Source organism: Mustela lutreola, chromosome 5 (genome assembly GCF_030435805.1).
Source record: "Mustela lutreola isolate mMusLut2 chromosome 5, mMusLut2.pri, whole genome shotgun sequence".
NCBI lineage: Eukaryota > Metazoa > Chordata > Mammalia > Carnivora > Mustelidae > Mustela > Mustela lutreola.
This window is the reverse complement of record NC_081294.1, coordinates 147,023,099-147,510,685: the sequence shown is the minus strand read 5'-3', so window position 1 is coordinate 147,510,685 and position 487,587 is coordinate 147,023,099. Positions and strand designations below refer to the sequence as shown.

Genomic DNA, 487,587 nt, shown 5'->3' with positions numbered 1-487,587 from the left:
TGCTGTAGGATGCCTTCCCCAGCCTCCAGGAAGCTGTCCTGCGGAGTTCTGAGTGGGCTCCTTGTGGGGAGGATGGGCGGGGTGGTTCTTCCAAGGAGGAAACACCTGTTGCCGGGTCACCTGGCAGCGCCTGGCCCTTCTGCGGTGGAGAGTGCTCGAAGGAGCTGATCACAGACTGCGGACGGTTCCTCAAGCCCGGGGGACCCTGCTGTGTATTTCCCTGCTTGCTTCTGGGCCCCACTAAGTAATGCGGGGACATGCCCTGGGGACAGCAAGAAGGCCGGGTCCCAGCACAGCCTGGTTCCCTTTCTAGCCTCTTTCAAAAGCAAAAATCATTTTCAGCTTTTAATTTTGTGCAGAGAACTCCCACCCCTGCGTCTCCTTGTTTCCTCTGTCCTCTGCGTGTGTGACGCTCAGGATAGACCCAGGTTTTGCGGGGCTGAATGCTTCCACACTTTGGAGGGACTGTTTTATGAAAAACAAATGTAAAATAACAATATGTCTTTCGGTATAACAGTAAATTGCTTTTTTTAAAAAAATATTTTATTTATTTATTTGACAGAGAGAGATCACAAGTAGGCAGAGAGGCAGGCAGAGAGAGAGAGAGAGAGAGGAGGAAGCAGGCTCCCTGCTGAGCAGAGAGCCTGATGCGGGACTGAGATCATGACCTAAGCCGAAGGCAGCGGCTTAACCCGCTGAGCCACCCAGGCGTCCCAACAGTAAATTGCTTTGAGTGTGAGAACGGAAGAGGCTGGAGCAAGTACCAGGTCCTGAAGCCTGAGCTTTACAAACTTCAGGGTACTTCTGCCCCTGAGCACAATTGGTGTGATTTCTGCCGCTTTGGTCTGGGAGGCTGAGAGCCAGGAGCCAGAGCCTCCTCAGAGGGGAGGAGGAGAAAGGTCCCCCCTGGGCTTCCTGTAGGGACAACCCTCTGCCAGGCCAAGGGCGCCCTCCCAACATGGCTGCCAGCCACCATGTGTAGGGTTCCCCTCACAGGGTACCAGCAAGGGCATGGCCAGACTGCTTGGCCAGATTCAACCCTCCTGACCACAGAATGAGTGGGATACTCATGCCGAGGTCTTGCCCTGTGTCACGTGCTACCCTCAGCCCTTTGATCATCCCGTTGGGGGAGCCCACCGGTAGAACAACAGGGAGACTCTGGAAGCATCCACCACCACTTCCTGTTTTCTCAAGGAGCACACTCAAACCTCCCCAAAGACCACTGGCTCTAAAATAGTCTCTTCCAACGTTTCCTTTTCTTAAAATGGCTACAGTGTACTCTTTGAGGGAAAGGTTGGTGTGAGGGTTTTTTGCCCTGCAAATGGGTCTAAGAGAAGATAAAAAAAAAAAAGGTGGCCAGGGGTGGGGGGGTGGGTAACGATGTCTTTACTGGGTATTTTTCAGGCCTTAGGGAGGACAAGAAAGGAACCCCGCCAAGTGTGGAGGACCTGATATCCAGAATTAATGCAGCCCTAGTTTGGGATCAGTCGGGCCCCACTGCTGTTTTCCTTTATGGGAAAGCCCGCTCAGCCTGTTTTGGGTCATGTTACCACTCCTCGTTTATGACACACTGGGTCATTCTGAGCAGTAGTCCTGTCAAGGAGGCATGCAACTCTTTCTGCACAGGCAGCAGGGGGGCTGGTACCAGGAGTGGAGGCTCAGGAGGCACCACACCAGATGTGGGCTCCAGAGGGGGACGTCTGCCATCAGAAGAGACTCCCACCACTGGGCCATTCTCCACTGGGCAAAATCACGGAGTTGAGGGCCTGTGATGGAAGGTGGGACTTCACGAAAGGTCTAGAACATGGAAAGTGATCATAGGTAAACCTGGGTGAAGGATCCAGGAGAAAGAGAAGATCTGAGCCCTCGAGCTGTGAGGAGGATGCGGAGAACTGCATCACCGAGTGAGATGGGCAGGCCAGGAAGAGGAGGACCAGAGAATGGGTTACAGCCCCAGCTGTCTAGGGAGACTTCTGACCTTCAGACTGGAGTTTCTTCTGTAACTAAGCCCCATCCTTACTGAGTAGCCATTTTCAAAGTTTTATCTTGGCGGCCTAGTCCACGTGGGGTCAGAGAATAAAGGAGGCAAGATCCAAGGAGAGGGTGATTTTGTCTTTATTATCTGAGTGCAAAGCTCCAAGGAGCTCGTGTCTCTGCAAGGGATTCTGGGAGATCTGAGGTGTCACATGGTCATAGGCAAATTTGGCCAGAGACATGTTTGTGGGGAAGTCATGAAAGTCACGGGAGACGATCAAAGGGTCGTTCTCTGAAAGAAGAGAGAACATGAAAAAAGAAAAAAAAAAAGCAGAGAGAAAATAAATCACTTCTGCATTTTGAGAAGGCAAACTTAGGACATGGTTCAGCCCTGTTGGAGGACTTACCGTGTCCAACAGCATGTCATCGTGAATGCTCAGGAGAGACACGCCAAGGTCCTGAGAGTCATAAAAGGGGAGTGTGCTTCAAGTATCCTACATTCCTTGCACGTTCAAACCATAGAACTATTTCCTTCTCTAGCCGGATTCTCCAGGCTCAGAACACATGTCAGGAGCAAATCCTAGCCTGGCCAACTGGTGCAAGGACCCTGGGCTGGGAACGGGCGGCTGCTGAGACTTGTCAGGGAGGAAGAGGGCATTTGGTTATTGTCAGAGACAGAGAAGTAAGCAGTCCCGTCTTTCTCCTGCAGAGAGCTGGCAAGAGGAACGTTCTGCGGCTTCTTGCTTCTTCCCAGCCTCCCAGGCTCTCCCTCTCCCCCACATGGAGAACAGGTGTATTTCCTGTCCTCATGCCCCTCCAACCACTGGGCTCTGCCTGGAACCTACTCCATTCTGGGCTCCTGTCCCTCATTCACCTGTGCTGCCCTTGGCTTTTTATACAGTTAGAAACCTACAGCACTAATGGGAACAATCCTTCTTTTTCTTCTACTTTTCTTTTCTTTTCTTTTTCTTTTTCTTTTTCTTTTTTTTTTTTTTTGGTCCTTTTAACTACAGAGAAGCAGGAGGTACCTGTGTGTCCTTCACCAAGGAATATATTTTTAGATGGCTTTCAAATACATTCTTTTTTTTGTTTTTTTTCTTTCCAAACTCCTAGATTTATTCTTGGAAGCAACCCCCCGCTGCTGACTTGACTTCTCTTCTTGGCTGTGCCTAAGAGGACGTCTGAGCCAGAGTCCGTTGTTACCTGTTTTATGATGGGGAAGGACACACAGTTCTACTTTGCAAAAGAACACCGAGCTTATATGGAATGCCCTTGTTTCAGCTCCCAGTTGCTGTAGGTGAGGAACTGTGGACCAATTTTCGACTCACTCTAAGCTTTCTGGACGTGGATTTAAGGACCTTAAGCAAATACACAAAACCCACAATATGAGTTCATCACTCCCTGCTTTAATATCTTTGATGGTTTTGACACCAAAGCCCAGATTCTTCAGCCCTCCTTTCAAAGGCCCTTCATGATTTAAGAGCAGCCAAATTTTCAGGCTCCCACATGTTCCACCATGACCATGACCAGGACCAGGACAATGCACACCACCTTGCATCCTTCTGCCAGCACCGGCTGCCCGCCAGTGTGCACTCTCTTTACCCAGGGAGGCCCTCCCCTGGGAGCTCGCCTGTGCTCCATACTGGTCTCCCAGGCACCAGCGTGCCTCGAAAGTGAAGTTCACAGCTCCCGTCTGTGTTTCCATGCTGGGTATTCATCCCTTTACCCGAACATTTAGCAAGGTGCATTTTAACTGTTTACTCAGGTCTATCTTCCTTGAGTGTGAGTTCCCCAAAGAAAGGGGCCACGTTCCTAGTCTTAATTTTAAATCCTAAGGATTTAGGAGTCTGGCCAGAGCAGGCACTCGGTGAATATCCGATGAGTAAAATGAACAATTCTGCAAGAGCTGCTGCCTCTTCGGCACTGGAAAATTAGTGCTTTTTCAATGGACACACGTCTCTCCGTCCTGAGCTGGCAGGAGGTTTGGGGAAGGACTCGCCCCTATTGTCCTTCCCTTGCCTGGCTCTCTGCGGGCCAAAGGGGCCAGAATTCCAGGGTGTTCGCTAATGCCTCTCCTGGTGATGCGTTTCCTGTTTCTAGCTAAAGAGAACTCTATGCCATTGTGTATTCTTTATTTTTTCTCTCTTGGAGGACGGGAAGTTGGAAGCAAAGACTTTGCTTTCTGGTGTAATTATTCTATAATTGTTCTATCCCCTCCCCCACTGCCTCTTGTCCTTCTTGGCTCTTGCCCTCTGGCATATGTTTTAGAGATGGAGTGGTGCTTTCATATCTGAGCTTTTCCCCGAAAGCCGTGTCACATCCCTTTGGAAGCAGGTGGAGTATAAATAATAAATTAGGGAGGAACATACGATCCAGTGCTCTTCTGACGCTGCGTGGGGGCCTTGCCTGCTAAAGCAGGGCGGGGGGGAGTGATGCCACCCTGTGTGGGGGGTGTGCTCCTGCCCCCCTGGGGGGCACACTCTGAATTCTTGGTCACACGAAAAAAGAGGTCTCTCAGTGTTCCTATGCTCGCTAGCCAAGGGACCAAGTCCCTTGGCTGTGTTACTCTCCAGAGCATCTCTCGCAAATCCCAGAGAAGGGGCTCTGTGCAGGCGGTGAATTCATCTTTACTGTGTGTTGTCCACCCTGACTTGCCTGCCAGGGGCTGTGTAGGAGATTTTGCAGAGGTGGGGTGATGAGAAAACGGTTATGACTCAGAACGACCCGTATGGTTTTACATACAACATGGAGGGGGTCAGGAGCCCCAGCCGAGAAACCCGTTCTCTACAGGGTGGCGTAAACAGGACATTGTTTGAAGTTGGGGGTGAGGACACATTCATCAGGGCTACGTTACATGCGGATAAGTAAGCATGTGGAACCTGCCAAGGAGAAGTGAAAAACAGATGTGGTGGCGTTTCATTACGTGCTTTAAAACTATCATAACTCTGGGCGCCTGGGTGGCTCAGTTGGTTGAGGTCCCACTCCTGGTTTCGGCTCAGGTCATGATCTCAGGGTTGTGAGATCGAGCCCCAGGTCGGGCTCGGCACTCAGCGGGGAGTCTGCTTGAGATTCTCTCTCTCCCTCTGCCCCTCCCCCCACAGCTTGCTCTGCCCCCTCCCCCCAAAAGATAAAGGACTGATCACAGGAAGTAGACCCCAAACAAGAGTAGGAGCTTGCTGAGAATTTCATGCTAGGCTCCTGTCTCTGCTGTTAGGGCCTGGTCACCATAGGGCAGTTGGGAAGACAAGCTGGCATGGAGCTGGTGAGGGAGAGGACTCACTGGGGAGAAGCAGCGAGGATAAGCTGGAATCTGTGAGAACGAGCTGGAACCGGTGTCTGACTCTCAGCATCTCGATTCGCGGGTGACCTGCCAGAGAGGCTGGAATTCCATGCTAAAGGGCCCCACAGGCAGAGGCATCCGACCCGGGGCTGGGGAAGACGACGTTGCTTCAGGGCCGGTCAGTGCCCCAGGCGGATCACACGCAAGAGCCCCTTGCCCTTGACAGTGACCTTCAAAGCATAATAGCTGCTGTGTTACTTCCACCTTCTAATTTTTTCTCCTAGTCATCCGTAACCTGGAACCATACAGGAAAGGGAATTGGGGGAAACTGCAGGTCTGTCTTAGCTGGGTTGACGGAGTTCAAAGGAATGCCTTCATTCATTAAATAGGGCTAGAACAAGTTGTACCAGTTTGGAAGACAAGAGGCTTAAAACCGCTCCTAATGCACCTAGAAAAAGAAATAAAGAAAACGGAGAAAATCCATGAGAAAAAAGAGAAAACATTCTCTTTTTTGCCTCCTAAGCCCACGAAAAGTTGCTTTACTTTACTAACATTCAGGAACATGGACACTAAAAACAGTGAGAATTTTTACCCATGAGGTTGACCAAACTTATAAAGAGAGAGGCCTGGGGCGCCTGGGTGGCTCAGTGGGTTAAGCCTCTGCCTTCAGCTCAGGTCATGGTCCCAGGGTCCTGGGATCGAGCCCCACATTGGGCTCTCTGCTCAGTGGGGAGCCTGCTTCCCCTCCCCCTCTACCTGCCTTTCTGCCTACTTGTGATCTCTCTCTCTCTCTCTCTTTCTCTCTGTTAAATAAATAAATAAATAAAATTTTTAAAAAAATAAAGAGAGAGGCCTTCCAAGGGTGGCGAACAGACGGGGAGAAGGGAAGTCACATTTGATTGTTCTAAACTGACTGTGTTCCTCCCCCCAGTTTTTTTTTTTTTTTAAAAGATCTTATCCATTTATTTGAGAGAGAGTAAAACAGAGCGAGAATATACAAGCAGGGGGAGGGGCAGAGGGAGAAGCAGCCTTCTCACAGAGCAAGGAGCCTGATACAGGACTTGATCTCAGGACCTTGAGATCATGACCTGAGCTGAAGGCAGGTGCTTAACTGACTCAGCTACCCAGGCATCCCAAAATTTATCTTTTTTAAAATGAGGGATTTGGGGCTCAGAGAGATTAAGTCATTTCCCCCCCCCAAAGACCCCAAGCTTTTCAGTGCTCATTCTTGAACCCCCAAATCAGACTATGCTCCCACTTTCTGTCCTTAGATGGCACGTGAGCAGTTCTCCAGAGGACAAGATGACGACTGATCTGCATGGAGTCTCTTCAGAGCCCAGGTATGCTACGATCTGGCCAGGCAGGATCGCTTCCAGGCCTCCCCTGACATCAGCCATCCTAGCCATCCACTCCCGCCCCTGGGCTCTTATCCCAGTTCCCCAGGCTGAGCCTCAGAGAGGCTGGTCAGTTTCTGCCAAGTGTGTGCATAGGGAGGTGAGGTACTTCGGAAGCTCGAGCCACCGTTCTGAAGTGGCCGCTGTAGCCTCACGTGTAGATGCTAGGAAAGCAGCAGTCTCTGGGACTACATCAAGACAGGGCCCTGGAGGCCAAGGGGCCCCAGATGGACGCAGAGAGCACCCTGCTTCTTGACTTTCTATGTTCTGAGTTCCAGGCTCTCGTGAGCCCCGTGAACTCTGGCAGCCAGTATGTGTGATGACCCCACGTCCTAATAACAAACTGTGATTGTACTTAACTGAAGCTTGACGACGTGTCGTGTTAGTTTGGTGCCAAGCTGCACCCTATGTCCAGAAGGTTCAGTGCCCCCTGATTCACCAGTGAATTGGTGAATTTGCTCTGTGCAAACTGCCTTAATCACCATGCCTTCCAGAAGATTGGCAAGGATGATTTAGCTGAATGATGCTGCCTATGGTCCCACTTGTTCTAGACGCATTACAGCGGCTCAGTCAGTAGCTTCCGTTTCCCATCTCACCTCCTCGTGTGCCGACACGCGCTCTCCCTGTCATACAGCGCTGGTCCCGGTCCTTAGGGGATGTGGATCTTCTACCATCTCTGTATTTGGAGAAGCTTTTGGCTCTGAAGCCTGAGCCTGAGCTTTCCGGGATACATCTGCTGAGGCATGAGTACTCACTACGGAGGGCATCTTTCTTTTGAAGATTCTGGGGAAAAGCCTTTGGTCTAGCTTGGGCCACCTGTCCACCTCTTGTTTCGGGGAGAGAGAGCAATCTTAATGTATGGCCCCATCAAGATCATAACAAAGGGGACGCCAACTCTCCAAAAGAAAAGTGGGATGATGCTGTTATTAAAAAACAAACAAGGAAACATGACCTCCAAATGTCCACCTTAAAAAAAAAGATTTTATGTATTTATTTGACAGAGAGATCACAAGCAGGCAGAGCAGCAGGAAGAGAGAGGGGGAAGCAGGCTCCCTGCTGAGCAGAGAGCCCGATACAGGGCTCAATCCCAGGACCCTGAGATCATCACCTGAGCCAGAGGCAGAGTCTTTACCCCACTGAGCCAGACAGGCGCCCCTTCAAATGTCCACCATTACCTGAGGCTTTTGTGTGTATCCTCTGCTCATTTTCCCCTGGGTCCTTACCGCACCAAGGCAAACGGGAAGGTTACTTTGTTCTCTCCCCATGTATCGCACTGTATTCATTTCAGTCCAGTTCCAGCTGCATTAAAAATGTGTAGGCTGGGGTTGTAGGGTCCCTCCAGGGCCTGCCACATCCTTTCGCGTGAGCTGGATCCCTTGAAGCCCTCATGATGACTGACCATCATGCCTGTCAATCTTCTTCTGTTGGTTTGGCATCTCATGGTTTTTTGTTTTCATTTTTGTTTTATTTAAGATTTTATTTATGTATTTGAGGGAGAGAGCGCACACAAGCAGGGGGTGAGGCAGAGGAAGAGGGAGAAGCAGGCTCCCCACTGAGCAGGGAGCCCCATGTGGGGCTTGATCCCAACAGGCTGGGATCATGACTTGAGCTGAAGGCAGCTGCTTAACCAACTGAGCCACACAGGTGCTCTCACGGTTTTTTATCTTAGTGAAAAGTCTTCAGGTTCTGGGTTTCCCTCCTCCTTCTTGGACAACTGTCCCATCCCAGTAAGTAATCCCAGTAAAGGTCAGTATTAAGTGTGTTTCAAAGACCCTAAAGACTTATACTCATTCTCCTCAAAGATCCTGAATGAGACACAATGGTATTGTCTTTAATTTGAAGAAGTTTCCTCCGGAAATAGCATGCTTACCCAGACTCAGTGATAGTGAAGGAAGGGTGCCTGGGGGTCTGCTGCCACTGCGAGACGGGGTCCATTACCAACAGTCCTCTGGCCCCACCACCTTCTCTGGGCTCTCCCCAGTTCTTTGCACAGATGTGGGGAGAGAGTACCCACGAGCGAGAACCTTCGCAGGAGGCTGAAGCCCCCTCCCACCCTTGCCCACCCACAGACACATCCCAAACTTCTTTAAAACAACATGATGATTTTCCTCTTCAGTTTTTGAACAAGTAAAACTTGAGGCTGGGATGCCTTATTTATTTTAAAATCAGACTTAACTCCTTCCCACACAGCCCAGATGTTCCTTCACTTTTCCTATTTTGATTTCCTCTTGACATGAGGGATGAATGATAGAAACTGGGGCCACCGGACGTGTTCCTGGAAACAGCCGTGAGCTCCTTGAAGGATTCCTGACCTGCAGACTCCCCCCATCCCTTGATCCAGAGTGTCCCTGCCACCTCTTGACCCTGGTGATCTTGCCTCTGAACTTGGGAAATGGGTAAGCCTGCTAATTCAGGCATCCTTGGCCAGCCTCCATACTCTGCCACATCACAAAGATGGGTGAAGTTCCAGAATAAAAATAAACCTAAAATAAACGGTATTTGAAGACCTTGAAACAGATTAGTTTAGACTGGGTTTGAAAAAAGATTGGTTTGGCAACCCCCCCCCTCCCCTTTCCTTTAATGTCTTTGCGGGGATTTGTTGTTGTTGTTTTTAAGTGATAGAGCAAAAAGTTCAAATTCTCTTCCTTTAATTTACTTCAAATTGCTGCAGAGAGTAATGAAGGCTCAACTTGGCTCTGATATTTTTCCTTTGTGTAAAGCGGACACTCAATTAACAAGAGGACACTCAGGCTGCTGGGGACCCAAGAGCTTCTCTACCCTTCTCGCTCCCACTGCAGGGAGAGGGAGAAGCAGATATTAAACACCGTTCAAAAAAAAAAAAAAAATTAAATAAGTGAAGAGGAGTCCTGGTCCTTGAACTACCTCTAAGAGATATCGTGTTACATTTTTTCAGGGTTTCCTAGGAAACCAGTTCCGTGTAAAAACGAATTCTTTGTCTTCTGCTCTTTGCAAAATTGTTTGAACCATCATATCTCATAAAAGGTTGCTTCACAGGCAATTTGAACAGCATTTAAAAAAAAAAAAGTTTAATCTGCAGTATGCTGCACCAACGAAGGCGATACACCTTTATCGGAGGCTTGAATGTCTGATTGTATTTGCTGCAAACGGATAAGATTATGCCATTATTTCTGAAGCGTGTGTGAAATCAAATCTTGTTGTCTTTTCCCCCTCCCAATCATGAGTCTCCCTCCACCCAACACACCTAAGTTGCACTAAAATATCTCCTAAAATAGTTTTAGGAGATTCTTATCAGCACTTACACAGCAAAGCATCAACAAGGGAGAAATAAACCCCTCCCTCCCTCTCTCTCTCTCTCATGTTTAGCGCCTATGGGCTTGGTCTCCAGAGCAGAGACATTGTGTGTCCCCAGTGCCACCCCCAACCAGGTCAGAATCCCACCAGGCCCTTTCTGCTGCCATGGGTCAGCTCTGATGTATATTCCACTACCCCTGCGGAATTCCGTGGGTGTGATGGTTTTGCAAACAAGGGGGTACTTGACCGTGCCCTGGGGCGGGGAATCTCAAGACGGGTAAGGTTTTAGGGTATTGGAAAGTTTGATGGCTTTAAACATTTGAAATCTCAGCTCCTAAATTTACGTCCTATGTGAAAAGCCCCCGGAAAATAGGAGGGGCATGTCCGCAGCATCCACGCAGACGCGCTCCTATGAATGTGTGGGGGATGGGCTGCATATCGCTGTCTGGGTTGTTGGACTTGTGGCTAAGGGCTTAGTCTGCCTACCATCCTCGGTGCCATTAATATAGGGTTCCCTATGGTGTTGGCTTTCTCATCTTTTTATTTTTTAAGATTTTAGTTATTTATTTAACAGAGAGAGATCACAAGTAGGCAGAGAGGCAGGCAGAGAAAGAGAGGGGAAGCAGGCCCCCTGCTGAGCAGAGAGCCCAATGTGGGTCTCCATCCCAGGACCCCGAGATCATGACCTGAGCCGAAGGTAGAGGCTTTAACCCACTGAGCCACCCGCTGAGCCACCCAGGTGCCTCTTTCTCTTGGTTTCTTACAGGCATTCTTGGTCATGTTAAAAAAGCATCCCCTAGGCCACCTTGCCTGATCAGATCCAGGATGATTAAAAACACCAGCCATGGGTTCACCCAAATGTACATTATGGGTCCATCAGTTAGTTACCAGCTCCCCGAATGTAGGAAAGTTCTTCAGTTTCTCTGTGCCTTATCTTTCAAATGCACATAACAAAGGGTAGGATTCTCATCAAATTAAAGGAGCTCATCCTGGTACCAGGCTTGTGCTGGTGGAAGTGGGGTCCATGCTGCGGCTCTTAGGACGATCGTGGTGGTAATTTTGTTTCTGTATGGATGAATTGTTGTACACCTACTATATATAGTTCCTGCCCTTGATATGCTAACAGTCAAATGGAGAAGCAGATCTTTCCAATGCATGGTGGTACATATTAGAGACTTTTATGCATGGGGTACTTTGGGGGAGGAGAGAAGGAGAGCCCCATCCTGCCTGGGAGCGCAGGGAAGGCTTGCTGGCGGCTGGGTTCCTAAACCAGGTCTTGATATAGCACATACACTGGCTGATTGAGTTTTATTTTTGTAAAGTGTGTCTATTCATGTATGCACGCATTTATGTGTCTACAGCACATTTGCACCATGCAGTGAGATGTATGTGTTCTTCTGTGTGCAGAATGGGGAAGCCTGCTGATTTTCTACAGGATCCGTTCCCTCTTGTGTCTTTAAAGTAGTGCACGAGGGCACCTGGGTGGCTCAGGAGGTGAAGCATCTGCCTTCAGCTCAGATCCCAGGGGCCTGGGATCAAACCCTGCATCGATCCAAGGACACCTGGCCTCAGGTACTGGTGGCCATGGGCATACACCTCGTGGACAAACGGGGTGAGTGACCGGGGTGAGTGACCTTTCAATTTTGTCCTTTGGAGTACATTCTGGGGTCCATTCTGGAGACCAGAGAGTCTGGCCTGGAGGGAATAGTTCAGGCCGAGCAGATAGGAAGTGTCCTTAGGTAGGAGGCAGAAGGCTTATTTAGTGGTGAGGGCACCTACCTGTCCTCCAGAGCCCCGGCATCGGGGGGAGGGAGGAGGAGGAGAGCAGCTCTCAGGTGCTGAGAGGACCCCAGCTCCCCCGTGCAAACATCCTGTGGCTGAGGGGGTTACCTGCATGACAAAGAGCCAGACTCTCAGGCCAAGCTCCTCTTCTGTTTAACCAGGTCTGGCTGGCTGCTTTTGTTGGCAGATGAGAATTTAGGAGAGAGAAAAAAAGAGACATTTTCATTATCAGCAGGATGGGGACTTCAATCATTTATTTAATTTGAAGATTTTGAGGACCGGGATCTTGGTTTGGAATGGCAAGCCGGAGGAGGAGGACACAGCGCGATATTTGAGTTTTCCAAGCGCTGGTAAACATTCACCTCGTGTGACTTTTCCACACTCCTGTGAGGCAGGCAGGACAGCCGTAACTTAAATCGACTTTGCAGATGGAGAAAATGAACCCCGGGAGAGTTTGAAAGACCCCCCCCCCCCCCCCGCCCCGCGAAACACAGAAGCCAGCTCGGACCGGAAGCCAGGCCCACAGACTCACAACGTGGGTGCTTCTGTCCAAGCTTCTTTGTGTTGCGAGAAGCAAAAACTCTTAAGTTGCCAGATTAGGGACAACTGCTCCTAGGATCCTCTGGGGGCTGGCCTTTGGAGGGGGAAGCGGGCCTTGGGGAATGTCACCCTCATGGTATCACTACCACCCAGTTCTTCCCTGGGCCCAGGCTTGTCTGCTGCTCTGGCCAAGTAATTAGAGAGGATCTTTCTGGGTCACTCTTTCCTGAGGACAAAACAAGCCCTTTGGTTTCTCGATTAGAAAGCTCAACAGATTGAGTGACAAGAAAAAGTTTTTGATCTTGCTCTTAGAGTCACCTAATTAAAATGAAATGCAGATGCCGAACACCTAGTAATTTTCACCTCACTTACTTGGGATCCAATTACAGGCCTTCCCTACTGACTTACACTGTTTAAATTACAAAGTCAGGAGAAAATATGACTATTTACCTATTTCTGTTTATACATATAAGTCTAACACGTTATCTTCTCTCCAACCAAGAAATGTGATCACAGGTCTTCTCTTCACCCTGGAAACAGAGGGGGATGAATCCTGGTCCTTAAATAAAATTAAACACCAATAAGAACTGAATTCAGACAATACCTGGGTCCAGCTTCAATAGACAGATCTGTTTCCCACACACCAAAAAATATATCCTTTCCCCAGGAATGTTCTAGAAGGCAGGTCTTTTCTGTTCAGCATGACTTTAGCATTTGGTGTGGTCCTGGAATGCATGCTTTGGCATAGAAGACTCCCTTTTTAGAGTCAGTTGGTTATTGACTGGCACCCTTCAGATTAGGGAAAGTCAAATGTTTCTGAAGGCTTGCTACCTTTCCTGAGAACAGAATTGAATAGGTAGCCCTGTGTAGCAGTTAGAATTACATACAAATTTTCTACCAAAGTTAGCAAAGTTGGTGGCAACCCAGCCTAAAATGCATTTTTGTGTCCTGGGAAAAGGCTTGGTGGGAACAGGGCTTCAGCTGGCAAACAAGCAGATGAACCCAAGAACAACCAACCAACCAAGCAGAAAGAGGACAATGGAGTTCTAAAAAGAACGGCCATTTTCCTCTCCCACTGAGTGACGTCTGTGTGCGGTTTCCTGTCATGGCGGTTGGTGGAAGACGCTGGCTTTTTCGCGGCACTGCAGAAGAGTTCTGTGTGGTGACTGGCTGGGCCATGCTGTCTCCCAGGCAGGAGGGAGGCCCGGTGTCCCATTGCGGAGAAGATGGTCCTGTCTCTTCTTCTCTTCTGCACTGAGGCACTCACACCAAGTAGCTTATTAATAATGGGAGGGCCAGTCTGCGGTCATAGCAACATAGAATATGTACAGTGATATGGAGGAGGAAGATACATACCGAGGGAGAGATAATCTCTACCTTCTGTCTCTTTCTGGGCAATTTTGCTAGCTCGCCACCAAGTTATCCCACCATTGACACCAGAGAGGAAGTCTTGGTGTCGAGTTGGTACCCTAAGTGGCTGATGGTGCCAACTTGAAAAGACAACAGTGATATTTCTTACTTATCTTTCCTTTCACACTTCCTTTATCTCCATCTTCTATGATGGGAAGGGTGAGCAAATTCTTTACCCTTGCAAGTGTAGGGCTCTTCTTCTCTGTTCCCAATCAACCCTGTGTTCTCTTAGACGCTTCTTAAACTTGTGATGTGTGCAGCTTGAGTAGGATGAAGAAGCTATAAAAGCTGGCCTTTCACCTCTTTTTTGGTCCACTGAGAGTCTGGCAGAAGTGGCAGGGTGCGTCTCAAGAAGGGAGGTCGCTGAATTTGGATTCGGCTCTCCCTTTTCCTGCTTTGTGGACAGTTCCTAATAACACTGCAGGCCTCAGGACTTTGCAGACGCAGGAAGGAAGAGATGTGTTCTTTAATGATGGAAAAATCTTAGAGCACAATGCCCTTAAAATAGAACGTGTGTGCCTAGCCTTTATTTTGGGGCCTTTATATTGTTATAATCATCTCTCCTGGGAAATGCTGTGGGAGGCTTTTCCCCTTTGGTGAAGCCTAGTGCTGGTGTAACCTGAGGTGTCCCCAAGAGGGCTGAAGGAGTGACGTTAGCTCACAGGTTTTTGAAACATTACTATATTTTCATGGTGATCCGTGATCCAATAGATTCCTTCTCTCCCAATCCCAGTCTCTGTAAACTGAGGACAATCGTACATGGGCTGACCTGCCCCACGAAGCTGTGAGGAGAATGAAGCCATATCATGGACACGATTAGGTTGCAAACTCTAAGATGCTATCAAGGTAAATTGTCATCATCGCTGACCATTGGAAGCCCTGCCTCCCTTGGGCGGTACCCTTCCCCTTCTAATGTCTTTGAAATAAACCTCAGCCCTACTGTTGAAATTCATGCTTTTGCACTATGTGTGCAGTAAGTTCAGTATCCACACCAGAGAACAGACACTAAGTTTGCCAAGGTCAGCTCACATCGTTACCAACCCCATAACACAATGAGGGCAGTTGTCACGATGAGCGGGAGAAAAGAGAGCGTTGGGCTCTCAACACAGATTTTCCATCATCTGGCTCATCCTAGGACCCCTGGGAATCCCGCCTGAATTTCTTTCATGTTGGTTTCCTGGCGTTTGGTATTGTGTCCAATGTCACTTTCCTCCATTTTTTTTTTTCTTTTTGGCTGAAAATCGTCCGTGAGAAATGCTTCTGATTTCATGGTTACCTATTTTTCCCCTTCATTAGCATCCCCTTATTTGGACCATTATTGCGGCCCATTAACAGGACCGATGACTTGCTCTGGGTATGTTAATGATTCTCAAGAGACTCTTCTATGTGAAAGTGATGAGAAGAATGAAAAAGTCACTGGCCACCTGAGTTTATTGTCAGCGGAGCTGGAAGGGGCCTGTGTCCAGGCACCTCCTCTTCCGTCCCTGAGACTATTGTTGATGACAGTTTCTTTTTTACCAGAACACGCTCAGGCGGAGCCCACGTTTTACTAGGAAAAGGGGCAAAAGATCTTCCAAAGGGTCCCCCTTCCACAAACACAGGCTCTGACCATTGGGACGTTTTGGGTATACCCAAGAGGAGAAAGCTTCGTGATAAGCATTTGTGGGTGCATGTCTGTGTGGACGTGTTTACAGAGGGGGATGGGGAACTCCCCACGACTCAGCTGCCTCTCTTGATTTGCTCAAATTTCATTTCCATTTGCTAGAGGGACATCTGCACATTTTTCTGCCCAGCCACATTTAATGCGCATCAGTGCAGCCCAGCCCTCTGTGGAGGTCACCCACCCCCCGCCCCCAGACATCCCCGGGGGGTTAGAGCTGAGGAGACACAATACTCTAAATGGAATATTGAAGATCCCCATCTGTCTGGCAGTCCCGATCAATAAATGGGAGCCCTTCCTTCCTGATTCTGTGCGAGAGACACGTCACCACCCGGGGTTAAGACAAGCGTGAGATGGGGGTTTCTAAGGGTTACCGAGTGCACGCACCCAGCTGTCACCGTGCTCAGCTAAGACGAGGATTATGTCCTTAATCATGTTATTTTGTTACAGAGGCGTTCTTTTAAATTCCCCTCGTCCCTTTCCCTCGAGCAGAAACATGCCAGTGCCTGACTTTGTAGGTGCCTTCTGGATACTTCTACGCTCAACTTCCCGTATGACTTTTTGTGAAAGAGCTTTTGTTTGGGCCGTTCAAACATAGGCACTGGGGTTCCGGGGTTATGCTTTGTGTGGCTTCTGCCAACTTATAAGGCTGAACTATGAGACCTGTTTGGGTTTACTTGACACGGAGGTTAAGGAAAGCTGGTGGTCTCAGATACCAGCTGTGGCCCCCTAGGCTGCCTAGCCCGTTGGCTGTATTGGGACAGCCACTTCTTCGGGCCTGCGGTCTAAAAGCCCTCTGCAGAAACCGCTCACCCTGCCACCAGCAAGCAACAACCGAAGAGCTGGGTTATCTGAGGCACTTCTTGAGTCTGAGCGAGGAGATCCCGGGGGCCCCAGCGAAAATGCCGGCTGCACCTGTCTGTTCTTGTCACCCCTTCACCAGACCGGAACAAAGCTGACTGCGGCTAGAGCCACCGTCGCGGGTATCCGGTTGCAATGCAGGGATGATCCGGCTTCCAACCGGTCTGATTCTAGCTCCAGCAGGCCCCCTCAACTCAGCCCCCAAGAAGGCATTTGGGGTGCCCCACCCAGGAAGGGGAAGGCGTGTTCTAAGGGCTGCGGGGGCATGGGGGAGGGGTTGGGCAGTGCATGTGGGCGGTGTGTTGAGGTCTTCCTAGCTAGTCTTGCTCTAATGTTATAAATGAATGCGGGTATGAGACAATACATCTGTTCTTGGAAGAGCTGCTCTCCCAACAGCTCTGGAATCACGGGCAAATCCTTTCATTAGCTGGATTTCAGCTTCCCCATTAAAAAAAAATTAAATAAATTCAGACGAGCTGTCGGTCATTCTTTCAGTTTTATATTTGGCTGGAGCTGGGCAGGGCAAACCCATGGGTCACACAAGGGGAAGGAAAGTCTTTGGTTTGGCACATTGGGGGGACGGTCACAGAGCTGATTCGGTTCAAGTTTCCTAAGAATCTGAAATCAGGCGAGGAGTTATTGCTCGCGGTGCTCCTACCTACTTGGCGTGCCGTTGGGCATGTTGCCCCGTGGCCACGGCCTTTCTCGGGACCAGTCCATTTTCCACATTGCTGACCGGTAGCTTTCTAAAGCACAGACACATGGGGCTTCTGCCTCGTCTACTCCAGATGCTCTCTGCTGCCCATTCGGCTCAATTCCCAGCACACGGTAACCAAGCCCTTCCTGGTCTCCCCTTTCCCAGCCTTGCTTCCAGCAGCTTCTCTCATAGACCCTGCTCCAGGCCTGATAAACCTTTTGTCTCTCAATGGCAGTGCACCTGGCCACATTGTACACGTCATCCCTTCTTCCTGGTCTCGCTGTCCCTAAAGAACCACCCTGGGGGCACCTGGGTGGCTCAGTCGGTTGAGGGTCTGGCTCTTGGTTTGGGCTCAGGTCATGATCTCAGGGTCCTGGAATTGAGCCCCAAGTCGGGCTCCACACCAGCGTGGCGGCATCTGCTTGAGATTCTCTCTCTCTCCCTCTGCCCCTCCCTCCACTCACACGCTCTGTCACTCACAAATAAATCAAGCTTAAAGAAAAAAAAAAAAAAGAACCAGCTCAAATGTAGTCTAGTGCTCCTCAACCTCCGGGCCACTCTCTCAGCACTTTGTTCCTGTGTCCTGGTGGCAGCTTCAGAGAGTCTGCCCATGTCTCCTTATAAGTGAGGAGCCAGGAACTGTATTCTAGACAGCTTCGTGCCTGACACGCCTGGCCCTCTGGGTGGGATTCCCGAAATGGAGCTGGAAATACCCAGAGGTAACTGCATCACTATAGGGGGGAACCGAGGCCCCACCCGTAGCTTCCCACATGCAAGCTGACTTAAAACACTTAAAAAAAAAATGACTTCAGAGGGTCAAAAGTAAAATACTGAGGCTGAGGGCTTATTTAAATAACGGTTTTAAAAATACTCCAGAGGGGAAAACCTTATCTCAGCATTTCGCAATGCTAGTGCGCAAAATAACAGGGTTACATCCCAATATGCCTCCACCCCAGTCTTCTGGGGTAACAAGCAAGAAATGCTAACAAGGGGTGAAATCCAGCACCCCCCCGCTTATTAATATGTAAAAAGGCTTAAGTCACATCTGGGCAAGAATCTATTTTTAGTGGACCCTACCTACTAAAATCCTAGTCTTGATCTCTTAAACTATCAAACCTGCCATAAATGTTTGATGGTGAACAAGCCCATAAAAAGAAAATGCGTAAAATGAATGGAGGGAGTCAGTGTGTGCCCTGCCTTTTAATTACTGGTGGCTTCTGCTACAACCCAGCTCCAGGCTGGGGTACAAGGAGAGAAAACACATCATAATTGGGGTTGGGGGTTGAGGGTGGGGCGGGGTGTGAGTACTGACCCCACTGTTGTTTATGCTCTGGAAACCAGACAGCGATGGGGAAAGAGTAGAATCCAATCCCAGGAGCGTGGGATTCAAAACAGAAAGAACTAAGAGATAAATAAAAGCATTCATGACACAAAGGGTAATGTAGAACAGTCTTGTTTTATTACTCTTAAGTAATAAAGAGCCTTTTCCTTGCTTTTTTTTTGTCTTTTTTTTCCCTTTTTTTTTCTTTTCTTTTTTTTCTTTTTTTTTTTCCTGTTTTACAACATACATTAAGTCATGAATCAGATGTTACGGGATGTGGAGATGGAAGGAAAGTTGGTGACATCACAATATTTTTTACAACTTTACAACCAATAGAAATCTTGAGTTTGTTGCATCTACCAGTGTCTAGCAAGGGTGGAAAGCAAAGGCACACTCAGGTTTATGGACCCTCCCCCCACACGCAGTGGGGGAAAAAAAAAAAAGAAAAGGGAAAAAAATACTTAAATGTAAAAGACCAGCTCAATACATATGGGCATTTTAGGGAGAACACCACAAGTGATAAGTTCTTGGGAGGTAGGGACGCAGGATGAAAGTTTTGACACAGGTCTCCGTAACACAGCTGAGGCAGTGAGGCCCACCCGTGGGGACACAAGAGTGGGTGCTGCCTGGTCAATACTCTTGGGGGACAAGCTTCGGGGAGAAGGGAAACAAGGATGATCGGTTTCTAGAAAAGACTTCTTCGCAGTTTCAGGGGTACAGAGTTCAGGGGATGTGAACATTGATTCCACTAACAAAAGAGAAGAGAAACATAACAACACCAAACAACAGAAACCTACCCCAAAGAGCAGCAAAGCTGCGAGGGAGGTTTGCAGGAACGCGAAGCTAATGCGGGAGTCCTCGAGACACACCTAGTCTCACTTTGATTACAGAGGTACCACTTTTGCACCAGCCAACTCAAAATTGTCCCCAATCGTCTTTTTTTAAAAGATTTTTTTTCCTTTTTTTTTTTTTTCTTTTTAAAGACAAGACCAAACCCAGAAGATCAAACTGGAAATAAAAAGAGACCAAGAGGCCACTAAATATACTGCTTAACTATAAAAACAGTTAAACAGTTTCTACTTTAAAAACACAACCCCAAACAATGCTCACTGTTTACATTCTGTTGACAGTTCTTTTGTTCATGATAGAGTAAACAATAGTCCCCTCTGTGTCCTCCTGCTAAAAAGAACCAAGGGGGGGCAAGCACACCCCCCTACCCCGCCCCTGTACAAACAATAACAACAAATGGATGAAGAAGTGTGTTAAAAAATTGAAAAAATCCTCTGCCCCAATCAATGTTTTTGCAGCATCCATTGTGGTTGGCTTTGTACTTGGAGTTACTGTTCCATCACAGCATGGACCAGCCCGCCTGCATCTACTTCCATGTCATTTCTTTGTGTGCTGAGCCCACGGCTTGAAGACATCTCCCAGGTGCCCAACAACTGCGCCCACGGCATGTTCTCCAGCCAGTGGACCCAACGGAAATGAGGGCTGGGACGTTAGTCCCTTCTCTGCTGGTCAATAAGGATATCACCGTGTTGAAATGATCTGAGAATACCAGGGAAGCAGGGAGCTCTGGAGGGAGACAGGGTATTGCCACCCACCACACTGGTGTCCATGCTGGGTAGCATGGCCAGGGGGTGGTTGGAGTTGGCACTAGAAGGAAGTGTGAATTGGAGGGTGTGCTGCCGCCTAGCTCTCCCAGGGGGCAGGCTTCTAACCACCGCCATTGCATTCTTCTTCCATCTGCTAGATGCTAATCTTTCCGGAGGGCTGGAGTGGGGGTGGGGGGAGGGAGGGTCAAATAAATATCTGCATTTATTTCAAAAGGCGGGAGGAAAGTTTATCATAACGACAGTTTACAAGTGTACACAACTCAGGTGTAAGGCACAAATTTACATGTGGAAAAGAGGCTATTCACAGATGTAACCCCACGAAAAACCCGTGTGAGCAAACCATTAATTTATGCAAGGTAGCAGCCAGCATATTAATTAGTTCACGCCTTTAGTGGATTTTGTTTGCTGTCTCACATGCAAGGTGAAATGAGATGGGTATCACAAGCTGGTGCCTTCACAGAAAGTAAGAACCACTGACAAAGCCATGTTGGCAGCAACGGGACGCAGGACATGTCTTTCTAAAAGTTCCTCTCCCGGATGCTTTGTAAGTTAGGATCTGGAAGGACTTTTAAACTAATTAATTTTTTGCATGTTATGGGCCAGAGACCTGACCAGCAAATTAATGGGTTGATTTAAATAAATATTCCCCTCTCAACTTTTTCCTTTAGCTAGAGATCAGACAGTCCAAACACAAAGCTCAGAATTGCAGCTCCAACTTATTTACTCAGTGAATTTATTGTAAAAATAAACTCAATTATTCCAGTTAATGGATTTCCCGTTAAATAGTTTAACTTTCAAGGGGCCTTTCTGAAGCGCTGTTCATAGGATGGTAGGTGGAAGAGTCCTTTTCTTAAGGAAAAAAAGGGTGAACAATAAATAAAGAGTTACTTGCGTTAACGGTCACGTTATTTCATTAAAAGAGAGGAGCAGAAATCTATGACATAGTTGCCCAACATGGCATTCATCTGCTAATAACAGAAAGCTGTAACACTGGTGGGCATTTCACAGTATCTGCGCATAGTAAACTTCTGCCATTGTTAAAGTCTGAGTTAGAATTATCAAGGAATTCTTTATTTTTTTATTTTTTGTCTTTTTAATTTTCATGATTTTTAAAAAACGTGTTTTGTGTTTTGCCGGTGGAACGCCAGCCCTGCTGGGCAGCGCCCCGTGCAGTCCTGGACAACAGGTTGCAGTCATTGTTCCCCTGCAGGTGCGCACGGTGTGGGTGTGGGCGTGGGCGTGGGGCGTGGGTACGGGTGTGGGCCGGAGCGCGTGCGCGTGCGCGCGCGCGCGCGCGCGCGCATGCGTGTGAAGGTTGGGTGGGGGGGTGGGTATGTGCTTTTGGCTCATGTTTGTGAAGAGAATTCAAGTCTCTCGTGAGTCCGACCTGCTGCACGGCGTGAGGGGACAGTGAAGTCAGAGAATGGAGGTGAGTCCCGCGTCGCAAACCTTCACCCCACCACGTGGCCCAATTTTCCAGAGTCCCCCTGCGCCCCCGAGGGGGGGACCCAGCGTCCTCCGCGCCGCCGCGGCCATCTTGGTCTGGTGGGTACTCAGGCAGTGGAGGGCCTCGCCGAGCTGGGCGCGCGCCCGGCCGTTCCTGCTGGTTCGACACCTGACCCCTCCCCCTGGGATTATGTACACGCGTCATTGGGCTTCATGGATGTGGAAAGGGGAGCGAAGGAGGGTTTGGGGGGCACGTCCGGCTTTAGCGAGGGGGTGCGCTTCAGCCCGGACCTCGTCAGCGAGTTGTAGGCGTTGAGGCTGGGCTGCCGCGAAACAGTCACGGCCTGGCCGGAGGGCTGCGCGCCGTGCACCTGGATCGAGTCCACCCTCTGCGGGGCGGGGGGCGGGTTATCTCCCCGGCCAAAGCTCTGGTTTCTGGACAGGTGGGAGGAATTGGAGCAGTTAGTATTGTTTCTTTTGAGAGTGGTGGCCTGGTGGCTTCTCGTGAGCGAGTTCGTGGTGGGGTAGCTCCTCTTATAGTCAAGGCCGTAGGAGGAGGAGTGGTGCATTTCCAGCCGCTTGCTCAGGCCGTTCTGAGACAGGGAGGCTCCCGGAGGGCCCAGGGAGGCTTCCCGCTGGGGGACTTTGGGGGGCAGGCTGTCCAGGTTGTCCACCAGGTTCACCCCGTGGTTGGGGCTCTTGCTGCTGAGATGCTCCTTGATGGTTTTATACTCCAGGGTGGCGGCCTGGTCCTCCAGCGCCATCTGGGCCACCTCGCTCATTTTGGGCTGGTCCACGTACTCGTGCTGGTAGCCCTGCTGCGTGATGGGCAGGACCACCACGCTGGGGATGTGGCTGGGGGAGGCCCGCAGGGGCAGGTCCGTGGGGATCACAGGGGAGCCCATGGGGGGCATGTCCTTGGTGCAGGCGTTGATGAGGTTCTGGTTCCTCTCCCACTCGCGGCTGCCGCGGCTGGGCTTCCGCTTCTGCTGCAGCGTCGGGGTGGACTCTGGGGTGGGCAAGGCCGCCAGGTCTAAGTGGTGCTGATCAGCCTTGATGAGCATCTTGGCGGTGTTTCCGGGCGTGGCGAGCTTGCCGTTGTGCATGAGTGGCGTGAGGATGGCCTCCGGCTTCGGGTCTTTGGACTGGGTGTCCCCAAAGAGGCCACTGAGCTTGGTGACGCTGCTCATGGAGCCCCGGCGCGAGTGGGTGAGCTCCTTCTCCTTGCGCTGCACGGAGGACACGTCCTTGCGCCTGTGGTCGCAGACGCAATAGACGATGATGCCGGAGAAGACGGCCCCCATGACAAAAGCCAGAATGACCGCAATGGCCAAGAGGGTGACAGGGACGAGCTGGTCATGGCCTTTGAGGTAACTTTCCCGAATCACTCCTGCAATAGACATCGTATTGGGTGTTAAGAAGTGAAAGCACGCCGCGGGGCTTTATTTTTGTTTGGCGTTCACCCCGTTAATTAATAACAGTAATAAGTGACAATAGCACCTCTGCCTAACTTGTCTTGGGGCGCAGCTTGCCAGACATTAACTAATTAATCCTCTCCAAGTCGCCTCCCCTCCCCATGACATATGTAAATAGACTTCATTTGTTGCCTTCTTTGTGTTCTGAAAAAGTGCCTTTTTTCCTACACCTTCTCTCAAGCATATGCTCTTTCTACTTGCTTCAGTCTGTGGAATAGGACAGTTTTCATTTACAAAATTTGTCGTTCCCCCCCCCCCCCCAATCTTTTCTCAGTCTTCCTCTCAGGAAATTGGGATAAGGGAGATACTTTGAATCTGGGTGGTGGGTGGGGAAGAGGCAACAATTTTATGCCTGTTAAATGAACAAATGGCCCAACGCTCCAGGGTTCCAAGGTCTTCTCTGCTGACCCCTTTGTGGGCACCATGGCCTCTGTCTGGAGAAAAAGCTATGTGTGCATTTCAGGCAACTGGAAGAAAGACCTTGTGTGTCATTTATGGTGAAAAAACCAAAAACCAAAAACCAGCTAAAGCTCACATTACAAATGTTTATGCTGATTTTGTATCATCCTTCAAAAAACAAAAAAACCAAAAACCCATGCACACTCAATTTCAGGTAAATATGCTGAATATTTGAACGGAGCTCTTCCCTTACTTGAACTGAAAGAATATTTAGAAAAAAAAAAAAAAAAGACCATTTGGGGCCCTGGAGTGGGTTTGAGAAGTGTCAGGTCTCATTATTATGGCTAGAATTTGCTGTCACGGTGAGATTCTTCAGCAGAGCTAATCTCTTCAATTTAATAAAAATTATGTGACTACACCCGTCAATAATCTTACACTACATTAACCCAGAGGCTGTGTTTCTGAAGAAAGTTGCCTTCCCTGTTCCTGCTTAATCAGCCACCAAGCTGAGGGACTATAATCAAATGCAAACACTGAGACTTTTATTTTTTAATACCAAGTGAGAATACACATCACAATTGTCAGATCTTAAGTGCTTGATGCGGTAGGTAAAAAATAAAATCTCAAATACCTCAATTCCTGCCTCTGGAGAGTGGAAGAACATGAATACATTAGAGGCACAGCATGGGCTGAGGAAATGTAAACATTGTTCCTATTATGGAAATGATAGTAAGACAGAAAATGTACCTTCTCTGGTCTCAGGAGACACATTTTTCATCTGCTAAATCAACTCTTTCTGGAATATGTTTAATGTATTTTACTGGCAGATATCACTGGCACAGAATTAGAATGAAATGAAATAAAAACCTCTACCCCTTCCTAAACCCACAACACGCAGCCCTTCAACTTCTGCTGAAATGTTTCCTATGTCACAGCTGAGACCTTGTAATGCAGCTTTGTCATAGGGTCTTTCTGCTAAAATATTTTGATTAGGGAAGCAATGGTTTTAAATCTCAGGTACCTCTGCCTGTGGGAGAGAACATTCTCTTTCTCTTTTCTTTCTAAACATTTCTCCTCCCCTCTCTTGTGACATCACAGTTGGTTGCTGTGGAAATGATTGTCCTATGACAAAGGATTGCGACTTCAGGGGGAATAAATAGAAGCATCTCTTGAGAAACATCAGGGGGAATAAATAGAAGCATCTCTTGAGAAACAAAGATTCTGTGATTAAACAATTGCCCTTGGTAATGAAGGGCAGGGCAGGGGATTCACCCCTGGGGGGTAAGGATGTGTAAGATGGCAAGACCCTGAATAATTTCCAAATGTGACACTTCTTAAATATTTCCAGATTTATCTTCGTGAACTTTTAAGGGTTGGAAATGGAGAAGCAAAGAAACAGCAGGAAATTAGGCTATAACTCACACCTTTTATAACCCGGAGCTCCCCAAACTTTGAGGTGTCTTGCTTTCAAATACATTTAAATACCTAGTTACCAAGAAACTGTGTTAATGAAAATTTCTTCCTTAACTTTGCATTTCCTTGTTGTAATGCTAAAATAGCAACTGATTTTCTTTCAGTTTTGATTGTTTGGGGTTCTGTTGAAGATCATTTTTAACCACCTATGTACAATGGCACAAAAATGTACACCTGTGAATAAAATGGGTTTAATTTCCATCATTGACTTGGAGATCTCTGGAATGTAACCACAGGGTAGACCTCACCGATGCGGGTGTGGGGGGTACCAGGTAGGTTTTTCATGGCAGTGGGCATTTCAGATATCCCCTCCTGGCAATCACCTTCATGGGGGCTATGTTTTCCCAATAAATGCATCCTTAGAATAACAGGTATCTACAATTGACTTTGGTATTTTATGATTTAAATTCACCTCTCAGCTTAAGAGGAACAGGGAAAGAAGGCGGCTCAAGTAGTTCATTTGTCTCATTCATTGTTTAATTGGGAATATTGCAAAAATTTCAAGTTTATTCATGGCTTTTTTTTACTTAAAGCTATTCTTTTTTCATGTCTGAATGTCCTTGACTATCTTAATCTCATGGAAACCACTTGCTCTTTCACTGGGTCAGACTTTTCTAGGGGATGACATTTGAGTTCAGGTTTTTGGCTGTTAACAAATCAAGTAGGATATGACCTTTGAGAAAAATGGTGTCTCAAACAGTCCCCCTACCCCCATCTCATTTTGTTATGTAAATAGTGCCCTTAAAAGCCTGCATCTCTTCACTTTTGAGATATCTACCCCAAAGCAGGTGGCCTTGCCTCATTTGCTTGTGCAAATTCAGAAATCCCATGTACAGAGTTAGAAACAGATCAGAGATTAAGTTGAAAGCACAAGTCAGGAAGATAAGTTTTAAGTCATTTTTGGAAAATGCCTTCCAAACTTAAAGCTTTCTGCTTAAACAAGGAAAAGAGCAAAGGGGCATTCATAGAAATGATTAAATCAACTTTGTGACATTGGCCACTGTGAAGGATTGAACATAGTGGTCTTGTCAGAGACGTAGGGGGTGGGTGATGGTACAAGCAACACCAGAGATCTCCACGGGCCTGGGGTCTTTGGAGCCCATGTACTGCTGGGTGACCTTTTGGCCCATCTCTGGGTCTCAGTTTTTTTCATTTGTGTTGTGGGGTTAATACACTTTAATGCCTTACTGGGTTCTTGCAAGAATCAAATGAAATAACGAATAAGAAAGAACTTAAATGCTGTAGTTTGCTGGACAAATCTGTAGGTCGAAAGAAGAGACCTGGTGGGCCAGCAGCTCATGGAGGGCTTAAGAATTAACAGCTACAACCTCTCCATTTGGTTGCATTTGCTATGGGTCTCCCCGGGGAGGGGGACAGACCTGTTCTTCTCAGCTCCAAACCTTGTACCGTCCAAATGTTGCCAAAGGGATTATGTTGGGGCAACATAAGGGAACACGTACCTCTGTCTCAGGACTGCCCATAGGTCCTGCATTTTGAAATAAGTAAAACAACAAAAGCAGGAAATGTTGAGCAAAATGAAGCAATTCTAGTTAGATGCCCACTGGAGTAATAATCCTGCATCTGGCCCCTTGAGGGTGGGCCCTTTTTTTTTTTTTTTTTTTAAATGCATTTCTAACCCTCACTGTCACCAGAGCTCCTTAGTTGGGCACTTAATAAATGATTATTGGATAAATGGTTTTGCAGTACATTGAACAGGCACTTTCAAATGGGCCTCTAAACTTGGTGGGACATTTTTGCAGTGACCATAACCTTCTGAATTTGCAGAACCAAGTTATATCTCCATTCAAAATATAGTCATACTAACATCCATTAGACAAATGAAATCCATAAAGGTGCTCAGTATATGTTCAAAATAATAATATAAACTATTTCAAAAATGAGAAATTCATTCTGAGATAATTCCAAAAGAGATGATGAGGGTAGATGGGTTACTTGTAACTGGCTTGTCTGGTTGAGTTGAGTAATTGAATAATTTGAAATAAATACAGCTCTGCCAAGGGAGCTGGTTGAACGTCATCAGTGCTTCACATGCTGCATGTAAACTCTGGCACGTGGAGGGGCTTTTGTAGGGGGAAAGTCCCTCTCCAGGTATCTCCCCTGCCCCCCACCTCCCAGGGAGACCAGTAAGACCTGGCGTCTCTATCCTGGAGCACTGAAGTGCCTTCCTTTACCAACTCCTGGGCCTTCAGCTCTCCACAGTTGAAAATGGGGCATTATGATGAAAACAGTATCTGAAATATCCTTTGCATTGATTCATTAACCACCAGCTATTTCTCACCAGTCATGAGGTGCTAAATGGTTATTCTTTCCACCTTCCTATTGCAGGAAGCAAGGCACACAATGGCTTAGAGATTTCTCTGAAATCGGGCCTTAAATTGGCAGAACTGAGAAAGAAGAGAATCTTCACTTTTTTCTCCCCCCCGAGGTGACAGAGTTTTCAGATGCCTGAGGGATGCTAGAGGGAGGTCTCAGAGGGACAATGGGCTGCTCGGTAGAGGCTGAAGCAATGAAAAGGTTATGAAAAACCCCACCCTCCAGGCCCCACAAAATGTAATTAAAATAAGAACAGTTACAAAGCGTAAAGAGGAAGTCCAACACAGTTGTGAATTTTCCTATGATGATCATGTGAAGGCATTTTGAGATTTCAGACATCAGATTCTTTATTTAGAAAACAGTGAATGGTTTCTGGTAGCCCTGCTGTGGGATTGTCTGCAATTGTCTGGTCTGCATGGCAAGCCCAGTGACAGGCTCCAGGACGGCATGTCCCAGAAAAGATCTCCTAACTCAGGGTTGAACTGGGATGTTCTTGGTTCCTTTACTCTCATTGTCATGGCATAACAAGGGTTCAGCTCCCATCTTTGTGGGTGCCTTCAGCAAACATTTCCTGAGCACAGACCAAAGCACTGTGCCAGGTGTTGGAGACAAAGTGAAGGGAGGCACAAACCCTGCCATCCACTAGGGGAGAAGGCCTGTGCTAATGCATGAACTGCTTCCAGAGTGGGGAAGCGCCATGAGATGCATTGCTTCTAGCTCAGGATGTCCGCTGAAGCAGAACAGTAAGAGCTAGTATTTGGAGGGAAGAAAAGTGGAAGCTGTGTTCCTTGTGGTGAATGGCCTAACTCCCGTCTAGTCTCTCATGCTCTAGGCACGAGCTGCTTGGCTGAACTCTCCCTTGCTTCTGGGCATTTACACAGGCTGTTCCCTGTGCCTGGAATATCCCTGCTCACCCCTCATTTTTCCGACCTCGTCCTTAAGGCCTTAGCTTAAATGAGGAAATCTTTTCTAACTTACTCCAACCAGGTTAGCTCTTCTATGAGTGCCCCGGCGATCTGCACTTCTTTCTTAAAGTCACCACTCTTATATGTTACTTTATGTTTGTTTTTTTCACCTAGATTGTTTTAGGAGGGAGATTCACCCCTCAGTTTCCAGGGATGCAGGTGCACAGTAAGTATCTGCTAAATAAATAGTGAATGAATGCAGGAGGACTTGGCAGAGGAAAAGTAAGAGCAAGAGCTAAAGACCATTTAGAAGCAGACAGTGGAAAGCCTTGAATGACTGAAAAAGAGATTTAGAATACACGTCCATTTTGAAGGAAAGTTCTTGGTTAAATTTACCTGCAATTTTAAGGGTTGTCTTGCCTGAGAGAGCTGACTTTCAGCTTATTCTGCCTGATGTGGGATCCACCCTTGAAAAACAGCTGGCTTCAGAGAGTCAGTACCTTTGTGTCAGGAGCACAGCTAGTCCACCTAAGTTTATTTTCACTGTTTTTAATTTAAAATGAAAGCTTTTTTTTTCACCTACACTTACCCCCTGCACCTAACAGAAATAGCTGGGAGAGGGCTGTCCTGTCAAAGCATGAAACGAGACAAATGCAAACACATAAACTCAACTGCACCTGTTAAGCCACATGCCAAGGAAGAGCCCTCCCCACAGCCACCCCATTACCTTACTCAGTACAGGAGCCCCCAGCAGCCAGGCCATGAAATGGTTAAGTGCGCACTTTCCCCTCTCACCCCTGCTCACTGGACTGCCTGTTTCGGAGCTGCTGTGATATGATGGATGTGTCTGTCTCCATAGTGAAGTGATTAATAGGCATCTGTGTAGAGCGGACCCGGTGACCACAAAGACAACAAAGCCTCTCTGTGTCCTTTAGAGAAATATGCAAAGGCAAAAAGGAGGATGGACATTTCCTTCAGGGCCAAGCCAGAGCGGGTTTCGTGTTGGGCCTGAGAGCTAACAAAGATGGCAAAACACCAAGAAAAGCCCTGGAGTAGGATCCCCTAAAAATAAACTCTTGATTTTCCTTTAGAGTAAGACAAGCCTGCAGTTTCCTTGAAATCCTCATAACAACTTGGGTGAATGGAATCTAACAACCCAATTTTTGTTTGAAAATCTTCTTGCAACAAAATGCCAGGCTCCCAGTCCTGCAAGGCAGTATGAATGAATGACCTAATCGTGGGCCAGGCATCATGGCTGCTAACCACAGAGGGCCGGCTGTAATCCCTAGTAAGGAGAGAAGAAAACAAAATGGGGGGAAAAAACCTCCTAACTGGAGACAATTTATCCTCAAAGCCACACCCCACCAGTGGAGATGACTGTAGTGAAAATGCAATGGGAACTCTCTGTGGTTATCTTGGCAGGAAGGAGCCCTCTTCTTGTCTCAGGGCATAACGTGAACCAGATGGTTTAAGAATAAACTGAAGAGCCGGCAGCCGTGGAAATGGGCTCAGAGTTTATAACTCAAACTTTCCTTTTCCTGCCCCCCACCACCCTGAAGATTAGGTGCTGGGAGGAGCCATGGTCCTCAAGGGTATTAAGTTCACAACTCACCAAAGTAGAGGCAACTTCCCGGCTGTATTAAGTATCCTCAGTTCAAAAGCTATTTTAAAGCTCACATAGTGAAATAGTGCTTACTGTGGTTGCCTGTGGATGAAGCCACTTCCAGTCTTGTCACCTGTGAAATTGATGCTTTTTTTTTTCCCCCTTTCTTTCTTTCTTTTTTTTTTTTTTTTAAGTTGTTGGGATGCCATCGCAGGCCGGAAAGGAAGAACAGGAGTGAAATTTGTTCTGTTTCACATTTTTTAGAGGAGAAACAGCTTAATTTCTCTTTGTGCCAGCGGGAGCCCTCGGGTCTGTGAGGTCTCACACTTGGCACTGCCTGTTGGGGTCTTGATTGGGCCTCATGATAAGATGGTTTTTAAAGCCATGCCCTGAAGTGTTGGTCTGTGGTTGCATGTGTTAGAACTGTCACTGTCTTCGTAAAGGTAATGATATTTCACATGGGCAAAGTTTTAGTGCAATTTATGTGGCTTACTTTCCTTCTTTTTGAGGTTCTCTTCCTAATAAGACTGGAAACCCAACATCTAAGCAATTTCTCAAACCAGACAAAGCATTTCTGTTTTCCAGCTTCCTACTCCCATTGTCTTGCTTTCCTCTCTCACAAGGCATCAAAGCTACAAAATGGGGAAGTGGATCTCCCACTAAAATTTCACTAATATTTGAAATTCAGGTGATTCTTTGAATCATTTGCAGTGCTTAGATTTTTTTTTTTTTTTCTCTACAAAGCAAAGATAAATATGAGGAAACAGGTCTGAATACTAAAGCTGCCACGGAAATACAGTTCTTGGGACCTGGATTATAGATGAGGCTGGGTGTTAACTGGTGAAGAACCTAAACCTAGAAGTCATAAAGACCTGGATTTGAGTCTTGGGTTTATATCTAACTAGTTTTGTGACCTTGGGCACGTCACTCAGTTTCTCTGAGCATCAGTATTATGAGATGAATGTTGTTGGAAGAATTAAGAGGTTAAATAAATGAATGCATGTAAAGCATTTGGCATCGTGGAGGACATTTGTTAAGGTCCGATTAATAATGTAATAGAAGGGGCGCCTGGTGGCTCAGTCATTAAGTGTCTGCCTTCTGCTCAGTTCATCCCAGGTTTCTGGGATCAAGCCCCGCACTGGGCTCCCTGCTCAGCTGGGAGCCTGCTTCTGTCTCTGTGTCTCTCCGTCTGTCTGTCATGAATAAAATCTTAAAAAAAAAATGTGATAAAAGTATTTCTAGAATTTCTGACAAGTTACCTGCCTCATACAGGGTCCAAGATAGGCTCTTTTAATCCAGCATTTTGCTAGGGTTTGACTGTGTCAGCCAAGAGTAGAAAAGTAAAGATTTAAACATAAAATCTTAGAGAATGACCTTCATTAAGATAACCCACAGCCACTTGCAAAGTGTCTTAAATCATTGCTGCTTGGGGCGCCTGGATGGCTCTGTCAGTGAGGCATCTGTCTACCTTTGGTTTAGGGCCTGACCCCCGGGGGTCCTGGTCCTGAACCCCTCGGGCTCCCTGCTCAGCAGGGAGTCCGCTGGTCCCTTTGTCCAGGCTTGTGCATACTTTGCCCTGGCTTGTGCATGCTTGCACGCTCTTGCTCTCTCTCTCTCACTCACATGTGCACTCTCTTTCAAATAAACAAATAAATAAATAAAATCTTTTAAAAAATTTTTAAAAAAGTCATTGCTGCTCAGCAATCAGCATCACCTGGAACTTGTTAGAAATACACATCCTTGGGTCCTGCCCAGACTTTCTGAATCAGAATCTTTGGAGTTGAGGTTCATAAATTTGTGTTTTAACAAGCCCACCAGGTGATTCTTATTTTCACTAAAACTTGAGAAATCCTGTCCAATCTGACATGAATGATAGGCCAGAAAACGCATGTTTAGCTTTAAAAGTCCAGCCTCAGATACCACCGAGGCAAGCCAGACATTCATACTGATGGCTAATATAAATAAAAAAATTTAGTCTTCCTTGGTGTTCAGAGCCTGGGTCTTTAGCAGGCCTTGGGTATGACAGCTCTTTACTGCAGTTCCCATTTTCTGGCAAAGAATACAAAATCAGTGTGATTTAATTAGAAAGACAAACAAATCCCTAACACTTTCCCTTGGTACCTGACAGAACCTTGACACAGGGCCTCAAATGCGGTGGCCCTGCTGTAGCAGAATCAACCCAGTTTGCTTAGAGCCACAAGCTGTTGGAAAAACACCTGTGGTTTATGTGCCCCAGCATGCAGACGGGGAGGGGAATGTCTGATGTGCCCCTCTCCATCATGGGGGCCCTCCAGGAGGGACTGATCCTGCAGAGCCCAGGTGGGTCCTAGGTTGGGTCAGCCCCATTGGGACTGGGTCCCAGGGACAGAAGCAGCAGTGTCTCCGGGAGCTCACTCTAACTAGGCAGCCTCCTCAAGGGGCCTGTGCATGACATCCTGTCACCTGGAAACTGACTGTAGTGAGTGCACAGCCGTCAGGCAACGTTTGACAGTGGGTCAGGACCTCCTTCCTCCTCCTCCTGCATGCTCTGACAAGAGAAACTCCTAAAGTTTCTTTTATATTTCTGAATTAGAGGAGGGACTGGAGCTCATTCCCCAAATCCAAGTCCTGCTTTCCACCTTTCATAAAGGTGCCAAGCTCAACAGCGCACTGCACACAGCTTAGTGCTTCCAGATCTGCTGAATCGAACTGAATCTGCAAATCCATAGACTTAAGATGTAAGACATCTTCAGTTACATTAAATTTCTGCTGTGTGCTTTTAAATCACGCAGCGCAAGGCCCATCAGCACTTAGGGTATATTTATTGCTGTAACAAATGTCAGATGATTGTGTCCAGTGTTATCCATTATTTATGAATAACAGAAGCTGTAGGACTGGAAACGACAAGCTTTAATATGTCCAAAAGGTTAGGCATAATGCAGATTGCTGCTCTATAAATTTCTTGACACTATTTTCCCTCCTAATAAAGCACTGTCAGTGCTGACCGTACTGAACTTTGCATTATTTCTGTACCATTCATGACTGCCTCTGCCTTCAGTGAAGACGTGTAATTGTAGGAACATATTTAACAAGAAAGCATCCTTTTAAAAAGTAGGAAATTTTAAAAGTAATCAGAGTCGGAAATTCCTCTTTTCCCATTAAAAATTAAATCTCTTTATGAAGACAGTTCCTTGGCTGTAGGCTTATGAGAGCTTAAGAAATACTAATTAAAGATGACAAACCCTCACACTGCCCATAATTAGCTTTTTGACACTGATTAAGATCCTGTCTACCATGCACTCGGCATGTTTGAGCATAGCCACCTACTTTTCGCTAGTTAACTTTTCACTGGTTAACCTTTCTGTGACTGGAGGTGCTGGGAGGTTTACAGGTGATGCAGTCTGGGGGGATCTTGTCGGGCCTGCAGCTCGGGCCATATGCTTCACGGGACTTGAACTCTTAATCCCGCAGCCTGTCTCTCCCTGGGACCCACACATGGATACAGCTTTCCCATCTTCTCTCACTCTCTCTCTCTGGTAAGGACGTGAATTTTGTATTTTGAGCAACACTTGGAGCTTTCAAGGCTGTGCTCCCATATAATGTCAAGAAAAGAGAAGCCGTCCTCAGGAAATTTCCCAGTTCTCACTTTTTGGCCCTTCCTAGGCTACTTTGCTTATGAAACAATATGGTTTGTAAAGTGAACCTTGTAACAAGCTCTTTCTTTAAAACAAAACAAAACAAAACAAAACACAAGGAAGTGAGGCTATCAGAAAGTTTTGAGATAAAGCTAATATTATTTTTCCATTATTATGCATGATCCAAAATACAAATAGACTCTTTGCTGTTTTATTGTTAGAACAAAACAAATCTTAGAGGAACACCGTGCTGTCCAACCAATTAAAGAGCAAATTTTTAACTTCTCCAGATGTTCAGTTAATAAGATCATGCCTAGGGCGCCTGGGTGGCTCAGTGGGTTAAGCCTCTGCCTTCGGCTGAGGTCATGATCCCAGGGTCCTGGGATGGAGCGCCCCGCATTGGGCTCTCTGCTCAGCAGGGAGCCTGCTTCCTCCTCTTTCTCTGCGTGCCTCTTTGACTACTCATGATCTCTCTGTGTCAAATAAATAAATAAAAATCTTAAAAAAAAAAAAAAAAAAGGATCATGCCTAACCTAGTCCCTATAGTCCTTGAACGTTCCATTAAGCTGTCAGAAAACTTTTTATCATTGTGTGTGTTTTTGTGCAAAAGATAGAGAATGGGAAAAAAAAAAAAAGATTGAGGGGAAAGGGTTGGGGGTAAAATGAATTCATGTCAAGGATGATGTGGCTTGGAAAAGTGGCTACAGATTAAAGGTAAGAGGCACCTCTAGAATGTGAATTGATTGGTAAAATACCCTAAGGTGTAAGTTGCTTATTTTAGAAGAAAAAATTCAAGTCTGCATAATCATAATTTCAGCCTTTTTTTTTTGAGAAAATGGATGTTAGGTGAAGAAAAAGATTTTAGTTGGTATCTCTTAAAAAGAAACTTTAAATATTGGTGTGCATATGCAGGCAGGGAGATGAAATAGCTTCCTATACGAATGACATTTAACTTTTTTTCCCCCCATCTAACCTTTCCACAATAATCTCATCAAGACCTTAGATAAATTCAGCAAGTTGTCAGGAGGATACAAAATTCATTAGATCAAATCTACATCTCTGCCTGCACCGCTGGGCATGTCCTCTCTTTCCATGTGGGCTGCTCCGTCCGGCCCCTCCTCCCAAGCACAGGCTCATGGGAGCCGTGCATATCCTCAGTCCCAACTCCTGGTACCCAAAATGCTTATGGTCCCGCTTTCCTTTGCTATTCAGATTCCGCCTTTGGTAGGTGGCTTGGAAATTACTAATCTAGTAAACCCTAGGTTATATCAGCGTTTCTTTCTCAACTTCCCCCAATCTCAGAGTCAGATTTGGACAAAAACTCGGTGCCATGCATCTCAGTGTTTCAACTAGAGAGACAGAGAAGCACAAATTGGGAGTTGAGCTGGCTTAGAGCTCTACCTAGGATAGAGCTCGTAGCTTGGCAAGGAGCATCTACCAGGGAAATGCCAGTGAGGTGTAGAAACAGACACTTTAGATCCAAAACAGATGTCAAGTTCCATTTCCCCAACTTGCTGTATATGTGTAACTCATAACCTAATGTTATTGAGGGATCCATTCGTTACATGTCTGTCATCCTCTTGATCTCCGTCCTTCCTTCCCTCCTATGCTCCTTTCATCCCCTTTTCCCACCCATCCACCTTCTATCCGCCACTGCCCACAGCTGCAGCCCAAAGCCCTTAGCGTAACTTTGAAGGCTCCAGACTACCATTTCAATCTCAGGTCGAGTTGTGGCCCTCCAAATAGTCCATCACGCTAGTCACAGCACACTCTGTCTTACACTCTGTACTTTCTTAGCTTCATGTTCCGGTCATGTGGCTTATTTGGCTCGGAATGGCCGCCTTCCTTCTTGTTATCCTTCAGTACTTTGCAAGGCCTTTCCCTCAGATCCCAGCTTGGATTTGAGCTGTGTCTCCCTTCCTACTGTCTTAGATCACCACTGGTCCCTCTTTCCTTTTCTTGGACTTCACTCTGCCCCACTGGCTAGCTAGGAGGTCACCTGCACATAGCCCCTGAGAAACTGATTTCCTTGACTTGAAGACTTATGTTGAATTCAGATCTGTAGCCACTGTAACATTCAGTTTATGGCTAAATGTTTGTGGAAAGCTTGAACCAAGAAAGGGAGGTTGCCCTTATGTCTTGCTTTTAGCTGGGGTTTTTGTCGCCATTATTAAACAAATTTTCTTGTGCTTTCTAGATTCTAGTTGATCTCTTTCAAAGGCGTGGAAATGAGAAATGGAAAAAAAGGGCAGCCCTATAATTAAAGAAGAAAAAATTTAACATATTAGGTTAACATAACAGTTGATATAAACATGAGGTTAAATAAAATTAAAAAGAACCAATAGTTTTAACCATGCCCTTGTTTAGGAACAGTTTGATTTCTGAGTCTTTCTAACTTAAAAAGGGCATTTGAGGTGAGCCTGGGTGGCTCAGTCAGTTAAACATCTGATTCTTGGTTTCAGCTCCTGTCTTATCTCAGGGTTGTGAGATCAAGTGGCCTTGGGCTCATTGCTCAGCAGGGAGTCTGCTTTTCCCTCTCCCTCTGCTCCTCCCACCACTCCATGCTCGCTCGCTCTCAGATTTTTAAAAGTGGCATTTTTAAGTCTACATTCAGTGATAATCTGTTGAATTACTCTATCACATTTCAAATGCAGGTATAACTTTTAGTGGTAATTCTCTGGTAATATTTTTCACAGAATGAAAATTTTAATTCCTCTTATGTGGGTTATTCTAGGGTTTTCTCAGAGTTATAGGGTAGATGTAATCTAGACATTAGATTTTATGTACGCACTGAAGAAATTAGCAGCAGTCTCTCCCCAAAGGATTGCCAGGTAGCAAGTATGCAGAACATCCAGTTAAATTTCAACTTAAGCGGAATGATAATGTTTTAGTATAAGTATGTCTCAAGTGATCTGTTGGACATACTTACCTAGTATTTATGACTTATCTGAAATTCAAATTTAACTAGGAATTCTATAATCTAGTAACTTTACCCTGGGACCCCTAAATAATGTGCTTCTAATGATTCCCACAAATTTTCTTTGGACCCATCTGTACTTTGGAGATGGAAATAATAGTAACAAAAATGGTGCCAAACCTTTATGGGGCCAGTATAGGATAATTTACAAATTAAAATACTAATGGACTAAATATCAAAAATCGTATCTTATTTTTCATCATCATCATCAGCAGCAACTTTAGATACTTTTTGTGAACTTTGAAGGATTGCTTTTCTCGAACACAGCAGAAAAAAGTGCACTTTAATTCAGAATGGTGGTTGGTACAACAACCATTGTCTGAGATGCCCACTCCTACCCGGTCCAGTCAGGTGTGGATTGTGGAGGGGCAGGTGGGGCCTCCTGCCTCATCCACTGGTAGTCTTCCCCACCAGACTGAACCCTGTGCTCTGAATTCTCCAAGACTGCCCGGCCATCACATTTGAAAATGGTTTTACAATAAATGCTGTGCAAATTATCAAGGGCTTCGTTTTTTTGGAACAAAGTTAAGGCTGTTGGAAAAAAAGCCCGAGTTTGGCAGCATTTCTACCAAACCTTAAAATGTGAATGCTACATCAACCATACCTCCCTCCTCTCCCCTCATCTCCTCTCCTTTCTGTGTCCACTGGTGCATGACGCCCACAACATGGTGCTGAAGGGAAGGGCTAAAGAAATGGGTTTGAGAAACCGTCTTCCAGAAGCTGTGTCCTGACATCAGCCAAGCTGATGAGTTTGTCTACTACCCTTTTCTAAAATCTGCTGTGTGCACTTCAGCTTTGTTCACGCAGGCAGTGGTGGCCAGAAAGGCTTTTCAGGGCACGTCTTTACTATGTGTGTGTGCTTTGTCTGTCTGACAGTTTGCTGGTTCTTGGATAGGAGCCGCGTCTATCTCTAGTTTAGCCTCTGACCCCTTATTGGCTTCCCATACTGCATGTGCAGCCAGTCATAAATTTTGCTTGAGACGCCTCAGAAGACATTTTTGTTATGGCAGTGGTACTGAGGAAATGGCAGAGAATATCTGGCCCCAGTGTGGGAGTCAGGAGAGGCAGAGGACCTTGTTTTTCTTCCTTTACTGTTGTCCTCCCTAACAATTCTCTCTGGTGTGAGATCACCTACATGAGACTTGATAGGAGCCAAGAACTTACTTTCCCCATAGAATTGGGGCACTTTAAAATCCCCAATCCATTAGATTTTAAGGATCAGAGGTTGTTAAAAAGCTAGTGCCATTGGGGCCATGCTCACCTCAAATTGGATTTCTCAGCTTGTTAATGAGGAAAGCCTGGCTCTGAGGTTTTGAGGCTCAGCATAGGTAGAGTTTGAATGGGATCAGAGGGACAAAGGGGTCAGGAGTAGGCTGCCAGGTCAGGGGAACACTGTGTCATGAGTCCAGACCGGTAATGGAAAAGCAGATGGGCAGCAGAAATGCTGACGCTCAGCTTTCCCTCAGCCACAACTTGGGGATTCACTAGCTACAGGTATCCTTGGGGGCCCACAGCTGGTCTGGAGAAGCTGCTCACCAGATGCTTAGCAAGACTAGAATCAGTAATTTCCTTTTAGTCTAAACCCGTTTTACTCTCAATTCCTACTTGACCAAACTTCTCATCCCCAGTCACAAAGCTCAGTAGTTGGAAGAGATGTCAGAAGTGCACTAGATCATAACATTGCAACACAAGAAGCCCAGCCCACAGAAGCATGGTGGTTGTAAATCTTGTTCCTCCAAATGCCAGAAGCCATGATTTGATAGTAGTCGAATCCCCACTGGACTCCTCTAATTGCCTGAGGCCAGAGTTACCCAAACTTTAGTCATGCAGCTACTAATACTACAGTTTTAGTGGTACCTGTGAGTCTTACCTACCATATTACTTAGTAATTTTATCCCCCTGGACTTCCCACATTCTCATTTACTTAGTATTTTATTTAAATTACCTTTAAAATGTCTTTGAAGTAGAAACTTTGTCGTTATCATAAATGGGGGTAAAAGCATCACTTTTCATAGATAGAAGGTAACCATAAAAAAGTAACTGAAAGCAAAACCGCTGTAATTTCCAGTTGGTTCCAGCTGCATGGCAAAGCCCCCAGCCCAAACCTGTTTATTCTTCTCAAAGTGGGAAGCGGCAAGTTAAGGGAGTTGTTAACAATGAAGCACCAAACTGAGACTCTTTCCTTGACATAACCAGGAAGGCCGAAAGAGGAATGAAAAGGACGTGACCTTCCCATACAGGTATCAGTATTCTTGAAGGCCGTGATGTCCCCAGCGACCTAAATCCTGTCCTATAAGGAGCTGCCTGTCCCACTGTGAGGCCCTACTACTGGAGGCCACATGGTGTTGGAGGAACCATTGATGAACTCTATCATCTGGAAAATTCTGTTCAGGATTGTTTTTGAAGTATGGACAACATACTCATCACCATACTTGACAGACCTTATGAATCTTGCTGCAATGTTATTTCCCAAAGTAGGAATTGCTTACACAAGTGGCTTGTACATTGATTAAAATATATTCAACATTTACTGTATGTTTTAGTTTAAATTATTCATCTGATCTCTAATTTAAATTCGGTTTCCACATCTTTTTCTTGTGTGCAGCGAGTATATATTCTCTTGACTAAATGTAATTTGATAGTATCTCACTTTAGAGATTTTCCAAAATATATAAGCATACTACAGCGCTGGCATTTCCAATCAAATAGGAACATCTTTGTATATATTGACTATTTTATCTGTTTTCTGACAGCTCACAAGAACTCTATAAAGTCTTAAGTAGGGGATTTTCTCCTGCTCTGATGTATTGTATCCTAACAGCAGTGGTCAGCATTTACATTTTATATTTATGCTACACAGCTCCCTTGGCAGATCAGTACATGGCCAATTTCCTCACAGATCTCTCAGTCTTCTTGGAAATCAGGTTTTATGGTATTAGTACTTTTGGTCAGAAACAAGAAGCACAAGAGTGGCTATTAATTTTCAGTATTGCTTAACCTAAAAAAGAAACCTCTTATTTCTTTCGCTGTGGGAAGGGGGTGGTGGGGGGGAGATGAGCCAGATCTAAAAATAAAGTGGATTTTCTTTCTTATTCATATGTAATTAGAGCCCCTTTGTAACTACTCATTACCACCTCAATAGTTATAGGATGAATAAATAATATATATTTTTAAATGTGGCAAAACCAAGAAAAAAGTAGCCAGGGCTGCATCCAATTTCTCAACTTGGTGATTAAAGGGCTGGCTCTAGAGGCTCCAGACATCTAGGGACCCAGAGATAAAACAGAGCAGTTGGCTGTGTTTTTACTAATGAATCTAGGGCTTGAAAGGTATCAGGCAATTTTAAAGAAAAGCAGCAAGGACAAGAGACATTAGACAAGGCCAGTAGAGTAATGAAGGGCAAGGCCAGTTACTGAGAGAGAAAATTACTTCATTTTCAGTGATAATGCTTCTGCAAGCCTTACAGGCCTCTTATTATGGCTGTCTCTGTACACGTACAGTGTCAGAAGGCTACTCACGGTGTAGAAGGAAAGAGCCTTGGAACATTCCACAGAAGGGCAGAGGGCTTGGGTCTATTATTTGGAAAGGGGGAGGCTGAGAACAATGGTAGCAGAAGGGGTTAGATTGCAAGGTGAGGATTGGTGCTTTGACAGAATGTGAGGAACGCACAGGATTAAGTCAAGACGAAAGACAACAGCAAGGAAAAGAAAGAAAAAGACAAGCAAACATACTCTGGAAATGCAGAATTGTTTGGAGGATGACGTGGGACATAGAGTGGGGCCGGCTCAGCGGTGGTCAGCAGATCTGCAGGGCAGAGCTGCGGGCTCCTGGGCTTGCTGGCTTCTTACTCAGCAGCCAGAATGAAAAAACAAGGCATGGGGCACTTGACTCCTCCTCAGCAAGCTGGTGAGCGGGACACCTTTTCTGCTTAGTGGGGAAATGTGTGATGTTTTAGAAACAATTCCAGAGTATATTTAGCTCCTAAAGCTGGGGCACACAAATGTCACATTCCCTTGAGACAATTGACCCAGTGAAAAGAGCACCCGCCAGAGGCCCTCGCCAAAACCCATGAAACTCTCGCATCCTGGGAGATGCTTGCACACACACGGATGTGACATCTTTAAGGCACCCACATCAGGAAATGAAAAGAAGCGAGGAGCTCACGGATTGGGCCAAGTTAAGGGACATTATCATGAGTCAGAAAAGAAATAAGACTTTTCCAACAGAGTAACGCCATCACCAAGTCATACCACACAGTGCTTAGCAAAACAGAACAGAAGTTGAAAATAAATCATGAACATTAAACAGAAAAACAATTCAGAGCAAAATGGAAATTAAAATCATAAAAATCATGGCAAAAGGAACATTAAGCTACAATTTTGTTTTGTTTTGGAAAAATTTTTCTGCATAACAACCCATTGTCATTGCCCCGTCAAACCGTAATCAATTGTCAAAAACCAAACTTGAATTTGACAGGGCAAGGCAAGGAGTCAACAGCACAAGAACAGTGATCATGTTACACACCCATGCAGTCCCCTCTGCCACCATTGTTTGACAATTTGTAGACTGCTTCCAGCTTTGTCAATATTCATAATAAGACCCAAGAGAATGAACAATGCCGGATTTTAAAATGATCTGTCAAAGTGTTAATTGGACTCTTTGATAACCTCCATCCCTTGGGGAGTTAACGACTGGAGAAGATTCACGCCACCCGTCTCGGTGAAGTGAAGAGGAAATGATTGGAACCAACAGCCAGCTATTTGGTTGACATATTGAATGCTTTACAGGGATGGCTGTTTGGTTTTTCAGAAAGTCACAGTGGGCAAACACCCAGTGAGTTCACAGAGCCGTCTCTTCTGGAGAACTCGACCAAGACCAACACATCTGCAGTCTGGAGCCACACATGACAAATAATGGCACGTGGTAGGCTTGTGGCCTGCCGTGATGGTTCTGTCCCGCCCCCCGTGAGCCTGGCGCGCTCTCGGAACGGGAAGAGCGGGGATGCCTCCAGCTTCAGGAGGCTGCTGAGGCAGAAGCCACTCTTCTTAAGATTTGGGGCAGGGAATACGAATCAGAAGTTCTAGAGGAGTAAGAAAATGGACTTTGGAGGGGACATGCTCTGGAACAAGTTACAAGGGCTGCACCTGCGCACGGCAGCTTGGCCCATGCAGCAGCGGAGATGAGTTGCAAAAAAGAGGGCGAGAGTCCAGCGCATGGGTCAGCCTGGCAAACGGCCTCTTGAAGTAAAGATGGAAATATGTACATAGAGAACCCCGGGAGGGGGTACGCGGGACGTGACAGAGACTGGCCTCCAAGGGTCATGGTGGCTGATCTGCCCTTGAGACTCCAACCCCCGCTTGGATGAAACTCTTGAAAACATATAGAAGTGAACAATTCTGAATGAGGGGAAGCAGCTCGCGACATAACTGGGCTTTTCAGGCTCTGATTTACAAGACTGTTTTCTGGACAAGTAAAGGCCTCTTCGATTGCAGCTGCAACTAAAGTAGGATGTGTTACCAGAAGCAGCCACCGGCGAGAAAAGAGAGGACATTTCCTGTCTCTCGTTGAGCAAAGAAAGCAGGGGAGAATTTAGGACAGTTCACAGTAGAGTCCCTTTCATCGAGCTCAGCTTCCTTTCCGTTTTAAATGCATAGCAATTCTGCTTGATTAAATGACATATTTTTGTCTCAGCCGTTGTCCTCAAAGGGCAGTTACAGTTACATCGCGGGATCACGGCTCCATTCAAATTCAGCACCACGCGTGAGTGAGGGATGCTACCGGCCAGAGGACACTCTGGCCCACTGTTTCCCCATTCACGCAGGAGACGGGCCTTTGCTTGGATTGCATGCACATGCTGAGGCCGGCTGTGCCATTCGTCCGTTAACGGAATGGGGGAAGAGGACCTAGAATCCCAGAATGAGCTCAGAGGAGTGGAGAGGGGTCTGCTTTGGGCAAACTGCATCTCTTTTGGGTGGAGGGAGCTTAGAGGATGTGTTATTTGTTTTGTGTGGTTTCTCCTTGATCGCGGGATAATTTGGGATCAAGCCGAACACAGAAGACTGGATTGCAGTCTTTTTTTTTTTTTTTTGAGAAGCTTTCAATCGGAGTGTGTTGGACGTTCCTTCAACACTGCACGGTTCAGCTGGAAGCAGTTACACAGTCCTCCTCACTTTTCCCTCCCTCTCCCCCCAGAGGAAGAGTCATTTCCAAGGCCTTACCCTTCTTGTCTTGGTGATTACGGGAAGACACCGCCCCCAAAGAGTCTGTGCTGTCGGGTGAATGGAGCAGGTCCTTCCAGTCCAGCATTCCCGCCCTAGACTCATACCCCTCTTGAGCCGCCGTGTCTGACGTGGTGGTGCTGGGCAAGAGGGAACTGGAGTGCCCTGTTTTCATCACAAATACAGTTAGGGAGAACATCGCCGGACACCCCCACATTTCCTTTGCTCAGAGGCCAGGAGGGGGGCCCCAGGCTGGCTGGAGGACTGAAAGGAGGTTGCCCTCCAGGTAATAGGCTTGGGAGTGGGGTTCTGCAGAAGACTCCCTGCAGGTGGAGGGTGAAGGGCCACAGCCTGTGCCTGCTGCTTGCTTGGTGAGCCTGGGAGATTCACTTAATCTCTCTGGGCCTTGATTTTCCTTATGCACAAAATGGGGATGATGACACCTTATCCTCCTCACACGGGGAGGAGAAGGTGACATCGTGGGGAAAGTGCCCAGCAGTGTCTGACACACAGCACGTGCTCAAGAAGGACCGGTGGCCTTCTCTGATATTCGTGTAGCACGACTTAAGGCAGGATGTGTCCACTCTGGGGGACACCCTCTGTGACTAATGGGGTGGGTGGATGGTAATGGAGGAGCCTCTTGCCTGTTAGGAACAACTCTTCGGTCCCAAGCCCTTCTCCCTGAGCCTCTCTCATGGAGGGTGTGTCTTGCGTTCAGCTTCAACTCAGCTTCACGGGTTCCCCATTTCTAAGGGAAGTGACAGCTTTCTAAAGGGACCTGCTCCCACCACCGCTTCTCTGGAATGATATCCTCCGCTGCCCCGTGTTGCCATGCCTGTGCCTTCTGTGTCTTGTTCCAGCAAAGTCAGCTGCATGGCTTCCTCACTCTGGCTTGGGAGAGGCCTTTCTTGAGGCCGCACTGACTGACATGCTTTGGATTAGAAAGGGACAGCTTTTTGACATCCAGAGGCTACCAGAGGATGACGTAAGGGTCAGGAAAAGCATGGCCAGGTTGGGAGTTAGGGCAGAAACTCTGGATACTTTTGTGAAAAAATTCCTAAGCTTTCCTGCCACCATCCCACAAGGTTAAATACAGGTCGCATCAGGTGCTTTGATGTAAACTGTGATTTAAAGAAAGTGATTTAAACAGTGATTTAAAGGAAGCCTCACTACCTTTTCTCTCCGGGAGAAATAAATTTTAACCTCTCCGTGATTTTCAACTTGAGTCTTTGGCTCATTAAACCATCTTCGCTATGGCAACCTCCTCTTTCACAGTGTTTGAAAGACCATCAAGGCAAATACTGTGAATGTGGAGTCAGTGGCTTTGGCAGAAAGGAGGAGAGTCACAGGTGGCTCCAGCCTTGGGCTGTGATCACCACGTATGTGACAAATAAAATACTGGTGACCAGGAAGGTAAATGACAGTGATCAGTGCACTGCATTCTTCTTTATGACACTTATTATAATAAGTTGGGTTCCCAGGAGACTCCAGTACTGCACGTAACAGACAACGTATGTAAAAAAGACTGAGGGAAAAGCAAAGAAGCCATGTGGCTCACCTACACTCTAATGATTTCTGCGGAAACACCACTCTCAAATGCCACCACAGCACGTGCCTAACATTTAAGAAACCTCTTTCTGTGTAAATTTTGTTCGCCTCCACGCAGCTTCCAACGTTGGCTTTGGTGCATAGTCTGGTTTCTATCCAGCTATTAGGAACATGTTCTTTTGCAACTCAAGAATGCTTGCCTCTAGACTTTCTCTTTTTTTATTTCTGGGTTTCACAGTGCATCTCTTAATACTGATAAGAGAACAGGAGTAGTGTAATTAAGCCAAACTTGTAAATGCAGATTTTCTGACTTCTTTTTTGCTTATATTGCAGTCTGAAACAGAGCCTCTTGTTTTCTACTCCTGAATTCTACACCGCTCTTTGGTGATACATGGTCATCCCAAGAGAGAATTCAGCACCCAGCCTAGGCAAACCATTAGAAATCGCTTTGTAGGGAGTTAGAATGGAGGTGGGGTAGTGTGGGGAACAAAACCTTTTCCTCCAAGTAGCGGGAATTTCTTTTACCTGAATTGATAAGCATTTTGAGTACTTTCAATTTAACTGTGTTCAAGGGGCAATTTTATGGTAATGCCATAAGTGTGGTTTAGGGAGAACATTTCTTAATACGGTAATCTAGGGGAAATATATGCCTAAGGGACACATTTGCCGTCGAAAGAGTTCCTGGACCATATGCTGCAAATACATGGAAAACTCATTGGTAATGGAAAGCTATGGCTATGAGAGGAAATTAATGTGGACCAGATGGTAGTTAGGTAGAAAAATGCTTTACACAAATGTGAGAAATCAGCTCCTTCCTATTGCTGAAGTGTTAGTCTAATACCCACCGCATCCCCATTTTCTATATGTAAATCTAGAGAAACTGTGCATCTGATGTATTCAAGATTAAAGAAAAAAATTGAGCATCCTGAGGTTTGTGTTCTTTTAAACTTAGGCTTGAGATAGGCAACACGTGTCACTAGTGAGCCAGACAGTTGGAGAAAGCAATGCCTGATTCTCAAAAATTTTAGAACTGCCTTGTAAGAGCATAGTTAAACAGCAGTCCTTCGTTTGATATCAGAGGGGTATGTCATTACTACTTCTCCAAGCTTAAAATGTTAAAAGGAAATCACTTACATTCTTTCTTAACATCTGATTCTACAGGCTGTCTCATTTTTGTATATTCTCTAAGAGACTCCGTAACCAAAATAACGCTACGCAAATAGGCATTTATTTGTAGATATGGTGTTACAGGTCAGTAGATTTGGAGCCTATGGTTTTGTCTTGTTCATCCATTAAGAAGGGTCATATTTTAATCAGTGGAGCTCAAGATGTGTTCCTCTTTTTTTTTTTTTTAAAGTAATCTCTCCATCCAACGTGGGACTTGAACTCACGGCCCTGAGATTAAGAGTCGCATACTCCACTGACTGAGCCAGCCAGGCGCCGCTGATAGATTATTCTTATCATATGCAAAGGAATAGATTTTAGGAGTTAATTTTAATATGCATCATATTGTTTCTCTATATCTACAAGTCTTTGTGACTCCAGAGGTTAGAGACCCTTCAAACCACTGTTATCTATTAACAATGATTGTACCCAATTAGACACAAAACAAGAGATACTAAATCAATACAAGAAAGGGAGAGAGAAGGAAAATAGGGTCCAATTCACTAAAAAGAGGTTCTTGCAGTTGTGACTGCTGTTGCACAGAATTTTTGCCAAGCAGAGAGATTGCAAGACTTATCGCAATGATTTCTTTTTGTGAGTCAGGCAGTTTGCGTTTCATGGCTCTATGAGCCTCAGCTCGGCCACTGAACATTTTAGGGGGATGTGCAAAGGACACAGCTAGAAACGGGGGGTGCATTTTAGACTTTGTGGTTGGCTTCTTAGTCTGTGTCCGTGCTCATACAAATAGCAATTTGGTCTTTGATGGTAGAAATACAGTGCCTAGTCCAGCACCTGACACCATGGTGGGCATTCAACCCATATTTGAGTGAATTAATTAAATCTGTTCTAGGTTTTTAAACTCCAAAATAAGCATCTCTTGGAATGGTTTGTGAAAAGAAAGTCTCCTGTGCTTTTGTAAGTACTGTCTGGACCAGATCTTATTTTGGTGGTCAGTCAGTCATCTAGCCACTTGACGCTGGACAGATGTAGCTTAAAATGGACAGGATCATGAGTTTAAAGGGAAATTCCAACTCTTCTTTAGTTTCATCACAGAAGCCACTGATCAAGAGCTGAGGGTGAACAGGCATCATTCCTTAAGATATTAATATGGAGGAATTAAAATGTTCCTTTCCCTTTGTAAAGGAACTAGAGATCCATAGCTTGGAGGGAGACTTTTTGTTCATAGAAAGTGTCCCATCGTCTAATTATTCTTTCTGTGTGAGAAATTACCTGGAAGTTAAAAAATGGTCTCCGTCCAATTGATGAATGCTCGGTAGGTTGCTGGTTCAATTAGATTTAAGATCTGAATTCCTCAGTATCTGGTAAAGATTATTCAATTATAGGAAATGATTGCAAAGCATGATAGTGGAGGAGAGCAGATGCTCAGTGGGTTCTCCTTCTGAAGGTGAGCTAAGCTAGACGACATCTGCCTCCTGAGAAATTTTTGTTCATTGTTGGTGTTCAGCGTTCTGGCTTGAGTCACAGATACAACTAAAGGTGGATGAATTCTTTGGGCTCATCTGCTCTCGTGGCCCCCCTTCACAGGGGAACCAGGCATTGTTTCCCATATCAGCACAGCTCACTTAGGAGTACACAGGCTTTAGGCCTTCCAAAGAGGCTTTTTATTTACGGTAATTAGACACAGGGAGTAAGAGTTTATTACATAGAGCTGTTAAACACATTTGTAGCCATCTTGAACTATTTCTCTGAATCCTAAACCTGCCTCCCCCCCCCACCCCACCCCCACCCCCCGCCTTCCTTTATGTCCTGCCTCTACATTTAAAGGCTGTCCTGGAATTGTTACTGTTAACATATTTTTAACACAAAAGCTATACAGCGTTTGTGCATCAGTGAAACTCTTAGTCCCCATTATAATGCAAAGCTTCAGTCTTCCATCACATGTGTTTTCCGTATTTAAAAAAACACATGAATAGTTTATCCTATAAACGTTTGGGGGAACTCTGAGAAACAGCAGTGGAACACTTCAGTTCCATTTCAGTTTTTCTTATAAAGGGCTCAGAATATTCTGTTTATGGACTTCATGGCTTTGTTTAATGTAGTGTCTGTGTATTTCAGAGCAGGAACAATGGGGTAAATCCTGTTTGCACATCGTTTCCCCTGCGTCAGTCTTCCTTGTATACATTTGGGAGAACTCTCACTGAAAATACGTCTAAATACACATACTCTTTGGGAACTTAAATTTCGATGGCTAATTTTCATGTGATATTGGAAAGGTTTGCCTCCTAAGAACTGGTCTCTGCATGATGTACAGATTTTTTTCCCTCCTGCAGAGGGCAGCGCCCTGAAAGTCAGCATTTTCGGGAATGGTTCCCTGCCAGTTGAGAGCTATGGCCTATTACTTACACGTACTGTTCTTTTATCTTGGATATACTTATATCCAAAAGCAATTTCTTCTCCCTTAAGAACTCATTAAATATATTCACCGAATTCCCTGAGGTTGGCGAATTTCGTGTTCTGTGGATTAAAAATGTAGAAGCCAGTCTCATATGTCAATTGTCTCTCACAGGCAGTGATTTTTGAAGCATCATGAGATGGAGAAATAATTTTAGTGAATTGGGGCCCTGAAGTAATGAAGAATCTGGCCCATGATGTTTAGGGATGAAAACTATAAGCTATGACAGGATAAGTGGGTTGGAATTACCAAAAAAAAATAAATAAATAAAATTAAAAAAATTCCGTAAACTGACCATATACTGTGTTGTAAGACATTTCATGATCTGGAAGAGGAGTTGAAATGTCTATAAAAAAATAATGAGGATAAAAAAATTAATTAAAAAAGAAACCTAAGGTTTGAAAATACTCAAGAGGATTAGTGAAACAGGATTTCCCACATAGATTTCCATCGATATTAAATTATGAGTAATATCTTTCTTACCATTCAGGGCCACGAAGGAATCTGGAAGACAAAAGGGAGGAGAAGGTTACTTAATGTTTAACACTCTGCTTAGCGTGACTTACATAATAAGCAGGAGTGAGCTAATAGAGAATTATGCTTACAAATGGTCCCCAGTACTAAGTGCTTTTTAATTTCTGCTTTATATCGGGTCCAATTTCACACACCCCCGTCTCTCCCCGAGTGAGTTTCCTCAAAGTCACTGCCCTTTGTTGTCAAGACTCAAATGCAAGAGTTAGTAGACGGAATGCGAGCTGCTAGTGTATGTGATTCTGGGACTTGAGGCCTTACTCTAATAGAGAAGGACGTGTATGTGGGCAAAAGAAGTGACACCTGGACCACACTTAGAAACGTTTTTGTCTACGGTCTCCGTCGTGTCATCGTCTTAGCCACACAGGTATTTGCATGCTGTGTGTGTGAGTCACATCGCTGGTTCATTCAGCTTGCTCTGAGTTCAGCCTCTGACACTGACTTCAGGATTTCCTCATTTCCTCTTAAAATCCTGTTCAGGAGTCACTGTGCACCAGTTATCTAAACCCTGAATGCCTGTATGTGAACACGTCTGTAACAGAAGTAGGTCATGCCCCAGCAGGAGCAGAGAAGCCACCAGGAAAGGCAGAGGAGCGGGGGCTTTACTTCCTGCCCTGAGTGGCTCCCCCACCCCGAGTGCCTTGCTGGGACTGGAGTTCAAGGTTAGGGAGCACACCATAACACAGAGATTGAAGAGTAAATCGTGGGCTGGGGACCTGAGGGGCTCCCCTGCGTTAGATACAGAGGTTTCCTTTGGTTTTCCTTTGCCCCAGAACACACAGGTCATGTGGACACATGACAGAGATGGTAACAGTCATTTTCACAGCTTTCATCCATTCAGTCATTCAGTCCCAGTCGACACTCCTGTTTTCTACAGATGCCCATACCACCAGATCATAAAAATAGGAAGAAAATTATTCACTGAAGTCAGCTAATTAAGTTTGCTCACACAGACGCACACACAAACCAGAACTTGTTTCCCTGAAAACGGAGCCATAAGGCTCCGTCCGACATGACTAACATGATTTTAAGATCCACTGATCAAACATCAAGCAGTTTTACGGCACACAAGTCATGCAGGCCTTTTGGTAAGGACACTGTCTCCTAGGTAGATTTCTTTCCCTAAGTTTTGTGTTTGAAGACCTAATAAAAAGCTTTGGCCAATATGTAATATTTGCAAATGAAATAATAAAGCAAAGAATTTGGGAGATAAGGCTGCCTGTAGTCCTCTTTATTGGATTATTTTTGATCTCCAAAAAAGGTAAGGTAGAAATTTGAGTGGTACCTCAGAGTCTGCGAGTTCAGTGTTCATGCCTCAAGGATTGAGGGTTGGACCCGTGATTTTCATTATGGAATCCGGTATCAGAGTATACCTGATTTTAATTCCCCCAGGAATTTAATTCCCACAGGAGTTTAATTCCCTCAGGAGCTATTTTTTGGGTGCCATTTTGAATGAACAGCTTTCTAGAATTCATCATCTATAACATGTAAAACACTGTAAACTATTTTCCAAGAAAGTGGCATTGTTCTCTAAATCAGCATTAATAAACCTTTTCAGGAGAATACCCATGTTAATCAGATCATAGGACAACTGGGCAGACTTTTGACCAGGATCTTTTATATGAAGTTCCAGCTAAAGTGTTACAACTTAATAACTTTTGAGATGAACTCCGAGGTAAGCATAATAGATTAATTCCTATAAAAAAAGGTTATTTGGAGTCATCTTGCACTTAGTGGGTTCTTTCTGAAATCTTTTTCTACTGTGAGTGGTAACAGATATCAATAAAAAAATAGTTTTTTATTAGGCATATGTTCAAGAACAAAACACTCCCATTCAATTAAAAAGCTAGAGTACAGCGATCAATCTTTTTATTATTCAGCTAAAAATTATGGTATAATAAGACATTTTTTAAAACAACAAAACCAGTTTTTTAATGGAAATGCTGATTTGATTTATTTCTCGACTATAATTAATATCCTCTGGAATGAATTGGTTCTACAGTGTTATAACAAGGAAACAGGCGCCGGCACTTGACAGCAACAGCACTGACACACTGGCTTTCCAACACACTGTTTTTTCTCTCTGATATTTAGAAGATGATTCCTGTTACTTCTGCCTGGTTTGGGGCCATCCACACCCAGCCCCACATGTGGGGGTCGTGTTTCTGGGCTATCCGACCAAAGGGTCTTTGCACAAAGATAAGCATGGATAAAAAGCAGTACTTACTGTGACAGTCTCCCAGGCCCTCTGTGCTGCCACGTTCTATGTCCTGTTCAAAAGTCAGTCTTAAAAAAAAAAAAAAAAGAACAGGGAGAAGAAGGAAACAAATTCAATAATGCACGTCCTTACTCTGGAATGAGTCTGAAGTTTCACTCCAGAAATGAACATGGTTTGATAAACTGAATGGCAGGTGCAAAAAAAGAAACAGATCACAGCTGGAAAATCTGTCTCTGAAGTTTATGGAAACAAGTCTTTATGGGACTCTTCAAAGAGAAGGCAGGGTTTAAGCCACTAATTCTGATATTATTCAGGGAGCTAATTAGTTGGTGGATTATTTATATGCTTCTTTTATGGATTCGTTGAGCATTTCTTAAACATTAAAAAAGTTTAAATCTTAACACAACTTTTTTTTTTTTTTTTTTTAAGATTTTATGTATTTGACAGAGAGAGATCACAAGTAGGCAGAGAGGCAAGCAGAGACAGAGAGAGGGAGGAGGAAGCAGGCTCCCTGTCTTAGCAGAGAGCCCAATGCGGGACTCGATCCCAGGACCCTGAGATCATGACCTGAGCAGAGGCTTAACCCACTGAGCCACCCAGGCAGCCCATAACTCTTTTTTAAAATATTTTTACTCATTTAATAGAATGATCACAACTAGGCAGAGAGGCAAGCAGAGAGAGAGGGGCAAGGAAGCATGCTCCCTGATGAGCAGAGAACCCGATGTGGGGCTCGAGAGACCATGACCTGAGCCAAAGGCAGAGGCTTAACCCATTGAGCCACCCAGGTACCCCTTATTAACCCCTGTATTTTTTTTTTTTTTAAGATTTTATTTATTTATTTGACAGAGATCACAAGGAGGCAGAGAGAGGAAGGGAAGCAGGCTCCCCGCTGAGCTGGGAGCCGGATATAGGGCTCCATCCCAGGACCCTGAGACCATGACCTAATCCGAAGGCAGAGGCTTTAACCCACTAAGTTGCCCAGGGGCCCCTAAAATGTTAACATAACTCTTTATAAGTGAAATAGAAGTCTATAAATTAAAAAAAAATAAAGAAAGAAAAAAGAAAAGAAAAAGAAAAGGTCTCTTTCTCTTTCCTTTTCCTTGACCCCAGCACTGTTTTCCTAGACCCGGATCTGTTTCTTTGCCTAGAAAAGACCTGTGTGACAGTATGTTCCAAAGAACAAATGGCCAGGGGCCTGTAGCACCCTTGAGGGGTGTGGTGGTACATTGTGCTGAGACCCCCAGAGACCCTGCGACCCTGTGACCTTGAGAACCTTGCTTTATTACCTCATACTTGCCCACAAGCTTACTCTTCTTTCAGATCCCTTTGGTTACCATTGGGCTGCACAAGGTATATAATAAGACCAGTCTCAGCATCTCTATTTTGATTTTTGAAAGAAGCACGCTGGACTCACTCAGAGGAGTACTGTCCTTTTTGGGGGGACGCTCTGTGCTCCTTCGCACAACATTGTTGACACTCTGTTTTGCAACTGCCTTTAGAGTTGATTCTATGGACCGTCTAGGAAAACCATCTGGAAAGTCACAGCCTTGATCGAATCATTCACTGTGTTTGCTTTCCAGTGTTTTTCTCTGTTAAAAATCAAATTCGTGGGACGCCTGGGTGGCTCAGTTGGTTGAGCGGCTGCCTTCGGCTCGGGTCATGATCCCAGCGTCCTGGGATCGAGTCCCACATCGGGCTCCTTGCTCGGCAAGGAGCCTGCTTCTCCCTCTGCCTCTAGCCTGCTAATCTGTCTGCCTGTGCTTGCACTCTCTCTAACAAATAAAATCTTAAAAAAAAAAAAAAAAAATCAAATTCGTATTCCAAAGATAAAGATTTTCAGAGGTATCGGAAGCCAGGATTCATCAGGCTCTGAAGGCTGTTTTCCAAAAAGAGTTCCACATGTTTTGAGCAATGAGACATAGATGTAGATCCTTAAGGGAATAATTTTGGAGTTCAGATGTTGACTTAAAAATTACTTTCTTTTTAAGATTTTATTTATTTATTAGAGTGACTGCACACAAGCAGGGGGCGGGGGCGAGGGAGAGGGAGAAGCAGACTCCTCACTGAGCAAGGAGCCCAATGTGGGGCTTGATTTCTGCACCCTAGGATCATGACCTTAGCTTAACCTACAGAGCCACCCAGGAGCCCCTACCTAAAAATGATTTTTAAAAATCAGTCTTATCACCTCAGGTCACACCTTGAATATAGCTTCCCTCCCATAATTTGTGATCTTTACTCTTCACCTCAAGGGTTCCCAGGAAAAGATACAAATCTCTAACGCTAGTATATCAGCATTGCTACTTGTGAAGTGATCTAGATAATCAATGAATCATGAGGCAGATTTCCAGGTCGGCCTTGACAACTGTCCTGAGTTATGTTTGTGGGAATACTTTCCCTCAAATTAGTGTGTGGTGGTCATCAGATCCACTCTCCTGCCTCTCCAGCTATTCTAAAATGGGAGAGGAGGCTCAGAGTCATGCCAACATGGTTCTTTGCCCTCTAGGATCTGGGGACATTGAAGGAATGGTTCAGATAGAACTGTGCTGCCATATGGCACCTTCCTTGAGTTGCCCTAACTTGTCAAGGACGTGCATGGGATTTCATATCCACCAAAGTAAAGACAGAAAAAACAAAACAAAACAAAACAAAACCTTCTAACTAATGCGATCTAAGCATTTAAAGCCAGGGTAACAATTTTATGCACCAAAATCACAGGCATAATACACTGGCCTGATCTAGCTGATTTACTGGACAACTGCCAAGAACTGATTGACTCCCTAACGAGTAATCGGGTCAGCTGTTCTTCAGTGCCTGGAATGGCTTACTGGACTCGCTGTACCGATGCATCGCTGAACAAATGCTCTGTGACCTCTTCTCAGCCCTGCACAGTCCATTAGAGGAGTTAGTTTGGCTGTGGCCGGACAGACCACAGCACTAATCTAATCGGGACCCTGTTGCGCCTTTTCTCTACTGTTCCTACACTGCTGCGATCAAGGCGTGCACCTTCTTGTTCCTCTCTTCAGGGAATACTTAGAAGCCCACTGTGTTTCTTTTCCCTGTGTTTTTCAACAGTTTGAGGACGGATGATGAATCAATTGAAAATCTGCCACATGTGATGCTGGCATGTTCTGTGAATGGGAAAAGGAGGGAGGGGGGTGGCAGTCCCACTGATGAGGTCTGTGCACAGAAGGCTGGGTGGCAGTGGGGTGACGGTGTGTCTAGGATGCACTGCAGCCTAAGGCTGCCTTACCCTCCCACACAGCTCAGGCTCCTTACCTGCTGCTGGGTGACAGGTGGGCGCAGGCACCACCTTCCTTTACCCACCCGCAGTACGGGTCTCTGGAGGCGATGCAGGTTCTGCGGGAAGAATGGGACCGTGAGCTACTGGGACTGCTCTAAGCACTGTGGACCTTCTCAGGGTCAGCGAGGCCAGATACCTACTTTTTACACTTCCCGTGTCGTTCACACCGGCCAAGGGGAAGCTTTATCACACAGGTGGAGAATGCAACATACAGAGAGCTGCTGGCTTTGTCCAGCTGCATGCCCATGATCCTCTTGTCCTCCACTCCGTCGTAACTGCACCTGGTGGCACAAGGCAGGATGGTGCTGCTCAGAGTCTCTCTGGAGTCTGCTCTCTTTCTCCTGATATGCCCTCCCATCCCGCCTCCCAGCCTACGGGGTGGTATCTTAGTCTGGTCTCACGGAAGGTGAAGCAGATCCTTTAAGTTGTCCCCCTCCCTTTTGTGTGTATTTATATAAACACACATTACTGGCAAGGAGAAAACAATGCTTTTTATGAACTAAAGAATTTTTTGCAAATATTAAAAGTCACCTAAACATGCTATCCTTAGATAGTCTCTGAATGAAAAGGATCATAATGACCAGTAATTACTAAGAAAGAGCCAAAGATTCTACTTACTTTTCAGGGTTATAAACGCTCATCTCCTCCAGGAAAAGGCTGTCATTTAGGAAACCACTGTTTCCTACCCTGGCCAAGAACTTCAAGATGATTCCCTTCTCTGATCCCAGGAAAACCACAGTGTGATTCTGATACGGGCCGGCAGCAGTGTCCACTGCAATCTTGGTCAGGCGGTATCTAAAATGACAGGATCATGGTTTTTAGCTCTTTTGTCGGTCTGTCATTAAAGGGTCCCCTTTTCCACTTCAAACAGTTGTGACATAGCTTTCTAGTAATAACCCCAAGAAAAATACATGCATGTAGATAATGTTCTCAAGCTGTTCTGGTCCTTTATTTCCACATGCGGAGCATTAGGATGGCTCCAAGGGGAGGACGGAGGTATGTGTGGAGGCCAAGTCACATAACAAATAGACAGCCATCGCCATCTGCAACCGCTCAGCGGTGATCTCTTCCATGAGCAGCAAGGAAAGGCTGAGGTCTCCCAGGAAGAGGAGAAGAAATACTAATCAAACTCACTGAACATTTCATTTACCACCATAAAGGCAAGCAACAGATACCAGTTTTTCGTACTCTGCCTCTGAAGTGCAAAGCTTTGTCAACAAATTGGAAGGCTTTCCACGTGTACATAGAGGGGCTGAGAAAGTGCTGAGGGATGGGAAGGTGGCGTGCCGATGGCACTGTAAATTAAGACAAGGACATGCAGGCCAAACAGGGTCCATCTGAAGCCATAGATGAAGGACATCAGGCCTTTGATAAGTCCTGTCGGGCACCGTCTTTCGCGGGTATCTCTCAGCCATTGACCACTCGGTGGATACCTGTTTGTGCCAAGCACTTTGGCGGAAACCAGAAAACACGGGCCCTCCTGCAAGTTTTACACCACAGTTCCCAGTTTATGGGCGAAAGCCATTATCGTCCTTTAACATCTTCCCCTAAAGTCACTGTTTAAAAAATGGTGTAAAGACGAGTAACATTTTGTTTATTGGCTGCCACTAACAGGATGGTACTTGGGAAATCCTGTGGAATGGTTTGGAAAAAAACTCTAAAGAGATACAAGAAGGAGTATTTAACGCTAACACAAACTTCTGATCAGCTGTCCCTTCTCTTCTGGCCACCCCTTCAGATTACAAAGAGTACAGTGTGACTCCCTCACTCTTGCGTCCTTGTGCAAGTGCCGTCCATCCCCGGTCTGTCTGACAGCTAACAAGCTGGGGACAGGACTTGGATGGGATCTGGAGCATGTTTTGCAGCCATATCCAACCACACATGTATTCACATCCATCGACTGGCTCTCCTTCACTGCTTCTCTGCTTTTGCCCAGAAGGCTCTCACTCGGAAGGAGGAATCTTTGTTCCCTCTAGTTGCTGGCACAGGTCCTCTTAGCCTGGAGATATCAGAACTCTTCCCACTGGGAATGTGGTGATGAGGGTTTGGTGGCAGACCCCCAACTGGCCAGCATTTCCTAGCCGAAGCAACACCAAGGATAATAGAAGATGTTTGTGGCATTTCAGATCATGATGTACTGGCAGGTTCTGTGAGCGTGAGATGGAGGAAGGAACAGCCCGGTTAGGGCGTGATCTTCTTGACACCCACCTGACCATCGTCCTCAGGAACCACGGCCTGTTGATGACAGAAGGCACGGCCTCATCCATGAGGGGGTGGGTTTTGATAAAGTTCAGGGTATCATCGGGAAACTCATTGGAGGTTGTGTATTTTTCTAAGGATGATGAGCCAGCGCAGCAACCTGGCCTGGAAAGAAACAAAGGGAGGGAGCTTTTTTTTTTTAAAAATGCCTTGGGACGCCTGGGTGGCTCAGTTGGTTAAGCAGCTGCCTTTGGCTCCGGTCATGATCCCAGCGTCCTGGGATCGAGTCCCACATCGGGCTCCTTGCTCCGCAGGGAGCCTGCTTCTCCCTCTGCCTCTGCCTGCCATTCTGTCTGCCTGTGCTTGCTCTCTCCCCTTTTCTCTCTCTAATAAATAAATAAAATCTTTAAAAAAAAAAAAAAGGCTTATGGCAAATTCTTTGAATGGACTGCTTCCCTAAGCATCTGGAATGAGGGAGAATATGCTGTAGGCTGAGAAGGGGAAGTTGAACGGTGCAGAATGCCACCAAACAAAATAGGCTTAGCTTCTCTCCTGGCTGCCTCATTCCATATCGAAGTTGCAGCCAGGGCAGCCTGGCTTCCCCCAGAAGCCCAGACCAACCTCCCAGACAGTGATGGAGCTTCAGTCAAGGCGGGAGGTGTGGGAGGTCTGCCCACATGGCAGGAGCTCCACTGCCCGTCCTAAAACCCTGCTGGACGTCCTTTAGGCATATTTGCTCTACCAGAGGAGAGAAGGCAGCTAACTTCTGCACGATGTAGAAGACAGAGGTGCTCACAGAGTGGCCAGCCAGTGTAGAGCCCAGCAACACTCACTGTAACTGGCTCTCTTTACCTGGAGCTCCAAGAATGTGCAGGGTTTGTCTTTAGTGTTTTTGATTGATTTGGGCAGGTATGAAAAGCCAGTTACACTGAAGATTCTCTCCTGAAAGGTCATTTCTTTATTTCTGAACAGTGACAGCAGAAAGTCATCTCTACAAGCAGTACCGTGGTTTCAGGAGTCTGCAGACAGCCTAGTAAAGTCAGGTCAGAGAAACCCGACCCCAGTCCTGTCCACACCCTGCCTCTGCCTGCTAGTTCAGGAGAGTACACTGGACCCTGATAGCCCTGGCATTATCCAGCCTCATCTACGCACCGTTTTACGGCACTAACACAGCCAGTCTGTGAAAGCATCCTGATGTCGGCCAGAGGCACAAGGAGGCCCGTGGAAGGATGGGGAGAGACCCATTGTCACCATCCGAAAATCACAGTTTGTGTCCTGGCGATAGCTGGCTGTCACCATTTTCACACATCAAGGGGAGCAGTCTGTGAGTATCCTTGGAATCTCACTCCTCGAGCCTAGCTCCCCTTCCTGCCTATCTGCAAAGTAGCTAACGTTCCCAGGCAGTGACTTTTTGGGGATCTCTCTGAGCCGGCCACGGTGTGCCTTTTTGCACCCGGTCTGCTCTCCGTGAGTAGTAGCGAATACACACGGCAGATAATTCGGGTGATGAAGACCGATGAACCACAGAGGGCTTCCTGTGGTTGGGGGGGGTGGGTGGAGGGGGCTGGGTAACATTACCTAAGTCAGTTCAGTTGAATGGACTGGCCGGCTCTGTGTGGGGGACTGGTGGCTGGAGGAGAATGTTGGAAACCAAAAAAAGGAAGATACTGGGCTTTTCTGCAGAAGCTCAAAGATTCAGTGGAGGAAGCTGGACACACACGTTTCTACAGACCTTAGATCGCCTGTGTTCTAATGGAAGTGTGCAGCGCGTGCTCCATGGGGAGGGCAGGCATGGAGGTGGGGCAGAGTTTCATCCTGTCCCTCTGAGAGAGAACGAATTTGCTGACTCCGTGCAAAGATTTCGCAGAGGTTACACAGGACCAAGAGGTCTCTGCATTGTCCTGGGACAGCAGGTTCCCCATGAAAGCAATTCTGGGGCTCTACATTTTGGTGGAGGGATGTGGAATGTGTCTGGATCCATAACAGACTAGAACCCAGTAGAGCAGAGCAAACAGGATGGTCCACTCTACCCACTGGTCTCTACCCACCCTTGCCCCAGAGTCCTGGACGCAGCTCTGATCCAGCCTGGTTACAGAATCCAGGGATCACCATGTATATTTCACATTTGATTAGGGTGTGAGGACGTGGGTCTCTGTATAAGGACAGGAAAGCAGGGTGGAATAGTGGTAGTAACCTACTCAGGTCTGTGCACTTGCACAAGACACATTCTGCCTCTCCGGGACTCCCACTTCCCAACCATACACCAGCAGGGCTAGACGGGATGGATTACATTGGATAAGCCACTGGGATAGAGGTTAAATAGAAGACTTGAGCCTTGTTTTGAATATAGCTAGAGGTAATGCTGAGTTTAGGTTAAGGGGATGAAGGCAAATGGCCCTCTAGGTCTTTCTGTTGTTCCAGCATTTATATCTCTGGGGCCCCATGGAGGGTACCGGTGTGCGGTTCTCTAAGACATTCACTGTCAGAGGGCCAAGGTGCCCATTTTTTGCTGTTCAGAATCTCCACAGAAATATTTACACATACCTGGGCTTGGGTACTCGTTCATCAGGAACTGGTGTCCAAGTGGAATCTGGAGACTTCTGCTCTTTGAACCTCCCCGTGAAAACATTGGCAATATCGAGCATGTCGTAGGCACACACTGCAGACCCTGGGATGCTGTAACATAGCATTTTATGCTGCGTTACTTTCACAACTGTTAACGCACGCAGCTTGGAAAACAGACTCCAAAGCACCTCTCCTGTTACGGGCACTGGAAATTTCAAGTCTGCACCCCAATACTGTAAGGAACGCTGGTATACACAGGGAACGTTTCCCTGAATCACGTTTGCATGGGTGGCTTTAAAGAAAAGACTGCTTACCAGCAAAGAGGAAAAAATCCTCTTCCTTTGGTTATTGACTTTGGAACTGCATTTGTTCATAACTGGTGGTTCAGAAATTCCCTGAATTTTCACTCACTAACCTTAAAGTCTTTGAAAAATGTTTTACATCTCTAATATTGGGGTACATTTGAAGTAAAAGTGTCTCCATTGTCCACTCATTGCTTTTTTGTGTTCAGTTTATTCCATTCAGAGACCCCGGGAGGAGGAATGCATGTGTGGGGAAAGCATGCTTATTTTCTGTTTGCCCACTGCCCATTTCAAGTTTTACTTCCTGTTTATTTGCATCAGACAAAGCAGCTTAAGCCTCTAAAGCACCAACGTTTTGCAAATAAAGTGCTCTATTACGTGCTAAATAATAATAATGGTGGTAATCTCTACCTGTAATTACATCCTTCTCTGGTACTCTTGGAAGGACTGGGGGGTTTTTAATCAGTGGGGAGGAGGCATGAATTATTCATTCATTTGAACCCCTGTTTGTCTCTAACTATGGTCATTCCTTGATTTTGATCAAATAAATGGCTGGTACCAGCTGGCTGAGAGTGCTCACCAGACTTTGAGGTAGTGACCAAGACATGGGCGGGAGCAGCGGGGCCAAAGACACGGGCGCTGTGCACGGTGACTGCGCCGTCCAGGGCAGAGAGACCTGTTTAGTCTTGACTTTGCAAATATTGAAAGGATATGGAAATCACTGCCTAAGTGATTAGGGGTATTTTCTGCCATCTTTAATTTCATAACATGGTTATTGAAGTATTACTAATAAAGCAAGAATTAGGGAGAGGATTAGAAAGCTTGTTTAAAACGAAGTGGCAGGATGAATTTTCAAACATGTGGACTATATATACATTGTGTACAGAATTGGATAGATAAGACAGCGATCCCTTTGGTTTTGGAATCTTAGAACCCTAGCATTACTTACTTAATTTTGTGAAAGTCTTTTCACATCTCCCTATTCTAACAGTAACAGGGATACATAATGTGAATATTATGGTGAATAGGATAGCTACTGAAGTATTTTATGAGGCATCTCATAATAACTAAAGTTACCCTAGAGTTCCATAATCTTCCCAAGGTTAGAATCACTTGTGAAAGGATTACTCCCTCCCACCTTCTGTTCGTCTTTCCTTCATTCATCCTTTCTTCCCACCTTCTGTTCCTTTAGCGTGATTTACGGAATCCCTAATCTCCAGCAGCAAATGCTCAATAAATGACAGCAGGTCTCAGCTAAGACACGTTGGTGGGACTGGCAGACCCGGCAGAGGAGGGCACGAATGGGCACAGCACATCTAAGAACTACCTTTTAGCTCCAGTCCATAAACAAGTGCAGCTGGAAGAGGAGAAGGGCCTGACCGTGGTGGGACCGGGATGCTCACCGGGGAACTTGGGTTTTGTCGCCAGGGCAGAGAGGAGCACCTAAAGGGCTTGAAACAGCCCTTCCCGACCAAGTTTTTGGGTATGGAGGATGGGGTGGAAAGGGACGAGACCAGAGCCAGTAAAACCAGGGGCACACTCTATAGATGAAAATGGGTAGGTGCATTGTTACCATTTTCTCATTTTACTGAACGAGTAAGGTTTCTGAGAATGCATAAGCATGTACTAAGTGGGGGCTTCTTAGGGTACTTCTAAGAAAATACTTTAAACGGAGTATCTGTAATGGACAAGAGTCGACTACTGTGTTGTAATTACACGAGATCTCCCCTTCAACTCCCCACCTAGCCCCCCATCAAACTAGAAACGTGCTGTGAAATTCCTCTAGCCCCTGCATTCCCATGTACCAAGACAGGTTCTTTTTAAACAATCCTAGATACTTGGGTTCCAAAGTATGAATAGTCACGGCCTAGATTTTGTATCTTTTCTGTGCTCAAGCCTAAAAATCCCTGCAGATGGTTAAGCTCACTCGGATGGAACTGAACACATCTCGCTGCGTTATGGACTCATATTGTCACGTGTCTTCCGTGGAGAGCTCTTGACTCTCGCCCTCCAGCTAACTGAGGAACATTAGTGTGTCCTTCGGTGTGTTCTGCTTCAGACTCTCCCTGGTTTGTAAGCATTTCTGTGTGCCGTCCTCCAGTCTCCTCACGCAGGTGCCTGTCATATGGACACCCCTCAGCTTCTTAAAAGTCTTCATCAAAAGGATGATTAGGATTGCAACAGTGTTTATCCAGAAGAGGGGAATATGGAACATCCCAGGTTCTCCACAGAAATGAGAAAGATATTCCATGTTTTAAGATTTTATGACCATGTCCGGTCATACAACAGTGCTAGGACTCTAAGGTTTAAGGTTTGGTAGAGCTTAGTACCAGGGAATCTCGGCCTGACTTCCTCCTATTTTTTAATTTCTGCACAGTTCTGCTCCAGGAAGAATTTTTAGTTCGTCATTAGATTACTCAAAGCCTTAGCCTAAGTAAACATGAACATAGGAATGAACAGGCTGCCAGCATTTCTAGGTTCATTGCTGGATGACTTGTAAGTCCTCACTCAAGCCTCCGGAGTCAGTGGTGGTTGGGGTCCAGGTTCCTCAAACAGGGTAATAAGCAGGGCCCCTTAGGTAGGGTGCACGACGGACTTGTTGGAATCTCACATGCCACTCTGTAGCCTTTAAATACATTTTCAGTGGTTTCGCTTCCAAAGTTTTCAGTCCAGTCATAGAAATATTTAAAGTTACACAGAACATTAGATGACCTTGAGGAGGAAGGAGAATCGAACGCTCTTGAGTTCCAGGGGTGCCTCTTTCATCTCCTGACTACTTGGACCAGGTGACAGAATTGAGGTTAGTTTCCTCAGGTGTAAAAAGAGGGCAACAGTATTCAGTTTCTGGTACGACTGGAGAGATTCAGAAATAACACAAGGCATGTTTCCATGCCGGACATAGAAATAGGAGATACCGTTATAATTTATCTAATTACTTCCCCTAAAATCCTAATCTAATAATGCTTGTGACTTGTTAATTTGTTGATGAAAACTGAGTGTTAAGTGCTTTTAACCACAAACAGCGGGTGGCACATTTGGCGTCAGTTGTGAAGCTTGTGCACTGGGAGAGAACCCCCCCAGGGAAGAGGAAGCCGGGAAGGACCTGTGAGGCGAGCACCGCCAGGGCATGGTTACCTGTTATAAGGTGTGGAGAAGGTTGCCAGCACGACATCGCGCCCATTGATACGAATCACGTCCGTGACCGCCTGGAGTATGTTAAAATAAAAATGAGAGTCTCCAGGAACCGAGCAGTTGAGGCGAGCCTTCAGGAAAGACGTCCACTGTTTCTCCAGGACTCTCTGAGACCCTCCCATGTCATTCTTACACACCTGAGCCACTCTCGGAAAGACTACCTGCAGAGGAAAATACCGGGGACAATCAGATGCACGGAATGTGGCGAGATTGTGGTGGAATTTGTCTTTCTTCGAAAACAGAAACACAACAAGGTGCTTAATTTAATCCCATTTTTCTAAAATTAGTAGCAAAAAAAAAAAAAAAAAAAAAGGCGGGGAGGGGGGAGACTCATTGGAACAGTATGTTTTGAAAGATAAGGCTGTGGTATTTAATACAGAGCCACAAATCCTTCAGGGGATCAGCTCCCAGCCAGATAAACTCATTTCCATACAGACTGCTTAGCTTTTTATTTCCTCAAACAAAAGCATACTTTGGAGGCGTCTTCTGTGCCATCCTCAATGGCTGCCTTGGGGCCCTCTCAGGCTCCTCATTCCTCCAACCCTGCCAGCCGCTGGGCACTGACTTTGTGCCCTCCAGCTTTCGGACTGCGACCCACCCTGTGATAGAGGTAACTGGAGTGGACATTCAGTAAGTGCTCTGCTGTTTTTTGCAATAAAGACAATCAACACTCTCAGTTTGCTTAAAGGTGCTGGATATTTACTCGCCTTCTATGGAACAGCTCCGTTAAAAAGAAAATTTTAAAAAAAGAACAAAAAACGATGAGTACACCAGGAAACCACCTCTCCAGACACTTGAGACTTAGTATGAAGTCAACCAAACAAACATCAGTCAGTTGCATTTTCAGTAGAGGCGGTTCAGAGATTCCCTGTGATCTAGGACTGTGCTGAAAAAGGCTCCCAAGGGCCCCAAGGCAGAACTGTGTTTGTTGCCACCAGTCTTGGGCTGAGTCTTGTCAAAATGATGACCTTGAGCTTAGATTTCTGGTTCTTCTTTCAAGGTTATTCGTCACAACATTGGGGCGAGTGAGACTTCAACCCTCCTTACCTTTCCCATGGTGTTGTACTCCACAGCTATTTCCCTGAAGAAGAAGTAGATGTAGTCTCCATAATCCACTGCTTGGACAAAGTACGGCTCTATGGGCAAATGGCATTTTAATTGGGGACATGTCACACAGAGTTAAAAGAACTTCAAATCAGTTGCAACCAGAGACATGGCATTAATTAAAAGTGTAGGGCCATTAGCTGTGGGGTTAACGTGAACCATTTCTAATGACCACACATGCAAGTGCTAGGGATCCAGGAGGCACTCAAGCCTACCAATTCTATCTTTCAGAAGTGGTTACAATGAATAATGAAGAATAAATGAATTTTCATATGTCTCTAATTTTATTTTCCACAAAAATCCCTGCATCACAGAAGGGATGCACCTCTCCTTGTGAACCCTGACTCATAAAGGGTCGTGAATAGCTTTTTTCCTGCTCCCCACCACCTCCAGTCCCTTCCATGAATGAAATATTCAGTTCCTTTCACGTTAGACTCTGAAATGAGAGCTCGAGGCAGGAAAGATGAATGTACTGTATTCTGTTGTAGTGACATTGGTGGTTGTGTTAATACTCCTGAAACTCAGGGTAAGTGAAAGAGGGAGGTAAAGAAATCAGTTGGGGCAAAAGATGGCATTTCCACCTTCCTGTCTGTCAGAAGCCATTACTAAAATGAAACTACAGTCTGGTCTGTCCAGGCTCTAAATCTCCCTTAAGCTACGTATCTCCACCCCCACTCCCCTCTTCTCTTAATTATTTGTTCACCTTTCAACCATTTGGAATCATGCTTGACGGTCCGTAGGGTTGGGCTGTCTCCAAGACTCCGGTAAATGACTGCATCGATGGCAAGGAAGTCAGTCACTGTGGCTGAGTATAGCTTTCCATCTTAGAAGAAACAGAAAAGAGGTGAGCAGGGTGGGAACAAGGCAGTGGGTTTTGGGGGAATAATAGAGACATCCCCCGGACGGCTTTCCTACATCAGGCAAATGAGATAGGACAACTGGGAAAAATCCAAGAGTCGCTGGGAAAATACTTGGCCCGCATTCCTAACCATTTTAAATTAGGATCTTGAGAGATGAAACATTTTTCATTTTTAAATTGCATGGCAATTTCTGAGCAGCAGCAGCAGCAACAGCTCAGGGAACAGGGCAAATGAAAAATGTTGTTTGCTTCACTTGATGAAATGGACCTTGGCTGGAATCTCAAGGCTGAGGGCCCCTGGATGCTGTTGCTGCCACCACGCCGTGGCCCGCTGGATTAGGTGGGAGCCCGGGGAAAGACAGAAACTGACAGTATCACCAGAAATGTGAAATATGAGAAGTGATGGGAGTCCTTAGCCTGGGCAGGTGTGGGGAGTCAGAGAGAGGGGTTTCAGAAGCAAAAAGAAGTGGCTGAATTGCGACTTCGATCATGAGACTCGCTGCTTCTCTTTACTTCAGTCGCGAGAGCCATGGAGCCCTGCCTGTAGAGCTTCAAGAAGAGATGCTTGCTTCCGTGTTTCAAAGTCCTAAACCGAAAACATTCTGACACTGAAGATGCCAAAGCAAGGAAAAAGGGGAAGGGATGCCCCAGTTCAGCCTGGCCTTTGTTTGAGAACTCATGGCTTTTGGGGGATGCGCTTTAAAGGTCTATCCAAGGCAGAAGAGCATGAGGAAAGTTGAAGATTAATCCCTAGTGCTTTTGGTTCTCTTCCTGGATTCATAAACATGCTGTGTACAAATAATCCAGTAGGATCATGTGGAATAGTAAAATCTAAGCAAGCTGTGAGACAGAAACAGTAATTACGTTCAAAATAAAAATGTCCTTCCGTGGTTCATTTTTTTTTTTTAATTTTTTTTTTTAAAGATTTTTATTTATTTATTTTACAGAGAGCGATCACAAGTAGGCAGAGAGGCAGGCAGAGAGAGAGAGGGGAGGAAGCAGGCTCCCTGCTGAGCAGAGAGCCCGATGCGGGACTCGATCCCAGGACCCTGAGATCATGACCTGAGCCGAAGGAAGCAGCTTAACCCACTGAGCCACCCAGGCGCCCCCATGGTTCATTTTTAGTGGATGCCCTCATCGGCTGTGTGTCCATGTGGCTTACATACATGGCAGCACAGTTTCAGCTCTCCCGCCGGTGGGATAAGCATCATGTTTTTTTAGAAAAGTTTATCCCAACAGATCTTAGCAAAGTTCTCGATGTCTCCTTTTGGTCTAAAAATAACTGAAATTTGCTGAGGTTGGAGGTAGAGCTGTCTTGAACATCTGCATCGTTAACAGCCGTCTATCAATAACGTGCTGACTGGTTAGATCGGACCTGCAGATGGCAAACCTAGCTATTGATAAGCACATGTCTACAAAAATCACAGCTTTTCTTCAAGAATCCATCAGAGCCCCAGGTCATGCGGGTATGCCGGGTAGTGGGGGACAGCATGTGTGCAGCCATGTGTGTGTGTTTATGTGTGTATTTTCTGTCCACTTTCCGTTATGCTTTCAGTTTTCCATTCAGCATTGGCTATCTCACCAGAACTTTTACTTATAACACAGAGCACTGTTCTGCCCCTCTTGCTAAGATGACAACCATTTTCCTTGCAACAAGGATCTTCTATTAATAAGGGCTGAGCTTTCATGAGATTTCCAACAGTCCAATGAAAAGCTCCCCAGGTATGCTTGTCGGGGAGTAGGAGGGGTATTTGGAGTGTTGCCTATTGCTCACAGGGCTTGCTCCGTGGGGTCCTGGAAGGTTCCTGGAAGGCTGGCGACCTTAGCCACTCCTCTGATGCTCCCACCCCCTTTGGTTGACAGTTAACTTCTATATGGCGGCCCACATCCTCCAGGGGCCCAGCAGGTTCAAGTGTCAGGAAGGGGCTGTAGCAGAAGTTACGCACTTGGGTACTCTTTGCTCTGGCTTTGCTCCTGCCCGTGCTGACTGATGGGTTTACAAGACTCTTCTACAGTGTCGATTGTCCCCCTGATACTGTGCGCTACTATTGGGGAAAAAGCCTGAGGAGGCCTTCTTGGCACAAGTCATTTCCCCACCCTGGGACTGCAGCCTGAGGCTCACAAGCACGTGGCACGGAGGATGAGGTTCAGGGAGCTGAGCTTATTTCATAATGGAAGCCCTAAAGTTTCCCATCGAGCTGGGATGTGCCAGTTTTGAGCTGTTGTGATGGAAATTACAGCTAACTGCTTTATTACATGCTATAACCACCACTATTATACCAACACTTCTCCCCGCACCCACCTTCGCACAGCTGGCAATGAATTCCTAAATAAATTCCTAATTAAAACACACACACACACACACAAACACGCGCGCGCGCGCACGCGCGCATAAGAATCCCAGTCTGAAGATAACGGCTTAGTTGCTGCTGCTGTCTACCCTTGGCAGGGGAGGCAAGGGGAGAGGATGATGAATATGCATCCCCCCCCATTATCTTTCCATCAGAGAGAAGCACACACCCTAATCAGGTCAGTGGTATTTGAGGTGTCTGCTGGAAACTTGTGGGCTTATGGACTCCTGCTTGGACATCTTCCTGCAGCTTTACCTTGTCTCCTCCCTTTCCCCTTATATGTGTGGACAAGAACACACGTGTCTGTGAGAGCAGTCCCTCCTTCTCCAAGGAAGAATTGAAAGAGCAGAGACATGAAAAGGCCCTGTGTCCCAGATCATGACACTGAGCCACTGAATCATACCAGCCCCAAAGTCTGTCCCACCTTGAATAATCAATCTACATTGGCCATTCAAGGGGGAATCTTTGATTATTTGAACCCAAACATGCCCTACTCAATGTGTCAACACACTGAGTGTGAAACCGTGATCCTTTCCTGAGGCACACAGGCATGGGGTGGTGGACACTCCTTGTACGAAGCAGAAGTACAATTTCCATGCGAATTTCAAATGGAAGAGATGCTATTAATTACAGTATTCCCCAGAGAATCAGAGGACAGCCATGACTGCACGAATCCTCCAGGGGACCTGCAGAGACAAGCATGTGAGAGCAGATGCAACGAGAGGAAATCAGGTCGTTTACCTGCAAACAGTGCGACGTTGGCATGTTTGGCATCATATGGGCATCTGGCCATTCCACTGAATTCATCTCCAGAAGGTTCCAGAGTATCCATCTAAACGAAATAATGGGACTTCATTAGGAACCAACAGTAGTCAGAGCAACAAATACCTATAAGTCACTTAATACTCGAACTCATTCGTACACATAGTACAAAGGATCCTCAGATCCCCTGAGATAAGTCTGTTGGTTTCAGGTTTGGAAACAGCTTCAGAGAGATGAACTCACTTGTCTGAGGTTCTGCAGCTAGGAGAGCCAGAGACTCAGTCATGTTTCCTTGACTCTTAACTGTTAGAGTCAATAGCTTCCTGTATCCTTTAGAAACGGCCTAGAAATAAGTCTTTTCCTTGGAAAAGGAATTTTTAAGGCAATTTTTAAGGGGGAAAAAAAAACCCCAAAACTTCCTCCTTTCCTCCCCTACTGCCTCTGAATTAAATGTTGAGTCATAAACTCTAGAGAATGATCTCAGTCTTTGGTTTTGTTTTGCCTGAGGAGCCCTGCCTTTGTGGATTAAATCCCAGTAGAAGACACTGGAATTCTTCCTCTGGCTAGCTGGCAGAAGAGGGTGGCGTCAGGAGAGGCACAGAAATGTTGATGCAAGTGGAGCTCTGGTTGGCCCTTTGCACCAACTTCAGAAACCTGTCCCACCCTCCAGTCGTGTCGATGAGAAGGAAAGGTCCAGAAGATGAGGGGCTCACACAAGTCAGCGGCAGTCAGGAGTGGGGCTGCCGTTTGACACCCACATGTGTGCTCACCCCAGGCCTTGTCCCTGCACGCAGAGGGTTCTCACGCGTCTGTCAGTGAGTTTTGTTTGGCCCTCTTAGTATGGAAAGAAAGACGTGGGGGAGGGGAGGGAGAGAGAGAAAGAGGAGAAGAGGAAAGAAAAAAGAAAAACTGAGCTCTATTTTAAAACAAGGAGATTGTAAATGAAACCCGATTTCTTATTTTTGAGCAAGTGGAAAAGTCACCTCAAGCCTTTCTTACCCAAGTGGCAGCAACCAGCTGACGAAAATGGCAGGGGGCCGTTACTTCTCTTACAGCTGGTTGCTGCCCCTTGGGTAAGAGAAGTAACGGCCTCTCCTCCCCGCCATTTTCGTCCAACAGGCCCATAGACCTCAGCACCAAGGCCTCTTTGCCCACAGAATGTGAGCACGCCCTGCTTGTCTTGCTTCTGCAAGTTACCCACCTAGCTTCCTAGGGTTTGCGGGTATGCTAAAGCCTCACCGAATTCTATTTCCCTTTCCTCCACATCACACGGAACTCCATTTCCCACCCTCTCTTGCAGTTAGGTGTGCTCACAGAATGAGCTCTGGCCAATAGAATGTGGGCGGGGGGAGGCTGTGTGCCCCCTCTAGGTCTTGCCTCTATAAACCTTCCAGTGTCCTCCACGCCAGGTCTCTGTATTCCGCCCTGCTAGATACAAAGGATCCAGTCCAGAATCCCAAGATCCTAGGAGATGGCTGAAGTAGGAGCAGGATGAAGTTGAGCCTTCTGCATAACCTAGTGGAGCAGAGCTCCGTCATTGACTGAGCAGGAGAGAAAGTTTTCCGGGCCAGCCCCTGGCCTCTGTCAGATGGGTTGGCGCACCTTGGCCAGTGATTTGGTGGTCTCTGCCTCCTGCCCTGTGGTCTTTCTCCTGACACTGTGGGATCTCCCTAGCATTTATAGCTCTGTACCAGATTCCGCACAGTTATCTCCTCCACGTTGTTATAGTTTTTATAACCCCCTGTGGCTCAGTCTTCTTTCTATAGTGGGAGGTATCGTGTTTACCTCTGGTGGTTGCTTGGTTTGACTACAGGGCCACAGAAACAGAGCTGGGAGAAGAGAAGCCTGAGACAGCGCAAGTGCCCAGGGACGACCCGCTGAAAGGCACGGAGTCGGGAACCCTTAAATCACGGTATATGGACTCGTGCGGGAGGAGTGAGGTGCTTCCTGAGCAGCTGGGAGTGGTGTCCAGTTGTGATTTTTGCCCTCAAGCCCCAGGAAACTGTTTCAGGGAGATAGTAGAAGTTCTGTCTTCTCAACTGCTTCAAAATAGCTCCTATTAAAGCCTGTCCTATCTGCTCAAACTCGTTCACAATCCCAAAAGCAGTTGTAGTAAAAACACATATTTTTAGGGGAAAGATGTTCAGGTGAGATATCCTTTCAATGTACTCTTCTCCCCTCAGCACACTTATGGAAGCTTTGGTTTTTAAAAATTAAAAAAATTTTTTTCATCCCAATAATAACATTGTGTTGAACTGTGACAGACTTTGTGGTCTGTGGGTCTGGCAAGCATCCAGAAGTAATGCTTAGTCCACAGTGATGCACTGGAAATGCCTTTTCCCCCACCCATGCGTGCTGTAATCCTGGCAATGGGGAGACCGTAGACAAGGGGGGATTTATGTTATTAAGTGTGCCTACTTCTAAAAAAAAAAAAAAAAAAAAAAAAGGGAGTCCTAGCTATAGCAAGGCAAAGGCAAGAAGCAGTGAAGTATTAATGTTTCGGTTTGTGAGTCTGGAAAGGTCCAGAGACAAAAAACAATGCCATGGTGAAATCCTCTTTCCATGAAGTTAGAACTAATCCTTGTTGTAGTCTCCAAATCTTAGACTTAACAGTAGCCCCTGGAAATTAAATCACCATAGGGTACAGGTAATTATACTAAGAGCCAGCCTGACTTCCTGCACAAGTTGAAGAGGTTTAGAGAGCAGGAGGGAAAAGACATGGAGTATAGTTTTGGGTTTATAGTGGGTGGCCTGCGGAGTGTTTCCCCAGGTAATCTTATTTGGGGCCTGTAATCTTTCTGATACATTCGGCTTACTTCTGTTTTAAAACTGTGCAAACTGGGGCATAGTGCAGAGGTGGAGACCAAAAATTTGTCACTGTCCTGCTTCAAGTTAGTATGATCCACTTGATGCCTCTGTGCTAAGAGACTTGGGTTTGGGATTTTGGCGGGGGGAGGGAGGAAAAGATGGGCCATTGTTTTTGCTTTGAACCTGTAGTCCTGATCTATTCATAAAAGGTGCTTAAGAGAGTCTGTCCATTCTTCCTGCAGCCAAGTACATTCTTGTCTTCTACAGTCAACAAAGCTTGCTGTGCCCTGAGTCTGAAAACACACTTCTTTGAGCACTGCCAAGGCAGACAGAACTGTGCGGGAAGAGTGTCCCATGTGTGGTGTCTGAGAGGCCCAGGCTTCTGAACAGGTCCCAGCAGGTGTGGCTAGAACAAGGGAGAGGTGACGGTCTCGCCACAGGTGAGGCGTCCCGGGGAACAGAACATGTGTGGGGAGAATGAGCGAGACCACTTCTGGTCTGTGTGTCACAGTGCCAAGAAAACCTGTCATTTGTCATAAAAGATAGCTTTCCAGCTAGGGAATTGCTTGGGAATTGTGAAGAGCATTAATCTTAATGAGTCCTAAACAATGACAAACGGGGATGGAATATTAAGTGGGAGAATGAGAGTCAGAATGTCAGCTGTCACTGGCCAGAGGAAATGTTTGCACTCACTGCCTGCTGCAGACCGAATGGGTCCTGTTGTTATTAGAAAGTTTGCTATTTTAGGACAGTGTTTTTTACATTAATTTAGATTTTTCTGAATTATCACTTACCTTACCTTGCCACTGAATATTTTTAGTGGGTCCCCTACATTTTGTGCCTGGGGTGAATGCCTCCCTTGCCTCACCCTAATCGTGCCCCTGCAGGTGCCCATTTCCAAGTGTCAGATGGAAGTTGAGCATGAGGTTAATAAGACAGACCCTCCCTCTGATGTCTGTGTGAAGGCCGAGGGTCTTTTTTTCCCCCTAATTTTAAAAAATGATTTTATTTGTTTATTTGACAGAGAGAGAGAGATCACAAGTAGGCAGAGAGGCAGGCAGAGGGGGTGGGGGGAAGCAGGCTCCCTGCTGAGCAGAGAGCTGGATATGGGGCTCAGTCCCACGACCCTGAGACCATGACCTGAGCCACCCAGGTGCCTGCCCAGGCTGATGGTCTTTTAAAACTGTCCCACGAGGGGCGCCTGGGTGGCTCAGTGGGTTAAAGCCTCTGCCTTCAGCTCAGGTCATGATCCTAGGGTCCTGGGATCAAGCCCCGCATCGGGCTCTCTGCTCAGTGGGGAGCCTGCTTCCTCCTCTCTCTCTGCCTGCCTTTCTGCCTACTTGTGATCTCTGTCTGTCAAATAAATAAATAAAATATTAAAAAAAAAAAAACCCCAAAAAACTGTCCCACGAAACGTTGCTTTGGATATCAGCCCATCATTTCTCTTTGCATTCTTTACACCCTGGGGCTTCACTTTATGCCGGTGATACCCAAATGTGTATTTCTCTCCATGTCTCTCCCTAAATTAAGGCTCACTCATCTGTCTTCTTGTTAGCTCTTCCTGTTCACATCTCCCAGGCAGTGCCGTCCACGGGGCTGGGCGTCCTGAGTGGGAACCCAAGCCCCACCTTCTGACAACCTGCTCCCAGCCCCAGTGCTCTTTTGCTCTTCCTCCCGGTTGCAGTGCGGGCAGCTCCATCCGTCCACTTCCCCACGAGCGAGCACAGCAGTCATTCTTACCCCCTCTCTCTCCTTATCCTGGGCTGCTTATCCGTTATGACGTCCTACTGGTTTTTGTCCCTTGAGTAGTTCCCGAATCTGTTCTCCCTTCGTCCCTAGGGGGCACCTACCTCTCCAGTCTCTGCTGGTACTACTTGTCGCTTCAGAGTCCAGCACTTAGACCCACAGGAAGTTTCTCAAGCTCAACAGGCTGTTTCTTCTCAGTGCCTTTGTTCCTGCCATTCCCCCTGCCTGGAATGTCCTCCTCTCTTCCTTTGGCTAAGGTCTACTTTAAAACAAAGGTTAGACGCCGCAGTCCCTGTTACCCCACACAAGTGAACAGAGCACGCGTTGGGAGGCACTGGGTCAGGCTCTGGACGTTCGTGGAGCTTGAGGGTGTCTCCCGGGCTGGGTGCATTCATGTTCCCTATGTGAGAACAGCTGCGGGGAGCATCTCCAGAGTGGGGCCATCTGCCCCCTTCTGGAAGCCTTCTCTGATTCTCCACCTCAGGCTAAGGTGAGCACCTTTCCGTTGTCCTTCCATAATGCTCTGCCCCTCATGGAATTATAGTTGTCTTCTTCCTGTGTGGCTTCCCTAAGGATGGAGGCCCCCTCTTTGTTCTTACGGCCTCAGTGCCTGGCCACACGAGGAACACAGTACATGTGTGCGGGAAGAAGGGCCGCAGCGGGAAGGACGGGCAAAGGGGGAGAACAGATGTGGGGCTGCTTGAGCAGCGCCTCCGTCTGCCGCTCAGAACTAACTTGATCTGTTAATGCTCCAAGACTTAATTTTGCTTTCCCTTGCATAAAGGCCACAGTGGCGAGTACTAAATGGAATTAAACTTCTGCATTCTTAGAAGTCTCTCCTAGAAGAAAGCCCACAGTTTGCACTGGTGTGTGTTTGAGATACCTCTTACAATAGGAATCACTCACAACCTAAGTGTGTTTTTGTGCTCAGAGAGGAAGGTGAGGTGGGAGGGAGAAGGTGGGGGGGAGAGAGAGTAAGTCCACATGGTGTACATGCAAAAGTCTGTTGGCACTCTGAACAATGAAGAATAGGGTCTTAGAGAAACGAACTTTGCTGGGAAGGCTCCTTAAAGATGTGTCAGTCAGTCCTGCACAAACAGGAAGCTTAGGAGCCTGCTCAGAATCACTCATGTGGAGCAGTACATTAAGTCCAGTGGGTGAGAGGAACCCACATGGTGTTGAATTACCCCTCTTAGGTCGCTGCAGGTATACTCACAGTAAATCACGGAATACCTCCGGCCCGTGTGGTTCTAGCAGACAAAACCGCACTTACCTTATAGTTTCTGCAGGAAGGGTTGAAGGCATTCGTTCCACAGACAAACAAAGTATCATCGTTTTTCTTTAGAAGAACTTTAATAAAGTTGTGACACTCATCCTGAAAAATAATTCAAACTCTTTTGTGTTCTGTCTGGCCAACAGAGAAATCCATCCTTCACCATCTCCCACCATCTGCTGATGGTAGGATTAAAGAGTTCCCCTGTTAAGAATTCGAGCCCCTCCTGATGTTTAACCAAAAAATGACTGGACAACAACGGCTTTTTTTTTTTTTTTTTAAACATTAACTAAAAGCACAGGGTAGAGAGAACGAGCGTGCAAGTGCCAACCTCCCACTGTATTAATTTTAATGCCAGATGTCCCAAGGTCCCTTGCTGGGCAAGGCTCCTGGCTGAAGTGTGTTTTTATGCTGTTCTGGGACTCAAGGTACAAACCCCTGTCTGTCTGCGCAGCTCTGTTCTGAGCTCTTCCTCACCCTCCCCAAGGACTCAGGTCTGTGCGGTGGGCTACTGGCCAGTGCGCTCAGAAGAGTTGGTGTCCATAATCCCTGGTGCCCCTAAGTAGTTCATGATGCAGCCCTAGCAGCTGTCGTAATATTTCATCACATTAAAAGCAAACTGTTTTTGCAAATTAAAGCCTTCAATAAGTTGATGGAAAAAGCAATTACTGGGGGAAAAGGGACTAGCATGATCCATTCCACATCACGGTCTACGGCTGGAGATAACCGTCAAAAACTTAACCCAAAGTGGCAGCTGCAGGAGGAATGAAAATTGCCTACCTTATGTTTTCCCTTCATTCTGCATGTGTCTACATCAGCCTGTCTAGATTTCCATGTCAGTTTCTGCAGGGATCAAGAAAGAAATCAATTAGAGCCTAGAGGTTGTTGCATTTGATTTTAGAAGTAAGAGTTCCCTTGGGGAGATGGTGGCTGAACATATATTTATTGAAAGCTTTCCGCACCCTTTCTCCATGATTAATTCACCATAACAACAAAAGATTGGAGATGGGAACCGTTCATTTAATTTTGAACTCCTATCTATTCATTAAACTACAGAATGAGCTGCTTCTCCTTGAGATAAAGATGAAGGAGAAAAGGAAAAAACAAACAACGGCATGGAAGTTTCTCATAAAATATCCAAATCAACTTGCTAAATGACGCTCATTTTGATAAACTATATGTCCTTGCCCTTTCCTTTCAGTTGATAAATCAGTTTTCATAAAGCATGCCTTTTCCCTTAAAATATGGAAGTCATTTACTTAAACATAAAGGGGACATTCACTTTTGGTGGACAAAGGTTTAATTCAGGTTCCACTCCACGTAAATTCATGGACTGAAGGGATCGTCTACTTCTGTGGCAGATTTTATTAACTAAAATACCTCCATGTGGAGTTATAGGGGAAGCTTAAGTTATATTTTATGTCTTTCTGAAGTGGTTAATGATTAGATTCCTGAGCCACAACAGGCAAATCAAACTTAATACTGCAAGACGTGGAAACATAACATTGAAACATTTGTGGGGCAGAATTTTACATATGAAAACTTTATTTTTCTGGACAAACATGGTATTATTTTTTTAAAGGAATTTGGAAATGACTCCAGGGGACACAGGCACACATATTTGGTGAATAAACTTTGAAGTAGATAGCTGTTTTCAAACACAGATTCATCCCACGTTAGTAGGACCACAAAAAAAAAAAAAAATCCAAATTATTCCAAATTATTCGCCATGTCATCTCACTCAGTGCATTTCAAATACGTAATCCTTTTTAGAGCTATCCTAAACCTCTTCGTTTTAGAAAGATGGTTTTAAAACTACTTACTTTGCTACAATAGATTTCTTCTGTGTGTGAGGTGTCCATATCAACAGTATAAATATGGTCCCTGCAAACAATGAGAAATTGATACCATGTCAGATACAGGGGTCAGGATAGTTAATTTTTTCCTGAATGAGTGTCTGTCTCATTCAAGGCAGATAAATCCATATCCACTTTATTAGAAAAGAGACCTCCGCATGCAAGAAAAAGGGAACAGTTCAGCCTGCAGGAGATACCCCTCGATCACACTTTGCTACTTCCGACAAGTCGTGGCATCTTGCTAAGAAGGACACCTTTTATGAAAACTTTGCTGTTGTCTCCCTCATACCAATACTACAATCTCTGTATATATGTAGTTCAGGAGAGAGGACTTTGAGAGTGAAACTGTCCCAAAACCCAGAACACAGGTGGGTTTCCCCACGCCCTTTCAGTATCTTCCAATCCATGTACCAAACACGTGGTAATCAACAGACCACCTTCCTTCATCATGGGAGCTAACAAAGAGCTCATCTCTGGCTGTTTCTCCCCGTACGAAACTTATTTCCGGCCTTAGCTTTGATGATGTGATTGACAAGATGGGAGATGATAAAGGTGAAATTATTTCCAGAAAGCACTGTTTTCTTCACACAGTGATGGTCAATTAAGGTCTAAAATGTGCTTGAGCTAAAGTTTACATTTCTTGCTTCTGTTCACCTTCCTGTTCTGCTGAGAATCTGGTTGCCTTTACGATCTGCTGCCAATCTCCCCCTGGAAGGGAAGAAACAGAATCAGCAGCTCAGGTGTGGGGCTATATTTAAACATCCCCTTCTGTGTGAGCCGAGTACAAGGGCGTTTTTGTCTGGGATTCAGAAGAAAGAAAAGAAAAGAACTCACTCAACTGAGGAGATGGGGGGCTAGTGAGGGAAAGCAAAACAGCTCATTTTCCCTTGAAATAACATTGACTTTTTCTAAAACGCAGGAAGTCCTGGGGCTGGAAAATTACCCACAGCTTTTAACCAGGACCTCAAGGCTCCCATGTACTTTTAGGGCGCCTCATTACTTAGGAGAAAGTGGAGAGAGTGGGGAAGGAAAAAAAAAAAGGAAGAAGAAGAAGAAAGGAATGATCTGCTGTCAGGATTCCCTTTAATTCCTCCTCCCCCCACCTTCTTTGGAGATCTGCTACTGCTTTTAGGAAAAGTACAACAGAGAAAAACAGAAATACAAACAGGCTTTCTCATGTGAAAATAAAAGTTGGGGGCAAGGCGGTTGGCTTACAGAATTTCCTTGCAACTGTGAGTCTTTGAGCCGTGTGTTTGTGTGTGTGTGTGTGTGTGTGTGTGTGTGTGTCTCTTTCTGTCTCTCAGGGTGGTGAGGGGGAGAATGGTGAGCCTGTTTTTGTAAATTGCTGAATTGGGAAGTTCTTGGAACCTCAGTAGGGTGCCAGAATCACCCTGCCCTTTAATTTCAAGGCAGTTTTATTGCATTCGTTTATTACTTGTTTGACTTTATTGGTGGTGCTGTGGGTCAGGCTCATTATTGGGATGGAATTGCCTATTACTTTGGTATCAGGTTTGAGATGACTCTAGGTTTTTCCTTGCCCTTCCTCCCCTGAAAACTTTAAGTAGGAGCAGAACATATGAATTGTAAATTAACAGCTGATTAATATGCACTGGCAATTCCTCTGAAAGCTCTGGGATTGCCCCCTTCTGGCATGGCCTGTTTATGTTAATTAGCAGTTTGGAGATTACACAACAACAAAAAAGATTTTCAAAATGGATAGTAATAAGGCAGAATTGAAGAGTCCCTGCTATCAAGGCTCACTCAGTCTCTGGGTTCTGGATGGGACTTGGCTTCTGATGACTGACTGACGCCAGTTGTCTACAAGACTCAGGAAGCCCATTTTAAAAATAGGATTCTGTGAATGAAGTCTTTTGGACCACTGCAGTCTTTTTCAGTATCCAAGAGAGCACACTACCTAGCAAATAGAAAGCACACTTTATGCTAAACCTAAGGCTGTGGTGGGCGGTTATTCCCTCCTGTCCGTGTGTACATCTCGGGATTCATAAGCTTCTGAATTCAGTTATTTGAACACAAATTGACTTAGTCTGAGGACTTCCCTCTTCCCCCACTTTAGTGAGCAAAACTGAATTATGTTGCCGTGGTTTGAGCCTGGGGGAAGGACTGGACTTCACATCGTGTCACTTGCTGCCCAGGAACTGGGATATCTCTGGGCTGTGCTGGGAAAAGGGAGGGGAGAGACCCTAAACATAGTGACCAGGAAAATCCTTCAGGAGTTTTCCCAAGGGTGGGTACTAAAGGCAAGTTGCTGTGTATAGAATGGAAACCGATAGGTCAGTGCAGGGGTCTTACAAATTTGACCTTTATGAAAGGCAGGTCTGTTCTGACATCTGCAGTCTGTTCACTTTTTAGTTTTAAAAAAATGAATGTGTTTCTCTCCTTTTTCTCCTTTACGTTTCTCCTTTTGGCAGGGGGCATGGGGAGGATAACACTGTCTGGGTTTTAACGAGCTGGAATAACTGTCACTTTTTAAGTTGACACAGCACTTTGCTCCTGACTCAGGTGCCACCCTGGACCTGCAGTCCACACCGGCACTAAATCATCAGGTACGAGGGTTGTCTGTTATCCTGTTTTCACTCTTAGAGACTGAATTGCAGACTAAATCATTCATAGAAGATCCAGTGTTGAATTGTTTGTTTTGACCAGCCTATAGACAATCGACTACATGTGTAATCTTCCAGTGCGGCTGCATTTAGGAATCCAAAAATGATATTTAAAAAGGAACTGATGGGAGCGCCTGGGTGGCTCAGTCATTAAGTGGCTGCTTTCGGCTGAGGTCGTGATCCCAGAGTCCTGGGATCGAGTCCCGTACTGGGCTCCCTGTTTATCGGGGAGCCTGCTTCTCTCTCAGCTCCTAGCCCCACTCATGCCTCTCTATCAGATAATTAAATAAAATCTTAGGCCCCCACCCTAAAGAAAGAAGGACCTACTCTTCTACCAGAGGGTCACCTACTGAGGACCTCATTGCAGCTGAGGAATACTCACGCTGGCTGTGTTCCTGCACAGAAGCTGGGAGAAAGTTACTGCTAGGACCAGTGGTCCCAGCTCACCTCCTCAGCAGGCTGCCCAGTACTGGGAGTCAATGCCCAGCTTCTAGAGCAAGGCCACCCCACTTCAAATCCTGCCTTTGTCATTTTGGTCCCAGGCATTTCCCCTTCCTCTCCCTGGGTTTCTTCCTGTAAGACAGGGAGATAATAGCTTCTTCACTGAACTAGGGTTCTTTTCCAGGATCGAATGAACAAACATTTGTAAAGAACTTACACAGCACATACAACTAATATGTAACATGTACGTATTTGTGAAGTACAGTTGTTGGAAAGGGTTTCGGCATTGCTCCCCGGGACATGTTGTGGGGTACTCGCAGGATATTGTAATGTGGCCATCGGTTTTTGGTTTATGTCACATAGTTTTTCGTTTGAGAACATCTAAGGGCTTTAGAAGAATGAACCACTGCTCTTATTGACCCGCTCCTTATCCACACTCACAGCCATGCAACTATCACGGACATAATCTCTGTTTGTTCTTCCCACTGTGCAGTGATTCTTCAGTATGGACCCAGGTGAAGATCAGTCTGGAGCCCCACAAGACAGTGTTCTTTGTCACTTTTCATTTAGAATTTTTTTGAATGAACTAGGCACCTCCAAGATTGGGGATTATCCATTGTTAGAACCCCAAGGGACTTCTTAAAATAATCTGACGTCTAATTTGAGAGAGACACATCATGGCCAGAGAGGTTGTGGTCCCGGTTAATGAAGAATAAAGACATAAGCCTAAATCCGTATGAGCCCTGTTTGGGCTGTTTTCTTGCTATGCTATTCAGCCCTTAAGACATGGTCTGTTTAAATGACATTACCCAGTGGTTGAGTATTTTGTTAACTAGATCCAAATTAAAAACTCTTTTAAAACTGGTGCTACTGTCATTCTATTGCAGTAATGATATATACTGCATACTCACTACAAAGTGACTATTACACTTACACACACACTGGATAATACATGTTTACACATTCGGATTAATTTAACAAGTATCAAGGATGGAAGTGCTCTCCTGGTTGCACGATTAGCTATTTGCATATATTTTCAAGACAAACAGTGGATTATTTAAGTCTACGCTCCAGCGTATGCAAACACTTCCATCTAAATCCACCTGTAGTTAAACAGACACAGAAAATCTTAAAAGCATGATTGACCAACAAAAGTAGCCTTTTTAAGCTCAGCAGCGCATTGTTTGGGAATGTCATGGTCTTTAAAATGGTGCATCACAGGTACGTTCAGATCTGAGCCCTCCAGACGCTCTTCAGGCAGACATGAGGCAAACGCCACTCACCTAGCAGCAACGTAGAGGGTTCTGTTCATGGTCATAATCATCTGGATGTCCAGTCGGTGCCTCTGTGTGGTGTTCCGTCCTGGCTTGTGGCCCACAAACACCGGATACTGTTTTGTATCTGTGAAAAGAAGAGATGGGGCAAGAGAGGGAGAGGAAATCAAGCCAGGAATTGACAGGGCAGGCAGGGGAGGGCCCTGGCCCCAAAACAAAACCATATTTAAGTCAGTCCATGCCACCCCTTTCTCTATCCAAGGAGTCTTGTTATTTTAGGAAAGCCTGTGATAGATGGGTTCTCTGTGAGGACGATCAAGTTACAGTTTCATTTCTAGATGATAATCAGCCCGGACTTCTGTTTCTCGGTGTCACAACTTCTGACTTGTCCCTCTTTTGGGGGGTTAAACTTGCAAGTGAACCCTTTACACGAAGGTGCTCTTTTCTTCCAGTTTTCTTTTCATCTTCTTTAGAGTGCTAAGCCTAAGGGGCAGCCTGCCAAAGATCTTGTCTCCGGACAAAACTATTTCAAAGCAGCTTTCCCATCAATCACCACAAAGGCAATGTGGTCTGGAGGCGAGAACCCTCATCCAGGAGCCAGAAGAAAAATACAGTCTCCACAGGCGTCCAGTTGGAATAATCTACTATTGAAGGCAGCCCCGCTACGTTGGTTGGCATTCTAGGAACTGTGGGAAGTTCACTCTTGAGTTAAGCAATTGGCTAATCTCACAGAAGCGGGGGCTTTGACAGGACAGGGTCAAACGGAGTGTAGCCAGTCGGGTGATCTGGAATTTTCCCTGACTTGGAGATCCGTCAATGAACATATTTCTGCTTTCCTCCTGTTCTCTTGAGCTGAGAGTGGGCAATTTGTAATAATATCTGACCTTTAGAAATACCTACATTTCAAAAATCTCTCTGCCTTTAAACCTACACTCTCCAGAGCACTGGCAATCCTCCAGAGAAACTCAGAAGGAAAGAAGGATGAGTCATATTTAAAAATGTTTTTTGGGGTGGGTTGTAAATAATGGCTTGAAACCCATTCACAGATTCATGCTCAGACCCCAGCACTGAAATCCCCGAGTCTCCGAGCATTACTCACAGTGGGTATTAGAGAGCCTTGGTATATTTGACTCAGAGTCAGGCTTGGTATGGGATTATCTCGTGCGTTCCCCTGCACCCTCAGAAGTTTCATTTACCCATTCATCAAGGAGCTTGCTAAGATAGTTTGTATCCCTCTTCTGTCAAGGATTTGAGTGTCCACTGACATTTCCATTTTCAAGAGCATATTTGGGCTGGGGACTCTTCTTTACAGGGGCACCAGAGATCAAATACCTATCCCAAATGGGGATTAATAAATGTGTATGAAGGTTTGGTACCTTGAGTCAGGTGGACTGCCTCTTTAGTCATTTTGAACTCCACAGTTTGGTCCTTAAGCACGCCCTGACTTTTGTGCACTCATTGTCTTCTGTGCCAAGTCCTGCCAGCTCACTTTCATGAAATTCTTTCCCTTTTCAGGGACTGTCCAACCGAAAGCCACATATGATGGTTCTCCTTCATATCCCCTGTAGCTAAATACTTTCCTTAGGATCTGTTCAGTGTTTGTTTGGGGATGGCTACGGGGAAAATGGATATTTGGGTAGAAGGGCTCCCTTTCACCTTTACTACGATAAAACATTTTGTCTTTTGGAGGGAAGGGAAAGAAGTAGTATATGGGCTATTGGATCCCACGTGCAGGTAGGACTTTTCCCCTTGGATAATCATCTGAACTCTTAATTACATGACTCTCTACCCTTCACAGTGAAGCAGAGACCAAAAGACAGTTACAAATAGTTAAAATAGGTCCTCTGTGAATCCAAAGTCCTGCAAAGTTTTTACCTCTAAATCTAAAAGAAGAAAATAGTGTTCTTTCTTGTTCTCATCTTGTAACAGTGTCCACATATTAACCACACGTGAGAAGGCATGCTCCGGGCGATACCCACATGGTAGTGATACTCTCCCACTGCTGGTTTCCGGGCACGATCGAGGATGGCCTCCTTGTCGTGGCCGGACACTTCATCAGAGGGACTTGAGGAACGTTTCAGATCCTCACACACATGTTCACACAGGGGTCGCCCCGACAGTATTTAACTGAGTTATAGAACACCTATCTCCCCAATTTGATGAGGCCCTGCTGTTGTCTACTAGCAAGTCTCCTGTATTTTTAAGTTTTAGAAAAGGTGGGTGTTTTGCTGGGTGATGCAACCTAAAATGCCCACAGAAGGAGTGAATGACAGTGATGATCGTGGGTACTTACAGTTGCCATGCGAAATACTGATTGGCTCAGAATCTTCTGGGAAGCCAGCCCCAGCGAAGTGTAGCAGTGTGAAATATAGCAGCAAGGCTTCTGACCTCATAGTAGTTCAGCGGAGAGACTTTATTTCTCTACTTCACCCTGCCAGAGAGCAAAGAAGGATATTATTAAATATATATATATATATATATATATATATTTTTTTTTTTTTTGGCAAGTCAGCTGTGTTCACCTCCCTAAAATGAAATGACCTTGAAGATAAATTTAAGAGAAAAGGGGTCTGTGTTTCATATCTTTTCATTGTGAATTCACGGATTCCTGTGTTTTATATTAGAAACCTGTATCTGTTACCACGGCAGCCTCCTTCCCGGTGCATCAGAGCCCTTTCACAAAGCTGCTCCTGGAACACAGGACCCAGAACCTTGTTAGTTCCTCTGTCCAAAGCCATTTTAAGGCTGTCAAAGGTTCCTATTCACGGTCACGAAAACACATTCCAAAAGTATGGAAAGCATTTTTTTCTTTTTAATGTAAATACTTTTCTTCTCAGCAGGTTTAAGGCAGCCTTCCACCCCCCAGATATGTTTTGTTTGTCCAGCTCTGGTTCTTTAAAAAAATTTGAAGTGGTTGCCAATATTTGGGGGTGGTGGTGGTGGAGAAGGTTTCTGATAAAAATCAGAAGATCTGACCTCTTGACCTAAATGTGCTATCCCCTTCAGGCACCACACCCCACCCACAACACACAGGCAGACTTGCTTACATGTGCGTGTGCTCGCGCGTGTGCACACACACACACATACACCATAATGAACCCTGTTTGTTAATTTCTGTTACCTGCTTCACCCCTTCGTTGAAATAATTCCATAATTCCATAGTAATTCTAGAATGACCTTAGACATAAATAAAACCACACAATGTTTGTTTAAAAAGAAAGAAATGTATCCTTTTAGACTCTGAAGAATACTATAGGGAGAATCTGAAACCACATCCTGAAATGGTATTTTTTTTTTTAAAGACTTTTTTTATTTATTTGAGAGAGTGAGCACAGGAGTTGGGAGGGGCAGAGCGAGAAGCAGAGACTCTGCTAAGCAGGGAGCCTGACCTGGGGCTTGATCCCAGGACTTGGCAATCATGACCTGAGCTGAAGTCAGACACTTAACCAACTGATCCACCCAGGCATCCCCTGAAATGGTATTGGTTAAAAAAATTTCTCTCTATATATTTTAGTTTCAAATACTGCCTTGCACTGGAACAGTAGTGAATAAAAATGCCAGATATACTCTTCTGACTGCTGTATATATTCTTAAAAATGCTGTATTTGTGTAGAAAATTCTCCTAAATCTTAGAAATAAAAGCAGTCCCATTGGGGCTGCTGATTATGGGGAAAGAAGGCACATAATTCAGTAAATATCGCATAATTCTCAGACATATTTCAAATAAGTCTTAATCTATAGGGGAAATCATGTAAAATGGGGATACCTTTTCATCTTTCCAGACTGGTAAAGCCTTTGAAGTAGCCTGCCAAAGATGATCTTTGTTGAACAAAGCTATCTTACAGTAGTCCATCGATCGCTTAAGATTCGTGTGTAGGAAGGTCAAACTTAGTAAGTGAGGGGTCTTTGAAGATTAATTTGGCGAACTGACTGCCAACTTACACTTTTGAGAACACTTAATGTTAGATACCTGTGTCTCTCTTCTTCATGCCAAAAAAAGCAGTAACAAGTCCCAAGTGTAGCATCGCAACTTACAGTTTCACAGACACAGCTGGGTCTTAATCATTTCTTCAGTTGGAAAGTACACATTAATTAATTTGATTTATCTTGAAAAAGAGGGAGAGAGTGTGAGAGTAAAGCCCAAGCCGTTCCGTATCTCCATCTCTGGTGTGGAGATTAAAATTAAGCTTTAAATGATGACTTGCTCACCAGGGCAATCCATTACCCAGAGACATAAGCATGTATTTATAGATAGGTTAAAAGCGATCGTCTGTTCATTCATTGATTTGCTGGTTCTTCCTATTGCAGAAACTCTGAACCCAAAGGGAAGAAGCCTTGAGGTCCCCTTGTTTGTTTCTCCTGGCTTCTGTTCAGTAGAACACTAAAGAGGAGAAATCAGTGACGGGAGTAAGCAAGACATAAACCAAATCCCAGTCAGCTGTTAGATGTTAGATGAGAAACTATAGCAGGCCAGCAGAAGTGGCAACATTTACCAAGGGCTCCAGAGTGGTATTGTAGCCTAATACAGAAGCAGATACCTCAGGTCATTTGCAGCGGGCGAAGGAAGAATAACAGACTCAGAACGCTGGTTCTCAATCTTGGGAAATACACGTGTACTTTCAAAGATTAATTTGTCTCGACACGACACTGGAGTCTTTGGCCTTCCCCAGTTGGCATTCGTCTTTGTACATGTGCCCTACAAGCCAATGAGGCTGAGCCCTGCTATTTTATTGCATCTCCCAAGTTTCATGGTTCCCACGTTAAGACAGCATGGGGCAGATGCACCGTGCTCCACCCCCAGAAGCTGGCTGGCAGGGCGATGCTCGCAGAAGAAACCTGTTCTGCACACCCTTTAATCCTTACACTTAGCCAGGACTGAGGCTGCGATGGGGTATTTAAGTATCTCCAGGTTTACAGTAGGGCTCCATGCCAGGAAAAATAGCTGTTTTATGTGTCTTTCTATCATCATATCATCAGATTGTTAACATGTACATCATAGGGGAGGAAGCGTTCTGGCAAGACTGTGGGCCATCCACACGAACACTTTACAGTTGTCTTCGGCCAGGGTTGTGATGTATTACTCCCTTCTTATACAACTTTGGGCTCAACCCTTGTAAATACGTAGACAATATATTTTCTTGTTGAAACGATTATTTCATGGAGAGATCCCCATTCAATCACATTGTCATTTCCCATTCCACGGAATGAGGGCTGGGTCTTCCCACTAAGACTGCGCGATGTAGACAGGCCTTGAGCTTAGGAGAACAAAACACAAACAGGCACTTGCCTCTGAATTTCAGACTCTGGAGCTAGCTGGGCTCTTGCAGGTAAAGAGGTTGTTTAAGGAATTTTTGAGACTTGGAGCAGTTGTACCCACAGACAGTGTGTTTCTGGGCATCTACAGCCATTTGCTGGTTTCCCTCTCTGTTGACTGTGCTTCTCTGGGCTCCACTAGACTTAGACTTCAGCAGATACCCAGACAATGATAGTGGGGAGGCTGTCAACATGAGCATTTTTTTTTTTTTTAAGATTTTATTTATTTATTTGACAGAGATCACAAGTAGGCAAAGAGGCAGACAGAGAGAGAGGAAGGGAAGCAGGCTCCCTGCTGAGCAGAGAGCCTGATGTGGGGCTCGATCCCAGGACCCTAGAATCATGCGTGACCTGATCTGAAGGCAGAGGCTTAACCCACTGAGCCACCCAGGCGTCCCAATATGAGCATTCTAAACAAAAACATTTACTTCAAAAGTCAGCTTCTTCTGCCTGATTTCCCATCTCATCGTCTCAACTTTCCACTCTTCTGAGCCTGAAGAGAAAGGGCCTTTGTAGAATCCACCACTACTTTAAAGGTATAACCCTCCTCTTCTCCAACCTGCAGTATTTGTGGAAAACCTTAAGAGCATTTTTAATTTTAATAGGCATCTGCCGGGTGAATTTATTAGATCTGTTTGGATTCTTCTAAAATTAATTACATGACTTTACTCTGAGTCACATGGGCAAGAATTGTGTTGACTTAACTACACGCTCTCAGCCCAGATAAAAATTCTCTTCTACTGTAATTTTTCCCCTACAATTTTTAAGACCAAATTGACTTAACAGATCCATGGCGTACAAGTGGTGTTGGAGTTATTGGTTGCCTTGAGCTGAATAGTCTGTGCAGAATGCTGATTGGCCAGGAACCCAGCTTCCAGTATTCCAGATTGAGGGCTGAACAAAAGGGGCTGAAAGGAAGTCTGTCTGAAAATCCTGTGGCTGCATTTGTGGTGATAATTGTGTTTTGAAATACTCAAGTATTTTCAGTAGTTGGAGCTTCCATCCACCTCCTTCCTGCACACCCCTGTCATACAGCAGCAGGTGACTGTGTCAGCAAAGCATGAAGTAAAGGGGATGTCACTGAGGTCACAAATGACCACGTCTTCCTTCTGATTAATCTGGTGCCATAAGGACTGGGGAGCCACGACAAGCCTTTACAGCCAGAGTACCACTCACGCTTAACCCCAGTCTTCTGCCCAGCCAATCCCCCAACGCCTGCCCTGGAAAATTCTGCTCGGGCTCACAGACTGGTAGGACTTGGCCAAAGTTTGGCTCACAGAGCAGAAAAAAAGCAAAATTAGTTGCCAGCATTTCGGGGGGGGGAGGGGGGAATTGGAGATTTAACATAGAACTCTGGGTTTCTGGCTTCTTAAAAAAAGAAAAAGCAGCCATCTGCCTTCACTGGCCAACATTTCACATGGCCAGTGCTCTGGAGCCGAGTCGAGTGGTGGCTGCCCCAAGGAGAGCATGCTAGCCCTCTCCACTTGGAAACATTCCCGCCATTTTCCATTGTCTTAGGAAGCCTCATCACCCTCATCTGTCTGACCCTTGAAGACTCTGAGGGCAGCCTTCATGCCCCTCAGGAAAAGCACATCAGCATGGCAGACAAGGGAAAAACAAGCAGAATAGCTCACATCAGTCTTAGTATGTGAGCCTTGGGGGACCCAGTGTCTGCACACAAATGTGAATGGATGTTGCTTGTTTTGAAGACCCACAGGGGTGCTCCACACATGGAGGACATGTGCCCCAGCAGCAGGGGTGCTTGCCTTTGTACCTGGACTTGGCTGGGTAGATACAACTTGGTGTACTTTCTTCCCGAGTGTTGGCATCCGATGAACTTTTTTTTTTTTTTTTTAAGATTTTATTTATTTATTTGACAGAGATCACAAGTAGGTAAAGAAGCTGGCAGAGAGAGAGGAGGAAGCAGGCTCCTCGTGGAGCAGAGAGCCCAGTGTGGGGCTCAATCCCAGGACCCTGGGATCATGACCTGAGCCAAATGCAGATGCTTTAACCCACTGAGCCACCCAGGCACCCCCCCATGAACATTTTAATAATAAGTAATAATAATAAGTGCGAACAGTGAGAAAAATAATTTATCTGGAGACTTGCTAATGCAAAGTACTCTTGATAATAACTCTATATATTTGTTCTAGGAATGAAGAGGATGATGGTAGTGGTGGGTTTTCTTTTTTCTTACGAGGTAAATCATTTACTACTGCGTTTCAGTAATTCTTTTAAAAAGCCCATTTTCTGCTGACAACATAGAAGTTTTACAGCTAATCAGTAATTCACACTGTCATTAAAAGAAGGAAGGGCACACTAACAGGGTGACCCTAGGCAAGTCATGTAGCCTTGCTGGCTCTGTTTCCTCAGTAAAATGAAAGCATATGAAATGTTATGGGCTCTGGAGTCCAGGCTCTGGGGTTATATGATTCTGAGTGATTCTGCCCTGGTGACAACAGAGTGAGTATGTGGTGATTAGGGAGCACAGGACATGGAAGGACTTTGAACCTGGGCACTCCTGTTTCAAGTTCCTTGAGCTAGAGCTGAGAAATCCCGGCCTGTGACACTTAGTTTCAACATCAGGACAAGGTTCAAGTTCCATAAGGAGTTCCGATCTGGCCAGAGAGACTGCAGTTGTTACCACTTAGTTATATTCTGATAGTTGGGTTTTACAGTAAGGATGACGTTTCCATTTTTATTGCTCTAGCTTTAAAACTATTATTTTTTCTTTTTTTAAAAAATTGATGTGTAACTGACATATAATACCCTATTAGTTTTAGGTCTACATCATAGTGATTCAATGTTTCTATACATTACAAAATGGTCCCCATAATCAGAGTGGTTACCATCTGTCACCATATGAAGTTGTTGCAATGCTATTTGGCTCTGCTCCCTACGGTGGACCTTACATCCCATGACTGACTTGTTTTATAACTGAACTTGCAAACCTCTTAATCCTCTTCTTCTGTTTCACCTGTCCCCCTCAGGCATCCCCCCTCTGGTAACCCACAGTTTTGTTTCGTGGGCCTATGAGTCTGTTTCTGTTTTGTTCTGTTCATTTATTTTGTTTTTAAGATTCCACATAGAAGTGAAATGTGTTATTTATCTTTCTCCGTCTTCCTTCACTTAGCAGAATACCCTCTAGATCCACCCATGTAGCAAATGGTAAGCTTTCATTATATTTTATGGCTGAGTAGTATTCCACTGTGCATATATGTGTGCACACCTACATGCGCGCGTGTGCGTGCGCGCGCACAAACACACACACACACACACACACCACTTCTTCCTCATCCGTTCTTCTATCAGAGGATACTCGGCTCACTTCCGTACCTTGGTTACTGTGCTCAGTAACACAGATTTTATTTATTTATTTGACAGACAGCAAGAGAGGAAACACAAGCAAGGGGAGTGGGAGAGGGAGAAAGCAGGCCTCCCACTGAGCAGGGAGCCCGATGATGGGCTTGATCCCAGGACTCCGAGATCATGACCTGAGCTGAAGGCAGATGCTTAACCAATTGAGCCACCCAGGCTCTGTCTTTAAAAATCTGAGTTGACATTGGTGTAAAAGCTCCTCAATGAAACCAGACTATTGCTCATAATGTAGGTAACATAAAGAGCAGAGAGTTTTGAATCCCACTTACCAGCTGAAGGTCTCTGAGCCAGATTCCTCAGCTTTAGGGTGGTCAAAACAGTATCTCAAGCTTGGATGTGAGCTAATAATGCTCTGAAAAGTTGTACCCCTCAATAAATGTGCATTCTTCTGTTGAGATACTTAAAAATGGCTAGTAGCTTTTCTTGGAATTCCTTAAGAAATTCTCAGGTGGACCCCAGATTAGCAGCTGGTGTTGTCTTTCTTCAGTGGGAGAGGAAGCCCCCTCTTCTTCCTCCTCCTCTTTTCCTCCTGCCCTCACTCCGCCCTTCCCCTTCCAAGTCACGAAGCTTCCTGTCTCTGGGTGGGGGACCATCTGGGAGAGGCGGAGAGCCCATCTCAGAATGGCGTAACTCTCATCGTGTGATTGTAAAATGTGAATCCTGACCGTCAAAGGAAAATAGCAGTGTGGAAGATGGGCGAGGGATGGGGTGGGCATGGAGCTTTATCATGCACTCTCTGTATACAGGGTCCATATGCATACTGTCTTATTTAAACACTGTGGCAACCCAGGGAGACAGGCCTTATGGTCTTAAGGCCTTAGGCACACAAGGAAACTGAGGCTCCGGGAGGTTAAGGGATGTGCCCAGGTGCCACAGTCAATATTTACAACACCATCAGTAAGAAGGGAAGGTGCAGATGCAAGCCCAGGTCTGTGTGACACCAAAGTCAGTGTCCTTCCAGGACATCAAAGAAAGGGAAACAGAAGGAAGGTTGGAAAAGAGAGAGCTGCTGACATAAATAGCGACTGTGCTTAAGATAGTAATTGAATATATGTTGATGCATCACTGCTCCCGTGAACAGAGTGGTTTGACGTTCCTAACGGCTTCAGGAATAAAAATCTATCAGAGGAGTACGCAGTTGCTTCCACATGTGTAGGCATGCAAAGGCTCATTCCACTCTACAGCCCTGTGATTGCAGGCTTCACATAAGAAGACGCAAATGCTTCTGAGCCACAGCATTAGGAGAAGTGGATTGGCTCATGACAACACTGTGTTAAGTGGAGCCACTTGCCTGCTGGCCGCCGCCTCAGCATCAATGTTTTAAAGTCAGTACATCCTAGAGAACAGAGTCTGTTGGGAAGGGTAGAAACAAGCCCGCTTCAGCAGCTGATAAGATAAACAGATCTGGACACCCCTCAAGTCAGCGGAAGGAAGCTCTCTGCCCAGAGACAGGAGGGAGAGCAGGGGTTGGTGCAGAAAGCCCAGCTTGCTGGACACTTGTCTCAAGGGGACCCAGCTGCTGATCGTTCTTGCACCAGAGGACCGGTTCAGGAATTGAAGAGTGCTGAGGCAGCAGGTGGCCCTTTCTGGGCCTGCACAGCCCTGTTTCAAGGCCTGCGGACACTGGGACGCTGCTGCTGTCCTCAGGATGCATAACCGGGCCACCAAAGAACACTTCCCGGGGGCGATGAGGAAAGACTTGGGCCTGGCAATGCTGGTGGAAACCTCTGCTCTATCCAGGCTTCAAGGGCCATATCCACCTCTTGGGTGATATTTGCCTTGAGATCTAAGGGTCATGCAAATGAGAAAAATGGCCCTAACCTTGTAATAAAGACCTGGTTTCCTCCTCTTCTCAGCCATCAGCAGAAGCCTAGAAACCCCCATTTCAGGGGAAATGCCACATGCCCATTAGAGAATGGCATGGGCACTCAGTGGCATCTAATCATGAACAGCCACTGTGTGTAATATCCCATTTTAGGGCCAAAACCAGTTGCAAAGGAGCAGGAAAACAGCTGTGGATTCAGAAGTCCTATTAGGAAAAACAGTTTTGTTGGAAAAATCAGGCTGTAAAGCTATTTCATCTTTAAAGGGGAAGAGGCAAGTCTTCTCTTTCAGGAGGTTCTGTGTTACAGCGGCTTTCCTTGTGTTTCCCCTCCTCCCAACACATGCACCCCTCAGCCGGCACATCCGGTGGGCTTCGCTTGGACATTTCGGATACAGTCCCCTATCTCACTGGCGCTCCTCGCGTGAAGTCATGACCTTGGCCCCACTGTCTGGAGCTCAGAAGGCTACAGCAGTCCCGGCCACAATGTAGCTGCGTCTCCCACCAGCTTCTGGGCACCTCCATCTTTCCAGCTTTTATAATATGGCTGAACTCAAACATCTGCTCCAGAGGCAGAAACACGCGCCCCCTTTGTTTTACTGCTAAGGAAACTGAGGCCTGAGAAGGGAGGTCACTTGCCAAGCGTGGCACAGCTCAAAAGTGGCAAAGCCGAACAGCAGTGGACTCCTGACTCCCTCACAGAGCTCTGTCCCTGCGTTACACTGCCTTCAGAAAGGCAGCCAAGACTCATTCATTTCTCCTGGGCTTGCTGCCTGGTGTTCACTCCTGCCACTGCCCAGTTCCCTGCCTTCTGTTGGGAGCCAGGCTCTGTGCTCGCTGCTGAGGCAGGCGGCGATGGGAGAAAAGGTCTCCTCGCCCCCCCCCCCCCCCGCCCCAGGATGTTCTCTTTAGTAGATGGACCCCACAGCTCCTGCCTGTTGTCCCAAGATAGAATACATAAACAAATACCCGTAAGGTTTCAGAAAGAAAGAAAAGAGTCCTGATGGGAAGAATACTGTCTAGAGCGAGGAGGTGTTGTAAAGGCAAGTGGCTGGGGTGATCACCCTAGGGCCTCCAGATGGAGAGAGGCTTGGCACGGTGCGGGGTGGGGGGTTAGTGTGGACTGGGGAGGGTAGAGGAGGCGCCGGTGGGAGCTGAGAGATTTTAGGCGGAATAGGTCTAGAGAACAGTGTGTTACCATGAGCAACTCCATGCCGATCGGATTTTCAGACACTGGAACCGGACCATTTCCCTCTTTGCCTAAGGAATTTCAAGTATTTGTCTAAAGTAGTGGGTGGATTTTTGCACTTCTCCCGAAGTTCAGTTTAAAGAATTCTAGGTGAGAATAAAGAGTGTATCACGTTACTCTTTCCTTCTAAGAATATGACCTGGGATGAAGAAGGACGGGGGCGGGGAAGCTCTGCAGCAGGAGCTCAGAATATTGGTGTTCGTTCACCCAAGGTGCTGATTATGGGAGTTTTTTCCTCATTACTCTCCCTGGCTTTCTGTACATCGCTAATTTCATTAAAAATGAAACAGGGCAAAAAAATAACAGGCTTACATTGAAGGAAAGTGCCTTTAGAAAGCTACTTGGAGAGTGACTCTATAGAGAGCAAACTCGAGATCAGGGGCTTTCCACGAAACTTTGTCAAAATCCTGAGTTGCTTTCAACTAAAAGGCAGCAGTTGCCAACCTTTGATGGGATGATTCTCCCCAGTCACTTCTCCTCTGCTTGCTCTCAGCGCAGTTAATGGAAAACAGACTCTCCCAGCTGCAGCCCTCACCTTTCCGCTCCTTACTGGCCTGGGATTGCCTCTGGCTGAGTTGGGCTGCCGGACTCTGTTCTTGCTCCTGTTCGAGTGGAAGTCAACTTCCAACATGGCTCCGAGAGAAATGAAAACTACCTGCAAAGTCTCTCTCCTCCTTTGAGCTCAGAATAACAGCCCAAAGTAACAATATCATCAGTCACACGTGATGGACACTTTGGCTGAGCCCTACACGTTTTATGGCCTCCCCCCACCCCACCCCCGGCTCCCGGTTAAAACAGCCTCAAGATCAGGCAGTGAAAAACACCTTCTTGCACTAAACCTTATGGATCAGGTTCTCTGGTGTTGGCTGCATGCTGTCTTTCACTGTGTCCCTTGTCTCTCTCAGTGAGCTCTGATGCTCTTCCAGGAACGTGAAGGCCAAAAATAGAGTTTATGTTTGACGACAAGCTTCTAATTGTATATAGAGAAACATAATATCGTTTCAGGATCTGCTCCATAACCAGGCATGATATTGCCGACTGATTCTTATCATCCCTGAAACATCTACATGCACAGTGGATTATCTGTGTCTCCGTCTAGATGAGACGCACCCAGGACAGAAACGAGATGGAAGCATTAGCTCTTGGCTTTCCATTATTTTCTTACATTCTTTAGGAAATTCATTTCGTTTATTAAGAGGAAAAACTGGTCATCTTTATATCCTGGTGAATTGGATGAAAACCGCAAACCCATGCATTTAAAATGATTTAAATTTACTAGTGCCATTGGTAGATAACTGCTGAATTTTCCTGAAATTGAATGAATGATACCTTTATTGGCTTTCTTCCTGTTCTTTATTCGGCTGGCTTGATTGACTTCGAGCAGGTATCCCTTTGAACTGGGGTAGAGAGAGCACTGTTCACTAGTTCCTTCTTTTTAGATCAAGTCCAATCTGGTGCTAATACTCCCTATAGTGTTCGTTTATTTGTAATGTGAAATCCTACCCTGAAAATTAATAACGATTTCCAAACATCCTGAAAATATGCTTCCTTAAGGCCAGTAAGAGTAAGTTCCAGGAAATTACGGGTTTGTTTAAATGTCTCTGCCACTTAATGACTTGATTCCTTACATAGGTGACTTCAAGTTCACTGCACAGAAACTTTGAGATTTAAAGCCCTGTTCATTGAGAGGAAGGCGGTAAGCATATGGATGAACTATTTTCACAGCAGTGGTTGTTTTGAAAAATGCCTCACTTTTTCTTAAGTGTAAAGAAAAACAAGATTTGCTTTTCTGTTTCTCTAGATCTGGATGAAGCGAGTTGGTTTTTGAAATAGAGGCACACAGCCCCTCATTTGCAGTTACAAAAACCAGACCAAACCAAACCCAGGGAGCAAACCCTGAAAACCAAACATTCTTTCCTATTTATGTGGTGACAAAATTTGACCTAAATTGGCACGAGACCATCTATAGACTTTATTGATTCCTCTTGGGATGAGTATTTATATATTTTACTGCAAAAAAAAAAATTTTTTTTAATGGAAATGTAGTTGACATACAGTGTTACTACATTCGTTTTGGGTGTGGGGCATGATCCTACAATTCTAGACATTACTCAGTGCTCACCACAGGTGTGGAGTCACCATCTGTCACCAAACAGCATTACTGCAACTTGACTGTGTTCCCTGTGCCCCACACTTCAGCTCTGTGATTTACTTAATTTGCAACTAAAGGTGTGTACCTCTTGCCTCCATTTCATCCATCTTCCACTCTCCTCCCTTCTGGCAACTACCAGGTCCCTGTTTTTAAGAGTAGTTTCTTGTTTGTTTTGTTTCTTAAATTCCACATATGGGTGAAATCAAATGGGATTTGCCTTTCTCTGTCTGACTTCTTTCTCTTAGTATTAATATCCTCTAGGTCCATCCCTGTTGTTGCAAATGGCAAGGTTTCATTCTTTTTGATGGCTGAGTAGTACTCCATTATAGTCATATGCTACCTCTTCTTTATCTATTCATCTATGGATGGACTCTTGGGCTGCTTCCACATCTTGGCTATTGTACATAATGCTCCATTGCCAAAAATATGAACAATTTGGTTACTGGATGCTGCCCTCACTGGGGTATATGTCCCACGCCACTTTTCTAAAATCTGAAAAATTAAAAATGCTGAAGCACATCTGTTGCAAAGCTTTGAGAAGGAGAATGTGGAACTGTATTCCTTGGTCCCCGAGGAGATTAAAATCAGGATAAAAGACAAGAGCCAAGGAGATGCTTTAGAGCCTAATTCCCAGCCCTGGCTTTGCTAAACCCAGGAGCTCTCTAATTATCCCAGACCAGACGTACTGCATTGAGTCTCACAGTGAAAACAATGTAATCTGATCCTCCCTCCCCCCCGCCTTTTTTTTAAAGTGTATCATATGATACTTGAAAGAATAATTCAGAGATTAGGAATTGCTGACTGAATCATCTTGTTTCCATTTCCTCTGCTCTGTGCTCCTGGTGACGGGTTTCTGTCCATACTAAGGGCTGACAAGAACAGGCTTTTACAGAATGACCACAGCTCATGGAGCGGAGGGGATCTTGGTAGAGAGGGTCTCAGACGCGGGTGGGTGAGTAGCGGCATCCGCCACCAGCAGAAGGGATTGCCTCCCCAGGCAGCGCCCCCCACCCCAATGCCACACCCCCGTGTGCTACATTCCTCCTCCCACCTGACAGCCTTCCCCTCTTGCCCAGCGTTCAGTGGGTAGACTTCACGGCCATTTCTATGCAGTTAGTGGTAGTTTCTCCAAAGGAGCATTCACAGTGCCTGGATGCCTGGAATCTGGAGTCTTTATCTTTCCCCATGAAGTGACCCTGCTTGTGGCTTTTTTCCCCGTAAGCAGAGGGAACTGTCAACTGGCAGTATTTGCTTTTTGTACTGGCCTTTAGTTTTCAAATACCTGCAGCTTTGTTTTCTTAGGTAATACTGGTCCATTGAAGGATCAGTTAGTAGAATGAAGCATTTGAATTTGAAGAATATTTTGGGAGGAGAGCTTTTATCTCGGGCAACAGGTGGGGGGAAGGGAAGGGACGAAGACATACTCGCTTCTCTTCTCTGAGGGCCTCTGCACAAATGATCCCCTCCACAAACTGCCTGCCTCCATTGCCTCTCACAACAGGGGCCCTGGGCATCAGGCTCAATGGTGATCAATTCTAGCTCTGAGGTAAAAAGAGAGGCAAATGGTGAATAGCAGATAGCCTGGACACAAGGTTAATCACGGCAGTCCAAATTATCTGGAGGGAAAACAGCACATTGTTATCAGCAATTAACCCCTAAATCTAAGAATGAATGAATGAATAAATAAATAAGTCACAATTCCCTTAATTAATAGCATAGCAGACAATCAGTATAATTACTATCTGTGTGAGAGACCAGAATCTGGAGAAAAGTGAAATTATCCAGGAAGCCCAAGCATGACAGGTAAAAGCCCAACCTAAGGGCTGAGGGTCAGACAACAGAGAGGCGATAAATCTGGATGGAAGGAAGGGCGAGACCCCTGCCCAGCCCAGCAGACAAGCCCAGGCGGCTGGTCACCCTGGGACAGCATGGGGGTCCCAGTACACACATGCAGCGCATTCCTGGGGGAGGCAGTGGAGGCACAGGAAATGCAGAAATGGCCCTGAGAGCTCGCCATCCTCTGGTTACCGGACAGTGTAGAGGTCTGGCTGGGTCCTGCAGGCTTCCTCCCTGGGAAGGATCCCTGGGTCAGAGCTGTGAGATGGGGAGAGCACAGCTGTGGAGCACACGGAGAGGAAATAACGATTGAACTTCTTTCTGAAAGGGAGATTCCCCAGGTTCACTTTGATTAAGTAAAAGACTGAGGCAGAATAATTTTCTACTCAAATAGCGATGTTCTGCCTGTTGAGTTAACAGTCTTCAGCTCTCCGAAGAGCGAAAAAGGGAAGAGTCATTCAGAAGTGTTCTGCAAGGGTAGGCACATGGGCTTCCCCACATTTCTATTGAATCAGCCCTTGCCGGCAGCACTGAGCCAGGAAAAGAAGGCTGTCTCCTCCAGAATCTTATTGAGGAGGGGGCAATGTACTGTGTGGCATGTGGCCGTGATGACCTAGGCTCGGACGCTGTGTCCCCGTCTGAAAATCAAGGCTATGCGGGGTGCCTCTCCTCCCTCATGAAAGGTAGACATGGAGGTTGAGAATCACCAATAGTAATTTTTCCATTTTTCGCACGTGCTTTCATTCTGAAGGAATGTTGCTTTTGTGCATCATGGATTACTTCTTTAATGTTTGGGGAGTGAGCAGTGAGAACGTGAGACATGGGGAAGTATGAGCCGGGGTGTTGGCCTGGGAGAGGACATAATTGTCGGTGTTCAAGTTGAATAAGCAACTGCTTTGGTTAGTGGTTCCCCTTCATCTGTCCATCTGCCCCACACATGGTGGAGTCTCCAATGTGCCAACAAAGCTGGGACATGGGGATACTGAGGTCTTGGGCCCCAGAGTGGGTTCTGCCCTTTCGGAGCTCCCACCACTGTAGGAAGCGTGAACAGCTGTAACAGAGCAGACAGCAGCAGAAGCTCAAAATACTACAGGTTCAGAGGACTGAGAGATAACACCGGGTAGAGATTTTACAACTGAGACACACCATATCCTTCTGCCTCTCCACGTGCTAACCTAGGGACGGTCTTTTGAAAACTCAAGTCGCACCCTCCCCTGTATAAACTCTCCAGTGGCTTCTAACTACATTTAAGCCAGAATTGAAACCGCCAGTCCTGGGTGCAGAAAGCACCACCTGATCTCCCGGACTGCATCGTGTTCCATTCCACCCTTTCAGACTTGGCTCCTGCTGCCCTGCCTGGCGTCTCATTCCTGCCTTACCAACCTGTGCCCCTCACCTTCCACCACTTTGAATTACCTCCCATTCTTCAATTGTCTGTTCACCTTTGTCTTTTAGAACCATGTTAAAACATCACTTCTGGGTGGCTCAGGAGGTTAAGCTTCCAGCTCCTCTGGTTGTGACCTCAGGATTCTAAGATTGAGCCCCATATCTGGCTCAGGCTCTGTGCTGAGCAATCTGCTTGAGATTCTCTCTCTCCCTCTGCCCTGCTCCCTACTCCCTACTCCCACGCTCTCATTCTCTCTCTCTCTCAACTAAATCAATCTTTTTTTCTTTCTTTTTTTTAAAGTCACTTCTTTGAACAGACCTTTCCCGACCTGGAAAACAACCCAATCCTCCCCCTGCCACCCCACCTTTTAAAAAAATCACATTATTCTAAGTTTCTGAGTGGATTTGTCCTTAGTCTGATATTTCCACATTTATGATCTTATTTGCTTTTATCTCTCCTTCTCCCCCTGCCCATCCATCAGAATGTAAGCTTGGTATGGACAAGCTTGTCTTGTTAACATATCTACACATTCTGGAACAAAGCTTATTACTACACAGTGAACTTTTAATAATATTCATTGAATAATGTGTAAATGTTACCACAAGAAAGAACATCAGAACAATTTCTGACAGACTGGTGTTAAAAGGAAGTGGAGATGCAAGGAGCAAGGGTGGGTGTTCTCAGATACCTGAAGAGAAACCCTGAAGACAAGAGGGTAGAGCTAACATCGGTGGGTAGAAATCACTAGCATAGACTTTCTGCTCAAAATAAGGAGGAACTTTCTAGTAGTCCCAGGAACACAAAGATGGACTGGCTTGCCCAAGGGGCAGGAGGCCAGCTGAGTGCTGGAGTGGAAGGAATATTATCTAGGGCAGTCAGACATCGGATGTGGGGCTAGACTAGACAACATGTAAGGTCCCACTGGAGAGCCTTATTGCCTAGGATTCTTGGATCCTCTGACAAGTTCTTCCTCCCACGTACTGAGGAAGCACTGCTTAGGAGCAGGAAACCACAGATGGTCCAGGAAAATCCTGCTGTTGACTCAGGCTTTTGCTGGAGGCTGCCCATATAGCTCTGTTGATGAAGTAACCTGCCTAGAACTGAAGGACCGAAGAGAAGGTTCTCAGGATTTGTCCAGGCCTCATTTTTCCAGGATCCCAGGTTGACCAGCGTGTGTAGGGGATAGGTCTGTAGCCCAAGTGTGTGCGCAAGGAGAGGGATGGTCATAACCTAATGAGCATCATGGGCACTAGCCAGAGGCCTTTTGGGGTGGGAATGTCCAGCATCCATACTCCCCCACCTCTTCTCATCTCTGCTCAGAGGGCTCAGAGGAGGTCTTCAAGTGTGGGATCCAAAGTTAAGCTCTGGTGTGTGGCCTTTCTGGGCGTGAATGTCATCCACTGGCTTGTTCCTAAGGCGCTATTGCCAATGACATAGAGACCCCAAGAGATGATTTAACTCCACTCTTGTCTCAAATCCCTTCCTGGTGACTCATAACTTTCTCTTGACACCAGAACAGCTGGGCCAGCCAGCTGGAGAGAAGACATACAGATGTTGCTGGCGGGAGCTGGAGGGGGCGGTGGGGCGCTCATCAGTGCGGTCAACCCACTGTGCCTCAGTGGGCTACAGAGTTGGGGGTGTTTCCCCTTTTGCAGACCAGACATGGGTGGGGATGTCGGCTTCATCGTGGCTCACATCTCATCCTTAGCACATAACGTCTTTCCACACAGAGTGCCACAGCTCTTCTGCAGCTTGCACAAGTTTTATTTCTTTGGGGAACATTAGATCCTTGAACCCATCCATCTGGAGAAGGTGTGAGAGAGAGTTCTTTGGCCTAGAACGTACCACCCACCCAGATATCTGGGCTTAAAACAGATCTCAAAGTAGGGAACATGTGAAAGACGCAGAAGTTAAAGGAGGGGGTGGGGGGGCAAGAAAGAGATGATCTTTGTTTCTGAAAAAAAGATTTAAAGCAAAGACATAAAATTAGATGTGTCGATTATACACCAGAAAACCTGAAATGCATGTGTATAAAATCCTCTGTACAGAAGCCTTGCTTAAGCACCATCTTGTACATTGGACGTACTTGCTAAATATTTGTTGATTGTGATTCAAGTGGCTTTGAGTATTTTTAAATATCATCACATTGAGTTCTACGGTGGTTGTGAAAGGGGCATTTTTTAAAACAAAATTTAAATATAAGCCAAGACTGATTTTCTGAGGTGTTGTGAATATTCCAGTTCCATTATACAAATAAGTAGCAACCCAGGTTCGTCTCTGAGGGAGGGGGGCCTGGAGGTCAGATGTGGGAAAGAAACGCACTTTTTATGTTGTACTCTTCTAGGCTTTTTGAAATTCTTATTCCTCGTGCATGTGTTTCATATTGGGGGAAAAAAAAAAACGAAACGAGTTAGTTTTTAAAGTCTGTGTCTCCCGAGGCGAACCTGGAACTTGGGCCTACTGATACCTGCCAATTCCCACAGTTTTCCCCAGGATCCCATCCCTTCACAATCTGTTCAGCCAGTGGTAATATTCTGGAACACAGAGTGAGGGTGGGGGAGGTTTACAGGCCTTGTGGCGTCCGTTGTGATAACTTTGGGGGTTTATCTGTGACACAGAGGGGAATATATGCCGGCTGGTAGTTTACACAACACCATAAATCCGCCTGTAAGACGTGTGAATGGGTGCCTAATTTATCAACTTTCAAATAAAAATGTAACCAACTCGAAAAGGCAGGGCACAGTGAAGTCAAATCCAAAGAATCAGATGAGCTCAAAGCAAATACCCTAAATATTTTTTATTTTCCATAAACAAGATTCCAGTACTGTGTATGGGAACTGTATTTTCCCTCCTTTTGCATCTTCGTTTCTGGGCAGGCTCCTGCCCCCATGCCTCTGGCATCCCTGCCCCATTTCTTGGAGTTCATCCCCCATGTCAAAGGAAGGCCAAAGGCTGCTTCTCGAGCTGCCCTAAAGGATGCCGGACTTGGGAGAAGCAGGATGCGTGTTTTCTTCTGGGAGTGGTCATCTTAGAGTATCCCAGAATGACTGTTCCCCGAGAGGAGGGAACGTTGACTGGACTAGAGAGAAAATAGGACTTGAGCAGCAGAGCAAAGAGGGCAGAGTGGGATGATCCCTAGGGTCCTGGAGTATGGTCAGTGAAAAGTCTCCTTTATCCTAATGTCCCTTTCTGGGAGCCGAGCTCCAAGGCTCTGCTTGCCCTTCCCTCTCCACTTGTTTACTGGACAAACTCTAAGCGAGGCGCTGAGCCAGGCGCGAAGGCTGATTTCCTTGGAATCGCCTGGAGAGCTTCGCACATGAAGGGCGCCTGTGCCCCATACCCTGTGACGGTGACTTAATTGCTCTGGGGGTGTGACCTGGGCTTTGGATATTTTCATAGATCCCCAGGGGATTCTCCTAAGCAGACAGGTTTGGGAACCGTGGATATAAACAGATGGGCTCCAAATTACAATCCTAATCCTTCCATTTCGGTGCCTTCCGTTCTAACCAGGGATAATTGATCATGATTCAAAAACCTTGTACTCGTGCTAGCACAGAGTGGCTCTTAAAATCTCCAAGTCTATTTGGTGCCCACCTCCCCTCATGCCAAACCACTAAGAAAATAGGATTTAATCCATTAACAACGACAGGGAGCCAGGCGGAGACTTCTTCTCCAGCATGAGGCTTGCGATGTATTTTTAATGTAAACACAGACAATAGGTATGTTCTCTTTTATGACAGAGCTGAAATAAAGCAGACCTCATTAACCCTCCCAGATGCTGTGGTGTAGAGGCCCTGCGAATCCTGGGTTCAGAAGCCTATCTCCCAGCCTTATCGAAACGGCTCTTCTCTTCCACCGTGCCCCGGTAACCTGGGAAATATAAATTTTGATTACTGATTCCTGCATTTGTTAGTACCCGACGATGTATCATCAGTAGCTGGTCACCAGTGTCAGCCCAGACTTAATTATCTGAGCCGAGGAGAAAGTAACCCTACGAAAGAACTGCTTTCCAATTAAAGCAGCACGGAATACGGGATTTGTCTCTCTGGCGATATTCAATTCATACTCCTTTTCATGTTATTTGTGTGGTCTTCTTTTCCTCATTACAAGCTCAGATTTGTGAATCTTGGGCTCCCTAGCAAGAAACACATAAATATCAAGAGGGCAGCTGTCAGACCTTTAAAAAAAAACCCTGCACAGTCACCACCAAAAACACAACAGTAATTACAGTTTCCACTAGCAAATGCTACAGTTAAGGTTAAAAACCTCTTTCAATGTAACCATTTATTTTCACAGGTTCCTAACCTCTGTAGAATGTATGATTATGTGTATACAGACACACACACATACACACACTCTTAATTTTTAGAAGATACTGATTCAGGGGTCAGATGTTCTGTGCTTTGTCTTAGCTCTTGTTTCAGTGACAAGGGAAACATGTTTCTCCTAGCACAGGAAACAATATTTTGGGGGAAGACCTAGGCCAAACTCTTGACTCTTCTTCCTCCTCCCGGTCTTGCTCGTATTTCCTGCTGTTCCTCTTCCATTCTGCCCGCTGGCCTATCTCAGGTGTTGCTCCTTCCCAGGACCAAGTACAAAAGATGGTCTTCTTCGAGACTAACTTGACCGTGACCACTTTGGAAACACAGGCTTTGGAGCTTGGGTTGTTCCAGAAAACAATCACTGAGCGCCTACTGTGTGCTGGCCATGTTCTAGGCCCTGAGGACAAAAGAAGTCTCTGCTCGATGGAGCTCAAATCCATTCTAGTGTGTTTCCATCCCATTCCTTCTCTCCGTGGCTCCGTGGCCTTGCATTCATTTATTTTGTCTCCATAAGTCCCACGTTCGTCCGCTGTAAGGTGGGATGAGCGTGATGTCTTCATAGGGTCATTAGGTTGAGAAGAACCCAAGTACCTCCCATAAAGACCTGTTTAATCAACGTACGCTTCCATTTTCTTCTCCATCCCCTTTGAGCTCAGGGTTGGCACTGGGAGACCCTTATGTGGCCTCTCGTTTCCGCATTTTGATTTTGTATCCGGATGCAGCGCTTGCTTCCTCAAAATACTTCCTCACTAGAGTTTGTTTTCCCATTTCCCCCCCACACCTCTCAACCACAGCCTGTGTGTCTCACGGGGCAGAGCTGCCCTTCTCCGGACACCGCACTGCAGCCTGGTGCTCCACCAGGACTTGACCGAAGTTTAAATTACTCCTTGCAGAGGGGCGGGCTGGTACTTTCTGGTGATGCAGTTATCAGAGCGGCGTCAATGGAAAAAGGAGGAACCCTTTGTGGTCACTGCTGTTAGTCACTATCGACCTGGCTCACTCATATCTCCCTTTCCAGCCACATTATAGGCACTTACAGGGAGAGGCCCTTTTACAAAAGACAACAAAACTGAGCATTCATTGCCTGAATTCATTAGCAAGACACTGTCTTAGGCACTGTGACCAGTACGAAGATAAGGGATGGCTAATGCACAGGAACTTGGGAAGTAGGCAGCATTAGGAGCCCTCTGGAACCTTCCTACCTGGCAATCCCAGGTGAGGGCCTTGTCCTAGTGCTGTGGCCGTGGCTTTTCTGCCTGTGCCCAGGGTTAAATACACCACGTTTTTGGTAAACTGCCTCTACCAATAAGGTCGTGAATTTCTCACAATTCATTTGAATTGGACGAGTTTGCAAGAATGGCTCCTACCAGATTTTCTTTTGCTTTCTTCTCTTTACTTTCATTCTTTGTATCTTGTACTGCTCTTCCCTTGACTAGGTTTTTTCCAGTGCTTTCCCCCGTGCCTCCCACCTGCTGCCCCAACTAGTTCTCCACCCCATTCTTTTTCCTGCCTTGGAAATTCCTACCCTTCCCTTAAGATACTCTTTAACAAATATCACCTCCTCTGTGAAGTCTTCTGGGATTTCCTCTCCACCCCTCCAGTTAATCACTAATCTCTTTCTTTTCTCTTTGGCAAGAAAGAACTCTATCAGAGCAATCAAACTGACATTATTTGTTTAGTAATCTACCCACCACTAGACTGTGAACCTGGCAAGGACTGACAAATGTTTGAGGGACAAACAAATGGATCCGAGCGGGAATAATCACAAATACAGTCACCGTCCTCAGAGGATTAACAACTTATGGGGGACACAGACGTACTGATAACTAATTGCAAAATAAAGTACAAATACATATGTGCTATTAGAAAAATGCTACATATTTTAAGTTTTAATTTTTCTAGCAAGGCTTAGACGTACTCACGTAGCTCACTTCGTACTGGATTGGAGCCTTGAAGCAGTTACTACGCATTATACCAGAGGTTTTTTTTTGAAGGCCTTAGTGCTAGCTGGTCTCAGAAACCCTATTATTTCTACAGGCCCTGGTAACTCATATCAGACTGATATTGCACTAGCCTTTTAGATGCATATATGTACATACACAGGCTCTTGAAATATACATGAAATGTAAGATGCTGGTACTGGTACAGTAACAGGCAGCCCTCCACCTCCTATGAAATCCCTGACCTAGTTACATTACTGAAGGCATAGCTTAAGTGCATACAATGCCCTGCACGTGGAAGAAATTGTTATCGTGAGAAAAGTAAATTTTACATTCCCCAAGTTCTGGATTATTAAATCTGTGACCTTAATATTGCATTAGAGTAGATATTTTATTCAATTGTGTGGACAATGAAATAAGAACTCAGAAAGATACAGCTGGCCCAGACTCCCCTGGGTGTGAAGAGATGATATTTATTTTATCAACTCCTGACAATGAAGTTTAAATTGTTACTTAAAGCTCCTACCAGCAAAATATTCATTCAGACAGAGGTTAATTCTTCACAGCAGTACTTGGTGTTGAACATTTTGTCATCAGAGCTAAGCAACTGAACGTTTCTGCCCTAAAAATGGGTGGAGTTGGATCTTCCAAAATGCTGGATAAAGAAAATTAAACATGGCCAAAAAAGACAGCTATTGCCAAAACAAACAAATGGATTTGGGGCTGGCTAAATTCACTATTCCTAATGATTCAATGTAAGGAAATATGTGGACTTTCTTCCAGTGCATTGTGAAGTATTTCTCACCTAAGTACTCTGAGAAAGTGATTTTTCATACACTGTAGGTCATGAAAAGGTGCACGTCTACAGAGGCTGGAGAAGGAAATTCTTTTCCATCGTCCTCTGGACAGCTGATGTTCTAGCTCTGTGTTGGTGCAAAGGGCTAGATACATGTCTTCATGTATCTTTGTCAAACCAGTTGGTTCTAATGAAGTCTGATGGTTCCTCTCATGCAGCCGGAGTTAAAAGCCTGCAGGAAAAGCTGGTACCAACTCTCAGTTAAAAGTCAACTCTGAGACCACAAAACCTTAGATAAGATTAAACTTTAACATCCAAACAGCTCTCAACTGATAACTCCCAAGTCCAAACATCATAAAGCCATCTTAGAAATGGAATAAAGATGCAACTTTGAGGGAAAAAAAAAAAAGGGAGGATGACTTGGGTGGAGGGTCGGGAAGAAATACAGATTTTGCTTTAATTAACAGCTTGAGCAGGATGTAAGTTGCAGGTACAGTTTCCTGAAGGTCAGATCATTTCAGTGAAGGTGGCCTCAGATAGCAGTTTGCACTGTGCAGGCTCAGGAGAGGTTAAACACCTAATCAACAAATGTGTAGCCCTCTCTCCACTGGCTTCCTTTTCCTTTTTGCATTTCCTCTCTTAACAATTGGATACTATTCTTGAGTGATTAGCATAGCGCAGTGGTCTCTTTTCTCATTTTCCAACTTCATCCTTTGGAACCAAAAGTGAATAACAAGGCTTCGTGAACTTCCTGCCCTGTTTCTAGCTCAGGAATAGAATAGAATGCAGAGTTCTAAAGTGCCCAGTTAAAGGGCAGAATGCCCCCCTAAGCCCCAGAGGCCCTGGGAGCAGCAGCACCCCACACCCCACTCCATCCCCGGAGTCCCCTGGGGTATGGTGCTGAGACTGCAGAAGCAGTGAGCAGTGGATAATCAGGCAGTCCAGCTCAGGTAAATTAACTTAATGAAACAGATGACTTTGTATATGTATTAAGTATACCTTTGAAACTGACGAGGTTCAAATTTCCACTCAGCTAATGAGTCTGTGATAGGACCTTGGCAGAAGTGTCATCCTTCTGCCGCCACTAAAAGCCTTTCTGCACCCCTGCATCCCATCTCTCTCTGTTTGCGGGGAGGGGAGCAATGGGGGAGTAGGCAGAACCTTAACAAGCTGCCAAGCTTCCAAAATGCAAACAGCAGTAGTGGCCTATCTGAGTTGTGATTGATGGTACACAAGAATGTGTGGCTCCTTCACAGACGCTCTGGCCGGCAGCAAATGAAGGATTTAAACCTTTGCGCTCGGCAGATAGCCAGGGTATTGTTGGGGACTGCTGTGGCTCTCTAATTATATCCAGCCTGATAATCATCCACTCGGCTGCTGGGAATGGCTGGTACCCGGGGACTTTAATTTCACTGTCCCCCTCCACCAGATAATGCCCGACCCTGTGTCACTTGGTGCCGCACACTGAAGGAGACAAATGAGTTTTCTTCTGACTCTTGTTAAATTAACTAATGGATTCTGGTTGTGAAACTGGCATGATGATAAGCCAGGCCTCTCTGTGGGTCCTGGGCGGACACGTAGACAGTCTCTTAAGGGTGTTATTAACTTCAGGCGTTAAAGTAAAAGAGCAACAAAAACAAGAAGCTGGCCAGGGTGAATAAAGAATCTGTTTACTATGAACAATGATTAACTGAATGGTTTATATCTCAGCCGGTTATTTTAGTATCTCAAGATGCAGCTATAAGAGAGCTGTTCCAAACTAGGTCTAAAACTAAGGATTAAGTGACCAGTTTTAATCAGTATCTTCCTCTTTTCTTTGAGTGCTATGTTTTGTTTTTATCAGAAGGTGGCTTTTATTCAAGATGGCGGTACCTCGGGCCATTTGAAATGAACGTTGTAAATCCTGAAGGACCTTAGGATGAGAGGAGCTGCTATTTACATTACTTTCATTCTACTATAAAGGCCCCAGCACTTCTAATAATTGGTGAAGGACATTGTACTCTGTATGGCAGGGTAACTGTGCAGATGCTAACGTTGTAGTTGTGTAGACACTCCTGTTCCACGTGGCCTTAATTTTTAATATGTATTTTTCTTTCACTTCACTCAAATATTGTGGGTCTCGTTTTTATGCAGCTGAAAAGATAAATGTCCTTTCCCACGTTCCCATCAGAATTCTGTGTGTTCTGGGAGGTTAAAAAATTAAAACTCAGCTGTTCCATACTGTATTAAGACCAAAATTTGGCATCCCAGATGTGAATTTGTTTCCAAAAGGAAACAGAATCTGGTAATTTTTTTTTTAGAGGAAAAAATATTTTAAAAGCTTAATTTATTATTTAAAAAGACTCCCAGTTTTCTGCTTCGTATACGATTGTATCCCCTTTGAACTTCTGAAGAGTGAAAACCCATATTAATCTAAAATTTTTACCTTTAAAAACGGGCTGTGGAATTTATAGGAAGGAGTTGTAGAACCTCTCTTAATCAGTGACCGAAAAATGCCTGCTTGCCGTCATTTTAGGTGGCATATTTTCAGAAGGGGTCCCTCTGCTCACAAGGAATTCACTTTTGCAAAATAATCATATTTTGTTGTGTTTACCGTGTGTCAGGCTCCGATCTAACGCTTTACTGTTATGACTCATTCAATCCCCACAACACCCTGAGATGTATGCCATTATTATCCCCATTCTACAGGTGAGGAGGCTTCCCCAGGTCATATACTAGTACGTGGGGCAGATGGACTTGAACCCTGGGCTAGCTGGCTCCAAAGCCCACATCCTTAACTACTGTGTACCCTGCCCTCTAATTACAGTATTTCCCAAATCTTAAATTCACTACATGTTTCCTAAGTGTCTATTTGTGCTCAGGGCATGGTGGTGAGGATGTGGGGGAGGGTCTGGAGTGGGAGAAAAAGAGGGAACCAAGTTTTGAAAACACACATTTTCGACCGCAGTTTTGTAAGCCGGGTGGATCTGACCCAGTGGCCGTACTAGGATGCAGCGAACCCCAGCCTCTTCTGATCGGTCCTTGCAGTTTGAGGAATCATGGGACCCAGAGCTTATACAGTGTGTCTGAGGCATCTGGGTCCTTGATGGGGGTATAAGGGCATGATCAGGCCCAATCTACCTGGAGATATTTGTAGGGCTACCCTTCAAACCCCCCCCCCCACCCCCGCAGAAAACCCCAGGGGTAAAAGTCCTCACTTCCGTTCCAGGGCCTTGTTATTTTCCCCCAGACTCCTGCGGACTTCAGTAACAATGGCTTTGTAACTGCTGGCACTTCGCGCACAGTCTCACACAAGCCAGTTGTTAAAGTGTCATTAGCCCAGACCCAGACGGAGATGACAGGTATCAACAGTTTATAATTTACAAAGTGCAGGCTCAGGTTTCCCCATGCCCTCTGCCAGCAGCTCACCACCACACCTTAGCCTGGCCCTGGGTGGGGACTGTACACATTCTCACAGCCCTGTTTTCAGGGGGATCCATCCTCTGCACCTAGGAAACGCCCCTCTTTCATAACGTCTCGGTCTTCCCAGTCCTTTAAACTGTTCGCTCAAACTGTGCAAGCTGTCGATCCATTTCCAGGTTAACATTTTAAAATGCCCCATGCAACAAAATAAACACAGGTGCCGCGGAATTCTCCTGATGGGACTGTTTTTCTACTGTGTTGTAGGCTTCCTTCTGTGTTTTCCCTCTTTCTAACCCGTGGTGCACCAGTGCGCTGGGTGGGACAGGTCTGGAATGACCGGCCTTCTCAGAGCACCGGCTTGGCTGCTCTGAGTGCAGATTCGGATTTTCTGAAGCTCTTTCATTCAGCTCGCTTAGCTGCCTTCTGCCTTTTTCAATGCTGACATGTTTCAATAAAACTTGAGACTAACTGGAATACTTGGGGGAGGGGCCTTTTGGGTGAGTGATTTCCTGGTTAAGCTAAAAGTTGTTTAGAAAGCCCTTGTTATTGAAAATCTGTCCAAAGTACATCAGTGCGCTTCTCTCTCGAGTGAGGCAGCGTTGCCGGAGAAAACTGGTAGGGAGCTGCTGGGAAGGACAGCCAGAAACTCTGCAAAGCTGCACAGGGCTGGGTGTCCCTCTTTTGCTCAGAGGCAGCTCCTCTCTGGGTTGGTGAGGCAGCTAGGACTCCACACCCTTACTGCTCTCTTCTGAACCCCTTTCCCGTCTCAGGCCAGAGGCCTCTCACCTCTACCATGTGGATAAAACGAAGGCTAGGAGGCCATCGGCCTTCCCTTACATATCCACCGCCAGACTTCCAGTCACCGCTTGCACTCAAGGCTGCTGCCCCTTCCTTCCGTTTGGGATCACCTCCCACCCTCCCCAAGGAGGCTGCTCAGCACTTGGTCCTTTCTCTCCCAGTCCACTAACATCCCCATGCCACCCAGAAGTGCTCGGGCAAAGTCCATCAAAGACAGAGCCAAGCAACTTATCTCAGCCAGCCTGTGGATTCCTGAATACGGCTGGAGCTCCTTTCCCTCTGCCCACCCATGCTGCCACCACCACTGTACTGATCTCACGTGCGCAGAGCATAAATCAGACCTTGTTCCTCACTGCTTAGGCCCCTTCAGAACAACAGGCAGTCTTGGGTAAGCTTGGCTCCTGAGAGCCCTGCCCCCTCTCTCACGTCGCACATGAGCTCATGGCTCCACAGATACCCGAAGCCCCTTCTTGCCTGGGGTTCCCTCTGCCTTCCCCTTGGGCCGCCCTGGCTGTCTCCTCCTCCTCCCATGGTACCTCCTGGCATCTTTTTTTTTTTTTTTTTTTTAAAGATTTTATTTATTTATTTGACAGACAGAGATCACAAGTAGGCAGGCAGAGAGGCAGGCAGAGAGAGAGGAAGGGAAGCAGGCTCCCCGCTTAGCAGAGAGCCCGATGTGGGGCTCGATCCCAGGACCCTGAGATCATGACCTGAGCTAAAGGCAGAGGCTTTAACCCACTGAGCCACCCAGGCGCCCCACCTCCTGGCATCTTATTCTTGCCTTTTTATGCTAGTCACCACAGGCTGTAATGGAAAATGTACTTGTGTGCTTACTGGCTGAATTCAACTCCTTTAGTCCCATGAGTCCCTGGGTCACGTCCTTCTCATTCACCATGAGATACCTAGTGCTGAGCCCCGGATGGAGCACATAGAAAATGAAGGAACGAGTGAGTGAATGGACACACGCGGAGACTTTATACTTTTACTATGGAAGTCTTCTCCAGAAGGACTGCAGAAATCCAACCGGAGACGTAACTGAATAAGGAAGGTCGGGAGAAATCTGCATTGTAAGCTTTCTAGCGTTTGAAATGCCTGACCTATCCTTACCTACACATAAGTTAGGCCACTCTTCCTGGGGGAGAAGAGCATTTAGCCTAATACAAATATCTGTCCTTTTCTAAGGAAGTGAGGTTCGAAAGCAAAGCACGGAGATGCTGTGTTGAGACTAGTGACCAGGGTGGCCTGAAGGCAGGCAGGAAGGAGAGCAGCCTGGGGCCCCTGTGAGGGGCCTCCAGCGTGAAGAAGCAGCAAGTGGATGGGGGGTAACCTTGCCCAACGGAGGAAGCTAAAGTTAGACCAAGTAACAAGGACATCGGCCTGACTGGGAAACAGGGAAGCTGGATAGCAAGTGGGACACAGAACTGCAAGTCTGCACAAAGAGTTGGCTTTTCGGGGAAGAGGACAGGAAGGATTCGGGTGGGGATGAACAGAAATTGCAGTGAGGAGCAGAAGGCCACAGTGGCGGGCGGAGGCTGTTGTGAGCACAGGCAAGTAAGCAGCAAGGGTTTCTTAAGAGGCTGTGCCCTTCGGAGTCTGCACGATTCAAAACTGACCCTGATGTTTGTGTTCTGACTTTGCGAATGGATGTTTCAGATGGGAGTGAACGTCAAGAAAGAAGGCGGCCCCCAACCTGCGGGAAACAATGGGCAGCTGCCCATCAGCCGAGGTTCAGCTGTAAGGCCTCCCTATTGGTGCTGATTGCTCACTCCGGGAGAGCAGACATCAGCCCGAGAAATGGCTGGTGCTGAGCCGAGGGAGAAATCAGGCACCTTCCATCACAGGTTCAGCTTTTATACAGGTCACAATGTAACAGAGAAGGGAGCTGCCGCTTAAGAGGCTCCACCAACCCAAGATTCTGGGACATAGGTCACACCCACTCCCCTTTGGTTTTCATCCACCCAGGTGTTCCTCTACTGGGGAAACTGCTTAGAGCAGAGATCTTCTAGAACGTAGAATGTTCTAAACCAGAAAGAGACACCAGGCATTATGCACAGCCCTTTAGTTTTGCAGGCATTTTTTTTTTTTTTTTTTAAACAGGGGGAAAAAAAAGAAACGCCATCCTTGAAATAACTCCCATCAGCTCACTGCTGTTTATTAAAAAGGAAGTGGTTTCGGATAAAGATGCCCACCTGGCTTTTAGGTCCCCCCCGCACCCCAGCTCTGTCTACTTGCAAGGAAGATAGTCATTTCCCTGGCACTGGCAGCTTCTCTAGCATCATCAGAGAACACAGAAGGCACAGGGGCACAGCCACAGCCAGCACCAGTCAATCTGCCGTCATTGCCCTCCCTCCACCTCCCTTTTGCAATTTGATTTGTGCTTTGGTATTATTATAAGAGTGATTGGAATTTAATTTTAGTTAGGAAGATCTGAGTCCGTTGTTTGCTTACAAACAAACAAAAGAATCCTCTTCCCAGCACTAGGATTCCTGCTTGGCTGGTTTTAAATAGATGAGGCTGACCAGATATTTACCATCAGCTTGGTGAAGAAAGAGACATTGTCCTGCAGAACCAGAGGCCTGGGAACTGAGTCCGCGCAGTGATATATTGCTAACTGGTAGTGGATACTGACCAGTCGCCAGCTCCCTGTACATTTCACAGAGGTGGGACCAAAACAGGGGGAAAAAAAAGTCCCCAAGTCCCTGCAGGGTGGGAAAGGCATAGTTGCAGTCACCTTGTGAAACAAATGACTGGCAGGCAAACCATGAGAAAACCACAACAGCACACTGGCAACATGCTGATCGGGGTCTGACCAAGAAAACCCCCCCCCCCCCGATCTTTCAGGCAGTGGACACTGGCAGAACTCCCAGGTCCTTCCACTCCTGAATCACGTCCTGTGCATGGCTGCCTTCAGGTACCACATTGTCAGCGGAGAGATGTTCTCAGCGGTCAGGGAACAGCTCACTATGCATGCAGCCTCTGAATGGCTGGGGGTGTGGGGGTTTTCATTCAGGTCTCCTGTGATTGCAAAACAAAACAAAACCCCCCTACACCACTGGTGTTCTTTTGTACTTTGCAAAGGCTGTACTTTTCTGGCTCCAAGTTCAAGACTCCTGGGCCATTGGGAGAGGCAAGATGGACAACGTGCGTGGAAAAGTGAAGAGGAGGCGTGCCTTAAAATCGAGGCCCTAATAAGAGGAGCTCAACATTTGGAACACCTACCTAGCCAGAAGCCATCCAGACAGCAGTTTGAAGTTAAGTATTTTGATTAATGAGTTGTTGATGAACACACACACACACACACACACACACACGTACATTTGCAGTGACCTATCAGTAGGAAACCACAGCACATATTCATAATAAATACGTATCTTAAGAGGGGGGGTAGGCACAGAAAATGACAGAACGATTGGAGCTAGAGATCATCGAATCCACTACCCAAGTCTGCAGGAAATCCCGTTCTTGCGGAGCAGTTCAGTGGCTAGCCCAAGGACATATAGACATGGCACAGATCAGCAAGACCTGAACACCCCTTAGGGGCACATCCTGGTACTTGGATGTTCCCCTCCATGCGGCATGGTGTTGAGCGGTCTGTGGAGACCAGATTGTGGGTTTTGCCAACAGTTCGGCTTGAACCCCTAGAACTGTTGTTTTCCTAGGGAAAGATTCCTCTACAGAATCTTTTTTTTAAAAAGATTTATTTATTTATTTTAGAGAGAGAGCATAGGCACAGTAGGGAGGGGGAGAGGAAGAGAGAGAGACGCTCAAGCAGACTCCCTGCTTAGTGCAGAGCCCCACTTGGGGCCTGAGTTGAGTCAGGAGTCGAATGCTTAACCAACTGAGCCATCCAGGCTCCCCTCCTCTTCTGAATCTTAATTAGCTTGACAAAAAAATGGGAATGGTAGTAATGCCTGCCTTCAAGGTTGCTGCAGAGATTAAATGAACCAATGAGAAGCACTTAAAAAGCATTGCTATTAGTAGTAGTAGTCCTCCTTGGGTTTCCACCTTCTTGGGAATTTTAATACATTTAGAAAAGAGAAAGAACAGGGAGGACATACAAAAATAACCACAAAGATAGATACAGGAGTATGCATATGGGTAATAAATGCAAGACAGATCACACGGGCAGAGCATTTAATGGCTATATCTGCTCTTTAAAAACACGGGCCACATGCTCTGTGGGAGTAACTGTCTACGGTCTTCACCAATGAATATTATACCTCCAGTCCTTCTGCTTGGGCTCAGTGGTTTGAGTTTGTTTTTTCCGGTGTTAGTTAACAGGCATTTGCTGATTCTTTAAAAAAGTTCTATTTTCCTCAGAGTAACGGATTGCCAGACTTTACTATGTTCTTCTTGATGACCGGTGGATGTCCCGAAGTAATGAATTTGGCGGGGGGGGGGGGGGGGGGGCTAAGATGCAGGTCTTCCACTGGTAGAGCCACCCAGAGGGTTGGGAAAATAAATTCTTCCATGTTGCTTAGACTCTGCATTTTCCAAGGCTCTTCTAGCACTATTAGTTTGTGGGAATTTTCAGGGTAGTTCTGTTCAGAGGAGCAGAGTTTCACTTGAGTGTGGTTACCTGTGTTTCTGCTTTCATCAATAGTTGGTAATATTTTTGTCTGTTACCTTGGTTAACATATTATGTATCTGTTTGAATATACTTACTAGATGCTTTTCATGTACTTAACATTAATCTTGGAGTTGACAGTGTTTTTCCGTGGAAGTCACTTGTGGGAAATAACATTTTCTCTCTCTCTTTTTTTAATTTAATTTAATTTAATTTTATTTTATTTTATTTTAAGGATTTTATTTATTTATTTGCGAGAGAGACAGTGAGAGAGAGAGCATGAGTGAGGAGAAGGTCAGAGGGAGAAGCAGACTCCCCATGGAGCTGGGAGCCCGATGCGGGACTCGATCCCAGGACTCCGAGATCATGACCTGAGCCAAAGGCAGTCGTCCAACCAACTGAGCCACCCAGGCGTCCCTCTTTTTTTTTATTTTAAAATTTAAATTCAGGTAGCCAACATATAGTACATCATTAGTTTCATATGTAGAGTTCATTTATTCATCAATTGCATACAATACCCAGCGCTTGCTACATCACATGCCCTCCTTAATACCTACTGCCCAGTTAACCCATCCCCCACCCACCTCCCCTCCAGCAACCCTCAGTTTGTTTCCTAGAGTCTCTCATGATTTTTCTCCCACACTGATGACTTCCCATCCAGTTTCCTTCCCTTCTCTTATGATCCTCTAGGCTGTTTCTTATATTCCACATATGAGTGAAACCATATGATAATTATCTTTCTCTGGCTGACTTATTTTGCTCAGCCTAATAACCCTCTAGTTCCATCCACATCGTCGCAAATGGCAAGATTTCATTTCTTTTGATGGCAGCATAGTATTCCATTGTGTATATATACCACCTCTTCTTTTTTTTTTTTTTTTAAAAGATTTTTATTTATTTATTTGACAGAGAGAAATCACAAGTAGGCAGAGAGGCAGGCAGAGAGAGAGAGAGGCAGAAGCAGGCTCCCTGCTGAGCAGAGAGCCCGATGCGGGACTCAATCCCAGGACCCTGAGATCATGACCTGAGCCGAAGGCAGCGGCTTAACCACTGAGCCACCCAGGCACCCCTATACCACCTCTTCTTGATCCATTCATCTGTTGATGGACATCTAGGTTCTTTCCATAGTTTGGCTACTGTGGACATTGCTGCTATAAACATTCGGGTCACTACATTTGTATCTTTAGGGTAAATACCCAATAGTATGATTGCTGGGTTGTAGGGTAGCTCTATTTCAAACCTCTTGAGGGATAACCTTACTGTTTTCCACAGTGGCTGTACCAGCTTGTGTACCCACCAAGTGTAAGAGGGTTACCCTTTCCTAACAAACATCGGTTGTTTCCTGACTGGTTAATTTTAGCCATTCTGACTGGTGTGAGGTGGTATCTCACTGTGATTTCTATTTGTATTTCCCTGATGGCTAGTGATGTGGAGCATTGAAAATAACATTTTCAATCATGTGTTCTACAGTGAAGCAGACTTTTCTTCATGGTGTATAAGGTGCAGTTTTAACCATCCACACCTTATCCTTATGTACCACAACCCAATGCCCCACCTTTGGAAGTCAGAATAAATGGCTTTTCTTTCTTCAGCACCAGACAGCTTTTTACAAAAATCGTGATGATATGGGCAAACATTGTGTGGTAGTTTTGTTTCTTAGAGCTGGAGGCGATATTGGGTTGGTTTGGTAGTTTTTGTTGGATTTTGCTGTTCTTCTGAAATATAGGTCACATATTCCTAATTTCAGGCTGTTAAAGTTTTATAGAGTATTGAGTACACACATCACCTGATGTGTGACGAAAAGCATTTTTCCTGTTTTTGCAATCTTACAACAAAAGGAATCACTCACAGTCATTGCTTGGAGAAATTGTCTTGCCCCTATAACTGGGTGAGCCAGCGTGTAGGGCTGCTGTCCATACTCTCCGGATACACTCCATAGAAATGGCTCCCAGTATACCAATGGGATAACCTGTACCTTTCATTGCCGTACATTTCAGTAATTCCTCTAATGCTGACTCACATGGCTTCTGAAAACATTTGTGCCTAATTAATTCTGCTCAAATCACACATACATGTAAAAGATGGATTTCCTTCAGTGACGGGATTTTCATCAGTAGAATTGTGGACACCATTTCTATCCATGGTGGATGCTCAGGTTAAATTATTATAGCTCTTTGAAGCCCAGATGCTTTATATTTTAGTTTCATTTTACTTCTGTCCTGGATATTCTTAACCTTTTGATTTTTACATAAAAATTTAATTATTTAGGTCATCGTTTGCAGCCCTTGCTTTTTCCAATATATCATAAATTTACCCTAGACACAGAAAGCATCATATTGCTTTAGTTAATTTTTAGTTTGTTGAATAAGTGTTTTTGGGAATCCTCTGATGTCATTGTTGTGTTAAGTCTTACTTTCCATGATAGGTTTATCTTAACTCATTTTCTTGTACTAAGCTGTGTATTTTTACTCCTTTCCTTACATTGTAACATCTTGGTTAGGTAAAAGATGGATCTTCTTTCTATGCTCTGATATTTTCTTTAGGTAATGAGATAGCATTAAAAAACTCATTGTTTTCAGGGCATGTAGTTATTCTGAAACAAAGAGATAGAGAGACTGACAAGGTAGGTAAATGTATTTTTAATTGGGAAAAGTATCCATTAATCATGCTTCTGATTCACATTCATTTCAAATACCACTTCCAGGGGCGCCTGGATGGTTGGGTGGGCTAAGCCTCTGCCTTCAGCTCAGGTCATGATCTCGGGGTCTTGGGATGGAGCCCCATATCAGGCTCTCTGCTCAGCGGGGAGCCTGCTTCCCCCTCCTCTCTCTGCCTGCCTCTCTGCCTACTTGTGATCTTTGTCTGTCAAATAAATAAAAAAAAAAAACTTCAAACCCAAAACTAAAAGAAATACCACTTCCAAGTAGGTGAGCAAAACACAAATATGGTAAATGCAGGCCATCTGAACCCTGTTCTCATCCCCAACTTTGTGGCCGGCTCACCATTTTCTGGACCCAGCCTGTGGGTTGGATCCACCATTGGAGACCACTGGATAAACGATTCCTGCATAACCTCCTGCTGCTAAGGGTGTTTCCAAAGATCCCCTGATTTCTGGCTGTTGCTGCTTTTCCAACCACTTTTGCGGGAGGGGCTGTCCCCTTGTCTTACCCTGAAATGCCACTTCAGTCTCTCGTGGTCAGAGCCAGGACATGGCAGGATGAGGGGGTGGGGCATGAAGCTGCCTGGGGTTGTTGCCCCAGGATTCCTTGTTTGCTTGTAATTGGGCATAGCTCACAGAGACTGATGTGTTGTGTAGGCCTGTGTTATTGCATACTTAATTTCAAGAATGGGAGAGAGAGAGAGAGAAAACTTGGCCCAGATTATCATTTTTCACTCCTGTCTTCCTTGGCAGGTTATTCTCCTCTGACTGGCACCGACACCAACCCACAACTTCCACTTGAGATCAGCATCTTTTGGCACTCAGGTGGCAGTCTCTTTCTGCATGGCTGAATGCAGACAGGAAAAAGTCTGGTGTAAATAATATTTTCCATTAGCAACATCAAACTGATGTCAGAGCTCTCAGTCCGTCCCAAGACAGTGAAATTCACAGTCACGGTCATAGTTAAGACGGCAACGTAAATGACTTACAGTGGAGATTGTCGGACCCCACTTGATAATGACTGGAGCAGAATAAACGAGTCACATCAGGATCGTGTCCTGCTCAGGCTGCAAAGGCTTGATAACATTCATGTGGATCAGTGTGAGGACTGGTGGGGGTGGAGGGTGAGCAGAAACAGTCGACTCACAAGCTGGCCTGGCTGCCCAAAATGCTAATGAGTGATGATCCCTGTGCCCGGTGCATTTTTAATATTTAAAATCACAGTTCAAATGAGCGGCTTTTCACCTAAACTGGTTGGGTCTGTTTTGTTTTCGTTTTTGTTTTTCGGAAGTTCTATTATGTCTGTTGTGTCCTGGGGAGGAGAGAGGCAGAGTCATCAAAACCATTATTTTATTTTTAAAATAATAACTAGCCTCCAAGGACATCTGAAAGCAATATTTGTAAAAGGCAAAAACCCCAGACTAACATGAGTCAATAAAGGGTTAATTGCTGTGCATGCTTCTATGCTCAGAGGCCACCCACACAAGTTCATACTGCCAGTACCCAGCCCCAGAGTTACTGTCATTACAAGTTCAAACGCTAATTAATAGTTAGAGTGAACTTGGTAACATCTTATACATGACTGGGTATCTAGGGCAGAAGAAAACTTTTGGAGTTGCTTAAGATACTCTCTTTGTCCAGTACAGCAGTTCTCATGTGGAGCTAAGCCCGTGTCTTGTCTGGGTACGTGCACAGAGAGTTGCCCATTCCTTTGGATAGGGAGTTTGAGATCATCATTTCTTACATCCCTTCCAGACGATGTTTGGTAACCCAGACTGTGTTACGTTCAAGAACTATGCCACCAGCACTGCCCCCCACTCTGGTGTTTATAGAACACTCTGGTGTTCCATAATTTCAGTATCTACTTCTTTGGGAAGTAGAGTTAAAGGACACTCAGCATTTGCCTTTTCATCTTACTCTGTTGTGTCTTACTTCTTCCCAGGAGACATCCTCACTCCCAGCCTCTTTATGTGCAGATAGCATTTTCGATAGCCTTTTTAAGGACCTAACAGCCCCCTTTTCTTTCATTAACAGGGTTCAGAAAACACTGGTTTTCTTCCCCTCTCATTTACCTTAGACTTCAGGGAATTAAAAGCAAAACGGTTCTGCTGTTCAAAGAAACTAAGTAAACAAGCACGCAAATTTGAAAAAGGGCAGCTGTCACACGTCAGGATTCCAAAAGAATTCGGTCTTTGAAGGTGAAGTTGGCCTGTGTGCAGATACCAGTGGGTCAGGGCCAAACTGGTGGGCGTTTTCATCGCTTGAAGCCTTGAATACAGCTGGTTCCTGCGATGGGCTTGGAGAAGCTGGACGTGTCTCTGGCAGAGCGGTGAGAGGTGCGAGGAAGTGAGGGCTGTCCAGTGTCCTCTGGAAATTTAGGGCTACTTCCTGCACTCTCCATCTTCAGTTTCCTAGACTGGCACCCACTTCCTTTACTCCCAGAGGCCAACCTTGAACCCTTGCCCTGATATTTGTTTGTTATTTTGGAAGGAGCATCATATTTCATTCTGAGCATTGAAATTCTGTGCATGTATGTCTGTTTGAATATCACAAAGCACAAGCAGCATATCATAAAGTTGAAGGTTTTGTTTTTTTTTTTCCTGCTAAGCTCAAAAAATACTAGCTTTTCTCTTTCTAGATGATGTCAGTTTCATCTTTTAACTGCTGTGGGATGATGATCCCTTTCCCTGTTAGGCCTGTAACTGAATTTCTTTAAGTCAGGGAAGTGCTGTTTTCCTATTTTATGACTAACTTGTTGGTAATGTTTTTGAAAAACTCTTAGGACCCCTGGGTTCAGTCGAAACCCCTTTCCCCTGCACCCTCCCACAGAGCCGGTGAGCAAAAGGACCCAGCTCAGGAGAGGTTCTCTACCTGGAGCCCCTCTGCTCTGGGGGAGTCTTCCAAACTGTAGATGGGTCTCAACTTCTGCTTTTCCTCTTCGTCTAGTCTAGTTCCTGCCAAAAATACTTTTTTTTTCCTGGAATAATTCTCGTTACTCTTGAAACAAAACAGACTGTATAGAAATACCCACTAATATACAAACCCTCATCTGTAGCATCTAGATTTTTAAATCAGGCCAAGAATTTCTGTTTTAAATTCAAAGTGGTCAAGACCAATCAACAGCAGGTGCTCAAGACAGATCTACGTGGGATAATGTCTTCTCCAAAGGTTTATAATCTGACAGTCTTCCTGACCTTCCAGGGCTGTTTAACCCAGATTAGGTAGCAGAACTAGCACCCCCATGTGCTGACCAGAGTCTATGCTGGAAGAAGGAAAGTACGACAGTAGGATAAGGCAACCAAATGCTAAGATAAGGTGGTCCAGCCTCGGGGCTCTTAATCAGGTCTCTTGTGGGGTTGAATTTAGGGCCAAAGTAGACCCTTTCACGTTTGTGGTGGATTTTATAGACTCTCTCTTCTCCTTTACTTCTCCATTTAGTGCTTTAGTCTTTCGGGCAGCTCTTAAAAATACATCTGGAGGGTCTTTGATGATATGGCAGTCAATGTTCTCTGCCTCATTTCTCATTCAGATTAAATGCCCCTTGTCTGGGTAGGAAATAAAGAACTCCCTTTGGTCCCTAATACTGCAAAGAAATAATGTGACTACCAGAAGAGCTGGAATAGACTCAAGCCTTATTTTTTAGTAACATATTCACACTTCTGGTGTCTTACTGTTGAAGGTATTCATTCCTAACTGCTGGCCTGCGGGTGACCCTTCCTTATCAAAGTGGCTCTCTGGGGTCACTGAGGAATCTCTTTCCCTATCCTCTTTCCCAGTCCTGGGGCTGGGCATAATCTAGGGCCCAGATGCGGGGTGCAGTTTCCTTGTGTGTTTCTCAGAAGAGGCCCCCCACCCCATGGACTCTCGGGATGGGATGGGTTCTGCCTGCCTCACAGGACTGAGATCATTTTATCAATAAGTTACAAGGACAAAAACTTGTGTAATTACTGTGATATCACCATTTCTAGTCAATGTTTGTCTAGCTTGGTATTTATTGCTTTTAGACTTTGGCACAAAAGGTGAAGTGTCCGAGGGTTTATCTACAGCCATACCCACTTCTGTTGTAGAAAACTCCTCGACAGCCTTTAGGACTTGGTTGCCCAGGAAAATGGCAGCCCGAGGTGGGAGATTTAAGACAAGGGCCAGTCTGGTCTCTCCATGTATGCCTGGGGATGGCACTCAAGATGGGGCGACAGTTTGCTCTGCAGAGAGGGGGTCTTGTCATCCCGCCATCATCTTGGCCCCGTCCCATTCCTTTGTCCATGGAGATGGGGGGGGGGGTGGCAGAAGCCAGGGAAAACATAGTACTGAACTGAGTTATCTCGTGAGGCTGTTGTGATGATTAAGATAGTTTTGAAAGGGCCATCGAGCATTTTGGAAGCAGGAAGCTTTAATAAAATGGTAAGTCATTTCAATAATAAGTATGTGCTGGAAACCAAGGGCAGAGTCTTGGTTGACTGGAGTCAAAGCTCTGGAACCAGACAAGAGCCATAATCTGCAAGGCCACTGAGATTAGTGTCACTTCTCTTACCTCAGCTCCCCCTGCCTATGTGGCCTCAGGGCCATGGGGCAAACTTTGGGCTCCTATGACTCTAGAAGGCTTCATGAATGATAAACTGCTGACAGGACATGCTCACAGCCCTACACTGTGGTCAGCTAGCTAATCTAGAGAGCCTGCTCCATTTTCTAAGACAGCCCTGTTTTTGGACTCTACCCTCCATGTGTTCTCCTAGCTCATGTCTAGGAGTCCTTTCGACTGGTGCTTCTCACACATGGACGTGGACACCAGCCACCTTGTTGAAATGCAGACTCTCCTTCAGTTTGTGTGTCGTAGGGGCCTGAGCATCTGCATTCTTGTACGCCCTCAGGTGGGGCCGCTGCTGGCTGGTGAGCAAGCTGGTTTCAGATCACCTGTCCGCTGGACCACAGGGCTGTGACTCCCCGGAGCCAGCTAACTTTCCAGATTCCCTGGAGAGTCCCCATACTGCTCACACGGACCCTTAGCCTCCCAGCCCTCCTGCAGTTAATACAGCAGCCTAAGGGAGAACGACGGGGCTCTCAGAACTCAGGGTTCGGATTCAGAAAGCTGTCCAAAGCCCACCCACCCATTCTCCCAGGCTCCCAACTCCTCACCCTTCAGCCATTCTCACCTCTTTTTACAGCTCATTATCACTAGTCTGAGCAAACACAAGCTTCAGCCTGATAAGCAATCAACTGACTTTTCCATAAATATAGATTGCCATGAAAAACAAAAAGAAAAAAGAGAACAGAATGGAAAGGTGTTATATATTCAATTTATTTTCAGTTCCAAACCTATTTTTTCCCCTAGACTTGTTGCCTGATTTCCATTAAGTCATCTTGTTTGCTCTTTGCTTTTGCATCAGTTTTTCCTGCTACTTTAGAAAGATTTTTTAAAGGATTAAAAAAAAAATCTATTAGCTTAAAAAAAAAAAAAAAGGAAAAACCTATCCTTTTTATTCTTGTGGCCTCAAAGAAATGGTAGGTCATATCGGGCCTGTGTACTAAGTGTCCCGAAGGGCCACAGCCCCAGTTCCACTGAAAAACCTTGAATTCGGTTCTGTGGAAATATTTGCTTTCACACTGTTCTTCCATGTCATCCTAACTGGACTCCTAGTCGAGGCCTGTGCTGAACCCTGTAAATGTGTTCCCCCGACATTTGTATTTGTTTATTTTTCAATATTTAGACATAAAAAGCGACTCCTAAGAATTAACTCCTGAAGCGTCAGCAAACAATGGGTGCGCGGTGTCGAAATTTATGGTTTGTGTGTATATGCTCCAGGTGAAAAGGCCTGCGTTTTAAAGCACTTGACATCTTTTTTTTTTTTTTCTCTCTTAACTATTTGATTAATATTAACATGCTGATTAAGAAAAGGCCCTTGTTTTTGTCTGTTAAGGAAGCTTCTACAACAGAAGCTTTTATTTTATAACAGTATTACTGAGAAGCAAGCATTAAGACTGGCTAATAATGGCTTTGGATCTAAACCAGAGGAGAGGCTCCAATGATGTAAACTGCTATACGTCTGATACTTAATAAAAGAAGCTGAATAATCCCTTGAGTCAACACCCATGAGCGGGAAGCATTCTGCAAATCAGGAGGGAGCATGATTAGCACTGGAAATGAAGGTTTATTATCCTGAGAACCTTGCACTATGTAAGCTCCTCTTTGAGAGGAGCTAAGGTGTCTTCAGGGGTTGTAAATGATTGCCATCAGCAGAAGCACTGTACCTTCTCCCCCTGCGTCCCCTGGTGCTGGGAGACTGACTGCGTGACCGTCACGGTTCTTGTGTGGGACCGTCTACCCTGCCACTGACATCTGCACCCGCAGACCGGGATGTCTGGCAGCCTTGGGACTTAACTGTCGAGTTTCGAGTTGATGGGTCTTGAGCCGGTTCCAGAGCTCTGTGGGCATCAACAACAGCTGGCCTTCCCACCCAGCGAGGGCCCGGCTGTAACGCCTTTACCCTCGTTGACAGCTCTCTTTTTTCTTTCTTTCTTTGCCGTACTTGAGGCTTGATTTATGGACCTTAACTCCTGCTTCCAGGGAGGACTGGCACGGTCCTGATACTGTCCATTTAGTGGCCATGTGCGTGTCGGCCCAGCGCCGGTTCTGTGTTCTCAAGGCTCACGGTGCGTTTCACTGACTATCACATTTCTTGTCACACTGGAGCAGAAAACTGGCTTTGGGGTGGGGTGTGGAGGAGAGTTTTAAGCTACTGCTGTGGAGGACAGGAACCATGCATGCCGTTCCATACAGGCAGCATTGCAGTGGGCTCTGGAGGGTCACCGTGGGCTGCTAACACATCTCTGGGTTTTTGATGGTCAAGAGTAATAAAACACACCTCCCCGTGTCTGTATTACATTCAAAGCTCTTTTCAATCTGTAGTCTGTAAATTTCATGGTCTGTACCATACAGACACTGTTGTCAGGCTTAAATAACACATTTGTCATTGATAAGGCTTCTCCAGCTGGAGGGCTTTAAGATCCGTTTCCCAGCATCCCCTTTTCAAAGTGGAAAACTGAGGCCAGCCCTCAGATTATGCCAAGTCAACATAAGATATAAGCAGACAACTTTATTTTCTTAGGCTGTACAGCTTCGATTCACCCAAAAACAGCCCTGCCCCACCCACTCCCATTCCTTAAGCCACAGTGGATAACCAAAACAGTTTTGTCCAAATGATCCAAAACAGTTTTAAACTCTGTTCTCATATAAATGCTACCTTGGAAGCTAAAGGAGTTTATTGGACAGGCCCAGTCTTCTCTGCCTGCAATTTTTACTTCTAGAAAGAAGTGTATAGTAACTAAAGTGTTATCTTGTAGCTACAATATCCTGAACCCCTAATTTAAGGTTCTTGGGGCTAGCTGATGGGAAAAACAAATCAGCACTTTTCGGCCTCTCAATGGATCAACTAAAACTAAAAATCATTATAAGCAAATAAGAAAATGGACACGATATATCATCTCTTAGATGTCTCTGAAAATGAGGGTTGAGAAAGCACATACTAAATTCCCTTAATATAACCAAGGAGCATGTAAGAGGCTGCTTTATAACCCTGTGCTATTTGAAGACTGAATCAAGAAAGAAAAATGTCTCTCAGAGACTGAGGAATTAGCCTTAATGGATAAAGTCTGTTTGTCACCATCCCAAAGCCTATGGAGATCATAGATCCTGTAGCACCATTCAGGCTAAAGCCTGCAGAGAGATAAGAAACAGAAGGATCTTGGTGATTATGAAGTATGTCCTCTAGGGAAGTGTAAACTTCCACGAAACCCTCATGTCATTTAGAAGCGGGGAAAGCATGGGAGACCTGCATGGGGATGGCCACTAGCACCCACAGTTCCCTGCTATTGCCTATCCTCTGACTGGTGGGCTAGAGATGCTACCTTTCCACCTCTGCTAGCACTGACCAGAGAAACAAAATGGAGCTGGAACTGGAGATGGGATATACAGGAGATAAAAATGATTTTATTTAATATGGACATTGGGGAGGGTATGTGCTGTGATGAGTGCTGTGAAATGTGTAAACCTGGTGATTCACAGACCTGTACCCCTGGGGATAAAAATACATTATATGTTTATTAAAAAAATAAGTCAAATTAAAAAATGATTTTATTTATAATAAGTGAGACATGACACTCTCCCTCTTCTAATGAGGTGTGCATTTCTAGTTGTTGTTCACAGAACATGGCACCTGAGTACTTTTCCAGTAGCAGTAGGAACACAGTACGTCTTTCATGGGAAGTCCACTGGAGCTTTCCCTTACATCACTCATACCACGTATAAATTCCAAATTTTTGGAGTCTATAATGGTGCACGTATGATGATCAGAATGCTCGGCCAACATGGATGGACCATCACAGACGCTGTTCTGCCAAAGGCCAGTTCAGCCTTTGAAGGTGGTGACAGCACATACTCCCTTCAGTGGGTTGTGACTGCTGTCACCATTCACGGGCATCCTAGGATCGTGTCTAAATCAGTGATGGATCCTAACCTTCCACAAACAGAAAATAAGGAACTGCATTTCTTTAGGATCTGAATGGAAAGGGGCTGGTGGCTGAGGAATTAATCCATCTAGAGGCATTTTAAGCCACCGCCTTTTTAAAATATAAATGTTGTGACTATTACATTATCATCATTATCAATGACCTCAGACCACTGATTTCCATGATACTTATTTCTGTGGTGACTTCTGACCCTCCTCAGTTGTATTTTAAAAGCGAAATAAACGTATCTACTGAAGGTTAGTCACAAGTTTCACACGGTCAGCATGTCTGGATTATTTTAAGAAAGAAGAGATTACCTAGAGAAGGATCCTGGCCAAGGTTATCTGACACCATTACCCCACCTTTTAGTTCGTGAATTTGAAACCAGGTCTGTGAGATAATACTCTAAAAGTGCTAATGTTAATAATATCTTAATGGTAGAGAACCCCATGCCAGGCTCTGCGGGCTTGAAACCTTGCCTTTGACTGGCTTTACTGAATCCTAGCCAAAGCAGAGATGATGCAGGGGAGATGTCTCCAGTGACCTGGAAGCACGTGCCTGGGAGACAGCTCTGTGCCCTGCAGACCTTCCATGGCACTCAGGGAGTCTGCCTCTAACAGTAAGAACAGTGCCTTGGGTTCTCCTGGGGCTTTACACGGTGTAAAAACGTATCATATCACTTGTTCTGCACCACAACCCTGGGACAAAAGATGGGCTGTCTAATCATCTCACACATGAGGAACGTCATTCTCAGAATGACTCATTAAATCAGAGGCTCCCAAGACTCGCTGACCATTACAGTTACCTGAGGGATATTTGACTCTGGCATATTCCCAGGCCTTAGCCCTAGAAGATTCTGATCAGGTTGGCTTCTGGCAACCCTGTTTCCCAAATAGCTTCATTCCTACAGTCCGTACCCTTCAGGGTAGGAATCCAGCATTGGCGAGAGAGGTCTTGGGTCAGCTCTGGTTTTTTTTAAGTGTTAGCTTCCATCCATTAGCTTACATTCAACAAGTAACTCTGAACGCAAAAATGATTGGGTATAGTCTCTGTTCTTGGGGACCTGAGAGGGGAGGGTCCTTAATGAATTCATAAAGCCTCGCTTAGATGAGATATAGGCCTTGATCAATGAAAACATGGGCAGAAGACCCTGAAGCAGGGGGGATGTGGAGGAGGGTAGTGGCAGAGCAGGGCACTGGGTGGAGAGAAGGTGTCAAAACGGGTCAGGTAGGCATCAGAAACCGAGTTTGCCCATGTTAGAGTTCAAGTGTGGAATCAGTTCTGCTTGATAGTTTCTAGTGCATACACACACACACACACACACACACACACACAAACACATTCTCTTTGCAGCTTATGCCTCATCAGCATGCTTACATGAACAGATTTTGGGGGAAAAGAGTAAAAATAGGAGATACTTAGCTAGCACTTACTATAGAACAGGCCCTTAAAGCAACTTACACATATTGACTCCTTTTTCCTCATGGCAACCCTGAGGCAGACACTATTACCAGGCCATTTCACAGAGGAGGAAATGGAGGCACAGGGAGGCTAAGTGGGTTGCCTGAGGTCATGCACCTGTTGAGTGGTGAATTTTGGGATTTGGACCCAGGCTCCTTCCTCTCTGCAGGTGACTGCGGACTGGCCTGACGTTCTCTCTTCCCTCTCACCCTTAAGTTCTGACCTGATTATTGGATTCAGTTATAATAGGTACCTCAGAGTATGTAATCACAACAAGCTTGCTCTCCTGACTTCCTGTTTACAATTAAACGCAGACCTCCTACAACAACATCATCAATAATCCCACGAAGGAATTGGAATGTCTGGGCTGACACGTTCAAGTATCAGGTGCCATCAGCTTTCTGACAACTAGGGCAGGGCTGTCAAAAAAGTACCCGCTGATGTTCACCACAAAGACCCTCCTGAGAGGCTGTCACAGAATCCTGTCTATAGATCTGCACTCAGTCATTTACATTGACGTGAAGAATGGTGATGACAAGAAGTGTAGACATCCCAATCCTGGTCATGGACACCAGTGGCAGAATTACTAATTAACCCGGAGAGAGGGAGGCACGGCCTTTGTTCCTCTTTCTTTAAAATTTCCCAGAATGTGTAAAATAGCTCTATTCCCAGCCTAAGGCTGCCTCCCATGTTCATGTTTCTTTTTTTTTTTTTTTTTTAGAGGATTTTATAGCCAGCCGTCCTTTTCAACATGTTTTAGTTTGCAAAGTTGAAAATTACAAAGTGCCGTAGTTGGGCATAGGGATGAGAACAGGTGACTTTACCTCGACCATCTCCTTATTCAGGAGGAAGAATGTTTCTTCTCTTTCTCCTTGGAAGGATGAAAGGGGGGGCGATGATGCCTCTGAAGAACCCTGAAGGGTCTCGCCCCCGTTATTAAGTCCTTGCAGGTCAGTGGGTGCTTTGGTACAAAATGAAATTCTCCAAGGTTGGGCCTGTTGGGAGCATACTCATTCCCGTCTCTTGATATAGCTGCATGAGGTTAAGGAGCAAGTTGGATAAGTTCCCCAAAAAGTGAAAGGTGAGAGAGGGCTCCGTCTTAAGTGGGGGCATTAGGCTGCATTCTGTCTGCCAGCAGAAGTGTTCACCCTACATCAGCCTCTCAACCTCTGAGCCCAGGTCAGCGTCACTCTCAAACCCTTCTGATACCAGTGGGGGACAGTCACGTACACTTATTGCCAGGAAGTGTGAATACTGGGGCAGTTTCACCAACCCAACAGAGACTGACTTCCTAAGTGGTGCTACATGTTGCCAGAGGGGCAGAAATGGAAACATGGTCATGCGACCATTGCCAAAATGCAGGGATAAATAAGCAATGGTAGTGATCCTTTCTCTAGGAGAAAAGTGTCTCCCTGTACTGGTGAGAGTCCAGGGGGAGCTGGCTGTGCTCTAGAGAGCACTCACTCATCCCCAAGGATCCTTGTGAGTTGCCAAAGGACACTTCTCCATTTGGAAAACAGAGACAATATTGCTGGCTTGCAAACTGCCTTGAAACCTATACAGGAAGCCTAAGGAGGTGTCTTCCCTTTGAATAATGTATTCTACATTACATAACTTTGGATCAGACCTATTTTTTTGTGGCTGTATTGGGAAGCTCTCACTAATACATTCACTTTAAACCCAAATATCCACCTCATTGACTTTTAAACACTTGGCAGGGGGGAAGCCCCAAGCCCAAGTTTTAGCTGAATTTCTTAAAAACCTTGGTGTAACACAACAGGGAGACCATCTCTGAACTCCCAGGTTCCGCCCCTTGAAGGTACGAAATCTTAGACCCGCCCTCACTTGGACCACTTTGGCTGATCACACTTGGTGTCCTTAGGGTCTGTGGACTACGGCACTGATGCCTTGTGGGCCCTTGCGAATGGAGGAGAGCACAGCCTCAGAGAGCAGTGAATTCTAATGGCCTGCCACAGGACTGTGTGGCGCTGCTGGTGACAGTGGCCAATGGGGAAAATAGGAAAGCATTAGAGAGGGTCTGTTGTACTGACAAAGTGCAATTCCTAGAACACACTGTGCTATAAAACGAGATTTGGCTCCACAGTGCTGAGAGCAAACAATGGGCTCAATAGGGCCCAGCACTGGTTGCCGGGCATATTCTAGCTCCTTCAGTGGGAGCTGCCTTTCATTCAAAGAAGCAGGAGCCACACTAGAGAATGGGAAGGAGGGGGTGTTATTACCGGCCCAGAGAAACCCTGGGAGTAAGATGTTGGGGCAGGGGGGAGCCAGAGACTTTCAGCCGAGGGAAAGATTACAGTGCGATTCCATCAGATGCTCAACACACTTCAGCCAAGTCGATCCTTTGGGATAGAAGTCACTGCAGAAGTGACGAGTAGAATGTGTCCGCCCTCTTTTGCTGGGTTAGTGTATTATAGGTTGTGTTTGAGAAAGATCTGGGTGGACGATGGGTCTTCCTTAGCTCTTTCTCTCTGGAAAGGCGTGGGGCCACAGAGGCGTTAGTGAGCGTGAGTGGGGGCTGTAAGAGCTTGGGAGGGTCTCTCTTCTGTGTCCTAATCCATGTACGTATGATTGGAGTCCCCAGAAAGCAAATAGTGAACAGCAGCCTCCGTCAAATATGTTCTAAACCACCTGCAGTAAAACTACATTCCGCCTCAGAAAACAGTTTTTTTGTCAGTCTCTATCTGGGTAACAGATTCTGGTAGGAAGAAGCCAGGAGTTAAAAGTTTGCTCCCGGGACGCCTGGGTGGCTCAGTTGGTTAAGCAGCTGCCTTCGGCTCAGGTCATGATCCCAGCGTCCTGGGATGGAGTCCCATATCGGGCTCCTTGCTCCGCAGGGAGCCTGCTTCTCCGTCTGACTCTGCCTTTCACTCTGTCTGCCTGTGCTCGCTCTCACTCGCTCTCTCTGACAAATAAATAAAATCTTTAAAAAAAAAAAAAAAAAAAGTTTGCTCCCAGCTTGCAAAACAGAGGGAGAAGAGAGAGGAGAATAATTCCTACTCAAAAAAGTGCTCCGGGCACTCCAACGACAGTTGAACTGTTGAAATCAAAGACAGTAAACTGTAGCCTGTACATGTGGGGGCAAGTCCACCTAATTATGAATGTGTCATTGTCAAACCAGTTTGCCCCTGAAATCCTCCCTTTAAACTGATTTAGGTTTTTCAAAACTCCAGTTGAACCAAAATCTTTGGGAAAAATCACATTGCAGCTATTACAGTTACAATCAAAGGTATGAGATGAAGTAACATTCTGCTTGAGATTCACATGACGGCAATACATAATTATTTCTGTGTAGAAACTATCTGTCCAAGAATTACCACATCAAAACCAAATTCATGGAGAAAATCTTGCACTTTAAGACTTGCCTTGAAAGGAGAGGCAGGTGAAAGGCAAAAGACCCTTGATTTGGCCACCTTCTCAAAAAATTTCATTCGTTAAGCACGTCCCTACAAGCATACATAGACACAGAACAGACAATGAAATATCCCTTTGGGAGGTTTTATGTCCAGGAGCCCGGGGATCCCCAAACCCCTGAGCAAGGAGAAAGCTGTTTCCCACCAGGCCTTCCCTGTAAGTGGGAGAGGCAGGCAGGCCAGGGTGGGGAGGTGACATGGGCACAACCCACCCACTCCTGCCTCATTTGTTCACATCATTAGGAAGGTGCCAATTAGCGCCTATTTTGGTGGAGGTTTTGTGTTGGGAACATCTGTCCACTCGCATCTGGCCAGGGCCCAAGTCCATTTCACAAAGAACACCAAACAGCTGTCAGATGGTCTTGGGTTTGGATGGAAACCAAAGGAACACAATCCTCCTGACCACCGGGGAGGCGGGGCCACCAGGGAGGCGGGGCCCCAGTCCCTATTCTCCAACTCCGGATGCACCAGTCTCCAAGCTCTGACTTGTTAGCATATTCCCCAACTCCCAGCCCACAACTTCCTGATTTTTGTATAGACGGCTTTGCCCATCTCAGTAAATACTCGGGATGGATAAAGCCAGAATTAACTTGTGTTTACTCGAGAGCTAATGAGCAGTGTGGCCCTTGTTTTTCTTCCGCGATCACCCAGCTTCTTCTCTGCCTTGCCGTTACACCGTAGGGAAGTCGGGGTGAAGGCTGGTTGGACTAGGGATTTACTTTGCAGTCCACCCACTTTGCTGTTTTGTGGTTCAACTACTAGGTTTTCTGAAAAACAAGGGTTTACAGGCAGTGAACCACTGTGACATTTTCCATTTATTGGTATAAGTGGGTATAAGTGGGCACATACTCATTCCAAGTCCTGTTGTAGAAAATGACCTTTTTGTATGTATACATTGGTTCTGAGTCAGATACTAAATTAACAGAGAAACCTGAATTTTGTGATTTTAAATACATTAACTACAATCAAAATACTGCATATAGAAACTCTACATCCTCTATTTCCAGAAGACAAGAAATTTGTAGCTTGGGGCATGTGGCAGAAGCCTGATAAAGGCAGGCTTGTACCTGAGCACCAGACCCCCCAAAGGCAGATTAAAATGGAACAAAATCTGCTCACCTCACCTAACTCCATATTTAATATTTTGGAAATAACCAGTACGATCCAGTCTGTAATATAGCTTGATGCACATAGTAGGTATGCACTGAATATTTCCTAAATAAAATAAGGAGTGATGATTCAGTTAGTTATTATGAATCATGCCCTGACATACAAAAGAGCAGAGAGACAGAGACAGAAGCAGGCAGAAAGACCCTTCTGGATGCTATCATCTTGTCATCATCTTGTCTTTTCAGTTTTAATTTATATGCCAAGAACCATACTCTGCTGGTGACACAAAACACTGAATTTAGTCAATTCTAGTAAGAGAACCTGTTGTCAAATTATAATAGGCTCATTTTTATTGACTGCTTATTATGTACCAGATATCGTTCTGGTACCTACAGTCTCATTTAGTCATGAGAATCGCTTTATGAGATAGGCGCTCTTAGTATTCCCATTTAACAGATGAGGAAGATGAGGCATGGAAAGCTTGGTAACTTCCCCAAGATCTCAGCCAGGAGAATTGGAAACTCCAGAGCTCATACTTTCAACTACTCTCTCTTGTCAGCCCTTCGGAAGACAAGAAGTCAACTCCCAAGGGGAATGTTGACCCTCAGCTCTACTCTCTGTGTGTGTAGCCCTCCTGTGGTCTTGTTCTTCCTGAAGGGAGTTCTAAAATGGTAGAGAGACCCTCATGGTCATCAGTAACCATTTTTATTGAATTCGTGTCAGTCGTTCTACTATGAGCTGGATGTTCTTGGAACCTTATCACGTTACCTTCGGAGCCTGCTGAGAACCCGCTGAGAGAGCCACTGAGTGGGAAATCCACTCTCTCCACTTACTGTTGAGTTTGGAGTATGCTTATTCTGACATCCCAGAAAAAGCAGAGTTGGCACTACCATCAGAAAGTACTTAATGCCACAGTTGAGGCTGTAGTGCGTGCATCTCGCCTTCCTATCTTCAGAGAAAAAACTATAGAGGACTGGAATGGGGTCTTTGAAGGTTTGGAGCAGGGGACCCTATGGACGGTTGAGAACTCTTCTCTGAGGGCTAATCATGCCGGAGCCTTGGAGGCCATCTGGTTGAGCATCTCCCACCCAATGGTGACTGAAAGTTTTTCTTGACTGTTGTAATTTTTAGTTAAACTTAGGAAGGCCTTTTAGATGTATTTAGTCCGAGTTTATCATCTGTCGCTCTTTTGTGCATGCACATACACACACACACACACACACACAACATATACGTGAAATGGGTAACATCCTCGCACTTCTTGTTCAGTGCTTAACTTCATATTCGGGAGCTCGTCTTCAGTGCGCACGTCATCAGGGCGTGTGGTTCTGGACACTGTTGTCCTTTGTGCCATCAAGAGCCTTGGTGATGGGCACCTTCAGATTTGTTCACGATGTATAAAACCTGAGCCGCTTCAGCTTCTTGACCCCATAGTTAGAGACGGTGTCTAGCCTGGTTGGGTTCACTGCAGACTAGCTAGCTGGTGGGAATCTGTTTATGTTCTTTCCCCTTTCACGGGAGCTGAACAAAAGTGGTTGTGTTGAGATGAAGTAACACTAGAGGGCAGCCTACAAGTTGGAAACAAATCGCAGGACACCAAAACAGTGATTGGGCATACACCAATAGGTAAATAATCCATGGTTCAGTCTCTCAGCACTTGGAGACAAACTCATCTGTGGGGGTCCCGCATAATGAAACTGCTCCTTAACATTTCATTTGAGTCGACCTTTAAAAATGAGACCTGAAAGCAACTGTACGAAACTTGTCTGCCTTCTGGAAACTCCCTCAATTTTTTAGAGCCGCCTGATGAGACCCAGCCGGTTTTGTTTCACTTCTGTTCTTCAACCTCTTCTTAAAATACAGACCAAAACTTTCCCATTACAAGTTGTATTTAGAAACCCCTGAAAGAATGTGATGTGAAGGGTAAATATAGAATCTCCCATCTTTTTAGGGTTCTTTTTCATAGCATTAGTATTAGTTCTTCTCAACTCGTAAGGGCATCAGGGGATTCTGCGGGACAGCTCTGCTATACTGACCCTTATCTAGAGGTTGAAACTATGAAGTAAAACCCAGGATACCTCAGTCACTGATGTAATGAAGATTTATTTCTTCCCAAATGAAATCTTATTAGATGCATTTTTTTCTTCCACTCTGTAAGTGGTGTCCAATTTTAACACAGTGCAGCAGATAAGGCCTTGCAGTCTGCGAACGCTGTGTTATTAAATAAACAACACAATTCAGGTGTTATTTGTGTTTTGTGAATGACGTCATCTGTAACATTGTACAAGGGAGCCGAAGAGGTAAACACATACACATATGCCCCAGCACAGAGTGGGATGGGAAGGAAGGGACCAACCATGTGAGTCTGACTTCAGAGCTCCAAGTAAAATTGTTCAGAATGAACAGTTGTTCAGAATGAAGTAAAATTGTTCAGAATGAAAGGGACAGGAGCAGGGGGCTTGGTATCTGATCTCCCATGCGCCCATCCTGAGCACTCACCTCTCCAGCGCTGTGTAACCCATTTTTATAGATGTGCTGGGCGGTGCTTTGGTTTTCCTCTGATCACCCACCTCCTGTGTTGGTATTAACCTCCCTAACGGGGGAGAAAGAGGCCCCAGCTGCCAGACCAAATGGGACAGTTGAAACGCTCTGAATTTCAGCCTCTTCAGCACTCCCTTTACAGAGCTCGGTGTGAGCACAGTAGGGCTAGGCTTTGGTGTCTGGCCTACTAAGTGTCGTTTAAATATGGGGTATATTGGCTGTGAAATGTGTACTCTCTTGTGTATAAACCTGAGTTCCGCTGGCCCCCCACTATCCTCTCAGTTCCCCCAGTAGGACAGGGAGGAGCCAGTTTTCCTCCTCCTCCTTCCTTACCCCACAAGTCCAGCTGGTCGCCATGTCCTGACGGCTGTATCTTGCCAACACACTCTGACTCTGTTTCCTTTTTTCTGCTCCCAGTGCTTGCAGACTTACGTTTCTCAGACACACATCTGATGACATCATCTTCTTGCCAAAAAGCTTCAACAGCCTGCAGCTCTGGGTCCTCCTCCTGAGCCAGGGACAGCGCTCCACAGGGAGCTCCCAATCTCCTGTCCTCGGACTTCCATGCCACATCCCCAGTCTCCAGGAAGACGCCCTTGCTGCTCAGGAACCGAGTCCTCCATTTCCCTGCCTTGGGCCTTGGCTCCTGCTCTTCCCTCAGACCCATGGCTCTTCCTCCCCTCCTTCCCACCTCCTGAAATCTTCACGCAACTCAGATGCCTCCTCCTTCACAAAGTCCTGCTTTGCCTCCCAGTGCCCCTTCCTGCCCTTCTTAGCATCCTCAGGGAGCCTGACGTGGGGCCCCATCCCATCCCAGGACCCTGGGATCATGACCTGAACCAAGGCAGATGCTTAACGACTGAGCCACTCAGGCACCCCTTGGAAAGCTACTTCTGAACTTGCTCTTTTTCTTTGTTAAACCTGTGTAACAGGCAGAATGTGATGGCGTCTGTGCTTAGGAGGCTGTAATCATTTTTCAGAATTGTTTACGTATTGAGGAAGTGCAGTGGAGTGGAGGTGTTCAAAACTCGGACTCAGAAGGTTGGGTACCCTGTTCCAAGCCCTTCCCTCTCTGGAGGTGTACTCAGGCAAATAATTTGACCTCTTTGAACCTCGGCTATCTCATCTTCAAATTGGCATCACAATCCCTGCCCTGCCTAACCCAGTTTGTAATGATGTCCAGTGAGGCAATGTTTATAAACGCACCTTGAAAGATATCCTTATAAGTAAGGTCTTTTTATTCATAATAACTCTCATTTACTGGTGATGCTGATGGTTATCAGCTAGCCTGATTTCGGAATGTGATAGCCTTCCTAGGCTGAACAAGTCCCGTGTTTACACTTTGTTGCTGGAAGCCAGTCCATCCTCTGCCTCAAAAGGTACCACTCGGGGAAAGTGTGTCTTCACTTGAAACACAGGCAATGAGAAACTGTGAAATATGCAAATGCGTTATGATTACTTTCAATAGAAGAAGCACTTGGAGTTACCACCACTAGGTAGGGTCGACAACAAGCAAGAAAAGATACTGTCCTAGTTCTACATTTAAAACCTTTTCAAGATCTGCTCAGAAGAATTTGCATTTCAATAACACTGTGATAATGTCAAGCTATTCACAACATTTCAAAGCCTTCTCTTGCACACCTGGCAGTTGTAGGAGCTGCTGGGGAACTGGATGTGGCTGTTTCCTACCAGCAAAGGCAATTATGTTGTCCTTTTCATTCTCGGGAACGGATGTGTTTGGGCAATATTAACAGGTCTTATGTTCTGGACATGACAAAATACAGGAACGAAAGCTCCACCCTCCAAGATATCCCATGAGAATTAATTAATCAGCATATTCAACATGGTGAACTTCCCCTCACCACAAATGAGAGGAAACACCTTGTAGATAAAAGTTGACTTTTGAATAGAAAACCTTTCCCTATACTCTGTACATCCCTTTAAAGAGAAAAGGATCCAGTGGATGTTTGTTACCTTTTTTCTTCGCTACACAGGAAACTTACTCTGTTCTTTCTAATTTTGATACCATCAGCATCTCCCCTTGGCTGGGCAAGCCCGAGATCTTTGGGTAGACTTTACTTCCACTAAAAGTAAAGCCATATTGCATGGAACAGGACAACCATCTTTAAAATTATCTTAGATAATCACTACTCTAGAACACAGTACAGCAAATATGACAGATCAATTTAACTTAGGTAATTTCTCATTATAATGCTTATAGATTGGTAAGATTAATTGTGAAAGTTAAGCATTTATAATTCATAAGCGCAAATTATGCCAAACTAGATGGGCCATGTGCTATTCGAATTTTATATAAACTACAGAATGATTTCTCACACAGAAAATTAATAAGAAATTTATAATATATCTAATTAATATATATCTTTTATTAGACCCTCTAGTTAAAAGTTGAACATTAAGTAGTGCATTAACTCGATAATTCAGCTTCTTGGTATCTGTTGTAGAACTCATGACACAGGAAAAAGTACTTTTAACCAAAAAGTAAGACCTATTTCTCTCCTGTGCTTATAGTATTCCCGTCATTACATTTAGCACATGGTAACAGGCACTTTAGGGCAAAGGAAATCCCACTTGGCCCACTACCCCTAGTTCTTACATTTGAAAGAACTCAAAGTCCCATTCAGTCTTGGGAAGGAAGGGCCTTGGGTCCCCCTAGGAGCCAGTAACTATCAGTTTTGATAAGTAAATTCCTTTAAAATGAAAAATGATTCCCCCAAAGATTAAAAGTGCTCTGTATCATGTAATAAATTTCAGTTGTCCCTCAAGTGATACTTCTTCCTTTGACCATTTTGCAAATGATGCAGAATCACACTCTTCACATAAGAATCTAATATGGTTTGCAGGGCAAGATAATGGAAGCATGTTCAAGTCACTGCTGTCTGGAAATGTTCCACCAAAATACAGCCTCCAAGGTGTTGGTGTCTTGGAGGCACAAAAGAAAATCTGTAATCAGAAATCATTAATTAAGGTTAATTAAAGTCCACATTGTATCTGACTGACATTCATACAAAAGTATTGCTTACTTTTCTTTAGGCTACATGTGCAGTACTTTGTCTGCCCGGATACCAAAGAGTAACGACAATCTTGTTATTGCCGAGAGGACAGCCAGTTGAATTCACCAAAACTCTTCTTCAAACGAAAAAAAGCTTCTGATCTGAACTATTAGTGGCAATGTCCTCCCCATCCCTTTGCCTTTTTAAAAAACCCAAAAAACAAAAAACCAACTCACCTAGAAGAATACTCTAAAATGAGCAAGACCTATTTTCTACCCTGCCAAATAATCAGACGTCCATCATACTGAACTTACAAATGCATGTTTTCTTAGCTTCCCAGAGATATGGGGAGGGAGCCGGAGAGAAAGGCTGGGGGGAGAGGGGTACAGTAATTGCAGCCTCTGGGTAAACCAGACCACGTGATCAGAAACTGCTGTGACACTTAAAAGTGTTTCTCCTCAAGGAATTCCGGTGCCCAGAAGCCTGGTGAAGCCAGTAGCAATTAAGGCCATGTTATCCTTTTAATTTACTTGAAATTATTGGCCTCTAAAATCAGTCATTTAGTGTGGTTGCGTGGGGGAGGGGCCAATATAATAGGCACGTGCATTAAAAATGCTTGTTGATCTTACAAAAAATTTTGGCAGGCGGGATCTGGGGAATTAAAAACGGCTGCTTTGAAGCTCACCCTGCAATAAAACCCAGTCATTTTCTAGTAAGGAAAAAAAAAAGTAACTAATTTTCTAGATGAGACCCATTTGTAGTGAATTCAAGGTTTCCTCCCTGTGCATCTACCTGGCTTTGTATCTGATGCCTTGCATATCCTGAATTCTCAGGGCTGTTTGCTTCAAGTGTGAGGTGGTTTTATTTTATGTTTTAATCTACAAAGGAATGAAATGGCTTGGCTTGGACTGGTAGGAGTCCTTGAAAGTCCACTTGAGAAATGGGAACTAAAGCATTAAGAAGTGTACCAGTATCTGTTACACGAGGCCAAATGTACCTAACAAAGGAAAGCTGTGTTCTACATCACCCACGAAGCACATAAATCACAGAGTGTGTGTCTCTCCGTCTTGCAGCAACTTACTCCTGCCCGCCTTTCCTTGACTCGGTTGTCCAGTGTATGTACACAACCGGACAGCTTTTCCTGATCAACCCTGAAGTCGCAAACCTAAAGGCAAAACAGCCAAAGATGCTGAGTACAGAAAGGAAAGAAATGCTCCCATACCCAAGAGCTAACAAAGCAGGAGCCCCCACCCACCCCCACTCCCCTCCCCCGGGGCCACTGTCACGAAATGCGGTGAGCGGTGAAATGGTCGTTAGTAATGGGCGCCAACCCTGAAAAAATAATAGAGGTTAAACCAGAATGTTTCCACTGCCGTACCAGAGCACAACATGGCCAGCTCTCCTGAGGTCATTCTGTTTATTTAGCCATCCGCAGAGCCGAAGCCAAATTACGAACCTGAAATTGTGAGCTAAGCCATGAATGCCCTCATTTACCTCCACACTTTTGAGGAGGCTTAATGAAGAGCTTGCACCCTTTGGCTTTCTGATGGAAAGATGAAACTGACAGACATCAGTCCATGGACGGTACTTTTTATTTATTTTTTATTTTTTTTTACCAGCAGGACTGAGCAAGAGGCAGATCCTGGAGTATGTGTCAGCTGGACGTGCACATAACAAGGTCCAGGGAGACACTCAGAAGTTGCCTCTTCTAATCCAACCCTGAATTACATGCGAGGTGGTTTTTTTGGTGCTTTCAGAGCCCCACCAGCGCCAAAATAACTGCCAGGCGTGCAAGCCCCCGTCTACCTCAACCTTTCCCCAGACACCCCAACACTATCTGAGGCACTGAAACTATGGCAACCGAATAAGAAAGCAGCCTCCATGATTAATAGATGAAGATCCCAGCGACAGTGTCTAGCTAGGGCCATCATTCATGACGCGAGAAGAATTAACCCAGAATCCATCTTGCGGACCATTTACAAGTATTCTCCTTGTCAGAATCCACCCAACTGCCATTCTGCTGCATAGACTCCGGTTCAGAGCGCGAGAAACAATTTGGTTTCTATTTATCACTTGCCCTGCAGAGATGAGAATGTTCTTAGTAACTCACACGCTCACGTTTCTGGAATAACGAAAGGCTTCCTAGACTAGTTTTCCACCTGGGTATTTGAGGCCCAAGAACAAATGCATTCAAACACCAAGATACGTGAATGGAGTCCTGTGGTTCTCCAGGGTAGAAAGGAGGAGACAGTTGTTGGATTGTTTGAGAGAGAGAGAGTGAGAGTGAGAGTGTGTGTGTGTGTGTGTAATGCAGTTTTTCATAAAGCATTCCATTTTCAGGAAAGGAACATTTCCATTCACCAGCTCAATCAGTATTCTCTCAGTTTCCTCGTTCAAGGACAGTAGGAGTCTGCGGGAGGGGTGGGGAAGCACTGGAGTCGTTGCAACATTAATGAAAAGGTTGAATCCTCTCCTTAAAGAAAGACTCAGAATAGGAAAAAGGAAAGGAGAATGGATGCGTCAAAGAAACCTTGTCTCTAAAAAAGTCTTATCAAACATCCAACTGTAATTAGTACCTTCTTTATTTCGTCCCAGTTCTTAAAATGTTGGTTTTCCCGGGGGGCATGTTTTCACGGTGTTCAGTGTCAGATCCTGTTGTGTTCTAGAAGTGCTTCCCATCAAATCATGGCCAAGACTTGGTTTTAAACATGGAGGAGGACAAAAGGGATGAGAGGGGGTGAAGTAGCATCATTTAAGAGATTCTGCTAAATTTTTTTTAATTGGCGTGGATTCTTTGAATTAAATTTTCCACAGATGGCAATGATAGGTTAGTTGGAAACCACGAGAAAGTGCCGAGTTGTGTTCACTGAAAGCCTCAGGTCCACAGGCTGTGCGTGGAAATACCTGTTAACAATATTTTCAGAGCCATAGTCAGCATACTTGCTGCTAGGAAGACGTTGCCCTTCAGCCTTTGGGGCATGTTAATTGTGGATTTATTTCACTCTCTTGACATCCTCTTTCCGCTTACAAAGTTTAAGAGACATTTCTTTTTTTTTTCTCCTGGGTGAAAATAACTGTAATTCTAGGCCAGGGAGGGAGTCTTGTTCCCCCTGGGTGCAAAGAGGAGTCTGTCAGGGAATTGTGGTGATCATACCAATTTGTTGCCCCTTCTGCTGTGCCTTTTAGAAGTGAGATGCTTCTCACTGATAAGAACTTGGGTAACTATCATTTGAGTCTGATGTCAGGTAATAGGACAGGATACCAGTCAGGAGAGTAAATACCAGCTCTCTTGGGGTCAGCAAACTAACTCTTTGCTACATTTGGTGGGAAAGGTTAGTGTTTTGCTTCTACGTGGAGACTCACTGCTCTCCCAAACCGATTTCAGGCTTGGCCAGGGAAGAGTGACCCTGCATATGGACGGAAGGCCACTACGACGGCCCTCGGGCCGAAGTCCCAGCCACAGCCTTCTGGAGCAGTCAGCTGATGAGCTTCTCTCCTATGACAGGTAGGGCCCTTGGGATCATTTCATCTCAACCCTGAACCCACATGAGGGGCTGCTCTCAGATTCTCGAGTGCATGCAGACTGTGTATTTTATTTTAAGGTGTTTGAAGTGAAGGCGATCCTTTTTTTCCTTCATCCTTTAGGCTCTTGTCTAATATAAAGTCTTCTGCTGCCCACAGTGGTTTCACTGGTATAATGTCTTGTCTTACATATTCTGGGTGTGAGATGTCAACATCCATAGTCAGGAAGAGGGTCCCGGCTCCTCTTCCCATGCCGGTGACTTGTTCACAGGCTTCCCAGCTGAAAACCCCCCGTCACCAGGGCCAACCCACAGTGGGAATGTTCATTTCTGGTCCCGAGGTGGCTTCCTTTGTACCCTCTCTGACTGTTACCCTTTCTACTCTCCCCACCAGGGCACTCTCCCGGACTTTTGTCACCCAAATAAAAATAGCACGTAATGTTTCATGAGCGAGTATCATGTGCCACACCTCAAGGTTATGAATTTTTACAGATGTTACCATATTTACTCTCCCCAACAACCACATTGGCATCCTATTAGCGTCTTATGGATGGAAACTGAGGCAAAGAAGTAACTGGCTCAAAGTCATGCTATTTATAATTGGCACAAAAAAAAAAAAAAAAAAAAAAGTGAATCCCAGTGTGTTGAGTCTGCGTAAGAAGTGTGGTCTCTGCATTGTCCCTTTCGCTGCCCACTGCCTTCCCCTGACCATCCCTTCACACTTGTAAACCCGAAGTCGCCAAATCTTAGTAAATTCGCCCTTATTACGGCAAGGACCCAAACTCCTCTCCTCCTACCCCTGGTTCACCCTGACACTTCTGTCCTACATTAATGCTTACACTGACATGAATTGTTTTAGGACCCACCTCAGCAAAAACAATGCCCTTACTTTTTCCAATGCCTGGCTGAGTGCCACGCCCGCGACCTTGCCCTCTTTACTGGTCACACTGAAAGCCATTGTTGCTTGAGGCAGTTGGCCTTTCTAATGGACAGGGTTGCTGCTGTCCATGCTCTGTGAAGACTGTGAATTTCCATTGAATATGAGGACCTTATTTAATTTCACAATGTGGTTTATATGAAAATGTGCCATCCACGGAATATAGTCTCGCTTTTATGATTTAGAAAACAATGAAGCAAGATCTCTGCTAGGCCCAGGATCTGGGGTGGGGAGCAAGGAACTGGCATCAGAGTCTCCCAGGTCTTCAGAGTACATTTCCTGATTTAACAAATACCTTCACATCTGTGACTTCCTATTACTCTCCCAGAGGTCCTACAAGGTGGAACACACAAGTTTACTATTCACAGATTTTGTTGAAAATAATGCAGCCTCAGCGAGGTTAAGAGACTCGTCCAAGGTAGTAGAGTCTGGAACTCAGGACATCCAAGTACAGGATCTTCAACTACAGTGACCACAGGACAGGGCGGAAATGTGGGTTCATAAGCATGTTGTCCTCTCCTGCCAGAAAGGTGAATTCTAAAAAGGACCATCAGCAAACTCCCAAAAAGCACAGCAGTTCTGTGGCCAGTGGTTAGAACGCAGAACAAACGAGGCCAAGGTCAAAAGCTCAAGCCCCATCAGTGCTGGCTGTCTTCCTAGCGCTGTTTCTTGGCAAGTTGCTTTTATCTAACTCCGAATCCCTTCTGCTTCAACCAGGTGTCCCGCAGATGTGTGCTCTCGGCCACAGGAGGGGACTGGGTGAGAGTGTGGGAATGAGCAGGCTTCAATCCATCACCAGAGCTGGGAAAACAACCCGCAGTGAATGCTCCACTAATGGTGCATGAGACAGATCACCTGCGTACATGGAAGACAGTGTGTCCGTCCCCCCCCCCCCCGCCCCCACGGAGAAGTGCTACATTGGATGAAAACTTAAGATAGAGAAACAAGGGGCACCTGGGTGGCTCAGTCAGTTAAGCATCTGCCTTTGGTTCAGGTCATGATCCTGGGGTCCTGGGATCGAGTCCCACATCAGGCTCCCTGTTCAGCGGGGAGTCTGCTTCTCCCTTGGCTTCTGCCCCCTATTTGTGCTTGCTCTCTCTAGTGGTCTCTTTCAAGTAAATAAAGTCTTTAAAAAAAAAAAAAAGTAAGATGGAGAAACAAAAGCAGATAAGAGAGAAAGACGAGATGCTTGTAAAAAAGATTTGCTCTTTTTAGATAGATGAATCAATTAATTGACTGAACAAATACTTGTTGGGAAGGGCCATTGGCATGCCAGGCACAGGTGCTGGAGATGAAGCAGTAACACATGCAAAAGTTGTTCCTTGTGGCATATGTTCTAGTGGAAGACAGAAGATAAACAGGAACAACATAGTCTCTCAGGCGGCAGAAAGTGAGAAGGGGAAAACATTGAGGCAGGCCCGGGGGTTAGGAAGTCTTGGGGAAAAGGGTGGAGTAAATAAGGTGATCAGAAAAGGCTTCATGGTGAGAGTGACATTTGCAGAGAGACTTCAAGTGGTGAGGAGCAAAGCACTCAGCTATCTGGGGAAGGAATCATCCCAGGCCATGGAAGAGCACATGCCAGGCACAGTCACATAACCCTGAAGACCGGGGTTGGGGGATGATTTGAGAGGTGTGGTCAAGAGAGCACAAATGGCGTAGGGCTGCGAAGGCCCATAGGTTGGACTTTGGCATCTGCTGGGCGAAGATGAAAGAATCTGAGCTAGGCCTTGATTTAAAACAAAAAAACAAAAAAAACACTTTGGCTGCTGTGTTGAGCATAGACTATAGGGGTCCAAGAGCAAAGCCGCGGGACTATTTGGAAGGCTGGTACAATAGCCTGGTGGCTCAGCCAGCATGAGGGCCTCAGAGGTGGAAGAGTTTGGAGAAGGCCAATGTGCTTTGAAGGGGGTTAGGGTGGGCAGCAGCATCTGCCGCTGGGGTGGGTGGGGGCCTGCAGTGAGAGTCAAGGATGACTCCTTTAAGTTTCTACCTGTGAGCAGCTCCAGGATGGCAATGCCATTTACCAAGATGGAGATTATAAGAAAGCATCCTTGGGGAAAGAGGTCCAGAATTGGTGCTCTGAATGTGTTAAGTTTGACACGCCTGTTAGATCCAAGAAGAGCTACCTAAACCTGTTCGATGTATTAGTTGAGAGACCCAGGAGAGAGGTCTGGGCTGAAGAGGTTACTTGGGAAACTCTGTCTTGAGTCCTGACACTTCTAGGACACTCTCCATTAGTATAATGGGAATTACTCTAATCAAAAAGTTTAGCAAGAACTCACCTGCTTCACAGACCAGGATACCCTTGTGTATATGCGCTACTGTAATGGTCCCATGCTGAGAGGTATCCTGTAAGCCCTCTCCCCTTGAGGTTTATGCGGTATGACATCTTCCTTGCCCATTTCAGAGGGATTAAATGCCTCCCTCCCTCTCCTACCTTACCATATCCCCAGGAGGCCACCAGTGTGGTTGCCAGCAGAGAATAGCTCAGTTGATGAGAAAAGCCTTCACTCTGGAATAAAAACATCTCTGAGACAGCTTGGCTCCAGGGAACCTCAGAAGAGTAGGGGACACTGATACGGGAGGGTGAGCAGGCAGGACGTTGCAAGGCTCCACCTTCCTCTGGAAGTGGGAACACCCAGGGAACACCCACTCTGAGAGGAGGACAATGAATTGTCTAAACCTGGGGCGGGGGAGGCAGAGGGAGAGGCAGGCAATCTCTCTCAGGCTTTATACTGCTGCAAACGGCAGATGCTTAATTAAAGCATTTGCAATTAGTTTGGCTTGTTCTGTGATTCTTTTCTGCAAACAAATAAGATGGGATAATATATTCGCCTTTGGCAATCTAGTTCTAAAAAACTTCTCCTGTGATCACGCTTTTGTCCTGTTCAGAAAAGAGCTGAACCGCTATGCACACATAGTGAAATATCTGCCTTACCTCCTTGTTCAAAACAGTATTTTGCCTTCTATTTCCTCTGGGAGTGCAATTACCCATTTGCTTTTAAAGCATGCGTATTTATTTTGAATTTAATACAAGTTCTTAATTTGGGTGGCTTATTTTTATTCAATGAAGATAACAGTCTTGTAATTCTTGCTATCCTTCTGATTCAACATACTAAGAAATGTTATCCGCCTACTCAAGATGCAAATGCTATATTTTTTTAATGATGGGAAAAAGCATTCACTAGACTTGAAAAGAACTCGAGGGCTATGTGTTTGTGTATTTGTGTCACTGTATGTGTAAATACAGAGTTGCACTTATTGCCACTTGATAAGAACCACTCACTCGAAGCCACTGTAGAGGGGGGAGACAACCGGTCCACTCTTAGTGGAGAAATGGAAATTCTGTGGGCCCGTTTCTTTCATCCATCTATTCAACATTTACTTGGGTTTCTACTCCAGTTCTTAGGAATTTTTAACCTATTGAAATGTAGATGTTTTATCCAATAAGTATATTCTGCAGATGGCTCCTGAGACAATGATTCTTGGATGGCTGCTGGAATTTGCATATGTGCTTCATATGCATTCTTGAAGACTGTGGCCCATCTCTACAGGGCGATGGCTTGCAACACACAACACTTCAGGAAGACTGTCACCACACAAAAACCATACACACAGGAGCTAGAGCACTTGCTTTCTATCAAGCTGAAAAAAGACCTAACACAGAAATGAGGTTTTAAACCTGATACTCCATTCTTCTCTGCTTTCGAATTGGTTTGCAAAGTGCCTCATTCAAGAATATCGTAAAACCACATAGTACAGAGTGGGGGTTACTCAAGAGTCAAATAAAAGTCACCATATAAGCAAGCATGGGTAAACCAAATTCAAATAGTGCAATTACCTTTTAACAGATAGTTTAAGTTAATAGGTGGAGACACCGTTCTGCCACAGTATTTAAGGTTAGGTTAATAATTAACTTTGGGGCCTGGAGTAGTTTAATCAAAGCTTACTATAAATCATAAAACTCCATGCAGACTAAACAGGGTGTTAAAAAAAAACACACACGAAATGCTTGCAGTCTTGACCTGTCGTAGCCATTTGGATAAGGTGCAAAAATACGATATTTTCATTCAGAATTGAGCCCAGGCATCTTTACTCCGCGTGAAAAAGCCTAAAGGATGCATGTGTCTGGAACCAGCAGTCTTTCCCCTGCCATCAGAGTGGATTTGACGCCTGAGATGTATGTCTGAAGGAAGACTGACAATTACCAGGATTAGAGAAAGACAAGGCAAAGACACTCGACCTTCCTACCCCGGAAAGACTTAAAAACCAGCGCTGGGGGGCATTACATAGCTTTCTTGAGACCTGCTGGCAAAACGCTGCAACTGGGTTAAACATCTTTTCAGATTTGAGTCAGAGAAAGTTGTGCATACAAGCATAAGCGTCTGAGTGTTTGTGTGTGTGCCTTTGCCTGCGTTTTAAACCTTTCATGGATCACAGTCAATAAGTAGCAACTTGATTTCCATCTGGTGTAAGCAGAGAGTGATCCCAAGGTGGCCATGACTGGCCACCGCATTTTCAAAGCAGCCACCTTGCTCCCAAGGACCGACTTCAACGGCCACTGGGGCTGCCCTCTGGATGCAGGCTAGAGGCCACTGCTGGAAGTTCTTTCCTTGGCTGTGAAGACAGCAGTTCCTCCCCCGCTCCAGGGACACCTGGCTCCCTGTTCCGTTCCTCCCTGGAAACCCGCTGCCTGGAAAAATGCGCGTGGCACCGGGGGTGGGGGTGGGAGGCTGGGGATGTTGCACTTGGAATTGGTACCTAGTCCCGGCCTGTGTCCACCCGCACCCGTGCGCCAGCCGCTGTCCAGTGGCCGCACCAGCATCCTGATTCCTGCCCCTGAACTTCCCTTCCTGCCGCCTCGCCACTGCTTTCTCAACTGGACCAGCAAATGCGGCGCGGAGACCCCAACCCAGCTGACTGCTGGATGGGGAAGCCACTGGCTGTGGACCAGACCTAACTCCACGCATCCTGGGCGGCCCACCCTTTTCCCTCCGGGTTCGGTTTCCCGTGGGCTGCACAGGCAGAGCCCCAGTACTGTCGTGCCCGCCGCCCCTGACTTTCAGAGAAACTTTCCAGAAGCGCTGGGTCGAGTGACCCCGCGCTGGAAGAGGCGGCTCTGGGCGGAGGGGTGGCGAGGCGGCGAGGGAACGGGAAAGACGGCGGAATCCTGTTTCCTTTCCCGAAACGCGCAAGCAAGTTCGGGGCTGCTCCCTGGCTCCCCCTGTACGGCTCGGGTCGCAGAAGGAGGGAGCGGACCTCAGGATCCTTTTTTGCAGCATATACGACAGTGGGGAGCTGAGAAAAAAAGCAGAGAATCTGGAGCAGAGACACTTGCCACCCCAGCGGGGTCCTACAGGCAGGGTGGGCACAGTCGGGCTAGCTCCCCAGCGCCCCACTACCCTCCAGACAGCTCTCTAGGACCCAGCTAGTCGTTCGGACATCCAGACCCCGAGGCCCGGACAGAGCTCTCCTCCGGCTAGCAAGCACTGGGTCATCTTTTGCAAGTCTTTTCCACCCTTCCCCCTCCAGGACAACTCCTTTTAGAGGGACCTCGTAGATTTCGGGGGAGAGCGCAGCAAGGCGGGTTCTGTGCTGGAGGGGGACGCAGCCGCTACAGATGCTGTCCTCGCCGGCCAGAAGGGAGGGACGGCAGCGGGGGTTAGAGGACCCAGGGCGGGGGACGCCGCGCCACACCGGGAGGAGACCATTCCTGGGCACTCGTTCGAGCAAACAAAGCCCGGAACCCCTGGTGCCAGTGGCCGCGAAAGCCGGGATGTCACCAAGCGGCAGGGCGCACGGGTACCAGGGCCATTACAAGTTTCCCGCACTCCACAGAGCCCAGCCCGGACCCGGAGCGGACAACAAAAGATTCTCTTCGCTTTCCCACCGTCTCTGTGGAACCCCTTCTCCCACCACAGAACCCAAACCTGGTGCTGGGCGAAAACAGCGCTCTTCTAACCAACGTCCTCCAGCCCTCGAGGGCAGAACCCTTTCTCCAGCTCGTGCACCAGGACCCGGCGCTTCTGAGGATCCCACCCTCTCGGGGCCCTCTGCTCCCTGCTGGCCCGAAAGTGAGGACGAGCCCCGGGTCCTGCACTCACATTCCCCAGCCAAGCAGCACCGCGCGGTCGCGGTCCCGGGCGGCGCCGGGCGTGTGCGCAGCGCGGGTGGGGAAGCTCGCAACGCGAAACCCCGCGGTCTCCCGGGCACAGGGCGGAGAGGAGCGGCGGGCTGGGCTCACCACTGTCCCCAAGGGCCGGACAGCGCTCGGGAGGCAGACACCAGACAAAATAAAACACAGCTACCACAAAGCCCGCAGCGAGTGCCGGCCGCGGCCCCGGGACCCGATACCTGGAGCCGAGCCGCCGGGGAGGTGGGGCGCGCCGGGGCGCCCCTGCCGTACCTTTTCGGTGCATCGACGTGCAGGCGGCCGGGGCTCGGAACGGGCTGGTACAGCGTGTATCCCATTTAGTAATCCATTATCGAGGAGATCTCTTCGGGCCGCAAGCTGCGCTCTCTCCTTTGCAAGCCTTTGTCATTCCTACATGTGTGCTTGTCTCTTTGGGGTAACAGTCGCGGCGACTACTTTCTGGGAAGCAAACGCGCCGTGATCATCTCCAATGGCAGGCACAGAAGGGGAGAGGAAAAAAGAAAGAAAGAAAGAAAAAAAAAAACCCAACAAGGAAGGAGTAAATGTTCAAGAAACTCTTCTCCAAATCCAAATTCCACTTGGATTCCACTCCGGTGAGTCCCTTCGGTGGTGTCTGCGCGGATTAACAAGTCATTTCAGGGTGGGGGGCGGGGTGGGGGCTGGGGCTGGGGGCGCGCTGCGAACCCGCTCTGCGACCGCGAGCGCCGCTGCCGCGGGCGTGGCGATGCTGGCCGCTGCCGCCGCTCCTAAGCGGGCATCGCGGGCGGTGGGCCCCGCGGAGAAGCGCCGCTGCTGCGTCCCGAGCGTCTGGGCAGCCGAGTGCGCGGGGAGCGGAGTTGGCTGCAGCCTCACCGGGTGCAGCTCGCTACTCCTCTGTCACCGGAGAGGCCGCGGCTCCCGGGCGGAGCCAAGTCCCGGACTGGATTGCGCAGAGCGGACTCTCCTCCTGCAACCCCGCCTCCTTTGGCTGGCGTCTCCTCCGACCCAGAGGAGGGCTGTGGTGTTTGTGTGTGAATGTGAGCGAGCGTGGCGGAGAGAGGGAGAGCCTACGCAGTGTGGCTGCAGGTGGAGCCTTGCATCGACTGGCCCGCGAGGCTCCTTCCGCCGCGACTCCCGGCCCACGCCGCGCTCTGGGTGGAGGTCCCGGTGGGGTTGGCTCCGGCTGGAGCGCAGTCCCAGCTCCCCCCACCCCCGCATCTGCTCTAGCCCGGGGGGGGGGGGGGCGAGGGGGTGTGGAAATCCCGGATAGCATCGCTGAGCCCTGCCAAATGAGAAAAATAAATAAAAATAGACGTAGTGCAGGAGCGAGTTACAAGAAAGGATCTGTTCATCGATTTTCTTAAATGGAAAAGTTTTAAAGGAGGAGGTTAAGTGAACGATGGGCCTTTCTAATTCTGATTACTGTATCAAGAGGTAGATCCCAGAAGTGATGGACGCTCGATGCACCCTGAGGAACTGGATAAAAGCCAGTGCGTGCGGTTAAAAACACACTTCGAGGAGATGAACACGGTTACTAGTTAACGCACAAAGAACATGTTAGTAAAGCATTTCAAGCAAGCGAGGAGACTGTAGTACAAAGAACGGGGTTAACAACAGCCGTAATCTGTTGTCAGACTTGGGACCTGTGCGGACCGTCCTCAGAAATAAGTAAACTTCAGCAGTAGAACACAGACAGTCCCAGGGAGGATCCAGCAGCTTCGCGGGAGAAGTACATCGCAACTTCTTACACCGCGCTATTGTTACGGCCGCACGGAGCGGGGCAGGCACAGCCGTTCTCCGCCGCGCGAACTTGCCGTCGCCCAAACGCCCTGCAGTTCCGGGCTGGTGTCGCTGCGTCCGGCAGCACCGCGTCCCCCCTGCCCCGCCCCGCTCCGCTCCCCCGTGGGCTTCGCAGACGGTGCGGGCCGGAGCCACAGCCTTTACAGAAAGTAACGCTGGGCGGCCGAGCAGTTCTCGAAGCCGTGTTTTACCAGTCGTGGGGGCGGCCGGCCGAGAGAAGCATGGGGAGGAGGACCAGGGTCTCGGGTGCCCTTAGGCCGAGGGTCTGCAAAGTGGATGCATTAGAAACTGTACCTGTTCCCTAATTGGGGCCGGGGCCCACGTTCTCTTTTCTGCGAGGGAACCCAAGTTACGTACAGACCACGTTCTCTTTTCTGCGAGGGAACCCAAGTTACGTACAGACATCTGCTCGCGAGGAATCACGAAGAATAAATGCACATGCGACGACACCCTGGATCTACTATATGTATATATATATACACACATACATATATATATACACACATACATATATTCCACAAACCACCTGGAAAGGGTGTCCAGAACGGTGAGCAGTCTCTCTGCTGTTCTCCAGAGCTGCCAGCAGGGGCCGCTATCCCCACCTTTCCCGAGTTAAAACCACAGATTCTGGGTGGCGGGGGGGCGCGGCCCTGGGTGCGCGCGCAGTGCCCGCAGCACGCGAGCGGGCTCCGGGAGCGTGCACCGGGCTTGGGGGGCTGGCGGGCTCGGCTGCGCGTTCCGGTGGTTCGGGTGGGGGCCGGTTGGCCCCGCGAGGTCTTTCTGGGATCCGGACCGGGTTGGGGGAATTGCCCTCGCGACCCGGGCTGGTTTGATCCTCAGCTGCGCTATTTAACGCCCCGATTTCGGCTGGTGACGGCCGGGCCATTGCGAACCGGGTTCTGGAGCCAGTCCCTGCGCCCCCGGCGCGCTTCCTCAGTCCCAAGGTCGAGACCAAGAGACTTCGGGGGAGAAAGGGGAAAGGGGTTCTCGCCCAGCACCTCCACCCCGCCGGGATCATTGAGGCCCCCTCTTCGCTCTCTGTCGCCGCTTTACATGCTAATTGTGTCTGGGAAAAGTTCTTTAATTGGCAGAATTAGGCAGAGCAAACGAATTGTTTCACAGGCTGAACCAAATTAATTCCGGGTTTAGCTTCTTTCCTTGGAGAAACAAACAATTAAGCTGTCTTGTTTGCTTTATGGATATATTGGAAATGCCCCACATCGAGTTTCAGGATTTGTTTTTAAAGGGAAATTATTTCCATTATTAATACTTGCGTGTTTAATTTGCAGTAACGCTGAGCCAGGTAGGGAGAGATTAAATTTACCTGATTTTAAATTATGGAATACAAGAGGAAAAGAATTTGGGTTCACTTTTCACACGGCTAAAAAATACCACCCAAAATCTTCCTGGCAATTGCCAGATCCCAAAGTTTCACCATCCAGTGAGGCGCCCATCTGTCCTGACAAGGGGAGATTACATTTCCACCTGCCAGCCACCAGAGAGATGCTCTGGGAGCTGGAAGAAAAGCCAGCTATTGTGTCTCTCCCAAAGCCCTCAGGGGAGCACCTGTAGGGAGGCTACCCAGTGAAACCTCATGATGTCATTTCCCCTTGTCTGCACCTCAGACTGGCTACCAGAGCCTGCCTTAACTTTTCAGTAAAACCTCTGCCTTTCCAAAGCCTTTGAAGTCTGCAGTCTACCCTGTCCCTTTAGGGAAAGAAAGCCAGTGGGGGTTAAAGAGTCCCAGAGTGTAAGAACTGGAAGGAAATTTAGACTGCTTGTAGGTAAATGGCATGAAATGTAGTGAAGCAGGCTCCACTTGGTCTCTGAAGGGGGGCTGTGCTTACATAACTTAATAGCTGGTGACCTTGGGCAAGTCACTTAACCTCTCAGAAGCCCCAGTGACCTCCTCTCTCAAGGGGGATTCATGTCCTCACTTCCCAGGGAGCGTGTGGATTGAATGAGAGGCTGAGTATAAACCGTGAGTCTGAGTCTTGGGCCTGGTGCACCCCACTCTGTCAAGGTTAAGTGGTGTGGCTGTCATCCCGTCCTCCACGTTGGTCCCACCAGCACGTTTTCCAGCAGTCAGATGGAGGTGCAGGGGAAGGACGAGGCTTGTTTTTTGTGCTGGGAGCTACCCCTCACAACTCTTCCACAGATGTTCCTGTGATGACACCACCTGCTTTCCCCTCCACCCCCCACATCACGTGAGCAAAGTGTGGAGGAGCATTAAAAAGGTAGACTCATATGGATCCTTTTAAAGACCCCATCTTGTTGTTCCATCAGGAACTCTGCTTTAATACAAAAAGGCAGAGTGGACTGGGGAGAAGAGGGGTCTGCTAGGCCTACCATTCACCTTCTTGTGGGTATGAGTTCCTTAGGGAGCCTTGGGGAGTACTATGTGTACATTCACACAGGTATCAGTCGTAATCAAAAAAACCTCTGGATCTGAAGTACTTTCTCCAAATTCCCATCAATTCCTTGCCTTAAATCAGTGATTTTAAAATCCATTTGATGTCAGAGTTACTGGTGAACTTTTATGTGGTTTTGTTTTGTTTTGGTTTGGTTTTTTGACAGAGATCACAAGTAGGCTGAGAGGCAGGCGGGGTGGGTGGGTGGGGGGAGTAGGCCCCCCCACTGAACAGTGAGCCCAATGTGGGGCTCCATCCCAGGACCCTGACCTGAGCTGAAGGCAGAGGCTTAACCCGCTGAGCCACCCAGACATCCCTCTGGTGAACTTTTAAGTGCCGCAGGTCCCCAGGCTTGAGAGATTCTGAAGTTACCAGGCTGGGGGCAGGACCTGGACATGGTTATTCTTCTCTAAGCTCCCTTGGTGATACCAGTGTGTGGCCAGAGATGAGAACCATCATCACAATGAATCCTGGCTGTGTCCTAGAGCACTCCTGGGGCTTTCCTTTTCCCTCTTGGCCATTTATTGCAGTGTTGGGAAGTGAGGTCATTGGCTTCTCAGATCGTTTCTCCTCTCCTCTCTAAAGCTCCTAGAACTTTGGAGTCTGTGTTCTACAAATACATTGATGCTGTTTATCATCCACAGACCTCATTTTGTGCCATTTTCCAAAGACTTAGCACTGGGTGAAATGTCCCCCAGGGGTCCCACCACCTGTCACCACTCATGGAAGTGTTAGTGTCCACCTGACTGCTGACCCTCTGTTTTTCCCAGGTTCTTGCCTCCCTCATCTACACTGTGCTTTTCCCTTGCTTACTTCTGCCCCCCACTCCAGGGCTTCATGCTGGGCCTTATTATCTAAAAAGGCTCTATTCCTTAAATCACTAATTCAGACATCCCACTCTCCAGACCCAGCTTCCTCTCATCACTTGTATTCCCTCTGCATGCACTCTGATTTAATGAAAGCCTGCAAGCTGTGGGTCCTTCCACTCTCTGTCCATCCGTCTGTCCATCCCTCCATCCCTCTAGCCAGCCAACGAGCTGTTTGGCCATCCGTCCGTCCCTCCATCCCTCCAGCCAGCCAGCAGCTGTTTGGCCATCCATTGTTCATCCCTTCATCCATTTATCTCTCCATCCCTCTAGCCAGCCAGTCAGCTCTTCTTCTGTCCATGCAGCCAGTCATCTCTCCATCCTTCCTTCTTTCATTTGCTTCTCCATCCAGCAGAGCTTCATGATAACAATGTCTCGTGAGCAAGCACTTCAACTTCCTTGAAAACCAGACTGTTGGTCACTCCCATCTGACTGGAAACTAATTCTGAATGATATAGCTATTGGCCCACTTTGCCTTCACACTGGCCCCCGAAGCCTGATAGAACACAATTTCAGTTACCAACCTCAGTTGGTTGAATACTGCCTCCTTGTCATCCTCCCTTTCTCTCGTTAGGCTCTCACTATCTCCCCTTGGCCAAATCTTTTCACCTTGGTGCCTCCTACTTCCCTGAAAACCCAGATTCTGTCACGTGGGAAATTTTTGCCCCTGCACTCATTCTTTCCTATATATCTCCTTGTCCAGGGGAGGTCGTGCCTCTCTTCCAACCTAAGGCCAGGCCCTCCACCTGTTTGATCCTTTACACTTTCTTAGAAATTCTTTGCTCTCTCTCCACCTCCACTGTATCTCCCCATTGGCAGGTAACCAAGCTTGAGTCTCTTCTTCTAGTCCCTGGGTCCTACATTCCTTTCAGGCTTCCCTTTCTCTCCTTTCAAAAGCCAGATCTTACCAAGGATTAGTGGCAAGCACCCCTGCTGTTCCCTCCTATCCTCTTTACTCCTTCCCATCTGGATTCTCTGCCCAGCACTCCAGTGGCCAGGCTTTTGCCAAGGTCCTCAACAGCATCCGTGTCCGTAAATCCAGTGGACACTTAAGAGTTTTCCTGTTATTTGTATCCTGAGCAGCAACGAACAGGACCTCTTCTTCTTCTGTGAAATGCTCTTTGCCCTTGACTTCTACAACACATTGCTCTCTCCTAGTTGTCTTCTTGTTTCTCCCTTTCGTTTCTTGAATTTGCTTTTCTTTTGAGGAAATAGGTACAGAAATTTTCAGAGAAAAATCGAACCTCCCAATTTTCATTACACAGAATTAGCAGCTGTTAATATTTTGTCATATTTGTTTCCTGTCTTTATTTCAAGACACAAAACATGGCATCTAAAGCTTCACTTCCGGGGCGCCTGGGTGGCTCAGTGGGTTGAGCCTCTGCCTTCAGCTCGGGTCATGATCTCGGGGTCCTGGGATCCAGCCCTGTGTCGGGCTCTCTGCTCAGTGGGGAGCCTGCTTCCCTCTCTCTCTCCCTCTGCCTGCCCCTCTGCCTACTTGTGATCTCTCTCTGTCAAATAAATAAATAAATCTTTAAAAGTAAATAAATAAATAAAGCTTTACTTCTGTGTGGTCCACACTGCTCCCATCCCCCTTCACCTCTCCTGAGTCTTTTCTGCACCTCAATTCCTATTCTTTTACATATACCATAGGTACCCAGAATCAACATACAGCAATGTTTTTGGTAATTTTTCCTCCAAAGTTAGTGTAAGTAAGATCCCATTTACTCTTGGCCTCAAATTCATTCTCCAGATTGTAGCTAAAATGATCTTTGAAAGAGGACTATCTGATCACATCACTCCCCTGCTTAAAATACTTTAGCATCCTGAGGCCTTCATAGGGTCTTCAAGGCTGCACATGGTTTAGTTATCATTTACCTCTCTGATCTCTTCTTTCTGCCATGCTGCCATCAGTTTTGTTTCCTTGAAATGTTGCTGGTGTGAATGTTCCATGCTCCTTTCTAAACACAGACCTGCCCTTGTGCTTCTGCCTGGAATACTTTACCTGGTTAACCCCTACTTATCCTTCAAGAAGGACTTCCCTGATGTTGCGGAAGACATCATACCCTTCCATCATGTGTTCACAGTCCCCTGCCAGATGAGTCCATGTATCACAGCTAGAATTAACTGTCAGTGCAAATATTTGTTTGGATGCTTCTCCTTCTTGTTAGGGAAGAAGCTCCTTGGGTCCTGGGACTCCATCTCTTTTGTGTCTCCTGTATCTCCAGCATCTAGAAGAGAGTAAGGCATTGGCACAGAAAAGAGTGATGAATCAATGAAAGCAGTGAGTTCTTTTTCAAGGATTTGGTAGGAAAAATAATAGATTTTTGGATGGCATAGGATCCTTTAAAAAGGGAAAGAGAAAAGAGCAACAACGCTAGAAAGTTGTTTTGAGTTTCCAGTTCTCAAGATGCATGAAAAGTAGGCTTTCTCCCAACTTTGAACTTCTAATGGGTAGCATCTGATTCCTTGTTGGAATGAGGGAAAAGGGATTTGCAGATGTAAGTGATGGGTAAATAACCACAATTGCAAAATGAGGTGCTTGAAAATCTGCTGCCTTGGGGATAGAAAAAGGACTCGGAAAGAACTGTGGAAGGAGATAAAGTGCAGTTTGAATGCACTGGGAACAGGGTCAGAGCATCTCGGAGCGCCACTCTCCCAGCAAGCTGGAGCTCCCTAACAGTGATTTACTGTCTGCCCTCCATGAATAGCTTCACGGGTGACACCCTCTCGGGCTAACAATCCCTCCACTGTACCACCCAGAAGCTGGGGCCCCACTCACTTCTGATACCAAATGACCGTTTGGAAAATAAAGAGAATGGAAGATTCGAAATAAGGTAATGAATGAACAATAAATGTTAAGTAAACCAGAACTCCCATTTCTCCCCCCCTCCCCTGCCCAGCGAAAGGTCTTTACATTTAACGGGAGTCTTTGGTTATGGAGGACAGAGCGAAGGCTGACTCTGGCCTTGTGGTCTGCTGTTACAACATAACTGCTCTTAACTGCCCTTCTCACTAACATTTAGACTTAAAAGTATCGACTTGGATATAGGTTTGTTTAAAAAGGCAGTGACCAAAATGTAATTCATACTTTTCATAACCAGATAAACCAGATGATTAAACACCACTTTGGAATTTGCTGTTTGGCCAAAAGAATGATGAAAAGCAAAATAGAACGTTTTGGAGGAGAGCCGTTTTCAAGCCCTTTGCTCCCAGGTAGTGGAAGGCCTGGCTGGAAGAGGGAATTGTTCTGCCTCATGCTTAACTATAAAATTAGGCTTCAACTGTCTCTAAATCTACATCGTAGATAATGTGAGAAAACACTGATAACAACCGAAAGACTTTTTCCAGACTGTTTAGGATGAATGTGTATTTAAGAGTAATTTTATAACCAGAGAAATGGAGACAATGAGGGTGTTTTGTTTGCTTTAACTTTAAAACAGAAGACAGCTGTTTTAAACATCTAAACTTTGGCTGGATAATTGTGGACAGTGAAAGTACCTAAAAAAACGATCCGATCTGCTCAGATCTTAAGTTGGTTTTTTAATGAAGTTTAAAAAATGACGTCATTACATACAAAGTTATCCCCTGAAGACTCACCTATACGTGTGATTGTTTCCTAGTGTCTTAACCTAAAACTGGATTTCGTACCTGGGCAGGTCTCTAGTTAATAGTCCCATAAAACACTGATGCCACTTAACGAGGTAGATTTAAGAATGTTTTCAGAGATAACTTGTGGGTAGAAATGAGCGCGAACATTACATTTTGCAATAAGTAACGTATTCTTTGGTACTTCCTGAAAGTTTCAGATGATTCACTAGTTTTTCATTCTCAATTTGTACTTGACTGAAATTTAAGACACGTGAAACAATTGATGTCAGTAAGTGAAGTCTTCAATATGTTTTTTCATAACCAGGTACTTATTAATATAAATGAGAGTGTCACATTTTTACATCTGAAGACCTCCACACCTGTTTTCTTTAGAAATCCTGTGTCAGGAACTGTTAGTAAGACTCTTATAAAGATACACATTCATTTCCTCATAGCCCCTTTCTTTTCCATGCTTCAAAGCAATGGAGACATTTCCTTTCTTCAATTATAGCCTTTTAAATCCTTTTCTTGTTTAAGAAAACTTTTGGAAGTCCCTAAGGCTTTGCCTCTTCCTCACCACTATTGTGCCCTCTTCTTCCCTACCCTCCAAACACTATTGCAAGCAGACATTTTTCAATTTATTATGGTCCAATGTTGACATTGCCCCACTGGATTCCTTGCCTCAGGGACAATCTTTAATCAATACATTACTTTTTCCAGTTGCTTTTGGAGGGGGTATGTGTGGGAGAAAATGTTTAGCTATTTTTCCTACAAAACACAGCAGAGAAGCTGTCGTAAGAATGTAGTGTGGTGGTGTTCATTCACTCAGATGGAGCGAGAATCAGTCTTGTGCTCTTCACTCCCTATCGGTGCGCTATTGGGCGACAGTAACCCACATGATGGTCCTTGACTTATCAATATCGTGTCTCTTGGTCACAATGCAACATCCTCCTTCCGGCTGCTCAGGCCCGACCACTCAGAGTCATGCTCGACTCCTCTCATTCTCCCATTGGTTACATCAGCTTCCTCAACCAATCCTGTTGGTTCTACCTTCAAAAATATATCCAGAATCTGACCTCTTCTCTTTTCAACCATCACCACATGGGTCCAAGCCACCGTCCTTCTCATCTGGTGCCTTTCAGGAGCCTCCTAACTGTGCTCCCTGCTTCTGGACTTGCTGTATTGTAAACCCTCCACTCTAGTCCCCAAAGAGCAGCCAGAATATTCCTTGAACTCTTCTAATGAATTCCTGTCACTCCTCTCCTCAGAACTCTCCAGTGGTTTCTTTCCCTTCTCCTTCAGAGCAAAAGCCAGAGCTGGTGTCCTGTGGCTTCCCTCCCCAGCCTCCCCTCTTCTTTTACCCTCACAGTTGCCACACTGGCTGGCCTCCAGCCTCCTGCATATGGTGCCTCTGGCTCTTCTTTTTCTTCCTCCCAAAACACCATTTCCTCAGCTATCCCTAGGGTGCCTCCCAGTCTTGGGCAAATGCCAGTGCTCCTTGACCACCATATAGGAAATTAGCACCCCTCAAGGTGGGGTTCTTCCTCCTCTTCCCCTTTCCCTGCCTGGTTTTCCTCCTAGCCCTTACTGCCGGATGACCCTGTATGTCCTTAGTTGTTCACTTGTTTAGTGTCTGTCTCCTGCCACTCAAACGGAAGCGTCCTCAGGGCAGGAACCAACTTTCACCAGCCACCATATCCCCAACTCTTAGGACAGCAACTGACACACCCCAGAAACCCAGTAAATATTTGTTGAGTGAATGAGTAAAGCACCACACCATGCCTTACCAACATTTAATGTCAGTCACACAAGGGTCATAGCGTACATGCACTGTGTGCCCCATCACAGGGCAGAGCAAGGAGCTCTCTTGTCAAGAAATGCCCGTCGATGGCGTTCTCCTTGACAGGCTGTCTGCCTGCTGTGACTACAGGCAGCACAAAGTGTGTTGTTGTTTTTCACAGTTTACTTTGAGGCAGTTTGTGCTGTTTGGTGGTAAGAGAAGGAACAGGGATGCTGAGCTGGGAGGTTCTGAAGGAGAAACCCTTGCTTGTGGACGAGGAAGATTTTTGTTGCTACTGGGCAGTGACTCATGTGATCACATGAGTCTCTTGGTAGAGACCAAGAGGAAAAGGAGAGATAACCTCCCTTTTAGCTTGGCCTGCATTGGTAGTGCATCACAGATGGGCTGTCTTAAACAGCACATGGTTCCTTTCTCACCATTCTGGAGTCAAGAAGTCCCAGATCAAGGTTCTGACAGATTCCGTTTCTGGTGCGCATTCTTCCTGGCATGAATGTTGCTGCCTTTTCTCCCTCTCCCTGTGTCCTCCCTGTGTCCTCCCACCCATGTGAGACAGTGAACTTTCTTCTGTCTCACTGTTGAAGGACACTAATTCCCTTGGATAAGGGCCCCACGCCTATGACCTTACTCAACATTAATTACTTCCTTACTTCAAATACAGCTCCGCTGGGAATTAGGCTTCAACACAGGACCACAGGAAGAACACATGCAGTCAGTCCCCAACAACCTTCCTTCCAAGCTTAGCTGAATCCTGGGACATCCTCTGCCCACTGCCCCCCAGCAGGCTTTGATACCACTGAGTGGCCTGTACGCCATTTGCTGTGGGTCTCACATTCAAGAACATTCTCCACTAATCTCTTTTAAACTTTTCTTCATACCATATTCATGCACGCACCAATACCATATACAAGAAATATGTGTAACATATGTATGTATGTAAAATATGTAGAATATATATAACCCATAAACCTCCATGTTTTTATTTTATAAATTAAATATTTGTACAGTGCTTATGAGCCCATTTTAGCACTCCTTATCTTTTAGTATGGTGGGACAGCTAGCCTCTCATTACAGGCACTGCCTTCTGGACTTGGGGTGCTGTGTCCATCCTGTGCCATCCCTGTTACTCTTGGTTATTGTCCAGACATTGGCTCTCTCGTCCAGCGATCCTTCCCTGTGTCTGCCTGTCCATACAGCTGCATGCTGCTTCTCCTCCAGCTGGGTCTCCAGCTCCTTCCAGACCTCTCCCTTCATTGTCCTTTCTCTTTGACACTTCTGCAGAATGAAGAGTTCCTCGCCATATCCTCAACGTCACTATTGACTAATCTTTCCAGCTCTGGTTCTCCCTTAATATGGCATACGATAGGATTCCGGGCTCTTTGTGGCCATTCCTGGGTGATGAGGACTTCATCAGTTGTCAGGGAAGAGCCAAAAACATGTAGGGCTCATGGTGAGGTGGGGTGTGCAAATAAGGACTGAGGCCTGGGTTCTATAAAATAAGGGCCTCTGCTAAGATACGGGGGGGAATGGGGAGGCAGCCCGTGTGCTCATAGCACAGGTGGGGCTCTGGACACCCCTCAGATGTACGCCATGATCTTTTTGCTGAAACCTAGCACAGTGCTTCTTACAAAAAACCCCAGTGAGTCCACATTAGCAAGCGCGCTCTCAGATCTTACTGGCGGGTAGGAACTGCGCCGGCCGGGAGCAGACTTTTCGTGGCGACTGTGAGAGAGGATCCATGATGGAGCCTCAAATTTCCTTGGAATCAAGGTGAAGTACGGGGATCTGGACACTTTCCTCATCAGACTGGCCACCAAGACATTTCCCAGGTTTCTTTGACAGTGAATTTGGGACGAAAGCTCTATTTTTGAAAATACACAAGGAAAAAAATAGTAGTAAGAATGAAAAAGAGAAGTAGATCTGAAAACATGGGAAGTTTTTTCAAAAGGACAAAAGTGGGGCATTATGAAAGCAGCTGTCTGTAGGGCCGAAGGCTGCCTAGGACACTAAACACTGGTCATGCTGGAGATTTTTCTAGAGCTTTCTGGGTATTAACCATTTTGTTTTCCAATGATTCAAATAGTGAGTGTTTTTATTGTCCATATTCAACATACAAGGCAAACAAATATGGCCAAGGACGCCTGGGTGGCTCAGTCAGTTGAGCATCTGCTTTTGGCTTGGGTCATGATTTCAGGGTCCTGGGATTAAGTCCTACATCAGGCTCTCTGCTCAGTGAGGAGCCTGCTTCTCCCTCTCCCTCTCCCACTGCTTGTGCTTTCTCTCTCTCTCTTTCTGTCAATTACCTTTAAAAAAAAATATTTTAAAAAAGAAAAAGAAAAAGATAGAAAATATGGCCAAAGCAGTGTGGTTATAAGGTGAGTAAGGTAGAACTCAAGCCCAGGTCTCCGGCACCCAGCCACTGGCTGCACTGAGCAGTTGGGCAGAGGAAGCGTGCATGCTACGTGCATTTGTTTCCCTGTTCTAGCCCTTTAGAGAAACACATGGAAGTCCACAGCTTCCTTGAGGCATGTGGTGTTTAAGGCTGCTGCTGACTTGACAAAATAGCGTCTGGTTCAAAATGTGTGTAGCATTATGGTGAATCTTCCTTTAGCCCAACTTCAGAAAATGCTTTAAATATAAACGTGTGCTCATTCAACCAAAAACCCAATTTGAAGAAAATCTTAATTATAAAAGAGATAAAGCAGGGGTTGATAATTTAATTTATAGAAAAGACAATTTGCTGGTGAGAAGAAGTGTCAATGTTGAAGTGATCTCTTGATTCTGGGTTAATGTTTAACCTACTAAACTATCACCTATAAGCTATATCTGCTGCATGAGGAAACGAGTCCCCGAGTCCCATGGTTCCCAGGTATATGGTCCTGTCCTTGTGGAGAGCGCTGGGACTGGCTGTGTAGACCAGCTCATTTCCTCTTGACCTGGATCCAGAGACAGGGAGACAGATACGTGTTTTCTCATCTTGGAACTTAGGCTCCCTACAGAAAGAGTCAGCTCCCAGGGTGCCTGGGTGTCTCAGTCTGTTAAATGCCTGACTCTTGATTTCGGCTCAGGTCATGATCTCAGGGGGGTGAGATGGAATTCCACATCTGACTCCATGCTGGGCGTGGAGCCTGCTTGGGATTCTCTCTCCGTCTCCCAACTCCCCGCAAAATCAACTCCCTGCACTGGGACAACTGACCATCCGTTTGGAAGATAGTAAAGTCAGCTCCTACCTCACATCATTTTTGAAAGTAAATTCCAGATGGATTAAAGACCTAAAAGGAGAAGGAAAAAAATGTAAGAGAGAAATGAGTATGTAAGAATATATACTTAAGTTCTTGGCACAGAAATGGCCTTCTTATAATACTAAAAGCAAAGCTGTCTAAGGAAAAAAATCAGAAATTTTGACTCTTTCCAAAATAAAAACTTTCATAAGGCAAAATGTACCATAAATAAAATAAAAAGGCAGTTGGCAGATGGGGAGACAATATTTGCAACCTAACTAACAGACAAAGGATTTGCATGTGTATGAAGGAGTCCTACAGATTGAAGAAGACCAAGATAAACAATTGGATAGGAAAAAATATGGTCAAAACACATGGAGAGGCAGTACTTAGGAGGGAGTACTTAGGACTTGGCAATAAATATCCCAGAAAATGCTCAAGTTCACATCGAATAGGGAAATACAAATTTAAATAATAAGATAACATTTTGGGTACTCATGGGGTTGGCAGAGAATATTCAAGTTTGATTATTTCAAATGTCATCCAGGGGGGTTCAAGCAGCCTCATAAATTACTAGTGAGAACGTAAATGGGCCAGCCACCTTGGAGGCCAATTTGCCAGGATCTATTAACATTGATAATGTGCATGTTCTGTGATCTGGCAATTCCGCTTCTGAGTATCTGCCCGAGAGAAACATTCATCTTTGTGCACAGAGATAGGTGTAAAGATTTTTATTGCAGAATTGTGTGTATGGGGGAAAAAAGATCAGAAATGACTTAAATGTTTATCAATATGGTGGTAGTTATTTAAAGTAGCTGTTAGCTGTTAGGGGACACCTGGCTCGCTCCATGGGAAGAGCACGTGTCTCTTGATCTCAGGGTTGTGAGTTCAAGTTCCATGGTGGGCATAGTGATTACTTGAGAAAAATAATAAAGTAGTTAATAGGATCTGATAGTCTTTTTTAGAATATTATGCAGCAGCTAAATCATCACCGTCATCATAAAACAAGTTGAAGAGGTCTGCATTCAGGAAGATTTTGAAAAGTGCGCAGAATAAGCCTCATACAATCTGTAGGTTATTATTATTATTTTTTCTTTAAAAAAAGAAAGTCTAGATATATTTCCATACCTGAGGCTTGGTCATGGTGTCTTTTTTTTTTTTTTTTTTTTAAGATTGTATTGATTTATTTGAGAGAGAGAGGGAGAGAGCATTGTGTGTACAAGCAGGGGAGAGGTAGAGGGAGAGGGAGAAGCAGGCTCCCCGCTGAGCAGGGAGCCTGATGCAGGGTTCGATCCCAGGACCCCAAGATCATGACCTGAGCCGAAGGCAGAGGTTTTAACCCACTGAGCCACCCAGGCACCCCCTCAGAGAGTCCTAATTGGAGAAGTAGCATCTGGGTGGGGGAAGGAGAAGAAGGACTGTTGTCATGGACTGGTTGTGTGTGTCCCTCAGAGTTTTTATGTTGAAGTGCTAGCCCTCCAGAATGACTCTATTTGGAGTAAGGAAGTAATTAGATGAGGGCATGAGGATGAGGTCCCCCTGATGAGATTAGCGCTCCCATAGGAAGCGACTCCAGAGAACCTTCTCTCTCTCTCTCTCTCTCACTACTACCATGTGAGGACATAGTGAGAAGGCAGCCATCTGCAGACCAGGAAGATAGTCCTCACCAGAAACAAACCCTACAGGAACTTTACCTTGCACTTCCAGCCCCTGGAGCTATGAGAAGATAAATGCCTTTTGTTGGAGCCACCCAGTCTGGGGTCTTTTGTGATGGTAGCCTGAGCTTTAGCCTTATCTGGGATGAGAATGTGTTTACCTATGACCTGTGTGATGAAAACATTAACTTTTTAAAGTCAATTTAATCTTCCCTCTTCCTGTGAAACTGGCCTTCTCTGCATTTCCTTACTTTTCCCTGAGCAGTATTAATTCCAGCAGAACTTTCCACGAGGACCTCCTTTCAGGTCAGGGGGCCCACCCATGAACCTCTGAGGAGACACCATTAAATGCACTTGAGGTCACCTCACTAGAGCAAGGCAGTGTGAATTGGTAAGGGGAAGTAGTGTGGTGAAGGGAAATCACTTTCTATTAGTGTTAGAGGACAAGGCTCAAGTGAAAAAGTCACTTACTATCATCTTTGACTACATAACGTACACTCAGTGTTTTAAGTGCATTACCCTAATGACTTGATGGCCAACATTAATTTCTTCCTCAGTGTGGGGCAGGCATTCCATAAACATTTTTGTTTGTTTGTTTTTAAGGATTTATTTGAGAGAGAGTGCACATGCATGCAAGGGGGCAGGTGGGCAGGGGGGTAGAGAGAGAGAACCTCAAGCAGACTCCACACTGAGCATGGGGCCTGATGAGGGGCTCAATCTCACGACACTGAGATCACAATCTGGGCCAAAATAAAGAGTCTCACACTTAACCAACGGAGCCACCCAGGAGCCCCCCACCAAACATTTTATATACAACCTCTGACTTAATTGTACAAAACCCTCATGAGGAAGTTGAAATAGTCATTCTTAAATCATAGAGTTTTCTCACTAGATCTTATTTATTCTTAAACAGTGTTGTACCAAGATCACAGGACAATGAAAGAGGAAACAGCTTTCCTCTTCCCCTCCACTGTAAACACAAACAGTTTCCATTTTCAGTGTTCCTTCCTAGGCTACATCTCCATGCTTTGATGCGTCTCTGTTGTCATTAAAGGCTTAGGTAAATTTGTACATACCTTACTTCACTTAGCATCCTGGTTATGTGTGCTTTGCAGTTGTCATTTTAATGGCTGCCCAATGTTTCATTCAGTTGCTGCTTTATAATTCAGTTACCTGTTCCCCGCTGGTTGATGTCTATCCGTTTCCAACTTGTTTTCATAGATGATGCTGAATAGACATTCTCACACGTGTGAACGTCTAAGTTTGGGTTCGTTCTCTAGTATTTTCCTAGCTCACCATCCACACCCTTGCTCTAGGAACAGCAGGCACCCCGAGTTCCTCTGGTCTCAGTCTGAGCGGTTTGATAGGACCTCTGTCCTATCATCAGATCCGAGGGCTGAGATGTAATCCAGCATCGTGTCCGTCCCTCTCGCTGTCTCTTTCTTTCTTTCTCCCACACACACATATATGCATGCATAGAAGAATGGAATCCACAAAAGGCAAGCAGAGCCCCAAGGAAACAGTGACTGTAAGTTCTGGTTACAGTATTTGAGTCCCTAGAGCCAGCCGAACCTGATGCCACTTACCCTTGAAATCAGGGCCGCCATATTCGGTTGAGCAATTTGTTACCTCTGCAGAGTTCCCAGATAGTGGGTTCTATGGGGATGAAATCCGTATGGTGCACTGGGGAGCAGGGCTGCACCTACCAAGAGGAAGGGCTTGTGTTTTGTTTCGTACAAAGGTTCCCCTTGCTCACCGAGCCATGTGCTCACTTGGGACTCCAGTTTCCCATTCCACAGAAGGGGCTCTGGGGGTTGCTGGTAGCTCTAGAGCTACACGAAGCAGCGGAGCTCATCCCACCTGTCACGTTATGTCGGTTTGAGGTCTGCTCTGTCACTTGGAATCGAACTCATCCCAGTTACTACACCAGATCAAGAGATTTTTCAAACCAGAATAGACCTTAAAAATTCCAGAGTACCTGTGGGTACGTGGCAGGTGAAATGACTTGGGGGAGCGGAGTCAGTTGCCAAGGGTCAGGCCATGTGTCAGGGCTGGCCAGGAGTAAAAGGCTGCTTCCCAAGGTAGTGTTCTTTGCAGTGTAATAGATTTCCCCTCCTTACTGCCTGCAGTGCCGGTTCATAAGCTTGGCTTTGAGAGCCTCACTTTGCAGAGACACCTTGTCTCCTCTGGGCTTCCCTGCCTCCTGTGTCAGGATTGGCCTCTTGGATCCGGCTTTGTGACCCGACCTTGTACACATCTCCATGACCAAAACCACAAACATGGGGTTCGAGTGGATAGATTGATCACTGTGTGTAAGCAGTCAACTCAGAAAGTGCCAAAACAAAAAAAACAAAAAAACAAAACAAAAAAAAAAGAGTAAAAAAAAAAAAAAGAAAGTGCCAAAACAGTGTGAATACTGTATGACCGGGGATATTAAACTTCTGTGCTCTTTAGTCTAGATTGAAAGAAAGAAATGTATTTAGATGTAGTTGTTCCTATCCTTTGGCTGTCACCAAAATCTATTTAAGGGGTGCCTGGGTGGCTCAGTCCGTTGATTGTCTGCCTTTGCTTCAGGTCATGGTCCTAGGGTTATGGGATTGAGCCCCACATCCACCTTCCCGCTCAGTGGGGAGTCTTCTCTCTCTCTCCCTTTGCCCCCTGCCCCTCCTTCCTTGCTCTCTCTCTCAAATAAATAAAATCTTTAAACACATGCGTATTATTTGATTTGTGTGTGGTCTCTTCCTGGGCCTGAGTAGAAATTCATGAACTAGGTCCTCTCAGACTCCCAGATGACGTGTCAGAGGGAGGTTTACCTGGCCGGTGCCCAGCTAAATGCTGGAAGGAATTACTGTGTCTCCCGATCTCAACCCATTTGGTTGGCCATTTCCCCCTACTTATTTGGACTTACTTGAATTTAATGTATCCTGGAGAATCTGTCTTCTGTTCTCTATGCCTCCTTAAGCTGGGAACAGGAGAGAGCTTTCAGCGTTTCAGTAAACACGCAGAAAAGGCTACACAGTCTCTCTAGGTTTCTGTCAAAGCCTGTTATGGAGTTATGAGAGTAATTTTCTTCTACCAGACAGCCTTCTTCCAGCGCAAATTTGCCCTGTGACAATACAAAATCAGATTCTGTGCCAGATTCTATAGATAGCCTCTTGTTTTGAGGCCTCGTTTCTTTGACAATGACCTTTGAACAAATTACTTCTCAAGAAGCGAAGCCCCTTTCCTTCTGCTCCTTGTGACATGTGCTGGAACTGAACTCTTCAAGGTAGCTCCTCCCGTCTCATTTTATCAGTGAAGTAGTGTTCAGACAAAGGTGTGGAAAAGGTACTATGAAGGGGAGCCTGCCCCTGCCCCAGGTGCAGATCTCCCCTCCTTGCTCTGCTCAGGAGCACTCTACTCTCCACTGTCCTTCTGTACCTGTGAACCACATGTTAATCGTGTCCGAGGCTTGCTCACGTATAAAGCCCACTTCTTCACCCAGAACTTTCTCCCAGGTATCACCTTCCTTGCCTTTATTCTCTCCCCTTCATCTCCACTTTTGCTAAATGTCCTGACTTCCACCCCTGCTTACTCGGGTCTCCCTAAGTGTCCTCCTCCACCTCTCCATGAAAGCAGCTTTGGCTGAAGGTGTTACTTAAGGAAACATCTGGAGGTCTGAGTGGCTCAACCACAGTAGACCTTCTCTGAACACTCAGTTTCATTTCCTGCTGGCTTTTTCTCCTCCATCCAGTCTTTGAATGTTGGGATGCATTTGGGCTCTGGAATGTCCCCTCCACTCCGCCTCCCCCACTTTGCTTGCCAGTGTCTGCATTCCAGGTCATGATTTTCAAGCCTGTCACTATGTGATGGCTCCTGAATGCATCTCCAGTCCACAGCTCTTCTCTGAGCTTCGGATTCATTCATTCGTTCATGACCCACACAGGATTTGGCTTTTTTCCCCAAACTCAATGCACCCTTAGTCTTTTGCATCTTGGTGTTCAGAACAGAAGCTGAGGAATGCTTCCTGGTTCTCTTTACCGCTTGCAGCAGCCCATTGTGCCTGTTCTTTCTCTGCGATCTGTGATGTCACCCTCTTCTGTCTCTCCCATTCCAGCCACCAGCCCCACCGAAGCACTGCCCACTGTCAACTGCTGCACTCCAGTGGCCTTCTCACTGATTCCCCTCTGCCCCATTACTCTGATGGCATCTAGAATAAAGATAGCCTATCCTATTCTATCATTCTGTTGCAGAAAAACATTTAATTATTTACCATGATCTGTAGGACTTGGCTGAGCCTCTGGACTGTAAGCCTCATGAGGACAGGTGTCTCTCCTGTCTCAGTCTCTACTTTATCCCCAGTGTTTGACGAATGTAGTGTCTGGAAGACATTCCATTAATATTTATTGAAAAAATGAATTACAGATCCTTGACTGGGTGTTGTTATTTATTTAAGGTGTATTCACCCAATGAGAATGTAAGCTCTATAGAAGTAGGAGCCATGAATTTTCTTATTTGACCTTTTATATAATAGCTAGAAAACAGGCCCATCATTAATTTACGAGAATTAGAAATAATGGAATGGGTGTCTGAATGGCAGTATGGCCAGATCTGAAAACATACTGCTGGAATGCTTGGGTGGCTCAGTTGGTTAAGTGTCTGCCTTCAGCTCAGGTCATGATCCCAGAATCCTGGGATCGAGTCCTGTATCAGGCTCCCTGCTTAGTGGGGAGTCTGCTTTTCCCTCTGTCTGCCACTCCCCCTGCTTGTGCACATGCTTCTCTCTTTCTCTCTCTCTGACAAATAAATAGATAAATAAAATCTTGTAAAATAAGAATAAAAATAAATAAAAATACTGCTGAGCAAAAGCACTGTGAAAGGAAATTAGATCTATCACACAATACCATTTTAAAAAGTTAAAAATACATGCACTCAAAACAGCAGTTTTTCAAGAATACCAACAAAAAAAAAGAATACATTAACATATTAGAGTGGCTGCTTCTAGAAGGGAAGGATGGACATGGGAAATAAGATTGAAAAATAAATGAAGTACGAGGGGCAGACATTTGTTGAATGAACAGTGTGTGCTGATGGCGTGAGATTCCAAGGTGAGCGAGCATGGATAAGGAACAGCCAGACAGAGAATGGATGGACGTGACAAAAATGCGTCTGTTAGCTGGGAATTCCCCGCCAGGTTTTGAAAATAATGATGGAAATTATTACCAGGCACTTACGGCCTGTTGCTTTATAAAAGACAGAATTCCTTAGCACAGACAAAACAGAAAAATTCTGATTTCCACTAGCATCCCATGTTCCAAATAACAGTGCAAAATTGTTCTCTCTGTCCTGAAGGGCAAAGTCCTGGAGGGGAGCATTCCACTGTTCTTTCCTCTTGTGCGCGCTCCGCAAGCATGGTCACGTTGTCGTGTCCTCTGAAAAGTGGTTTCTAGGTCTGATTTTGCTGATCACCCTGAGAACTCCATGCATGCCTCCTAATTCCTCAGACCAAATTTGTTTTAGTTGACTTTAATTAGGACAAGTAAATTTACATTCTGCAGCACTTTAAAGAGAAAAAAAATGGATCATCACAACACATCAGTGAGGCTAGTCATGATAGGTGGGGCCATGTTGTGTTGGAATCAAAACCTTGGGCCCTGTCCAATGCCATGGAAAGGTTTGAGGCCATTTGACAATTTTCCAAGGTCATCATATGATCTATTAAGGGCTCAGCCTGGGAGCATAGAAAGCCTGTGCCCAGTGAGTCCAGCACCTAGAACACTGGCGGGGCCAGAACAGAATTTAAAATCTAAGCAGAGGGGACACCTGGGTGGCTCAGTCAGTTAAGCCTCTGCCTTCGGCTCAGGTCATGATCCCAGGTTCCTGGGATGGAGTCCCACATTGGGCTTCCTGCTCAGCGGGGAGCCTGCTTCTCCCTCTCCCTCTGCCCCTCCCCCTCTCATTCTCTTGCTTGCTCACTCTCGCTGACAAATAAATAAATAAAATCTAAAATCTAAGCAGACATTAATGAAGGAAGAAAAGGAAAGCAGGCACAATTGCAATGAATCTCATTATAATGAAGTTTATGAGTTTTATCCAGGAAGGCCAACCTTGCTATCACAGATACGCACGCACACACACACAGACTCACTTTGTTGTATAAATTAGACAAAATTCTAAGGACGTTTTAAAACTGCAGGTTTTCTCATGAGGTTTATTATTTGGTACCTGTAGCAATAGCATGTAGTTGATTATGAGATATTTGTAAATTCAGGGGCTGTGAGTTCCGTGCTTTACCACGGAATTTCTTGTATCAGTTTAATGGTCGTCATAAACTTGGCTTAGCATCAGGATCACCACATCCTGAGAGTCTTGATCATCTTAAAAGTTCCACTGTCTGCATTTCCAAATAGAAGAAAGCGCAGATATTGCCTGAGGATCAGTTTCCATTTATAAACTACGACCAACGTCTTTTGTAGTGACAGATAGGACCAGACTGTTTTACTTGGCTGCAGTAACGAGTTTGGCCCAGGTAGTTGGATTGAAGTACTAGTAACTCCTTTTTCTCGAATACTCACTTTGTGCTGGGTTGGGTCAGTCAGGCTGGTCTGTCCCAGTGGTTCTCCAACCTGAGAGTATTAGTGGACTCACCCACGGGGGCTTGTTACAACATAGATCCTAAGCTCCATCTCCAGACCCTCTGAGTTCACGGTCAGTGGTGGGCATTTGCATTCCCAGCGCGGTCCCAGGGGATGCTACAGTAGAAAAGAAACTCTCAAATCTCACTAACGCAACACAACCAAAGGTGTGTCTCTTGCTTTAGACACAGCCTCTAAGAACAGAAGAGGAGTGGTACCTTTTCCACCTGCCTGCACCACGGGTTCCTTGGCTCTTGATCCACTGACTAGAAGCAGAAAGGTGGGTGTGTGCACACTGGGTTCAGAGGAAAGAAATTGGATCTCCGGGGGAGACTCATCCAACATCATTTGTGGAGCCCCACAGTTGCAGGCTGCGGCAGACTCCTTCCACAGCCCCTCTCTCCATATAGTTTGCAACCTGAGAGTCCCTCGAAGTAGAACGAAACAGCTTGTATATTTTTATAATGGCTTATGCCCCTGCAGTGGCTAGATGGTTAGAGGAGAAGGATCCAGAGAAAGAGAAAGAGGTCTTGGGAGGAGAAACCCTGAGAAGATGGCAGAAGAGAGGTCAATATGTCATTACGGATTCACTGCTCAGTTGGGAACACTGACCAGAGTCTGCCTGGCTCTTGGTCTGGTCTGTTGTTTGAAAAAATACACCTTTTCTCCCCTCCTTCTGTCCTCACTACACCTCCCTGTAAACAATACCTACTTGATGTTTCAAATATAAATCTTGAGTGAAGCAGAACACAGTGATGCCCACATGTTCAACCCGCCCTCCCCCTGCCATCCCCAACACATACACTGTAGTTCTTCAATTCCTGGGAGACGGAATACTGAGTACTGAGTACTTACTCAGTACTGCTTTCATTGACTCTCAGAATGGTCCTGTCTGTGGACCCTGCTTGTTTAGTTCTTTCTCCAGTTCACTCCCTCTGGTTGGTCTAGTGTTCAAAAGAGCTTTCCAGAGAAGTTGGTGTGTTACAGAAGATAGAGCCAAAGTCATTCCTTCCACCAGTCCACCCATGCATGTCACTGTCCTTCTAGTCCTTGTAAGAGAATTAGTGGCAAAAGAGACTGAGAGGGGCGCCTGGGTGGCTCTGTGGGTTAAGCCTCTGCCTTCGGCTCAGGTCATGTTCCCGGGGTTCGGGGATCGAGCCCCGCATTGGGCTCTCTGCTCAGCAGGGAGCCTGCTTCCCTTCCTCTCTCTCTGCCTGCCTCTCTGCCTACTTGTGATCTCTCTCTCTTTCAAATAAATAAATAAATAATCCAAAAAAAAAAAAAAAAAGAGGACTGAGATATTGTCTGGACATTAACATTTTCTGTGGATTTGCTGCTCTGTGTGGCTAATTGAGAACTTATAAGATTTACCAATTCCACCAGTTCTCTAAGTGAAATTTCGTGTTCCTAATAAAAGTCATCCAGACTTCCATCTGCTTCTTTAAGGGCGGGTCTGTAGAGATTTCTGATCTAATACTCTTTCAGATAGTCTTTAAAAAGCATTGTTTCAACATTTCTAGGGGAAATTTAAAGTTCAGTTTATTTCATTTTGCTTATACAATAATAAAGTTGGTATCTTACTTCAGTATTAATGAAAGAAACCCAATCCTAAAATATGTGCCATTTAGAAGGAATCACTGACATGGTAAATAAAAAATTAATGTGGTATTGTTCCTTCTTCCTTTTTGGTTCACAAAAGTAAAATTAGCTATATCATAACAAAAAACAAGTGTTGACGGTTTTTTTTCCCAAGAAGATGTCATGAAACTGCTAAAAATGAACATACCCATTTGGAAAGATTATTAAAGTCTTTGAAACTTTCTGTAAATGAATAGGCACATTTTAACTATATTTGGAAACACAGTGACTGGACATTAAGGAAAATCACGTTACTAAGTGTTGTGATGTCTTCATCCATGATCCAGTATGACTCTTTGAAGAAGGCCCTTCTGCTTAATACGTTTGGTTATGCTAAAGGTAATTTGAGCCTTTAACAAAATTTTTTGACAGCGAGGTCAGAAAATGTATGTACGTTTCACAGTGATGTAACTTGGGCAGATACAGGGTTTATCAGACAAGCTCATTTCAAAAAGCAAGCCTAAAGAAAAACATGCAGATCAAAATAAAGTGAAATGAAGCATTTTAAAGTTAAAACAGACTAGGAGAAAGAGTTTGTAGTGTATGTGACAAAGACTGAATTTGATATCCGGAATGTAGTTTTTAAAAATGTCTATAAATCAATAAGAAAACAAAAAGTGGAAAAATCTGTAAAGGTCATGAGCAGACAGTTATCCACATTAGTTCAAATAGAACTGACAGGTGTGTGAAAAAAAATTCGAATTCCCCAAGGATCAAAGTTAATCCAATTGAAACAAAGCAAGATGCCATTTCTTAGGTTTAATTATTCTTTTTATTTTAATTTATTTTTAATTTATTATTTCTTAATTTTCTTTACCTGTTTTACCTTCCCCCGTCCCTCTTGCCTCTGGCAACTGCAAGCGTGTTCCCTGTGTTTATGACTCTGTTTCTCTTGTGTTGTTTGTTTTGTTTTTTAATTCCACATGTAAGTGAAATAACACATTATTTGTCTTTCTCTGACTTCTTTCGTGTAACCTAATACCCTCCATGTCCATCCATAGTGTTGCAAATAGCAAGATTCCATTCCTTTTTTATGGCTGTGTACTATTCCATAGCATGCACACACACACACACACACACACACACACACACCACTTCTTATCTGTTCATCTCTTGATGGACACTTGGCTGCTTCCATGTCTTGGGTGTTGAAAATAACATTCCCCTAAACACAGAGGTGCATATATATGGTGGAGTCATGGTGAGCATCTTTTCTTGAGTTTGTTGGCCATCTGGATGCTTTCTTTGGACAACATCTTTACAGGTCCTCTGTCCTTTAATCAGATGGTTTGTTTCTGTGTGTGTTGATTTGTATAACTTTGCATATTTTGGCCATTAACCCCGTATCGGACATATCAGTAAATACCTTCTTCCATTCAGTAGGTTACCTTTTTGTTTTGTTCATGGGTTTCCTTCACTGTGCAAAAGCTTTTTAGTTGTATGTTGTCTCAGTTATTTATTTTTGCTTTTGTTTCCTTTTCCTCAGGAGATGTATCTAGAAAAATGTTGCAGAGGTTGATGACCAAGAGATTATTTCCTATGTTTTCTTCTAGAAGTCTTATGGTTTCCAGTGTTAAATTTAGGTCTTTAATCCATTTTTATTTTGTTTCTGTGTATCATGTAGGATAGTGGCCCACCATTATTCTTTTGCATATAGCTGTCCAGTTTTCCCAATACCATTTATTGAAAAGACTGTCTTTTCCCCATTGTATATTTTCCCCATCTCAGTTGTAGATGAAATGACCATATACCCATAGATTTATTTCTGGGCTCTCAATTCTCTTCCATTCATCTATGTGTCTATTTTTGTGTCAGTACCTCACTATTCTGGGGGTTTCCCTTTTCACTCCAGCTTTGATCACAGTAACATTGACTTCTTTTGTCATGTAATTTGGGGAAATTCCTCAAAGTGTACAATCCACACACAGACACTGAACTATTGATAATGGCTTTGTGGCACCTTTTGAGGTTGTTCTCTAAGTGGTAAGGAAACCTAGTCCAGAATAATACTGAAGTTATATACGGAGGACATTTTCATATGAAGATCTAATCAGAAGCCTTCTGGAAATGTTGATGTATTTTAATTAATATCAGTCAGGGCCATGGCTCTACCACAGAAATAGGTTGACTTCCACAGTTCTATGACTGCTGCTGCTCGTACTGTGACGTCTGCTCTCAACCTGATGCTATTTATTAATCCTCTTCCTCTGCTCTGACCACTGTGTATACCCTCCACAAACCAAAATCCAAATTCTGTTTCACTGGGGTCTGATCTTAATAAGGGTGAGTTTACTTTCACGTATTCATTCCGCAAAGATCCCCTGAGCACCTGTCTAGGTAATCGTGTAGGTGTGTGAGATCCAGAGGGTCAGAAAGCAAAGTTTTTACTTTAAGGAGGTTTGCTTTCTATTGCAGGAAATAGATAAGCAGCAGTTGAGAAAGTAATATGATTTTTCAACAGTATTAAGTCCTAGGAAGGAAAAAAAAAGGAAGAGTAAGGCCATGAAAGCAACCCAATCAGGGAGTAGGGAGGGAACGTTATTTTAGAGGGTGTGTATATGTTTCCTATTGCTACTGCCGCAAATTACTGCAAACCTAGTTACCTAAGATAACACAACCTATTATATTACTGTTCTGCAGGCCAGAAGTCCAAAATGATTCTTACTGGGCTAACGCCAAGGTGTCCACAAGGTTGCCTTCCTCTGGAAGTTCTAGAGAGGGGGGAAAAAAAAGAAGGTTCTAGAATTCACTTCATTCCTTGGCCCATGGCTCCTTCCTCCATCTTCTAAGCCAACAGCCTAACATCTGCAGATCTCTCTCCCTGACTTTGACTATTGGGGAGGCCGTCTGGAGGACATGAGCCCTGGGTGACCCAGGAGCTGGACCTGGACAACGGGAGGCTCATCACCCCCACACCTGTCCTTGGAATGTATGTTCTGCCCCCTGTTCTGACAGGATGAGCTGTTTTAAGCACTCAGCCTTGAGGGAGAATGGTATTGTTGGGACCATTTGGATGGTATACATGACTGACCCCAGTTAAGGCCTCTATACAAGAGTTTAAGAATCTGATGGCTGGTATGGAGATCCACTCGTCTCATATTTGCTGAAGACAAGCCTTGTGTGTAAGAGTTCCCGTGCTTATTGGAAATGGCCACCTACCACTCTGGAGTGGTCTTTTTCTTCAGATTCTTTGTCCTTTGTGTATGGGAGTCAGTTTGCAAACCAACACTTACCCTCTTTCGATGACACTGGGTCCACCTGGATAATCCAGGAAAGAGCAAGTACAGGAACCATTCGGCAGGATGAGCTGGGCACATACGTAGGAACAGGAGCAAGGTTGGAGCAGAGTAGACAAAGGGCAGGAGGAGGCAGGGGCTGAGGTCTGAGAGAAGCTAGAGCTAGCTATATGAGCTTTTGTAGGTTTTCTTAGAAAATAGTTGGGAATTTCATTTGGAGTGGGGTAGAAGGCTTACTGGAGGGTCCTGAGAAAGGGAGGCAGCTGATCTCATATATTTCTAGAAATCCATGAACTTGTACTCATTCCAATCTTAGCAGAGGTTTTAGGAGTACATCGAACTGCTTTCCAGGCTCTGGTGAGTCAGTCACTGAAGCAAGCAGTAGGTTCTAATCAGAGTGAGATGTTGTTCATGTCCCTTCCCTCGTCTGAGGGACTAAGTCCCATGTTGAGGGTGTTGTTGGGTGTTGAAGGTGTCTGGTGGGATGGAAAGTAGAAAGTGACTGATATTCCTACTATCTGAGTGGAAAAGCTGAGATGATCTCTTCTTTGTTTTTTTTTCCCAGCACAGAGAAAAGACAAACGGTGTGTAAGGATTGGGAATATAAGCCTTCCGTTAGAGACCTGAAAAAGTGTACATTGCATAAAATAGTTTGTTAGCAAGGATTGTTCTTAATTTAATTAAAAATCACTGTCATCCTGATTTATCACCCAAGTCCTTAAGTTAGCTACATAGAAATATTTCTGAACTGGTATATCTTGATTTTACCTTGACAGTATATTGGTCCAGCTTGACTTTCCCATCACACAGCCATATTGGTTGGTGTTTCCTCATTACTGCTTATATTCTTCGAGCAATTTCATATTTAATGTATCTCTGATTTGGGCTGGCATTTGAATCAGGTGGTAGGATCTAGTATTGAAAGCATTAATTTTTCTCCCTTAAATTATAGAGGATTTCAGGACGAAGATTTTTTTTTTTTTTTTTTTAGTTATCTCTAAGCAAAAAGGAAACCCAAACATTAAGATGAACATGACATACCTCACTACCTCCAGGACTCACGCAGTGATGATTTTAACACCGAGATATTTTCTCTTCTCTTTTTGACACTGTTTTTTCTTAAAGAAGAAGCCAGCAGTTTAGGACCAAGGACAATAACATTCTTCCATTTGGCAGCTGGTTTTCCTGTTTGTATGATCCGAGACGACAGCTAGCCTTACAGTGTTATTTGGAGAAGAAAAAGCCTTCTCTGGAAAGGTGGGAAAGCCATCCAGACAGCAGCATCATGGGTTCAATGCTGTGTTCACAGCAGGACTTCAGAAAGGCAGAGCGTCAATCAGGAATTTAGGGGAGATTGCATTTGTCTTGGCAAGGTCCAGAGTATTACAAAAGAAGACTGTGGACCAATGTAGACCATAACCATGCCTCCCCAAATACCCCAAAGTCAAGAAAGGGTGTAATTGCCGTAATTACAAGTAAGTGGCCCAGAGGCATCTGTATTATATCACGGGGGGTTTTATATACACTTAAAACATTGAACAGATTGTTAAAAAAATCAATTGAAAAATAATAGAAAAAGCGTGAATAGGTAAATCCGAGACTGCTCCGGTGACCTTTCCCTGGAATTCTGCCACAGACGTGGTCGGGTCGATCGGACACAAAGCAGCCTCCCAGCAATTTTGAAGCCATTTTATGTCTTCAGAGGCATGGCTGTAGGGTTTTAGTTGAAAACTTCATTTGTTCTGAAGCCACTCATTTTTCTTCTTGGAAAGAAGAGGGCTGGAAAGGAGAGTACACTGTTTTAAAAGTTTTATGGTAGAGGTTGTACTAAAGAGAATAGTCACAGTAAAAAAGAGAGAGAGAGAGAAGAAGAAAAAGTATAAAAGATAAAGAAGCTAAAAGAAACAAACGGGCGGGGGGGGGGATAGAAGAAAACAGAGAATGTACTCCAAAGAAGAAGTAGAACCGGGAAAGTTATCCTGGAAAAGCTAGGGAGAGAGAGGGTTTTATTTTCTCTGTTAGTCTTTAGAACACAGCTCATAGTTGGCTGTTCTCTGGAGCTAAAATCGGCTGACTGCCAAATGCAGATGAAACGTGAAAAATGGAATCAGTTATCCAGAGGTTTCCAAATATCTGGCATCAAACAGATAAATCAACTCGGGGATGGACTGAATTTTCAGCTTTGCTTGTGTGTATGTTGATATCATGGGACAGCTGGAGATGGTCACCCATATGGAGTGTGTTTCCAACTTGAACCTGTCGCACATAGAGTGACACCGAGGGCGTCCTTGCCAGCTGTGTGTTTGCCCGGATTCTGGCTTCGTGCCGTGCTGCCACAATCTTTGTAGATCAGAAGAATTAATGTGAAGCACATTGTCATCACCCATGAAAAGAGGTGACAGTGTTTTGAAAGATATTGCAAAATACTTGGAAAGAATGAGAATGCTTCTCTTTCAACAGCTTGGTGTTCGCTGGGGCTCAAGAATTTCGAAAATCATTTTGATTTTCTTCTAATCCTTGGGAAAGATTGAAGAGGACATCCCAAAGCCATTCGGGGAGTTGGGGGGCGGGGCGATGGGGCACTGCAAAGTGGGACGGAAAATAGTTTGGGCTCTATGGGCCGTACCATCTCTGATGCTCCTTTTCACCTCTGTCGCTGTGCCATTGGAAGCAGCTGTAGACCGTCTATACGTGACTGAGAGTAGCCGTGATCCAATAAAACTTTACTTATGGACAATAAAATCTGCATTTCATGTAATTTTCATGTATCATAAAATCGTTTTCTTCTGATTTCTTTCCATCTGTCTAAAAACATAAAAACAATTGTTAGTTCCCTGATGGCACAAAACCAGGTGGTGGGCTGGATTTGGCCTACAGGCCACAGTTTCCTAACCTCTGCCCCGAACAGGAGAGATTTAGATGAATAAAAATGCAATCATTGTAGTAAACATTTGCAGTATGTTTACAATGTGCCAAATGCTATACTAAACACTTGACGTGTTCTATCGCAGTTTAATCCTCAAAACAGCCCCATGAGGTAGATACTGTCATTTCCTTCACTATATGAAGAGGAAATGAAAACGGGTTGGAACTCATAGAGCCACTGTGTACAATCATGTAGATCGCTTCCTGAATGTGGATGCTCAGTCGCCGTGGAGAGTGGAAGTCAAAAAGGAGCTCTCCAGCCTCCTCGGGATTTCCTCTGCCCCGAGGGACACCTGTTTCCAATTGCAAGGAGGTCTTAAGGGCTGGTCTTTGAAGTAACTTGGCCAAGGGTACACAGTCATTAAATGGCAGAATCAGAATTTGAATGCAGGATTTGGTCTGTAAAAACACTGCTGTGCTGTTGAAGCAATTCTTTGCATGCCTTCTGAGGATATTTTATGTTCTACAGGTTTGGGGGGTTTTGGTGTGTATGTGTATTTTTTGTTTTTTGGGGTTGTTGTTGTTATTTTGCACAAATCTTGTTTGTTGCTTTTTAAATTCTCACTCACTTCCCCAGGACTAACAGATGGCAAGTGTTCCTGCAATTGGACACGTTTGTCTTCACAGTTGCCTTGTGCAGTGGTGTGTCTAAGTGTGGGAAGACATTAAACAGCAGTACCACCGAACATTACAAGAAGGAAAACATTTCACTTTTGTAATTCCTTCCCAGCCCAAACCAACACAGCACATTTCCTAAGGGACTAAGGTGAACAGCAGCTTAAAATAGCAAGCTAAAATTTGTCACGCGACTCTTGCCGGTCATATTACTTAGATGGAACGAGCTGTCTTGTGCCCGGTGTCATCATTTGGTTGGACACCCACCTAAACAGAATGCTGAAATGACGATCGCTCTTTGAAGTCTTTCCTTCCGCTCTTTTATACCCTCATTTCTTCTTCCGTCCACCCGGAAGGCAGGCCTTTCCTCGTGTCTTTCCTAGGTCACAGAAATGGCACCCCATACTGCTGCCTTCTTCAGTATCACTGGCTCTTCATGCTCTGTTGATTCCAACTTCATATTAACCTTAGAATATAACTTCCAGAAACCATTGCGCAGTCCGGGTCAAGGCTCTTGATGGCCTACCGTATCCCATAACGATTTTGGAGCCAGACCCTCAAGACCCTCTGGAGGGCAGCCCCCCTTTTATTTTGCTGGTCACCCACTCTTCCCTCAATCCAGTCTGCCAGTTGTGTCTCCTTCTTAGCATGCTTGGAGATGCTCGCGCTCAACTCTGAGTCCTTGTGTGCTGTCCCATCGCCTGGAAAGCCTGCCTTGTCCCCTGTACTTGCTGGTTTTACTCTGCTAAGAGACCAAGTCAGAGTCTACCCTCACCAGAGTTTCATTGGGGGCACCCTTCTCTCACCACTACCACACATTCTGCCATTTTGCTCCTTTCTGCGTTCGTTGTTGTCAGATTCGCTTGGTGTCTGCAGCCCACAGAGGCAATTATAAACTCTGTGGTAGGATTCACTGCAGGGTCCTGGTGTGGCCAAGAGTCCTCTACCCCCAACTCTGGTATACAGTGAGGGTGCATCTTTTCACTCGGTAGGTCTCATCCTGAGATCTAAGATTTGCTCAATTGGTTGGACCCATAGAAAACAAGCCAACAAGCAGAATGCAACTAAATTTCAGTTCTTTGAGAGATATTCTAACCACTTCCCTGAAGTTCTGGGATGTTCCACAGAGCAGAGGGTTGGGGAAGCAGAAGACAGTGGGTCCTCTGTTAGTGCTCCAAGACAGCGGAGGCCTGAGAGCTTGTGTCTCTGTGCTCAGTTTTAATGGTCCTCCGCTGTTCCCATGTCCTGCTGGGGGCCTAGGAATCTTCGTGAAGGCTGCTTATATTTCTGTCAATGTGCACAATGTAGCCGTCCCTCTCGGGGCTGGCAGGCTTCCTAGCAGCCTGCTTAATGCAGGGCCCAGCTTGCTGCTCTTGGGACTGGTCCCAGACTCCTGCCTCTTGCACACTTCCCCTAAGTCCAGGGACCTGGGAGAGTTTAGAGTAACTTCTCCATTCCTGTGTCTCTGGGATGTGAATAGAGAATCTCTTTCCCCCTGGGTTAGGCTTTTGTACAACAAAGACACAAAAGCTGTGGTTTGCCCTTTTTTCCACTCTATTGTGGGCCCTTCCTGAATGAGTGGAGATCTGGTCTTATGCTGGAATGGGGTGGGGTGGGAGGGCTTTACTGGGAAAGGAAGAAAAAAATGAAAAATACAATAGGGGAGAAATTTAAGTGAATATTTTAAAAAATAGTAACACCAGGTGGTGGGTATTAGAGAGGGCACGGATTGCATGGAGCACTGGGTGTGGTGAAAAAATAATGAATACTGTTATGCCGAAAATAAATAAAAAATAAATTTAAAAATAAATTAAAAAAATAAAAAATAGTAACAACCTCCAGGCCTTTTTTGTTTGTTTGCTTTCTGTCATGCTTTATGCAACATTGGTGATAATGTGAAAGGAGCTCACTACAAACTGTCTCATTTAACTCCTTGAGCTTTTAATTTGTATATTTATAGTGAAAGCAATAGGGACATTCACTTCTAGCATTGAAACAAAACGAATGATCAGAGGAGAGGATAAAGAGAGAGGCAAACCAAGAAACAGACTCTTAACTCTAGAGAACACATTGATGGTTACCAGAGTGGAGGTGGGTGGGGGATGGAGGAAATAGGTGATAGGGATTAAGGAGGGTGCTTGTGATGTGCACTGTGCACTGTGATGTGCTTGTGTTGTTGGGAGCTGTTGGGTCACTAAATTGCACGTCTGGGGCTCCTATTAACTCTATGTTAACTAACTGGAATTTAAATTAAAAACTTAAAAAAATTTATTAAAAAGAAGTTTTAATGCATGCTTCTGTTGTAGTTACTTCTATAGCTGGGTTGGGTTTAACTGACATTGTCACAATTGAAGCAAAAAAGATCTCTTCCGAAGAGGTGCCTTTCCATCCTGGATATAAACAACATCCTTGTCTGTAGGAGTGAGGGAGAAAGGTAGAATCTGTTTACGGAGAAGAAGCCTTGGCTCTCAGTGACATCAGCGATTAAGTAGGTGGCCGTGAAGTCTGTGCAAGTAACTGGCAGGAGACCTCCTTTTGTTTACCTAATTCCTTGGCGTGAGTCATTTGCAAACACTGTCCACGGAGGCTCTGCCAGGTACATCCCTGCCAGGACGTCTTGCTTCATCCAGATGAATCCTAGGTATGCCCACTGGTTCTCAAAGGAGGCTACACACAGAGAGCACAGGGAATGCCCAGTGTCGATACTGGGGTATTTTTACACATCTCCTTACATTAAGGAACAAAATGGCAGACACTGTAGTGGGTGACAGTCCAGCACTGGAACGAGACCCTTTGCTTGAGTTGCGGCTGGGTATTAGCAATAGGGCAAGGGGCAGAGGTGTGGCGTTTAAATAAGTATAATATTACCACAAGATGGTTCTGAGGAGTAATTGACTTAATATGGCCACTGCCAAGAAGACTGCTGGACACTCGGTAGGCACACTGGAACATTAGCTGTCATTGTAATTGGGTCAGTGTTCTTTTTTTCTCTGCCATTTCCTTCCTGATCACACCTCTTTATTCCCCCCTAAACACTCAGAAGGCCCAACCTGCAATTCGTCACAGTTTATGTTCTGTTCGACATCACTGGAACTGCAAGAGCGCCTTACTATGATCTGTCATTTTGGGAAGCGTAGACTCGGGCTGCTTAAAGCCATTGCTTTGAAAAGGGCATCTGCCTTCTGATTTTTTGTGTTCCACGTAGGTCTTTAGGCAGCTGGGTTTCCCAATCAGTATGCAATTGTATCTGTTTAAATGCATCTGATGCAAAGATTCAAAAAACCAACAAAGACACACTTCAGCATTAAAAGCACGTGGAGGAGCCTGGAGAGCCCCGCAGCACACAGGTAGGACAGACCTTGGGATTACTTCAATTGAGTAGCTCAGCGAAGCAATCAAGGCTTCTATTCATCTCTCCTCTTGGCTCACCACAACAGAGGGTTCACCCGTAGGCTGGTCTTACCTCGTGGGGGTAGTCTGGCTGCTAGCAACTTCTCAGGATGTTTGCTTTCACAGGTATCTTTGGAGAGGTCCAGAGAGACGACCAGTTTCAGAAGTGCTCTGAAAAGAGCAAGGATGGGTCTTTTTTAGAAGTTATAGAAGAAAAAAATTAAAAAAGAAAAGCTTCTTCAGTCTTATTAGCCCATAATTGTCCGCCCATTTGGTGGACAGCCCACTTGAACCAATCAACGGAACCAGGGGAGGAGAGCACGTGGATTCTCTTGAGCCCAAGCTACATGGCCCATCCTCAGTGGGAAGAGGGGACAGTCACCTCCTTGAAAGCACGAGGTACTCATGGAAGGTATGGCTACCAGGAAACAGACTCAGGAGAGTTACCAGGAGAAGCAGGAACAGATGCTAGGGGGTGTTTTCAATCTCAGGTACCACAACCGTGCCACCTGGCTCGAAGCTGGATTTTAGCTTGTTTAGCATTCATCGGCTCTCTGCTAAAAATGTCCCTTCAGCTCATTACCCTTGACAAAACTGGTTTTGTTTTTGTTTGTGCGCAAGTTTGTTTCATTCTGTATTGAGAGTGCACCCAGATCCACACTGTCTTGGTTGCAGCACTGGGTCAGAAGCCTCGACCCTCGGCCAATTTCGTATTAGACAGTACTCAAAAGAGTTAAGTGCCTACCAAGATTTAGTCATATATTTTAAAGTAATTCTTTATGGTGCCCCACTTTCAAGAGAGGATTTTAGTGGAATGAGACTTTCATAGGTTGGAGGTGCGTCCGGATACGTTCGATTTCAGTTCCTAACTAACCCGAGGAACCCACGGTGGGTCATACACAATCCAAGAGGGAGGCAGGTGCTTCTGCCCTCCAGCCTTGCAGCTCCGGTGTGATAATCTGCTGTTCTCAACGCTTTTCCCACTAACTCACAAGGGAACGAAGAGGTTCACCCTGAGGACAGGCTCCCGTGGGCACTTCTCAGAGCATCTGTGTCTCTTTCACCCCCTCCCTTCCCCTCCACAGAAGCTCATCAGAGTGCAAGTGAGTGCAAGACATGTTTTTACAGGTATGAACTTGAATCTGTTCTAATTTATAAAAAGAGACAAATGACTGTCAGACCTTAAATTTTGCATCAGTCAAATTAGGCTGGATTACGCCGTGGTCAGAAACAACTCTCAGTGGTTTAACGCAACATTTTGTGTCTTACTCACTGGGAGCTACGGTGGAGGGGGCCTTCTGCCATCAGGGACCCCAGCTGTCAAAGGTGCCGTCTCAAAAGAGCTCACACAGTCATAGAGCTGGGAGAAGAACCAAGTCCCCAACACCAATCCCAAACTTGTTCTTCATGATCTTGCTCTGGAACAACGCACATCGCTTTTGTTCCCCTTTTGTGGCCAAGATAAGTCACACCAGCCATGCTGTGTGGAGACAGGGAAACGCTGTCCTATGATTTGCTCAGAAAAGGAAAAAAGGAATATTTGTGAAAGCCCGAGTGGCCACTGCCGATTTAAAAAGAAAAAAATGCTTAGTAAGAAATGAGTTATGACATACCTCACTGCTCTGTACATTAATTGTACCTCCTGCTAGCCAGGAAAAGCTCCGCCGAGCAGCCCCATAAGCAGACTAGTGCTCTTCTTGTTTCGTTTTCTCTTTGTTTTGCTACCTGGAAAGAAGGACTTCTTGGATATTTTGCTGATAGGGGTTCGTTGCACACTGTAGTTGAGCAGAATCTAGAACTGTGCATCTGTACACAGGCACACAAGCATATTACACAGATAAACAGAGGGCTGCTTTATAACATATGCTCAAAATCTGAAGATGGGAACAGTCATCCAGGCAGACAGCAAAGAACTGGGAGCTCAGTTGAAATGGCTCCCCAATATCACACAGTGCCATCTCCATCCTGTAAATGCCCAGCTATGTATATGTGTTAATGCTTAGGAGAAAAACTGGAAATTGAATCACTAAAATGCTTAAAGTGACTTTATGTGGTTATAATAGTGAACACAATATTAGTTTGTATTGAACTTCTCTTTCATCTGTATTTTCTCAGTCCTCGATAATAAATGCCTTCCGCAGAAAAAGGACTGCTGCTTTTGCGGTTAGGCGAAAGAGCTGAAGAGCAAATTCTGAGATGGCCCCAGGACTCTTGCCCCCAGGGTGTGTGCCTGGAATCATCTCCTCCCCTGAGTGTGGTGGGACTGTATCATGGGCTGTCACTCCCCCACCCTTAGGTTCTGTGTGTGGCTAAAGAAGTGTTGCTTATACCATCAAGGTGTGATCCGTTGATTTTGAGTTCCTCAGAAGGGGAAGGATCCCGGGTGGACATGAGCAACTCAGGTAGGCTTTGTAAGGTGGCTTCTTCCTGAAAGAACAGTCCACTCCTGGCCTCAAAAAAGTGAGCTGCCATGTTGGCAGAGAGGACTGGAGGGTGGCTTCCAGGAGCTAAGAGCAGTCCCTGCCTGACAGCTTGCAAGAAAACAGGGACTCAGTAATTCAGCCATAGGGAAAGAAATTCTACTACCAACCAGTACACTGGGGAGAGGGTTCTGCTGCTCTAAGGAGACAGTAGCTGTGGCCTCTACCTTGATTTTAGCCTGGTGAGGTCCAAGTTCCTAGCTCACCCGTGCCTGGACTCCCAGCCCCTAGGCATTAAGAGAGAACACATTTCTGTTGTCTTAAGTCGCTGAGTTTGTGGCGCTTCCTGACACGATAAAAGAGACCTAAACTTCTATGTCAACAACCACAAAATCTGCTATTGAGTAGAATCAGGAGAACACGAGAATGAGCACATATTTGCAAAAGAAGGAAAAGATACTTCAGCTAGAAATCAGTGTTGCACACTTAACTTCGTGAGGAGTTTCTGGGAAGGTGCAGGGGGAACTTGGGAGCAGTGCCGGGAATTGTTGACCTCTTGTCATGGGGACTTGATGTGGAGTGCTGGTATGTACACATATTACAGGGTATTGAGACTTACGTGTATATGACTTGAGTCCCAACAAAAAATAATGAAAACCCAGTGAGCTTGATACTAATCAGTACCAAAACTCTATAAGGTAACAGTCTGAGTGTCTTGTGTATGGTAGGCATTCAAAGAATACTTTCCCAGTGTGGTGTAGTAGATGTCACACGAAGTTTACCCATTTAATCATTTTTTTTTTAAATGTTGTTTATTTATTTGACAGATAGAGATCACAAGTAGGCAGAGAGAGAGAGGAAGGGAAGCAGGCTCCTTGCTGAGCCGAGAGCCCGATGTAGGGCTCCATCCCAGGACCCTGAAACCATGACCTGAGCTGAAGGCAGAGGCTTAACCCACTGAGCCACCCAGGCGCCCCCAGTTTAATCATTTTAAGTGACATTAAGTAGATTCACATTGTTACTTTATACACCCAGCTCCGCTATCCATCTCCAGAACTTTTTCATTATTCCAGACTGAAACAAATAGGTTTTTATTGTTGAGACACCTGGCTTTAGTTTCTTTTCGCCACGTGGACAAGCCAAGAGGCAATACAGTGTGGTTATGAAGGCAACGCTAATATTATGCTTAATTTATGTGTGAGGTTTGCCATGTGCTCTCATATGCTTCTGAGTTTTAGTGGAGTAAATATTCTTGGAAGACAGCCATTTATTTTACCTAGTTTCATAAACTGGGATTTCTAGAATCCCTTTCCAGTTTCCCCTCTCATCGCTTCCTCGCTCAGACTACCTCCTCCGTTGTAAAAAGCTTGGTTCTCAGAACCAAGACCATTGATTCTTGTTCCCGACCCCTGCCTGAAATGCTGTCATGTCATCCCTGGCTGACTTAGTTAACTCATTGAGAAAATTCTGTTAGGCACCTCCCACGTTTAGGTGCAAGGGGTATACCAGCGGGTGTGACGTTAAAGGACTTCATCTTGTCGTCCTGGCACTAGTCCTTTAAATCTTCCTGCAGATGCCCGCTCTATGTGAAACCCTTCTCAGTCATCCTTCTGTACCCTTCTCACCCACCACCATCACCTGAGGCCCTTTTAGCGATTTCTACATACGCCTCCCTTCAGAAAAATCCCTCCCTGTATCACATTTATGTGTATATTCCACTGCCCTGCTTAACCGAAAGTTCCTTGAAAATTGGGCTCTTCCTGGTTCACCTTTGTGACCTGCGTCCCAAGCACCCTGAGTACTCATGGAGTGGATGGGTGTGGGTAGGGACATGAAGGTTATAATTAAATTAGAGATGCTTATTCAAAGATCACGGCTCCTTCACATTGGTAAGCGCCTAAAAAGTTTAGTTAATCGTTAAATGGGTAGAGAAAACGAGGAGGGCGCTTTTAAAGTCTCCTTCTGATGGATTTATATTATTAATTAAACAGAGGTATGTAGGAACCTGTGAACATGTACTTCTTCCTCCAGAAATCGGCTCCCTTTCTTCTTAATTAAGTTGGCTGTGGCACGGTGTAAATCTCCCTATGGTTATTCCACTCATTTCATACATACTAATGAGGATAGGCATATGAGTGTGGTGGTGGAGGTGGAAATCATTTATTCAGCTGTGGGAAAAATAACATCAGGACTTGGACCCCCTGCTGACTTTGCACACAGTTTTTCAAAGCTTTAAATTGGCATGCTAATTAAGTAGCTGAGTGCATTAAATAAAGGGCACACCATCAGCCTCCTGGGGGTTGGAAGGGACTCCTTGTGTTTCTCCACTTCACATCTCGGACGTGAGAGTGGAGAGCATAGGCCCATTCTCCACATTCTCCACATCTTCCCTTCAGATGTTATCTCCCATTTACGAGTTTTCTGCTTCCATCAGAGACTAATCACAGGGAGTTCAGAGGATTTTCAGAGTTCCCGGTAACTATAGGAGGACTAGTTTTGATGGAAGATGTCAGTTATGCTTGTCAATCTTATACCGTGTGCATTTCACATTTGAAAACGTGGGTGATAGTTCTCTTAGCTAGGAAAGAGTGTCTGAAAACATCTACTCTTGACTCTTGAACAACAGTGGGGTTAGAGACACAGGCCCCCACTCCGTCCCTTCCCCACGCAGTCGGAAATCCATGTGTAGATTCGTCCAAAGACTGAACCACTAGTAGCCCATTGTTGCCCAGAAGCCCTACGGATCCCATAAGCAGCCTTTGTATGTTATATGTATGATGTACTGCATCCTTACAGCAGAGCAAGCAATAGACTAGAAAATGTTATTTCAGGAAATCTTTTTTTTTTTTTTTAAGATTTTATTTATTTATTTGAGAGGCAGAGATCACAAGTAGGCAGAGAGACAGGAAGAGAGAGGGGGAAGCAGGCTTCCCACTGAGCAGGGAGCCCGATGCAGGACTCGATCCCAGGACCTTGGGATCATGACCTGAGCTGAAGACAGAGGCTTTAACCCACTGAGCCACCCAGGCACCCCTATTTCAGGAAATCTTAAGGAAGCACAAATGTGTTTTCTCTACTCTCCTGTGCTCACTGAAGAAAATCCACTTGTAAGCGGGCCCATGCAGGTCAAACCCGCGTTGCTAGAGGGCCAACAGGATTCTGAAAACAGATACTCAGAAGTGGTGATTATGCTTACAACATTTGCTAATTTCTAGTAAGAGATAAAAGGTTAAGTCCCCGATTCATTGTCGTATCTGCAGGAAATGGTGTGAGCTCTTCCTGGAAGAGAAATGTGTGTTATTTTCTATAAGCCCACTTGCTTAGTCAGCTCTGTCTATACCCCAATGAAGGTTTGGGGTGGCAGACCTGAAACCTGGCAGTGTTAATTTCACAGTCTATCCACCTCCTATTTTTTTTCTCAACTGTCAGGACAAATCTTTCTTTAAATCACAGAGAAAACATTTGTGTGTGTGAATATGTAAAGATGACTTCAGTGATTTCCTAGGGACACTAAAATGAAACAACCTTCCTACAAGAAAGCAGGTGACTTACTGTCACAGTGTTCTTCCCTCCCGTGTGCTTCTCTGAATGTTATGGGCATAAAAAGGTCGGAACAATTCATGCCAAGCAAGCACTGGTGGATTGATAAATTGGTTGGATGTGTTTTGATGGTGCCGGGACCAAAACCTCAAACGGAGGGGCCGGAAGCAGGCAGTGTCTTGGCCAGTGTCCCACAGCTGGTTAGCAGCACAGCCAAGACCCGACCCTCAGCTCCCACTGCTAGTTGGAATACCATTCTGCTGGAGATCAGAGACACAGTTGCCAAAACTTCCCTCTTTCTTTTGTTTCCTTATTTATTTTTTCCCCATGCTTTCCTCCATCTGTATCTTAATATGGTATATATTAGCAGCAATAAAAGAACTCACTTTTGTTTTCATTTCTAATTTTTCTTGAGGCATCCAATTTCCACCCACCCCGCCCTACAGGGCTCCCACCCAGCTAACTCTTTGCACCCCTTCACCATATTCTTTTCCTCTGGGAGCTGGGTCTGTTTTTCATGTTTTCCTGGCTGAATTGAGAAAGCAGGAAGAATTGGAGTGCTGACTTTTTCTTGTTCCTTATTTTACTGGAAAGTAGAGGGAGATGGGAGGTAGGGAGGGAAGTCTTGGGTAATGGTAAATAACTGCTTTTTGTAACCCTTTCATAAGAGGGTCTTCCCATCATACCAGTTACCTTGTAGTGCTAACTCAGGGATGGAACCCGTTTTCCCATCTGTATTGGGAAATGTATTTCCCATGACCATACTGGACAGGATGGGATTATGTTTTCACTCCGTGACATCCTCCTGGAAACCGGCACCTCAGCTAGAGAGACGTCGGGGGAAGCACCAAAAAGTGAGGGGATGTGTCCAAAGTGTCTTGGAAGAAATGTAAGGTACCACTTAAGGACAGGCTGCAGATTTGATCTTGGAAGGTCATGACCTCTTTGTGTCCTGTTCCCTCATCTGCAAAGTAGAGATGAAAAAACCCATCAGGTTAGGTTGGAGAGATTAAAGTGTTTGGCACAAAGCCTAACCTGGAGTTAGTTGAGATTTTTAAAAGTTTTTTATTGTTGTTTTGTTTTTTAAAGTGAGAGAGAGAACATGCGAGTGTGTGGAGGAGAGCAGGGGGAGGGGCGGGAGGATCTCCAGCGGGCTCCACGCGAGGGCGGGACCCAGCACCGGTACTCAATCTCACCACCCTGAGATCATGACCTGAGCCCAAATCAAGAGCCCCGTGCTTAATCAACAGAGCCACCCAGGGGCCCCTTAAGTTAGTTAAGATTTTTATTAAGTGGCACCAATAGATAAGGCATAGTTTCTGGGAACACTCACAGATTCTCTCTGAACTTCTTAGCCATGAACAGAGCTGTTTCACCAAATTGCCTTTTTTGTGGGCTGAGGTAGAAGGTGTTCATGCTTCAGGAAGGGTGAAGGAGAAGGATGACAAGACCTCGATAGGACATCAGAGCCTCAGTCAAAGGGCCCGAGTCCCAGCTGTGCTCTAACCCTGGGAAAGAACTGCAGTACCAGGCTGGAAACCGAGGCAAAGGCCAAGCCCCAAGAAGAGCAAGTCTCCTTCCAGTAATTCCCCTGCCCGCTGGCTGGAGGTTCTGAGCTCTCTGCTAAGGACTGCTTCCCAGCTGGACCTGTGCAGTAATGGCGTCACTTCATCCTGCCAGGCTGACTTCGGTTCCAGGTTCTCTCACCACCTGGCAGCTGGGGGTGCCCTCCCGGCATCTCCACGGCTGCGGTCACGTGGGCCCCCTCCCTGCACATGTGCATGTCGCTTTCTTGGGTGCTCCAGGTTGCTCTGCTCCCTGACGAGCAGCACCAGACATTCTAGGCTCCCCCCTCTGGGCACTCGGAAGGTTCTCAGGTTCTCGTGCTTTCTGGAACGGTGGCTCCCTTCATCCCCACATTGTAAGCCCTGGCGTTTCCAAAGCCACTTCTCTATATGCTGTTCAGTTGTGTCAGCCCTGCTTCCTGTCTACACAGGAAACACCCCCCAGGCTCCCCACCCCATGCAGAGAAGCAAATAGTGGCTGCTGGTCTACAAGGGCCCTCAGCGGACCTGGAATCTCTTGTCTCAGAGGGACATGACAGGATGCTTCTGTGGGCCATTTCTAGGTCATGTGGGGTCTAAACTTCCAGCCCCAAGCTTCGCTGAACCTCTTCCCTTTCTCGTGCCCAGTGTGATGAGAAGGGTGATGAGGCCCGCCATCCTGCAACGCAAAAGAGCGGAGAGGAAGCAGAATCCAGGGTAGAAATTCATTTTTCTTGTTGCGATATTTCTTTGCTTGTTACACTTTCTTTGCACCCTCCAGCTCTTGTCAGAGACCCATTTGTGAATGGAGACATTTCTGCTTTGAAGTCATAATTTATCTTGCAAGAGCTGCTAAAAGAAGCACTTTTAAACTCGGATCTGAGCGTAGGCTGGGAATTGTAAGTCACCTCCTAGCACTTGGGCAAATTGCAAAGAGTGGAGTCTTTTTTACCTCAGGGAGTCAATTTTAACTTATTGCTTTTTTTCTCCGAAGATACTTTCCTCAAACACTTCGCCCACCCCCCTTGCTTTCCTTGCAAATTCTGACTTAGGTTGTATGAACCAGCCGTCTGCAATTTATTGATGATGTTTCATTGGCTGCAAGTTAACTGGTATTTACTTTATCATGAGCCATCTAGCTGAACAGGAATTTTAAAAATTAGTCTATGGAAAGCCTAAGGAAACACTGTATTTTTCCAATCTACTCCAAGAGAATTATAGTTACCACCAGTCATCTCTCTCTTCCAGAGCCTCAGAGAGAGGACATGGCAGAGGAGGAGAGATGGTGGATGCTGGCATCTGCGTGCCTGGATTCAAACCGTGCCCTTAACCGCTTACCTGCTCTGTGACCTAGGGCAAGTTACTGAACCTCTCTGTGCTGGAGAAGCGAAGCCCCTACTTTCCTTGCGTATTGTTGCAAGTAGTAGCTGAGTTCAGATACAGCTCAAGACAGAAGGGTGCTTGGCACCTAGAAAGGAAAAACGTAAGTACACTTTTCTTCTTGTTAAATTGTCTTCTAAATGTGTAATATTTGAATTCTTGGAGGAGCAAAACCTACAGATGGACCAGGACAGCACAGATTTCTAAAAACAGCTATCTTTTGCTTTTATGGTTTGACTGATTATAAAAATGGAGGTTAGAAGCAGATCAGATTGAATGCAAAGGGGTTGCTAGTTTTAGTCACTGGACGTGTTTTGTTTTTTTATTAAATGTGGTCAGGTGCATTATCTGTTTGAAGCTTCTGCGTCTTTTGACAGTGCTTTTTTGAGTTTCCTGTTTAAAGGGTTAGACAGAAATGTGTGAGTTTGCACAACACAGCCCATCTGACCCAACAGGACTATATTAAGTGGCCAGCCAGCGCCTCTGGCAGCCCCCCCCCCCCACCCTTCCCTACCTTTCCATACCGGCTCTGGAGCAAGGGACAAGAAGCACAGTTTATGTAAGCTTACAGAAAAGAAACATCGTAAAAATATGTATCTATCTCCATATGTTCCCACTCTTCCTACACGCTGAAGTTTCAGGGTAACTTATTAAATTTGCCTATTGCTGACAAAGCTATTCAGGGATAAACAATACCCTCTGTCATTTGCTAGGCAGCCAGATTTCCCTCAGAAGGTTCTTTTGGGGCCCCTTAAAATGTACCTTTGTTGTAATCCACAGAAAGTCACAAGAGAACAGCTGAACTGTGTAACTGAGTTTAATTTATTGTGTGTTCTCTCTCTCACACACACACATACACACAGCGTTCTTGTCCCTCATCCCTTTGCATTTTTTCCTGGGGGTGGGTAGCCAAGAAATGTGGGGCTCCTTCTGCAGGCCTGGGGGCCGTGACTGCTTTACCTTGCTGGGAGTTCACATACATTGCAATCATTTGTAATCTTCACTGTGACTTCAGCAAAGCTCTCCTATCATACTCATTTTATTGCCAGGGATTTGGCCATTTTGGAGATAAAACATAGTCATCACTTGGCAATTGTGTTTCAGCCACATGGACGCAAGCAGCTCTTAAATTTTGGGGGGAGGGTTCTGAAGGGCAGGTCATGTCGCTTGAATTTGTGGGGAGGGTGGGGTCTAGGGAGTGGTTCAGACAGTCTCAACCTGGAGGCTCAGAGTTCTGTTTCTAAGCACTGTTCCCGGGCGCCTGGGTGGCTCAGTGGGTTAAGCCGCTGCCTTCGGCTCAGGTCATGATCTCAGGGTCCTGGGATCGAGTCCCGCATCGGGCTCTCTGCTCAGCAGGGAGCCTGCTTCCTCCTCTCTCTCTCTCTGCCTGCCTCTCTGCCTACTTGTGATCTCTCTCTGTCAAATAAATAAATAAAATCTTTAAAAAAAAATAAAAAAATAAAAAAGCACTGTTCCCTTCCTTCTGATCCCTTGCACACAAAGGTAAAGCCCTCCTCTATCTTGGTTTCCGTGTCTACTGAAATAATTTTCTGCTAATGTGTATCATGTTATAATCCTATGCTGGTCCTTATGAGCACCCAAATAATCTGTTTTCTCCAGGAGGGCAGCAACGCCCTAAGGAGGCGTTCTGTATTCTCAGCATCTAACCTGGTGTCTGGCATACAGTTGGTGCTTAGTAAATAATGACTAGTTGAGTGCTGTCCTCTTTATGCATGTTTCTTAGGGCACTTCTGTGTGTCCTCCATAATGCCATGGACTCAGTGCCGATGGGGGCCAGATGTGATAGGGGAGGTAGAAATTATCACAGAGCTCTCTGGGCAGGTGTGTGTTCCACCAGCTGATAGTTTAATAAGAATTTATTAGATTTGCACTGTAAACTTCTGTTGCTCTCAGCTAAGAACTTGAGGGAAACATCAAAAAAAAAAAAAAAATAGTATCCTTGCCTAGAGAATTTCCAAGCCTAGCTGGCAAGGTGAGTCTTACCTATCTGCGGGATTCCGGGATAACTCAGTGCTAGCCCAAAACCCCACCCAAACCTAAGACCGATTCTAAGGGAAATAACATTTCAGAGAGTTGGATTGCTGAAGGTACTTTGAGGTGGTGGGAAAGGTTCATGCAGAGTTAGATCCTAGGTAGGAAAGATGTGTGGAGTTTGGATGTGTTGAGGGGCGGAGACGAGACTTCACATATGGCAGGGGTAGGGGGGCAGAGAGAGCATGAGCGAAGACGTGGAGCCTGGTGTGAGGACCTGGGCACAGGCGATGTGAGGAGAGAGGCCACTAACCTTGCCGGAGTGGCATGTACTTGAGAGAGGACATCAAGGCCAGGCAATGGAGAACACAGACCTGTGTTTTATTATCGTGATACCACTCCTTGATCAGCCCTGTCAGGTCGGGAGACTTTGGTGCCCAGAGTGGCCGAGAAATAATTTGGACAGTAGTGGAGTTTGGAGGGAGATACAGGAGCCTATCCTGGTGCCTCCACTCCACAGCCACCTCTTAGTTTTGATTTCACTACAGTCAGCAAAATTTCCTATTGATGAGCAAACCTTCTCTCTCTCTGTAAGGCAGTGGTGCTCAAACTTGGATGTGGATCAGCATCCCTTTGGGGTCTTACTGTAAGGGCTGATTTCTGAGACCTGTCCCCTTCCCCACGCCTGAGTTCTCATTCAGTAGAACTGGATCAGGACCTAGGGATGTGCGTTTTTGCAAGGACCCAGCACGTCCCATGGACTGCACTTGGTGAATAGAGCCCCAAGGAGTAAGTGGTCCAAAGAGGCAGTAAAAACAAAAAACAAAAAACAAACAAAAAAAATGGGCAGCCAGCAAAAGATATTTCTAAGAGATGCAAGCTGCACGGTTAGTTACTAAGACTGTGTTCTCTGATGAAATTTAAACACTGTCCAAACAATTCTTATCTGTCTCATCATTTGGAGCTTACCTTAATTTGATGGGCAGTGTGATATGTACAATAGGCATGGAAATGATCTGATTTCTAGAAGCCCCGGTAGGGAGAATATTAAAGCTCACCTCAGTCCAAGGACATCCTAAGAGCAGCTCTTGAATTTATTCTTTGCTATCAGCTGGACCCAGAGTAGCTCATTTTACACTACAATTAGTAGCAAATTACAGTCAGACCGACTTTCAAAAGAGCTGGTTACATTCTGCTAGGAGACAATTTAAAGGATCAGATTGGTGCTCCATTAAATCAAGCAAGCTCATTTGGCTCCTGAGACTTGGGTCTCCTAACCCTGCAAGGCATGCACATTGGCTTCCCTTTTAGCAAAAAGCTGAGCTCTGGGCTTTGGTGTTTCTGATCCGTGTTCACTCCGACAGTGGCTCCATCTTCTTGGGCTGGGTGCAGACATCTCACTGGCAAAAACACAGATTGGTAAAGACACCGGGTCCTTGTACATGTCCATGTGGGAAAAGTGCCAGTGACTTCTGGGGCACCTGACCTGGTTTCTGCTGTCCAGAGATGTGGAGTTTCTGCAGACCTCACTCCTAGGTCAAGAGGGCTTCCTGGGTGGATGCAAAGGAGGGGAACTCTTCTCTGTCAATGTTTTTTTCTTATTCAGTACACACTGAAGAGGTGGGCGCCTGGGGGGCTCGGTCCTTAAGTGTTTGCCTTTGGCTCAGGTCACGAGACCATGGTGGGATGGGTATGGAGTCCTGCAGTCAGATTCCCTGCTTGGGGGCGCAGGCGGGGCAGGGGGTGGGGGTGGGGTGTCTGCTTCTCCCTCTGCCTCTCTCAGCGCTTGAGCGCTCTCGTTCTCTCTCCCAGATAAATAAAATCTTAACGTGCACGCACGCGCGCACGCACACACACACACACACACACCCACAGAGGCAGTGCAGAGCAAAATCCTTCCAGTGGGCTTGCCGCAGAGTCACACCGTTGCAGTGTGACGCCTGGAACAGTGTCCGCTGAGACGGTGAGGTACAGGTTGGAATGTGGGCTGCACAGGATGGGGCCCAGTTTTGAATGGGTGAACCTCCTCAGAGTCTGAATCTGAGGAAATTGCAAAAAGCCTTGTATTCTTACAGGTATAGGAGGGAGAAGCCTCCATAATACTTTACGGACAGTCTTTCTTTTCTTTGTGTTTGCCACTTTCTTACAGTTTTATAATGAGAGAAAGCAGAGCAAAGAACTCTTAATAGTGAAGAAAACACATTATAGGACTAATCCTGCTTCTCTCTCTCTCTCTCTTTTTTTTTTTTATAAGCTGCCAGCAAGAAAGAAGTGTTTGGCTTCATTTTATGTGATGCTGGCTGGGCAGAGGCAGGCATTCATCAGGGAGGCAAGCATTCACGGAGCTGTCTGTCTTAAGGTTAAATAGGTCCAGCGTGGCTACCTCAGCTCTTTCATGCCCAAGTACAAACACCTGTGATGCCTGGAGTTAGGGAAACAAAATCCCCCCCACTTTTGTGGAACTCCAGCCTCAGGCACCAAAGGTCCCCCTCAGCTCGCTCAAGGACAGGCAACCTTCGGCTCTCCCACAGGCAACACAGGGCAGGGAAGGAATGTTGTTGAACTGCACTGATTTTGAATCCAAAGCCAACACCCTTTTCAAATATGTAAAACATTTGGCGTGTGTAGAATATCTGCTAGGCCCCAATGGGTCCCCCGATGCTGATGGTTCTCCAGGACCACCCAGTTCTTGGCCTGCCACCCAGGTATCTTCCAAACTCCGGCTCAAGTTAAAGGAGAGACACCTCCTTTCTTTTCTTATTTCATTTTCTCTGATCATTCACCGCCTAAGACAGGAGAAAGTGGGGCACCTGGGGGGCTCAGTCAGTTAAGCGTCTGCCTTCAGCTTGGGTTAAGATCTTGGGGTTCTGGGCTGAGTCCCACCTTGGGCTCCCCGCTCGGTAGAGAGTCGGCTTCTCCCTCTCCCATCTCCCCTGCTCATGCTCTCTCTCTCTCTCTCAATTCAGTAAATCAATATTAATAATTCAATCTAAGCCAGACTGTTTGGTGTCACCACAAGGGACCAAGACAGTATCTTATTAAACAAAAAAGAACAGATGAGTTAACTGTCTTAAGGCTGTCTTAAGGGTGGCTGCAGATGGAGTCTGTGTCTTCCTGTCCTCAGCTGTACACTGAGGAAGAAAGAGACACAAACCCTGGACCACATGCTCCTAAACATTTTGGGAGTGAAGGGAGGGAGCTGTGTCTTCACCCTCCTAACCTGGGCCCTTTGAGACCCGAGGAGAGGAGAGCGGGTGCCCCTTCTGAACAACGCCTGGTGTTTTTTTCACCCCCGAGCTGCGTCATAATGAAACATCTCCCTCGGGTGTTATCTTGCTTCACCTGTATCTGACATGAAGGAAAGGGTAAATTCCCAAGGAAAAAGGGAATAAGGTGACCCATTTCCAAGACAGAAGGGGAGGCTAGAGTGTGCCCATCATGTGACACGTGTTCGGTACTTCGGGAATCTGCATGTTGAAATCGAAGCTGTCGGGGATATTCGCAGTCTACGCTTTGACATGTCTTCAACATCCCAGTAATGCCGGTTTGAAGAGCGAGGCTAGAGGAGGGTGTCTGTACAGCAGGGATCTGCTTGAGCCTCTCCTCCGCCTGTCTACCTCTCGTCCTCTTGGCTCAACAGAAGGTGTGATGGGAGCTAAAGAGGTAGAAGCATATCCAGTCTAAGTGCAGCATTTTTGGTGTGTGCCGTTGAACTTGAACCCTGCCTACGTTGGTTGAATTGGATTTATGCTGGTTGAATTCTGGGATTGGCATCTCACTGGGACCCACAGGGAACCCCTGTGGTTCCCTCCAGGACAGCATTTTTAGTCTTCGTGGAATTCTGTAGACTGTGATCCCGTCTGCCATCCTGCTTTGAGATCTGCCATTCCTGAGCTCTCTTACTTCTTTTCTTCAATCTGGAGCGCTTCGGTTCTTCACAGGATCATCAAAACTGTGTAACCCAGCCTCTTGACTTTCCAGCTGAGGACGCCGTGGCCATGAAGCTTGAGTAACTTTTGCATCCAGCTGTGTGTTCTTCTCCTGATTCCTGTACCCCTTGTGTCTTGTCTTGCCTTAAGTGTGTGTGAGAGAGAGAGAGACAGAAGGACTGATAGTTATTGGGATCTGCTATGTGCAAGCTTCTTACCTGTTGTCTCTCCTATCAGCTCTGTGAACTAACTTACTGCCACATGTACTGTAGGAGAAGATGAAGGCGCAAAGAGGTTGAGTAACTTGCTCAAGGTTACATATCTCTGGGGAGCTGGGGAGCTGTGTGGAGCCCAGATGTCCCAAGGGAGGAGGCTCCTTCTCATGGGGGGCTAGAGGTGGCCTGGCGGGAGCCAGTGTAGGCCCTCAGAGGATGGGGTCTTTACCTTGGGAGCGTGATTGAGGAGACAATCTGCTGAGGACAGCAACCCAGGCGGGAGAGGCTGTTCCGCTGCTCCTGAACTTCCTGCCCTACTTCTCTTCTTTCCACTTTGAGGATTATCCGCCCCCACCCCCCCACCCCCCGCCGCCTCCTGAGTGGACATTGGGAGGAAAAAGGGATCTGGCATAGATGTTAAGGATAATGACACTAGTATCAGGGTCCCGAGTCTGTGGTATGGTGGCACAGGTGCTTGCAGGAACCTGGGTATGGATGGGGAAGTAGAGGAAAAGGAAGGGTGTGAGCGTCCTCCCTTTGGGGGACAAGACCTGTCCAGTGGCCAACAGAATAGGAGGATGCCATTTCCCGGGCCGTCGGAAGAAGGGGCTCTTCAGGCAGCACCTCCTTTGAGGCAGTGAGGCTGGATTCCTCCCCCACCCCCGGTTGGCCCTCTGAGAGAGGGGAAAGGAGACGATCGAGAAGAACATTGACGTGTGTTGACCAGGTACAGTCCAGTCTGTCCTCCTGGCTTTCCCTGCCCTTCTTCAGAACCAGGGAATCCAGTGCTTTCTGTCCCGGGGAGATGCTGATTGGGACCCTCTGTCTCCATCTGCAAAGACTCTCTCTGTGAGGTCAGTGTTTGCTAACGGGGTGCTTCTCTTGGAGGCACACCTCTGCAAAGGAACACCCCTCATGTAGGAAGGACGCAAGCTCTTCGTTTTCCTTGCTTTCTGCCATCATTCATGACCCCTGCCTTCTTACCCCTGGGGACTGGAATTCATTTCACCTTCTCTTTTTCTCCCGGGATTTGACTAGAGCTCCTTTTAGGATGGCAAATTGCCAAAACCTTTTCTCCCCCACCCCATCTCTCCCAAAGAAGTCTGCAAACTGATGGAGCTGTTGAAATGTGCATCATCCCCAGAAAGTTCGTGTCATCCGTTCAGACATGGATTTTACTTTCAGAAGAGTACAAAAGTGACTTTTAGGAGTTCACAGGAGCCTGAAGTTATTTTATTATTTTACACAGGAAAGCAAAACCCCGAGATCTGAGAATAACATCAGACTGGTTCTCAGGCCTTTTAATTATCACGAATACTCGCTGCCCTTTTCCCCGCACAAACCTTGTTAGGAATACTGACATTACTTCTGCTTTGACAGCCTGGAAAAGTCCATGGGCAGGCATGATTCTGACGGGCCAGATTCTCACTGAAAGAAAGCCTACAAAAGTGTGCATTTTGAATGGCTAGGACAGGCTTTTAAATTTCTGTGATAATCCCTCCTCTGTGTTCTCCTTCAGTACAGTGGGGACTGACCTACTTTGTCCCCCCATTCCTGAGTTTTGCACAGGTAACAATAGCAAGATGAGGAGGCTCTGGGGTTAAAACTCATCCCTGATATGCAGCAAGCCTTCTTAGCTTCAAATCCCGGGGCCAACTTCGTGGATTTTATTTATGCATTCATTTATTTCTGTGACGTCTGGTGCCGAGACCTGGATAAAAAAATGAAAATGTGGGTTCATCAGAGAGACCCGGAGTGGAGCGGGATGAAAATTTGAACCCACGAACTTTCTGACTCTTTCTGCCACAGAAATAACAAGATCCTTACTGATCCGCACAAACAAAGGAAGGTCTCTCTGCTCCCCGGACAAAGGCGGACCTGAGAGTAGTCACACCTCTTAAAACATCACTCACAACATCCCAGACCAAAACAAAAGCAGTGTGCCAAGGGGCCAAACAAACAGGCGAAGAAATCAGTAAGCCCTGGTGAGTTGCCAAATTTGGCTTCTGGCTGTTTGCCCTGCAGGGAATTACGTAATTCCCAGAGGAGAGCCCTCCCCTGCCTGCGAATCTCAGCCTCTCCTGGGAGGCTTTTCCTCCTAAGGACTGGCAGCCAAAATAGGTGAGAATCTCACTTCCTCTGCCGTGAGGCAGCTGGTTTTTTATGAGCTGATTTTGTTGTCAGTGCCGGTGGGTTGGTGTGGAAGGAAACGCCATGTTTGTGACATTATAGGATGGGTTTCACGCCGTTCTTCCGAAAGAGTGACTGAATTATGCCCTCCATGTGATACTCCTAAGGCATCCATGCCTCAGCTCGCTGAGCTCCAAAACAGGGATATCCAGAGCAGGAGGCCCTGATTACTTGGTTCTTACAGTGGGATCGCGAGCTCAGCCCACAGAACTGGCCTCATATTGTGGGGAGTTCACTGAAGAAAGAAGAAGTGGGAGGGAGTTGAGGCTGGGGGCTGGGTTCAGAAGCTGTGTTCATGAAAGGATCACGGGGCACCAGGATTCTCAATTCATATCCGTGTCAGCCCTATAAAGCCAGTGTTACTCTCTTGTCACAGTGGAGGAAATTGGGTCTCCGAGAAGTCGGGCAGCTTGCTTGCAATCACGCAGCTGGTCAGCGGAGACCTGGCCTGCATGACTCCAAAGCCTGTGCCGTACCCCAGGCCGAGTGTTACTCCATCAAGTTCAAGGGGTTTACGCGGAAGCATCCAGTGCCTCCATTTGCTCTGTGGGACCTTGTGTGATTGAGCCTCTGAAGGTCTTTCTCTCCAGGATGAAGACCTCTGTATTCCATAGTGTCTGGGCTGCCCACTGCAGTAGCCACTAGCCATTTGTGACTATTGAAAATTTGAATTAAACAACTCAGTTCTCGAATGACAGCTTTCTAGCAGCACATTAGAGTTTTGGTTTTTTTTTTTTAATTTTTAAAATTTATTTGAGAAAGAGAGCAAGTGCACATGAGCAAGGGAGAGGGGCAGAGGAAGACGCAGACTCCCCACTGAGCAGAGGGCCCAGTGTGAGGCTCAACCCCAAGACCCGAGCAAAAGGCAGACACTTAACTGACTGAGCCACCCAGGGGCCCTGCCAGCAACGCTTCAGTGCTGAGTCATCATAGGCGGCCAGCAGCTATCTTTCTGGACAGCACAAACTTCTAGAACATTTTCATCTTCACAGAAAGTTCTGGTGGACAGCAATGACTGTCCGGAGCATTCTAGTTGTTAGTGGGGCCTCCCCTTTCAGGCTGCACCTAGTCCTTCTCAGCCTGGAGAATCCGCTCCTCCTGCTTATCAGAGCAGAAATGCTCTGTCCCCTTCGGGGCTCCTTGGGAGGAATTTTCCCTAAGCCTATTTCTGACCTCTCCCTGCCTCGTGACTCCTGCTCACTGGAGGTTGGAGGTGCTTCACTGCTCGGTTAATTTGGGAATGAGCTACCTGTGGGAATACAAGTTCTGCTCTTCCCCCAGGGCTCTGCCACTGTGCTGGGCAGGCTGTGGGGTGTCCTCAATATCGTCTCTGTGCCTTTCAACACGTTCTGTGCTCTTCACCCCAGGCTAAGCTCTGGGAAGCTCCCTGTCTGACCCGCCTCCTTTGACCTCTCTCAGCCCCACCATATCATGAGCTCATGCACTCCCAGCAGCAGTTGACGGTGGGATAGAAGAGCTCCGCCTGGCCCTGGACACAAGGAGGGTCAGGCGCCCGAGGAAATCATCTTAGCAGGTAACACAGATGCAAGCGTGAGTCTGGAAACCTAGCTGTGGCTCTGCTTCTGTCATTCCCAGGAGACCCACTTAGGGCATTTTTGCTTCCTGTTAACTGCACTTCTAGGCTTTTCTGGGTTTAGACTTCTCAGTTTCCAGAGGGAGGACATTTCTATCAGGAAACTCAGCAGGGGTCACGTTAAGCCTTAAGCTCTACCTGCTGACTGACCTTTCTGCCAGCGTCTGCCAAACAAGGGAGATCATCTCCATCCAAGCAGGAGTAATGGACTCAGGTGATTGGGAGGGGAGAAGTCAGCTCTCACATCCTGGGGTATCTCTTGGAACGCGCTTACCCATGTTTCACTATCCGTGGTCTAAGGCACTAGTCGTGCCTGAGAAAGGCATGGTGACCATGGGCTCAGATCATCTTATTGGTGAAGGTCAGGGTGACCCCACCAGGTGTGCCACTTGGACCAACAGAGGTGCTAGCTAGCCAAGAGCCCGAGGAATCTGAAGCAACCGGGGGAGTGGACAGTGATGTATCAGTCACCTTGAAGCCACCTGCAGCAACAGGATCTGTAATTCATGTCACTAACCTTTCTCTTGTAAGTTTATCCAGAAAAATAGGCCAGCCAGAATCCCTCAAGGAGCTGTTCCCAGATTTTACCTTTGAAGAAAGTGGATCCAACTGACCCAGCGCTGAGCCCTAGTGAGCGCCATGGGGCAGGGCTGGATCCCCCGTTTGGACAAAGGACATCATCTCCCCACCAAGCTGCTGAGAATGTTCATGACTTGGTGACCTGGGCCTCTCAGCCAAGGCCATCTCCAGGACCTGCCTTGCGCCAAAGAGGGCCGAGGTCACTCTCTCCCCAGCTCAGTGTCCCCTCCCCACAGGCAGCCCCCATTCAGTGCGTGGTCAGCATAATGGCGCAGGACATCTGGGAAGGTTCATCCCAGTCCTTGGATCAGTTGAGGCCTTCACTGCGACTTCTTTGCAGCTCTTCCCCTCCCTCTGCCAGTTCGGCTTCTCTCACTTCCCCCACACTGTCTGGGTCTTGAGTGTGCTCCCCAGTGGACGTCTAGCATGCTCTCTCTGACCCTGAGCTTTTTGCCGATAGCACCAACTTAAGACGGTGCTGTTCTTCACCTCAGAGTACTTGCTCTGGCCATACTAGTCGAAGAGCACCCTCTGAACCCTGCTGGAACCCTTGCTAATTGGGGGAGGGTCACGGAGTAGGCTTGCTCCGGGCCTCTGACCCCTCTGGGACAGGCTGCCTGATTCTAAGACCACCCATTCACAGGTAGAATCCATAGCCTTAAACCTACTAATGTCAACTTGATAAAGATATTTTGGTCTCTATATTCATTCTTTGTTTAAATTATTTAAAACAGGAATGGGGAAGCTACTCGGTGGTGGCTTCTTCAGAAACCCTAACCCCATCAAATGCAGTCTGTGCCAGATTTGGGGGAAAGTGTTTGGCCTGTACAGGGGCACCTTTCAACACTGTGTTTGTGTGGAGTGTGGGGAGTGTATATATGGTGTGATATGTGTGTATGTCTGTAGTATGTAGTGTGTGTGTGGTGTGTGTGGCATGTGTAGGGTGTGTGGCATGTGTGTAGTGTGTCTATGTGTGTGCTGTATGTATGTTTGTGTATGTGTGGTGTCTCTTTGGTTGTGTGTGTGTGGTGAGAGTGTGGTGTGTGTGAGGTGGGTGGTGTGTGTGTGTGGTGTGTGTATGTGTGGTGTCTGTGGTGTGTGTGGTGTGTATCATATGATGTGTGGAGTGTGTATGGTGTGTGTTGCCTGTGTGGTATGTGTACGGTGTGTGATGTGATGTGCTATGTGTGTGTGTGGGGGGGAGCATCTAGGAAGTTCGGCCTCCTTTCAATAGGACATCTACTGTTACCTCCAGACGGGCCCTCAGAGGACAGGCAGGTAGACTGGATCTCTTCAGTTCTCAGGGGGATTTAAGCCACTGATATATTCTGTGTCTAAAAGCTCTTTTCTGAGAATCATTTTTTATTGCATAATTAATAAGTAAATTCATTCTCTTTGTTTAAAAAATAAAACATTCCAGATAAGGCTTAAATCCCTTTCAGCTATCACACCAGTCCCCTCCCCAAAAGACAGACTATTACCCTCCAGACCTTTTCCAAATTGGCAGTATCTATTGAAATTAAAGTTCATTTTCCTTGACCTGGAAATTCCACTTTTCAGAAGTTATACTTAAGGAAACCTATTGAATGTGCATGAGAAAGAATGAGCCAGGATATGTCTCCCGGCATTGTTTATAATAGCAATAAAGGTAAACAACTTAATGACGGTCTAAATAAATGGGTGTCTGTTTTTACAAGGACACTGTATGCAATGGTAAAAGCCTTGAGGTGGGTCAGAGTACCAAAGTGGAAATGTCTTCAGGAGGTGGCGTTGAGTGAAAAAGGAAGCTGCAGAATGATAAATGTTTTATCAGGGCTGTTTAGGAAAATGATTGCCTAATACAAATGACCAGGGTTAGGGACTGAGGAGCATGGGGTAAGGGAGAACCATTTCTTCCTCATTTTCCTTTATCATGTCTCCCTCCCCCTTAGCTCCCCATTCTTCCCTCTCTTAATCCTTTCTCCTCACGGGTTCAAAACTGGGAGCCAAATCTACAGACGGTGCACTGTTTCTGTTTACTCTCATTGACAGCCAGTTGAATTTGGTTTATCAGCGGCGTGGCCAATCCAAACTGGTACTTAAAATGTCAAAATAAATGGCTCCATCGCCTGAACCCCAGCTCCCACGATCAGACTGATGAATCATTGAGCAGCAGCAGTATGACCTGTTGGACGGAAACCTGCTTGCCTTGGCTACTGGAAACGCTTCAAAGATAAACCAACAATTTGACGAAGTTCCAAAAAAAATACGTAAAAATGAAACTTTGAGTATGGGCGCCGTTATGGAAGTCTAGTGTTTGCATTAAAGGAAGTGCAGGTTGTATTCTGTACTACTAAAACATGTAGATTATTTGAATCGAAGAATTCCAGTCCACTGGCCGCTTTTTGTATTAGAGTGAAGAGTGGCCCAAGGAAGTGAGGTTGCAGAGGGGGACCCCCAATATGGCTGTTTTCTGAGGACATATTTTATAGACATTACATGTGTTTGTTCTCCGTTACTTTGGAAATGATCTCCTTCTGGTATGGTAGGATGCAAGCCTGTGTTCACTCATAGGTCTGTGTTAGGGGCAAAGTCTTTATGGGATGGACCAAAATGGTGGACACAGTGCTGAATGGGGTAGCAGCAGGAAGGACGAGGTCTCAGTCACTCGGAAGCTCTGATTTAAGGACACGTCAACGCTAGGGGGTCTGGGAATAAAATTATATGGGAAATGGTTATAGGAACTGGAAAGTTGGATTTTTTTTTGGAAGGTTTTATTTATTTATTTGATAGAAACCACAAGTAGGCAGGAGGCGGCAGGCAGAGAGAAAGGAAGGGAAGCAGGATCCCCACTGAGCAGAGAGCCCAACGTGGGGCTCAATCCCAGGACCCTGGGATCATGACCTGAGCAAAAGGGAGACACTTAACCAACCAACCCCCAGCAGGGGTTAAGCCAGGCTGGAAACATACCCTCAGCTTAACCAACTGAGTCACCCAGGTGCCCCAGAACTGGACAGTTTTAACTAGAAGAAGAAATCCAGCAGTAGGTACATTACCAGATATATATAGGGCATCAGTTACATTTGAATTTAAGATAAACGGGTACCAGGGTGGTGCAATGCGTTAAGCATCCAACTCTTGGTTTTGGCTCAGGTCATGATCTCAGGGTCGTGGGATCGAGCCCCACATCAGGCTCTGTGTTCAGCAGGGAGTCTCCTTGAAAATTCTGTCTTCCGCTGCCCCTCCCCCTGCTCATGCTTGCACATGTTCTCTTTCTCTCAAGTAAATACATAAATCTTTTTAAAAAAGATAAGCACTTAATACTTTTTAATGATAATTGTGCCCCAGATATTGCATGGGACAAACTTACACCAAAAACATTATTCGTCACTTACCCAAAATTTAAATTCAGTTGGGTCTCCAATATTTTTATTAGTTGAATGTGTCGAGCCTATGCAGGGTACATGCTGCTGTACTTAACTGGCAATGTCTTACAAGCCAGTTATTGAGAGTGGGTTATTCCACATGCTTCTTTGTCTTCCTGACTCTGAAGTTATAAATTATGACCAATACTTGGAACTCAAACAGTGTTGGCCATTACATCAATTCAAGGACACAGTTGCTAATAACTAGGGTGTCCTACGGTGGAACAGATTGCCTTAAAAATAGTGCATCTCTGAGCCAAAGATAGTAGCGTATCCACATTTTTAATAGCAAAAAACTGGGAGGAACATGGAAGGTCATGAATAAAAGACTGTTTAAAAATGTTAGGGGCACATCTATGCAGTGGAATTTTCCACAAGTAGAATTGCCCTCTCTGGCCTCGGCGCCTTCTAGCTGCTTGAATGACAAGACTGTTACTGTTCTCATAACATGACCAACCGTTGCCCCAACAGGCAAGTGACCTTCAGGACTCCTCCAGGTCACGTCTCGTGAGCTCTAGGATGGTTTCCTGTGGGTACATAGTGGGAAGATTGCTAAGTAGATTAAATTTTAAAAATAAATAAATAAAGAGCAAAACAGCATGCAGGTGAGACCCATTTGGATAAATTTTAAAAAGCAGAATCATAAATACAGGTTAAAACTTAACCTTTTCTGGTTAAATATCTAAGAAACTCTTTTTTTTTTTTTTTTTAAGATTTTATTTATTTATTTAAGAGAAAGCATAAATGAGAGGGGCAGAAGGAGAGGGAGAAAGAATCTCATGCAGATGCCGGCTGATTTTGGAGCCCAATGCAAGGCTTGATCCCATGACCTTGAGACCATGACCTGAGCTGAAATCAGGAGTTAGACACTTAACCAACGGAGGCCACGCAGGCACCCCTAGATACCTAGGAAACTCTTAAGACTGTTTATTTTAGGGAAGGGGACCAGTTATTGAGGGTAAATGAGCAAGACTTGATATTTATTTTATCCCTTTGTGGGTCAGATGAAAGAATAACTACGCCCATTGAGCCAGGCTGGAAACATACCCTAAGGAAGATGGGGATAGCATTCTCAGCAGTGGGCTGGGATATTGGGTAGAAGGAGGTCATCACACATTACTTTTGGTTTAAAGACTGCGCTAGCTTGAAGAGCCACATTAGATAGTTTGAGTGAAACCACGGATGACTTTAAGCACTCTGTGCCTCCCCTGTGCACCTAAAAGCTTAGGCGAGAAAAGCTGTTCCCCAGTGTGAGCATGGCCAGTTGTCCACGTCGGCCACTGAATGTGTGTGCAGCACCCAAGGATAAAGAGCACTTAACGGATGAGCCCTGGGTCCACAAATCCACAAGCATTTCTTGGCCTTGGGCTCAGGATGGGCCCAGAAACTTAAAAAGACAGGAAAAATAAACATTTTATCCCTTCCTTTATTAATTCAAATCACATGAAATTGCTATTGCATAGGCAATAAAATTGTCTAAATATCAGCAGTTTTACGTGATTCAACTAGTACTACTTCTGGGACCTCCTCCCCTTTACTTCCTCCCCTGATCAATTAGGAAAACAAATTGAAACAGCGAAACTATGTCTATTTCCAGGCTTCCAAATGCTTCTTACCCTTTATATTACATTATCTATTATTTATGACAATTATATGTATTAATAGCAAACATTATACAACATTTTGGGGATGCCAGGTGTTTACATCTCTAGGCTCACTGACACTTCACAGTAAAACTATGAGATGATTCTGTCTATCCCCTTCTGCCCGTCAGACACCTGTGACACCGAGTGTAAGCACTCTGCCTGGGTTGCTGCTGTGCTAGGTGCTGGAGCAGGCTGGCCTCGGATCCCAGGCCGTTCTGGCTCCTCCCATCACGGGACCTCTTCTTTGTCCTGGGCTGTGGTAGGCCTGACATCCCTATCTTGTAACCTGATCAAGGAGATGGGTTGGTTGTTCTGGATCCCACAAGGGCACAGCTCACACTCTCCAGGATGGTCCCCCGGAAGTGACATAGGAGTTTCACCAACCGCGCCATCTGGCCAGTCCATCCTGGTGAACCTTGTGTTTGGGATGCAGGCCCTCGGGGCGGCCCAGTCCTGATCCTTCTTTACGCCCATGGCCGGTCTCACTCCAAGGAAATGTAATACTAATGTTTGGGCATGGTCACATGCCTTCACTAGCTCCCGGATGCAAAGCCCAGGGTCACATGGAACACTTGGGAAAAGACAGAAAGAAGCAGAGCTGGGGCTGGCATCCACTTCTGCACCATACTGGGTCTGTGGGGTGGACTAACACAGCTTTTCCTGGCTTATCCCAGATGTCCTTTTAGCAATAACCATCACATTAAAGGGCGCCTTTTGACTTCCTAATCAAATCTTGGTATCTGAAAGCGAGGCAGTTTAGACCCACTGTGTTTCCTTCTAGGAGCCTGGAACTGGGCTGGTGTTGACATCTTGGTCTTGGTCCAAAAGAAGTCCAAGACATCTTCTTGATTCACTCATCCCTTCCTCTGGGGAGACATGGAGGTGGTGACATTACCTATGTTGGGGAGCTTCTCCTTGCCTTTCTTCTTTCTCTTGGGGCCTCATGTGGTCTCTTCTGTTCCTCTGGAGGCTGCTCCCCAGACTCACTGGTTCAGAATCTGTGCAAGGAAGACAGGTTCCACGTCATGGTTTCTGTTGAAGTATGAGAGCATGGGATTTTTCTGAGCAATGCATCTCAGAAAGCGCATTAGAATTCAATTTCTCCTTTGTTCACAGACCAAGCTTTGGCTTTGCCAGAAGTTTCAAATGCTAATTGAATGCCGTGCATTGCATATATTCAATATTTTAGTAGGCAGGAGCTACCGTGTTAATGGGAACATTTGAGATTTGCTATTTGAGATATTTGAATAATTTGATACTAGAATATTACAGACATCCATGCTGATTTTTAAATATGTGATGGCATGTTAGATTTTTTTCACTAATTTCTGTGACTATTTTTCTTTTTTTTTTCTTGAGGCCATAGACTCAGTTTTGGAACAAAACTATCACAATATTCATTTTAGTGTGATTGAACTGTTGGCTCACTGATGAAATGAAGGAGTCTGTTCCCTCAAAAGCACCTCACAGTTTTTTAAATCAAGTAAAATTAACATATGGAAAAGTGCATTATAATGTAACCATCACCCAAAGGAAGAGAGAGAACATTGCCAGCCCTCCAGAATGCCCTAGCAGGTGGCCATAACAACAACCCCCCCAAACTAAACTGTGACCTTGACCTCTCACGTCATACATTAGTTTTGCTGATTTTTGGACTTCATATAAATGCAGTCATACAGTATGCAGTTTGTGACATCTGGCTTCTTTTATTTATTTTTATTTATTAATTTTTACAGAGGGAGAGAGAGGAGGGGAGGGATGGAGAGACGCTTAACCAGCTGAGCCACCCAGGTGTCTGTCCCTGGCTTCTTCTAATTAGCACCACCATATTTTCTTTTCATATTTGCAGATAATGCTGTGATGGTTTCTAACCCAGTTCTTGGAGGAAAGGAGGGAGGCAGGGAAAGGAAGAGAGGGTGGGAAAGAGAATGAGAGGGAGTGTTGGTGGGTACCATTTGTCTGTAGCTACTCCGAAACAATGTAGTCCATGAAAAATTCTGGGAGAATAGAAACAAGCTACATTAGCCAGTTCGTGACTACCTTAGACCTTATCTACACAATGAAGTACATTCGCTCTAAATCAAAGTCTTCGTGAACTAACTTGCTTTGGCTGTGCAGTGGGGACGCAGACACATGGGCACGTGATTCTGATGTCTGTGCTCCTTAAACAGGACCCCAGGGGATTGGCCTGGCTGAATTTTACAGGACTGCCCCTCAGTCTCCTTTGCCTTAAATTTATAGTCCTGTGCTCCAGAGTCTGAAAGAAATCTCCGTGGGGACAGGTTTCCCTCTAGGTTTTCATCATAGTCTTAGACAATAAATAGATGACAGCATCCTAGCTCATTTACACATCACAAGTCCTCCTCAGAACACTAGGACATTTTGAAGATGAGGGAGACTGTGTTTGTCATGGCCATAGTCACATGATAGAGTCAGGCTTCAGGATGGAGGCAGCCATGTTTGTCCTTTCAGTGCCCCTCAAATCCTTAGCCTTCTGTTTCTGAGGACACACCCCCAGCACTGTAGGAGCCTTATGTTACCTTATGTCAAGGTAGAGGGGGAAGTTAGGGAGTTTACATAGGATACCAAGTGAGAAAGAATCTTAGTCTAGCTGTCTGACTTCCAGTATGATGGTCATTTATTATGCATATATTATACTGCATGGAGGGAGCCTAATGGTCATAATGAACCTCTTCAATTTTTCAGGTGAGGAAAGGAGATTATATAACTCTTCCAAAGTCCAATTCCCTTTTTTTTTTTTTCCTTTTGTAGGATTTTATTTTTAAATGATCTCTGCACCCAATGTGGGCCTTGAACTTAGAACCCTGAGATCAAGAGTCATATCCTCCACCACCTGAGTTAGCCAGACACCCCAGCCCGGTGCCCTTTTGACTACCATCCCATCTCTTGTCTTCCTCACCTCCTTGCCAGCCCCTCCCCAACTTTGCACTGAGCTCCTACTGACATCTCAGAATAAGTGTGTGTTTTAGCTACTTGACTGCACTATTCTGGACTAATAATGACGGAGTCTAAAGGCAGCTCTAGTGGGACACCTGGGTGGCTCAGCCCATTAAGCATCTGCCTTCAGCTCTGGTCATGACCCTACGGTCTTGGGATCGAGCCCCACAATGGGCTCCCTGCTCTGTTTCTTCCTCTGCCTACTGCTGCCCCTGCTTGTGCTTTCTCTCTCTTTTTGACAAACAAATAAAATCTTGGAAAAAATAAAACAAAGATAGCTCTTGTAAGCTAGAGAGGAAGGAAAGGTATTGCCTTGGTATTGAGGTGGGAAAGCTACTCTGGGACAAAAGAAGCCCATGACGTCCCTAAAAACCACACCATGTAAGTTCTCTTCTACTCCATTGCTGCACAGATTTTGTCTTCACGCTATTCATTTAGAAATTACTCATTGAGCACCTTCTTTGTGCCAGGCAGTACAGTCTAGGGGTTTACAACACATCTGTGAACAAAGCAGACCAAAAAAAAAAAAAATCTCACAAAATCTTGTGAGATTTATATTCTAGCAGGGAGTGATGGAGAACAAACAGTAGACATTATAAATAATAAAAGGGTAAATTAAATGGTCTGTTAGACAACGAAAAATGATAACAAAAAATAGAGCAGTTGATAAGAGGGAGTGGGAATGCCAAGAGACGGGTCACTGCAGGTAGAATTGAGTGTTTGAGGTAGACTCGCAGAAAAAATGACATTTGGATAAAGACTTGCAGGCAGTAAGGGCATAAGCCATTCACATATTTGGAAGAAGAGCAGTCCACAAAGAGGGATGAGCCAAGGCAAAGGCCTTACTGTGGGATCATGCCTGGAACATTCGAAGTAAAGAACAAGGCCAATGAAGGAGGCGGGGAACAATAAAAGGTGAAGTCAGAGAAGTAACCAGGAGTCAGACCGTGTAGTGACTTGTCAGTCATTGTTAGGGCTCTAGCTTTCCCTCTGATTGAAATGGGAAAGCACTGCAGGGCTTTAACCAGAGGAGAGACATGATATGACTGATATTTTAACCAGTTGTTTTGGTTGTACTGTTGAGAACAGACAGTAGGGAGGCAGAAGAGAGAGGGGGAGACCAGGTGGGAGACAATTCTAGTAACCAGTAATGGGAATAGCTTGAAACAGTGGAGAGAAGTGGTCATAGTCTTGGGTATAGGACCTCCTGATACAATGGATACAAAACATAAGAGACGGAGAAGTCAAACACCACTGCAGGGTTTTTGGTGTACGCAACTTGAAGATTGGACTTGCCATCAACAGAGATGCGAAAGACTACAGGAGCACAAGGGCGGCAGGTAGACAAGAAGTCACTGCTGGACGTGTTAAGTATGAGGTGGTTCCCAGGCATCTAAAGCAGAGATGTTGAGTCTGGATTGGGGAGAGAGTTCTAGGTGGTGAGACATTATGGGAGTTGTTTCCCACATAGAAATGGTAATTTAGAGCTTTGAGACTAGAAGCTTTACAGGGGAGTGTGGGGGTAGCTGGAGAAGAATTCCAGGTCTAAGCTTAGTGCACCGAACATTAAAGGCAAAGAAGAGAAGGAACCAAGAAAGGAGACATAGAAGAAATGTCAAGGAGGTAATGGGGGAAAAGTGTAGTGTTTTGGAGGTCATTTATGTATATGAAGGGGAAGTAGGATGTCCCCTGCATGCTGATGGGTCAGGCAATATGGGGAATGATAATTGGAAACTGGATTTGTTACAGAGATGGTCCAGTGGTGACCTTGATAAGAACATCTGTGGTAGAGCAGTAAGAGTGAAAACCTAATTGGGATGAGTTTAAGAGTCTGAGGAGACACAGATGGAAGAGTAAGTGTGAACAACTCTTTCAAGTAACTTTTTATTTTATTTCAATGCAGGACAGAAACCAAATGAGCTGGTGGGTCAAGAGAAATACCTTCTAAGATAGGAGAAATACCATCATATTGATAGGCTATTGGAATTGGTGAAAAGGACAGAGGGAGATGGCCTATGGGGAGCACCACGGTGGGTGGGACTAGAGCCCAGCATTAGAGCAAAGAGACTAACTTTCGAATGGGGCATAGATTGCCCATGGATGGCAGTGGTGGGAAGACAGAGGGCCTCTGTACAGAGCCCTGGCTGGACGATGAGAGGATGGGGGTCTCTAGGGCCTTCCTTTGCACTGCTCTGTTGTTCACAGAGGGAGTAAGTTCACCAACAGAACAGAAAGATGGAGGAGAAGATGTGGAAGGTTGAGGAGAGAGGAGAAGGTATGAAACAGACATCTGGGAAGGGAAGGACTAGGGAAGCACAACACAAGTGCCATGAACAAGGGCCTCCTTGATGTTCACAGTCATGGAGTTAAAATGAAACCTGTGAGCATGATTGTATGTTTTTCTCCAGGGAGCTTCCACTGATGTACAGGAAAGGTGGGCAATTGGATCTTTTCTCCTTTGGAAAATTTTTTTTTTTTAAAGATTTTATTTATTTATTTGACAGAGAGAGATCACAGTAGACAGAGAGGCAGGCAGAGAGAGAGAGGGAAGCAGGCTCCCTGCTGAGCAGAGAGCCCGATGCGGGACTCGATCCCAGGACCCTGAGATCATGACCTGAGCCGAAGGCAGCGGCTTAACCCACTGAGCCACCCAGGCGTCCCTCCTTTGGAAATTTTTAATGCAGTGATTTAAATGTTTTGAGAATGAAAGATCCACTTCAGTTAGGTCTGCCATTTGGCCTTCCAGCTTCTTCCCCTCCCCCACTCCTCTCCCACCTCCTCTTTTTTTTCCAAAAACACTTGTGAGTGTCTCATAGGTCCAAAATAAAGTTGATCCTTAAACAACACAGGTTTGGACCATGTGAGTCCACTTACAGGCAGGGCTTTTTTTTTTTTAAATAAATATATTGAAAAAAAATTTTTTGGAGATTTGCCGTAATTTGAAAAAACTCACAGGTGAATGATGTAGCCTAGAAATACCCGCCAAAATAAGAAAAAGTTAGGTGTTATTGTTAAGAACATAGTATATAATACATATGACATAGAAAGTATATATTGATCAACCCTTTATGTTATTGATAAGGCTTTCAGTCTGTGGTAAGCTATTAGTAAAATTTGGGGGGAGTCAGAAGTTATCTGTGAATTTTCAACTCAGTGGGACAAGGGTTGGTGCCTGAAACCTGTGCTGTTCAAGGGTCAGCTGTAGTCCTACCTGAAATTGGTTTCAAACAATCCACAGTTCTTCCATAAACTTTATTGTGGGTTTGCGAAGTGCCAGGAGATGTTAGGTACTGTGACAATATAAATAGGGAGAGAAAACCCCTAGAAGCTCATAGAGGATAGAGAAGATGGCACATGTCTGTGATAATTACAATTTAAGATGGAAATCTATAAGCCTCGATTTGAAAATCAAGCATTGTGAGACTTTTTGGGAAAAAAAAAAAATTTTTTTTTTCAACTCAGGTCATAATTCCAGGGTCCTAGGATAGAGCCCTGCATTGGGTTCCCTGCTCAGTGAAGAGTCTGCTTCTCCCTCTCCCTCTGCCCTTCCTCACCCTCCACTTGTGCTCTCTCTCTCTCTCAAATAAGTGGAATCTTTTTTTAAAAAGAAACTATATCCTTAGGCGCTTGGGTGGCTCAGTGGGTTAAAGCTTCTGCCTTCGGCTCAGGTCATGATCCCAGGGTCCTGGGATCAAGCCTTGGGTAGGGCTCTCTGCTCAGCAGGGAGCCTGCTTCCTCCTCCTCTCTCTCTGCCTGCCTCTCTGCCTACTTGTGATCTCTGTCTGTCAAATAAATAAATAAAATCTTTAAAAAAAAAGAAAAGAAAAGAAAAATATCCTCGCCATATCTACATTTTGAAAAGAGTTAATACCTTTTAAGACAGTTTCATATTCATTAGTTCCTTCTTTCCTTTAAAAACTTGATGAAGTGGAAAGAGCTAGAATTAACATTCCCTCTTGTGAGATGAAAACTGGAGGTAGTGGATATTTAGGGCACTTGTCCCAGGTCACCCCGATGCCTTAAAGGATTAACCAGAGTTCCAGAGGAGATGGACTTTCATCCCTCTGTTCTCCCTGTTTTGCATGAAGCTGGTTCCGTGAGGACAGTTAATAGATCCACAAAAGTCTCTACATTCATTAGGAAGCTGCGGAACAGAAGCAAGAGTTCTGGAGCAGCGAGATGAACACCTTGGCTCTCCTGCCTGCAGACTGGATGGTCACCACTCTAGTCTCTTCCCTGAGTCCTACTTCTGCTCCACTCCAAGGGCTAATAATAGAGCGATTATAGGAGGGTTATAAAGCAAGGTGTCATGTAATTGGGAAGTGTTACTAGTCTACTTATTCATGCTCTAAATTCTCCTTATATGTGCAAACACATAGTGACCTTATCATTGACAATTACACCTCATGCTAGTTCAACATGTGAACAGTTTCATCGCAAGGTGGGCTCCCCTTGTTTGATCGCTGTACATGGGATTGGTGCCGTCAGTCCTTCAGGCTTGAATCCCGTTTCCCACAGCTTGTTTTTCTTGCTACCTGTTAAGCATGCAGTAGTAAAGATGTTCGATTTCCAAAGAATAATTAAGCCAAGGACACTGTGTCCCATCTTTGATGAAATGCAGATTTCACATTAAATTCAGATCCTTCATTTTTAAAGGTTGAATAGAATCGCGTCTAAAAAAAGAATTCCCACTGGTTAAATTTAGGCTGCTGGAAAAAATTAAAAAAAAAAAAAGTTTAATGTAAGATTATTCTTGGTACAGAAACATTTTCACTTTGCTGTAAATTGGATACATTTAAAAATCATTGTCGGCTCTTGCTTTTGGAATTGTGTGTGGGATCATCAAACAGTATGAATAGACACCTTGGGTTCAGTAACGCTGCTTCCCTGTTTCTACCGAACTGTTCCACAGGGTGAGCCAAGTAACAGTGGTCTTCTGTGTGCAGGTGCATTTGTCCTGCATGATGGGTCAAGAGGAGCTAATGCTGATCTTACACCCACTGGTTCTGCATTCAGGCTGCCCTTACCCCAGGATCTGGACAGGCAGGACACTTGTCTTACTTATTTAAAGGTATTAGCCTTGTGGCTGCTTGGGTGGTACAGTTGGTTAAGCATCTGACTCTTGGTTTTGGCTCAGGTCTGATCTCAGGGTTGTGAGAGTCAGTGTGGAGTCTGCTTGGGTTTCTCTCTCTCTCTCTCTCCCCCACTGCCCCTCCCGTCCCCTCTCAAATAAATAAATTAATTTAAAAAAGCAAACAAAGCTATTAGCCCTACCTGTACAGGCCAAGGCACTTAAGTACATTGTGGGCAGCCATTTCAAGAGACTTACCAGTTTGGACTCTCTGTTGTGCATCTTATGCATATCGTTATAATAATAGATGACACTTCCTGAACTCGTATTAGGTCCCAGGTACTAGGCCGATAACTTTACATAGTGTTTTTCACTTCATGCTGTGAACATAGAAGTTATCGAGGAACATAAAATGACTCGCCCGGCCAGGAAGTGTATAACACTTTGTTATACACAAGTGTGACCATCACTGGCTGGGAAAGCAAAAAGAGAAAAGGGCCCATCTTTCCTTAAAATCTAGAGATTTTTTTTACTTTCTTGCTGTTTTACCAAAGAAAGAACTCTAAATACAAAAGTAGGATCATTCTTTCTCATCCAGTCCTGTTGCATTATATCTCCCATACTGAAGTAAGAAAGTAAAGGCTTAGGCTAGCTCCCTACCCCCCGTGCCTCTAACTCTGTGTGCCCTAATGGACTCAAAAGAAGAAAGTCATGCTACAGGAGAGCATCTCTCTCCCCAGCCCACCCACTTCGTACCAGGCAGAGCTATTGGCATGTGGCCATTGGGCAGGCTGCTCTTTGATCAGGACTGTTTCCTACAGTCACTTGCAAAGCCTGGTAACACTGTCAGTCCTGGAGGACCTTTCGGGGGAGGGAGGTGGGCATAATGAGGTTGGGTTGCTTTCCCTGCTGTGGGCTCTGGGGCTTTGGTCATGCACCATGACGGTTGACAGAAGAATGGCTGAGTTATAATCATACCTGTCCTCCTCCCTGCCGCAGGCGTGTCATCAGTATGAGATGACATCATGGATATAAAAGTGTTTTGAAAAGTATAAAAACATAGGTCAAAATAATAAAAGAACAAAAAGCACTGTGATTCCAGTGATGTCAGAGCCATCCACCCCAGGACAATTGGAACGCTCGATGACCAGCCAAGTTCTCTCAGTAGACCCGTGGGTTTTCACCCACATTTTTAATAGATTTTTGTGAAGGAAAAGAAGAATGAAAAATTGCAGTGAGGTCCTATTCTGTGTCCATACTGCCGTGGATTTTCTCTCACACACATATGCATAGCCTCAAACACACGGCAGATCATGTAGGAGGCGGGGAGAGTGCGTTGAGTGTGCAGGTAGCACTCAGTGTGTTGGCAACAGTGAAGCCGGGAGTTCTCCATTCAGGACATATCCCGCGTCACCACTCCTTTCCAGGGTGGATTGAGAGCCTCTTTCCAAAGGCTGACTCTTCTCCCTGGCCCTCCTCGTTTCTGTCTGCTCCCCACACCCCCATCCCTGATCCCACAGATATCTTCTCCTTGGAGCACGCCCCACACACACCCATCCCCAAACCCCAATGGAGGGTGGGGCTCCTCCCCCTCCAGAAAGCACTCTTTCAAACAATGAAGAGGGCTTCTTAGTCAACCTAGGGAATGAATTGTCTTCCCTTCCTGACAAAACTGTGAAATATTTACATGTTACTTATAAATTCTAGGGCATCTTAGGACTGAACACTGATAACAGAATCATGTCCAATGCACTTTGGCTGTGACCCTAAATAGGTCTTTTAGTGAAATCTTTCGCTTCGATGCCACTGTGTGGAAAAACTAGCTGAGGTAGATTCATTTCATGTTGCTTCGTTATTCTACTGAGAGAAAGACAGGGGAGGAAAAAAAAGCTTTATTTCTGTCAGTAGAAAAATGATGAGCTGTCTAAAAATAATGTAAGGAGAACACCCACTACTCTTGTCCCTTCTCAGATGTCACATCACATTGATCTTGGTAAGCCAGGAAGTCACTTAGGGCATTCTTTAAAGAGCCACACTGTCCAAGGAAAGAAGGACACCTTCTTTTCACTTCCAATCAGCCAACCCGTCACTCCTGTCCTCCATTTGTAGGTTTGCAGAGTAATTTAAGAGGTATGAGTCATGTTCTGAAAATCAAAAAGCACATGCAGAGCATAGAAAATGAACCTGGAGCAGAGTAGGAATTAGAGACACAATGTGGCCCTTTGTGAAGCACGACAACATCCCTGGGGATCAAGGTTTCTGAGTGTTGTGGAACTGGGGATGGATAATGACAGGGTTCGGAGTTTGCCAGAGAGTGTGTCATAACATGGAGATTTGGGGAGAAGTGCTGCAAGCCTTTAATCAGGCGTCCGAGGAGCTTGCTAATGGGGCCCTGTCTGTCAGTTGTTTATGCAGTGGGTGGGCTGACATCAGAACATGACCATTTTTTGTTGGGAAAATTTATAGGGTGTTTATCTAATTTGTGTCTTCTGGAAGGACACATTTGCAGAATGTGAATTATAGAGATTCTAGATTTGCCTTTCCTGAAAGATGGATTCTGGAACATTACTTTTACTTGAGGTCACCTCTCTTAACTGGGAACTTCAGTTTCAGTGACTTGGTATATCACTGTGAAGGACTATCTGCCAGTCCGAAGGGATCCACTGGGAACCACCACATTTTGTTTGGGGTGGGGAGGGGGGCAGGGTGGGGGAGAGGTGTTATTTTATGCTGCATATTTTGGCTGCTGGACAACACTTTGGGAGGAGCCCAACCCCACACAAATTTCTCCTTGTTATGACTTACAGTTTGGAAAGGTAGTTATTACCTTTTTTTTTTTTTTTGGTAGTGGTAGTGGTTCAATCACAGAGTGTTATGGTTGAGTCTTTGATCCCATCACCCAGTTAACTGTAAAACTTCTGAATGATCCCCTGTATTTCTCCATGACAAAGTGACACTGTCAGGTAATTCTTTTTATTTTATTTTTTTTAAGATTTTTATTTATTTATTTGACAGCCAGAGAGAGATCACAAGTAGGCAGAGAATCAGGCAGAGAGGGGGGAAGCAGGCTCCCCACCGAGCAGAGAGCCCGATGTGGGTCTCGATCCCAGGACCCTGAGATCATGACCTGAGCCGAAGGCAAAGGCTTAACCCACTGAGCCACCCAGGCGCCCCACCATCAGGCAATTCTTATTGTTGTGGGTAATTGTCAGAGAGAGAGGAAAGAGGATAGAGGGCCAGAATAAAGAATGAAAGTAAACACTCACGGGGAACATTCTGCTTTAGAAGAAGGCCCTGCATTGTAATAGCATAATGATTCCAGTCCCGGATCTGTGGTGATTTAATGAAATAAGCAACATGCATTTGTTCTAAACCTATGTTGACAGAGGCAGATTGAATATCAGATATTTCCATTGTAAGGTAGTGATTTTTGTGTCCAAAATGTCAGTATCTTCAAAAGATAGTCCTTTGAGGTCGGAAAATACAGATAGTTCTCCTTTTAATCCTCCTGGAGCTTAGAACTCATTGTTTCATCTTGGAAGACACTTGTTATTTCCACGTATGGACATCTTAGTAGGTTTTGCATTTTAGCAGTCAGCAGTCCCAAGGCTGTTCTGATAGAAAGGCTGGTGGAGAATGCGAAGACTTCTTATTCTGGCTCTCAGAGGTGATGATGGGGTTTACAAAGGACTTCAGCTAGAATGACAAGTTGGACAAGGAGAATTCAAACCCCAGTGCTTTCTAGTCAATGTCACATTCTGCTTTTAAGTACAGCTGGCCTCTTCCCTCTTCTTCATTTGCCAAGTGACACACATTTCCTTAATTTCTGGGGGGAGAACCCTCTGCCAAAGCGCGATGGGAAACTCTTGATTTGGAATCATGTCAGATGAAAGAACCAAAGGAAGGGGTCGAACCGGCTAGCTCTACCCGAAACAGCTCTCCAGGGTTGGTGCCGCAGATTGTACCATCGATGGCAGAGAAGGGCAAAGCAAGCGCAAAATTGTGTTCATGTGGCAACTAATGCTTTCCTAACCGTATCTGCCAAAGGTGGGATGCAGGATTTCACTTAGTTCCCCTAATAGTTCATCATGTCGTGATTTGAAACTTAGGGCCCTTTTCCACACAGAACTAGGAATCTTTCTTTTGGTTTTCAATAGGAGGATCATGTCGTTGGCTACTCATCTGTTGCTTCCTTCCAATTGTCATTGTTGGGCCATACTTCTTATGTTGAGTTTCAAGCAGTATAAACTATTTGGTGTTTCATTTTATTTTATTTTATTTAAATATTTTATTTATTTATTTGAGAGCGAGAGAGCACAAGCAGGGGAGAGAGTCAGAGGGAGAGGGAGAAGCAGATTCCCCGCTGAGCAGGGAGCCTGATCCTGGGACCCTGGTAACATGACCTGAGCTGAAGGCAGACGCTTAACTGACTGAGCCACCCAGGCGCCCCATTGATGTTTTAAATTATACCTGCACTTCTCATGTTTCTTTGAGGGCAGATCTAGGAAATTACCATGGAATGAAGAAATTCAGCAGCTCTGGTTTAATATTTTCTTGTCCAGAGGCCTCAAATTCTTTTGCTTATTATTCCAGTCTTCATTTACCCCAACATTAGCATACAAGATTTCAGAGGTCCCTTTTCCCATTAAATTCTCCATGTTTTTGTTTTGTTTTGTTTTGTGTTTTGACTGGAAGAAAAGCTCTCATCATTCACCCAAGAATTCATCCAAATTTGAAGAAGGGTGGTTAGAAAGTTCAGCTGTTATTCCAAATGCATGTTAAAAACAAAACAGGACCAAGCAAAACCAGACTATCAGAATGAAGGTAATATAGAACTGGCTAGGAAAGAAATGCTTCCCTTTCGAATAAACAAAATTCACAAGATTCTTTTTCTTGAATATCAAGAAATTTCAAGATTTAGAGTTTCTATTCATTGAAAAGCTTGACTTATTTTCTATGACGGTAACATATATAGATACCACAATTATTCACCCTAGACAAAGACCAAGAAAAAAAAAAAGGGAAAGAAAAAAAGAGGTTCCCCCCCCAACACGGCCCCCATTTCTCAGTTTGTGTGGCCATTCCAGATGGGGCCCATTATGTAGATGTTATATTTCAGAAGGGAAACATTTCTTCAAGTTGCTGAAAGAAGTGCCCCGTAAGGAAATAAGAGCCGCTGAAGGAAAGACACAGGTTATCTATTTCTTCAGTTAGTGACACAGTCCTGGTCCTGATCCTGAAGAACTGTGCGGTTTCTAATTGAAATATTCGAGTTCCCTCTCTTTTGCACCCCCTACCCCAATGCTCTGTCAAAAGGGAGACAGAATCTCAGGACTCTGTCTTGGGAAAACCCAGTTCTGATTTTGTAGCTACGAGAACAGAGTTGCGCCATTTCGCTGATAGTGCCGTTTATTAAAAGTTTTTCTCAGTAAGACAGCAAGCAATTACGTGGAACAGCTGGGTTACGAGGAGGACTGATCACATGTTATTACATGCCGAGGAATTATGGATTAGGGAAAGATGAACAATGTAATTATGTTCATGGAGTGTCACTTATTAATTTTTAAGGTGAGATTTGCAGTAATTTCATAATAGCTGTAAAAATCAGAGCAAAGGCCCAGGTTTCTAAGGGTCTCCAAGGTTTGAAATTGGTACAGGGCTTTCATTTTGTTAAAATGTGGTGGTGGGGATGACAGCCTTCAGTGTTGCAAGGAGAATGAAATCCTACCAATGCCAAAGACAAAATCTCAAACTCTTAATCTAAAATTCTCGTTTCATTAACTTTCATTTATCACAACGCTCCTCCCTTCCTGGGTTACTGTAGTGATGGACTCATACAGGATAGCCCACAGCTGTCTTGAATTTCCTCTGAGTAATTATGCAAAGTGAAAGACACCATAATCCCTGAAGTCAATTAACACCTTTTCTGGCTTCACCATCTAATTATTTGAGAAGCGTCACCTCCGAGAAGCCTGACAATCCCTCAAAACTCAGGGCCATCTTTGCCTTTCTTGGGGCCCTGCCCTAAACGGTTTCAAATAATTTTTCTCGAATATTCTTTCCATTGCCTCCTCCACCCTCTTGCTTCCAGTGTCTTGTTAGCATGGTTGCTAATTAGGCTTGCTTTTTCAAACAGGGTGAGGACAGTCTCTGTTGCCAGGTTAAGTAGGTGGTATTTGCCATAAGCAATTAAAATGAGCTTTGCTGAATTAAAAAAAAAAAAAGACTAATAACAATAGTAAAACAACAACAACAACAGTAGATGAGGGTAAAGAAGTGAAGTGATGGAGAGATTAAACTGAGTGAACTGAGGTGGCCTAAAAATCCAGTGGGTGTAGACAAGTGGGTTGTCTGAGCAGTGGCTTTTGGCCGTCTCATATAAAAGTAAAAAAAAAAAAAAAAAAAAAACAAAGGAATCCAGAATCTTTACTACCTCCCATCTGATAAATTTTTAAATTTCCCAGCTGCTACCTAGCTTTAATTTTTACCTTTGAGTATTTTTCTCCAAATGTTAATAACTTTATTTATTTTTTTTAGCCTCTAAATGCAATACAATAGGTACTCACCAGGCAAAATTAAAATTAAGTAAAAAGCTCCCAAAATCCCCACGTGAAAAGCTCTGCTAAAATTTAGCGTCTATTTTTCCAAGCCCTTTCCATATGACACATGAATACAAATGGTAGACACAGATCTTTATCATTATAGATGTAAATATTATATGCATTTTTAATAAAATGTCATTTATTCAGCATAGTATATATTGAGCCTCTCTTGTGTTGTAGGCAGTGGGATATTGTGGTGAGCAAAAACAGACATGGTCCCTCTTCTTGTAGAGCATAAGTGCCTTCCGCAAGAGAGAGATGTTAATTAATCCTATAATATTATAAATGCAACTGCATATTATAAGATCTTATATTGGGGACTTAATCCAAGGGCTTAATCCAGGATACCAGGGATGGTCTCCTGGAAGAAGGGATGATAATTGAATTTAGAGTTTTCTTTTTTTAAAGATTTTATTTATTTATTTGACAGAGAAAGAGATCCCAAGCAGGCAGAGAGGAAGGGGGGAGGGAAGCAGACTCCCCACTGATCAGGGAGCCCGATGTGGGACTCGATCCCTGAGATCGAGTCATGACCTGAGCCGAAGGCAGAGGCTTAACACTGAGCCACCCAGGCGCCCCTGAATTTAGATATTAAGGAGGAGGACAGATGATACCTAAAAAAGATGGGGAGGTCAAGGAGCTAGAATTTCCTGTCCCCTTCTAGGTATATGTAGCTGGACTAAGAATCAAATTGATATGAGACCAATTAACAGAAAATCAAATTTACTTTCCTAGAACGTACTGGGGATTCACACAGACACAAACTGCAAAGATAATCAAGAAACAGGAGGCGTATCATGGCCTCCTGAGCCAAGGAGAGGGGTAGGGTCTGGGGATACGAAGGGGAGAAGGGGAGGAAGAGGAGATGTTTGAAAAACAAAGGTTGCCTTATTAAGCAGGTAAGTTTCCTAGGTAAAGAGGAATTTTTTGTTAATAGGTGTCTTCTTGGTAGAGGCTCTCCTTTCCCATATAAATTTAAGCCTTTGAGGGGAGTTAAAGAGCTCCTCTTGAATCCCCTGGGTTGTGATTGCCTTTAACTCAAAACTATGTTCAATGCCCAACTGGTCCATCTTGGGGTGGCTTCCCCTTGGCCCCTGCAGGAGTGAGGGGAAAAGAAGGATCCAGAGAAGCTGAGCTTTCTAGGTAGAGGAAGCTGCTTGATTAAAGGCTTTATGGTAAGAGGGGGCATGTGCATTTGGGAAAAATAAGCAAGGCTAATATCCAGAGAGTAAGTTTGTCACTGGGGAAGATAAATTCAGAGTGCCAGGCTTTGTGGCGCCTTGTAGACCCTGCTGGGACTTGGGTCTCAGCCCCAAGAGTAATGGAAACTATGATTCAGTCTTGGGGGTGACATGTGTTTCATCAAGCTCAGCCTGGCTTCAGGGTAGAGGGCTCACTAGTTGCGAGGGGATTCCATGGGAGGCCATCATAGCAGAAGGGAGAGGGAAAGGGAAGTGACCATGAATTAGGGTATTGGTGAAGTTTGAAAGGAAAGAACTGGTGCTGTATTAGGGCCCCTGGGTGGCTCAGAGGGTTAAGCCTCTGCCTTCGGCTTGGGTCTCGATCTCAGGGTCCTGGGATTGAGCCCTGCATCAGGCTCCCTGCTGGGTGAGGAGTCTGCTTCCCCCTCTTTCTCTGCCTGCTTGGGATCTCTTTCTCTGTCAAATAAATAAATAAAATCTTTTAAAAAAGTAAACAATTACATTCATATCAGATACCCTCTTTTCCCCACTAATTTGAAATAAATTCCCATAGCCAACACAGACACAGCACACACTCTACACAGACACAGACGCATGCATATTTAGGAAATGGTCAATACATTATTCTAGCTCATTGTTCTTGTTGACTTTTCTTGTGCTAATCACGTGGTATTTCAGTTAGTATAGCTTCACTTAATTCTTAAGAACGATATTGTTAATTATTTTTGTATGTTTTCTTTCCCCCCAGACATCCAGAGAACTACCTTGTCAGTTCTATGAAAGAAATTGTGGGTGTTTTACTTGAGATTGCACTGAATTTATAGATTAATTTGGAAAGAATGGACATTTTTATCACATCAGTTCTTCCTGTCTAGCAATGTGGTCTGTCTCCATTTATCCGTATCTTCTTTTATGTCCTTCAGTAAAGTTTTATGATTTTATTCATATCGGTCTTAAGGCGAAAGCATTTTGTTTGACTTGAATTATCTTATAGTTTCCTACTTCTTCACTTCAGCTAAGTGTATGAACAGACCTGTCTTCTCTGTTGAAAATATCTAGGCTGGTAATTTTGAGAAGTTTGTATACCTCTGGTAATTAAGATGTGTCCCCTCTCTCTAAAATGTTTGGCATTTGTTCCTAGTGGGTGAGTATGGGGAAGGTAAGTTTTCCTTTTCTTGGAATAAATACCTTTTTGGAGAATTTCAACTCAATCTCTGTGCAAGTGATAGCCTGACTTCTCTAGGACAGTGTTTAACGTGGACAAAGGCTCTGGACCTATGGCTGTACAGCTCCATCTTTAGAAACGCACTCTATACTATGGAAATTGGAAATATTCTGGCGTAATTTTCTTGCTGGTGTGCGTTCAAGGCCCAGCTTTAGAATCACTCATCCTGGTTCTTGTATGTTTATTTGCTTGCTGATCCTTCTCTGGCTTCCTGTCTCTTAGACTCATTGCAGGGCTGAGGAAGTCTAGCCATAGGCCCTTAAGAAACTGACCCTGAATTTCATCTTCTGTGTTCTTGAGAGACAGTCTCCTCTTGCCCCCTCACACCCCCAGCCTGCTCAGGCAAAGAGAAGAGTTACCATTTAGATATTATGGTTGATTGTGCACATGGGGGCACACACAAAAAAAGCTTAAGGACTCCAAGCATGTTTCCCTGTTTGATGGATCCAGTGTTCTTTGTTCAAACAGCTCTGCTCAAAACGGTTCTTTCAGTGTCCAAGTTACGCCTGTGTCTGATATCGCGGACTTCATGTAAATTAGAGCGACGTGGTGAATTCCCTGGGAGAGCTGGCGGGAACAAAGCTGGGTTCCCTCAGCCTCCCTGTCTCCTCTCTGTTTGCCCTCAGCCTCGCCGATGTTGCTTGCTTGTGAGAGTCCCTCAATGGTAACTTGTGTCTTCATTTTGTTGCCATAGCCTGGGCTCTGCAATTTGCAGCTTACTATCGATTTCATTTGGGGTTAATACTTTCCTATTATACCTATTGTCTGGCCCTCACTCTCCTGCCTGGTACCGTAATACACAGCTTTCAGTATTCTAATGGGATCGCATGGGTCTGCAATCGCCAGCTTGATTTTTAACAGGAAGCCAGGACAATAAAGGCCTTGAGAAAGCAAATGTGAGAAATGCATGCTTCTGTCTGGGGACATAAGTGCAAAATGAAAACAATACTGTCTTTTTGCTGGCTTCTGCCGCCCCATTTTCACCCACGAGGAACTAGCGCCCTTCTCCCTACCATGGGCACAGACAAAGAAAAATGGCCTCAGCCATCAGACATTGAACTACAAGATATAAAATACATTTCCTGGTAAACATGTAATTGCTACCTATCAGCTGCTTTCTTTCTTTCCATTTAGTGCTCAACGCTAAGAGAATTTGCATACCTTGATTAATAGTAGTAATAATAATACGTAGCATTTTGAAAGAGAAATTCAGAAAACCTAGCGAGCAGTTAATTATTGACAACTCCTTTGTGCATTAATTGAACCTAAGTGGTTGATGCAATCCCATTTCCGTGGGGGGACCAGCTCCACGCACAGCCGGCCTTTGAGAAAGGAGCCTCTGGTTCTTTCCAAACCCAGTTAACGGTGTTCTATTTAATAACGACAAGTTAGCGAGACTTTTAACAGTGTTTGGGGACACCTAGGGGAGAAGAGCACTGAAGAAGGAATTCTAAGTATTCACTATTCTAAAGGGTGTAAGTAGGAGAGTCAGAAAGGTCTCTGTTCGAGCTGTTAGACATTGTCAGCTTTGCTTAGAGGGTCCTTATCCTCCTTCACTGCGGTTACCTGGTCGTTCTTGCTGACTCCTCTTTCCTTACCCCGGTTTTTAGTGATACTCTTCTCTGCCCTCACATGCCTTCCCCATCTTGTACTGAAAGAGAAGGACACTTAGTTGTTCCCAAAATTCTGTTCCTCCTTTCACCAGTCCTAGCGTTTTGGCTTGGCCTGTGGTTGCCTGCCTCGAAACTACATTTCCCAGGTTCCCTTGCAGCTCAGATTCTGGGTATAGGTTAGGCTCCGCTGGTGGCAGTTCTCATAGGAGATTTAGAAGAAGAGGGACGGGGGTAGTGGCCACCTCTTAAGCTCATCTCCAGTCTCTGAGCACACCCTCTTCTGTCCTGCTTCCTGCTACAGCCGGGACCTCAGGCTCTGCCACGGGGGTAGCTCTGCCTCTGTGTTTGCTGCCCCTCAGTGAGGCTGGGTCTGGGTTGTTCTGGGACTCCTTCCAAGAAGCACTTCTCTCATCTTCAGTGATGTTGCAAGCCTCTCCACTCCTGTATTAAACCCATTTTGTTTAAAATAGGTGGGGCAGGGCACCTGGGTGGCTCAGTAGGTTAAGTGACTTGCCTTTGGCTCAGGTCATAATCCCGGGGTATCAGGATCGAGTCCTGCATCGGGCACCCAGCTTCACGGGGAGTCTGATTCTCCCTCTGACCTTCTCCCCTCACTTGCTCTCTCTCACTCTCTCTTTCTCTCTCTCTCTCAAATAAATAAATAAAATCTTTAGAGAAAAAAAAAAATAGGTGAGGTAAATTCTGGTTCCTGCACTGCCCCTAGTGCAAATAACGTTGATTATGTCCAGTCCCATGGAATTTGAGGGTTAGACTGTCCTGATACAGTAGTAGGCCCTCACAGAGAACCAACAAGTTCCATGAGCCAGGCTTCACATGAGGAGCTTGACATACATCCTTTCATTGGCTCATCCCAACCCCCCTATGAGTGGGTATCACCACCGTTTTGTCGAGGTCCCGATCTATAAAAGTGAGGTTAGGGAGGTCAGTCACTTGCCTAAGGCCACAGAGCTAGGAAGTGAAATCCCATCCTTCCTTCAAGCCTTGTGTCTTGGCCCAGGTAGGACCAAAAAATGGTTAGAGTCTCAGTAATAATTGCTGCCTACTAAGATCTCAGGATAATTTCTTTCATTTTCAAGTGGGGAGACAGATGGACAGAGAGACATGACCTCACTTTGTGGACTCTTCACTGTGAACATCTCTGCCATGCTGAATGAGACCGGCCCCCTGCATGCAAGTTCTATGCCTCCATATGATGTGGGGGATGGAGACTCGTTTGCTCCTCACAGTCTCCCCTTTACCCCCACCCCTTATTCGACTCTAAGAAGGAGTAGGTGCTATCTGTAATCCATCTCTTATAAGGACTGCCAGTGGCTAAAGATCTCATTATACTCTCTCTTTATTAAAAATAAACAAAGCCCCAGTCATGAAAATTCCAGAAGCTCCCACAAGGCAGGCATGGAAATGAAGACTGGGACCTCACCGGCAAACAGCCTGATTCTCGCCTGCTCTTTCCCACATCCTTTGCTTCCATTTCCTCGGCTGGAGATTGTTTTTGTTTTTAAAGATTTATTTGGGAGAGAGAGAGCAAGCCGAGGAAGGGGCCGAGGGAGAGAGTGAATCCCAAACAGACTCCCCGCTGAGCACAGAGCCCCACATGGGGCTCCTTCTCATGACCCTGAGATCATGACCTGAGCTGACACCAAGAGTTGGCCGCTTAAGTGACTGAGCCACACAGGCACCCCTTGGCTGGAGTTTTTTAGGCCTCAGGGGAGCCAGGCTTCTTGCTGGGAGGCTCCCCTCTCTCGCAAGCTGTCCAGCCTTGTGCATGCACACACTCTAACTGGCTCATTTTGACTCAGGCTCTATGCTCTGGATGAGCTTTGAGCTTTTCATCAAACCAGAATGGGAGACCTATGATTTGGGTTCTGTGCTAATGGGATTCTGGGGCATTCCAGCCATGCTAACCTAGATAAGGGCATTTTCCATGGGTCTAGCTTAGCTCCTGACTTTACACTAGGGGCTGAGGCAGTAGGCAGGAAGCTAGAAGAAGATATTAGGTGACCTTGCGTGGACTTTTTCTGTACATGTACACCATTCAGGGACCTTCGAGGAAAAGGACTGGAGAAGCCAACACAGAATTCTGGTACTATTACACTTCTGCTTCATGATCACCCCTTATTAGCTCTCTCTGGAACCATCTGGCACAGTGTCTTTGCAAGTGCCTCCAACCCTGCCCTGGCCCAGGTGAAATGTATCTTCTGTCAAGGCTCAGCTCAGTGATTCCCCCAACCAGGAAGCCTCTTTGAGACCTGGCCAACAGAAAGAATCCTTTTGTTTTTAACAGCCCACAAGCTTTGTCAACACAACGAAATAGTCCTACAGCCTTTAACACAGTGCGCTGTAATGAGGTGTTTACTTCTCTGGGTTTCCCACTACGTATTGACCTCCTTCAGGAGAGTGACTGCATCTTACTCATCTCTTGTCCTCCACAGCTACGTAAACATTTGCTAAATCACATTGAATCCCCACCCCCAATTCATTGCGGTACCGAATTCTTTGATTTTAAGGAACTCATGCTGGCAGATGCACTTTGATTTAATAACTGTTCGGGGGTGGATAGATAAATCAATTGTGTGTGTATTCCCTTAAATTGGCTACTGATGAACGGGGATTCTGGGCCCCAGGTCCGTAGTGTCAACATCAGCTCCCCCACTGACAAACGGGGGCCTTGAGCAAGCGCCATAACCACTCCGAGCCTCAGTTTCCTCACCTACAAAATGGGACTGAGAATTGTGTCCACATCTCAGTGTTGTGAAGAACAAATGAACCAACACTTAGAGAGCACGTAGAATGTATCACGGCACACAGCAAGGGCTAGTTAAATATTTGTTATAATTATTATCCCAATATCAGATACAGTAAAATGCAAAATAAAAAAAATACCTACTCGAAACTCAAAACAATTTAACATTCTTAAAAGCTGGCTCAAACAACTCTGCATTCAGAGTGCTTTCCACAGCATGGGCCACCTCTGGAGTTGACCTTTCTTCTCGGGATTTGTGAAAGGTTACTCTTTGCCCTCCTTCCATATGGACCTTGCCTGCTTTTCTTGCATTATCATTTTTCTTCCTTCTCATCAGTCTTTATTTCCACCTGAAGGAGTGGCTCAGGATCGTGTATGGTGCATAACATCAACTGGCAGGGAATGGAACAAACAGTAAACACATAATAAAATAGTAAATGAACAAATGAATCACTGCCAGAACCCACACACAACACCTGGAATCAGTGACTAGATACTGTATAGTCAGATACTTGGAGTTAGAACCAACAGGTCAACCAATGAGCCCCCTCCTTTCTGTTCCAGCTCTGACAGGCACATACTCCTGTTTCGGGGACAGATCTGAATAGGTACCAGGTAGCATCCACATCTTGTGGCTGTTTCCTTAGTTCTTTGCTTTGATCCCTTCCCTTATCCAAGTTGAGGTATGGACAGATTTCTTTGTGCTCCTCTTCATTATAGTCCCCCCCCCCTTTTTTTAGAGAGAGAGTACAAGCATGCCTGAGTGGGGACAGGTGTGGGGAGAGGGGAAGAGGGGAGAATCCCAAGATGGCTCCATGCTCAGTGTGGAGCCCTATGTGGGGCCTGATCCCACAACCCTGAGATTTGACCTCAGCCAAAATCAAGAGTCACATACCCAGCTGACTGAGCCACCCAGGCACCCCTGCTCTTCCTTCTCAGTTCAGTTCTTGCTCCACTTGGTGCTTTCTGCCTGCCCCCTCACTGCCCTCATCGTGACTCCCCTACATGAGCCCTTGGCCTGTACACATGACAAATATTTCCACATCTTCTTTACATCCAGAATGTTCAGTTGACCGTTTAGACTTTTTTTTTTTTTTAAAGATTTATTTATTTATTTGACAGACAGAAATCACAAGGAGGCAGCGAGGCAGGCAGAGAGAGAGGAGGAAGCAGGCTCCCTGCTGAGCAGAGAGCCCGATGCGGGGCTCGATCCCAGGACCCTGGGATCATGACCTGAGCCGAAGGCAGAGGTTTCAACCCACTGAGCCACCCAGGTGTCCCCCGTTTAGACTTTTGATGCTGTCTTTCTTGTGTGTTCAGTCCTGTGAAGGCCTGAGTTTGCCTGTATTACTACCACCCAACAAATCCTCCAGGTGCTACCACTGGAAACCATTTGACTAATACTTCAGATAAGATATTGGCACTGCCTTGTGTGACTTGTTACATAAGAGATAACAGCATAGATCATATGGCCAGTATAATGGCTCATTATTGTACTTATTAGACACCTATAGAGCCTGTGAGACTGAATGCCAGATGCTGACAGCCTTAACTAGAGAGACAAGATTAAAAAGTGTTAAAATATATCATTACTTGCAAACTAATTTGACCTGACATTGTAGACATTCGGTGAAGGAACCATTCCCTGGGGAATATCTGAGTGGTCACAGTCGACTTTCATGAAGAGAGGGGAACATTCCTGACTTTGAAGGACTAGAAGATTCAAGCCTATGATGGAAGATAGTCAAGTATTCAAGAAGAAGAGCGTGGCAGAGAGGCAGGAACGAGCATGCTGTACGTGGGAGTGAGACCAGTTTGACTGGAATGGAGAACAGGAAGTTTGAATGCTAGGTCCAGGTATTAGATGTAGACTGAATCAGGTTTTGGAGAGGGGAGTCATGTGGTAGAATCAGATAGGAGAAGATAATCTCCTTTCATTTTGAAAATACAGTTGGAGGATTGGAAGCATAACCATGGGGAGGACAACTGGGAATACAGCCCATGAGGAATGAATCAAGATGGCAATATGGGAATGGAGAGAAAACATGGGCACAAAGACATTCAGAAGAGCTGAGCCTTACAGATCATCCTTTTTCTTATTTGGTTAGGCTTTCAGTACATTTTCTTGCCTGTGGAAAGCCCATAATTGCTTTTACTTCACATTTCTCTAATTATTCTGGCCCCCTCATCTCTCCTTAGCTCTCCTTATATGCTCTTCACATAGAGTAACACCATGGCAGAGTGTGGTAGGTGGTAGGATGGTTAATTCTATGTGTCATTTTGCCTGGGCTACAGGAGGCCCAGATAACAAAGTAAGCATCATTCCTAAGGATGTCCATGAGGGCATTTCTGAATAAGATTGGCATTTGAATTGGTAGACTCAGTAAAGAAGACTGCCCTCCCCAATGTGGGTGGGCCTCCTCCAATCTGTTGGTGGCCTACGTAGAAGCAAAGGTAGAGGAAGGAGGAATTCATAACCCTCCCCCTTTTATTTTGGCCTCGTAACTTTAACCTGGGACATCTCATTTCGTCTTCTCCCGACCTTGGGCTGGGATTTACCCCACCAGCACCCCTGGTTGTCAGGCTTTCTGACTCAGATTGAATCATGCCACATCGCTTTCTGGGGTTTCCAATTTACAGATGGCAGATCGTGGGACTTCTCAGTCTCTATAATCTCTTGCAACAAATTCCTCCTAATCACTCTCTCTATAGATAGGTAGGTAGCTAGGTAGGTAAGCAGGCTGGTTTCTGTTCCTCTGGACAACTCTGACTAATTCAGGTAGGGAAAATTCAGTCATGTAAAACACAGGTTTCTTTTATTGGGTTGTGTGATGATGGTGATGGGCATTAATGAAATGACCAGGAAGACCCTCACAGTCGGTTGGCCGGCCTGGGACTTTGTGAATCTTCCTGGTTACGATTAGAGTATGGCATCATTGACAGCTCCCTGACACCCTTCCCTTCTCTGCCACACCCCTCCCTACTTGTAGTAAAAAAAGAAGAACTGGTGCTGGATGGGGGATAGGAGCCAACCAAGAGTCAACCCCCACCCTCCCCATTTCCCTTTATGCTCCGTGTTTGCTGTGTTATTTTTGTGACATTGCTTATTCCCCCAGGTGACAGCTTATTGAAGCTGCTCTGGTAAGGACTCCACTGTCCCAGCCACATGTAGGACCTTGACAAACATCATCGCTGATATTTTTTTCCCATTTGCCTGAACTTTAAAGGTCTTTTAGTCGCTAGAATGGTTCATGCTCATAAAAACTGCTAATATTCTCTGCTGTTTGACGATGTTCAGTTTCCTTTGAGATTCTGCCATGTTTGCACTTTTCCTTATGCCAGGCATAGATGCTCGCTAGGCAGTGGTGGAAAGGAATGAGTGAGTACATGATCCCCTGGAGTGTTAGTTGTAGCAAAGAGCTCATAAAGACAACCTGACTCTTTGGGCTGATTGTGATTTTTGAAGGACTAAGAATAAAGGTTTTCACAAGGATGCGGATAAGGCCATTTGGGACATGAGGGTCGATGTAGCTTAAGCACCCAGTCTCAGTAATACAGACTTCAGGTTAACTGAAGGGAGGTGTGGCAGAGCTAGCCTTCTATCTTGGTCACAGATATGTTGACATTAGGATTCATCTACTCTGAACTTCCCACTTCTTAACAGAACTTGAGAGGGAAGAAGTGACTTGTGCAAGATACCGTATCAGGTGGTAGTGCCTGAAAAATAAATGTCAGGAATGGGCAATTTCTAAATCTGCTCTCAGGTTGCCATATTTGGGACTGCCTCCATCAGAGACCTGCCTGAGAGATGCGTGCCTGCTGCTCAAACTGGCATCGCCCAAACTACCTCTGTTCCAAAGTCGTTGGCTAATAGCTCTTCCAGATCTTTGCCAGTTGATGGAACAGAGAAAACAGAAGTGCCAGCAACAGAAGGAAGATTACAGCTGGAAGGAAAGGCCAGGGAAAGTGGGACTAGGACTCGCGTAGAGACACTGGTAAGGGGAGGAGGTCTGAGAACCAAGGCAGTGGTGACCCAAGTTGTTACCGATTGAAGGTATGTGTCCCAGTGTGATGGTACTGGGAGATGGTAGAGCCTTGGGGAGGTAATTAGATTTATATGAGGTCAGGAGAGTGGGTCTCAGTGATGGGACTTAATGCCCTTACAATAAGATGAAGAGACCAGAGCTCTTCCTGTGTCTTCCAAGAAAACAGCTGTCTGGAGCTATCAACTTCATCAGCACCTTAATTTTGGACCTCCGCCTCTAGAACTGTGAGAAATAAATGTGTGTTGTTCACACCCACCACCTCGATGGTATTTTGTTATAACAGCCTGAGCAGACTAAGTCCCAGGTCGATGCCCTGAGTGTTTGAAGAGCCCCTTTCTGCTGCCGGAGCAGAAAAGAAATCTGTTTCCAGTGAGCCAGATATTCCAAAGAATATTTGCAAATTTATTCAGAGATTTTTCTTTTTTCCAGTTAAATATTTCAACTGGAACATGATAAAAGTGGGACTTTTTTTTTTTTTTTTTTTTTTTTGCCCAGGGCGTGGAGAGGCAGGGAATATTACCCTCAGAGAGAGAAGAAAGAAGCCACCTTGCAAAATGGGGGATAGAGTATGTGTTCATTCCCCCTTGCCAGTCCTGGCCTGAGTCCCCAGGTTCTTCCTATTTCACTTAAGCTAATTTAAATGAGTTTTGTTTCTTATAACCAGATCGTCTCTGGCTAATGTCTGGAGTCACTAATTGCAATTCTACACCTTCCTTCTCCCACAAACTGAAAAACACCTCATCTGAGAATACAAAAACCGAAATAACCAACAGTGAGACACCGGTGGTTAAGTTGTTAAACTGTTTACTTTTGTGACATTCTAGCTTTGTTACTCATTGGCAAATCACTTCTCATGTCTTGCGTTTATATGGTTATTGCTCTATCAAAATGCACCTGGAGGTCTCAACACCCAAGTTAATAATTGTTTAAACTTATTTAAAAGTCAATGTTTGTGAACATGGGTGAAGCACCCCCCGTCCATTTGGAGGTTAAGGGTACATTGTCAAGACCAGGGATGGGTTTGGGTCTCTCGGGGCTGAGTCACTATCAGCTGCAGGACTCTGGACAGGCCGTTTAAGCTCTTTGAACATCAGTTTCTTTGATTATTCCTAAAATTGGGACAGTAATATTCTCACCATTGGATTGTTATGAGGAGTAAATGACTTCATCTACCGAACAACCACTCTTTGACACATAATATAGATTCCCAATGAATGGTAACTCCTTCTCCCCCCGCCCCCCATTTTTCTATTTTTTTTTTTTTACCATGGCCAGATGAGTTCTACCCATTGACATAAATGATCATTTTCTCAGTTTGTCGGAACTTCAAAACCTCAGCTGTGTGGTTTATTTTTGCGAAGTTCAAAATAGATGAGAGTTGACTTTCGCATGACTGATAACCCTGTTTTAAAGTATGCTGTCTCAGGCGCCTGGGTGGCTCAGTGGGTTAAGCCGCTGCCTTTGGCTCAGGTCATGATCTCAGGGTCCTGGGATTGAGTCCCGCATCGGGCTCTCTGCTCAGCGGGGAGCCTGCTTCCTCCTCTCTCTCTCTGCCTGCCTCTCTGCCTACTTGTGATCTCTCTCTGTCAAATAAATAGTAAATAAAATTTAAAAAAAATAAAATAAAGTATGCTATCTCTTCTGTTATTCCAAAAAGCCCTGGATTATTACTGACCTTAGAAAGAGAAGACAGTTTCTCTTTTATTTTTATTTTTTCCCCCAAAGGCAGTTGACTAAATATAAATCCTAACTCAAAGAGTTACCGGTAAATGATTCCTATATTATGTAGAGTGATGACTGTGGCATGGAGGTGTGAGGTCTTTGAGAAAGCAACAGGAATGTCATCATTGTCAGATTCTTTTTATAGTCAGCTGGAGGGATTCTGATTTGATTTAGGTACGATTTAGTTTGTAACTGGATTAAACTTTGCACTCCATTAAAAACCAATCAGCTGACTTGCCCTGGGGGAGTTTTGCTTTTATGAAGAAGACTTCATTTCAGAGAACCCCCCCCCCCCTTTTTTTCCCCTTTCGGATGAGTTATTTAGCCTACAGCTTTCCTGCTTTCCTTTATTGGTGTCTCATATCTTCATTTGAATAAGGACATGAGTAAATTACAGAATCCCTGTTGGCTATGGTTTTGTTCTTTGGAGTAGAGATGAATTTCTTAAGAGTTCTTTTCATCCCTTGTACTGTGAATTCTGTCACTGGGGAGGGTGAGAATTACCGTGGTGGGTCTAAGGGTCTGGGTTTAAGAAGAGAATGGAATGTTTTTAATAGCAGCTATCAAATGATTATCACACAGAACATTGGGAGAAGGAGCCTGGTGACTCCAGACAGGGCCAGAGAACATTCCTGGTTGATTTTGAGAGTATAAAGCTTGTTCCCTATTTCTTCTGTGCGTATCATGGACCTATAAACATATATGGGCTTGAAAATGTACCTTTTTTTTTTTTTTTAAAGATAGAGGGATGGAGCATGGAGCAGGGAGGACAGAGGGGCAGATGGAGAGGGAGACAGAGAATTTTTTTTTTAATATAGATTTTTATTTATTACTTTGTCAGAGAGAGAGCACAACCAGGGGGAGCCCAGAAGGAGAGGGAGAAGCAGGCTCTCCATAAAGCAGGGAGCCCAATGCAGGACTCAGTCCCAGGACCCTGAGATCATAATCTGAGCTAAAAGCAGATGCTTAATCAACTGAGCCATGCAGGTGGCCCAGAGATGGAGAATCTTAAGCAGTCTCCATGCCTATGGAGTCTGACCAAGGCTTGATCTCAAGACCCAGGAAACATGACCCAAGCCAAAACTGAGAGTCAGGCCCTTAAAAATCGAGAGCCCCTTAACTGACTCAACCACCCCAACACCCCAATAAATATACCTTTTAATAACATTGTCCATCAATGCATGGGCTATAGTCAAGCTCTTATATCTGGGTACACCTCTGGACATTTATTTTAAGGAAGTCACCCATCCTCGTTTTGCAATAGTCATAATATTAACAACAGATATAAGACTAAAATAAAGAATGGGAAGCATCGTGCAATCCAACACCTCCTAAGTACTAACTTTATGCCCAACACTGTGTCAGGCATGTGAAATGCTCATTACCTCTTTTAATACTCAGACCCACCCTATGAAGTAGTTTCTGTTGTTCCCTCCTCTTTGCCTTTGCTGAGAATCTCCTGAAGTCCCTTGCCCGGGGCCACACAACTGGCGTGTGGTGCAGTGAGGTTCGAACCATTGTCCAGCTGGTCTGCTGGACAATGTGTACTTGGTATCCAAGTCCACAGAAGATAACTCGCTTAGCAAAGTCAGGCTGAACTGATTAGTGATGTGGGAACTATTCAGCAGATAGGACATTTAGAGCAGTTGAAAATTCAGTTAGTGACAGATGTTGTAGAAGGTGCAAGTTCTTACAGACTACTTGCTTCATTGGTCAAACTAAATTTTATAAAGGTGCCAGTTCATCAACACACTTGTTTCATGTTGTGACCAGATGCTTGTTCAGTACTTGAGAATCTTTCCTCTTGATTCAGCCTAATGGGAAATTAACAAGTGATTTTGGGGGAAAACAGAAAATATGGAAGGGCTGGGGTAGGATGCAGATAATAATCTTGTTCATAAAGGAAATGCCAACTGCCCTCCTCTCCCCGTCCCCCTCCCCCACCAGGCATCCCAGTTGCTTTGTCTTGATTGACACAAAACTCTCTTGTTTGTCCAGCTGTTGCCAAGTGACACTTTGGCATTTGCATAGCCAGAAGTCCTGGAAAATAGGGCTCCAGCATTTCCTCGTATTATTTTAATAGTAATTAGGAGTAAAAGGTATTTTTAGCCTTCTGGCAGCGAATTATTTATTGCAGCTTCTATTTTAACTTGGTAAATAAAGTTCTATTTCCTGGTTGCCTGGAATGAGAAGTTTACGACATAACTGAGTAGATGTCTTTGTGTTTTTTATGAGACAAATTCCAGGACTGAGTAGCAGTAAATTCTTAATGGAAGCACATTTTCAGTGGGAACGTAGATGGAAAAATTACTCACTATGACCCATTATGACATAACAAAAATATAGCGCTTTTCTTGTTTGGATTGTTTAAAATGTGCAAAGATTGGTGATTTTTTGGAATCAGAAAAATCCCTATATTGTTCTGGCAAATTAGTATGTGTTGCTTTGGCTTTGCATCTTTCTTGGTTACACACTAGCTCTTGTTCTATTTTAGTATACTGAGTTTATTTCATCTTTGAATCAAGCAAGCATCCATAAAGATATTATAAAGATATGTATTATTTTTCTTGCTGCTTTAGAATGTTCTTTGCTTTTTATTTTACCGTCCCTGTCCTCTCTTGTAATCTCATCAGCTGTTGCCTGGGAAGGAAGGGCTTGACATCAAACCATTGCACGTGTCTAGGGTACACTTGCCCCATGATGAGCACTGTGAGAGGGACTCAGGAATGAACCAGACATAGTCTGTCCGCTCTAGAATAAGGTAGCAGAATAGTCACCAGTGAGAGTCCTCCATGGGAAGGACGAAGAGAGAAGGAGAAAGGGGCTTTTTTTTTTTTTTTTTTTTTTTTTAAGATTTATTTGAGAGAAAGAGAGAGCATGAGTGGATAGGGAGGGGCAGAGGGAAAAGCAGGTTCCCCGCTGAGCAGGGGGGGCTGGATCCTAGGACTCTAGGATCATGACCAGAGCCAAAGGCAGATGCTTAACAACTGAGCCCCCCGGGGAACCCTAAGAAAGGGGCTACTTAAAATATGCATCATCACTAGGAAATCTACTCTGCTTCTCTCCAGAGTTTTGGGATAGAAATATTGACTTGTCTGTAGAATCTGACCAGAAATACCAGTGACTTAGCAGCTATTGACTTCTACCTTGGGAACTTTCAGAATTGAATATCTCATGTTCTATTCCCTTGATAGGTTAGAGAATGCATTTTTTACTTGACATATTGCATAAGTTAACAGTTTCTGAAAAGCACTAATTGACTTATCAGAAACAATCTCTGAATGCACAGCAAATGCAAAGTCAATCAAAGAAATCTCCTGCAGGAAACTCCGTGCCAAGTGATTTAAACATGCCTCTAAAATGTGGAGTCTGAGCGTGGTTCTTCCTCCTGGATTAAGAAGCTGTGATGTGCCTGAAGCCAAAACAGAACCAGAACCGTTTATGGTTTCGTTTGTACTCTACCCCATTCTCATGGCCTCTAAGTACCCTTGTTTGTATTTCGGTTGAAAGAGGGAGGTGATTATGTCTTCAGCATGTGACCCTCTCAAATGTACACACAGGCCTTTTCATCTCTATGAGGTCATAGAGATATGCCCTCAACCAGTAAGTTCTTGAAGTTTGGACTGGGTTTTGGACTGGGGACTGCACCAGTCAGATCTCCATCCACCCGGATGTCCATCCACAGGCCTCAGTTCCTCCTGGGTGTCAGTTGGAGGCTTCTGTGTTTCCACCACAGGCCCCCCTCCATAGGGCAGCTCACAGGAAGGGGTGGGGGAGGGGGAAGGAGGACAGAGAGAGAAGAAAAAAAAAGAGAAAGAGGTTGAGATTGAATGAAAAAGCAAGAGTGCCCCGAAAGCCACAGTCTTAGGTATTTCCAATATAGACTATCCTATATTTCCAGTATAGGCTATATTTCCAATATAGGCCTGATCTCAAAAGTGACATATCATGGCTTCTACTGTATTCTAATGGCCACACTCACCAAACCTGATACCGTGTAGGAGGAGACTACACAGGCGTGTGAATGCCTGGAAGCAGGGACTACTGGAGGCCATCTTGAAGGCCAGCTCTCCTAAAATGTGGGTTATGGTTTGGAGAACTTTCTGATAAAACTTTGCTGTTTATATTATGTTGGTAATGGATACTGTAAGAATGGGACGTTCAGTGACATTCACGTTCAATGTGGTCTTTAGCTGTAGACATTTGAAATGATGTGACTGTGTTTTTTATTACACTTGCAGTCTGATGCTTTTGAAAATAAGATCTGTTTTATTAAACTAGTAATCGTTGATAATACATCTCAGAGAATGTGGGTTTGGAACCGGTTGCCAACCCAAAGCATGCGTAACAGCAGTGGTGGGAAGGAGCCCTGTAAGGCCCACACACTTCTAAGTAGCTTCATATACCTGGGAACTTTTTTGTCAGTATTCATATATGAGATTTAAACTTGCCTATTCTTTACTCTTTCAAAGTTATTATACTTTTCTTCTTACATTGTTTCGAGTTTGCTATAATTCTGTGCAAGGATAAGCATGCGAATAGCCTATATCGGAAATACCTTATTTTCCCCCATTTGATGGACTTACACTGCTCAAGGCTTTATGTCCCAGTTGTGTTTTGTGGAGCAGGAGGAAGTATGTGTCACAGTAGGTCCTGACACCATGCTACCTTCCATCAGCTGCCTTCTTTTATTAAGTAACATCCTTTGGAGAATGGTTTATAGGTGGGCTATGAGAGAAAAAGAGAAGTCCAGAGATATCGGAATCACTTTAGGACACTAAACCAAGTCTTGTGTTGCAGAAAAGAATACCCAAGAGCTTTAAGGATTGGAAGACAGAGTGTATTCTAGTGATTAAGTAAATCATGTTGAGCTTGGTTTTCATTTCCTTTTATCGTCAAATGTTTGAGGAGCATGGCTTATTGGAGAAACACAAATGAGGACTTGAAGTGATGGGAGGGGCTCTGGGATTTGATTCCTCTTATCTTGAGGTTAAGTAATAATAGGAGTTAAACCAGGTATCTGTGACAGGATATCACAGTTTCTTTGCCAGGGGACTCTGACCAGCCCTTGGAGGAAGACAGCTGCATGGGGAAGACTCATGGCACATGCTTTGTGACCCTAGCAGGAATTTGGCTCTTCTTCAAGGGTACTCTGTTTTTCTCGGGAAGAAGTTGTTTAGAGTGAAAAATCTTGTTTAGAATCCAGTCATGGACTGGTCAGAGCCAGGTACACCAGAATCTCTGGCGGTTTGGATCATATGCCTCTTTGGCTTCTGGAATCTCAGGTTCTGGAGAGTCTTATTACACTAACCCTTTGTCTATATAGTCTCTGATGCTATCTAGTTGATTTCTTGGATCCTTGGCAGGGGTGAATAATTTTTAGGGCTCTTTAGGAAAATAGTGCACAATTACAAATGTAAGTTACATGTAAAAAGAAATAGGAATTTAGACTGAGAAACGAAATCACAGCAAATCATATATTTTAAAAAGCTGTCACATACCGCCACTGTCACAAATCCAGGAAAAAAAGAAGACGACAACGACAGAATGGCTTGGGAGCTAAGTGTTACCCAACTTTTTCTCTCCCTTGCCACCCACAAACTTTTGGTGCTGGGCGCTGTGGGACAAATTCCCATCATAATATTATTTCAGGCTTTGTCCCTTCATGTCCCAATACTGGGAGAATTGGCCCTGTGGGGATGGGACCATCTCTGAAGGCATTTGTAACTCTGGCGTGACTAGCAATTGCTTAACACGGAAGCTTCCGAAAACCTCCTAAAAATAGCATCCTGAACCCAAGCCAAGGGATTCCCAGTCAGCTTCCCCTTCTCAGATACTCACCGTGAGCATGGCCTCTCTGTGGCCTCCCAATGTGGGGATGGAAGTCAGAGTGGAAAGAGACAGTAGTCCCTTTGGTAATTAGCATAACGGCGATGGTCATTAAAGTACCTTGCTTCCACAAGTTTTATCAAAACCCGTGAGCATGAGAATACATACTTAGGGTCCCTCACAAGGTCTGTACAAAGTGCGGGGTCCTAAAGCCTAAGCTTGGCTTCATCGGAAACCTACTTCAGATTTTCAGACTTAAAACCATTATATTGAAACACATTGACAGGCAGAGACAGACTGGGGTTCACCCTTTCAGACCCGGATTGGCAACCTCAGAGCCATGAATGGTTCAGCTGGGCTCCCGTCCCAGACTCACTGTGCTCTTCTCTGTCGAACTCAGCATTCAGGCCCTGTGTTTTGGAAAATGAAGTGACAGTTTTGGTAGACCATGGCCAGGATTGGCTGTAACATCAATTTCTTTCGGACTCTTCTAGTGGACATTGAACCCCAAAATGGGGTGAGGCATGCTGGTTTAGGACCTGCTTGCTATTACTGTACATCCAGGGAGAAGACTTAAGGGGATTCTAATTCTCTGGAGACAGGATTGAAACAACTGAATTCTTTCCAAGATAGATTGGAACAAAAGATGATCAGAAAGTGCTCTCTGGACCTTGGAGAGCATCAGCATTAACCTGATGGATTTTAAAAAGCAGGCTTGACTCATCTCTGCCTCCCATCATAAACATTTCTTACCGAGTGCGTGTGTGTTAAGCATGCATCTTGCAATGTAATAGATATCCCAGGTTAGATTTTCATTTAATCCATCAGACATGTCCATGAGCATAAAGAATTTTGTGTTTCACTCCCCCCGCCCCCGCAAGGGAAAATGGTGCCCAGTCATGATCAGACAAGCAGAGCTCTGAGGACCCTGGTTTTCCAGGCTATCACATTCCTGTCTTGCTTCCCATTTTCCTAATTTCAACTAATTATCATCCTCCCTAATCTAACGCCTGGCACAAAAGCTTAGCCTCCCCTGGAGGCCCACAGTTAAGATTTCTTCCTGGTTTTATTTCAGTTCCTTCCGCCTTTCTTTTATTTATTAATCAATTCCTAGTTGAACAAAAATCTCATCTTTCTAGGCCAATTCTGAATTTTCACTGGAGGCTGGCAAGATTTTCTGATCTCTCCCGGAGGGAGACTCGGGCAAAAGTCAGATCCCTGCTGTCTGGAGCACCTGGCTGAACTTGGAAGGTAGATTAGGTAGCATGTGACCAATTTAACCAGTAGGCCCGGTGGTGTTTTTGTTTTCTTTTTCTCTTCTCTTCTTTCAAGCTCTCATGTGCTGTATAACCCCAAATAAAATCATGCACAACTTATGTATATGTTTAATTCAGTAGCGTTCTGTGTAAAGATAAAGCTGAAATTTCATCTTAAATGGATCTATTCATTCCGTGCTTTGGAGGCCAGCCAGGAATGAACTCCAAATGTGAGACTCTTGCAACCAAAAGTACATGCTCCATGTGACTCAAACCTATATTTTCCAATGGCCAATAGAACAAGCTTCAAATGCTCTCAAGCTGTGTCTAGGCTCATACGGGGAGATAAACAGAGGCCCCAAACTGTGCACAGAATATATAAGTCATCAAAGCAATTTTAAAATCAATTCAACATTTGACAAGGAGCCAATATGGTTCCCTTGTGATTAGAATGACATGCCCAGGCTACTACTGGGGTAAAATTCTGACAGCAGTGTTTTGTACACGCTGGAACTTAGGCAGAGCTCCCCCCACCTTCCTCCCCCATCCAAGGAAAGCCATAATGCAGCATGACAATGGTGTATCTGTGAGATCACGAACACATGGGCACCATTCGACTGTGAGGGTATTGATGAAATCCTAGTGACTGGGCAAGAGAACCCAACACCCCAGTGTGTATGGGATGGCCCCAGCCACATTGATAGCGAGCCAAAGGAACAATCGTCTCTGAATCTAGAGATAATAGAAAATGGTCTTCATCTAATGTTGGGGATTTGTTTTGTTTTATTTTGTTTTTTGAGGGAGAGAGTCAGGACAGGGAAGATGACTGTGACCAAAGCACCATGGCAGGCCCTCATATTTTTAATCTTTATAAGAGAAAACAGAACAGCACTTGCTAATGAGAGGCCCATTTGCCATTGATTGTCTCCCTCTTCCTGTGAGCTCTGGTTCTAAGTCCTTTTTTCTAATTTAAAAAAGTTCTCTCGGCTCCTCAAGGTACAGAGGAGACCTGGCGTGGAAACCGGAGGGAGGAAAATAGAGGGCTTGTCATACCTAGCTTCATTTGATGGGTTCATTTTGATCTTGGCTTTTTCCATTTTTTTTTTTTTCCTCATTAGAACTTCAGAAATAATTACCTCTGTTTCTTCTTGGGGAAACCAAAAGAGACAAGTGTCCCACAGCTGTGATTTCTTTTCTTTTTTTTAAGATTTATTTATTTATTTGGGTGGGGGAGGGGCAGAGGGAGAGAATCTTTGAAGCAGACTCCTCACTGAGCACAGAGCCCTGAGGCGGGCTCGATCCCATGATCCGGTGAGCTCATGATGGGAGCCGAAGTGGAGAGACCGGACACCACCCACAGGTGTGATCCTAATGCTGAGTCACTCTTTCACTGGAAGAGGCACAAAGCCGTATTTTCTCCTCAGCCTTTCTTTTCCCATCTTGGAATCTCAAACTCATCACTCCCAATCATTGCATAGGCGCTCTTGCCACCGCCTGGCCTGGCCAGTGCCCCGGCTTCCTCCTCCTTGCTTGCATCTCTGCACAGGGCTCCAGTTATAAGAGTCCTTGTTGGCGCTATTCCAGTCTGCCACCATGCCCCAGGTCCTCGTGCTCTGTCTGACAAGAGACTGCTGACAGAAGTAAATGCTGCACACATGGCAGTCATACCCTAGAGACTTGGTTCTCTCTTTGGCCCCGGTTGGTCCCCACGTTGCTGTAGACCCTCCTGCACCTGGATAGCTGATGAATAATGTCGCTACAGATGCTGGGTAAGATTTTTCCTAAATTAAGTTTGCTCCTGTGGTTTGGGAGGCTTCCTGTGGTCGATTCCCCAGGAAAAGCCAAGTTGGGAAACTGCTTTGCTCTTCCCCAAGGATCTGAGGACTGTGTTGTGACAACCTCCAAGGTGGGGGTGGGGCTTGGGGGGGATCTCTTCATGGTCAAATCATGCCAGTCTCCTGGGAAATAGTCAAACTTTTTTTCATGACCTGTGAGGCCCTATAGGAGCTTCCCCTTTCTGAACTCATTCCAGGCACCTTCCTCCTCCCCCTTTCCTCTCCCTTTTATGTCCCATATTGCATGTTGCTCTTCCTGTGCCTAGAATACTTTCCTAACACGTCTTTCCTGCCTTACCGTCATCTAGGTTTGTTTGTTGTTGTTACTGTTTTTAAGATTTTATTTACTTCCTAGAGAGAGCATGAGTGGGGGCGGGGAGCAGAGGGAGAGGGGGAAGTGCTCCCCACTGAGCAGAGAGCCTAGATGTGGGGACTTGATCCCAGGACCCCAAGATCATTACCTGAGCCAAAGGTGGACACTTAACTGACTGAGCCACCCAGACACCCCTCATCCAGTTTTTAGCTTAATTATTACCTCCTTGGTTGGTTGTTCCCACCTCCTCCTCTATTTTTTCGCTTTGCAATTATACATATGTGACTTTATATGTTTATCTCACTTGTTTATTTAATTATTTTTGTCTTCCTGTGGTAGAGTAGTCTGTTCAGACAGAAACCTTGCTGTCTCTTTGGAGGTAGTTTAAACAAAATAGAAACCCAGCATGTATCCTTCTTCCTCTTTGTTCAGTGTTCAGGTTTACCATTTGACCTCTGTTACTCCTTCACACTTGAAGTCTGCTCACCAATCTTTGGATCCACTGTCTAATCTCTAGGTTTGCTCCAGACTCTTAACAGGTCTCCCTGCCTCTGCTCCGACCTGGCTCTCCTCTATTCTCCACACTCTTGCTAAAATGGTGTTTCTGAGCTTGAAATCTCAGCATGTCACTCCCCTACTTAGAACCTTCACTGATGCCCAAGACTGTAAATGTGACCTTCAGTGCCCTGTGTGAACTAGCCTTGGCCAGTCTCTCACCTGCATCCCCTCCATGACCCATCCCTTTTCTACACAGCAGTCGCAAATTTGCATATTCATTTCCCTCCATGGCTCATGATCTCACTTGTCATATGGCTTCCTCAAGTTAACTCCCTCTGCCTGGACCTCCCACTTATGTCAGGACCTGTTCTCCGTGGAGCTCTCACCCAAATCTGTCTGGTTAGACACTTACTCCTTGCCCCTAGGTTCCTATGGCCATCCTCCTTTGAAACATTCATGGTTCTGTATGCACTTTCCTTGTCCATTTCTCACACTGGAATTGGAACCCCTTTGAATATAGGGACTGTGTCCAGCTGAAAAGGAAAGGGGAAAATGAGCAAAAAAAATGGAAAATGAATGGCCCAGTAAGACAATACAGAGCATGTGCTGTAGAGTTTCCACAGTTGTTAAAGACAACACAGAGAAAGGACTTTGACTTTGGGCTTTGAAGGATGGCCAAATGCATTCTACGACCAGGGAGGAAGTATGACTGTTTGGGCTGAAGGGAATGGAAAGGGGTCCAGGGTGGTTAGAAGGTTGTAGAGGGCCATGGGGTTACATAGCTTATAGCCAGATCCCTGGCAGTTGGAATGCTCCAGCATGAAGTTAACACCAACTGTGAAGGCCATGGGGAGTTGCCTTTGTTTCTGTATAAGGATGTGATGTGGACTGATTTATGGGTCAGAAAGAACCACCTCGCAACAGGGTGACAGATGGAGTGCAGAGGGGAGAGGGTGGGATCAGTAAAGCCTGCAGAGCCCGAGTCAGTCACCTGGGTGAGCAATGATGAAGAAACCCAGGGCTGAGACAGGGCTGGGGTGGTGCGGGTGGTGTGGATGAGGTGGGGGGTAGGTAGGAGAGACCCTGTGGGAGGAGAACAGACAGTGTCTACTGTGGGAGAAGAAGAAGGAGCCTTGATCAGCTGGGAGGATGGTAAGGCAGACGTTCAGCGGGGCTGCCCAGCCGAGCATCTCAAACAATAGCCTACTGTACCCAACGCTGCTGAATGCCTAGTGGGAGGAGTGTTGCTCCAAGCTGTGCGTTGCAATTTAAGAGGATGTTCAAAAAAATGTAGCCGATTCTGGAGCAAGGAAGGGCCTGGAAACCTTGACCAAAGACAAGGGAACTCCAGAACCCAAAGTTGTTAGTTTGGCGCCCACTCTCACAACGCCAGGGGCAGTGCCATGGCTGCCTTTGTGGATTTGAAGATGGACCTGTCGAAGAGATATTGCACCTGTCCACAGGGCGGAACCAACCCTAGGGGTGAGCTAGGACTGACGGCAGAAGCATATTGTGGCTTCATATAGGGGAGGTCTTTCTAAGAGGCAGAGCTGTGAACTACCTTGCCAGCTGAGAGCTTCTGTGAACACATGGCCAAGCAGAGAGTAAGAGACCCTGTTAGGATCCCTAGAAAGGGATATTGGGGGTCAAAGGAGAGATGGGGTAGAATCTTAGGGCTCCAGAGGCTTAATGTGTCCTGCCATGGATGTCCTAATTCACGCCATCTTTTTATCACCTGGAGCTGGCAATGGGACTTTGATGGGGGAGGGGACGTGTTATGGGCACCCCACTGTCACCTATGGAGGAAGAGCTCGGGGTATAGAGGACCCTTTGGGTACTGGCAGCCATCTGCCATCCTTGATCACTTCCTTCCTCCTCTTCTCTGCTGTGCACAGATTTGTACTCAGAGCTGATGTGGCTAGAAGGGGCTCTAGTCATTCTGGGCCCTCGGTACCAGCCGCGTAGCAGTCCAGGAGAAGGCCCCCCGTTATTTAACTCGAAATTCGTCCTTCCTTCAGTGTTTTCACACAGAGAACAGGGCCAGTCTGGTGTCTGGGTCTCTTGTGCAGGGAGTCCCTGTTTGCCTGCAGTGGAGTTCCCCTTCTGTCTTCTCCTTCCATATTCATCTCACGACCTCACTAGCTAACTACCTCTCTTCTCTCTCTCATTCTCTTTCTTGCTCTCCTCTAGGGCTTTATCAGCCATTGACAGATCAGAAATCTTCTCTTCAGTGTTCTGGCAATCAGAGAATATGCCCGAGTGTTAACAAACATGTGAATGAAAGGGGGCCCTGGGTGGCTCAGTCAGTTAAGCATTTGACTCTTCATTTCAGCTCAGGTCATGATCTTGGGGTCGTGGGATCAAGCCACACCTGACTCCATGCTCAATGGGGAGTCTGCTGGAGATTCTCTTTCCCTTTCTATCTCTGTCTCCCTCTGCCCTCTCTCAAATGAATAAATAAATCTTTAAAAAAAGAAAAAGAGAGAAGATTCTGCCTCTTCCTCTCCTTTTGCCTCTCCTCTTCTAAAATTAGATGTTTATATATTTAGTATATATGATTTATAGAACATATATACAAATGATAAAGATTTCATAATTTATACAATTGGAGCTAATATTTCTCTACCATTTGCTAGGGTCAGGCCTCAAAACAGCCCTGTGATCTTAAGAAACAACCTTGGTGAAGTTAAGTACATTATCCACAGTCCTTCCTCTAAGAAGAGGCAGAGTTCAGGGTCTAGGTCCAAAGCTGAGCCTTGACCTTGATGCACTACACTAAACTACCTCTTTTTGTCTGTTTCTTCCCCTCCCCAACCCCCTCGGCCCGCCCACCCCTGGATAGACCTTCAGGTAACTCTAACTCACAGACAGAGAGTCTTCAAACTTCCGCTGTCTTTTCAGACTGAAATTCCCTGGGAACAGGAACTAATCTCACCTTGAGGCTAAGAGCCCCCCATGACTGCATTGTCTAATATACAGTATTAAAATCACTAATACGTTTTCGTATTTCTGTGTGTTGAAATGATGCTATCTGGGATATACTAGGTAAAGGGGGTGTTAAATTTAATTTCACCTGGTTCTTTTTTTTTAAAGCGTGGCTATTAGAAAACTTAAGGGTTACATTCTGTGGCTCTCGTCAGTTTCCCTGGAGCTGGGCACTGTGGGAGAGGTAGGTGGTGCCTTTTCTTCAAGCCCAACTCAAGTGTTCTATTGAAGGGAAGAAACCAGAAGGAACAACCGGAAACCAAATCCCTGTAAATTCTGTGAATGACATTCCATGTGACCAAACCTGGCGTGTCACCGTGATTTCACGTTCTATGTCCCTTTCATCCTGCGGACTCCCTCATGTTTTTTGCTTTTGTCTTTAGAAAGTGGCCTCACGCTCACAGAACCCCGGGGTCCTTCTGGCCTCTGGCCTGCCCTCCTTTCCAGAAAGTCAGCCCTGAGGCTAAGTGCACAGCTTCCCTTCCGCCCCCTGCTCCTTCTTTCCACCTGGTTCCCATTCTGCGCTCACTGGGCTGTGGAGAGCTGTCTGGGGCTCTGAGATCTAAAGGGCACAAAAGCATCCCTGGAAATGTCATGAAGTGGGGACATTTATATTGACCAGAATTCCTTTCTGGGTGAGAATGGCTTTGGTTGAATTGTTGGAATAATTTGGCATCGGGCTCTGCATGGAGTGGAGTATAAGGAACCCAAAGGCCTTAGGTGGGTCCTAAAGTCACTAAATGGCCTTTAAAGAGTGTAGATTTGGTTAATTGTGGGGCTTTTGTTCTCTGGAGGTGGGTATGCAAGTTTGAAGGAGAGGTGGAGAGAAGGCCGTGGCCACGGGGATTCCACTCCCCTCTTTTACGCAGCAGGTGTCCTTCTGTCAATATTTTAATGAATAGCCCTCCTTGAGAAAGCAGATCATTAGTGTTTAGGGCACCCACAAGTCTTAGGGTGGCCCCAGCATTCTCTGATGAAAAGCATTTTTCCTGTAGTTGTTTTTACTGTTTGACATGCTTTGGGTAGACCCTGGGCATCTGTTGACCATCAAAAAAATGACAGCTGTGCGTGCACGCGATGCATTTCTATGCTCTAAGAAGCCCTCTCCAGGAAAGCAAGGCGAGGACGTGCACATCTTCAAAAGAGACTATTGATTTCTAGGATTTAGTAAATAGACCTGTTGCCTTAATGAGAAATGCAAACAAATACATCCTTCAGCGGGGTTGTGAGGCCAAAGTAACAATGGAAGAGGTAGTGAGAAGGCCTGAGAAATATTTGCTTAGACTATTATCGGTCTGGTCGATATGAAAAGAAGGAAAAAAAAAAAAAACAGAAACCCAAAGAAAAAAAAAAAAATAGGACCTTTCATCAGTCTGCTCTTTCCATCTGCTTCCACTCCCCAGATCCTAAACAGTCCTGTTCTTTTCTATAACCCAGAGCAACACCATCTCTAACTGCTTTCTCATTGTCCCTCCCCATCATCCTCAAGCATTTAAGCTGGTAATCCGCAAAGCTTGGATGCTGGTGAAATTAAGATAAGGGACTGAAAAGGGACTTGTTGGCCAGGCCTGGCAGTGAGGGTGCAGTAGTGATCAGTCCTAGTCCACCTGGACCCCCAGGACTGATTAAGAGATGTTCTCTTCTAAAGGCCAGGGAGGGCTCTGCCAGGCACATGATCCTGGCAGAAGCAGGTGGCCCGAGCCTGGGGACCCGGCTCTTTGAGCTGTGCCTGGAGAGTGTATGAGGCACTGCAGCTGGTCACTCCTGGCCAGTTGGCTCCGGAAACAGAGGAGGGGTGGTAAGTCTGCTGAGCCACAAGGAGTTGTTCCAGGTAGTCACAGGTCTCCTTAGGGTGTCTGGGCCCCGGGGCTTGTCATCTCCACACCTTCTGAGGGATCTGCTCTGCAGAGATGTCCCTGGCAGTAATCCCTCTGTGGGAAGTCAGAAGATTGCCAAGAGAGATGCACTCCTTCCAAAAATAGAGGCATAGGTTAGTCTCTTCTACTGAGCAGGGTGGCAGCAGTTGCCTGATAATATTAGTCCCTTGAGCAGATTCTTATGGGGACTTCCTGTGTGCCCATCCTAGGCACAGTGGATGCACTAAGTTTATTAATTTTATAACAATTCTGAGGTATTGTCCCCTTCTTATAGATAGGGAAAGTGAGGCACAGAGTGGTTAAGGAATTTGGCTAAGATCACACATTTGAAGAGAAGAATATGCATTTGCCCCGAGTCTGGGCTCTTAAGCACTTGCTAAGTTGCCTTTCATTGTAGATTTTCTCCCTGGTGCATTTCTTTGTTTAGACTTTTATTTATATATTTACTTATTTATTTATTAGAGAGAGAGAGAATGCGTACAAGCAGGGAGAGCAGCAGGTAGAGGGAGAGGGAGAAGCAGGCTCCCCACTGAGCAGGGAGTCTGAGGGACAGGGGCCTTGATCACAGGACCCCGGGATCATAACCTGAGCCGATGCTTAACCCCCTGAGCCACCCAGGTGCCCCTCGTTGGTGGTCTTTTTATTTATTTTTTCCTATCCCAGTGAGGGGAGACCGTGGCTGTATTTAGCAGTCCTAAGCAGATTCACTTTAGAGACTGGTTCCACCCCAAGGCTTAGGCCTCTCTGACTCTGTACCGAACTCGGTAATGCTCCAAAGAGGACTGATATGAAGTGCTATACCTGTCTTGGTTGCAAGCGTGTGGTGGGAACTTGGGTGGACCGCATTTTTATGGTCTGGTCTGTCTGCTCCTGGTGTGTAGTTGTGGCCTCAGGTGCAGGGTCATTGTAACTCCATGTAAGTGCAAATCCCAAGGAGGAATCCACAGCCCACAGTAGGAGTAGGAGTAGGAGTAGGTGATGAAGAAGGGGCTGATGGTCCCAGGGGAGCTCTGAGCTGGGAGGCGATGGGTAGGACCCAAGATGGGTCTGGCTGGGAGCTGCTGGGAAGGCATACTGGAGGGGAGCTTCCTCCTTCCCGCTTCTAGGTAGCCATTGCAAACCTGGGAGGTAGGGCCATGTCTGCAGTGGTGGGGGCAGCCTGCAAGGCCAGTTTGCCCACTTTGGTCATTGCTTAGAGGCTGAGCACGGACAGGGCTAAAGGGAAAGGGCTAATAAAAAAATCCTGATACGTTAGGGGAGAACAGTCAGTGTGAAAGACAGGCACTGCGTTTTACAGAAAAAGGAATATCTGAAGAGATGTAATTAAGAGAGCACCGGAAAGGAGACTTTAGAGTGCGTATAATTAGTATTTTCAGAGGGCTCTGAGAAAATAGCATTCTAGACCACATCAACCTGCCATTCAAGTAGCAAGGTAAAGCAGAAATGTTTTAAGCAACAAAACACTTAGAAATATGCCACTTGTGAAACTTACATGAAATGATTAATAGACAATATACTTCAGCTATATTAAAAACTAACTCAAAAGGAAGATATGGAAACGGTAGTGAGCAGAAAAATAAGCATAATTTATAATGGAGCATTAATTATTTAATTGAATGTTAATCATTTAAAATATAATAAAATTTAGAACTAAATTCCCATATAGTTTCACGGTGTGGAAGCTCAGGGAGTAGGGGAGAGGACAGGAGGTTATAAGTACCTATTGAATCCAGGCTTCAGTAGATAAATGTGAGCCTTCCGTAAATGCAACCTAAGTTTAAATGTATGTGTTAGACACTTGAGTAAACTACTAAGTAACAGAAACAGGAGTACAACATCTGAGCAATTAAAGCAAAAGCATGGAATAAAAACAATGCATAAAACAAATAACAATCAATCTGATACATTTACCAAAGAATAAATAATAGGGAACAATAAATAGAATACACACCAAAGCGATGACCGGGAGAGAGAGAAAGTCCGAGAAATAAATGTAAATGGTTTAAAGAACCCTGTTAAAAACCAAAGAACTAGAGCTTCGACAATTTTATATCCATCTGTGTTTTTTATGAGACATGAAATGAAATGACCCAAGGGAGATGAAAATATAGAATGAGAGAAGATAATGTAAGCAAAAGCTATTAATGACCATAATGATAACAAAAGCCAAACATATTAATATTGGAAAATCAAATCCAAGGCTAAAAGTACTGAAAGGGAAAAAGCAACCTATATTGTGGTGATAAAAGGTTGAAACCAGCAAGTAGACCTGTCGTGAGCCTCTAGGAGCACCATAGTTTCATACTACTGAAGGCAGAAATCTCTAAACATGAGAGAAAATGTACATAACGTTGTTTTAGAAACAGAGATCGCATGAGCAAAATTTAAAATGAACTGTAGAGAATGTGAATAATAATTATCAAATGATATGTTCGAATTCTCTGTATCGTGAGTTGGTTACTTGGGGCTTTATACAGGATTGAAGATGCGTTTTGTTTGGTAATTTCTTTATACTGTGTCGCGGAGTCCCTGCCTCCCTCCTCCCACTTCTTCAGTCCCTCCCTCCTTTCTTAGATCCCCTCGTCCCCTTTCCCTCCCCCATTCCCTCCCTGCCTCCCTCCTTCCATTCACATCCCTTTTGAATTTATTTGTGGTGAATGATTCAAGACAGTAGAGGAAGTCTCCATCCCTCAGTCTTCCAGTTCCATATGTACCTACCATTTTCACTTTATGTGTCCTTCAGTATAATCTGTGCAAAGACAAATTTATACCAGTTTGTATGCACTTATGTATTTGGGTATATCTCTTTTTAAAAAAAAAAAATGCACATATATGTGGACTCGACTGGGTGGCTCAGTCGTTAAGCGTCTGCCTTCAGCTCAGGTCATGGTCCCAGCATCCTGGGATCCAGCCCCACATTGGGCTGGGCTGCTTGCTCCGAGGGATGCCTGCTTCTCCCTCTCTCACTCCCCCTGCTTGTGTTCCCTCTCTCACTGTGCCTGTCTCTCTGACAAATAAATAAATAAAATCTTTAAAAAAAAAATGCATACATATGTGGACATATGTATTTCCCCATAGTAATAAATATTTTTCTACAAGTGTCATTTTAAAGTTCTAAATAAGGTTCTGTTGTAGGGGTGTATTATTTTTTTTTTTTTGTAGCTATTGTGAGTAAAGTGTCTACGACCACTCCTCTACATATTTTGGCAATCAGTTTCTTGTAAGGACCTATTCTAACCAGAGGCTTTCATTCCATTGTTGTTTAACCCTTAAACTGTCCCTGCTCCCCTTCCCCCAGGGGATTTACTTAAAAACAAGTCCTGGAAACCAGCCTCAGGTAACAGAGCACAGATCCAAAGATGGGTCAAGCCAGGTGGAGACATCCCGTGGGGGGTTTGCATACTGTCTCCTAGCTACCAAGGAGTATGGGCCCTGCCCTTTGGGTGCCTCTTGGGCGCCAGTCCTAACCAAGGTGATAGGCTGGGTCAAATGTCTACTATAGGGTAAATTATAATTCAGTTGGTCACCTAGCATCACTGTGCAGCTTTCTCTGTGTGTTACAATTTCATTAGCCACCTGTGCGTGGCCAGGCCCAACCGCATGGCCTTTGCCCTTAAAAGCTAGTCCGTAAAGGAGAGCGGGGTTGCCCTCTCTGTAAGAGGCAAGGCCCTGCCCGGTCAGTTTGATTTTTGATGCTTGGCATGAAATACAGCTTTGCTTGACCTTCACTTTGTATCAGTCTTGCTCCTTTAATCACGGACCCATTATTGGGGCATAACATTTCTGAAATTGGAATCAAATGTGGATCAGTGGAAAGAGACATTTTTAAGACTTTTAAATATGTGTTGCCACAATTTCCACAATATTTTATTTTTCTTGTGGATTCAACACGAGTTGTTCAGATACTAGCATAACTTGATATTTAAAAAGTAGCAAAGTCTTAGCTAGGAAATTTGCTAGCGATGAACTGAGGGTTGAGGAATACCAACCACTTTCTCCCTGAAGACTCAGTCTATTTTTGTGTGTTCAAATCTGCCAACCCCAATTTGCTGTCACCAAGACCAAGCTCTGTTTGTGTGTGTTTCTCACCGGAAGGTGGCTAAGCTGGTGGGGAGACAGTGGGAAGGAATGAATGAAGAACTCAGTATACCTTGGCTTCCTCTCAAGTTTAGCGTTCAGTGTGCTCTGTAAATTTGTAATAGGATGAAGATGGAAATAGTCTTTAAAAAAAAAAAAATATGCAGAGAGCTGGGGGTTGGGTACAGTTAGGGTTAGAAAGAGAGGAAGAGAAACACTCACGCAGACCCCATACTGAGTAGGCAGAGCCAAAGTATATTATTCTTTACAGAGGCTGCGACAACATGGCAAATTTTGTTTTAAAGGGTTATACAACTCTTTTAAATAAGTCAAGAAAGGCAAACAAAACATGTTTTAGAGCCTAAAGCCCCAAATTTAGGATTGACCATGGGGTGTGCAAAGAACAATATAAGGATTACAATTAAAGGATAACAATATTATCCTTTATATGTCCCTAATATCACCAATGAAAGGATTTCCCAGAAAAATAAATTTAGAATTTGAAAATACCACCAATATTCCACCAATATCTTCCACCACCAATATTCCACCAATATCTTGACGATTTGTAATTGACATTAGCATAATGATGGCTCCGGAAAGTCCAATTTAAAAAAAAACTTCCTTAACTTATTTTACTCAGCATTTTTGAAGTTTATTTCATCATTGACTGACCCCTACCTTTTAAAAACCTGGTAAATGCCCTCAATATGTGTTCTGGAGAAGACATTTTTAGAAAGGCTGGTCTATAATATGGTGGATTCATTGAGATAAAACCAAATATTTTGTTGGTACAGAATCCTAGTAGCTATCTTGAAACTACTGAATGGCAGGACTGGTATTTTGGGAGCCGTCATTCAGCTGAGTCAGAAATGAGTCATGCTGAATTAGATGGCTTTACCCTCTCATGTCTCTGTTGAGTGCATCTTAATCCTATGATATAATTAGCTTGTCCCTTTAATTATGAGCTGTTAAAGAGGTTTTGTGATTTTTTTTCAGACACCTGTGGACAGGTATAGGCTACATGACGTAGTAATACTATTTTGTAGAGTTGACATTTTCTATATCCACTCTGATCATAGTCTTTGGATGTCCATTTATTCTCAGAAAGACAAATTGAAGCAGGCAGGCAGATTAAGGGAAGAAAGAGGAAGCCATTGTAGAAGAAAGCCCATCCCCATACAGATCATGTATTAGTCCGACATCAGGTTGTGTTACCCGATCAGTAATGGCTGACAGAGATTCCTTAATACTACCCGTCAGTAATTAACAGGAAATACCTTAATTACTGCCTGTATTTTTAAAAATTATAAATAGCATAGATCAATCTTTCCACTTCACTCACTACTCGTGTCTTTATTTTTTATTATGCTATAAATTACTTCTGCTAAACAGATTTAAAGCAAAGCTTGGGCTTCGTTTTATTTTTATATCTTTACCGTTTGCGTTTTTTTTTTTTTTTTTTTTTTTTTTTTTTTAGATTTTATTTACTTGAGAGAGAGCACAAGCAGAGGGAGAAGCAAGCTCCCTGCTGTGCAGGGAGCCCAGTGTGGGGCTCCATACCAGGACCCTGGGATCATGACCTGAGCCTAAGACAGAGGCTTAACCCACTGAGCCAAATAGGCACCCTATTGCATGCATTAGCTTGCAAACTGACAGATACTCATTCTAAAGAATTCAAATAATCAGAAACATCTAAAGTAAAAATTACATGTTCACCTTTTCTTTGACCCTACTATTCAAGTAATCAGTATTGATGGTTTGATGTGTATACTTTTAGATCTGGATAAACATACATTTGTATTCATTTATTCACATATACTTTTTATTTTTACAATTTATCTTTACTAATTGTATGTTCCAGAACTTGCTTCCCCCCCACCTTAACTATTCCATTTTGGCCTATATAGATCTATCTCATTTATTTTAGAGCTCAAACTGTGTGGTGGGGGAGTCTTTTAGGACTGAATCCTTAACCTGTGGGATCTGTTGCTCTCTCAGGGTAGATAGTGTCGGAATTGAGTTGAATTTTCAGACATTTTGCTGGTGTCTAAGAATAGCTTATTAGAAATATGGGGCAACCCTCCCACCCTTTGCAAGGAATTGGGTCCAGAATAACTTTCACTGTGTGGAGTACAAATCTTCAAAGTCATGCATATGTATAAATGTATAATATATATAGTATCTATGTTTAAATGTATGATATATGGTATATAATAGATTTATATAATTTACAGTGATTTAATTATATAGATATAGATATAATTATATAGATATAGATATAGATATGTAAAAGAATGTGTGGTTTCATTCCTCCAAGTGTGGAGATTTTATTGTATGTGTGTCTTTGTGCTCATGTATAAGAACTCAGGATCTTCTACATAATTTCACAGCCAAAATGTTTTTTTTTAGATGTAAATTTGATCATATCACGTCCCTGCCTGAAACTCTTCATTGGCTCTCAGCTGAACTTGGGCAATATCCCCATTCTCTAACACGGTCCATATGGCTCTGATCTATTCACCCCTGCCAGCCTCTGCAACTCCCATCTTGTGACACTCTCCCCATCACTCCCTGGTCTTGAGCCATCTCCGTTTCTTCAGTTGGTTGAATGAGCCTTTGCATAGCCTCTTCTGGAATACTCTTCTTCCCATTGAGTTTTGGAGAATGTTACATGACTGCCGAACTCTACTGTTCCTTTGGCACCTTTTTTATTCCCAGCTATGATTCTTCCATTAGGAAATGTATCATAATTTTGAGAGTATATGTATTTGTTGATTTAGTCAGCAAAATATATAGATTTTTTTCATCTATTTTTTTAGTCCATGTTTTATTTATTTCTGCTCTAATCTTTATTATTTCCTTCCTTCTACTAGATTTGAACTTTGTTTTTCCATTTCCAGCTTATGCAGGGGTAGGCTCTTTGAGATTTTTCTTTTTCTCAAAGTAGTTCTCTATATACCACCATAACCTTCCCTCTTAGAAGTGCTTTTTCTGCATCTCAAGATTTTGGATCATTGTGTTTTTATTTTTATGTGTCACCATGTATTTTTTTAAATTTCATCCTTGATTTCTTGGTTAACCCATTCACTGCTGAGTATCCTGTCATTTAGTCTCCATGTGTTTGGATTTTTTTCCTTGTAATTGATTTCTAGTTCCAGAGTGTTGTGGTCAGAAAAGATGCTTAATAGGATTTCAGTCTTCTTCAATTTAGTGAGAATTGTTTCGTGGCCTAAACATGTGATCTATTCTAGAGAACGTTCCATGTGCCCTTGAAAAGAATGTATATTCTGCTGTTTTTGGATGGAGTTTTCTGTGTATATATACCTGTTAGGTCCATCTGGTCTAATGTGTTGTTCAAAGCTACTGTTCCTCGTTGATTTGCTGTCTGGATGATCTATCCATTGACTTCAGTGGCTGTTACATTCCCCTACTATTATTGTTACCTTTATAATTCCTTCCATTGGAATGTAAGTCTCATGATGTTTTCAACACTTCTATATCCTTAGCCCCTAGCGTATAACAGATACTTAATAAGTAGTGGTAATAATAATCAAACAAACCCTTATGAAGCTCTTCATAACACTGCTCTAAATGTGAGATCTACAAACACAATTATTCCTCACTATGGTCCTAAATTGGTATTACTATTATTCTCATTTTATAGGTGAAGAAACAGACATGGACAAATGGTTAAGTCACCTGCTCAAGGGCATACAGCTGGGGAGTGGCAGGATGGGGACTTGAATGTAAGTGGGTTAGGTCCCTGCATCTGTGCTCTCATCCAATGAAACAGCGTTTCAAAATGTTTAATGTGAGAGCTTTAATACACATCAGTTTAAAAAAAAAAACAAAACAAAACACTCGAACAAAAGTGTAGCAACTGTCGGCCATTTTTATATTGTCCATAGGGTTCTTTACTGGTGTAAGATAGTTTGCTTTATTTGAGCTTATTTTTGAGGTATTTTATCATGGATCATTACCCACATTATGTTCAAAACTATCATATAGAATAAACGTTAAAAAGCAATATGGGTGTATTTATGATAGGAAAAATTTTGAGTTTAAAAATGAAAAGATCTAAGAAACCCATGATTATTCATAGTATCCCTGCAAAATTTCCCTCCAAAAAGGTTATGTTGTTGTTCTTCACTTTTCATAGTTCATGAAAGTGCTCCTTCCCCACTCTGTCCCAAACACTGACTATGACTGGTCTTAGCTTTTTGGTCACTTGGATATTTGTTTCGAATGAAGACATCAGTCTTTGTTTAAAGAGAAATCAAGTGCATGTGTGTACTTGGTAAGTGCTTTTTTGCTAAGAGCTTGGTATTTTAAGAGCTTTGCATAAATCATTTCATTGAGGCTTCACAGCATTATGTGTTGGGGTGTGTGCGTGCACACGCACATGCGCGCCACTCTAGGATTCTTTTCATCCAGCACAACTATATTCTTAGTTATATGTTTGAGAATAAAAAGGTATACCACTTAATTTCTGCCCTTAAGGAACATGTAATTTACTGAAAGATGCCAGACTAACACTTAGGACTCGGAGGTGAACAGTGTAGAGCAACACATGAGTCAGTATTAAACTGCGGACTACAGGCCACAAATGACAGATCATCCACAATGTGCTTTGAGTGCCATTATATGCAGGACACTAAGATAGGCCTTCAAAAGAGCCAAGAGAAGAGAGGTATAGTGCCTATCATCAAGAAAAGCAATGGGCAGATGGAAGTCAGTGATGGCTGCAGATGCAAAATCTGATGAGACCTTGAAGAACAATACGATTTAAAGAGCTCGGGGTGCGGCTCTTCCAAGGAGGACCACAAAGGGAGTGAAGAGACAGGATTAAGAATGAATGGGACCTGGCACAAAAACAGACCCATAGATCAATGGAACAGAATAGAGAGCCCAGAAATAGAATCTCAACTCTATGGTCAACTAATCTTCGACAAAGCAGGAAAGAATGTCCAATGGAAAAAAGACAGCCTCTTCAATAAATGGTGCTGGGAAAATTGGACAGCCACATGCAGAAAAATGAAATTGGACCATTTCCTTACACCACACACGAAAATAGACTCAAAATGGATGAAGGACCTCAATGTGCGAAAGGAATCCATCAAAATCCTTGAGGAGAACACAGGCAGCAACCTCTTCGACCTCAGCCGCAGCAACATCTTCCTAGGAACAACGCCAAAGGCAAGGGAAGCAAGGGCAAAAATGAACTATTGGGATTTCATCAAGATCAAAAGCTTTTGCACAGCAAAGGAAACAGTTCACAAAATCAAAAGACAACTGACAGAATGGGAGAAGATATTTGCAAACGACATATCAGATAAAGGAGTAGTGTCCAGAATCTATAAAGAACTTAGCAAACTCAACACCCAAAGAACAAATAATCCAATCAAGAAATGGGCAGAGGACATGAACAGACATTTCTGCAAAGAAGACATCCAGATGGCCAACAGACACATGAAAAAGTGCTCCATATCACTCGGCATCAGAGAAATACAAATCAAAACCACAATGAGATATCACCTCACACCAGTCAGAATGGCTAAAATCAACAAGTCAGGAAATGACAGATGCTGGCGAGGATGCGGAGAAAGGGGAACCCTCCTACACTGTTGGTGGGAATGCAAGCTGGTGCAACCTCTCTGGAAAACAGCATGGAGGTTCCTCAAAATGTTGAAAATAGAACTGCCCTATGACCCAGCAATTGCACTATTGGGTATTTACCCTAAAGATACAAACGTAGTGATCCAAAGGGGCACGTGTACTCGAATGTTTATAGCAGCAATGTCCACAATAGCCAAACTATGGAAAGAACCTAGATGTCCATCAACAGATGAATGGATCAAGAAGAAGTGGTATATATACACAATGGAATACTATGCAGCCATCAAAAGAAATGAAATCTTGCCATTTGCGACAACATGGATGGAAGTAGAGCGTATCATGCTTAGCGAAATAAGTCAAGCGGAGAAAGACAACTATCATATGATCTCCCTGATATGAGGAAGTGGTGATGCAACATGGGGGCTTAAGTGGGTATGAGAAGAATAAATGAAAGAAGATGGGATTGGGAGGGAGACAAACCATAAGTGACTCTTAATCTCACAAAACAAACTGAGGGTTGCTGGGGGGAGGGGGTTTGGGAGAAGGGGGTGGTATTATGGACATTGGGGAGGGTATGTGCTTTGGTGAGTGCTGTGAACTGTGTAAACCTGGTGATTCACAGACCTGTACCCCTGGGGATAAAAATATATGTTTATAAAAAATAAAAAATTAAAAAGAAAAAAAAAAAAGAATGAATGGGACCTGTTTTGGAGACTGAAGTTTTCTTTCCTTGTGAAGAATGATCCTACAGATAAAAATCACCTGGCTGTATCTGGAAATGTAAGAGATAGTTGGAACTAATTAATGAAACACCATGTAATTGCTGTATGGTAGAGCCATCAGGAATCATCTAGTAGTATTCACTAAGGTAATTTAAGCTAGTTTTCAAGGATGAGAGGAACTGAACACTGAAGGACTTCTTGATAGGATTCCATTTGGCCTCAACAGCTTCCTGAGTGTTCCACTACCCCAAGGCAGTACATATGGCAGGTATTTCTAGGGCTCCATATGAGGATTTATGTAAATTTAGCCTACCCGTTTGCCCTTAAGAAAGTAAAATAAGCAATTTGTTCTGAAAACCAAAAGAAGTCTTCCAAACCCTACCTCTGTGTATCTAGTCACCTACCACAAACATAGAATCTTGAAAGATGAATTCTGTAAATAGAAAAAGAGCTCACCCATCTTCTTTAGTAAGTTGACTTTTTCAAGACGTCAGTAAAACACATGAAGAGTGCCCAGTTTAGAACTAGCAATCTTCAGTCTCAAAGATTCATTACAATGTGTCCAAGAAGTCTGTGGCTATTCTCTTGTGACCAGAGTGGGAGAGGAGGTGATGATCCTCCTTTGTAAAACTTGCTCTCGAAATTGTGGACAGTTTTCTTAACCTCCTTTGTGAAATGAGGATAATGATATTGTAAAGTTTTTTCCGGCGAGATAAACACAACAACAGGCAAAGTGGGTGCAAGGCAAGATTTATTAAAAACGCTCTCCAGCGAAGTTTCAGGGCTCAGGAGAAGGGGAGCCAGGAAAGTTGCGCCGGGAGGAGGTGGGCACCCTCGGGCGAGGTTCTGCGACTCTGGAAAGCAGAGTGGCGGAAGTCGCGCCCAAGGCAGGGAGGAGGGGGCTTTTATGGGGTCTCGGAGGAAGCTCAGGGGTCTTTTGGAAGTTTCCCTTATTTGGATATTTCGCCTGCTCGTCGGGGTCCCATTGGTCCACAGGAGCCCAGGGCGGGAGGGTCTCAGATTCCTGCTTGTCAGGGCCCGTTGGTCCATGGGAATCCGGAGCAGGACTGTCTCAGATTCCTGCTTGGGCCTTTGTTCTCCTGTCCGAGTTTAGGTTTTGTGGCGGGAACTTTCGCCATCTTAAGTAGCCCTTTCCTGCCAGCCCAACAGATATCTATTCCATACTTGGTCAAATAAGAGAGTATTTAAATGTATAGTGGTTTCCACACTGACCACATTTTCTAGATACCAACTGCAAGATATGTATGCTACGTTGTTTGTTTGTTTGTTTGTTTGTTTTTTTCCCAGAGTGGATTACAGAAATTTGAGAGAACCAGGTAACCCTACAGGGAAAAGGAAAGGTAACTAACCTTCCCTGGGTGTCTATTATATGCTGAGTGGCTTATAACACTCACTTTTTGGCTGAAGAGTAATGTTTACCCATATGTGTAAGCTGAACCTAACAAGATCCTTGCTAAAGGATCTTTAGCAAGATAAGATAACTTGTTCATGTTAGAATATGCACAGCAGGGGTCCCTCAGTGGCTCAGTTGGTTAAGCATCTGACTTAGGCTCAGGTCCTGATTTTGGGTCCTGTGATGGAGCCCCATGGCAGACTCCCTGGTCAGTGGGGAGTCCACTTCTCCCTCTGCCCATCCCCCCTGCTTGTGCTCCCTCTGTGTCTCTGTTTCAAATAAGTAAAATCTTAAAAAAAAATAATGAATAATATGTACCACAATTTCTGCTATCATTTCAACCCGAATTTGAAATAATAGGCTTTGACCAATGTTACAGATTTAAGAGAAGGATAGAAAACCCCAGCATTTTCACATCTGCTAGGCTGGTGACACACTACACTGTAAGATCAAGTTGTTTTTATGGCCTTTGCTTGGGTAAATATAGGCAAGTTATTTTGGAAGTCGCGGAAATGGCATTATTTAAGCAAGGCTTTTTGGCTGTTACCCTTAAAGGAGGAATTTGCTTTTTGCTTGTGTTAGAAATTGCCATTCTCTGATGGCTCTCCATGATTATCGCTGGTTGGACACTTAAAGTATTTCTTATCAGGAAGATATAATTGGATCCTCCTACATTCTGTGTCTTCAAATGTATCTCTGAACGGCCACCTGAGAAAGCATTCTGCAGAAACACTTGCTAATGGATTTTTCTTATCCTAGGTTTACTTCTAATGTAACAATAATCACATATATTTCAAAAGTGCTTTTATCCCCAAATACAGCAGAGCCCTTTACAAACTAAATGTAATTCTGAAATCTCTTCAACCCACCCCATCTGTGTGACTCTCTCTGGTCCTAGAGCAAAGGGAGCCACGAGGAAAAGGGAGTGATTCAGGGCTCCCAGGATGAGACAGGACTAGGAGAGGTGAGGGGGGAGGCGGGAAGGGGGCAGTGGGGATTGTTTTCCCTTGGAAATGCTAATCTCCTAGTCTTTAAACTGAATGCAGATGAGCACTCCAGGAATGAACCATTCCGCCCTGGGCCAGAGTTCGGGCTTTACCCCCATTTTCTTTTGTTCCGCATTCACCGGGCTCTTAATGAACTGCAACCAGGAAACAGGTCTTAGTTAAGGAGAAGAGTGAAAATTGGGCTGAAGAAAAATCAGTGGAACTAGGTGTTTCTGTATAAAAACACTGGTATTCCTTCGTTGTTTTCCTCTTCCTTTCCTGATTTCCAGAACCTCTCCGTAATGTTGCCTGCTTTTTAATTTAGTAAAAATAGAATCCCGTATTATGTCCTATTTTGTGTCGGCTTCTTTTGCTTAAAATTATGTGTGAGAGTCATCCTGAATCTGGATAGAGCAGCAGTTCCTTCATTTACGCTTGTCAAAAGTATTATATTATATGACTAGGTCACAACTTATTTGGAATGAGATTATTACTAGGTGGACACATCTGTGTAACCACAAACGAGTCAAGAGGTAGATTGTTACTAGTACTCCACGAAGAAACCTCTTATATCCAGGCTTCCCTTTTCTCTTACTTTCCTGATTGCCAATAGCATGAATTAATTTGAACTGTTTTAAAAAATTTTTATGGAAACGGAGTCAGGTACTATGTATTACTCCTCGCAGGCTTCTAGGTTTGGATAGAGCCCTAGTTAATTTGGTTACACTGGTGAACAGCATTGCTCCATGGGATGGATATACAGTAGCTTACCTCCTGTATTGTTGACAGATATTTACCTTGTTTCTAGTTTTTTCTATTTACAAATCTTGTTGCTGTGAACATTCTTGCACCCATCTTTTCCTTTCTGTCCGTTATATAACTAGCATAGAATTGTGGGAACTAGGGCATTTTTTTTTAACCAATTTTAGTTTTAATAGATACTGCCAAGCAGTTTTCCATATTAATTATACCAATTTATACTTTCACCAGCAGTGTATGAGTGTTCCCATTGTTCTCCATGCTGATAAACACTTGCCCTTGTGATTATCTTTAATTCTAGCCATTTGGGCTGAATAGTAGCATCTCATTATAACTTTATTTGCATTTCTCAATTACTAATGAGGTTGAGTCTTTTCCTATATTTATGGGTCATAGGACTATTGAGAATGACTAATTTTCACTTACTTATTTATCTTTCAGTTATTGGAGGCAATTTTACTGCATGCATTATTCAGCTCTCCACGATGTTTTTGTTGCTGTAAACAGACAAGTGAGAAACTTGCCAAAGCTTACTCCTTATAGTGATCTTATAGGTGTATAATTAAAAGATAGCAGAAGACACTTGGCCTAACCCTGGGGAGTGCTGTACCACCAGTCAGCCGCATTATCAAATTGCTACTGGCCCAATGAGTCCATCCATTGTGACAAGGGCTACAAAGGAAACTACATTTGCTGTTAAAGAAGAGGGAGAGTGAGGGGCGCTTGGGTGGCTCACTCGGTTGGGCATTTGCCTTCCACTTGGGTCATGATCCCGGGGTCCTAGAATCCAGCCCCAGGTCAGGCTCCCTGCTCAGTGGGGAGTCTGCTTCTCCTTCTTCCTCTGCCCCTCCCCCCACTCGTGCTTGCTCATGGGACTCTCTCTCTCTCTCTCTGCTCTCTCAAGTAATAAATAAATAAGAGAAGGGAGAGCGTGGAGATGGGGAGGGGCTATTTTAGACAGTTTTACTGGGAAAGTCTCTTTGAGAAGGTATTTGATGTGAATGTCCTGAAGGAACTGGCCAAATGAAAATGGATTCCATTGGACTGTATTGTGCGCAGGGTACCTGTGATAGGATGAGATTGCAGTGCTGTGATGAGGAAGGGAGTGTGATGTCTTTAGCAGATAAAGACATCTTTAGCAGATGACTCCTGCTGCTGGGTCAGCACGAGTCTTCAGGAAGTGCCACAGAGGAACAAGGAGACTTCTCCTGAAGGAAGGGCTGGTGAGTGATGCTGGTGACGTGACAGGGTCCCCCACAGAGGGACCAGGTTCTGGATCCATCTTGAAGATGGAGTCCAAGTACGTGGAGAGGGAGGATGGGAGGCCGAGAAAAGGGGAGGGACTGAATGAAGCCTGGGCAAGAGGGTGAGTGGGACTCACGTTTTACTGACTGGAAAAACTAGGAGAGCCTGGCGTGGGAGGGTGGACTAAGGAGTCGCCTTTAGAAAATGTTAGGTTTGAGATACCTATTAGACATCAAAGTGGAAATGTTGAGTGGGCGGTTTGTGGATGAGTCCAGAGCAAAGGCGAGAAGTCAGGCAGAGATGTGAATGTGGGAATCAGGTGAAGTTTAATCAAAGTCATAGATTTTGGTTAAGAGACTTATGGATAAGTAAACATAGGAAAGAGGGAAAGGAGAGGAGTCGGGATTGAATCCTGGAACATGCCAATATTTAGCGATGTGGAGGAGGAAGGAAGAGTCAGCAGAGGAAACTAAAACAGTGACCCATCAAGTTGGAAAAAAAAAAGAGCGGTTTTTGTTTTTGTTTTTGGGAGACCAAGTGAAGAAAATATTTGAAAAAAGAAAAAAGGAACCAGATGTGTCAAATGTTGATGAGAAAGGGAGTGAAATGGTGTTTGGTGAGATGGAGAGCCTCAGTCATATCCACAAGAGAGGTTTCTGTGCAGCAGTGAGGACCAGATCCTCACTGGAGTGGGTTGAGGGGAGAAGGTGAGGTGAAGAAGCATCGACTCTTCTATCAAGTTTTGATATAAAAGGAGGCGGAGAAATGAAGCAAGAGTGGAGGGGTTCACGGGATTTATGCACTTTCTTTAATGGAAGAAATAACCAAGTGTGCGATGGAAATGATACAGTGAAGGAGGAGAAGATGATAATTCTAGAAAATACAATGAAAGGAAACAAAATGTAGATTTTTAAGAGAAATGGAATTTTAAAAGTTTGCTCAACTGCAAAGGACACTAGCCAAAAGGAAATGATTCATAAAACTTTGACTATTTGAAATTAAGAAAATAGGTTTTCTTCCCCTCAGAAACATTATTTCCCAAAGCATGAGTCATGGATCTTCTGTTTTCTTAGTGGCTTTGTTGGTACAGGATATCAAGATACAAAACATTCAGATATTCATTCTGTATGCTGGTCTGAACAATTACCCAAATTATCCATGGCTTATATTCTCTATAGTTAAGCCATAAAACTGAAGATTTTCTTTCTTTTTTTTTTTTAAGATGTTATTTGTTTATTTGACTGACAGAGATCACAAGTAGGCAGAGAGGCAGGCAGAGAGAGAGGAGGAAGCAGGCTCCCCACTTAGCAGAGAGCCCGATGCGGGACTCGATCCCAGGACCCTGAGATTATGACCTGAGATGAGGGCAGAGGCTTTAACCCACTGAGCCACCCAGGCACCCCAAGATTTTCTAATAAGTTGCCAGGTCACTATAAAGAATATTCCATCAAACAACCCAGTAAAAGAAAAAGCAGGTTCAGCTGACATTTTGTTGGTACCTCAATGTCTTTACAAATCAGTTGTGTCACTGGCTAACTATCTCAGCAATTTCAACAACTGTGAAAGTTGACTGAAACCCTTTCCTAGTTGCTTTTCAGAGATGTGCTAAAAGGAATTCGTGTGTTGCATGTGTGTGTCCCCTCCTTTTTCTTTCTCTTTACTTCTGCAATCTTTTGTGTTTCTGCCTAGATTAGTAGATGTGTTTTCTGTGATTCTTTTTTTTAAAAAGATATTTATTTATTTATTTCTGAGAGAGAGACAACATGAGCAAGGGGGAGAAGTAGAGGGAGAAGCAGGCTCCCCGCTGAGCAGAGAGCCTGATATAGGACTCCATCCCAGGACCCTGTAATCATGACCTGAGCTGAAGGCAGACACTTAACCAACTGAGCCACCCAGGCACCTGAGATTCTTTTTTTTTTTTTTTTTTTTTTTTTTTGAGAGAGAGAGAGAGAGAGAGTGAGAGAGAGTGCCTGAGTTGGGGGGGATCGGCAGAAGGAGAGGGAGAGAGACTCTCAAGCAGACTTCACACAGAGCCCAGAGCCTGGCATGGGGCATGATCTGAGTCAAAACCAGGAATCAGATGCTTAACCAACTGAGTCACCCAGGTGCTCCATGTTTTCTGAGATTCTTAAATTCTTCCATCAGCCTATTTCATCCATTTTCTGGACTCTGTTGACAAGTTAGTAAAGGAACTGTGTAAGCAGCACAGCTATTTCTTGTTCTATAAATAAAGACCATTATTAAATTTAATTCAGTGCAAAATTAAGAGGGAAAAGTGTGCAAAACAAAATAGCTTTCTCAGTACTTGGCTATCGCATACATAATTAGATGTTCTTTTCAAATATCAAACAATGACTATCAGCTATCTAGAAACGCTTTTTGGATTCTTTTTCTTTTAAGGAGCTAGTTCTGCTGCTTGTTTCTATTTCTTTCATTTTTCCATCTCTGACTCATCTTGTGCCTTGTGTGCTTGGTGTAACGAATGCAGTTCTACACCTTACATTTCCATTTACTCATTTGTAGTGTGTGGTACTTTCCAGGTTTCAAAGCTTTTTCTTCCTCACCCCCTGCCTCACTTGAACTTGGTGCTGATACAGGCAAGGCAGCTGCTGCTTTCCAAACTGGGAAACTGAGGCTCAGCAGCTAAGCTGGGTCCGAAACCCAAGTGTTCCGACTCCCACCATATTGGGAGTTATGCCACCTGCCTCCCTGCCATGTGTTTGCCTCCACGTTAAGCTTACCATAATTTCTGAAAGACTTTAATTTCAGGTTGGCTTTGGTAGGATGATCATAAAATTTAATTTCTTTATACTCATTGAAGAATTTAAAAATGTACTTTCTCTAATTTCACTATCCGTATTATTTGTAATCATTTGTTTGAACGTATGTATTGGAGATGGAGGTTACCTAGACTTACTGTGGTGATTATTTTGGCAACCTGTATGCAAAGATTGAATTGTTTTGTGTTGTACAGCTGAAACTAATGCAACATTACATGTCAGTTATATCTCAATAAAAAGTATATACTGTACATTGGATATGAGCTAGCCATTGTTCTGGATACAACAACATGGGAAAAAAAAGACAGGTTCTTGACTGTTGGGGAATCTGCAATCTAAATGCAGAGTTTTTTTCCACTAGAGGGTGAATTACCAAATGTCATCCTTCTTGGATCAGTTGGAGGGAGATTTTTGGGGAGTGGCCTTATTGGGGAAATCATTTGTACTGTATGCTTGAGGTCATTGGTTTGGCTTGGTCAGTGGTTCAGGTTTCATGAATTTTCTAAAAATGGTTTATTATTCTAGTGGTTAAAACATGAAACCATGGATCATCTTTGAAATTGATTTGGGCTGTTCATTGTACAAGGCATGGATGGCATCACTCATGAAAAGCTAAAGGATTGGGATGTTGACATGCTTTAAAGAAAACACGTGAAATCCATTTCTGTTTAGAGATTTTGCTAAATCAAGACAGCGTGCTTATAACATACCATCTAATGATATGTTTTATTCATTGAGTGTCAGGTTTGTGGTGAATGCTTTGTAAGAACCATCTTACAATTCTTGGAGGGAAGCATTCTCATCATCATCTCCATTTTAAAATTGAGGGACCGAGCCTTAGAGAGAGATTACGTAATTTATCTGCAAAGTTTCAGAGTTAGAATTTGAGCCTTTGAGATCTAATTCCTAAGCTTTTGCTCTAACCATTATGCCGTAATCCTCATAGTGAAAGACACCTGAAGCCTTGCATTGTCAAATCAGGAAGGTTAGTGATGCATGGTAGAGTTTGGTTTACCTAAGAAACTTAGAGAAATTGAGAGCACTAGCAATACCAGTGTATCACAGAGAGCCCCAGATTCCTTGTGTTTTTGCAGTTGTAATACCAGTCCTTGGTCTAGACATTGCAGAAAGCACAGTTGACCCTTGAACAGCATAGGTTTGAACTACACGAGTCTACTTTTACTTACTACTTTTTTTAAATGAAATGACTACAGGACAGTGCAGGCCGTGTACAGTACTATCAGTGTATTTTCTCTTTCTTATGATTTTCTTTTTTTTTTTTTAAAGATTTATTTATTTATTTGACAGACAGAGATCACAAGTAGGCAGAGAGGCAGACAGAGAGAGAGGAGGAAGCAGGCTCCCCGCTGAGCAGAGAGCCGGATGTGGGGCTCGATCCCAGGACCCTGGGATCATGACCTGAGCTGAAAGCAGAGGCTTTAACCCACTGAGCCACCCAGGCGCCCCTTTCTTATGATTTTCTGAACAGTATTTTCTCTAACTTATTTTAGAATAAGAATACAGTATATAGGGCCACCTGGGTGGCTCAGCTGGCTGGGTGTCTGCCTTCAGCGCAGGCCATGATTCTGGAGTCCTGGGATCAAGCCATTTTCCTTCTCCCACTCCCCTTACCTATATTCTCTCTCTCGCTGTCTCTCTTTCTGTCAGAAAAAAAAAAAAAAAAAAGTATATAATAGATATAACTAATAAATATGCCTTAAGTAACTGTTGATGTTATTTGTAAGGCATCCAGTCAAGAGTAGGGTAGGGTATTAGTAATTAAGTTTGGGAAGGGGGCGTCCAAGCTATAGGTGAATTTTTGACTGTGCTGTGTCAGTGCTGCTAACATCTGCGTTGTTCAAGGGTCAACTATATTTCAAAAAATTGGTGCTACCCATTGAGAAGCTTGGAAAACTGTAAAAAGTCCACATTTTAGACGTCTAGTCTATTTTTTTTTAAAGATTTTATTTATTTATTTGAGAGAGGCAGATGTAGTGAAAAGAGAGCACGAGCTTTGGGGAAGGTCAAAGGGAGAGGGAGAAATAGGCCCTCTGCTGAGCAGCAAACTGAATGCAGGACTTGATCCCAGGACCCTGGAATCATGATCTGAGCCAAAGGCAGACGCTTAACTGACTGAGCTACCCAGGCATCCCAAGTCTTGTCTACCTTTACAAAGATCTGTGGTTGATATTTCTCAAAACGGAAAACAACTCCATTTAGAAGTTTTCATAATTACATATAAATGTGGCCTTCACTCTTGCTTTCATTTTATGATTGTCTACTTAGCATTTGTGACTTCCAACCTTTAGGGTTTTTTTGTTGTTTTCACCAACTTCTTAGGAGTGGGTAAAATTCTGATTTTGCCTTGCCAGACTTTTGCTTTGGAGGCTAACTTCTCTAGATTACTCCAAGCAACCCATTGATAAAACAATGACTATCATGCTTTTTACATAGAAGAATGGGCAAGTTTGGCTTTGGTGAATTGTATAAAGCGTCTTGTCTACATAATCTCATTCATGTTTTTGGCCTTTACTATCTTCTGGACAAGGGGCTAATTGGCTTTCAGCGATACATTATCTAATAAATCCCTGTAAAAGGACACTTTTTCTTAGCTACTCAGCCATGTTTTAAAATGCTTCATAAATCATGGAGAGAAGACCTTGTTGCATTTGTAGGTCTTGAGCAAAAGTTCATTGTGGATCATGTTCAAGGTGAACTTGGCCAAAGACAAGTAAAAATTTGAAGGATTTAAATAACACAGTTAATCAACTTTATTATATTTCTCTATTTAAACCCAGTAAAGAGGGAACACATATATTTTCCTCTTATGTTTCTAAAGTGTGTACAAAATTTAATTATATACTTGGCCTGCAAAAAGCCTTAACATTTTTTTCTTAAACTGGAACACTTGTAGGACACATTCTGACCAAAAAGCCAAAATATTAGATTTCATTGGTAAAACAAAATAATAAAAAACCACTTAGAATTTGAAAAAAAGCCTTTCTAAATGACTCTTGAATCAAGAGGAAATAAAAAACCAAGATTACAAATGCTTTAGCAATTAATGCAAATGAGCTCTCTTTACTAAAAAATCTCCATGATGTGAATAGAGCTGTACTCAGAGCAAAAATTATGACTTCAAATGTTTTTTTTATTTTAATACAAATGACTTAAACACTTAGGGAACTAGAAAGAGAATAACAAAATAAACCACAAATGAAAGCCAGAGAGCAAGAAATTAATAAACATAAGACAGAAATGGCTGTATTTTTAAAAACCTGATATTGCAATTTTCAGATACACTGGACTTCATTAATTTAAACAAAAAAAAATTTTTTTTAAACAAAGATGCTTAATAGATAGGCTTGCCAGATAAAATACTGCACACTAAGTCAAATTTGAATTTCTGAGTAATAACACATTATCTGGGGGGGGGGGGTATTTCAAATGATGTCCCAAATTGAGACATACCTGTACAAAAATTATTTTTTATTTTTATCTGAAATTCATGTTTAGCTGTGTGTCCTCTATTGCTATTTGCTAAATCTGGCAATGTTACTAGTGGAAGAGAACAGTTCTTTAAGTTTGAGAATCTAGATAAATTAGATCATTTTGTAAGAGAATTAAAGTGACACAAATTGCTTCAAGAGGACAAAACCCAAACTGAACAAAGAAGTGATGCAGAATGAAAAAGGATATTAAGTATCTGTCATCAGAAAGGCATTAGGAATTCTGCTTTCAGCCTTGGAGGAGTAACCATGACCAGGTTTAACCTTCTGCAGTAAAATTGGACAAAGTATATGGCACAACTATTTTTAGGTTTTGGACCACATTCATCAAACACCATGATCCTTGAGACAAGGGAACAGATGAGGTAAGCCCTAAGATCTTGGCTTATTGCTTGGAGGAAATATTCAGACATAGGCACTGGGGTCAGAAACCCAAGAAAGAGAAAGCAAGCTTTGCTTTGTTGTGGAGGATGGGGAGTGGCCTTTGGGTGTGGAGGGTGTGGGGGTGGGGGGTGTAAACAACGGAAGTTACAATGCAAAGTTCCAGGAATGAAAGTCCCTGCAGAGAAGCAGAAGCAGCAAGACCAATATGGCGTTCTGTTAAGGTTTTGCTGAAAGGGCATGAAGAGAAACTCCACAAAGCAGGGCAGAGGATGACTGGGGGTTACATGCTCAGTGATTCCTGGAGCGTGAAGCATCAGGAAGCACACCCAAATGACAGTTAGTCTTAGTACTGACTACAGTTGCAGATACCTTAGACCATACACACATACATATATTTAAAGATTTTATTCATTTATTTGACACACAGAGAGAACAAGCAGGGGGAGCAACAGAAGGAGAGGGAGAAGCAGACTCCCCACGGAGAGGGAGCCTACCTGGGGCTTGATCCCAGGACACCAGGATCATGACCTGAGGCAAAGGCAGACTCTTAACCATCTGAATCACCAAGCCTCCCCTTGATGTCAAGTCTGGATCTCAGAGTGGGGAGTTCAAGCCCTGTGTTGGGCTCCTACTTAAAAAATAAAAAATAAAAAAGTAAAAATCTTAAAAGAAAACCAAACCAGTATAAGACATAAATAACAATGACCACATTAAATACTAACTCTCTTCTCTTTAAATTGGGAGGGGTGGGGATGGTGTTTGTGATTCTTTTTTCCCAAAAGTTTTTGAAGATTCTAATTAATGCAATAAGATAATAAAAAAAACTGCATTTGTGTTAGAGGAGATACAGTTACCATCCATTATATGCAGAAAACATGACCAGGTGCCAGAAAGTCAAATGGACCTCAGTGAAGTAGTGTTCAAACTAATAATAAAGTTCACAAAGGTGTCTGGAAGCAAGGTAAATATCTAGAGATAGTTTAATTATATCAGCAATAAATAATTAATTTAAATTATCTTTTTAAATTTTATTAATGATAACAACAACTTTGGGAAATCTCAGACTAGATGTAATAAGAAACATGTCTTCGTGAAGTTAGCAATGGCATTTGTCCAAAGAGATTTAGGGCTAAATAAATGTAGCTTTTAGGAGGACATCTTTCTTAAATTTGTATTATCAACCTTCTGAAACTCCCATCATAACCTTAATGTAGTTTTGGTGGGAAGTCAGTAGAAGGAGACTTGCCAAGCTGTTTTTTGTTTGTTTGTTTGTTTGTTTTAAGATAATTTGAAAGACTGTGTATGGAAGATTACTCAAAAACTTTAAAGAAATTTCAAAAGATTGAACAATTTTTTGAAAGTGATTCTATTGTGGAGAGACTTACCTTACTAGATATTGAGAAGTTCTATAATAATATAATTAAAATATTTTGGCATTGGTGTAGAATGGACAACTAAATCAATGAAAAGTAAAGAGGGTCCATTAAGATTAAAAAAAAAAATTGCATTTGAAATCTATGAAGCAGGAACATATTTTATAATATATGACATTAGGACAATTAGATTTCTCTTTGAAAATAAAAAGTTAAATGTCTAACTCATACCAAGGTATAAAAATAAATTCCATTGAATTAAAGGTTTAGATGTAAAAAATAGAAAAATGAAAATACTAAAGGCAATACTTTATTATTTGCAAGGTAACTAAACCTTTTAAGTGTGAAATAGAACTCAGAAATCATAAATAAAAACATTAAGATATATCACTATATGAAATTTTAAAAGCATGGCATGTTGAAAAAAAAAAAGCATACAATAAATAACATTAACAAATAAATGACAGGTCAAGGAATAATTTTTGAGTAAGTACATTTTTGATAAATATATATTTTAGTATTATATCAGTTAAATGTGAAGAGTTTTTACAAATCAATGAAGTGGAAACAATACCCAATAGGAAACGACACAAAACCTATGAACAGGTGATTTGGAAGAGTAAATTCAGATAATCAAAGTGCTATGAGAATGTTCTAATTATTGCTGATAATGTTAAGATTTGAATTTAAATGAGATATGATTTTTTATGTTTTATCTATTGCATTTCTAGTCATTTAATAACTTAGAATACCCAAGGTAGGGTTATGGGAAAAATAAGAATTTTCATGCACTTTAATGCTTACAAATTATTACATTTTAGAAGACAATTTGATAGTATCACATTTGAAAATATTCTTCCTTTTGATAGAAAAATACCATCTCAAGGTTTATTATATTGAAGCTCTTCTACTGACAAGTGCAGTAGATTCTTCTGTCACCTTCCTCTTCTTGGTCTTGAAGTCCTCGTACTCTAGGATCCATCTCCTGGGTGGCCCCCTTCTGGTTTTTGGTATTTATGGGTCAAATGACTACCCCACATTCTTTTAGATGAATCCGTTACTCCTAGAATACTTTCCATTCATAAAATTTTTTCTTCTTACCTACTATTATTCCCTTGTATATGATTTCTTAGAACCAAGACAGTGTTTCTAGCATTAAAGCTCCTGGGGCACCTGGGTGGCTCAGTGTTTGGGCCTCTGACTTCAGCTCAGGTCATGATCTCAGGGTCCTGGGATCAGGGATCAAGCCCTGCATCGGGCTGTCTGCTTCGTGGGGAGCCTGCTTCCTCCTTTCCCTCTGCCTGCCTCTCTGCCTACTTGTGATCTCTGTCAAATAAATAAATAAAATAAATTAAAAAACAAAACAAAACTAAGCTCCTGGGCTATGACTTCTTCATATGACTCTGACTACCTCTAAAGACGATGTTTCTAGCATTAAAATTAAGCTCCTGGACTATGACTTTACAAACCCTCTATCATCTACCTCTAAAGATGATGTTTCTAGCATTAAAACTAAGCTCCTGGACTATGACACAGAAGTCCTCTGTTCATCTAAAACCCAACTCAGAAATAAATCACTGTGACACCTGGGGTGTATATGTCCTTAGTGCATCCAGTTACTGTTAAACCCCTGGTGTAAATATATTTTAACCATTATATTTCACATATGTTAAGATGCAGAGTTTTTTCTTCATTTAGCATCCCTGGAATCATGACATGCCTGAGAATCAATGGCGTATTGTAAATGGTCGTGTTTTTTCCTTTTTTAGGACAACATAAGGTAATAGTGCATCTTATAATCAATGATATTTCAGTTTCGATAAATTCAGTTGTTATACATAGTTTAATGAAACTGTCAGTCCAGTGATATTTTATTTTGCTAATGAGATATGTCACATGGAGCTACATTAGAGACCTTGCTATTTTGGTTAATTCATCATCATTGTCATTTATCATTATTAGTCTCTTCTTAATCTGTTACCTCATCAGTGTTTTTAGATTTTTTTCTTCATTTGAAAGCTTTTTTTCTTTATTTTTAACCAAAAATTGATATTTGCCACTTGATAATCTGCTTTGGGATTATTCATGATCCCAGACATGAAAGTAAATTTGGGTTTTTTGGTTATCACTTTATTTAGCATTATTTTATTTAGAGTGTTGGTTCATTTTCTCTCTTTCCCCCATCCGACGGAACTATTGTTCCCTTACTTTGGAAAGATGGCTAGGAACTGAGATTCAGGTAAAGAGTTTTGAGATGGGCTAAATCCAGGTTACGCTACTTAGTAGCTAAATAGAATGGGCAGGTTCTTGAAATTCTCCAGGCCTCAATGTAAAAGTCTGTTCACTGCAGCGTTCTTGGGAAGAGAGGCTAAGGTAATAATACCTGTGGACATACTTGCTTAAAACTATGATATTTCTGGGGATTATTAATAGTCTCAGAGGGCACCTTCAACAATAGCTAGCTTTAACTAATTTCCCAGGCAATGACGCAAGGCACCCCACATACTGAGATGATCTAGGATGAGTTCCTGTATTCCTGCTGTATCTCATTATTGTGTCTTCTCATGCCTGATGGTCCCTGCTCTGTGTTCAGATAGCCTTAAGAGAATGGAGTTACATCAAGGTTACATCACGAGCCTCTGAGAAAGTCAGGGGAAATTTACCTCTCTCATAAACGAGGTTGCTCTATCTTCAACAGATCGATAGCTTCCCCTGCACAGGATGTTCATTCCATGCATATTTCTCAAATGAACATTCTGCTTCTGCAATCTTGTAATCAGTCCGCAACCAGAGGATCAAGTACAAATTGCTAACCAACGCCAGGCTCTATTCACTACGCTATTCTATGAACAATGGAACTATAAGTCTGGGAGAGACTTGAAGTCAATCCCTTTGCCCTAACGCGTAATCACATTCGAAGCATCTAAGACAAATTATAATTTAGTCTATTCTTAAAGACCTCCCGAGGTGATTTTCCAACCTCTCTGAGGAACACATCCCAATATTTAGCAAATGATACTGTCATTGAATGCTCCTTTGTACCTCAATGAAATTTCTCATGCCTCAGAGTAACTTTTTTGTTATTTTTGTTTCTACCTCAGTCAGATGAGGTCATACTGACAACATACCATCTATTTGAGCTTATCACTGACCTTCTACAGTCCCTTTCACAAAGAGCTTCCTCTTGCCTGTGAGATGACATTCAGACTCCTCAGTGTGCCATCAAAGACCCAGTCAGAATCTGCCCCGGTTCTGTTTCTAGCATCTGTTCCTGACATGCCCCCTTCATGTATTTGTTGTTTAACTGTGTGAAAATGCTTTCCGAATCCAAGAATTTTGCGTTCTTTAACATGTCTTGGCTTCGCGCATACCAAAACGTCTTGGAGTGTCTCTTCTCATTTCTCCCATGGACTTTCACTTGCATTTCTGTAGTCAGCTCAAATGTTACCTCTTCTGGGAAGACCTCCCCCAGCCTCCAAGTGGGCATGACATTGCACTTTTGCCAGACTTCAGTTACAGTAGTTGGTTATTTCAGATGATGTTGTTTCTTGGGTGTTGGCGTGCTGTTCCTCACTTTTCTCTAGACTGTGAGGCTTGAAGACTGGGAATGAGTCTTCTTCATGTACTCTTTGTGTACAACAACGGATATGTAGTAACTGATTAATAAATGAGTGCAAGGAAAGAAGAGGGGAAGGAAGGGAGGGAGGGAGGATGGAAGGAAAGATGGGAGCAAGGAGGGAAGGGAAGAAGGAATGTCACAGTACTCTCCCTGCTTATCCAGGGAACCAAAAGGTTCTTTGCCGTACATCAAGAGGAATACAAAAACATGAAAGAGGGGCGCCTGGGTGGCTCAGTGGGTTAAGCCGCTGCCTTTGGCTCAGGTCATGTTCCCAGGGTCCTGGGATTGAGCCCCACATCGGGCTCTCTGCTCAGCAGGGAGCCTGCTTCCTCCTCTCTCTCTCTGCCTGCCTCTCTGCCTGCTTGTGATCTCTGTCTGTCAAATAAATAAATAAAATCTTTAAAAAAAAAACAACAACAACACGAAAGACCTGCCCAAAGCACCAACACATTAAGTATCTGTAAAATTTATCCTAATTCAAATTAGCATTATCAGAATTTGCTGAAGAACAATTGCAAGTATGTTCATCTCTTTGAGAAACGTCACAAGAGATCTTCATTTGCCATCCCTAATATGAAAAAAACTTCACAAAGCCAGAACGTCAAGCACTGATGTTTTATTATCAAAGAGTGGTTTTCCCATTGGCCTTCCAGTACCCATCAGCAGGATATTATGTGAAAGCGTGTGGACGTTGGCCACCAGTCGCGCATCAGATGCTCACCATGAAAGCCGGTCAAGCAGCCTCCCAGTACCATCAGAGGCTCCGATGGCCAGAGCTCAAAGCCCGAGGTCTCCTTAACACAAAATGCTGGCATAGAATTGTGATATAAATATCCCGCACGCTGTCAAATGTGGTTGTTCTGATGTTATTAACACATCAATAATATAAGAATGTCCCAGGGAAGATCAAGTGAATCACAGCTGGGAAGGAACCTGAGACTGTGTTGCTGTGTTTGTTACCAATTTGCAATTTGGTTCATTTGCGATTTGCTGTTCTGCTAGAATCTTCTCTGCATGATATACTGGTTGCTATTATTTCTCCATGGTTTTAAAGTCTTTCTATAGCCTGCCTGCCTCTGAAAAGGGTATGTTTTTGGTGTCATTTAGTTGGGAGTTGAGGGAGTGCCAAAGGGAAAACAAAGGACTTGTGTCATTTACACACTGGAAAAATCTGCTGCCTCTCTCCACTCCCATTACTGTGACTTTTGGTGGCATGAATTAGATACTTCGGGGATGACCCTCTCTGGACCCATACCTCAACTTTCAAGTCATCTTTCAGGACTCAAGAGTGTTTCTTAAAGGAAGAGACGAGCTATAGGTCTTTTTAGTAATGGAGGGCGTATGGTTTCTTGCACACAAACTTTTCAAATAAGCAGGCAGTATTTCTCTTCCTTCTAAAATTGGCTTCTGAGAAGTTAAACGGAGGCTGCTTTCTGCTCTATAAGATCCACGTATTTCTTTTTAGGAATTGTGCATTGCTTATTTTCCCCGTGGAAGTAGTAGTACTACTATCCAGTTCTCTAATGAAGTTATTACTAAGGTTCAGTGATTGATTTCATGCATCAGTCATGACACTAGCTGTCCTATCTGTATTCGCAGTGGTTAAGAGACTTGGGTGTAAAGCCTTGGCTTTGGGTGCCTGGGTGGCTCAGTCCGTTAAGCATCTGCCTTCAGCTCAGATCATGATCCCAGGGTCCTGGGATCGAGTCCTGCACAGGGCTCCCTGCTCAGTGGGGAGAGAGAAGTTGGGTCTGGAATCCTTTTCATTTATCTATGTCAAATACGTCTCATCATCACTAAAATGTTTCTTAAGTTGTCTTTCTGAATCGTCCATGCTTCAGGGGAGCATAAAATCCTCTGCACAGGTGGCCTGTGTGAGATGAAACTCTTGATCATGAGGTTCTATCACACATGTGTATTTGTATAGTTCTTTGCATCTCTTTTCTGACTGTGTGGATTTCAGTTGGAGTCAATGTCTTCTAATGTCTGTCTACATCAAAATAGAATGGGTATACGGTATCTTTTTGAGATTTACAGGGCAGTTAAGCCCGAACAAATTTCTAGCGGAGGGATTGCAAATGGAAATTAATGTCAGTTTTCTCATTATCGCCAAATCAGATATTCTCAGGCTTCATCTGTTGTCTTGACTGATAGATGTGGGACTATATTTATGAGAGCTTTCACAGATTCACTCATGAACAGACTTTCCCTCCCTCAATCCTTCCATTGCATTAGTAGGACAGCATTGGTTGTAACTGACAGAAACCCAGTTCAAACTAAAATTTTAGAAGTGGGGCAGTGGTGGTGAGATTTTTTGGTTCTTCTAATAGTCTAGGAATTCATTTCTTGACCTGCCTCTGGCACAGCTGGATCAAGGGAGTCATAACCTTGTCTGTAGGACTTGAGAACTCCCAATATGCCTCGGCCTGACTTTGCTCCATTTGGTTTCCTTCTCAAGCAAACCCTTGACCCTGTTGCTCTCAGCTTTGCTATCCGAATGGAAAGAGCTCTTCTCTTTCCCAGTCCTTCCAGGAAAAAGCCTCAGGTCTAGGTATGATTGCATGTGACTTGGATCATACCTGTTCCCATCCTAATCATCGCAGCTAAGGAATAGAAGACAGTGATTCACGAACCTAAGTAACATGCTAGTCCCCTAGGGATGGGGGTCAAGCACATTGTGAAAACACAGAAATTGGAGACAGGTCATCACCTCAAGGAATGATGGGGAGCTGTAACCGGAAGAGGAAACACGCTGAGCGGTCATAGGACAGCAAGTTTCCACTGTTACCTTGTTAGGTCCTAAAGTCCCTTTACTGTGAAGCCTCCTACCTTGGAGATTTTCATCAGGATTTGGGAGTCTTAGCCAGGGAAGACAAGGCTGAGATCTCTTCTTTGGGAGAGACCCAGTAATTTTAGAAAGGTGTAAATCTGATTTTACCCCAGACTCTTCTTCTAGTAATTTATACAGTTCGTGTCTAATTGTTTGCCAGTGCGATGGGGAGATTTGAATTCATCAGAAGGCTTTTGCACTATGCTGAAGTACCATATTTCATATTTTATTATTATTATTTTTAATTTAAGGGAGTAAATTAAACTAAGCCCAGGGAGAGCAGGCCACAGGGAAGAAAATTGTTTTCCAAGAGCCTCTCCGTACCAGTAGGTCCATATTTAATAATATTTAATAGCAGTTCATAAATTATATGCTGGGCCTCCTATTATGCAAAAATAGACATTTATTTAGGAATTCAACACGCTTTCAAGCAGGCATAGGCTCTCCTTTTCCTTTTTCTACTTTCTACCCTTCAGGAACTGGTATAGTTCCCTGAGTTTCCTGATTAGTAGCTTTCTGGACTTGACTGAAGAGACTTGATTTCATGCATTCATATCATCTCAATAAAGGAAATCCGTGATATGCAGATCATAGGTTCTTAACTATTGTGATTGGTAAACTTCTATGTATAAATGTTTAAACATCCAGGAACAATTAAACCATGATTCGAATTTGTGCTTCAAAATCTGTGATCTCAGATGCCCCATGACCCACCTTCTCAGCATTGCTTGGGTGGCGAGCAGAGATGTTGACACACCATCCTTGCTTGGGCAGAAATTATTCCCAGTAAGGAAGAGAACCCTACTGATGGTCCTTCCTGTGACTTAAGATGCATTAAATTGAAGACACAGCTTTTGCTCACAAGGATGTTAAGATTCAGGCAAGAATGGACAATTCATAGGAGACAAAGAGCAGACACTTCAAAGAGGGAACATGCAGTGTCCCTGGGAGCATAGGTTGGTATAATCTCTTGCCAAGACAATTTATCAATAACTGTAAAAATTTGAAATGCAAAATCTATAAACATTTAAAACAATGCCAGAAAAAGATAAGAAAACATTAAAACAATCACCTCCAGGTGGGGAAGGCATTTCTGTGCACAACATAAAGCCTTTAACATCCGATACTTATAATTAGACTCTCTGCAAATCCATTTTTCCGCATGATGGAAGAGTAAAGTCAAGGACAAATGGCAAGTTGTCATTTACAAGTCACACAAAGGGCTACTTTCCTTAGTTTACAAACATTTCTTACAAGTCAGTGAGGGGAACTCCAAACCAACAGAGGAAATAGACAAACTTGAAAAGTCAGATCACAGAAAAAGGAAATATAAATGTTTTTTTTAGCATGTTAAAATGGGGGGTGCCTGGGTGGCTCAGTGGGTTAAAGCCTCTGCCTTCGGCTCGTGTCATGATCTCAGGGTCCTGGGATTGAGCCCCGCATCGGGATCTCTGCTCGGCAGGGAGCCTGCTTCCTCCTCTCTCTCTGCCTGCCTCTCTGTCTACTTGTGATCTCTGTATGTCAAATAAATAAATAAAATCTTTTTAAAAAATGTTAAAATGAGTATTTGTAAGAAGAGATGTTTTATTATGGCATTATGTTTCTAATGCCATAATAAAATACCATTTAATTTCTCAGTTTGGCCAAGATCAAAAAGTTCCTTCATGCATTATGTGTATTCTGGTAAGGTGGGAGTTATGGGAAGACAGTCACTCCTAAAAAATTTCCATTGGAATACGAATTGGTACAACCTCCAGAGAAGGTGATTTGGCTATAGTTACCGTATTTCACAACATAGCTACCTTTTGCCCCAGTAGTTTTATTTCTAGAAATGTATCCTCCTTTGGACATACTTGTCCTTTTGCCAAATGAGGTGTCTAGAAGATTATTTATTGCAACATTGTTTGAACTAGCAAAAACAAACAAACAAACTGGAAATAACTTACAAATCCATCAAAAAGGGACTGGCTGAATTAAATTATGGCATATCCCTCTACAGGGGTGAGAAAGCATGAGAGCCTCTTTACATGCTGACATATAGCCATATAGCCAAGATCCATGGCTCAGTGAGAAAAAGGGAAGGTGTAGAACGTTGCATTTCTTGACTTACAGATAAGAAGTAGGTAACAGAAGTGATGGAAACAGAATGGCTTTCAAACAGTGGTATTCAGGAAGCTTACATTTTCCTAAATACACTGTTATACCTTTGTGCTGTTGTACTATGTGAATATACTCAATCTCTAGAAATTAATATAATTTAAAAAACCCAGTAAAATGCCTACATGAATTCATGAGGCAGTTCTACCACTAATAATCAATCTAATAGCATAGTTGATAATTGCAAATCACAGCCCAGCAGTTGCTCCAGTAGTCAGAGTGGTGGTCTGGAATGTCCTTCAAGACCTAGTATCTGGGGTACCTGGGTGGTTCAGTCAGTTAAGCATCTGCTTTTGGCTCGGGTGATGAACCGGAGTCTCAGGGTTCTGGGATGGAACCCTGCTTCGGGCTCTGGGCTCCATGCTCAGTGGGGAGGTTGCTTCTCCTTCCCCTTCTGTCCCCCACACTTGTGTTCTTTCACTTACTCTTTCTCTACCTAAAATAAATAAATAGGAGCACCTGGGTGTTTCAGTCATTAAACATCTGCCTTCGGCTCAGGTCAGTTCCCAGAGTCCTGGGATCGAGCCTCACTTCGGGCTCCCTCTTCAGCAGGGAGCCTGCTTTTCCCTTTCCTTCTACTGCTCTTCCTGCTTATGTTCCATCTCTGTCAAATAAATAAGTTCTTTAAAAAATTAAAATAAAATAAATAAAATATTTTAAAAAGAGGGAGCAGACACAGTGTTCAATTAAAAACTAAATGCCAAAGCAAACTACAGGAAAAACCTATGGTATATTCCCTTCATGGGAAAAAAGAAACATGTATATAAACAGTTAGTGTAGGGATGGGACATCCACGAGCATGAAAAGAAACACAGGTATTTAACAGTGATAGACTCTGGGCCTGTAGCCTGGGGGACTCTTGCTTTACAGTGTATCCCTTTATATACCCTATGAATTTTCAGTTCCCTTGTCAAGATAAAAATTAGTTCAACAAAAAGGGAAACATAAAGGCAAGGACAAACATGTAGTTTTATCAGTCTGTGAACAGCTGAATTGACCTTCTGGACCAAGAGAGGCATGCCAAGTTAAAAATCAATGTCAGAGGAAAAGCTGAGCTCACAATGTGTACGGCTGGAGTCCCAGAGACACATCTTTAATTCCAAAATGACCAAATAGACGTGGCAATCACAGATGATCGATGGCTTTCCATTTGGAGCAATGATAGGCTGAAATTTAAGAGATATTCAGCTGTAACAATTTCCTTTTCATAGAAAATGTTGTACTTTTTGTGGAATTTGGCAGATTAAAAAGAAAAATGTTAACTTTTCCATGTTGCCTGTTCCGGAAAAAATTCTGAAATATTCAGAACACAAGAAAGGCATGCAACAAGCACAAGGGCATTAAAGAAATTCTTGGGCAGATGTATCTGAATCCACTTCATATCGCTGATGTCCTTGGCGAGTGGGGGAGCCAACAGCTGGCTAAATGCCTCCCCCACTGCAGCTGGTCTAGGGATGTGCCTTAGCTTTCACTTTCAAGAGGAGGAGAGAGCAGGATGGTGGGAAGTGAGGGTCAGATGCCAAATAGAGGAGGGTCTGAAAAGCACTCTGAGCCTACCTGCAGCAGGAGCACTCCATTTGGGGGGAAACCCAGAGATGAGGAAAAAGGGTGTGAAAATAAGAGTTCGGGCAACATTTGCTGCACGTCAGCTGTCACTTGGGTAAAATTCTTGTCAGTCAGAGCTTGTTCGTGCTCCCTCTCCTGTGAGAGAACTGTGTCCAAGTCTGGCGTTCCTAAGAGGCATGAAATAGGGACACGTCCGCTCTTTAAATGTTGACCATTCCTCATATTACCTGCTCTTTTTAGTCATGAGTTTCTTTCCTTGGGCCTCTCCCATCCTTAGACTTTGACCTGTCTTCTTCCTTCTTGTTCTAAGATGGAGTCCGACCACAGATTCCTCGACTTCTAAGGTGAATGTGTGGGACTGTCCTGCCCCACTTCCATTCTTTCTTCTTCTCTGAGCCTTGGGGAGCCATCTCCTTCTTCTTGTTCAGTCTGTGTAGTTCGGGTAGTAGACCTGTGAGTGCCCCAGTACCCCTGGACCACAGTGATTGGTTTATAACCAACTGATCTTAGCATCCTGAGAGACCGTATCTGGGACATGTTCTTTCCCATTGAATTTGAACTGAGCAGGATGTGAGCTGGATCAGTCAGGCTGTCTGTCCCACGTGGGGTCTGAAGGTGAGGGGCGCATCCCTGATAGCAGAGCTAGAGATGCAGAGAGACCAGATCCACAGGCACTGTGTGATGGGTGAACCTGGCTGGGTCCAAAGCCACATGGATGTTTTGGCTCTAAGAGTCCCTGAAACCCAATTCCCTTTTCCCCCTCCTGTTTCCTTAGGTGGGATTGGGTTTTCAGTCATCTGCAGAAGAGGGAACTCTGGCTAACATCCCTCCTGTGGGGATAATCAGAGTCCTAAATGTGGGTCTTTACTTCTTCCTGTACACCTTCATCTTTGTTAGCTCATGGGTTCTGCCAGCAAGCCTGTACAATAGTCAGGACAGTATATATTAAATTCCATTTATATTAGGGGGCATTGAGGCTCATACAAGTTAAATGACTTGCTTGGGATTATAGCTGGTAAGAAATAAAGCCATGACTGACCCTTCTCTTGGGCATTGCTGGCTTGTAAGCTCTGAGGCCTTCTATTCACCTCAGAAGGTAGGCACTGGGGGCCCTGCAGGCTCAGCCTGAAAAGTGTCTGAGGTGTGGGTTGGGGGAAGCAGAAAAAGGAGCCTTCTGCTGATTAAATGGGAAACAACCTGCTTCTCATCCCAAACAAGGGCCAGCGTAGAGGTTGGAAAAACCTCAGAAAGAAACCATACCCAGGTAAGGTGGGCACCAAGGGGCAAAGCCATGGACAGGGAGGCTGAGGGAAAGTGAACTTCCTTGGCCGCAAAGTGGGCTTGGGGGAAGGAGGGGAGGGAGAAAGCACAGGTGATGATATTTCCGCGACTCTGCTGCCATCCTTGTGAACATCTTCTCAGATGGGAGCTCCATGCCCTGCGGCTTGCCACTCAGAGCTCCTGACCTGGTTCTTCCACATCCTGACTGTCCCCTCCCCTGCACGCCACTTACCTCATCTTTGCCTGGTGTCTCCTGTGCTCAGGAATGATAGAAACATTAGCATGCATGATGGTTACAAAAGAATGGAATAGGAATTATTTCCATGTTTCTCTTTTGTAAAACCAGAGGAAGGAAGCCATTTTATGTATTACAGCAAGGTGAAATTCCTGGATGAGGTTTGAAATCTTCTCTCTGCATTTATCACTGTCTTTGGGACATGGGGGATTCAGGACCTCAGGCACCAACCTAATTTCAACAGCTGGGTTAGAGAGTGAAGTGGAAGCAGTGCTAGTTAGCGTGTTCTGTAAGGAAGATCTCTATTTTTTTTTCTTTTAAAAGATCACCCCCACTGCATAAGTGATCAGCGTTGGTTCAGAATTTTGTGGGGGCCCAGAGGAAGCGGCAGGGTCAACGGTGAGCTCACCCTCCCTTCCCCTCCCACACCTAACCCCTGCCGACCCCTCCAGCAGCCCATAGTGTTTCTTCTTCAGGATGTGGCAGGTAGTTTGTCACGCTGATCTTAATCAGATCACTGTGTAATTATGGAGGGACTGTCAGGGTATTTTCGGTTGTCATCTCCTAACAAAATGCAGATCGCGTGGCATGTATACATAGAATTACTCTGTAATTCAAAGTAAATTGACATTTAATTTCAATTTAATTACACAGGAATTACAGACATGACAGATACAGTCTAATTAGGAAGCCAAAGTAGAAGAATCTGTTTATGGAATGAAAATCCATATCGTGTCACACTTTCAACAGAATCAAAATAACTCCTATGCATTTTTGTAGAGCATATGTAATAACGAGCATGGCCCTAAGAATTAAAGCCATAATTCTGGCCCATCTACTGATACCTGTATGTATTTCCTCCCTTGCTCGCTCGCTCGCTCTCTCTCTCTCTCTCTGTCTCCCTTTGACCCTCCATGTCTTCATCCTTGCACTGACTGAACGTGCTTCCTGGGGCCCCCATTCATCAGGCTCTGTACTGGACCCAGGTGTGGAAGGCCAAGGGAAGCGAGACAGTGTTGTTGCCTTGTGGGGTTTACTCTACTCGTTCTATCCTCTTCTTCTAGGACCTCTCAAGCAGGCCACTGGGCAGCTACATGGGCAGTGGGCCCAGAATGCTTGGCTACACATGCCGGGACTCCTCAGGAGGCAACCATGTGGGGAGGGGCAGGAGTACGTGGGAAAGGGTACTGAGCCCATTTTGTGGTGGTTTTACCCTCAGGATGGTTTTGCCTAAACTCGAGGTCTCCCTCGCTTTCTCTTCTCTTCTGGTGGGTCTTTGTTTTTGTTCGTTTATTATTTTTTTTCCCTTCTTCTCATCTCTGAGCTCGTACAAACTACGTGATAGTCTGGCCAAGTTCTTGCCTTCCCAAAACCCAGGCCCATCAACCTAATGGGACAGTAGAACTCTCTTTCCAACTCACTAATGTTCTTTAACCTAGCTTGCTTTTGTTGTCCCCGATCCTTCCCCCCTTACTCACTTATTGTGATAATGCCGACCATGGATATAATACTTGACACTTTGTAATAGGCTCTCCCTTACACTATCTCATTTGATCCTTCAGCACAAGTCTGTGAAGAAGTCAATATTTCTATTATATCCAGTTTACACATGGGGAGTTCAATAATCAGACTTTCATCCCCTCCTGTGGCTTATTCGCCAGAGTACTGGTCTCAGACTCAACTCTTCTTCTTCCTTTTTTCTTTCTTTTAAAGATTATTTATTTAAGAGAGAGAGAGATCACAAGTAGTCAGAGAGGGGGAAACAGGTTCCCTGCCCAACAGAGAGCCTAATGTGGGGCTCGATCCCAGGACCTTGAGACCATGACCTGAGCCGAAGGCAGAGGCTTAACCTACAGAGCCACCCAGGAGTCCCAGACTCAACTCTTTTTGATGCCAACTTGGTTCTGAGGCCATCAGCTTCATGTCTTGCATTGATGACCCTTTACGTTATTCCTCCTGTTAGCTCATCTGTCACCTTTAACATATAACCGATGCAATTTATTTATTTATTTTTTTACATTTATTTTCCCAATTTTTAGTAACATGGGTCATTTTTCTTTCAAATATGAAAATAATTTATTTTTTTAAAAGACTTTTCTTTATCTCACAGAGAGAGAGAGAGAGCACAAGCAGGGGGACCGGCAGGCAGGGGGAGAGGGAGAAGCAGACTCCCCACTGAGCAGGGAGCCTGATGCAGGGGCTCTATCCCAGGACCCCGGGATCATGACCTGAGCCGAAGGCAGACGCTTAACTGACTGCGCCACCCAGGCGCCCCCTTAAATTCATTTATTTTAAATGAGGCCTTCACACCACTGCCTCAGTGGACAACTAGTTTCCCTTGGTAGAGAGAGGTCCCCATTCATCCACATAGGGCAGAAAGCGCACTTCATCTCTCAGTTGGAGGTAGTTACTGTGGCTTGGCCGCAGTTGTGAGCCTGACCCTTCCCTCAGCCAGAGCCAGAGGGGTGTGAAATGTCTACTACGACTCAGCAGAAACTTTGACTTGGTGGAGTTGGAAGCCCTGAAAAGGAACTGAAAATGAAAGTGAAAGCAGAGAAGAGTTTTCTCAGTGTGCACTCAAGATTTTTTCATGTTCTGTGTCTTTGTAAAAACACACAGATGCCCCCTTTCTGTCCTGTTGTGTTTCCCATGAACTCAGCTCTACTTGTGTCTACACAGAATACCCAGAAGGTCACGTCCCCTTTGTGAGGTGTCACCGACGGACACTCACCGACATAGCGTTCTTGGTGCTGCAGGACAGGCCCAATGGCCGCAGCCCCACACTTTCGGGGGGGGGCGGTACGAGGGGATTATTCTCTTAGATTTCTTTTAGACTTTGTGCAGACTTGTGTCTCTTACAAAGAAAGGTACCTTATCGAAAAAACACAGGCATAAGAAAAAACGGGCTCCTCGAGTGTTCTGGAAACCTTCATGGGCTTCCTTCGCCTCCCCAGACTTAGATTTCAGCCTCCCGTCAGTTAGAAGGTCGGATTTGGTTTGCTTATGGGAAATGAAAGTCCCCCATGCTAAGAACTGGAGCATTTTGAGAAGGACATCAAGCATCTCCTTGAAAACACATCTTGATGAAATGGAAATGATGATATAAATGAATCAAACCCAGTGGATTAATCACATCATTAACATATCAATCATCAACAAGTGGAGTTGATAAAAAAAAAAAAAGGAACTGCTCCCACACATATCTTGGAAATTCATACATTGTGCTACTTTAAATCGTTTCTAGAACCAAGCAGATGTACACAGACCAATAATAAAACGACAACAATCGGGTCCCTTATTGTAATTGCAGGTCTTTAGGTGAAGAATAGAAGTACATAAGGCTTCTTCTGCGGGACCACAACCGCTGTTCCTGGGATCCTTACTCCTTGTTCAATTGCTGTCTTAATCTCGTGGAAATGAAGTCGAGGAGGAGGCGAGCCACTTCAGAAAACACACAGAAGATTCATCCTCACCTCGCAGGTGATAAAAATCTAAGGATGCACTGCTCTTCCTCTGCATTTTCATCAGTTTAGAAAGAGTGTGTGCAAACAACACATCTGCTCATGCAAGGGGTGAGCCCATCAAAAAGAGATCAGAGGCAATAAGAGCATCTCTGCCAGGTACAGGACCTGGGACTCTGCAAAGAGACAGAAGCATGGTGGATAGAGAGCAAGGAAAGAGCACATTTCCACAAAGTAGGAAGCGATTCACCATGTCATGCACCCCCTGCCTTTGGGATTAGGAAGGAAATCCATGCTTCTGCCCTGTGCCAGGGCTGGTCCTGCCCACCTCTGTGCAGAGCATGGAGTCCAGGGCGGGGGAGAGGGGGCAGGGAGTGCCTCTCTCTGATACTGTCTGGTGCTGAAGGGCAAATTGTCAGTAGCGGGAACTGGGAGCTCCAAGAGCTCACCGTGGTGGTTCCGTTATAATCAGAACTGTCGAGTGGGTTTTTGTGGGATCTCCATAATCCCTTCTTACTTGGTAGCTTCCTCTTTTCAGACTCGCTCTACAGCTTGGTTACCCTGAAGAAAAGATGCCCCATTCTCTCTGGATCAGAGGCTCTTGCCTCCCTGTGTCTCAGTCCTCTTCAGGAAATATCCATCCATGCCCTGTGTCCTATTGCTGAAGAGACCAAAGTTCAGGGGGACCACCTGAGACACCTGCAGATGCTCTCCCGAGCAGTAAAGTGGAAGGTACTGCTGACCTCAGAGCTTGCTCAAGTCAAACACATCTGTGGGGAGGCTTCCACCATCTTCTCCTGGCTCCCAGTTTGAAACCCTTGCCAGGTCTGGTAAAGAATCTGATAAAGATAGTGGGATTAAGGTTTTAATGAGTATGATTGACCAAACGTGCTATCTCTCCGTATGGCCCCCATTCAGCACCCTCCTCCTGCGCCCCTAGATAAAAAGGATTTGCATTCCGAAGAAAGAACCAGTCATCTGAAGGCGAAATGATGTGTGATGGGTGTATGCGGGACATGAAGGCAGGCTGAGAAAACAATATGCACTTTGATGTCACAAACACACCACGGAAAGCAAAGTCGGGGCATTGACCTTGAAGTTGCACTCCCATTCTCTTCCTTGTATGGCAGCCACTACTCAGGGCACCTTTGCTTGCTGACCCTGGAATCATCAGCCCAGCATGGCACTCCTGGGAGTCACACTGAGTACTTGGGATTGGCAGGGAGGAGAGGCATTGTCAGCACTCCAGGTGCTGCTTGGGGAGGGAGGTCCTTGGAAGTTCACTCCAGAACTCCTCAAAGGCCTGGATAACTCTCCAGCTCCACCGAGAGAGTCCCCTGTTAAGAAATCTCTTACACTGCAGGCGCCTGGCTGGCTCAGTCCATGAAGCATCGGACTCTTGCTTTTGGCTCAGTATGATCTCAAGGTCATGGGATCGAGTCCCTCATCTCATTCCGCATTCTGCTTTGGAATCTGCTAGAGATTTTCTTTTCCTTTCCCAATGCCTCTCCCGCTGGGTGCTCTGTCTCTCAGATACATAAATAAAAAGTGTGGGTTTTATTTGTTTGTTTGTTGTTTCTTTTTTAAGAGATCTCTTAAACAGTGTTGCCAATGATCCCCAGACCCTACTGAAAAATTGGATTCCAGTGGTGAGTGTGGTCCAAAAGGCCTGCTATGGGATTTGGGAAGTCTGAATTCTTGTTCCCATCCCTGCATTTATTAGTTGTGAAACCTTGGTCACGTTGCCTGACTTCTCTAGACCTTGAGTGTTTGGCCATTAACGTTTCTAACTCCATCACTGCAGTAGAGTCGGAAAAGAGAATAATGGAACTTCTGTCAAGGTTGTCTGAGGCTCAGAATGAGTTGCTGTATGTAAATATCTTGGGCAGCGTCCCCAGCACTTCACACATGTTCAATTATTCCTCTCTAGCTATTTCTAGATGTCAAAATCAGGTGCCGTGGAAAATTGGAAAGGTCTATTCTTGTGAATTCTCAGTCTCCCGAATCCAGTGGAAAACTATCAGGCCGGGTTTAAACCTATGTATTTCATACAGTGGAGGGTTTTGTTTTTTTTTTTTTTAATGCCAAAATGAAAGTTTTACTTACTCCAGAACCTGATGGAAATAAAGCAAAGCCTGCAAGAATATTAAATGCTTAACCTGTCACTTTCTTGCTCTTGGGAAATATATATATATAGATATATATATAAAGAAACCCTGTGCATTGTGTTCTGTCATCATGTTTCTATATATAATTAAAGATCTGTTTCACCATCCAAGATAATTTAAAGTTCAGGAGGGATAGATATCACCACTCTTACAAATGTGCTAAATTCATGTTTTAATAAACTAATTTACGCTGCTTGGTTCTTGCAAAATTAAGAATTGCACACATTCGCTTTCCAGGAAAAGTAGTGAATTGCCTGGCTTTCGTCTGGACTAAAATATGATCGTTTCCCCAGCGAAGAGGAAAAACAAAACAAAAAAAGGCTGGCCTATAGTTAGCACTGCTTGCTGACCTTGGGGCCAGCTGGTGGCAAAGGAAGAGAAAGGGAGTTGGACATTGGGTATAGAGGTAGCCTCAAGAGAGCAAGTCTTAGAACCCCACCTTTGGAGGTCTGCAGACCACATCTGTTTTCTCCTCCTTGAGTTGGCCTTTGGAATTTCTGATTGCCTTCTGAAGCAACTTTCCTTTTTAATTTGTCTCAAGCAATTAATTCTGCTCAACATATTTAAACTTTTGATTTCAAGTCGAACATTCATTTCAGCATCATTTTTGTTTATTGAGAAGAACCTTAAGGCGTAATTATCTGTGGGTTCAGTAGTGATCATCCCCCAAATTTTATGGGGTAAGGAAGACCCTGAAAATCCAGGCATATAGTTAAATTTTGTTAATAGTCATGTTTTGTGTGCACTCAGAAACTTCGTTCCAAAGCATGGTAAATCCTATATGAAGAACGTTATCACTTCCAAGTAATAGTCACTCTTGCTTTTCATAATTCTAGAACTAGATTGGGAAAGGATCTGAAAAAAAAAGTTGTCAGTGGATAAAACTGTTTCTCAGTAAATAAATAAACATTCTAAAAAAAATAAAAAATAAAAATTCTGCTTACAATGTGGAGTCACATTGCAGTCATTGCTAGAAAGTGACTGCAGCCTTTGTTTTCTTTCTTTTTTTTTTTTTTAAAGATTTTATTATTTGACAGAGAGAGATCACAAGTGGGCAGAGAGGCAAGCAGAGAGAGAGGAGAGAGGAGGAGGTAGGCTCCCTGCAGAGCTGAGAGCCCAATGTGGGACTTGATCCCAGGACCCTGAGATCATGACCTGAGCTGAAGGCAGAGGCTTAACCCACTGAGCCACCCAGGTGCCTCCTGCAGCCTTTGTTTTAATAAAATGTACCAGGTAAGTCCCGGAGGCTGGCTTCCAGCAAAGAGAGGGTGTGTCTGAGTAGAGACAGCAGAGGTGATTTCCAGAAAGAACAATGCTTACCCAAAGAGCTTGCTTTCCAAGAACCTCTACACCTTGTCAGTGAGTCTTAGGGAGTGAGCCAGTTTGTGTGTGTGTGTGTGTGTGTGTGTGTGTGTGTGTGTGTCCCTCCATCTGTTGTGTGTGGAGGCCTGTGTGTGCACCTGTGTGGGAGCTGACGCATGTGTGTCTGTGCAGGTGTGTGTACTTGGGCTTGGCAGGGTTTTGTGCACATGTGTGAGTGCGCGCACGTGCACCTGGGAGCGCGTGCTTCCCCACACCTGTCAGCGCACACGGCTCTGAGCACGTATACCCGCAGATGTGTTCTCTGTGGTGGTGGTGAGTGGTCTGAGGGGCACCAGCTCTCTTTTTACGCTTTTCTTTGGTGCACAGTAACCTCTGCAGCTGCAACGTTAAGGACATCTAGTGTGGTGCTTTTTCTAAAGCATAATCAGTTTCCACAGTCATAGAATTAGAGGGAAGGAAAGGAAGAAGAAAGAAGATTGATGGGTCTGGCAGAAGGTAAGTTGCTATTACTACATTCTGTAAGCATGAAATTGCCCTGTTACAATGATCCTGAATTAGTATGATGTAGTCTGGAGGAGAAAGGTTTGTGTAGAACCTCTTCAGGGGCAAGAAAACCTCAGTGAGTAGCTGGTATTAATTAGGATACCACAGTCTAGCGGTGGGTGGGGGGGGGGGGCGGTTTGGATGCTACAGACACAGGAGCACGGTTCATGCCGGCAGAGAAGACTCCAAGCCCTTTTGGGTAAGGCGGTGGGCTGATCCTGGGCTTCACAGCACAGGCCTTGGAGATGTTCCTTAGCTCATGGTTCAGACCCTGGGCTTTATTTTAATGGTCTGGGACTTCAGGCAAGTTACTGAATTTCCCTGAACCTCTGCTTCCCTGTCTGTACAGTGTGGCTATGGATACCTTCTCCATAGTGCAGCAAGAAATTAAATGAGAGGTATTGGGATTCATGAAATGTTTTCTCCATTTACTTCTGAAGTCTACCCTTAGGGGGATGGTTTTAGAAGCAGTCTCTGTCAGGAACTAGATTCCCTTGGATTAATTGGTTATCACTGTCCAGTAGGTCCAGTTAGGAAATTGAGGAAGATGATAAATTCTTGAGTCATGGAGATCTGTTATCTAGTGAAGATTGATAAGGAACCATCGAGTCCAGTGTTGGCTGAACTGTGTCTAGAGGGATCTCATTCCCAGTGAGCACGCATCCCGCCAGTGGCATGTCAGTCGGGGGGGTTGAATGAGGGGGGCACTGCGGTTGCAGGATCCAGTGTCAACACTAGATTTTCTACCCTTGGTGATCTCAGATGTCTGTCCTCAGAACTGCACCTTTGACAGAGGACATTCAGCTTTCATACAGTGTGGTGGTTAAGAGCAGGACTCTGGATTCACATCCTGGCTCTGAAAATTACCAGGAAGGTGATCTCACCAAATTACTTCATCTCTCTGGGCCTCAGTGTCCTCATCTGTAGAATTACAATTATCATGCTTCCCTTATATGGTCGGTGTGAGGATTAAAGAAGTATATATATATATATATATATATATATATATATATATATATATGGCTGGCTCATAGCAGTGAATGTCAACATTGGCTTTGGTTGTTAGAGGATGGTGGTTATAACTGTAGAAACTTCGCTGCTGCTGGATTCTGGGCCTATCCTTGGTCTGCTGAATGCATCGGAGAAGATACGCAATGCTGAGGCCTGCGAGCCGTTTTGGGATAATGAATCCCATAGTCCAAGAGCCAAAAGTGTGCAGGGTTCCCCCAACAGCCTTAAAAGTAAAGCCCAGGCCAAAGCGAACAAGAAAAAAAAATTTCGGGAGATTCCAGTTTCTTTATGGCATGCTGGCAATATGAGTTTAAATTCTCCTGTGGACTGGGTGGGGGGAAAAAGGAGACTGTTTTTGTATTACTTTTCTCCTTCCAACCAGCCTTCATCTCCTCGCTCACAGTCAATCGACACATCAATCACGACTCTTATGCCAGTGAAACGGAGAACATATTTTCCTTTATAATCAAGCCGTATGGTCTAGTGGTTAAAACTACATGTTTTGGAGTTAACTGCATCTGAGTTTGATTTGAGACAAAGGAAACTCTTCTGAGAGTCCCATTTCCTTACCTTTAAAACTGGGTAATGATGGTGCCTGCCTCACAGGGCTGTGGGGAGGATTGTACGATAAAATGCACACAAAGTTCGCAGAGCAGCGTTTGGAGTTGACTAACCAGTCACTAGGTATTCATGTCTGCAGTGCTTTAGAAATACCGTCAACCAAGAAAGGCATCCCTGTGAGCCCGGGAGAACGTGCTCCCCACCCCACCCCCCATGTTGGAAAGCCCACAATGCTCATTGAAACACAGAACCCAAGGGGGCAGTTCCAGAAAAGAGGTGCCTGCCCAGCATGGCTTCCTCTGGGTCAGGAGCCAGAAAGCCCAGGAGCAGGACTGGCTCGGCCATTTGCAGGGCCCATTGCCAAATTACACTGCAGGGCTTTTCATTCAGAGAGTGTTTTAAGAATTTCAAGATGGCAGCCGCGAAGCATGGAACCAAGCGTGGAGTCTTGCTGAGCCTAGGAGCCTGTGAACTGCTTGGGTTTGTATGCCCCAAGGCAGCCCTGGCGAGGAGCAAGGGGGTGTGCTGGGCGGAGAGAGGGGACTCTGCCCTAGAAAACAAGGGTTGGCTTAACAGCGCAAGAGCCATGTCTGGTACACCCACCCATGCTGGTGTCCCACGCCAGGACACCCATCTTATAAACCTGTTTCCTGCTGAGTGTGCCCCACGCCGTGGGTAGGGGAGGCAAGCCAGTGGCTGCTCATTTGTTGAGCTCTGGGGTTGCCAAAAGCAAGGCCAGCATTTTAGGGCTAGGGTTCTAGAGAAAATTTACAGGCTCTTTGCAGCACACTGTGCTTTATACTTAGGGTTAATCCTGGTTTATTAGAGGAGTAGCAAGGACATGTGAAAGACGCCTTGGAAGGGCTCCATGTCGCAGCCTGGACTCCTCATAAAACCGGCCGTCCCCACCAGTCCCTGGCGCAGCTTCCCAGGATACATCAGCCCAGGGAGGCAGAGGTGGGCTCCCTGCCAGGAGCTGCACACTCACTTCATCTGCTGTGGCTTGAAGAACCGGCACTGACTCCCTCTAGAGCTTCCAGGCCTCTCAGCAAATTCCTGGCCTAGGGGGTTGCAGGGAGCAAGGGCTTTGTGGGAAGGTGTGCAGGGAGATGGGGGAGGGCTGGAGGGAAGGGCCCCCGGAGAGCAGAGCAAGGTATTAATCACAGCACAGCTAAGAGAGCAGCCTTGCCAGGAACACTCAGGAGCTCCCCAGCTGCCAGCAGACCTGATGGAGGAGTTGCTGTCTGAACTCCGAGCAAGTATTCTCTCATGCTGCCAGTGGGAGCGATTACAAACACTGTGCAGGTTACAGTCGAGAATAAGGTAGCACGCGGTCCTAGGCCATCTCACAGGCCATCAGTGACGGACAATGCATTAGTTCCATCTGTGTACCACAAGGGATGTTTTCTCAGTTCTCCAAAAGACGGGGTTCCCTCCCCCATCTTACCTGAAGAGCTCCACAAGTAAAGAAACATCCCCGAGCTGCCGTCCAGAGGACGCCGTCCCCATCCTCTGGACACGCGAAATGAATGGACAGGGCTGGGAGGGGTGGGCACAGTACATCCCCAGTCCTTTGCTGTCGTGTCCGATGGATTCAGCCTCGAGCTGCAGCAGCGAGGGCGTGTGCTAATCCAGGTTTGCGGGCATCCCATCCATTGTGGTTTTTTTTGCTTGGCTTTTTGCATTCCCATCATGTCTAGCCAGATTGGGAAGATTCTGTAGCTGTGCAATGACCCTATTAGGAACAGACTACCTAAGCCATCTGTGGAAGGGGACGCGAGGCATTAGTGGGAACGGCGTGTGCGAAGAACCTATAGGAAGAGTCACGTGGACTGCGGACCCGTGCCTTCTTCTCCTGCCGGTGGAATTTTGTCTCAAAGGACATGCCAGGGCCTTTTTAAGAATTTGGAAATCTGCCGAGAGAAGCAGGTGAACGGTTTTAAGTCTGGGTTTCAAGGCTGTTGGGGGGTTTGTTTGTTCTGAGGTTTGGGGTTTGGTTCTGAATTTGTATCTTGGAAAACATTTTAGTGAGCTGCTCAAACGATTCTTGACGTGCCCTTAGACCACAGAACCTACTTGATGCTTAACACGATTTATATAAACCTTAGAACCGATTGCGAATAAAGACGCCTCAGACCATAACAGAACTAGGATTTGCTAATCATTCTGTGACTTGAAAGCTATTTGATAAGCCCCTGACGAAAGATTACTGGAAAAAAGAATTCCTTTGGATTGGTTTGAACATCTGAAAATTAAATAACACTACCGTTACAATGGAAGTTATTTTTCTTAAAGTGAGAGCAACTAATTACATGATCTGTTAAAATATGTGGTGATAAGACATGTTTTGATGTCAATGTGTATCAGAAGGAACATGGTACATTGCAAAATGTTTTTTGATCCAGTACTGCTGCCCAGCTGGGTGGTCAAGTTGACCCCAGGAAAGAAGTCAGGTGCATGGGACGGGCTGGTGCCTGATTGACAGCAGGAAGCTCTCCCGACCTCAGTGTCCTTTGGCCTCTGGAACCGCATCCTTTTGCTCAGTGGGTTGGGGGTGCCTTGGGGGTTGTTGGGGGTATGGTAGCTGTGGGTTACTATACATTTATTTATGATGATGAGCATTTTGATGACTTTGTTTTTTTGCTACTATAAACAATGTTATAATGAATAAGCCTGCATGTGTGCCTTTGTACACATTTGGGGTTTATAAACCCTTAGAAGAGCCAGATTCTTGTTGAGTCAGTGGGTCTATGATTTAAAACTGCCAATATGCCTTCCAGAAAGGTTGTACCAATTTATACACCTTGCCTTGAATCTTCTATGAGAAACTTACATCTCATGTAGTATTAATTCATGTTCTTATGAGCTTTTGATCTTGATTCATCTGCGAGGTGAAAATGACATCTCATGTTAGTATTCAAATCTCTATGGTGGTGTTATAGGTGAAAAGCATTTTATGTGTTTCTCTGCCAACTCAGGTTCACCTCCTTGTCCTTTTTTATTTTTTGGATTGTTGGTCTTTCTTAGTTTTCAAGGTGCGTTCTTTATATATAGGAAGAAATGATCGGGCTTTGGGGCTCGGGGGTGGGGGGGGTGGGGGTGGGTCATTGTCTGGGTTGTTTTTTATGGTACTAGTTCTTTATTTCGGAGTGCAGTAATTTAAATCTTGATGACTCACATTTTCAGTCATTCTCAACGTATGACTTTTTCAGAATGCGATAAGACACTGTGGGATAATAGACTGGGGAATGCTAGGCACCCAGTGCCTTCCCAGCCACCCTTGGTGTGTCTTTTCTGCCCCAAGGACATGTTCGTCGACACAGCGCTTTCCAGAAACACCTGGACAGGGCCCCAGCATGTCTGCCGTTTCATACAGTGTTCCTGGTATGCAGCTGCCTTAGATTGGGCTCCCCAAGATGCAGACCCTACAGCAGTACTTTGTGGGTAGGGAGTTCAGTGGGGAGTGCTCTCAGCATTTGGAAGGCAGCTCAAGTGTGTGCCTGCAAACCAGGGCCCAGTCAGAGGGCGCTCTGAGATTGGCACATCCTTCAGAGAAACCCTCAATGAAGCCAGGTGTAAAGGGCCTGACCCTACACCAACTAGGGGTTACTCCCCGGGAGGGGAGGTGTCCTTGACATGGCAGCCCCTTTTGCTAAGATCATTTGCTCAACAGAGCCAGGCCATGAGCTGTGAGCCCACAGCACTCCTTGGGAAAGGCGGCCTTGGTTCTGCTAGGAGGATCTGCTGGGACATACCCTGTATTCACTCCGCAGACTACTTAGGCTGCCCCAGTTTTGATAGATCTGGTGCTGTGGTCCCTCCTGCCTTAATGCTTTGCCAGCTGATGCTCCCTTCAGTTTTGAGCAGCTTTTCAGTGACCTACAGAAAGGGCAGTAGTGTGCTCACTGGCCTGAGTGAGCTATTTTCCTCTTGCTTCTCCCCCCTGGGTCTTTAGGATTCTTTGACACCTTGCACAGAGATGGGAAAGGGCTATAAAAAGCTCCCATGATTGCAAATAAAGTGAACCAGACACAGTAATTAAAGGGATGACTATGGCTGCAAATTTAGGGCTTTGGGGAGATTTTGGCTCATGTGTTTCAGCAGTGAAGGAAGGAGAAACAGGATTGCATTTAATGAGCCCAGTGTCCCTGGAGGCCTCCATTTTTCCATGCCTGTTACCCACCAAACCCCATCACACCACCGAGCTGGAAGCTCCTTTCTAGATGGTGTGATAGGCATTGCCAGGACTCTCTGCGGACCCTTCGCCGGGCCAACAACAGGGCGCCTAGCAAAACATCACCACATGTTTGTAGTACCATTTCTTTTTTTTTTTTTTTTTTTTTTTTTTTAAGGGCTGTTGACTCTTCCTGGAATCGTGTTCTCCTGGGGCTTGCTTTGGCTCCTGGCCACCCACTGGTTATGTGGCTGGATCAGGGTACACCATGAAGAGTGGAGTCTGTAGCATGTCCTCTGGGCGCTGGGGCACCATCCTGTGGACTGGCAGGCTATGGCTCTACCATCAGAGCTAATGACCTTACACCCCGCTGTCCATCAGGAACTGTGGGTAGAAAGCCCAGCCTCTGGGCTCAGGGAGCAGGGCAGCTCCAACAGGACGGAGCCTCAGGTGCTCACAGGGAAACCTGGCTTATTGACACCTTATATTCTAGCCCATTTCCCCCTTTTCACCCCCTCCCTCTCCTCTGTTCCATTGCTCACATGGAAATCCTTATCTGCCGGCACCAGGCAAGCTTCTAGGTGTTAAAGTTGCCAGGCAAATGGTTCCATCCGGGAAATCGTGTGTGCAGAGTGGATCCCCTGCCTTCTCCCCACATCTCTTGTGTCCAAAGGCAAAACGAACCACCCACCCGAGACAGGCAAACAAGGACAACAACAACAGTGAGAAAGGAGTGTCACCTGTTAAGTTGCCCACAGAGGACTTATCCTAATTGTCTGGATTGGGATTTGCAAATGTATGAGTTTTGACGTGGCTGGCTTCCAAAGCTCTGTTCCAGGCAGGATTCCAGCCATCCTGCCTACTAATTCTTAACTGGCAGTTTGCACCGTCTTCTTCATTCTTGACATCACACCCAGCACATTGTCAGTCTGAGCCCCCCCCCCCCTCGGGGGCTGGAGGAAAAGGGGGTCTTTGGTGAGGAGTACAGAATTGCTTCCAGCAGCCCCCGCCCCTACCTGGTTCTGATGAGCTTTCTCATTCTGCATGTGCAATTATTTTCTCTATGTCCATATTGATACTCCGTGCTGGTAAAGATTAAAGGGGGTAAAGCAGAGCTTGAGAGTTTTACAACTCCTACCGGAGCTGCGTTGTATTTTCCTATCTGTCCGTTTGATTGGAAATTTAAATCATCTCACATTTTAGGAAATTGGTAGCCTCATAAGATACGGTATCTGACAGTTTATGGCTCAGTCTGCGCCTTGCTGTCTTTAAAGGCAAGCTAGTAAAAATTGAAATTAAGGAAAACAAATAAATACCATAGTCCTCTGATGGTGCATTTTATAATGATCACATCTGCTGCAAAGCGCCTGAAAAATGGCTCTGGACGGCTGCCGGCACCGCAGATTCGCTCACACGGTGAAGAAGAGCTGAGCGGGAGAGGACGAGGACGTGGGATAAATGCGCTTTTTACGTCCCTTTTCCCTCTACGTCCTGCCCCGGGGTCCTCTGTGTCCCCGCTCTGGAATGAAATGGACAAGAACTGGCCGCAGGGCTAGGTGTGTGCGCATGCGTGCCCCAAAGGTGGGGGCGGAGAGGGGTTTGGCTAGAAACTGAGCAACTGCTCTTTTTGTGTTCCCCTTTGCTTTGCTCTTGGATCCTTGGCAGGTCAGGACGACAAATCCAAAATTCGAGGCTTTAATTGTTACTCAGAATCATAAAGAGAATCCTAAAGTATCCGTTCAAAGTGAAGTCCCGGTGAGATTGACTGGAGTTTAGTGCTGTATGCGGAACGTTTCATTTGATTGTAACAAACTTCGGCGGTCGGCGTTATTATCATCCCAGTTCTAAAGATGAGGAATGCCAGGTTTAGAAAGAGGCCAGGACTGGCTAGTGAAGTCAGGGTGATTGGCCTCATCTGCAGTACTCTGATTTGAGTTAGGGTCTTGCATGACAGCCTAAATGACTGTTCCAGGCCCAGGGAGAGAGTGGAGCCCCGAGCCCCTTGCTTCGCCCATCCCCCATCCTCTTTCCACCTGTTCTGGGTGTGCCTGCCTCCGGGAGGAAGTCTCTTAGCCTCCTCCTGTTGCCAAGTCCTTTCTACTCATTAAGATACATATAGCTCACAGTGGAGGACCTGAGCCTGCCCTCAGGGGTGCTGTGTTTTCACCTGGCCCACATTCTAAAACTAAGGAGCTCCAAGCAACAACCCAAGGCACTGGAGCAGACTGTGTTCTGGGGGAGAGGGGTGGTTGGAATGCTGGAGCTCTGTATTAGTTTGTGTTCCTCGGTAAGCCAACCCCAGGGTCAGCAACTTATTTGGAAGGCAAAGGAGACACTGGCATTGGGTTGGGGGGGGGGGTGTATAAAACCAGGAAGCTGCTTTTATGAAGCGGCTACCTCTGTGGGTGACCAGGCTTCTTCCCCTCTGGGGAAGACATTTGTTCTCTTGCAAGAACTTACATCTCAGAATTGTCCTGCTCAAAAGGCAAGGGGACCTGGGCATTCATGTGGTTGCTACTCCCTTGGTTGTTGGTTGAGGGCTGTGGTTGGAGGTTGTTAATGCTCTGCTGTTTCTGGCCTGCTAAACAGGCAGCAAAGCAGGCTCCCGTGGTTAGAGAAAGCCCTCAAGCAGAGAAAGGCAGGTGTTGGCACTTGACAATGAGGCTGAAGTCCCTGGCATGGCAAGGCAAGGCAAGGGGCAGTGGGCAGGCCACGGGGCTGCTGCCTGATCTGCCACAGGCTTCTTACAGCCCTGGAATTAGGAATCTCATCCCCAATGGGCATTCCACTTCGCTTCAGTCTCCCTCCTAGCCCAGACCATTCAAAGGGCAAAAAGTGGTACGGGATCCAAACCAGGGCACTGTTGTGTATGTTCACGCATGTGTGTTGGGTGCTAGTGGGTATTAACAAACTTCTCAACGCTGGAGGAAATAATGAAGAATTATACCGGTTTGGTGGGAGTTAGATATTTTCTACAGCTTCTCTTTTCCTCTTAAGAAGCTTTGATTTAAGGGCCAGGAGATCCTGTTGTTGCTTCTAAGTCTTTACACAATACAATTGAAATTGTCTGCTGCTCTGCATGACAGTAACCAATTCTAGGTATTCCACTTCTTAATGCACCTATTTATTCAAGTGACAATGATACAGGGTCTTTGTGTGTTAGCCCATATGACTACTTTAAGTGGTAGTTACAGTGCTTTTTAGCCACTCATTTCTAATGATCCCTTTGTAATGATAATGGTATGCAGAGAACTTCCCAGCCTCTGTAAGCAAGCCGCAAGATTTTTTAAAGAAACAAAATAACTAATTTATTCACTAAACAGCTGTTTCTGGAGAGAATAGTTATTTGGCTCAATACAAAGTTTCCTTCATCTGCACATTAACGTGTGCGAGCGCGCACGTGTGTGTGTGTGTGTGTGTGTGTGTGTGTGTGTAGTCCAGATGGATATCTGCCATTGTTATCAATTAACCAAAAATAGGCATTGGGACAGGTTCTTAACTACTGTATCTGTCTTGGATATCTGTGGGCATTTGAGGAGGATTCATCTCTCCAGCATCCATCGCCTTCTCCAGTGTGTGTATTTGTAGCCCAGTCTTCTCCCTCTCGAGTCACAGGGCAGTCCCATGAGCTAGGCGGGACCAGTCAGAAGCTCCAGCTGATTTCATGCCCTGAGCCCGCAGCACCAAGACAAAGTTTTAGTACCCGTCTTCCATGGGAGTGGTGAGACAAGGGATGATGGGGGGCATAGAGCGGTGACAGTCACAGCACCAGCATCCACTGTGATCGTGTTCCAACAGATTTGGCGTTTCTTGGTTTGGGGCCCTCTGCAGTTACCTGCATTCATTAAAAAAAGTATTTGTTGAGAGCCCATTTTGAGCCAGCCACTGTTTTAATGCTAGAGATACAGAAGTGACTAGAACAGATATTGGTCCTGGGATTGTAAAAATAACCAGAAATTCCTCTCCTGGAATTCAGGATCCTGCAAAGCAGTGTCATAGGTCCTTTAAACAATAGGCATAATCTCTCTCTTCCCCTTGAATCTGAGTTGGCTGATGGCACTGTCACAAATGTGACTCATTCGGGGAGATGAAAATCAAGCGTGCATTGGCACCCTGACCGCCCTATGAGGAACTCTGAGCTAAGACAGCTAGAGGGGAGGGGTTCACATGGAAAAGAAAACAAGAGAGCCCAGCCACAAACCGGCCAGCTTTGTGCTAACACAGTTAACAAGGCCAGCTTTGTGCTAACACAGTTAACAAGGCAGATGGATGAGTAAGCTTTAGTGGAGATCAAACCTGCCCCAGACTGGAGGACCGCTCAGCTGAGCCCAGTCGGAATTGCCACACTATAGAGTTAGGAACTAAATAAATGACTATTGTTTTTAGCCACTGGGTTTTGGAGTGGTTTGTTATGTAGCAGGAGTCTACTGATGTACTCTCTGCCCTCATGGCATTCATATTCTAGCAGGAGTAGATAGTCTTATAAACATGTATATCATATTTTCAGCTAGTGGTAACTGCTATGAGAATTTTGAAAAGAGAGAACAAGGGACTAGAACAGTCAATAAAGTGTTTTCTGAACAAAATGCATGAATGGAGGGAGGGACTGAACTTGTGCACAACTGGAAAGTCGCTGTTACAGAGATGGAGGATAGTAGGTACAAATGGCCTGTGGCTAGAACATGTTTGGTGCATTTGGAAAAGGTGAGAATGCCAGGTGGGAGTTGAGAGAGAAAGAGAGAGAAGGAAATGAACCAGGGGCCAGTAATCACACAGAACACACAAAAATGAAATCGTGTTTTCAGAGTGAAAGTAGCACTGAGTAGCATCTATGCTTGACCAGCTTCAAGGGAGGAAATGACCAGAAAGGCAAAATGAGCAGGTCAGACGTGACACTGCTTTGCAGGATCCTGAATTCCAGGAGAGGAATTTCTGGTTATTTTTACAATCCCAGGACCGATATCTGTTCTAGTCACTTCTGTATCTCTAGCATTAAAACAGTGGCTGGCTCAAAGCTCTGTTTTAAAATTTGTGTTTTAAATTTGGTTTCATTTTAATTGATTAAATTACAAATTTGAATACAAAAACCCACATGCAGCTAGTGGCTGCAAACCATATTGGACAGCCCATTCCAGAACATTGGTCTTCAAGGCCTTGGTCCCCAAATTCCAAGTGGTATTTGGAAAAAGGGGGCGGGGGAGATAGTGAAGCCATTGAGAAGAGGCCAATACAAAAATGGACAAATCGGATTATTTTCATATCATTAGCTCTTTGCTCCCTCTCTATAAATCTTCAACTTCGGGGACTTTCTTTTTCCCAGAAAAAATCCCCTATTGGCTGCACTTGGCTGACATGCTTGTACATCCCCCCCACCTTCTTATGCCATGATAGATATATAATAAGGGACACCATTTTTAATTTTAGCTCAGTCGTAAGGTAATTGGGAAGATACATCTGTTATATAAAAGAATCCGTCCTTTGATTCACTCGAAAAACTGAAAGTTTGTTTTTTTTTTTCCTGATCCAAGCCACTGCCCTTGTGCTGTGACAGATTGTACTGAGCTTTCTGCATTGTGTCAGGTTACAAAGGGGCAATCAGTACAACCTACATGACAACGAGTTCATTTGTGTCAGAAGTTCAGTTTTATGTGGTTGGCCGAGAACGCCTCAAGCACGAAACCTGGTACCATCTAATTTCGTGTCATGGTAATTTACTAAAGAAGAATCTAAAACGGTGGTCCGCCCTCACCATTCCCTGCTGGTAGGAGACACTCAGCACAGGTGGCAAGCGAGGGCCAGAGGGTGTGTCCAGAGTGATTTCTAGGAAAGCGTGCAAAGGTCTGAGCCAGGGATGGGGGTCCAGCCATGGTGACAAAGCCGAAAAGACCCAGAGTAGTTATCTGAACCAAAATATGAGAGATGCAAGATTGGGCTTTGCCATGGGAAAACCATAATGGAGGACCAGAGAGTGGATCCAAGGACAGGCTAAGGCCAGTGGGGGTCTGTGAATAGGTCCCTCTGTTTGCTTGGTGCTCAGGCAGATAAGGTGTAAAGAAGGTGCTGGAGGAGCTGGAGAGCAAGGGATGTTTCTCCAGAGAAGACGACCTGAATGCGGATGTAGATGAGCTGGGGCCTTTCCCGGGGTCTGAGGATTGTCCAAGGGGAAGAGCTCACTTAGGCTCATAGTCCCCACTATGGAGCATGCCTGGGACAGCTCTGGCAGACAAGATGGCTGTGGACACCCCATGATGGTAGGCCGGACGCTGTAGGTCTATGGCCATGTACATGGTTTCAGTTGCAAAGCCTCTAGGCAGTTCTGTCCAGTGGGATTTCTCTGAAGCCAGGAATGCGCTTTCTGCTTGGTAACCGTCTGTGGCAGGTGAGCCTTGAAATGTGGCTCCTGTGACCGAGGAGCTGTGTTTTAAATTTGGTTTCATTTTAATTGATTAAATTACAAATTTGAATACAAAAACCCACATGCAGCTAGTGGCTGCAAACCGTATTGGACAGCCCATTCCAGAACATTGGTCTTCAAGGCCTTGGTCCCTGATCGAGGGATGGGAATATTATGGGAAGCTGGGGCAGAGACTTACTTGGTTTTGTTCTAAGACCTAAAACAAACTCTGACCCAGGGGATGTGCTTAAGAAACATTTGTTGAATGTGTTAATTCAGGAGAGAGGAGGATGTCGAATCACACTTAACACTCTCCCATCAATATGCATTTATAAAGCTGGGCCCCAGGATCACCATCTTGGTTCCTCTTCTGACGGTGGCTTCTAGGATCTGGGATGACTATGTCCAATCTTCTCTTTGAAAGCCCTTGGCTAGGGACAGGACCAAGACAGAGAGCCTCCATCCTCACTGTCTTTAGATCATTCTCTTACCTCCTCTTTGGTTGTTCCATATTACAACATTATAAGAGGTATTAATCCTTGTGGAGAAGATATTACTGAAAAACTATGCTCATACATTGTAAATTCTCTCATCTTCAGAGAACTATGATCCAGTTTTTCACCCTGGGTAGATAGCCGCTATTAGTGCCATTGATTAAGAACCCACTTAGTGTTGCAATGAGCACCGGCTATTTTAAGTGTCGAGTCACAGAATTGTGCATATGAAACAGATATTACACTGGATGTTAACTAATGGGAATTTTAAAACTCCAAGAAGGGGGAAAAAAAAAAAAGAACTCACTTTGTGCCGGGCACAGAACTAGGTCCTTTGTAAATAGTATTTTCAATCCTTACAAGAATGCTCCCTAGGATTTTCATCTCCCTATTCCAAATCAGGAAGCTGAGCATTACGTGACTCAGAGAGCATTACGTGACTTGTCCAAGGTCACACAGCCTCCATGTTATTGAACCATATGTCCCTCCAAATCCCATGCACTTTTCACTCTCTGCAGTGACTCCAAAATTTAGTGGTTGTGTCCTCCAAGGAGCCCAATGGCAATAGATCGTAGTAGAGAAATAAAATTCGCTGCCAACAGCTAGTTTTGTGAATATATAATAACTCGGAAGAAAACAACCCATTATCTTAACATGCTCCTTCTTCCCCGGCCCCCATTTAATTATGCATACTATACAGAAATGACAGCCATCTGAAGCATAGGCCTGCCCAGTGGAAGAAGATGGTATTTATCCTAGATGATGAATTGCCCAACATAGGTAATAAATCTGAGAAAGCTTCGTGAGGAGTAACTACTGAGAGAAAAGATAAGAGTTTCCATGGGGAAGCTGGGGAGGGGGGTGGGTAATGATTGTGGTAAGTTTATTTATGCTGCCACTTTGGGCTTTTATGGGAAATCCTAAAAGCCACGTCTCTGGAGCTGGAAACTTGGCAGGAAGACAAAAGAAAATGTTGTCCCATTTCTATTCAAGTGGTTACTCACATGATGGCCATGGGAGTTGTTCTCTTTCCAGCAACAGTTGAACCTCGTGTGCTGTAATCAGAAGGGGGAAAGGAGCCTAGAGTCAGGTCCAGATGACTCCCTTGTCCCTCACTTTCTGCCAGTTCACAGCACCTGTCGGGCGGTGGTGGCGAGTGAGGTTTCAGGAGAACGAAACCCTGCTCTGCCTCCTTTTCATCAGGACCAAGCCTACAGGGACCAGCAGTCAGACTCCCAGTCGTTTTGTCGGAGAAAAGTTGAAGACCACGAAGAATGAAGAAACCATAAGGTCCCAGGTCCACTTCTTCCTTTTGTGTGAGTTCGAAAATACCACAGAGGGGTGGCGTGAGTTGTTAGGGGGCCCTAGTCCAGTCCCCAGAATCCCAGTCCAATCCTTCTTGAAACCCTTCTTGGGAATCAGTTGGCCATGACCGCGATCCCCATTGCCCCGTGTCCCTCACCCCAGCCATGGTTTTGGTCATGTTCTTTTTCTCAACACTCTTCTGGAGGCACAGTTAGCCATGGCTATAAGTCCAGAAATGCCGGTCGCTGCGGCCATCTTCTAATCGGCGCCAGGCCCTAGCACCTGGCACATGTGGCTCATGGGGAGACTGGGGTTGTATGGCAGGCCAGCTGAGAGGTCCTGTGACTTATTTCCATTCGAGCTTGTGCTGTGCAGCCCCAGGGGGAGGAGTAGCAACCACAACAGGTGTGGTGACAGCGTAGTCAGAACCACTGCAACTAAACACTCAGGGAGCACCTCCCATGTTCCACATGTGCCCCATCTCCATTAATTCTCACTGTGTGCCTAGGACCTGGCTCTTGGTCCTCCCTGCCTGGTCTGAAGAAGGAAACCAAAACCAAGAGAGCTCCATCGTTTGTCAAAAGTCATGCCCTGCTGCGTCTCCCTCCAAGCCTAGGTCTTCCCGTGGCACTTTTCGGGGAGCTGTGTGCCAACACAGAAATTCTTCTGTATTGAAAGCTCCCCTGCACTCTGTGGCTCCCTGTCCTTTCCCCCGTGAACTGCTCTCGCAAGTCTGGTTGGAGGCCCCCTGGGGGCCTCCCCTCCCCACCAGGACCCCTTGTGACCCGTGGCCCCCCTGGGCCTTGAGGCCCATGCCAGAAGTCTCAGCGGTTCAGAGGCTCCACCCGCCACATCTGAAACTTAGACCCTGCAGTCAGCTGCTCACCACGAGTGACACTTTGCTGTTTGTGAATACTTCCTTAAAATGCCAGAGTAAGTTCCAGCTCAGAAACCAGCAGGGGCTTCAAGCTGTATTTACTGTGTGGCCACCCAAAGCACACTCTCCCTTCAAAGCCATGATGCCAGCACGGGTTCCGTTCCTCTCCTGGCCCTCGAATCCTTCACTTTCTTGTTCGCATGTTCTTTGGTGCTTTTGTGTGATCACGATGTTACTTCAATGTTAAGTAGTAACTGCTGTCCAGAAATGGATTCAGTGGGAGACTGAGGCGCATTTCCGTGTAGAAGGCCAGCCTCAGAGCCTTGTCCTTTGTGCAGTGGGGCTAAGGATAGACTGCCTGGTCGCCCACCAGAGTGACTCTGGGCAGCCCTTGTCTTGAGCCTACTGATCCACAGTGCAGGGCCCTGGCCGCCTTGGCGGTTTTCAGCCTGGGCACCCAGACTGAGTAGAACCAGCTGCGGACTGCTGTGCCCGAAGCCCTGGGAAGATTCGGGGAGGTGGGATCTTGGGAAAAACAACTAAAGGCAGGAGAGAGTACAACTATAGAATCTGGCAGAACTTAATAAAATCGAGGAACAAATCCTCTTGACCCCGTAGTCCCTGCAAAAAACTCTAACTGAAAGAACATATGTAAGCTTTGGATACACTGATGTACGGACACAGACACATAGCAACATCTGGAAGAAAAAGTCCATTGACAGGCAAATGATGGTACATGTTTCCTATGGAATATTACGCACCTATTTAAAATTCCACTTAGGTTCGGGAGGATGTCCATGAGGCTTGTTAAAAGGGAAAAGCAATCTCAGGATAATATGTGGATTCTAAGTCCAGTTTTGTAAAAGGGCGTCGACCACATCCAGAAGCAAGCAGGAAGACTGTGCCTGCTGCTTGGGTGTTGCTCAAGCTGGTACAACATTGGAGAGCCAGGCGGGGTCAACCAGGGTGGCCTCCAAAAAGAAGAGGCAGAGGGTTATAGATTTTCTTTTCTTTGTCCTGGGAGCACATGTTGCTTTTATAAGTAAAAGATGGAAATAATAGTTGTTCTTGGGACAGCAGGAGCTACAAATAGCACCTCTGAAGCTGAGGAAGCAGAACAGGAGTAGGGGAAGGTGAGACACTGGCCGAGGGACCGCAGCTTCTCCACCGTATATATTGTATATATCCTCTTGTGCCCTGAGCTCCTGCACTGGACCTGGCTCAGGGGTTGCCAGGGTGTTGTGAACTGGGGAGCCAAGGTCACCCCCATCCCGACACACATACCCCCACCCCCTGGGTAGCGGGACAGGCAGGAGTCTGAGAGCTCTGGAGGATATCATTTCTTATAATCAGGCATTGTTGAGATGGTCACGGGATCTTAAGATAGGGATGACTCGTTGGAAGATGGAGCCCACGAAGCCATTGGTACCTTAATTGGGAACTGGCTCATCAGGTCGTTCTCTTGTGTCCTTGTCCGTGATTTGGCAGAATGACCCAAGAAGCCTGCAGAATGACCCAAGAAGCCCAACTGAATAACAGTTCTGGCAGATGGTGTCTGTCTTGCTGAACAAACATTTCCCAGCTCTTTTGGCGTATCAGAGTCATCTACTGTTTTCGGTGTTTTGATAACATAAAAACAATCATCATTGTCGTCGTCATCATCACTAATGCATGCTGAGTGCTTGTGTTCTAGGAACTCTGCCGATGGCTTTCTATCCATTATCTCATTGTCTCTGCACAGTGCCTGTGTGAGGTAGGTTCTATTATTAGCCTTATTAGACCAATAGGGAAACTGAGCCAGGATTCCAGCAGTTGCCTTCAGACTCCAAACCCACGTTCTTTGCACGCTTGGGAGGTTGGTTGTCACCACAGATTTGGTGGGCTCAAACCAACCACCTAGAATTAAACAGTGAGGAAGGTAAAGTAATATATTTGGGGTCTGCACCCGGGCATCAGTTCATTAGTCTGGGAGAGGTAATGCCTAGATGGGAAACAGCCTAGTTGCTGACGAGAAGCGAAATCCCGAGTCCACAGTATGACATGGTATTCAGACATCAGTCTCATGGTGCTTTGGAGGAACCCTTGACTTGCCAGCTTGTGACTTCACCTTTGTCCTACACCTTTGTTCCAGACCCGTCAGGAATAGTCTTCACTTGGAACCATACCTTTTACAAAAATATAAGCAGGCCTGAACAGGAGTGTGTCCAGAGAAGTGTGACAAGGCATTTTCAAGCCACTTAGTACCTATTTTGAGTCATGTTCTCTGCTGGGCAACTTCCCTACCTAGTCTCATTTACTTGCCTAAGAGGTTTGTTCTCAGTCCCTCAGAGAAGAGAGAAAGAGGCGTAGAAGGCCCAGGAATGTTGCCCCAGGTCCCATGTCTGATAGTAGGAGAGCTGGAATGTCTTACCAGGTGTGTCTAATACCAGAGCCTAGGACATGCCTCCAGCAAGGCCCCTGGGGTTGGTGGCCTACAAGTAGCAGGACAGGAAATTCGGGCTGAGCCCCCAGCAAATGGGACTTTGGTGAAAAAAACCAATAATCCTCTTCCCGTATCTGGACAAGTGTCTTTTATGAGGACGTGTTTTGTTGGGGCCGCAGAATTGTTGCTATGGTTATTGTTTTCTTTGTAAGGAGGATTTTACGTAGTGACCCTTATTTCTTACTTTACAAATTGCAGGTAGCACGAGGCTTGCTTGTGTAGCTTCTGCAGCTGCCAAGTGTCACCTCCAATTAAAAGGCTCTGGCTTGCGGGTTTGTTATGGTGACCGCAGTGCCATATGGAGTTGCCTGCCTGCTTCATTCATTTAAGTTACCCACCGGGCTCTGGGGAGAAGGAGGGAACTTCTGGTGTTCCGAGCAGCTTAGAAAACCTGGGAGTAGGGGTGCCTGGGTGGCTCAGTGGGTTAAAGCCTCTGCCTTCGGCTCAGGTCATGATCCCAGGGTCCTGGGATCAAGCCCCACATCGGGCTCTCTGCTCCAAGGGGAGTCTGCTTCCTCCTCTCTCTGTCTGCCTCTCTCTTCCTACTACTTGTGATCTCTGTCTGTCAAATAAATAAATAAAAACTTTTAAAAAATTAAAAAAAAAAAAAGAAAACCTGGGAGTAGCAGGACCCCAATCCCCCCAGCAAAGCCCCGTCTACCAAATAGGGCCAGTTGCCCATGTAAACCCAGGGCCTCATGGATGCAGTGAGCTTTCCGTTTGTACAGGTAATCAAGCGGGGTTTATATCTGTCAGAAATTCTGTGTGAGGTTAAGAGATGGGAGGACACGGCCTCTGTATTTCCATTGTTCTGGCTCTCACCTAACAGGCCCTTCGTATCCATCCTGTGGTTCACCTGCCTGCTAGGTTTTCTCCCATGCCCATTTTCCACTAGAAAAACGATGTCTAGCAAATGGAAAATTGGTGCTCTGTTTGCGTGTTCCCCACCAAACAGGTATTACCTTTTTTTTTTTTTTTAAGATGTTAGTCATTCATTTGACAGAGACACAGCGAGAAAGGGAACATAAGCAGAGGGAGTGGAGAGGGAGAAGCAGGCTCCTCACTGAGCAGGGAGTCCAATGCGGGGCTCGACCCCAGGACCCTGGGACCATGACCCGAGCTGAAGGCAGATGCTTAACGACTGAGCCACCCAGGTGCCCCCAAACAGGTATTATCTTAAAGAGAAAACATAAGCTAGCAAGAGCCCATGACTACAGCCAGATACTTTACTCAGTCAGGGCTCTCTTTGCCTACAAGTAGCTGGATATCGTTTTCTGCCCGTGAATTTGTCTGAGCTATTGCAGGATTCTTTTTTTTTTTTTTCTTTTTAAATTATTTATTTGACAGACAGAGATCACAAGTAGGCAGAGAGGCGGGCAGAGAGAGAGGAAGGGAAGCAGGCTCCCCGCTGAGCAGAGAGGCCGATGCGGGCCTCAATCCCTGGACCCCGGGATCATGACCTGAGCCGAAGGCAGAAGCCCCAACCTGCTGAGCCACCCAGGTGCCCTATTGTAGAATTCTTGAGGGTGGACCTTTACAGATGGTGTTTGACTTCCCAGGGACACAGGGAGGCTTCTGGAACAGATCTAACGCTGGCATTTGGGAAGGGCGTAGAGGGAATGCTTATTAGGTCAGCTCATTGAACAAGAAAGACTAATTTTAAGGACAATTGCTAGATTTTCTTGTTTATAAACGTTAATGAATAAATGGTGTGATGATGGCTTGAAAACAGCAATGTCATGTCTTTTAGTTTATGTAACTAAATTTGAAATGTGAAGTCCGTAGTTAGACTTCCACGTCTGGAGCTATGAGAATGTGCGGACAATGTGTCCTTAATAAGAATAATACTTGCAGTTTTTATTGTTCATTTCAGAATTCCAGCCCGCCCCTGGATTTAATCTGCGTGGTGATTTTGTGTGATATTTGCTCGGTTAACATATGTGACGTTACAGGCCCTCTTCTGATAGGGCGATTTGTATTCACAGGGTACCCCCCCACCCCCCACCAATGAGGATGACAGTCCTTTCCACATGAACGAGGTGTTATCATCATTTTCCTTCCCTATAGCTTCTGGCTGCCTAGTCTGAAGTCTGGTAAATTTTGTGGAATCAAATCCGTAGGATTACCATTAAAACGTGAATCGGCTTCCAGAGTTTGCCACCAGCCTGTCTAGAACACCTGAAGTGTGCTGCGGCTCTGACTTCGAAGTAGGGATAGGATGTAAATGAGGAAGGCAGAGGCACCTATGAGAACATTGTAAGGACACTGAGAAATGACAGGGCACACTTGACAGCATTGGGGATCGTGAATGTGGTATGTCTGTCTGCGTGGAATATGGTTACAAGGCTCTTCTGTATTCTACTCTGTGCATTTCTGCCTTTGTGGGGCGAGTCCTACAGGCCAGGCGGAATGATGTTCTGCTGCTCAGATGTGCATGGGTGAGGTCTGGAAGGGAGGGGAGAACCGAGGGCATCTTTCTCATCCTGTTTCACTTGGCAGGTAAGGTCACAGTTGGTAGGGAGGCAGCTGTAACGGGGCTCTAGCCCTCTGATCTTTGGATCACTGATACAACATGGTGAGTTCTCGAAGAGCTGTGGGTCAGGATTTTAATGTAGAATCGGCTGATTTGTAAAGCAGTCCTTTTATTTTATATTTCCTTCAGACTAACCTAAAAGTTACAGAGATGGTACGAAGAATTCCCATACGTATGAAACCCCGTCTTCTCTGTGATTAATAACTTACATGGGAATGGCACATTTGTTAGAATTATTGAATGAATATTGGTATACTATTATTTTTTTAAAATATTTATTTTATTTATTAGAAAGCAGGAGAGAAAAATAAGCAGGGAGGAGGGAGAAGCAGGGAGCCCTATGTGGGAGTTGATCCCAGGACCCTGGGGTCATGACCTGAGCCAAAGGCGAACACATAACTGGCTGAGCCCCCCAGGTACCCATTAGTATATTATTATTAACAAGCATTCATACTTGGGGCGCCTGGGTGGCTCAGTGGGTTAAGCCACTGTCTTCAGCTTGGGTCGTGATCCCAGGGTCCTGGGATGGAGCCCCACATTGGGCTGTCTGCTCTGCAGGGAGCCTGCTTCCTCTTCTCCTCTTCTCTCTCTCTCTGCCTGCCTCTCTGCCTACTTGTGATCTATCTATCAAATAGATAAATAAAATCTTTAAAAAAAAAAAAAAAACAAGCATTCATACTTTATTCACATTTCCTTGGTTTTCACCTTTTACCCTCTTCCTGACCCAGGATCCCATTCAAGATACCCCATGACACATAGCCATCGTGTCCCCTCTTGGCTGAGACAGTTTCTCACACTAGCCTTGTTTTTGATGACCTTGACCATCTTGAGGATCCTGGTCAGGTGTTGTTCAGAGAGCCTTTTGGATAGGTTTTATGTGATATTTTTCTCATAATTCGCCTGGGGCTCTAGATTTTGGGGGGAAGGAGAACCACCCAGGGACAGCACCTTTCTCATCGCATCACCTTAAGGGTACGTATTATCAGCTTGACTCCTCAGTGTCACTGAGGGGATTAACCTTGATGACCTGACTGAGGGAGTCCTGGTCAGGTTTCTCCCCTGGAAAGTTACTCCTTCTTCCCTCTTTGCAAATTGTGTGCTTTGGAGGGAAGTCACTCTGCAACACTTAAGGGCTGGGGAGTTTGCTTCACCCACTCGAGGGGGAAAAACCCACACAACTGATGTGGAAGTCGTTTGCATGGGAGATTTGTCTTTTCCCCCCAATTTATTACTTTGTTCTTTTATTCATATCTGTCTTCCAGTTATAATTCACTACTATATTATTTCGTTACTCCAAGAGTTCCAGCTTTGGCCATTGAGAGCTTTTTCACTTAGCTCAGGTGTCCCTTCATGATGCCCCAACCGCCACCACCGTCATTCCGGTGGTTTTTTGTTGTTGTTAGTTTTTTTTAAACACTTTATTTTTTGGTACTACAACAAGCTCTAGGCTTATCTTATATATTCCCTGCCCCAAGCCAAGAATCAGTCATTGATCAATTGATTTTTAAATATTGCCTCCAAAAGAAAGTTGTTTTTGTTTTTGTTTTTTTTTTTACAGGAATAATGGGCAGAACAAATAAAACGTATCTGTGGGTTAGATCTGAGCTAACTCATTTCCACTGCCAGATACCCTTTCCAGATTGTTCTGTGCTCTCTTTTTTCACCTTTAAGTCCAAATCTGTCCTCATTCTCTTCATTCACACCCAAGTAGAGATGACCATCCGTGACTCACTTATTTTAAAGGTCGTCAGTCTGATAAATCCCTTGGGAGGTGTGGTAGTCGATTCAGAAGAAGTCCGGTGATCCTGTACCCTGTGTTCTCCACAAAAAGGGAAGTCCACTTGCAAACAGAAGGTGTTACAGATAAGCAAGATATGACTTTGCAGTAAAATCCGACTGTACCAAGTCCAACAAGCAGGCAATATACGATCTAGTCCAGACAGCACATGGCCCTCTGTGGAGACTCGAGGGGGGGGGAATGAGAGGGCCAGCCTGACCTGGTTGTCACTCTGCAGGAAAGAGGACTCCTCATGTTAGCAGAGTCTCTGATTGTGAACAAAAAGTAAAAAAAGAAAAAAGAAAAAAAAAATCAAACGTTCGAGATTCGAACATCTTTGGGTCTTCCAGTTTGAGACCTCCATGCGGGAGGCCATTAGTGATGAACCTGCAGTAGAATTCCAGGCATCGGGCAGTTCTGCCCATCTTCCCCAGATCCAGCATCCTGGTGGGAGGCCCTGGGTCTGAACGCATGGGCACCTGCCACTCACCTGAAGGCCGGGCCGACTCTGGTGCCTTCTCAGTCTGTTCTCTGTACCGTCGGCGGGAAAGCCGAACCATAGTACGCACACAAGGAATTGTGCTGTCTTGCTCTATGTCCTGCTTTTCCTCCCTTCCTTCTTTCCGCCCGCCCTCCCTGTCCCTCCATTCTTCCTTTCCCTTCCCCCTCCCTCCTTCTCTCTCTCTTTCTCCCTCCCTCCCTCCCTCCCTTCCTGCAAGCGTTTTCAACCATCCCAGTCCGGCCAGGATGCTCTGGAACTCAGGGTTGCGGTCCGATAACCAGGATTACTTAGAAGGGGAATTGGAGGAGAGTTTGCTGGTGTGTTAAGTGGGTAGAGTCTTGGGGCCCAGAACCAAATTCTCCCCTGCTGATCCAGTGCCTGGGAGTCAACCCCCGCCAGACTTCAGTTTGGGGGAGCCCCTCAGCCGTCAGTGCCTCCCTCTTTCCCCGAGCTTGAGCCATGCCTGTGAAAGTCTCCTCCCGGTGGTGCAAAGAAAGCCAGGGTGGGTTGCTGGTTGTGCCTCCCTCTGTCTCTCTTAGCGATGCTCCCAAACCTAATGAGCGTCTAGGCTGGAGGGGAACCCCTCTGGAAGCCACCTGCTCTGCTGTGGCAGGATTAATGGAATCAAGTGATGCAGCAAAAATGCCGTGACAGAACCTTATGCTGCTGATCCTCGCGGTGTCATTTAGCTAAAGAAACCGTAAACAAAAACGAAGAAGAAGAAAACAGCTGGTGGTATAATCCTGCTCTGTTCTTGCGGAGCAAGTAAAGTCCTCATTTTCACATCTGAGAGGGCTCTCTATTGATGGAAACTTCTAGGGAACGGTGTATCTGAGTCCTCGGAACTCCCTCGTGATTGTGAAATGGGGGAGCGGGGATTTCGCCCTGGCCCCTCCCTCTCCAAGATGGTCCTTTGTGAACCTCGAGGGAGGTTCACTTCAAACAACTCAATTTCGGGGATTTCAGAGCCCTTTATAAACCCAGCAGCGAGGAGCCTGTTCTGTCCCATGCTTTAGGAGAAGAGAAGCCAAGGCTGTGAATAAACACGGGCCGTCTGGTGTGGCTGGGGACCGGGGACACAAAGGCCGAGTCTGGCATTTGACTTAAAACCACCAGCAAACAGAACTCGCTGTTTCCTGACAAATTTCAGATTTGGCTCTTGAGGGGAAGATCTGTAGTTGCACCTTTGTCCCCAGACCTAGAATCAGGCCCTCGGATGTGCCCTCAGTAAGGCTGGGATTGGCGGGAGGTGCCGGCAAATGGGAAGAGTCAGGGTTGTTAATGGCTAAGGCAGATGGGGGGTTGCTCACTTTGCTTCTGAACCGCAGCCCTGTCAACTTTCTGGGGATCGGACTCCCCCCTCCTGAGAAGGCAGATGGCCCTGCTTCGGAGCCCAGACGCTGGCTGGAGCCTCCTCTGTGAAGTTTGTCCTGATGGCAACTACTCTTGCTTTTTGGTTTTGTGGGGTTTTTTTTGTTTTGTTTTGTTTTTTTGGATCAACTCAAGCTTGTGCCCTGAGCTCCACGGCCCTGGAATGGTGAACAATACCGGAGGGCCGGAAGATGAATCCGGTGTGAAATTATTACAGTGTAAAAGAGCCCTTTTAAGAAAGTCTCAGTTTCTGACAGTCCAGTTCTGGGCTTTGGGAATGATGGATACATGGTGATAAACGGTGGCTGACTCGTGATGTGGGAACCTAGTAGCCGGCTTGTCCAGTCAGTGTTCTCTAGGTCCTTCTTTCATGGAGGAAAAAATTACATAAAATCATTTAGGCCTCCAGGTAGGATTTCTGTGACTTAATACCAAGCACAGTATTGAGGTTAATGAAAGCGAACATTTAGTGAGTGTTTTAGGCTGTGCCGGGCCCTGCACTGAATTAACACTTGATGTAAATTATTGAATTCCATCATCAGAAATCCTATGAAAAATTACGATTATCCCTGTTTTACAGATGGATAAACTGAAGCATGAAGAGGTTAAGCCCTCTGCTGGAAGAGGGCGCAGCAAATGAATTGGCAGGCTGGGACTCGAACCCAGGGATCTGGGTTAAACTCTTAGCAGCTGAAGGAGTGCAGACTCCTCTGTGGATTTCTGTTAACGCCATCCTGCCCCTTCCTCTGGGCTCCCAACTCTTCTCCTCTGCTGCAGAATTTTAGGTGTCTTATTTGGGAACCCCCAGAAGTTCCCTTAGCAGTGATAATACCCAAATTCACACCCACCCCGAGCACAAATGGGGCTGTGGCCTTGCTGTGCGTCCTAAACGTGTTGGCCCAAGTACAACCCGCCAGTCAGCTAAGTTCATGGAGTGGAACACACACCAGACGAGCCAAAGCCCAGAGCGCATGAAGGAAGGATCTATTCTATCATTCTGTGTGAATATTGGAAAAGTACTTAGGGGCGGTGTTCTCTCAAATGACGAGTGTGGGCAGGTGCTAAAACAAAGCCCAGGTCCCATAAAATCCCCAAGGGCAACTTTGCCCATTCCCGCTGATTGAGAGGGGCCTTTAGCCCAGCCTTACTTGCTACCAGCTCTGCCATTTGTTTTCCCTTTAAAGATTTTCTTTTTCACCTTCCCCTTTGGTAAATGCACACGGTGTCTCCACATTGGCTTTTTGCAGCCGGCGTAGGGTATCTGTTTCCTGCAATGTGCTTCATTGCTTTTCCAAAATAGGGTTCTGCAAGGCTCACACTCTGATCTTAACGTTTCCAATATATGCCTTAGATTCTTTCTGTGTCTTCACTGTGGCCAGGTGCCTGGAAATTGGGAAGAACGCTAAGAAAGATGCTTACAGGGAAGGTAAGATTTCGAGCCCATTGAGGAGGGAATGGCAAAGAAAGTAGTATATACATCCATGCTAGAAATGTGATCCCATAGTTAGAAATGAAGATGTACAAAGCGAGAGCTCTAACATGGTTGAAGAAAAACACACAGTGTCAAATGCTTACAAGTATTTTTCATCTCATTTCTGAAAAACAAAACAAAAAACAAAACCAGTCACCAAGCAACACTCTGTGTTTTCCTGTGGACATACACGCCCATGGATGCAGGTGGGTAGGACAAGGGCAGACACAGTACCAGCCACCCTAGACCCCTCAGGAAGGATAGAACCGAGGGTACCAGGAATGGACCGTGGGACAGAGGATTTGATCCTTATCCATATGGTTTTCATGGGAAAATGTATTGATAGATGTGTTAGGAAATTAAACATGTACACTAATAATTTTATCTTCGGGAAAGGCCATGGTTGCTCCCCCAAATAGGAGATTTCTGCTCATGTCTCAGTGCGTGAAACCCCTTACTGCCTGGAGTTAGAGTGGAAATGAGAATTTCCCTGGACTAGGTTACAGGGAGAGGCCACCTTCCAGCCAAGCACAAATGAGTGAGAATCTCCTTGAAGTCAAGTTCTGTCTGTCCGTGGCCAGCTAAGGGAGCCCCATCTGTGCCTTGCATGGGACGCCGTTAGCCAACTCTACCATTTCATCTGGTGGTCACCCTGGCCAAGAGTTGAATCTCCAAGGAGAGTTTGTCAGTGTACAGCATTTTTTTTTTTTCTGGAGTCTATACCAGCAGTTCTGTCCAAGCAGCTCACCTCTTTGGTAACTTTTCTGAGGCCAGACAGTTCTTGGGCAGCCAAAGCAAAACAAAACCCCAAGCCAAGGAACAATGTGACTGTAACAGTGACGGCATGTCTCATTAATAATGACTTCAACAATCTCTGCATTCTGATGACCAAGAAGACAAGTCGTTGGAGTTGAAAGACAACCCAGAAAATCAAAACCTGCATGCACTGAGCACCCCGTCTCCCTGAGGACCTTGCCTTCCTGGACTTCCCGTGGAACTGACGTGGCCCCGATTTACTGGCCCCCACATACCCGGCTGGTCTTGAGTCCTTGTGGACTGCCCTGCCCCCCTCACGAGCCTCAGAGGGTTTTCTACTAAACTGCTGGGCTGGGGGGGAAATGGATACAACTCTGGGTGGGTGGTCTTAGAAAAAGCAGGCCTGGAGGTCAGGTTGGGGGGCGGTGGACGGTGCGAGGAGGGAGGGTGGGCAGCAGAGGTTCTGGAGATGGGACAGCTGTCGAATTGGGTTAAAATAATTCCTGTTTGCTCCCCCAGTGTGTCTGAGACTCAGGTTGTTGAGACGGGGGTATTGCTGTCTGTGTACCTTGACTTATTTTCAGTTTAGGTTCGGCCCTCCCGTTCCCCCCCGTTGATCTCTTTGCTTCAGGGTTCCTTAGAAGAGCAGATACCCCAAATGGCTGTGAGGTACTGTGTGTGCAGGCTGAGGGGGAAGCCAGCACCCTAACTCTGCTCTTCACCTGATCCCTGCCCCTCCCCCCACTCTTCTGTGCAAGCATATGGAGCCTCCCAGCTCCTGCAGACTTAGCCTCTCTGCGCCCTGCCGTCCCCCCAAGACCACGTGAAAAACTCAGTTTTCCGATTGTGTTATTACAAAGGCAAATCGGCAAGGTTATATCTTAAAAGACCTCATTTGACCAGAAGTTTATCCCCCCCCCACCTTGGGATTTTAAGGATATGAGAGCATTTTCTTTGATTCTCTGGTTACTGATGGCTCAGTCCCAGCCACCGACTGGGGAACCTGGGTGAGCCCGGCGCTGCCGGCCAGCTGCTCTATCTTGGGAATCCCAAGGGCGCTGGACACATTGACAGCAAGCTCCCTGCAGGGTTTCCCAACACTTACTGAACAAACTCGGATAAACTCGTCACAAAAGAGGCCAAGACTCAAGGGACAAGGGTTTGGAAGAGAGAAAGGGAGAGACCTATTTTGGGAGCTGGCATGCAGGGGAATCAATAGGCTTAAGACTTAACACCTGACCTTTCTGCCCACCAGATGGACACCTTGAGTTTGAGAGGGGGAGGGTGGGGGGGGTGGCAGAGATGCCCGAGAGCAGACCGAGAGGCCATGATTGTGAGTGGGAGGACTGTGTGATCGCAGGTCGGGGGCGGGGGGCGCGTGGGTGCGATCTTCCAGGTAACCCGTTCCTGGTAGGGCTTTTTGGGTCTGATGGTTGGAATGTTCTGGTCTTGGAAAAAAAAGTCTTCATCAGTGTCTCAAGAAAGCACCGTTAAGAAGTAAGCACATCGGGTTTTAGTGGCAGCCTATGACCGCAGTTCTTGTCTGTTTCTGATCTTGTGGACAACCTCACCCCAAATGTCTGGAGGCCCAATGGCTTGTGCGAACTTGCCATGGGAGTCAGCCCTGTCCCAAAATGAATGACATTCTGTTTCCTCTCATAAAGTGCTTTTCAGCAACTTGTAGTCTGGCTCTTCTCTGATACTAAGTTGCTTTCTGGTTGGTTGGTTTCTTTGTGTAGTTTTTTGTGGGTGTTTTTTTGTTTTGTTTTGTTTTGTTTTTTTGTAGCCCCTTGCTCAAAGAAACAAAACAAGCAGGCAAGCAAATGAACAAAAAAATCAAAGCATAAGGATGTTTTAAAGTGAGAGTTTAGTGGCCCTGAATCTCAACAGGTTTATCAAGAAAAGATAAAAAGTCAACTACGTCTTAACGAATAATAACTGTGCCATTCCCATTTAATTCCTGCAAGTCCCTGTGAGCTACTCTGACCCTTGTCAAGGATGATCTTTACACACCTAGATGAAGGCAACGTGCCTGAGGGCATGCAGACAGAGTCCGAGCGGAGACCATAGCTGGTTTTTACCCCCCTATGCTTCACTTGCTCTTTCTTCTCTCTCTCTTTTTAAGATTTTATTTATTTATTAGAGAGAAAGAGAGAACGAGTAGGGTGGAAGGGCAAAGGAAGAGGGAGAGAGAATCCTCAAGCAGACTCCCGGCTGAGCACAGAGCAAATTATTGGGCTTGAGGCAGGGCTCGATCCCAGGACCCCAAGACCATGACCTGACCAAAGGCCATGCTTCCCCAGCTGAGCCTCTCAGGTGCCCCCATTGGCTGCTCCTTCTCTCTGGAGCTCTCTCACCAGGGGTTCTGATGCTGCCTGACTCCTTCTTCCCTTCCAAGGCTCAGCTGATGGGGAACCTGCTTGGAGGGCAACCAGTGGGTCATTCTTGATCATATCACATGGCGGTAGTGCCCACGGCATTTGTGAAGATCTGGCATTCTTTTTCCTTCTCCCTGTCTCTCATGCCTGTATTGTGTGTCAGTCCATTTCCCTCTATCCTTAATCCCGACCCAAGTATATGAACTCCACGACAGCAAGGATGTTTTCTCTCCTGTTTGCTCTCTCCTTGGCATATAGCATACGGCCAGTAAGGGGTTGTTGACTGAGTCCAGAGTCCACAGTCCGTATGCCCATCACCTCAGTTCCACACTGTCTGTGGAAGCTTGCTATTGCTTTGACTTAAGTTTGCTACAACTCAAGAAAAAAAAAAAATTTGTAAACAATTTTTTTTTTTTTTGTAAAACACTTGCAGAAAAAAAAATGTAAATCGAGGTACTGTGACTCAGTGAGCAGGGAGCATGGTCTCAAGATTGACGGGTTATGTGAATTTTGACACGTGGTGTGAGTTTTCTGATGTTACAGCTTGATTTCTTTACAACAATGAAGGTCAGGGTAGCTCAGCAATGGCTGTTGTCATGGAATCCTTACTAAGACATAGCTCACCACCAGCATTACCAAATAAAAATATTACAGGAAGTGATGAGCTCTGAGATGGTCCATTATAAGGTGTTTTCTGGAGAGAGGTCTCAAAAGCCAGGAAAAAACAATGACTCAGCTGACATGACATCTAGCAGAGAGCTGTTTGTGAGCCCTACTTTCCCATCCAGTGGTGACGTCAGTTGATGTTCTGCGACACTCCTATGTCCTGAGAGCCCCATCCGTCTGGGAGACAAGACTCTCCAAGGAATTGGCTAACATCACAACTCTGGAGGATTTGGGGGGCTTCTCTAGATCTGCCTAACTTAATCAAATCTGATAGCCCAGAACTTACTGTGCTCCCAAGACCCTTTGAGTGTCAGAGGGGTAAGAGAATCAGAGTCTGGGCAGCTCTTCTGTCGAGAGCCTTTGGGGTCTGGGTGGGAACGCTGCACGGCCGGGGAACATCCCAGAGTCCTGGCAAGGATTCTCTCCCCGTAGAAACCATCTCTGGGGTCGAAGGCGGCACGTGTTGACAGTGACTGCCTAATGGCTGCTAAATTGTGACTTGCCTTGTCATTGTTCTCTCAAGGTCCAACTTACTACTTTGCAGAGCACTTTGGAACAGATAGGATCTAATTCCGTTCCAGGATAGCAGTGAGTGACTGATAAATATTTCAGACTGTAATTTTCTCTTGTTTCATGGAGACTTACGTCTATCTCTCTTGTGCACCCCGGAGAAAGTACATTCGGAGCAGGTACTTCTCAGCTGAACATCTGCGTCCCTGTATACTCGATTCTCCAAAAATATCCTTTTGTAATTACAATCTTCAAAGACGTCCGTCAGCGTTAACCAGACAGCCGTGTTGGCAGATGCCTTTTCTAGTCTTAAGACCAAAAGTGGGGAGGCTGTATGGCTCCGCTTTGGTGTCAGATGGGGAAGCCCCTCCTGGCGGTGGTCTGGCCCCACTCCCGTTGCTCATTCTCTGGGAGAAGGCTTGGGAAAGTGTCCGTGCTAGCGTGAGCCCGAGCCCTCCTTACTCTATCATCCACAAGCATCTCGGCTTTTTTATTCAAAGTGCTGAGGGCATTGCCACACTTGAGAGCCATTGGCATATATTTTGCATAAGGAGCCTCGTATTTTATTAATTAACTCATCAGGGGAAAAAAAAATGTGCTTTAGTGACTGATTCTTGGGGAGGAAATTCGATGTCTCATTAGAGATCATTACAGGAGCTTAATACAATTACGTATGTCAGACCGAATGACATTTGACATTGTGGTGTGAGAGGTTCTTTCTAAAGGGGACAGGACTGAGGCAGATGGTACGCCGAGGACAGTCTTCGTTTCACTCCCCCCCCCCCAACAGAAACGCAGAGAGAGAAGAAACCTGGGCACTGGCAGCTGTCTTCTCAGTGGCTGATCTAAGGGCACAGTTTACCAAGGTCTCTTATTAAGACTAAAACTTAGTGGTGAAGAAATGGAGTTAGGGGATGTCTGGGTGGCCCTGTCCGTTCGGTGTCTGCCTTCGGCTCAGGTCGTGATCCCTGGGTCCTGGGATTGAGCCCCGGGTTGGGCCCCCTGCTCAGCTCAGTGTCTGCTTCTCTCTCTCCCTCTATTGTTCCCCCTGCTTCTGTGTTCACTTCTGTCTCTCAAATAAATAAATAAGATCTTAAAAAAAAAAAAAATAAAGAAAAGGAGTTAGTTAGAAATCATGTTTTTGTCTCTTAAAATGCCCAGGGGACCTAGGGAACTATCTCAAAGCAAAGCTACCTAGCACAATAGTTTCACCTAGAAATTAGCCCCATCTCAGTTGCTAGGCTTAAACAAACAAGCTTCTATGTCGACAAGGAAAAAGTGACCCAGCTCCATGAAAGATACATCATTCTTTCAGAGTTCTCCCTTCATTCAAAGACACTTCACAGATACTTTCTTTGAATTTTTGCTGATCTGTCCTATGCACTGAAACTGTTACTTCTCTCTTACCAGACGTTTAGGTCTTCCCTTGTTCACTTTTCCTAAGGTTTAGGACACAGGGCTAAAGTTTTGCTCTGGGTAAAGACTGACCAGAGACCAGAGCAAAGAACGACTGCGAACTCCAGAAATATCTCAGAAGACACTGTGGTCCAGTCGCTTTGATTGATTGATTGATTGATTGATATTATCATTATTTTTTGTCAGAGAGAGTGAGCACAGGCAGACAGATTGGCAGGCAGAGGCAGAGGGAGAAGCAGGCTTCCTGCTGAGCAAGGAGCCCGATGTGAGACTTGATCCCACGACGCTGGGATCATGACCTGAGTCAAAGGCAGCTGCTTAACCAACTAAGCCACCCAGGCATCCCTAATTTTTTATTTTTAAGATTTTATTTATTTATTTGACAGAGATCACATGTAGGCAGAGAGGCAGGCAGAGAGAGAGGAAGGGAAGCAGGCTCCCGGCTGAGCAGAGAGCCTGATGCGGGGCTCGATCCCAGGTCCCTGAGATCATGACCTGAGCCAAAGGCAGAGGCTTTAACCCACTGAGGCACCCAGGTGTCCCTCCAGTGGCTTTGATTTAAAACCAAACTGTAATTGGCTTCCTTCATGATCTTGGGGAAAAGCATCTAATTTGCTGCCTTCGGTATTCACTTCTGTCTGTCATTGTATCCGGTGACCACGGACTCCTGCACAAAAGCTGTGAATTCCCCTTCTCCCTCTCCCACATAGAGTCCACCCATGAGGGCCTGCAAGGGCTGGGGGGCCAATCTTGTCCAACCGCGGGCATCATTCTTAAAGGCAGGTGTCATCCTGGGCTCAGGGCATTTGCTTCACTTTATTTCTTAGCATCAGTAAGGGGAGGATAATTTCTCTTAAGTGGGTAGATCTAGCTGAGGACACTGGATTCAGGAAACTCTTGCCTGCATTTTATTTTTATTTATTTTATTTGTTTATAAAATTTTGTTTTCTGAGAGAGAGGGAGAGGGAGATGGAGAGAGGGTGCACATGTGCATGTGTGAGCAGTGGGGAGGGGCAGAGGCAGGGGGAGAAGCAGCCTTCGCCCAGCAGGGAGCCTGATGTGGGGATTCTGCTTAACCCATGGAGCCACCCATGGGCCCCTCTGATCACAGGCCACACTCCTGTGACCCACTGTCTCCTAGCCACATACTTAAAGCTCACCCAGAGATGGACATTAAAGATAGAGGGAGAGAAACCAAGGTAGGTCTCGGTGGAGAAGTTCACATGCAACTCGCCCATAGAGAGCCCCTCTGCCGCCGAAACTTCTCGTCTGCAGGTACCTTCAGCTGTCTGGAAAGTGAAGTCAAGTGTGTCACACTTGCCTCGGAAGGAAGTCTTGAGGGTCGCAGAGCAGAGGCTGAGCTGTTCTGAGAGACGTGCTGTCCTCTCAGGGATCTCTTTTCCACGAAGTTTTCCTTGGACCCTGCTGCACACGCAGAGGGACATTATTAGCTCCCCCTGTGACAGGAGCTCCTAGGGTGACTGTACCATAGCTTCTAGCCCAGTTCCCTCCCGGGCCCCCAGGGACTGTGGGAGTGGCTTTGCTCAGACCCCACCTTGGACCCCTCGATTTCTCTCCCCAGAGCCTGGTTTTCTTGCTGAGCTCTCAGGAGCTGGGAAGTCTTCCTTCCGCGGAGCACCATTATTTCAACAGGGACTCCCAGTAGGGTGTGCCTAGACGGAAGACTTTTGTGAAAAGCTAGCTTTTAAGTAAATACCATAAAGCCTTTCTTCATGCCCCAGGAGCGTGAGACAGGGTCCTCTTCCACGTGTGTGGCCCAACCACAGTCAGGGACTTTTCCTCCCAGCTCTGAAACCCGCCATGTGGAAGTGATTGTCTGGAGAAGGGAGCTGCCTCAGACGCAGGGGAGAAAGATGGTGTAGCAACACCCGGAACCATCCTGGAAGCTGCGGGACAATGTCAGTTCTATGGTCCAGGGATATGTTCTCAGATCCGTGATTTCCTGGATCCTTCAAGATGCCAAGGGAGAAGGGGCTCCTGGCCAGCCTGCCCAGCTCCCTTCTCTGTCCTGTGCAGACAAGATCTATTCCCAGTCCTGGTGTTTGAGGGAGATGTGCAGTATCCATTCACGGGCAGCGTCTTGCTGAGCTAACGTTAGCACAAGCAATAAAATGATCTCAAATTTCAACCTTAGAGACTTGGTCGGAACCGTACACCCCAACCAAACAGAAAAATAAATTGGGGGTTGATTGGGTGGGGATGAAACCCTGAATTTTTTTTTTTCTGAGAACGCATAATGCACTTCAGTGTGAGAGACCAGCTAGAACGAACTCCCCCTGAAAAACATTTCGCAGTTTCAGAGTCCGCGCCACTAGTCACAGGGGAAAGGCTGTGGGTGAAATGATCGAGTCACACCAGTTCACCCAGGTGGTCTTTCTTTTTTCACTGGTAGAATGTTTGGGGTACTGGGAAAATGGGTCCCAACTCCCACTGTCTGTCTACTTGTTCATTTTAATGATGATGGTTCTGTTTCTCCACATTGTCCCTTCACTGCAATTGTGCTGGACCCAAGACGAGGGGAAAGGGCTGCCCCTGAGATCCCTCTGGAGAGCTGAATTTGCAGCTGGGACCTCTTCATTGCCTTTCTAAGCTTGAGGGGTCATTTTCCCTTTACCTTGAAGGTAAACCATGCCTAATAATCCACAGAGTGATTTTTCTGATCTGCAGTTTAGATGCCTGAGATAGCCTGAGGCTATCCAGGGACATTTGCAAAGGCTGCTGTGTTGCTTGGAAGCAGGCATCTGGCTACACAGCTAAATATTCCTCCTCTCTCCCCTTTTTTACAGACGGTATTTCCCAATTCCAGTTTCAAAAACATGGAATGGGTTAATAAGCCCAACATCCCTCTGAGACTGACATTTGCTTCCAAGGACCCTCTCATTTAGACACTGATTTTGTGGGACTTTAAAAGGGAAGGTCTTCGCAAGTATTTTAAGTTGACGAATAAAAACAGACGCACCAGAGGGAGATTTGCCAACGGTATAAATACACAGGCGTTAAGCCCCCCTGTACCTAAACCAAACATAAATGGAAAGACAATGAGTAAACGGCACATATGAACGGACAAAACCCCAGTGGACAAACCATAAAGATCTGACAGCAAGGCCCATATGTCTTTAAAATTCTCAGCTTTTCTACTCAAGCAATGTGTGATTTGTCCCAGGTTTACAGTTCATTCATCCCACTCCACGTCCGCCTTGGCACCGCTCGGTTCGTCCGCTGTCTGCACGTTGGAGCTTTTGGCAGATGCAGACGCTCTTGACAAGAACAGCTTCTGAGTGTTATTCAGACCCCTGATGGGCCTCCGATAGTATAAAACAAGGATTTGTAGCTCTTTAGGGATATAACGCTGTTTGAAGCAAAATATCTTCTCACTTCTTTTCCAGTACTTACATGTGGGGAGCTAATCCCAGAGCTGGGAGAGGAGGAGGGACCGGCACAGAAGCCGTTTTCCCAGAGGTCCCTGGGGGGGAAGTGAGCTAACTTTATTATAGAGCCGATGAGTGGTCTCTGATTATCTTCTTGAGCCCATCCTCAGCTGTGTCTTCCCAATGTCCTCTAGTCTCAGAGAAACACAAGTTGGGAATGTTATAAAGAACACCCCCCCCCCCGTCTTTTTTTGGCAGGATCAAATGACAAGACCCATGAAAAGTAGGATAAAACTGTATATTGCCATGCAAGATTCTCACTTTTGGAGGGAAGAGAGGGCTGTCTGTACAGACTGACTGGGGAGGCCACTGTTCCAGGTTGATTGCCAACGAGAGAGCCCTTAGGTCCTTAGAAGACAGATTTCTATATCACTGAGCGAATCTTGATTCCCCACTTAAGGGTCTAGTCACGTCATGCTCTCATTCATACAGTTTTCGTCAGCATTCCAAGCTGGGATCCCTGGCGTTGTACATCCCCGTCCTGTCTGGGGAAGGTGATGCTGCTTTGAACAGGGCTCACACCTTGAGCTCCTCCAAGGCCAGCTCCTTTGACTTCTTTGACATGCCAAGACCTAAGCGGGACAAGTGTATTATTGGTTTGCAGGGAAGGGCTGGGAGCCCAGCAGGGGGCTGAGATCAGAGAGGCGGTGGCCCCTCCCAGGACAGCTGGCCATCCGGTGGTCTTGCTGTGAGTGATTGCCAGACAAGCCTTCTAAAGCGGGAGCTATTCACAAGAAGAAGGTGGCCAGGGCAAGGCGGCTTTACCTTGCTTGGAATTATTCAGGAGGCTGCACAGCTTTGCATAGCAACAGAGGGCTTGTTGACAGGACTTGGAGGCTTCCGGGGGAAGAGGGGACTATTCTATTCTCTGGGACCGCCACACGCACACACAGTCATTAACCCCCTGCGGACAAGTGTGAAATTGTGCTGTGTTGGGGGCTGGGCTCACTTGTGTGGCCCCATTGAGACCATGTTTCACCCCCTGTTGGCCAGTAAAGAACCAGGCTTTTCCCTCTGTCCATATCATTAGTGGGTTGGGGGGCCCTGCCTTGCTACAACACGACTCAGACAGTTGAGGTTCCAGAATGTTCTGCACTACACTAGGTGGGGTGGGGGAGTGCCCTGCACAGAGTGGCCAGTTAGCTGTGTCCCTCCACCCTGCCTAGAGGTGAGCCCTTCTCCCCTGGAGCTAGGGTTTGGGGGAAATGCACGGCCCACCCAACCCCTCCACTCCCCCTCCTCCCCACCAAGGAAGGAAAGTCACACTTCTCTTCTGGAGAGGAGCTCTCCATTCAGGGCAGTCCGATTTTTGTTTTGTTTTGTTTTGTTTTCTAGTACAAAGAAATGAGGTAAGTCTTCCCCCCACATTACCTGTTAGTTACCACTTGGGCCAACATAGTGGTCTAATTTGGGACAAGTCACAGCCTCTGAGTCACGCTCTCAGGACTGGATAGAAAATCAGCTCCTAGGGGAAGGTGTCAGGAGACTGGCCAGAAGGCTCTCCTGTGTCTGGCAGATCTTGCGCCTTGGGGTAGCTGGGTAAACGTCCAGTATTAAGAAGAGGTGCTAAAAGTTTGGTGCTTTTTTTTTTTTTTTTTGGAGAGCGAGATTCAACAGTGAGCCTGATGATCATTTCTGAGCTCTAGTTTCTCCCTGTGTAAAGTGGAAAGGATAATGCCTACCTGATGGGGAAAAACTAGAAACGAGCCCTAAGGAAGGAGTTATAGAAATCATGGCCAGTCTCTGGGATGGTGTACTGGGCACACTTTAAAAACAAAGATGCAGGTGCTGATGTGGGAAGTCGAAAAATACAAAGTGGTTAAGGACAAGCTGTGGCACAATGTGTGTATGAGAGAGAGAGAGAGTGTGTGTGTGTGTGTGTAAAAAAGTTAGCGAATGTTGCATGGTATGGATCCTAGAGTGTACATCACCAGGAGGGGGAAAAGGAATCCTAAGAATCCGTGGCAAGTTGGCTTCGAGAAGAGGGAGAGTTAGGTGCAGGAGGAAGGTGTATACTTTTTATTTATATATTTCTATTTTCTCTGCTTAAATTTTTTGTCCAGGTCTGTGTATCCCTCTTGTTATCAGAAGGACGACAGGTTATTTGCATAGTAAGATGATGGCTCTTCCTTTTCCTGTTCTTTGGGATCAAAGAAATGAAAACTTTTGATGTTGGTATAGGATTTTAAATTAAGTCACGTGTCAAGTGCCCAGAGCACAGAAGAGGCTTGGTTCGTGTCTGTGCAGATAAAATGGAGGGAAGACCTGAGTGTTCTTTCTGCTTTCTTTCTTTTTTTTTTTTATAGTGATGATGACTGTCTTATTAGATACCATATATCATTTTTGTGGCTTTTTTTTTTTTAAGATTTTATTTATTTATTTGACAGACAGATCACAAATAGGCAGAGAGGCAGGCAGAGAGAGAGGAGGAAGCAGGCTCCCCGCTGAGCAGAGAGCCCGATGTGGGGCTCGATCCCAGGACCCTGAGATCATGACCTGAGCCGAAGGCAGAGGCTTTAAGCCACTGAGGCACCCAGGCGCCCCTTCATGGCTATTTTTTAGAGAGCGCTTACCATCTATTTGTCACTTCTGCTTCATAGACGTCACTGTCCTAGACGTGGTGAAAGATTGCTGGATTTGGGAGTAAGACCATGTTTGCCTATGAATACTGTGATTTGGGGCTTGAGGTCGCTTATTCGTTCTGAGTGTTCACCGGAATCTAGATGATGTCCAAGGTCCTGCTAAGCTTGAAATGTACATGTCCGCTTGCTGGTGAGGTTGAGGGAGCTAGAAAGGGAGAGCGGGGAGTGGTGTCTGACAGAGAGTTCAAAGGCAAGACAGAGGAGGCATGGAGAGAAGTTGGAGGTTAGGAAACAGTTTCCTGAAACAGACCCAATCTGTTACAAACCCACACAGCCACTAGCTTGCTCATTCTGCTTCCCAGGCAAGAACTGCACACTGCGTCTGCCAATAAATCCTTAACAGGGCTCTTTTTGCTATTCTAGAAGCCTGCAAAGATAGGTTTTCTATTTCTTTGGGTTGGATTTTTGTTGGCAGTTTCGTCTTTCTGGTGGTTTGTTTTAAATCTAAAAGGGAAGGTCAGTGCTTTGGGCTGTGTATTTACTTAACTCCATTTCTCACTTGTTGGAATATATAATGTCAATTTTCTTAGTCAAGAGCGGTTCCTAGTAGGAAACAGATCTGTAACGCAGAGGCCTCCGCTGTCCTGTAAGGGTGGGTGGGTAAGGATCTCATGCACTTAAAATTCAATAAATACTGGATACAGAGTACCATGGCTCTGTCCCCCATGGCCCCTTTCCAAGGGAATGCCCAGCCCTCATTTTTCTCGTTAGCAGCTCCTCGATAAAAGCTGGCCTGCTTTTATCAGGCTCCTAATGTTGTGTGGGGATTATGTCCTTCCTTCCAGTCTGGGCATTGCTCTGGCGGCCAGGTGAGCTGGTGCGGGGGGCCGCTGGAAGCAGGGAAAGACTGTTCCCCTCTCCGAGCCTGGCTTCCCCCGCAGCAGGCCTGTGGAACAGCAGCAGTCAGCCTGGGGGGACTCGGGAGCTGTTGCCATGGTCACTCCCCAGCGCGCCCAAGGCCGAGTCCCCACATCCACGGCAAGACTTCATTAGAGACAGAGCAGCACGTGACTGTAAGCCTGAAATCACCTTGTAGGGACGGGCCGGCCTCATCCCTTATTGCCCCGTGAGCTAAATGGAGCCGATCTGTGGCCCGCAGACCCACGTTTTCCTAACACCGAAACAAACACTCCAACCCTCCCAACACTGTCGACAGGATCCACAAGCAAAACTGTAGCAACACAAAGGGAAAACAATGACAATTCTGTTTCCTAACAAAAAACAGTAATTTGAACAAACCACTGGCATGATTTTACATACTTGTACTCCTATTATGGCCAGAAGTTTTGTATCTTTTTTCCCCACATAATGCATCTTGGGGAGCATTTTTCCATGTTACTTTGTGGCCTTCGTAATTAGCTCCATTACCGTGTAAAGGAAAATAAACACGGTTGTCTTGAGGCCCCCCAGAGATTAAGCCTCCATGACATAGGACAGTAAGTAGATCATATAAACTCTCTAACTCTGATTACAGATGGAAATTCAGTTGCTTAGGAGGAAGTCCCAGCCTTCATTTCCTTGTCCTCTGAAGCGTATCCACAACTTCCTGGCTTCTCTCTCCTGCCATATATTCTCGAACGGGGCTGTTGCTTGTCTTTGAGAAAATTCAGCCAGGGAGGACTTCTTCATGAGGAGGAAGCAACATCCGACCTCACGTCTCATCATGCACCTGACTAGGAACCTCCGTTAGGATTTCTCAAGGCCCACAGTCATTTTGAGAACTCCTTCAGAGAAAAGGGAGCCTACTCCCCCCCACCCCCCATTTAAAGGTTGTGATAAATAATGCAGAAGTCAGGAAACGTCCCCAGAATTCAGTCAGATGAACAGTGGGCTTCCTGAACGTAGGAGGCATCACTGACCTTGATTCCCGTTCTCCGGGAAGGAGTCAGGGGGAAGAGGTGTTGCCTACTGTGGCCGGGACTTGGGGATCTCTCCATTTCCAGGGCCAGAGCTCTGGTTCAGCAGCCACCGTTGATTGGCTTTGACGGTGTGAGGTCTCAGCCCCGCGGGGGAGAGCTGGGCATCTGGCTGGAAGCTGTGCTGTGAGGGCAGAACTCCCACAGCCAGCCTGGGCCCTGCGTTCTCCCCGCTGGGACATTCCCACCAGCTCGCCTCATCTCAGAGGCACTGCACGTCAGAGTGTGGACCCTCCTCGGTGCCCGCGGGCTCAGCAGCGCCAGCCGTCTGCGCGGCACCTGTTAGCCACACACAGCGGGGCTGGCTGTCACTGCTTACAGCCCACCTGCTCTGAGAGAGAGAGGCTCTCTGAGCATGACCTTGGACACGGGTGGAGAGCAAAGATTGCTGGTGGAGGTCCCCTGGAATCTTAGGCACAGAGCAAGCTAAAAAACCCCTGTGAGACTAACCCCACCTCCTAAAACAGGGACAACCACGTCGCTAGTAAACATGGCCAGACAGTGACGGGGAGCAGGCACTAGTAAAACATAGACAAAACTTTCAAGTTCGGTGGCCTGGAATCACATCTGACTAGAGCCCGTCCGAAGGGCAGCAGCAGGTCTGGCAAACAGGTTGCGATTTTATCTGAGTCAGCTTTCAGGATTTTTCTTGGTTTGGTTGTTTTCAGCTTATAAAACAAATTATTTTCTCCTACAATTATGTGAGATTACAGTCGGCAAGGAAGTGTTTTTGCCTATGGATGCCCTCTGATTTGTCTTTCAAGAGCCCGGGAGGGTCAAGTAACCATCATACTTGTCAGAAAATGGGGAGGGGCTGGACTCAAAATCACTCCACCGATGCCAGTCAAAAGAAAGGGTAGATGTTTTGATCTGCTAATTGCATTGCTGCAATTAAGAATTTGGGGCTGATGGCTCTGAGAGCTTACAATACATAAAGATCAGCAGCCATTTGAGTTGAAAGGCTCCATCCTGTGACCTGTTTTTAATTGACTTCCCTCCTCCACTTTCTTCAAAGCAGGGCCCTGCTGAAGCCACCAGCTCTGACTTTGAAGCTTCCTTGAAAAAGAGGAAAAAACAAAACAAAACAAAACAAAACAAAAAAAAACCCACAAAGGCCAAAAGTCAAGAGCTTTCAACCACATAATGTTTTAGAATAAATTTACAAATGTCTTTTTTTTTTTTTTTTTTTTTTTTTAGTTTCTCAAAAGGGTACTTCTCATGAGTTCTTTGATCTGGAAAAACCAAAAAAGAAACTTGAGACATGCCATATTGATCATGTTTAAAGACATCTTATTTAACAATTGTTCTAGTCACAAGTGTCTGCTTTTCCACTGTTTTTCTGATGATGGAAGTTTGACATTTCTGATACGTATGGAGGAGCAGATCAGCTCCTTTCTCCTTGGAATACCTCATCTGTGAGGTAATTATCACATAATGGCCAGTGGCTGGTTCTCTTGGACAACCTTTGCTGAACCCTGTGGACAGCCAGCTGTGACTCACTCACGGGTCCATGGTCTGCGCTCAGGGAACACATCGTCTCTAACCACCTTTACTTATATCGTTCATCTTACAGAAATAAAATCCCAATAATTTGATGTTAAATTGATTATTTGCCAAGATCAGACACACATGAAGAATGTTTGCAAATGTATGGGAGAAAAGAAGCTATCCTCGCCCATTGTGTAAGAATATTTGGATAGCAGAATCGGGTACATGTTCAGAACATTAAAAAGTGGGGCAGGGGCCTTCTTTGAAGTGCCCGAAATATTTGCCAAGTTTTGTGGCCTGGGGGCTAGAATACATTGCAACCCATTTAGTTTGTCCCCATTCATGGGTGTTCAAATCAAAGCTAACTCTGTTTTTTATATCGGCACCCCCCCCTTTTTTTTTTAAAGATTTTATTTGTTTGAGAGAGAGCGAGCTAGCACAAGTAAGGGGGAGCAGCAGGGAGAGGGAGAAGCTGACTCCCGGCTGAGCAGGGAGCCCGATGCAGGGCTCCATCCCAGGACCCCAAGATCATGACCTGAGCCAAAGGCAGGTGCTTGACCGACTGACTGAACCACCCAGGCACCCTCACATGGCATCTCTTTCTCATTTTGACAATGTGGAATGTCCTCGGTCCTTCACAGGACAGCCTCTCACATTTGCGTAATGCATTTCCAATCAGAGCTCCCCAAGCTCACATCCACCCAATATAAAATCATTTAAACCCTGCTTCAATCCTGTAAGGCAAGTACAGTTGTTACCTGCTATATAGACCTAGGTTCAGAGAGATTTAGGAAGTGTAGTAAGGGAGCCAAGATGAGATCTGAATCCACATCCGTGTACCTAACGTGTGCATCCTTACTCTCCATGCATCCAGGCTTAACGTGCAAAAGACTAGGGTAGGGAAGTGTCTCTGTGCCAACACTTGAGTCAAAATCCTACAGCTCTCTTTACTCTGGGAAAATTGCAAGACCTGTATCAGCCAAAAGGAACCTTTGGCGTTCACATTCATTCACTTCCCTTTTTTTTGAGCTCTGCTGTTTACCAGATCCCCTTTTAGGGGTGAGGATACTGCAGAGAACACAACTGATCAGTCTGTCCTCCTGGGTTGGGGGAGATAGAAAACAGGTGTGTAACAAAAACACTTTCTGATAGCTCTCAGCGTTATGGAGAAAGCAGAGCGAGTATGTGGAGGAGTTGCTGGAGGTGGTGAGTTGGCAGTGGTGTTGGGGGTAGTCTGCAAGGTAGTGTTTTAGGAGGGGGTTCCTTGTCCATCTGCCCCAAACACTCAGATGCATGTGCTTTACACATTCTTTGCTGGCCAGCATGTGGATTCTTGCGTTGCATGAGATCTTTCACAGAGAGCAGCTTTCATTTTACAGAATAAAAGCTAAGAGAGAGGGACCCCTGGGGGGCTCAGTCGGTTGGGCGTCTGCCTTCGGCTCTGGTCATGATCCTGGGGTCCTGGGATCGAACCCCGTGTTAGAATCCCTGGTTAGTAGGGAGTCTGCTTCTCCCGCTCCCTCTGCCTGCTGTTCGTGGTTTCTTTCTCTCACTCTCTCTCAAATAAATAAAATCTTTAAAACAAAACAAAACTAAACTAACAGAAAGAAGTCAAGGCACTTGGTCAGGGTCATGCAGATGATTCCTGTGTGATTAGAGCTGCGTTCCAGGTTTCCGGACTCCCACAGCAAAGATCCTTCCATCACTCCGTACACCATGAATCCACCAGAGCCACCGACCCTGTGGGTCCTCCTCATTTAGACCAAAGGCCCAAGAGACCCAAGCAGGGAGACAAACGCTGTGTTCCTTGTAGCTCAGAGTCAGAGTCCCCAACAGCACGCCCACCCCGAGTGCGCTCGCGTGGACGTATCCGTATCCGTATCCGTATCACCAGCTTCCTCACTACTGGCTGGATGGGAAAAGAGCAAGCAGATTGGAGCCGTGGCTGCAGAACCTTCCCTTGTGTGTGGCCATCAGGCGTGGATTTTCCAGTCCTCGGAGGACCTCTGTGCCGTCATGATGCTTTGTGGATGACTGTGGACAAAGGGCTTGGCAAGGCCAGTTGTTCTCAGGCTGCATGTGCCATGGAAACCCAGCCAGGTCAGCTTAGCCCCAAACAGTCCCTGGGTCCTGTCCCAGCCGTTCACCTCTCTCGGTCTGTGGCAGAGACCTGGAAACACAAACTGGCCTCAGACTAAGCCCCTCAGCCACGTGTGCGAGACCCGGGCCACCCTCCTGGGCTGCTGTACCTAGTTCTGTCATCTTTGGCTCGACACTTGGAAAAGTGCTTTCATATAATTGAAGTGGTGAAACATTTTATTTTCTCACCATAGACAGAATGCGTGTCCTTTGTGGACAACAGAGAAATTATCGAGGAGCGCAAGAAATTTACAGCACTTGTCCCAACCCAGTCACCGGACGGTGATTGTTAATAAATGCCAAGTAAAGCCCCTGTCTGTTTTTCTATGACTTAAAATACCCTTTAAAAATAATTTTTAAAAATTGGCGCATCCCATAAATTGCTTTGCAACTAGCTAGTTTGTTTTCATTTCTCTTGATGCTGTAATAATAAGATCATCTGAATTTTCCCTGACTGCCTCCTCTATCTCAGCTACGAATGTTCTAAAAAACAGCTGCTGCAATTCCCACTTTACAGCCAGAGCACCGGCGGTTCTGAGATTGTTTGTTCTTTCTCTCCATTCTCTCATTCGATCACCTCATTCCTGGCTAGGTCTCCTGGCTCATGTGTCAGCTCTAGCTCAGAATCTTCTTGCCAGCTCCGACCTTTCCTCTCAGCCACAGGCTTTGTTATCCACTTGTCCCCTTGACGTCTTAATCGGATCTCAAAGGTGCTTACGGTAGTTCACACGATGACTATGAGGGCGTAGACCTCCGTTATCCCAGCATTGGTCTGGGCCACCCTCTTAGCCATCTCCATCAGGACCTTCTTGAATTCACTCACTACCCAGCCGCTAAAGAATCTTTTCAAAATGCAAATCTGATTACGCCACCACCAACTCCTAACACATAAGTGACATTCTTCGGCTCTTCAGGGGAAGACCAGAATCCTTAACTTGGCCTACCCAGCTGCTATGTTCTGCCTGCCTCCCCACCTGGGCTCCGTTCACACCTGCAATCACACGGACATTCCAGCAGTTCATGTACCTAAATCTCAATAAAAACTGTGGACTTGTTCCTTCTGACTGGAATGCTCTTCCCGCCCCCCAACTCCCCATTTATTTTTTGGCCACATTATTCCTACTTTGTCCTTCCACGTTGGCCCCATTCCCCTCTCCTAGGGATAAGGCTCCCTTGTTCCCTGGTGACCACATCAGTTTTTTGCATTATTCACTCTCTTCGCACGGTTCCCCTCTTCTCTGTAGCAATTCCTGCGGCTAAAAACTTACAGGATTCTTTGATTAAGAGACCATAATGATGTTTAGGCTGTAAGCTCCGTCAGGGCTGGAGCCATACTTGCTCGTGTCTGCCATTGTATCTTTTTTTCCCCTTAATTTAAAAAAATTTTTTTAAGTTTTACTTTATTTATTAATTTTAAGTAATCTTTCCACCCGATGTGGGGCTCAAACTCACCACCCTGAGATCAAGACTTGGACGCCCCACCATCTGAGCCAGCCAGGCGCTCCGTACCATTACTTTTGTCTTATTGCCTAAAGCACTGACTAGCACGTATCTGTCACTAACCACGTGTTGGGTGAATGAGCTGTATGACTCATCAAGATTTACCCAGCTAAAGGGCCTGCGCCAGAATGGAACCTGCCATTCATCCTATGACATGGTGGTGCCAGGAAGGCATAAAGCATTAAACTCATTTACGTATAATATTATGTATAATGATATCCTCCAACATTGAGGACCATTTCCAAGATCTCTAAACCTACCTCTGTCTGCTTTGACATCTCTACCTACCTACACAGCACGAAGCATTTGTGTTGCTCACTGATGAGAATTTCATTGTGTTAGCATGTTTTGATTCATATGTATTAAAGTACACATATTCTTTGACTGACATCTCAGCTTCGGGTTATATACTAGGGAGGAAAGCACGCTTTGAGGACAACATACAAGAGGTATGAGGGCAGAAGCAAAGGGACAGTGGTAGCCAAGTCAAGTTTCCCAGGATTGGGAGGGGTATGGACAAAGAGGAGAGAGGAACTAACTTCAGGGTATTTTCACTGGGAGAGACCCCAGAAATCCTCTCATTTGGCCTTCTAATTTTATAGATTGCTTTGATATGGCCCCGTTCAGAGGTGTAGCTATTGGGAACTCCAGGACTAAAACCCATACATCTTCCTCAGAGAGACTAAAACTCGCAAACACTTCTGTTAGCCCATCAACAAGTACTAATGGAACCTTTACCACATACTTTGTATGTTTAGTATGGTGAATGTAGGGAACAGCTAGTAAATTAATAGCAACCATAAACAATAATAGTCATAATGAGAGCAGTGTTTTGTGTTAATATGATGCTTTAATCTTTGCAAATTACTTCTGTGGGCTGCCTAACCTGCAATCCCCACAAAACCTTGGCGGTAGACCCGGCATGATTCCCCATAGAAGGGAAGGTTGCGTAACTTGTCCAAAGCTGCAAGTCCCTGAAACGGCAGAGCTCAGCCCCAAATTCAGATTCCTGGACTCCACGCGGGAACGAGTGATTGCTACCTTGACTCTTGCTGCTGTGTGAAGCGCGAAAACAGATGCCGTGGCTCTCCCAGGTCTCTGAAGTTCCCCGCTGAGGTGGAGGCTCACCTTCCACGTTTAAGAACATGCAAGGAATAACGCAGAACCTGACCTCAAGCAACCCTGACCTCTCCTAGGCTCAGCCCTTCCTTCAGCATCAGTCAGAATGCCGGATCTCACAGGGCAGAGATTCTCTGCCAAGTTCAGCAGGGAGCATTGGATTAAGATTCTCACATTGACAGCAGTTTTGTCCTGTGAAGTTGTACCCAGCCTTTCTTACACATTCCTCTCACACCTGGGAGGATCGGAATTTCTTTCTGCAAACACATCTACCTCAATACATAGATCATTTAAAAAAAAAAAAAAAAAGAAAGGCAGAAATGTTGTTTCTTTGAAAATAATTCACTGTCACCCTTCCATTTGAGTCATTTGGTAAGTTCTGAATGTATTTTTCTTTCCAGAGGCCCTGAAAAGGTGTTTGTTCTCCTCTGCTTTTAACCAGCTGGGTGCCGGCATTTTCTCTCCTCCTCTCCATCTGACGTAAGTTGGTTGTTTTGCTTCTGTCTGCTCTTCCAGCTGGTGACTTGCAGGTAGTTGGGATGAAAGAGGCTTTCTCTCAACTCCGACAGTGCCCCAAGGCCCACCCCAAACACAGATACACACACACACACACACATACACACGCACGCGCGCACACACACAAACAGTGTAGAGTATAATAGTTTGACGTACAGGATACTCTGCAGTGAGAGGGCGGTTCCTGTCTCCCCGTGGTCCTGTGTATGCCGGCAGTGGGGGAAATGGACTTGGCCGCGATCCGTGCAAATCAGCATCCTGGAAAAGGAAGGTCTGGGTCAGGAGGAAGGAATATTCCATCCTGAGGAAGAAAGATTAGGTTTGTTCAACATGCGTGCTTTGGGAGAGCTTTCACGTTGACAATGCACCACGGCTCCTAATTTAGCCAGCTCTCAGTCTGAGATTACTTAACCTGTATTTAGAAGAAAGACACATTCATGATTGTTATGAAGCCATCTAATTTTAGAACTATTACTAGAATCAAACGCAGGGATATGGTAATATTTAACTAGAAATGTGACTAAGAAAGCTCCCCATATTTCCACATGTCGCTATTAAAGGCTGTAATTAAACGGAAGTCGTGTAGCAGGGAAACGTCTTTCGGGTGAGATGGTGAAGAAGGAATTGCTTTTAGTAACAAGCTTTGTTTGGTGGGATGAGCCACTGAGACGATAGGTGCCCTTTTCAGATTGGGTCTCATCATTTAGATGAAAGAATGAAAGATGATATGGCTTTTTTGTTTTTTTTTAAAGTCTAGGTGGAGACCAGGGCTCGCTCCCAGCTCTCACAGGACATGCGTGACCATCAGGAACCACCTCGAATGGTGAAGGTGGAGGGAGGTGTCAGAGGTCCGGATGAGATGTGGACACTCAGTAGCTCAGACTTCCCTCCTGTGCGGTGTGTCTCATACAGTTTGTTATCATCATAAATTTCCCTCCCTCTTTGCTTATACCTCCTCTCTCGCTCTCTGTCTCTTTTGCCTGCTTGCCTTTATCTTTGGGCTAAGACTTCCAAAACAGTGGCAGTCTAGAAAGATGATTTTTTTTGGGGGGGGGGGGGATGGGAAAACCTGGGGTTTGCTTTTCATCAGGATGCCAGTTGAATGTTTTACGTTCGTTTTCTGTCTGTCTCAGAAAGTCAGGGCATTGGCCAGTGGTGCACGAAGAACCCCCTTGGGGGTGGGGCAGGGAGTAGTTTAGGCCTTTATGCTTAAGACCCATTTGGTTCTTAGTCCCTCCAGCCTTCACCTTCACCTGCTTGGCCTTGTCCACCTCTCCAGGACCAGTTCCTGAGCCAAGGCAGGAGACTGTCCACCTCTCCAGGACCAGTTCCTGAGCTGAGGCAGGCAGGAGGCTGGCCTGGCATGCTGGGGAGAAGTATTAAATTGCCTTTGACGTTAGTACCTCGCTGAACTTACGCTGTGGCTCCAACGTGCAGATTTCTGCCTTATCCCCCAGACGTGGCCTTGATTTTGAACCGAGTTCTATTCAGTAAGTGAATCTTTGAGTTTCTGTCTCTCTAAATAGCTTGTGACAGGTGCCATTCAGTATCATGGCTCTGGACGGAAGGGCCTGGGTTCAGATCCTCTTTCTTCTACTGTAGCTGTTTACATCTCAGGCAAGTTATTGAATGTCTTTATGCATCCTTACTCGTCAAATCAGGATGATAGCCATACTCGTCTCATAAGGATGTTGTGAGCTTTAAACGAACAAATGTGTAGGAGGACGGAGAAGGATACTCAGCACGTAGTACGGCATTCCCTAAAAACGTGTAGTTGTCATCACCAGTGGAAAATGCAGCACTACTGTTATCCCTTTTGTTTGTAATGATCTTATTTATTTATCCGAGAGAGAAAGAGAGCATAGATGTGGGGGAGGGGCGGAGGAAGAGGGAGAAGCAGACTCCCCTGCTGAGCAGGGAGCCTGATGTGGGACTCGATCCCAGGACCCCGGGATTATGACCTGAGCCAAAGTCAGCCCCTTAACCAATTGAGCCACCCAGGCACCCCTACAATACTGTTACCCATTTTGAATTGTACCTGAGTACCTTCTGTCTAGCTTCTCTCAGGGCTGGTTGTCCACTCTAGGATTCTTTATCTTGGTGGTAAGGGACCTGCTCCCCGCTGTTAGGCTCAGCTTGGCAGGACACCCCATTACCACAAACTAACAAGTTGGAAGAATGAGTGCTCTGAACTGTTCTGCTGCCTGACCTCAAGTCACACTATTCTATCTGCTGATCAAATACAGTTTTTCTTCAAAGACTCCCTTCTTTTAATCCTGCTGTCCACCTTCTACCCCATACATCATGAACCCCTCCCAGTTTTTGGTCAGGATGTTCACGGCTGGCTGACTGGCTGGCTGGCTTGCTTGCTTGCTTGCTTGCTTTCTCTCTTTCTTTCAGCATCTGATACCCTCATGTAACTTATGTCAGTGTTTTTCCAAAAGTGACACTGACTCAACAGTAGGAGATACTGTCCCAGCTCTGCACAGTCACTTCTGTTCATCCTGAACCAGAGTTCACAAACACAAAATCGTGTTACTTGATCAATTTTCTTGCCCACCTCTTCACTTAACCTAAGATGCGCCGTTAATGCTGTGCCAGGACATAAAACACATATGAAATCCTGGATGGCATGGCCACTGCCCTTGCTGAACTCAACACTTGAGTCGGATAAGACAAAGACTGTGATATTGGAGGACAGGTGGTGGAAGTGAAGACGTTGACCACAGCCCAGGAGGAAAGTGGGTCCGAGTTGAATCATGCAATTTTTAAATAGGACACGATGATTTCTGTATTCTTTCTCTAGAATCCAAGAAAAAAGTATTTGTCCCCCCCCTACTTTTAGTTAGCTGGGTGCCCACACTTTGTTTTTCTCTTGATCTGCAGAAGGAAGAGAGCATTCCAATCAGGGTACTAATGTTTCAGAAGGTTCCAGTTTGGTGATATTAATTACAACCAACGTCATGAACTCAATTGACTAGTTCGACTCTTCTTGTACTGTTTTTGGACTTTTCTTCTATTTGTTAACTGTGCTGTTATATGTATTGAATTGAAGAGTGTTAAGTTCCTGGCTTTTTTTAAATTTCAGTAACTTCATTAAATTTTTATCACTGTCTTAAACAGAAAAGCAGTATACCTTGCCGTAAAAACTCTTGAAATTTTAAAAAAGTTACCCCCGAAAGCCAGAGAGGCAGGCAGAGAGAGAGGGGGAAGCAGGCGCCTCACTGAACAAAGAGCCTGATGCGGGGCTCGATCCCAGGACCCGGGATCATGACCTGAGCCAGAGGCAGAGGCTCATCCCACTGAGCCACCCAGGCACCCGGGCCTTCCCATTCTGATGCCTCTTTGGAAAGAGCTGTGGACAGTGAGTTCACTGAGGTTCCTGTTCCAATACCACTTGACATTTGCCCTCTGTCCATTCCCGTTACCTGTCATCACTCTGGTCCTTCCTTTATTGTCTTCATAGCTTGTATTCTTTCCTCAGATTGTCCTGTTACTTTGTTTCCTGGCCGAGTGTGTGTGTCCCAGGACTAAAACCTTGTGCAAGAGTGCAAGGACTTTCTTCTTCACTGCCGTTCCCAGGGCTTAGTGTCTGTTAGCACCCAGTAGCCCATCTTTCTTAGCAATATGCTAAGAAACTCTATGGTGTACAAATCTGGGTTTAGGTAGAATAATGCTGCTTGATAGCTCAGCACTATATAACCTGATTTTTTTCCTTTCTGTGTCTTGGACAGTCCGCTCTGACTTTGGACTGACTACTCTCATGTGGCTCATGAGACCTTTTTACTTCCCTGATCCTCTGCAGATATTGACAGCTTTGGGCTCTCTTCTTGCATTCCTTTGCTTTGCTTTCTTAAAGCCAGCCTACTAGCACCAATTCCTTGCCTACCTAGACCTCCCTAACAGGACTAGATTCCTCTGTTCACATAGATCCCTGCCCTGCCCATCATTATGCTTCCAAGTGGCAAAAAAAGCCATACAGTATTTCTCTTACAACAATTCAAGCATCCTGCGTGGGGTGCTTTAACATTTTCAAAATCACCTGCGGGACAATGGCAGATGCGTCTGTCCACCTTTGCCAGGAGTAACCTTAGCTGAGGACTGAGCTATGTCCCTCAGTTTTAGTTCTTGAGCTTGCTTTGTATTTTTCATTCTTTTTAAGTCAATAGATGTATAATCATCAGCGATATTTTCCCGGTAGATTTAGATGATTTTTAAATAGATTTGGATGGATTTTTATCCCTGTTTTTCAAATGTTTTGCTTGATGTTAATGTACCAATCCTGATCGTTTTAGGAGGTAAGAAGACCGGTGTCTGGGATAGAGATATGTCAGTTAAAATGATTTCCATCTGTGGGGTACCTGGCTGGCTCAGTCAGAAGACTGTGTGGCTCACAATCTTGAGCTCCTGAGTTTGAGCCCACATTGGGGGTAGAAATTATTTAAATTAATAAACTTTAGAAAAAACATTTAAGGGGTGGCTGGGTGGCTCAGTGAGTTAAGTGTCTGCCTTCAGCTCAGGTCATAATCTTAGGGTCCTGGGATTGAGTCCCACATTGGGCTCCCTGCTCAGTGGGGAGCCTGCTTCTCCCTCTCTCTCTGCGCATTCCTCCTCATGCACTCGCTCGCTCTCTCTCTCTCTCTCTCTCTCAATTAAAATCTTAAAAAAAATTAAAAGTGTTTCCATCCAGTTTTTTACTCTTCAACAAATTTGTCTTCTTTTCCCTGCCTTATTAGATAATGGTCAGTCAAGGGGATAAAAGCACACACCTGTTTCCTCTGACAAATCCAGTGCCTGTTAAGGCTGGTTGATTAAAGGAACCATACTTCTTGGTGATAAATGACTCAGGGTCCACGATAAGGCTCATGCTCTTGCAGTGAAATCTTTCATGTCATGGAAGAGGAAGCAAGGTTGCAAATTTGAGAGTGGATGATAATGATTAGTATTGGATGCTATGTCTAATCAGTGGCACAGGAAGTTAATTAGTTATTTTTAATATGGTGACTGAGTTGATCTCTGTAGGAAAAGTGCTTATGATTTTGTACATGAACAATATAGTTTTACAAAGGCTGAGAAATTTCCTGGCTTTGGTAAAGTTAGGGGGAAATCATGCTGAGTGGTTAAACATTGGATTGTAGACAAAGATGACTATTTTTAAAGTTAATTTATTTTATTTTTTAAAAAGATTTTTATTCATTTGAGAGAGAGACACACAGAGAGTGCACAAGCACGGGGAGCAGCAGGCAGGGGGAGAAGCAGACTCCCCACTGAGCAGAGAGCCTGAGGCTGGGCTTGATCCCAGGAGCCTGAGATCAAGACCTGTGCCGAAGACTGATGCTTAATGCACTGAGCCACCCAGGTGCCCCTAAAGTAATTTTATTTTAATAAACTTTAATAAAGTATTTGAAGGAACTTGGGCATGCATCTGTCGAAAATGGGACCTTTCTAAGTCAGTACTAATAATTATCAGTGACATAAAATCATAGGACATCATCCACACACAGAAAGCATTTGCTCTGTGGAAATAAGCGCAAAATGCAATGGGAACTGACCCAAGAGGTGAAGGTACTCTCTCGAATGCACGGTGGGAATATTCTATTAGCAAATCATCACGCGGTCTTCAAGATTTGATTGTGGTAGTTTGCTCTAGGGCTTGACTTGCTCCGGGAGAGTCATTCACAGAGTGGCAGGATTTGGCTGGTTATAGACAAGAACAGCGCTCAGGACAGAAGTGAAAATCGTTAGAGCTGCTGAGATAGAGAAGAAGGTTAGAAGAGACTCAGTCTGGGGGCGCCTGGGTGGCTCAGTGGGTTAGAGCCTCTGCCTTGGGCTCCGGTCATGATCTCAGGTCTTGGGATTGAGCCCCTGCATCGGGCTCTCTGCTCAGCAGGGAGCCTGCTTCCCCCCCCCCCCCCACCCCCGCCTGCCTCTCTGCCTACTTGTGATCTCTCTCTCTCTCTCTGTTAAATAAAAAATAAAATCTTTAAAAAAAAAAAAAAAAAAGATGAGAACCAGTTAGGTTCTTGGAGGCCAGCTGTCCGGACAGAAGCAGAGGGATCACCTAGACACTGGTGGGCCAACAAGATGAGCCATTTACACAGCACTCCCTGTAGCTATTTTCCTTGTTGTTGTTGTTGCTGTTGTTGTTTTACACATCAACAGGTTTAAAATGTTTAAGAGATTTGATTGTGATGATAAATGTGAATATTCATTCATCGACACAGTAGGACAGCCTGTGACGCTGCTCCGTGCTGTATGTGCCTTCTCTGACCTGATGCCTGCAGGAGCCTTTAAGAGGTACTTTTACTGTGTGCCTTTTAAAAAGGAAGCTGTTGGGACGCCTGGGCGGCTCAGTCAGTTAAGTGGCTGCCTTCTGCTCAGGTCATGATCCCAGCGTCCTGGGATGAAGTCCTCCATCAGGCTCCTTGCTTGGCAGGGAGCCTGCTTCTCCCTCTCCCCCTGCCTCTACTTGCCACTCTGCCTACCTGTGCACGCTCCTTCTCTCTCTCACAAATCAATAAATTAAAAAAAAAAAAAAAAAAAAAAAAAAGGAAGCTGTTAATCTGAGTGGGAGGTGGAGACCTTTGTCCAAAGGGTCACGGAAGGGGAGCAGAGCGGGCTGGGCTGAGGCAGGGTGGGACCTTGGGGGCGGGGCCCTAAGCGCAGGGGCGGAGCTCTTGGTCCTGCTCTGCCCCAAGGGAGGTCTGAAGCTCCGCACTCAGCACCCAAGCCAGCTATTTGTTCTGGCTCCAGCTGCCCTTCCTCACCCCTCCTTTCCTCCAGTACATGGCTTCTCAGCATCCATGGCTTCTGGCTTAAAAAAAAAAAAAAAAAAAGTGTTGCGTGTATGTTTTATAATAGGTAGTTATTTTTCAGCGCCATTTTAGGTTTACAGAAAAGTTAACCAGAAATGCAGGGAATTCCCACTTACCTCTCTCCTTCCCACAGTTACTGTTAGCATCTTACACGAGTGTGGCATACTGTTTTTTATTTTTTGTTTTTCTGTGTTTTCCGTAGGCTCCCTGCCCGGCGTGGGGCTTGAACTCACGATCCTGAGATCGAGAGGCCCGTGCTCTACCGACTGAGCCTGCCAGGCGCCCCAGTGTGTGGTGTACTCTGAGGAACAAATACTACAATGGCATTAAAGTTCAAAGTTGACATCAGGGTTCACTCTTTGTGTTACAGACTCTTTGAGTTTTGACCAGTGTGTGATGTCAAGCATTCACCGTTAGGGTATCTCAGACAGCGGTTTCCCTGGCCTAAACCACCCGCCCCCATGCCTTGCCTACCCATCCCCCACTCTCCACCTCCCTGGGAGGTGACAGCCACTGATGCTTTCACTGTCTCTGTAGTTTTGCCCTTTTCAGAACATCATATAGTTGGAATTACACAATACATACCCTTTTCAGAATGGCTTTTTTTTTTTTTTCTCTTAGAAACATGTCTCACTCCATGCTTTTTTGTGGCAAGAACGCTCATTTTATTTTTAGCAGTGAATAATATTCCATTGTCTGGATGTACCACAATTTATTTACCCAATTCATCTACTGAAAGGCATCTCAATTGCTTCCAAGTTGGGACAGTTATGAATAGCAGTTCTGTAAACATCTGAGTACAGGTTTTGCCTGGACATACATTGTCAACTCATTTGAGTAAATGCTAAGCAGCATAAGTTCTGGATTCTGTGGTAAGAGAAGCCACCTGGTTATCTTCTCAGGTATCAGTATCATTGGCTTTGCCACCAGCAATGAATGAGACTCTCCATTGCTCCACATCCTCACCAGCATTGGGTGTTCTCAGTGTTTTGGATTTTAGCCATTCCAATAGGTGTGCAGTAGTATCTTGTGATTGTAATTCACAGTGCCCTGATGACATGTGGTGTTGAGAATCTTTTCATATGTTTCTTACCTGTATATTACCTTTGGTGAGGTGTCCAGATCTTTGGTCCATTTCTTTATAGGGTTATTTTCTTATTGTTGAGTTGTAAGAATTCTTTGTATTTTTGGAATGACAGTCCTTTACATGTGTCTTTTTGTAAATAGTTCCTCCCATAATTCTATGTTTTTTAAAAGATTTTATTTATTTATTTGAGAGAGTGAGAAAGAATAAGAGTGGGGGTGAGGGGCACTGGAAGAGGGAGAAGCAGACTCCCCATGGAGCAGGGAGCCCGACGTGGGGCTCCATCCCGGGAACCTGGGATCATGACTTGAGCTGAAGGCAGACGCTTAACCAACTGAGCCACCCAGGCGCCCCAGTAGGGTATCAATTCTTGATCTGGGGTTTCGAGTTTGAGCTTTACATTGGGCATAGAAGTCTTTAAAAAGATTAATTTAAAATACATAAATAGTCATTGATTCAACTTCATTGTGTTTTGAACCTTGAGAAAGTGTAAGGCTAGTTCTGGGCATCCTATCAAATTAAAGCTCCTATTATTAATGTCTTGCTTCAAGAAAAATATTTAAGCAAATATATAGTCATGGTAAATTCATGTAATTCTAGCCAGCTGTCCTCTCAAGTAAGTTCCATGAAGCACTCATTCTATGAGGACTTCAAAGGGTTCTGGAGGACTAAAAGGTTTTGAAGAGTTGGATGAAATACGATGAAGAAGTTTCTAGCTGCAGGCTGCCCAGGAACCTTTACGCTGCTGTCTATTGGGACAGAGGAGGGAAATGGTACATGATGTTTCCCAAGGTTGTTTAGCCTCAGACCCCTTATGCAAGGCACGTCTGGAAGCAGCCAGTAGGGCGTATTTGTCAGAGTTCTCTGGAGAATCCGATCCCATTGGACATAAAGGTCTCAGCAGGACCAGAATTGGCTCCCACAGTCATGGAAGCTGAGAAGTCTCACTGTCTACCACGTGCAGGCTGGAGACCCGGCAAAGCCAGTGTGGTCTTCCGGTCCGAATCCAAAGGCCCAAGAACCAGGAGCACCAAGATCTGAGGGCAGGAGGGTTCTTTCTTTGCTGACCTACGTAGGAGCCTGTGTGTGTCTGAGGGGCAGAAGCAGAGTCTTACCCTGATTTTGTTTTTCCTGTGCCTAGTACAAGTGTCTGCCAGGGAGGAGTTTTTAAGACTACAGCACTGAATACAGGCTCCATATTCTCCATTTTCTTTGACTAGCGTGGCGCTGTTAGTCATTTCCACTTCAAAAATAGGGGCCGAGACAACAGGAGATAAAGAGCCAAAATCAAAGGGACACTTGGACATTTTCCCCTTTAGCCTTGGCAGAGCACAGAGGCAGGAATGGCTCATGCACAGTCCGTCAGGGGGCCTTAGTCACCTTAATGATCCCCGCAGCCAGTGGCATAATTGATTGGGCCACTGAGAACATTATTGATCGTGGAAATGACCAAAGTAATTGGAGCGGCCAAATTGTGGATCAGTCCAGTAAGTATGGGCCTGTTTGATGAGTGTTCTCGTGATTTTGGTGATTTTTCTTTATTTGTTACAGAATACCAGGGTTGGAAAGGGTCTTAGAGATTATCTGGCACAATGTGTTTATCCTATAGGTGAAGTCGTTGAGTTCAGAGGGGTTACAGGTCCTGATCCAGGAGACAGGGTTAGGGGTAGAAACACTAGACCCGAGGCTCCTTATTCCTTACCCTTCAACAACATTCCAGTGCAAGTGAGTAGTGGGAGTGAGCAGTAAGCCTCTGCTTTTAACTCGCTGAGGTTTTTTTCCCCCTATACCTCCCATGTAACCTAGCCCAGGCTGTTTGAGCCTGTGCATGACTAGCTTATGAATGGTTGAGTCCTTGGAAGGAAGATGTGGGAATAGCTCCAAACTCTTAGCTACGTGGTCTGTCTGTGTGGTAGGGGGTGTGTCTGTGTGTGTTATTGCTGTTACTGTATTTAATTTTATGAATATTACATACCTTTCTCCAGAGTCAGGGCTTTGGAGGGGCGGATTGTGGCTTGGGAATCCATTTTCTTGGAGATAGTTGGGAGAGCCAAGGCAAATAATGTAGAGCTAGAAATCTTGGTTATCAGTTAATTATGAATCGTATTTTGGGTTGAAAAACTAAAGAGAGCAGACTGAATCACTCAGCAACCATTCCTTTTCCTTTTTAATGCTCAGATAGAAGAACCCTAATCCACTCAGGGATGTCTGGCCAGGTCAGTCAGTAGAGCACGCAGCTTTCGGTCTTGAGGTGATGACTTCGAGCCCCACGTTGGACGTACAGATTTCTTAAATAAATAAACTTAAAAAAAAATTCTCATCCATTCAAAGAGTTGCATAATATACTTAAAGGGGGCTTGAACGATATATGCTTCCAGCCCACGAACTGACCTGTCTTACAACAAACAGCTCTTAGGTACAGATCTGAGAGTGGAGAAGAGGACAGAGAGCTGGCTTATGCCATTAAGGTGGCTGAGCCTGGGTCCCCCCAGGGGAAGACCTGTTCTTGTCCAGACCCTGTTTTTGTTTTTTTTTTTAAGATACAACGGAAATGCTATCTGGATGACAGTGGTGGACCCGATTCCCGCACCCAGTTCTCCCGAATCAGATCTACTTGAAGGGGAGGTAGGACTTCATTCTTGCTATTTTCTTAGGCTTCCCAGAAACAATGACATTTTCTGAGAAGCTTAGTAACACTTGCAGAAGTTCCCGTAATTAGTTCAGACTCCGTAGACTCTGCTAACAATAACAAAGCTTTGGAAACATCCCAGGAGCTGGTTGCCAGAAAGAACACCCTCCGTGCACCTTGTGATTCACATCTGACCATTCACCTTCTCAGATTCCGCAGCCACTTCCCTTCCTACCCTTGCTTTTGCCCATCTCCTCTGACCGCTTGGGTGGCCCTTATTTCCTTTTCCACCTCATCCTTCAAGGTCAAGTTTAAATACTCCTGCTTTTATGATAAGTCCCGCTAAAAATGTTAAAACCCATGTTATTTACCCGGTAGAAATGAACACGTATATCTACAAAAAGACGCGTACGAGAATGTTCAAAGTGGCTCTTTCCGTAATAGCTGAAAACTGCTAACAACCCAAATGTCCGTCAACAGATCTTGACAGACAAATTGTGGTCTGTTCCTCCAACAGACTACCGCTCAGTCAGCCAAAGGGAGCAGCCACTGTTCTTCAAAACAAGTGGAAACATGGTGCCAAATGAAAGACCCCAGAAACAAGGGCGCTTGCGGAATTTTCCCACTTATGTAAAATTTAAGAACACAGATGATGTACTAATCTATGGTAAAATGGATTGGAACAGCGATTGCCTTTGGCCAGGGGGCAGCAGAGATTGCCTGGAAAGGGCTGAAGGGAACTCAGTGGGGTGGTGAAAACGTTGCCGGTCTGGACGGGGATGGTGGGGTCTACTAGCATTTGCATTCGTGCGATCTCAGACTCCAGCACCTCAGATCTGTGCCTTTTACTGCATATAAATTAAAACAAGGTAAAATAAAAACATGGAAGGCAACACACCACTTTGTATAGCCCTTAATTTTTCCCATTTCTTATGACTTTGGGTATGATGCTTCCCCAGGTAGCTCTCTGCGGACTTACTGTCAGCTACCCTTGTGTGTTTATTTACAGCATTGGTTTACACGTTGTCAAGTCTAACAGTGGGTTTACAGTATTAGTTTCCAGCTCGGAGTGTTTCCTACATTAGACAGAAAACAAGGAAGATACACTGGGGGGCTTCGAGGCCCTTTTTAGCATTTCTGACCCCATGGGCAGGTGTTTTATTCATTTATGAAGGTTATTCCCAATTCCTATGTAGTTATTTATTAAAGATAGTTTTCTGTTTGTCCCTTTTCCCCCATTTTCTCTCACTCACTTTCTGGAAAGGATTGTGCAGGTGTGTCTGTAAACACACATAATCTTCCCATAAAACTCACTCTCAGAAAACTCTGCTGAATCTCTTTCTCCTCTGGAACTTCTAGACTGTTCTTTTATTTCCCTTGACGTGTTTCCCTCCCTGACTGAACTGAGAGCTCTCTTGCAGGTGGGAACTGTCTTTCAAACATTTCCCCAGTGCCTAGCCTGGGAGCAGAACAAAATATAGGCATTCAATAATGTTTATTGAAAAGAATGAACAAATGGTGCTATATGTTTTCTGTCTCCCATGGCTGGTGAAGTGAACAAGAGTGACATTCAGAGTCCAGAACTGTGGGATGGGTTACGTCTTGCAGAGAGGGTTATCTCTGCTCTGAAATCCATCTCCTTTCTCAGTCCTTCCGGCCCTCACTCCCCATATAACCATTTCATGACCGCATCCTTGTGGTGTAACTGTTCCTATTAACTTCATACTGGAGGAGTTGTTGGGGGAAAAAAACAAAAAGCCATTATAAAATGGAAGCAAAGTGATGACTTTTCCAACGAGATTACCAGGTGTTACGCTTTGGCCTTTGACTCTATTGAAGGCAACGTTTTCCTACCAGGCTTCTCCAAACACAGTATGTTCGGGTTGGCTTGGGCTTAAGATGTTATATTTAAAACAGCAACATGTCTGACAGATCCCAGAAATGAAATATGTCCATTTCTTGCAGCAAGGAGCAGAAGGCAACACGAGGCAGCTGCGAGAATTAATTCACCGCGAGAGTTGACATTTTCGAGCTGACTGACTCTTAGAGAAAATGATGTCACCCTCCAGCAGCCTAATGACAGTCATCAGCCCGGGAGGACACACGCTAATAAGGTTCATTGCTCACCTGCTTTTCTTTTTGGTTTAGCTAGGGTGTCCTTGGATGCCCACGATTTGGCACTGTTTTCCTAGAATAATTTCTAAGCAGGACTGGAGTGTGAAACTCAGGGAAAGCTTTTTTTTTTCTTTGTCAGAAAATTGAATGAATAGACCTCTGTCTTCTTCCAGTGCAAGTTCTAGCTCTGGTGTGCTCATATATAACCAGATTCTGGATGGCTTTCCTTTTGTAGGTGTTGGAACCAGCGTTGGCGTTGAGCAAGGCCATTGCTTCAAGAGGCTGGGTTGCCTGACGTGAAGAAGGAGAGGTGAGATGAAAATCTAAAATTTGGGGGCGCCTGGGTGGCATAGTCGGCTAAACATCTGACTCTTGGTTTTGGCTCAGGCTGCAATCTGAGTTGTGAGATCGAGCCCCAGCTCAGGCTCTGCCCTTGGTGTGGATTCTATTTGGGTTTCTCTCTCTTCCTCTCCCTCTGCCCCTCCTCCCTTCTCTCTCTCTAAAATAAATATCCGGGGTGTCTGGTGGCTCAGTTGCTTAAGCGTCTGCCTTTGGCTCAGGTCATGATCCCAGGATCCTGGAATGGGGTCCTGCATGGGGCTTCCTGCTCAGCAGGGAACCTGCTCCTCCCTCTCCCGCTGCCCCTCCCACTCCCACGGCCCTTCCCCCGGCTTATGCGCGTGCTCTCTCTCTCTCTCAGATAAATAAAATCTTTCAAAAAATAAATCTATAAACCTTTTTGAAAAATCTGAAATTTCATTTTCAACCATAAAGAAGCTTAATTCTGAAACTTCTGCAATATCCAGTACCATTGTCCTGGATCTGGCTTCCTTCCAGGATAAATTTAGGGTTTTTAAAGGAGTTTCGAGGTGAATTTCTATGGAGCAGATATGAAGAGGGGAACGAACAATGCTAGCAGCTCTTCTGCACCTCTCTGCCGAGGGCTTCCGACGCTGGCGTCAGGACCCATCTAGAGCACAGCGCCTGTTAGACTCCCCAGCCCTCCTGTCTTTGTCTCTTCCCTGACGCAGCACCAGCCTAGCTGCTTCTGGGCAACCACACAGGGGGCATCCCGAGGTTTCCAGTGGTACCCGCAGATCTTTCTTTCCAGCGAGGCCCCCCAGGCGTCTTTCAGTGGAGAATTGTCCTGAGAGGATGCTGGGTGTTGGCTAGGGCCCAAACAGAAGGGGACCATGGACCGTGGGGGACGTCCGTGAGCTGCACGTGCAGAAGGACTGTGGTTTGCAATGGTGGTCACGGCTGAGGAGGTTTCATTCGGCCTGACCTTTGGCTTCCTAGTCTTGCTGGAGATGAATTTCTGGAAACGGAGGCTCCTCTAACACCTAGAGGAACGCCTGAGAGTTAGACGTTTAGACCAGAGGAAAACATTCTCTTTAACAGTGGAAGTGCTCCAGACCATTCCAAGGACTGTCTACACTGGCTGGTCACTTACTGAGTTCCAATGGCTGTCTACACTGGCCGGTCACTTACCAAATCAATGATCAGAGGTGTTTTGTTGATAATGTGGTGAAAAGAGTAGGTCTTGGTTGAATCCAGAACCATAGATTCAGTAAATTTGGTAAATTCCATAGACTGTAGCCTCTGGATCGGATGTCTGTCATCCTCGGAAGTGGCCGTGTGTGGAATTCATTTGGTGAACACTCAATTAGCCTTGACTCCCTGGAAGCCCTCTTCCAGGCTCTGGGGGCAGGAGAAAAGGAAGGACAGCCTGCCCATGGTTTACAAGCCTATGTACACAAGCAGCTTCAATTTCAGAAGGCATGTCGTGTGTACTTAGTCCTCACAGTAGACTTGGGGGCTGGGTCCCCAAGTAGTAATGACTACTAGTGGTAGTCATTAACACATCTTTGCCTCAGTGGGAGCTTTGTCTTCCATTGCTGCCTCGGTTTTTTTCCTGTAAAATGGGTCTGTTAGATGAAAAGTGACGATCGCGGTAGTTAACATTTATGGAGGATATCCTTTCGCCAATGTTCTGGATATATTCGCTAACTTGATCCTCTGAGCAGGGCTCTGAATCCTGGCCCTTTGTACAGAAATGCATTCGGGTCAAGTCACATGGCCAAGGCCACAGCTGGAGCTCAAATCCTCTGGCTCTGCACCCAGTGTGTTCTCTCTCTCTCTCTCTCTCTCTCTCTCTCTCTCTCGTTTTTTTTTTCTTTGCCCTCCAGATTTTTATTTACACTCCAACTAGTTAGCATACAGTGTACTTTTAGCCTCAGGTGTACCGTTGAGGGTTTCCACCCTTCTGTAAGTACCCAGTGCTCATCATGACAAGTGCCCTCCTTCATCCCCAGCACCTGTGTCTCCCCACCCCCTACCCCCTCCCCTCCCGTAACCATCCATTTGTTCTCCAGAGCGCCCTTCCTAAGATACCATGCTGATTTCCTTCCGAATGTCGACACCATTCCAAATAGAGACAGGAGATGAGGAGTCCGCGGAGAGGTCACTACGTCTGGCTGTGCAATCCCATAGGCCGCGTGGCAGCCTTGGCATTTAACTGTACACTTGGAGGCTCACGTGTGACCCTGGGTAGAGGGGGGCGGGCCAGTGAGCCCCCTTTATGTGTCCCCCTCTAGCCCCTCGCATATGTCATCTTCTTATTCCTTCTTCATTCCAGCACATGTTCTCAACTGCCCTGCAAGAAGGAAATCCTATTTCCTATGGCCTGAACTGTTGAGGTAGTTTCTGGCCAGGACAAGGCTGATGTCACCAGGAGAAGGGGACTCAAGGGCTCCATGTGGGGGCAGGACCGGGTGGGATGCTCACTCCCTGAAAGAGATGGATTGGTTTTGAATGAGGGGCTGGGGCATAGGTTATGGTCTTGGCTTTTCCTGTTACTGCTTTTATGTCTTCCATGAGCATGCTGCTTTCTCTGGGCTTGTTTCCTTGTCTATAAAACAGCTCTGTCTTTTGGCCTTCGTGTGACCTTTGCATTCTCCAATAAGACGAGGGAGGTGGGAGTGTTCTGTGGTGTCTCTACCGTTGGAAGCCTTTGTCCTTATCATTCATGATTTTCTCTTAGGAAATATATATTTTTAAGATTTTATTTATTTATTTGAGAGAGAGAGGTTGTAAGAGAGAGCACGAGCCGAGGGGAAGGGAGAAGTAGGCTCCCTGCAAGAAGGAAGCCCGACGTGGGGCTCAGTCAGGATCCAGGATCCTGAGATCATGCTTCGAGCTGAAGGCACCACCCAGGTGCCCCTCTCTTAGGAAATACTGATAACAAATACCCTGTGCACTTTTCAGACATCACAAAAAGTTATTTTTCTCCAGAGAGCCTTATAATAGCAGTTATAATTGGGCATTCCATAGCAAGTTAAGAGATCTGTGTGTTACCTAAATACATAAACCCTAATTTTTTTTTTTAATGCGGTTAAGGAACTTTGAAGAACCAGGTGTACTTGGTATCTGATCTTCACTTTTTCAACCATGTATCAAAATACTTAGGAGGCTGTGGGTAAGGTGAGTAGGAAAGGAGGTGGGAGCCTTCCTTTCCCTATCCATCTGGACAAGAATGTTGGAAGGAGAGGTTCAAGGTCTGAATGAATCTGAGGCCCAAAAAGAGGGACTGAGGGGGGGGGGACTTGAATTGAATCTCCACCTTGACAGGTTAAGAACAGACAATTGATGGCCCAAAGTAGAGCTTGTTCAAACTCTTCTAGGCAAGTGGCTGGCCCAGGGGAGCCCCAGAGAAATTCCTTTCCAAAGGTTCCCAGTAAGTGACGTTACTGGTCATTGTCAACTTGGAAATCCAGAAACCCCCGCTTTGGGCTCAGTTTGCATCTCTCTGCCCATTTTCCAGCTCTGAATGGGAGTTCCCTGAGGAACCTCTTTTACAAATGGAAATGCATGAGGTTTGCCCCCATAGGAGAGAAATAAGCACAACAGGAATGGATCACAAAAAAACCTTCTTGCCCCCATATACCACAGGCAGGAGCAGACAATACCTATCCTTTTCCAAGGACAGGTGGAGATGCCAATTCAGTCATAGGAGGCTTGTTGTTCCCTCAGTTTAACAACAAAGCCTCCTGTCTCACCGATTAAAAACATGAAAAGGAGTTTAAAATTACTTAAGTAAAAGAGAATGGTGGTAGAGGCTTCTCCAACTCAGATAAGCATCAGTTCTTTCTGATCCCTCCATTGTCAGCCAAGTAATGGCCCCATTTCTACATTGTTCTGTGCCAAAGAGGAGGGAGAGTAAACCTTATCCTCCAGCTCCTATTACTCCCTTTCCAGCAGAGGCAGGCTCTGGGGGATGCCGGGCATTCACCACTCAAAGAAGGGGAAGACCCACCATTCATATAAGTTACTGGTATATCTGGTCCTGGTAAACCTTGAGTTTTTGTCTGCTTATCGTTGTCTAAAAAAACAAAAACCCAAATCCCAAACCAAAACCAAGGAGCAGGAGAGAGAGGGTATGGAGCCGAGCTGCCGTGCTAACAGAAGGAGCCCTTGAGCGGACGGAGTGGTGGTGATGGTGGTGGTGGAGGTAGGGGTAGGGGTGACGGAGAAGAGGGACAGGGCAGCCGGGGATTAAAGTCAGGCTTTTGTTTGAAATCTCTTAGTACTTTTCTGTAGCAGCTTCCTTACTAGCCTGAGCATTGTCTTCCTGAGCTGGGTGAAGCATGTCTTTATTTTTATTTTATTTATTTATTTTTAAAAAGATTGATTGATTGATTTGAGAGATCATACATGTGGTAGGGGAGAGTTGGGCAGATGAGGGGAGATCTCAAGCCAACTCCTAGCTGAGTCCAGAGCCTAGCACTGTGGGGATCCCAGGACCCTGAGATCCTGATCTGAGTGGAAACCAAGAGTCAGAAGCCTCATAGACTGTACCATCCAGGTCCCCCCAACACCCCGCCTCTGCCCCACCCAAGAGGTGTGTCTTTTTTTTTTTTTTTTTTTTTTTTTTAGAGAGAGAAAGCATTTTTTTAAAAGATTTTATTTATTTTATTTGTCAGGCAGAGATTACAAGTAGGCAGAGAGGCAGAGGCAGGCAGAGAGAGAGAGAAGGAAGCAGGCTCCCTGCTGAGCAGAGAACCCGATGCGGGACTCAATCCCAGGACCCTGGGATCATGACCTGAGCCGAAGGCAGAGGCTTAACCCACTGAGCCAGCCAGGTGCCCCAAGAGGTGTGTCTTTTAAAAGATGAAAACAAAAACCCAACTTTACTAAGATATCATTTACATACCAGAAAAGCTACCTGTTTCAGGTATACAGTACCATAGTTTTTAGCTTATTTGTGAATTGGGGCAGCCATCGCCCTATTCTTATTCTAGAATGTTTTTGTAAGTCCAGAAGGCATCCCAGTACCCATTTGCTGTGACTTCTCTTTCCTCCCTCTCTCCCGGGAGCCCTAAGCAACAACTAATCTACTCTGTGTCTCTATAGATTTTTTTTTTTCTGTTGAATCTTTCATTTAGAAACGTGTAAGACGTGCACAGTCTTTTGTGGCTGGTTTCTTTTCACTTAGGAGAATGTCCTCAGTGTTCTTTCCTGTTGTGGCAGTACTTTGTATCTTTTGATGGTTGGATACTCTGCCGTGGTGTGGCTCTCACACATCTCATTTAAACATTCATCAGTGGGTCGACAATGGCTGTGTTCCCACTTTGGGGCTCTTATGGATAATACCGCTAGGGAAACATGGCCACGAGTGTTTGTTTTGATAGATGTTTTCATTTCTCTTTGGTATTTACCAACGACTGGAATTTCTGGGTCACTTTATGTTGTATCTTTTGAGAAACTCCCAAACTGTTTTTCCAAGATGGCCGATCCATTTTCCATTCCCATCAGCAGGGCAGAAGGGAGAGACCTGTCTTCTTGCCATCTTTTCCCGTGTGTAGGATTCTGAACTCCATGAAAGCTTAGAAATGTAGCAAAGCAATTCATTTTGATACTTACTTAGGAAGTCTCTTTTCTCTTCCCCAGTGGCAAACATTTCTGTTGTCTAATGAACAGGTGCTACAGACTAATGAAGCTGGAATACTAATTTCTTATTTGATTTATAATAATCTTCAGTAATTATAGAAGGAGCTTTATGCATTTAGCTTGCTGTGTATGTATGTTCCAGAGCACTAACATTTTTTTTTTCTTTTTAAAATTCACATTCTTCACTGTTTTGCTATTTAATGATTAGTACCTTGATTACAGGTCATTAATGCCTGTTTAAAAAACAGGTCCATGTTTGCATTTCAAGACATATCTTTTATTTCATACTGATTCAAAGCAGTTCATTTCATCCTGCACAGAAACAGGCCAAGATAGAAAACAGCTATTTTAAACAGACTGACGTTTGGTCGTGGGAAGTGAAATGTAGGTATCCTTCACTTACACCCGACCTGAAAATGTTAGGGACAACATGCAGTGATTGTAACTGTAGTGACTCAGATGTTATTATTTATGCAAAACCCTTATCTTATGAATATACTGTATAATGTTTCTGAGATAAACTTTTTTTTTTTTAAGTATTTGTTTATTAGAGAGCAAGTGAGCACATGTGCAGCTGTTGGGGGTGGGGCAGAGGGAGAGGGAGAAGGAGGCTCCCCGCTGCGATGCAGGGCTCCATCCCAGGACCCTGAGATGTTGACTTGAGCCGAAGGCACACATGTAACCGACTGAAGCACCCAGATGCCCCCAAACCTGTGTTTAAGACAAATACATTTGTCTGTAAATCTAGATTTATTTCTCAGTGTGCTTGCTTAATGTGAAGGGTACTTCACGACTTAATTCTTCCCCGTTGTGGAACTTAGCTGCCTCTTTGTCTTTAACCTCCAGAGTAGCAAACAAGTTCGGGATCTGGCCAATCTGCATAGACCCATTCGGAGTTGCAGCCTTCCTGATGAGCGAGCTTTCTCATTCTCTAGATGTGATCCCCTCCGCCACTTGAAACCAAGGCTTTTAATGACAGGTGTTGAAGGACAAGGCTCGATTTCAAGTTACCCTTTGGTCTGTTCCATCTCCATTTGCTGACCCTGGATTATGCAGATAATATACTGCTTTTAGTAATCGGGCCCCCTCTGTGAGACCTTGACTGTCATATTACATTATAACCGATGGTCTTTCACAAAAGGACTGTTTTCTTCCCATAGATCCCTCTAAGATATTCAGGGATAACTATAAAAATATTGCTGAATCCCATTCTCAAGTAGAGTTTCAAGGTTAACATGAAAACTCCTAGCACTTGCTTATGCTGCATAAAATCTGTTTTATCTTCGTAACAATCCTTTTTAAAAAAATCCTTTTTTAAAATAAATTTCAATTCCTCTGCTCCTCTAGTATTTTCTCAGATGCCAAGCAGACCATGACTTGCTGGGAAGAAAACAAGTTGTGATTATTTATATGCCAGTATGCATTTGTTTCCATCTAGAGTTATAAACAATTAATCAATGATAATCAGTTGTGACAGTGAAAAGAATTTCTGCCCCGCTACCTTATATTCCCAGCAACAGAGAAACACAAGTAATTTTGGTAATGTCTTGTGTGTCCAGTGAAGTAATTCCTCTATTATTGGCTCTTAGCAAGAATTTATAATTAAATCAGAGAGGAAAAACACTGGCGGCCAACATTGTGTCACATTTATTTCAAGTGTAATGTCACAATTTCATGGATGGTCACTTAGGCATTGAAATAGTGCAAATACTATGGAGCAAAAATGAGGCCGTGAGGGTTATGTTCATTTTCCTGCCTTACCAAAAGAAGAAGGGTAAATATACATCAGCCTGTTGGCCAGTCCAGGCCCTGGAGTTTCTTTGTGAACCCACGATGGAGAAGATGGCAAGCTATCCTCTAACTTTGCATATAAAGTAATTGTCTTGAATCAATGTTTTGAAGGGAGGTTGATACACCCCCACACATAGAGACATAGGCATATAGAGAAATAGACAACATTGATATATAGACAATTTCTTCAAAAAAAAAAAAGATATAAGAGAACTACTTTTTATGTACCATATTATGTGTGCGTGTTAAATCACTTAATAAGGATTGAAAAAAATCGGGACACCTGGGTTGCTCTGATGGTTAAGCATCTGCCTTCAGCTCAGGTCATGATTTCAGGATCCTGGGATCGAGTCCAGCATCAGACTCCCTGCTCAGCATGGATTCTGCTTCTCCCTCTGCCTCTACCTGCTGCTCCCCCTGCTTGTGCTCTCTCTCCCTCAGATGAATAAATATTTTTTTAAAAAAGGATTTGAAAAAATATTTATCCAACTTCAGCTTTTCCATATCTACATATACATTTCTAAAAGTGCTTCCAACAGAAAGGGAAAAAAATGAACAATGTAACAAGATTAAGGGGATGAAAAGATACAAAGTCTCAGTTACAAAATCAATAAGATGGGGAGCTACAGTGTACAGCTCAGGGAGTATCGTTAGTAATACTGTAACAACTTTATGTGGTGACAGACGGTAGCTCGATTTATCATGGTGATCACTTCATAATGTATGTAGGTATGGAGTCCCTATGTTGGACACCTGAAACTAATCTAAATTATATGTCAGCTATACTTTGATTAAGGAAAAAAAAACAAAAAACAAAACCCAAACCACGTTTTATGGCAAACCGTTTAAAACATTAGGAAGGCATCTTTAAAGGCTGTGAATGAGTTCCTGCTCTCCACCTAGACCAGCGGTGATTGCAGCTGTCGCCTAGAAATACAGAGTCACTGTGGAGCATGGACTGGTGTGCACTCCTGTCCTCATTATAACGTGGCCTGGGGCTTGGAACCAAACGTTATGCCAGAACATAATGAGCTGTGTACTGTAATGAAGGTGTTTGAAATTGATTTGACTGTTATTTAGTATAAAAAGTCCCAGATCAAAGCCTCTGGCAAGCTCACAGACCCAGAAACACTCACAGACAAAGGATGCTGTGTGATGGTCCAGGGGCAAGTGGAGAGGTGTGGCTCCTTCCGCTGAGTCAAGGAATCTGTCAAGCAGTTGTCTGATCTTTTTTTTTTTTTTTCAAGTCACCATACATCACTCGCAAACTGCCACAGAGCAAAGATGGTTTTGAGGATGACCCTGAAGACGATTATAAAACCTGATTTCATTCTCCCTCTTGTTTCCTTGTTGTTTCGCACTGCTCCCTCCTCACCATCATGGACAACACCCTCCCAAGCTAATTTGTAAAATGAATTTTACTGAATGCCATTTAATCTTATTGCCATAGTTACATACCCAGAAATCGAAGATTGCGAGGCTGTGCTGAAAATAGCTGACTTGGTTCGCAAAGAGGACTAATTCTTATGCAAAGCTCTGTACTCACAGCCCGATCTCTGAGTCAAAGAACAATGGAAAGTTTGATCCTCGAAAACCTGACCTTCGGATGTCTTTTCATTCTCCAGCCCAGTACATCGACAGGTTTGAATGAAACGCGGAAAAGCTGAAGATGAGATCCACTTTGCAACCTGCTGTTTCAGCTTCTCCGATATTGTTGTCCGGGAGCTCCCCGCGTATTTGCCTGGATGTTTGCACAGGCGATACTGGGGATTTTTAGAAGGCATTTGCGAATTATAAAGCTAGGAACCCATATCAGCTTGAGATTCAAGGAAGTCTTAAATAATCTCTGAGCCTTGCTGTTTTATAATGGACAAATCTAGCTCTATTCGTCTCGCATCTATCAGATTTATCATCTCTCATTCTGTCATCAATAAGCAATCCATAAACTCAGTCTATGCATGTACTTCATGAGAGGGGCTTAGGATAGCTTATGTGAAATGAAATTGGGGTGCTGAACACCAAAGGGCCCACATTTGTATTTATGTGTATACTCAGACGATACGTACCCTTTTACCTAATGCAATGTAAAGCAACAGAAAGGTGATCAGTGTAACTAAAAGAAGTAAATAAATTAGAGATAGATTCATTAATTAGGTTTTTAAAGAAGGGAGCTCTACACCCAGTGTGGGGCTTGAGCTCACAGCTCTGAGATCAAGGCTCATGTGCCCTACGGACTGAGCCAGGCAGGCTTCCCAGAATAAGCACACTTGAAGGAGAGTTGTTTGATGGTTGTACAACCAGTCAGTTGTTTAGATTTTCCTCATCACCAGGGCTCTTTTAATCTAATATACAATGTCCTAAAAATCCATTCTGTGTGCTAATGAATTTGTGAACATGTAGTTTGCATTTTTCTGGGTCCATAAAAAACTGTCCACTCGATTTCTTTTGACATGTATTTCGTTTCCTTGGGCTTCCATTCTCTCACCTATAAAATGAGGGGATTAGACCTCTGAGATCTTTATCAAGCAGAAAATTCCGATTTAATTATTCTTTAATTTTCCCGAGTTCAACCTGCAGTTTATCCAATTTAATTTAGGTTATTAAGGCGTTGGTGTATTTGGATATAATTTTATGGTATTTGATCAACATTCAAAAACAAACATGGTCACTTATGGATTCTGAGTAGATGGGAAACACAGCCTGTATTTAGGGAGTGAGCACAAAGCGACCAGTGCCCTTGCCAGGGCAGGAAGCCAGGGGCTAGAGGCTGGATAGCTATTGGTCTGTAGTGTTTGCTGGCTGCTGTGAGGCTTCTGTGCACTGCCTTTTATATGCAAAGATCTCCAGAGGACTTTGGGAGTCCTGGGGAACTGTTTGTTGAATGTGAGAGGGAGAGAGAGGATACCCCGGCATTCTCTTTCCATAGTCAGCCCCCTGAGGGGGCTGTGTGGCCCTCACATTGGCCTCACAGGTGGTGAATGAGGAGATTCTAAGTGCAGGTTTGCCGTGTACATTTTGAGGGACCTTCTGCTATTTTTGCGAGTGTGGGAAAGGCTGCATTAATCAAAGGGACTAGGCTTCCTTTCTGCAGGACTTCTCTGGGCCTTTAAAATGCAAATGCAAGTCCCCCCCAAAGCAGGATGGAGGATGCAACACTGTTGGCTTATCTCAATTATAAGACCTGTTTTCCTCTGCCCCCCCAGTATGCTGTGGAACTACAGTGTCCTGAAATGTAATCTGGCAGAGTGGCAAGTAACTTTTACCCTCGAGTGCCACGTTGGATCGCTGGTGGAGACTACTGGCAACCTAAAAGAAGGGCTTTGAGTGCTGGTTCTGCTAAGAAGGAAGAGGGATAGTGGGGATTGCTATAACAGGATTTGCTGGGCGCCTGGGTGGCTCAGTAGGTTAGGTCTCTGCCTTCATCCCAGGCTCCCTGATCATTGTGGAACCTGCTTCTCCCTCTCCCTCTGCCACTTCCCCTGCTTGTGCGCTCTTTCTCTCATCAGATAAATAAATAAAAATCTTAAAAAGATATCAGATAAATAAATAAACATCTTTTTTCTTAAAATATGTTTATTTATTTATTTATTTGACAGAAATCACAAGTAGGCAGAGAAGCAGGCGGCAGTGGGTGGGGTGGGGGGGGAAAGCAGTCTCCCCGCTGAGTAGAGAGCCCTGCAGGGCTTGATCCCAGGACCCTGAGGTCATGACCTGAGCCTAAAGCAGAGACTTTAACCCACTGAGCCACCCAGGTGCCCCAATAAATAAAAATCTTTAAAAAAAGAAAAAAAGGACTTGCCAGCGCTGCCCTTGTTCTCCACTGTTTCTGAATCTTTCAACCATCACACATGTAGGTCCACATCCTACCCTGTTTGGAAATCTTGGTGATTCCAGTAAAGTTAATGGTGGAGCCTAAAGATACTCTGGATTGCACAGGAGCTAATGGTGCAGAAACCACCAGGAAGCTCTCTGGTTGGCTGTGGGTTCCGGAGCTGGGACCATGCTCCATGGACGTGCGCCTTTAAGGTCATGCACTCTTAGAAGCCAGAGTGGGAGAGCCCAGCATAGAGCATGGCACACACTTTCCAAATCTAATACTTCATCCACACAAATGTCCGTGAATGTCGACTACAACATATACCTGTTTATTAGGAGATTGAGCTGTCTATGCCTGAAAATCCTGTTGAATGAAACCTTTTAAGCTATTTGCTTGCAGCAGAAAACATTTTTAATGTCCTTGGTAAACTATAAAACACTTATGAAACGGCATCGAAAATACAGTTACCACTACCTGCATTCTTGGGAACACACATTGTTGCATTATATTCAGACCAACAAGGCCACAGGCAACTATAACCCAGTGAAGTTCCGATCATGTTTTTAGCAGACACGCTGAGTTAGTGTTTATGTCACTGTCCGCAGTTCAGCATCAACTCTGTGGGAAACCTGGCTTGTTGACAATGTACACCATGGTAAGTGCCAATGACCTGTGGTTGATGTCACAAAAAGAAATGGTAGGGTTAAATGAATCCCCCGGATGTCTCTGAGAAGTTGCGATAAGAGCGGACAGTTTGAACCAGGCAAAAAGACAAGAGCCATGCTTGTGGAAGGCAGACTTGGGTAGGATCCCAGGGTTCACAGGCTCCAGAAAATGCCCTGTCCTTCAGCTAATAGGAAGGAAGGCAGATGCTTGCTCTAGGATGCTTAATGCAGCTCTAGATATCAAAAAAGAAAGAAAAGAAAAAGATGCTAGCTCTTCTCTGTGAGATTTGTTTACCCTGAACTGTTTCTGGGGTTTCCAGAAGTCATTATGAGAATATCCTTACTTCCAATTCAAGTAGTTGGATCACCCTGCTTCTGTGGGAAAAGTTAAGTAAGGCGGAAGCCTTAATAATTCTGAAAGAGTGATTTATTAGGAACAGATGGTGTTCATGTTATTTGTGTTTGATATATATCCGTGGTTCAACTTCATGTAGTAGGTAAGTGCTGCTGCTCCTTTTTTTTTTCCCTCAAAGGTATTTATTTATTTATTTATTTGAGAGAAAGAGCATGAGCAGCAGAGAGAGGGAGAAGCAGGCTCCTCACTGAGCAGGGAGCCTGATTCGGGGCTCCATCCCAGGACCGTGGGATCATGACCTGAGCCCAAGGCAGATGCCCAACCTACTGAGCCACCCAGATGCCCCTAGGTAGATGCTTCTTATAAACACAACAGATCATCTGTCTCTTTCTTTATTTCTAATCATCTATGTATCTTTCTATCATTTACCAGCTCTGTTTATTTTCCAGGATAGTAGAACTCATCCCCTTCCTCTGGGATTCTTTGAGGTAAAAGAAATCACATCCTCCTACACCATTGGTGGGAATGCCAACTGGTGCAGCCACTCTAGAAAACAGCATGGAGGTTCCTCAGAAGGTTGAAAATAGAGCTTCCCTATGACCCAGCAATCACACTACTGGGTATTTACCCTAGAGATACAAATGTAGTGATTGGAAGGGGCATGTGCACCTGAATGTTTATAGCAGCAATGTCCACAACAGCCAAACTATGGAAGTAACCTAGATGTCCATCAACAGATGAGTGGATAAAGAAGAGGTGGTGTATATATACAATGGAATACTATGCAGCCATCAAAAGAAATGAAACCTTAACATTTGCAACGATGTGGATGGAACTAGAGGGTGTTATGCTAAGCAAAATAAGTCAATCAGAGAAAGACAATTTTCATGTGGTATCTCTGATATGAGGAATTTGAGAAACAAGACAGAGGATCATAGGGGAAGGCAGGAAAGAATGAAACAAGATGAAATCAGAGAGGAAGACAAACCATAAGAGGCCCTTAATCTCAGGAACAACCTGAGGGTTGCTGGAGGGAAGGGGGGTGGGAGGGATGGGGTGGCTGGGGATGGACACTGGGGAGGGTAAGTGCTGTGGTGAGCGTTATGAATTGTGTAAGACTGATGAATCACCGACCTGTGCCCTAGAAACAAATAATACATTATATGCTAATTAATTGAAATTAAATTTTAAAAAGAAAAGAGATATGTACTAAAAAAATTCCTGTGTGGGCCACACTCAAAAGTAAAAACCACATATTTTTGAAGGACAAAAAGATGTCCTGTAGAACAGGGTTGTTGATGTTTAGAATGTGAAATAGAAGAAGTTTATCAAAATCACGGTTGTGAATGTCTGCGGCTGAACTGGGCTCTCTCTTTGCAGCCTGACTTTTTTTCTTTTTTCTTTTCTCTCTCTCTCTCTCTCTTTTTTTTTTTTTTTTTCGGTTTTCTGGACAGACAGAACTGACAGCAGAGGTCTGGCTCACATATGTGGGTTTGAGGGTCAACATCCAAATGATGCTGGGAAGATTCGCTTGCACCCCCCAGGCCTGGCCCATAGTAACTGGTAAAATGTTTCTGAGCAGTGAGGGAATGGAAGGCCAAGGCAAAAGATGCACAACAAGGATTTGTGCAGATCTTTCTGGACTGTCAGTTTTGGGGAGCTCTGAGTACTCGTTAGGGTTCAGATGGATACCAGTGAATTTGGGAAAGGTAAACTTTTTAAAAGGAGGGAAAAGGTGATTTTAATGAATTTTGTTATTTCATCTTTATCCAAGCCTTTATAACAGCATTTTTTTTTTCATTTTTCTTTTTCTTAGAGCAGACCTTGAAAAGGCACAATTAATACTAAGATGCTCTGGTCTGGAATTTCCTAGAACATTTCCAGGTAAGAAACATTGAAAGGATTAGTTCTCGCAAGAAGTCAACATAAGCTTATGGAATAGTTTTTGAGACAATGACTAATGAGCAAACCCAAATCTTTACTTCTTAATAAGCAACACAAAACATGAAAAACACAGCACGTTGCCTTGGGCTGGATCCAGACTTGACCGGTACTGACGTCTTGGCATATTTTGATGTGAGGTAAAATGACTAAGAAACCTTGTAAGATGTCTCGAAGTGGCTCTGGGTAATGAACAAGTAATTGGAAGTGACGGCAGGATGCAGAAACGCCTCAGGAGGGAGGAAATGATCTTTGAATTTTGTCCCGTAAGATGAGGCCGGCCTAGCAGAGCGAAATCCTCGGAGCTGGGCAAGGGGAGAGGCAAGGACCATGGCTCTTCAGGTTTACCCAGCCTTCTCCTGAGCCCTCTGCTGTCCTACCATTCTGCCTTCATAGACCCGTATACCCTTTGCGTTCTAGACTCATCTCGTCAAGAGAGCCTTTCACTTAACCCTTTTGGAATATTGCTATTAGTAGAACTCTTTTAGCTAAAGCCATGGGGACTGACACTTGGGCTGTTGATTCAATGTCAGAGCAGGGAACTACAGACAAAAAAAATTTTAACGTAAATATTGGAACATGACATCCATAACCATGCATTGGTTTGTTAGTCTCTTGTAGTGGCTGCTCCCTGGAATTGTCTTGCTTTCCTCACCCCAACTCCCATAATACATGGCCATGGATTTCTTTTTGGAGGGTTTGTTTAAAATGGAGCAGGAACTCACATACCCCCTCAGGGCAACCTGAAGGTATAAATCTGTGTTTTTCCCCTGATTATTTACTTCTCTCTGGTCCCCAACTCCCTTAACAGCATTTTTTTGTTGTTGTTGGTAGCTACTCACCTTCATCGAGTTTTTCTAAAGCCTGAACTTACTTCTTGGAAGTAAGTTGGAAGAACCACGATGATGTTTTCTGCTCCCACTTTTATTTATTTTTTATTTTTATTTTATTTTATTTATTTATTTGACAGACAGAGATCACAAGTAGGCAGAGAAGCAGGCAGAAAGAGAGGAAGAAGCAGGCTCCCCGCTGAGCAGAGAGCCTTATGCAGGGCTTGATCCCAGAACCCTGGGACCATGACCTGAGCCGAAGGCAGAGGCTTTAACCCAATGAGCAACCCAGGCGCCCCTATCAACTTTTATTTCTTTAATAATTACAATAGAATGTGCAGTTGGCCTGAACAGGTGCGGAGGGGAGTAAGTACACAAATGTGCAGGAGGGCCGCCACCTGCCTGACGCCTGCAGTGTGAGTCACTCAGGTAAGAGAGCTTTGGTGATGGGTTGTCCAGGTTTTGGGAGCTCAGAATACGGAAGGGAGTAAGATGCTCTTACGGTATATAGTGCAAGAAGCTGATGAAACATTATGCATGCATATTTTCAGGATACCTGCAAAAAAGTGCAAGAGAAGTACTAATTTCGTCTGTTCAGAGAAGCATTCCCTGATTAACAGTTCACACTAATCCTTCTCTTCTCACGTGATGTTATTTCAAATACTCACCACGTGCATAATGAAGAAGAAAGCTCAGTGTCCAGGGAGAAATGCCTTTCTATCCATTGAGGTTCCTTAGAGGACTTCGTTAAGTTAGAATTAGTTGTCTTTTGCAAATTCTCACTGAAATGCTCTGCTTTGGTGGTGGTTTGTGTGGGGAATGGGTGCGTACTGTGAATCAGATCTAATGGGGTGGTACAGACGACTCTTGGGTCCAGCTGGCAATGTTCTTACCAATCTTACACAGAGTGGCTGCAACTCTTTGATAGTTCTAGCCATACTAAATTTCACCAGGCTAGCCTTGGTTCCAGTGTCTCTACCCTGTCAGTGTATGGTTGAGTTGATGGTTTTCTTTTTGATGACATTTCTAGGCCGCAATGACTAATCATGGAGGCAATCAATGGAATGTGCATAGTACATTTGATTGGGTAGGATTAGAGTAGCTGCATAATGGGACAGGGTATGTGTGGTATCGAAGACCTCTGATTGAATTAAGCATCTGGGCAATTCCATCGAGTGTCTACTATGATGATCCACACGTCTACACTGACAAGCGGAAAACAGATTTGGTCATTAGGACTAGCTATCATTGTTAAGAAGCAAATCACGTTAATAGAATAAGTTTTATTCAGTAAGGTAAAAATAGAGAAGCTTTTTGAAGATGGGATGTATTTGTTGCAAGCAAGCAAAGGTGAGAAAAATCCAAAATCTCCCTGGAATTTTTGTAATATCAGAGCCTTATGTATAGAGCATTTCAGTGACTGTTAGTCTTCCTGTATGGTTTTCTTTTTTTTTTTTTTTTTTTTTAGATTTTATTTATTTATTTGACAGACAGAGATCACAAGTAGGCAGAGAGGCAGGCAGAGAGAGGGAAGGGGGAAGCAGGCTCCCTGCTGAGCAGAGAGCCCTATGCGGGGCTCGATCCCAGGACCCTGAGATCATGACCTGAGCCGAAGGCAGAGGCTTTAACCCACTGAGCCACCCAGGCGCCCCTCCTGTATGGTTTTCTTTGGCTGAAGACCTTCCATGAAAGTTAAAGATTCAACAGTAGCTTCTTCTGAAAATGAGAAGTCAGAGAGAAAGTCAAATACTGGGAGGGAGAAAAAGAAACTCAAATACTGGAAGTATTCACACTTGGGGAAATAAGATTAAATATAATCATTAAATTACATCAGTGGCAAGAAAAATAATCATTCATCACAATATATGGTTGTTTTATTACTTAAAAAATACATACCTGATAAAATCTTTCCTATTCTTTGCCATCGCCCCATCCATTGGAGGAATTTTCTGTCCCCTGAAGGACAAAGGCCAGCAGTTGGTAGTAAGCAACAGCAAATGGCTGGGGAATGTCTTTTTAGCTGTAAGCTTAAGAAGTAAAACTCGAACAAGGCATGATTGTTGGGGCTCCTATGCTGTGGTTGTACTTTGGAACATTGTAACACAGATTTGCCAGAGGCCTGAGAATTAAACTTTCCCATTTGCTTTTAGAGGCACATTCTTATTTCGTACTTGGAAGTAATTACTTCCACTTTTCACACAGATTCCCTATTGTTGCCAGTTACAAAATTTCTGTTACCATGTTTTGATTACTATGTTTTAAGAAGAAAATGCCCAGATGGGAGAAAGCTTCAGCAAGGCATTATTCCCAGAGAAGGGGGGCTGTTCAACCTGGGTTGGCCAGGCTGGGAGCCAACATTATTAATTTTGAGGGAAGGTCCATTTCCCCCACCAGACATCTATCGTTAGCAATTCTGATAGAAAGTCATTTATCTGAAGATTTATTTAAATGTTAAAAATAAAAATGATTGGTTGAAAAATGACCTTCTCTTTTGAAATAATCACAGATAACATTTATTGAGTGTTTAATGCACACTAAGTTTTGTAAACATTACTTTGTAGACACAGCAGCTGCCTCTCTTTGAGGAGTCCAACTAGACTAAAGCTTCATCTCCAGCCCTCTGGGATGGGTAATGTTTTTATTTCTGTTAAAAATAATTTTCAAAAAGGGTGGTGAAATAATGACTACCCTCAAACATAAAAAAAAGAATGGGTGTTAAAGATGTTATCCTGCTCATTAATCAGCGAGAGAACCAGGCAGATGTTACAACTGACTCAAAAGAAAATCCAAAGAAGAAACATGTTTGTAGATCAGAACTCCTGAAGCGAATATACAAGCGGAGGCACACATGGTTTTTTCCACAGTCAGGGGTAAGGGAAGTCAACTCAGTTTCTACTTAACTGGACAAAATTTGCATGTCTTCAGACTGGAGCTGCAGAGTAGCTTCCTGGGGGGATATCCTCTAGAGAATGCATAGTTTTCTACCTGAGCACAACTTTTTCTCTCTATTCCCATCTTACAGATAGGACAACCAAGGCTCAGAGAGGACAGGTTTGGATACTCCCCATCAGTAGGAAAAAGCCCTGCATCCAGGGAGGCTAGTTAGATGATGTGGAATGAGCAAGTCCCTGAGAGATGCCCACACCTCCGGTACCTTGTGGAGAAGCTGACAGAATAAGGTGTAGGAGGACCAAAGCATGTTTGTGGCTGACACATTTCAGGTTTGAGCAAACAAGGCAAAGGATCCGAAAGGAAAGACAGTTCTTGTCCAGCATCTAGTTTCTGACAATGGGAACCCTTCTCCAAATGCATGATATTCTAACGAAAAAAAAAAAAAAAAAAAAAAAAACCCATGCATGAACTCTGTGAATGGTCTTCAGAGCCATAGTCGCCGGTTTCCTGAGTATCACCTCCTAGGAAAGCCAGAGAAGGGGTACGGGAGGGGTTTATGTTGCAGAGAAAGAATGAGGTGTAACCCTGACCCCATGCTGATTCCGGTGGGTGTGGGTTGGGTCACTGCTGCTCTTCTGGCTCTAATGCAAGTCAAGATGGGTAACAAACTGTGTAGTAAACGATGTCATGTCATCAGTGCCTGGAAGGAAGCTAGGAAGAACAGGGAGATGACCGAGGCTCCTTGATCTGCTAGGGCTTCTCAAGGCTGGAGCAGCTGCTAAAATGGCTCCCCTGCCTGCCCCTCACCGGGATGGAGGAAGGTTGAGCCAACTCAGAGGAGGTGGTGAGAATAAAATAGCATAGGGACGTACTAACGTCACCCAAGGATTAAGTGACAAACCTCATATCCAGGCACCAATTTATCTAATTCCAGATGGTATTCCTAACTCTCCCACTATGCCGTTGGCCGCGTTTACCCTGTTTCTTTTAAAAAGCCGGTTGCCAGAAGGTTCAGTGGCTTCTGAGAGTTGTCCTTCCTTCCGCGGCATCCTTTGGTGGGATCAGCATTGACTGTGATAAGGAACAGCCTTGACCGTGGGCTGTTTATTACTGCAGAAGAGGGCATTTCCATGGACCTTCCTGTAGAATGTAAACTAAAAGTGGTTTCCAGGGCGCAAGGCCAGGAAATGTCCAGGATGGCATCGTGAGATACTGACAACTTCTGCAGTGTTTTGGGTCTTGTTGCTCATTCACTGCACCTTTAGCATCGTTGGGGAAAGGCAGGGGCTCCAAAGAAGCAGCAGAGTTGGAAGTCTTGGATATTGTCCCAGACCTTGAACTTCCTTAGCTTTGTCGTGTCTCCATTTTTCTCATTAATAAAACAAGGATGGTATCATCTGATCTGTGTAGCTTCTGTACCATTATTTACCTGAGAGAATTTAATGTGGAGAAAATGTTGCACACCTAAGAAGCGGTGCTGTGGTCAGCTGCCGAAGTATAGGCTCAGACAAAGTCTCTGGCCAGCAGAGAGGCGGAGGGAAGCTGAGGTCACCTGGATATTTGCTAATTCAGAATGAGCCCTCAAAAAAATAGTTGTGGTCCAAATGTGTGAGTGGGGATTTTTTTCCATCATAAGGGACCAAAATCTGAATTCCAGTGGTATCAAGTAAAAGACGGCTGAAAAAAGAATTTTTTTTAAATTACATATTTTAGGGTACTTTGCAAAGTTGACGAGGAGATATGATTTCAAGTGCAACTTGATCGCATGGTTTAAATGTCACACTCAGGACATGGTTCTCTCCTTTCCTGTCCTGTTTCTATGTCCATTTCCAGACTTCACTCGCTTTTCCTTCGGTTTTGTTCTCAAGCATGTTTTGCAGACCAGATAGTGAAATGGCTCATAGTCACTTTGGACTTATAATGGGAGAGACTGACTTCCTCTACTGCTCCTGCAGAAGCCCTGGGGGTGATAAATAATCATCTCCACTTGCCTACTCAAGCCAATTTTTGGTTCTAAACCCACCCAAAGGGCTGGGATTGGAGGCACCCTTGTAGATGCCTTGTGGATGGAGAGTAGGAAGGAGCAGAGTCCACCAAGAGAAATACAGAGTACTCTTACCAGAGCAGTGTTGATAAGGCAGGAGTGGACACATTCTGGAGTATTTGTGATGGAATTATCCTTATCATCTAGCTATGTCAGTCAACTCTGTGAAATTCAAAAAGTCCATGAATTAAAATATTCTTATTTTACTGGGGAGAATTTAGGGAGCTTGAAGTCTGGAGAAAAATCACTTGGAATTAGAATAACAGTTCCATCAGAAATACTTTTTGAGGGGCACCTGGGTGGCTCAGTGGGTTAAAGCCTCTGCCTTTGGCTCAGGTCATGATCTCAGGGTCCTGGGATCAAGTCCTGCACCAGGCTCTCTGCTCAGCAGGGAGCCTGCTTCCTCCTCTCTCTCTGCCTGCCTCTCTGCCTACTTGTGATTTCTGTCTGTCAAATAAATAAATAAAATCTAAAAAAAAAATACTTTTTGAGGGGGTTATAGAACGAGTATTTTTTTTAAGTTGGATTTTTACAGTTTACTGGTCTAGTAGAATAATGGGGAGTTCTAGAGGTTGTGATACAAACATGTCATTTACCTGTCCACACCTGATACTCTGAAATATGGAACTTAGGTTAAAAATAGTATGGACTTAGTTTATCCTTGTGTGTGTGTGTGTGTGTGTGTGTGTGTGTATGAGATTTTTGTGGTATTGTCTGTTTTATTCATTTATTCAGGAAGTATTTACAGAGCTGTATGTGCAAGGCACTGTATATTCCAGAAGAGATAATTTGGCCCTAATCTTGGTGTGTTTTCATATGTGTTTTCCTGATTTAAAAAATGATATGAATGATTTAAATAGTCAATTCACAAAAGATGAAATTTAGCAGGCATATGGGAAGGTGCTTGACCTCATTAGTAAATAGAGGAAAATCTAAATAAGATTCACTTTTGGCTCTTCATTTTGACAAAAAAAAAACAAAAAACACAAACTCCCCAAACTTTGATAATATCAGTGGAGGCAATGGTGAATACGAATTATACAGTCATCACAGAGGGAAATGTTAAAATTTAAAATATACACAAAGAATTGCATAAAAGAATGCTCATTGTGATATTGTTTGTGATAGAAAAAAAAAAAAGCTACAAATAAATTAAATTCTAGCAAGGGGAGGGTGCCTGGATGGCTCATTTGGATAAGCATCTTCCTTCAGCTCAGGTTATGATCCTGGTTCCTGGGATCAAGTCCCACATTGGGCTCCTTGCTCTGCTGGAAGCCTGCTTCTCCCTCTCCTTCTATGTGCTGTCTCTCTCTCTCTCTCTGCCTCCCAATTAAAATAAATAAATAAATCTTAAAAAAAAAAAAAAGGATTCTAGCAAGGGAATAATGATCAAAATGGTCAGAATGGCCACACACACAAAATTCCACACTTAGGAATGCTACACAGCCATGCAAAAGAATGAGGTCTATGTGCAACTATACTGAGAACAAGAAAATATGTTCTAATTTAATCTAACATAAATCCATAGATTGTATCTATATACAAATATGGGGGTTTTTTGAAGATTTTATTTATTTGTCAGAGAGAGAGACCAGAAGCAGGGGGAAGGGCAGAGGGAGAGGAAGAAGCAGGCTCCCTGCTGAACAGGGAGCCCAATGTGGGACTCAATCCCAGGACCCTGGGATCATGACCTGAGTCGAAAGGTCTTAACTGACCTTAACTGACTGAGCCACCCACACATCTCTGACAAATACGTTTCTAAGTGCATGGAAGAAATTCTGAGAATATATACATCTAACCTATAACAGTATTTCTGCCATGGCCTCAGAGGACATGAGGAATGGAAATGACTGATGGGGTGTAGGGGCTTGGTGTTTATCTGAATGGTTTGAAGGGTTAACAACAATGTTCTCATTTACTGTTTGTCTCATTAAAATCTAACTAAATTTTTTAGCATTAATATTTTATTTTATTATTTTTTAAGCAATCTCTATGCCCATCGTGGGGTTGAAACTCATGACCTAAAGATTAAAAGTACCTGCTCTACCAGCTGAGCCAGCCAGGTGCCCCAAAATTTTAAAAAAAAAATTTTTTAAAGATTTTTATTTATTTATTTTAGAGAGAAAGAACATGAGCAGGGGGAGAAAGAATCTCAAGCAGATTCTCCACAATGTAAAGAGGCTTACTCGGGATTTGATCCCAGGACCCTGGGATCATGAGCTGAGCCAAAGGAAGACCCTTAACCAAAAGAGCCACCCAGGTGCCCCCAAAATAAAATGTTTAAATTGGAAAGAGATGTATATCTATGACTTCAGTACATACTAACTTTACATAGCAGTCAATTTATTATTAACACTATATAAAGGACTTTATATTTTGATATAATTTTATTCTTTCTATAAATGTACTTATTGGATATAAGATTTTTGTTTTGGGGGTTTTTTTTAGATTATAATTGTTATCTTATAAATTTTAAGATTTTATTTATTGTGCATAAATTGACTACCTGATACATTTTGTAATTTTTAAAATTAGTTTCAGGGGTATAATTTCATGCTCTATCTGTTGCTTATAACACCCAGTGGTCTCCTTAATGCCCATTACTTAGTTACCCCATCCAACACCTACCTCCCCTCCAGCAACCCTCAGTTTGCTTTATAGAGTTTAGCATCTCTTGAGGTGTGCCTTACCTCAATTTTTAATCTTCTTTTATTTTTTCCTCCCTTCCCCTATGTTCATCAGTTTTGCTTCTAAAATTCCACATATGGGGACGCCTGGGTGGCTCAGTTGGTTGGACGACTGCCTTCGGCTCAGGTCATGATCCTGGAGTCCCGGGATCGAGTCCCGCGTCGGTCTCCCAGCTCCATGGGGAGTCCGCTTCTCTCTCTGACCTTCTCCTCATTCATGCTCTCTCTCACTGTCTCTCTCTCAAGTAAATAAATAAAATCTTTAAAAAAAAAAAAAAATAAAAAAAAATAAAATAAAATTCCACATATGAGTGAAATCATGTGGTATTAGTCTTTCTCTGACCTATTTGGCTCAGCATAATACCCCTAGTTCCATGCATGTCATTGCAAATGTCAAGATTTTATTCTTTTTTGACGGCTGAATAATATTCCATTGTTTATATATACCACATCTTTTTTTTTTTTTTTTAAGATTTTATTTGTTTGTTTGACACAGAGAGAGAGAGAGATCACAAGTAGGCAGAGAGGCAGGCAGAGAAAGTGGGTGGGGAAGCAGGACCCCTGCTGAGCATGGAGCCCAATGTGGGACTTGATCCCAGGACTCTGGGATCATGACCCAAGCTGAAGGCAGAGGCTTAACCCACTGAGCAACCCAGGCACCCTGCCACATCTTTTTTATCCATTTATCTGCTGATGGACATCTGGACTCATTCCATATTTGGGGTATTGTGGACATTGCTGCTATAAACATTGGGGTGCATGTACCCTTTTGAATCACTGTGTTTGTATCCTTCAAATAAATACCCAGTAATGCAATTGCTGGGTCATAGGTTAGCTCTATTTTTAACTTCTTGAGGAACCTCCATACTGTTTTCCAGAGTAGCTGCACCAGCTTGCATTCCCACCAACACGGTAAGGAGGTTCCCCTCTCTGTATCCTCACCAACATCTGTCGTTTCCTGACTTGTTAATTTTAGCCATTCTGACTGGTGTGAGGTGGTATTTCACTGTGGTTTTGATTTGTGTTTCCCTGATGCCTAGTGATGCTGAGCATTTTTTCATGTGTCTGTTGGCCATTTGTGTATCTCCTTTGGAGAAATGTCTGTTCATGTCTTCTGCCCACGTCTTGACTGGATTACTTGTTTTTTGGGTGATGAGTTTGGTAAGTTCTTTAAAGATCGTAGATACTAGATTTTAAGATATCTAGTATCTTAAAGATACCCTTTATCTGATAAGATGTTTGCAGATATCTTCTCTCATTCTGTAGGCTGCCTTTTGGTTTTTGTTGACTGTTTCCTTTGCTGTACAAAAGCTTTTTATTTTGATGAGGTCCCAATAGTTCATTTTTGCTATTGTCTCTCCTGCCTTTAGAGACATGTCTAGGAAGAACTTGCTGTGGCCAAGGTCCAAGAGGTTACTGCCTCTGTTCTCCTTTAGGATTTTGATGGATTCTTGCTTCACATTTAAGTCTTTCATCCATTTTGAGTTTATTTTTGTGTGTGGTGTAAGAAAGTGGTCCCGTTTCATTCTTCCACACGTGGCTGTCCAGTTTTATAAATATAACATTTTTATATTGTTGTCAGACCTGTGTCGAGTAGGTTTGAAAAATTTTCACTTTCCAACAGTAGCCCCATGTGACTGTTTCCTTTTTTTAGATTACAATTACATAAAATTACACATTTTCTCCATTGTACCAGCCACATGTCATGTGCTCAGCAGCCACATGTAATCAGGACCTACCCTAGAGGTCTACACGGATAAAGAACATCCCTCTCATCGCAGAAAGTGTTATGAACCATGTGCATCTCCGGGACCTCATTTTCCAGGTTCTCTGCCATTTTTTAAAACTCTGGGTTGCTTTCTGAAATTACCTCTGACTAAAGAAAGGTAGAAAAATCCATATATTTACATCCATCATCCTCTAACACTTCTAAAGTCAACTCGTGCCAAAATAAATCTTTCCCCAAACCCTTGAAGAATTTAGTATTTGGAGATGCTTACATTTCCAGTAGTTTTGGTGTCACACCTTCCTTTAAAGTCACCCTGGATTCCATAGGAGAGAAAAACTCTGGAGAGCACCACATTAGAGATGAGGTGTCATACTGGAGTTCATTTCACACCAGGAAGGCATTAGCCAATTTTCCCGGAACTTCATGAATGTGGAAGGCATCCTTCCCCCTGTGGGGGATTCGCCACCTTTGCTCTTGGGGCCCACGCTAGGGAGCACTTGAATTTTCAAGGAGTTGATTCACGTGCAGTCTCCCACTGGAGTTCTGGGATTTGTGAGTTTTTACTATACATTTTCTAGGAGATTGTGTCTGCTGGACTGTAATGCTTCTGGGCACAGAGAGCAAATTTCTGGATTAATACTTTCAGCTCCAAGAATCCGCGAGCTAATGGGTGTAACCATGACTGATGGGGCCATGTCCAGGAAACAATGGCCATTTCTGAACCAGGAAGGAAGAGATTTAATACGCAGGCTAAAGGGCTTACGTAGCCGTTTGAAGGGTGGAGAGTGGGGAGGGGTGTAGATGAGGAAGGTTGCTTTCTGGGGAAATCTTGGGAAGGTCACCACCAGAGGACTTGGATATCTTGGGCTCCTAGAATTTGCTGGCAAACACTGGAGTCACCTGTCTACCCATGTCCACACTCCTGCCAGGAGCTGCTGTTGGAGAAATAAGGCTGCTGCTTTTTCTTTCTCATCCCTTGAGATGGTGGATAACAGCCTGACACGGATGGAATCTCTCTGGACCCAGCCCTCTGGCCCGGAAGCGTGGGAAATGTAGTATGCACCCTTTTTGCTCCTGAAGGACAGGCGAGAGCCATGCAGGCAGGGAAGAGACAGAGTCCCACACAACACATCCAGCAGCCACAATCCCGCCCCATATCCCAGAGCACTGCCTCTGTGCATGCAGGAGTGGGAGCAGGTGGTAGTTTCTTCCAACCCTACATCAGAACGCATGTATTTCTATGACCTCTTTTGTAAGTAACTGTGAATCCTTCAAATGAAAGCCTAGAGACGTAGAGGCTTTCAAACACTCTCAAAGTTCGCTTAGTTCAAGTGACCCCCAAATTTGTCGCCTGTTGGTGACACAGAGAAGTGTTCCAAAAATCTGGAATCTGGAGCCTTACCCAGAATGACAGAAGTGGGGTCTTTGTGGCAAGGTTGGGGCTGGGATTGGGGCACGCAGGGAAGTCCTGGGCTCCCCAGGTGTGGGTGGTGCTGGTCACGTACCTGATCTCAGGCCAGCATTTTAGGAATCTAATTAGTACATTTCCCCCCGTTTTCTGGAAGGCTGTGCACATCTGTCTTAGAGTGATGAGAATCTATCCTCTGTTATAGTTATGCATTTTGGTTTTGGAATGGGAAAGAATAGCGAGATGCCAATACCTAGTTATATCCTTGGGGATCCCTTTGGCTACAATTCACCAGATCAAATCATGAACCTGAGCATGGTCTCTGGGATGATGTAGACGCCCGCAGAAATGAAATGTTGATAAAAACCCTAAGGGTTGATAAAATTTCATTTTTCAGGGAGAAGACAAGGGAAGTAAAATATTTCGAAATTGCCTACATTAGTGATAAACATATGTTTTCTCCACTGTTGACAGACTGACCACCAATAAATATTATTTTGTCGCCTCAGGTAAAGGACGCACAAAGCACATACTGGGCTGATTACCTATTTTTAAAATAATATATATTTTAAGCTAAGGTCAGTTCTAAAACATAACTTGAATTGGCAGAGGGCGCTCAGGGTACTAGGAGTGAGCAGGTGTTGGTGGCAATGATGAGGCAGGCACATTAAAAATTCTTTTGTTTCTGTGATTAATTGAACCTTCTCTGGGTCCATGAAATATGAACTGATTTCTAGTTTTCGTAAGGACTCTGGTTAATTTGTAGGGCGACTAAATATGTGATTTGCAGTATGTTCTTTATAATTGAAGGGGGAAGGGACTGACTTGGGAAAGAAAACAAAGGCTTGGTCTCTGTTTCACAGCCTGCAAAGTCAGTGGTGCCGATTGGGATTTCTTGTGCTCTTATCTTTTTCCCCCTTAGCTTTTTATTTACTTCTTTTATGTTTTAAAAAGATTTTTTAATTTATTTGTCAGAGAGAGAAAGAAAGAGCACAAGCAGGGGAAGAAGCAAGCTCCTGGCTGAGCAAGGAGCCCAATGCGGGACTTGATCCCAAGACCTTGGAATCATGATGTGCTTAACTGACTGAGCCAGCCAGGTGTCCCTATTTAGTTATTTTTTTAAAAAACTGTTTTACTGAGGTATAATTGATATGCCAAGAACTGTATGTATTTCATGTGTACCATTTCTTACACCTTCTCCTTGTGCCAAAATTTTAAAAAATGAATTTTTGCCAGAAGACCGGAGCCACGTAAAAGTTATTCAGCCAGGTAACTTCTGAAATCAGACTTGCCGGAGCAATAAACTTGATAAATGATGCTATTTACAATTTGGTGAAATTTCCTTTTATAAATCTGTATTAAGAATGGAAACTCTGTGAACTTTAACCATACATGGAAATTGGCTGGCTTTGCAGCATGGGCTGTTAGCCATTGGTATTTGAGGGTTTAAAAAACCAGTCATTTCCTCCAGTGTCAAATAAAAGAAAATTCTAGACAGTGATGTAAACATGGACATGAAGGGAAGGAGTTTGAACTCTACAGGAGAAAGAAATTATAGATGTAACTGACAACTCCATAGAATGTAGGTGGAAACAAAGTTGTAGAAGGTGAATCAAATGGGTAGTGTTATCTGACTTCAGTTTCTGATCTCCAGATCCAAATTTGTCAGTCATCGAAGCTTGATTTTCAGACCTTACTGTCTGTTTGAGACAATGAAGAAGAAATTTTTGGCTGACTGGTCAGTGAAGACAATTGGATTAATCAAGGTATGCTTTGTGACTATGGTTGCAAAAATGCAACATGATTTTTAAAAAATCTTTGTATTAACTTTAAGAAGTGGTTCTTGTTTTGGGGGAAAGTTATTAACCCAGTCTGAAAATTTTCTTTGTAAGAATGGGCATATGTTCTAAAATATCATACATGATTCAGGAAGTTCTCAGACGTTCTCTCTTGTCAATGATTAGAAAACAAGCAGTCTTAATTGTTGAGATGAAATATAAGGCTTGACCCTGTCCCACCAGGAAAGGGGATTTTCCTTCTTAAAAATGACAAAAAGAAATGCTCTCAGATTTGATGGCAATACAGTATTTGTGTTGTGAATTCACATGCTTTTGCTATTTAAAAAAAAAAAAATCAAGGTCCTCATCTTTCTTAAAGGTACAAAATATTATTCATCAGTTTTGACTTTGGGGTTAGGAATCCTCTGAAGTTTTGCATCTTGGCACACAGAGCCACTCCTGCGATCCTCAGGTGGTGGTTCTTAGGTGTTCATGTGCCTGGGAACAAACTGAGGAGGTGGTTTTGATGACAGATTTGTGGGTCCAGGCCCTCAGTGAGTCTGACGTGTAGGTTTACAGTAGGGTCAACTGTCTGTGTTTTCACAGGTGCTCTGGGCAGTTTTCATGCTCCTCTGACCACATTCTGAATCACAGTGATTGGAAACCACCAGATCTTTGGTCCCTCTCCCTACCCGCCCAAATTCTCTTTTCATTTTCCTCTAGAACTCTGTTTCTTTTAGATTTTAATGTGTCTCTATGTGTCTGTGAATAGAATTTTTCTCTTTTTTCTTCTGCTTTATTATTTATTTGTTAATATAGTCCTTCAATTGTGTTACTCACTTTCTCTTCCTTGATTTGACTTTTTAAAAAAGATTTGTTCATTATAGACAGAGTGAGAGCATGAGCGGGAGCGGCAGAAGGAGAGAGAGAACCTCAAGCAGACTTCACATTGAACTTGGAGCCTGACATGGGGCTTGATCTCACCAACCCAAGATCAAGACCTGAGCTGAAATCGAGAGTTGGACACTCAACTGACTGAGCCATCCAGGTGCCCCTTCTTTGATTTTCCTTTAACAGAACTGAAACATAGGGTTTATAATGAGTTATACTTATTAAATACATGCCAGTTTATCGGGCTTTTGTTAACTTACAGCACACATGGGTAAAGTGTTTTATATTTCACTTTCTTTAAGTGTGACAAATATAAGCTGTTTTTGTTGTTGTTGTTGTTGTTTTACCAATGTGTTCATATCTTTGTTTTCTTCCTGCTTTACCCGGTGCCTCAAGGAGCTGTAGATGAGGAATTACTGAAGAGAGAACCCAGGTGAGTAAGAATTCGAGATACCCATGCAGTAGGCTGGAGGCTGGGCAATCATCCTTCAGAATTCGTTCCCGAGGACGCTGGGCATGTCTGCTGATAAGGGACAGAATTCCCCTCATCAGAGACAAAGATAAAAAACAAAGTTTCCTTTGAAAGATTGGTCAGTTCTTTCAAAAGAAATCAGATCACTATCTTGTTGAAAAAGGAAAATCAGTCAACTATAGTCTGTCTATAAAACAAAATCACAATATGAACTACCTACCTCAATATTTGGTACGGAATGGACTGCCAGTAAATGGGGGATGAGAAACTCCTGGCAATTGTTATTTCTGATGTTTTTGAAAATATATCGAATATTAGCTAGAGATTTAATGTATGCTGTATATATGATATATTTGCATGCCTGATCTGTCGGCAGAGCCCAGTGGTTCAGAGCTATGGGGTGTCTATCCACCACATGGGGCTCGAACTCAAGAGCCCAAGGTCAAGAGTTGCGTGCTCTTCTGACTGAACCAGCTAGGAACCTCCAGCTGGCCCTGATTTAAAACCCAGAGGGGCCACTGTGTAATGGTAGACTGGAACTAGTTACCAAGTCTCTCTCAATCTGTTTGTTTTTTCCCCCCATCTGGGTAATGTGGGTAACAGCAGTAGTTCCATCATTGGTGTTTTTGGAGGACTCAGTGTGATGTGCAGGTCAAGCATTTAGCACTCTGCCTGACAAAGAGCCGTGTTAGATGACCGGAATGATCTCTATTCTTCCTGAACACAGACCATTTGTTAGTTCCCGGGAGGCGTGTGCTAAGGAAAGCAAACTATCACCTTTTACTCTCCTACTCACTGTTGCATCTCATTTATAAAAGATCAGTGACCCAAATATTGTTTACAGTGCTTAGAATGTCCAAGCAAAACCATCAGCTAACTACAATATCGTCAAGTGTTTGCTGCGTTAACCAACATACATGGCACATACCTCTCAATGGTGTAACTTGCAGCAAGGACGCTCATCTCTCAGTGCTGAGGACATAGGCTCCTCAACTGCTCCTTGCCATGTGGTCTTGGGTGAGTCCCTCAAAATTCTAAGCATCAGCTTTTTTTTTTTTTTTTTTTTTTTTCCCCCAAAATGAGGACAGAACTCTGTGGTATAAGGTTGTTGAAAAGATTGAGACAGGGAGTGAGCAGGCTTAGCCTGCAGAAGGCAGAACAGACCTCTCTCATGCCTTCTGCCACAGTGCTGGGAACTCACAGTTGGTGGGGCAAGAACAGGTCTCTGCCTCCCAGTCAGAACCACTGAACACTTCGCCTCCCTAGTGACTCAACCATGGGGGGATGGCTGCTCCAAGCTAGACCAGTCAGACTCGCTTCTCATCTTTCATAGGGACATAGAGACTCTTGTTAGTTGGTCTTGAGTTCTAGAGGGGAGATGTCAGTGGTCAGCAGGAATGTACTCACTTCTTTTTCACCACTGGTGCTACTTTTTACTAGTGCAAAGAAAACCACTGGGTAGAGAAAGGACAAGTAAAGCAATGCTTAGGGGCACCTGAGTGGCTCAGTGGGTTAAAGCTTCTGCCTTCAGCTCAGGTCACAGTCCTGGGGTCCTGGGTTGGAGCCTGCTATGCTCAGCAGGGAGCCTGCTTCCTCTTCTCTCTCCCTGCCTGCCTCTCTGCCTACTTGTGATCTCTGTCTGTCAAATAAATAAATAAAAGCTTTAATAAATAAATAAATAAAGGCAATGTTCAGAGAAAAATAGCAATGAGAGCCTTCTTCAGCTAGAATTTGATGAGACTTGTAGCGGCTCGGGAGCACCCACTTCTTGGGCTGCATCCCTTACAAGGTCCTACTCTCTAATGCCTGCCTTTGGGTATTACTGATACTTTCCAAAAACTCTGTTTCTTTTCTTTCTTTCTTTCTTTTTTAAGTAGGCACCCAACGTGGCGCTGGAACTCATGATCCCGAGATCAAGAGTCACATGCTCTATTGGGGTGCCGGGTGGCTTAGTCAGCTGAGACCCTGATCAGGTCATGATCTCAGAGTTGTGAGATGGAGCACCATGTTGGGCTCTGCGCTCAGTGGGGAGTCTCCTTGGGGCCTCTCTCTCCCTCCCCCCTGCCCCTCCCTGCTGTGCTCTTTTCTCTCTCTCTCTCTCTCAAATAAATAAATAAGTCTTAAACAAAGCAAAACAAAACAAAAACAGAGTCACACGCTCTATTGACTGAACACGCCAGGTGTCCCCCCAAAATTTGTTTTTGCTAAGCTAGCTTAGCTGTATTTTTCTCTGTTGCAACCACATGATTGACTTGTGAACACAACCACACAGCAAATGCTGGTTTCCCTTTCATTTACTTGAAGTTTCTTGAAATCCTAATCAGGGGTTTCCAAAGCACCTGTGATACTGTGGCCCCCTTCTTCTATTGATATGGGAACTGAGGCTCAGAAATGTGTTTGAATGGCACAGTCAGTATTATATGAAAGCTAGAAGAGTCGAAAGTATTTACTTACTAAGTTGCATGGCAGAAGAAACAGGTGTGTGTATGTGTGTGTGCGCCTGCATGAATTTGGGGGGCAGTGGTTTATCTGTTTCACACTATCTGAAATTTTGTTTACATGACCTGTGCAGACACATTTCAGGCTTTTGAACAGAGGCAGAATGCCTCATTTGGGATTATTGCCTCTTTTGTTATTTCCCAGTAAGCAAGTTGAACCTCTTATCTTCCGTGGAAATACTCAATGGAAGTACATTTAGGATTTTGTAACTATAAATGGAATTAATTATGAGTTTCAGAATTTCTGATGAATTCATAAAGATAAGCCCCTTTACATTAAGTGATTTCATTAATTAGAATCAGAATCGCTGAGAAGTCTCTTTTCTATTTTGAGGTTTCCAAACATTGGAGGCAAAATCTGTAAGAGATAATCCTGTTTACCATGAAACCCCAAAACATAAACAAATGGGGAAAGCATTCTTTAGACTTCAAGATGTTCAGCTTTCTTGAATTGAAAGAAATAGGTCTGCAAACATTCCTGGCTTGGGACGCCTGGGTGGCTCAGTTGGTTAAGCAGCTGCCTTCGGCTCAGGTCATGGTCCCAGTGTCCTGGGATCGAGTCCCGCATCGGGCTCCTTGCTCCGCAGGGAGCCTGCTTCTCCCTCTGACTCTGCCTTCCACTCTGTCTGCCTGTGCTCACTCGTGCTTGCTCGATTTCTGACAAATAAATAAATAAAATCTTAAAAAAAAACAAAAAAAAAACACATTCCTGGCTATATGGAACTTTTTCTTTCTTTAACATTTGTTTTATTTTTTACACTTTCCTTTCTATAGTAATATTTGGAGAGACCTCTGGATGGCTGAGCAGGTTAAGCCTCTGCCTTCGGCTCAGGTCATGATCCCAGGGTCCTAGGATCGAGCCCCTGCAGTGGGCTCCCTGCTCAGCTGGGATTTTAAGATCTTAAGATATTTTGGGAGTCTGCTTCTCCCTCCCCCTCTGCCCCTGACCCCCTTACTTCTGCTCTCATTCTCTTTCTCTCTGTCAAGTAAATAAATCAAATCTTTTAAAGGGTTGGGGGGCACTGGGGATTAGATAATTTCTGTGGACTGGAAAAATACATACTCTGCTTTTACGGAAATTTTAACTGAAATTTACCTAATGATGTTTCTGACTCAAAATTTTTATGTCCAGTGGTCCTTGACCTCAGATGCACGTGAGAATATCTGGGAGTTTTAAACACTCCCAATGCCTCAGGTTGTGCCCCAAGCAAATGAAATTGTTATCTCTGGGGGTGATGGGCACACACCATGACATGAAATAGCCATAATTACAGAGAAGTACTTTATTTTATTATGTCAATTGCATTTAAGATCAGTTTCCTCGGGGTGCCTGGGTGGCTCAGTGGATTAGGCCACTGCCTTCGGCTCAGGTCATGATCTCAGGGTCCTGGGATCGAGCTCCACATCGGGCTCTCTGCTCAGCGGGAGCCTGCTTCCCTCTCTCTCTCTGCCTGGCTCTCAGCCTACTTGTGATCTCTCTCTGTCAAATAAATAAATAAATAAAAATATTTATTAAAAAAAAAAAAGATCAGTTACCTCAAAGCTTATCAGTTTTGTATTTCTTTGGGAGTCAGTTCCTCCCTGTTCAGCCTCCCTAACCACAATCACGAAAGTCAGATAGTTCTAATTTCAGTAGGAGAAACAGAATTGGTCTATCATCATCGAGCTAAAAAACGAAGAGGTTGTGAAGGAAAATCATCAGACGTGATACCATGTTTAAAAATTAGTAGCATTCAGAGGCACCATGTTTAAAAATTAGTAGCATTCAGAGGCACCTGGGTGGCTCAGTTGGTGAAATGTATGCCTTTGGCGCAGGTCATGATCCCAGGGTCTGGGGATCGAACCCCGAATCGGGCTCCCTGCTCAGCTGGGATTTTGCTTCTCCCTCTCCCTCTGCCTTCTGCTCTCCCTGCTTATACTCTCTCTCTTGCCTTAACTACCTCCATTTTTTTTTTTTTTTTTTTTGCCTTAGTCTGTACTCTTTAATGGGTTAGTCCTTCTTTCCAGCTTACCACTTCACTCAGGCAAAAGGCCCGGCAGACAAAATATCTTATAATGGGAACTGAATCTCCCCCCTCAAGCAATGAGGACTGCCATGGTGCCAGCGAGACCCCGCGTGACTGACCCCAAGACGGTGATAGACCTGACCTCCACTTTGCACCTGTACTTACCCCCTGACCTTTGTCCCATATTGTCCTTACATAAACCTAGAGGTACTTTCTTCCCTTTGGAGCTAGTTTTTGGCACACCATAGTCCTCTCTTCCCAATGTTGGCCTCACGGAAATAAATTCCTTTCTTGGTTTACCACTACTTATCTCTCTGCCTCTGAATTTCTTAGTGGTGAGCATCTAAACCTGGTCCATTTGGGATCCCTGGAGCTCAGGTGCTTTTACTCCCTTGGCCTCTGGTAACACCAGTAAGCTGTTATAATCACATTTTCTGTGTACTATCATGTGAAGAAGGTTGGGGAGCATCTCATTTGAACCTTAGAGTAACACTGTAAGGCAACCATTTGTTTTTTGAATTTTATAGATGAAGTATTTTAAATCTTTGGGAATTAAGGATTGTATTAAAATCACAGGGTAATTCACAGAACTAGTATTTGGATCCTACTGTTCTTGGATTGTATTAAAATCACAGGGTAATTCACAGAACTAGTATTTGGATCCTACTGTTCTTTTATTGCAGCTTCTGAAGTGTGTTAGAATGCAGAATGTGGAAACGTCTTATGGAGTGGTGCACCCAAAACACAGGGGAGAACCAGACGTTGGGGGAGAAGCAGACATTGATTGTGATCTAGTGAGATCTGGGAAGGCTTCCTGGAAAGTTTGCCATTTGCGCTGGACCTTCAAGAACGTGTGGATTTCTGGAGGTAAAAATAGGGTGTTATCCTAGGTTTATGTAATAAATAGTAATCAATTTTTAAAAATATTTTATTTATTTGTTTGACAGAGAGATGGAAATAGCAACAGAGAGCAAGAATGGGAAGGAGAGGGAGAAGGAGACTCTCCATCGAGCAGGGATCTTGATGTGGGACTCGATCCCAGGACCCTGAGATCATGACCTGAGCCACCCAGGCATCCCAGTGGTGATCTATTTGGCTATAAAACAAAACATCCTAATGGAGCTTATCTCTCCTGGATCCATAGTAGAATCATTTGGGAGGCTTTCGAAATATATTGGTCCTAGAACCCCACCCTAGACCATTGAATCAGAGTTTGGGATAGGACCCACTGGGATGGTGTGGAAGAAAATAAAGCTGGTTTGGGGTTCGATTGCCAAGAATATAGAATGTGAGGCTTATTTGATTTATTACTTGGGTAATGGCAGGCCAGGGAAGGCTTCTAAACAGGACAGTGATAAAGCAATCAGCTTACAAGCTCTGTCCAACTCCCGGCCTTCTCCTGTTTTGTTACATATTTAGAAAATACCAAGAATTCTCAATGGAAGTAGTTTTAAATTCAGGAGCAGATCAGGATTCTCCAGGAAGGCTTTTCAATTACACCTTCTTTCTCTGGTTCTGGGATTCTGCCAGAGTCTTGAGGAAGCCTGGATAGTTTCACGAGCTGTATTCAAAAACCATGCCTTCTCTGGCCTACCCCAGTTTTAATACATCCAAATAAAGGATACAGAATGAGCAGTTAGGGAACAGTCTATAAGACCACCCTCCCTTCTGACACCATCCAGGTTGTAAGGGCCCAAGAGTACCTAAGTTCCAGGGATCCCATATGAACCAGGTTGGGCCACTCACCGCTCGTAAATCCAGCGGCGGAGAGACACAGTGGTGGGTGAAACAAGTGAGGTATTTATTTCAGTGAAGCCAACGCCAGGAAGACAGAGTACTAGTGTCCCAAGAATTATGTCCAGAGTGGAAAATACCTCTAGGTTTTTATAAGGAAAATATGGGACAAAGATGGGTGGTCTGTGCAGCTAGGTAGGTCAGGTCAATAATTGTCTTGGGGGGTCAGTTACATGGTGCGTCGAAGGTGTCACGGCAGCCCTTATTGCTTGAGGGATTAGCTTCGGTCCCCATCATGGCATGCTTTGCCTGTTGGGTGTTTTGCCTGAGTTAAAGATAAGCTGGAAGGAATGACATAATCTGTTAGTAAGTACAGACCAAGATCAAAATGGAGGTAGTTAAGGGAACAACTGGGTCCTCATTCAAGAACTCACAGACATCTGTTAGCACCACCGTTCTGTTTTATTACAGTGAAAGATCACAGTCACCTGAGTGGAGAGATGCATGAGGCCAAGTCCAGGAGAGTTCCAAACAGGGAGCTTCTGACCTCCCTCTCCCAGGGGACCTCTGAGGGGAGCCCCACTCCTGTGGCATCAGGAACAAAGACCTCAGTGGTTTTCTGCCTCTCTCTGTCTTCCTGCTGCTTGGCCCCCATGTGACTGTGACGGTATCCAGAAGTCTAGAGCAGGGTAAACAAAGCTGCAGTTTTGTGATACATGGATACAGAGGGGGCTCTTCAGTGCACCCCAGAGAACCCAATAGATTTTGGAGAGGGAGGCATTTGCGAGAGTGGCTCCAGGAAGTTGTGAACTCCTGGGATCATTCCCAAGCTACTCATGGGAGTACCTGGCCTTGAGCCGTAGATTTTACAAACTGAATTATGGAACAGACCACCGCCCGGGACCCAGATGGGTCACGCATGGAGATCTGTAGAGCATCCCAGAGGCTTTGAGAATGGAGCTGCCTAAGGAAGTCTGATTAAATTCGAGGCTTGAATCCCCCCAAGTTGTTTGCTGCCTAAAACCAAAACGTTGACATTTTCCCTAGGATTTAAATAAGAGCTACAGTCTTATCATAGTCAAGATCACTTGGCATAGAAACGGGAAAATCTCGGCTCACGTGGGAACAGATGATCAAAAGATGCCGATGCCTGGGTGACTCAGATGATGGAATTATCCACATCAACGTTGAGGTAGTTGTTAGAAAAATGCTCCAGTAAGGAAGGGTGAAGACTGTCCAAAGGAACGAACACGTAGAAAGTCTGAGCAAGTTAGAAGGTACAGTTAAGAACCAAGTGAAAATTTAAAACTGAAAAATAAAAGTAACCAAAGGTGAAAACATGTTGGAACTGTAGCAGAATGGAGAGGGCGGGGAGAAGAACAGTGGGGAAGGTAGAGAAAATTATCCCCTGGGGACAACAGAGAGAAATGCTACTTAGAAACGAAAAAAGCCTTCCTGCGAGGCTCAGTCAGTTAACCATCTGCCTCTTGGTTTCAGCTCAGGTCATGCTTGCAGGGTTGTGAGATCGAGGTCCCACATCACACTTCACACTCAGCACAATGTCTCCTTGAGTTCCTTCTCCTCTCTCTGTGTCCCCCCTGTGTTCTCTCTCTCTCTCAAATAAATCGAGAAAAAAGGGAAGAAAACAAAAAAGAAGAGAGTCTCGGGGAGCTATAGTGGAAAAAAATCCTGTGACCCGATTTTAAGGTTTACGCTAAAGCTTCAGTATAAAGATAGCGTGGTATTTATGAAGGGATAGACTAATGGAACAAAACAGAAAGTCCAACAGTAGACATATATACAAATATGGCTAATATTTCTTTGCCAGAGGGGCCAAAGCAAATCAACAGAGTTGGACCTCTGTATGCAAAAACCAAAACCAAAAATACTTTTAATTGAAACTACATGTTTTATTAAAAAGTTGACACAAAATGGGTAAGTGCAAAATATAAAACCATACCACGTTTCAAAGAAAACATTAGAAATCTTTAGGACATGATTTAATTGAGGTTCTTAAGATATGATGTCAGAAACAGATCCATAAAATTAAAAAAAAAAGGATAAATTGGAATTGATCAAACTTAAAAATGCTTGTTTTATAAATAAAAAGTGTTAAGAGAATGAAAAGACAGGCTACAGACTGGGAGGAAGTATTTTCAAATCACATACCCAGTGAACAGCTTGTGCAGAGTATATAAAGAACACTCCAAACCCAACAGTAAGAAAACAAACAACCCAGCTTAAAAGTGGGTCCGAGAGTGGAACAGACACTACACTGAGGAGTAAATGTGGGCGGGAAGCAAAGATAGGAAGAGATATCCAGCGTCATGAACCTTTGCAGAGACAAAGTGAAGTCATGGCATACCTGTTGCAGGACCGAACTAAAGAAAAATACTGATGAACTCAAGTCCTCGTGAGGATGTGGAGTAAGTAGAGTGGAAAAGGGTTGGGAAGCTCCTTTGAGAGTTGAACATACCCAGAAATCCTTTTCTTGGCTTATTTCTCAAGTGAACTGGAGACTGCTTGTTCACACGAGAACGTATACATGAATATTTATAGAAGCTCTCTTTGTAATCGCTAATAACTGGGAACAACCCAAATGTCCTTCATTGGGTGAATGGGTAACCGCACCATGGTGCGTTCCTATAATGGAACCCTGAATATCTCAGCAATAAACAGGAAGAAATGGTTGATGCACCCAAGAACTTGGATCGATTTCAAAGATGTTTCGCTTGGTGAAAAAAAGCACATCTCAGAAAGTTACCGACTGTATGACTTCATTTCTTTGACATTCTCAAAAAGACAGCATTCTAGTGATAGAGGACAGGATAGTGGTGTGTTGGGATGGAGAGCCTGTGAGGATATAAAAGGACCGCATGGAGAGGTTTTGGGGTGATGGCATTTTTCTGTTCCTGTACTTTTTTTTTTTTTTTCACACTTTGACCAGATAGGGTAAGTCAGTTTCAATGATGAGTCCAGAAGTCAGAGTTTATACTAGAAGTAGGGCATAGGTTTTCCTTTCTTAACCTTCCAAACATCAGATAAATGGAGTGAAACCTGCAGACGTCAGGAAGAAAATGACCTTTGTCTATTAGGGGGATACTATCCATGGTATCTTAGGTTGGGAGTTGGCAGCCGATAGCCTCAGGTCAAATCCTGTATGATACCTGTTTTCATGTAGCACGAGAACGACGAATGGCTTTTAACACAGTTCAGTGGTGAATCAACACCAAAACTAAAACATTTTGTGCCACGTAAATAGTCTATGATGTTCCAGTTTCAGCATCCATAAAGAAAGTTTTGTTGGAACATAGCCATACTTATTCACTTACATATTGTCTAGGGCTGCTTCTGAGCTATTGGGCAGAGCTGAGGATCTGCAACAGAGACAGTATGATCCGCAAAGCCTAAACTATTTATTCTCTGGCCCTTTATGGAAGAAGTTTGCCAATGCTTATTTTAAAATATTCCTTAGACAACTCACGTAGTTTTATTTCTTAGCAGAGTCCTAAGGAGATGATTAGTACTTTGGTTCCATGAATACGTTTTGGCAATTTCTTTTTGAAAATTAATTCTTCTTATATAAACAATGTTTACCTTTAAAAAATCCATAATACTCCAGGTATTGTCCCTTTTTTTTTTCCTTCCAGGTTTCTGGTCTGTGGGGCACCTGGCTTGCTCAGTTGGTGGAGCGCATGACTCTGGATCTTGGGGTCGTGAGTTCGAGCCCCATGTTGGGTGTGGAGATGACTTAAAAAAATTCAGATCTGATAATTGATCAAGGAAAGAATGTTAAAAAGAGTGCCCCTTCACTGACAAGAAAGGCGTTATCATTTTTATTACCTGTGGGCTGTTCATAGAATCTCTGTATTATGGTTAATGATAGCATCTCCTTCATGGGTGATGGTTTGTGAAACCAGCAGTTATCGGAGATAAACACTGAAGAGTCTGATTTACTTGTTCATGAGCATACCATAAAATCTTCAGTTAAATCACATTTTATGACTATGGCCTCCAAGTTTTTAAATATAGCCTTTTGATCACTTCATAGTTGTAAAGGCTGACTTTCTTTTTCCTCGTTGGCAGTGAGTAATTTATAACGTCTGTTAAGTGAACAATATTTACCAAGTGCTATCAAACAAGATAAAGATATATTTCACTGTGTCTTTATAGCAGTGTAGATAGCTCGAGAAAATATATTCACTGCTTAGGATTTCACTACATGACATTAGAGTTCTATGAAGTATAAATCTGAAACAATTTTACTCTCTTACCTCTATTTATTCCTTGCTTAGTGCGTTCCTAAGGCCATTTTGGATGTCTTCTTTGAAGAGGGGAAAAAAAAAGTGCTACCTCAAAATACGGTTTTCTTTAAATGCAGCCTAAATGACTGTATCCCATGTGTTGGGGGGCTTATTTGCCAATCACATGGAATATATTGAATCATGCCATGACTTATATTCACGATGTCAGAGACTGTGTAAAATAATAACTTGTATATTTGTGGCAGTTTCATAATTGAGTGTAATCATGGGCATGGACTATATTGCAAAAATAGCAAAATATCAATTATAATTTATAGCTCTCCAAACATGTTCATATACGGGATCTCAGTTGGTGATAATAGCTCAATATGACATATACAGGGAGGTAGAATCATCTTTATCCTACAAAGGAGGAAAACAAGGCTCAAGTAGGCTGAGCCTCTTCTCCCAAATGACACAGTTGATGAGCAAGGGACTGAGGGTTTGGACACGGATCTTCCAATTCCCAGTTCAGAGATTGTTCTGCTGACTGTGCTTGCTACTTACTAAGTAAAAGATCCCTTCTCAGATACATGGTAACGTTATTTCTAAACTAAGGACTTACTTCTATACCTGAAGGCGGGAGCACAATTCTTTTGCTTAAGCATTGCTATTCCCTTTGCCCTCCCCGTCCTCCTCGGTCTCTAGATCTCAGCTCTGTAATGGAGTTGACTTATGTGTAATTTGCTGTCTGAATTTGGTTCAGAAAATACTAAATGAAAGTGTTCTGTGGAGACTGGAAACATTACCCCCCCCCCCCCCCCCACACACACACACACTGTGGAGTCTGAACAAATTGCTTGGGGAGTGTCTGTTTATGCAGTGTGGTTAGGACTGTTTCTGTATTGATCTTTCTTCAGCATTATTAAACCTCAGACAGTATGAACACCCCTGAAGTTTTGCTTAACACTGGAGGTGGGATAGAATTTTGCAAGTGACCGATGTAATTAGCCTCATAGAATGTATTAAGGTGGGAAATAAACTTTCTCACCCAACAATCTGCAAATATTAGATAAATGGGTTGGCATCTGTGACCTCGGATCTGTATTAGCAGTGGTTTTAAACACACCAACTGTGGGTGCATGCGTGGCTCAGTAGGCGAAAACCTCTGCCTTCGGCTCAGGACATGATCTCAGGGTCAGCTGCACATCGGGCTCTCTGCTCAGCAGGGAGCCTGCTCCCCACCCCCCAACCCCGCCTGCCTCTCCGCCTACTTGTGATCTCTGTCTGTTAAATAAATAAATAAAATCTTTAAAAAAAAAAAAAAGAAAGAAAGAAAGAAATAGACACACCAACTCAGCTCTTGGTGCATAAAACCAGCCAGCCTTACCCTCTGCTGTTTTCTGTGAGGCCAAGCTAGTGATCCCAGGTGTGTTAGCTGGTACCTGTGGCTGAAGAGGCCTGCAGAAAAAGAATGTGTGTTGGGGAGAATCCTTGTGCTCACACTTCCTCAAAATGGTGCTCTTCCAGTTCTCTGTTGACTTCTTTATTTGTGCGTCTGCTCACTCTTCTGTGACCCACCTTTCTTTGCTTTCTGGGACCCTGATGGCGTCACCCACTCCATTTTTATCCAGCTTATCATGTGCTTGCTGCAATGAGCCCTTACTGGTTTCTTTTTCTTTTCTTCCTTTTTAAAAAGATTTTATTTATTTATATGACAGAGAGAGAGACAGCGAGAGAGGGAACACAGCAGGGGAGTGGGAGAAGGAGAAGCAGGCTTCCCACTGAGCAGAGAGCCCCATGTGGGACTAGATCCCAGGACCCTGGGATCATGACCTGAGCTGAAGGGAGACGCTTAATGACTGAGCTACCCAGGCAGCCCATGTCCTTACTGGTTCTGCAGAGGGAAAGAGAATCGAAGGTTTCCTTGAAATTCACCCTCTCTCTGTCTCACCATGCTGGATAGGTCAGTTTCCACTTTGACTTCCACATTATTCTCTTTTTAAAATAAAACCCTGTAGGGGCGCCTGGGTGGCTCAGTGGGTTGAGCCTCTGCCTTCGGCTCGGGTCATGATCTCGGGGTCCTGGGATCGAGCCCCGCATTGGGCTCTCTTCTCAGCGGGGAGCCTGCTTCTCCCTCTCTCTCTGCCTGCCTTTCTGTCTACTTGTGATCTCTCTCTCTGTGTCAAATAAATGAATAAAATCTTAAAAAAATAAAATAAAATAAAATAAAACCCTGTATATTTAAAGTGTAAATGTGATATACATGGTGAAAGGATTACTACTGTCAAGTTAATGTGTGTAGCTCCTCACACAGGTACCAGTTTTTTTGGTGTTGAAATCTACTCCCTTAGTGTATTTCCCATGTCCAGTGCAGTTTTATTAACTGTATTCATCATGTGTGTACATGAGATCTCTGGGTGTATTTATCCTACATAATTGCAACTTTGTACCATTTGACCATGTCCTCCACCTCCCCAACTCCTGGTAACCAACATTCTAAGCCCCATGTTTCTATGAGTTCATATTTTTTCTTTTTTTTTAAAGATTTTACCTGTAAGTGAGTTCATACAGTATTTCTCATTCTTTGTCTGGCATGCTTCACTTCATTAATGTCCTCCAAGTTCATCCATGTTGTTGCAGATGGCAAAATTTCTTTTTCATGCCCAAGTAATATTCCACTGCAGATGCATACCACATTTCTTTACCCATTCATTCACTGATGGAAACTTAGGGGAAAAAAAAAAGAAACTTAGGTAGTTTCCATATTTTGCTGTTATGAATAATACTGCACCCACATGGGAATGGAGACAGTATTCGTAGATACCGATTTCATTTCTTTTTTTTTTCTTTTTTTAAGATTTTATTTATTTATTTGACAGTCAGAGCTCACACATAGGCAGAGAGGCAGGTGGGTGGTGGTAGGGGGGAAGCAGGCTCCCTGCTGAGCAGAGAGCTTGATGTGGGGCTCGATTCCAGGATCCTGAGACCATGACCTGAGCCAAAGGCAGAGGCTTAATCCACTGAGGCACCCAAACGCCCCGATTTCATTTCTTTCCAGTAAATACCCAGAAGTGAGTTTGCTGGGTCTCATGGCAATTCTATTTGTAGTATTTTGAGGAAACTCCATGCTGTTTTTTGTAATGGCTAAAGTAATTTATATTCCCATGAACAGGTTATGAAGGTTCCCTTTTCTCCACATCATCACCAACACCTGTTATTTCTTTCTTTCTTTCTTTCTTTTTTTTGAGTAGCCATTTCTAATCAGTGTGAAGCAATCTCTCCTTGTTTTGATTTGCATTTCTCTGGTGACTAGTGATATTGAGCATCTTTTCATATATCTATTGGCCATTTGTAATTTTTTTTTTTGAGAAATGTCAGTTCAGATGCTTTACCTCTTTCTTAATTGGGTGATTTGTTTTCTTCCTGTTGAGTTCCTTATATATTTTGGATATAGCCCTTATCTGATGTATGGTTTGCAAATATTTTCTCCCATTCCATAAATTGTCTCTTTACTCTGTTGGTTGTTTTTCCTTTGCTGTGCAGATTTTTAGCTTGTTGAAAGCCCTTATGTCTATTTTTGCTCTTGTTTCCTGTGCTTTTGTGGTCATATCAATAAATTATTGCCCAGGGACACCTGGGTGGCTCAGTGGCCCAGGGACAACTGGCTGCCTTTGGCTCAGGTCATGATCTCAGGGTTCTGGGATTGAGCCCCACCTTGGGCTTCCTGCTCAACAAGGAGCCTGCTTCTCCCTCTCCCTTTGCCTGCCCCTCTGCCTACTTGTACTCTCTATCTCACTGTCAAGTAAATAAATAAAATCTTTTAAAAAACAAATTATTGCCCAGGCCAATGTCAAGAAAATTTCCCACATGTTTTCTTCTTATAATTTTATGGTTTTAGGTCTTACATTTAAGTCTTTAATCCATTTTGAGTTGATTTTGGTATATGCAGTGAGTCAAATGTTCAGTTTCATTCCTTCGCATGAGGAAAACCAATTTTCCCAGCACTTTTTGTTGAAGAGACTATCTTTTCCCTGTTGTATGTTCTTGGCAACTTTGATAAAGATCAACTGGCCATGAATGTGTGGATTGATTTCTGGGTCCTCTAATCTCCCTTGGCTTATAGATCTGTTTTTAGACCAGTGCCATGTAGTTTTGATCACTACAGCTTTGTGGTGTATTTTTAAATCAGGTGGTGTGATGGATTCAGTTGGTCTTTTTTGCTCAAAATTGCTTGGGCTATTTGCAGTCTTTTGTGGTTCCATATGAATTTCAGAACTTTTGGGGATATTTCTGTGAAAAATACATTGGGATTTTAATAGGAATTCCATGGAGTATATAGATTGTTTTGGATAGTGTGGACCTTTTAACAATATTAATTATTCTGTTTTGCTTATATAGGTCATCTTTCCATTTTTTTTTGTGTGTGTGTGTGTGTCTTCTTCAGTTTCTTTCATCATAGTTTTTGGTTTCATTCATAGTTTTTGGTGTACAGATTTTTCATCTCCTTAGTTAAATTGAATTCCTAAGTTTTGTTTTGTTTTTTGGATACTACTGTAAAGTGGGATTTTTCTTCTAATTTTTTTTTTGTTTGTATAGTTTGTTGTCAGTGTATAGAAATGAAACTGATTTTTGCATGTTAATTTCATACCCTACAACTTTACTAAATTGGTTCTTTGGTTCTAATCTTTAGGATTTCTGGTGGAATCTTTAGGATTTCTTGTATGTATAAGATCATGCTAATGCAAACAGGTTATTTTACTTCTTTCTTTCCAGGCAAGATGCCTTTTATTTCTTTTTATTGCCTAATTGCTTCGGCTAGGATTTCCAGAACTCTGTTGAATAGAAGTGGTCAAAGTGGGCATCCTTATCTTCTTCCTGATCTCAGAGGAAAGACTTCCCATTTGATGTGTTTCCATTTTTATTTGTCTCAAGATATTTTTTGATTTCCCTTTTAGTTTCTTCTTTGACCTACTGATGGTTTAGGAATTTTTGTATTTTTACACATTTGTGAATTGTGTTATTTTCCTCCTGTTACTGATTTCTATTTTACTCCATTACGGTGATGAAAGATACTTGATATGATTTCAGTCTTCTAAAATTTGTTACAGTTTGTTTTTGTGGCTTCACCTATGATCTGTCCTGGGAAGATGTTCTTTGTGCACTTGAAAAGGATGGGTGTTGTGTTGGAATTGGTTGAATTCCATTGTTTGGAATGTTCTGTGTGTATCTTTTAGGTCCATTTGTGCTGTAGTGTTCTTCAAGTCAGCTCTTTCCTTACCAGTGCTGTGCCTGGATGATCTGTCCATTGTTGGAAGTGGGGTATTGAAATCTTCTGCTATTATTGCATTGCTCTCTATTTCTCCTTTCTATTCTGTCAACAATTGCTTTGCATCTTTAGATACTCTGACACGTTATTCTTTCATTGAAATATGCATAAGCTTCTACCATGTGCCAGATATTATTTTAGCTTCTTGGGATGCATTGAAAAACAAAACAGAAAAGTACAAATCCATTCTCAAGTGGAGTTTATGTTCTAGTGGGAAGTGGGTTTGGCAGGGAATTGGGGAAAGAGAGAGACAATAAGCAGCAGACAAAATTAGCAAGTACGTTCCATAGCGTATGAAAATGGAGTGAGACGGCAGCCATGCAGACATCAGGCGGAGGAGCAGTCCAGACAGAGGGGGCAGCAGCTTGAAGGATGCCTGGCATGTCTGAGAAACAGCAAGCCGGCCAGCGTGGCGGGGTGTATGGGTGAGGGGGAGAGTAGTAGGAGATGCGTCAGAGACAGAAGGTGTCGGGAACAGGACAATAATGTGTGAGTCACATGCCGTTGTAAACCTTCCACTTAGATTCTTAGTGAGAAGGGGAACCACGAGCTAGCCTCAAGCTGGGGAGGACGTGATCTGATGATCTGATGTCTCTTTCCCCAGCCATGTCAACGGATGTGATCCAATTTACATTTCCCCAGCCACATTGAATCTACTGATGAGCCCATCAAAGGCTTTCTTCATTTCTGTTTCAGCATTTTTGATCTTTAGCATTTCCTTTTGACTTTTCCATCTCTCTGCTTACAGGAATCATTTCTTCTTGCATGTTATCCATCTTTTTTTTTTTTTTTTTTTTTTCCCCTCATTAGACCCCTTGACATATTAATCACGGTGACTTTAAATCCCTGGTCTCATCATTCCAAGCTCGGCCATACCTCGGTCTGGTTCTGATGCTTGCTCTGACTCTCCAGGCTGTGTTGTTTTGGTTTGGTTTGTTTTGCTTTGCGTTGCCTTTTAGCATACCCCGTAATTTTGTTTTGAAAGCCAGATACGATCTGGCTAGGGGTTAGGCTGTACTTTGTTCACTGTAGCTGTGGTGTCACAGGTTAACATTTCCCCCAGTGTCTTTGGCTTTGTCTTCTGTTGCCTTTGGCTAACCTAGAGATAGCTTAAAGGGAGCTCAGGTCTTAGAGTTCCTTCAGCTGTAATCATCTGTTATGGTAAAGAAGGCCTGTTGATGGGGTGAAGGAAGCAGCTCTAGTCCCAGGACCCTCAGGCCTGGGCTTTGTCCTTCTCCCTGGTCGGTGGTACTCTCCTAGAAGTTTCCTTTGAGGGAAGGGCTTGTGAAGAAAGGCAAAGAAGGGGAGAGCAAGGAGCTGAACAAGAGAGCCGCCTCCGAGAGAACTTACGCGTGGGAGGAGGAGAGCGCCATGGTTTCGTGGCTGTTTTCTCTTTCTCCCAGATTACTCATGCAATCCGCCAGGAGATCTAGACAGTTGAGCCTCTGAAATATTTCTAGAATTCAGCCCCCTCCTGCTATCTATCCCACTGCCGCCACAGAGCGCGAGCCTACCCTCATTTTCCTGCATTACTGGCAGGCTGGTGACTCTCCCTTTTCCTCCCTTCTCAATAGTACTCTTGTACTCTGAGCCTTCCTGTCTCATAATCACACGGAAGCTGCTGTGCATGATGCCCAGCCCCAGCTTCCTCGTCTCTCTCCTGTTCTCCTCTTCCCTCTGGCTTCTCCAGCCCGCCCAGGGCTTTCCCTCTGTGCCCTAAACGAGGCCTCTTCTCTTCCTCAGAGCCTTGTCACTTGCCAGCCCTTCTTCCTGGAATGTTGTCACCTGTATATATAGCTGACCAACTTTCTCACTTCATTCTCTGCTCAAATATGACCTTGCCGACGAGAACTTCCTTGGTCACGCTTTTAAAAAAAATCAACGTCTGGGGCGCCTGGGCGGCTCAGTGGGTTAAGCCACCGCCTTCGGCTCAGGTCATGATCTCAGGGTCCTGGGATCGAGTCCCGCATCGGGCTCTCTGCTCATCAGAGAGCCTGCTTCCTCCTCTCTCTCCTTCTACCTGCCTCTCTGCCTGCTTGTGATCTTTCTCTGTCAAATAAATAAATTCTCAAAAAAAAAAAAAAATCAACGTCTGATCTCCCTTTTCTCCTTCCTACTGGGCCTAAGTTTTCTTCTTAGTACTTAGTACTACTTGGCAGAATGTGTGTATGTGTGTGTGTGTGTGTGTGTGTATTATCTTTTCTTACTAGAATGTATGTTTGACAAAAGCTCTTAGGGACACTGTAGGTTGTTGATAAATGTTTGTTGAATGACTCAATGAATGAATGAATGACTTCACATACTTCCTTTCAGAGACTTTGGTCGCTGGCCGCTGGTAGTCCGTACTATGAAGCAGAGTCTCAGACAAAGGTTGTGTGTAAATATCTTACTTGGATTGTGGTCTTGGGAGCAAGAGTGAAGGTTGGGGGAACCAAGCCGTGAAGGAGAGAAGGCCAATATAAGGATGATTTAACCACTGCTCCTGGCATCTGATGGGGCGGTCCTCCAGAATCTTCCAAGGAAGGCCCCTCTCCAGCTGGCTTAGAGTGGTCCTCTGGGCTGTTGACTCCCCTGAGCTTCTGGGAGGCTTCCCTGTGGGTGCTAAGTGAGGGATCCAAGTCTGTGCCAAGTGAGAAACCAAGAGTTTCACTCGATGATACCGGAAAAGCTCTCAGGTAGGAAGCCTGAAGCACGTGGCACAGACCAAGGTGAGGTGCTGTCAGGTTCCGTGGGCCCAGCCTAGGCTGAAACCCAGGACGAGTTGCTGGAGCACTGGGTGCAATGAGAGGGAGGCCAGGAGGGTCTGAGGTGATAGACAAGAGGCAGAGACTTCGAACAGGTGAGGTAACTGATCTCTGCTCCTTCATTCTCATTCTCCGTCTCCTTGACTCCTCACCAGGGCTTTGGCCGCTCTAAGTTGGTTGTCCGTTGGGTGGACCCAGAACTTCATCTCCGTGGGTGTGAGGCCTCAGCCGCCTTGGCCTTGATGGACTGGTCAGGCTCTGATCACCAAAGCATCCATGCAGCATTACTGCCAGACAGGGGTCCCAGAACACCGTCTCGGTCGCCTTCTATCCCATCTTAAATTCAATACCACCTCTCTTAGGGTTTGTTTCTGGATGAATCTTCCTCCCTGTCCCCTTCAACTTCTACAGCAACACACACTAGTATAGATCATTAGGGACGTGCAGCGGCTAGCTTTCATTTCTTGCTCACACGTCTTTGGGTCATCTGGGGTCTGCTGGGATGATTCTGCTGGGACAGTTCTGCTCTGGGTGTCTCATTCTGGTACCTGAGTTGAAAGGACAGTGGGGCGGTGGGTACCTTTCCCTCCCATCGCCGGATGGGCGACACACAGCAGGGATTATCTCCAGCTTCGGATGGCCTCATGTCCACTAGCCTCGCCTTGGCCAAACCAAGTCCTGTGGCCAGGTTGAAAGTCCGAACGTGGGAAAGAAGAGTGTCCCTTGTCATGAGGACCCACCCTATGGATGTGGATAGTCAGTATAGCTGAAGAGGAGTAAAGACGTGAACCAACAGTTCAGTCTCCCACAGGGAGTGAAACAGAAAAGAGAGAAAGCCAGGGGAAGATTCTGTTCCTAAGTTGGCCACTGCTATGGGCTGTTGGTATGAAATTCTACAGGGCCTCCTGGGAAGTGGACAGAAGGTGCCTGGGAATCATCTGTTTAGGGGGAAGAAAAGGAAAGGGCCTCACTAGGTTGCACACTTGTGAGGGCTGAGCAGGCTCCTGGAGTACTTTACACCATGGTGTGGAAAGGAAGTTAAGAGGCCAGCATTATGGTCCTGCAGCAACATGCTGTCAGTTTTCGCCTCTGGAAAGTGCAAGATTGTGTAGAACGAGGCAAGTGGAGATGATCTGAAATGCACAGGGGGTTCCTGGTACAACCACTGTCTTACCTCCCATACTTCCATCTCTTTTAAAGCTGGTATGTGTCTTTCCTGACACCCAGCTCCACACGCCCAGGAACATTTAATGCTGGGTATCATTTCAGTAGAATCTTGTTCTTTTATTTTTCCCCAAAGATTTTATTTATTTATTTGACAGACACAGAGTGAAAGAGGGAACACAAGCAGAGATAGTGGAAGAGGGAGAAGCAGGGTTCTTGCTGAGCAGGGAGCCCAATGTGGGGCTCCATCTCAGGACCCTGGGATCGTACCACGAGCCAAAGTCAGATGCTTAACCGACTGAGCCACCCAGATATCCCTCTTATCCTTTTTTGAAAATATATTTTATTTATTTATCTATTTGAGAAAGAGAGAGGCATGGAAAGGGGGGTGCAGAGGGAGAAGGAGAAGCAGACTCCTCGTTGAGCAGGGAGCCTAATACAGGACTCAATCGCAGGACCCCAGGATCATGACCTGAGCTGAAGGCAGACACTTAACCAACTGAGCCACCCAGGCGCCCCTAGAATCTTGCTCTTAATGATGCCTTCATCTATTAAACGTTGTTTGCTTAAGGCTTTGGGTGTTACCACAGACATACATGTATTGTAAAAAGGGACACATTGCAGTGTGGGTTTCTGATCAAGATGGAAGGGCAGGGATCAGATTTACAATCCTGCCTGAAACAACAAAACACAGAGTTGAAATATTCAGACAACATTTAGGAAACACTGGGCATCAAACAATGAAGTTGAGATGGAAGAAGCAGCTCACTGCCTGGATCCTTTATAGGACACAGCATAGGCAAGGGACACAGAGGTAGAGCCTGGTGATCTCCTTGATTAGAGGAGACCGAGCTGGAAGTCTAAAAGCTCAAAGCAGATAGATGGCAGGCTGGAGTACTTGGGAGGGGAGCACGTTACCAAAGGAGACACTTTGGAGAAAGGTGGAAGGTCCCACTTGAGTCTTCACTTGACTGTTAGCCATTCCCTTCAGGGAAAGAACCATGTGAAAGGCACAGAGGGGAAAATCTCCAATGCTCACACGGGGCAGGGCTTCTCATTCCTGCTGCCACTAGCCAAATCCAAAAATCATAATTCATGGGGCTTCAAGGGTGAGTATTTAGAAGGGTTTTGTCTTAGTAGGGAGACAAAAGTTATTTTGGCTTGAACACTGATCTCTCTGACCCTGTCCCGACAAATCTCAAAAGCCAGACCTAAAAGGCTCAGACTGTTTCCAAGCATCTTAACTTTATCCCAGCACAAAGATCAAAGCTATTTAGGGGAAAATAGATATTTTTCCAACAGCTAAAAACATGAAATTCACAAATTAGAGTGTCTAATCCAAAATCACCAGGCAAGCAAAGGGCCAAGAACATACAACTGTAATGAAGAGAACAGTCTATCAAAACTGACTCAGACATGACCCAGATGAGAGACATAATAGATGGACATCCCAGTCCTGTATTCCCTGTGTCCTGAAACTACGTGAAGGCATAGAAGATATTTAAGAAGACCCAAATTGAACTTCCTGCTGAAAACTAGAATATGTGAGATGAAAAACAGACTGGATAAGATAAATGGAAGAAACATATTGCAGAAGAAAAGATTAGTACACTGGAACAAATAGCAAGAGAGACCCCATTGAAAATGAAATGGGAGAGAAGAGAGAACAGGAAACAACCGAGCATGACATAGCTTCCAATATCCAGCTCCAGCAGCAGGCACAGCTTCCCCATTGTCCACTTGGCTCAGTGTAGGGGGCTTCTCCCAGGGCAGGCTCCTGCCAGGGTGGCCCCCTGGCTCGTGCAGGGCCCCATGCTCAGCACTGCCCTGTGGCTAGCAGCTTCTCCCCATGCACCCCACAGCAGTTTGATACTGGAGGACCTCCAGGGAGATGTGGCCCCATGAACAGCTTTCTCTGGAAGGGAGGTTTCTATCAGCTTCTCCTGGTACGTCCCGTAGTGACCAGTCTTGTCACTGAGAAGCCACAACCATGCCCTCTCCACCAGGGTCTGGACAGCCCTAGGGAGGGTGGTTGCTTCTAAAATCTGCTATTCCTATTTTAGTTAGATGACTACTTCTTCTACTACTACTACTACTACTACTTCTTCTTCTTCTTCTTCTTCTTCTTCTTCTTCTTCTTCTTCTTCCTTCTTCTACCTTCTTCTTCCTTCTTCTTTCTTTCTTCTTCTTCTTCTTTCTTTTTTAATAAAGAGAGAGGGCCCATTGAGCTGGGCTCCATGATTAGTGTGAAGCCTGATGCAGGGCTGGATCTCATGACACTGATTTCATGACCTGAGCTGAAATCAAAAGTTGGTTGCTTAACCACCTGAGCTACTCAGGCACCCCACAGTAGACTTGTCTTTACTTCTTATTAGCCAGTACCTCATTAGTTCAACCCTTTATTTGAATGATACTTAATATTAAATTTCCCTGTTCACATTGTTCTGACTTCTCTCTATAGCTTGACTAATACATTTTCCAATCATTCAGTAAAATCCATGTTGCTCTGGTCCCTGAACCCAAGTAAAGACATTCTAAGAAAGTAAAACTACAAAATAATATCCCTTATGAACATAGATGCAAAAATTCCAAATCAAATTTTAAGAGACCATATACAATCTATAAAAAGGGTGACACGTAATGACTGGTTGGGTTTATCTTAAGATTTTGGTTCACATTCAAAAATCAATGAATGTAGTTCATTATATTCTCAAGCTAAGAATGAAGGATGATGGGATGATTTCAATAAATGCAGAAAAGGAAACTGATTAGATCTATTATTTACTCCTCAAAAATACTCTCAGGAAACTAGAAATGGGAACAAAATGCCCACCTCTAAAACCTCAGAGGCATCTATGAAAAACCTGATGAAGGGCATGTATGAAAAATGTGTAGCTAACATCATACTTAATTGTGAAAGACAATGATTTTTCCCCCTGAAACCACTAATAAGACAAAGATGTCCAGTCACACTCGTTCTATTCAACATTGTATCAGAAACAGTGGCCAATGTACTCAGGCCAGAAAAAGAAAGAAAAGACATCTATTTGGGACAGAAAGAAAGAAAACTGTGTTCAGATGTCATGGTCGTCTATGTGGAAAATCTGACGGAATGTACAGAAAAGCTACGAGAGCTAATAATTGAGGTTGGCAAGATTGCTGGATATAAGGTAAAGATCCAGAAATTGAAATTCACAATACTGTTTGTAGTAGCCTCAAAATGTGAAGTACTCAGGAATAAATCTGACCTAAGATTTGGCAGCTCTATACACTAAAAACTACAAATCCACATACATGGAGAGATATACCATGTTCATGTGTTGGAAGACTCAGTATTGTTTAGATGTCTATCTACCCCCATTGATCTATTAAGCGCCATCTAAATTAAGTGCCATCCAAAATCCTAGCAGGGTCATATGTAGAAATTGACAAAATGATTGAAAATTCATATAGAAATACAGAGGACCTAGAATAGCCAGAACAACATTGAAAACATGAATACAGAAACTGCTTTTCAAGAGCTACAAGAAAACTCTTAGAGTCTTGGATATGGTCATTATCATAATTGTAGGGATGGTTTCACAGATGTATACATCTATCAAATCTTCCCAATTTATGCACTTAAATATGTATAGGGTGGTTTTGTATTCAATTGTATGTCAATAAACCTACTTTTAAAAAGGAAGTGGTACATTAGGAAGTCTTTATGAAGACGTGTAAGAGGTAGAAAAATTTCTTTCTTTTTTTAAAGATTTTATTTATTTATGTGAGAAAGAGCATGAATGGGGGGCACAGAGGGGGAAGGATAAGCAGGTGCCCCATTGAGCAGAGAGCCTGATGTGGGACTCAATCCCTGGACCCTGAGATCATCACCTGAGCCAGCTTAACCAACTGAGCCACTCGGGTGCTCCAGAGGAAGACAAATTTCCGCAGATAGAATGTAGACCTCGGCATCTGTGTGGGTCTAGGTGGAGGTCAGAGACTGCATTTCCCTCCCTTTGGGATATCTCCTTTCCTGGCTAACAGCAATGTGGCTAGTCCTTACTTACCGTCGTCATCTCTTCTAGCCTTTTCTTTCCTATATCCTTCATTGTACTCATGAAAGAAAAAAAAAAATGTTTCTGGCTAGGCTGATGATGGATGAAAGATGTGGATAGTTGTTGTCTTGGTGGAGACAGATGTAGGACTTCCGTCCTTGTTCGTGAAAATCCGCTCTGTACACACTGCTGTTGTCTTGGACACAAAACACTTTCGAGACTGATGCCAGGAGGAGAAAGTGTGAATGGGTCATAAAGAGAGGCCTAAGACTAACTTATTTTCTTTCAGTTCATCCGTCCATCTCTCTCTCTTTCGGCCTCTCCCTCCTCCTCTTCCTTCATTCCTTTCATCTCTTTTCCCTTAGTTCTCCCTTCTTTTGGGTCAGCTTCAACGTCTTCTCCTAAGTAAACCCTGAGAAATCAGTGACAGATTGGGGAATGAGGCAGTGCAAAGTTGGATAACTGTCTCTGTTTTTTAATTACTCTGTATAAAAATATATTTTGTTCATGGATGGAATCTTCACAGCAGAGCAAATTCAGTAATGCAGATGCCAAACCAAAGATAAGTGCTCAGTGTGGAAGGAAGATGGGCTCTCGGCATAAAAAGACAAAGAATGATTACCATGGGTGTCGGGAGGTGGTTTTAAGGTCCAGATGTTTAAAAGGAAAATGAACCCCAACCCAGACCTTTCCTAAGTCTCTTCTTTTGCTTGGGTGAAGCAGAGAAATGGACTTGACTAAAAACTAACCGGAAAGAGAATTCTGAATATATAGCCCGAACCCACTCTAGGAGATCTGAATTTGAACTTGACTTAAAATTCCATTACAGTATTAATGCTGAGTATCTTTGTAGCACTGTATTGCCCAGAGCTTCCTAATCATCTGAGCTATGCCCTTTCCTCACTTTTTAAAATTCCATGTGTTCACTGTCAAGTTCCAAGAATCTTGCCGAGGAACCGATGTTCACTTGCACCAGCAGTACTCTGATACAGCAGAGAGCACGAGAGAGAATCTTAGCCTCCTGAGCTATTTCTCAATAGAAGCATGGACCCCACTCCCATAGTCTCAGAAGATGTATTTTTATGTCTGTGCCGCAGCTGCGCGATGGTTTACAATGAGAATTTAGCAACAAGCTGACTCACCAAAGGGATTTCACAGTCGACACCAACTGGTTAAAGACTCTGCACCCGGAGAAAAATTAAATAGTGCATAGATGCTTGGCATTCCCAGGCTCCTGCCACAGGGCCCTGCACTTGAGCCTGTGTGAAGGGCAGGGAAGCTTGGAAAGTTCTGGAGGCCCTGAGCAGTTCTGTGAAGATGAAAGACACCATCACTAACATTATTCACGAAAAAATATGAAAGGTCATCTATCTCTCTTAAGGCTCATTTGGCGCACTTTTAATGAGTGATGAATGGGCTGCGGAGGGATCGTTGCAAGGGGGCTGTGCCCTGTGAGGGTTGGATGAACCCACTGCACCAAAACATACCCACACACTTTCCCAGTCTTCCCCCATCATGGATTTTCCCAAATCATGGTCTTCAAACCCTCTCATTTCTTTTTTTTTCTCGGCATTCAGGAAATTCTACTTCTCTCCAGACCCTCTGCTAAGTATTTTATTTGCTCACTCTTTTTTTTTTTTTTTTTTTTTAAGTTGGTTGAGGTAAAGGGTGACTTACTAGAGTAGCATGAATCCAAGTGCCTGTGGATTTGACCGACATTTTGTTCCCGTCCCCTTCTGTGTGACCTCTCTTCTTAAAGCCTTTTACATGGCCTGGTTGACCACTCTCCCCCACATTTCGTTCCCACTTTCCCTCCGTTCCTTCCTTCCCCTCTTTGAGGCCCTCACTCTGTTCTCCTTAAGGCCACCTCACTCAACCACACCTTATTTCTTCTGCATTTCCAAATAATCTTGATCTACTTTCCTCTTCTGGCTTACTCTTTGTTTACTTTCAGAGGAGCAGAGGTGGACAAGAGAGAGTCTTACCTGGGACTGTCAAGAACCCTGCAAGGTCAAGTCCTCGCAGACAGGAGAATCTGAAAGGGGAGAAGCTTACTTGGAGATGGCCATACTTGGGCTGACGGCCTGTGATGCCAGTGGGGACAGACCACATTGGTGAGAAAGGAGAAAGGAAGTCGGCCAGAGGCATTAAAGGGGTTCAGACCATTGAGATTGAAAGAAAGGAATCGGGCACGGGTTGTGCATTTGAAATTAATGACATTTAAGAAAGAACCTGGTTCATATCAAGCTGCCAGCGAGGTTAGGTCCGAGAGCCAACATGGTCTCCCGTATAAAAGACAGGCAGGGAGTTTTGGCGTGTAGTCACTTGGGGCCCTCAAGAGGGTTACATAATTCAGGCATTCAGCTAACTGCTGAATTAGAATGAGTCACCTGCTCACGGTGGGCAGGATCTACAAGGTCTTATTAGGGGTCTAATAAAACAAGTGGGGCCCAGTCTCAGAGTTTCTGGTCTCCCCTCCCCACCGTAGCTCAAGCTGTCACAGGGGTGGCGGGATGCCAGTAGGGTGAGACCAAAGTAAACAGAGCTCACATGTTGGCATCTGGCAGCCTTTACCACCTAGGAGTGAAATGCAAAGACTGTGAAACCAGCCGAAGGAAATCACACTTAGCAGGAGAAAGGAATCATGGATATCGTGAGAGCCGGTGTTTCCAGAAGTGATTTAGAATTCCCCCTGCCCTTTTTTTTTTTTTTTTCCTTTGACTACGTGTATTCCTTTGTTCTCAATAAGGAAAGGAGCCAACTAATTGCACGCACAGCATTGCTGCGGCTGTGTGCACATGCATGCACATTCTTGCGAGCACTCTCGTTTTTGCGTGGGCGAGCTGGGCGTCACACGCGCGGGGCTCTGCCTATCGCAGCCTCAGAAGAGCTGCTTCACAGGGCTTTCGTTCCCGCTGGTGACACACTGCCGTGATCTTCCTTCGAGAACTATTGGACCCTGCCTCCCTGTCCCCTAACGCTGTCAGGGTCCCCTAACGCTGCCATGGCTTTTCCCAAAATGTCGCCAGCCCATGTTTACCTTCTGGCAGCTTGGCGTCTAGATCCTCATCTCGCACAAGTCAAAGATAAGGACGTGGCAGAGCAGGGCACAGCTGGGACGAAGACCGTCCCCCAGACCAAACCCACCTGTGACATCGGATCACTATTACTTTTTCCCCACGCACTGCTGTAGCGGGGATCTTCACTCTGTCCTCGTGGTCGCCATCTGCGTCCTTGTTCTTTCTCTTCTTTCTCTCTCTTCCTCTCACTCCCACGCGTGCCCACGCACACCCCTTCCCAGTTCCATCCTCTGGACGCCTTGATTCTGCTAGCTGGTCCTAAGTGACTCGTACCCACCACCTCAGAAAGGTGTGGGTAGATGCAAGCAGAGGGATTGATACCGACTAGGGAAACTTGACCCTTTGCAGGTCCTCTATGTGCCTAACTGTAGATGTGAAATTTTACAGACTCGTTCACCTGTGGGTTAAAAAAAAAAAAAAAAAAAATCTGCCCCTATAGTGGGCTGGGGTTGGAGACAGCCCATGGTTGGGGCAGACAGACTTTCCAGGGCCTCTGCTGGACCAGCACAAAGCGTCACTTGTCCAGGACTGTAGTTAGTTAGACCAGCACACCCGCCTGCTCCAGAAGACGATGTTGCTTTTGAGCTCTGCGGGCCCCATCACCCTGGAGAATCAGCACTGACACTCAGAAACCTGCCAGGGTATCTCCTGGCCAGGTTCACGGGGAAAGGAAGAGCCCCCACGTCCACCAAAGAGTTCAGCTTCCGTCCGAGGGAGAGCCGTTCTAGGTTGGGATCATAATGGGGTATTAACTTGCTTTATGGTGGGTGCTGGGATATTTTTCATTCTCCTTGCCAGAGTAGGCAGCTGTCTTTGCCAATAAATCTTGCAAAGTTTGCCACTCCGGAGGAGTCATCTGGTTCAAAGCGGAACCGTTCTTATAACCCCAGGAAAAAAAAAAAAAAAAATTCCGAATCTCTGCTCTCGCTTAAATATCCTCAGAGCAAGACACGCTGAAATCTGATTTAGGATTCCATGCCTCACAGTCTTGCAGTAAAAATGTCCCTCCTAAGAACTAACTCAAATCTTTTTGCCACAACTTAAGCTGTTTGCTGGGAGGCTCAAGCGAGGGCTTGGGAAATGGAAGTCATTTCTGCAGAAACTGGAGCAGGATATGGAGTGTCCTTAGAACCTTCTGGTCTTGACGTCTGTCCATCTGGACCGCTTGGCCTTGTGATCCTTTGGGATCCTGGATTGCCCTGGGAGTGGCTTCTGAAGGAACAGACGGAAAGTGAAGATGCTCAATGCTGTCTCTGACTTCTCCAGCCCCTGTAGCTTTGAGGATATATTTGACGAGAAGAGAAGGCAGTGGAGGTACCCCTCAGATAAGTCCCACGGAATAGCTTGGTAACAGGGCTAGACTAGGAGTCCTCCTATCCCCCTGCAGATGGAGAGAGCCATGCTGACGTCGGAGGGTCCCCAGCCTCATCCCAGCCTCAGCATTAAACTCTGGTGCTTTTTCCGCAAAGGCTTCCTCTCCACCAGATCCCCCAGTGGGCCCAGTGCACAGGCGCTGCTCCGTTTTCCTCTGGGGTGGAGGGGGCAGCCTGCTTGCGAGGGCCCCAGGCAGCCACCACAGAAGAACTGATTAGCTTTTAAGAACAGACCTCCACCAGACAGCCAGGAGTCTAAAGAGTAAATAGAGGTGCTGGCCCTGGAATTTTTTTTTTTTTTTTTTTTTTAAGGCCCCCAGAGGGGTTTGTTCGCTGCTGTTTGAATTGCTATAGAAAAGCTCTGTGCAACTCCAAATTAAACCAAGCTGACCCCTTTCACAGCCCCAGTTATTTACAGTTCCCGGGGCTTGGGAGGGTTCTAGTTTGCATGCCCCTGAAAACAGGTCCCGGGGTTGGCCAAGGTAGCCCACTGTGGGGCGATTTGCATCACACTACCTTGCTTTCCTTTGGTGTGGGAGAAGGCTCTGGATTGGGAGCCAAGGAGGTGGTCGCGTTGTAAACAGGTCTTTGTTCCTGAGCAAAGGAAAGGCTCCGGTAGGAATAGCTAAGAAAGAGCCAGCTACTAGAAAGCAAATAAGCGAGTTCTCTCTATAATTAAATGCATTCCTCAGAATAACAGCGAAGGAGTAGGAAGGAAGCCCAAGGAACAGCTCCCTCCCCCACCGACCTTGATTTCTCTTACAGCCTGAACAATCAGACCAGTCAAGAAGACTGGCACTGATTATAGCGCCCAGTTTCCCATTTTCCCTCCGTACTGGAGGAGTAATTAAGTTAAATAGCTTGCAGGGCCCGAGATCTGGTTTGTGTCAAACTCAAATTAACTGCTAGTTTGGGCTTGTGGATCAGCGCTGGGAATGCACCCCTGGGTCTCCCCTGTGCCCCATGGAAAGCACGGTGAGGGGTGAGGGTTTGTGCCTCGGCAAGGTGTCAGACTCACTTCGTGTGACTGAGGATGTGCCTCGTTTTCCCAGGATCCTTAAGGTCCCTGTGGCTGACATTTACAAGCATCTTTTGGGGGCTTATCACGTAAAGGAGGAGAGCTTGCCAAGAGATAGACCTGAATCGAATCATAATCGCTGAGATTCAGATTTTATGGTAAAAGTACCACAAAAGTGGCCATCTGGGTCTGGAAAGGCGGGAGTAGAGGGAGAGATACTTCCTATTTAGAAAGGAAATAAGGTGGGCACCTGGGTGGCTCAGTTGGTTAAGCAACTGCCTTCGGCTCAGGTCATGGTCCCAGAACCCTGGGGTCGAGTCCCGCATCGGGCTCCCAGCGCCATGGGGGGTCTGCTTCTCCCTCTGACCTCCCCTCTCATGCTCTCTCTCGCTCTCTCTCTCTCTCAAAATAAACAAATAAAAAATATTAAAAAAAAAAAAAGAAAGAAAGAAAATAAGGTGATTACGTACTTGCCTCCTTTTCTCCTTTACCTGTGATGCCCTTTAAAGCACATCTCTGTCTCTCTTGTACGTAGGAAAATAGACCGGGTATTGTAGGGGCTGCGGGCAGGCCGGCATGCAGATTATTTAGAGCGGAAGCAATGGAGACCCTGAAGGCTCACGGGAAATTTTTGTCCCTCCCTTAACTACGCGGAAGCTTCTATGCTGGGAGTCTTCCTCAGAATAAAGGTCATTATCAGAGATAAATTTTTATCTGAGTGACCCATCTGTCTGGCAGGGCAAACATCTAATTACCAAATATCTGCTTTTTTTATTGTCCTGTGAAGTGCATTCCTTTTCTGTGGAATCCTACACCCCTACCCCCTTCTCCTTAGTTCAAGAAGACATACATACCTCATTTTGCCTGACTTCTTTGGTATTTCCATGTTTGTGTGGCATCCCCATTACATACGCAATTACATTTGATTTTCTCTTGTTCATCCATCTCCAGTCAATGTGATTCGTGGTCCAGCTAAAAGGACCAGAAGAGGACAAGAATTCTTAGTCCTTGATGGAATGGCTATTGGTAGTGATGGAGGGGTGTGTGTGTGTGTGTGTGTGTAGGGTGTGACTGGAGTGGGCAGGACCGCAAGCAAGCAAGCAAGCAAGCAAGAGAATTGCAGAAGAGAAGCCATAAATCAGACCTTTACCTTATTTATACCTTCCTCAGAAAATGGGACAAACACATATGAAGAAGCCATGAAAACAGAACAGTGTGTGGTCAATCCTTGATACATGGTAAGTACTCAAACGATATCCATGAAGTGAGAGAAGGAATGGGTAGATACAAGACAGGCAGCTTGAAAGCAAAGTCCTTCGGCAGAAGAGATTGTCATCGCCGAAGGATTCTGCTGGAGATGAATTAATTGTCCATCTTCTGCAGGGAAGCAAACCACCGGCCATTTTTCTCGGCAGTATGGCTGCATTGGAACAATTCCAGTTTTGTGCCACTTGATTGGGTAGTGTGTGATGACTAAGTCTCTTTATTTCAGTGCTTTCCAACCAGCGCTGGGAATAGAGTCAATGGTATTGTCACGGGGACAAAGTTGTATGTGTTGTATGGGGACAAATGGTGGCCCAACTCGTGGTGATCATATCACGATGCGTAGACTTGTCCAATGGTGAGGTTGTACTCCTGAAACTAATGAAACATTGTAATGTTATGTTAAGGAATGTAACTCATACTTCAACTAGTGTACCCTATAGTCTATATGATCTGCTGGAGCCAGTCTCCTGGAACTAGTAATGTAACTATACTTCAACACCAAAAATACTCCTCTAAGCTCCAGCCAGAAATAAGCTTCTGCATGTGATAAGTGTAAATGAATGAATTACGACATGTGGAGCCGGTAGTGTGGCAGGTTTATGCGGCCTACGTTAGGACATACGCAAGAACATGGCCGCCCAGCAATGGAGAAAGTCGCCACCAAGAGAATGGGAGCCGAGCCCTAAGGATAGGGAGACAAAATAAATCTATATTGCATGTTTTGCGTTGAGACTGGAGAGATCCATATGGGAATCAACAGTTTTTTTCTGGGCCTGGAGTCAGTCTTAGAAGATCCAGGTCAGATATTCTGTCTGGGAACCCTTCCCAATGTGGATGCATTCCTCTCTCTGCAGCTCTCCAGAGCTTTGTACTGCATTGCAATGATTTGCCTCCTTTTGCAAGAGCAAGAAGTCAGCACATGTCAGCAGCCACCGAGTGTGCTCATTTCTTTCAGACGAACCATCTTACGTAGTCTTTGCAACAATCCTTTTATTCTCATCATGCGTTTGAGGACCTCAGGCCAAGAGGGCACGCGATATGTGCGCTAAGCAGTAAAGGCGGGCTTACCACCAGGGGTTTCCAGACAACAGGCTCACTGCTGCTTGCTCCATGGCAACCCCATTCTCTAGTGTGGTTCTTTCTTTATTTCTTTCTTTCTTTCTTCCTTCCTTTCTTTCTTTCTTTGACAGAGAGCGAGAGAGTACAGGCAGGGGGAGTGGCAGGCAGAGGCAGTGGGAGAAGCACCCTCCCTGCTGAGCAGGCAACCCGACTCGGGGCTCGATCCCAGAACCCTGGGATCATGACTTGAGCCGAAGGCAGCAGCTCGACTGACTGAGCCACCCAGGAGCCCCTAACGTGGCTCTTTACGATAGGACAAGCAATGTGAGCCACATGGGAAATTAAAAAAATTTTAGTAGCTGCATTAAAAAAGAAAAAGAAACAGGTGCAATTAAATTTTTGTGATAACATTGGTATTTTAGAAGAGCTTTAGATTTACGGAAAAGTTGTGGATGCCGTGGAGAGATTGCTGTGAACCGTCTACACAGTTCTCCCTAGCTCAGCCATCTTAACATTTTTATGTGGTATTTTTCACAACCAGTAAATCCCTAATGATACATTATTGTTAACATCCATACTCTCTTCAGATTCCTTTCTTCTTACCTCGTGTCCTTTTTTTGTTCCAGGACCCCATGTAGGATATCCACCAAGTCTTCTTAGCTTCTTTAAACTGTGATGGTTTCTGAGTCTCTTGGCTTTGATGATTTCGACAATGTCAAGAATATTGCTCAGGTATATTGTAGAAGGTCCTGGAATTGGGGTTTGTCTGATGTTTTTCTCATGATGCTACAAGGGCTCTGAGGTTGCGATTTATAGTAAGAAATGTATCTTTGGTCTTTGACCCCAGTTTTGGCACAGAGTCCCTAAGATGCTTAGAATTTCCTAAGTGAAGAGAGCCATAAAGGTGTCTTGATATTCTTAGGAAAACCCTTTCAACCACACCTGAGTTTATGTTAGTAGGTGGCTTTGGGAGAGTACCAAAGGTTGGGCGCTGGTTGCCCAGGAAACCAACCATGTGATTGAAGGGTTGGAGCTTTCTGTCCTACCCCCTGACTTCCAAGGTTTTGGAAAGGGGCTGGAGGTTGAACCAATTGCTAATGTCCAGTGACTTCATCATGTCTATGAGTCTTCCTAAAAACCCAAAAAGGGTGGTGATTTAGAGAGCTTTCAGGATGTCTAACCAGAACAGCTCCCAGGCAGACCCCCTAAATCCCTGGGGGACAGAAACACCTGGCTCTTCATTCCTATCCTCTAATATACTTTGTAATAAACCAGTAATCTAGCAGGTAGACTATATTTCTGAGTTCTGTGAGCCACTCTACCAAATTAATAGAACCTAAGAAGGGGGTCTATAGCTGGTTGGTCCAAAGCACAGGTGACAGTTAGGACTTGGGATTGGTATCTAATATGGGGCAAGGAAGGGGTCAGTCTTGTGGGACTGATCCCTTACCCTGTGGGATGTGATGCTATCTCCAGGAAAACAGTATTAAAATCAAGTTAATTGCTTGGTGTCTCTGTTAAAAACCATGCAGATCATTGGGGTCCCTGGGTGTGTAGGAGGAAGACCACCCAAGTATATTACCACTGTTATGACATCATTTCAAGGGTAAATGCTATTCAGCATGGCTTAACATAGATGTTAACCTTGATCACCTGATTGAGGTGGTGTCTGTCGGTGTCTCCACCATCGATTTGCTCCCCTAGCTCTTTCCATATTGTCCTCCTTGGAAGGAAGACTTAAGGGATATATAGTATTTCTACTTCCGTGAGGGGGGAGCTCCTCCATAAATCATTTGGAATTCTGTGCAGTGGAGTGGGGGTGGGGGATTTACCTATTCTCCTTCGTTTATTTATTTCCTGAAGATAAATAAAATCATCATTTATTCATATCATTATAGATTCATGCCTAGTAAAATTAAGTGAGATAAATATTTTGTTTAACTCCATAGATCAAAGCTATTACCATTTCAAGTGTAATCAATAGTTTCATTCTCATAGAATGTCTTCAAAATCTGGCATGTAATTTTCCCACAGCACATCTCAATTTGGATCTTGAGTTTTCATCAGAAATACTTGATCTCTATTTAGATTTTGTAAAATTTGCAGTCAAAAAAAGTAAATTCACATGCCCAGTAAAAGCTTAGCCATACCTATGAGTGTTTCCAATAATAGAAGCAGGTACCAAAAAGTCATTTTCCTTTAATATTTGCTTCCATTAGACAAAGTTGGTTTATCATTTTTAGAGGCATTGATTTGACATAGTTTTAAAACTGAGTTAAATAAATTCATCAACTCTTGTGTCACTTCAGTATTTATTATTGCCATCAAATTCAAAGTGGTATTACAGAAAATGAAAGGCCCCTTTTAAATTTACCACAATTAACACAGCATTATTCAAGTTTTTTTTTTTTTTAGTTTTGGCAGCAGTTTACATGATAGTGTTTGTTATAAGTGAAATCTTTGATATGTTGATTTCTACTAGAAATAACGGCAAAATAATTATTATTGAATTTTATTATGAAAAGTTCCTATTATACCATATCTTCCCATACTGTACTGCTAGCTCACAGATAAGTTTTTACTGTCCTTGGTGCATCAAATTTAGCTCATTTATATTCAGTGTCACATCGGTGAGAAAACATAAATCACGCTGTCATTTTTTTCAGTGACACGACTCATCCTGCCTTTTTTTTTTCTCTCTCTCTCTTTGGTTATGAATATTTGGCAAGCATTTCTTTTGTTTTAAGAAAATCGTGAACTCCAGTAAATCTTTGTAAAACCCTTCTGCAGTTTAACTGACAAGCATGTGCAAAGAAGACAAGATCATTAAATTGTCTTCTCTTTATTTAAGAGTTTCACGAATGGATGATTTTACTTAGCATTTGGTACGTACATAATGACTTGAGGACCTCGATCTGTGATACTTTCCATGGACTCTGCCCCGGAGAACTGGTTTCAGATACCATCCATATGCATCATATGTCTGTAAAACAATAAAGGAAACATCATTGTCTTGTTCTAAAATTCAGATAAATCCAGATTTGTTTGGGACTTCATATGGCTGGGGCAGTGTCATAATCAGACTAATTTTTTCCCATATCTAGCAAGAATTCTTTGATAGTTTAACAGATTAAAAAATGCCTATGGCTCGGGGCACCTGGGTGGCTCAGCAGGTTAAAGCCTCTGCCTTCGGCTCAGGCCATGATCCCAGAGTCCTGGGATGGAGCCCCACATCAGGAGTCTGCTTCCTCCTTTCTCTCTGCCTTCCTCTTTGCCTATTTGTGATCTCTGTCTGTCAAATAAATAAATAAAATCTTAAAAAAAATTTTTTTTTTAAATGCCTATGGCCCGAATTTGATTTTTAAGGCTGGGGAATTGAGAACATTTCTATGTAATTTTGGAAATCAGGCAGTGACTTTATCATGCAACTCAGCTAAAACTAACAAAAAGTACTTGCTATTTTTCAAATTTTTGAATCAATTAATCTTTCCTATTGTAAGAAATGTGCAATCATTTGGCAGCTTAACTAAAGATCTTGAAGTGTCTTTTAAAATTTTTTTCCTCATAAGTTTCTAATAAAATTTCAGCAAAATAATAATGACTTATTATACCACATCTCCATCTAAAAATTGTGTTCCAAAAAAAAAAAAAAAAGACCAAAAAAACGCACACCAATAAACACGGGGTTTTATTTTGTGTAAGGATCCAAAGCAATATATAGCAGACCAGAGTTCTAAGTTCAGATCCCACTGAAAAATTATTTAAAGTTTTGTTGGATATTAAATCTGATTTCAGTAAACGAATCCCACTGAATGCTTTTGACTATTTAAACTTCGTATTGATTTCATGTGTTTGCCGAAAATGCTTCAGCTTTGCTTACTTAATTTTGTATGTTTTCTTTTTTATTTTTACACAAAAAGAAACAGCTTTTGCCTTTTGCTCTGCCCCCAGCAGATTGCGTTTTTCATTCTTTGTGAAAACTCCAACATTTTCTCTCAGTCTGCTTTTCTCCATTACTGTTATGGTTATAACACTAGCTTCTAATTTCTTCTTGATTCTAGATGAGTAATATGCCTTTATTTTAAATTAAAAATTGTTTTTTTTTCATACTTATTTTTTTTAGTAGAAATAGCATTTAAATTTACTGGATTAGAGTAAGTATTTGGGGACACCTGATTGACTCAGTCAGTTGGGCACAGGACTCTTGATTTTGTCTCAGGGCATGATTTCAGGGTCATGAGATCAAGTTCTATGTCAGGCTCCATGCTGGACGTGGAGCCTGCTTAAGATTCTCTCTTTCTCTCCTGCTGCCCCTCCTCTGATCTCATGTGCGCGCGCGCGCTCTCTCTCTCTGAAAAAAGAATAACTATTTTAATTTAATCTTCAAGTATGACTTCTCGAAGTATCACTGTAACTTCTGTTGGGTATATAAAATATTCAAATTAACATATTGCGATGTTCCCTCCATGCATAGAAAAAAACATCATTCAGACTGAATCAAGCATTGGCCCCTATTAGCTTGGTCATGCATTTGTGTGTGCACTGGAAATGATGCACAGATCCGAAACACTCTATAATGCAGTAATTATATCTTACACAATGCAACAGTAGAAGTAAAATATAATCTGCTAAACCAAGAAAGTAGCATTTAATGGAAATGTAATTTACACTGCTTTGATTGTAAAACTTAAATTGACTCAAGTTAGGTAAAATGAAGCATTCAGTTCTTCCATCCCACTGACCACACTGTGTGGAGTGGCTGTGCGTAGCTAGCGACTGCTATGTTAACAGAGAAGCTCTAAAAGCTACCGTGTGAATGCTCTTTCATTCCAAAGTGAAGGTCTGAAGAGAAGAAAGCCTATAATCCTTCAACTAGGGGCTGAAGAATGTGATTCAGATAATTTATAGGAGCTTTCTGTCTCAGTATGTGTTGCATGGTTTTGGTTCCAAGAGCAAGGTGAGAGGAAAAACAGAAAAACAAAAGAGCCTGAAATGTATAAATTCTTAAAGTAATGCTAGTTCATAGCTTACTAATTACTGGAAGTAGGTTTCTTTTATGCCAGGACTCGTCTCAAGGCAGCACGTGTCTGAGAGCAGACACATATCGTGGGGTTTTAGGTTGGAAAAGAGAAATTTGACTTGCTCTACAAATGAATGATCATGAAGGGGGGAAATATTTTGACCCACTTTACTAAAGGACCTGAGAAGAGTGCAGCCAGACAATGATGAGATGCATTGCGTTTAGTTGGGCTCGGGGTCTCTGTCACTGTAAGTATTCAAGTCGAGATTGAGTACAGAATCTAGAACATTCCAGTGTCAGATGGAAGAATAGACCTGGGTGACCTAGAAAGTCCCCTCCAGTCATTAAATTTTGTGCGTCAAAATCAGAAAGGCATGGTCGGCTTGCTTTCCTTCGAGATTGGTTAGCTACCAGGTGTTAAATCTTACCCATAGCCTCCCCCGCTGTGAAGTGGGTGGTGGTGTTGAATTTCGTCCCAGAGTCTAACCAGAAGGACTGTTCTGGCCATATAGATAAGCACAATCCTTTGACAATTTCCCTATTGACTAAGACATGACTCACTTTGACTCTATTTATGGATTTATACCCCCTCACTCCCAGAGAAGATTTGCAGCAGTTCACAGTAGAAACAATATACTTACGTACTTTAGAAAGCAGGGCCAAACAAAGGATTGCATTAGGATAGAATAGTTATTTCCAAAGAGAAAAGAATCCAGCTCCTGTGCGTCATTTTCATAAGATTGATTGGTGACTGGTCCCAGGGTGTTTACATTCAAATCAGCGGTCTGTTAATGACATAGATGAGATTATCTTACTTTTGAAACACAGTTGCAGATTAAATGATCTGAACGCCGTAAGAACTCACCCATCCTTGAAACGCTGTTTCTAAATGTAAATGAATAGCCAAAGTCAAAACAGAGGAAAGCAACATGACAAATTTCAAATTAATTTTTCCCAAATGCACTGTGTTTTCAGAGATTTAATGGATTTAATGCACAGCCGCTCTAAGCAAGAATCTGGTTTATTAGAAAACCACATCAAATCTGGCCTAATATAATTAAAATTGTTTGCTGCTGCCGTGTGAATCATGCAGGATGCATTTCATTCATTGATTTACTTGAAGGGGCTCAAGCTATTCTTTTAAAAGTAACATTTCAAAGTGGTGTTCTCCATTTGGAATTCACTCCTTTTATTCTTCTGCAATCAATAAAATGAAGATGTCTGGCTAGATCATCTCAGAGGCAGTGCTTTCTATAATCCATAATTCCCAAGATTTCTTCTCTCCTTGCCTCCTTCGCAAAAAGCATCCACCTTGTTTTCGATCCTGCAGAAGTCCCCCTGTTCCACTGTCAAGCAGATCAGTGAGGACCTGCCACCCTTTGGACCTCGCCTCTAATCCATGGGTGACTCTCCTGACCGTTCTGTACAGTGACCACCATCTACCTGTGATTCGCCCGGAGAGACGTCCACGGCTGTGCAGAATGAGGCAGAGACAGCGAGAAGCTGTAGACCCACGGAAAAGACAAGGCATGGCCGCAGAGTTGGTTGTGTCCCCAGACGCGGGTGAGTTGCAGAGCCCATGGGTTGTTAAAGCTGGCAAGGTGATAAAAGCTTGAATTCTTGCCCTCCCCCCATCCCCCGGCTCCATTTCCAACAGACATCCCTACGTGCAAGGTGCCAAAGACCTCACTCAACTTCTGTCCCTGCATTCTCTTCCACTGGGCGCTTGTACCCCACAGGATTCTTCCCAACATCCAGACCCTTCTTTTGCCCTTCCCCTAACTACTCAAGCCAGCCTCCTTTGCATTCAAGAATCCCTGCTTTTCTACATTCCTAAGCACCTTCAACGTCCTTTCTGGTCCCAATGTCTAGTTTGCCTTTTATTCTTAAACCAAAGAGGCTTGGGTTCTTAGTGGCTTTACTCAGATTTCCCTTCTCCCGCCCCACCACTCCCGCCACTTGCTTCCATGGCACACTGTTCTTTGCTAGTTGTACACCCATGGTGGTCTCCACTTTGGATCCCTATGTGAATTTATTGGTTTTCTAGGCCACCGTGACGGTTGAGAAGTTGGAGGGCCAGTCGTGAGAGCCCAGTGAAATATGTTTCCTTGGTGTGAACTGAGAGGTCGAAAGATCCTCAGATCAGAATAAATGAATTGGATGGAGAAAGCAGCAGTGTGCAGGTTCAAGGTGGGCTATGGTCAATGAGGAAAAGGAATCTTCAGTTAGGTTGGGGTGTGCAGGTGTAAGGGCCCAGGACGGGGTTCAGATACCTGTGGGGTGTTAGGGACGGACTCGAGGCAGAGAAGAAGAGAGGCAGGTGCACTCTTGGAGAACCTGCTCATCTTGTTTTCATTCAACACGTCATCACCGAATTTTCATCTGGGTCTAATTCCCAAATTATTGTCAGTACTGTCTTGGACAAAAGTAGGGTGCAGATGACAGACACAGCCCTGCCCTATGGAGCCTACTTTTTGGTAAGGGAGACAGACGTTCCATATATGTGGGCTACAAATAAAAAAATCCGTCATTGCAGAGTTGTTCATTCTGCCCATCAAGAGGGACTCTGAGCCCTTGGAAGGCGTTTCAAAGAACTTTGTCTCTTCAAAAGACACAAAAATTCTCTCTCTGGCTTTTAGTGTTGACATTAAGATGCCCGATGAAGTACTCAGTAGAGCACTTTCCTTTCTCTCCTCTCCCTCTCCCTCTCTCTCTCTCTCTCTCTCTCTCTTTTTTTTTTTTTTTTTTTTTGAATTTTAGTTATTTATTTGAGAGAGAGAGAGTCAGAGGTAGTGAGAGGGAGCATGGGCAGGGAGGAGCGCGAGAAGCAGATTCCCCACTGAGCAGGAAGCCCAACGTGGGGCTCCATCCAGGACCCTGGGATCATGACCTGAGCTGAAGGCAGAGTCTTAACGACTGAGCCACCCAGGCGCCCCTCTATATTTTGATAGCTATTAAAAATTTCAATAAGTTAGTTAACAGTTTCATCTCTTGGAAAGTATTGGGGTAAAAGCTTAGAATCAGATGCTCTTGGCATGAATCCTAACTACCCAGCTGGGTCGCCTTGAGTCTATTATTTAACGTTTTTGAATCCCTGCTCCTATTTGAGTGACAGCAACACACCTTGCAGTACTGTTAGAACTGCTCAGTGAAATCACCTAGGCAAAGTGTCCGGTAGAAGTGTGGCACATAACATAATGAATACACCGTTGACAACTACAGTGCTTGGACACATAATCAAACCTTCATTTAGCAGAAATGTTTAAAAGCGTCTCCCTGTACAGTTTTGGGGCTGAAGTGGGCTTGCAGGGAAGAGAAAAACACTAACTGTGAGTCTTTCTTCCAGAAAATTGTTGTACTGATACTTTCACCAAAGAACTTTTAATAAAAGCAAGTCTACAGAACTCCGAGGGGCTACTCCTGGCCTGCCAAGGGGGAATAACACATCTATACAGATCTGAGAAATGTAAAATGGTTTGGGAGGGAGGTGTGGAAGACAAATATGCCCCAAATGATCATTTTTGATATATATATATGTATATTTTTGGTAGCCTGCCATCCCTCTCCCTCCAGCTTCCTTCCCCACCAACCTCACAGAATGGGGCAGTGACAGAGTGGTTCAGAGAGCTCTTGCCATCCGACAAACTACCCGACATCTCAGTGACCAAAATATCATTGCCTCCTTGTGTCTGCTGTCCTGCTGAGGGATATGCTGGTGTGGGTTGAGCTCAGTTAGGCAGCTCTGCAGCAAGCTGAGGGGCCAGCTGGACTTGACTTTCTGATATGGCTTGTACTCAGTTTTGTTGCATCCACACTCAGTTTGGGGCACAGGATGGAGGAACATCAGCTACTCAGTGAGATATCCTTTTCTGGGTGTTTGCAGAGGCACAAGAGGGTGATCAGAGATCCATGATATTCTAGAAGCCTACGTTGAGCCCTGGCACACTGTCACATCTGCCCAAAGGCCAATGGCTACAACAGCTCACAGAACCAGACCCAAAGTCAAGAGGCAGGGAAGGATGTCCTGGTTCTAGAGAGCAAGAGGTTTCCTTCTCACCTGGCAAAGATGAGGGATTCTATCTTGAAGCAGAATGGGAATTACATGCCAGACAAGTCCACATAACATCTAATTTTTAAGACTTCTCACTGTATAGGTCAATAGATAAGAAGACGGTACAAAAGCATCATTGAATCATGAATTTGTCTCTAAGGCAGATATTCCAATACACCTTCAGAGCTATGGAAGATTCTCTCCCTCTGTTGTTAAGCACTACGGGATAGTATTTTGAACATTTTAAAATAAACTGTTTCAGCAGAGCGGAAATGTACTAATTTTGAATACTTAGCCATCTGGAGCATTAGATGTTTAATTACAGCTGAAAACTCATGAATGAACAGTGTGAGGCAGTTTTCCTTTCCAGCGGATCCCAATTGTCTTTGCCTTTATTCTCAGGAGAGAAAAAATATGAAGGAATACGCCAGTGGTCATATTGTACTATATCTTGGGCTTTGTTCTTTTCTTTTCTTTTTATGGAAGCTCATCTTAAAAACATGGTCAAACCATGCCAAGATCCCTGTCTCTTTTCATAAAGCATAAACTCTAAATTCAAGTCTATCTGTTATATAAAATAGCCATAGTCACAGAAAAGTACTTTATTTTATTATGTCAGTTGCATTGAAGATCAGTTTCCTCGATGCTTAAAAGTTTTGTATTTCTTTGGGAGTCTGTTCCTCCCTGTTCAGACTCCATAACCACAATGAGGGAAGTCAGAGAAACCATAGTTCTAATTTCAGTAGGAGAAGTAAAATTAGTCTATCATAATAGAGCTAAAAAATTAAGAGGTTGTGAAGGAAAGTCACCAGATGTGATACCATATTTTAAAATTTGTAGCATTCAGGGGCGCCTGGGTGGCTCAGTCTGTTAAGCATCTGCCTTCGGCTCAGATCATGATCCTGGGGTCCTGGGCTCGAGCACTGCATTGGGCTCCCTGCTCAGCTGGAAATTTGCTTCTCCCTCTCCCTCTGCCTGCTGCTCCCCCTGCTTGTACTCTCTCTCCCTCCTCTCTCTCTCTGTCAAATAAATAAAGAAAATCTTTAAAAAAAATAAAAAATTTGTAGCATTTATAAAATTACAGGTATTAAGAGTCTCATTTTCCGTTCTCGCTCAAACACACCAAAGGTCAGTAAAAGCCAACAAGGTAAACACTATTTAATCTAAAGGTCTGTGCAATCCTGGCCAGGTGGCTGCAGAACTTACCGATCTAGTTTAAGATCCTTTGTTGCCATTGAAAAGCTTGCAGTCTGGCTGAGAAGCAGAGACACTGCTCGGCATGGAGTAGCTAACTGCAAACCTAGCCGTCTATTGCTATTATATGCGACATTTCTGGGTGTTAAAGGTAACTTCCCTCCCTCCGCCCTATTTTAATTAGATCTCACCTCTCTGTCATTATCTCTCACCACACCCAGCTCGTATCCTTCTGAGCATCTGTCACAGCTTGTGATTCTATATTTGCTTGTTTATTGCCTGCTCTGCCCATTAGATGGTGAGCTCTCGGGGCAGGAGCCTTGTCCGGATTACCCCCTGATACCCACCCGGTGCTTAGCATGGAGGTCAGTGTCTTTACATACCGTTGAACGGTTCATAGAAGGAATGAGTGAAAGAAAGACTGAAGAAATGAACATCACATCATGGCTTGAGTAAAATTTTCACCTGAGGAGGCTTGTTACAAGGAAGCCACATGATTTAGGGTTTTAAAAAATCATGACTCGGGATGGAGTTTGTTCAACGAAAGGACAGAGTCCTCAGGAAAGTAGATGGTAAAGAAAGGCATGTGACCACCTCCTTCTCCACTACCCAGAGCGTCCAGGTGCTGGGTCATGTCTAGGGAGAGAAGTTCAGCTTCAGGGAGCAGAGGGCGAGACTAGACAGTTGGTCTCAGGCTGTGGTTCTCAGTAGTGGTCCTTGGGGATTCAAGTGTGTGTAAGAGCCCCTCAGTACTGAGCATGCGATCAGAGTAGCGGCTACGATAGTCTAAGTACTTCCCGATGTGCCACGGCCTGCGGTTAAGTGCTTCTGCAGTATAATCTCTGGGTTCTTTTTTTTTTTTTTTTTTTTAACTCAGTCAACATATAGTACATCATTAGTCTTTGATTAGTGTTCAGCGATTCTTTTGTGGCGTACAACACCCAGTACTCATCACATCACATGCCCTCCTTAACGCCCATCCCCCAGGTACCCCAGCAACACCCCCCCCAGCAACCCTCGTTTGTTTCCGAGAGTCAAGTAATCTCTGGGTTCTGAACACAGCCCTAAGCGGGGGATATTATTCCTGAATCCACTGTACATGGAGACGAACCAGGATCAGGAGAGGCTAAATAACCCGGAAGTGTCCTGGCTAGGATTTGAACCCACTTTTGTCTGTGACAGTTCATGCTCTTAGCCCATGCATCTCTCAAGGAAAAGAGAAAGGAAATGAAACTCAGATCTAGTTCTTCCGATCAATTTGATTGGACTTTTTCTTTCCTGTGCCCGCAAACAACTTCAGACCGGGCATTTACTCATTCATTTAATCAATCAATCGTTATTGAACTTCCAGGCCCTTCGGAACGTAAACATTCCCTTATTCACCTGGTCAGCAAGCAGCTCCCAACACTCTTACGTGCCAGGCACAGTTCTAGGGGCTTATGATTCATCAGTAAGGGTCAAAGATCCGAAGTCCCATGAAGCCTACCTTCTAGAGAGGGAGACAAACCATAATCCATAAGCAAAATAACCAACAAGTAAAGTATGTTGTGATTTAAGAGGTATCACTTGAAATGGAAAAACACAAAGTTGAGGGGCCTGGCTGAGGAGCTCAAGGAACGAAGAGGGTCAGGCTGCACTTTTTGGTTTTTGTTTTCAGATTTTATTTACTTATGTGAGAGAGACACAGAGAGTATACAAAGGAGGGAGAGAGAGAGAGAGAGCCTGAGCCCGGGGAGGAGCAGAGGCAGAGGGAGAAGCAGCTTCCGCACTGAGTGGAGAGCCTGACGTGGGGCTCGAACCCAGCACCCTGGGATCATGACCCGAGACACAGATAGACTCTTAACCAACGGAGCCACTCAGGCTCCCCGGGCTGCAGTTCTATGTGGAGAGCTCAGAGGAGGCCTCAGCTTCCAAAGACCGGGAAGGAAGTAAGGAGTGAGCCCCACCTGTGTGTCTCTCTCTGGGGAAGAATGTTCCAGGTTAGAGGAGCGATTGGTGCCAAGCCCTTCATTAAGGTGGAGTAAGGACTTTGCTTTCCAGGAGTTCACCACCCTTGTGGTAAAAAAGCTAAACAAACAAACAAACAAAGTCATTATAAATAATTGCAGTTGAGGGTAGGAGCTTTTCAGGAGAAGGTGTGTGCCCAGTGGGATGAGAGCACAGAGCCCAGAAGCAAAGGGACGGAGGGCCCAGAGGCATTTGCAAGTGCCTTGCTGAGGAGGTGCTGATGTTTCCAGGCCTTTTTTTTTTTTTTTTTTTAACTTAGGAAGCTTCTCAGAGTGACAGGGAGGACGACAGAAGGCAGAGACGCAGCCCAGTGGAGCGTTGCCTATCCGGGAGGCAAGATGCGCTTTGCCTGGTGCCTGCAGGTGACAAGGGTTTGATGGGATGGAGAGGCAAATCGGGTCAGATCCTAGGGATTCTGGCTTCCTTACCGCTGGAAGAACATTTCACTTCTTGAAGAGGATATTGAGGCTTGGAAGGACGTAAGCGGCGGGGAGGGGAGAGGTGTTGGTTTTTATAGGTAAGAAAATCCGGGCCACTGAGAAATTAAAGAACTTCCAGGGCTCTGGAGGTGCTCTGTGCGGGGGCCAAGACCGGAAGTCCAACCTCTGGACCCAGGAGGCCACCAGAATTCCCCTACCGGTGTGAGGGTCTCATCTTGTCCGTTATGGCAGAGCCGCTAACTCCGTGAAGTGGGGTGCTGCTTTTGCGAGGGGAGACCGGTCACTGTCTACCTGCCTCGTTTGTGGGAGGTGGGGCTCCTCTCTGCCAAGAACCCAGAACTTCGGGGCGCCTGGGTGGCTCAGTGGGTTAAGCCTCTGCCTTCGGCTCAGGTCATGATCTCAGGGTCCTGGGATCCAGCCCCGCATCGGCCTCCCTGCTCAGCGGGGAGCCTGCTCCCCACCCTCTGCCTGCTTCTCTGCCTACTTGTGATCTGTCAAATAAATAAAAAAAAAAAAAAAAAAAAAAAAAAAAAGAACCCAGAACTTCTCGAAGGATCCCGGAACTCACGTCACCAGTCTTGTTAGTAATGTCCACAGTGTAGCTGTTAGCGACCACTAATACTTCTCCCTTGCCAGACTGCTTGACGTCACAGGTGTATTAAGGGACTTGGCAGAGTTCACCCAGCAAATCGCTCTCAGACATGAATGCAAACCAGAGTAAACCCTCTCCGATCCAAACACAACGGGAATGTATGCAGTGGGAAGGGATACAACAGGAGTTAGAACTACGTGTGAAAACAGTTTTGCCGAACAAACTTAAACTTGCTGTTATAAATCGCTGCTGCATTGCAATTCAATGAGTTAAATATTAACATCCATGGTGTAGATCATCTTAGCTGGTGTTCTCTCCTTTCTGCAAAGGTGAATGTAGAAGCTACCAATGGAACATTTTGTTCTTCGCAGGGATGTTTTGATGTCGTAACTGGTTTTTGGTTTTGGTTTTCAGATTTTATTTATTTATGTGACAGAGAGAGAACACAAGCAGGGGGAATGAGAGAGGGAGAAGCAGGCTTCCCTCCAAGCAGCGAATCTGATGCGAGGCTCGATTCCAGGACCCCGGGAACATGACCTGAGCCAAAGGCACACACTTAACTAACTGAGCCACCCAGGCACCCCTGATGTCATAGCTGTTAAAGTAAAGTAATATATTAGCCTGAATTTGGTATCTTGTTTTATTAATGTAACCGCGGATAACTTGAGTTTAAAAGTTAATTCCTGCAATATTTAAATTCTCCTGACTGTATTTCTATGTCGGTTCCTTTTCCTTCATGTGTATGTGTGTCTAGGTGTGTGTGTTCTAGGGAAAGATGTATAAAAGTTTCAGACTTTCAGAATATACTTTTTAAAAGTACCAGAACGCGATCATGCCCGGTCTTAGTTGTGGGGGAATCTATAATGGACCCGAGTATCAGCATATTATTTTCTTTTTTTGGTATAGTACTTAGGGCAGGTGAACTGAGGTTAGAAGCTAGATCTCTAACGTTCAGTGCCTTAGGGAACAACAATAAAAGGAGGTAACCTCTTTCTCATATAAGGTTCAGGTCTAAGGAAGCTCTGCTGGGGGCTGTGATCAGAAATCAAGGCTGAGGGCTGCGTCGGCATCTTAAATGTGTCCATTATCCTGAGAATTGCCAACACAGCCAAGCTGCATGGGGAAAGAGAGTGCAGAAGCACCCTCGGATCTTGTTTTATGGGTCACGTCTGGAAGAAGCGCACATCACTTCTGCTATTATGCCCAGGGAGAGAGCTCAGCCCCACACCTTCCTGAAAGGGTCCGTAGACAAAAGGACGAGACTGATAAAAAGCGAAGGTCAAGCAAAGCTTTATTTCGCGCCAAGCATCGAGAATCAAACTGACTGGCCAGGGCCGTCTCTTGCAAAGAGGCGACCCCTCCCAGCCTCACAGACTAACTTTTATAGAGTAAAGGCCATGAGCCTGGCCACACACAGGTGTCCAATTGAATTACAATTCACCCCATGATAGTCATTTAATTCAGCCTATGACCTTGGCTGGAATGGGCGCCTTTGTCTGACACCTGATAGGCGGGGCTCACACTCCTTGGCGGGTAATACGTGCACTTTCCCTTGATTGGATGTTTCCATCTGGCCTGGCTCATCCTTGATGGGTAGGGAGGTAATACGTGCGCTTTTACGGATTGGACGTTTCCATATGGCAGGACACGTCCTTGTATGTGGGCTCCGTTATCACGGGCTGGTCAGTCATATTTCACCAGTTCTGTTTCTAAGCGCTTTTCTCTTCGGGGGAAGGGGCAGGTTCTATCTAAGTTTACTGCATAAACAACAAAATGGCTCGCTCTGGCTAAGTAGGCCCTTACACTTCCCTCATTGCAAGGGAGGCTGGGAGTTGTAGTTCTGTGCCCAACCAAGCAGAGAATGGTTGTTTTGTTTTGTTAGTGGACAGCTAGAGGTCTTCATCTTAACGGGTCACACCTTTTTATTGTTATTTTTTTAACATGTTGATGGCAGAATGGTTCCGCAGCCAAAAGGGACCCTCCCCACTTTTTACTCTAGATTCTGCACCCTAAATAATCACACTCCTGAGATGTCAGGCCCACCACTCAGAATTGGTTGGCTTGACTTACATTTCTCCCGTTAGCAGCTTTCCCGTGACTTATTACCAGCCGAATGATACTTTTCGTTCACATTCAGGGCGAGACCAGTTTGCAGTGATTAATCAGGGATTTTCAAACTTGAGCAGGTGAAAATAAAAAAAATTTAACTCTAGATGAGAATCACCTGGAGGGCTTATTACTACAAAAGAGGAGGCCTTGCTCCTTGGAGTTCCTGACTTGGTAGGTCTGGAGTGGGACCTGATCATTTGCATTCCCAACAAGCCTGGGGTGATATTGATTCTGTGATCCGGGTCCACATGCTTTAAAACCAATGCCCGAGGCTGCACAGGTATTTCTCTGCTTGGGCAGGTCCGGGTCTCTTAGGTCAAAACCAGCCTTTGCTGACACCCGCCACCCCTGCTAAGGATTTGAAGATACCTGCCTTCTGTCAGACAATGCTGAGGTGCTGTTTGAGCTGGTGTGTGTTTTTGGTAAATGTTTTAGCTTAGAGGTGTGTTCTCTGAACAAATTTAACTGGAGCATTCCCTGTGAATTGATTTACTGTGGGTCTGAAAGATAATGGCGACGTGTCCATTCCATTATCCCCGACTTCTTAAAAATGTTTTTGTTTTTGCGTGGTTTGGGTTGGTTTTTCTTGTCCCACTGTGCCGTTTCCGGTGTTGCTTGTTCTGGGGGCTCACATACGGTATCTCAACAGTCAAACGGACAGAGTGTGTACCGTAGAAATAATGTGTTTTCTTGAGAAGTGAAGTTGTGTTTTTTGTAGCAAATGCGTAGCTGATCCGGAGTTTTAAGACCTATTTTAACTAAGTAAGTAACCTAAAAAACTTTGAGTTAAGTAAAAGAACAAATTATATACAGTTATATATTTTCCTGTGGTTGGACATCTTGTTTCTTCTTTTTTTTTTTGGTGTGTGTGTGTATCATTTGAAAGGATATGTGTGGTGGTTCTGGTTTTTGTCTACGAAGTCCACATTAATCACACACTAGAAATGGGGCTATTTGGGGATTCCCTGAATAGTTACCTCAGAAAAAAACGCTGAGTCTGTATGAAACCCCATCCTGTCTTTTGACCCAAGACGCCTGCCGTCTTCTCCCGGTGATTCACAGTGAAACACAACAGGTGCTAATCTGCCCCGGGGCGGGAAAGTGGGGAACAGATTGGAGACAACAGTTTCAAGTCTTCCAGGTAATTAACTCGGCATGCTCTCCCTGGATTGGTACCAAGTGTTTGCTTGGCTGTGCTGAGAAAAATACTTTGTCCCTTTCATCAGTGGATCTCAAGATGCTTCACAAACATTAATTAGTGGTTATCACCCATCCCATCACCCCATTTCCAGGGAGGAAACTGAGCACGGGGAGCCAGCTGGGGCATCAGCCTTCAGCTTTGAGGCCGGGTGCAGTGATGTGTAGATCAGAAAGCTTGTTTTTTGCTTGCCCTTGGGTTCATGCCTCTTTGTGTTGGTGGGACAGCTGGCCCCACGTTTTAAACTTGGACGACCTAGGCTAGATCTCCCCTCAACCTCATCAATTCCAAACTCAACAACAAAGTAGGAATCTAGGAAATGTATAGGGCTCTGTTATAAACACCTAAGAGAGGATGTGTGTAAGGGCGCGTATATCCTTCTAAATATGGATCTAACCTTGAGATAGAGTGATTTCTGCTGCAGACCGCATTCCATTAGAGTTAGTTTCTTGGGCCTCGCCCTGTGGACACAGTGGCTGACCCACGAGTGACCCAACGTAGGAAAGAAGCATTGCTACTTTGTTTTCCACAGGATGAGTAGCTTTACTTTCCTGCATGGGAGGAACTACAGCCCAACCCAGCTTCCCAGCAAGCGTCCCGCCAACAGCTGGCATTCCCGAATGACTCTGTGTATCAAAGGTACCTGGCCTGGGCTGCTTGTCTCCACCTGCAAGTCTGTCCTCCCAGCTGTCTTCTAGAAAGGGAGAGTAACAGGTGGTAGACCTGCACCCTTGGCTGACGCTTCTGCTTGGAGTTGGGCTTACACCGTGTGACCCTGGGCGAGCCCTTGGCTCGCACATTTCAGACGACAGAGTCTGCATCCTTGGTCAGGTCCTCCGTCCTGGCGTCTCTTTGTAACAGTAGTGGGGGCGTTTTTGTTTGCTTCGCTTGAGGACTTGGTGAAGATGACGAAGGAATTAAGGGGGTCCAACCTCGTCCTCGAGCATTTTACCCAGCATCAACATCAGCACAGTCGACATTTAATTAATAATTCACATACCCACAGATAAAAACAATTATTGAGCGGTGGGTTTTGATTAACCTCTGATCCTCCTGTGGTCTTCAGAAACTTCTAGCTAAGGTGGCAAGGGACGGAGGTGCTGCTTTCCTATAACCTTGACCTCCTTTTTGTCTCAAAAGTGGGGTTCCGCTTCTGTGGTATAGGTCTCTGTTGGTCTATGCTATTCCAGAAGATAGTGTAGGATTTTTAACACTGCTTCCCTATTTGTTTGGTTTTTATGATCGTGTTTATTAGAATTACCTGAACATGGTGGTTGAGGAAAAACACTAGCTTCTCGGCCCCATCCTGAGAGATGGAACATCACTGGGTCTGAGATGAGGCTCAAATGGTTGCATTTTAAACACACCTGCCTAGGTCACTGGAATGTATTTGGTCCATGGACCATACTTGGAGAAAAATGAATTGCTGTAGTTTTTTATATTTGAAAATGGAATGAGTTTGAGTGCAGCCTTTGCTAAGACTTAACTTGATAAAATGCTGGTTGCTTACTTAATTCGCCCTAGAAATAACTTTGGCCGTTTACCTGGTCTGAAAACTTTCCATCTTCCCTGAATGTCCCATCCTGTTTATGAGCTCTTTTTCCTTCTACATTTTCTGTGGTACACTGGGTAAAAAGAATGGGTATTCTGCAGGAGCCAGTAACTTGTAGATGGGCTGTTCTCTTTTTAATTAGGACCCCTATTAGACTTGGTCATGTGTAACACCATTAAGCACCCCTTGGGTGTTAATTACGGAGTTTTTATTGTTTAAATAAACAGAATGGTGTGGTGGTAGGTGGCCCAGTTCTTAGCAAATCTAATTGTTACCTATCAACCGAAAAGTCTTCTGTGCATATACAATATATTGCATGGAATACAAAAATAAGGACAGCGTAAGCAAGTTCGACTCCTAAGGCAATCCTTCCCTTTTGATGCTCCAGTTCTCCTTCCCTGTCACTGCCAACCGTGAACCCTGTGTAATGACGTGATGTGGTAACCAATGCTCACACCTGGACACCTGCCAGCTCTCTAAATGGAAGGGTCTAGCCATTGGCTCGCTGTCATTTTACATGGCTAAAGAACGAGCAAGAGGATGGGGTTTTTGACCAGAGTAAGCAGGATTGATGGGTTCTCCACTCCGCTGGGCGGCTCAGGCTGCCAGGATCCGTTCAGAGGCCGGGCAGCTTAAACAACTGGTATTGAGGGGCACATGGGTGGCTCAGTGGGTTAAGCCGCTGCCTTCGGCTCAGGTCATGATCTCAGGGTCCTGGGATCGAGCCCCACAATGGGTTCTTTGCTTGGCGGGGAGCCTACTTCCCCCTCTCTCTCTGCCTGCCTCTCCGCCTACTTGTGATCTCTCTCTCTCTCTCTTTCTCTCTCTCTCTCTCTCTCTCTCTCTCAAATAAATAAATAAATAAGATCTTTAAAAAAAACACAAACAAACTGGTATTGATTCCTCACAGTTGAGGCTGGGAAGTCAAAGAGCAAGATCATGGCAGGTTCAGTTGCTAGGGATGACCTTCTTCTTGGTGGTGCTCCAACAGGACAGAGAGGGACACAGCTCATGCTCCTAGAAAAGGCATGTATCTCTAATGACTACCCTCAGGACTTAATTACCTCCTGAGGGTATCTCCTAATACCATCACACTGGGTGTGTTTGTGCAAAATAAACAATTTTTATTTTTTTAAATTTTAAAGAGAAAGGGAAAGAGTTTTATAAGAGCCCAAGTTAGGACAGCTGCCCAGGATACAGTCTTTTTTTTTTTTTTAAGATTATATTTATTTATCTGACAGAGATCACAAGTAGGCAGAGAGACCGGCAGGGCTGAGGGGAAGCAGGCTTCCCTCTGAGCAGAGAGCCCCATGCGGGGCTCCATCCCAGGACCCTGAGACCATGACCTGAGCTGAAGGCAGAGGCTTAACCCACTGAGCCACCCTGGCGCCCCAGGATACAGTTTTGATGAGAGTAAGGCAGGTGAAAGGTTATTGAGGATTTATTTATTATTTATTTATTTTACATGAAGGCTCACATGGTCCTGATGAAGGACATTCCAGAACGGCAAACTTTATCTTATGTCTTGAGTATGTGCAAGGCCGTTGGACTATAATAATTTCTTCTTATCTTGGGTTCAGAATGCTCCTTTTTGGTTAATTTTTTTTAATGAAGCAGATGGACAATGTGTGCTCAGGGCAGAAATAGAGCCCAGGCTTGGAGGTTTTGCCCAGTCCTTTTGGCCTTGGTAATTGTTCAAATTTAGCTTCTCCGGGAGGCCAGGAGCAGGGTCCACAAACATGAAAAGGTGAAAATTGCCTTTCTAAGTATTTGAGAGAGGGCATGGAGTGCAACGGAGTCCATGGGATCAGCTAATACTGTGCCTTACTGGAGAGATTGGAAAACTATGACCTACGGGGCCAAGCCAGGTCCACCACTTGTTTTTATAAATAAAGTTTTATTGAAACACAGCCCACACTGCTTCATGGACGTACCCTCTAGAACTGCTTTTATACTACAGAGGCAGAGTGGTTAAAATGCAAACTGCACGGTCTGCAAAGCCAGAGATAAATACCACGTGGTCCTTGACAGGAGGGTTTGCCTACACTGGCCCCAAACTGTAGGATGAGACGTTTCTGTAGAGATAGCCCTCATGGGGAAAAAACCAACAAGGGCATACACTGGTCCTTGCGGATGTTATGTTTCCTGTGAGCCTTTCCTGAGGATTAGGATCCATCATTGGCTTAAAGTTGTCCTGTGTTCCCTTGGGGGTGAGTCCGAGGGAGCCGCACTTAAAGGGTATTTTCAGTCGTTTGGAAAACCTTAGCCTTGTAAATGCCTTGAAACCAGGAATTCCTACACCAGGGTGTTCCAAACAGTATGCTAAAACAAGGATAGGAGGTCCCTGAGATACAACTTTCTTCTTCTTCTTCTTCTTTTTTTTTTTTTTTTTAGAAAGTAATAAGCTTGGTAAGAAAATGGGATAAACCAAGGTAAGTTCCTTGAATTCAATGGAATTGTTCAGAGACTGAATACATTCCATCTCTAAAAACCAGAACCTGGAGTATTTCCCAAGCATACTTAAAGTACTCTTGAAGAAGAGTGATTTGGGGCAGCGCCCTGAAAGAAATGCTGGCCTACATCTACCCCTTGAATTCCCTCCCCTCCGCTCCACACCAGTGTACTAAGTAATTCTAAGGAATCACCATGTGTCTTGCATTTGGGTCAGGAAATGGTATCTTTTGAGTTGCAGCTCTGCCCAGCGAGTCGAAACATGGTGCATTTGTGGCGTGAAAGTCTATATTCACATCATCCCAACAATTAGACGTCTTCATTCTAATGTTTTTAAACACGGTTGTTTTTAGACACAGCCTCCAACGAGCTGCCTCCCGAGGTTGCCTCTCTATTTAAGAGGCTGACGCCAAGAAGCATTTCTTCCTGAAGAAGACGTGCCGTTAATTAACATGTCTTCTGGCTTATCCATGTCCCTTTTCCCATTTCACCCCACCGTCAAGTGTGTTGGTTAACAGGAACGCACTGCTTGCCGGAACGGCTGGGTTTGTGGTCTTTTTTTCAAATAAAATTGGAAAAAAGGACGGTGATCTCCTTGTGTGCCCGGAGCTCAGTTTTTGATTTTTCCTTTCCCTTGAGTGTTGGGGTTGAGCTGGTGGTGATCCCAGGTGGGGTTTCTGACTTGCTGGGAGTTTTCTGTTGAGACACTGGTAAGATGAATGAGAGAGAAACCGGCTGGGGCAAGCTTCTTTGACGGTGTGGGAGTTTCCCGTGTTGGGATGGCCACGGGGATGTCTATTATTGACAGCGTATCTTTTTTTTTTTTTTTCCTAGACACAAATCTCTTATTATGTTTAGAACTATAGTTGGACTGCCCAGACTGATCAGCCTCAAGCCCCTGGTCCATTCAGTGGCTCTGGGGTAAACGCATTACCCTTCTGCCCTGAGCCAATAGTTTGTCATTCGGATCTGGTCGATTCTGGACACATCGATGAGATGTAAGCTTAATACTTGCTCTGGTAACTGAATCCATTCCGAAAATGTTACACGTGTATTCATGCTGCTTTCCCCAGGCTCCTTCCGATGGCGGTCCAGAGGCCTCAGGCCGTGTGGGAGTAGGTGGGGAGTAGGCAGTCGGAATACTGCAGCTCGGGGCAGCCAGCGGAAGATGAACACGGGAAATACAACCGAGAAATTCCGTCTTTCCTGCTTCCACAGTGTTGCTACAAGGTAGCTGTGCTTCTGAGAGCAAAGCTCTAATCGGTATTGACTTTCTGTGGTGTCTGGGGGTGGATGGCCGGCAGGTGCCCACAGGAGTCAAGAAGCAGTGACCAAAGGCAGTGGCTTTTCTTCTCCACTGCCCCCTCCACCCCCTATCCTGAGGAAACCCTAGCATCATTAAGGAATAGCATGTGCCTGAAGGAGTCCTGTTTTTCTCCGGATAATTCACCCCTGTGCAGACAGCCAAGTGCCTCTGCTCTAGGAAGTTGACTCACCGGTGCTTGTCTCTCGGCTCTCAGACCTTGAATTTTTCTGCTGGTACATTGGAGCTGGCTTGGCCTGACTCCGAAGAACCTCTCCTGCGCACATCTTTTCTCAACGTGGTGCTCCTCGATCTCTGATCACTTGAAACAGGCTGATGAAGGGGTATTGACAAATGACGGCGCTTCCCCCAGAAGGACTAGTTGCTAAGTATTTACTAGTATACCCCTGCCTGGATTGATCCTGACTGAGCCAATCTCCCCCGACTTAAGTGGGACATTAAAACACTTCAGTATCAGAGTGTTAAGACTTGATAGGTTTGGTTCATTCACCAGTTAATGTACATAGGAACATACATGCCGGGTGCTGTGCTAGGTTCCAGGGTTAACATCCAGTAATATCTTATTGAGAAAATTGACATGAAATTAACAAAACTTGCCATTTTAACCATATCTGTACCATGCAGTGTTGTTAAAATTAAATTCAAGGTGTGGTACCAATAACTGGTGTTTCACTCCAGAACACGTGCGTGTATCTCTCCCAAAAGGTGTCTCCTTTCCTTTCCCCGTAGCCCTCGGGAACTGCTAATTCTGTCTGTATGGGTTTCTCTATTTTATTCAATGTTTTCTATAAATGGAATCCCACAATACATAATACCTTTCGCGTTTGTCTCCTTTCGTGGAGCATAATGTTTTCTGCGTTGATCTGTGTTGTAGCCTGCATCAGTATTTAATTCCTTCTATGCTCGTGTAATATTTCATTGAATACTAACCATTCGTGAAGTATGGACATACACACCATTTCCAGCATTTGGCTATTATAACTAACGCTATTGACATTCACGTTGACTTTTTTGTATGAAAACAAGGTTAAAACTGGGTTTTAGGGTATAATTTTATGTTTTTTTGAGAAATGCAACCTATTTTCTACTGTGTCTGCAGTTAGTCCACATTTCCACTTGAAACACGTTGATAAGGTTATAGTTTCAGTATATCCTTGCCAACGTGTTTTGTTTTCTGACTTTTACTTATGATTTACTCTTTTTAGAGGGCTGAGGGGGAGGGGCAGAGGGAGGGAGAGAATCTTAAGCAGGCTTCACACCCAGGGTAGAGCCAGACACAAGGCTCAGTCCCATGCCCCCGAGATCATGACCTGAGCCAAAATAAGAGTTGGACACTTAACACACTGAGCCACCCAGGCATCTCTTTCCAGCTTATAAAATCATAGCCATCCTAGTAGGTATGATGTGGTATTCTCTTGTGGTTTTGAGTAACTTTCTAATGTTTGAAGATTTTTTTTTTTAAGTGGGCCCATTGGTTATTTGTAGATCTTCTTTGGAGAAATATCTATCAAATCCTTTGTCCATTTTTAGAGGGATTTTTGCCTATTGTAAGAAGTTTCTAAAAATACATCTTAGATATTAGACTGAACAAATCCTTTGTACCATGGTATAGGTTGTTTGTGCCCTTTCTTGATAATGTCTTTGATACAAAAGGTGAAATTTTCATGTTCCACTTACATACAGCTCTTTCTTTGGCCTTTGGGGTCCTGTTTTCAATACCATTGCTTCTTTGAAGTTGGTAGGTTGACACTGACGTTTCCTTCTAAGACTGCCCAGTTTTAACTGTCACAGTATTTTATCTAGAGGAGTTATTTTTCATTTGGTAAAAGTTAGGGATCCAACCTGATTCTTCAGCACATGGCTTTCAAATTGCCCCAGCACCATTTGGTGAAAGGACTATTCTCAGAATCCCTTGAATTTCATGATGAATTTTTTTATGAACTGGTCCATTTGGGCCAAGAAGGTGGAAGGGATGTTGAAGGTGTTTGTGTTCATTTTCCATGGATTTGGGGAGTCATTGAATCTATGAGCAGTCAGTGGTGAAAAACGAGCAAACCTTTTCGTGTTTTCTATAATAAAGTTACTTGAGCCAAGTAAGGAGAGCTCTAACAATACACCATCTTCACAAAGACAAGAGTGCCCCTGCAAAGGAATGTTTAGTCCTAGGGTTAGAGATGGTTTTCACATCAAGAGTTAAAAATGATCCTGACTGAAGACATTCTAACAAGTTACAGACTTTATCTTCTGCTTTGAGCATGTGCAAGTTGCGGGCTTTGATGGTATGGGAACTTAGGGAGATAATTACTCTATATGTTGGAAAGGTTTCTTTTAGGTTAGTTGCTAATGAAGCAGATGTACAGTGCGTGCTCAGGGCAGAAATAGAGCCCATGCTTTGAAGTCTCGCCAAGTCATTCTGACCTTGGTAAAAAGTGGAATAAGTATAGCTTCCCTGAGCACCCATGTTTGAAGTTGGAATTTTCTTAATCAGAACACAAGAGGTCTTTCAATTTGTGGTAGTCTTTGTTTTGTTTCTTGTGGGTTTTTTGTTTTTTGCTTCAATTTCTTTCAGTAGTGGGAGTGTTTGGTGTACAAACTCCCACTGTTTTGTGTTTCCACAAGTTTTGTGTTTCACTTGTTAAATTTATTTCTAATGATTTGATTTTTTTTCAGCCTACTTTAAATGAAATTATTTGCTTAATACCAGTTTTATATTGTTAACCACTCATGTACAAGAAATTAATATTTGTGTGTTGAATTCTATTCTGCTACTGTGATGAACTTTTTGACTGGGTTATAGTGTGTGTGTGTGTGTGTGTGTGTGATGCACATGCTTTAGGGTTTTCCAAATACATTAGTAAGTATGGAGAGTCTAACTACTTCCTTTCTGATCTGGATGTCTTTCTATTGATTTTATTCCTTATTGCCCTTATCCCACTTAAATATTAAAAAGAATTAGAAAGAGCTAACTTCCTTTTTTTCCTGATCTTAGGGAGAAAATTGGAAAATTTCACCACAAATTGGGTGTGAGCTGTGAATTTTTCATTGATGTACTTTATTGGGTTTGAGGAAGTTGCTTTTTATGCCTTTTTATGATTGCTTTTTAGCTTGGTGTTTGTATTATGAGATGGTATTTGATTTTAGTAAAATTATATTCCTTGCATTGATTAAGATTATAATATTTTTATGCTTTTTTTTTTAAAGATTTTATTTATTTATTTGACAGACAAGAGATCACAAGTAGGCAGAGAGAGAGGAAGGGAAGCAGGCTCCCCATTGAGCAGAGAGCTCGATGCGGGGCTCGATCCCAGGACCCTGAGATCATGACCCGAGCCAAAGGCAGAGGATCAACCCACTGAGCCACCCAGGCGCCCCTATAATATTTTTATTCTTAATATGGTTTATACCATATCTTTTTTTTCCTTTTCTTTTTTCTTTTAATCTTTGACCCTACCTTGCATTTCTGGGCTAAACTCGGATTATAATGTATAATCATTTTTTTGGTGTTGGATTTGTTCCATGAACATTTTGATTTTTTTACATTAATGTTTATAAGCAGTAAGACATAACAAAAGATATATTATCTGGTTCTGTTATCAGGGTATCACTGGCCACTTACATTGAGTCCTAAAGGGTTTTTTTTTTTAATTTGAGAAGTTTGAGAAGTGTTTATTTCTCTTCAGACATGTTGTAGGACTTTATAGCAAAGCCATCTGGTTCTGGTTTTTCTTTGTTTTTGATTTCTGATCAAAATATATTCACTGGCTCTGAGGTAGATATTCTATTCTACCTCAGTGACCATTAGTTGGTGTTTATTTCTGGAAGGTCATTAGTAATGGCCCTACTTGAATCCTCAATTTTAAGAACTTGTGGACTTATTTTCCTTCTGTGTATGTGTGTGTGTGTGTGTGTAAGTAACTAAAAGTTTGTCCATTGAATAAAATCTTAACTTGTGGCTTTTTTTTTAATTGTTTATTGTTGTTGTTGTTTAATTTGATTCTCCATTTTACTTAAATCTGCTCTAATCTTTATCTCATTCTTGGAATTCATTCTAACTTCTTGAGGTGGTTGGTTAAGTTACCAGTTTGAAATGACAGAGGGGCAGAGATTTTCCTTTGCTTGCAAGCTAACGGGTTACTCTCTCCCAGATGCATGGGTGCTAGTTGAAGACCTACTCCTCTGTCAGGGATGAAGGATAGTGTGTTCTGCACAGCAGTAGCCCTCACCAGAATATCACTAGTTTTTGGTCCAAGTTCCCTACACTGCAGTTCTTGCAGGATATCATGAACAAGGGACACGTGCTTGCACCGGGGGTTGTAAACATGCCTGCCCTTTGCTCCAGAGGGAGACACTGCTTTTGTCTTGTATTAAACACATTTTAAAGCAGAGAGTCTGGACCAAAGTGCAGTTAGTGACTCCTGTGGAAGAAATGGAGAAATAAGAAACCCACGGAGAATTGTCTCCTCTAAAGTCAGTAGGGCACACGGAAACTCCGGCCTGTGTGGCTGTAAAAGGGGTGGCAGTAACTTTGGATCTTGTGTAAAGGGATGGGATTATACCCTTGAGGGGAGGGGTGGTCCATGGTCATGTTTTGTGAGAATCACGTGGGTTTCTGTGGGGAGGTAAGACTGAGGGAGCAAAGAACAATCAATTTTTTTTTTTTTTGAGAAAAAAAGTAGTTACTTGAGAAAGAGAGAGAGTGAGATTGGGGGCAGGAGCAAAGGTTGAGGGACAAGCAGATTCCATGCTGAGCCTAGAGCCCAACATGGGGCTCAATCCCACTACCCTGAGATCATGACCTGAGCTGAAACCAAGAGACCCTTTAACCAATTGAGCCACCCAGACAACCCGAAAACAATCACTATTAAGAGGACATTGCAATGTCTAGGAGAGAGATGATGGGGATACATTTAGTGGTGGAGAGAGGCAGAGATAAGTCGGGTTGAAAATGAATTTTGATGGCAGAATCCACTGGATTTTCTGGTGAGTTAAAGTCTGAGAGAAAAAGAGTTAGACAAAACTTGTATATTGGGCTTGAATAACTGAATGACACCTTTTAATACTTGGGTTTGAACAAGTGAATGAATGATGGTTCTATTTACTAGGAGGGATGATCACCTGTTCTGGATTTGTTGTATTTCTTATTTATGTACATATATATGTAATTACCACACCCAGTGTGGGGCTCGAATTCAAAACCCGCAGATCAAGGGTTGCATGCTTTACCAACTGAGCCAGCCAGATGCCCCCCATCCCCCCCCCTTTTTTTTATTTCGTTGGGGAGTTGTTATATTTGAGATGTCCATTGGATAGCCATAGGAGATGCAGAGAACCTAATTGTATAGAAGGCTGTGGTTTGGGAGAGCTCAACAGTAGAGATAAAAAATTGGGAAATATAATAATATATAGGTCATTGAAAGTCGTGGGACTTCATAAGAGGACATTGGACCTCAGTATAATGGTCATTGAAGTCAGAATTATGAACCTAGATGGCCTTCAACACTGGGAGGTTAGAAGGGAAGAGGGTTCAATAAATGGGATAGAAACCAGGAGCCTACCTGACCTCAGAGCTGGGTTAATAAAGATGAGGTTAGGGACGGCTCCCACTCTCGAAGGAGCACTCTCTATTCAAAAAATACCTGAGATTGTGGGGCGCCTGGGTGGCTCAGTGGGTTAAAGCCTCTGCCTTCAGCTCAGGTCATGATCCCAGGGTTCTGGGATCGAGCCCCATATCAGGCTCTCTGCTTAGCGGGGAGTCTGCTTCCCCCTCTCTCTCTGCCTGCCTCTCTGCCTACCTGTGATCTCTCTCTGTCAAATAAATAAAATCTTAAAAAAAAAAAAAAAAAACCTGAGATTGTAAAACGATTACCAGGGTAGATCCCTTTGTGTACAAATTAGAAATTATTGAATGGCTGATCTGCTTTTGATGAAAGTTGAGCAGGAACTTGGGAGGATTGGTTACTTTCCACCTAGGGGATGGGGAGAAAGTGGAGAGTAGCTGTTGGAAGAACATGGTATGGTATCTGGAGAACACTTGAGATGTGACCTTACTTGAATACATCTATTTCCCAAGCTCCCAGTAATGTGTACTACACAGAAATGCTTGTCTTGCCTGGGTGTTTGTGCGTGTGCAAGGAAAATGAGACAATGTTAACATCTGCTAGTAGACATTGAGAAGTAACCACAAATTTGGAGAGGAATGTGGTGTAGCACCAGGTGCTAATGAACATCGCACCAGAAATGGGAAGTCAGGAGATGGGGAGGGCAATCCATGGGAAGGTGCAACCCAACCCTCTTGGGCTCAGAGGGTTGAGCTGACATCTGTGGGACCCAGTAGCTGCCTGATGGTTCCGTCATAGAAACTCCTCTGGCCGAGGACCTCTTGATACCTAATGTTGAGTATTGATGCTGCTTTTAATTGCTCAGACTCACAGCCCTGGATGCTGTCAGCCCAAACCATTGTGCTACAACCTTGATCTGCTCTTCTTGTTCCTTCCTTCAAGAGCAGGCCACGTGAGGGGATGTGTATTTCACACTTTTAACCAAATACAGATGAATACGGATGTGGCCTTCTCAGAAACAGGAAAGAATGTATCTTTGGGTTTACAGCTGCCAAACTTTTGAAACACAAGCTGTATTTTTCCACACTCCTGGGTTCTTGTTTTTGTAGATGGTGCTAATTCATTTCTTGTGTCATCACTTGTACAGATTAACTCCATATTAAAAAAAAATAAAAATAAAAACCTCAAAAACCTGTTCTCTTGTAAAAATAAAGATTGTACAAATCTCTCCGACCTTTTTAAGATAATGGCTAAAGGGTTTTATTTTTTGATAGCATCTGAATGCTGGTTTTCCTATTGGAAGACTAGACAATAACTGTAAGAATAAACTAAATGTGTTCATATAAGAGGAATAAAACTAGACTTAGTCCTTCCCAAACTCCTCCATAATTACTGATAAAATAATGGATGAGTGCTCTTTGTCTGATTTCTACCTAATCTTGACGTGCCCAACCCTCTGATCTCCCTCCCTCTCCCGCTCTCCCTCCTTTAATTCCTAATTGGAACCCATGAACCCAAGAGCTAAAATTCAGATACACTGAAGCACTGAAAAGAAAACAGTCGAGAGTCCACACCTAACACTAGTCAATAGGTACTTTGCCACTTGGTGTGTTTGTGAACTTTGCAAGCTGTGGATTCTCTGTGCCTTCGTCTCTTAACCTTTAAAAGGTGGGTAAGAATAGTCTGTAATCACACAGCTCTGTTAGCCTAAGATGTAGAAAGTGCTCAGGATGCCTGGAAAAGGCCTCAGATGCTAGCCTTCCTTGTTCTTCCAATAGAGTTCTATTGAAACGAGAAACGAGAGCATGTTTTGCTGTGCTGTCTTGGATAGAAGAAGCTGGAGCTGGGCAAATGATGAAATGAACTAGTAGGGGTAGCCCGAGAAGGACATGAAGGGAAAGGTCCATCTTGTCTGAACTAATTGAGAGAAGACTGTCCCAGTTGGTAGGCTCCTCAACCAGGTGGCTCTGCCGTTTCGATGCCTTTGAAAGAGATGTGCTTTGGTACACGGAGGCCTACTATTGGCCATGCCACTAACAAAACATGGTGATTTGGAGCAGTGCGTTTAACTTGGGGGTTCTGATTTCTTACACATGACCTGGGAAGAGTAACGTAGTAAGAGTACAGCGGACCATGGAAATGCACCATGAAAACATTGCCAAGAGGCACTCTCTTTCGGAAGCTTTTTGGGGTTCTGCTGGGAGTCCGGGAGGGCCAGGTCTGATGTTCAATTTGAGTTTTTCTGGTCCTTGTGAAGTGGCTTACCCACACAAGTTTTACTGTTTCCTAGGGAAATGCCTTCAGTTAATCCCTGAATGACAGCCCCCTCCCTTGGCAGAGCAGACAGCAGTTGTTTAAGACCCAAGGAGGGGAGACAGCGGTCTTGGTTTGTGAAAGGGAGGGCAAATTTTTGTTCAACTGGAATCACCGGGGAGTTTAGGGGTGGGTAGAAATTTTTCCAGAGGAGAATAATTTCCTTTCCTTGATTTAAAACAGAAAGCAAAAACAGATTAACAACTCCTACCCGTGCCATGACAAAAGAAATCCAATTTGGTCATGGTCCCTGTCTCCTGGCTGCTTGTCCTCAGGGCCCTGGCATTCAGTCTCTGAATCACCAACAGATGAGAATATAATGGCCCTTTTGGAGCAGTTAGGCTCTATCTTGTCAGAGGCCTTTTGGGGACACTTGAATCCTTGTATTAATAACACAGTATCCTGGAAATGGTTCTTAAGAAGTCATCTGAATATATTATTACGAAAGCCTTGTGCTGTAGCAATCCCACTTCACGTGCTCTGATTTAGATAAAAATTGTTTCAGGGTCCTGGGGTGCCTGGGTGACTCAGTCAGTTAAACCTCTGGCTCTTGATTTCAGCTCAGGTCTTGATCTCAAGGTCACGGGATTGAGCCCTGGGGCAGGGGAGCCTGGGGGAGGTCTGTGCTCAGCAGGGAATCTGCTTCATATTCTCTCTCTGCCTCTGCCCCTTCTGCTCATGCTTTCTGTCTCTAAAATAAAATAATTGTTTAAAAATTGTTTCCAGGTACAGAAAATCGTATGGTGCCTTGAAATCCCCCTTCCTTGCTACCCACCTCCCAACCAGCCACCAAACTTGGAGAGAGCCCTAAGCTTGCATTACGGACCTGTCTCCTATAAGATTTTATTGGGAAAATCCTAGTTATTATAAAGATTCTTGTTTAATACCTAAAACCAGAATCACCTTTTTTTCTTGACTTCTCTAGTGCCTCACAGGAATGACCAAACTGCTTTACGTTAAACTCTAACAAAAACAATTTGCCCTTGGACAGGTCCTTGGTTTTCTGTGATGTGTTTGTGTAATGTTTTCCAATAATAGGTTCAAGTGTTTTGGCTCTTTGAGCATTAAAGGGAGATTAATGGAAGTTTAATTCAATAAGCCACATAGGATTAAACCCAATATCCAAAGTGAGGTGCTGTGGGATATTTCAGCCAGGGTCCCAAGCTCCAAATTGGCTTCTCCTTGGACAAAATGATTTGTAGATCTCTTGGTATCCAAGGTGGCTTCTTTGTTCCTGTGGAGGTCTGTGCCTGGCTGAAGTGCTTTCTGAAAGCATTAAGACCTGTTCTTTCTGACCACACACATGCACGCAGACACAAACTGTGACAAAAGCGTTACGTCCTCCAGCGGAAAGAACCATATTTTTTCCCTCTACTTAGAGGAAGTTAGGAAACAGTTAGTGGACTATGGGTAGAATGAAATCATGGTTTGGGGTGTGTGTGTGTGTGTGTGTGTGTGTGCGCGCTAAGAAGTCAAAATGAAATGAATCCCAGGACAGGAAATGAAATGTAGATAAGTTATGAAGTTAAAAGAAAATAGAAAATCAGAGAGCAGAAGTAGGACTGAACAGAATAAACTATCAATGCAAGAATAAATGAACTAGAAGAAAGCAGAATTACTAAATACATACAATATTACTAGAAAACAATGACAAGAGCACTTTCCAGCAAAGGCAGTAGCTCCCCTAACCAAGAATGAGAAAACCCCCAAATACAGAGTTAGGGATGAGAAATGTGGTGTGAAAAATGGAAGAAAAAATAGACTAATTTCTTTGAACTTGGATGAAACACTACTTTGCTAAGCACAAAGGAATTAGTAAAATTGAACAGTTCGACCTGAGGAGACCAAGAGTAATGAAAAAAGATGAACACATGAAGATCCCTGAAGAGACTTGGACACACAGGATTTCACAGAGAAATTCTGGTAAACCTTTAAACAACAACTCATAATTCCATTGGGGTTTTGTTTTGTCTGGTTTCTTTCCTCCCCTTCCCAGCTTAACCTACCAAGTCAGCCTCTACCTTGATAAAATGAACAATCCACTCATCTACCCACTCACACACAAAATCACTATTCAAGTTTAAGAATAATCTATAAAGTCAGTCTAAATGGAAAAATTTCAACTGGAGTTGGGGAAAAATGTTAAATCAAGTACGGTGTATTACAGCTTTGGTGGTCCTGTATATGAAAACTCCATGGAGATCATTCGAGTCCATGTTGGTTTATGGACTCGGCAGACCCAGCCGTGAATGTGGCTTGAGGCCTTGCTGACCAAGAAAGCACACCAAAATTAGAAGCAAACAAGACTTTATTTGGGCAGTTAAGATGGAAATTACAGAGAAAACAGGTTGAGGTAGGAATTTCTGTAATGTCCGGAAAGCAAAGAGGGGTCAGAGTTACAATGGTGAAAGGTCACGTGTACAGGTCTTAGGTCCTGTGTACAAAATAGGGATGGAAACTAGGTTCACTGGGATTATTAGTTGAGTCACAGGCTCCTCGGATTGAAACCTGTTAAACTGGATGGGCTTCTGGGGAAGTGAAGAAGGTAGATAATTTAGTTGCCATGGTGAGGAGGGAGTCCAGTCCAGACTCAAGTCCAGTGTGCCCCAGCTGGTGGGGCGAGTTCATAAATTGAGAGTTGGTTCTGATGAGGACATGTACATATTGCTCCTCCCGATGGCCTCCCAACCCTATTTTAAAATGGGACTCTTAGCTAGGCTTGCCAGTTACATTTGAAGTCTTTGGGTAACATAGCAATACCCATTGACTCAGACCAAGTCATTATCTGTTTATCAGTTTTACTTCTGTTGATCTAGTTAAAGTAACTGAACACGGAGGCCATTCGGCCGGGTGGCTCAAATGAGTTGGTAGCCTAATGGAAGCAAACCGCCACCTAACCCAGAGTTCCTGCATGACAGCTGGGCAAAAGTCAACCTAGGAGCAACCCATCACAGATAGCCAACTAGACTTTTCCAAATAAAGTGATGGTTAAACCTATGGGCAGTTAAGTTCAAGGGCTTTGCTTCTGCCTCTGCCTACTGAGAACATCACCCCTACTCCTGTCCATGGAGTGCTCCTGACCACTTCAGTGCAAGGCTGCCCCCCCATGAACTGAGTAGAAAATGGTCACCATCCGAGTGCTGAGTTTTACCAGTGGATGACCTCCTCCTCTGTGGAGGAGGAAAGATGGCTAAAAGCATCTTGAGGTCCCTATTTTCTAAGCTAAGCAATGCCAGGGGCAAGAGACCTCTCTTCAGGTCCTTGGACAGCAATTCTAGGGAAGCACATGGGTCTTCGTGGTGAGTGTTCACCTCTGTCTGGTGGGACCCATTTAATTGTTTCCTCTGGTTGGTCTCTGTGCCCTTGAGTATTGCCAGTTTGTGAATGTGCCACCAACAGGGCATAGCCCCTGAAAGAAAGGGATGCAGGTGAGTTACTCGGAGGCATTTATTCCCTGAAGTTCGTTCTAGGAGTAGAAGTCTGATTCAGTATTATAAAAATGATTATTAGGATTTTAGTATAGTTACAGTTCCAATGAAAACAAATAGACCAGTTCTTTAGATGTCAAAAATGCATTTAATGTAATTGAATATCCATCCTCAAAGCATTTTTAATTGAAATGTTAACTGAGGAATTCATCACTTTAAAAAAAAAAAAAGTCCTCTCAGACTAACATGTAACATGGAGCTTCCTGACGAAATTTCTTGTCAGTAGCTTGACAAGATGGTGTGTTATCAGCGCCATAACTTAAAATGTTGAGGGGACGCTTGCTAACACATGCCATAATGACTAAAGAGATATCCCGTGTAGGAAGGAACAATGATTGCCTGTTCATTATTTAACTGAATAAAGGATCAAGTGGAGGTTTGTTGGATTCTGTAACCTGGCCTTTGTCTCATTTCATTCACCTCTTACCCTCCTCAAGCCTAGGAACACCAGCTAGAAATTCTCTGTGTGGTGGTAGCTCAGGACCCTTGAAGGGGAATCAGGACCCTTTACACGGTCGTACTAAAGTGTTGTTGGCAATTTGCACTAATGGTATAGAATGATTGTGTTTAAAAATGGCGGCACGCTAGCCCAATACACTACCACGTACCGGAAGTATAGGAGAAGGCTAGTTTCACTTAAGATGTTCTGATAAAACCTCTAGGTGATGAATTTTAGGAAATTTAGACAAGCGAGTAAACACATGTAATATTCTGTGTGTTTAAGTAGTGTACACGAACATTGACACTGTATACAAAGTATGGGTGTTCTTTTTTTTTTTTTTTAAGATTTTATTTATTTGACAGAGATCACAATTAGGCAGAGAGGCAGGCAGAGAGGAGGAAGCAGGCTCCCCGCAGAGCAGAGAGCCCGATGTGGGGCTCGATCCCAGGACCCTGAGATCATGACCTGAGCCGAAGGCGGCGGCTTAACACACTGAGCCACCCAGGCGCCCCAAGTATGGGTGTTCTGAAGGAAAATGTGGGTGCTTTTTGTAGTGGTGGGATTTTTTTTTTTAAGTTATGAGATGAACTAGCTGCTTTTTTCATCAAAAGCCATTTTTACTGAATATGACTAACCATGGTAATTGAGACTTGGGTTTTTGGCAGGAGTTACATCAACATTGAATGAAATAAGCCTATCACTTCAAGAAAAACATCTGACAGTATTTGTTGCCAATGATAAAACTTAAGCTTTCAAATGAAAATTAGATTTTTTGAGAACTGGAATCTTAGATGATGAGATTGTTTCCAAATACTCTGTTGGAGGCGATTGGTGGTACTACTAACAAGTGTGACTGTATTGATAATCTATAATGTGATGTGTCAATACTTAGATCCCTGACTTCCAAAGCAAATCTAACATTTTACAAATAGCCAGTGCATGACTTAGAGAATCTGTCCAATGTCTGTAGCGTTCATTTCAAAGTGTAAGAAAGGCCAAAGGATTTATGTGCCAAAAGAGCATGAGAAATTAAATTCTAATTGGGATGTTTGGAACCATAGAAAGTATTGTGAGAGAATTACCACATGTATGGCTTTACTGGGTTATTGGAAAATAAACACACTTATTAAAGGCTATTAACGCATTACATTTCCAACTGAAATTTCTTTTATAAGCCTGTATTGTCTGTGACCTGATCTACTTCCACCAAAACAATTTGCCAAAACAAATTGAACATTGAAGCAAATAGAAGAAAAAAAAGATACTTTCTAAGGCAGACAGCAGAGAAACTTAAGGAAAAAAAAAAATGGAAACAGTAAAGCAATCTCTCTCTTCCCACCATTTTCCTTTGGAATAGATACTTCTAAAATATTTGTGATAACATGTGCTAGGAATGTTCACCAAGAGACATGAACAAAATTTGGGAAATGAGTTAGAATTTCGGACATGTGAAAAGATGAACTGTTAGCATAGACCAATCCCTCAGTTAGAAATTTTCCCTTCCAACTGTGCCTCCCCCAGATCTGAGTCCATATTTTAGGCTGACAAAAGGCCCTCAGTCTCCCAAGCAGGTTATGCTCCTGGCAGAGAGGAGTCTGAGTTGAACTTTCGTGTTAGACTGGCCATCCTTCAGGCTGGGATCCCCCCCGCTGTCTTCTCAGCGACTCAAGGAGATGTTTTCTGGGGCTTCCTAAGCATTGTAAAGGCCATTTGCATCTATCATAAAAGTCTGAGACAGAGGGCAACGATTCACTTGTTGTTAATTAAATTTTGGACCCTTCTAGAGTCTGTGGGTTCACCTTGGACGTTGACCTGAAGTACCCATTAAAATGGCACGGATTATCTCACTTTGTGCATCTACTTCAGACTCCCCTTACTCTCTGACTGATCACGAAGCTCTCTTTCTGCTTTCCTCTATCCTCAGCAGTATTGCAACTGGTTGTGATAGGGTAATCTGGGTCCCCCCCCACCCCGGAAAAAAAACCAAACAAACCGTCTTCCTCATTGCCATGGAGTCAGGCCAATATATTAAACATCATACATTAAAGGCGATAGCTTTGGGTTGGGAGAAGGGGGGTGGGGTTATGGGCATTGGGGAGGGTATGTGCTTTGGTGAGTGCTGTGAAGTGTGTAAACCTGACGATTCACAGACCTGTACCCCTGGGGATAAAAATGCATGTTTATAAAAAATAAAAAGTTTATAAAAAAAAAAAAAAAGAGGCGATAGCTTTCTACCGTCTGTACTTGGGAAAGTGAGGGTCGCTTAGCAACCTGAAACCATTACTCGTGCTGGATGGATAGAAGACTCGAATGGGTAAGTTGAGTCCTGATTAGGAGATGTATTGTGGGTTACAGAGGCTGTTACCAGGATTCTACACTCATTTTTCTCACTAAGCTGCTGGTATCGTGGAGCAGAGGGCTCTCTCCCTCTCCGGCCGCATTGATGAATTAAGTTGGGTAGGTCTTCTCCGAGGGTGGGTGAGCACAGCCCCTCCAGGAGTAAAAATCTCACTTAAAAAGGGAATGAAAACAGACCAACAACAAAGGCATCATTAACTTCGAGTGGAAGAAATAATTCATAAAGCTGAGGTCGGTCACTTCTCATGGGTAAGCCGTTTCCTTTTATATATTTTGGTCACCTTGGTGTACGTAACTATGTAAGAATCAACCAGGATAATTTTTTTATGCTCTTAGATTTTCTTTTCTTTTTTTTTTTTTTTAAATATATTTATTTATTTGACAGCAGGAGGGATTACAATTAGGAAGAGAGGCAGACAGAGAGAGGGCGAAAGCAGGCTCCCCGCTGGGCAGGGAGCCCGATATGGGGCTCCATCCCAGGACCCTGAGATCACGACCTGAGCTGAAGGCAGAGGCTTAACCCACTGAGCCACCCAGGTGCCCTGTGCTTTTAGATTTTCAATGGAGTTCGTCCCATGAGCTCAAAATGCTGCTGACTTCAGAGTGTGCCCGTAGCTACATCATTAGGCCTTCAAACCAACCTTGCCCAGTAGCCCACAAACTGCCCCCCAGCCCCCAGGAAGTGAGCAGTAATTACAGATGCCACAGATAACTTTTGGTCCACTTGGCAAGGTGCCATCTCCTGTGGCTATGGAAAGAAATGTAAAAACTCATTAAACAGTCCAGAAAATACATCAAACACTCAACTTTTTTTTTTTTTTTATTTGAATAGGGAAAAAAATCACAACATAAAAATTAAGTTTATAAGACGGGAATGCAATGAAAGAACAGTGCGTGGCACAGACAGAAGCTTTCTAGAATTTCTTTTTCAAACAGCTTTTCTGAAAGCTCACCATTGTCCATTCCTCTCAATTTAGAATATTAGTTGAAAGTCAGTCCATTTAATTATTAGTCTGTCTCTCAAAAATAAAAATGAGCAGGATGTAAAATCAATGTACAAACCTTCAGTGTTTGTTTCTATACCCCAGTTACCAGAAAGAGAAATCAAGGAGGCAGTCCCATTTTATAATGGTATCAGAATAAAATCCCTGGAGAAGACTTTAAGGAGGAGAAAGAACTGTACTCTGAATTATAAGCCATGGACAAAGAAATGTAAGGCAGCAATAAATAGAAAGATATGCTATAGTCCTGGGTTGGAAGACTTGATCCTGGTAAAATATCCATATCACCCAGTACAATTGAAAGCATCAAGACAGTCCCTATCAAAGCCCCATAAGCATTTTGTTCTCTCTCTAAAATAGAGCAATCCTAAAATGTGCGTGGAACCATAAAAGGCCATGAACAGTCAAAAGAATACTGAGAAAAAGTGAAGTTGGAGGCACCACATTTCCTGATCTCGAACTCTATTACAAAGCTAAAATAATAAAAACATTACAGTATTTGCGTGGAAATAGAAATACCAATCACTGACAAGTAATGGAGAGTCCAGAAATTTAAAAAAACAAAAACAAAATAACAAAACAAAACAGAACAAAAACTCCTACATGGTCCATATATGACAAAGGGAGCAAGAGCATACAATGGTGAATGACCATCTCTTGAATAAATGGTCTTGGAAATTCCGGACCACTATCCAACTGCATAGCCAAAAATCAACTCAAAAAGGATTAAAAACTTGAATATAAGACCTGAAACCTTACAACTCCTAGAAGGAAATTTGGAGGTAAGTTGCTGCTTTTTTTTTTTTTTTAAATTTTATTTATTTATTTGACAGATCATAAGTAGGCAGAGGTGCAGGCAGAGAGAGAGGTGGGGAAGCAGCCTCTCTGCTGAGCAGGGAGCCCAATGTGGGGCTTGATTCCAGGACCCTGGGATCATGACCTGAGCCGAAGGCAGAGGCTTAACCCACTGAGTCACCCAGGTGCCCCTAGAGGTAAGCTTCTTGAGCTATGTCCTGGCAATGAATTTTTTTTTTTTTTTTTTTTTTAATGACACCAAAAGTGTAAGCAGAAATGAAGAAATGGGTCTAGGTCAAACTAATCTTCAAAAACCAGAGAGAGAACCCCCACATGATCCAGCAATACAGTTCTACGTAGACTTTTTGCCCCGCTTCTGTTTTATGTTTATTTCAAAAGTGTGGTAAGTCTTTCGATGCCTGTTTCTGAACTTGAGCTTTCCTGGAATGGAAGATTGTCATGACTGAGATGGCATACTCAACACTCAAGGGTGACTTTCTTCAGGATAGAACTAATACTCACACACACAGGTCCCCATGATCTCTGTCAGAATTTAGATGGGATCCTATCTTTATATCAATTTTAAAAGGAGAATACAAAAGTTGTTGTCCCATTAAAGAACTCCTTCTTACCAATTGAGTTTAGGTCAAATTGTGAAGATACGGTTTGGGGTCTTCATCTCCTTAGACCATATTGAGAGGATGTCTGACTCTCTCCAACTCCCTTGTTACTGAATGTGTAAGAGGTTGAACACGGCTCTTGAGACATCGTGGTGTTAAAAGGAATTTAACCAAGCACAAATAAAAATAGAAGTCACTTGCGAGTGTTTCTGTGGCTCTTGTGAGTAGCAGGGTTGAATGAAAGTAGTTTTGAGATGAGGACAGCACAGCAGGAACCAATAAAGCAGACCAACCCAAGAGACGGAGGGTCCTAAGAGCTATGGCTCTAGATGACATCCCTACCAGTGGGGTTTGCTGGGCAGCTTGGGGTTTGGACTGAAAGCAGTAATGGCAAAATACATTTTGAAAGAATCACTTTAGGCTTCTAATAAAGGAAGGGACCACTTCTCCCCGCACCCCATCTCCCCCCACACTTTTGCTGGCATGCTGCCCTTCAAAGATTGTGTGCCTGATTTATTTCTGGCTAACGACTCTTAAAAAGAACACGTCTTTGTTGGCACCTTCTTATCCACCCCTCAGTTCTCTTTCACATAGTTATTGTCAGCCCAGGAAAGGATATTCCCAGCTGTGGCTGACCACTCTCTGAGGGCTTCAGGATCGTTTGGGATCTCAGGGCTTTGAGCCACTAACTATATATAGGAAAGAAAATACAGAGGGGACATGAATGGGGGAGGAGAAAAAAAAAAGGATTATTTCAAAAGCAGCAGACCAATAACTTGTAAAAGCTACTTACAGATCCAGTTTTCTTCAGTGCCTGGAACACTCCCTTGAGCGTTGATCTCCTAGTGCTCAGAGCCACAATTTGGCCCATCCACAATTTGGACCACAATGGCTGGCATGGGTGGTCACTGATCCTGAAAGAGTTAAGACTATTGTGTAAAAGAAGGTGTGTATGTGCTCATGTGTTTGAATTATTCCAATTGACCATTAATTGAATGCAGTAAGTAATGTCTTAGTTCTACTTGACAACTCAGACCTAGTTTGCTCTAACCATATTATATTGAAGTTTCATATGTTAGTGAGTTTTCTGTATTAGAATTGAAATGTATATTTCAAATTCAAATTTGATTGTATGTTTCAAATTCGATGTTTTATTTTCTGTGCACTAAGGATATCTGGATTTGAACAACCTGGCTAATTTTATCTGCATCCTGCCTTATTTTTATGATCAAAGGCACTTGTCAGATGGTGTTAGCCTGTGGAGTAAGTGACTCGACTTGGCAGTGAAATCCCTCTCTTTTATCTTACGTGCTTATTATCATTTTCATAGCCCCTCTGGGTAGAGAAAAAGATGGATCCCTTACACCCATTGGAAATACCCATTGGGAAATGCCAATTTCATAATGGGCTTGGAGTTGATTGAAAGAAAGAGAGGATGGCAAACAGCAGCCATGCCCCTCCATCTTCTCTTGGCAAGTATGGACTTGATGACCAGTTGAAGTCCTTGTAGGACTGGGAGCTGTTGACCATAAAGGTGATTGCAGTGATCCACTGTGGGGCTAGTGTAGAATAAGCTCAGGTCTGTGAGATCTTACTCTATATCTGAGAATCTCCTCTTGGGTGCTGGTGATTAAAAAATAGTCCCCAGCAAATCCATTTTAGATAATTACATCTTTTAAGCTATGTTGCCTTCACAGTGCCGATCACTGTTAAAAACCAGAGGAGATGGTGTTGTCCTGTGCTGTATTGGAACTAAAGAAGGAAGTGTGAGCTTAATAAGCTTAATAAGCCAGAGAAACTCCCAAACATTTGTTGACTTTATTTCCAGAAGTTTCCTTCTGACCTGATCGTGTTTGCTTATGGCAGTAGGTCTTTCAGGATCCCTGGAACTGAGAAGTGTTGTTCGTGGTGAAGTGGTGGCTCCCATCCGCTGGCAGACAGTGGAATGTCCCAATGATGATGGCAGCTGTGCTTGTCTGCGTGCTTGGTGTACATCCTTTCTGCACATTTACGGGGTGATTTATTGCAAACCCAGCTGCTTTGCTTACCGATTCAGTACTTGAAATTAAAAAAAACGTTCATTTGTAATTGAAGCTCAGAGAAATAATATTAAATATGACTTGCCATCAGACAAGGGGCAGAAGGTACAAGTTCTGGCTCATGATTTAAAGCCATCTGCAGACAGATGCATGGTTATTTAGAGTAGACCTTTGGAGGCCGTGTGGGATGCATTTTTAGCTGTCGGGGGCGCTTTCTCTTGAGACCTGAGCTTAAAAAACAGCAGTATGTTTTTCTGATTAGCGCGACCAGCACCAGGAATCCAGAAATAAAATGAGACTTCAAAACACATGTGCAGACATTCACGCCTACACACGTTCATTCATTCGTTCATACACCCCCTCTCCCACACACAGTTACCCTTTTGCCTGAATTCAGAACCAGAGTTGAAAAGAACCAACTGGAAACATTGTGAATAGCGTTAAAGGAAAGCAACAGTTGAAGACGCAAGAAAGGAGTCCAGTGACTGCGAGAGAAGGCTCCAGAAGTTTTCTCTGCTAGCAGCATTCTGGCAGAAGCTCCCAGTTGTGTTCAGACCAAAGAATTGGGGTCACTTGGAAAGTCAATAAAAGTCCATTTTTAAGAAAGGAGGATTCTGTGTCTCCCTCCATAATCTACCCTTACTTGTCAATATGTTCATTCTACCTGCTCATTTCATTCTGATGGTTTCTTTGCTGCATGAAGCTGTTCTAATTGGCTGCCGTCCTACTTAATTTTTCTTTTCCTTGTTGGGGCTTTTGGTGTCCTCTCTAGGAAATCACTGCTGAGACAAATGTCAGGAACGTTTCTGTACTGCGTCTTGTGGGTGTACTTAGCAAATCACTGAACCGGGGGTGCTTTTGGGGACCTCTGATAGAGTGCTACTTGCTGACTTTCTTAAAAAAAAAAATTATTGCCCATGGGCTATCCTTTGAGATGAGGAGAGAGAAATGGGGAAAGAACAAGAAATAACACATACCTAGGCGTCAGCTGAGTGGTTGGGCTGGATTGAGTCAAGGGAAGAAATGCAGTGGGGCGGATGAACCATGATGCAGGGCTGGATGGAGGCTCAGTATTGCAGAAAGTAACTTGGTGTTAAAATGGAGACATGGTGCTTTAAATTCTGTTTCAGAGATGACTTAGAGAGCTTATCTGAGTTGGGAAGGAAGAAGCCCCAGGAAAGGGTAGAGAGGAGTAAGGATGTATTTGGAAATGGTTTTGGGGAGACCCGGAGGCCCAGGATTTCATAGTTCCCCTTCACCTACCTGAGAGAGAAGGTAGTAGTATCGCGGGAGGGCTACCTCCTGAAAGGATCTTCAGGTTGGGGCCCCCTGAGTTCCAAGGCAGCTCAAAAATCTGCATGCTTGAGTAGCCCTGGGTATGGCTTTGAGGAGTAAGAAAATAATGACTAAACCTAGTGGCTCTCGTCTGTCAGATGTGGTCTTAGGTTTTTTATGCATTGAATCTTTGAATCCTTTCAATACCCTATGAAATGTTGTTCTCATTGTCCTGATTTTACAAATGGCAGGTAGAGGACCAGAGAGTTCCTCTGCTTATGGGTTAGGGCTTATTGACCCGGATTTGGAACACTGTTCTCTGTTGCTGTGGAAATTGGTAGAGTGTTCATTAGTTGAAAGTGGAACTTTTTTTTTTTTGGTTAGCATGTTCTTTTTCTAGGACTATTCTAGAGCTCATCTAAGAAGATGGGAGAAAGGAAGGGGTCTCTTCGTGACCCTGACATGGTAGTGATGGGACCATGGAGAAGCAGCCTGTGCAGTGATGAATTGCCCAGTTTTGGAACTAGAGGAACTTGGGCCAGACCTACCCTGCTGTTCACTGGCCGACTGATGGGACAGTTTGGGTAGATTTTTCTTTGCTTCGGTGCCTTTATCGACCTACCCGGAGAGCCTAGTATCTACCTTTCGTGGTTGTTGTGAGGACTAAAGGGAATGACTCTCAGTCCTTGGCACCCTGCCTGGTACTTAGTGAGCACTCCACAAATGGTGGCTATTACCTCATCATTAGGGGATAGGTTATTCTCACACCAGTGTCCATTTCATGGCCACTTTTAATTGACCACTAATTACATTTTGATGACATTGCATACAGTATTTAATTGACTGAAAAATCCCATTAATACTTCATAATGGGGTATCCAAATGACACGGGGAAAACTTCATTAGAATATTATAAAGGAAGGACCACTTCTTCTCATTTCTATTAAATATTTGTATCTTAGAACAGTGACTGCATCTCAGTGGTAACTAGATGGGACCATGGGGCTCCTCATGATCAAGGGCTGTGGTCATTTTATAGCTGCTTCTTCACAGATCATCATGCAAAGTGCTGTATCCTCATTTAACCCTCTCTTGACCATGACTGTTAATGAGTCCATCAGGCCCTTTCCCTGGGGTAAATTACAGGTTTTATTTAAATACCAGTTGGTTAACATAGAGTGTAGTATTTGTTTGAGGTGTACAATTTAGTGATTCAGCATTGCCACACAATGCCTGGTGCTCATCAGAAGTGCCCTCCTTAATCCTGGGTAGATTTTTGACTTCCGTCCCAGCTTCCTTGCCATCATTACTTTGAGGAGGAGAGTCTTAGTATGCCTGGAAGATACTCAGCTGCCATCTTCTGGACCTTAGGAAGTTACTGGTCTCACACACATGGAGGCTTGGCACCAACGGCTGGGACTTCTCTGGGACTGGCTTTCTACCATCTTCATGCTGCCTCTACCAATGTCCTGAGTGATACCCTTAGCCTTAGGTAATTGGCCACCATTTTCCCCCTGCCCTTATTGAAAAAGGTAAGAGATTGTGCCCAGAGCCACTCGTGGGTTTCCAGTTCTCCTTTTTCTTCATTGACCTTGGTTGACCTAGAATCCTTGTGCCCAGCCTTGAATTCTTGCTATGGTTATCAACAGGGCCTCTCACAGAGATGGCGAGAGGGGCTTGGGAAGGAGATGCCTAACGATCCACATACAGGGAACCTGGAATACCCATTTTCCCTCATTGTCCTGTTATTGCGGGCCCCTGTGACCTTCCCACTAGTAGGTCTGTATAGCCTTATTTCCTGGTCTTCTCTATGCATTGTGCATATTTGTCCGTAGTGTCACTTGTCACCTGTTCTTCATGAAATTCATCCTTTGCTAGGATGATGTATTCTGTTGTTTCGGAACTATAGCAGTTAATCAAATGTTGCCTGAATATTATTTGTAAAACCTCAATCCCTCTTGGGATGATGTGGAAAACACTGTTGTGTGGAAAACACTGTTGTCTCTGTTCCAGTCACTCATAGGGAACATCTTCAAAAGTTGATGCCCTAAACACATATTTCCTTACTGGTATTTACCTAATAAGCTTAAAGTCAAATAATCAAATATGCCTTGGTTGGAGGTATTCCTGATGGACTTCCTGCACACGAGAGAGACCCAGGCAGGTCTCCTTGCCTTGATGGCAACTCTTGGAGTGCGGGCCTCAGGTCAGTCAGTCACGCCATCAAGACTGTTGTTGGACTACCCTATTTTGTGATTGAAAGGGTCCTGTGAAGTAAAAAGTAAGACTCCATACATTGTTTATGGAGACTGTCATGGCGTCCTAGGAGGAAACTAATTACATTAGCTAAGATAGATCCTTCTACTGGTTACCAGGCAGTATCTAAGTCAGAGGTCTGGGATCTTCTGAGCAGACTGGAGAGCAGCTGCCGTGGCCCTCACATGGACATTCACAACTCAGTGGGAGGCTGAGATGGGGGTGCTGCTGACTGCCTGAGAAATCTTGGGAGAGGTGGACAGCTCATGGATAAGGAAGTGTCACTGTGACGTTTTCCTGGTCCTGGTCTTCTCCAGGGATAAGGTTTATGCAAGGAACATAATGCTGGTTCCCCCTCTCTGGTTCTAGACTTGAGTAAGAATGAGTAATGCTGACTACTATAAAGGAGAGACACACCCACCCACACGATTAAGAATGATTTTTTCTTTTTCCTCAAGTCATAGTTATAAGTAGTTAAGGAGGTCCTCTGAGGCATGCACTTTCTTATGGCTTTCTCAGGGATGCTGCTGTTGCTGCCTTGGTGTGGTTAGAGTATTTTGGGCCAAGAGATGAGGGAAAATCATTTGGGATATTTTAGGGGGCCAGATCTGGAAGTGGCAGCTTCACTTCTCTCCATGTTTCATTGACCAATATGGTCTACTTAGATGTAATGTGGATAGAACACAGTTTTTGTGTTTCTTTCCCCATCCCTGGGCTCAGGAGGAAAAGGAAACAATGAAACACCTAGTATTGCCTGTGCCCCGCTACCAAAGCTACTTAACCTGTAGGTGCACACTTACCTTGACTCAGCATTTGGGTCTGCCTCCCTTCCAAGCTGGTGGGGAATGGAGAAGTTGTAGTTGGAACTCAAGGTATTCAGCCTGAAGTTCATCTCTGACCTGTTTCAGTTCCAGTTGATACACTCCTGCCAGCCAGCTGAGTCGCTCTCTTCACCTTGTGATAATTGTAATGTGTTAATTTTCTATCACTGCCGTGACAAATGACCACATGGCTTAAAATAACACAGATTTGCTCCTTTGCAATTGTGAGAGTGAAAGGTCTAACACAAGTCACACTGGACCTCTTTGAGGTTGGCAAGACTGCCTTTTCTCAGGATCTAGAGCAGAACAAGCTTCTTGGCTTTCTCGATCTTCTAGAAGGCACTTGCTTTGCTTGGCTTATGGTCCCTTCCATCTTGAAATTCACACCTTCATTCCAACCGCCTCTCTCCCTCCCACGCAAGCTTGGCTAGGAAAGGTTCTTTTAAGGACCTGGGATGACTTAATAGGTGATAATCATCTCCTGTCAAGGTCCTTCCCATTATCCAAGTAGATTTTTCCACATAATGTGACATACTGGACAGGGATTAGGATATACTACCTTGGGGAGACAGGCACCGTAATTTTGCCTGCCACACCTAGCAAGCCCTTCCATACTACTTACCATCTAGCAGGTTCTGTTGAATGCCACCTACATACACTTCCTTAATTCACCTTCATGTCCATCCTGTGAACTAGATCTTACTATTAAGCCCATTTTCAAATGAATTATTAGATGAGGAAGTGACAGTTCAAGGAGGGTAACTCATCCAAGTTCGTGGAGATAGGAAGGTGGTGGTAATGGGATTGAGTCCTAGACGTGAGGCTCTGGAATCCAGGCTTTTCTTTAGGACCGGACACCATCTGGTACTGCAGCATTTTTTTTTTTAAGGTTTTATTTATCTGACAGAGATCACAAGTAGGCAGAGCAGCAGGCAGGGATTGGGGGGGGGGGGGAAGCAGGCTCCCTGCTGAGCGGAGAGCCTGATGTGGCACTTGATCCCAAGACCCTGAGCTTGAAGGCAGAGGCTTAACCCACTGAGCCACCCAGGTGTCCCAGTACTGGAGCATATTAACAGTGAGTGTGAGACCTAAAGTAACAAAGTCAGTCCTGCCCAATATCTGGTTCATTGCCCTTCTTTATTCCCTATAGAACCAGTCCCCTCCCTTGTTCTTGAGCCCTCCTTACCTTCACACCTGGAGTCCTGTTACTGACCTAGGGTGCATGAGATTTGCTACTTCATGATGTGCTGCTTAATGCGAAGCAGGATTCTCCTTGTGTGGATTGGGCACTACTCTTTTTTTTTAAAGATTTTATTTATTTATTTGACAGAGAGAGACCACAAGTAGGCAGAGAGGCAGGCAGAGAGAGAGAGGAGGAAGCAGGCTCCCCACTGAGCAGAGAGCCCGATGCGGGACTCGATCCCAGGACCCTGAGATCATGACCTGAGCAGAAGGCAGCGGCTTAACCCACTGAGCCACCCAGGCGCCCTGGGCACTACTCTTGATGGTAAATGGGCAGAGTCCCTTTCAACTGTCTTTTAATATTTCCACATAAATCCAGTAGAAAGTTTCTGCCAGGTGCTTAGGTCTTGAACATTATCTAACATTTACAGATGACTTTTTTTTTTAAAGATATATTTATTTTATAGAGAGAGTGAGAGAGAATGAGTAGAGGGAAGGGGGGGGGAGGGAAGGGAGAGAAGCAGACTCCCCACTGAGCAGGGCTCCATCCCAGGACCCCAGAATCATAACCTGAGCCAAAAACCAAGCCAGACCCTTAACCGACTGAGCCATCCAGGTGCCTTGTGATCGCTATTTTAAACAAAAAACCTTAGACTAAAGGTCTTCTGTGGAAAGACAGGACTGGCTGCCTTTCAATAATATCACTTTAATTCTTTCGGTTACTTTCTAGGCATGGTAGGTAATCCTGTTTTTCCATTTATGTACACAGTGATAGTTTCTTTTTTTAAAAGTTTTTAATTTTGGGGGGCGCCTGGGTGGCTCAGTGGGTTGAAGCCTCTGCCTTCAGCTCAGGTCATGATCCCAGGGTCCTGGGATGGAGTCCCGAATCGGGCTCTCTGCTCAGCAGGGAGCCTGCTTCTCCCTCTCTCTCTGCCTACCTCTCTGCCTACTTGTGATCTCCGTCTGCAAATAAATAAAAATCTTAAAAAAAAAAAGTTTTTAATTTTTTTTTTAAACAAATGAAAGATAAATCCACTTCAAGAAACATGAAGCACCTAAAATGGAAGAGCAGTTACGTGATCGTGACCCACTTGAGAGGGAGACATGAGCAGATACTTACCAAATGCAGTGCTAAGTGATTGCCCACGTCCTGCATTATTGTGTGCCCCTAGGTGACTGCTACCTGCTGGCGTCTCCCCGGCTATGGGGATCATGCTCTCTGTGTCCCTGTCTGCCCACCTGGGCTCCCCACCTTGCCTTACAGTGCTCCTCTGATACTCAACCCCACCCCCCTCCACGTTCTGGCCACCCCTTGTCTCTGTGGCTCTGCTCCACTGTCCCCTTCCTGCCTGTCCGTGTGACGAGACAGGGCAGCTGCATGTGCTGCCCGGGGATTACAGACCGCGATCCCAGACAATGAACCGTGTCTTCGGGAAGTTAGAAGCCCAAGCATGCCGATGAGAAGGAATGTTGGAAAAGGCCGCCTCATGTCAAGGACGTTTTGACAAGTGAGAGAACATATTTTAAAAGTGATCAGACGTGAGAGGAACGTGTGGTTTTCATATGCTTTTTAAAATTTCTTAAATTTTACTTATTTGAGAGAGTAGGAACATGAGAAAGTACAAACAGTGGGGAGGGAGAGAGGGAGATGGAGAAGCAGACTCCCTGCTGAGCAGAGAACCTGACTCAGGGCTCGATCCCAGGACCCTGAGATCAGGACCTGAGCCAAAGGCAGAGGCTTAACCCGCTGAGCCACCCAGGCACCTCTTTAACAGTACCTTATTGGAGACAGTGGTGGCTAAAATAAGGGTATGTGGTCATTCAGCAAGACCCAAAGCTGCTTTGAGTATATTCTCATCCCCCCTGCCGAAGGTTTTAAAAAGGTAAAGATAGCTTTGTTTCCAAGCTGAGGTTTATAGCCAAGTATTGACATAAAATTAGTCTTAGAATAAAAAACTGGAAAATCCATAAGTGTTTGTGTGAGTATAACTCAAAAGAAAATAATTGAAAAGTTACATATTCACTTAATAGTAATAATTGACACTTCTACTGATTTTTTTTTTTCCTTCATGAAGAGGGCAATATAAGTTTTCTAGATTTTTTTTTTTTTTGAGTGCTGCTAGGGGTGGAGGAGGGGCAGAGAGAGAGAGAATCTCCAGCAGGCCTCACCCTTGGTGAGCTTAACACAAGGCTCAATCTCACCACCCTGAGATCATGACGTGAGCCAAAATCAGGAGTTGAGAGTTTAAGTGACGGAGCTACCCAGGCGCCCCTAATTTTTCTAGCTCTCTTACATTCATCCTACTAAGAATTATTGCTGGTTCTATTTTAGATCTGGATCAGTTTAATCAAGTAAAATTTGATACTGGGCAATACTGTCAATGACACAAAAAGATCCTGTGACCATCCAGTTCCTCTGCTTCTATCTGCATTTTCAGGTTCATGTTTCCTCAGATGCAGATGTCATGGGGCAGTTCCTTTAGGATGGGGATGCTGTAGATCAAAGTTAATGAATTTGGTGTTTTCCTACTCTGCATTTGTCTGCACAGGGATTTTAAAGAGCAGGTTGCTAGCAATAAAGGATGGTCACATTGAAGCCCACTTATCCCGAGCCTAGTGATTGTGTTTTTACTGCTATTTGGCCGGGGGGTAGGTGGAGTGGGGTGGTGGTGGAAACTGATGTCCTGGAACTAGTAGGTACTGAGGTATTACGGGACCAATAGGTTGCCTCTCTTTGGAGAAAACTTTTCTGTCCTTTGTAAAATAGTGGGGTTTTTTGTTTGTTTGTTTGTTTATTAGGATGGGAAGCTATTCATAGGAGAATGCAACTGAACTTGACTTTCACAGATAGGCATTTCATCCCTATGTATTCAAACAAAAATGCCTCTGAATGGAGGCTGACAGAACAGTAGGGGGAGGCACTTGCCTGGTCCACTTTGTCCTCAGGGAAGCTTTGCTGTCCACGTGTCTTCATGGCCATTGGAGCTGTCTCCCCCCCACCCACCCCTAGGCTGCAAATGTCGTTCCTAGAGCCAGTGAGGTGGTCTGGGACCCACTACCTTTGTATCCTCTTGCTACTGGGTGTGTCCACGTTCTGCCATCCTCTAGGCACAAACCCCAGGCAAAGAAGTATTCTTCTTGCCCACACGAGCCTATAGGTTGTGAGTTTTGGGACAGTGCTCTTCAGTGAAACAGATAACTGAATGAGTTAAATGGTGACCTTTCCAAAAGCTAGGCCCTCGTCCTGATCCTGGAACCTGCAAATGTGACCTTATTTTGGAAAAGTTAAGGGTCTCGGGAGGAGACTGTTCTGATATCCGAGTGGGCCATAAATCCAATGACAACTGACCTTAAAGCAGAAGAAAAGGCACAGAAAAAGAGGAAGATCCTGTGGAGTTTGAGGCAGAGATTGGAATTTTTCATTCAGAAACCAGGAAACACTGGGGGCCATCAAAATTGGAAGAAGTCACGGAAACATTCTCCCTGAGAACTTAACGGCGGGAGTGTGACCCTATAGGCACCTGGTTTCAAGGCTTCTGGCCTTCAGAGCCGAATCAATTTCTGTTACTTGAAGCTACTCGGTTGATGGCAACTTATCTCGGGGGGGCCCTAGGAAAAGAATACAGAGGTGCTTTTCAGGCTTTCTTGATTTCAACTTCCTGGCTCTAAGATTCTCCTCTCTGTTCCTGAGAATCGGGTTCAGGATATTCCACGAGGGCTGATGGGGTCTGTCACAGACAGATGTCAACTCTTGAACCTTGAGCCACATTATGTACCTCAGAGTTTCTCATCAGGTTGATTTTTTTTTCCCCCCTCAGAGATTTGCCTTGAACCGATGATGGACTCCTGGTGTCTGAGCTTGGGGTGGGTCCCTAGAAGCCATGCTCTTTTACCCCTCTATTAAAGGGTAAGTTCTGAGGTAGACCAGTATCTCACATTCAGCCATGAGACTTGAGATGGTGGTGTTGGAACTCGGAACAGAAGACAGATCGAGAGGCCAAATGGAGAATCCATGTCATGGGGGTACACTGAGGTACCAACGAAGTATATCCACAGAGAGGGGAAAAAATAGAGAGCACTGTAGATACCAGAAAGAAATCTTGTCCCCAAGGCTGTCTCCTTTCTGGTCAGCCCTGAGGCAGCCTGCCTTGTGGCTCTGTGTTTGCCAGTCGTGAATGTGGCACGTTCTCTGTTTTCCCCTGACGTAAGCTTGAGTAGGTTGATGATGATGAAGTCATGAGAGAGTCCTGTGTGGTAGGAGACCCATCCCACCGGCTTGCTGGTCAGGTCTAGAAGCCCTGAGGCCCACACCAGGTCCCTGCTGTCTAATCCCTGGAAGCCACAAAACTTGTCCTCCTCATTATCTCATGCTGACTTTGCATGCCTTAGGGACATTTGTGGCCCTGGGGGGAGGAAGCTCTGAACCCTAGGTGGCCTACAGAGCCACACTGAAGTTAAGAGACTGTGATGGAAGGTCCGGATTCCCTGGTGCATGGGGCTCCGTGCTCCTCTGTTGTGTACAAACAAACACCCAAAGCGAAACTAAACAACCCAGCCGGGGGCTGGGTTCTGAAAACTGAAGCATAGAAGGCTTCTGAGCAGAAGGGATAATGGATCAAGAAAGAGTGCTTTGTGATTACATTCAAGCCAGGCAGGGAGAGGTGGCTGGTTGAGGGTCCGGGGGGAAGGGAGGAGAAAGATGGAGAATGGCTCTGGCACGGGGCTATTAAGAGCCCCCAGCCAGGGAGGGGATGACAAGGAACCCTGAAGAGGTAAGTGGTCCCCTGATGGGAGGAGTGGGCGCAAAGAAACCAGCAAAGCCAGACAGAAGCCTGAGGCATCCAGCAAGGATTAAGCACCATTAGCTAACCTGTTAGCCTAGAAGTATTGGGCTTTTAGGAGACTGTTTTAATTTAACTTCTGCGTTGACCTACACCTACGTTCAGTGCACGTCAACAGCAGGCTTTGTGGTGACACTTTTTAAAGTCATTTGGGGTGCCCAAATGGGGATGACCAGAGAGGGTCCCTGAAATTCCTGACAACCTCCCCATTTTCAAACCTAGCTCAAAATTGTTTTCTTTCTTTCCTTTTTTCCTTTCTTTTCTTTCTTTCTTTCTTTCTTTCTTTCTTTCTTTCTTTCTTTCTTTCTTTCTTTCTTTCTTTCTTTCCTTTTTTCCTTTCTTTTCTTTCTTTCTTTCTTTCTTTCTTTCTTTCTTTCTTTCTTTCTTTCTTTCTTTCTTTTCCTTCCTTCCTTCCTTCAATGGTAGGATTCGCAATCACGACTCTCCAGCCCATTCTCCCCTCTAAGCTTTCAATTTGTAGCTGCTTCGTCTCCACAGGAAGAGCTTTGTGGTGGGCCAGGCCAAGTACAGTGGGAAGCCCTCCCAGCGGTGTGGCCATTCATTCAGTATTTTACTGAGCAGCGACTGTGGGGCAGGGATCGTGCTAGGAGCATGGGATAAGTCTGCGAGTAAAGGTTCTTGGCTTGGAGGGGCTTACCCTTTATAATGTACATGGAAAGGGGCAGGTGCAGTAGAGCTGAAGGGGTTGGGAGAAGGGGTTTCAGTTTCCAATAGGATGGGGTTCGTTGCTTTTTCTCCCCACTTCCTGCTCAGCTGATCGTAGGTAAGATCTCCTGTGATGTGTCCTCTGATCAGCTCTTCTGTAATCCCAAATGTTTTAGAAGGTCCTCATGCTCCTGTTTCTAGGATTCCTACCTCAGTCAGTTATGGATGTAATATTTGCTACAAGCTCAGGGTAGTAGATGGTTTGCACCTAGAAAAGGACTCCTTGGCGAGGACGGCAAACTAGGGTATCCGTGTTACTACCCACGTCGTCATTCCTGTTCCAGAGCCTCATCAAATGGACAACTTCTTTATCCTGTCAGGGTTTGCATTACTGACATCCACCTGTTCAACATTCACCTTATTAGGAAAGACACTTGGAGTGGAGGAAGAAAAGCCCATTTGGGGGGGAAAAGAGACTTCTACATTTTTAGCAGAAACCAAATAACTCAATTGTCCACTTTTCAGAAATGAGAGTTTTCCAGTCGTTCGGGCTCCGTCCTCCGTTCTCCACTTCCTGAAGGGTTGATAACAGCAGAGAACTTTGTCCAGCAAAGGAGTCGTGAGATGACAGAATCAGAATGTTCCGAATCTGCATTATTGGGGGAAGTTTGTCTCCTATTACTATTGACCCAGAGGACTGGGTACATCATTTTGAAATCCTGGTAAAAAATGAATCCTCGGAGCCCCATTTTGAAAATCACTGAGAAGTTCGGGCTGCGGGGTGGGGGAGAGCAGAGCATTAAACAAGGTCTGAGGAATGGCTGAGCCAGTCCCGAAGCTGGTCTTGTCTCCTCCTAGTGCTGGGTTGGAATCATGGGTTCACTTGGGTAGAAAGTCAAGGGAAAAGTCCAATCCAATAAAAATAAATGGTAGCACTTTTCAGACTTAATTTTATGAGAGAGACTTTGTAATTATGCTTCAGCAGGAAAAAAAAAAAAAAAGAGCTAACAAAGGATTTGCAGGAGCTACGAAATTGAGAAACCACAAGTTCTTTTTTTTGTATAGTGTAAATATGTAATTAAAAGAAATCCTTTCCAAAATCAGTCATCTTAAAACCAATCTTTAGTACTTGAATACTTTATGAAGTATAGTAATAACAGAAGTATAATCTGCTTAACTAGGCTTCCTTGGTCTGTGTATGGATGTTCCACATTCTGGAAAGCATCACAGGAGATCTAGCTCTGCGGGAGTGGGGTGGGGGTTAGGGAAGAGAGGTTGAGAGAAATGTTGGGTCCGTTATCAAAGGAACGAGACTGAGACAAAGTGAAAGTTATGCAGAGCTTTATTCTATGCCAAGCATTGGAAGTCAGACTGACCGGCCAGGGCCGTCTCTGAAGAGAGTGAGTCCGTCCAGATCTCACAGGCTGGTTTTATAGAGCATAACTGTAGACCTCAAGGTACGTGGCTTCTATTGTTAGGGTGTTTACTCCCGGAATCAATACCTGGAACCGGTACCAGGAACTACTGGGATGTTTGGAACTGCTCGAGCGTTTAGAACCGCTGGGGCGTTTATTCCCGGAATGAAGTCCGTGGATGTAAACAACAGTATGGCTACCCAGGTAATATGGAGTCGCTCTGGCCAAGCAGGCCCTAATAGTTAAACAGGTTTTAACATGAAATCGGCTTTAACAGGAAAGACTTTGCGTTTTGGAAAATTGATAGAGTCCACATCCCGTTAAGTTTTTTTTTTTTTTTAAAGATTTTATATACTTATTTGACACAGAGAGAGAGATCCCAAGTAGACAGAGAGGCAGGCAGAGAGAAAGGGGGAAGCAGGCTCCCCGCCGAGCAGAGAGCCCGACGCGGGGCTCGATCCCAGGACCCTGGGATCACGACCGGAGCGGAAGGCAGAGGCTCCAACCCACTGAGCCACCCAGGCGCCCCCCCCCCCTCCCGTTAAGTTTTTTTGATGTCAAACTCCCATGGTCTTGTTAGTGATTTTTTTTTTTTTTAAGATTTTATTTATTTATTTGACAGGCAGAGATCACAAGTAGGCAGAGAGGCAGGCAGAGAGAGAGAGAGGGGAGGCAGGCTCCCTGCTGAGCAGAGCTGATGCGGGGCTCCATCCCAGGACCCTGGGATCATGACCTGAGCCGAAGGCAGAGGATTTAACCCACTGAGCCACCCAGGCGCCCCTTGTTGGTGATCGTTACTATCCATTTATATTTAGAGGTATGTCACTATTACATACGTTCACTGTCCGTAAGAGTAGACCATTAATTGTGATAGCATCTACACAGAAAATCCCCCAAGGAAAGTTAAGCACATACTGAGGCTCACTCTGGGAAGAGTACAGAGACGGGTGCGTGAAGGTTGTCACGCACACACAGGAAGGCTGGTGAAAATAAAATACTTGAGAGCAGAGGTTGGCAGAGGATGACCTTTGGTCTGGGTCTGGCTATGATCGATTTTTGTAAATAAAGTTTTATTGGAATATAACCACACGTCCTTCTGTTTACTGGTCAGTCTGGTGATTTGGCCCTATAAACTCAGAGTCGAATGCCCGCCGTGGGTTCCTTGTGACCTGCAATACCCAGAACATTGGCTCTCTGGCTCTTGATTCTTTTTCTACAACAGAATGGTGGATATCATTATTCTTTATATTATCATGTACAGATATGTTTGATTATCATTCACTGCTTTATACCAATCTTTTTAAAATTGTTGACTGGTTGAGAGTCATTTATTTCATTTCATTTTTTAAAAAAGATTTTACTTATTTGAGAGAGAGAGAGAGAGAGAGAGAGCACACAAGTAGGGGAGAAACAGGCAGAAGGGAGAAGCAACCTCCCCACTGAGTGGGGAGCCACACGAAGGGCCTGATCCCAGGACCCTGGGTTAATGACCTGAGCTGAAGGCAGATGCTTAACCAGCTAAACCACCAAGGCGCCGCCCCTCCATTTAAAATTTTTGTAACATACCGTGTGTATCTAAAAACTGAAAATAGTGGTGACCCACCTGGATGCTTTATGGGAACAATTTTACCAGTGTTTTATGGTCTTTAGAGTAATGATCTTTCAACTCCCTGGTTAAATTTCTTCCTAGATATTTCAGTATTCTTAATGCTATTGTAAATGGGAGTGTTTTCTTAATCTTTTGGCTACTTCATAATTAGTGTATAGGAATGAAGCAGATTTCTGTGGATTTTGTATTCCGTGACTTTACTCAATTCATTTATCAGTTTTTGTAGTTTTTTGGTGGAGTCTTTTAGGGTTTTCTCTATATAGTATTAAGACATTTAGAAGCAGTGAATATTTTATTTTGTTACCATTTGGATGGTAACTTCTTTTTCTTGTTGGACTGCTGTGGCTACTATGTCGAAAAGAAGTGCTAAGAGTTGACGTCGTGTTCTTGTCTTGTTCCTGATATTATATGGAAAGCTCTCACTTCATTTAATGTGAGGTTAGCTGTGCATTTTTTGGTGTATGGTCTTCATTATTCTGAAGTATGTTCTCTCTAGCCCTACTTTGAGAGTTTTTATCATCAGTGGATATTATAATTTTTCAAATGCGTTTTCTGCATCTATTGAGGTGATCATTTAAGAGAACAGTTTTGTTTTGAGTGTTCCAATCAGCCAAAGTAAATCAGCTTCTGAATGTCTTACAAATTCAAAAGAAAAATTCATATATTATGTGATTTACTTACTATTGAGAGTGAACTCAAAAATCAGGGTTTAAAAATGAACAAACATGCCAAATATGCAAATTTGAATTTAATTTTTCAACAGATGTTATTTACTTAACAAAATAAAAATCAGTTTACTTTCACAGATGAAATTTAAAGCACACACACAGTGAGAGAGGTGAGCATATTTTCTCAACCAAAATAACAAAGGTAGGGTAATAATGTATGTATTCAAAGTGTGAGTGGACTTAAGGTCTCAGAAGAAGAATGTTGAATTTGGGACTTAGAGCAAACTTGGGTGTGGAACACCTTTAGGGATTTTTTATTACTTGAAGTAAAAATTTTAAAAAGATTGGTATAAAGCAGTGAATGATAATCAAACATATCTGTACATGATAATATAAAGAATAATGATATCCACCATTCTGTTGTAGAAAAAGAATATTGTTATTTTCCATTGTTACGTTTCCTGTGTGCCTCTCTTTATTATAACTTGCTCTTCCTACCTTCTCAGAGGTAACAGATGTTTTAGTTTTCTATTTTTCAGCTTCTTTCTGCCCTGCTTAAAAATTAAGATGAAGTTGATATAGTGTTAGTTTGTACATGGGAAATGTGAGGATTCCATTGTGAATCTATTGTGAAATGATCACCACAATGTCTAATGTCTAGTTAAGACCTGACTGTGCATGGTTAGACTTTTTCTTTTTCTCTTTTTTTCCTTTGGGATGAAAACCTAAAAAACTATGTTTAGCAACTTTAAAGTATATAATTATAGTAATAAAATACAAAATACAGTATAATATATTTAAAGTGTATAATACAGTAATAAAATATAGTATTATGTATTTAAAATATGTACTACGGAATTTAAAATCTACAATACAGCTAACTTTAGTCACCATATGATGTATTGGATCCCCAGATCTTACTTATATTGTCAGTGTGAATGTTTGTACCTTTTGGCCAACATCTCTGCATTTCCTCTGTCTCTTAGCCCATGGTAGCCAATGTTCTTCTCTGACTCTGAGTTATTGATTTTTAGATAACACGTAGAAGTGAGCATATGTGCTATTTATTTTTCACTATTGGACTCCGTTCACTTAGCACAATTCCCTCAAGATCGATTGATATCGATGAAAATGGCAGCATTTTCTTCTTTATCATAGTTGGATAATACTCCTTATATACATATATTTTTATAAAAGAATATATAAATATATATATATGATATAAATATAAATAAACACACACATACCACAACTTCTTTATTCGTTGATGGATACATGAATTGTTTTCATGGGTCCACTACTATAAATGATATTGGAGTAAACATGAGGAGAGCTGATATCTTTTCCAAAATAGTGGTATTTTTTTGTTGTTGTTGTTTGTTGGATAAACACCCAGAAATGGAACTATTGGATCATATGGTAGTTCTACTTTTAACTTTTTAGAGGAAGCCCTGTACTGTTTCCCAGAGTGGCTGTACCAGTTGATCCCATCCCCTCCCCCTACCCCAGGATTCCTTTTACTCCCCAACCTCACCAACACTTGTTTCTTATCTCTTTGATGCTAGCCATTCCAGCAGGTGTGGGATGATACCTCATTGTGGTTTTGATTTGCATTTCCATGATGTTTAGTGCTTCTTCACCTAGCTCTTGGCTATCTGTATGTCTTGGGAAAACAGTAATGTTATATATCATTATACACACATACATATCCATATATATATATATCTATACGTAGAGATTTGTCTATATATATATTTGACAATATATATATAGTCCTATATATAGGACTTTTGTTCTGTTTTAGATAATAACAACACCTGGTGAGATAGGTGATTGGAAAATAGCTTCTCCCATTTGATGGCTTGCCTTTTCCTCTTGTTGATGGTCTCATTTGCTGTGCAGAAGATGGCTAGTTTGATGCAGTTCCACTCTCTGATTTTTGCTTTTCCTGGAAATTTAAAAAAAAAAATGATGGCCAAGACAGATACTGGGGAGCTTACTCTCTGTTTTCTTGTAGGCATTTTAATGGGTTCAAGTCTTATGTTTGAGTGTTTAATCCATTTTGGATTGATTTTTGTGTATGGTGTAAGAGAGTGCCCCTCCACCCCGCCCCAGTGTGGCTATCTAGTTTTCCTGGTGCCATTTATTGAAGTGCTTATCCTTTCCCCATTGTATCTTTTTGGATTTTTTGTTGTGAACTCATTTTCCTTAAATGTGTCAGCTGATTTCTGGACTCGTGAGTTAGTTCCATTGGTTTATACATCTGTGTTTACATCAGTACCATGCTGCTATGATTATTACAGATTTATAGTGTATTTTCCAGTCAGGTAGTATGATGACCCCAACTCAATCCTTTTTGCTCAAGATTCCTTTGGTTATTTGCCGTATTTTGTGCTTCTGTATGTATTTTATGATTTTTTTTTCTATCTCTGTGAAGGTGCGTGGGGATCTTGATAAAGATTGAATTAAATGTACAGTTGACGTTAGGTAATGAGGATAGTATTGTTAAATTCTAACACTATTGTGAAAGCCCATGAACATTGGAAATCTTTCCATTTGTGTGGTGGTTAATTTCACCAGTGACTTAAGGATTTGACTGTAATGATCTCTCACCTCTTTAGTTAAATTTATTCCTAAGTACCTTAGTTTTTAATGCTATTACAAAGGAGATTGTTTCCATAATGTTTTGTATAGTTTGCTGTTACTGCAGAAAAATGGAACTCTGTTTTTAAAGTTTTTTTGTTTTTGTTTTTGTTTTTAATATCCTCCGTTTACTGAATTCATTTATTCTACAGGTTCTGTTTACATAGTGTTTAGGGTTATCTATATATAGTATTATGTCATCTGCAAATGGGGCTTTACTCATTCCTTTCCAATTTGGGTGTTTTTATTTATTTTTATCCCCTAAGTGCTCTGGCTAGAACTTCCAATCTTGGTTGAATAAAAGTAACATGAGTGGGTACCCTTTCCTTCTTGCCAATGCTACTGGAAAAGCTTTCAACTTTTCACTGGCGAGTGTGGTAGTGACTGTGGGTTTGTTCTGCATGATCTTGATTATGTTGAGGGACAACCTCTCTATGTTATGCCCAAGTTTTCATGTCCAAGAGACCACCAAGGAGCCAACACTGATGCAATCACACGAGGATTTATTCAACAAGTTTAAGCTTGGGCCCAAGTATACCCGACACAGCGGAGTAGGGACGTGGACCCCGAATCAGATTACAGTCAGAGTTTTTAAAGGCAGAGTAGGGGTGGGTGCAGTGGTAGGTGAGGACAAAGGGGATTTGGGATGGTGTAGGTCTCTAAGGAATTTGGGAATCAAGGTCTCCAGGACCTTGAGGGGCTAGCTATTATTGGGAGAAAGGTTATTTATTACCAGTAGTAAAAATCTTCTTGTGAGACCCTTTAGATGTATATCAGTGGGCCATATGCTTGGGAATGATTCTCGACACTATATTGGAGGTTTAGAGATAAAGTTTTCTAAAGGAATTGCTAAAGTAGACTTACAGGATACTGGTCAGACCTGTCGGGGTAGGGGATAGGTCAGGCTAGGATTGTCCTTAGCAAAACCTCAAGGTGAGGGCAGTTAAGTCCCTAGAGGAGAGCCACTCTGCCTGTTTCAAGGGCTTGTCAGTAGGTGAGGAATTTTAATGATTTTCTTCTGCCTCTGTGTCCCACATCATTCCCCCCTGAACAATTTTGACCTTAAATCTTTAGGGTTGTTGAGGGTGGAAGGTCTCATTTTCTGTAACTTCTTCCTATAAACAGGGGCGTAGAGTTGTCCCTACCTACTCGGGTCAACACTGGTCAGTTGGGGAATATATAGGGGAGTTATGAAAGACAGAGGCAGCTGAGTCCGGGGGAGACTGCTCAGGTGATCTTCCCAAGTGGAAAGGATCATATGTGAGAGTTATGACTGCGAAGGAGTTGAAGTCAGGCGAGAAGACATGGGAGAAAAGAGCAAAACATGATCAGTGTAACAATAAGAAAATACCTTTTTTTTTTTTTTTAACTGCCCCTGAAAATTATGCCATTATATAAATACACTAGAGTTCGTTTATCTGTGTACCCTTGAAGGACATCCCCCTCCCACATTTCTGCCTACTTACAAATAAAGCTGCTATAAATACTCATATACAACTTTGTTTGTGTGAACCTAAGTTTCCATTGTTGTAGAATAAATACCCTGGAAAGCATTGGCTGTATTAGATGGAAAGTGCCTGCTTACTTTTATAAGAGCTTGCTCAACTGATTTCCAGAGTAACTGGACTATTTTAAATCCCCACCAGCAGGGTGCCTGGGTGGCTCAGTGGGTTAAGCCTCTGCCTTTGGCTCAGGTTCTGATCTCAGGGTCCTGGGATTGAGTCCCGCATTGGGCTCTTTGCTCAGCGGGGAGCCTGCTTCCCTCTCTCTCTGCCTGCCTCTCTGCCTACTTGTGATTTCTCTCTCTGTCAGATAAATAAATAAAATCTTAAAAAAAATACTCCCACCAGCAATGTATGAGAGGTCTGCTCGAATCCACATCCTTGGAAGCACCTGGGATTCCCAGTATTTTTTTCCTTGCACCTTGTTCCTGTCTAATAGGGGTACAGTGGTATCTTAGCTTTAATTTGCATAGCCCTAATGGCTAATGAAGTTGAATATCTTTGCCTTGGGCTTATTTACCATTCAGGTTTTCTGCTTCAGTGAAATGTCCATTTGCATTTTGGGTCCATTTTCTAATTGTACTCGTTGTTCCCTTGCCGTTGAAATTATTTGTTTTCTTAATCTTAGTTATTTATTAAAAAGATTTTAGTTACTTACAGAGAGAGTGCGAGCACACAAGCAGGGAGGGGCAGAGAAGGAGGAAGAAAGACCCTGGAGCAGACTGTGCATGACGCAGGGAGCCCAAGGTGGGGCTTGATCCCAACACCTGGAGGTCATGACCTGAGCTGAAACCAAGAAGTGAATGCCTAACTGACTGAGCTGCCCAGGCACTTCTATTTACATTTTTTTTTTTTAAAGATTTTATTTATTTATTTGACAAAGAGATTACAAGTAGGCAGAGAGGCAGGAGGGGGGTGGGGGGAAGCAGACTCCCTGTTGAGCAGAAAGCCTGATGCAGGGCTCGATCCCAGGACCCTGAGATCATGACCTGAGCTGAAGGCAGAGGCTTTAACCCACTGAGCCACCCAGGTGCTCCTTCTATTTACTTAAAAAATTTTTTTTTATGTAGAGAGAATATATGCATGGGAGAGGGCAGTGGGCTGGGGGAGGAGCAGGGAGAGGAAGAGGAAAAGAATCCCAGGCAGATGCCCTCCTGAGTGCAGAGCCGGATGATGGCGGGACCGAGACCCTCAAGAGTCCGTCGCTCAACCGACTGAGCCACTTAGGCACCCCAGCCCCAGCCCGCGCCCCACTTTGCTGTTGAATTCAGACAGCCCTTTTTTCCTGATGCAGGTATTTTATCAGGCGATAAGGAAATCTTTCCTGCAAGCATATGTAGCTTGTCTTTTCATTCTCTTAGCAGGCGCTTTCACAGAGCACAAGTTTCCAGTTCCGATGAAGTCCGATTCATCTACCTTGTCCTTTCATAGGATGTGCCTCTGAGGTCATGATATCATGTCGATATCACTGTCGTTTAACTTCCTTTTAAGAAACATGCATTTTGGGGCACCTGGGTGGCTCAGTGGGTTAAGCCTCTGCCTTCGGCTCAGGTCATGATCTCAGGGTCCTGGGATCGAGCCCCACATCGGGCTCTCTGCTCAGCTGGGAGCCTGCTTCCTCCTCTCTCTGCTTGCCTCTCTGCCTACTTATGATCTCTGTCTGTCGAATAAATAAATAAAATCTTAAAAAAAAAACCAATGTGATTTAAACCTGATTCATCTTTATTAGAAAATTTGATTTGCTTGTTCTTTTGATAAAATAAGCATAAAAACAAAAACTCAAGGTATGAAATTACTGCAATGATTACCTACTAGTTTTATTAAATTACGCACAGGGGTATGCTGAAGACAACCATAACAATTGTTTTTCTTTGCATATCTTGTTTTTCTCTAACTTTGTTGTTCGCTTTGGAGACTGAACTATGCAGAAGAGGAAGTTTCATGGGTGCTGTATTTCTTACGTTTCCATAAATGTATAGGCCTGTGTAGCTACCACCTTAATAGAGCATTTTAAAATGATTTATTTTAGAGGGGAGAAGGAGGGATATGGGGGGAGAGAGAGAGAGACCCAGATTCCCCGCTGAGCACGGGGTTCAGCCCCATGACTCTGAGATCACGACCTGAGCCCAGATCCAGTGTTGGGTGTCCAACAGACTCAGCCACGCACACATTCAAGATAATAGAACATTGGAATCCTTTCACAGATTTCCTTTCTGGTTACCTGCCTGTTCATTTTCCACTTCATAGTCAACTACTTCTTTAAATTAGTTTTCTTTTTTTTTTTTTTTTTTTAAAGTTCATGTAATTAGAATCACACAAAAAGTATTGACTGGTATGTCTTCTTCTGATCAGTTTAATGTTTAAAGGCATGATCCATATTGTAGTGAATGTAAGTCGCTTGCTTCTACTGCTGAGTAGCACTCCTTTATGTGGACGTACCCCAAGCATTTATCCAGTCTTTTATTGACAGAAACTTGGGTTACAACCAGTTATCTACCGTCACCCCCCTACCCCCCAAAATGCTGTTGCAAAAATTCAAATAGCAGCCTTTTTGTGGACATGAGTTTTGATTACTCTTGGGTCTATACCTAGGAGGGGAATCAGGAGTCCCAGTAAGCTGCTTACTTGAAAAGAAATAGCCAAAGATGGTTTGCACATTGTTGAAGCCATTGATAATCCCCACCAGCGGTATATGAGAGACTTACAGATACTTATAGATACGTGCTTATAGATACAAAGACTAACAACATTTGCATCTGCTTATCTTGAGAAATAATCGTCAAAATGTTCTTGGTATCATAAAAGGTGTACATAAAAGGAATAGATTCTTTTTTTTATAAAAGATTTTTAAAATTTATTTGACAGAGACCAAAAGTAGGCAGAGAAGCAGGCAGGGGAAGGGGGCGGCTCCCCACTGAGCAGAGAGCCCGATGTGGGGCTCGATCCCAGGACCCTGAGATCGACCTGAGCTGAAGGCAGGGGCTTAAACCACTGAGCCACCCAGGTGTTCCTAGAGTCTCTTTAAAAAAAGATTTTACTTACTTACTTGAAAGAGTGCTCAAGCAGGGGGATGGGCAGACAGAGGAAGAGAAGCAGACTCCCCGCTGAGCAGGGAGCCCAACATGGAACTCGATCGCAGGACCCTGAGACCATGAGCTGAGCCGAAGGCAGATGTTTAACTGCCTGGGCCATCCGGGGCCCCCCCAAAATGGATTCTTGATAAGTTATGGAAAAGGGAACGTTGGAGTACTTACAAGAGGCTCACAAAAGCAGTTGGACCAGAAGGAGTTAGAGTAAGAGGCTGATGGCAGGAGCTGTCTGCGGATGGCAGAGATGGAAACGCCAAACCCCCTTTCAGGGAACGCCAGGCGCGAGGATCTAACTGAGCTCCGTGGAGTCTGAGAACTGCCTCTTGGTGAGCCACCTGCAGGGCCGCCCAAATATAATCTCTCCCAGGGAAGTAGTAATTTATGAAACCTTAAAGGAAGCTGCTAAGAAGGGTTGAATAAGTCTTTGGTGGTCAAAGCCAAGCGATACCCATTATAATAGACTTCGGAGTTTTCAGGGTGATAGTAGTCTTGTAGTTAGGAAGAGGCTCGTCAGAAAAACCTTGCTTTGTGGTTTTTGGTCTTTTCATACTAACACTGCCTTGCAAGGTGAGGTCCGCAGCCCCACTGCTCTCTAGTGGACACGGTAAGCAGCTTTCTTTCCTGCGTTAATCCCATTTCTCGGACAGTCTCATCTAGCAGAGCATCTGAAAACATCAACTCTCCAGAGTGTCCTGTTTTGAGGCTTTGCAAAAACCTCTCTTGTCCTTTTTTTGACTATTATAAAAGGATTAAACCTATGCAGATAGGAGGGCACATGACCTTTTCCTCCTCTGGCTTCCTGTCTCACTGTTTCAGCAGGGATGAAACGGTGTAGTGGTAAGAATGAGATCTATCTGGATTCCTTCCTCCAGCCACCTCAGAGCTGTAGCCGTGGGACGGGCGCTCCCCTTCTGGCCGCACAGAGCCAGGTTACTGAGCGGAAGGGTGAGGCAAGTGAGTAACCTCATCAGGAGTCTCCCCGGTTTCTTTTTTTTAAATTATTATTATTTTTTAAAATGTTTTATTTATTTGACAGAGATCACAAGTAGGCAGAGAGGCAGACAGAGAGAGAGGGGGAAGCAGGCTCCCTGCTGAGCAGAGAGCCCGATGTGAGGCTTGATCCCAGGACCCTGAGATCATGACCTGAGCCGAAGGCAGCGGCTTAACCCACTGAGCCACCCAGGCTCCCCATCCCTGGTTTCTTGAAAGCTGGTGACTCAATTGGCTCTCTGCTCCCAAAGCCTGTGTCCGTTGTAATTTAAAAAGATGCACTCTTGGGACACCTGGGTGGCTCAGTTGGTTAAGCAGCTGCCTTCGGCTCAGGTCATGATCCCAGTGTCCTGGTATCGAGTCCCACATCGGGCTCCTTGCTCGGCAGGGAGCCTGCTTCTCCCTCTGCCTCTGCCTGCCATTCTGTCTGCCTGTGCTCGCTCTCTCTCCCCCACCTCTGATAAATAAATAAAATCTTTAAAAAAAAAAGATGCACTCCATAAATTCTGGCATTTGCGCTTCTCATTCCTTAATTCCCCGCCCTCCTCCCCCATGTTTGATGTCTAAAATGATTTCATGGGCATATCAAAAAATTGGAAGGACCATCTCAAACGCATTTTGAGTGACTACGCAATTAGCACAGATTGCATGTGTTAAAATGGGTGATGCAGTTACAAAGGTGCTTGAAAAGTCTCATTTATTTTCTGTGTCAATTAAAGGTGCCTTCAGAACTGCAAAGGAAGGCTGGAAATGAAAAGGTTTCTGCATGGGCATCATTGGGAGTGTGCCTGTTTCTTCCCCGGAGAGTGCATTCAAAGGCTTATTCAGCACTTAGCCTCAGACAGGCCTGGGATCAGCTCTCCTGGAGGCATGAACACCAGCCATCTATAACAAGACGCTGGGCTCCAATTTAGGAGAGAGATTTATTTTTATAAGCATACAGGTTTATTTTAGGTTCAGTCCTACAATTACCTCAATCAATTGGTGTGTTTCTGCCCATTGTCTTCCTTGCTATGGTATTTAAGTCTGTTGCATCGAATAATAGAAGTCTGAGGCTGTTCTTTTTTTTTTCCCTTTCTTTCTTTATGATAGTAAGTTTCCGCAGAGGGTTATCCCTGTAAGTAAGGCTTCTTAGGAAGCTGCTGTAAGGAGACTAGACAGGAGCACACTTACCCCAGGATGGAGGAGAGCTCGGCCTGCGAACAAAGGGAAAAGGCAGGATTTTGTGTTTATCCTGACTATGCATAAGGATCTAATGTTACTTGTGGCAGTGCTGAGGACTGTCAGAATCTCTGTGTCTAGAGTCTTGGACTGAAGTGAGGTCCAAACGTGTAACTCAGAAATGTCATTGCTTCGTCAAAGTAAAGCCACACAAGCAAGTAAAGGGAGGCACAAGGAAGAGAGAAAATACCTTTTGTGTTGATCTTTTTCTCTGAGTTTGAAATCAAATGCATGGGAGGAAATTCCATGCATTGGACTTTTGCTGCTTTAAAGTCTTTCCTTAGAACTGCCCATGAAGGGGCGCCTGGGTCGCTTCGTTGGTTAAGCATCCAGGGACACCTGGGCGGCTCAGTGGGTTAAAGCCTCTGCTTTCGGCTTAGGCATGATCCCAGGGTCCTGGGATCGAGCCCCGCATCGGGCTCTCTGCTCCCCTGCTCAGCGGAGAGCCTGTTTCCTCCTCTCTCTGCCTGCCTCTCTGCCTACTTGTGATCTCTGTCTGTCAAATAAATAAATAAAATCTTTAAAAAAAAGGAAAAAAACGTCTGCTTTAGGCTCAGGTCATCACCCTGGGACTCCAGGATCAAGCCCCACATCAGGCTCCCTGCTCAGTGGGGTGTCTGCTTCTCCCTCTCCCACTCTCACCTGCTCATGAACTCTTTCTTTCTCCCTTTCTCTCCCAAATAAACCAATAAAATCTTAAAAACAAAACAAAAGAAAACAAACAAACAAAAAAACACCTCACACAAAAATGCTTTGCCTTTGGCTGTCAAGGTCGGGAAATGATAGTTAATGAATTTGGAAATATTCTGTATTTTATTCTCTTGTCCAAAAGGAATAAAACCTGGTAGCCAGATGTTAAGAACCACTGCTCCTTTCTAGAGAATTTTTAAAAGATTTTATTTATTTATTTGACAGAGAGTGATCACAAGTAGGCAGAGAGGCAGGCAGAGAGAGAGAGAGAGGAGGAAGCAGGCTCCCTGCTGAGCACAGAACCCGATGCAGAACTTGATCCCAGGACCCTGAGATCATGACCTGAGCTGAAGGCAGCGGCTTACCCCACTGAGCCACCCAGGCGCCCCAAACCACTGCTCCTTTCTAAAGACAACTGTATGAAATGCTCTTAAGTCAGAAGGGGCCCTCCAAAGGGAACTTAATAGAAGGAGCTCAAGGTGGCATAGGAACCTACCATGTTGCAGGGCTATTTGGTAGGGAACCCTAATAGATATTTAATGTTTTTTTCGGCAGAGTAGAAAATGACAAACATGTGATGTATTTACCATTCAAAGATGATTTAGAATTGAAGGGTGGTTGTTATTGCTTGTTGGTTTTTTTTTTTCAGAGTTGAAGAGTGTCTGATAGGAACTCCCTAGTCCCTTCCCTCTAAATAATTTGGAATTCAGGGTTTTGCCTCGGCCCTTGTCAGCTTTTGTGCAAGTTTCTCAATAGAAAGATGCTATCAGGGAAGTGTGTGATAAGGGATTGAGCTCACAAAGACAAGGTTCCTCTAGATTTGTGTAGCCCTGTGTTGCCATAAAAATAACAATTACAGTGCCCAGGCAGGGTGATAAAGTTGACTTTTTTGTTTAAAAAAAAAAAAGTTCTGTTCTTTTTTCCAACTCTCTTGGAAATCTTGGAGGACAAAGGTCAAGTTCAATGAAAAAAATAGTTCTTACTTTGGTTCTATTTCTAGGTGACTTCAAACAGCTTTTGAGAATGCTTTGCTTCATTTGAAAGTCCGTCTGACCAAGGTCCATGGAAGGGAATAGTCCTATTCCAAAAGGGAATACATGGAAAGTATTTGATCCGCCTTGATGAAAGGCTGGTAGCAACCTTTGAGATCACCAGTTCAATCTCTTCCTGAAGATAATCATTTGGCCTCACTCGCACATTTCCAGTGATTAGAAAGTCATTATGTTCTAGAGACTCTGTCTCTTTGGGGAAATTACTGGAAGTTCTTTCTTTTCTTGAGATTAAATCTGCACACCTATTATTTCTACAAGTCAGAGTGATACAAAAAGATGAGTAGTCATTTCATACAAAATAGAAGTTATTTTAGGCCTTTGAATATTTGAATAAAGTTTTGTCCTCAAGGAAGTCTCGCCCTTAGCCTCTGCTCCAGGATCAGTCCTTGTGGTTCCTCCAGCCATTTCTCATGGGACAGATGTTTTCAGGGTTTCACCAGACTTACCTCCTCTAAATAAAATTAAGACCCCCTTCTCTGTCTCTCTAATGTACTGTTTGGCTTCAGCAATGTAGAAGCACCTTGAATTATGTAGTCTTAGCTCCACTGGTGCATCTCCAGGACATGGGAGACTTTGAAGAAGTTCATTCAACCTGCAAATAGTCCGTTTTAGTCGACAAATCGTGGGGTCTGGGCATCCGTGTTTCCTAAAAAGTATTAGTCTTCGAAGAAGGGGAGGGGCCCCTTCTACTGAAATCACCTGGGTCCCAGAAAGGAACTGAGGATTGAGGAAGCAGCCAGCTAAGAAATACATGATCAGGCCTAGCTGAGTCCTGGGAAAGCCTATTAAGCATTTTAGGAGAAGGTAGCATTGATCATTGATCAAATGTTTCTTCAATGCCTGGCATTAGGCTAAGTATGAACTCAATTATTTATAAAGCTGCTAAGAACTTGAGGCTCAAATTAATTAAGGGACATGGCCAGGGTGTTGGCCGAGAGCAAGGGGGCAAGGAGATGGCATGCTCGCTTCTTCGGTCCTGTCAATGAGCTCTTTGAAATAGTTGGCTTACAGGCACTTAGCACTACATGTCTTCCATTCTGTAAAGATATCAGAAATGAACAGAATGGAGCAGAAATGAACAGAATGGGTATGTCAGAAGCCATCTTGGTCTTTAATCAGTCATGCCAATATGTGGATTTATCTTCAAAGGCTCTCTGGAAAAAAAGCCTGTTATGCTCAGGTCCTTACAGAACGAGAGCTTGACAATGGAAATGGTGGCTCTTGGGGCCCAAGGGTCAGGGGTCTTAGGCTGCTCATGGGCCCAGTGTGGGTGAGATCTGGAGGAGGCGGTGGTGGCGGCGGTGGTGGGGGGTTTTGCTCTCCACATCACTTGGGGCCTCAGGCAGGGCAAACCCAGATAGGATGGGTCTCTCCTTCCCTGTTGGCCTTGCCTCTCATCCTTGCCAAGGAGCATCCTGAATACAGGAGGTAGAGCAGCAGGTGAAGGACCACTCCCTGGTGAGGCCAAGTGAGCTGGCAGCAGGGCTTTAATGCAGAGGGGGAAGCCAGTAGGTATAAAAGTCACCAGCCTGACACTCGTTTGCTCTCCTCCGCAACTTCCAACCTGAGCATAGCAGGCTTTTTTCCAGAGAGCCTTTGAAGATAAATCCACATATTGGCATGACTGATTAAAGACCAAGATGGCTTCTGGCATACCCATTCTGTTCATTTCTGCTCCATTCTGTTCATTTCTGATATCTTTACAGAATGGAAGACATGTAGTGCTAAGTTCCTGTAAGCCAACTATGTCAAACACCAATCATCACAGTTTGGCCGTCTTTGGAGACCTCCCGACCATACCACGTAAAGCCATATAAAGCCACGTAACTCCCATGCAGGTCCCTGTGGAGGTAGTGATTAGCAAGCTTGGAGCTTTTTTAGGGGGAGGCATTTTATATCATTTCATTTTATATTATATTTTAAGTAAACTTCGTTTCTAGTTGCATTTATGTTGATTATCAGGGAATTACTCCGGCCTATAAACCTGCAAGTGCATAACGACTAGATGAAAAGCCTGCCTGCTACTTGCAGATACTGACCGTAATAGGTAACAAGTAAGTAATGACCTGTTCATGGAATATTCTTTTTGTTCCTCAGTCTCTCATGGGTGCAGACTTAGAGCAGGTTGGGCTTAAATCGTAAATTGTCGTCACAGACAATTCACCTTCCTTTCCCAAGAGTGTAGTGCGTTATTGGAGTTTGGGTTCTCCAAGAAACTGGCTTGAGTCGATGTGAGGAGGCCCAGAAATCACTGAGGGGGTCAAGGAACACCAGCAAAGGAAAGGGAGCTCTGATACAAGAGAGATGGAAAGTAAGTGTGCATTATTGAACTGTCTACACAGAGGAGTAGGTTCATTGCACACAGAAGTACTGGGAAGCAGTTCATGGGGTGCCTGGGTGGCTCAGGGGGTTAAGACTCTGCCTTCAGCTCAGGTCATGATCCCGGGGTCCTGGGATTGGGCCCCGCATCGGGTTCTCTGCTCAGTAGGGAGCCTGCTTCCTCTTCTCTCTCTGCCTGCCTCTCTGCCTACTTGTGATCTTAGTCTGTCAAATAAATAAGAAAAATCTAAAAAAAAAAAAAAAAGTGGAGACGCCTGGGTGGCTCAGTAGGTTGGACGACTGCCTTCGGCTCAGGTCATGATCCTGGAGTCCCGGGATCGAGTCCCGCATCGGGCTCTCAGCTCCACGGGGAGTCTGCTTCTCTCTCTGACCTTCTCCTTGCTCATGCTCTGTCTCACTTTCTCTCTCTCAAATAAATAAATATTAAAAAAAAAAAAAGTACTGGGAAGCAGTTCAAATCAGGGACCTTAGAATTCTCCTGCCAAGGAGCAAAGGAGCTGAGGTATCTGTGTGTCCCTAGCTGTCAGTCAGTGGGGAAGGACGTCCCCGGGCAGTCCTCACTTTTCCATCATCTTCTGAAGAGATGCAGGGTTTGGCTGTCGGAAGTCTGGTTGGGCATGCATGCAAATGGTGTATTTGGGGAAACTGGGGAAAACGACGAACACAATAAGCGTACTATAGAGTTGAGTGTATCTGCCATGAGAGATGAACATAAGTTGAAGTATTTTATTTACAAGGACTTAGGTTTGCCTACAGATCTTCAGAACTTAAACTGTTGTTAGGAAAACTGCAGACAGTTTTATAGAATTAGACATTAAAATGGGTTTTGGTCCATTTGCATCTGCAAATGGTGTATTTGGGGAAATCTTGGGAAGACACTGAACACAATAAGTGTATTATCTGAGGGAATGTATAGAGTTGAATATATTTGCCATGAAAGATGAACATAAATTGAAGTATTTTATTTATAATGACTATGTTTGCCTACAGCTCTTCAGAAGTTAAACTACTATTAGGAGAACTGCGGACAATTTTTTAGAATTAGACATTAAAATGGGTTTTGGTCCAAACTCATCTCTGAAGATTTTGGTCCAAACTCATCTCTGTCTCTCTTCCAAAATAAGCATAGGTCCTAGGTTTGTTAATTGAGTTCCAATTGACATATACTTGGTACCCAATTTGTATCCAGCTCAGTGCTGGCCACTTAGAGTGTAATATATATGAGCTTAGAGTCAAGTCAAAGTTTTGTACCTAGAGCATAATTTTAAAAATGAGCATATGTGGATTGCTAAAGGAGCACCCGTCATCATTGTAACAGATAAAAGTGTGAAATGGTGATGCTCCTCTCACTGAAATGGGGCAACTGTGTCCTGTGCCCTTGGGTTCGGTTTGGCTCTGTGACTAAGGTACTGTTTCTGTTTCCTCTCTCTGCTAACGGTAACATTTGTTGTAGTCCCTCTGGGTAAGTCATCTGCTATCACGTGAGATTCTCAGATCACCTGCTGTGGCCTCTGTAGATGTGACATTAGCAGCCACTGCTGAATTCCCGGATGGCCATAATCAGCTGGAAGCCCTGAGAACGAACTGTTCCGGGGGTGTCCATTCCAGCCAAGGCTTTCCATGAGGGCTGTTCCAGAAGACCTCTCACTGTCCCTTTCTGGGACACCCCACATGTGAACTAAACAACTACACCAATCAACCCACAGACTTATGACAAGTAGTAGAACAATCTTGTTTTAACCACTGAGGTTTTTTTTTTTTTTCTTTTAAGATTTTATTTGTTTGACAGATAGAGATCACAAGTAGGTAGAGAGGCAGGCAGGGAGAGAGAGAGAAGGAAGGAGGCTCCCCACCAAGCAGAGAGCCTGATGCAGGGCTCGATCCCAGGACCCTGAGATCATGACCTGAGCCGAAGGCAGAGGCTTTATTTAGCCCGCTGAGCCACCCGGGTGCCCCAAATCACTGAGTGTTTTCCAGGGGGTTTGTGAGGCTGAAATTGGTATGTGGACCACTTACTACTTAATTGTACTTTCTTATCATTTATATGGAGGTCACTTATTTTAAGGTAGAGAATGACTAAGTTTTCCATAAAAGAAAGTCAAAGGAAACAATGAGAGCAAAAGCACAGAAGCGTACACAGCCTGGTATGTTTAGGAAAACAGAAGCAATTTAGTTCCAGTAAGATGAAAAGAGTAAAGGAACATAAGAAGTTGAAGAGTGACGGCCATCTTCTTTACTTGTCAAGGACCTATGTCCTTGGATTTGTCCTAATTGTCCTTAAGGAGCTAACAGTCTTAGATCATCAATTAATTGGATACTAGTAAACCTATGGGCTCATTCACGTTGACTGTAAATACATTAGCAGTAAATGCAGCTCATCCATTTAGCTATCTGAAGACTTACTGAGCCCTTACTAGTTGCTAGGGGTTAAAGTAATTAGAATACCAAAGGCTTCTTTAAAGTTTGGAGTGTCCCTGACGGCTAAATGTTGAGGAACAAACCTACAGAAGCAGTAAATGATAGAAAAACTGACCTTCCAAATGCTCTAGGGGTGGACCCAAGAAAACAGAAACCTGAACCCCAGCTCAGGAGGGAATTCTTGACGTGGTTATGTGTGTGTTCACTTCTTGTGAAGGAACCACCATGACCTTCCCAACCCGAGGCCACAACACTTCCCTTCAAAAAAGATGCTCTCGGGTATTTTATGAAATATTAGTAACCATGAAAGTGAGTACTTAAATAGGATTAATTGGGATGCCTGGGTAGCTCAGTCAGTTAAGCCGCTGCCTTCAGCTCAGATCATGATCTCAGGGTCCTGGGATCGAGCCCCGTGTGGGGCTCTCTGCTCAGCAGGGAGCCTGCTTCTCCCTTTCCCACTTCCCCTGCTTGTGTTCGCTCTCTCGCTGTCTCTGTCAAAGAAAATCTTAAAAAAAAAAAAAAAAGCATTAATTAGGATTAGATGCTTAGCGCCAGTTTAAGTGCTTTCAGTATAGTAACTCTTAGAACAGTTATTGTGGTAATACTAGTATTGTCCCCATTTTTGAGAGAAGCTACAGAGGATTCACGACCTGAGGAGTCACACAGGAGTGAATGGCAGAGCTGCCATCCAGGTGACAACTTCTAACCAATATGCTGGTGCCTCTCCTTAACAGGCTCTGACTTTAATTTCAAAGTGTCTCATAAAATGTTACTTTCGAATGACAAATAGGTAACACCCTCTTGCAGCCTTTGTATATTACCTGCGGATATTACTTGTGGATACTCTTGACAAAACAACATCAGTATTAGCTAGTCTAAACATGCTTCAGTCTATTGCTTGTTTTTTACACCATTATAACCTACTTGAATGCAGAACTAAGTTTTTTTTTTTTTAATTTAATTTTTAATTTTTTATTATTTTTTAAAAGATTTTATTTAGTTGACAGAGATCACAAATAGGCAGAGAGGCAGTCAGGGAAAGAGAGGGGGAAAACACTCCCTGCCAAGCAGAGAGCCCAATACGGGGCTCGATCCTAGGATCTGGGGATCATGACCTGAGCCGAAGGCAGACGCTTAACCCACTGAACTACAGGTGCCCTGATTTTTTTTTTTTTTTAATTATGAGGTATACTCTGATACCACAAATTCTTGATTGTATTTTGCTCATCCTGGGGGACACAGTAGTTGACCCAGCACACGTGTCCATTGTTTGAGCAAAGTCTTGTTACAAAGGAAATACTGGATTAAGCTCAGAGGCTCAAATGCATGAACGTTGCTGGCAAGAGCATGTCCGCGCCACGTTTTTAAGCTCCATGTGCCTTTTGGAAGTTTGCCATGGATGTGGCCACAAGGTGCCGTTTGCTGGGAGGTGAAGGCAGAGCATACATCAGTGGCAAGAGAGACACTGAAGGGATTGCTTGTTTTTTAAGGAAATTACTGCCTCATTGGTTTCCAAGGACAACTGGGAATAAGGCGGCCAGTACTTGAATTTCTGCTATTTTCATAGACCACACCCCAGAGAGATGAATTGTTCGGAGCATTCCGAGAGAAATAGTACAATCTACCCTTTATATGGAGATGATATGATAAGCTGTTGTAAGCATGATCTTAGAGCAACCGTAAGATGCAGAAACTACCATGATTGCATTTTAAAATGAGACCTTGGGTTCCGAAAAGGTCAGGCAACTTGCGAGTACTATGTAATTGGGAAGTGTTGGAGCTGGGGCTTGAACCGGTGGGATTCTGAAGGGAAGAACCTTTGACTCCTTGGGCAAAGGGCACATCCGAGTGAGATCTGCTTGCTTACTGTCCTGTTGGAGGCGCGGAAAATTCCTTCTCTCTAAATTTGGTCATGCCTCGCTGCAAGTTGACCTTGGATGCCTTTTTATCTTCCATCTTTGGAGGTTCTTGGTGACAGGTGGGAACTCTTCTTCATCATTGTCTGCTGATGGGGGAATGGGTCTAAGAGGGGCCAGATGAACGTAGAGTAGGCTGCTTAAAATCACGGTGGATGGCGTGTCTGTGTCACAACTCAAGAGTCAGGCAGAGATTAAAGGACATATCACCATGTGTCCTTCCCAGCAACAGGACTTGAAGGTGGATCTTGCTGATGAAAAGACCAACAGAGCAACCCAACCTCCCGTTTTAGAAACCTGGCCGTGTTGATTGAAACCAACGTAAAATTGAGAGATTTCAACTCCTGCCGATAGAATCACAGAATTCAATGAGAGATCTTGGCTCTCCTGTTGAAAAAGTAGATATGAGTGGTAAAAAAATAGAAGCTCGATCCATAACCGTGAATTAAAATACTTGTAAAGGGGGAAAAAAAGTAGACTGCTTACTGAGGCTGCCTATTGAGGGGTGATCAGAACAAGCCAGTGGGCAACCGTTTGCTTCATTGTGGCGAAGGTAGAGTAAAGTAACAGGATAAATGCCTGTTTTGCAGGATTGCCCGCAATCTCAGTCTAAGATTTGCTTTGTTGTGATTGAAGCCTCACTTAGCACCAAGAAATCAGAAGAGCTCATCCTTTGGAAGTGCTCAGGTTGGAGCATCTGTAATCTCCGTTTTCTCTCCTCCTTCTGGCCTCCCAGAATCCAGTGGGTACCCTCTTGATCTCTGACCCTGAGCGTGTGCGTGTGTGGCAGCTGGCGGGGGAAGACACAGGAGGCAGCGGATGTGGAAAGAGCTGGAGGAGACTTTAAACCGGTGTTTCAAGTGAGGCTTAGTTGGCCACACGGCTCGCAGATTGCTTCTGGGTGGTGTTCCAGGCGGAGTTAAAACCACAAGAACTTTGTGCTTGAATGAGGAAGCCTTAGAAAGTGTGGGGAAGGTCATGTTTTGATCTGAAGACCTAGATTGAAAAGGGAGGGCTCCCTAGCGTGCCTGGTCCCTGAGACCTATGTCACAGTCTCTGCAGCCACTTACCCTGGTAGAGCTCTTCCTGGCGCAGTTGGCCTCGTCAGAAAGTAGACGCACTTTGGAGTGGTGTCTCAACGGGTACTTGGACAGCTAAAATGGGAATCTGCTTAAACAGGGGAGGCAGGAGAGAGTCCCAATTAATTGGTCTGGGGTTTAGCCCAGCCATCTGGATTTTTAAAAGGCTCCCTGAGTGGTTCTCATGTACAACCAGGTTTCAGAGTCAGTGGTTCAGAAAGAGTTCCTGGAGGCCATCAAGATGCCCTGTCGGTAGGGAAACGTGGAATGCCCTCCCTTTTGATGGGTTGGTTTGTGGACATCAGCATGATTTTGGAGCAAGGCAGAAGACCTGCAGAGGAAAAGCATCTGGGAATCTGATCCAAAGTTGTGCCCGTCACTTCGTTCTCTGTGCGACTTTGTGCTTGGGTGTGTTCTATTTGGTAAGAGGATAATAGCACCTCCCTGTAAGGTCACCGATATCCCATAAAAGAGATAACTTATGGGGTGTATTAAGGACTAATCCTGCCACTGTGTGCGCAGTAAATGGGGTTTTCTTAACCTCCTCCTCCCCTGTCATTCTGCTGAGGCCAGCCATATTCTAAAACGTGTGTGTGCGTGTGTGTAAACACAGACACACAGGTGACCCTCGAACAAAATGGTGGTTAAGGATGCCAAATCCTCCCCCACCCTGTGCATTGAAAAATCTGAGAGTAGAATTTTGGACTGCTCTACAACTGAATAACCTTCTGGACCCTGAGGGCCTTATCAGTAGCAGAAACATTAATAGTTGATGGATACATATTTTATAAATGAAATATATACTATATTCTTAGAATAGAGTAAGCGGAGGGATCCCTGGGTGGCTCAGTTGGTTAAGCATCTGCCTTTGGCTCAGGTCGCGATCCCAGGGTCTTGGGATCAAGTCCCACGTTGGTGCTCAGTGGGGTGCCTGCTTCTCCCTTTCCCTCTGCCTCTGCCTGATGCTCCCCCTACTTGTGTTCTATCTCTCCTTCAAATAAAATCTTAAAAAAAAATAATAGTGTTGATCTTTCCCTTGATGGCACAATGTACTGTGGTAAATATAGGATCAGAATACAGACCTCTCTAGATGGAAACTGATTCCTGACTTTGGGCATCCCTGAATGTGTGTAAAAGCATGCATACATATGTACAGGAAAGAGAATCTGCCTCTGTCACCCTGGCTGGCCTGTGAGAGTGGGAAGTTGGAGACGTGCTTGTTCAGAAGAATATTCTCAACAGCGCAGGCCTTCGAATTGTTATCAGCATTGTTGCATTATTCCTGTTGGCTTACCCCAGGTGGCCCGCTCCGTCTTTGCACAGTGATCCTTTTCAAACTGTCGAGTTCTGAAACCCCGTTTGCTTCCCTCCGTCAGGGTCAGTGCTAGCCAGTTGTTGCTTAGCAATAATAATGACACGGTGAGAATTGTCTGATGGGCTTTGTGCACCCTGAGCAGAGGCTAGCCAAGGGCAGCTGCTTGGTTAATTGTGGCCTCCAGTCATCACCAGGAGACCCGTGCTGAGGAGGGAAGAAAAGGGCCCAAACCGCTACAGCATGCCTTGTAAAATCACATTTTTGGTATAAATACGCATGGAAAAAAAATTAAACCGTGATGAAATCCTTGATAGACGGAGCATTTTCATGCACTGGAAACAACGGATGGAGGAAGCTGGCTTAAAGCGATGCCTTCCCCACCATGAGCCCAGGACGCTCTTTGAGGGTATATGTGGCTCTTGCCTTCTCGAATTCTCTGTGGGTGATGGATGGTGACAGCCACTGGCACCGATGGCAGAATGGTCACCTAAGGAATAGCTGCTTGTAAAACGTCATTTTTAAACAGAGCCATTTGTGAATGATGAGAGTTTATGTTTGTTGCCCCGTTTTTTTTTTTTTTTTTCATATAACCCAGAATGAGCTGATTATGTTTCTCCGCCTGGGGCCTTTCATGTCCAGTTGAAGTCGACCGTGGATAGTAAGTGCCAAGTTATAAAATCCTGGAAAATAAGGGTTTCTGTCGGAAACCTTGGAACTGTATGCTAGCAATTAGGGAGAATGACTAATGTTCTAGATGACCTCATCCTCCCTTTGCTCCTTGAAGCCCCAGGGCTTCGCAGTCATGAGGCGGTTAGCGATACAGTGATAGAATGTGGATAGAATGTTGTCATTACCGATGACTGTTTCTCTTGTCATCCTGATGATACTGTTACTACTTCTGAGAACACGGAGACTCTCAAGGGTCCCGGGCTTAAGACAGAACACTAGAAGTCTGTAGTCCAAAAGAGAATTCAACTAAAGGGGAGGGTGGATGGAATCCCAGAGCGAGAGAAGGGAGGTGGGGGCGGGAAAGTATTATTCTCACGGTGACCATCATCAGAGAGATGCAGCGTGCGGGGCAAAGAGGAGTCAACCGATCTCGAAGGCCCAAGAATTTTCAGAGTCGGCTGGGCGACAGTGTGGATCATGATGTTACATTTCGTGAATCTAGTCTTCTCCAAATTCTAGAATTATTCTAGTTAGAGGTGGTTGACTCAGATACTAGGCAGCGAAGCTAGCAGGAGTATCTCTTGTGGATCTCTTTACTTATTTTTGGAGTAACAAGCAAACAGACAAAACAGAAACTGATAGGAAGGAACATGATCAAAGGAACGAGTCTGAGACAAAGTGAAAGTTATGCAAAGCTTTATTTTATGCCAAGCATTAGAAGTCAGACTGACTGGCCAGGGCCACCTCCGAAGAGAGCGACCCCCTCCTGATCTTACAGTCTAGATTTATAGGACATAACCTCAAACTTCAAAGTATGTGGCAAAGTATGTAGCCCTAGCTGATTGCCTGTTTTCACCTGTCTCAGCTCAGACCTTGTCCTATACCCGGAATCGCAACCTGGAACCGATACCAGGAACTACTGTGGCATGGATTCCCGGAATGAAGTCCGTGGATGTAAACAACAATATAGCTACCCTGGCAATATGGAGTCACTTTGGCTAAGCAGGCCTTGGTAGTTAAACAGGTTCTAACATTAAACTGGCCCCAACAGAAATAAGATTTTAAAGTAACTTTTGGGCATGCTCTCAATAGCAGGGGATCCCTGAACTTAGAAATCAGGGATTTCTAATCCCTAACTAAGGTAATTGAAGTGACTGGAGGTTTGTTTGCAACCACATCTCTACTTGTCTACGAGATACTCTAACGGCTATCATCACCCCTGCTGTTCTTGTTACTGTATTCCTTTCTGGAACCTTAAGGCCCTGGGATGTTACAATGCACGTGCGTCTGAGGGAGAGCCTAAAATCTCCAAGAAGACACCAGGAGGATAGAAATGCCCCCCAAAGAGGTGAGGAGAAGTTAGACTTGAAAAAACCTGTCTTCAAGGGAACAGTTTCCAAATCTGCGGCAATCCAATCCATGGATTTAAAACCTGCCGATTACGAAGTCACTCCTTTGCTCAAAAGCTGCAGTGGGCTCCCCTGTGTCGATATAATAAAGTCTGCTCACTGTCTTTAGGCCCCGGGACTCAGCCCGGCTAATCTTGCTCCCCAAATCAAAACGCATCTCACCCCATTTTTAGGACAGGAGAGGCTCTTTCTTTCTGCCAGGTTTGTCTTTGTTTTCCAACCAGATGGTGATTCCCCAGGCAGCTGCTCTGTCTATCTTCACATCATGTACAGTCTCGATCGTCTGCCTTTCGCCCCTCCCAGGAGACCGTGATTTAGTGTCCCTCTCCCTGCTGACCACACAGGAGCCCATTGTCTTGCCTTGCTCCTCTGGATTGAGACGGCTGAATTTGGGCTAAGTCAGGGCTCCAAGTTCAACTGTCCTAAGTCAGGCGGGTGATGTGCCTGAGATGAGTCTTAGCCAGACCATTGTCTCCTGGCCATAGACGTTGTCTGTCCTGAGGTGTTGATTCCTACTTGGTTTCCTGGGCTTCTATCTCAGTGGCCTCTCTGGTGTCCTAATGAATCACCTGCTGGCCCCAGAATTACTGTGCTCCTTGCCTACCTTACCTGATGCTGTGTTACCTCCCTTCCCCCACCCTCCATATTTAACCTGTAAATATCCAGACCCACCTCACCCTAGCCCTTTGGACACCATGACTCCAGCTGCTTGAGGCTCTGCTGGGATCCAGTTTGGGATCCTTACAAGCTTACTTCATTCTTTGAGACTTCTAGAGTTCTCTTCTCCTGGGATATTCATCTACTCTCCACCCGGGTAGTATTTAGTGGACTGTGGTCCTCTGAAGAAAGTTTCAGAGTCAGTTTGGCCGGGACAACAGAACACGACCAAAATGTTCTATGTTTCCATGACTCAGTGACTGAATCCAAAAGAATCCCTGAGCAGTTAAATCATTAGCATACCTTATGAGAGTTCAAGTTCTTTGACAGTTGGGAATTGTGTGTAATCCAGGAAAATCTCCTATAATGCGCTATTAATAGTGTTGGAAATTTTTCGAGGAAAAAAACCCCACAATTATTGGCTAGACTGAGTCAGTAGATGATATTCTGAAATTCAGAAAAAGCCCATACAACATGGTATTAGCTTAAATTACAGACAGGACCCAGATAAATGCCTTACCCCTGCTTCATGTGCTGAAAAGAACTGTATCACATATCTGACATTATTTGTATTCACATTTTTTTACAATTACTATAAATATGTATCTTTTGGGAAACTCAGGAACAAAAGCTAGGAGCCAAAAGTGAAAAAAGATGACCTTTAGTCACCTCCAGCAAGGGTAATTTGGATCATTTTGCTTCTGGGTTCCCTATATAGAGCATTTTTACCAAAATTGCATCCTTTGTTAGATCCTTTTAGTAACGAGCTTTTTTTTTTTTTTTTTTTTAAACTGACGAAAGTCCATGAACATATTGTTGTACCAAGAAATAAGGATGTATATCTTCCCTTCTAATGGATAGAGTTCTTCACATTGATCTCCTGTTGTAGGACGCATCTCCTGGGATTACAGACTGTAGGGATGCGTCTTTTTGCTTTTTGCTATTTTTACCAAGCTGCAAAAAATACCCTTCAGCCTGCAGCTTTGAGTTGTTCCTTGGTATAAATATATAGAACTAGATGCCTGGACAAAGAACATGCCGGTTTTGGTTTTTATATTCTTACTGCCGAAGTGCCCTGATGAAGGTTGGTGTCATTTTATCTTCTGTCCAGTGCTGTGTGGATCGCCTCTTCTCTTTTTATCCTGATGGAGCTCCCATGATTAAGGGAGTTTTAAGGAGATCTTTGTTAAGGTGGCAGGCAAGCCATATTGTTCTTGGATTTTTATTGATTTAAATGGGTTCATTCATTTAAGAGCTATTTATACCTACTACATTCTAAGAACAGTTCAAGGGACAGGGGAGCGCAGAGGAGAACAAGACTGAAGTGTCCTGATGAGTTCAAGGTTGGGGGTCCAAAAGGCAAAGTAATTCTGGACAGAAATATTCTGCTGAGGCCGGACATGCAAGTGTCAGGGAAGGTGCTTTGGAAAGGTGGTTGGGAAAGATCCTTTGAAAGAGACACCATCTATGGTCAAAACCTGTGTGGTTGGGAGGTGGCCTTCCAGCCATCCTGGACTACCTGGCTGGTGTGAAAATCCTAAGGTCAAGATTCATGGTAGGACTATGTACAATAGCCAGAAGGTAGAAACAAGTCAACGGTCTATCAGCTGGTGAACGGATAAATACATGGGTGACATCCTATGCTATAAAGTACTACTTGTTAAAGCAGAAAGAGGTGCCGATACATGCTACACCATGGATGATCCTTGAAAATACTGGGCTAGGTGAAAGAAGCAAGACAGCAAAGGCGACAGCTTCTATGTTACCACCTATAGGAAACACCCAGAACAGATCAACCCACAGGGACAGAAAGCACAGTAGCGGTTGTCAGGGGTAAGGGGTGGGGGTGATTGCTTTGTGGGTCCCGAGCTGTTTCTGAGGGTGATGGAAATATGGTGGAGCTGGATAAAGGTAATCCGGAACATTGAGCATGTACTCAGTCACTGACTTGTAGACATGAACACGAGTAACTTTATGTTCTAGGAACATAAGGTCAGTAAAAATAGGCTGAGGGGAGTGTCCGCTTGCTGGGTGTAACAGGAGGGCACAGATGGCTATATTGCAGAGTGGTAGGGAGAGAATTGAGTTTCTTGGGCCTCCTTCCAGGGCAGAGTATTTTTTTTTTTCCCCTGTCCCTTGGCCAGGAGCAGTGGATTCTTGGCATGTAAGGACCTGTGTTCAGGTCATTACCAAGTGCATCTGACACTAAAGGGTGACCCCTCACTTGGCCCCACATTCCCACCAGTGGTTTTAAAATAACCTGTATTTCTGAGATGTTGGCCGTCCTCTCAGCACGTCACAGGGAAGCCAGGCTTTCCATTTTCAGAGGTGTAGCTCCGAGCAGGGTCTGTGCTGGGTGTCTGATGGGCAGCCCAAGCAGCCGGGCCTCCTCTCCCAGGGTGCAGCGTCATCTGAGGCCTCCTTCCTGTGACAGCACTCCTGACCCCACAACACATAACCCTATGCTCTTGTCCTTTGGCTTGGTATGTATGCTTTCCCTGGGTCAGATGGCCCTTCTTTTGACAATTCAAGTGACTGTTTCATTTACTATGACCTTGAAAACAAAAATTGTAAGAAAAAGATCTCAAGGATTGTGCTGTGGATTTTATTACCAAGATGTTACACCTCCCTTTTACCTGTCCTTTTGCAGAACTGTCAACTCTTCTCCTTTAATGGCTTGTAGTCTTTCCTATGTCATATTAAAGCTACATTTTCTTCTGGATAAAAAAAAAAAAAAGGAAAAGAAAAAGAAAAAGAAAAAGAAAAAGAAAAAGTATATGTATATGTATATGTATATGTATATGTATATGTATATGTATATGTATAGATATAGCCATGATTTGCTTCTCCTCCTCCTAGAGGGCCAGAAACAAATACCTGTCCCAGGGAGGGCAGGTGGGCAGGTGGGCCATGTTTCTTCTGCAGGCCAGCCTCCCCAAGGTGGTGATGGTTGTTCTTTGGTCTCCCACTCTTCTTCCAGGCTTGCTCATGGGAAAGGGTCTTCCCAGGGATTGTGTCCTTCCCATGAGTGTGGAGTTGCTAGCTCTTCCATACTAACACCATAGCCCATACTTGGTCTTGATGAATTTCCAAAAATTTCAGCCGACGTTGTCTTAAGTGCTTCTTGGGTGGTGGCTTCTTCTTGCTAAGCTCTGTCCTGAGTGAAACAGTTGATACTTCTCGTCTGTTCTTGGAAGGGCTTGCTGCTCTTGGGAACCTTGTTCCTAACTGCAGTAAAGTTAGGATTTTGTAGGTTATCTTTTTCTTAGTGTTAGGTTGTTCATTTACAGATTTCTGTATCCCAAGTGGAAATGGAAGAGTCTGTATATT

At 44.8% G+C, this 487,587-nt stretch overlaps 1 protein-coding gene, 2 long non-coding RNA genes and 1 pseudogene across 6 annotated transcripts; 2 read left to right on the top strand and 2 right to left on the bottom strand.

Moving 5' to 3' along the window:
• Positions 1–18,308: 18,308 nt before the first annotated feature.
• LOC131831197 (uncharacterized) lies at positions 18,309–20,372 on the bottom strand (annotated as a pseudogene).
• Positions 20,373–20,524: 152 nt separating this feature from the next.
• SEMA6A (semaphorin 6A) lies at positions 20,525–146,138 on the bottom strand. Of its 4 annotated transcripts, XM_059175804.1 has the most exons (20): positions 145,325–146,133; positions 81,074–81,211; positions 78,790–78,907; positions 74,412–74,472; positions 73,369–73,431; positions 72,589–72,690; positions 66,741–66,831; positions 63,493–63,612; positions 62,733–62,821; positions 61,629–61,846; positions 58,171–58,302; positions 55,636–55,791; positions 54,046–54,222; positions 53,568–53,708; positions 53,403–53,483; positions 50,136–50,194; positions 47,861–47,881; positions 47,673–47,723; positions 42,253–42,417; positions 20,525–22,644 (listed from the first exon to the last, which is right to left on the bottom strand). In XM_059175804.1, exons 2-20 carry the CDS (start codon positions 81,171–81,173, stop codon positions 21,443–21,445), a joined length of 3,147 nt encoding a protein of 1,048 aa, XP_059031787.1. In that variant the 5' UTR covers positions 81,174–81,211; positions 145,325–146,133; the 3' UTR covers positions 20,525–21,442. The 4 variants fall into 4 exon arrangements, with proteins under 4 accessions (XP_059031787.1, XP_059031789.1, XP_059031788.1 ...); XM_059175806.1 differs by lacking the exon at positions 42,253–42,417 and having other exon boundaries at positions 145,325–146,138; XM_059175805.1 differs by lacking the exon at positions 47,673–47,723 and having other exon boundaries at positions 145,325–146,128.
• LOC131832592 (uncharacterized) lies at positions 145,536–284,606 on the top strand. Its single transcript, XR_009354115.1, has 3 exons — positions 145,536–145,665; positions 187,564–187,798; positions 282,907–284,606. It is a non-coding gene; the product is annotated as an uncharacterized LOC131832592 (long non-coding RNA).
• An 88,083-nt stretch (positions 284,607–372,689) lies between these two features.
• Positions 372,690–384,665, top strand: LOC131831433 (uncharacterized). Its single transcript, XR_009353647.1, has 6 exons — positions 372,690–373,055; positions 373,955–374,115; positions 374,355–374,391; positions 375,275–375,447; positions 379,618–379,801; positions 384,319–384,665. It is a non-coding gene; the product is annotated as an uncharacterized LOC131831433 (long non-coding RNA).
• The last annotated feature ends 102,922 nt before the right edge of the window (positions 384,666–487,587 follow it).

What these genes read in the sequence shown, in the direction of transcription:
- SEMA6A (XM_059175804.1), bottom strand. Translation starts at nt 81,173, where the DNA reads ATGAGGTCAGAAGCCTTGCTGCTATATTTCACACTGCTACACTTCGCT. An exon ending in GAACGAGTACCCAAGCCCAG is followed by an intron (nt 55,792 to 58,170) that starts GTATGTGTAAAT and finishes GTTTCTTTCCAG; the next exon opens with GCCAGGTTGCTGCGCTGGCT. An exon ending in TAATCACCAAGACAAGAAGG is followed by an intron (nt 22,645 to 42,252) that starts GTAAGGCCTTGG and finishes TGTCTATTGCAG; the next exon opens with GAGTGATTCGGGAAAGTTAC.